At 40.0% G+C, this 471301-nt stretch overlaps 6 protein-coding genes and 1 long non-coding RNA gene across 28 annotated transcripts; 5 read left to right on the forward strand and 2 right to left on the reverse strand.

Annotated features, from left to right (window-relative positions):
- Window positions 1–341: 341 nt before the first annotated feature.
- RPS6KA3 (ribosomal protein S6 kinase A3) lies at window positions 342–74196 on the forward strand. Of its 3 annotated transcripts, none has more exons than XM_048066771.2 (22): window positions 342–656; window positions 13024–13080; window positions 36778–36894; window positions 39070–39151; window positions 41033–41113; window positions 42143–42222; window positions 44359–44465; window positions 46822–46859; window positions 47219–47361; window positions 50544–50614; window positions 54349–54437; window positions 54701–54765; window positions 54869–54971; window positions 55415–55539; window positions 57532–57654; window positions 59814–59903; window positions 64124–64282; window positions 66228–66389; window positions 66575–66651; window positions 67784–67901; window positions 68730–68870; window positions 69897–74196. In XM_048066771.2, exons 1-22 carry the CDS (start codon window positions 585–587, stop codon window positions 70017–70019), a joined length of 2223 nt encoding a protein of 740 aa, XP_047922728.1. In that variant the 5' UTR covers window positions 342–584; the 3' UTR covers window positions 70020–74196. The 3 variants fall into 3 exon arrangements, with proteins under 3 accessions (XP_047922728.1, XP_047922727.1, XP_013039386.1); XM_048066770.2 differs by having other exon boundaries at window positions 343–656; window positions 57529–57654; XM_013183932.3 differs by lacking the exons at window positions 342–656; window positions 13024–13080 and adding an exon at window positions 24234–24349 and having other exon boundaries at window positions 57529–57654.
- A 999-nt stretch (window positions 74197–75195) lies between these two features.
- Window positions 75196–80011, reverse strand: LOC136786713 (uncharacterized). 3 transcript variants are annotated; one of them, XM_066981042.1, is made up of 3 exons: window positions 79551–80011; window positions 78364–78439; window positions 75196–76203 (listed from the first exon to the last, which is right to left on the reverse strand). In XM_066981042.1, exon 3 carries the CDS (start codon window positions 76198–76200, stop codon window positions 75532–75534), a length of 669 nt encoding a protein of 222 aa, XP_066837143.1. In that variant the 5' UTR covers window positions 76201–76203; window positions 78364–78439; window positions 79551–80011; the 3' UTR covers window positions 75196–75531. The 3 variants fall into 3 exon arrangements, with proteins under 3 accessions (XP_066837143.1, XP_066837149.1, XP_066837140.1); XM_066981048.1 differs by lacking the exon at window positions 79551–80011 and adding an exon at window positions 78531–78817; XM_066981039.1 differs by lacking the exons at window positions 78364–78439; window positions 79551–80011 and adding an exon at window positions 76776–77140.
- On the forward strand, window positions 80000–90767 carry EIF1AX (eukaryotic translation initiation factor 1A X-linked). Its single transcript, XM_066981049.1, has 7 exons — window positions 80000–80150; window positions 81189–81272; window positions 83014–83117; window positions 84631–84681; window positions 85628–85709; window positions 85817–85908; window positions 88149–90767. Exons 1-7 carry the CDS (start codon window positions 80135–80137, stop codon window positions 88152–88154), a joined length of 435 nt encoding a protein of 144 aa, XP_066837150.1. The 5' UTR covers window positions 80000–80134; the 3' UTR covers window positions 88155–90767.
- A 19957-nt stretch (window positions 90768–110724) lies between these two features.
- On the forward strand, window positions 110725–188783 carry MAP7D2 (MAP7 domain containing 2). Of its 13 annotated transcripts, none has more exons than XM_066981078.1 (18): window positions 110725–110761; window positions 151862–151939; window positions 154812–154975; window positions 162736–162850; window positions 163751–163849; window positions 165584–165694; window positions 167037–167159; window positions 169904–170052; window positions 171122–171249; window positions 178933–179165; window positions 179551–179677; window positions 181380–181584; window positions 181711–181815; window positions 183078–183131; window positions 183755–183833; window positions 184552–184738; window positions 186322–186601; window positions 187178–188783. In XM_066981078.1, exons 1-17 carry the CDS (start codon window positions 110740–110742, stop codon window positions 186569–186571), a joined length of 2229 nt encoding a protein of 742 aa, XP_066837179.1. In that variant the 5' UTR covers window positions 110725–110739; the 3' UTR covers window positions 186572–186601; window positions 187178–188783. The 13 variants fall into 13 exon arrangements, with proteins under 13 accessions (XP_066837179.1, XP_066837188.1, XP_047922671.2 ...); XM_066981087.1 differs by lacking the exon at window positions 110725–110761 and adding an exon at window positions 110875–111231; XM_048066714.2 differs by lacking the exon at window positions 110725–110761 and adding an exon at window positions 143678–143801.
- Window positions 188784–196675: 7892 nt separating this feature from the next.
- On the forward strand, window positions 196676–230779 carry BCLAF3 (BCLAF1 and THRAP3 family member 3). The gene is made up of 12 exons (XM_048066731.2): window positions 196676–196837; window positions 204449–204520; window positions 206480–207058; window positions 207402–208070; window positions 210279–210457; window positions 211042–211156; window positions 211356–211419; window positions 212260–212378; window positions 214211–214325; window positions 219935–220030; window positions 224074–224229; window positions 225703–230779. Exons 2-12 carry the CDS (start codon window positions 204480–204482, stop codon window positions 225730–225732), a joined length of 2163 nt encoding a protein of 720 aa, XP_047922688.1. The 5' UTR covers window positions 196676–196837; window positions 204449–204479; the 3' UTR covers window positions 225733–230779.
- A 2814-nt stretch (window positions 230780–233593) lies between these two features.
- On the forward strand, window positions 233594–460234 carry SH3KBP1 (SH3 domain containing kinase binding protein 1). Of its 6 annotated transcripts, none has more exons than XM_066981109.1 (19): window positions 233594–234162; window positions 258916–259073; window positions 313138–313261; window positions 347300–347406; window positions 357124–357247; window positions 362607–362681; window positions 373505–373701; window positions 396857–396932; window positions 405254–405348; window positions 423851–423952; window positions 426506–426557; window positions 430352–430432; window positions 433172–433334; window positions 437923–438008; window positions 448624–448733; window positions 449792–449917; window positions 452789–453060; window positions 455597–455660; window positions 457594–460234. In XM_066981109.1, the coding sequence occupies exons 1-19, from the start codon at window positions 234159–234161 to the stop codon at window positions 457633–457635; spliced, it is 2058 nt and encodes a 685-aa protein (XP_066837210.1). In that variant the 5' UTR covers window positions 233594–234158; the 3' UTR covers window positions 457636–460234. The 6 variants fall into 6 exon arrangements, with proteins under 6 accessions (XP_066837210.1, XP_066837214.1, XP_013039313.3 ...); XM_066981113.1 differs by having other exon boundaries at window positions 233644–234162; window positions 258916–259047; XM_013183859.3 differs by lacking the exon at window positions 233594–234162 and adding an exon at window positions 234966–237352.
- Window positions 366340–375324, reverse strand: LOC136786721 (uncharacterized). Its single transcript, XR_010826149.1, has 3 exons — window positions 375204–375324; window positions 368618–368696; window positions 366340–367505 (listed from the first exon to the last, which is right to left on the reverse strand). It is a non-coding gene; the product is annotated as an uncharacterized lncRNA (long non-coding RNA).
- Window positions 460235–471301: the final 11067 nt, after the last annotated feature.

The raw sequence follows: 471301 nt of genomic DNA on the forward strand, positions 1-471301 counted from the left end.
CGCCAGCCCTCGGCTGGGCTTTCTGACCGCCCTGGAAGTTACGGCTCGGCTTTAACCGCACTTAGCGGCGGGGAGGGCACAACCCTACGGGGCTGCTGCCTACAGAGGCAGGGCACAACCGAGCAGCGAGGCACGGACCTCGGGGAGCCGCAGCCCGGGTGCCTAACGGGTGGGGGACCGGCGGGGACCCCGGGACCGACCCGGGCCTCCTGCAGGGCCCGGCAGCGCCCCGCCGCCGCCTTTCCCCCGGCACCTGAGGGCCGGCGGGTGCCGCCCCGCGGCGGGGCGCGCAGGCGCCGCTGGGCGGGCAGGTAGGGGCCGGGCGCCATGTTGTGAGCGGAAGCCGTGCCCGAGCGGCTGGGCCGGGGGGAGGGCGGAAGCGCGGCCCCGCCTGGCGGCGGGGAGGGACGGAGGGACAGCGGCTGCGGGCACCGCTCGCCGCCGGAGCCGCCGCCGCCGCCGCTACCGAGCCGCCGCCGACGGAGCGAGAGCCGGCCGGGGCGTCCCGCGCCCTGCCGTAGGGCTCGCCGCCCCCGGCCCGGGAGGAAGCGGAGCGCGGAGGCTGCGGGAGCGGCGCGGGGAAGATGCCCCTGGCTCAGCTGGCGGACCCCTGGCAGAAGATGGCTGTGGACAGCGCGGCCGAGAGCGGCGCGGAGGTACGGGGCGGGGGAAGGGGGGGCTGCGAGGGGGTCGAGGCGGGGGGGAAGTTGCGGGAGGGGCCGGGAGCCGGCCCGCGCTGCCCCCCTCCGGGGCTCGGGGCGCGCTCGGCGGCACCGGGCTGCTCCCGGCCCGCGCCCTCCCCTTCCGCCCCCTGCCCCGGCGGGGAGCGACCTGCGGCCGGCCCCGGCCCTTTTGTTCCACCGCAGGGGCTGGGAACGGCCCTAGGGGGTCGAGGGGGGCCGGGGTCTGCCCTCCCCCGGGGCCGGGGTGGTCGCCGCGGTTTGGCGAGCGAGCGGGATCCGTGCGCTCGGCGGCGGGTGCGGGGAGCGTCCCCGGCAGGCAGCGCCGTGCGGTTTCCTGCCGCTGCCCTGCCTCGCCGTGCGCTCCTGCCCTTGTTAGGCAGTGTGTGCTCGCCTCCTGCCCCGGGATCATGTGAGCCTGGAGACGGGATGCGCTCCGTCCGGGGCCGGGGGTGCCCGCGGTTCGTTTCGCTTCTTTGTGCGGTCTATGACCGTATCGGTCTGGAGCCGCGATAGCTGTGCTTGCTCTGCGATCCCCCGGTAGTCCGCGGTGCGTGTGTGCCGGTTGACCAGGCTCCCACCTGAAAGGAAATAGCCTCCTCTGACAGTGCAGCTTCCACCTGAATCTGCTCCAGCTGACACGCAGCCAGTCCGCTTCAAATGATGCCGAGCGTGAGCCCTATGGACTCAGGCCAGCCCAGAGCAGTTAGTCGCAAGGTTAGGACTTATTCCTTAGGTGAGCGGGGTAAAGAGGGAGGCCGATGTAAAGTTTCCACGGTATCGGAGGCATTTGTCCTTTTGGTGTTTGTCTTCCTTCTGCTCCAAGTGACTGCATCTCTGGGAGTCGAAAGAATCTGCAGTTCTCATCTGACAGCCCGAGCCGTCCTTTAAGTTGTTGCCAGTTGCTGTAGCTGCCCTCACGGAGTTCTGAAGCGGTTAGGTGATTGCTCCTTTTTAAGGGAGAGCAGCTACAGCAGTAGCATGGTGCTCGGGGGGAAGGTGGTAGGAGAGGTGAAAAGGAGAAAGCTTGCTTAGGTGAAGGGTTTGGAGGAAAGATCTTTGCTGTTACTTCAGACATCCATACTTACTACCTGTGTTTGATGTAATTAATAATGGTAGACTATATATGCCAGAAAGACAGCAAAATACATTGCTCTGTTTGAAATGTATGTACACGCATGATCAATTACACTTATTTGATATACTTCAGACATGATTTGTTCTTAAACTGCTGCCATGAACTTCTTGAGAAAAGTGTATTACCTCTTCCTAAATACATAAACACTTAAAAAAAATATCGACACGTGTCTACAGTAGTTTATAAGACACCTAAAAATTCTTCAGGACCGCTAACAAAACGTGGGACAGCAACTGAACTGACAGGTTTGCACCATAATGTGTTAGTCTAGAATAAATGCTTAGCTCTTGAAAAGACCAGGCTGTACCTATAAAACTGTTTCAAACAAAAGCAAAGCCTTCCCTCAAAGGGAAGAGTTAGGCTTAGAAAGGTCGCTTACTTGAAACTGTTTTTTTAAGAGGAGATGTTCCAGTAAAAATAGATGTCTGTCAAATACATAAACAAATGACCTAAATACATAACTTAGAATTTCAATTTACATGTGCTGTGTTTATCCATAGCGTAGCAGTCTCATAATTACAGACCCTGTCCTGCAAGAGTGTCCTTGGGCAAAAATATTTTGTACATCCTCCTGGAACCTCATTGTGATTTTAGTCATAGTTTGATAGTAGTAATGCCTTTAGCTGTAATACCAAGGTAAAGAGTCTCCGCTAACATTTCAGATGTGCTGACACAGCTCTTGTAACACTGTGTTATCCACGTGGAATTATGAATTATTGAGCTTTAAAACTCAGCTCGGACACTTCCTTTGTCTTAACAACTCTCTGGAGTTTTATATTGGATTTTTTTTTTAAATTTGTTTCCCAGTGAAGCCCCGTATTCAGTTGTATGCTGCTACCACTGAGGGGGTGATTTGCTGTGATATGTGGGCAAATTCAGTAGGAGGAATACAGTACCTTTAACTAGCATTAATTTTTCAGACAGCATAGTTAACCATCAACAGCTGTTGCAACTTAGGTGTACAGGACAGCAGATCTGTAAAACGTGGTCCTTCTGAAGATATAATGCAAACAGTTCTTTAGATAAGATACGGATTTTGAGTTTTCAGAGCTCAGTTGCAGGATTTCTGTTTCAACAGTTACAAATAGTTTGGTGATTTACATTGTATCTCTGACAGCATTTTCAATGTGTAAACTTGTTGAACAATGTATTTTAAAGCTAGTATATTAAGTACTGTGGGATTTTTTTTTAATGTTTCTTGTTTTAAATCACAACACCTTGAAAGCCCATAGAATTATACTATCTTTTATTGACTCAGGGCTGACTCAAGATCTATAACAAGGACAGGTTTGTTTTTCATGGTGAAAATGTGCCTGTTTTTTCAAGCCATTTTTCAAGCCATCTGCTTTCAAGCAAATTAAGTATTGATGATTTGAATTTGTATTTGGATGTCTGAATAACTAGCCTGAACCTCTGATCTGTACTCCCAGCTATGCATATTAATGTCAACTGGAGGAGAATGAATATAGTTACAGCAGCCAAGTTTTGGACACCAGTATGTTGAAAGAGTTGGCCATGATAAGGAGATATCGTTTGCTAGGCATCCAGGGAAGCATTTGTGCCATCTATCTTTAGGAGTTTTAATTTAGGTGCTCTAAATTGGCTGTGGAGAAAGTTCAGTTTTTTCCGCTGCCCTCTATAGAGGATTTATTATCACCTATTTAGGTACCTAAATAGAAGGTGTGAATTCTCTTTCTCAGAAATCCTTGTTTTATCCTCTGTATCCAGAATTTTATGAACCTTACACAAGACAATAGGTGCGAGCATTTAGGGGTCACGTTGCTGCTTAGAAGAATCCAGCACGATATAATTTTGGCTTTGTAATTCAGTTCTGATGTCAGTGTGACATTCTTGAAGTCGATGTATAGCTCTGGCGTGGAATCTGAAGTTCATCATGTTTCTTGCCACGGAAGCCAGGCGATCTGCTGGTTGCGATCCCCTCTGCACACCCTGTGCTGGTGTGTGTAATCAGTGCTCGACTTGTGTTCCACCACAGCGAGGGCTGGATTTACAGTAACTTTTTGTGCAGTCCGAGCAGACAAACAGCTGGAATGCTGAAGCAGGATCACCCAAAGGGGCTGGTCTGTGTGCATTTTGGAGGCCGTCTGTCATCTCTCCCTTACAGTGACAATTCTCAGCAGTGTCCTCACAGCGCTCTGCTATCGCTTCTGATACAGGGCTGTTGTCTGTACAGTGGATTCTGAGGTGTGGTGGTATTTTTTCAGATCTGTCAAGAGAAATTTTCTTACCGTGTGTCAGAAGTGGCAATTGGCAATATAATTCTCATCTAAATAAGTAGTATACCCAGTATTCAGCAAACTACTCTGATAGAGACACAGATAAGTTGTTACATATATGTAAATACTGATTTGAAAAACATACTATCTGCATGAAAGATATTTAGGTGGTTCTTCAGCCCTTCAGATCCTTAATGGCACGATTTTTACCCGTAGCATTTTTCAGTTTAGCAAATTACTGCTAAATGTGGCATGGTAGAGATTTCTTGCCGTTGGTTGGGTGGGACAGGAGGGGGCAGCTGCTTTGCTCAGCTTGGCTCAGCACCTTCACGCGGTGCTGCACGTTGGTTTCCTCGTGGAAGCTTTGATTTCTCAAATTTTTCTCTAAGTTTTCCTAGGACGTTGGCAGTTCTTAGCTTGTAATTGTTTTTTCCATTGTAGTACGTAGTATTTCTTGCCAGAGTTGGGCATTTAACACGCAGTAGATGGAAGCCGGCTGACGTGCTTGAAGGGTCATACTAATTGTAGTCCTTTTCCATTCAAAGTGCTTGACTTAGATTTACAATGATACACAGACTAAGGTGGGCATTTCATTACCTCTGCATATCAAAAAATATTAGCTTTATGAGTTGATTGATCCCGGGAACTGGCCAAGTTATCAACTTTAAGAACTCATGCAATATACTGGTTTTGTTATTAAGATATAATTCATTGCAGTATTTCAATAGTAAAACACTTAAGCAGTTCTTCAGGCAACAGCAAAACCTTGTGGCTGTTTGTTTCAATTGTAGTGACTTCTCGTGGGGAAATAATTTAACCAGTAAAACTGGAGAAGTTTCTCTTCAGGGAATTCTTATGTTTAGGCCAACTAAAGTGGTTAATTATTGCAAGTATTGTGCTAGATATTTGCATGCACGATGCCATGATGCTTATTCTCCCCTTACACTCGGAAATAAAACAAAATGCCTCATCCATTGGAAGCGGGGGGTGGGGGGGAAGAGTCCTGTTTAACAGATGGGAAAATGAGATTCAACATCTTAGTGACTCCGTCTAGCGTAATTCCTGGGGTCTGTTCTAGGTCTAGGAGATGAGCACTGGTTTCCAGGGACCCACTCCAGCGGCTCAACCACAAAGTTACTGCTAGCTGTTCTTATCAGTAACAGTTACCATATGCTGCCTTTGATGCAAGGAACCCCCTGTGGTATGCTTAATGCTCCACTTAACTCTTTTTGGAGGAAATGTTCTCTTTTTTTTTTTTTTGAATTTGAGTGACACAATTGGATTGTGTAAGAAGTAGCATGTGTCTCCTAAATGACATTATTATCATCTAAGACTGTTTTCTGACATAACTTTGAAAGCTCCAGGTCTTTTATTAACATTTAATTTCAAGCATTAACTCACTGGAACAGTTTGTGTTTACTATATGCAGAAGATGTGAGGCAATGGTATTTTGTCATGCTTTTAAGAGTCCAGCAAATCATAGCTTTGAAAAACGCTTTCTCTTCTTCTTGAAGCCAAACTTGTTTGTCCTGAAGGCTCAAAAGTTAGTGGTTTCTTGATGTAATTAGATCACGATTAATATTATTTATGTTATTTCTTATGACTTGGTTGCCAAATTAGTTACTGTTAGAACTCAGACTCACACATTATTTTTTTCACTCACTGAGGAGTCTTCCTTCTCCTGTCTTCCAGCAGTCACCACATGCTCCACAGGCACCTTGGAAATCCATGATTTTAGGAAGTAGCGAAGTTGTTCCACATCTTAGTCTGTCTTTCTACTAGAGCCTATTAAAACGGCTAAGTGACAAAATGAGCAGAAATGGGTAATGCTTTCCCTGACATCAACTAAATTTCAACCTCTGTCATTAATCGTAAGAGATTGTAAGAAGCCCACTGCTCCCCTTGGGAAGGAGCCAGGCCCGGCTCTGCAGCAGGCCGTGATGCGAAGCGTTTCTGCGTCCTGGTGTGGCCACAGACTGCAGTGGGACCATGTGCTGGAGGAGCTCGGGGCACTGGTAGCGCAACGTCTGCAGCAGGGAAGGGGTTCATGCTGTTTTCCTGTGTGGCAGTGGTCTGAATATATTGACGTCAGTGATTTCTGCCTGCTTATCTCTTCCTTTTTGAAGCAGATAAACAGATAATAGGCGGTGTGTATTTTACTAAGGCTGCTGAACCTCTGCATTAAGGGTAATAATTTGTCTTCCATGTAGGTAGGGAACTAAATGAAAATCACTCATCACTCTTCTCTTTCCTCTCCTGAGTAATCAAACATACATATTGTGGAGCTTCTTTTAGCTATAAAAAGCAGTTGGCCTGGACAAAGGTTTTATGATACTTGTATGTTTGGCATCTTGGATAATGCCATGCAACTCTCCTGGCTTGAAGTTGAGTTAATTCAGGGAATTAAAGTCACTGAAAGCTGCAAACTCTTTTTTAGTTCTCTTTTCTGACCTGGCTTGGCACAGGGCTGGCCAAATGCCAAGGGCAGCGTAGTAGGAAAGGGACTGCATTTCTGTGGCAGCTAGGCCACAGTCATACTCAAGTCATATTTGTACTCTGTACTTCTGAGTCATGAGATAAGTGGCACCGTAAAGTAGATAAAGTTCAGGTTAAAGTTGTCTGAGTATCATAACTTTAGGAAGTTGTTATTGGGCTCCGTACCCAAATAATGTGTGTTAATGGCTTGTATCTGAGCTTGCTTGCCTATAGAAAGGCAAGTGTTGGAAGTCCTGCCGCTGCTCCTAACGCTCAGCAAAAAATAAGTCAACTCAGTCAATAAAGTTTATAGGGAATTATGTGGAATTAATGGCAGATGAAGTAGCAGAGTTTTAGGTAAAGAAGTACTAGCAGTATTTTTTTCATAAAAATAAGCACTTCCACCTTTTGTTTTTGTTTGATTTTTTTTCTGGAAATTACAGGAGTTTTTTCAACTCCTTTGTGCTATTTTTAACAGTATATGCAAAATACGTTGAATATATGCTATGAGACAACAGCTAAAGAAAATCCGAGATGATAGCTCACTGCTACTCACATAATTAGCCTTATTCAGGTTAGGATTAAGGTAAGTGCTTTGGATGTGTGTGGTTCCCTAGCAGAGGAGTTAGGGCATGAGTCAATTCAGGTTCTATTAAGGCTCTAGATTTTAGTTAAGAACTAAAATTAATCTTCAGTAAGGAAGTTTTTACAATCTAAGGAGGAGTTACACATAAACATCTTGAGTGACATTTTAGGAATAGCTGATCACGCCTTGGTGCGCTGAGATAGGTTGGATGACCTCTCAAGGTCCCCTCAGTCTATTTTCAACTATTTTTCTGTGGACCTAAGAATTTTTTCTCAGAGTTTCTAAGCATTGCTGCTTAGAATAGCAAGTTTAAGCATGTGCAGCTTGAAAGGCTTTTACTGAATATAGTTGCACACAGTGCCTTCTTTTACCAGCAGCAAATTTGTTCTGAACGTTTCAGAGGGAATACAGCATTTTGTGCTGCTTTGAAACAAGCCAGAAGCATTGTTACAGCTTTACTCAGGTCAGGGATTGCAGGGTTCTTGAACTGTATTTGTTAGTTGAGTCCCTTGAAAACACCAGAGAGCAAAATGTGTCAGATCTGCGTATGATCAATGTTTTATTGGATAAATAATACAGAAAATATATTTAGAAATATTTATTTTTGGTATCTTAAACTTGATTTTCAGAAGATTTAAAGGAAACGAAAAGTTTTCATTAAATTCTGTAACTGGTGAAAAATTGTTGGGTACGTTTGAAAGTTTTGGTAGGTGAAAACTAGGAATTACCTGGGAGAATCTTCAGACATTCAGGTAACTTATCTAAATTCTCCTTCCAAAGCATAACTAAGTTATCACCTACGTCACATACTAGCCTTTTATAGTTTCTAACTACTGATTTTTACATGGTGTGATTCAGACCTCTTATCTTGTCTGCTTATTTACGCACTTGAAATGTCATCCTGCATTGATTTACAGTTCGTAATTCTTTATTTGTCCACTTGTAAACTCTAAGACTATAGCACTTTCGTTTTACAATATCTTAATTAGCGTGCATAGTTCTGCTAAAAGGCACCAATTACATGGAATATTCAGTAGTCATATAATATACCGAAGTCCACTAGTAGACGACTGGTTACTGACTTATATGCTCAAGCCCAATATTAATCATTAGGGAATACTAAGATTAATGGAAGAAAAATTATACCAAAAGCAATAATTACTGTTATTTTCATAAGAGTATTTAAAACAACTGACAAATGTAGTTGGGTGGAAAAAGTTAAAATGTTTGGCAGAGAGGCTACTTAAGCATCCTAAAATAATCTAGCAATAGTCTAAACACAGAACAGAGATGTTCTGGGGGAGGAAGAGTGTGGTGTCTAATATTCAACAAGCTTTGTGGTCAAACACACATTCTTCAGGAAAAAAGAAATCTATTAAAACTGTGTGAAAAAACATCCAGATCAGCGAAATCCATAATAACAGAACTTTGATTTGCAAGGGCAATGTAAGAATGGAGGTACCAAACTAAATCTATAAACTTTAAGTGTATACTATCTATAACAATACTGATGAAAGTAATGGGAAAATAGGAGAAGTCAGCACTACAGGACACACAAATGTTTTGTCTACTTACTATTTCAACTAATGATTTAGATACTTGTAAAGAACTGTGTAGTGGGAATGGTGGGTACCTAACATTATTATTAAATAAGGTATTCTGCACTAAATTGCAAATGCCAAATTGCAGTTCGAGATGCTCTTTCAGGTATTTTACGTACAAGATTACACACATGGATCCAGTGCCAATCAGTTACATGTGCTGGTTTTATTGTGCAGATGCCCAAGTTTGTACTATTGCAAACTTGATTATAAATAAAAGAAAAATTACAAGTGACATTAGGGCTGTTGATCAATATATAGTTGTAGTGTGGAGTACGGGCTATCCCATGCTTCACAAAAGTGTTTGATTGATTGTGAGCTAGGTGTGGACTGCATTTCTGGATGTACTCACTTATTACAAACGGTTTAGTATGGTTATATCTTCTCAATATCAGTCCCCAAACCTATGCCACCACTTGTTGCCACTACATCTCTTCCAGCCTTCCAGTGCAGTTATTTATGGGCATGTGTTACAGGTCAAGAGTAAAATGGTCTGAATTTAACAAAACAAAAACAGCAACAGCAAAGGCCATTAAACTGCTTACTTGCCCTGCAAAGTCAGGTGTAAGAATTTCAGTTTCAAACCTGTAGCCTTTGATTGTTAGAAATATTGAAGGTTGATTGACTGTTGTGTCAGGGGTTCTGCAAGCTCATGTGGTTGACGTTCATACGCCAGCTGGCTGATGCAGGTTCTCTAGGATTGTCTGCTTTATGCCTGGTCAGGGAACCTGCAGGATCTCCTTTGTGTTCCTGTCCGTGTGCCTTCAGGAAAATTGCTGGAACCTAACTGTGTTTAAGTATTCAGTTCTACCAACTTAATGAAATGTGGCAACAGGTTTAAAAGCTTTGGGGAATGAAATTTACCTCCAACAACATGGCTGTTTCCACTGGAAGTTAGAGTAGGAAATTGCACTTTAGTGGACTGGGTAGCATTTTGTAGATTACCTTTATTAAGGGGTGTGTGCCCTCATTTCAGTGGTGTAATTTGATTGCTGACATGTTTAGGGGATAAGTAGAAGCTTTTTGTAGACCTTTTATATTGTTTTTATTATAGTTCTCTTATGCTGTCATCTGAAATACCTGGTACTCACTGCTTTTGGAGTTAGGGTACTGGAAATAACCAGATATTTGGTCTATTCTGCTTGTTTGGCATCCCTGCTACAGCAACGGTGCAGCTGAAGAATAATCCATGTCTAGAGTCATTTGAAATAAATCCATCTGTGCATGCAAAAGATGCATTCAGCCTTCTCTTATTCTATATTCTTCAGACTATTATATCTAGTCCCAGTCTGTTACCTCATTGAGACGTGTCCTTGGCTCTAATTAAATACTAGAGCAAGTTTAGCCTAGCAAGAGGGAACTTATTTCATTCACTCACCTCTTAAGCATGCTGCTGATTTCATTCCTCACAGTGGTTTAAATATTGTCGCTTCCAATGTGAACTTCTTGGCTTTACATCTTAACTCTTAAGAAATACAGTACAGTTTGTGGACCTTCTGAATACACAGCTGCTTTCTATTTAGTAGTATCTCAACTAACAACAACAAACCATAAATCACACATACATATTCTTCTTTACCTTACGTGGCTCAGGCTGTTCCAGGCAAAACTGGTTCTACCATCCAGTGATTCCTTAGCATAATCATTGTTTGGGGAGACTTATTTAAAAAGATCTTGCTAATCTGGTGATCTGGCTCAGACACGGCTGCATGGCATACATGCTGACTTCTTGAGTTTGTTTGTACTGCCAGCAAGTGTGTTTGGAATCCATTTATTGAATTCATGTGAAAAGTAACTGAAAGCAATGCAGGATTAGACAGGAAAACCAGATTGTAAAACCCAGTTCATTTGTGATGCAAAAACTTTCTGCTTTTTGTTTCTTGTGGTAGACTGATGTTGAAGTCAATGGGGTTAAAGACTAGAGCTGTCTCAAAAAGCAGTTGATCTCAATTTTTTTTGTCTTTAAAGAGAGGTTTGTCTCAAGTTTCTGATGGTGTTCCACTTTCAACTATTTTATAGTTGCCTTAAAATAGTAAAAGTGAAATCTTAAGGCTTACAGTTTAGTGAAGTCTTACTTAACCTGCAGTTAATGTACATTATTTTTCAGTGGAGGGATTGTTGTAGCAGAAGTCACTATTTCTGCATGTGGAGTCAGTTTAGAGCAGATGGCTTTGATACACAAGTTGCCCTAGTTTAGGCCCCCGAGTTTAGCCATCATTAGTTGTCAGGACATTATAAACTCCTCCTTTCAGGCTGAAGTCAATTGTCTTGTTCTGCTGTTTTTCTGCTCATTTTTTCCTATTGACAAGATCCTCTGGAAGCTATCTTGTGGCATGAATAGAGTATGGAGATACATAGCTAAAATGCAAATGCTAATTTAACTTTAATGTATGCTATAGATTTGAGAAAAGGGAAAGTCTGTGACTTGATAGAAATGGCATATGTATAAACAATTATGCTTCCTTGTAAACAAGCTTTATTGAAAACACTCGTTCCTGTAACTTAGATAAGCTGGTATTTTTATGGTCTTCTGTTCGATAATTTCAAATTTTTGTGTGTCTTAAGGAAGAATAATACGATCTCTGCAATCTATACTCTAAGCAGGAGATATTACAGAGGGGGAAGCTTAGGCTTTTTGGAACATTGTCTTAGCAAATAACCCCTAACTGTACAATTTGAAGGTATAATGCTGACTGCTCTTAACTGAGAATTTAATAAAAATTGTATTTTCCTCTGTAGTAACCTGTGAAAGTAACCAGTAACCTCTGTAGTAACATGTGAAGCCGTTTCTTACTACTCCTTCCTTCATGGAAACATGGTGTCTAACCAGAAGTCTCTAATATCTTCCTGAAGTCAGTTCAGGTGAGAAAATGACAGTGTTATCACGTGAGCTCTGCACTGGAGACAGAATCAGCTGGGCCCTCTTCTTTCCTCCCATTAAAAGAAAAAAAAAAAAAGCCTGTGTTATATTTGGGCAATCCATAACTCTCATAATCTAGCTTTATCCAGTTGTATCTTTTAGCAAAAAATGCACAGGGAAGAACTTGGTAGGAAGCTGGTAATCATCTGAGGTGGAACATTTGGTATATGTGGCATATCTGGAAACTACAGTTCGTAAGTTGCTGAGGTTTAATCTGTCTTTTCATAGAAAATATTCTCCTCCAGCCACTTGCAAGCCAGAAGACTCTGTTGATCAGAAGTTGTTACAGAAGAACACAAGGAAGGTTCCACCCAAGAAATCTGTTGAAAAACGGAACTGTGGGAAGGAACTTGCAGGACGAAACTCAAATCTCTGAACCCTGCTTAGCAGCTTTTCTTAGCTTTCTGGCATCTAGAAAATATGTATCCGTGTAACTTTATTTTCAGTAGATAAAGTTCTGTGAAAATAGATTAATTAGGCCTTGTGTTCTCTGGGAAAACAATGCAAAAATGGAAAAAACTTTGCTTCCGCCGGTACTGGAGGACACAGCTATTTGGAGTATTTTTTTTTTCATTTTTTTCAAAAAGCACGTTAAATTTTGTAAAACATTAGAGCAAGCAAAGAGTTAAAGCCCCAGGTGATATCCTTTACCACACCTTAGGAAACATATTTTTCCTTACAGCTTGCTAATATACATATCACTCTAAGTCTTTCTGGGAAAAAATGCCACTTAGAGATTCCCCAAGTTATAGTAACCACTGTCAAGGAAAAGAAAGCATTTGTTAACCAAGAAGGCATTTAGGCTTTTTTTTTTTTTAATCTGTATGACTAAATTTCACATTTGAAAGCTTTTTAGAATGGTCTTTAGGAATGTACTAAAAGTAGTATGTGGACCATTTTGTTAGCCAGCAACTGTAAGCATTTGTATTTTTTTATAAGTATATAGTGTAGTTACAAATGTAGTACTCATGGCAGAGTAAGGACTGACTGTTGCCACACAAGATACTGGTCTAAAAAAGAACCTGTTTATCTGTTCTTTGATGTGGCTTTTTGCTGCTCAGTCTCTATTGGATTTTTTTTTTGAAGAGGTTGTAGTAATAGAAAATAATCTCTAGCTTTGTAGTAGTAAGACTTAAAATGCCAAGCTTTTTTACATGTTTCTTACTGTGACTTCATCCAATTTGATCATACATGAGGATCAGAGTGCCATGGCACCATGTGCCAGCCATAGGCAGCCTTTTGTGCCCACTTCCAATGATTTTTTTTTGTTTTGTTTGACAATATGCTCTTGATCCTATAGAGTATGCCACATAAGCCCATCAACAATGTGTATTTCTGTAGCTGGATTCAGCATCTCTAGTAACTTGCTGTGTCTGTTTTTTACAGAATGGACAGCAAATTGTGGATGAACCTATGGGAGAAGATGATATCAACCCACAAACTGTGAGTAAAAGATGGTTGTAATAAAGATAGTAATGTATTATGGCACACTGGTATCACAGTTTGCAGGCAGGTTGCCAATAAAGCTGTGTTGTTTAGGCTTACTTGCCACGAAGCTTACTTAAGCCAGTTTAGGATCCTGATACTTTTCAGAGTTCTTTCTCACTGGCTCTTGTCTGATGTGGTATCCTACTGTTTGTTCTGATGAACTTTCCTGCTTTCCATACTATTTTTAGTATGAGGTAGGCTTTCCTGTGGAAAGCACAAAGCTGAATATGGTAGAAATTATAATTGGATTGGGGAGTGAGAAGTCTTGATAGTAAAATGTGGCTACGTAGAGCATTCCTGAACAAGGAGGAAGGTTGATCTCCTCTGTTCTTATCCTTGCAAACCTTAAAACTGGTAGTTCGTTTTTTTTATTGTTCGCTTTTTCCTAGTGCCAGTGAGCAAAGCACTTCCATTGCCTTCTGTTAGTCTCATCAGTGCATAGGTGAAAATATTTTACATCTGTGAGTTCCAGAGTGTGCTTTATTAATAGTTAAGATTTCAGCTGTGGTCATGTCACAACAAATGATTCTCTCATAGTTAAATTCCACACAGATTCCGTTGAAGATGCATGTGTGCTTACTGTATGAAATCTGATTCTTTCAGAGTGACAGCCTATACCATAGCTTTTCCCCTTCTAGTTTGGTATGTAAGGTGTACAGCAGCTCTTGCCTTTGTTTCTTCTGTACTGTTGGGAGATTTTTTGGCAGTGTTTGTCTATGTTGTTTCATTGTTAGTGTTGGTCATTTCTTATTTTCTTTCTTGACCTGTGTGAAACTAGAATATTTGCTTAATCTGTAAGATTTTCTATGTCCTTTCTACATAGATTATTAGGATTATACTAAACCAAGACATTAAATTTTAGGTCTTCTTCCTGTGTTTCCAGCTGAAAAGTTTAGATATGTCTCTCTGGAGTGTATTCAAGAATAGCAAAGCTAGTCAATTGAGGCACAGTGGTTTCTTAATTCTTTTCTTTGTGGGTTCCAGTTTTGCTCTTTTGATGCTATTTTGGCTAGTTGATGTAGAAAAGAACTTCTGTTTATTGGTTCAGAGCTAACAAATCTAGAGGGATCCAGAAAAGTTTGTATGGAGATACTTGAAGATGAAAGCTGTAGGTGTCAGTTTAGCTGGTGACTTAAGACCATTCTCTCTCAGATGAGTTGCTCAATTCTGAAACACGCTTAGTAGAAACTTTCATAGTGGAAGAATAGCCAAAGGCTAAGGCTGAACTATTAATACAGATCTCACGTGTTTGCCGTAAATCAATCTGAAGAGTAAACAGAGTGCTTTGAACTAATACGTTGTGAAGTACGTACAGGAACAAAGTGGTTCTTCTGAGTTTGAACTGGCAGGTGAACACAAAAAGAAGTATCTATCCTTTTTCTTTCTTCCCTGTAACTTTTTTTTTTTAATTTTAGTTATCCATAAATTATAAAAGCCTGTACCTCAGTCCTCCTTGCTTTCCGGTTTCAGTAGTCTTTCAAGGGAAGACCCAGGGTGAGGAAGGACCGTGAAGCTGCAGTTTCTTTTGCTCTTGTTATTGAGAGGCATTAATCAGGTATTCTTAACCCAGGTCTCTTGAACATAGGGCTGGCTGCTAAAGATCACAGTCCAGAAGGTTCATACATAATCTGCAGAAGGTCCTTATCTTCATATCAAACTTGCAGTTTACAAAATCTTGTGATGTGGAGATATGACTGACTTCAAGTTTCTTCATGCAATCCCTGTGACTTTCTCAGGTATGAAGGCAACTTTAGTATTTATCTGGAGTTTTGTGTCAGACAGCACTAGCTGACTGTTACCCTTGGTGATAAAAGGGCCTTACTGATAAAACACAATTTTTGGAACTCCAGGTATGGTTGAAGTATCATAGAATCACAGAAAGGTCTGGGTTGGAAGGGACCTTAAAGATAACCCAGTTCCAACCCCCCTGCCATGGGCAGGGACACCTCCCACCAGACCAGGTTGCCCAAAGCCCCATCCAGCCTGGCCTTGAACACCTCCAGGGATGGGGCATCCACAGCTTCTCTGGGAAACCTGTGCCAGGGCCTTACCACCCTCACAGTGAAGAATTTCTTCCTTATATCCAATATAAATCCATCCACTTTCAGTTTAAAGTCGTTACCCCTTGTCCTACCCCTACACCCCCCCAAAAAAGAGTCCCTCCCAACTTCCCTGTACAGGCCCCCTTTAGGCGCTGGAAGGCCTCTATAAGGTCCCAGTGGAGCCTTCACTTCTCCAGGCTGAACAACCCTAACTTCCGCAGCCTGTCTTCATAGGAGAGGAAGTAAAATATATTGGAGTTCATATGCTGATACCGTACATTGTGCAGACTTCAGCTTGTGATAGATGGTCAAAGCTCTTTCCATCTATGCAAATGGATATAATTACTTACAGCTTACGTTTCTGCTGATGTTGTGGGTGGAGCCATTTTAGATAATCAGTGAGTTGTCTTTTCTCTTCCATGCTTGTCTTTAAACGTAGCAGTAGTAGACGTAGCTCTAAAGCTGATGTGAAAAGTCAGACATTGAAAGTCTGTGCTACGTAACCACTTCTGATTCCTCCTCATAGCATGCAGGGCTCCTATGTCTTTAACACAGTGTGAAGAAACAAAGGATGTGCTTACGGGTGACTCGGAAGTAGTGCAGTGTTAGAGTTGAAGGAATATAATACAATATAATAAGGCAACAGCAAAAGGGGGTCATTTGTTCTACGTATTCTGCATAACATAGGCTATAATGCTTACTTGAATTCTTTTTTGATCTAGAACATTTCTTTTGGCGAAAGTGTTCAGTTTTAGTTGAAATCTTAGTAACAGTGATTAATGAGCTCAAATACTCATTGATATATTCTGACTATTGCCATTGCTTGATAACATTTTATTTATTTATTTTTGTTAACTTCACCTTTTACCTATGAGCTTTTTGACACGTTTATCTGCTAAAATGATATTTTCTGTAGTATTATATTGGGTTTACATAACAAGGTTTTAGTAGTGGAGGGGGTGGCCTCTCTTGAGAAGAGTCTGGGGGTTATCCCCATGCTAGATAGCTGGTTCCAAAACACAACCACTGCTGGTTACTGCTGGGCCCATCGGTGATTCTCATGGTGCCTCTGTGATGACATATTTATGGAAGGGTTAAAAAATTGTTAAGCAGCAGTTGTGAGAGAGGAGTGAGGAAAAATGTGAGAAACAACCCTTGCAGACACAAAGGTCAGTGAAGAAGGAAGGGGAAGAGGCGCTCGAGGTGTCAGAGCAGAGATCCCCTAGCAGTCCATGGAGAAGACTGTGATAAAGCCCATGGTGAAGCTGCCCATGGAGGACCATGTTGGAGCAGGTAACACACCGCAGGCTGTGGAGGACCCTGCACCGAAGCAGGTAGATACGACCTGGAGGAAGCTGCAGTCATGCAGAAACAGGCTCCTGGCAAGAGTTGCAGCCCATGGAGAGGAGCCTATGGCTGTAGTAGGAGGTCTGGTAGGAGCTGTGGCCTGTGGGATGCCCATGCTGGAGCAGTCTGTTCCTGAAGGTCTGCATGCCCTAGAAAAGACCCATGCTTGGGGCAGTCAGTATTTCATGGTAGGGATCCCACAGTGGAGCAGGAGAGAAGTGTGAGGAAGGAGCAGCAAAGACAAAGTGTTGGGAACTGACCCCAACCCCCATTCCCAACCCCTTGTGCCGTTCAGGGGTCACAGGGAAGAAGGATGTGGAAGAGTAAGGAATAAAGGAGTGAAGTTAAGCCTGGAAGGAAGGTGTTTTTAGTTTTGTCTTTTTCTTGTTATCCTACTCTATTTTTAATTGGCAATAAATCGATCTTCCCCCAGCAGTCTGTTTTGCCCATGACAGTGAATGGTAGGCGATCTCCCTGCCTTTATCTCAACCCACAAGATTTTGTACATCTTATCTTCTTCCTCTGTCCCATTGATAAGGGGGAGCAAGAGCATGACTTGGTGGGCATCTGGCAGCCAGTCAAGGTTAGCCCACCACAATTATCAGATTTCTCTTTCAAGATTTAATAACTGTGGGATTACTTACAGGTGATTTCCTGTACTTTCTTCAGACATTTCCAAACCCTTACTTTTGAGGGGGGGAGCAACCTATTTAACCATGATTGCAGCCATTAAAAAAAAAAAAATCTCTAATATTCTTTCTATGATGCTTGAGCTGTTTGATTGTTTTAGCATTTTAATCCTTCAGACTAGTATTTTAGTTTGTTTGTTTGTTTGTTTCATTTATTGCTAGGTTGTGGTGAATAAAGCCAAATTGTTTTAAATCACTGCTGACAATTTTTTTTGGGGGGGGGGGGGGGGGGGGGGGGGAGTAGGCTTTTGACTCCCTAAAAAAAATACTACAGCTGCTCAGTTATAGCTGGAAGCTAGTCTTTGACTGTCGGCTATTAAAATACTGTCGGCTATTAGGCTATTAAAATACTACCTCAGCTGAGATGCAGTAGATTTCTTTGTGGTTCATGTCTGTTTCGGTATAAGATAAAGACTAATTTTAAATTGCCATTGAAACTCATTTAAATTCTTCTGTTTAACCTTGTGTTGAAAAGGGCTTCTTTGTTCACTGACAATCCATGAAATTTCTCTGCTGTAACCTGAGGACAGTAGCATGAACGGGCCTAGCATGTGTAGACTCTTGTACGTCAGGTCAGAAGACAATATTCTCACAGTTGTGTAATGTATGCAAGTTCAGGATAGAGAGTTGCCACAGCTCTGTGTAGAGAGAAGAGGGTGAAAGCTTGAAATAATGCATCCTTGTGCAGTGTTAATGTTTGGATAATATGCTGATAATGCAAATTGGATAAGAAGTTTAAAACAAATGTAAAAGCCTAATGCAATTTAGTCTGCATAGGAAGTCCCCCTAGTATTGTGCATATCAAAAGATAAGTTTCACATTGTTAGATCCCTGTTCTTTCGCCCAGAAGTGAAGTTAATGGACAGGAGAGTCTGAGTTGCACAGATTTGTTTCAAACTCAGTGGTTTGTTGTAAGAAAAGCAGGAGATTTAAGGGTACATACCTGTTTCTGAGGAGTCCAAGGTGCTGTATAGTTCAGTGTTGTTCCCCTTAAAAGAGGAATCGTTCAATATTCTAGTTTTATTACAATTAATATGCTGGTTATATCTAGCTTCATAACTTAAGTCAACATTTAGTATCTGATGAATGTCATAAATAACCTGGGTCCGGCAGGAAATAAATGTAAGAACAAATACACTGGCTGAAGTTTGACCTGATGTGAAAGCTTAAGTGAAGATTACTGAAAAAGGGAAGCAATTTAAAGCCTTTTATTTGCTACCTTTCTCACTCTTGTGCTATCTACTGTTGTTTTCTTTACTGCTGTGTCCACAGAGATCGAGTTAATTAACTGAGCACATGAAATGTTTTGAGTTCTCAAAATCACGATGCACACTTTGCTACTCTTTTTAATCTAGGTTCAATTTGGTTGTTAAAGCAGCAGTAGAACTGGTGGGTTATCATAGCACTCTGCTAGCTTAAGCATAATATTAAAAATACAAAAATACTAGGTTCCAAGAATTTGTGAAAGGTGGTTTTTAATAATGCTTTGTAAGCTGCAGGAAAAGCTGACATAAGTTTCTGTTCGGCAGCCTACAGGGACTGAAGGTTACTGTTTGTTTGTTTTTTAGTACAGGCCAGAGTGGAAATAATTCAGGCACAAGCAACTGGGATGAAAAAGTAAATGCTGTCTCCAGTGGGGGTGGTTGAGCAGTATTGTTACACTTTTTGTATGTTTTGGTATAACTTTAAACAAAACCCTACTTTTAAATAAGTAGAATGTAAACATGTAGAATTAAATAGAAGTGAAACATGAAACAGTATATTAAAACATGCTGATCTGGATGATGGAAAACTAAATCTTGCTGGCTTTCATCCACTCTCTAAAAACATGTAACTAAAATAACTAGGACTAGTCAACAGGTAACGTAAGCTAGACTTGTAAAGAAAAGTCAGTGGTTAATGTCTGTTTTTCTCAATAGAATTGAAAACTGTTTGCAGTCAGGAGGTATGAAAGTGGTGAGCTTTGTCTTGCCTATCAGTGTTTTATTAGAAGAGGTTATGAGGAAAACATGATCTTAGAAAAAAGATTTAAAATGCATTAGAAAAATAATTTGAAGCATATGGGCGAAATAGTTTTTGTCCAATTACTGGCCTTGAACAGTCAACTTTATGTAGTAATGTTGACATTCTACATTATGCATACGTAGGTGTTTGATACACTGTATATAGTATATGTAAAATACTAGTCAAACTTTAAATATATATATATATGTATACAGACACACACATACTTGGGAGAATTTTGAAAATAAATGTGTAGTATTTGAAACATCTTAGACCTTTAGAAAGGCTTGAGACTGTAATCAGAGAAGTCTTACAGAAGATAACTGAAATCTAGTGAACAAAGATAAATCTACATAGAAAATTCCCATGTGAATATGTAATCCTCCTATGCCCGCCATTATTCAGGCAGTACCACTAAACCACAGTAATCTGGTGTAATCTCGTTTGTTGTCACCAGCAATGAAAAAGATAAAACATTGAAATGAAGTAATTCAGCAAAAAAGTGTGTGTGTTAACGTGAAAGTGAACGTATTGCCGATGCTAATTTTGATACACTTGTTTTACTTTTGCTGGCATAACATTCATATTTCAATTTTCTGTGTGTGGTTTTGTCAACGTTTTGATGTACATTCCGAAGTCTGCGGTAGGGGTTTTAAGACCTAGCTAGAGTTTCTTAGATATTACGGAAATGATTGAGCTCACAAGTGTTCACAGAGCACTGTGGTTAGGATTTGTCTGTTTCTACAGAACTCTCTAATATTAGCTGAAACAGCTACTCGACTATGTTATCAGTAGTAAAACAGTGGCATTTTAATATTTTTGTATTTTCCTGAGAGATGAGGTATACAGTCAAGTTATTCTTCCACATTGCTTACACTTTATTTAGTGTGTGGTTATTGCCTGTTTATGTGGAAATCAAACTGAGGAAGCTTTGCAGCCATAGCAATGCAATTCTTTGAAACTATATATTACATAATTCAGTATAACACCATGTTCCTTGTTGTGAAGTAAGTCATAGTTTCTGTTAATGCCAGCAGATAATCTGACCATTTAATGAAACAGTGCCCGGTGTGTAATGAAGGAAGCAGTCTGGGTAACAAATACTAAACTAAGGCTTTGTTTAAGGAGGTTCATAATGCTTACATTCCTTCTGCTAAATAATATACATATACAAATATATTTTACTAAATATATTTGTATTTATTCACATGTACGTATGTATATTTAATTCTATTTTACAATAAAGTAATTTGATTCTTGAACAAGTAAGTTTTCCAAGGAAAAAAAACATTTATGTCTGTAAAAAATCAAATCCAGTTAATGCCTTCTCTATGCTCAAATTTTCCTTTGTAAAAGGCAGAATAAATTCTGTTTTTTTTCTCTAGACTTACACTGAAGTACATACATCTTATCTATGTAAGAATGAACTCAGTGGTCCTTACGTAAGGAGTTACAGCGTCCTTGTAAAATGTTGCAAAGCTCTTGATCTGAAAGGTTAATTTATACATCAAACCCATACAGAGAAGACAAGGCTTAAGATATTCTTTTCCCCCAAGATGTCTTCAGGTGTTGAGGGAAGGTTACAGCAAAACTCTTTCAGAAATCCATTAGAAGACATCAATGAGTGCTTGGTGTCTTAGGTGCAGCATGCTTTCTGGATCTTGATCAGAAAATTGAATAATTTGAGCATGTAAGCAACATTAAAAGTCAATCTGCTTACTTGTTACATGAAGAGAAAACAGATGGTAGCCCTGAAAAGCCTGTAAAATAGCAGATGGAAACTGCCACACCCTCTGATTAATATAATATTGCTGCCTTGGCTATACAAACATGTTTGTTATGAAGATAAGTATATTATTCAGCTTCTGGAAACTCCAAAAAGTAGCTTTCTGTACCTGATCTATTAACCTTCATCAAATGAGGATTTTTCAGTCCTTGTGTACTTTGTTTTGGGATTTTTATTTTTTTTTTTCAGATAATTGAAGGCAGTCTGTACTACAGAGCCTTCCTTGTCTGGCAACAGTAAGACTTCATATGCATTATTATGCTTCTCGGGCTGAGGGTATGGGAAAACGTCCGGTTCACCTAGTGGACTCCACATAGAGGAAATGCCTCAGGTTTTTCTGGTAATGTGTAAAAGCGGGTGTCTAGCTGTAGTGTGTACCACTTTATTCAGTAAAACGTAGGGATTCCCACGTTCTGTACTGCGTGGGGAGTTCCTCCAGCATCTTTCAGTTCTCCTGCTCTCTGTGGAAGCCGTGAGCTCCATACCTTTGACTGTCTGGATAGCAAGTTTGATGGCGTTTTCCCTTCATTTTTCTAAGTTCAGAGCATCCAAGTTAAAAGTGCAGAAGGGGAGGATGGGAGACAAGCTCACTTTATATTTTCCTCCTGGAGGAGGAAATGCATTGTGAATTGTGTGCTTTTTTTTTTATCCAACCTGCAATTGACTCAGCCGTCGCTGACAGGCATAGCAAATTCCTTTTGTTTTGGGGACACTTGTGTTTCTTGATAAGCATGTATAATATAAAAGCTTATCAGACTTCAAGGTTAGGGGAGTAATTTGCTGGAGCAATTTGTCCTTGTTATCACAGGCTTCCCTGTTGGGGAACCGCTGCCCTCTAACCTGTCTCCTTCTCATATGAAGGAATATTTAAAAGGACAAGCTCTCTTCTCAGAGATTCTCTAAATGAATTATGTAGCATATATCTTAATGTTTCTGGTTGGCTAGTAGTGCTCTTTGGGAACCATGCCGGCTTTATTCTCCCAGAACACAAGAAATTTCTTCCACCTGCTGCAGACCCATGCCAGTTATAGGAGAACTATTGTTGGGAAGTAACCCCATTGACCCCTGAGCACTGTGCTTTGTACTTCTCCGGGAGGTCAAATAAAAGGTTTGGGGAGCAGTAGTCAGTAATTGTACGAATGTAGCGGTTGAAATGCCTTATTCGTGTCGCCTTTAGCAGACAGAGCTAGCTCGCTAGTGCAATACACTCGCACCCTTACTAGAAAAAGAGAAGAAAATGGTTATTTACCCACGGTATGTTCCCAGCTTGAAAGAACATTATAGTTAACATAGGTCTCACTTGCTCTCCATTTCTGCTTTTAGCAATTCATCCCACCATAGACTTAAATTTAGTGATTTGAAGGAGACTCGTGATGATTCTGCTTTTAGTGCATTCACACATATGCTTGACAGGGCACGGCAGAGAAAGCTTGAATAATCCCCCCTGACCCTCCCACCCCCCTTTTTTCCTTCCAAGTGTACACTTTTGTATCGCTATTAAACTGCAATTCTTGAGATACTACAGTTTTGAGGGGGAAGTCGCAGGGGATTTAAAGCAACTGAAGAGAGTAATTTCAAGTAATTTTTGTACCATTTAGGAAATACTTGAAATCCTTGTGTAACCTCCTAGTGTTCAAGAAGCCTTGTTTATCCCAAAGCAAAGATTGAATCATTTTTCATGCTGTGTTACTGCTGTTGTAGTAGAGGCTGTGTATTCCAAACAGGCTGTAATACCCTGGAGTATAAAAAGGACATTGTAATTGAGAAGTTGAGGTGCAGTAGTGGTTACTGAATGTCTGTGTAATTTATAATAGCAATTGTTTTAAATTTTATGTACCAGATATAAAGACCCATGCTTGCGGATGTGGAGCAAATGAACACCCAGAGAAGTACAAGAGAACATAAAGGCACATTTTTGCTTGTGGACCATGAATGAGGAGTCATTATTTTGGCTCCTCATTTGGGCAAGAGGGTCTCTTGTGCTGGAGAGGTGTATAACGCGGGTTTTAAAGGCAAAGTTAAAAACTGATACTGTAGAAAGCCAGGACGTGATTTACAGAGGGAAGCAACATGTTCTTTCACTTAAATAAATCACCGTCTTTCTCTTCTGAAGAGCAATTAAAAGCTAAAGAAAAAATTGCAGTAATCCAGGTACTTGTTAGATCCCAATCAAGAAAGGTAGTTTGGAGGGTTTGTTTGTTTTAATGTCTTGTGCAGGAAGTGTACAGTATTTTGCCTTGTTTCCTTTGGTACAGATTTGCTAAATGGAATCACCTGGCTCTATTTATGGTTGAGCATGTGTATATGCTGTTACCTAAATGTCGTTACTTGCATTTATTTATTCATTGCTTGAATAAAAGCAGTCTTGCTACGTATTATAATGGAGTGTGGACTGCAGAATCCAGTGTTTTTTAATAAATACTAAAGCTAGAGATCCTTATGTTGTCAATACACGTAACAGTGACTTAGGTACTAAACACAGAGAGATCAAACTGAAAACGTGCTCTCTAGCTGTTTGGAAGTAATTGATTCTAATTCTAAGAAACATTTTGAAAGTTATTTTGCAAACACTAAAAGAAAGATTAGGTATTTATATTAATTTAAGAAGGTATTCACTTTGTACAGAGCATTTGTAATATTTGTGCTTAAGTCAGACACTTGAGCTGGGTGATCCAATTCAAATAATTCCTGTAGTCTGTCTTGGCCTAACCTCTATAACATCTGTGTAGCATTTTCAGTGTGCGGGGTTTCAAAGGCCCGTGTGCAAGGTCAGTTCTGTCCTCGAACAGCCCTAGTAAATAAAAGTAGTCACTAAACATAAGCAAACCACATTGTCTGCACTGAAGTCTAAAAAGTAGTGATTTTTGTGCAACTGAGCACAAAAAATACAAATATCATAAGCAGCACTTAAAATAGTTGCTATTCTCAATATGTTGCTTAGGAGCTTGATTTCTGAAATAGATGTTGATCTTTTTTGTTCTTTTTTCTGGGAAGGAGAAATAAATAACATCTGCAACAGCACGTTGCTATCAGGCAATCTGCTTAAGTTTCCTGTGCTGATCTCTACAGCATCAGCAACATGAGTACCAGTGCTGCCCAGTTTTTCTTGACCACAGGGGGAAAAAATCGATTTCTTTTTTTTTCTGACCTTTTTTTCCCCCCTTCTCTCTCCCCACCCCCAACTGTGTCTGACTTGCCTGACAGGAAATTTTCTAATTGCCGGAACAGCTGGTCGCAGCAAAAACGCTAGGGTTGGTCTTCCCTGCTAGACTTATGATCGCTCAGTCAGAAAATCTAAACATCATGGTTTCTTAGTCATGTTTAAGTTTCTGGCTCTCCGTGCTCGTTCTATTCGGGTGAGTTTAGTTTCTTATTTTAAAAAAGCTAAGGGAGAGATTTATTAGAGCATCAGTAGGGTTTAAGCTTCTACTTTCAAAGCACTTTTAGTATTTCACAGCTTTGTGATCAGTGCTGCTTGTATACAAAGGCTTCTGTATATTCTTTTCCATAAAAAAAAAAAAAAAAAAGGATGTGGGAGGGAGTTTGTGTTCCTATAATATTCTGTAGAAATTTCGGTACCTGCTGACAGCCTGATTGGGAAGTTTTTACCTCTGAAAATGCTGTAATACTTACTATTTTCTCCAAAAAAGTATGAGTATAGCTGTATGTTAAGCTTTCTCACTCGTAGTCTTATTTTATTAAAAATGTTTCTATTTTTAAAATTAAAACTTATTTTAATAGTTAAATTTTATGTAGTCCTTTTAACTATAAGGTATAATTATTTGTGGCGTGACAGTTAAAATGACATGGGCTCGTTAGTATTTACTTCTGAAAATGGTACTAGGAATAGTGACGCTTGTGTTGTAGTTAGTGTTATGGTTATTTCATCTTTAGGTGATAATTTACATTAATAACTTACATAGAATAATTTACACTGAATTTGTATAATTTGTTGAACCTATGCATTTAAGGATAAAAGTTGTTTTCAGTTAAGAAAATCTCTAGTGACGAGCTATATTATCCTGTGCACTGTTTCTTAACGATTTAACAATACATGTAATTTTGCAATGTATTTAAGAATTTTCACCGAAACCTAGATCAACTTTCATGTTTCTGCTCCTGTAAGTCTACAAATACTTCTCAGTGTAAAACTTTCTTGTATACTGTTGTAACATCCTAAGCAATGTATGCCTACTAGTTTGTAAATAAAAGGGATAGTAATTTGACGTCTACTGGCCTACGTACTGGTTTGAACTTTGCAGTAAGTGTTAGAAACTGAAGTCTAATTTGCTTGCTGTAACTGAAACAGGACGTGAATGTAAAACAATAGAACATAGGATACGGTATACACAGCTTTTTTAGAAGTGACCCTATAAAATAAACATTTTTCTACTTAGCAATGAACTGTAGTTCTTTACCACAAGCAAGGTGAAAGATATTTCTTAGTCTCTGATCAAAATTGACACTATTTTATCTGCCTATAGCAATTTGGCTATATTGTCTCTAAAATTCTATTGATTTTTAAAATGCTAGACAGTACACCCTGAGCGAAGGGTTTTCAGACCATGTAAATTTTAGAATATATTATTGAATAAAAGCAAGATTCATAGTTTTCGTAGATTAGTACTAAATACATTTGTGGATCTTTCAGAGTAGTTCATTTAATACAAAAAAAAAAACTTAAATTGCAGTGCTCTTAAATGCCAGTGCTTACAGAGGAACAAAGCTTGTATCAAAGTTAGTGGGAAATGAAAGTTCCACCCAGTGAGTATGTTTTTCCAATGCTGACGTGCACAATCTGGTTCATGAGATAATTTTGTGATGTTTGATCAAAAGAGAATGACATTACAAAACTGTTTTTGGTGACCAGCATCAGGCTTTTAAAATTGTTATGTGTATTCCTCATCTTTACCTGCTGAACAGCCTCACAGTTCTTTCGGGTCGGAAGGAGTGTGGTCCTTTCTTCTGCCCCGGCCTTTGTGTTTTCAATCTGAGGAGGAAAAGTATCTTCAAAATCACTCCCCTATCCTTGGCCAGTCACGTTTATCCAAAGAGCCTCCTCATCTATCCATTGATGCAGTGCTCTGAGACAGGACTTGTTCTTCAAACTCCTGTCTTGCTTCATCTGAAACACCAAAAGAATGGGAGGAATTCAATCTCAGCAACCAGGTCTGTGGTTTCCATTATATGAATGAGTTGACTACCTGGAACAAATGTGGATATAGACATGTTCTGGGACCTTAAAACTGTTGTAGTACGCTAGAAAACCATGAATGGAAAAGAGCAGAAGGTGCAGAGAGTAAAGAAGAGGCGCCTAAATACAGTGACTTCTGTTTATAATGTCTGTACATTTATAATCTTGGAGACTTCATGTTTCTGTTTTTTTTTAGTTGTTAAATTAAGCACTTGCTAATCAAATTTGCTTTTAGGAAATTGTATTGTTTCTGCCAGCTAAAAATAATAGATACCATATGCACAAGTAACATGATGTCAATGGAATTGAGAATTTTTCTAATATTTTTAAAGTATTTTTCCATCCTAAAAAGAAGCAAAGTTTATAAATTGTGGAAAAACTTTTTCTGACTTCAAATGTCCCTGTTAGTTACAACTTCTCTGATCTTGCTTTGCTAAAGTACTAGTGTAAAAGAGAATGTACACAGAATATCCCTAAATCAGCTTAATTTTAAGTATGGCAATGCTTTGTCTTTCGTTGTATTAGAATAGTTACTACTTCAGTAGTAGCTGTTTTAACCAGCTTTTTAAAGCAATTGTACACTTACAAGAATTTAAATACATGCTAGGTCTGTTAAGTGACTTGAATTTTGAATATTAGTCACAAATATAAGAATTGGTTTTATGCCGTGGTTTACGTCAGTGACGTTGCTCACTGAAGTGATGGGAAGTTATGAAATAATTGTTGGACATAGATTTTTTTTTTCAAGGGTAGTTTTGAATTTAGAGGTAGGACTATAATGAGTATAGAATATGTGAATGTATATAGAACGTCTGAATTTTTTTAAAATAGCTAACATAGTGCATTCCTCACACTTTTAACTCCCATTTTTAACTTAAAGATTTCCATTAGCTCTAATACAAGTGGTAAAAATACTGGTTTTCAGTTTGCTGGCTCTTCTTCAAAATGCGTAGTTCGTATGGATTTTATTTCTTCAGGTAACACTGAAAATTCATTCTACGTTCAAAACAAGTTAGGAAAGTAAGTGCATCTAGGAGACTTCCTGACTCAAGGGAGGGGAGGAAAAGGAAATTATGTATATGAGCTGCGGAGCTGTGCCAGCATTGAGTCATCCTTTTGAAATCACTTGATATCCAATAAGCTTACTGTCCTTACTGCTTCATGTAACTTTAGAAATGAGGTTTAATATCATAGAAACCTTTTCTGAGATACTGAGTATTTGATTACAGGAATCAACGATATTTTGCCCGTGATGGTCAGAAAAATGAACTCTGAGTACAATGAAGGTTAACAGAGTAGTAAAAGGAGACTTTCAACAGCAGTCGTTGTAGTAGCGTTAAGTAACTTGGTGGGGAATCCGTTTTTGGGTGTTCGTCCTTACCTTCACTTGTACTGAGCATATGCATGCCTTGAAAACAGTTATCTCTTTCGGGGAAGCAAAACTTTCCTGAAAAAGACTGAGGGAGTGAAAACAAAGCTGCTGCTTCCTTAGAGAAGATGGAAAATATCTATGTAGCTTACGTAGCTAAGACTTACAAGTGAAAGCTGAGAAAAGCAGTATTTTTGCTGCTGCTCAACTTTGAAGTGGAAGATGAAAACTACAATGAGCTCTTTATTCATTGGATTTGCTTTTTGAAAGTTGTATGGTCAGTAGTGTAAACTGATAGAGCAGTGAGTTTGTTAGTTAAGTTAAAATTCATTGAGGGCAATTGAATAAATACATTCATTGAACGGTCGCTATAAACTGCCCTTTGCACTTTTAGAAATGACTATTTCCTGTTTTATAGGAAAAAGATGGCACCCTAACACTATTGAAATATTTGTATCTTTATTTCAGTAACTTATTTTTAAAATGTATTATGGGGCTGTCTTATCTGGAAATATGGCTGATCTTTGAGGGAATATTCACCAATGCTGGTCTGACATAGTTGTGAATGAAGGTAGCAGAAAGGTTTTCCTCTCCTGCAGAATCTGGGCTGTACTGACATTGTGATTCCAGAAGCATGAGCTTCCCTAATGGTGATTCTGGCTCTTTCTCATCCATAAATTATCTCTATTACAAAATAAGCATATTATATGAAATTAATTTTAATTTCAAAATGTTATTTTAAATGGGAAATATTAATAAAGTGGTTCCCGAAAAGCGTTTCATGGAATCCCACCAGCATTTCTTAGTGCATTAACAGTGTCCTTTTAGTAGGAGATTTCTATTTTAAGAATACCTAGACTGACACAGTTAAGTGCTAAATTTTGTATTAGGAACAAAGAATTTTGCATGAGCTGGGGTGCTGGACATGGTGATGGTGTTTACCATTGGGAAGTGGTGACTGGGAGAGGATGAGCAGTGTCACTTGCCACTCATCTGAGTGCAGCCTCGGGATCAGTGCCTTGGTAAGCGCAGTTCTCGTGGGTCTGAGCAGGAAGATATGGACTTGGAGTAGTAGGGGTCTATGTCCATTGTGAGCCCAGCAGTGATGCGAGGGCTTCCAAATTAACATTAAAAATGAAGTTTATCAAAACCAAAAAGTGATTCGGGAAGACCCTTTCAAGACCAGGGGCTGGGAGGTTGCTTTACAGTGGGAAAAAAACACTGAGCTAACCTTCACTTACCTGAAGGGGGAAATTAAGGCATAGCTAAGTCTGCAAGTACCTATACATAGAAGATGCTCCTTATTGCGCCTTCTTAACTCGATTAAAAGAGCAGGACAGAATTAACAGGTGAAGGTGAAACCTGGAAATGCTGAAATCGGGAATGTCAGTATTGAAGTTAATTTCTCCGGTGTTACTTAACCTGGTTTAGATATTCTGGATTCTCTTTAGATTAAAATCTTTGATATAAAGAACCAATGTATTTCTGATGAACACCTGTATTTTTAGATGAAAGTTCTCTTAGGGTTGTTGGAGATACTGTGTGAAAATAGGGGTATTCTGCAGAATTACAGATACACTGAGAACAGAATTTTAATCATTCCTTGAGATTAAAATTTGTTAATCTGTTTATCTAATGCCAAAGTCTTAACGCCACTTTTACCGTTTTTGGTCAGCATGTCAACAATATTTGCTGTCCAGGAAGACGTTTTTTGTATACAGGACCTATCTAAGGATTTTTTTTTTTTTGCCTATGACTGATTTCTCACCCACTGGGTTTTGATGAACTCAAGTATGTGTAAGCCATGTCTGTCCTAGTCATCTGAGCCTCATTACATATTAGAAAAATGTGGCTTATTTGAAAGCCCTACTGATAGGGAAGTTGCTTCTGAACTCCAAAAGCAAACATACCATGGTATTTTTTTGTCCAGAAATCGTTGTAACATTCAGATGTTATGTTTATTTAAAAGCATGAGGGTCAGTCTTATCCCTGTTCCTTCATGTCAGTTATGAAAGCTTCCATGTCTGTTAGACACAGGAGGGGATGTTGCCTTTTTCTTTCTCTCAACCTTGAATTTTTTATTCAGGTGTTACAGATTTGACGGTGTATTTCGTGATGTATTTCATGTAGTCAGCAAGTGTGCAGAAGGAAAATTCTTTTGGTCGGTGCTTAACTGCCTGCCAACTGAAATTCACTGCGGCTCCCAGGAGGTTCTCACCAGTGCCTAAGGAGAATTAGTTTTCTGGGAAAGCAAACAAACACGCGACCTTGTTTTGCAGTCACTGCTGCCCCTTTTCTTAACTGAATACGGATGCTGTGTGTTATCTTTCATAATTCCTTCCTGATGCAAAGGACTCAAGTTAGAATACAGTTGTTCGTCCTATTTTTTCATAATGAGAACTTGTGGGGTTTTCTAAATCCATACCTGATTTACTTTCTTAATAAGGAAAAATTTCTTGGAAATCTGTTTCTGTATTTAATAGAAGCTTTCTAGTAGGTTTTGGGTATAGTGATAATCTTTTTTTTTTTTTTTTTAGCATTTAGCTGTTCCCTTTTTTGTTTGTTATCAACTAGAACACTCATTTTATACAAGAACAGGCATCAGAGTCATTAAAATTGTAAAGCTAATTATTTTGAAACTAGTTGAACACTGTAGTGTGTTAAATATAAATGTTCTTGCAGAAAGTCTGAAAGTCTTAATCTACAGGCACTCAGCATATACTTGTCTTTGCTCGTGGTATTATAAAAATAAACTGCTTGTTATTCTGCACATAGCTGACCACAAATGCATTTAAAAAAAAAAAAAAACACGCTGTTATAATGGAATTAACACATCCACTACTCAATCTCTTTGTACATGCATATCTTTGTTAGAGATTTGATGTTTGGATATCTAGTTTTTGATCAGCTTTCTGTGTTTTATCTGCTTTCAATGTAATTTCACTGAAGTTGGTGGGAGAGAGTGCAGTGAGTCCTCCTGTTCGGGGTGGGTCTGGTTTTTTGTCACCTTCTATTTGACCTGAATGCTTAGGGTGGCTTAGGCTATAAACATTTCCTTGTATTCCTTTCTTACCTTTATGGATTGATGGCACTTCATGACTTTACACCCATTAAAAGTCACGTATGTGTGAGCAATTTAAATATACCATTTAAATATAATTTACCATTCCATTATACTGTGGCTGTAAAAGTTTACATTTCTGACGTAGCTGCTGCTTTTTCCCTTTGGTGTAGTGTATATGTCACAGTTAACTTATGCTTCCACTACAAGTGTGTACTCAGATCTTTGTCACTCATTGTGAAGCTAATGAACTAATTTGTCTCTAAACACTTAACTCTTTATGATTACATATTTAAGTTATTAAAAATATTTATACTCATATTCATACAATGTTAAGTACCCAGAAAATGAGGAATCTGTCTTCCAGGGATACCTTTCCTAAACAAACATCCTGTAAGTGAATATAACAGTGTACTCGTTGATGTTCTTTTTAAGTTAATTCATATCTAATTTTTACACAGCTTTGAAAGAAAGGTAACTTTCTTGGTACATTTCCAGTTTCTGTCCCAGTGTTTTGGAATTTGTCGTGTTTGTCGCTGTCCATGTTCACACTGTGCTTATGCATTTATTCAGGAATCTGAAACTGAGAATTTTAGGCAAGCAGGATGCCTGTGGTATTTCCACATGCTGATGCTCCGTATTCCTGATAGCTTTCCTCTCCGTCATATGAATAAGGGCATAAGTCTGTTTCTGGGCCGTCCATTCAGATGATTCAGAGTTTTCTGTGCAGATGATTTTGTCCGCATCAGAGCATACACTTAAATATTTTTTAATTTATAGTTGGTTGTTTCACTGTTCTTTCATTTTTAAAGTAAAATTTACAGACTAAGCATGTTTCTGGTTTTTAAAGTACTGTTCAAATTCTAATTGGCATTTATTATATTTTTCTAAATTTATCAGGTTTAAGTTGTCCACAAGAGCATATCACACATGGCACTCTCAACCCTTGGTTGTTTTAAGTATGTGTTTGGCAACCCTTTCTCAAAACGACTACAGACGGTTTAAGCCCAGATGCCAGAATTTGGTTTATGGACCCCCTTTTACTTGTTTCTCCTTTCACATCACTGTCACGTTATGTTCAGCTTCGTTTGTCCTCTGTGGCACCTGCAGTGAGGAACTGAAAGTAGAGATAAAAGGGCTATGTACTCTTTTTTGCTGCTATATTTATTAGAAAAGAAATACAATCTGTGAAAGCATCAGAATTACTCAGAGCAATAAGGGAAGTGGAAATTACGAACCTGTAAGTATGATAGGAATGGTATTGTGGACCAGCCCTAGACCAGCCTGATTTCTTTTCATTTTTTCTGAGGTGTATGTTTCCAGGATCAAGGTCTGCAGATAAACTGACCCACATCAAGCAAGCAGTGTGTTGTGGCATCCAGTTCTGCATGGGTTACTTCTTTAAAAACAGACCTGTTTTCAGATCTGCTGCTGAAAATTCAGAAATCCGAAGGATAAATTATGGGAGATTCCACGTATAGACAAACTCTCATTTTTCTTTTGATTCTCTGGGCTTTTTCATTACTACTGAGAAATGTTTAACTAGTAAGGCTCTTCTGTTTCTACTTCCCTTAGGGTTTGAAGTCCAGCTTCCTTTTAATATGTTATCTAGTAGTTGTTCCTGTAATAAGATCTCAGAAACAAATACAAGTGTTTTGTATTACAGCAGAGTTAATTAATCAAGGAAATTAATATAAATTAAAATACTAGAAGTAAAGTAAGCATTCAGTATTCAATAAGTACTTAAAATAAGGAATAAAATACGGAATTTTTCCAGTGATAGGCAATAAAAATAATGGCCTAATCCTAAAAATGGTTAAATAGCTTTTCACTGCTTGCTTAGAAGGTGTGTATATATTTTTTTTTTCTTACAAGCATATCTCCTATTCCAGTTTGCATCTGATTCCTAAAGAGAAAAAAAGAGTCACCCTTGTGGTTGATGAATTATAAATTTTCTTAGCTTTTCTCTTTTAGATTGATTCGTCTGTGGAATATAGTCCATTCAGCGTTCTTTTCCTGTGTTTGTATTCCTGTGTACAGACAGAAATTGTGAGGTACATTACGAAGAACTTACCTATACTGAAATACTGACCAGCACAGTTCGGAGTTGCAAATGATATCAATGCAGGAAGTTATTCTAAAATAGTGATGTTTTATATTCATACTCAAACTTGTTTTTCACTGACTTCCCGTCTGGGACAGTGTTGATTTAACACTATTATACTGTTAAGGAAATGTTAAGGAAACTCGGTGTAATGTTACCTTCTGTTTGTTTCCTTGTGCTCTATATTTAGTTTCACAATAACGGAAGCCAGTAGCAACCACTTTAAGTTGACTAACACAGCATATGTGTTTTTTTATATTAAACGTATCTTTCTATGGCAGTTTTACTTTACAGTGTGCAGAAAGCCTTAAGAGCTGTGTGGCTAGAAAAAGAAAAATTTCTTGGGATTTCTATTTAGACAATGTTGCAGTATTAGGCTTGAGAAAAGGGAACTTTCCAAGTTTATAAATAACAGAAATAAAAGATGGGCAGTAATTATAACTGGATAATAACTGCTGTAATTATAACTGGAAGGAAGGGTCTGTCTTACCGCTGTAGCAGCCGAAGCACTGATGAGTAAGTCTCTGTAGTGGTGTGAAAGCTGTCAGGGAATGGAAGAAAGGAGAGGAGGACCAGAGTCTTTCAGCACCCTATATGTCATCCTATTTAATTTGAGCCCATCACGAGTCAAATGTTTTTTTCTAAGTATCTCAGGAATGAGCAGGAATGGAGAAAATCAGCAAATTAGGGCAAATTCAGCACTAGACTGAATGGCTTCTCTTTTGGACTATACAGTAAGACAGCAGCTATCAATTACTATAATTAGTGCTGGTGGCTGAGAAATAGCCATTCCATTTCTGCAGTGTGAGAGGCTTATATTTTAATTCAGGTAGATAATGGCTACAGTGAGGGTTAATTACTTTGGCATATAATTCTCAATTCTATAAAAGGTTGAACTTTTGTATTTTTAGCTGCACTTGCAAAATACTGTTTAGGTTAAAATAACAAATGTTCAGCAATTATGTAGAAAGAAGAGGAAACTGCAAATCTGTGGGTATATATTCATCATAAATCTTGCTCCAAAGCATATGTTAAGGACAAGCTATTAAAGTAGGATATGGTCTGAGTTCCCGTTTGTTTAAAACTGAGTTATATTAGGTCTGCCTTATAAGGACTGAAAAGTATCTGAACCTTGAGAAACTGTGAAGACTGGAAGTATTCACTTAGCATCAGGAATGTGAAGTGGTGTTTTTTTAAGAGGGTGCCCAAAATAACCACTGGAAAGTCCGTTACATAATAATTGCATAGCATTTGAAAATAATTTTTGTTTGTTTATAGAAAACATGTGAATATTCTTTTCTTTCATGTCTTTGTTACCTTTTGTGATGCTTTTAAAACAACGTGCATACCGGATCAATTTGAGTCCTTGAATCTGACTAGATAACAAGAAGATTGGAATTTTTTTGTTTACTTTCCGAAGACTCCAAAGGAGTTAGTAGGTAAAACAGTTGAGCTGAAGCAGATCAAAGTGTACAAAGGAATATGTGCTTAGCAACCTGTTCTATTGTGCTAGTCCTCCCCTGGGATTCTCTAAGATTGCAGCGAGGGGTTTAAGTAGTATGTTATCCAGCTGATCGCATGTTAAGTTAAAGCATAAAAATGCTGATACCCACCAACAGTAATTACTTTCTCAAGTAGAAGGAACCAACATTTCTTTCAGGCTCTCTAAAGATTCAGGTTTGAGTCACTGATCGAAGTATTCATAACTTTCTCTTGAAAAAAGGTTTGGGATAGATTCTGACATTAGGAGCAGTACACGGCATACGTGCACGCACATGTGGAGTTTCGTCTGTCTTACAAGAGACTGGCACCTGTCTTTATTGGTGGTCTTAGTTTTTGAAAAATCTAGGTTCTTTTCATTATTTTTTTTCACTATTTCATTTCAACAGTTGCTAGTACATTCTGTGCATTCTTTAAAAGCGTACGTTGGAATTATTTTTATATATGTGAATAGATGTGCGTGCTCAGGATTTGTTGTGTGCAGTTTGTTTCCAAGTTTGGTTGCTAACCTTTTGAAAAGAGTCCTTTGAAAGAAAAACAGTGATCTAGAAGTATGTTTCAGTAGACATGTATGGGCAGTTACTGTGCATTTGTATGTGGTATTAAAATGACTGTACAAAACTATAATTTTAGCAATAATTCATGCACGTAAATTTTGCTGAATGCTTGAAAAATATATAAATGAGTCCTGCAGAAGCACAAATTTAAAATGCTACCTCTACTCCTCTGTCACTAGAATTAGTATGTATTTTGGTACATTTATATCAAGGGGAAGATCTGGAGCAAGAAAGACCTTACCCTTGGTGGAAGAGGGATGGGTTACGTAGTACTTAAAGTGGACATATGTGAAGTTCATCGGCTATGTCGGGATGCACACATGAGTGCTGAGGGGAGCTGTCTGATGTCACTGTGAGGCCACGCTTGATTATCTTCCAGTTATCATGGCAAATGGGAGAGGTGTCTGAGGACTGGAGGAGAGCTTATGCGACTCCTGTCTTCAAAAAAAGCAAGAAGGAAGACCCAGGGAACTACAGGATGGTCAGCCTCAACCCCTGAGAAAGCAAGGGAACTCCTAATCCTGGAAACTATTTGTGTGTGTGAAGGAAAAGGTGATTGGAATTAGTCAACATGGATTCACAGGGGTGAAATCATGTTTGACCAACCTGATAACCTTCCACAATGAAACGGGTAGGCAGATAGTGGATATTGTCTACTTTGACTTCAGTAAGACGGAAGACAGTCTCCCATAAGATCCTTAAATAGAAAACAATGAAGTATGGGCTCAATGAACAGACTGTGGTGTGAATAGTTCTGTACCAGGGGTAGAGTAACTCCATGCAGCAGCAGTGGGCCAACCACCAGCTGGACAGATACTTTTGCAGGGAAGGACCTGGAGATGATGGATCCAAGGTAAACGTGAGCCAGCAAAGTGTCCTTACAGCCAGCACGCTGAGGGAGGTGATCCTTCCTCTCTATTTTGCACCGAGTGCCATGTCTAGTTCTCGGCTCCCCAGTACAAGTGTTAAGAGAGCTACTGGAGAGAGTACCGCAAAGGGATACTAAGGTGTTTGAGGGACTGGAGTATCTGTCGTGAGGACAGGCTAAGAGAACTGAGATCCTCGGAGATCTTTAAAAGCCCCCTGGGCAGCCTGCTCTGGGTGTCCATGTTGAGCAGGGGGGTTGAATATGACATCCAGAGGTGCCTTCTAACCTCAACCATCCTGTGATTCTGTGAAATAAACCTGAGTTCCTCATTAAGTAAAGGGAAGGTATTCTTAGTTTTATTTTATTCACTGGAAAGAATAGGAAGGGAATGCACAAAAAGTTGAAATTGTTATTGGTGTATTTATCATAGAAGTTACTTAAGCAGCACTGGCTGTAAGTTTGGGTCATGTATAATGCCTAGATAGTTGTTTAGGTGACACTGATAAGAATGCATTTTTTCTTGCCTTTGAACAGTTGCTGATAAGTTTTGAAATTCTTTCCTTGTGTGGCAAGGAGTGTTGCTTTTCAGGGGATTTTGAAATTTTTAGTAGAAAATACAAAATTAAGTGAAGACCAGAAAATGACTAGAAGGTCCACTGCCTCATAGTCATCCTCATTCAAGCGTTAAAAATGAACACCTTCCTAAGAGATCTGGTCCGCTTATTACATGCTTTAAGAGAACTAAATTCTTAAGAAGTTTTGTTTTTCCACTTCTGGGTTGTAAATCTGGAATGGAGATAATGAACCAAACAACATGGGCTTAGGCACAAAAACTTGGGTACTGCTGACTTGTTACTATCAACTCTGTTATTGTCTGGGTTCTGGTATGTCTCTAAGGGCTTAAGCTACATGGTCACTAAATTAATACTACCTTTTGTACCAGATAAATTTTTTTTTTTTGTAAATGCCTTAATTATGGGAGTGATATTGCTGAATGTTTTATCTACTTTGGGGAGCGTATAGTTGGTTAGATTCAGTAGCACTGTTATTTTTTAATGTATTGTGAATTTATAAATGCTTCAGGAAGATGCACCACTAATGTAAATTTACTCACCTTTCTTGCTCTGTCAGGAAGAAGGAAATATCAAAGAAATTGCAATAACTCATCACGTAAAGGAAGGACACGAGAAAGCAGACCCTTCACAGTTTGAACTTCTAAAAGTGCTCGGACAAGGATCCTTTGGGAAGGTTGGTAACAGACCTCTTGTGGAGTAGTATTAGGGAATATCATATCGAAGAGTGTTGAAGAATTAAATATTTAGAACAGTCACATTGCATTAAGGCAATGTTGGTGGTCAAAACTGCTTTCTAAATTAGTGCTAATTAGTGCCACCATAATCATGGCAGGTCTTCTGAAGTGGTAAATTTATTCTAGTTTGTATGTAGACCTCCGAGATGCATGGAAAATTTGACTTGAAGTAATCAGATATTCACTGTTAAAAAGGAATGTCATTTTGCTTTAACTACTTTTCTATGTTTGAAGGGGACAAGGTTTGAGAGGTTTTTTGGTATGTAATACTAGTTGCTAACTCACAGGTTATCACCAGTACAGAAACTACAGACAATATATTTTTGTAATACATTGTAATTTTAAATAATAAATTTTAGGCAATGATGGTCATTGAAGTAACAACTATATACTGTGGCATTGTTCATGTTAGGCATTATCTGTCAGAATTTGGTTAAGACACAGTATAACTGGATACTTAATTAAAGTTCTGTTAAATACTCGTTCTCTGGCATTTTAGTGGGTATTCTCCACACCAAGATCTCAATAGGTGTATGTGGCCCATACCTTTAGTTGTCCAAATCAAACTCTAAATGAAACATTAATTTCTTGTGACAGAGAGATATTGAGAAAGAATAGAATTTACAATGAAAAGCAACAAAGCTTTTAAGTCCATTTTTAGCCTTAATTGAAGTTCTGAATGTAGTGTTAGCTCTCTAGTATGTTAAACCAATGTTAAACCAATCTTGGATATTGGGGAAAATAAGAATAGTCAGTTTGCTTCTCTTGTAGCAGAAGAAAGTTACTATTGATCATGTTATTGAAGCAGCAGTTCAAATTAAGCTTGGAAATCTGGATGTTTATAAACTACAAAGTTTTGTACTCAGTCTAATGAGAATACACTGGAGAAGCCTGATGGTCATTTGTGATGTCATTTGATTACATACAGAACGAAGATCATAGCTTTTATTTGGAAATCTTCAAATCAGGAGAAGTAAGTCATGCAGGGGCAAGGAGATGTAAGCTAATGAAGGATGATTTCAACAATTCCTTTGGTTCTGTTGATATTACTAAATTTAATGCTATAACTGCCTTTTTTCATGTTTTGAAAAAGCAAAAAAACTACCTAGCTGAGATATAATGTAAAAATGCTCATCTTGTCCTCAATTGCTTTAGCATTTAGAAAAAAAAAAAAAAAAGACGATTAGTGTTAATTCTTTTCTAAAAAGTTTAGAAGATATTGCAACTACTCCTTCAGTTTAAAAGTCTAATCTATATGTTTTTCAAGCGTTGTTAATATGAGGGATTACAAAAACAGATAAAACTAGTCTCATACAGCACATTTAATATTCTCATTTACCACAACATATCTCTGTGCTTTTTCATAAATTACTAGAAAACCTGTGGCAAGTGTATATTTCGCATTTCAAAATCAGGAATATATCTGCATCTTAGGGTTATTAAAAACAACTCCACTCAAGAAATCAATAAAAGAATTTATACAAAAGAAGGAAATGAAAGACACTTTAGTTGAGGCTGGTTTTACTTTACTGATACATGCAAAATTCAAACAATGCATATTAACTACGTTTTTGTGAAACAAGGTTGGTTCTCACTATTTTATATGTTGCTAAAATGAATTATTAAATATTATTTTACATAACTTTGTGGTTAGACTTCTGCACACTAATTTATTTTCATATCAGGCAACTACTTCATTAGCACTTTTGTTATACTATCTTATAAATTTTATTAAGACAGAGCTACTTAAAAGGTTAACATCAATAAGCTTATTTTTACAGAAGTATGTGATTATAAAGTTGAATTTTGTTTCAAATTTTTCATCTAAGTGAATCCAAATTCATCCTTCCCTTTACTCACTGAAATCAATGAAGTTAAACCAGAATTAATTTGGCAGATTTTGCCTTGAATGAACCTTTTAGATTATGAAATGAAGTAATAGTATGTAAAAATGCAAGGAAATTTCTATTTGTACTTTGCAGAATCTAAAGAGAACTTTCAAAGAAAGAACTAGTAGCAGAACTGGGAGGAGTAAACTCAGATTTTATACCGAAGTGTATTCATCTGAGTTACCTTTACTTTCTTTTAAGAATTCTTTTTAATTTTCCATGCAGGTATTTCTTGTCAAAAAAATCTCAGGATCAGATGCCAGGCAGCTTTATGCAATGAAGGTATTGAAAAAGGCCACCTTGAAAGGTAAGCACTGTTAGGGGCAAGAAGGTAGAGAAATCGTAGATGTTACTACCAGAAAATAATCTTTACACACGGGCTATTCTAAAGATTGTATCTTAGAACTTACTTCTATCAAACTGCTTTGTGTAGTAAACCCACAAGGATCTAGTAAACAGTACAATGTTGATATTAAAGGGGAAAGTAGGTTCCGTCCTTTGCCATGTTAAGTGTTAGGTCCCTCTCATTGGTGGTGGTTTAAAAGAGTAGTTGCATTGTATCTGCCACCTGACTTGCTACTGAGCTGTTATCTGAAACATAATATCCTTTCTTTTTTAACTTGCTGTGTGTCACAAATGAGACATTTAATACTGTTTGCTCAATTTACATTGAGGTTACAATATTTAAAAATGTATTATGCCAGTTCTTTTATTCTAAAATCTCTAAGAAGAGGAGTTAGTTTTCTGTATATCAGTACATTTTCCCAGAACTTTTGACACTTGCTCTTGGATGTAGGGTATATTTGAAGAAATATTAAGTTGTCTTAAGCTAAATGAGCAAAAATTAGTTTTAAAATGAGTCTTTAAAATATTTTGTTTCTTGAGTGGTCACAAATGGTCACAAATGGTATCAGTAACAAAATATGTTCAAACCTGCACAATCTCAAATCTGTCCTGGAGAATTCCATAAGATTTTTGTTTATAGTAGATTAAAGTGATCTCTAACTGCTTAGCCAGAGTGTGTATTTATTGTTTTATGTCATTGTTTAATACTTCAGTCTATTTGTATTGTTTTTTAAGTCACAACTGTACTAGAATTGCAATGATAATCTTGCCATTGCTCTGACAATTTGTGGAACTTCACCTGTGTTATTGATATAATACTGATTTGCAGTTTTAACATGTTTTAATCTGAAAATATTCACAGATGAGTTGTAAACAAAAACTTCATACTTGTATTGAATTGTGAACCTCTGTTAAAATGTTGAACTTCGCATTTTTCTGCCTAAGATCTAGTGCCAAATGTCTATCTCAAATCTCATTATACTTCACTTTCGTTTAAAACTATTAGGGTGTGAGTGGTTTTTGAACAGTTTCCTATATTTTGATTACTTTGTGTTGCTGCACAAGTTATTCTCATTATTTACTTCCTATTTTTCTGGAATTGATTTCCACTCATTTAAGGTCCTTTGATATCCTCAATAGCCTTTCATTTCCCAAACCTGTTAATAGCTGAGAATTGGAGTCAAAGGTCATTTAGCAGTTGCTTTTTTAAGATGTTTGAGAGTTTGTCTTCATCACATTTTAATGGTGGTTTAGCCTTATGCATAAAAAGCATGGTACAAGTTGTGGATCTAGTTCTGCCTGCACATGGGGAGACTGAATAAACATTGAAATTGGAAGTGTGACTTGCAGCTGGAGAAGGAGATGGTCTGAGGCAGTAAGCACTCAAGGATGCAAAAGGCTGGAACAGAAAACTGACACTAGCAGGAAGACATCACACTTTTCAACTCTTTATCTGAATTTTCAGTTGCTTTTGAGTGTCGTTTGGTTCCAGTTTTAGGAAGAACAAAGTTGAAAGCAAATGAAAGTTACTGTTAAAATCTTAATATGAAACTGATTGGAAATAATGCTCTTTTTCTGTAATTGCAACTTCCTTTGAGATCTAATATTGTAATTTAAAATAATACGCTGTATTGCTTGATTTGCCTAAGGTTCTTTAGTTCTTTTGAATCTGTTTCATAATACTATTTTTGTGATCTAAGTGTCTCAAATCTTCTGCATACACAACAGTGACCTGTAGGCAGTCGTTATACCACAGTATATAATGTGAAGTACATCAGGAAATGTAGGAGTGATGCTGATTCATAATGTGATTTACTTTTTTTTGATCTTGCTCATGTTGTAGTTCGAGATCGGGTTCGGACAAAAATGGAACGTGATATATTAGTAGAAGTTAACCATCCTTTTATTGTCAAGTTACATTATGGTGAGTTGGAGGGGTAAAATAAATTATATCTTAAAAATGGGAGCTTGTTGAAGTACTACCTAACAGTTACACTGTAGTTCAGAGAATCATAGAAAATTAGTGTGCTATCTAAATCCTGATTGCGCAAAGGCTTGCTGTGTAGTAATTTTCATGTAACTCTATGTACACGGTTAATTTCATACATGGTCTTAAATCTTTATGGGACTGAGAGTCTGTAGTTCTCTGCTTTATTAGAAAGGGCATTTACCTATCTGTATCTAGCCATTCTTTTCCAAAACCTCGTCTTTTATATAAGTCATTCACTTACTTTTTTTAAATTGATTTCTTACCCTTGCCATGCTCTGTAGAAAATGTACAATGGCATCACTGCTGGTTTCATTAAAATTGGTGGGAGAACTTCTTTTATTTTTATTGCATGGACAGCCATAAATGTGTATTCAAGTTGAGGGGGAGGAAATTAATACTCTTAAGACATTATGCAGAAAGTAAACAGGAAGAAAAATAGTTTAGATAAACAGAGTAGTCTTTATTGTTCAATTCACATTTTTTTCTTTTAGAGTCCATTTTTTCCTACAGTTCAAGTTTCAGATCTCTGTCACTCTTTAATGTGGCTTAAATAATGTTAGATTACACTATTTTACTTGTTACTTTTTTGCAAGATAGACTATATCTTCCTCCAAAGCTGAGTTTCCAGAAGTTTTAGAATACATACGTTAGTTACAGATTTGTCAAATCTGTACTTTCAAAATCTGGAGTGAAATGTTGACTAACCAAGGTATAGCTTAACTTTTTAGGTATTCCATTGATGACTTGTTTCACTTTCACATGGCATGAGAGTTTCTTGGTCCATTGAAGAAAAACATTTAATAATTTTAAATACATTTTTACACAAGGAAAAAGAGGAATAATTCATTTTAATAAATGAAAATGAGGGTGAAAGGTAAAATAAGGGTGAATTATTGGGTAGGTTATTCTTCTAATAATGGGTAAAATTAGATAATGTTTAATGTTTTTAAATGATCTTTTCAGCTTTTCAAACAGAAGGGAAGCTATATCTTATTTTGGATTTCCTCAGGGGAGGAGACTTGTTTACACGTTTATCCAAAGAGGTAAACTTTTTTCTTTGAAAATTGTATATTGGTAAAATTTGACTATTTTAAAATTGCCTATATTAGAAAAGTTTACTTCTTATAATTCCATTTTCATTGAATAAGATTTTGAATAGTCTTCTTTTAATGAGCTACGTTTTTGCTTCATTGCTTTTTTGCACAAAGTCTTTCCATGAGAACACTCGGTAATTTACATCTTTTCTGAAAAAGTCTTAGACAAGCAATATTTCTGCCTTGCTTTTTATACCTTGCTTAGATGTTCTTCTCTTGCTACTAAATCTAAAGATATGTCAGAACATGGATTTATATGAAGTAGTTATTCAAAAAAAATCCATGTTTTTTTTCTTGATTCCTAAGAAAGAACGTATAACACTTTCCTGGTGATGACTATTTTATCTTAAGCCACTCAAATTTTATAAGATTTAATGCAGATAAGTTCTTTATAGGTACCTGCATTTAAGCTAACGGTTGATAACTGACAGAGTGAAATGGGCATGCTGGATTTGTTTCATCCTCATATGAATTCATCTGATCTATTCAGAATCATAGAATCATTAAGGTTGGAAAAGACCTCCAAGATCATCTGGTCCAACCATCCCCCTACCACCGCTGTCACCCACTGAACCATGTACCTAAGCAGCACGTCCAACCTTTCCTTGAACAGCCCCAGGGACAGTGATGCCACCACCTCCCTGGACAACCCGTCCCAATGCCTGACTGCTCTTTCTGAGAAGAAATGTCTCCTAATTCGCAACCCAAACCTCCCCTGGCACAACTTGAGGCCATTCCCTCTAGTCCTATCACTAGTTAATTACCTGTGTGAAGAGGCTGACCGTTCTTTAGGTCAGATCTATCTGATAGATCAGATGAATTGCAGTCTAAAAGTTCCTGCTTTTTATCCATTAACTACAAAGGAGAAAGTGATTAATTCAGAGCAAGAAATCTACACTGCAGATGTTTAAGTTTAGGAGAGATTAATTTCATTCAATGTTTTCAAAGAACATAGTGTGGGTGTATTATCAGTCTCAAGGGATCTTTCGTTCTTTGAGCTTTTAAGTGTTTCTTGAAGAGATTTCCGTACTTCTTCAGTGTACCTGTACTAAATATTAGCTTTTCTGTAGAGGTAACATCAGCAAGTACTTCTTTTACAAGCTTTGGTATCGTGTCCTTTCCTTAAACTACTAAGATGAAAATGTGTTATTTCTAATTCTTGCTTAAAATAGTGGTTGTCTGTGATCCCCGTTGCTGTTTTTTTCCCCAATCCATGGGGGAAAATCATCTGAAGATGGTACTCCTAATTTTTTTAAAGCAGTTCATATTAACTGAGGTAGAATCAAGTCATGAAGGAACTTATTTTTTTTTAACTCTGAGCAGTTTAATTGCAATTTTTTTTCTCTCACTGGATCACAACAGTTGTTCATATAGTAGGAATAGCATGTTCAGAGGCCCTGAGCAACCTGATCTGTTGGGTGGCATCACTGCCTATGGCAGGGGGGTTGGAACTAGATGATCTTTGAGGTCCCTTCCAACCTGAGCCGTTCTATAATTCTATGATTTCATTGAATCAAAGCAGTGATTAGTTCCTAATAGAAAATGCAGATTGCTACTGAAGATCTTACCTGTGCTTATTCGTGCCATTTCCTTAGTTACTATCCATGTAACTCCTTTATGATGGTACTTAGAGAAATGCTCTTCAAAAATGATGCATATGCTTTTCTTCTCTCTTTGACTTTGTAGAAGAAATTCAGATGTTTGGACTTTAGCTCATTTGTTTAGAAACAACATGTTCACATCCAGTGAAGAGGTAGTCACATTCTTTAAATGCTTCCCAAAATTTTTCAGTCCTGCTGCGATATCTGTTTGTTCTCTTGGGCAAACAGAAGTAAATAACCTCAGTTTTGCAGAAAGTGTAGTACAATATTGCCTTCAGAAGTTTGTGAATACTGTGAATCAGTATTGATTATGAAATTCTAGACCTTTTCTAATGAACCAATTTCAATTTCTAGTTTTTTATAAAAATCAATATGAATATTAAGAAGAAACATTCTGTAACACCAGATTGTCTGGACCGTTTAGTTGGTGCTGATGTAAGATTTAGAGGTTTTGTATGTAAAATATTCCTTTTTTTTTTTTCAGGTGATGTTCACAGAAGATGACGTTAAATTTTACCTAGCAGAATTAGCACTTGCTTTAGACCATCTACATAGTCTTGGAATAATATACCGGGACCTAAAACCAGAAAAGTAAGAATCTGCTGCAGTAAATGCAATGTATTTATTTGATTTGTATAGCACTTCTACCAAAGCACTTCCCTTTCCAGCTGTTAAACTTTAATTTTCTATTTAAATTTGCTATATAAAGATACTATATAAACTGAACAGGGAAGGAGATGGGGGAACCCTGTAGGGTTTTTTTTAATTAAGTGTTGGATTTAATTTCCTCTCAAACAGGAGCATCTAGATTGAGTGATATGCCAAGTGCTATAATCCATGTTACTATAAGTAAAGAATATACTGAAATGTGTACCTTTCATTTTCCATGTGCTTTAGAGTGTACAATGGATAAGACATCATTTTAGCCTTCTGTTTTTGTCATTATTGTAGAATTAAACTTAATTAGACTTAAAGATAAACTTGGAATATATGCATGATACAGGGTTGCAGTTGAATGCTACATATTTGCATTCAAAAGCTTAACGATAAACATTTTTCCAAAGCTGACTTTTAAAATATACTGCAGTAAGAGCAGAATGGAGTTTAAATGTTAAATATGAAAATAATGCGTCACATGCTAATTTAACCTATTGACAATCAAGAAATTACACTGAGAACTTAAAATAAGCTTGGAGCTAAAATTCCAGTATAGGGTTGCCTCCCAATACATTAGTCATCTCTGTCTCATTCAATGACTGCATCCTGTTCTATCTTTCCTCCAGTAATTTTTTTAGTGTTAGAAGACGTAAAGAAGAAAATGTCAGCAGTGTCATCTGGAACACTTAAATGTTTCAGATAAAAATGCCAATATTTTTATGTATGCTGTAGTACTACTCTCTACCTGGAGAGGAGTCTAAGTGAAAATACAATGTGCATCTCATCTGTTGTGCTTGATGAGGTAGTTAACCTACTCTGCCTCATTGCCAGGAAATCTGTAATGAGTCTGAAGTCCTGATGTCCTTGGTGATTCCACTTCTCTGTCATGGCTATATGGAGGACCTGAAAAGTCTATGTGAGAACTGTCTTATGTAAAGTGTTGGTGGAAAAGACCGAGAATGAGTAACAAGTATTACAGAAGCCAGCTGTTAAATGGGACTTCCATTAGCGTAGCTTGTTCTTTCGTGCCTTTCCTGGAAATATGACACAAATTTTAAAATGTTTAGCCTTGTCTGACAAGAAGGGGAAAGATTCATTCTCAAATCAGAAATTTGAAGACTTTTGGGGCATGAGGTTGCACTTGAAAATGAAGAGGGAAAGGGATTATGTGTAAACTTTTAGAGCATTCTGTTAAGTAATTCCAAAGTGAGAAAAAATAGCCTCGCTAGGTGAGAAAAGATCTTTAAAAGGCAAAGTGAGAGAACCTCGGTTATGTTGCTGACATTTACTTGCAAGAAGAAGTCTTGCCAAAAGACTGAGTAGCTACTGCCTCAAATATAGCATTAAAAAGAAAAAACAAATGTCTGTACCAATCAAAGAACCTTGCTTTTAAGCCTTGGAAGTATCTGATTCAAAATCCTATCAAAGGCTGAAATTGCACATTATTGGACCATGAGATAGCAATAAGTCTCTCAGACTGTGTCTGTACTGTGAGATGATGTTTCCCACCATGGAAACTGGAAAGAGGAAAAGGGATGGGCAGGGGAAATGGACAAGCAGTGTGTGTCTGGGTCAATTCTCATCACAGGGAGGAAATGCAGCTCCCCATGGGAGAAGCAGGAGGAACTAAGTCCACAGTGTAAGTTGTGGTATAGAGTCCAGTCCTGGAATACTTTGTATGCTTTGAATCGCAATTATATTCGGTGGTTGTTATGGAGAGCTGGTATCTCGCATAGTGTGACCTTTTTGTGTCATTGAAATAGACAGAAGCATAAGGCCTACTCTTTACTCTAGAGCCAAAGGATATAGGGCCTTTGGTAGAACATAAAGATATCTATTACTTGATGTTAATTAAAGTGGTCAACATCCTTTGAAACTATAATTGCAAATTAATATATATTTTGCATACATATGTAAACATAAGTTCTTGCTTAGTTTAAGAAAAATAGAAATGTATCTTTCATTGACGCAATTGATTAAAAAAAAAAAGAAAAGATACACATGCTACAGGTCTCCAAAACTGAAGGTTCAAAATGGAAGTTACTATGTTCCATGCTGAATTAAACCAAATAGTTGAACAAAAATCTGGTATGTTGATTCTGTTTTATAACCTTTAATAATAAAGGATTGAAGGGAAAAAAAAAGTGTACTTCCAAAGTATCTCCTCCTAATGATTCATTTTCACGCACGCATACTTCTGTGTGTCTTTGTGCATACTGTTCTGTATTTTCGTAAATGTTGCCAGTACACTGTCTGAAACAATAGTTAAAAGATTTTTTTTTCTTTTTAGCATCCTGCTTGATGAAGAAGGACATATCAAATTGACAGGTGAATAAGAGGAAATTGTAATGCATGAATTTATTCTGTTCATAGTAAAACCTTTGAATTTCCCGTTTGTTTGGTAGAGCAATACAACAAAATCAGCAATTTTAATTAGTAGGTAATTTTGCTGTGAGGCGGAGCAGATAGTGTAATTAATTTGGAGTAAATGAAATATATATTGTGTTCTGAAAGTATATATTATGGACCTACAATAATTGGGAGGGGAGGAATCTGTACTCCCTATGTGTATATTTAGGTGTGTATATGTATGACTGGTAAAGGCATCACCTTTCACATTATGGTAAAGATATTTACTGTGATTGATTTTAAATAAGTGCATTTTGAACTATTGTATTTTTTTCCAGATTTTGGCTTAAGTAAGGAGTCAATTGATCATGAGAAAAAGGCCTACTCTTTCTGTGGAACAGTGGAATATATGGCACCAGAAGTCGTTAATCGACGAGGACATACACAGAGTGCAGACTGGTGGTCTTTTGGTGTTTTAATGGTAGGTTTCTGGTAAATGCAAATAATAGCAAAACTGCTTTATAAGGTTTGGTGAAACAAATATTAAACTATAGGGAGATCTTTAAATGAATTGTAACTACCAAAAATCCAAATTACATGAAATTAATAACAGTACTGCAGAGTTTGGATCAAGTATGCGAACTAGGTCTCATGTCAACACCAACAATATGCCATCCTATTGTTATTGTTGAATTGAAATACGCATATATTGTGGTTTGAATGTTACAGAGACTAATAGGAGTACTAAAATACGCAGGAAAAGTACTGTACCTTCCAAGTTGGGAAAGACATAGATCCAAATTTTAAATTTGAGTTTATTCTCAAGTGGCAAAAAAAAAAAAAGGGAATAACTTTCTGATTAGTCTCCAGTGTAACTACAACTTGTCAGAATAATGACAACGCTTGCTTGCACATACCAAAATATTGATACTGAGGTGATATGGGATATAGTAGCTCAGAAGAGTCATCTTTACAACGTTCCTGGAAGGAGCTAACTTCTGTTGAGTTGCAGGGTCAGGGGGAATAATGTGTATCAAGTATATCTTTGGAGGAAAAAGCAGATCATGTTTGGTACTTCAGGAATGCTTTAATGGCCTTTAATATTTATAACGTGTGCATTTTTCATGTGAAGATAAACTAATTGTTATTTTTTAAAGGAAATGTATGTTCCTTATTGCTTCTGTAGTACATATATAACTGTAAAAGTACAATACGTGTGCTTTTTAGTATGAGTAGGACTTTTTTGTCTGAAAATAAGTCATCATACCACCTTTTAATCATCTGGAATGCTGTTGTGATCTGAAAACTGACTATGTAAAAGTAGCATCTGATGACTAAACTCTCTCCAGACAGAAAAGCACAAACATCCTCAAAACCACTCATTTTATCAGTAAGAACACATTTTATCGTTACTGTAAGCTTTGAGCATCCAGTACGTAAATTAAAAGAGAACTGCAAACTAGTGGCAGAGTATTTGTTGTCGATAATGCAAACATAGTTAAACTTCAGCTTTACTTTATGGAGCTGAAAACCATTGTTTTGTGCTTATGAAGTGCATGTTAATATTGAAAATTGCTGAAAGATGTTAGACATGACTGGTGTAGTTTTAACAGTCTAAAGGCACTGCATTTTAAACACTTTGGCTTCTGTTTTGAATATGAAAATATGACCTTAGAAAGCACATTCTCTAAATTAGTGCATGGAATATAGTGCAATTTTCTCTAAGACATATTTTTCGTGCCTGCATCGCTAGTTCACATGCTAATTTTCATAGGCAATCTGTGTGTATCCACTCTTAAATCATTCTTAATTCAAATCTGCGTTGATTGAGAAAAATTGAAGTCATTGTGTAGTATCAGTATACAGGATCTAGATGAACAAAAGTTATAGCATAGAAATTGAGATCAGGAAGATAATAAATTGTTTGGCCTCTCTTTTGCTGTAAGTCTTTGTAAACCCATCCTTGAGCAGTAACTTTAAATTTGCCCTTTAAAACACTGAGTGCTTTCACGAGTGCCAGACATCTAAAAATATTCATTTTAAGTTTTCGGAAGCATTATGCATTTGTTGAGGTACTTACTGTCCTGCTGAAATAAGTAAACGATGGTGACTAGGGAAGGCCAATGTTGACTTAAAGTACTATAGATCTGTTGGTCTTGGACTACAATGTTGGTTTTTTTTGAGGGGGAGTGAGGGCGGGACAAAGAACACACATGCTGAGTTATTTATGCAAGTAGGTATGCTTGGGACAAATACGATCATGCTAAAGAAACTTTTTATTATTAATCTAGAACATTTCAAGAAAGCAAAACATGCAACACCACAAATCTGCTTTTAAAAAATAAAAATCTGCAAGTGTAGTTTATGAAGCAGATCAATCTAAAGTATGTACAACCAAAAAGTGAATTATTTTTGGTAGTGTTGGTTTAAGCCTTGTACCTTTTCCTGACAATTGTGGTAAGAACTGTTAAAGTAGTGCTTTTTTATGTTGGCTTTATATTAAATTTAAAATACAAAATACAAGTATATGAGTGAAAAGAATAATTGGAATACAAAGTATCTAGCAGTAGTGCAGAGTTGGCAGCCCTTTTTCTTCTGATTACTTTATAAGGTAATAAGAAATTTTAAAATGTATTTTAATAAAAAGGATTTTTAAAGAATGCTTCTATTTCAACTTCACACTCTTATTTTAGATTTATAATACTACAGTCATGTCAACCTACATTTTTGTTAAGACTGAACATTTGGATCATAACAGAAAAATAAGGAATAGAGGATACCTCCTGTTCAGGATGACTTAACCTTGCATAAGCTGTCCAGAGAATTCCTTTATAATTACTTTAATTGTGATGGCTTTAAGTATATATCATAAAATTTCATCAAACTAACTTGTTTTGCAACTCTTATACCAAAAATCAGAATTCTTGCCTCAGTGTTGGCTGCCATGACTGCTGTCAGATGGCTTTCAGTACCTCAGATTTGATATCCCTGCAGAATACTTCAGCCCAACAGAAGTTCCTTTATATTTATCTATTTTTACTCAGTCACTTTCAGAACAGATCAGTATTTTAAGTGTCTAGTGCCTTCTGCCAGGCACTGCAGAATGTGCATGCATGTACTGTGTAGCTTATGTGTTCCTTCAGACTCTTATTTCCACTGTATGCATACAGTAACCACTTTTCATCATGCATGTCTTTGTCAATCGACTAACCTTTTTCTGTTTTCCAACAAAGGCTATGTACATGCCAATTTTAAACACTCTGACCTTTTTTAATATCTCTGCATGAGGAGAAATTGTCACTAACTTTTGAAAGGGGAACCTTTTCCCCCCCCGCCCTCTTGAAAACTAAAATATAGTTGTATAGCTCAAGTCTTCTAAGAATAGACTTTTTAGGCAGAAATGATGCACAGAATATTGTAGTCTAAATTGTTCAGATGAAAGCATGTGAAGCGAGGTATTAATATAGGAAAATATTTTGCAGCGTTAAAATGGCAGAGGCTGCTCAGTGTTCATAATAATTTAAGCTGTACAATGAGAAGTTGTTTTGCACAGACTTGATTGTTAACATGCATGAATTTTGGAAGGTTAAGATGCTAAGTAGTTTTGTCAAAAATTAGATTTTGTCCAGGTAATGTAATTGATGAAAGTTTTACTCTATACAGTTTGAAATGCTCACTGGTACTCTACCTTTCCAAGGGAAAGACAGAAAAGAAACCATGACTATGATTCTCAAGTGAGTACACTCTTATTTATATATCTCATCAGGTATTCTACAGGGATGCCCTCCGGGCTGCAATATCTAATTTCTACTCTTCCCTCATTTCCAAAGGTACTGGTAAATCCTCACTCCCTATTAATTCCCTTTGCCGCCTATCTAATTTGCCTTTCTATTCCTCCCCCATACCAGGTACAAAGAATTTCATAGCAGTTCTTTAATCTGTAATAACAACTTCTCCAACCATATTATCTTTCCCATCTTATTTCCATAATATTTTAACCTTCTTATCCTTTTTGATACCCTGTACATTTTTTTCCTTGTTTTGTTTTAGTATTTTGAGAAAGTACTTTCTCTTTTAATCCCTCTTTCTTACCAGCTCCTCACCCTACTTCTTTATATTACTACTGTTGCCAACAACTTGCTTCCCTGAAACTTCCCTATTTGCTAACGTGCATCTTCCCTTACATACTTTCCTATGACTTGCCCAAGCTCCAATTTTCCCCTTGACTATTTCTAGTATAGGTTTTGCATTAACTATATTGTGGAAATTGCTTTCCTTCATGCAGTTAACGTTCTTGTTTTTGCTGATGAAGGCCTGCTTTTTTTTCTCCTTAATTAAACCTATGACATAGTAGTTCCACTTTCAATACTGTAACCTACTCTGTGCAAACAATTCTGTTTTATCGTATCATAATTTCACTTCTGTGTCCAACCATTTTTACTAATACTACTTCTTATTTTTTTCTCCTGGAAGCTCATAAGACTATCAGTTTTCTCGTTTTTTTTCCTTTTTCATTGTTTATCTGCATCCTTTGTCCACATGTCCACCTATATATTGAAGCCAGTGCTTCTTTTGCACCAACAATCTATTTTTAAAAAATAAATATGAAATTCTTTCATATTTTTTCTAAGTAATTTCGAAGTGAAAACTGCTAGAAAACAAACTCATTTCTTTTTCTTGATTTTTACATTCAAGATGCATACACATTGCTTTTCTTTGCCCTCTCTTTTCTTTCTCATCTTCCATTTGTAAATGTATTTACTCTTGCTAATTTCTACTACTGTTTCAACACCATGCCAATTCTTATCTTCATGTCATGATTATTGAATGTCTTTAACTAAAAGGTTCTATCTATTCACAGCAAGCGTAAACTAGTTCTGCCCACCTCCTGTTTACAAGAAACTAGTCTGATAGTTTTGTTCACTCACACTTGTTTAAGGAGCCATACATTTTTTTCTATCCTTGTCTCAAGTCATATCTTTCTCTTTATTGTTCATGTGACTCCACTCTGTTTCTCACTGTTGCTAGAAAAATCTTCTGTGTTCAGCTGCCATGTAGAATATCCTCCTTGCAAGTTAATTGACATTCATAATTACTTTCAGATTTCATCTGAACATGTATCTCTAATGCCTTTTCCAACTTTTTTTCTCACTTTCTGGTCTTTATAATTGTTACTTGTTTCATAGAGCTGCACAAAAAATGTGGTATGAAGAAAGAATTTTTACGTGTTTTACTGTTTCGTACAGTTCTGCTTATTACATACATACAAATCTATTTCGCTGTTGGTAACGTTAACAGCTGAAGAAAAAAAGAGTATTCTTAAAGTTTTCTGATATTTTCACATTTTTTGTCTAGCCCCATAAGAATTAGTGAATGGCAGTATGCTTTCTTTTTATTTTCCGTATATTAGTAAACATACTATATTTCTCCTAATTTTTTCTTAACTGTTGAAAATGGACAGGTGTGCATCTGAATTCATATTTTCATAGTGTATCATTTAAGATTATATTGCTTTTCTTACCTTGTGTTCCTGAAAATCCACAAAAAATGCATTCTTCTCACAACATGTTTTCCTGGGCTCTTTATTTCTCACAATGCTGCTGAGACAAGTTTTTATTTTTGTGTGTTTTTCCTAAAACTTAGAAACTCCAATTTGGTGGGGGGAAGCATAGTTGGCAGCAATAAAGTTAACTTTTTAAAGCATCTTGTCTCCTTTACTGAAGGTATGCCTTCATATAAAATTTTGTCTTAGTCTATCAGGAACATCAGAAAAAAAATGCTGTCACTCATGTAGTTTATAACCTAGGAACTCTTAGGACATGGGGACTGGTTTTTCTTTCTGCTGTGTCAAGTGGCCAGTAAAGGATTTTGTGAAAAGAGCTTCATGATGGAAAGGATGTGATAAGTCTTAGTCTCTGGTTTACATGAGGTCCTCTGACTCACTGCGCTATGGATTGGGGTACATAGCATTCATCTAGCAATTCTTTGTGTTCTACCTTTGTTTGTTGAGTTACTTCTCTGAGATTAATTGTGGTTATGTATTTTGCCAGGTTTTAGGGTTTTTTTCTAAGTACTTAACCTCCAGCGCTACTGTTGGAGCTGTTTCGGATTATAATAGCAGGGCAAAGATTTCCACCCACCCTGGCAGGATTCTGTGGTATTCACTTCTGTTCTCTGTCCTTCAGTAACATTGTTTTGCTACGAATGATAGATATCATTAAGCATCTGCAGACAATGTGTTCCTTGCTTCCTTCTTACAGTATAGCTCTCAGCTACTTTGCTGTGAGTAGGAATGACATTAAGTGTAATGAAATAAACGCATATAAAGTGCATGAATAAGAATTCCACTGCTAAAGGTGCATGGCTATCAGGGAAGTGCTGGTTGGCTTCCACCATTGTACAGGTGATCTTGATCTGCCTGTAGTGAAGAGCCCAAAAAAGGCAACATGTTTTTTTCTTCCCCAATTCTTTCATGCAGAAGGGAATGGAAAAAATAATAAATTACAGTTTTTTGAAGCAATGAATAGTGAATTGATGGCAGTAAGTATGTAGTTGCTGAAGTGACGGAGAGGTGGACTTCTACAAATAGCTGGAATGCAAGGCAAAGAATGTTGTCTGCTTGAAATGCAGAGAAAGCTTTTGTTGTGGATTGTTACAAGTACAAGCTAAAGGTTGAACAAGAGATGGAAAGGAGGGAATTATATCCATCCTAACCATTAGAAAGTGGTTATAAGAAAAAAAAAAATGAAACCTAGTAGCAGTGAAATTACTGTGGAGGCTACTAAATGAGGAGGGGGGAAAAAAAGGGGTGAGGACTTCAAAATGAAGTGGCGACTACAAAATCTAAAATCTGAAATTCAAGCCTGGCAAGCTGCAAAGTAGTATTTGAAATTAAATGGAGAGTGAGGGGGGTAAAAAGAAGTGATCTTTCTCTTTTTACCTGCTCATCTTGCAAGATCTGTCCTACCTTTATTCAATTTGTATCTTCTCGTTTTCCATTGTTTTGCCCAGGTGTTCTTGGTATATGTCATACATGGTGCTTTTCTTACACCTTCTAAGATGTATTTTATCAAACCATCAAATGGATCTGCTTGCTTGATGTCACTTGTTTAAAACTGCAATCAAAATGGATTACAAAAAATACAAGTTTTTAAACTGTTATCCTGTAACTATTCTTTTCTACCACTTTTTTTACCTCTTTTTTAACATTTTACATCCTCTGCTTAAGTTCCCGAGTCATTACTGAAAATATTACACTACACAAAATGGAAAAAAAAAAAAAAAAAGAAAAATTACAGGTTTACATGACTGACAGCACTTTTACTCTGTTTCTGATGTCTGAAGGCAATTTCTCAGTGATGCTATTTTTTTCTGATACGGATTTGTTGAACGACAAAGGGCAGGAGAAGTGCAAAGTTAATTCTTACCTTAATATGTTTGTATGCTATTAATTATTTTTGTTTTATAGGGCGAAACTTGGAATGCCCCAGTTTTTGAGTCCTGAAGCACAGAGTCTTCTGCGAATGCTCTTCAAAAGAAACCCAGCAAACAGATTAGGTAAAGTTTTTAATAAAACGTTTTAAATTGGATCGTAATTCTGATAACATGAATGATCATTAGATTGACTAAATAAGTTTGCAATTTCATGTCTAAAACAGGCTTTGAAGCAAGAACATAGTTTGCCTGTTTGCTCTTCTAATGATCACAGAATATTACTGGTTTTGCTATTCACGTTTCTAAAATTAATGGAGTAGTAATAAGAAATATAATTTTGCTAGTAATTCTTTTTGACTAAGAAAATAACTTCTTCCCTATAAAAGGAGCAGGTCCAGATGGAGTTGAAGAAATTAAGAGACATCCATTTTTTTCCAAAATAGATTGGAATGTGAGTATCTAATTCAAAATAAAATTAATAAGGTTCTTAGTTAAAAAGTATTTGGTGGTGTCATACAACTTTTTAATCCATTCTGGGCTATCTTTCTCTGTAGAAACTGTATAGGAGAGAAATTCATCCTCCTTTTAAACCTGCAACTGGCAGACCGGAAGATACATTTTATTTTGATCCTGAGTTTACAGCAAAAACTCCAAAAGGTAAAAAGAGAAGAACCAATCTATGTGTTCAAAAATTAGAAACATTGTTCGTCTTCAACTTATGTAAAGCATCTTGTTCTTGTAGGTGTTGATGGGGAGTTACCAAATTTGAGTACTACTATTTGAGTCCTCCATAAATATAACAACAATATGCTCATCCATACGCTAGTATATGTAAACACTTTCTGCAGATTTTCTGCAGTTTTTTACTTACAAAATATTCTGACAGTAATATGATCTTTGTAGTAGCTGATTATCAATGGTGTTTATGCATGGTATATGCAAAACAATTTGGTACATACTTGTATTTTGATCCTGAGAAAAACTTTCAACAAATTCTAGTTTGTGTACTTTATAGAATAAGGCTGCATTTTGCTCTTCAGAATAGACATAATCTCTTCATTTTAAAAACTGTGCTTGTAAGTAGATGACATGTTTTTCAGATTCGCCTGGTATTCCACCTAGTGCTAATGCACATCAACTTTTTCGTGGATTTAGTTTTGTAGCTATTGCATCAGATGATGAAAGCCAATCAATGCAGACAGTTGGAGTGCATTCAATTGTCCAGGTGAGTACATCAAATTTAACAATAAAATAAAACCAAAACATTTTAAAAAGTTAATAAAGCGGTGTTACTGTCTGTCGGTGGAGGGGGTGATACCTTCATCATAAAATGTCATGACAAAGTCATTATCAGCTTTATTCAGTAAAAGTAAGGATTGGATTATTTTTCTGAACAAGATTCCTAAAGGTGCAGGACCTGTTTCATTACTCAGCAGCTGTGAGTGTGAATAGTCTTCAACCCTTTAAATGAAAACATTCTGTCATCTGAATTGTAATTGCTCTTTAATATCTAGCCATAATTATAAGCCAAAGGGGAATACAGACATCTTGATCATTTTCCCCTACGCCCCACAATATTGGTTCCTGCAGTGCAGGTAGGAAGCACTGGAACACAACTGTAAAGTCTCTCTGGATGTTATAGACTGCTGAGTATTTGAGAACTATGGTTATATTCAGTCTGTCCCAAGGTACTTTTTAACTTAAAGTGCTAATCTGTGACATTTGGTGGCTATTTTTGTATCGTGTAAGTCAGTGTTAAAGTACACACAAGCTTTGGCTTCCTACTGGTATAGAATGATTCCTATATGGTCTCCCATATTAATTATTGTGAGGTTGATAATTTTAATAGCCTGAAGTGGTCACTATTTTTATATATTCTATTACTTCTGATGCTGCTTATTTTTAGATAACAAAGCATTGGTTAGGTGCAATCCTATGTAAGACAAGAAAGGGTGACTTCATGCTAGAATAGGGGAGAGGTGTGCCTTGACTCCTTATAAGACTGAGGTCATTTTAAAAGCGTGTTTCAGCAGTGGAGAGTTTGCAGTAAGCAGAACAAAAGCAGATGCACGTAAAGGGAAAAAAAAAATGAAAGACCTCTGTAAAAATTCTATTTCCACCTCCTTTTTCTGCTTTTAATAACTGACTACTGAGGAAGACTAAGTCATGAAAACCAACTGGTGGTCTAAATTGTGGTGAAAACTTCTTACTGGTGTATAGGTAGGAATATAATTGTATACTGAATGATTAGATTTCCTTGTATTTTCACTGTAAGGATGTTTTGTAAGTGTATAAGAAGTTTTTGTTGTTTTTTTTTAAACAGTCTATTCAAAACCAAAATAGTATTTATTTCTTTAGTCCTCCTACAGTGTCTCAAATAGTTGTAATATTCTTGCTTGTGCTCATTACCTGTTTCATTTGTGATAAACTGTTACATTTCAAGAGTTCTTAGATCCTCTTCTATTCTAAAGAAGTTGTTTGATTTAGTATACACATCAGAATAACTTCTGGTCCAGAAGTTGTGGTCTTGCTAACAGTTTCTGCAAGCTTCATTGTACTCCTTCTTTCCCACATAGTTTTGTGGATCAAAATCTTTCTCTTTGTATATGGTTTCCTTCTCTTGTAAAAGTCTTTCTCTGTTGCTTTTCCTTTGTGCCCCTCAACCACTTCCTCACTCTTATTTCCTCTTTTCTCTGCTGCAGGATACCCAGATGGTTTCCTGCAAATGCTTTGCATCCTTTGCACAAACTCCTTATACCAGATCACCATTTCCTTCCGAGAGTGAAACACTTCTCCTTTATGCTCTTTGTTTCTGTGAAACAATTTTTCACTGTTCCATGCAAATTCCAGTTAATCTGATCATATTGAATATAGTCTGAAATTTCTAGCTGGCATTTTGCATATAAAGAAAACTAACATTCATCTACTTAGATGATAGAAACTATTTTTTATTACTAGCTGTAGTCCTCAGATCTTTTGTCCACAAGTTTCTATTTTTAAAGTAATAAATCAGTAACCAGAAACGCTATGTTGTCAATTTGGAAAACAGTGTGCATTATTTACAGTGTATCTAATATATAATTTATCACATTGACCTAGTACAGCCATCAGTTTAAAATTTAATGCAAATCAGTAGGAATTCAAAAACTTGTAACTGATATTTATATTGATATATATTTAGAATATTCATCAATTGATAATGTTATTTTGGTAGCAGTTGCACAGGAACAGCATTCAGTTTACCGATGGGTATGAAGTAAAAGAAGATATTGGTGTCGGGTCTTACTCTATCTGCAAAAGATGTATTCATAAAGCCTCAAACATGGAATATGCTGTAAAGGTAACTACTTTGTTATAAAACACACCGACTATTCTCAGGATTTAGAGTCATAGACATAGTTATTGTAGATATACTTGCCATAAAGAACACAGAAAATTAAAATAATTTTCTTAATATCTAGAGATTTTAGATGCAAATGTGAATTGTACTTATCAAGCAAATAGAATAATTACTGGCAGATTTTTGTATGGAATTGCTATGGTTTTGTTATCTGTGTTGATTTGGGTGATGAAAAGCAATCTTCAGTCTTTGAAACACCTGTGTGTAATTACAATAAAACTGATGGGAATTGAATGACTACTTCTAGTAGAAAATGTACATTGAAAAAGCTTACATTTTGTTCCATCACTTAAAAAGATATAATAGATTGCTTTTATTTAAACGTAATTTTATATGTTGTTTTGCTTCCAAAGTAGATTAATAAATTATCAGATAGATATGAGTTCACGACATTGAATATGATAATATATAATAGTGGTATACTTTCCAGAATAAACTTCAACTCTTTGTCTTTGCTTGCTAGTTTTTAACAAGGATTCTAATGTTATTTCAATGTTATTCTATCAGGCTTTATAACACTTCTTTAAAGGCATTAAATTCTTAATTGCTGAAATCCGTGGAATTCACAGAAGTGCAATAAGAAGTCTGTTTTTGTTGTCTTTCAACATAACACTGTGGAGCTGGATAGTTAACATGCAGAAGTATAGGTTAGCAGACTTTAAAAATGGAGGGGAAAAAATATTTAAATCATAGACTCATAGAATGGTTTGGGTTGGAAGGGACATTAAAGACCACAAAATTCCAACCCCCCTGCTGTGGGCAGGGACACCTCCCACTGGACCAGACTGCTCAAAGCCCCATCCAGCCTGGCCTTGAACACCTGCAGGGATGGAGCATCCACAGCTTCTCTGGGCAACCTGTTCCAGTGCCTCACCACCCTCACAGTAAAGAAATTCTTCCTTATATTTAATCCAAATCTACCTTCTTAATTTAATACTATAACTCCTTGTCCTACCATTACAATCGCTGGCAAAGAGTCCCTTCCCCAGCTTTCCTGCAGGCCCCCTTTAGGTGCTGGAAGGCTGCTATAAGGTCTCCCCAGAGCCTTCTACTCTTGTACTATGAAGCAATTCTTTACTTGAATTGTTGAAGAATTCACTACTCACATATGTAAAATGCAAAGATAAATTTAGCATTTTTTTTGCTGTATCCTTGTACACAGTTTTTCTACTGGAAAGGCTCCAAATTCAATTTGGTAGTCACATACTTGTCGTCATCCTGGTTCTAGCCGGGAACAGATATGACTTCTGTGCTTGCGATTTAGAGTAAGTTCTTGAAACTGGAAGAAAATTACTGACATAAATTCTCTAAGCTGTAACATTTATTATTTTATCTGTTGCCTCTGTGGCTTTTTTCCCCTCAACGAATCATGAAAAAAAGAATTAAGCTATCAGTGTCCAGTATGTTAGTATGACGCTGCTAGCAGAAGGGCTGTAGGATGTCAGGAGGAAGAAGGCGTGACATATTAGAGTAAATTCTACAGTTCAGAAGGAGAAAAAAGAAGCACTTTTTATAAGTATATGAATAAGAATACTTTGTAAATAGGGCCAAATAATGTTTTGTTTTTTTTGCACGCAGTACTTCTGAGCCTGATAGCAAGCATCCAGAGATTCAAACGAAATTTCATGATAGAATGTTTGTCTGAATTAACTAGGCTTTCTTTCCTTCTTCCTATTTTTGATTCCCTTACTCTCTTTCTTTGTCTTTTGCTGCACTAAATAATTGTTTGAGGTTAGCTTTGGGAAAATGAGTTCATTAGCATTGTCAAACCAGTATCTCAGGTCAGGAAGTTTCCTATTTTATTAAATGGTGGGTGACTGAAGTCTCATCCACTAAGCAGCCTTGCATAATTTATCACAGCCTGAGGAATCAGATCACTTATCCACCAAAATTGTATTCAGCTGAGAGATCTTTGCACCTTTTTCCAACTTTCTTTACCATGCCTTGCTATTCTAATTTAACTTGGTTTTGGTTATGTTCCATACCCTTTACCAATGATAAATTTTGCTGATGTGTTTCTGCTAATGAGCACACCAAAGTGTTGCACTATATAACATTCACAAAAAGAGTCATGTCTGCATGTCTATTTGCTCTTACAGATCATTGACAAGAGTAAAAGAGATCCAACAGAGGAGATTGAAATCCTGCTGCGCTATGGACAGCATCCAAATATTATTACTCTAAAAGATGTAAGTGACGTGTTAAAGACATCCCTTAGTACATTACAATTGCATATTACTTTTTAATTTGAGAAATGAAAAACTACATGCTTTAGATTTGTTATTGATTTTCAGTAATTAATAATAAAATAATGTTGTAATACCATTTTTCAACAGTATCCAATTTTTCTTCACTGAGTTGGCTCATTGTCATCTTTTAAAGATGCTCATATTTTTGTACAATGTAGTCTTAAGCAGCCAAATAATTCATCATTTAAAAAAAACTAGCACACAGATAATTCATTTTAACATTGGTTGTACTTTTAAAGACACAAGCAAGGTTTTTGGTTGCTTATTTAACTTTGAACCTACCTTTGTTTACCTTAGCCAAAAGCAATTTTTTTTTATTTTTACATAATAGTGGACTCAGTGTTTGAGGTTAGCATAATACCCGAAGCAGTTTTCATGGACAGTAATGAGTACTATTTAGTAGTGGACAAAACCTCTTCATATCGCTTTTCTTTACACAGTATCTTTATCCAGTCTTTGTATGGAAGTTTGCACCTGGTTATTTTTTCCTATGTTGTATTTCTGACCATGGAAACACTTCAGCCACAAAACACAAAGAATAACAGGAGTTGGGCGGTAGAGGTTTTTCAGAATGAGCGCTGGATTCTGATTATCTAACAGAAAGAGAACTGGATTTCTTTGATTAAAGCATATGCATAATTAACTTTTTAGTCTGCAAGACGGTATTCTGGTCCCCAGAAAAACAAACATCAATCAAAACAGAGCTAGCCATTTCCAGGAAGCTGAGCCAAAGGCAGATTCTCGGATATTTTTAAAACAGTAGCTTGTAAATATTGTGGAAATAAGTACTGGAGAATGCCCCCTAAAGTTCATCTACAATAATTTCTCTGGTTTATTGTTATGTATTTTGGCCCTTTCTTGGGACAACAAAATAAGTCACGTACGCAAAGTACCCAACCATGAAGCTTACCTCATTGCATGTTGGGTATCACAAGTCAGGTATTCTATGATCGCAATTACAGCCACACTTTGTTCTGCTTCATGTGGTTGGATAGTTACACAATCTGAGAGCAACCACGTTCGTACATACTGCATCACCATTCAGCTTGCTTTTAGTGCTGCGTGGTAGGTTTATGTATTAATTAAATTCATAAGAAAGGTGGTTATTCAGGCAGGAAGAGAAACACAGGGAATTACAAGTACTTATCTGATGAATACGTTTCACTGAGAGCAGAGAATCCCAGGCAGCCTTGACTAGTTGCCTCTTATGCCAGATCATTCTCCTTTGTGATTAATTCTTCGTAATTCTCAGTTATCTTCCAGTAGGAGACATCTTTAATTCAACCCATTCAACCAACAGTAATATACTAAGAGCAGAGGGTTACTATAAAAAAAAAAAAAAAACTCAAGTCCACAAAGGAAGACAGAATTGGCTGTAATTCTCACTTATTTTTACTTCAGAGCAATTCCACAGGCAAGGTTGGTGGAAGTATGTCCAGTGTAAGGAAAGAGACATAGGAATCATATGTGTTATGAATTTGTATAATGTCCACTACTGTAAGAATTTAACATTATTTTAATTATTTTGTTGTCCTAGTATAGATGCATGGGGCAGATTGCTTGCATGTCCCATAATAATGTTTTCAGAGGAAAGAATAAGGAGGGGTAGGCTATTGGACCTCAAACTCGTTGAGAACACCACATATTATGTAAATAAAATTTAATGTTGATTTAACTAAATTTTTCAGTGAGTTCCACACCAAAGTTTAAATGCTTCTATTCTGAAATTCTAAAACAAAATTTCTGGCATTTAAGGGCAAGTCTTGGAAATGACTATTTTGCGAGAAATAATATTTTCTTCTTGTCTTCCAAAAAAAAACCAGTCAGTAATATTTGAATTTAACTTAAGATGGAAATTCTCATTTTTCTCTGACCTTTTTTTATGGAATTTAATTGTGAAGGTGTTTGGATTAAAACAATGGATATTCAGAACAGTGAATTCTTTCTGCAGTGCAGGATCCTCTAGGGTTTTTCCTTCCTATTGTTATCAGTGGGCTTTTTCAGTTACACAGCACATAAACAAAAGGAGTTATGCTGTGCTAAATCAAATGTTCTTATCCAATATCCTGCCTCCAATGGTGGTTAGTAGTAGATGCCTAGGAAACGGTGTAAGAACTGAGGAAGCACAGAGCTTCCAACAGTCCATTGCCTAGGAACTTCCTGTGCCAGACCATTATATGTATTTTCTCTCTTTTGCCTAATACTGTTCTGTAACAGAACTTTTGGCCCATTTTTATTTAAAACATTGGCTGAAGAATCTATTCAGAAGCTTTTTGGAAACCTGAATACAGTATATCTAGTCTTCCTATTTAAGTGCTTATTTGTGACTACAAAAAAAACTCCAAATATTGTATGTGAAACTTTTATTTCACTTTATGAATACAGTGTTCTCTCTCCATTGTATTGTTTTATTCAGGTGCCTACATCTTCTTGTTTTCACTCTAGTTTCTTACAGACTGATCTTTGGGGTGTCCCTGGAGTTCATTCTAAAAACTGACATCGCATTTATGATCTCAGCATAATGCAGTGCACCTGATTGTGAAGGAAACTTCGAGAGTATTTATTCAGTACAAACAGCTTCCTGGAATTAAGTTGATTAGAGAGATCAGGGCAAGGAGAAAGATTGAGGGCTGATTTTTGGTGGTGTGTTTTTGTTTTGTTTTCCTCCAAGCAAAGCAGGGCGAGTAAGGGTTAGCAAATGTTGGAGCCAAATGCAGATTTGCTCAAATGTTCCCCTGCAGTAGTGAGATGTGCGTGCTTCACAGCGTCAAATGAAATAACTTGTTTCCTCATGCCATACTGGGATTAGAGGCAGCACGCATATTTAAAAAAAAAAAAAAATGCAAGCTAAAACACCATTTTAGTGTTTAGAATTATATAATCCCGCTTTTTAAACCTGTGTAATATTTCAAATCTTAACACAAACACATACAGATGATTAGTCATTTATATGTAATGGGGGGAAAATTGCTGTTAAACGAGAACTTGAAAACCTGTCATGTTGTTGTCATCTTAAGATCATAAGCTTGTGAAAGCCTGCAGACTTATCTAATTCTCTTCCTCTTTTTAGTTGGTGAGAAAGTAATCCTTTTAGTAAAGAGAACAAAAACTTATAAGCTTAGAAAATTTGAATTTTCAAACTGAAACCAAACTGTAGTTATTAGAAGTGCTTAGTAGCATGTATTTGCCAGATAATTTGACAGAGGAATTGGAATGAAAGCTTTCTTAATTTAGCTGTTATCTATTCCTAAATCTATTTTGCTACAACTTGAATAATTGTTTTTACTTAAACACAAGCTAGTGTTTATTTCTCACGCATTACAGAAGAGAACAATTCCAACATCACCATGAAAAATAGGTTGAAATAATGACAAGGAACAGAGTGTGAAAGGTTTCATTACAGTAAAAACCAACTTCTGAGTTAAGTCAAAACTCCAAGAAAGTGAAATTAAATGTTTAAAATGTGTTTTGCTATAGTTTAGTCTGTAGTGCCCTCTGGTGGTACTGTAAATAACCTCTCAACTATTGTTACCCACGAAGATGAAAGCTATGTAAAAATATTTTACATAACTAAAAGCACGTGCTTATTCATTTTAGACCTTGGTACAGGCTTTACGTGAATGACTATGTATAAATTTTGTTTTTAAATAATAGTTTTGTATGCATTGACTTCTTTGTACACAGATTACTTGAGGTCAGTGTTTTTCTGACTGGTTGGTTGGAATGGTCTCTGTTCATATTTGCAATTTAGTGCAATAATTGCTTCTAGAATTGGCTCTAGTTTTGCTTAATTAGATTAATTTCCATTTATTTTTCTGATTTTTCCCATGTCTGGTTTAATGTTTCAGTTATTTAATATGTATGCAGTTATTTGAGGACAACTACATGTTATTCATCCTTTTTTTTTGTCTTAAAACTTTTACATGCCAATATTTTTGAGTTATTTCATTAATGTAGCACCTTTCTGTAGATTGTTTTGTGTTTACTTCTGAAGATGAACAATGTGTGAATAGTGCGTGGGGTAAGAAATATGAGAAAAGTAATTGAAGTGGCTTATCTAATGAAAAAGTTTGTGGACATTCCTGCGCTATCTCTGTGCATTTCACAGAAAGAGGAGCCGTGTTTTTGAAGTTTACATCTTTATGTACTTTTTTTTGCAGGTGTATGATGATGGAAAATATGTGTATGTAGTAACAGAACTTATGAAAGGAGGAGAACTGCTGGATAAAATTCTTAGGCAAAAATTTTTCTCGGAACGAGAAGCTAGTGCTGTTCTGTTCACAATAACAAAAACAGTTGAATACCTCCATGCACAAGGGGTAAGTTTTCACCTCGGCGAAAAAGCTTAAAGATGCAAATATTCTTCTCTTTCAGAAATAGAAACCCAAATCGTTATATGTTTTTCTTCACAGTAATTAAGTAATTTCTGGTAAATTATTACATTTCAACAAAAAATCTTACTACAATTATAACATTCATCATTGATTGTGTATATGTCCAGGTAGCAGTGATGGCACAACGGTTTCTCTTGTCCTTCATACAGTCTGTGAGCAGTTCTGTGGAATACGCAGATAATGATTAATAGGATATGAGAGGAAGTAAGCCAAGAAGTGATGCTGTTGCTTAGTGATGGGATCTAGCGTAGTCCCAACCTCATGCTGTGATAGACTCTGAACATCTATTATTTTCCACCTGTTACTCTTGAAATTTCTTCCCCTTCTTGCTTCTGAAGTTTGACTTGTAATTCCTGCGCCATAGCATCAGGAAGTTATAGTAAACTGGTAAGAAAAAGAAAATTAATGCTTTAAGATATTAATCTGGAGACAGAGGAAGTAGTTCAGAGAGAGAAGGCAAGTGTGGTAATTGCATGGCAAGAATGACAAGCTGTGTTGCATTTTTAAGTAAGCGAGAAAAGTGGGACAGAGAAAAGGCAGAAAGCAAGGGTTCAAGGAAAAAGACAAGTTGATAACACCTAATTTAATTATTATCCAAGAAAAGAAGCTTCAGAATGGGTAGTACTCACTTTATTTGAAGAAACACAGGATACTTCAGCACACTTTTCTGTGAGCTCTTATTTCAGAAAACCTATGATCAAAATTATCTGGTGTATCTTATTGTGTGATTCATCACTTCATTCAAGCACTTGCTTGTGAGTAGTTTTTTGATCCTGTGTGTGCTAAGAATCTTTAGTCAGCAGCATCTGAGACATGAATAAACCTTAACTTCTGTACAGAAACAAATAATAGAATAGTGTCAAACATAACTTGATTCCTTTTGACCACATGGCCACAAAAGCCCAGTGTCTTCATGTTAAATAGGGGGTTGGGAGTGTTTTTTTGATTTATGTTTAATATTGGTATTTGTAAATATTGGCATTTTAACTTTCATTGTACTACATACTCTTTGGACCTTATGGACATTCAAATCCATTATACTGTCTAGAGCCATATATACTCTTTTCTGTACAGAGAGCAATGCATCTTGAGACTTTTAAGATAATTTGTCTTGTGCAGAAAATAGGTGTAACAGGTCATCTGATTTCAAAGATTGTCCTTACACTTTACAGGTTTTATTAAGGAGTATTGCAACATAGCTTCAGAGAAGATCAGATTCTGCCATAACTTTGGCAGCTTTTGTAGTTTTTTTTATCAAGTGTTTTACATCTCAAATGTATGCAGAACAACCATTGGGGAACCACTATAGGCTTTTATGAAATGTTAGTCCATTTGAAAATTATATCTTTATTATTTGACAGAGCTGTATTAAAAATTCTCCTTAATGTTTGGCTATAAATGTTTGCACTGAGATTAATTTAGTTTATCAGAATTGAATACAGAGAGTTATTCCAACAATAACTGGTGTGTGGTTATTTGACACGGGCTCAGCAGCAGCTAAGGACATCCACGATTTCAAAAGATACTGATAGCCGGAGGTTCTGATCTAAAGAGTCTTGTAGGTATATATGTTAAAATGGAAATACATGCATTTGCCCCTTAGAACAAAACATCTTGAACTGTCTGCAAAAATATATTTGTGTCTGTTTGTGGTTTTGCTGGGGTTTGTTGGTGGTGGGGTGGAGTTTCCAAGATAGAATCGCACTACTCTGGATACCACTGAGTGTCAGAATGCTACATTGATGTTAGAAGCTAGAAATCTGACAGTGATTACTGATGAGATTGAAATTAAATAGCAGAATAGATGATTACAATAGAAACTGCTTTCCTGTCTTAAGCTTATTGTATTTTGTGGTTTGTTTTTTTCCAGGTTGTTCATAGAGACCTGAAACCTAGCAATATTCTTTATGTTGATGAATCTGGTAATCCAGAATCAATTCGAATTTGTGATTTTGGCTTTGCAAAACAACTACGAGCAGAAAATGGTCTTCTCATGACTCCATGTTATACAGCAAATTTCGTTGCACCAGAGGTAAATACTAGGATAACTAATGCCTTGATTTCTTTGATGGGATTTTTTTTTGCTAGTTAGGTGTTTGTTTCATTCTTGTATAACAAGTGAAATCACTTCAAGAACATTAAAAATCTAAGAGCTTAATGTTGTTATAGCATAATCCAAGCATTTTTTTTGCAGAAAAAAATATTTGTCTTCCTCAGGTTTTAAAGAGGCAAGGTTATGATGCTGCATGTGACATATGGAGCCTTGGTGTTCTGCTTTATACTATGCTTACTGGGTAAGTGGTTGTGTTTTCTTGTTTGTTGGCTTGCTTTGCTTTAGAACAGCAAACAAAAAGAATGTAAGCATATAAACAAAAAGAAATATAAGAAATATATATAAGCCCACTCTTGAAGATGTTTCTGTCAGGACAGTAGGATACTGATGACAATAGGACACTGATTATTCTCAGCTTCAACCCTAGTGAAAGTTAAATATGCTTTGCCTTTAACAGAATCCAAATTTGCAGGAAGTGATGTGAAAAATTCTCAGTTCCTCATGTCTCATCTATTTCAGGTGTTTAATTTCTGCTTTATTGTGATTTAGCAGTAAGAGTTGGTTGTTTAAGTGAAAATTAGCTGAATAAGCAGCATATATTTTGAAGGAAATATGTTGCAAATATAATTGCAGTGCTTTGAAGCATGATTGTGGGTGAAATTCAGCTGTTGAATAGTTTGAAGTGATGCAATTAGGATACAATAAATGCTATAGAAATATGTTTGTATGCAACAGACATGATGTGTATAAAAGATGATAAATAACTAATTCAACAAGTTCAAAACTAGTTCCACAAGTTCAAAAGATAGCTGCTGTTGCACCTGCTAAATAAATTCTTTTTATGCTGGATTGCTTTGTTCTTTTTTTAGTGGCATTGCAGTATTTTCAAATAATGATAATGTTATTAACTCTTAAAGAAAGTGTTGAATATATTTGTTTTTAAATATACATATAATTCTTTTTTGTTTTGGATGCTCTGATAGCAGCATGAACGCTTATAGCGAAACAAGTAAAATTGCTAAACCTTATAGTATCAAAACAGTATTCTTTTTCAGATACACGATGAAGTCTTCACATTTCATTGCATAATAGCTTTATTACTTCACTAAGATATGAAGGTTTAAGGACTACTTTATGTAATTCAGAAACCACCAATAGTTAGGTTTCTTAGAACCAGTAAAGCAAGAATACATATGGTAAGAACAGTCAGTGTCATGCATTTTCATGCCTGTTAAGAATAAATCTTCTTTCAGCTATTTAGCTATCTGTTGCCTATAATTATGTTGAACTTGTTGAATATTGTAATCATTTATAATAACAGTTGAGGTCCAGATTATGGAAGTAATTAACATTGACATTGTTTGTTTAAATAGCTACACTCCTTTTGCAAATGGTCCTGATGATACCCCAGAGGAGATTTTGGCCCGAATAGGTAGTGGGAAGTTCTCTCTCAGCGGTGGTTATTGGAATACTGTATCAGATACAGCAAAGGCAAGTATATTTGCTTAGTTCTTTGGGGGATGAGAAATAGATTTCAATATAACGTGTTGCTAATAATGTATATGTCATATCATATATACATGATTTGATAAATTTCATCCATTATTATTATTACTTCAAAATACTGATCTGATCCCTTATATATTAACAAGTTTTTATGTTTATGATCCTTTTGTGTTTCAACAGTCACTTGCAAGTAGGAAGAAAATTAGGGCTGCTTTATACTATAGTTGTTAACAATTGTCCTTAGAAATAGAGCACGTTTTATCAGTGTTCGCATAGGTGTGTAATCATCTGTGTCACGCTGTAATAAAACTTAATGTGGAAGAATGACATTCAAAAAAATCATTCAGAAAATCTAAATCAGGAGACTGAAAATATTAGAAGTTACCATGTGCCCTACTGATTCAGGCTAGAAACGTATTTCACATTTTTCTGTTTGGGTGAGTTCTTCAAAGTTACGCAAGACAGTTCATCTCATACTCTTTCATTAGGATTTGAGTAGTTTATTTGTCGAAGTACTAGAATTCAACCTTCAACGTGCAGAGTTGTTGAAAGATTGTTAGACACTGGGAAGTTAAGCAAGGGGAAGGATCTATTTTCTCAGTAGTTTCTTTCTAAGTTGTGTTGCCTAACGTCCATTAAGTTGCATAACTAAAAGACGTAGTGTTAGGTATTGCTCAGCAGCTTTTTAGCTGCTTCAAATGGATGTTATGAACCTATGTTTATACTACTAAAATTTTCAATTTTGAACTGTAGTAAGTTTTAAAGCTGAAGTTTTACTGTTACTTGAATTGATTCCTTGTATATTATTGACAGGATCTTGTTTCAAAAATGCTTCATGTTGACCCACATCAAAGACTGACTGCAGCCCAAGTTCTTAGCCATCCCTGGATAGTTCACTGTGACCAGTTGCCTCAATACCAGCTGAACAGGCAGGATGCTCCACATTTAGTGAAGGCAAGTAGATATTTGTTCATTTTTTCTGTTTAGCCATAATAACTGTAAAGAAAAGAGTTAAAAATTTAAAGATATACATATAAAGTTACTGTAGATTGTGTTTTTTCTAAATACTGTTTAATAGTTACATCTGTTGATTTAAGTTGCTTTAAGCAATAAAGTGATCTTGTTATATATAAAATAGGATTTCATAAGAGCCCATTTGCTGTGAATAAATATAATATGTTTGAAAAAGACTTTTCATTTTCTGAGGTTTGAAAGTTATTTGACTTTTAAGGAAGTTAAACTTACCAGTATGAAAATGAAGTAAAAAAAAAATCAATTTTCTAAGTGGAAATGTCAGGTGACTATAGGGGAGGTGAAAAATAGTTGAGCTAATTTTAAAGGGTTTTTTTTTTTGTTTTTTTTTTTTAAACAAGTCAAATTCTTCAAAATTCTACTCCTGTGTATTCCACACTACCATCAGTTTTGCATGGAAAGAAAAACTGTCATGCAACTTTAAAGGGATCTGAAAAATATAATTAACATTCCCTTTGAGTCAGTTACTAGAAATTTCTAGCATCCAAAAACAAGTAGAAAGAGGGGCAAGTTTTGATCCCATGGCTTACAATGTTGTGTTTTTAAAAGTATAAGAAATCTTATGTGCTGAATAACGTTGGTGATTGTTAAATACTTTGTTGAAAATGGAAGAGGTTATGGAAGTTATAAGCAGGGATGGCCCACCAAGTATTTCACAGAGCATGGAGAGAGAACTTGATTTTGCAGTACTTCTTATACCTTCTGGTTTTTTTTTTTCCTTAATCAGGATAAAAATCACTTTAGATTTATTTGTTATATGCGAGTTTTGTAGCGTAACACTGCTGTTATCTGAGTAACGCAGTGGTGTGTTTCTGTTTCGTAGGTGAAAATAGACTGGAAGTTAAAACTTGTTCAGAATGTCTAACACTTAATGTTGTGTGATCTATAATAAGTGCATCACTCACGATGTAATCTTCTCATTTTTCCCCTCTGGCATTCTCACAACAGGGTGCAATGGCAGCAACTTATTCTGCTTTGAATCGTAATCAGTCACCAGTTTTGGAGCCAGTTGGCCGTTCTACTCTTGCTCAGAGGAGAGGTATAAAAAAAATTACCTCAACAGCCCTGTGAAGTGACCTCACCCAGATATTTGGTACCATGGTATAAGATGATAGCACAAATCATGGCGACAGGTAGCACATATCTGACAGATACCTGCAAGCACACTCTGTCCCAGCTGGTACCTATAATGCTGCTGCTCCTGCTGCTGTTACTGCTTTCATCTATTCTCGCTTTAAACTGTTGATGGCAAGTTACTGATCTTACTGGAGCTTCAAATGGAGTGACAAGTGGAAACACGATGAAAATGATCATGTTCACAATTGAATAAACCAGAAGAATTACAAATGCCACCTCTGTCAGAAATACACTGAATAAAGCACTCTGCACCACATAGCATTATTTTTTATAAGGAATATTTTTTGTCCCCTAACATATTCTTTGTTACAGGTAGAGATGGACAGTTTATGTTAAGCACTTAGCTTAAATGATCTGTTTATATTAGCACTATATACTTTGTGCCATCCAACATTTTGTATGTTTTTGTAAACAGTTCATGAGCAGCACATTTCTGTGCTGTTTTCTTTAATGTATACATGCCTTGTTTTACTTAGATATTATTAACCATTTTGACAACTAAGTCTGATTAAACAGTTCACCTGGATTAATCAGTATTGTTGGACAGCTCTAAAAGAAGCCTGACTGTTAAACAGCTATTGAATGTAATACTATGAATACGTATTTCTCCTTGCCTATGTTTTTTCTACATTTCCATGTTTTTGACGCTGCATGTCATGTTATAAAAATCAGGATGCTGTTTATAGTATTCAAAGTTTAAACAGTGGATCTCTCGCCATACTATATATACAATAGATAATATAACCCAGAGAAAAGATAACTTGCTCCATATCTCTCTATGTGTTCTGTTCCTCCTCTCCTCCCTTTCATTTTGCCCCATTTAATCTCTGGACTCAGGAATCATTGCTAAATACTTTCTGATAGAGGACATTTCTATATTGTTTATTCTTATAATCCCTTGTTACTATTTTATCTCTGTTCTGTGACTTTTTTGTTCAAGCTGCAGAGGATTTGTTCAATGAATGTTGGTATTATAGAAGAAAGGCAGCACTGAAGATAAAGCAAAACGTAATGTCCGCTAATAAGCCCGGAAAAAGCAGGCGTAAACTGCATTCACTGTAGTTGCAAAACTGATGGATCCAATGTTCTGCCAGTTATTTTCTCATAATTTTAAGTGAGAGCCTAAACAAAATGCAGAGAATCATCCTGATCTGTCTGGGATTGGAAAGGGTCGTTGTAATTTACCAGGAAAAATAGTATTGTCCCAGGTCAGGTAAAGCAAAACTGTTGAGAAATGAATGTTCTCGCTTTTCCTCATCTGAAAGCAAATTTGTAATAAGGGTGGAAGACTCATTTTTAAATACTAATGCTAACTTTTAATGCTCTGTTCTCCTGGTATCTTCAGTAGTTAAAGACAAGTCTTGGTGGCTGGTCTTGAAAGCTCGATTGCCCAAATGGGAAGGCACGCTGGAATGTGTCTGAATTGGGGTGAGTAACCAGCTCCACCAAAGTACTGTGCTACGGTCAGCTCGATCCAGATATGAAAATGGTTGTTAGGACCTCCAGCTTTAATAAATGTAGATCCAGGTGAACACCTCTGTGTGAACCAATACAGTTGAAAAAGTAAAAGCTGCAATTTTGCATGAGAAGGTGTTTTCTTGATTAGTAGTATTAAGTTTTCTTTGTAGTGATTAATTTGCTGCTTTCCTTGAAATCATCAGAGGTTTGTTGGAAGGGGGCGTCATCTTTACAACACCACAGATTTGCTTTATGTGAATGTGAGAATGTTCCTTTTGACACAAGTTTTCCTGAGTTCTTTGGGGAAACTCCCTTTGTTAAGCTTGCAATGAATCCCATTTCATTTCCCTTCTCAAAAATCTGTTAAATATTTAATCACTGACGATAATTTGCCCCAGTGCTGCTCTCATTTATTTGGCAAAGCTGCTAGAAAATCAGACTCCCTAAATCCAGGTCTAGTACTTCATCAATACTCCAAAGATGTATTTTTTATTTATATTGTTTGCTTTTACATGCGTAATGTTCTTCATATATTACCTTTAATGGCTAAGGAATCGGTTTAGGAGCAAAGATACTTAAATGACCGTCAGTCTCAGAAACTTAAACACGCAGTTCTCCGGGGCAATTAGCATTTTTCCCTTACTTGGTGCTCTAGCGTTGAAGTTTACTTCAGCTGTACAGGTGCATCTACCCTTTGTTCAAGAAACATCTTCAGCTAGTAGCAGAAAAAGGCCATCTTGACTTTTTGTTGTTGTTTGACAGTGTCTGCACTTCCAGACACATTTAAAAAAAAAAAAAACCTTCTTGCTTTTCAGAAAATGTATTTTCAGCTCTATAAGTGATTCTAAGTCAGGCTTATCAAATCCTAGAGATCATGCCTTCTGGAATTGTTTTTTAAAAGTGTTAATCTGAATATTGTCATATCTAGTCAATAAACAAGATTTAAAACTGATACTGTTGAAGTAAAGGAATGGCAGCACTTGCTAACGTGTTGGTAATAGTATTCCAGTTCAGGAAGGAATTTCTCCCATGTTCCCAATGTGCACAGATAGCTGGCACAGAACAGATTGAAAGGAGGTCTTAAGATGCTTCCCTATTGGCAATTGTCCATGTTAAAATAATCTAAAAAATCTCAGTAGTTCAGCCGTTTTTTGTAGCTCTCAGGCTCACTGGTCATGAGTCAAATAGCCGAGCAATGTCAACTCCTGCATTTTAGGTTATCTACATTCTCAAGTAAGCTGATAATTTAGTCTAGACTTGACAGATGTCGCTACTGTTTTGTATGTAGTGACACAGGATGAACATTTAGATGCCAGTAAAACGGGACAGTTTAGTGTACGATCACTTGAATGTGTTAAAGTCTAGATCCACTATTTTTTTCAAAGTTGCTTTCTAAACAAAGTAAGACGTGGCCCATCTATGCAGGTAGTACGTTTTACAGGCTAGACGTGCTTATATACCTTACCTGCATTTTTGGATCCACGTTCACAGCTTTCCCATTACTTTTGGTTTTGTAGTTGCAGTTTTTAAAAGCTGTAAAGAAATCCACATAATGCTTCTTTGAGTCCTAGCACCTTTCTGTTAGAATGTATGGGTGAGACACTGTTAGATTCTCTGCTGGACTGCTGCTTGGTGCAAAGCATAGCAGGGGACTCTAGGATACCAAGTTGTGGAGGATTTAAAAAAAAAAAAAAAGGCAAAAGAAAAAAATAGAAATGCAGGTGAATTTCCTATATGTAGGCCATCATTTATTTTTAGTGTGAAATTACTGTACTTGAGAGCATGAGAGAACGGAGGGGGAGAGAGTAGTTGCAATACTCATTTAGTGCCATCTGTATCTAGTAGGGGCAAAGTTCTTCACTCAATGTTGCAGTGATTATGAATAAAACTTATAAGGAATTTTTCAAGAGAATATTTAAAACTTTTTTCTAAAGAGTTAAGGGCGTAAGAAAATAGATTTGCGCGTCCGGGATTTTTTTGTTTTGTTTTGCTTTTGTAAATGTGGTGTACCAACTAAAGCTGTGCTTTTCTATTACTGGAAGGAAAGGATTCAAGGTGTGCTGGTCCTCACTAAGCAGCAGTGGTTAATGGATGAATTTTCACTTATGAAAATGATGTAAATTAGCTTTATCTTGATACTCTTGACCTAATCAAAGGGAAGGTGTACTTACGAGGGATGTAATTATTTTGCAACCTAGTTGGGGGGGAGTCTACGTAAAAACATTTTTAAAAAATGACAAAATCACAGATAAAATATTTTTCTACAATTCTATACAATCATACTTTATACTGGTTTTCTCAGCATGGCACGTGAGTGAGTCTAAGGTACTATTCCAGGAAGTCAGTGGTATCGTACCTTATTCTAGACCATTACAATAGCATCTGATAGATGCTTGGCACTGCTGTCATAGAATTGAAATGCTAGTTTAAACAAAAAAAATGTACTGAATACTTTAAATGATTGTTTTATTCAGAGTTTGGTCTAGGAAATGTTCCAATCATGCTATTACTGTGTAATCAGAACTGTTCCAGGTGTAACTATGAACAGTTCTGGAGAGATAACATTGCTTGTACTCCTGTCTAATGGCAGGTTTTGTAGTCTTCAAAAGAAATTGAAATTTCTACTATGAATAAACTTTCAAACATACTCCAAGTTCTTTCTTGGATAGTCATTTGTTCTGCCCAGTTATAAATCCGTCGTGCGTGCCCATCGCTAACACTGGACTGCATTTGCAGCGTACTGGGGTGGTTTTACTCGGGTGGGCAGCTAAGCTTCACACAGCCACTCTCTCACTCCCCCTTCTCAAAGGGGAAGGGGGAGAAAATACGACACAAAGGGCTCAAGGTTTGAGATAAGGATGATTTAATTAAAGGGAAAGGGAAGAGGAAAAACAAACAAACAAAGCAAAGGCCCCACGGAAGCACAGAGAGAGAAAAGCAGTTACCCTCTACTTCCCACCAACCAGTGATGCTTGACCACGTCCTTGAAGCAGGGTCTCAACGCACATAGCCGTTGTTCGGGAGGACAGGCGTTTTCACAGTGAGAGCCCACCCCTCCCCTCTTCTTCCTTTTCCCACCTTTTATTGCTGAGTGTGACACCACATGGCACGGAATACCCCCTTGGTTGGGTTAGGTCAGCTGCCCTGGTGATGTTCCTTCCTCACTTTTTGCCCACCCCCAGCCTGCTGGCCCTGGGGGGGTTGGAGGGAGTCCTGATGCGGTGCCAGCACTGCTCAGCAGCAGGCACAGCACCGCTGTGATACCGGCGCTGTTCTAGCTCCAGGTGCAGAGCACAGCGCTGTGTGGGCTGCTGCAGGGACAGCTAACACCCCAGCCAGAGCCAGCACACCCAGCCTGGGCAGAGACCCCGGATCCCCAGGCACTGCGCTGAGCCCCTGCAGCTGGGCAGCAGCACTCCTGAGCAGCAGCGGCTGCAAGAGGCAGCGGTGCGCTTTGCACTTACCTCACCTAACAGCAGGCTGCAGAAATCCTGCTGTTGTCAAATGACTACTCAGAAATGTAACCACTGCTAACATACACCCAAGCCCAAAGATCATCTCTCTATTACAGGGAAGAGAGGGAGCCAAAGGCTAGCGTCCCCCAACGAAGTTCCTCCTAGACAATCAGGAGAAGACACTCAGGGACAGTTCAAACAGTTCAAACAATATAATTTATTAGCTTTTTACTTAAACTAAGGGTTCTAGAGGGGATCCGCTCCCCTAGCAACGTGGGCAGCTGCTGTCCGGGTGGTAATGGGAGGCTCTGCTGCAGGACTCCTGGGAACAGCATCTTCAGCTGGATCAGGTGAGACGCTTCAATTCACAGGTTTGCTGGAGTCCCGAAACCCAGCTGCAGGATTGTCCTTATGAACTACAAATCTATTTCTATTCAGGTGACTAATCGATATGGCAAACATCTCCTAACAAACAATCTTAACTATTTTGACTATTCTTATACATCTATGTATCTAATTTTTGAAGGTATTCCTCATTGGAAGCTTAAAGGAGAGCCATTGAGTTGGTCCTTGGAGCAAATGAGGGATGAAATAGCTAGGTTGTTCTCATCGACATTTGCAAACAACCCCATCTCTGCCTGCAGCTCGAAAATGAAAGGGGATCTCTGGAGGGAGCTTGCTGATGCAGAATGTGTCCCTGCCATCTCTTCCATTATGTTCTCCATCTCAAGAAGCTTTGGCAGCAAGGACTCCCTGAGCAGACCCACAAGCAGATGTTGGTGGTGGAAGTGCACTTCCCACTCCTCCCGTTCCTCCATCAACTCATCCTCAACTTTTTCATCCTCTTCCCCTCCTACATCCCCATCCACACTGGTTGAGCTCCGTGGGTCAGAATCACCATTGGTGTCAGCTTGTCTCTGCCTGGGCAGCCAGTACATCCCAAACAGGATGAGAAGGATTTCGGCAAGTGCCCAGAACTGCCAGTGGTGGCACGCAGCAAGGAACATAAACAGTGTGCTCTTCCCACTCTCCAGCTTGCTTCGTTCTTCAACCTCCAGCAGCAGCCACGACATCTCCTCCCTCAGCATCTTCTCTCGCTCTTGAAGGAGGTCTTGGGTGACCTTGTCGGGCTGGTCCCCAACCTTGAGAGTGAGCTGAAGGAGGCCCAGCACCGACAGGAGGTGAATAACACCGATAGCCATGGTCTGGAGGAGATGGGAGAGAAGGGGGCTCAGCAGGGCTGGGTGCGAGGGAGCTGGTGGCAGGGGGAGAAGGGACAGGAGCCAGAGAGACGCGAGGGTAGGTAGGAGAGGGGGCAATGGAGCTTGGAGGCAGCAAGGGCAGGGTTTGTGAGCGCTGCACGTACAGGGCCGCAGGCCACCCCAGGCAAGTGTCTGTGCGCAGCTGTCAGGTGTGCAACAGGGCCGCGAGCCCTGGCCAGAGGTGGCGTGGGGACCATCCTGCAAAGCTCTCCCCGTGAGCAGCCCTGGGCTGGGCTTTGCCCCGGGCAGGGGTGCTGAGAAGGCAGGTGGCACCACAGTGCGCTCTCCCAGGCCCCATCCCCTGTGGGGCAGCAGCGTCTCCTGGGGCCACAGGTGCCTGCCACATCCCCGAAGCCTCTGGGCACTTGCCCTCGCCGGGGCACCTCTGTGCCCAGCCCAAGGCCCTCCCCAGAGTGGCTGCACCCTCATCCCAGCCTTAGAAACCACCCTGGGGGCTGGCGTTTGTGCCCCTGACCCTGCCCTCGGCCAGCCTTCCCCCCGCCTGCCGCACTCACCGGTGGCCTGAAGCGCACTGTACACAGAGCCCCGGTGACAGTCCCCATGCCGACTCATCCCAGTTCTGTTGTGGGCACCAGAGCACCATGGTGACCACCGCAGCCCTGGGAGGCCCCAGTCCATGTCCCCAGTCTCGGCTCAGCATCACACAGCTGCCCCGCGCACCCCAAACCCCAGCCCTGGCCACCGCAACGTGCAAAGCACAAACCCAACAAGCCGGTCATCTTAGGGTCCTGTCTCTGCCTCTGTGTGTCTTGTGCACCCCGGAGATACTTGCTTAGCTTTGCTACTGCTTGAACCTGCAAGGGGAAAGCTGCAGCCCCATTCCCCAGCGTGGTTGTTTTACCTAGGTAGGCAGCTGAACTCCACCACAGGCACTCTCTCACTCCCCCTCCTCAGAAGACAAGGGGAAGGGAAGAAGAAAAGGAAAGAAACAACTCACGGGTTGAGATAAGGATAATTTAATTAAGGGAAAAATTAATCATTAAGGGAAAATATTATTAATTAAAAAATTTAACTAAAGGGAAAAAAGGGAAAGGGAAAAAAAAAAAAAAAAGCAAAGGCTGTGTGGAAGTGCAGAGGAAAGAAATTACTCCCTACTTCCCACCAACGAGTGATGCTTGACCACATCCTTGAAGCAGGGCCCCAATGCACATAGCCGTTGTTCGGGAGGACAGGCGTTTCCACAGTGAGAGCCCACCCCTCCCCTCTTCTTCCTTTTTCCACCTTTTATTGCTGAGTGACACCACATGGCATGGAATAGCCCTTTGGTTGGGTTAGGTCAGCTGCCCTGGTGACGTTCCTTGCTCTCTTTTTGCCCAAAGGGCAAATAGGGGGTTACAAACACTGTCTTGGGCCTGGAAAGGCAAGTGCTGGGACGTCATGGTACACCAGACAGAATTGAGTCTGACAATGGGAGTCATTTCCGAAACAATCTTGTCACCTCCTGGGCCAAGAGGCATGGCATTGAGTGGGTATATCACATCCCTTATCACCCACAAGCCTCTGGGAAGGCTGAGAGATACACTGGACTGTTAAAGACCATGTTATGAGCACGGGGTGCTGGGAGATGGAAACAGTGGGGTGCTGGGAGATGGAAACAACGGGACATAAATCTACCAGAAGCCACTTGGCTAGCTAGCAGCAGAGGGTCCGACAACCATCGTGGTCCTGCTGAAACAAAAACCCTACACACGGTGAGAGGAGCTAAAGCCTCCACAGTGCATGTAGGGAAGTGGATAGGGAAGGCAGTGTGGGTTGCTCCTGCCTCGGTAAAATGCAAACCCACTCATGGGATTGTCTTCGCCCAAGGACTGGGCAGGGACAGTTAACGTCCCAGCCAGAGCCAGTACAACCTCCACCCCTTATTCCGTAACATTCGTGTCACTCTCAGGGCCCCCACACTTTAGCATATAACTATTCTCATCACTATTGTTCCTTGTCCCTTAAGAGACTGATAGGTAGGTACATCTTTTCATTCTATAGGTCTTTCTCAAAAAATGTTCAAAGGAACTGGTGATGATTTGGTCTTCATCTGCCAAAGCGGTCACTCAGGACCAGCAGTGTTGGATTTCTGGTTGCCAGTACCTGCTTAGCTCGAGTCGTTACTGCACTTGCCCGGTTCCTTGCGAGGTGGACCTATCGTTGATCCTGCAGTGTCTTCCTACAACATAAAACTTACAGATTAGTTTTCTCCCCAGCTTAAATCTCCTTGAGGCATGCACCCGATATCCCCATTCTTTTGCATGACCCACCAGGTATACCCCAGTCCTTGGGCGAAGACAATCCCATGAGCGGGTTTGCATTTTACCGAGGCAGGAGCAACCCACACTGCCTTCCCCATCCGCTTCCCTACATGCACTGTGGAGGCTTTAGCTCCTCTCACCGTGTGTAGGGTTTTTGTTTCAGCAGGACCGCGAGGGTTGTCGGACCCTCTGCTGCTAGCTAGCCAAGTGGCTTCTGGTAGATTTATGTCCCGTTGTTTCCATCTCCCAGCACCCCACTGTTTCCATCTCCCAGCACTATGTTACAGCAGTAACATAGTCTTTAACAGCCCATTGTATCCCTCAGCCTTCCCAGAGGCTTGTGGGTGATAAGGGTGTGATATACCCACTCAATGCCATGCCTCTTGGCCCAGGAGGTGACAAGATTGTTTCGGAAATGACTCCCATTGTCAGACTCAATTCTGTCTGGTGTACCATGACGTCCCAGCACTTGCCTTTCCAGGCCCAAGACAGTGTTTCAGGCCGTGGCGTGGTTTACGGGGTACGTTTCCAGCCACCCAGTAGTTGCTTCTACCATGGTGAGTATGTACCGTTTGCCTTGGAGGGTATGTGGGAGTGGCCTGCTATAGTCAATTTGCCAGGCCTCACCATATTGAAACCCTAGCCACCTCCCCCTGTTCCAGGGAGATTTTACCCTCACGGCTCTCTTGATCGCAGCACAGGTCTCACACTCGTGGGTAACCTGTGTGATGGCCTCAATGGTCAGGTCCCTGTCTCGATCACGAGCCCATCTGTATGTGGCATCCCTCCCCGGATGTCCTGATGTTTCATGGGCCCATCGAGCTACAAACTGCTCACCCTGACGTGGCCAGGCCAGGTCCGCCTGAGACACTTCAATTTTTGAAGTTCGATCCACTTCTTTGTTGTTCTGATGTTCTTCGGTAGCGTGACTCTTGGGCATGCGGGCATCTACCTGACTTCCCTTCACACCCAGGTTTTCTGCCCGGGCAGCAATACCTTGCCACAGGGTAGCAGCCCAGGTAGGCTTACCTCTGCTCTGCCAGTTGCTCTGTTTCCATTGCTGCAACCGCCCCCACCGGGCATTTGCCACCATTCAGGAATCAGCGTAGAGGTGCAGTGCTGGCTGTTTTTCTGTTTTGGCAATCTCTAGGGCCAGTTGTATGGCTTTCCCTTCTGCATGCTGACTCGACTCACATTCCCCTTCTATGGCCTCCTTAACTCGTTGTGTGGGACTCCACATGTTAGTGTTGGGGAGAATCGAATGGATGTTTTATTAATGTCTCTTATTCCTAAGAGACATTTACACAGCGCTGTGTGGGCTGCTGCAGGGACAGCTAACACACACACAGACACACACACACACAGACACACACACACACACAGATACACACAGATACACACACTCACACACCCCCACCCAGAGCACGCCCAGCACCGGCAGCACCTGCCCAGCACCGCGGCTCCGGCTCCTCCGTGCCGCCAGGGGGCGCGTTGGGGCCGGGCCGCAGCAGCCCCGCGCCTTCCGTCCCCGCCGCCCACCCCGCGCGCAGCCGCCGCTCGCGGAGCCGCCCGCAGGCCCAGCCGCCGCCCTCCGCCGCCCCGCGCCCGGCGCCATGCCCAAGAACAAAGGTGAGGCCCCCCCCGGCCCCGCCGCCCCCTCCCCTCCCCTCCCTCCCCGCCGCCCCGCGGCCCGGCCGGCCGCCTTCCCCCGGCCTCGGGGCCCAGCCGCGGCCTCCCCCCCGGGGCCGGCCCCGCCGGCGCGGGAGGGAGGAGGGGAGAGGGGAGAGGGGGGGGCCCCGCGGCCCGCCCGGGGCTGCCCTGCCCCGAGCCGAGCCCCTCCGCCGCCTCCCGGGGGGAGCGGGGCCGCCCGGCCGCTGCCACGTGTGGGCCTGCTGCACCGCGCCCGGCCGCGGCCCGCCGGGTGGGGGCGGAGCGGGGTTGGAGGGCGGCCGCGGTGGGGTCGGGAGGGTCTGGGGGTGGGGGTGCTAAAAAGCCCCGTGAAGGCGGCGGGCGGCCCCGGGCGGCGCGGGGGGGTTGAAGGCGTGGGGCTGTGCGCTGCTGGGAGCGTGTCGCTGCTCGGGTAAAGGTGGGAGGTGGAAACGGGGAAACGAGCACAACAGCCGGATCTGGACGGGGCAGTCAGACGTGTCGTGTGGAAAACAGGCACAAAAATCCCCAGAAGTCCGATTACTTCGCTTATTGTTTTCACAGAATCATTAGGGTTGCAAAACTCATCCAAAATCACCTGCTCCAACCATCCCCCTACCACCCCTGTTGTCCACTGAACTACGTCCCTAAGCACCACGTCCAACCTCTCCTTGAACACCCCCAGGGACGGTGACTCCACCACCTCCCTGGGCAACCCGTCCCAACACCTGACCGCGCTTTCTGAGAAGAAATGTCTCCTCATTTCCAACCTGAACCTCCCCTGGTGCAACTTGAGGCCGTTCCCTCTAGTCCTGTCACTAGTTACCTGTGAGGAGAGGCCGACCCCCAGCTCCCCACACCTTCCTTTCAGGTAGCTGTAGATAGCAATAAGGTCTCCCCTGAGCCTCCTCTTCTTCAGACTAAACAACCCCAGTTCCCTCAGCCGCTCCCCATAGGACTTGTGTTCCAGGCCCTTTACAGGTAATAACACATACTCTTTTCTCCACTTTTAAAATGTAGGTAAAGGAGGTAAAAATAGACGACGAGGTAAGAATGAGAACGAATCAGAAAAAAGAGAACTGGTGTTCAAGGAAGACGGGCAAGGTGAGTTCTCAACTACAGTTTGCCGGTGCCATTGTTTTCAGTCAGATATATAAGTGACATACACAAAACTTCTGGATGTCTGAGAAATACAAAGTTATTCTGGAAGAGAAAGAGGGATTCTTACTGGGGTTGTATTTGAATTCTAAATTACAGATTGAGGGTAGAAGGGTGACATTAGGAAAAGGGAAATGTTAAATAGCTTCACCACTTAAGAATGAAGCTTGCCCCTCCCTGACGTTATTTGATGTGCAATACTGTATGTATGTAAGCGTTCTCTGGGGATCCCTTGAGTTGTTCTCTGTGAGGGGCTGTAAGCAGCTAGCTTAGCTGCTCTTTCCAGCATTTGCTGGTTGTCTTTCGGATGCGTGGTCCTGCTCCCTGTTTTATACCAACTGTAGCGTTTCCTGAGTCCTTCTCTGAGATCTCTGAAGTCACTGGCTGAAAAGTAACCTCAGCGTTCTTCCACTGTCCCCGCTTGGCTTAGATGAATTGCCTGCCAGGTTGGGGGTGGGATGCCCAACAGGTATTAAAATGGGAACTATCAGAAGGTCCTGACTTGGACGTGTTCAGGCAAAGCAAGCAACAGGAGTATTTGGCTGGAGGGTGATGGCTGGGATTCCCCTGTCCTCTGCCTTCTGGTGACAGTGATCTCACCTGCCTTTTGGCTTACCCTGTCCTGTGTGTTACACTCCTGTAGTGGCTTGCATATACGTGGGTGCTTCCCTGGTGACCAGCTGAGCACTAAGAGCAAATAAACTAAGGCTTGTGAGAAATACTGGCAGAGTGCTGACCTTAAATGGCTGTAAAGACGGCACCATCTTAATGCATTTTTTTAATCTTTTGCTGAAATTCTGGGAAAGTTGTAAGTAAAACAAGTTGATTTTGATGCGCCTATAAAACTCAAAGTCCTTTTCAACTTCCAAGCAAAATCTGTTTAATGAAATCCACTCCGTTTTTAATATTATGATGTGGTTTGTTGCACTGTCTAGCTTGTGGTATGGAAAGGTTGAAGAATATTGAAATACAGCTCGGGCTAATTGAGAAAGTTCCTTTTCCTGGCAAGTGTGGGTGGTCAGATAATGTTATCATTCTCACAAGCTATATTCCTTTCAGTTAAGTGGTGATATGTTATGTTGCAAACTTTAATACTGTGAGTAAAGTACTTCAGTAGTGATTTCTGCATCTGAATGAGGGAAGCAGATTAAAAATAACGTGAGAGATGGCAAGGATGGGAGGGATGCTGGAGAGAAGCTTCCACAGCTGAAGCCTGGTAAGCACAGGGGTGCCTTTCAGACAGTTCCTGACATCATCAGAAATTGTCCTTGCAAGCAGAACACTTTTTTTCTGTAGAAGGGATTCAGAGTGTTGGTGGGGTACACAGAAGGTGCCACTTCTTCCTCTTCCCTTGGTAGTGACACATGATTTTGCCAGGACAAGAGTTGTGTTGCTGTAATTAACTTAAACTCTGAGCATGACTTGGTAGCAGTAAGAATCATCTTCAGTAAGCATGTAACGGAAACAAAAGTGTGGATACAACCAAGAAGGACCAGTGTTTGCAAACATTAACGTCAACAACGATATGGAAATTCCATCAGCCCGTGTGGCTGAATAATCGTCCTCTCAGGAGTTTGTGTTTGCTAAAATGTTACAGCAGATTTTGGTTACAAGGACAAAAGATACCACTTGTTTTATGAAGCTGTTCTTGTATTGTAGCTTTGCTCAAACTTCCTGTCTCTTTCAGAATATGCCCAGGTGATCAAGATGTTAGGCAATGGAAGACTGGAGGCATTGTGTTTCGATGGTGTGAAGAGGTTATGTCATATCAGAGGGAAACTAAGAAAAAAGGTAATTTGGAAACACTGCAATAGAAAAACAGTGGCATTATGCATGATAAGCAATTGTAAAAAATTCTGTGTATAGCTCTTTACAAAAGACAGTATTTCTAACTGGGAGAGGGGTTGCCCAGAGAGGCTGTGGATGCCCCATCCCTGGAAGTGTTCAAGGCCAGGCTGGGTGGGGCTTTGGGCAACCTGGTCTGGTGGGAGGTGTGTAGCTGGGGATGGGGTTGTGGGAGCACGATGATCATTTCAAAAATCAGCATGCGGTATCTGAGACTAGATCAGTTCTTAGCTTAGCAGGAGAACTTCTGTTTATATGAGTGACATCCAGCAGAGGAAAATGGAGGTGTAAAAGGGTTGTCTAAAGCCATTTTTTTTGTATGCTATTTCCTAAAACCATTAAGAATCATGTTTTGATATCCTTCTTAGTTTATTGTTTGAACTTGGGAGGAACTATTTATTGTCATCTTCTCACTGGTGACTTACCTGGGAATAGTTCTGGTAGGGGGATTGAGGAAAAATGTACAGCTTCCTGCAGGCACCCCAAATGCCATCAGTTCATTTTCCTCTTCATCAGTTCCTAGAAAGATGAAACGCAGAGCTGATCTGCAAAACTTTGTACCTTCAGGGAAGTTACATTTGCTGTCATAACTCTGCCATCTTTGGATGGTGTCGTCTCTTACACTTTTCAGATGTTACAACTTTCTGTCCTTTGTGGTGCATGGTACTGAAGGGTCTCAATAAAAATAGCTGGTCACTGTGCTCATTGTGGATTTCCTACCTGTTAGTTTTTGGAGACCAGTGAACGCATGTGTCTTGGTGTCAGCGTGAGCCCTGCTAGCTGCCAGCAATACATTTGTTACTTGAACTGTTGAAAGTAACGAAGAACACTGACAGATAAAAGCTAGGCACTGCAGAATTAATTTCTCACAACGGAAAGCATCACTTCACTATTCCTCGTGTCAAAAGGAAGTCTTAGCTGAAATAGGCTCCTTCTACAAAAACCAAGCTAGCGTGGGTTAGAACTGTCTTGTGCATTTATATCCGCGTGTCCTCTTCTGCAGGTTTCTGGCTTCGGTTTGACTGGTGAGCGTAGTCAGTTAGGAGAAGCAGCTCCATTCATTTCCTTGGGTTCATCACTGTGCTCGTCCATCACCCCCTTCGCCAGCTCTTTCTTTCTTTCTTTTTTTTGCTGTTGTGGAGCTCAGTTCAGAGGGGTGGCTTGGTGCAGTATTTCTGTTGTTCTCCCAAAAGTTATGACCTAATAACCACCGTGCTGGCTAGAAGCCCTTCAAGGAAGTTTGATTTACCTTATTTAGCATATTATGGAGCTATTACTAATAAATCTACAGATATTAATAAGCTTGATTTTGCTGTTAAAATATGACATTGGGTATTTCCAGTTAATTGGTTAGAAGGTGGAAACGGTAACTGTAGTGTAATTTTAATGTCTTTCAGTATATATATATGTGTGTGTGTGTGTATATATAAATAAATACAACATGTGCTTACTCTTTCAGGTTTGGATTAATACGTCAGATATTATACTGGTTGGCTTACGAGACTACCAGGTAAAAATTCTGTGTAATTAGCTACTGAAAAATAACTTATAAGCCGCTTTATTTAATGTTAAGTTGCAGCAGGCATCCCGAGTAAAGTGCCGTCTAATTTTTTTTGAATTTGTGTGTAGTTATTCTAAATCATGATTTTTATTTTCCTTGTATTACAGAAGGATTGTCATGACTAGATGACAAATACCTGGTACAACTTGTTCTTCCAAATTTAATTGCACCCTGAGACTTTGTTGGCATCTCACTGGCCTTAATGACATCACACCTGAACTTTTATTTTTTTCCAGGTGTAGCTGTTTGATGCTTGGGTCTTGTGATATAAGGAAGATGGAGCCAAGCACCAAACTCTTTATTGTGGTAATCAGAATTTTGGATCCTTGGTGTTTAGGCTTTTTACCTTGAAAGACCAATTAATTGCTGATTAGTTTCTACTTCATCTTCCAGAAACAGAGTAATATAACTTTAGCTAGTGTAAAGGTTAATGGAAAACAGTTGTCAAACTTTCATTAGGTAGATGTTTTTTCATGAATTCTAGTATTGTGTCGTCAGTTAGTCAAAGATAGATTCTGCTTCTGAAACGTACATTATAAAATTGTAAAGTATTTAAGGTGTTGTCATTTACTGCATATATTGAATTGCTTAAAACTTTCGCAGTGACCACCAAACACCTCACTATGCGTATTTTCTGAAGAAAGATTAATTTTAAAGGCATGGAACTGAACTTCTCAAGTGACTTAGAATAGGACAAACTTAAATACCACCCAGCAGAGATGAAGATATTCTACAAATGAGCTTTTTTTTTTTAAGCTCAGAATTAAAGAAAATAGAGGAACAAGATATTGCTATTCCATAAACAATATAGGTGTTACTAGTTAACTGTAGTTAGTAGGGAGGTTTTTTTTTTTCTTCATAGATGACTAATAAAGTCTAATAAATCTTTATTTAGGATAACAAGGCTGATGTTATTCTAAAGTACAATGCAGATGAAGCCAGAAGTCTGAAAGCATATGGGGAGCTTCCAGAACATGGTAAGAATCTTCTTAGTTTAAATTCAAAGTTCATATTGGACAAGAATATGCAGTGTGTCTTGACTTGGTATAATTTCATTCTTTAACTTCTTTAAATGCTTTTTTAGCTAAAATCAATGAAACAGACACATTTGGTCCTGGAGATGATGATGAAATCCAGTTCGATGATATTGGAGATGATGATGAAGATATTGATGATGTAAGTAGTAGACATGTATTTTGTATCACATTTGTCATCTTTGGCAATAAGCTGTTTTTCAGTGTTTTTTAGAACAAGTAAAACAATACATTAATGTTCAGAATAGCTTATCTTGTCAAGGATTTTATTCTTAAAATAATTTTATGATAGCGTATTCACATTCTCAGTTTGCACTGCTTCGAGGACCTGTTCTTTCACTTCATCAGCTCCTGGAATTCTTTTCAGAATAAAGCTTCTCCTCAGACCATCCTCGCAGTTGTTTGAGGTTACTGCTTCAGAAAAGGGTTCCGTTCTCTTTTCTGTCCTACAGTCCTCTTCTAGTTCACCTCTGTGCAAAGCATGTATGCTTAGTGTCATACTATTAAAACTTAAATGAAGAGTAGTCTTCTCATTACCTTTAAGATGCTCAAAATCAAAGTAAATTGACCCCACTGACTCAGATTTATGTTGCAGTGCCTATCTGAGTGATCGTGTGTGTGTGTGTGTACGCATGGGGGAGGAATTGCAGTTACAAAATTCACCAGCTAGATACTTGGATGTAGCTGCATACTGAAGGAGTGGAACATCTCCCTAAGTACTGCTCTCTGAACTGTAAGCTCCTTACAAGGGGCTCATGTTGGAAAGCAAAGTAGATGATACAGGAAGGTTTAGCAGGACTAGTAGGATTTCCTGGCATCTCCTGCAAAGTAGTCTGGAAAGACCACTCAGGGAGCCTGCACAAAGACCTGTGGGTCAGTTCCCATGCCATGTGGGGCAGATTTGGCCAGTTCATTTGAACCAAGATGAGCCATAGACAATGTTGACCCAAATTATGTTGGACACCAATTGCTGGAATAGGTCACAGGTTACATAGATGATTTGAGGACTTGCATAACCATGTAGGTTTCAACTTCCTAGTTTCTCTGTAGCTTTAAAAATCTCACCATCTAATAGTAAGTAAAGAAACAGTTGAAGGATTTGTTTTGTTTCTTAAAAAAAAAAGACCTTAAATCTCTTGCGTGCTGTGAATTCCATAAAATCATAAAAAGTTTCACCTTAGTCGAACTAAAGTTAATCATAATCGTGAATTTGCGGATTGTCACATTCAGCTGTGTTACTGCTTATCACTAACCCGTAGTAACTGACTGTGCACATTCTTACGGTAGTAAAATTTATTATAATTGAAATTAGAATCTGCGGTGAAATCTTTTCTATGATGATTTACTTTATTTTGCAGTAGAGAGATGAATGTATACACAGTCAGCAGGCTCAGAGGATAAGTAGTAACTTATAGAGCCAGTGAGTTAACTTAATTGGATAGACTGTTGTAATTATCTCCTGATGCTTTAACTCTTCATCTTTTTAGTCGTTTCTCTGAGTTGGTGATATGGCTAATTCTCTTTAAATGCTTGTATTATTTTGACCTCATTGAGGCTCTCAATTTCGATCACGTATTTTCAAAGTATCAAAATCTTGATAAATTTTCTTCAGACTTCAAAAATTGCCCTTTAGATCTGTCAGTGGTTGAGCTTACTGAAGGTTTAGCTAGAAATGCTTTCTAGTACTGCGTGTTTTTAATAACGAAGCTACTTAAAGTGCTAAATTGCTGTATGAATATTGCAAGAGTAAAATTTCCAAACAGATGGATCTTTGTGTGGGATAATATATTAATGTGAGCAGCTAGCATTGTTTTTAACTTTATTCAGCTATGCAATATTACAATATTCTTTAAGAAAGGAGCTATGAAATATTACATATCCTTTAAGAAAAGAGCAAGTGTAAGTAACAAAATATGAATAATCTCTGAGGATCGTTGCAGTCCACTTAGAATGAATTGTGGCTTTGAAAGTCAGAATTAATGTGAAAGACTTGGTGGAGCCTTTCCTGGGCTGCTCACGTCATAAGGATGGTTAGAAAACTGTTCGTTTTGCCACTAAACTTGTGTGGATAGTCAGTACTTAGGGACCTTACCCTTAAACTCAGTTTTGGCTTTTGTTCTTGAGAATTGTGAGCTTTTTTTACATCTGTACTGTTTATATGTGAGCATGTTGGCATAATTGCTCCCTTATATAACTGTAGTATCAAAACATTGGTGGAAAGTGGATGTTTGCTTATTGAGAAAATGGGATACAAGCTGAGGTAAAAACATTATTGTAGTGAGTTCAGGAAGTTTCCTGTTTTGACTATAAAAATAGCTTAAAGACAGAATTGATTGATTAAAAATCATGTGAAGAAAATTATTTTTTTAATTTATTTTTCAGATCTAATTTGGAACAGAGGTTTACATTCCAACTTTCTTCCTCCAAGGATTGTTCTACATTGATATTTTGATTATTTTTTGGGTGAAGTCCCTTTCTTTTAAGAAGACTGAAAATTCTCGGTAAAGAGTGTAGTTTGTTACATCAAAAGGATTTATTTTCAATGTTTGTTTTAAAGTATTTATATTTCTTTAGAGATGGATAATGCTGGATTATCACAAAGGCTAAATGAATTGCCACAAATATTTTGTCTCTTCACCAATTAGAGCTTTTACCTCTGGATGTAAGTGAGATACAGTGACATGGGCTGTAAAAGACTGCATTTTTCCCTCTTCTGCTTTCATCACTACAATGCAGTTAATCTTGTATTTTGAAATAAAAGTTGTTTACCCTGTAATTATCATGGATTTTGATTAAATGCCCAGTTCAGATTAGTATCAAAACATACTATGCAGTGTCTGCCCTTATACCCCTTGCCTTGATGTTAACTTTGAAAAGATTTTGATAATGTAAAAGGAAGGCAGAAAACTGCATTTAAATTCATAATGCGTGAATCTGCTTTTCATGTCTACTAGCATGCTGCTATTTTTATACTGATTTTGATAATTAAAAACACTCATTATTTCGAAGATGTAAATTTGCCACAGTGGAGAGGTAGAAAGAAGAAACAATGAAAAGTAAGCAGCATCTCAAATTTGCAGTTGTTAAAAAACTGTCTTGTATGCATAGCTCTTCTGTATTTTCAGTACAGTAGTTAAGCTGTAGTTGCAGAAGATGAACACTGGGTGGCACCCAACTTAACAGGGATACCTTAATACAAAACATCAGCAGTTGGGTTTGTACTGAAAAATACGTAAAACAGTTTTTCCCCCAAAGTGAATGCTTAACATTCTTGATATGTTAAACATGTAGAATATTTTTACATTATAGAAAAGGTTATGTTAAAGAGTAGAGTTTTATTTTAATCTTAAACTCCATGCAGTGTAAGGTACAACATTAAAGTTTATGTGAACTTTGAATAACGATATAAATGAGAAATTACACTTGTGTCAAACGTAGGAAAAGAATCTTTTCATCCAGGATGAATCACTGAAATAAATTAATGGAAAGATTCTTCTCCACCTTTGGACTGGAGGAGTCAGTCAAAAAGCTGAATAAAGACTAACATCATCATGCAAATATTATTTTGTGGTAGCCTTAGTTTGTCTTCAATTATGTATTTAACAACTCTGAAAGCAGGTTAATGCAAAACTTCCTTTTGTGCCATAAAAATCTGATTCTTGTATTCGTTATACAGTCCTTTTGGTATGATGTAAAGTGACTACCCCAATAGATAAAAACAAAATGGCTTTAAATATTGAGTGGCCTCATTGCTTTACATGATTTTTGAGGAGAAGTTCTGTGCTAGATTTGAACTTCCAGAGCTTTTAAGATAATGTCCTCTCTCTTACATTTTTCCCTCTTCATAGTATCTCTATCCTTTACTGGATCTGATCTTATTCTAGGGATGACTGTTTCTTAGTATTGAGTAGTTTTGCCAAATGTTTCATGGGTTTTAAATGCTCATTGTAAAAATTTGCTAAATATTGGGAAAAGATGCTATTGACACAGCATTCTTACTTCCTTGATGTTAAAGTATATAAGGTTACTGTCTGTCTATAGAGTTCAATTGTGAATCAACATAAAAATTGTGAAGTTTCAGGATAAGGTTTATAAACCATTCCCTAGCTTACTGGTGTCCTCAGCCTATTTTACAGACTATTGAGCAGCTCTGAAAATGGTTAAAAGCTTTCAAAACTGGGCTTGAGGTCCAAGTGCAGATTTCTGTTCAGTTGTGCTAGCAGAAAGGTTAATGATTAAAATACAGTGAATGTTACTGAAGATAAAAAATACTATGGAATTTATCTTGCCAAGAACAGTATTGTACATAGGGGAAAAATGTAAAGTGCATGGTCACTGCTAAGCAGAAATACAGATGAGTACACTGCTGTTGCAAGGAACTTCTTTCTATGTACCAGAGTTCTCTGGTATAATAGATACTTCAGCTCTGGAGCAAAGATGAAATTCTGTTCCTGGCAGAACTGGTTCCAGTCTTTGTCGGTAACAGGCTTGTGTCTGGTTCACCCAAAACTCTTCAGAGCTTTTAAGGAAATTTCCCATTTATTAGTGCTCTGACTCAATGCCACCTCATTGACGTTTTCATGCTAGGCTGCATTGTCTTTGTTGAATACATTCCCTCATTCTCAGCTAGAGCTTCTTTCACAGAGCAATCTGGGCAGCTTTATATTGTCTCTTTTTTTGGGGGGGGGGGAACAGCTTGCACAAGTAGCTCCCTTTTCGGCGTCTCCATGCGAAGAAGGAGGTAAAACAGTAGCTGCCAGGTGGGGGATTACAAGATTACTGACTAAAACCACGAAAGGTGCTCCATCTGTAACAGTATTTTCAAAGTAATTTTTTAATAAGACTTTCAATGTTGGGAACTGATGCTGGCTTTTCACCTGTAGTGTAAAATTGAAAGTAGAGATTCAAAGATGAATTTTCTGCTACTGAAGTGTAAACCTTGTGTTCTCCAGGATGTTTCACACTTTGAGATCATTTTGTGATTAAAACTTTGAAACACGATTTTTGTTCGTTGTTCCAGATTTTATCTTTTTTGTCTCTATGCCTCATAAAGGTGGCAGCTGCATGCTGCTTTGGACAGCCCTAATGCTTTTCCACCCTAATTCTTTGCAGGTATAGTCCAGACACACACATTTTAAAAACATATGGTTTAAAAAAAAAAAATCTTTCCTCAAAAGGAGGAGGAGGAACTGGTAACCCATGATTGCTTGGCTGTGTGCCATTTACTTGTTACTACTGATAGGTTATATATAACATATGACTGTGCGCTGTATGTGCTACTGTGCCTATATGTGGTACTGCATACTATGGCCATGAATGAAAACGTGCTGATGACTAAGGGTGACAGCTTGCTCAGTGCGGTACCTGGCAGTGTTCCTAACCAGGTTCTTCGTGACAAACTGATTGGACTTGTGGGGTATGTAAGTTGTGAACCACTGCTTCTCCCTGTGGCCGTGAGGTAAGTCTTGTTTTCAGGTGAGATGGGTTGTTGAAGCTTGCTCAATAACAGGAGCAGTCAGCCTAAACCATAATCATTTGCTATTACTAAACATGAATGTCATGGGACCTGAGTCTCTTACTGGTTCAGTAGCTCGAGCCTAGTTTTTTGACTGTGAACACCATGAGTGAATGTTAGAAATTAGGACTTGAAAATTAAAATAAGCACGGCCTTTTGGAAGATCTGTGGGAAGAGGAAAGCATTGTCTGAAATAATGGAGTCGTCTGAGTGCAGTTTCGTTTGTACCTTTAAACTTGATGCCTCTTGCTTTTGTGAAGGTCATTGTTGGCAATGCTTTCTCATTCTGACACAAAGCAAAATGAATCTTTATTTCTCTAGATGCTCATGCCCTTTGGGAAAGGTGGGAGAAGGGAGGGAGGGAAGGGAGGATGCCAGGGAGGATACACGCACGCTCGTCACACCAAGCATGAGTTAGCATTCCTATTGACTAATTCAGGTTGCTTGAATCTTGCAATTCAAATTCAGTGTGGAAGATCAACTTTTTATTTTATAATCAGTCTCAACCAAATAGAGAGACTAGCTGAAAATAGTGAGTACCTTCATGTAACTCCATCTAGGAAGTTGGTATTAACAGCAGGGTACCACTAGAAGCGTCTAAAAATTTGTTCCTCCTTTCAAGTGTTTATTTGTTCCTGGGCTGCATTTGGGATCCAGATGTTTTAATTAACACCAGTTGTATTTTTTTGGACTTTATTTTCAATGCTTATTGTGACAAAAATATACAACATTTACAGATAAGATAGAGACAAGTTGAGTGACCAGGTTTTTTTCTTTTCAATCACATATATAATGTGTAGGCTGTCAGCACAGACAATGTTTCTACTAGTAGTTTGCACACTTTCTTCAATTTATTGACTGCTGTGGTAGGCCTTGCCTCTAGCACTTTGTATTTGCTGTCCCATGAATTAGATTTTCTTCGTTTTATTAAATGTGTAGACAGAAAGGACAGTTGCAGAGCAATTTTATTTGTATTCAGGCTGTCAGCTCAAGAAAGGAAAGTTTAATCAGAAGCTGAAAGAGACTCGGTGACAGTTAAGGGGGCTGTTACTGCATCACTTGCCTAACAGCAAATGCTTTTTTTGAAATACTTTTACTGGATATTCTTACACATTCACTCCTCCTGGTTGTAGAAGTGGGTAGCTCAAGTCCAGTGCCTAATAATTGTGTGTCTAGGCTGTTAGGCTGCTAGGAGTCTTTTCTGTGGTCATTAGCATCTATACTACTTTATCAGCCATACTCTTCTTTATAGTTGTTTAATTAATTTTATTCCCACTTGAAGATGATCATTGGCAAAATACCCTTACATGTTCGGCCTCTGGAGGGAGGAGATGAGCTACCCAAAAACCATCAACAACAATAACAACAAAAATTTGGCATATTGCAGTGACCATATTGCTTCAACTTCTTAGGATTTTCTGTCACAGGGTTTGGGGACTCTGAGTTGCCTAGGGTGTGCAATAATTATTGCCAGGAATGGAAACACTCGAGATATTTTTCTTCCAGTCCCTTGAAGTAGTTCACCTTCTTCCTAAAGAACAAGCTGATTGAAGCACATAGGCATGGGCTAAGGATGCAAACCTGTCACTGGCAGCAACGCTTGATGGATGCTGCTGTCCCCATTTGTAGTAGGTGCAGTGAGGATCAGCAGAGACAAGAGGATTGCCCTGCGGCGCCCGGGCCTGCCTGGGTTGTACGTTGTTCCTCCAGAGGGTTCAATTTTGTGACAACCCTTGAGCTAGTGACAGGAGTCTTTACAGTTGCTGTATGAAGTCTGCAAAGAAGGGAAGTGTGGTGCCTGCAGAGTGCTAGGCCAAGGGAAGCCAGCTGATGTAATCTTTTTGGATTTCAGCAAAGCTTTTGATGCTTTTTCTCACGGTATCCTTCTGGACAAGATGCCCAGCATACAACTAGACAAATACATAACGTGATGAGTGAACAACTGGCTGATGGGTCTGGCTCACAGGGTTATAGTAAATGGGGTTACATCAGACTGGCGGCCAGTCACTAATGGGGTTCCCCAGGGCTCCATTTTAGGGGCAGTCAAAGCATCAATGCTTTTATAAATAGAAAAATAAATATAAAAGCATCAATGCTTTTATAAATGATCTGGATGCAGGACTTCATACTAAGTAAGTTTGTGGATGACACTAAATTAGGAGGAGCTGTGACTCCCTTGAAGGTAGAGAAGCCATGCAGAAAGATCTTGACAAATTGGAGGGCTGAGCAATCACCAACTATGTGAGATTTGACAAGCAAATTCTGCACCTGGGATGGGGCAACCCTGGATATGTGAACAGGTTAGGGTGCCATGACCGCTTCCCTGGGGAACCTGTGCCAGTGCTTGACCACCCTCTCAGCAAAGAACCTTTTCCTATTACCCAACACTCACTAAAAATGTTAGTATGCCACCTGTAAGTGGAATAAATGCTGGTACAGGTGTATTGGTATACAACTATCAACTAATGAGAGAACTGTTGAAAAGTAGAGAGGGGGGGTAACAGGAACAGCCTCAGTATTGAAGCTCTAAACCTCAACAGACTGCTTCCTTCTCTTTCTATCCGCTCCCCAATTTGAACTGATGCCATCATCTTGCTAGGCATGCTTTCTGTCTGCAAAGGTAGGAAGAGTGATCTCATGCTTCATAAAATGTTGCTTTAGGTTTTAATTTAATCTTGTGCTTTACTGATATGTCGGCTTGATTTGTGAGAGGAAAAACAGTATTTTGACTGAAACTGTTGTAAACTTGTGAAAGTCAAGATTAACTGTAGTATTTAGCATATGATAATACAGGAAATAATATGCAATTATGAAAGAGAAGAATATTGCCAGTAACAGAATATATAGGTGTTATAGGCAGTTTTACCTATGTAATGTTAGAGAATCGAGGGGAAAAGAAACACTGAAAATGTGAGTCTGGTTTAGGGCATGGCGAAACATTTAGAAGAAACAGCTTGATTGCCAAGTATCCAACATCTTGATTTAGATTGAGAAGAAAGCATGACTATTTATAATCATTTTCTATAGATTGACGTCTTCTGACTTAATCTTTAATTTTTCAGCCTTCAAACTGATCTGTACTCTTATTTCAAGAGGATTTTCATTCTCTTTTTTTCTGAACTTGTATAATCAGTTACACACATTGTAACATATAAATGTTATTTTACAGTCTTATATTCTTCATTTTGCACAATAAGGTTAAGTAAATCTGTTTTCATCTTCCTGTGAAAACCTGCTTCTTCTGGCTCGAAGTTCTTGAACTTGTAATTTTTCCCACGTAATGTCTGGTGGTCTAGTTAAGTGTCATAGCAAAATCTTCCTACAGGGACAGCTGTGCTGGTAATGAAAGTTGACGATACCACGCTTCCATTTGATATGGTCCTGGGTCAGCAGCAGCAGCAGCCTTCTGTCCCTGTATGCCACATCCCCACTAGGAGGCTCTGCCAACATTCCCTCAGTGCTACCACTAACCCAGCTGGGACTACTGTGTTCTTCAAAAGGTGTCCTGTTGTGGCTTTCTCTAGGTCTAAATATGCTAAAACAGGGAAAAAATCTTCACCCGGGCCTTATTTCTGCCCAGCTCTTGTGAGGGAAACGGACAGACTTGAAAAAGCCATGTTCTCCTGATATACAAATGTTTATTCAGATCAGAAGACTTATAAGACTCTTTATATCCCCGTTTTGTGCATGCATTTCTTTTGGTTCATATATTTTTGCTATCCACAATTTACAGACCGGTTGTCTCATACTGTTCATCGTTGAGATTTCATGTTGGACTTTTCCAGGTATCTTTATCATGAGAAGTATTGTCATCATGGGAACACAGCATTGTTCCTAATAGCTTAATATGCCTTAATAATTAACCTTCCTGTGTCCTCCCTTTAAAAATATTCTTTTGATTTTTACCTCAACACACCATGGGTGAACTTGGTAGGAACTCAGTTATCAGTTTTCCTAATGACATGGTTACAGTGGATGACACTTAATGGTCGTTCCAATATCTATCTAAGCAAGTTTTATTTTTTCTCTCTCCCAAAACTATACTTTCCTCAACTGGAGTGCATTCATGTGTAACTTTATCTTAGGCATACAAAGTAAAGGTGTTTAGCTGATCTGTTTTATTCCAGAAATTTCAAAAGATCAGGGACTGTTTGTTAACTGTAAGCTGTAGCTAATTGTCTGTTTCAAAATAACTTGGTGTGCGTACTGTAGCTAAATGTTTTGTCAAGCCACAGGCAATTTAATATTATTCAGAAATATTTTCAGAACTGATTTGTATGGCAACTACATCAAAGTGTACATAACTCACTAACCATAATTCGGTTAGAGGTATCTTATCTTGACACAATTTGCTGAAGTCTACAGTTACTGTTCTGTTAGACTAAAACCTTTCTTCTAGCAGCAGTCCGTTGCTTATATGCGATAAGAGATGGAGTGCCCAAGGGAAATTACCAGCACAGTAAGTAGATTTGGAATGTACTGAGCATGGATTTTCCACCCACACCACTACATAGCTGTTTCCATTAAAGTCCAACCTCTGCATTCAGAAATCCAGAGGTGGCAGACAGAGTAATGTTCTGTTTCTTGTTCCACCTCCCATCTCCACCACATTTTATTGCACTTCCCCATTAGTCCTATTTGAATCTGAAGTAACAGGGCTACAAGTAAAACGCGTTGCATCTCTTGCAGTATCTTGGAATGTTTCAGCTTTGGAACATCAACGAAGCACTTCATAAACATGGAAAATTAGCCAATCTGTGTCAGATTGAAAGGGTAGTCTGGACCCTGTCATCCTGTGTTTGTGATTACCAAAAGCAGGTAGAGAAGAATGCAGGAAACAGGTGGTATGCAATAAAGTCTGTCTTATTCTGTAGCTTCCCACTGCCAACACTTAGCAGTTTGGGGATTCCCCAGCTGGAGCTCACTTTGTCATGATACATCCTTCCCTTCTCAATTAGAAAAATGGGGAGTGAGGAAGGGAGTTGTTCAGAAAAAGAGAAGAGATTTTTGATTCTACAAGTAATCAGGTTGCATGTGTGCTCTGGGGCTGTATCAGGAACCTGGGCTGGGCATTCCACTTGAACCTCAGGTCATAAGCTTCAAGTACTCAAAAATACATGTTTCAGTGGCATCGCTTCAGGACAGCAGTTCAAGATTCGTTCTTTTTGGTCAAAATGCGATTTTCCCTTGGAATCTGTTCTACTGCTTACAAACAGCTGTAAATCACTGAGAACACTGTATGTACTAGCAGAATATTTAAAGAGTAGGTTACAAAGGGAAAAATAGATTCCTCTTTCAGGACTGAGAAAAACTTTGGGTCAGTTATTTTCATTGCCTACTAGGAAAGTGCTAGACTTTCAGATCTAAATCCAGTCTCTCTCCAGGCCCTTGATGGGCACTCCCCGCCCCATCTGAAAAGACTTCACATCTTTGTTCTCTGCATAAAGGTACAGTGGTGTCTGCCTCACTTGCTAGCAGCCTGCTGCCGTGGAGCAGACTCGCTTCCTGCGGTGGTGGTGGAGCTGCACGGGGATTCTCTGAACCTCTTGGTTTTTATTATTATATTTTTATTATTACTTTCCACAGTAATAATAATGCATGTAGTTTACTTAACTGAAGTATTATATCCACGCAATTTCTTCAGACAATATTATTAAATTATACAATAAGAAGTCAGAAGCTACAGAAACCTTGTTCTTTCTTGAGCTGAGCTGAATTAGTGTTGGCACAGGAGTCTTTTCAACTAAAGTTCCCCCACTGTAGTTCTACTGTGAAACTACTCCCTTAATGGTGCTGAAGGCCACTTTTCCATTGATTAGTATAGAGTTGAATATTGGGCACTTTATGAAGCTGGTGTTTGTGTTCCCAAAAACAGACATGGTGTTTTAGATGCAGTTTCAGCGTAACAGCGTTCTTTACTGCAGTCTGAAACAAGCATATGGTGTATGATTTTAAAGCGTGCTGGTAATTATTCTCCCTTTAATTGTAATATCATACTGTATGGTACTTTCTTTTCTTGTCTTGCTTCAGAAGACCTGTGGCTCTCACAAAACCAGAAGTACTGGCAGGACTCATCAGTCTCACGTTCAGATGCACTGAACTCTACCTTCATTTCCATCTACCTGCTGATCTAGTAGGCAGCTAGCTTTCTGCTGTGCTCCCTGCAGCATTGCTCCATATTTACTCTGGCTAACAATAACATCATTTGAAAATGAATATGTTTCTTTGAAGCTTATTATCAATCTAATACTTTGTTTTACCAAAGGGAGTATAACTTTAGTCAGCGGCATTTGTATTGGCTAAGCATTACTGGTGCCTGAAGTTTCTAAAGCATTCACTGTTCTCTAGCTTGCTCATTCTCCTGTACAGATTGCCTTTATGTTCAGGGGTCGAGTCTCAAGTTACCCTGGAAGGCTTGTCCACTGTTGAGCCCTTGGAGTGCTCGCTGGCTCTGAAACATGGGACATGAACTTGACTCCGAGAATCAGAGAACTCCTTGACTGACTTCTCTGTTAGAGAAGGTAACTGAGGGACTCTGTCTCAGTGGAGGAGTTGTGTGAAGTGAAAAAATATGATTGGGAGATATTGCAGAATAAGTGTATAGATTCACTTTTTTTCAGGCTAGCTTTCATCTTCGGTGCAACCAGATGTGCCTCTGTCTTTGGTGAAAAGTGCACCACAGACTGCAGTATTGGTTACCGTCATATCCGTGGATATACAGACCTGAAAACCTTTGGGAAAATAAAACAATTCTCATGTTTTATGGATTACCTGTGAAATATTTTTGAAAAAGCTTTCAACTGTGTGTTCTTAAAGCTGGTTTTGTTAATAGCCATTGACTTGGGAGAATAAATGAGATTCAGACTGTCACTGTGGATTTGTGAAACAAGTCCGTGTTCCACAGTACAACAGTTCCACAAGAAGACAGTTCTTAGATGCACCCACATCTTCATCTTAGATTGGGACTTCTGTTAAATTCAAGTTATTTTGTCTTGAGGCTATTCTTCTAAGATTTTTTCAACTTTAAGTTGTCAAAGTTCAGCTCAATCTATTAAAGTATTTTGTTTGTTTGTTTGTTTTTTGTTCTGTTTTGTTTTCTTTCCGAACTACATGCTTGCCAAAAGGGATTGGCTGCATAGCATGGATGTGGAAAGGCTTTTATCTATTATTTCAGTGATTTCAGTTTGTTAACTTAGGGGTAAGATTCAGTGATCAGTTTTATATCTACTGAATCCCAGCTGAGAAAAGTAAAAGCCAGTACAGAGGGTAGGATAGAGTTCTCCTACAGGAATGGCCTTCACAGGTACGCTTACACTTGTTTGAGGTTTGTTTGGAATTAGTTTTAAGTTTGTGTTTATAGAGAGCATTGTTCTTAAGTATATAATCAGTTCAAGTGTTCATTCTGTAAGATCATGTGGTGCTTAGCTGCCTGCCAGGTCAAGCCCCAACACCTGTACTGGTGCATTGGCTTATTACTCCCCAGATGCAGCACTTGGCGTTTCCCCTTGCTGACCTTCATGAGGATTCTGTTGACCCATTTCTCCAGCTTGTCAAGGTCCCCTTTAATGGCAGCACACTCATCCAAGGTGTCAACTACTCCTCCCTGTTTTGTCATCTTGTAAACTTGCTCAGAGTACACTGTCACATCATCCAGGTCATTGGTGAAGATGTTGAGCGATACTGACTTCTGTACACCGCTAGTGACTGGCCTCCAGCTGGACCTCATGTCACTGATCACAACCCTTCGAGCCTGGCAGCTCAGTGGGTTTGCAGTCCTCACTACTGTCCATTTATCTAGTCTATATTTCATCATCTTGTCTGAGGATGTTATGAGAGACAGCGCTGAAAGTCTTGTTCAAGTCAACATAAACCACACCTACTGCTCTCCTTTCCTCCACCAAGCTGCTCATATCACCTTGTCATAGGGGAGACAGGATCTCCACTTTGTACACCAGTTCTGACTACTCCCAAACACCTTCTCATTCTTATTATGTTTGGAAATCATTTCTAGGAGGATTTGCAACATCACCTTCCCAGGGACTGAGGTGAGGCTACCTTTCCTGTAGTTTGTTGAATCTTCCTTTTTGCCTTTCTTGGCAATAGGAATGACATTTGCTTTTTCCCAGTCCTCAGGAACATGCTCTGGTCGATGTCATCCTTCAGAGATTAACGAGAGTGGCCTCACAATGGCATCAGCCAGGTGCCTCAGAACTTGGGAGTGTATAAGGTGCATCAAGTGTCTTCTGGTTCTAGTTTCTCCTAGCTCCTCTCCTAGGGACACGTTATGCCCTACCATTTCTCCATTGAAACCTAGAATACTGGATCTAAAGTCAAATCCAAAACAAAAGGAAGAATTCATATGTGCAGGATATATGGATATATATTACTGTCTCTGGAGATTTTTTTTTTTTTGGTAAGAAAAAGCCAACCACCCCACACCTCTAGTCAAGAGACTAGAAAATTACAGTGTTCTCCTGAATATGGTAAAACAAGTTCTACCTGTGGCACCTGAAAAGGTGACACATGAAAATCCTGTTGAGTGTAAATGACCTTATTGTCACTTGCCTAAGATTATAGAAATCATGTGGACTCTCATTAGCATGGCAACCTGCTTCTTGCAAGTATTAAGTCCACTTTGTGGATCTAAAGTATACAGGTCCAGCCTTCTCTTCTGCACCATCTGGCATTGCTAGAACAGAAGTCTGTGGCCACGTAGAGGGTCATAGTGGTAGGACCAGGATTCTCTCATAGGTCTAGTTGCTTCAATTTCCTCTGCTTCAGAGGATGATCTATAACTCCAGTTTGATGAGAATAGAATCATTTTTATTTTTTTTAAATATTATTTTGTTGAGATTTAAGCATCAAACGCACTGTTATGATTTCATCTGCTCCATCATGTCAAGCTGTATTGAAAAATATGGAAAAATTATATTTTGTTCAGGAGGGATTGTTGTTCCTATGCACCTCGTTCCTAAGTGATAAAGGTTATGACAGTCCATGGATTTACAGGCAAATGATAATCTTCAATAGTTCCTTACAGAGCAAGAAAATGTATTGCAATTGAGAGACTTGTTTTCTGTATTGCAGCATGGGAAATTACGGGGCTGAAATGTTATAGAATCAATATAGTTCACAGCAAAATGTGTGTATTTATACCAAAGCATTTCCCACACAGCAAAGAAGGGGGATAATGCTTTGAAAACAGAAGGCCAGACTAATTAGTAATTTAGGTTATGTTTCAGACATGGTAGAAGGAATGACTGAGTCTAGATTCACATTTTAATGAAGTATGGGACTAAGCCAGAAAGATGAAGGGGTGCCATGGCAAGGGAGTGAGGGATGTGGATTTAATGCTGTTCCTTAGCTGAAGTTTCTTACAACACTTCTACCATTTCCATAAAGTGGGTTGATGAGAGGTGTTGTCTCAGTTACATAACTCACCAAGGTGTTTCCCTTCTGTAAAATCATCTCTCTGCAAACAGGCTAGGTGACAATCTTCTACCAGCACTCATGAAACCAAACAAGTTAATAAACAGATTATTTTAATAATAGGGTTTTAATAATAAAACATTGTGAAGACCTAAGGCCTGCTGCGAGATCATAAAAATGTTGGTTGGAAGGCACCTCTGGAGGATATCTTTGATTTGGACTAGCTCAACACTAGATTATGTTCCTCATGGCTTTGTCTGAATCTTGAAAAGGCTCAGTGACAGAGGTTCCTCCACCTCTCTGTTCCAGTGCCCAGCTACTCTCATGTTGATTTTGTTTTCTGATATCCAGCCTGAACCCCCTGAGCTGTAAATTGTGGCAATTGCTTTCTTAGACTAGCTAGCTGAAAGAAGAATTTGGCTCTGTTACTTCTATAATAATCCTTCAAACAGTTTTAGACTGGTGTTATATCACTTCTTAGCTTCCCTTTTAGCAAACTAAGTCTGGATCCTTCAGCCTGTCCTCTATAGCTTTCTTACGAGTCCTCCACCGAACTCTCTCCAATTTCTCCATGTCCCTCTTGACCAGAGGTATCCAAACCTGAACACAGTATTAGTATTACAGGTGTGGCCTCACCAGTACCAAGTAGAGATTATCAGCAAAGTTCTCTGGATGTGTTGGCCACACTTCTAACGTAACCCAATATGCAGCTTCTTTTACAAGAGCATGCTGTACATTCACATTCAACCCGGGGTGCACCGTCCCCCTCAGGACCACCATAACCCAGCCAGGTACTTCCCAGCCTGTACCCATTCAAGGGTCAATCCAGCTGTCCCATGTGTGGAACTTCATAGAGATCATGAGGTCTCTGACCAATGCTTAAGTTTCTCAGGGTCCTTCTGGGTTGAACGGTCAGCCACTTCCCCGAATTTAGTGTTATCTGCAGATCTTCTGAGAATTAATTCTGTGTAGCTGCCATGTTGTTAATGAAGGCACTGAACATGGGTGCCAGTACTGACCCCAGGATGTTCTGCTGTTCACCAGCCAAATGTTGAGTTATTGACCGCTCCCCTTACAGCCTGATGGTCCGGCCAGCTTTCAGTCCCTCTAACAGTCTATGTCCAGTCCATCCTTCTTCAGTTTCCAGAGGGGAAGGCTGGAGGAGGTTGTGTCAACAGCCATACTCTAATCAAGGTATATTACACCCTCAGCTCTGCCCTTGCCCACAGAGCCAGTCATTCTATCATACCAAGCAGGTCATACATGATTTGCTGCACTGGGCTGACTATGACTGATTGTGCTCCATGACCTTTATATTGATTGAGGTGAAGTTGACTGCTGCAGAGTTCCCTGAGCCATCCTTCTGGCCTTTTTTAAAGATTGATAATGGCCTCACAGACATGCCCGCGAGACCAGGAAGACCTTCCAGTAGCTTGTGGGGGAAACCCAATGGGTCTTAATAGACTCAGTTTCTCTAATTAGCCTCTAACTTGGTCCTCCATTGCTGGTTGCCCCTTTCCCTTCCCAGCTGTGCTCATACAGGCAGTATGGGAGTAGGCTAAATAGGCAGTAGGCCTCTGAAGGCAGCAAAAAAGGCAGCAGGAAAAAACGCATGGAGTAATTCATCTTTTTCATTGTTGTCTGTTGTCACTAGGAGCCTCCACCAGTAGAGCCCTGTTTTCCTTGAACTTGCTTTTCCAACTAGCATGCCTACAGATCCTGTCTCGTCCTCATCGGTGCCCCTGGGCAGTCCCAGCTCCAGCTGGACTTTGTCCTTCCCGATTTTGACACAAAGTACCTAACGCTACTTTTATACTCCTGTTTGCTGCCGTTCTTGGTTTTGACTCTTCTCCACTCCCTCTTGTGTGCTAGTTCACCAAGAAACTCCCCTTGCAGCCATGCAGACCTTCTCCTGAAATGCCCAGGCTTCCTACATTACAAGATGGTTTGTTACCAGGCTCTCAGTAAGTCTCTCCCTAAAAACTCCCTTGGGCATCTTTCCCCTTCACAGCAGCTCCACGGGGGATCCTGCCTGGCAATGCCTGAACAAGGCCCTGTTTGCTTCTCCAAAGCCCAGGGCCCCGACTCTGCTGCTCACCTCCCACCCCTTCCTTTCAACCCCAACCTCCAGCACGTCTTCTCAGACACATCACCTTCAACTGAGAGCCTTCTCCTTTGCAGCTACAACGGGTAAGGAGCTTTTAAAGCATTAAACAGAAGTAATGCACTTTCCAGTTTTGACTGGAATTATGGATATATAGTTTCAAGTTTCACATGAGGGTGAGAAAGCTGTAAACTGCTGTGAGTTCATTATTTTTTCAGCTTCTGAAGAATACTTTTTAAATATGCCTGTAGTTGGAATTCACTGAGAGTCTTCAGAGGTAAGAAATTATGACTGTGCTGTGCAGATTCACTCCTTCTTCTGCACACATACTCCTTTATCTTTCCTCAGTGACAGTAGTTTTCAGAGAGGCTTACTACAAAGACCAGTCCCTGTAGTGTAAGAATAATTAGAAGGAATGAGATTTTTAGAGGCAAAAGCTTCTACTTCACGTAACTTCTGCTGATTAAAGAAAAATGCAAAAAACAATCCAATACCCTTTACAAATTATCAGAAATGTATATTTCAGTATGCTGTTGCCTGTATCCATTGCCTGCTCTCTCGCTACTTCTCATGAAGGGGATGCAGTTCTTGATGTAAGACACGTGCCTTTGCCAAAATTCTTCCTTGTTCTTCTATTTCTGCCTATTTAAAATGATGTCTGTCAAGTCATAGTGGTTTACTTAAGATAATGCAATAGTTTTATCTACTTTTGATAATTTAAACTGCACAGAAGATGGTCTTTCTAACTATTGCCCACTTTTATTGGGCATCTGAACAGGACTCATGAATGAACGTGGACAAATTGCTCCAATTGCAGAAACAATTGTGTGCCAGTAGGAAGACATGAAAAAGATGTCTAATCACAATGCAGTTTAGAAGTGATTAATAAAAATATCAATAAAAATGAAATGAAATTCACCTGGACTTTGACAAGTTAGAGGAAAAATGCAATTGGACAATGGAGATCCAACAGATCATCCTATGTGAAGGTCTTGGGTTGGTCTGCCATTCCTGGAAGAGGATCATACAACAAATAGTTTGAGTTCTGGACTGGGATCAAGGCTAATTTGATTAGAGCTATATTTAAAAGTAGGGAACAAAGCTGGGAAAGGCTCATTTAATGACAATACAAATTCAAGACAAAAAAAAAAAAAGAAACCACTAAATTGTCAAAGATCTACAATTCAGAAAATACACTAAGTGACTGCAAAAAAACGTTATGGATTTGGTACAGTTCTTTGCATTATTTACAGAGAATCTGTAATACCTATTTTAACTCGGTAAAAATTACCAGATCTTTTTATCTTTTGATCTCTTTTATGTTAGCTAGCGAGGTCTTAAATTGTGTTCATAAACATTTACACACTGTATTCACTATGTTTGCTTAGTTATAACTCCTATATAATTCAAAGCTAGTGCAAGCGACATGTTCCATGAATTGCTGCTTTTCAGCGAGGAAGAAAACTGATGCTTAATTGTATATGAGTGATCTTTCACCTGTGGAATTAAGTTAAGTTAATGTTTGATTAACATCTGATGTTTACTCAAATTTTGAAATGTACGACTACCTAAGTACATTTCTGTGAAGCATGTAAAATTATTTTACTTTTTCTAGAATATATATTTCAGATTTCTTTGTTGATTGTTTATACATTATAAAACAAAGTATCATATTTTTCTGTTCAGAGGTGGATTGTGTAATTTGTTGTAACTGGGCTGAAGTTAGTGGAGCTCAGCCTGAGGATCTATTTCATTCCTGATGAACAAGTTTTGTCAATAGAAACCTCCCCCTTTTGTGTTAAAATGTTCAATATAATATTTTATACCCATTGATTTGAGGCTCAGCTACCTTTTTTCAAACACTGCTTGCTTCAAAAGTACTGATCTCATTTTAATCACCAGGAGACTTTTAGACTGTATCTATAGGCATATCCTGATTTATTGTGCTTTGAAGCAACCGCAGAAGCACCGTGACCAGTGTCGTGGTCTTTATGTTTGAGTGCACCAAGTCACGTGGATGAATAAACATCCTGGTCTGTGGAAGTTAAGGAAGAATGAGAATTGATCGTGAAAGTAAATGAAATCCTCATCTTTTGCAATGTTCTTTCCCTCTCGTTCAGCAAAAGCACTCAGAATTCAAATTCTGTTTCCCTACACTGCGCATGTTTGAAGTGTATCTGCAAGTCACTGATCTTTCAATGCATCTGGCTCTGTCACAGATTCATATGGTAAAAATTCCATAGTTTTGAAAGTGTACCTAAACCATGCTGACTTCTCTCCTCTTTTTATTATATCTATATCTTATTGACAGTGCTCAGAAAGGACGAGACACTAGACTTACGTGCAGTATGCAGAGAAGTTCCCCTGGAGCCTGCAGATGGTCTCACTGTGGGTGCAAGGCAGAGCTCTCCCTGCACATGCTGTACAGCTTGTGAATTTATGTCACGGACATGCCTGGTCTATGTTTGAGAGGTTTGCATCCCCACTGTAGCCATGACTTCCTTTCAAGATGATTTACTTTCTCATAGACAGGATGCTAGTTTAATCAAAAAAGTCAAACAAAAATGAATTCTCTACTGACTACCATTCAATGCGGTATAATTATTATTCAATGATAACAAAACTTAATTAGTTTAATGCTATTTTGGGCATTCAATCAGAGCTGAAGTATCTTAGGATTTGGTATTCCATAACCTTGAGAACATATCAAACTGGAGAAGATCTGTTCCTGTCCATGCACAATCTTCCTCTAAATGAATAGATGTACAGCTGGGGACAGAGTGCTCCTGTTCCTGGCAAAGTACACTGGTTCAGTTAAACAAAAATACTACAAATAACTGCAGGCAAATATTAATCACTTCAGCAGGTGGTGAAGAGAAATGTAAAAAATAAAAAGCGTTTCTATGGCTGCAGGGCAGACATTCTTTCCTTCCTCGGCAAGGCTTATCTACTCTTGCCTCTCCCAGCAAATGCTATGACTGTGTCACATCCTGTTAAAGCGTGAAAAGCAAACAGAGCTTTTGCCTTTTCCTTGCCTAATAGTGCAGTTAATAACCTTTAGTTTAATCCCACAATCAAAAGTAATCCAAAATTCATCAAAATCTCACCTGTTCACCCCTTTTCCTCCCCCCAGTGATACCTGGCCACTAATATGCAAAACAATAAATAACAGAGCTCTTGTAATTCATGTCTCACAAGGTTTTGAATCTGGAGGAGAAGAACATGTGTTTGGTGGTAAATAAGGATGGGCTCATTTATGGGAGAACTGGAGGAATAGCATGTATCACTCTTTTAATGAAACATTGATGAAAAAAATATTCAGTTTAAATTAGGTGTGAAATAGGTTTGTGCTGCATTCCACCACTGTTTCTCCCACTGCTGAGCTCAGGAAAGCAGGGTGTGTAGGCAGTTCTGTGTTTGTACATGACTTAAAATGCCTGTGCCGTCAGTAAATAACGCAGGACAAGGTGATGAGAGAAGTTGTCTCTTTCGCTGTGCTTTCACTTATTTTTGTGAAGACAACACCAATAGTGTCAGCCTGATCCAAGTCAAATAGCTTCAGCTGAATTTCAAAAGGTACCAAAAATGTGTGAGGCCAGTGGGAACTTGCCCCTAGGATGAGGCATTCTGGGAGTATGAAGAAGAATCACATATGGCGTAGGATATTAGGGTAGAAGATCTGTGATTAGCATAACGTAGTCTTTTTCAGATATGTATTTTCATGTGGAGAAGAACTAGTATACTTTTTGCTTGCCAAATGCCAAATATAAAAGCAATCCATTATGATTCATCCTAAAAATTATTTTAACATTAGGCTGATATTATTCATTGAATGGCACTTCCTAGCTATGTAAGTATTTAAAAAGAAAGCAAGCAGATGCAGTTCAACTTTCACCAGACTGAGTTGCACTCTGGTCCTGCTCTTCAACCAAGGGAACTTAAAAGATAGTTTAATTCCTGCAGATATTCTGCCCTTGGCTTCTCAGGCAGTTGGAGACAAACATAATTAGAAGCCATTTCACCAGGGCTCATACAACAGGTTTTTTTTTGTTGTTGTTGTTGTTTTTAATATTCACAACTAAAAGATAGAAGTCCTTTAGAAATACCACTATGACTTTTGATTTCAAAACCATTTTTGAAACAGAACAATTTTCCTGTTGATATGTAGCTTCAAGACTGACACAATCAGCACATTTTATGGAAAGATTTCAAGCAACTGGGAAAAAAAATTCTCTATTATCATACTGCATCTAAGTTAATTAATCATTCAACAATCAGGGATAACTATAATTAGCTATACCTGCCACCTTTCTTCAGTTTTTGATGTAAGTGTTACAACACTCTTTTTAGCTTCCCAGTCATGTTTTGTCTCCCGGAGGACACTAACTTATCCAATGAAGAGGAGTGATTGTCTTCAAGTGAATTTATATTGTCTGCAATAACACTTTGTTGCAAGCACTCAATTTTATTCAGAAGTTATAAAGCACAAAGCATTACAAATGAGGCATTGGACTTCCAGGAGTATTAGGAAGGAAAGGATAATTCTGAAGCTAGAGCAGGCAAAAACTGCTTTGGAGAACTGGATTTTACGTGTCTGACATGCAGTGTTTGAGTGATGCTAGGCCACTTGATTCAAAACGGCAGAACAGAGCAGGAGCTCAGGAGACGCGTTGTGTAATAGATTTGGCTGTTTTGCTCAGGGCTGGTGATTCTGTGTCCCCTTAGCAGCACTCCCAGGAATAGATGGCTTTTGTTGCATAGATACAACCAGAAGATACAAAAAACAACACTGAAAAGCCAAGCCAAGCTTTTCAAAATTAGTTTATGCTTTTGACGATTTTTACTTTAATGTCTGTTAATGTGGCAAAATTAGCAGTTCTGCCAGCTTCTTCCTGCCTACATCCTGAGCAGACTTTAAGACTTTTCCATTACCTCTCTGCAGATTTACCTCTGAGATTTTCCGAGCCCTACATTGATCTATACTTATTGTAGCTCATGTATGAATATCTGGACAAACCTGTTAACAGCACCTGCTGAAAACTTGTGCTAAGAGGCAAAAATGTGTTCCACAAAAGAAACCCAACACGTTATTGATTTTAATAGAAAGAACATGACATAGCATAAAGAAAGAAAAATGTTTTAAAATACAATGATCTGGAACAAGCGTTACCAGAATTTCAGTCACGGAAAGACAAACTGGGCATCAGACTACGAAAGCAGAATACCCAAACTACCTGCAAAGAGCACCTTCCAGTCAGAGGGCCCAACATGGTGTCCCTGGGGTAGACAAAACCGCGCTAGGGACAGTTCCTGCACTGCTGGAGAGATGATGGCAAGAGGCTGGCTGCAGACTGGTACACACACAGCTCCTCTCTGTTCACCTCCCTGCCCTCACTGGCAGTGCTGTGGTCACTGAGCTTCTGGCCCTGGCGGGGAGGAGAAGCTTCCTGGTCCCGTCCCTCAGCTCTCCAAGGCTGCGGGGCTATGGGATGATGTAGTCATTCTCCTCTCAGACAGAAGCAGAGCATCGCATTGCAACTGGTGACATGCCTCCTCTAGGATGTTTTTTTTTTTTTCAGTGTGATATGAAGACAGAGTAGACCTAGGTGGGGCATGAAGAGTTTGAGAGGGACACAATGCTCTAGTGAGGTGACATTCCCAGCTCGGTGCTCGCAGGCACTGACCGTAGTCCCAGCACAGCTGGAGGAGCCAGCAGTTTAACTGCTACAGTGAACAAAACCATCTTGTTCTGTAAAGTACAGGCAAAATTTAACAGTTCATCATTTCCTTTTTAAAAGTTCAAGATCAAAAAATTCCCCAGGGTTCCTCTACCTGTCATAAAGAGGGATACACAAATACATCTGAAACCAGTTCCTGACTCTCGGGTGTAAGTACATAGCAAAGCTTTGTAGATTGTAAGCTGCCCTAGGTTTGGTACTTAAAGGTCTGTAAAGTATTCAAAGTAAAACCTGAGCAGGGATGGTTATGGTCTTGTCTTTTAGGTGCTGCTAAGTGCTCACTGTGTTAAATTCCCTGCTTTAAAATAACCTGTCAGCCTTTAGCACGTAAAGGATTTAACAAACATCTACTGGCAACCCCAGATCCATTACCTTCTCTAATTTCTTCCACATGCATAAAATATGATAATAGTACTACTTCAACTTAGAAGGATGTTATAAAGTTAAATTTATTAATGTTTGAAGGAGTTAAGATGGTACAATGAGAGTATCACAGAAAAGCCATCATGGAAATTAATTAACCTGTCTTCAAGGCAGGGTTTGAAGAATGTACGGTAAATATGACATGAAAGGTTCCACTTTACATGATGAAAATGAAGACAAACATTGAAGAACTATACATTAATTAAACACCATCCTTTGCATTGAATGAGGCAGGAGTCTTGCAGAAAAAATACTCTGTGAAAGTGATTTAAAGATGGAATCATATTACACGCTACATACAATACTAAAGGGGAGCTTTTATCTTTGGAGCTTTAGTGTTTTCAATATAGTTTCCTTAAGTTTTGTTTAAAATCTATTTTCATCGCATGACTCCCAGGCTGAATACTAGTCAGGTTGTGAGCCAGCTCTCACGGGATATTACAGTGGTAGGAGAGTAGTTATTTTTCCATGGGTTGTACTATGCTTAAGGGCTTCACAACCACCTGGAAGCCAGCACGAGCTGGCTCACGCTCCCCAGGACACATTCTCCTGTGGTCCTGTCTGTCCTTCTCCACCCAGTCCCCAGCTCCTGCCCAAATATCCCAGCAGACACCTTCTTATCCCTGTTTCCAGCTTCTGGCTACACTCTCCATCTTCTCCTGTGCCTTTGTATCCCCCTTATCCATGCCCTGTTCTCCCAGTTCCGGACCCTCTAGTTCCTTTCTCTCAAGCCCATGTAATTCATGCTGAGACCAGATGTTTCTTCCTGTGTGTTTGTCAGACACCAGTAGGGTGGAGACAAACTGAGATTACTGGAGAGTCTTCTTTCTTCTGGTGGCATTGCCAAAGAAGCCCCTGGAAAGTAGGAGGCACTACTACAATAAGACATGTAAGAAATTTGTTTTGTAACTTGAATGCAACAGTACAATGTCATCCCTAGATGGGTAGAATCACTGTAAGGGAAACCCCTGGATAAAAGTCTAGCCTGAGAAACAGCTGGTGTGAAAATGTCAATTGAAATTGTCTAAATTTGGCAGAGTTATGAACAACAAAAATAAAGTCTGAAACTGATAAGGGAACATTAGGAATAGTCGGTACTCTATGCACCAACAAAAACTAAATCTGCCTCGCTAAACATTCTATCGAGGTGTGCAAACCCAAACATGAAGACAGTATTTGAATGTACAGATGAAAGGCAAATTGTTGACCAGCAAGCCTCCCAACAGTGTAATTTGCAATTAGTAAGAAACTTCAATTTACTTGGGAGACGCAGAAGGAAAACCAAAGGAAATGGGAAGGGAAGGGAAGGGAAGGGAAGGGAAGGGAAGGGAAGGGAAGGGAAGGGAAGGGAAGGGAAGGGAAGGGAAGGGAAGGGAAGGGAAGGGAAGGGAAGGGAAGGGAAGGGAAGGGAAGGGAAGGGAAAACTCTTTCTTCTTCCACCACCTTGTATTGATTTTGGTCTGAATATTCAGCTAATGAGAGAATGTAATGGGAACGACATTGCCAGGCAAAAAGAACAGAACAGAAAGACCAGGAATGGAAATTAGGAGGATTGAATAGGTCTTAAACATCAGTTTTGGTGAACTGGGATGGAAGGTGAGGCGGTCGTTGGCTGTAGCACCAGTTCTACCGAGGCTTTGGGGTGGTGGAGTGGGAGCAAGTGGAGCTACATGCCCAAGGCCCTGCACATCGCCACATGCTGACAGGCATCCATCCCCACATCACCCAGAACCTGCCAAAACGAGATAGCTGCGCCAAAACGAGATGGTGGGACCAAAACGCATGTGTAAGCCGTGTGCTATAAGTTTGTTTTGTTTTGTGCTTTGACCATTAGCGTGTAAATACTTAAGGGAAAGCGAAGGGCGTTTCTCCCCTTCCCCTTCTCCTCCACACCCGACCCCAAACCGGCGCTCGGCAGCCCCGAACAAAGGGACGGCGGCGGCCGCCCCCCCCTCCGGGGCCGAGGACCCCCCCGTAGCCCCCCACAGCCCGGCCGCAGCCGCGGGGGCCGGGCCCGGTGCCGGCGGGGCGGGGCGGGGCGGCGGCAGCACCTGGCGGGCCGGGAGCCGAGCGGGGCAGCCGGCAGCCGCGGCCCCGCTCCTCCCCGCCCGGCGTCAGGTGCCGCGGGGCGGGCAGTGCGCCTGTGCGGCGGCGGCGGCCGCCGAGGAGCGGAGCGGGGCCGGTGGGGAACCGGCGGTGGCGAGAGCGAGAAGATGGCGGAGCCGGGGGCCGCGCGCGGCTCCCCGAGGGCGGCAGGTGGGCGCCAGCGCGGCCGGGACGGGGCGAGGCGAGGTGGGACGGGACGGGACGGGACGGGACGGGATGGCGACGCCCCAGCCTCCCCCGGCAGCCGTCCCGTCCCCGTCCCGCCTCGCCCCCGGGCGGGGGTCGCTGCCCGCCCGGCAGGTGCCTGCCGGCGCGGCGCTGAGGGGCGGCCCCGGCCGCCATCTCGGGGAGGCGAAGCCCCCGCGGCGGCGGCGGCGGCGGCGCCGGGTGCGAGAGGCGGCCGGCAGGGAGGCGTTGTGCCCGCACGGCTCGGGCTCGGGGCTGCAGCGAGTTCCCCGACCGGCGGCGGTGCCGGCAGGCAGGCAGGGAGGCAGCGCGGGTTTGCCCCGCAGTGGAGCGGGGCTGGTTGGCGAGCCTCGGTCTGCGCGGTGCCTGGGCCTGCCTGCGCGGGTTGGCCGAGCTGGGAGGGAAACTGGTTAAGCGGGTATGGAGCCCGAGCCTTCCCGGAGCCCCAGGTGAGGTGCCTCCTCACCGCTCCTCGCGCAGTTCGGGGTGAGGAGGGGGACATGGCGTGGGGCAGAGACCCCTGGCAGCAGGTGGTGGTGGTGGGGCCACCGGCCGCAGCCTTCGTGCTTCGCCTCTCCGGACGGGCTCGGTGCCACCATGGCTCGCTCTTCGCCTGACCTCTCCCCGATCCGACGCGTGAGGTGAGTGGCGATGAAGGAATTTGCTCCTCGTTGTACTTTTACCTTAATCGCCTGATACGGGGCCTTTGCTTTGTGGCGAGCAATCCGTCCGTAGCACGGGCATTAAAAGAACTAATTTCCTTTTGTCCTAGGCTACTGTAACTTCTGAAAGTAGCTTTACGGTTGCTTCGGGGGATATGCATTATTCTCCCAAACCTGGGGAGTGGGAAGGTGAATCCAAGCCTTTGGATTCACCCCGAGGTCACACCGTGTCAGCAGCCAGGGACGGAGCCAGGAGCATCTCTGTTTTTTCTGCCCCTTGCCCTCCTCCTGTGCTTGGCAGCCACAGCTCCTGCTGTAATCTGTTGCAGCTGAGTAGTTGTGCACTTGTAGATCTCGGGTCTCTGGTTCCCCATGTCTCACGTGGAAGAAAAACAACTAATGCTGAGAATTCATATTTCCGATTTCTTCCCCCGCTCTGAAACCTAAGAAAGTCTGCCCAATATTCACGTGCGCTGTTAGCGGAGTTTTTTCTCTGGTGTTTTCCTATTTCGTACCATCTAACTTCAGAGATGAATGTTGCAAAGGAGCTTCACTCATTACGGAGACCGTTTTTAACGAGACTGAGAATCGATAGAAAACGCAGCACGTGGTGTAATTAAAGATGGTATCAAATGGGGCACGTGCTGTAGGACAGGCACGGGCAGATGTCATTGTGAGTGGCCAGGTATCGGCATTTGAGCACCAGTGCCTGAGCACCGCAGTGTGGAGTGCTTTCAGCCAAATGTGTTGTTTTGTTTGAGTAAGCTGGTAGAAGATAACACACTGCTGGGAGAAGGTTGTGGATGTGTGCATGGTATGTTTTACAGACAGCAGTGTGGATGGGGTTTGCATCTGTTGCAGCAGAGAACAAGACATTTTTCTGGAACCCAATTTAACCAATTCTGTGTCAGTGGGAACAGCTACTAACACAAATCGCTGGGAGGGAGCACAGACCTCATCCTCTCTTAATTGACATGTTTGTGTGTACGTCAGCTCCTGGAGTCCTCCTCCAGTTCACAGGGACAGGGAGGGTCCTACCTCTGTATCCCGAAATAAAATGCTGCTCCCAGCGGGGTGCTGCCCTGTGACAGGTGGCGGCAGCCTGCGTCCCCCTTCCCAAACTGGGAGGTTCTCTGGCAGCATCCAAGTTTTGCTCCCTAGGGCCCTCCAGTGCTGAGGATGCTGCTGGGATGGCAGTGAAAGTGAGGCGCCAGATTTAGCCGTCCATCACTTCAGGCTCTGCCAAGATCGAGCTGAACAAACAAGCCTGCAGTACGGGAGGCTGTTTGCATCTCTTGGCTGCTAGGGAAGAGGTCTGTTCAGTGGTATATAATGCTGCAAAAAGGAGCAAAATTCTGGGGCTCAAGCAATTAATAGTAGTGGAGTTCAACTGTTTCCCTTTGCTGAAAATCTAAGCCCATGCAGCAAACAGAGATGCTGCAGCCTGAGAAGATGTTGCAGGAATCTTTTTGTAAGGGAAAGCGCTGGGTGACCAAAATGTAGGCGTTATTGCTGCTACCATCTGTAGTAACGGTAATGACTAAATAGCATTTGAAGGACAAGCTGCTCAGTATTGGATCACTCATCTTCCCTTTTGCTACCTAGTTAAATTTGCTTAATGTATGTTCTGGGAGATTGAAATACTGAACACTTTTGGATTTCAGACCAAATGTGTTCTCTTCTTATTATCGAAAAGTATTCTCTTCTTATTATTGAAAAATGTGGTCAGCTCTAAGAGGGTTTAAGAAAAAATTGCATGTTAAATCAACTTAGACTGCATATCGTAAAAAAAAACAACACACATTTTGGTGAAAGGAATACATACATGTATTTCTTTCAAAATACTGTGGTTTTTTTCCTTCTTGTTAGCAGTGCTTTTCCAACTGATTTCTCTAAGTCATTAGTATATTCTTGTTGTATTACATTGTTTTCTTTCACATGTGGATGTTTAAGGTTGTTTACCCCCAGGTTTAATTGATGTGCTGCTCTCCATGGGATTATACCATTTGCAAGTATTGATTTTAGTTCAAAGGAGTTGAATACTCTGCATGCTTTCAAGGTATTGTTTAATTTTTTAAATAGCATCTTTCCGGCTTTGCCTCTGTTCCAAAAAAAAATAAAATAAAAAGAGAGGTCAGAGCCTTTCCCAACTAAGTTTTGTTAAATTGTAAGAGAAAAACAACTTACCTTGGAATTACAAGACTGGAGAAGTAAAAGGAAGGTGTATTGATGCCTTGAAACATGCATGGTAGGAAGGTGAAACACCCAAAAATTTCAGAGTGCTTGCAAGATGCTCTTGTGTAGTGGCACATACCTCCCTGTGCTTTGGTGGCTGTCGTATCCATTGCAGTGGAAATGCATCAGGGATGCTTTTTTTGTATGAAGTAGTCATTTCTAGGTATGCTAATTGAGGGAGCGTATACATATTTCATGTAAATGAAACTATATATCTTGCGTGTTGGTATTGTATGAAGATTTATGAAGTAAAGCTTTTTTGCCTCTCATGAATAAATAAAATACAATTATAACTTTCTTAGTTATTGGTCTTCTAATATGTGTGGAGAAAAACCAGCAGGGGAAGTGCTTTTAATATCTTACTCTTATCTGTCATTCATTGCCGCATGCATTTTAAGGCTACAGAAAAGTAAGAGCAAGTCTTTTAATTCTGGATTGTTCTTATAGGGTTCAGACAATTAAAAAAAAAAGTACTGTTTGCATGGGACTTCTATAAATAAATGGATTTTACAACATGGGGAAAAGAATACAGCTGATCAGGAAACTAATGCAAATTGTGGGAGTGCGACCTGCATTGAGTAATGACCTACTCAAGTCATCTCCTCCCTGTTTACCATCTTTCTCCTTTAGTTGGTTCTCTCAGTTGTTCTCAGACTGGTAACTTCAGGTTTTGTGAGGTTTGTGCATCTTCTAGGTCTTGTGAAAGGTCCCGGTATTAAACAATTCACCTCTGTGTCCTGTGGTTCTGTGACTTGGGTCAGTAAGTCTGTTAAATACAGCTGTTTGTGTTGCACACCCAAGCTTAATTTTCCTGTGAATCTCTCGTACTGGCTGAGAGAAAAATATGAGTAGCACTTCTAAATAATGCTGTAACTAGTTACAGTTATTGCAGTCATAAAAAACAAAGTTCTTGCAGTACTGCAGCAGATTATTTTTTTTAAACCTACACAGCTGATGAGGTGTAGGTAATTTCTGAGTTATTTTGCTGTAATTGACTTGTTTGGTATTTCTGTCACAACTTGTTATATTACCCCTGTATTTCCTGTGATTGAAAGTAGTGCGTGTAAGAGTATGTTATGTGTTATTTTTCCTACAGGTGTTCAGACAGCTTAGCGGGTGACTTAGTGCTACGTAAGTCATTTAGTGGTCTGCTTACCAAATTGATGGAAAAGGTGACATGGAATCTGGACTAATCAAAGATTTATTTTACCACACAATATTACCCTGGACTGACTTTAGATAGGAGATTTACAAAGACCTTTCGCTGTGCTTTGTTTCCTTAATGATGAACAATGCTGATGTGTGGGGGTGTAAAGACGGCGGGGTAAGTGGTTTTCACACGGTGGAAATCTATCTTACCATTTAGCTGGAAAAAAAATAGAAAGAAAGGCAAGATTGCTGTTTTATTATTTAAAATACTGTAACACACCTGACAGGCTTTGTGCCTGTCATTCAAATAATACACAATTTTTGTCTTTGTGTTGTGAAACTGTCAAGATCCTAAAACCCGAGCACCCAGCGCTCTGTCTGCCAGTCGGAGGGAGTGTTGTAAGGATCCGAGCAAAGCACTTCTTGTCCCTGTTAAATGGTAATCAAAATGTTTCAGAGAGGCTTGCTTTTGAGTCGTATTTTGTGTTCTGTGCATGTATGTGCATAACGCATATACATTTCTGGCTTTCTGCAGATGTAGTGAAGTAATATATTAGAATGCCTGGTGATCACATCTTAGTTTTCCTCTCCGTTTTCTTCCTCTAACTCTTAAATGAATGATCCACTTTTCCTGAACTATGTAATATTTATCTCCTCTGTGATACGAAATCTTGTAAGTGCTTGGTTTCATTTACTGTACTGTTTGCACGTGTCACGTGTGCTTACTGAACGCCAGATCAACCTGTGCGGAAGTGTTTGGACTAAACGCTGGGACATCGGTTTCTGGTTTGCCCCCGAGCACCTGGAGGCTTCCTCGTGAGTATGTGTTGGCTCTTCCCTGCCCAACAGGACGCTGATCCGCCTTGTGGAGTTACGGTGCTGCAGTCAAACGTTGGCTTCGTGGTGATCGATAAAGCGTTTCTGTGACCTTTGTATTAGCTTCGGTTGCGCAACGGGCGGGCTCACCTTTGCGTTCTGCTGTCTCAACGAGAGCAATGTGAGCACTTCTCCATGTGCCAAAGCTTCTCCTTTCACTGCTTGAGGGTTATCTTGTTGGTATAAATAAGGGTGCTGCTGGCAAACATCTCCTACTGATGTCTTCGCTTTGGTTAAATTAATTCCTTTACAGTACGGAAAATGCAGCTTTTTGTATACCAGTGTAATGCATACGTGCTCCTATCAGTTGGCATCATTTAAAAGCTGTAGTGTTGGGCTGAATTTCTTCCAATGATTCAACAGAAGAGATTGTTTATTCTGCAGCATAGTATTTACCTCTTCTGAACTTTTTTTTTTCTATTGCAAGTGTAAATGCATGTTTGGAGCTGTCTTAGGCATTCAGATCTTTTTTTTTCAGTGTGCCGGAAACCTGTAAATGCTCTTTTCTCTGCGCATTGAGTACAGAAATAGATGAAACTGTTCAAACTTTTGAAGTCAGCCCCTTTGCTGATAATTCCATGTTTTGTAAAGTCATCTCTTGTGTTCGCATTTGCCTTCCAAGAGGCAAATACACATTAACTTGGTTTTGTATAATGGGCTTCTTAGTCCGAAGCACTTTCTGAGCTGGTCCTCCACATCAGAGCTCTCTGCACATTGCCTCCATGTGCACACCAATGCGTCTATTTGTGTGAACAGAGGAATGGATTTTATGTCCCATAACCTCAGCACCATCAAGGATCCAGTGTTCAACAACCATTTTAGAAAGAGAGAATATATGGAGCTTCATAAATCTACTTACCTTTTTTGTTGAAAGGTTTCTTTTGTAAACTCCTCTTTCCTTACATCGACCTGCATTCTAGAACCCCATTTTATTTATTAATCTTTTATACCTGAGGTCTTGATGGGACGGGATAGGAAGTGTTGAACAAAAATATATGGGAAGCATGTATCAGTTTGTGGATACCTCTGTAAAAGCACCTTAGAAATCTTCAAGAAAATGATAGTAACGTTAGTATACCTGATTGTTTTGTCTGTTGCAATGCCAGATGCTGGAGGGCATGTTGTGGTTTTGTTTCAATTAGGTAGGATCTGGAAGTATGCCTTGCTTGGTTCAATCCATACGAATTATCAAATTACTTGTCTCATGCCGAGCAGAAGCTAGCAGAGCTATTCTTTATTTCAGCAAAGCACTCATTGAAATGTTTCTAGTTTGCAATTAATTTGGGTTGTAGGCGTGGTGGAATACTGCACTTCTTAATGTGGCTTTGATCATAAAAGAGAGAGAGAGACAAATTTTGCTGGTGGCTGTGCAGCATGCCTGGGTTTGTTGGCTGCAGAAGGAGCGCCGAAGTGGTCTTCCCCTGCCCAGGCAGGGAGAGCACTGCTGCCTCGTGGCTTCAGTGGAAAACCAAGCATGCTCTAGTGTCAATACACTTGCCTCGATTATTTAATTAGAATAAACTCTCGATATTCAATTATTCTGCAAGTAAGGTAAACCTCAGATCACAGGCACTGCAGTCGTGTTTCCTTTTGTCCCAGGAAGGGAGACAAGATGATGTTGCAGCACTTATCCCCACATCATCGCTGTGATTTCTACATACTTGTAGCAAGGGCTTTTAATTTCCCTTCCTGCGGTCCCCTCCTTCTCCCTCCCTCCTGGAAACCCACATTGCTCTCGCCCTTGTTTGTGTGGAGTCTGGCATTCACCTCTGCGTGCGTGCAGGCAGAAACCTCGGGGAGAGGACTGGAAACGTGTTGTTGGGGTTCTTGAGATGTTGATAAAAAAGATAGGCCAACTACTGTTTCCAAAATAAATGGTAGATGGACCGGTTCCCCTTTAACCATCCTAAAGGGGAGTGGGAGTAGGGCCTTACTTTTATTCTTAGTTTCTTGACTTTAAGTATTGTGCTTCAGCCAGCGGGCATCTTTTCCCTTACCCTTAATGGTCTATTAATAGATGGAAGTATTTCCATTATGCTTCTTGGGTTTAGTAAGACTAAGTGCTGTGGTTACAAGTAAACAGGGCAATTTTCAGCAGTCACAGGAAGCGATGTAATGGTGCAGTGAAGTAAAGGGATGACCTTCCCTTGACTTAAGTGGCTGCGGACCTGGTTCTGAAGGAGGGCGCTGGGCTGCAGGGTCTCAGGGTTGTAGCTCTCAGAGGCCAGGTTATGGCACTGAGTGAAAATCTCTGAGTGATGCACAGGGGAGATGCTGTTTAGAGAAAGCATTTTGCAGAGAGGACAGATTTTATGACACAAGTTATAGAACTGAACGAAAGCAAAACAGAAACGCCTCATGTAATCTCTGCAGTTGTTTACAGATAACAGGAAGAGTTTGTTTTTTCATGATACCTTTTGGAATCAAAGGGCAGGTTTGCATTTCCCCTCGTGGTATGTTTTCCCTGTGTTATGATCCCCCCCTTGCCCCAAGGTACTCTCTTTTCTTACACCACAGTCACTGACTATCTCCAGGCTTCCTTTAAGTCTCATATTGCTGAAGGGTGTCTCAAAAAGAATAGGCAGCCTGTCTTTGAATCCTAATATATTTAGTCTGTGATGAAGTTGCCTAAATGATGTGCGGGCGGAGCTGAAAGTCACGTTACATGGTACAAACACATCCACTTTCAAATCCAGTTTTTGTCACGAGCGGTCCGTTGGTGATGCTGGAGACAAACCGAAGACTGTAAAGAAAGTCTTCGTGCAGCCAGCGCTCCTCGAGATGAGTGCTCCCTGAAGCGTGCTGACAGGCTTACAGGCCCTGTAGCAACTCGGAAGAGCTCTCTGTTCTTGTAAAACCCCTGCAGCATTCGAATCTTCTGCTGCCAAGTTAGGTGCTGATGCACCCATGCTATTGATAAACTGATATCCTACTGGATTAAGTCCTGAACTTCTTATAAGATGGCTCTTTTTCCTCTACTTAATGGTACTTCTTCCTTCCCCATTCTGATCCATTCACCCCTGCCTACAGGGTCGTAAGGATGCACAGGCTTAGTCAGAGCAGGTGTCTTTCTTTCCCACTGCTCTGCCTTCCCTGGTGACCAGAGGATGACACTGAGGGCAGAGGGTAAGATTGCAGCAAGCAGTGCAGTATGCTTCCTAGTGTCCCACAGACTGCAGTCCAGGAGCTGGAGATGTATCCAGAGGACTTGGATACGTTCCCACCCTCTGTCCTGCGCCTCTCTCTGGCTCCTTAGCTGTACCCAGTGCATTAATTCATTCTTGTGCTCCAGCGGAGCTGACTCCACTCCATCCAGCCTTGGGAGCAAGAAGTGTGAGGCTGAGGAGGAGGCTGAGCCCATCAGATGGCCTCTGGTGGGAACTGACCTCTCGCCAGCCCACCTGCCTTTCAGTGGTGGGAGCCCGCAGGGCTGAAGTAGCTCTTCATTTTGTCTTGTGGCAGCTGCAGGGGAGGCGAGGAGGCTAGGCAGAAAGGAAAAGAAATCGCGTTCCTTGTTGTTTAACCCCCTGCTCCAGGCATTACAGCTCAAAAATGGAGAATCACCATATCAAAGAGCTCTTTGAAAATCAAAGGTAACAAACAACATGCAGGCTGAGGAATGTTTTCCTAGTCTTCAGAGCAGCTGTCAGTTGACCAAAGTTGCAGTATGATGTGTTTCCTTAAGCTAGAGGCTGAGAGGAGTAGAGGGAGGAGTCCTCGCGATGGTATTCGAATGGCAATTTGGCACTGAAATTAATCCAGATAGCTTCTGGTGATGCACGCTTCTTGAGAAGCTCCAGTCAAAACTACTACGGGTGGCGTAGCTCTTGGAAGATGTAATTCTTAAATTTTGGCCTCCAGCCCTGCTGGCCGAGAGCTGCTGGAGCTGGTTCTAAGCAGCAGCATTTCAGGCAGATTGTACTGTGCAGTCCTTCATAAAATCAGACAACTGAAAAGGTCCCAAGAAAGAAAACCCTTAAAGGAATCAGGAAGAACTAACTGTTCAGCAGCCAAAAGCTAGCTCTACTTCCAACTAGATTTGAATGCATTCAACTCCAGTCTTTTGTTTCCAGCTAGATAATCTACTCCGTTATTTTATGCCTTGCCAGAATAAACCCAATTTATTCTTCTTCTGTGTAGGTAGAGGTCAGGGTAGAGCAGAATACGTAGGTGGATTTGAAGGACTGCCATTTAACACACACCCTGGAGTCTTTGGGAGCTGGATTTGGTGTAGCTTACAGAAGCTTGTAAAGGCTCATCATGTGAGGTTTGCAGAGCAAAAACCTTTCCTGGTGTGCGTCAGCTAACGCAGCTTAGACAGGGTGGTGCGGGACCTGGCTCCTGGTTCCAGGTTTGGCGGTGCACGTTGTGCTGAAGGAGTTTGCCCCTGAGTCTTCAAACACCTCGTTGGGTATGAGAAGCTCTTCACCTTCTGGTAGTAGTTGACTCAGATCGAGTGATTTAGTCTCTTCGTGGTCTGACTGTATATACAAAGGATCCTTCAGTTGTGGATATGCTCTCCTTTTGGTCCAGAAATGTTGAGTGCGTCAATAAAATGATACTAAGATCACAGATGAAAGTGTTTCTGTCTTACGGTTGGATAGTCCTCTTGTCTGGGGACAGAAATGATACCAAGGTGTCTGCTTGCTGGTTTGGAAGAGCTTAATTCTCAAATACCAGTTGTCACAGAATCATTTAGGTTGGAAAAGACCTCAAAGACCATCAAGTCCAGCCGTTATGTTCTTGTGTGACAAGTTTGGATGCCAAGTTCTCTGCTGATAACTCTTTTTTGGTGGCACCAACCCTAGAGAGGCAGAGGAGCTGCAAATGGTCGGCTGTGTGTTTTACCCGCCTGTGACTTCTTGTCGCCTCACCTGCTGCCCCAGACAAACCGGTCCCTCTTGCTGCTGCCAGTTTGGGCGTGCAGAAGGGGCATCCTGAACGCCTGTGTGCAGGCCTGCTCGTCCTTCTTTTGTGCTTTCCTCTTGCTGGCACAGGAGGGGATGCGGCTTTTGCTGCCGCTCTGACCCCTAGTCCCTTCCAAAATATTTGTTGGCTTCTACTGCTTAAGGCAACTCAATGCACTCACGCCCATCCCCTTTTAGCTAGCTCTGTGCAAGCAGCCTTTTCAAGCCCCAGCTCTCTTTTGGCTCCTCTCTACGTGTCAAACGTTGCTGGAAGAGCGCATGTGGGTCCCCACATGAGCTCAGTGCGTGGCGCTGCGTTGGGCAGAGCCCCATCTCGTGGGCACGATCGCACGGCAGCCTCTCCGTGTACAGGTGTGTCCTGAACTTTGGTCTGAACGTGCTCACCTGGGTCTAATCGCTCCTGGCGAGGCGCTCCGTAGGCAGCTGCCCTCTGCCAAGGGTGCTCTTTCCTCTGCTTTGTTGAGCGTACCTTTCCAGCGAGGCAAAGCTTGTGGGCAGGCGCTCACATTTTATTGCACCAATGAATTGCAGTATAAACAAGCAGCTTCCTCACCTGGAAAAGGAGCAGCTGCATCCTGGTTCGTGGCACGTGGGAGCATCCAGAGGCCAAAATCGCAGGGCAGGTGGGTGCAGGAGCCTGGAGGCTCCCCTGCCAAGGCACAGGGTGCCGTGCCCCAGGCTTTTGCACGGGGCTGTGCTGCGGCAGGGTGGCCGTGTTCAGCTCAGGGCAGGCTGCAGGTAAGAGCTAATCGAGGGGGCGGGAATTGGATTTGAGGTGTGACATTTATTTTGGAAGGCGTTCCAGATTTGCAGGACGGGTGTTGCCATTACGCTTCATGAGGTAGCAGCGAGGTGAAGCTAAGCCAAACCCCTGGGGGTGCAGAACAAAGCGTGGAATAAGCAGCTGCTGGCTGCTCTGGTATTACTCGAGATGTTTGTTGTTTTCTTGCTTTGTTTTGTTTTTCTTCTTTTGTGCTTACGCCCAAACTACTGCAGCTCTTGTTCACATTTGCCTGCTGTAGCAACCCTGATTAGTAGGTTTGTTAACTACAGTTTAATTGGTGCAATTCTAGATTAGCAAAGGAAGTAGAACTGCTGTAAACATAATTTTTTTGACATACCCTTCTTGTCCAGGACACGTTTTTGTGATTTATTTTTTTTGGTGAAGTAATGAAAATGAGAGAAGCACTGATTTGCACCATTGCTGTATGCATGTGTTTTTCAGATTCTTTTCGTAAACAATGTTGCAGCAAGCATATTTCCTCTCTTGCAGTGGCTGCTAAATATTTACCAATTTCTAAATCCACTAAGCATATTTAAGTAGGCAAGGCTCATGTTTTGTGTCCTGCAGGTAATTCAGGTTTTCACCCCTTTGCACTGTATAGAGCATGAAGAGACAAATGACACTGCTGGAGAGCTTCCATGGAAAGCATGACAGAGCCTCCACTTGCCTTGCTTTGGCAGCTCCCTTTGTCAAGGAGAAAATGTCAGGTGTGTGCTTGCTGGCAGAAGCATCATCCATAGTGCTGATTGATTTGTTTTGTTTTGTTTTGCTGTGCTGTATTTTTTGTCAGGGCTGCAGTAGGCCCCGTGCTGCAGGTATTCCCCAAGGGGCTCGGCCAGCACAGGCTTCGGATGCTCACTTTAGCAGCAAGAAGTTCGGCAGGAGCTTTTCTTGTTCTCCATAAGGCTTTTATGGAAGGGGTTGGAGTTAGGAGAGAGGAGAAGAGATCCTGCTGCCACCTACAGCATCACCAAACACCAGGCCTCTGCCTCGTGCCTGCATGCTGCCCTTCAGCGTTTCGGGGTTCAAGTTACTAAGATATTAGGGACCTGCATGGCTAGCTGAAAGGCCACCTTCTCTCTTACTTAGCTGAGCTGTGCTTCTCTTCAGGAGCCGTAAGTGGGACCCGCTGTCAAAACCTTAGGTGCCTGAGGGTGATTTTCTTTTTCCACTTCACTTGAAGGGAAGTGGATATATGAGGCTGTGTATAATTGCTTAGTTTCAGATTTAAGAGCTTTCAAAATCGCTATAAGATTATTCTTCGTTTTAGCCTTGACTTGTTCCTAGTGACAAAAAGCACAGGTGAGTGAAAATTAAAAATAAAAAATTAAGACCCTGTCATGAATGTTGTATAGAATATCCTTCAAAGCTTTTTGCCTTTGAAAATAGTGGATATTTTCGTCTCCTACACAGATTGCTTGCTAAGTCTAGAGAAGCAGCAGCTCTTTTACCACCGTGCTTGCAGCGTGAGGGCATGTGCTTGTTAAAACGTTTGGCAGAACAGCGAATCGCAACCAGGAGGAGCGAGAAGGCTTGTGTGCAGCACAGACACGTGGAGGAGGTGGGAAGTTGATCCAGGCGGACAGGGTAAGCTGCTGAGAAAGGTGGACATTTCCCTCACTGCTTTCGTGTCTTGTGTAGTTAACTGAAAGTTGGTAACAGTAGTAGAGAAATGTGTGTGGGGAGGAGAGGTCTGCAGAAGTATTTTAAACTACAACCTTGTATGTGTGCACCAAAGAGATGTATATTGACAAGGACAGTGAAAGTCTGCTTTATTTTAGAAGAGGTGGAAGTAATAGGTGTAATAGGTAGTAATAGGAAACTCCACTTTTTCTTTTCCCTTCCTCTGGAAGGATCCTAAAGCCGAAGGTAGTTGACATCTCCCTCAGAGTCCCAGTTGCTTGTGGAAGGAGATAAAATGGAGATACTTTAGCTGTAGCAAAGGCACATTTTGGGCTTGATTTCAGGGAGGTGATGAGGTGAGCTACCCGCAGTTCAGGGCTGGGATGCAGAGCATCACCCACGTGTGTCGCAGTGGGCCTGGCTTCGGGGAGGCAGCTCATGGCAGTCATGGAAAACTGGCATCTTCAAAAGCCTTCTCTGTATTTGAGCTATTTCATATTAAACGTGAGTGGTGCCGCTCCGTGTGCCAGTGTTAACGCTATTTTAACTTCATGCAAGCCACGGATGAGCCAACGTGTGTAGCACTGACAGCTTCAAGTTCAGAAGTGAGGAAGAAATCCATTTGTTCTGCTTTTTTCTGTAGGAGCTTTTAGGTTCTCCTGAAAACAAGCAAACGAAGTCTGTGCTTCAGATATGGATGGACGAGTTCTGGCAAATTGTTTAGTGATTATTTTTTTCTGTACAGCTGCACGTTCCCTGAAGAGCAGTGGCAGTGAATGAAGGCGGTAGGAAGCTCACACTGGTGGGTTTTGTGTGAAACTGCACACACTGGAACGCTTATTTGCGTTGGTATTTTCTTTTATGTACCTGATGCTACTGCGACATGGCTGTAGTCGTCTATATTACCAGTAATGAGCAATTGCATTGTTCTCCTTAGAGCTTCTGACGGTACATTGACGTTTTTTCACCCAGCTTGAGCACTGTACAGTGAAAATTCATTATTATTAGAAGTCACTGACTCATAGCATTTGTTCTGATGTTCCCTACTGGTGTTACCACTTAGGTTACTTAGTGAGGTTTGAGTTTTGCAAAGAAGATATATTTGCTAATCAGTGACCATGACTTGACTCCCGTCAAAGGACAGAAATACAAGATTTTCAAATAGCTTGAATTAAAATAAATAAATAAGCAGCGGGGGAAGGACTTTGGAGAGTAGATGGATTTATTTATTTTTAAGTTGTTGATTAAAAAGTGAGAATGAAGCTCATAATTTTCAATGTCAAAGCTCTGCAGAATTGTGGAGGAATGTATAAGCAGTGAAACTGTTAACATTTTCATAGTGCTTATCTACCATGCTTCTTGCAACAGAATTAAGAATATACATCTGCGCATATCTATCTTGTTAAGATAGTGTGATATCAGGGGTGAAACATGGCAGTATAAGCCTGAATTTCTCAAATGTTAATCTCACCTCTGTGCCATTTCTGCATCTATCCTCTCTTCTTTCCTCAACTGTTGCAAAACCAGTTTCTCAAGTTAAAATTAACAATTTTATAGTGCTTTTAAAAGACTGAGTACAATATAAACCATGTAGGTTGTTCATTTGGAGAAATTAATACAATTTCTTCCTGTCTCAGAAGTTTGCCTCTTTTGTTGTCAGAAGGATTGAATTTCTTTCAAGATTTAGCTGTAGTTGGCATGGGAAAAATCTTGAGGAAGATAACTTTGATCAATACGTTTCACTTCATTTATGTCACATGTGAGCTGAAGACCAAAGAGAAGATGGTGAGAAGGTGTTCCTGTTCCCTGTTTTTCATGTCAGTGACAAAAGATCTGCAGTGAAATCTACCCTCACAATGTTTTTTACAGGTTCTTTTGTTTTCTACAGTTTGTTCCTCCTACCATTTAGTTTATTATGAAGACAGAATGCAGCCATCCATGTAGAACAGAGAAATTCATCTTGGAAGCACTTGGGCATGAACATACTTAATTCTGATGAATAGTACAGAATGTGGGAATTCTCTTCCTCTGACAAAATTGCGCTTTTTTTCCCTCTGTTTCTGCTTTTTCTAATGCGTTTCTTAGCAGAAGATATCAACACTATCATTGCTAATGTTTTTCTTTTACAGAATTGAATATTGCATTCTAGACGCTTGGCTAAAATAGAGTAAAAACAGGCTTAAGAAAGAATGACAAGCTAATTAAAGAATAAATAGTCTCTCTATATTTTTATTCTGTGAAGAAACATCATTACATTAGAGAAGAACTCATTGATTTTCCTCATGGTCCTGTTACACATGTATTTATAAGTGTGGAAACAGGTAAGGGTTTTGCCTATTGATTTCTTTCACAAAAGAAGAGATCTGATTAAAGACTTTTTTTTTTTAAAGGAGCATCTTGCTCCTGATGGATGACCCTGGAAGGAAATCAGTGTGTGAGGCTGTGTACCGGAACATCTGCTAGATATGTTGATTTTTAAAATCTGTCGTCCTGCATATAAATAGAAAGAAAAATGCAGTTCAGTGAGGTTATTGCTTTATTCTTACTGTTTATTATTTTTCATTCTCTTATAATGGATTTAATTGTTGCAGATTTTGTGCATCAGATACATACATATTTTGTAAGTCATCTTTGGAAGCAACCTATGCTTTCCTTCAAGTTCTTTTACACCCAGTCACAGGAAGAAAAAAGCATGCCATGCATCCCTTTTGTTGTGAGTGGGATTTATTTCTGTGATGGAGAAAAAGGCTAATGGGATTAAGATTAAATAAAGGTTTTATTTTACGTTAGCATTACCGCACTGCTGTTGTTTCCCAGTGACCTTTTTCAATAATCGTTCTTGATGTGCTTTCATTAAGCTGTGAAAACTCTGAGGTCTCTTCGGGTTTATTTCTTATCTCTAAGGCTAACAGGGCGCTCGTGCTCTCTATTTCATGCTGCTCTGAGCATTCAGCTTGAGCAAGTCCTGAACCTGAAACTATATAGTGGAAGGCTGGTACTACTATTGTGCTAATTTCTTGTAAAGAGACACTTTCCTCGGAAATGATACCTTCTAATGAGCATTTACACGGGTTTGCCAGAGGAAAATGTCATTAAATGTGGACTTGTCAATATTACATCAAGAGCTAGGTTCTCTTCATCTGCTTTGGGCATTCTACTTTCTTAAATGCTTCAGTTTTGCTGAAGTTGGTTTTGAGGCTATGTTTTTATCTCTTTAAGTGTCTAATATTTTAGTTCCTTCTTAAGCTGGGACACTTTAACTGGCTTTTCTTCCATTCTTTTCAAAGCCTTGATACTGTCTTTGCCTCAAGGTCTGTTTCTCTTGCGGTGAAGAAATTCAGCCTTGGTTCAAGACTGCAAAGGCTGATGGTGTAGGATATGGTTTTATATAATGAAACTGAAAAATATGAGCTCTCGTCTAATCTCTTGGAACCCCCAATTTCAGCATGTTCTGTTAGGAGCCTCTGATCCTTAGCTGGGAAGTCACCATTAAATGCCCCTTCCTGCAAAGGGGTCTGTGTTCTGCTGTTCTCCCTTTGTCATTGATAAAATTGTAGGGTTTTGAGTCTTTCCACATGTTTGAATAAAAACTGCCTGCATTGCTGCTACATCTGCAATGTCGTTTTCCAGCTGTTGGTAAGCAGGCACGTGAAAACAGGTGGCAATTCGAAAATACCTGCGGAAAACCCTCCTGTTCCCTGTCTGTACCCAGGTGCCTTCCTGGCAGGAGAGCGCACAAATCGCATTACTGTGCACAATGGGGTGCTCTGCAGGAGACGTCTGACATCTGCCTGCATCTGCATGGAACAGGCACGTCTAAATTCCTGCCTCGGGAGGAGGTGGCTGCTCCCAAAAGCACCTTGCTCTCTCCAGAAGGTGGATAAGAGAGAAGCTAAGTGCCACTAGCCCAGAGGTAGGTGTCTAAATAGGACCACTGAAGTTTAGATGGATCTCGACCTCCCTGGCAAGTTAGAGGCACAGTAGCTGCCCTAATGAAGCCAACAAGGCTTGTCGAGCAGTGGCAGTTTGCTTTCAGCTCCCATCTTCCTCGCTGTGCTGATGGCTGTGCCATGTGGCAGGAGATGCCCTGTCTAGGCATGGGACAGCCACCCGTTGTATGGTGGGCAACAAGCACACAGCTGGCAGGCAGTTGGTTTGGCACCACTGAGTTAATTGCTGATAATGGCTTGATTTAAATCTTTTCTTGATGTAAGAAGGGCGGCAAATTTCATAGGATGCTTAATGGATCTGTTGTTGTGTCTTTTCTTTCTTTTCTTTGGGTGCAGAAAAACATCTATGCATCTAAAAATAGTTCTTTCTTTCTCCATGGACACACAAAGCATGGTTAAACAGCAGAGTAAAGGAAGGAAGATGCTGGAAATAAAAGTACGGGGGGAAAATACGTCCAAATGAGAATGTGGAAGAAAGTGTGATCTCTGGGAAGTTAAAATGATAGCATTACAAGACGGATGTTTCTGAGGAGCAAACTGATAAAGACGTAAAAAGGACTGTGAACGTAGCCCCCTCTCAGCCCCCCCAATCACACCAAGCCTGCCAGACTTTGTGGCAGGTGGCTAAATGGTGCATGTGTGAAGGGAACAGTCGAGAAACATAAGGCTGTATCATTCAAGTTTAGTTATTTGAATCAGTGTTCAGTGTGGAAGAGCTTAAGGGATGTTTCTTATCTAAGTTTTTCTTGTAATTGAATATAGTTTAATCTATTCCTGAAATTATTTTTGGTGCCAGAGGAAATTATCCTCTGTACAAAGACTTCAAAGTGATGCAGAGAACTGAAGAGTGGCAAATCTAAGTTTTCAAGCATAAAACTTAATAGACAACATATACTGGAAAAAGTCTATGGAAAAGTTATATATATTCTACCTATATATATATATATATGTATTATACTAATTGGCCTTCTCACAAGAGGTCATCAGATACGTGGAGTGAGGTGGTCCAGATGAAGAGGTATACTTGGATTTTTTAAAAGGTGGTAGTAGTATCCTTCATCAGACACTAAACATATCGAAAGCCCCGCACTGTCTGCTGAATTCATAAATGATGTGGGAAAGGTGTGAATACAGCGATGGTAGTTTATGTTGATAAGGTGCTAAGAACAGTCAGGCAGAGAGTCGTCATTTACTAAAGTTTATTAGAAAAATTATACTGAGTAATTGAGCAATAGAAAGGCAGACAGAATTACATCCTCATTAGATGCAAATGTCTGTGGGGAGTAATGTCTGCAGGAGGCAAGTGTAAGCAAGGAGGTGCTTTGGGTTTGATTTACAGCTTGACTGATGAGCAAATTTTAAAGTCAGGGGTGTATGAATGTAGGCAATGGGTTGGGGCACTGTTCTTCAGTGGATCTTACAAGACAAGAACTGGAAAGTGCCGCAGAAAGTAAAACTAGGCAGGAGGCATGATATATAAAGGGAAAAAAATGCCTTTCCAGAAGGCATTATAAAGAAAATCATAGAATTTACAGTCACACGGTCTTGTTGATGCTGAGTGTGTAAGAGTGACAGTTTGTAGAGGACGGACCAGTATGGCATGTCAAATGGGGGGGGTGGTATTTTCTTACTAGGGATGTCTGTGCAGAACATCCCTAAGCTGCTGGCTCTGGCCAGGGTGGGCTAAGCAAGCAGCCCCGTGCCTCTTGTGTCCTTCACACGGCTATGTCACTGTCTGGAGATGTGACAATCTTTTCTTCTAAGTGATTGGCATTCTTAATGCTCATTCAGAGGCTGGCTACTTGCAGTTTGTCTCTTAAATTATGTGTAGCGTGTGGAAAATAATTGTATAGTTTGTGTTAGAAGTATTAATGATAATTTCAAATATTTTAAGAAACTTCAGCTCCGTCCACAATTTGGCATAGGTGGAATGAGTTTCTGTTTCTAAATTCCATTATCAGTTATTTGCACTGTGAAGTCCCAATTCCATTTGAAACTGAACTTTCTGCAGAAAATATGCAGCAAGGAAAACTTTGTCAACTCTGTCTTCGTAAAATCTACAAGACTGCTGTGTATTTCTGTGCTTTTTTTCCTATTTGTGTTTAATCATCCAGTTTCATAAATACATAACCATAATGTAGGCTTGAGATTTTCAGTTCTCCATTAAAACCAGTAGTAATTTTGAGAAAGAATATTTAGTTGTATCAAGACTGCTCTCTTATTACTTGTTCAGTACTTTACATTTTAATCAGATAAAATGTAGTCCTCCACAGCAAAATCATTACTTACTGTTGTCTGATGTTCAAAGGAACTTCATAAGTTGTCCTTTAAAATCCTAGAGTGTTTTAATCAAGATAAGGATATGAAGTTAGGAAGTACTCGGAAGCTAGGAAACTGTTTGATTTTGAAGATGTCACTATTGTTCCTATTAATAGCCTTATCTCAAAGCACCTACGGTAATGCTGTTTCTGAAACATAACATTGTCTGATGCTCCTGAGCAGATAAGCATGACATTTGTCCCCTAGTTCACCAATGGGCCTTGTTGTGTGTTATGAACACAGCAACAGTCTGCTCCCAAAGAAAATTCAGAGTTCTTGTCTTCTGCCTTCATTTTGGAAGGCCATTTATTCTTACTATGTTGCCTTTATAAATCAAAGAAGGCAAACAGTGTTTCTGATGGGGTTCAAATATCGTGGGTTTTATTGTAAATGGTCCACTTCTTACCAAGTTCCAAGGTAAGTAGATTGAAAATTTAACACCGTCAAGTACTTTAGTTTTCCATTGCGGATCTTACCCATGTTTGCTGTAAGTAAACTCACGTGCATGTCCTAATATGATTTTTTTTTTTTATCTTTAAGATTGTAAGGTATCACCTTCAGGAATGCAATAGCAGTATTGCATTTGCTTGTTTTCCATCTTTTTCAAAAATATCCACATCTTTATCTCCTCTCTATGCTGTTGTAATATGACCCAGTTGTCCAGAACTGGTCTCTGCAAAGGAGAACAATATACACCTACAGTGTCCAGGCTTGGCTCTGTTGGTTTCAAGTTTAAACCAGGAGCACACTGTGTTGCAAATGTATTGCCCTTTTTTAAATTCTGTGTTTCACGAAGTGATTTCTTAGTGAAATCTCATGCTTACATAGGTTAGACCAAGCTCCTGTTTTTCCTTCCAATATCCCTGTGATGTACAGAAGTTACCTTCTAACAGGTCTGTCCATCGGATGGGACTGGAAAACGTAGCCTGAAGTGCTAGCGTCCCTGGTGGTGGTCCTTGCTTGGTTTGGGAATGTCTGCTCAGGCAAGATGAGGAGCAAGGGGGATCCCTTCCCTGCTTTGCCACGTCTCAGACGGCCGCCTTTCGCACTCTCCGTGTGGTGTATCCCATTTGTCTCGCTTTGCAGCCCTGAGAAAGCCGCCTGCCCAGCCCTGGTTTCCTGAGCTTGGCTATTACGCCTCTTTGGGCTGATCCTAGTCTGGAGCTGTGTGCTTTCTCCTCGGTTAAATCAGGCTTCTTTTATGGTGCTGCAGACTATTTCTTGAACTTTTTTTGTTAAAGCTGCCAAAGAATCACTGTTAACAACACATTTAAGAGTACAGCCATGTAAAAGAAGTGAAGTTTTCACCCTTAAGAAGGGTCACAGTTCTCTGAAGCCCTTTAGGGCTCTGAGATGTGCACATTAAGGGAATTTTCACTGTACTACTCTGAAAGGTTGACTTGCTTTGTAAAATATTCTGAACTAGGGCTTGAGCGATTGCAGAGAATAAAAACAAAAATTTTAAGAGCCTGTAGTTAAACCTTCATAATGCCTTAACTCAGTCTTCCCACACAGACTATTTGCGTTTGTTTTCCTTTTTAAAAGCTTTTTTTGCCTCTGGAGACTATCAAAGTGATGCTCTTTCTTCTCTAGGTTCCCTATGTCAAAATATTTAGCTTGGTCTGATTTTGTGTGTGCGGATGTCAGAGGATGCTTCTGTATGTTGTATTATCATGCTCCCCCCGTGTCCTCAAACATCGCTTGGATTATCTTTACGAAAAAGATAAGCATGTAAAATAAAGTGGATCTCAAATGAAAGCCCTTCTTCCTTGCCTTGTAGTGTCATGCAAGCCCTTGATTTTGATTTACCTAATGACCTTTGTAAGCAAGTGTATATTTAGATAGCCACAGTCAGAATACTTTGAAAGAAGCTAGTTGTCATACTCAGACATAATACTGTATTTTAGAACAAATTCAAGTGCTAGTCAAAATCCAAACTCAGACCCATCAGGTTGTGCAGCTTAAGTGTGAAATTCCCTTGTTCAGGCAGGTCAGCACCTGCCACTAGCTTTAAAGAGCTGTGCTGTCACCTCCCTCCCACCTGCCAGACATAGCTGCCTGCTCGAGCTGCGCTCTGCCAGACTCCCCACGTTTTATTCACCAGTCGTGGCGTGGGAGAGGCGATGGTGCCAAGCTGTGGTGGAGCTGGGTGTCCTGCCTTCAAAGCATTCCCCTGGTATCCCCGTTTTCCCACTACATAGAGTGGTCCCCCCACTCCCTATACCCTTGCAAGTCAGTGCATGGTCTCATGTGCTGCGTAGGTGGAAAAGGTGAGAGATGTGCTGTGCTCGTGCGCATGTTGGAATAGAAATCCCCAAATGTAATCTGCTGCCTGGAGGTTTGAGATGTTTTGGTTAGGCATCCTCTGGTGTTACTTCTAGCTATTTTGGTATAGTGAGTAGGATGAAAATTTCCTTGATAAGCCTTAAAAAGTAATTAAGAAAAAAAAAATTGTTTTCAAATACCCCACTTGAGTGCATGAGAGACTTGCTGGGTGAGTAATCTCCATCAGGTCTCTATAGAACATCCATCACCTTGGCACCAAAGCACTCAGTCATAGGTCTTTTTTGATATACGCGGACTTTGTCCTTAGAGGCTGCAATGCCTCGTTCTGTTCTTCATTTCTGTGGTGCCAGTAGTGTGTGCGCATAATACTGAAACACTAGATCAACTGGGTGAATTCATCTAACTACTTTTCACGAGGGCAATCTTAATAAGAGCATTGTTGCAGCAATGTAGAGGTATTTGTAGCCATGCTGCCTCAGAAAGCCTATCTTCTCTGAGACACAGCTGTGCTGGTGGCCACTGATGGATTTCTGCATGTGGACAGAGCCATTGGTATAAGCTATTGGTACGAGGAATGTAAGTGTATGTATCCATAGCAGGATCAAGGTATACAGCGATGCAGTATATGGATTCCTCCACTCCTAGAAGCAAATCTGATAGGGCCTGCAATGTAACTGTTAATTTACTGATTTTTAGCTATAGAAGTCTAATTGCACAGCTTTGATACTTCAGACATATGAAATCCCGTAATTATGTCTTGGTATGATAATGTCTGAATTTATTTTTAAAATAAATTGACTCCCCAGGAAAAGCTGTTATACTGAGACAGAGCTTTGTTTGCCATTTACAAATAAGGCATTCAAGCTGTTAAGGAATTTATTTATGTCAAGCTGCTTATTTCTGATGTAATGAATAATGGAAGAATTGGAGGAGATTTCATGTTTTTTGTTTGATTGTGGGTGGAAGAACAAGGCAAGCTTCTCTTGCCTAAATCAATACTCCACAGCTCATGAAATAGTAGGTGTGATCCACACGTCCATTGACTGAGGCATATGTAGAAAATTACAGAGATATTTTCCATTTGCCAAAAAAACTTTTTTTTTTCTGTATGGAAATTAGATTCTGCAGCACCAGAAGGCAGTTATCAAAAATATAATCTCGTTCAGCTGTTGTAAGCTGGCCCAGTTCATCTCCCCCTGCTTGGATTCTCAAGAAATGATCGCAATGCAAGTGCTACTCACCCAGCTATGATGCTAACTGGATATATAGCTGTGTTGATTATTAATATTTAAATGTGCTTAGCTTTAATTGGCTCATTACCATGGGAAAATAATGCCCTGAGTATTTTAGGCAGCTATTTTTATCACTGAATTCAGAGCTGTTATAGTATAGAAGGGCTAGTATCCAAGTGATCTTCTCTGCTATAATTACGTATAATAGATGAGAGCATAGTACTACTCTCTGCAAAACAGAGGTTGTGTGGAAATTGGCTACTTAGTGGTATGAAAACATTACTTAGCAAAGAGGCAATTTTCTTTTTAAAGAATTGTGTACAGACTCACCCCAAATAAGTTATATTAAGGTAATCACAGTATTCACCAAATAAAAACAGTTTATGTTTCGAGTACAGCTGCTCAGGGACATGCCTCCGTTTGTGCTGAAATGATAGCTGCGGGAAGAATGACTGTGTATAGACTCCTGTGTATTTTTTTTTCTTTGTCGGGTCTTTTTTATAAAGAGGGAGCAGATCTGCAAAGTTGATGATGTTCCTGCCTATTGCTTTCAGTGAGGTGGTGCAATAATGTACAGCTTTTAATTGGCTGGTAACGTGGTGCTCTGCTAAGTGTTCGTTAGCTTCCTTTGCTCACTGAACCAGTAACAAGCTTCCAAAATTGTTCTGCTCATTGAATTCCCACAGCTGACAAGAAAAGCCTGCAGCGCCCACAGCCTGCCCTTGAAGGCTCTGAGCCATCACCCTCACCCTTTCCTATTTATCACTTGGAAATTTTTTACATCTATACAGAGCTTTTGCACTCAGACCTTCGCCCTCAGTTTCTGAGCATCGCATTGAAGTGGCTGTGGTACCCCAAGACTTATTTTGAAAAGTGGTGTATCAAACAGAAATTGTGATTGCTTTATCTGTGTAGTGTGATGAGATGCTGTTATTTAAAATGTGGCAAGTAAGTCTTTAAAACTTTAAAGCAGAGAGATTTGTCTGAGGATTCAGAAATGGTAGCTCTATGGAAAAAAATGTTTTTGCAGACAGGTATGTGTGTGGGGGAAAATGGAAGAAATGTTCCTTACGGGGGTTCTGAGGCTGCTGGGCCAAAATTTTAGCTAAGGATGAGATTTTTCAGTGTTTTTTTTGTTACAGACTTAATGGTTTGTTCTTGCTTGACTATTTCTGAATCTGCCATAGTTAGTGTTTACACTAGGAATTTTTGTCAGTGATTTTTCTGTTACAAAAAATACACTGAATGTATCATAAAAAGATATTGGTAATGCTGATTGTATAGCTAAAAATAAGCTGAGAATCCGTCTGTCAGTGGCGGGGGCGAGCAAACTTGGGAGGATCCAACTCTAAATGATGTTACAATTCTTTTAAACCAGATCTGTCTCCGCACCTTCCCATCTCTTACAAAAAACACACCGGGAATTGAGCTTTCTGAGTATTAGCACAAGTTAAGCTAACTTTAGTCATAACAAAAGGAATGCCCCATGCCTCGTCATTGTGTATATCAGATGTATCAGTATGGACGCACTGAATCTTGCACTTGGATCCTTGAATCCTTTCAGATAAAAACCCTGCTGACGTTGTTATAGTTTGGGTCAGGTCACTTGCAAGGATATTTATATATGCCAAAAAACTATTCAGATAATTCAGAGGAAAGAAAGGGGAAAGTTGAACAATTTTTCAACTCATTGTAAGAGGAGCAGGTCACTTGAGGTTTTATATTCCATCTCTAATTAAATTTGTGCTATTACCATCATATTATTAAAGTTGTTCTGAAAGTGGTATATTGGCATCTTGATACTGATTAAGAACTAGCGCGTCATTTTTCATCAAATATTTTAGATATTTTTGGACAAAATTCCTTAAAAAATAGGAGTATACCTGTTTTGACAGTAAATTGAATACAAAGCATATTTTTTTTTGTATGAGAGCCCCTAGGTAAAGTTCTATAAAAGATGATGTCAACTTTGAAATATTTCTATTTTAGTAATCCATTTGATTTGCATTGATTCTCTTTTTTACTACTACTGGAAGTGAGAGGAACTTTAAGGTGTACTGCAGTAAGTGCTGCCTTATAACCTTGCAACTCTTCTAAATAGTTCATGAGAAGAAAAATATCAGTTAGTTATGGCAAGGAAACAAATGCTCTTCTTTACTGTGGTTTTAAGTCTGTCCTACCTTAATGATTGAAAAATTAAAATGTGAGCAGTCTGGGTTCCCTGTTAATTCACAGCCTCGCCTCAGCTAATTTGGCTCGCTGGGTTAGGCCGGGTGTTTGTGCCTGGCATGCTGCAGGCCCTGTGCCGCCATGTCGTGAGGCAGCCGAGGCTCGCCTCTCACTTGAGCTCATCCCTCCATGTTGCGGTACTGCCTATCTGTGTGTTCAGCCCAGAGAAATTTTTGGGGGTGAGACATAACGTGGTTGCATAAGTAAAACTTGCACGTGTGTCCTGCCAGAGAGCCCTGTGGCACCTCAGGAGCCTCCTCTGGCTGATCACGCTGGGGAAGTGGACACAGCAGTGGGGCGCAGGGTGTTTGCGCTGGAAGCCTTGGGGCTGTGGCAGCAAGGCACGTGGGATGTGACCAAAATGGTTTTATTTTCAGCTGTGAGGTTTTGAGGGAAGAGAAAAGAGTTCATGTGGATCGAGTCCAAGAAGTGGGAAGGCAGGTGTGGACCTGTAGGGCGGGCCAAAGAAGGGCATGCACGCCCAGGCAGGGCCCAACAGCAAGACTTCATTTTAAGTGGAAGCTGAATTATTCCAGAAAAGAAGCAGGGAAGGGAGAGATTCCTATAACCGTTTGTTCTCTTTTAAATAAAATGTGTGAGGAAAACTGCATGAGATCAGGAGAAACAGGGCCTGAGGTACTGATCCTCTCTGTAGCAGTAGTCTGCTAAGGTAGAAACAGGTAATTATCCCAATCGCACTGTCATCACGTGTCACCTTGGCAGCGTTATCTATACACCCATATTTCCCAGGTATGTATAAATACAGCTTGTTTTCTTTGGTAAATAAAATGTAAGAGTCAACATTGTGTAACATCTGTCACCAGTGAAGCATAACTTGTGTATTGTCCTTCACACCACAGAGCTGTTCACTTGGCTGTAACACAGCGCGTGCTGCCTCTGGGCAGAGATCCTGATCCTGAGGTGAAAACTGCCAGGGCACTGCTGTGTTAGGGAAACGGGTTTTGGTGTGATCATTCCTGGTCTGCCCTGCATATGGAAGCTGTAGCAGCAGTTTTCTTGCTGATCTTTGAGATAACCTTGTAAATTGGTGAGCATCATGGCTTGGGCATGGTGTTAAGGACAGAAAAGATAAATAAGCCTGCAGTACAATCTTCATTGTTTTGAAAGGTGCTACTGTTTATCACTGTGCTTGTGAAAACTGGGATACATTTTTACATCTTGTTTTCATTTCCTGTCCTCCCCCATTCTGCCATATATATTTATGACGGGGCATATATCTATTCACAGAAATATATTTTTTTCCTAAATCTTACTGCACATTTTTAATCCTGAAAATCAGTTTAACATGGTCTAAACAAAACACACATGCAAAAATGTAAGGACTAATCCAATCTTTGTTTGTTCATATAATAAACACTTCCAACTGATCTCTTTGCCAGCAAGAAATGTAATCTTGAAATAACGATGTATTCACTGTGTAAAGTGTTGTGTATTTTTGTTTAAAAAGACAGTACTAACAGAGCTCTGTGCACTGATCTTCCTGTAGAAGTTAGCTTTGCATAAACTACAGTAGTAGACCTATTAATTTTTACTATACCCTTAAAAGATGGAAAGTGCTTAGAAAAAGTCTGGATCTTCTTCCAGTGAGAGGAAGGAAACTCAGTTTCTTACGTTAGCTGGCAGATGTCTTTGTCAGAGTCATTTTGAGAGTGAAATTGAATGACCTATTTACCTATATTTTTAATATTTCTGAAGGGGGGGAGATATCTCTTCAAATAGTGTTCAATAGTTCACTTTGCTCTATTTCCAAAAAGCCCTACAGAATATTTTCTGAAAATAACTTCTGGAATTAGCTGTGGTAGTGCAGTTTAAAAGAATGATTTTACTTTCGTGCTGTTGATCGCAGCTGCACCATGCAAGATACTGTCTTCTATCTGTCTAGATATAGATAGTATTAATAATCAAAAGCTGTTGGCACAGCAGGCAAATTAGTTATTTGTTTTCATCTTGAAAACTTCCTTTTTTCAAGCTGAAATTTGAGAGTTTTCCTCCTGGGTCTACTTTTTATCAATTTCAGAACTCGTTGCAGTTGTGCTATATGTATGTATGGGTTCTTATTTATCTCCTTATTTATTTTAAATTATGTGGATCTTCTTCAAGGGGGCTTTAGTAAACTCTTCACCTTGGTCCTTTGGAGTCACAGGATTTAATATGCAAATAGCCCTGACCTTGTTGAACTTACCTATGGATTACAGGCAGTAGGAGTCTCCCCTTCAGCAAGTGTGCTTTTCAGATGCCCTTCCTTCTAAGACTTTTTTTAAGGTCTCAAAACAAAAATGCTTCCATTGCAGCACTCAAAACCTAGTGACTCTAGTTGTCACTGTAGCCATTGGTCTGAGGACAGGTTCATTAGCAGTACATCCTACAATTAGGAAGAAGAAGAAAGGTTAATACGAGGTCGGGGGAACAAACATTGCTTTGGTGTAGGTATCAACCTCCTTCTTTTCCCCGAAGCCTAATTTAACTTCTAACTAAGCCTTCTTTTAACTCCTTCTGACTTCACTCGTTGGGCAGGAGGTGACTGCTGGCTTCTCCAGGAGAGGGTTATGGACCAGAGCATCTTTTCCTCCCTCTCTCTGAGCAGCTGATGGCCCTCTGTGCAGTTAGCGCATGGGTGGTTTGGTGGCTTCTGGTTGTCTGTGCACCAGCAGTTGTTTCTGTACATTAAATGAACCATTTATTGTGAGCATCTTTTATGTATAAAGTATTTGGCCTAGCATGATCATAGGCTTGGGTAGTGAGGCATGTGTGGTTTTTTAGGACTAAAACAGAAGAGTTGCCACTGCCAGCTTTGAACACTTTATTTTTTTTTTTTTGTTGTTAAATGCACTTAACACTTTATAAGCCTCCCTGTAAATGACATGGTTACAGTGCACGAGTAGTGCTGTCCATATGCAGCTGCAGCAGCCCCTGGGCTGCAGATAACCAGCCACACAGGATTGAGCACTTTGGTGGTTCTTCCACATGAAACAAATTAGTAATGTCTTCCAGGCTGCTCAGGACAGCCAGCAGCTCTGGGTGGCTTTGCTGATGGCGAGGAATACAGGGTGAGTTGTGGAGGGTTGTTGAGCAGTTACAGCTTACATTTACTCAATATTTCAACTTAAAACGTACCAAAAACCAAATAATCAAAAACCCAAATAAACAAAAAACCTACCGGTATGGCATTAGTCCCTTCACTCTACTAGAGATGTCTTTTAAGGGGGCAGTGTCCTGTGTAAACCCTCTCAATAAACGAGTTCACTGGTGAAACAGAAGGAGCAGGTGGATACAGGGTAATTTCAGTGTTTGCCCAAAGCTTCTCATGCTGTCCAGTAGATCTTTTACTACACAGATAAGTGCTTGGACCTTGGCTGCTGTGGAGGCTACTGAGGTCATTAAATAGTGTGTTTTAGGTTTTGCCTCCTTTGGATTAGCCCTTTCTGTTGCTCTTTCTGTTGCTCTGTGTCTGTGCAGTTTGTAAACAGGGCAAATTTTTAATTAAGGGTTCCAAGTAATACATAATATTTCTAGCAATTCTTTATCGTTTGTAATTTGGTTGATATTGCATAATTCATGCAAGATTATTTCAAACAACTCTATCTCAACTCTCTCTCAAAAAACTCGCCTTCTGTTATACCTGTATATCATATGATATACCCATATGATCATATGATATAGTCACTTTGGGTTATAGAGGTAGAACATAGCATTTTTTCCCCAGCAGTAGGACATGTTTTTGTATATATGGTTGATCCTAAATAACTTTATAGCAAACCAAAAGAAAGGTGATGAAAAGACGTCCTGATTTGAATCTATGAATGTATAGAAATTGATTGCCTGCTCGAAGAAGAAAAAATCCACTGATAATTTTGTGGTATTTCTATAATTGTGTTGTGCAGTTGTGCTTGTCAGGCTGCTGGACTGACGGTTTGTGCCTGCAGTATTGCTGAGAGGATGATTTTTTTTGTGGAAACTTGTTCAATTTTGTAGGATCCTGTGTAGGAATTCTGTATCGACATAGCTGACAATGTTGGAACGGGAAAAGTTGTGCATCTGTCTCTGCTCGGTAGCTGTAATGTGACCTCTTGGTAGCCTGTGCAAGGTGGACAGTCTGGTTGTCTCAGTAGAAACCTCAGAGAGATATTAACATAGATAAGGAATGAAATGTAAATAGATATTAAGTTACAGAATGACTGGAGAGGAAGTTTTATTGGTACAAGTGTCATAATAACTGAAGGACTCCATAAAACTAGACTTTTCTGTCCTACTGGTTTGGTGGCATAAAAAGGAAAATAATCGACTAGGAAAGAAACTTAGTTTGAGACTTAGTGTTGAGATTGAGGTGGGGGAAGATGATGACACAGCAAGGTGTTTTAATCCTTAAAACAGGATTATTTTGCGATCTTCTTGGTGCAAAGTGGATTCTGAGCTTTTGACTTCAAACACCTACACTGTGGTGCCAGATAAAGCTATGTTTGTTTTATTTGCAGGGTCAGCCAGGTTGAATTTCCTGCCAAGAAATTTTTTTAGTAAAACCAAAATCGTGATGACACAGAAGAGAAGGGAGAGGGAGGAACAATGAACCAGGGAAAATTGCAAAGGAAATTTTAAATAGAAAATACCTCTTAATCCACATAGAGACTCATCATAGACTTACAGAGAAAAATCTAATAAATTGAGCTAACTAGTGTTTGTCTTCCAAAATGTACAATTACATTGTACTGTAAGTAGATCCTCTAATTGCTAACTCACCATTCAAGTTCTTCCAAAATCAATTAGAACAAAGTATCACTTGCCAAGCATACGTGACCTTTAATTTCTCCTATTCACCATGCATTTATCTTTATTGAAGAGCTTTGTTTTATTTCAAAACACATCCGTACCATGTGCTACTAGGCTAATCTGTATACAAAAAGAAAAAAAAAAAGAAATACGACTGCACGATTACCATGTATTTAGTGTGGCATCTCCCACAGGAAAAAAATGAGTGTGAATTCACCAATCACTTTTCAGTCTTAGTACATTTATGCCACTGTTTACTTGTACAAGTATATTCCTTTTAGAGCTTATTTTATTTGGCACAAAACATTTAAGCTCATCTGTTATCATCCAGTTTTTAGCAGACAGTGCTGTTTTGATCAAGTGCAAGCACTAGCAGTTTCTCATTCTGCATTTTATAAATAAGCAAAAAAATTTCCAGTGGAAGTTCTTCCATTATTGTTGGTCAGTTTATGTTGGCAATTTAATAGCTTGATACTGGATTAAACGTCTTTCAAAGTGCTCATTTCATACGTTGCCCCCTGCCTTCCTTTAAACCTGCCAGTTTCAGTGTGGCAGGCAAATAGGTAGGTGCTCTGAAAATCAGTACAGAGTAATGTCAGGCAGTTGTTTTCCTGGAATATTTAAATTGTTATATTTCACAGCTCTTTTTGGCTAATGGAAGTCCTCTCTTTTTTTTTCCCACCACCTTTATTCTATATATTACTAAGAAAATAATGTGCAGAAGAGGTACCGATATTCTTCTGAAATTTTGTTATATAACAAGAACATAAAGGTTTCTGTGTTTATTGTTTTTAGCAACTTGCATAACTTATGATAGATTTTCTTAAGTTGTCATGGGTGTTCTTTTCTTCCAAGGTTATCCTGTGTGAGTAGCTGGGACCTTGGAGGCAGAAGACCCTCAGTGGCATAGTGTCCTCGTTCGCTGAATGTGCTCTGTTTCTCAGGGCATGCAAAGGAATAAGGACTTTGATTTGGGTTTTAAGTGTCTGGCTTCAGTTTCAAGATTTCGGTTGTCACCCATCTGTCTGTCCAATCCTCTGTCCTGTCATCAGTATTCATACAGAAATAATAAAGAATGGCATTTGAATGAAATGCCAGCAATGAATTCTGGATTCAGTGTATGTGTGTTCATCTTTGCACATAATTTAATCACTTTTTGTTAAGTCACTTTCTGCAGATAGCTTTCATTCCTGTTTAATCCTTTAGTGTTTCACAGCTTTTTAAATCCTGTTGAATGTTCCAAATTCTTACCCTGAAATAAAACTTCCTCTTTTTAAGACTTGAAAACTCTGTGGAAGCACAATCCGCTCATCTCTCTTGTGTAGGAAAGTTTTGTTGTGGTAAAATATCTTACTTATTCTGCAGGTTAAGAGCTCATGTATAATGTGTCTAGTGTTCTGAATTTACGTAAACAGATAAGAAGATTTGCAGCGGAAACTCAGTGAATAATCCTCTGAGAAATAACAGATTAAAGGAAGATTTATCTTTTGGAGTGGTAACAAGGTAGTCTTAATATTTTTAACACTATTTCAAGTGCAAAAATTCCAATGAAATTAATATTTAAGAAAATAGGTTCGCGTAATTTTTTCACCTTTATTTGTGTTAGTGACTCTGTCTATGTACTGTCTCTTGTCCTTGAAAAATATTCTTCTAAATAATAATAGAATAGATCTAATGCTTTTTGGCTGTTTTTGCAAAATGGAAACATTGTCTTTCCATAAAAATGGAGCAGGATTTAGGCACCATGGGTGAGATTAAACGTCTCCTGTGGTGAAGTACATTGGCCTAATACACCTACTAGAATGCAAGAGAAAAGGGTAAAGAAAGATGTCAAATCGTATAAACTTTTCTTCCTTGTGAGTATTGGCTGTGCTTGTTCCTAGAATGCATTGTTTTGGTTGTGGTATGTCAGTGGATGCTCTTCCTTTCCCTTAAATAAATCCGTGGGAATTATTGTTAGTGTGAAGCCCAGTAAAAGCAACGCTTTAATTCCTGCTCCTAATCATAGTCAAGTCCACAGAGGATAAAGTTCACTTGATAATATCCACTGGGGATTAATCAGCTTTGCTTCTTTTTTGAAGCTTTTGCCAAATCACAGGGAAAATATATTTTCTCCGTTGGGAAACATTAGTTTCTTCTGTGCAGAATAACGTGCAGTTTCAGTGTTGCATCAGCCTGGGGCATAGGAAAGTGGAAATCATGTAGATTAGTCATTGACGGGAGCATGCCATGTTAGTAAGTCATCAGCACTTTATGTAGTTTTTTTATGGGATGATGCGTAAATGGAAAATGGCGAACAGGTTCTTCTGTGAAATGCTTCATATTCATTTTGCTCACCACAAAGAACAGAAGAGGAACACTCTGAAGTCTTCTCCAAATCTTCAGTCATCACTGACTTAATGATGAGGGACAGGGTATTATGAAAAATGAAGGTAATGTTAAAAAGTGAACTGTATTGTCTAGCAAAAAAAAAAAAAGTATCTCGGGAATGAAAGACATGCTGATAACAGCCTTTTTGTAAGTGTTGTTGGAAGTTAAATATATATTCTTGATTCTGTAAATATACTTTTTCTAAAACTCATAAAATCCCAAACCATAGTTGCAATCTCAAGAAAATTAGACTTGAAATGAAAAAATGTTAGTTAAAGGATTTTAGAGTTATCCCAATACATACGTGTGGAGTGGATTGTTTAAGGTCAGTGTTACGTTGCACAAAATACCACGTCTTACCTACTCATTCACCAAGCCTCTGTCTTCCCCTCTATCTTCCCTGGGTGACTACTGTCCTTTGTCCATAGATCAAAACATTATTTTATCATTTCATCAGTGACTATTTTTTTTTAATGATGGTTAATGAGAATACAAATATGTGTTGTCATTTTTACTCAAGGCTCCAGAAGGATGCCCTCTGGCTTGGTTGGTTTAGGAGTAAACTAGTTTTGCTGTGTCAAGCTTCTGTATGGGTACCTTGACGTAGAGGTTAATCAGGAGTTAGATTATAGGACTTCTTTTTTTTAATCCCTCTCAGCCGTCCCAGCTGCAAGCATTTGCTGTGCTGCAGAGGGCTACGGGAGTCTGTTTTGCCCCTGCAGCTTGACCCACGCTTCAGGCTGTTGCCATGGTGGGAAAATCATCTCACCTTTTCTCTTTGCTGTGAAGCAGGATGCAGTAACTTTTCCAGATGCTCGTGTGCGAAAAGCTAGCAGTTTTCTCCAAATAACCATCTTTGCAAACACTGGCTCCTGCACCCCTTGGTTTTAAATTACAGCGTTGGAAGTTGCTGTGAAGGTTTGACTAAATGTTGTCATCGTCAGCAAAGGGGGAAAAAAAAAAAAAAAAAAAAAAACAACGCACTGAACCAGCAGGGATGGAGCTCCAGCTGCAGATCAGCTCCTTGTCCACGCGGGGGCTACGCAAGACTGCGCTGGCTGGAAGGACGCCGCTAAAGCCCTTGGTATCTGGACCTAGAAGAGCAGGTCTGTGCTCTCCCTTTGCTTGTGCTGTCTTCATGCACCTTAGCTATCATTCGAGAGCACAACACAGCGATGAAAACTGTAAAACTGCTAAAGTGTGAGCTCAACGCTCAGTGCTATGCACCAGGAAAGCCAATTAACTTCAATAGGAAGTGTTTTTTAATGTGTGCTTGGGGGTTACATGCTAACTGGAGGTGGGGGAAATTAGTGCGTACCCTTTCTATCTTGTTTGCTGATGCTTAAAATATCAGCGTGTCTCGGTGCAATGCTGGTTTTCACTTGGCTCAGGTTGTCTAATGCATAATGATAAGTACATAACACCTGCAGGTGTTGATATATAAATGTGTACCACACGTCCAGAAACCAACTTTTAATGAGGAGTAGCAGTGTATTAAACTACACTGCAAATGCAAAGCTTTTGTTTCTAGTTTATTTCAGTGAGTAATAATGAATGATACCTGGCTTTAAAAAAAAAAAAAAAAAAGAAAAAAGTTTCTGGAAAGAGATTGAATTTCTTTTGTATTGATGTGCATGTTCCTTAAATGCTGCTGTTCAGGCTGAAGTCACTGAGATTGATAAACAAATGGGTATAATGCTAAAGCATTTCTCTTCGATAATTTGAGAAAATAACTATGATTCATAGGCTTACCGTCCTATGATAATGATTTTTCTTGTAAAGGTCGGGAGATGAAGTCAACTAGCCAAGTGGTATTTAGGTATTTATAGAAGCTCTTTCCAGTAACTGGATTTTTTCATCAGGTTATTAATTATGGCAGTACGTGAGTGATAGGGCCTCTTGCAGACTTGGGTGGAGTATGTGAATGCTCCCTGGGCCTGACGAGGTATTTCCACCTGTTCTAACAGAGTCGTTCTGCTGGGCTCAGTGAAACCAGTCTGTGCAAGTTAGCAAATGCAACAAGACTACTAAATATGTGCCAGCTCAATTGCTAATTCAAGAGAAATGCAGTGGAAGAAAAAAAAGCTCTCATAGAAGAGGGGGAAAATGCTACAGTTTTAATGTTTATGAATTTAGGGGCTTGGGGGTTGGTTTGTCGTTTTAGCCTATTTCCAGCGGGCACCAACAATTATTCCTTAGTGAACTCTACTATTGCTTATTTTCAAAATATTAATTGTGAATTAGAAGTAGTATTTATGTTTTTCTCCCTTTTTTATCCATTCCAGAATGCATATTTTTCTTTCCAGGACTTTTTTTTTTCATTCATCAGATGTGCTGAAAGAGTAGTGCATAACTGTGCACAGAATTTTAAGATTATTTAGTTGCTCGGGGAGCAGGTTCGGAAAGGATGGCTTCTCCTTGGACACAGTGTGTGCACGGAATGAAACTGTTATCAAGGTAGTGTCATGAATGCACAAATTCCTCTGGGATTATGGTCGTCTTCTGTTCCGCTTCTTACTCTAAACCCTATGCATAGTTAGCTCACTGAAGGGGGAAAGGGCTACATTATTATTTTTGGTTAATATTCTTGAAAACTTTAATTATGGTACCTTCTCAATCATAAGAAAACGTGACTGGATCAATTTTAAAGAGACCAATTTTCCCACATCTCAGTCAGTGCATCTTCAAATTTGATTATCTTTTACAGTGAAAATTTCTACATTTAGTAGAAGAAAAAAGAAAGATTTTTAAAAGAAAGTTCTGTTTTAAATAAACAACAAAATTACAAACTGCTTAAATTGTTTTAAGCTGTAAGTATGAAAAATCATTCACGCTTGCAGTTCTGATACTGTATAATGTCCTCTTTTTTGATAAAACAGCTCCAGAAATTGCTTAGACCTTACTGCAAATGCTTAACTAAAATCATCTGCAATTAAGTAAAAAATAATTAAACATTTTGGTAGCATTTATAAATAAATGAGAATCTTCAGGCCTCCTTTTTTTTTTTTTTGCTGCTTTCCTTCTCCGTATCTAACTTTGCAAAATTCAGAGTTTTTAGTCAACTCTCACATTTTTGTAAGAAATACCTTGATAAAAATACTGCTACTGCTGGTATTGTGCAAAAGATAAAATTCTCGGTGGGAGCAGAAGTGGAATGGGCGCATGGTCAAGCCCCCAGCTGCAGATCTGCCTTGGAGCTATCTGTAGAGCTGTGGCTGCTTTGGTCAGTGACTAGTAGAGCAATAGCTACCTCGAAGCTCGCGTTAGGGCACTTGGAGCTGTTTGCTAAGGCTCTGGACATAACGTTTAACTCTAGGGGCTCGGAAAGCTCACTTACGAATCTAGCGTATTCATGAATAAAAAGCATTTTGCTAATGTTTTGCTAATTTTATCAGTTCTCCAAGTGATCTTGAGATGCATCTGCTATGTCTGTGTGATATTGGAGCCTGCCTGGGGCCCTGTTATGGCTACGTATGGTTTATAATAAGGCATGCAGTTCCAGGGAGCTGATGAGGTGTTTGTGGGCTCATGCGGAAATGAAAAGATCTGCCTTTTCTGTTCTAGCAATTTTTTCTTTCTAGTACAGTAATTAAAATATTTTTAAGATTGAACATAATCACCAAACAACCTGAATCTACTTTAGGTATCTTTTAAAAGTTATTTGGCCAGCACCTTGGGGTAATTTTATCTTAAGTAAACATACCAGTAGGATATATCTTGCTACTGACACCTTCATGTTAATATGGTATACAGCTGGAGCTCTTGATTTACATGAGTAACTTGAACATTTAGGGTGCAGGTCAGGAGCAGAAGGCTGGCACCTCGTGACACTGTGTGTCCCAGCTGTTTAACTGGAGCTTGCAGGGAGATCCCTGGCAGGCTCTCTCTGGTATCTGCCAGGCCACGTCTTAAACAATTAGCCCAGGGTGTCTGAAATGCCCCTATGTCTGGCAGCTGAGTCTGCCCTTAATGACTTCATCTGCTTAACATCTTTATAACAACAGATACCTATCGTGGTACCTTAATTAGACATAATAGAAAGTGCCTTTTTTTTTTCCTAGTGACATTTGACATCTAGCCTGGCAAACGTAACAATAAAATTAAGTAGATGCAAGCTTTTTTTTTTTAAAGAAAACTTCTAAAAAGGCAATCACTGAAGAAGAGGCAGATTCATTGGATTTTATTGAACATATCTGCAAAGCCCTTCTGCTGTTTGCTTGTTGACTCTACCTGAAAGCCTCTCAGCAATACCCTGTAATTAAAGTTTAAGAAGAGCACTTTTTCTTTGATGTAAACAGTCGTCCAGGTCCAGTCACATGCAGTCTTAAACCATTTTTCCCTTCAGAGTGTAGTCAGTCCCTGAAAACTTAAAGAATGTAACATTTCTTCATTCAGCAGTACCCAGAGGGAAGCAGTGGCAGGTGGAAGAGTGTATTCTTTATTAGTTCAAAGAACAGCCTCAAAGGAGAGAAACCAGATTCCAGGGAGTAAAAGCTTGATTTTATAGACTGGGATTATATTATTTGAAACGAGGGAGACTGCCAGCAGAATGGTGGGTGGTAAGTGCAGTGATGTGTCTGTCTGGTCTTCTCTACAGACCTCCTTGCCACATCCCATGCAAGGCCACCTCCGTGCTGGCAAATGTCTGTTTTATGAGCGTTCATCTGTGTCGTCTCCCTGAACACCGTAAACAATATGGAAGAAAAATGCTTTCCCATTGACAGAACTGCATCAGATCCAGGAATTTCTCCAATGCAGCAACATCACTTTAGGGTATACGCACTGTGGCAAAGGTCTAAACAATGTTGAACATGGTTGTGTAGAGTGGGCAAAGGTCTAAAGGCATTGAACACGGTCGTGTAGGCTGGCCAAAGGTCTGAATGTGTTGGATGCGGTTACGTAGAGCTGGCCTTGGAGCCCCAGCTGACTCTTCTTTTCCATTGGGATGCCTGCTATCAAAGGTTTGGGTATCTGCTATATATAAACACATTGTGAAACCAAATACCATAGGATATTACAGAGCTGAGAAGAGTACATGGGTTTAAAAACAAAGTAAGAAAAAAAAATTAATGGAGGCGTTACCTGCTGGCAGTTACTCAAGTGCAAATTTCAGAAGAGGTGTCCAAGCAGCTGCTTGATCCTAACGAAGCATACTCTCAGCTTCCAGTAACCTGATTGTCCTGCTCGAGTGCTCATCTTCTCAACCAGAAGCAGGGTATGGGTTGCCCGAGACAGAGCTGGCCTTATGTCTCATCAGGACGCAGCGACTTTCCTTTCTGTCTTCAGCAGTAGCCGAGATGTTTATGCAACAGTACGTGGTGCAGAGCGTGTGCACGTGTTTTGGACCTCTTTCATCTGTTAAAGTAGATTTATGTTGTCCATCTAAAAGGGTTGAAGCAGCGATTAACGTGCCAGATTTTAGTTCCGTGTGTATTTATTTCAAAGTAACGTGGTTTTGAAGGAGTCCTTCAGCATAAGGTGATAGGTCACTACTGCAGGACCGCTGACGTTATAACTGGTTTAAGTTACGTTCTTTGGAAGTGCTTGTTGTAACCAAATCCCAGAGGAGCAGCAGGCCCTCCTCAGTCAAAAAATGAGGCATGATCTCAAGGAATTAGCCCAGCAGTCAGACTTGCTCCTTTGAGAGTGGAGACTCCTTGGAAAAGGTTTTTTGGGGGAGGGCAGGGAAATGAAGTAGTACTTGTAAGGAAATCACCCTCCTCACCCTCCCAATAAAATCTTCATTGTTGTTAATTGGGCATTTTCCTTATTCCCTAAGACAGGGAATAAAAGGTTGATAGAGGATTTTCTGCTCCTGGCTCCTTGTTTTTATTATTCTGGTTGGCAGAAGGCACAACCACTCTATGTTGATGTGCTGACTCTTAAATGTTGCGCTGACTGCGGCAAAGCTTTTTAACCTTGTGTGGTTGTAAATACAAGGAAAGCTCAGGATAAAGCTGACTGTACAAGATATTAACCTGAGGTCACTTTCCACGTCACAGTGAAAGCTGTTTTTTCGCTGTGGGGTTTTCTTCTTCATTCAAACCTTGTTCTGCCCTCTGTCGGTAGTTCGTAGTATGCGATAGAAATGATGTTATGTTACTTTAATGGTGGAGTTGTCTGTGCTGGCTTGCTGCTTGTAGTCTGCTTTATGAAACAAGAATTCGAATTTCCATCATTAATCAAATTTCTCACCACAGGTTACTGCTGCACCCATTACTTTTATAATGTATATTGCATGAAGATGTGTAGTAAATGCACTAATTTTGGCCTTAGTGCACAGAGTACAAATTATTATCCAAGGAATGGTTATTCCATCCTTCATATTTACTTTCAGAAGGCAAGCAAATTTCTGTTTTTTGGCAGGCAAGCTGATTCATGAAGTCAAGTTCTTGAGTTAAGAAATGCTGGTACTGAGGATGCCTGTGTAATTTTAATGCTACCCTTGCTGCATGCATATGCATTTATGATGTCTGTACTTAATTAGATTGCACAGTATTTTCCTCCACGTAGTTTTTTTTTTTTAATGTTGCACATTTAATGAGCAGTCATCCAATGCACTTGTTTCCCCTGTGACATAGCCACCTCTGGAGTGCTCTTCTCCAAGGCAGCCTTCAGATGATAGATCTTTCTCTTTCTAACCGCTTCCCGGTTTCAGAAGGAAATGAAGCAGGAAGCATAAATCACAATTCTTTTGCTGCGAACTTGGTTCACCTCTTGAGGAGGTTCATCCTATGCATTGCATAAGCCAAGGGACCTAAAAGGAAAAATTGTGTAATACGTGTGTGGATGGAAGAGAAACAAGGATCGCACAGACTGCTTCAATTCTGGTACATACAAATTTCTTAAGTATGTGGCATTACAATCTTTATATTCTTTTAATATTACCTGGATGGGATTAAGACACCTGAAGTCTTGAGAAAGCCAGCCTAAAACATCAGAAGTTTCATCCCATCTCATCGTACCTCAGCTTTGGAGAGCTATGGCAGCTGTGAGCAAGGCCAGAGCCTGCAGATCCACTTCGCCAGTTGCATTCATAAAGCAGTCAAGGCAGAGATAAATTCACTCTGATTTTATTGGCGATAATAGTGGGACGTATGTTTGACAGTTTCATAGATAAATGCAGGAGAGTGATGAAAGGCAGTGCAGGGTTTTGTGAACATGATCGAGGGGCTCTTACAATCCTTGAGCTTATCGCCATCCTGGTTTCCATTTCACAAGTGCCACTTCTCCATCCCGGCTAGGGTTCTTGCCTCAGAAGCCCTCGGTTTCTGCCTCAGCTTGCCTCCTTCGTTGTTTAAGTCCCTGCCTGCTCCCAAGCCCACTCTTCCTTCCTCAGGCTCTTGTTCCAGTCTTGATTTAGCTTCTGCTACCTCTAGTCTGAATCACAGAGTCCCATTGCAGGTTTCAAGCCGTTTTGACTTTCAGATCTCTGAAAAACTTTCCATTGATGGGAGCTGTAATTTAACCATGCTGACAACAGGAATTTCCTTCTTAGCTACTTACTGCAGGACCTTTCAAAGTAGTTGCACGGCACCGTCACGGCTGCTCTACCGAGCCGTTTGCTGCTCTCATTGTCTGTCAGATCTGACAATAAATGTTCACCGAGTGAACAAACAAGTGGAGTAGTCCGGGAGTAGGATGAGTCTTTGGTAATAAATAGCTGTTTATCTGACCCACAACTTTGAGGTGTAATTAACCAGCCGGCAGCTGTCATCGCAATTTTCCGGGGGCCTGGCTGCCATCGGGGAGTCGCTGTCTGCGTGTGTGTTGGCAGAGGAGGCTCAGAGATGGAGCTGGAAGGTGCTGTGTGGGGGGAAAAAAGCAAGCTGTTAATCTAATGCAGAGCAGCTGAGATCTGCATTTTCCCTGGCCACAAGAGACCACCGGGTCTGGTTTTCAGACTTGCTACAGAAGAGTGCCCGTGGCAGAAAGGTCCTTGCTATGCACCAGCTTTGCTCCCATGGACAGGACAACCTCCGAGCCTGGGAGTGTGACTTCGGGGGAAGAGAACCAGGGCTACAGTCAAAGTCACTTTTCCGTCATATTTATCTGGAAAAAAAAGAGCAACTGCAGTTCTTTGAGGAAAAGGGAAGGAGATTTCATTATAGAGTAACTCAGTAGGGAGCTCAAATAATGATTACCAAGGATGTGAAACCCCATGCCTGTTTGTGCTGCAGCCCTGCTAAGACCCCAGCAGATCCTGAAAGCAGAGAGAGAGACGAGGGCACCGGAGGCCCTGTAGGCTGTTGGACAAGGCTCCCATCCTCTAGCTGATCTCTCAAGTCACTGGCTGAAGCCCGTCCAGAAAGCAGGGGCTGCTCCGCTTGCCCGTGGTGTTTCAGCAGCACGGTGGAGGAGCCTGCACAGGTTCAGCTGTCTGCTCATCGCAGGGCACGAAGGACGGCAGGTAATTCCCAGGCACCCCGTGTGTCACGCTCCGTCTGCCTGGTTAAATCGCGCTGTTTGGTGGATCAGGCTGTACAAAGAGCTGCGGTGTCTGGATCCCGGTGCAAAACATCCTTAGGCGACCTCCTCCCAAACAGGTAACCTGCTTTTAGGTACCGGCTGCAGGAGGAAACTGTGTTTCCTACCTGGAGAAGGGGGTAGGAGGGCAGCTGCCTCCGTTGCCTCATCCAGCACTAATTACTGGTTGTTGCAGTGAGCTGGTGCTCGTGGTTTCCTGTGGGCAGGGAAGTTGTGTGCCTGTGTTAAGCCATAAATACGAAGGCTGGGACTTCCACAAAGCACTAAACTATGAGAGAGCTGTGTACTGCTTTTACTGCTTTCCTGAACCGCCGCTTTTTTTTAGCCAAAAACTTGAAAATGAGCTTATTAACAAGGTTGAATGGATACTAATTGCATCCTTATGGTGTTTCCCAACAAAGTTACAAACTTTTAAACAAGCACTAACAACATGCTTGTCCGCTCTGAGGAGAGGAGTCAGGTATTTACACGGATGAGCCCTCCTTGGACTTCGGCAGTAGGTAGGAGTCTGCTCTGGATATATCCAAGTCCCAACTTGTTGTCCCCCCCAAAGTGCAAAATCATGTTCTTTGTTTGGGTTGTTAAATGCATTAGATTTAATTTGGTGGGTTTTTTTTGAGTTCTTTTGTCTGCTTTAATTTTATTAACACTTTCATTTTTCTTCTCTTTCTGACTTCAGCCATTGATGGATTTCTAAAAACTGATGAGAGACAAAGACTCGCAAAGGAGAGAAGAGAAGAAAGAGAGAAATACCTTGGTAAGATGGCAGGAGGTGCATGTATTATTTATGGATATGTGCTGATAGGCTTAAATTAATCGTGACATTTTTTCTGTTCTGAATTCTAAACCCTGTCTATTGCTAGTCTTTATTGCTTGTATTTCTTCTTTAAAACTAGTCTATGCCTTCTTTGATTTCTATAGTTAACGTGCAAGATCCTAACTTAGGTTTCTGATTTGTAAAAGAAAAAAAAAAGAAAACTAAATAATCCTTGTGTAGTATTTATGATAATACGTATGATGATTTGCTGAAACAGCCTCAGTTTTAGTCTATTAAGTTTTAGCCATATTAAAAGATACGATGGAGCTGTTCAGTATGGCATAAAGCTGAATATTTTTCTGACAGTTTCAAAATGATTAATCTTCTTTCAAGGGAATGAAAAAATCTATCAATTCATTGTTTTTTAAAGAGTCAGTCATTTTTAATGTACTAACACCTCCAAGGGAATGTCAGGGAAATTTTGTGAGAGAGAAGAATGAACTGTTTAAACTTTTTTTAATGTGTATGTGCATATATAAAGTTTAAAAAATAATAATAATAAATAAAATAATAATAATTAAACTGATTTTCCTCAGTGCAGTAACCAGAAAGGTCAGTAGCACCGTTCCTTGAGGCTACTTGACATTACCTCTCAAAGGGAATTGCCAACATTTTGGTTCTGTAATATTTAGGTTTGCAATATATATCTCCTATAGCTATGTTCAGTCCAAACTACCTCTTCTTTCTTCTTTATTATCTCTGCTTTGCTGGCTCCTGAGTAAGCGATATGAGTAGTAGGTTGGAAAGGACTTGGATGAAAAAGCAGAAGAGAAGATGGGAGGAAAACTGAAAACTGGAGAATCTGGAAATCTGAAAACTGGAGTGGCTGGCCTAGGGGATTTGAAAGGTGTTGGTTGCGGTGCTTATAACCAGACACTGTTACATGCCTTCTGGAAAGATATATATATATTTAGAGAGAGAGAGAGACCATTTTTAGAATAAGGAACTCTGGATTTTGACCTCAGTAGCTTTTTGTCTACAGCAGGTTTATTTCAGAAGTTCAGAAAAAAAACACAGTTCCCCAGAAGGACAAGTATTTATGCAGACAGCAGGTATTTTGCAGCAATACAGAATAACCTTCTCATGAAAGCCAAAATTTATTAGGTAGTGGTGTAGTATCTCTGAATCAAGAAACAAGAATTGTATTTATGTCTGTGATGACAGAATGGTTTGCTTCTCTGTCCAGAATGTGTCCCGGGTTTCACCTACATACTCAAAAGGTAATTTTAGCACAATCTCTGGACACCTCACTCTATTTTTGGTTTTTATCAACTCCAGCATGCTGTTTTCACCTGTTCTACATAACGTAGCTAGTAGTCATCAATAATTAGTGACCGGTTACTTGTTTTCCACTGTCTCTGAGGTAACTACTTGTTGACAAATCCAAGTCTTCATTCTTAAGAGTCCAGGCTCACCTACAGCACTAACACCCCTCTCATGTTGACCTGCCCTGCAGTGGAAGAAAAATAGTGAGTTCTCACAAGACTAAAGGGGAAGACAGCCCCAACCATACTACTAACGAGAATAAGGCAGAAGGCATTCTGTAAAGCAGGTTGGACACGAGGAAGTATCTTACAGGGGTCTGGTATTCAAGAGGAAGAAATGCGTCTGCTGGGAAAGGATCTGGTGTTGGGGGACTCTGACTTGGTGACAGAGCGAGACTAGAAGGGACTGAAGGCCACAGCTGTGGTTAAAGAGCTGGGGGGCAAGGAGCTGAGGGCAAAAGGCTGATCTACGAAGAGGGAATTGAGATAGCTCAGCAAGAGCCTAGGACTGATGGGAAGAAGCTGAAAGCGAGAATGCTTGAAGGGTGATAATTTGCTGGACAGGGAAACAGTGACTGAAAAAGTTGACTGGGGCTGAACAGATGAGCAGAATGAAGGACCAGCTCTTGTATAAACCATGCTAATTCAGGATTTCCATAACTTTCAAGTTCTTAGCCTGGCAGCTGTGATGAATATTCTCTCCTTCATATTGGCTGTATGTATGTTGGTATGACATTACAGGTCTGTGTGTATGAAGGCATGCTTACTGACCTCTTTCGTGCCTTTTATGGAATGCACTTGCACGAGAACTGGGTTTTTCTTCACCGTTTGTCACATTAACTTCTGTTACTTATGCGCCCTGTGTAAACCTGAAGCAACAGTCCTGTTTGTAATGTTGCAGTCTGAGTTTCTGTAACAACAAGGTAATGTCTCAAGGGGATTATGACTCTAGTTGGAAGAAACAACTGGACAAACTCTCAATAATAAAAAAATATTTTCTTTTACTGCCTGGAGCCTATAACAGCATAGCATCAAATTATGAACAGAATGGTGTATTTTCAAAGCTCCATGGGAAGTTTAGCTTCTATTTTTATGTATTTATTTTGAAGGTAGCCCTGTAAAGAGAAACATAGTTTTAAAGAAATTCCAAGGGCTTTTGCTTCAACATAAGAAATTGATTCACTTCAGAACCTAGTGGGAACATTTGTTATGTCTGAAAAAAAAATTTGGCTTTGAGCTACAGAGGATTAGAAGGATTTATGTATATTTATGTGTATATAAAAATTGTTAAATATTATGCACACTGTCTTTACACAAGTTGGGGAACAAATTGTCACGTTATGTACGAAGGTCTTCCATAGTAATTAGTGTATCAGTTGAATTTATTAATCATTTAAGCATTTCTATGCACTGTATTTTTAATCTTAGTGCACTAAAAAAGCCTGTATACGTGTTTGTTATTTTACTCTATTGTGTCATGCTATCAAGTAATTTTAAAGTAGGAGAAAATTTGCATTAAGTGAAACACGTGTTTTTCTTTGCCTAAGCTGCTAGAGAACAGCAGATACTGGAGAAGGAGAGGAGAGCAAAACTTCAATATGAAAAGCAAGTGGAGGAACGATGGAGAAGGTTGGAGGAACAGAGGCAGAGAGAGGAGCAGAAGAGAGCAGCTGTTGAAGAAAAGCGGAGGCAAAAGCTTAAAGAGGAGGAGGTAAGGTCCACTGGGATTCATACAGCAGAGCAACTGTATCTGTTAACACTACAGATAGTGGAATATTGACGTGCACAGCAGGTTTCTCTCTTTTTTCTTTTTTTTTGTCCCAGAGACGTATGTACATTACTTTGTGAACTGCACCCATACATCACCACAGCCATAAATACTCTACTACTGCTTGTACATCGAAAACATTTTTCCAAGATTTTGTCTGTTGATTTTTGTCTGATCTTACAAAATAGTCATCTACTTACACTAATATATTTGGGATTCTGATTGTCAGATGATAAAGCAGCAACGTCTCAGAAGGTAGCTTTTAAAGATGAGTGTTTCCATAAATTGACAAGATTTTATTTACACTTTCATAAACACAATTTCAGTTGCACAGGCAGTGTAAACAAATGAGTATTTTTTTCCTTGGTAACATATAATCAGAAATTCTTAAAGTAGTGACAAATCTAGTCTGATTTAAATTTGTAGAACAGAAATAATCATACATCTCTTCTACTTTCTCCACTGAGATCATTTAAGGTTCTTTTTTTTGCTCTAGTGGGTCCAATTTCTGATGCTGATTTCTGATTGTAATGTGTGTGTGTGTGTCTCCCTTCACCACATTCTGTAGAAAACACCAGCACTGTGACTGCAACTGATAAAGAATTAATGATTTTTGGAAAAGGGGGCAGTGGTTTAGGGATTAAAAAAAAAAAAGGCTCTAGAAATCTGCCTTTATTAACCCCCCACCCACCCACACCCACACACCTTTTGATCAAATGTCTTTGCAAACGAGATAAAACATTTCCACGTGGGATCAGAATAACACAATTCTTTGTGTGTGTGTGTTTTTTTTCCTTCTGTGTTTGATTCTTAGTTTTCTTTTTCAGGTTACAGTAAATTATATCCTGCCATTCCTCTTTCAACTGTAACATACTGTTTCTGGCTTCTGCATAATAGCTGAGAATTCATTTTAAAATGTTTTGTCATGTGAATCATTTCAAATTTTGTTGCGAAGGATGACAAAAACGGAAACAAAGGCTTAGGAGGTCTATCTCCTTCCACGGTAACATCATTGACCTGATGTTCTCCTTCCCCAGTGCTTCCAGCTGTGATAACCTTTTGGAGCTAAGCAAAATCGATCTCCTTCATGGGGGACGTAGAGGAAAGTGGCAAGTACAAACACTTCCAAATCCCTGTCCTCAAAAATTGCCCTGGAGGGGGGCAGGGAAGGGGAGAGGTGTGGGCAATGTGCGCAGCTTGCCTGATTTGCCTGCCTGCATGATTTACCCACGCTGGAGAAATCAGAGTGTGGGTTGTAAGACGTGAGAGAGGCTGTGTCAGGTCAGACCCAAAGGTCTGTTCTGAGGGGAGCCACATCTCCTGTAATGGCCTCCTGCATTTGTCCAGAGGTGGGTGTAAGAAGAGGCCAAGCCTGTGGTGGTATTTTTCAGGAGTTATTCCCCCTGTATCAGCAAGTCTGTTCTCACCTAAACAGCTCCCCCACATCCAGTTCTCATACTGGGAGACTACTTTAATGACCGAAGAAAGGGTTGTTGCCTCCAAGCTTGTGATCATTGAATGAATACTAACACTCAAAAATCTGCTCATTCAGCCCATCCTTCAAGCTTAAACTGTCCAAAGCCTCACGTGGGCTGAGGAAGGGCTAATGGGGGCAGGATGACAGGAGAGGGTGCGTGCTTGTTTGGGCTTGGATTAGACCTGATGGATGGGAAGATCCAGGAGTTTCTGAAGGAGGGAAGGGTACATGGAGTAATAATCTGTAGAAAACAGGAGGATGAGGGAGGAAAGGAGTCGGGAAGGGGAGACACCACCACCTCCTAGCTTCGCTTCACAGTTACTCATCATTCTCTCATTTCTCGAACTCCACTTGAATTTTACTGAAGGATCTGCCAAATCCACCCCCCAGCTCTGATGAGCCACAGGTTTCTCCCCTCAAATCCCGTATATGCAGTAGCAGTGGAGGTCTGAGTAAGGACAGTGATGAAGTCGCAGCTCCATGGGCATTGCAAATCACTCACTGCACCTGAGTCATTCTGGACATTTGAGGTTGTCTTTACTGGAGGAGCTTTGAGCCTGTATTTCCCACACCCTGTGGGTTTGTGACCTGGCCAGTGAGCCAGCATACTACAGCCCGTGCTTGGTGTTTCTCCTTTTAAGACTGGTTTACTTGGGTGGGGATTGGAGCACTGCCCAATCCTGCCCATCAGGTGTCTGAAGTGTCAAATAGAGAGATTTTGTTCCTTGCTGTCTGCCTTATTGGTTATCCTTCATGTCCTCCTTGGGTCTTTTTTTTGCTTTTTGCTTTTTAGCACAGCAGAAGGCAGTGCATATTTGTGACAGGAACAGGTTATATAAATCTCACTCTAAAAATATTGTTGTGTCTGTAAGAGTTTGAGAAGTGAATGGCTCTGGTTCATTTTGTACATTAGAGCTTTCTATGCTCAGCTGCTTTGTATGCAAAGGACTTGTCAAAGAGGAGGTGACCAAAATTTGATTTATTTTGCCTTTTTTTCCCTCTCCACTGCCAGATAAGAGGTGGCAATTTTATAGTTTGTATTAATGGAAATGGAGGTGTTCTAGGAGTTTTTCTCCAGGGCAACTGGAGCTTCCTTGGAGTACGATGGAAGTGTTGCCAATTCCTGAGGCAGAAACTGAATAAATGTCTCTGAAAATCCTTGCTGAAAGTCCTTGCTCTATGTTGACTGCACCTTTCATATCTGGAGAGGTATTCGGTGGCAGCACCCTTCCCTCCATATTGTTTTTGAAGCTGCCTTCTCCTTAGTGTAAGCAATCCCTGAGCCATGAGGAAAGAAGCGTGGTGGTGTTCAGCTGAAGGTATTAATGAGATGCTTTAAACAGCAAGCAGCCAGTTGGAGCTGGGGCTATATAAAAGCAAAGCTGGTCCTCGTTTGGTTATTTTTTTTTTCCCTTTTCCCACCTTGAAGCTTCCATGTGCTTTGGAAGTGCACTGTAAATAAACGCCTTATTACAATACGTGGCCCATACAAGTGATGTTTGTTAAGGGTAGTAGTATGAATAGGAGCAATAGCATCCATATAGTCAAAGATTAGTTTTTAATAAAACCATCAGATACTGTTAAGAAGGGAACTGATAACATTAGTACTGATCCTACCAACATACCAATGTTTAAATGAACAGCTACTAGTAAAAAGCTAGACAGCATCAAATCCAGTCCAGCACGCCAACTTAAACAGATCAATGTTAAATGGAAAAGAACATTCTACAGCACCAGGAAGATTCTTTTTAGTTAGATGTTTTTTTTGGTGTACATCCAGTGCTTGTTACATTTGAAAAAAAAAATATTAACACTTAAACACAAGGTGGAAAAATCTTAGGATGGTATAGTGTCAGTTATTTACTTTTCTAATTATAATATATGTAGTTAATAAACACCTTTCAAACATCTTGTAGCAGCTCATATAACGAGTGGAATTCAGTTGCACAAGTAATACAGAAATTTTGCTGCAAGCTGGTTGAGATTGCTATGCAAGCAGTCTCTTGATTGCTCTGCAGTGGACATGAGAAGAGTTTAGTCCTCTGTGTAATAATGAGCATCCTCTCTGCTGCCGTGTGCTCCCTCTCTGCCATTATTGCTGCTCCAGCTCCACACGTACGTACGGTAATGCAGAGCCTTCATTTGTCCCATCTTTTTATTCTCTGATGCACACACCCTTTTTCTGTGTAAGTCTGCTCTTTATACACACCCATAATTTTAAATTGCTGGGGGTAGAAATGAGTTATATTCAGAAGGGGTAGTTAAAAAACAATTTTCTAAAATTTATTTCCTTTCTTTAAGTAGAAAACAACAGAGCTTTTTTGTTGTTACATGGAGGAGCCTCTCTAATATAAGATGAGGCCAACTGATAAGATCAGGAAACAGCTACTTACATATGGCACTGATGAATATATAAAAGAAAAGGAAGAGATTTTCCTCTCTAATCTTATGTTTGGGTCTTTCAGATGTTTTATTGCAGGTTTAAGGGAGATTGTTTTAGAATTGTTTGCACAAAATGAGTCATAATACTTGTAAAATTATTTTTTCTTTGTTTTCGCATCTGTCATGTTTTACATAAGTAAAAGGAAAGTACTTCAGTCAAATTATTTGTATTCACAGTTCAGTTTTTTTTTGTTTTGTATTTTAATTCAGGCGGTCCAAATGTTTGTTCTGTTGTTTAGTCTGAGAAAAACATGCATGAATAACTATATGGGCTTTGGAAAGCAACATGTTTGTTTAGTTACTAGCAGTAGATGGCTCTCTTTTTATGCTTTAACTCAAGTTAACCCACGTGTGAAGCTTGTACATTATATATTTTTTTTGTGGAAGTTAACTATATATCCAGTGCAGAGATTTTTCTCAATCTATAGCAATTAGAATTCCCAAACAAGGGTCAGATGGTTGGGTATGTCTTTAAGAAGGTACCGTGTCTATAACATCGCAGGGGTTTTGCACAGTGTTTGCTGATGAAGAAACGCTTTGTCTTGCTGTTTAGTTTGTGTCACAAAAAGATCATTAATGTATGAGTTGTTTATGCTATGCTTCTGTGCATCTCAGTTGTTCTCTTTGTCTTTTTGGCTTTGTTTGACTTTTTAATTTTAGCATTCAGTCTTGTGCTAACTTAATGCTTTTTAATAACAGACCTTTCTTTGTGCAAAAGGTCTTCATATTGTTCTTTATCTAAGATATATCTGCAGGGTTTCATGTGGCTTAATCATTATGTTCTGTAGCGCTTTAATGAAAGGCTCTTTGCAAATGAGAATAAATGATGGCTTCTCCACATTGTGTAATTGAAGATTTCAACCTCAGGATGTGTGTGGTTTGAGCTTTCATATATATATATGAAATGAAAAATCATTTATTTTCTTTATATTATTTCATCATACATGGTTTGATTCTTAGAACAATGCCCTCATAGTAGGTGGTGTAAGTGTATTCTGTGGTTTCCAAGCTGGAACATACTGCTGAGCTTTGCTCCGAGCAGCATTTAAAAAGGTCATAAATCACCCAGATAATTGAAGCTTGTCTGCTTTCACACTATCTTTTTTATTAATGAGTAATAATATTAATTAGATATGGAAAGAAAAAAGATTCTGTAGAGTTGTACACCTTAATAGGAAAGAAGTGGGAGGGTCATTTTACTTTGTTGCTAGGAAGGTATTTTGGGGTAAGAGCCATAGGAGAAAAACAGTAATGAAAAGAAGTGAACTGCAGAGAAGAACTGGTACTGAAATAACAGGTTTGGAAAGAGTACAGAAAAGGGACTGAAATAGAATGAAATTAATGTCGAGAGGTGTGTAGTTAAAAGTGGAAAATGTGAAGTTGAAATACTGAGTCAGCACACATTTTGAATGTGAAAATCATTTAGTAGTAAGGAAAGAAAGATTGTAGCTAGCTACAGGACAGTGACTTTGGATTCCTAAGATTGGAAGATTACTTTCTTTACACATCCAAACTATGGACAAGAAGTGATAGAGCATTCAAAGCCATACATGTTTTCTTCTTTTTTTTTTTCTATGCTATTACGGAAGGGTCTGTGCTTGAGCTTTGTGATGCTTTGTGCATGTTCTCTTAAGGGGGTTTAAAAAAAGGGGGAGGGAGGAAGGACATCATTTGCATTCCTGCCTGCCTGAACACTGATGCCACTGACTAGACAGAAGGAAAGAAAAAAATGAGGTGTAAAGGGGGAAGCAGCTGCCTTCTTTCAGCACTCTGTCTGATGTACCTGATACAGCATGAGCTACAGATACAGAAGGAAGGTAAAAGTAAAGTGAGCTCAGAACAGGGGACCAAAAGATTGTCTTCCTGGAGATGGCACCAGAAATTATAACAGCAGAGTAGGTCAACTGGCCAAAAGGTAACAGAGCTGAACTCCTGTTTTCATTCTTTGTATGGAGGAATCTGTAATGGAATTTATGGTATAAGTGATATGTTAGAAAATTAAGAGAATTTAAAGACAAAAAGGTAGTAGTTTGCTGTTGGAATCAGTGGATAGTTGATAGTGGGGTTGGTTGAGGTGGGAAATCCTGGTCAGAAATAAATTACTGGAAGTCGTGGTAGTAGAAGAGATTCCTCAAAGGCGTGTAAGAGACAAAGGAAGTTGCAGATGTCCAGAAGCTGATGGGAGTGTATCAGCTATTATTGAAAGTCAGTGACTACAGGTGGTTGCAGGAAGGTAACAGGAAGTTTATGGATGGTGTGCATAAAGTTCCCAACATGGTAGTTACTGGAGGTGCCTGGTATTCGTGTCTGGTCTGCTGAAGGCGCTCTGTTGGAGAATACAGGCTCAACATCAATGTAGAGACTGAAGGAGATGTGCTTGAACAACGACTGAGACTTTGTGATTAAACTATGGCAGGGAAGGGGTGTAGGAGACCTAGACTAAAGTCACGAGTCAGTGAGAAGAAATAATCTGGCCAAGAGATGCAGGAAAGGCTTTCAGTGTAGTTGAGCTGAGCTGTCAAAAGATACTGGAGGTGGTACAGGGGATTGGTAGAAATGGAAGGGGTTATGATGTAACCACAGAAACTATGTTTCTGGGGTGAGAAGCCTGCAAGAGAGAGCTTGAAGTAAATAAAATGGGAATTTTATACAAGATGGGAAGGATATAACAAAGGTAGTAAGTAAGCAGTAGGACCAAAACTACTAATAGCATCAAAGGGTTAACAATGATTGGGGCAGGAGCTGGAGGCAGTAAGAGTAAAGATTGTGTTGCTGAACCAGGAGAATGAAGAGGTTGCCATAAGTGAGCAAGGTGTACCAGGAGGAGGAAGGAAGGAAGGTGGTAAGTGATGGAATGGTGGGTGGGTGGGGAAGACCCAGGTTTTATCGGTTTGAAAGGAGGAAGAAGGGTGCACACATCATTGCAGCAGAAGTTGTGGGGAAACTAGTAGGGGGAGGAGGTGGTAACAAAACTGAGTGGAGGTCCGTGAGAGTTAGGACGTGGTGGAGTTGAAACAGAACCATACCTAGCTGTTAGTTAAAGGTAGAGCAGGATTTGGAGAGGGAAGGAGACTTCTTGTTCTTTCCCATCTGAAAATCCTAACTCATCAAGCCTTGGAGATGAATATGGAGGTTGATGAAAAAAGATAGAACGGGGTGGTCTGGGCGCGTACTAAAACAGTACACGGGGGAAAAAAAGGGAAAAGAAGCAGCTCTTAAATGCCTGTGGCTAGACTGTAAAGAACATAGTGGAAGAAAAGAGGGAGTGTTCCCCAAAATAAATAAATAAATTGGCCATCCTGCAAAGTAACCTACTTTGGGTTTGAAGTGATCATTTATCCGCGTGGCTAGGAGGAGCCACTGGCATTGCAGCAATTTAGCTGTACTCAGAAAGGGGATGGGAGAAATCTCGAGTTCTGCATAGACAAGAAGGAGTTAATGCTTGTCGAGCATTATTCTTATACAAATTAAGTCCAGAGCACAGCAGCAGCCTCACCAGCAGGAGCAGATGCTAGGCAGTGATGCAACCTGTGTTATTTACTTAGGCCTCTGTAGTGACCTCAGTGGCTTGCAGACAAAGGATACACATATCTGGAGGTAGGTAGCATACTGATACCTTCTTTATTCAGTCCTTTTTCTTCTATTGGAAACAAGCTCCTGGAAACATCCTCCGTCGAGCAACAGGGGAACAGCTTATTTTTAGCATGGTTTCGGAACGGGAAATAAAAAAAGCCCTGAAAGAACTGATTTCAGTTTTTCTCTGTTTTTGTACGATTATAACCAGGAACGTTTAGAAGCCATGATGCGGCGGTCCCTTGAACGGAGCCAGCAGCTGGAACAGAAGCAGAAGCGATGGTCGTGGGGAGGAGCACTGGCTGCAGGCTCAGGAGGGAGAGACGGTAAGGGAAACAGGCTGCCTGCATTGCAGATCCTGAAGTGCAAAATGCGTGAGGTGGTGGAGATAGTAAGGAGGATGCGTTTTATAGTTAATGTGGTACTGCAGGGGCTACTGCCTCGGGGCGTGAATAAATGCTTTGTAATTGCTCGCCAGGCTCCCTCTCTCTAACACTTGCTGGGGAAAAAAGGTCGCTCCTAACTTTAGGAATGCAAATCTTTTTAATAGAGTAATCAGAATCTGTTTTGAGGATGACAGATGCTAAAATCAAAATTTATGCTCTTTCTCCCTTATTCTCTTCCCCCGCATTGTCTTCCCACGCATACAGTTAGCAAATTTAATATTCACTAAAGGACTAAGTGCTGTCCAAGCCTTGCAAAAGACGATCTGGTATTGTTTGGTACTTCTAAAAACCTAACAGGAATTTCTAGATGACTATGCAGCATCTTCAGTTTAATTTTTTTTTCTCCCGCATACTTTTGCTGTCGCTCTTTTTGATTTGACTTCAGAAAAAGATACTTTTTTCATAATCAGTCATGTACTGCTTTTATATTTCAAAAATATGCATGTTTTCTGTTTTAAATCATAATTTATTTTAATTTGTCAGGTTTTAATAAATTGTAGTTATAGGGAAACGTATCCATGTTTATGTGGTAATGACCTTTTTTTAAAGCAGTGTGTAAGTATATATAACTCTAAAATGGCAAACTGTTTCATGCCTTAATTTTCATGGAATGCCATCAAAAAAGCCAGAAAATTAAATATACATGATAATACAAAAAGTCTTTCATACTCTTAAGAAACCGATTTGTCTTTGTGATGCAGTTTATGCTTAATTCCACCTCCCCCAACTTATTCAGTAATTTCTTTCACCTCTTTTTGCTCTGATTTTTCTGCTGTGTAGGTGAATCAGAAAATACCCCACCCCCTGTTCTAGGTTTAGCTGCCAACACCCTTCCTCCAGACCCTGTGACCTCTACCGCTCCTGCTGATTCCTTCAATGGTATTTCAGAGAATCACAGTACCATCGTGTCTCGTTTATAACTGTTCTAATCACCGTAATCCATCCACTGATCTTGTCCTCCCTAACCACAGTTTTCTTATTATTTCAGTCTGATAACTCTACAGCATTACCCTTAGTGATGTGGACCAAGTGTCTTTTTTAATTTCCTTTTAATTTTCTCATGTGGAGCAGTGCATGCCTCACATTCCAACACAGTAGAGGCATTTCATGATTTTCGCACTAACTGTAGACTTCTACAGCTCAGATCCTCATCTCTGTTAATTCTGTGGGTACTCTGTGTGTTTGTGTGTGTGTGTGTGTGTAAATATAAATATGCATATATTACGGTTCAAATGTACGTGTGCAGGTGCTGTTTGGAAAAAAATCAGTAGGAGAAAATGTGTTACGGAGACAGTGTTTCATCAGAACAGTCCTCTTTTCTCATCTCAAGGGCCTTTTTCTGCAATATTTTCAGAATGAGCACACTTGGCATAAACAGCTATGCTATGTTTTCAGCCTCTTGAAGTGGGTTTTGGCCATGCTGGTATTTGTAACAAACTCAGATAGTTGACTTTTTGTTTAGGCAATCGTTTTTTGTTTTCTTTTGTGTTTTCAGATTTATCTATTTTATTATTTTCAACTGTTCCCCCTAAAAGGACTGTGAAGTAGATAGCGCTCCAAGATCAAGAATGAATTGCATATAGGACTTCTAATTTTGATTTCAAATGTACGTGACATTTTGAAAATATAATGCAGCCAGTGCTTTAAGAACTAGGTTCCTTCTCGCCCCCAGGAGGAGGAGCGAGGCTTGACTATTCCTCCTGCAGAGTGCAGCCTATTGGTTGCTGGGCCCATGCTCTTGCAGAACTACTATTTTTGCGCAAACAGATTCAAATTTTTGTACTAATCGTTGCTCACGTACAAAGATTTGGATATGCAGCTCATGTGTGCTACCTGCTTTGCAAAGCATTGTCTGCTTTTCTAAAAAAAAAAACACACAGAATTGTAGTTTACTGTAGTAAGTGGAGGCAAATCTCGCAGACCCCACTGAGGGGGTTTCTATGGATGTTATAGGGAATGCAGTAATTTAGGTGCTGCAGATTGGGGCCATGTATATGTCTTTAGTTGAAAGTATTTTTGTTTTTGAAAAAAAAAATAAATTTAAAGGGCAAAGCGTCTGTACTTTGCTGTGCTTCTGAGCATCATGCAGTGATCATCATAGAGGAGTACGCTCTGGTAATAATGGTTGTCGAATAGCATTTTCCAGTCATTCTGTTGAATAAATGGCAAGGGAGGAAGTGAGATGTGCTCAAACAAGCTTTGTCAAGCAGTATGCGAGAAGAAATAACAGAAAAAAAAAAATACGCTTGGGGTAGTACCAAAAAGCTCTCCCCCCCTCTATTTAGGTAATTTTCTGCTTGTGCTCATACTGATCATCTTGTATCAGAATGGCTTCACTCATTCAGCCCTGATACACAGTTATTCGCCTGTGGGACTCTAAAACGCAGGCTGTTATGTACCTGAAATGTTAAATTCACAAGCAGAAAAGTTGCATCCCAAAGCATGTCTGAAAAGACTCTGGTCCTTTGGCAGTCGGAACAAGCATATCTCATGCCTTAGTCATCCAGCGCTGTGATCAGTGGCAAGGGCCATGAGTACAAACGCAAGGTTAATTTGGGGAGTTTATCAACACCGTGATAAGAATACAAATATCTTCAATGCGTCTCTCTGCAGCATGTGACAAACTTTCAGCTTCTACAATGAACCTGCCAAAGCAAATGGAATCGCCAATCAGTAAGCGCCTCTCCTCCTCCACAGCGGCAATAACACATTCCCCCGACAGAGGCAAGTGAAAATGCTGGTCTCCTGCCAGCATAAACTCTCCTTCTGCTTAAAAGCAATTCTTTCTGTCCATATATCTATGCAACTCTCTTATGTCTATTATTCAAAAGCCATTAAACACTTGGGGGGCTGTAAGTTAACTATTGATATGAAATACAATAAAACAGTTCAATAGCCTGTCCCAAGACTATGCTGCCTTGCTGGAGATCCTAGGCCAGGGACAAATGCTGTGGTGTTGGCTTTTTTTGGTGTTCTTTTTTTGTTTACTGATTCTTTTTCAACTTTTGATACTGTAGCAAATAAGACTGTACATGCTGTGACTGCAGCAATTTCCCATAACTCTACAGCTTGTAATCTTTTAGCCAAGTAATGAAAAACAAAGCAAAGCAAACAAGGCTGGACAATAGATACGGGACGTACAATTGGCAGAGGTACGTCTGATGAGTCACTTGGGAGACCTCAGTCGGGTGACCAGAGTTTCAGAGCTCTTTAATTTGATTTGAAGCCCTGATCCATGAGAGACTCAGCAAAAGATGATCATCTTGCAGGATTAGTGGTTGCGAAAGACTGACGAAAGGACTGAAGGATTTATCCCTCTGTGAACTGTTTGGATTTTTTCTGTTTTGTTTTGTGTGTCTCTTTTTATCTCTTCCCACCTTTCCTCTGCCTTTTTTTAACTGAGAAAAAAAATGCTGACTGAAATAAGAGACAGTAAAGGCTCATTTCTAGAATGAAAAGAGAAAAATATATTTGCTTTCATTTCTGAATTGCTTAGTGAAAACTCATCAATAGCTTTGAGATTATTGTGATATGTGGCTTTATATGTGCATGCAATAAGAACATCTATAAATATCTTTCTTATATAGTTGGTGCTTATATTTAGAGAGTAGAAGGGAATGCAGGCATATTGTATAAGTAAGATTTATATAATGCAGTGAGACTGCAAATTTTAAATGCATTCCAGTATGGTTGGCACACTAGAGTGTAGCTGCGCTGTCACACCAACTATTTCACCTTTCTACTGGGGAAGAAAGCAAATGTTTCTCATGCTGAGTCACAAAAGCCGCCATTTTGTGGAATGGGAACACTACTCTGTGTAAGAACAAAATGCAACATAGTCTTAACCTTACTATATTTATTGTACAGGCTGAAAAATAATTTAAAGTGGTGGAGGAACAAGAAATCCCTTTTCAGAGGGAATAAGAATTATCTTTAAATACTTAAAATCTCAAACGCTTCAAGACTTTCATTTCATTTAATCATTTCATTGTTTTGTTTCTGTTATTTTAACATAGTTTTGTTTTGTCGCATTTTAAATTTTAATTTATTTGCTCCCATCCTTCAGCTCACCGCATGCATCTTAGTCCAATGGAAAACTTTATTGTTTCTCGGCTGCTGACTCCCACACAGTCATCTTTAGCCAGAAGCAGAAGTACATTAGTGCTTTCTGAGCAGTACAATAATCCAGGTAAAAATGTGAATTTTTGAAACCATTAAGGTATGTTTTGGGTTGCATTTGAGTAGTTGCTTAAAGAAATTGGAATACTGTCAACCAAATGACAATTTATATGCTAGCACAAAACAGACTATTAACTAAGCTGTTCTTGATGGTATTGTTGTCGTCTTTTATATCCAAATAGTATGCAGAACAAAATTCCCAGTGTGCCATTTGAGCCTTTACTATTTTTATCAGGGTTACAGTTCTTTGCTGTTAAATCCCTTTTTGGCTTTAACTCCATGTGTATGTATGTATGTATATACATACAAATATACATACTAAATGATATTTACTTAAAGGAAAAAACATAGACACATTGATTTGGAAGGTATCAGTTGTAGAAAATATTCCTCTTTAAGAAACTTAAAATTAGGGATGATGATTACTGTTCCTATGTGTAAATGGCAGTCTTAATAAACTCCTTATTTTGCAAACGTGAAAAATTAATGTTTCTAGTCCTACTAATACTTAGGCACGGGCCTGACTTTGAGTAATTCCTAGTTAAAAAGTTATGCCTGCTGTCACAGTGTTTGCAGAAACAAGGAAAAAAGTTTAATAGCTTTTCCCACACTTTTATTCAAAAGCAGAAAAGCAACCAAAAACCAACATAAAAACAAACCAAACACCTGTCTGCCAAAGGAAACTTTTTAAGGATAAAACTGGTTAGACAGTAGATAGATTACCATCTTCATGTTCTATATTTTCATATGTTGTAATTGCAGTAGGCTCAGGTCCTACATCTGTGATTTTTAATACGAAACATTTTAAAAATTAATTACAAAGTAATTGTATTTTCCTTTGTGCATTACTTCTTGTTGTAGTGCATAAGGATGTTGGTTTTGAATGACCCTGAAATTACTTCCCTTGGTTTTAAATTAAAGGTAGCACCTGCTAGGAGCAGAAATGTTGTCATACAGTACTTTGCCCATGAGAAAATTCCCAGTTTACTTACTGTTCAGGGAGCAACTACTGTCAAGACTAAAGGGAAAAAAAAAAAAGCCTACTCAAAACTAGATCAGTATATTCTGCTGAAAATTTTGAGGTGAATTGCTTGGACCACCTACAGATGTTTTCTATGTTGTGTTTGATACTGAAGAAATCAATAGGGACTTTCTTTGTCCTTCTCCAGTCATTTTGTTTGTAAACTCTCAGCCTTATCTCCCTCCTCATCACAGAGTTTTTAAAGTAGCACGCTGGCATGTCTGACAAGGATGCAATTTGGCCTGCAGATCGCCTTTTCCCTGAGCTGAAATTAGAATGCTGATTCTGGGAACAACTCTGAACCAGAGTCCTCTTGTCATTTCTTTGCAAGGCGATCGACCTGTAGCACAGATTACAAAGAACATCGATACCCAGTGTCCATTGATGGTTTTGACTGTAGTTGTCAGCAAAAAGGTTGAAGGAGGATCTCTTATTTGAGGTGTACTTCTCTCAACAGAAGTAACTTCCTGAGCAGGGAATAGGGTCTTTATTTTTCATAGTGTATACCATGCCTCCTGAGATCATGTCTGGGCCAAAATTGCTCTGCTCCTGTATTTTCTGTAAGTTTAGAAATGAGGATCCTCACTTTTAAGACACTTTCTTTAAGGCAAAGCATTATTAATATAGCTCCAGATATTCAGGCAAACAGTTTTTATTGGAAGCTTATAATTCATTTTTGTTACGGTTGAAGTAGGAGTACCTTAAGCAGCAATCAATTTTCTGAACATTTTTATTAACATTCAATGAACTTTAGTCCAGTTGCTGGAAAGTTGGTCAAGAAAAACACAGCCCCAGTTAAACTTGAAAGCATGCAAAAAGGCATCATAAGAGATGATATAGGAATGCCCTTGATATTTTTTTTTTAAAAAGTGTTCTCCTTAAAATTTGTGTGTAATTAACATTTTTCCAAAGTCAATATCCTTCTCAATGTTGGTGAAATAAAGTAAGGCTGTGAACACTGTCACTTGGTTACAATTTGCATGTTTCGTATTAATAAAGCATATAGTCTGTTGACTGTTCTATATGTCTGTGAAAGTTTCATCTTAGAAAGCAATATGAATGAAAAAAAGATTTAAAATATCTCGTTTTTTTTAAAACCCTGTTCATATTGCAAATAAAAAAGAAATATCTAGAAAGAATTGCTTTGTAAAGTGCAATGCATGTGTCCTATTCAAACCTCATATTTGCCACTAATAACAATAACTGAAATACCTACAGCAGCATTTAGTTTAGAATTTATTTAAATAATTTAAGTATTATTCTGAAAAGCAACTGAGATGTTTAGGAGCCTTGGCCATGTTTAGGCTTTTTAAAAATATAAAAAAAAAACTTTACTCTTCTATCCCCCTTCCTGTTTTACAGTATCTGTTCAAAAGTTACCCAGCTAGAATTATTTTATTACACTTTTTATCATATTGACAGGAAGCCAGAGTTTTCAAAAGAGAAAAGAATCATAGTCACAGTCAAGTGATTCAAAAAGTATATGAGTGCTACGTTAGAGATAATTTAAAAAAAAAAAAATCTTATAGAATGTTACTTTTAGTTGAGGCATTTTTAATAAATACGGGACTATGTTGAATGTGTTACATAATGTGATATTTGTAAATGCTTTTTAAAAAACTTGAAAAACAACCTTTGAAGATTATAACATAGAAGTATGCTGTTTTCTCCTCTCCCTTGCCTCCTCTGTCTGTGCTCCCTTTTACTCTTGCTATTGTACTATAACTCTTTAGTATTCCATATCTGTCCTCGTGTAGCACCAGCTAGTCCTCTTAAATCTCCCTACAAGCCTTCCCCCACCCGAAGCACAGACAGAAAGAAGGCAACTTCACCCTCCACTTCGGATGCCATGAAAGGGGCGGCTGCAGCTGAAGCTACTCAGGTGGGTTTAGAATGTTCTTGATTTCACTTCTGGGTAAATTGATGTGGCTTCTGCTTGTTAACTTTCACTTTATATTCATAAAGATAAAGTGATACCCCTTTTGTAAGAAATAACTGTAAGAAAATAAGTCTTGCATGCATCTGTTGTTTTCACGTTCCTGCTTAGTAACATTGTAATGTTTTCCTCCTCCTGGGAGTCAATGTTAAGCAATGGTATTTGGAAATACACCTTTATTTTCAGGGGAGTGAGATTTCTGGTGCTGAAGTGCATACATCTAGAATTGCCTGTAACTTCTGGGAATGGAGATGACAAACAGGATCTCTCTGCCACATATGACTGACTATAAGTCAGTCCAGTCTTGCTGGTTAATTAGCAAGATTCACATATTTTGGTAACTTGCCAGAAGTATTGGCCATGCCTGTCTTTTATTCAAGTTGCTTGACTCTCTTGTAGATATTTTATATGCGATTTGCTTAAAAATTGCATTATTGATCCACTGTAGTTTCCAGAAAAGCAAAGGCAAATAAATCATTCACCTTCACTGAGCTTACACAACATAAGACAGGTTCTAGAAAACTTATGCTAGGGCTGTAAATTTGTGTTTTATAAGATACTGTGTCTTGGAATAGTTAAATGGTAGGGGGTTTCATGCTATCTGAATTGGGTGCAAGTGAGGGGACCGGAGCTGGGAGCTGTAGTTTTGCGTAGAGTCTGACTTAGGTGCAATTCACAGTGTTACATCCAGCACCGTTTGTGGTTGTACTACTGACCATGTCTAAGAGAACTTGCAGTCTGATTTTGATTTAGACCCTCTACCCTCAAGAACTTCTGGAGATACAGTGCTCTGATATGTTTTTTTTATATTTGCAACTTGTATACTATGTCCATGCAAGACATGATTATTTTTTATGTATATGGGGAAAAAAATTCACGTCAATTGTGAGCTGCTGTTTAAAAAACCTACCTATGTTACACAAATCTGTTTATGCCATCTTTTTACTATAACTATCAAATACATTTTTGAAATGTTGCTCATAATTATGGAAACTAAAATGAATGGTGTTTCTAGACTGAGAAAATAAAGAAAGAGAAGCGACCCACCACACCCAGTTCTTCATCTGGTATGGGATCTCCTCTGAGAAGGTCTGATTCTCCAGCTGCCATGTCCAGAAGATCTGCCTCACCTGCAACACCTAAGTATGCCTTTCTTATTAGTGGTCTCATACGTTTTGAGTTTCTTTTCACCTATGAAAAAGATGGATTGCTGAGGAACTTCCTTTGTAGTGTTGTATATAATCCAGTTAATTTTATCCATATATATTCATATATAGAGAGAAGTAGATGAGTGGATACAATATATGTAAAATCGTGTTAGTGGTCACTGGATATATTCTGCCTTTTCTCAGTCTTTTCAAATTATCCTTGTGCAATTCACGGTTCTTGTGAAATTTTATTAAACATTTGTTTTTAAGCATGCTTTTGTTTTATATGATTTTGAACAAATGCACAGAACACGATTACTAACTAGAAATTTCAACATTTAAAATGTGCATTTCCTATTGCTGGTATTACCATCTGGATCCATCAGTATACTTAACTGTGTGTCATCTAAACCATCAGTTTTAATCTTTGTTTATTTACATACCTCTTTCCCCCACCCTGCACCGTGCAGAGCTGTAGACCTATGGCATGTCTGGCCTTACTGCCAATTGAGTTGCTTTTCTTAGTGCTCTTTTGCACACTCTCAAAACTGTAGTCTGTGTGTACAGCTTACAACTCACAAGTCTTACCAAATGTCTCTTCAGCTTTCTTGAACAGGATATTAAGTCTGGCTCAAATGCAGAAATTCTCTAAGGCCTAACTGTCAGCAGTAGTTGTCTGTTTTTTTTCTTTTATAGACCTTGTTCATGGGTCCTGTGTTGGGAATGATCTCCTTTGGTCTGGTTATAAATATTTTTTTCTATCTGAACCTGGCTATGTTCTGGACCACTCTTGGTGATCTTTCTGACAAATTTCTTCTGCTTCAAGAGCTAGCTAGCATTCCTTCTCTGCTTCATTTCAGTGTGCACAGTCATTTAACGGAGGAAAGATTTTGTGTGTGCATCTGGTGTTAGACAAAATGCAGGAAATCATCAGACTACGGACATTCTTTCTGTTTCAGACATCCCCTTGCATGCAATGTGAAATTACAATTCTTGGTTCATGTTATGGGCCACAAATGCTCAAACTTTCAATATTATATCTAGAATATTATCACATTCTGAACTATATAAATTTTGTAAATAATGTAATGATATTAAATGGTAATGATGATCAGATTTTTCAGTAAAATTTTGAGCAAATCGTGCTATGGTTGGCACTCAAAAATGTACAGAGAAAAGTTCACACTAAAAATGTATATTATTCTAGAGGTTGCTGATATTTCCTCTTCAGAATGCATTTTTCAGTTTGGTTAACCAGTATAAAAGACATACCAAGAAACATGTATAGTTAAAATGATTTGCAGAAAATGGGTTGCTGAGTGTGAAGCATGTCGTGATGGGCAGACACTGAAAAGGCTCGTACAGCTTGTTCTAGAGACATGGAGAGGGGGAAGAGATTTTGTGAAACAGGTGCTTCGTTCCCCATGGAAAAAAAAATATATCCAGTCTTAATTTGCAGAACTTACTTCCATAAAAAGTTAGGCAAAAATTTAAGGTGTTTTCTTCTTTTTTTTCCTCATATATACAAATGCAAATTATAAGAACTTTTTTTATAGGAAAATGTTTTTTTTTTTTTTTTTTTGCCTATAAGGAATATAGACTCTGCTTTTTAGAGGAAGAAGCAGATGCTGTATGGAGGAATTAAGATGCCTGCTAGTGGGTTTCTCTGTTTGTAAGCCCCAGATAGTTACCCTTTTTTTTCTCTTCCTCTCTTCTTCAAGAGAATCTGATTCTGATCACTGCTACCAGTGTATTACAGAGAGTTTAATCTCAGCATGGCCCAGTTAGAACACCCTTCTTGACCTTACGAGAGATGCAGCAAATAGAATTTAAATCCATGTTTGTTACCGATTGCAGAAAGACAGTTGTGCTTCAGTGCTCTTGAAATGTCCCTTCAGAAATTAAAAAACAAAACAAAATATCCCATTCATCATATTGTACTATTATATAAAGATATGCAGTTTTTCATTCAACTCAAGTGCCAGATGATGATCTGGCTGGTCAGTGGATTTAAATGTAGGAACCTTCTTTTAGATTGTATAATCTTAGCTTTTCCTTTAAAAGTAACTGTGGAGCTTAAGAATAATTTTATTGTAATTAAGTATGTAGACAAATATTCATTATTGTTGAAAACTTTTACAAGTCTAATCTTTTTTCCATCCAGCACACCATATGGCCAAAAAATACATGTGGAAGAAACAAGAGTATGTATTCAACAGCACTAGTAGTTAGTGATCCTGTATAGCACCTTAACTTTGAAAGCTATTGAGTAAAGAAGCAAGAATGGCCAGTGATTTAGATGATTAGCTGTAGGCATTTTTCTTCTTAAAAACATGTGACTTGATGTTCCAGTTTGCTTGGTATTGTTGTAGTTGTTGGCTCTTTACAGTCATCATCTTGGTTCATGAGTGGTAGTTGCTTGCCTTCTCTTCTTGATATTTTGTTTCATTATTAATTAAAAAGCTTTTTTTGTCATGGTACAGTAACTGAAACAGGCTCAAACAAGACGGTAAAACTGTAACCTGAACAGAGAGAGTGATTGGCAGAATGGATTTGCAGTAATTGCATAAATAAAATAAAAACATTTGTGATGGTGGGGAAAAAAGATGAACTCAAAGCATAACATCCAAGAAAAATGAGTAAGCAAGTACAGACAAAAAAAGAGGAAAGAAAGAAAAAAATATATGGTGAAGAATAATTACAAGCAAGGAAGGACTTCAAAGGATGAAGAAATTTGACAAAGTAAAGATATCAAGAGGCGCCATACAAGAAGCACAAAACTATTGCTTCGAATCCAATGTACATCAGCTGACAAAGATGACAGTTAATGGATTAGAGAGCTAGGAAAATAGATAAATGATCTTTAATTTTTACAATTGCTATTGAATACCAATTGTGTAAAATGCTTATATTCTTCAGATCTATTCACAAGTTCAATAATACCAGGATTTTAGAGTGTTTTTTTCCCCCGGTTATTTCATCTTCAAAGATCTATACATTAATCAGTTTATTCTTGCAGCATCCCTCAGAGAATTGGTAAGTGTCCCATCTTATAGATTGGCAAAGCAATAATGCTTGTGTCCTTCACATGTCTTTGGGTAAATAGTCCCTTCAAAATCAATGGGACTTGACTGAATCGAGGAAGTAGGATTTAGTTTTAAGTGCCTTCAGATAAGCCATAGCAAATAAAAATGGAAAGCTCTGACAGGCCCCTACATTAGATTACTATGCCAAACCATTAACTCGTGAGGAGGAGAAAAAAGGAGAGGGGGAAGGGAAATAGGAATGCATCCCTGCTAGTCATTCTTGTTAGTTTCCAGCTCTCAGTTTGTACCACTATCCTTTGCTGAGAGTTTCACTAACTGAACCTGTAACTTGGTGGTTCTTTTGGATAAGTAGCATCCCATTGCGGCCATTGGGACATCACTGTGATTTCAGAAATACATGTGTGCTATCAAATTACAGAAAACTGATTACGTATGAATGCACAGTAGTACAAAAATGCCCAGACTTCTAAAAGTTTATAAAATGGCCCATTAGCAAGATATTTACTTTGTAGTGAACTCCTTATAGAAGTAGCTTCTATGACTCCACTAACCTACATCTAAATTTTTTATTTGATACCTACTACATTTATTTGTATCAATCTTCGGTTTGCATTGCAAAGATGAAAACAATTGTTAAAATGCTGGATTGAGATTATTCTGAGTTCTTTCAGCAGCTAGCCTAAAGGATGGGCCAACTGAAGGTTTTGAAAACTGGTAATAATGCAGCTATCAAATAAAACAACAATATTCAATAGACCTATGCTGAGTTTGTGCTCTTTTAAGGAATCTAAGAGAAATGAATCTGTCCATGGCTAGAAAAGATCAAAATTAAGAGCAAAAGGAAACTGCTCTTGCGAGAGCATTGCAAATGATAGAGCAAAAATGTCAGAACCCAGGAACAGTGTTTGATCAGAGTAATCTAAGAAGTAAAATTTGAGAACATGAAAATCCTTGGTATGGTTCCAGCAGAGCTTTTGTTGAGTTAATAGGGAGATAGGGAGGAAAAAAAAAAAGGCAGCACTGGCATTGATCTCTGCTGATCTCTGATTTAAAGTTAGCCTGCTTAACTACCATAACCAATGACCTGCCATGTACCTGGCTTTTAAAGAAAGCATGCTGTTCTTTCTCATGCCTCTTATGGACAAAATTGGTTGTGACCTCTGACTCATGTGCTACTTTGTTTTCTATGCTTAGCGAGAATAAGCTCAGAACTCCTCTGCTGAGCTTACTTGTTCATGGGACATTATTCTGCAGTATGGGCTACTACTACCTCTCTTTAACTGAAATGAGAGCCTCTGTAACTTAAGCACCAGTGGATTCTCAGACCCCGTAGAGATTCTTGCAGTGCACGTAGGGGTCATGGTGCAAATGGCTTCCCCTGTGTCAACATGGGGGCAAGAGGAGAAGGATAAGGCTTCATGGAGGCAGGAAGATGTTTCTTGTGCTTTTGCACTCACCTGTAAAATCTAGTGACTTGGATTACCCAACTTTTACACAACTGATGTGTTGTTACTTCTTGGATTTTCAGGAGTCTTTTAATTAATCAATCTCCATCAGTTATGCTTCCTGTGTTCCCACATTCTTACCAGCATGTCATTCCATTCCCTTCCTTTTCTCCCAAGGCAAAAAAATAAATAAAAAAAAATTTAAACCAGAGCAGACCCCAGTGATCCATTTGATCATTTGCCTTAACGATCCTATTTTCTGTCTTCGCAATCAGTTTGTCTCTTTCTGGTGGGGGGGGGGAAGTGGTGTCAATCTAAATACTAGTAGTAGGAAAGCTTTATACATCAACAGTTCTGCCTGTGCTTAGGAGTGTTAAAAATGCGAAGTTGACGATGTTTAAATACAAGGGGGGAAAAACAATATTTAATAATTTATTCTGGCATCAAATAAATGATCTTAAGCTTCCGGAAAAAAAAGATTTTTGTTCCTGATGGGCTTTCTCAGCTTTTCACTCCTCACAGTACACTCTTGCTGTCCTTACAGTAATCTGGCTTTCATATGCTTCTCCCTTTTAGTTGCTTTAAAACAAGTGAAACCATACATGTTCTTATGGCCAAAGAGTTATAAGGAAAAATCTTGTAGGTCTTAAAGTTCAAGATGTTTTACTTCATACATTTAGGACATGTTTCTAGTCCAACAAGTAAGTTGTACAGTCAGTTTGCGCTAATTCCTATGCAGTCCAAGATACGTAGGTCTCATGAGTAGACTCCTTCCTACCAGCCTCTTTAATTTGATTGTCACATCTTTATTAGAGAACAATTACTTATTTCTGTACTAATACTGAAAATGACTCAGTCTCAGTTATGACTGTTTTGCTTCTCCTGTCAAAACAAGTTAAATAGAAAGCCTTGCAGGAAATAGGTGGCAAAGTCAAATGTAAGACAGCAAGATGTGACTATGCTTTGAAACAGTGCAATTGGCAAGAAGCATCCTCTGTGCTCTGGGGAAACATAAAGGTTGTTTGCTTTCTACTTACACATTATATTTTTATGAAATGAAATGGTGTAATGGTGAGGCACTTCTTTGAGACTGTACAGAAGTAGGTAGGGACTCTGAAATCTCTGTCTTTAGAAGAAGGGCTTGGGAATTGCATTTGTATCCTGAAGAGAAAACTAAAGGCAATGATAAAAACAGACTAGACTCACACCAACTGATGTTAATCAGCTTTTTCCATTGCTGTTTATTGCAAGAGATGGAAACGCTGACATGCCTCTCCACATCTTCCAATGCCTGTTTCTGTCCAGGAGCAGCAGGAGTGGGCTGCACCGCACGGCAGGCGATCCAGGAGCTGTGGGTGGCAGCAGGGCAGGCAGGGACAGGGAGCTCACTCACAGGTCCCCATCCCACAGCACCCAAAAAAGGTGACCAGGGCATGTCAGGTGTTGGTGACCAGTCAGCTAAGAGTCCAGTGACAGCCAGCAAAGGCCTTAGTAATTATTCAGGTCTAAGGACAAACCAGGACATCAGGATCATCAGGGTACGAGGCTGGGTGCGGTTGTACAGCTTAGCTCATGGGAGGAGCAAGGTCAAGGAACTGAGCTTACAGGGAGTTCCTGGGCCTGAGGGCAGCGGGTACCTGAGCTGAACTTCAGATTTAGTTGGGTGCTACTGTTCCACTAGCCCAAGGGCTTTTGCAGTCTGCAATGGCTCTACATGGGAACAAGAGCATACAGGCAGTGCAGTTACTCTACAGTCTTTCCCTCATAAACTGGGCAACTTTAAGTGAGCTCCCTGTGTTCTGGTGTCTCAGCCTTTTTCAAGTGCAACATAATATGGTGGAAAAGAACCATTTCTTTTCCTGAACTCACAAATTGAGGGGGAGTTGAAAGACTTGTAATTTTTATCATCTGCTCTGTAATGCAAATCCTGTTCCGGTTGTAATTGTCTCTGGCCACGCAATACTATAGTTAAGTTTATACAAAGCTTTGCACTCTAGTCCATTAATTTTAAGACATTGCCCATGCTTTTCATGCCTGTGGTCTGCCAGAATGAGTATATAGTACAGAAAATAGGCTGTAGTATATGAAACTGTATCGTGTGCAGATTAAAAAAGTGATAAGGGATAATACACTTATATTGTAATTGTATATATCTATAAGGAAGGTTAAAACTGCTTGTGTAATGCTCACTTTAATGTAGGATTGTTTCCTGTAATGGGGCTTGCATAAATCATTTTTTAAGATTGTAATCTCTTTACTTCCATAACATAACATAAGCTTAGCCACACAGCCCAGCTTTTCTGAATGTTAGAAGTGTTTGGTGCTAGTTACTGCTGTTAGATAAATAATGAATGATTCTTGTGTGTAGTTTTGTTTCCTTGTAATTTCTTCTCTTATGTACTGAAAATGGGTGAGCATTATCAATTGTCCTTGCCCTTTCACGTTCCCAGAACTGACTTCAGGGTTATCAAGTGATCTAAGGTATGCAACTGCCAAATGAGCTATCAGCAGTACTGCTGCTGTGCCATCCTATTTCCACAAGTAGGGCCATCTAGCAGGTTACACAGGCTGGGCTTTGAGCCTTGAGTCCTGCTTTTTGGTGCTGATGAAAGCATCAGCTGAAATAGAGGAACGGGCTGTGGAATGGTTTGGTCAGTTCTGTCTCTTTTGCAGTGCCAGGCTTTACCTTGGTGTATAGTAATATTTGGTGCTATTTTAACAAATCATTTTAAAGATACTTCTTAGTGAAAGATAGTGTTTGAGAAGGCTGTATTCAGAGGAAAGCAGCACGTTGCAGCCCATCATCATTGCTGCAGACAGAAAGCAGTCATAGCTTCACGTTAAATGTTGAGGTAGGCTATTGAATACGGTAGTGTTGACAAAATGATTATGGAATTATGAAAATAATTATTTTCAGGTAGTCTGTGGTTGCTTTCCTACAACTCAGACAGTATTACTGGTCTTACTAAAGGAGTCTGTAGTCATTTGCACTTGCTTGCCAGTCCCCTGCATTTCAGGTTCTGATTGCTTGCATCCAGGTAATTTCTATGCAGCATTGTGCAAAACAGCTGATACTCCTATGTAACCAGAGCCAAGAAGAAGGAAGAATGATCTATATAAAGATGGAACTTGATTTGAAGTTGCACAATGTATGGACAGTTTTTGATTTTTGTCTTCCCTCATCAGGACAGTTGCAAAGACTTATCCTCAGTCTCCTAAAAATGCCAAACAATATCCAGCTTCTCCTGTGAAGCATCGCACCACTTCTAATCTCAACCAGGAAACTCCTAAAAAGAAAGCAGATAAAGAGAAAGAAAATGCCAGTCATCAGAAATCCCCAGGAGCACGCCCCGATGAGGCAGGCCAGGTGGCTTCCGAAAAGCACGTGCCTGCTGCAGGAAAGACTGAAAGCAGTGAAGGTGAGTTTTACTGCAAAAACACATTGCAAGGTATTGTGGGTCCACGGGGCGTTCAAACAGTGGAGAACTGTTCTTTTTGTGAAGGTACTTGGCTGTGGGTTTATGAGTAAGCGTAAAAGTACATGTTGGAAGCAGTAATGTATAGTTTTTACCAGGGTTACTAGTGTATGAAAAATGTCTGTTAACAAGAATGTGAAAACGTTGCAATACAGGGATGCCCTTACCTGTCTCATATTCTATCTGCAGAAAATGCTGATGTATGCTTTGGAAAGCAAAGGTGGCATAACAGCGTGAACCTGGCCCATTTTAGCCTCTGTGTCAGTGAGGAAGCACTGGGCACTCTCTCAGTTCCCTGTCTGACTTTCCACCCTTGGTCTTCTTCCAGGGAAGATCACAGCAGGAACAACTGATGCAGAAGAAGCTTCAAAAATTCTAGCTGAAAAAAGACGACAGGCCCGGCTGCAAAAAGAACAAGAAGAAAGGGAGAGACAGGAAAGAGAAGAACGGGAAAGGTATCACTGTTGATTTGTGAAAATTATTAGCTAATAATTTGACTTGTACCACTGAAGGTGCTTGAAACTGTGATGTTTTTAGAATCAAGGCAGAAGCTTACATTTAAGTATTAATTTCTTTAAATTTGGATCCATGATTCATTAGTGTCTTTATGCAGTCCTTATGACTGGTGAAGTTAGAAAATAGCAATTTTGCCCCTTCAAGAAGCCTGAAGAAACTCACTCATCCAAATACTTCGGGTATGTCCACACTGCAATGTGCAGTACCTTGTAAAAACATCTGAGGCAGTTTTAAATGAGCTAGTTCATGTAGAAGAAATCATCATGTGGTAACAGTTTATGCCTTAAACTGCAAGGCTTGTATTCAAAAAAATTACCTGAAGTTCATCTCCCTGCCCAGTACATAGGCACTTGACAGAATCACAGAATCGTCTAGGTTGGAAGAGACCTCCAAGATCATCTAGTCCAGCCTCTGCCCTAACACTAACAAGTCCTCCACTAAACCATATCACTAAGGGCTACATCTAAACGTCTTTTAAAGACCTCCAGGGATGGTGACTCAACCACTTCCCTGGGCAGCCCATTCCAATGCCTAACAACCCTTTCAGTAAAGAAGTTCTTCCTAATACCCAACCTAAACCTCCCCTGGCGCAACTTTAGCCCATTCCCCCTCGTCCTGTCACCAGGCACGTGGGAGAATAGACCAACCCCCACCTCTCTACAGCCTCCTTTAAGGTACCTGTAGAGAGCGATAAGGTCGCCCCTGAGCCTCCTCTTCTCAAGGCTAAACAACCCCAGCTCCCTCAGCCGCTCCTCATAAGACTTGTTCTCCAGACCCCTCAGACGGCTTTAAGAGTGTGGGCACAATGAACGTTGCCGTGTCTGAAGAGTGGATTTCTGGCTCTGTTCCTGGAGTAAGTTTTTGGGTTGTTCTCCATATTGGATGCTGGTTGCATATGTCAACTAATCACGCCTTCCTTCCCTAATATTAAATCTCTAACTCTACATGTCTAAATGCAACTGTGTCTGTTCTTATTGAGAATGTTTGGGGAAAAAAAAATCACTAGTGTCTGCCAGTTTGGCCCAACAGAAATACTTCCCAAATCCCCAGTATGCAGAGATAAGATTGTTCAGTTGTCAAAACAGCTCTTGAATGTGATGGTGAAGGAACATGCTGTCCTTGAGTGGGCCAGTGAACAGCGCAGGTGGAATATTTAGACCCACTCTTTTGAGCATATCACTGTTTTGTGGATTTTGTTTGCTGCTACTGATCCAATGTGTTTATCTTCAGCTAAAATGAAGGACAGAAATATATGCTTGTTTATAGATACCAGTGTTCTGGGAGCTAAGTGAAGTACTGGGGAAGAGGGATGTCTCTTATTTCTGAAGCTTACAGAACATTATTTCTTTATATTCCATTGGAAACTAGAATGGAAATGTGTTTTTTTCTTTAATCAAACCTGTTTTTAAAGGGAAGTATAATTTCTATGAGATATTATATTTAATATATTTATTATATTTAAGGTTGGAATAAAACTTTGATATTCTGGGCATGTGCTCAACCTCTTTCTTGCATTCTTGGTATTTTTCAAGAAAATGTCACCGATGCAGAGTCAGTTAATGCTGATTGTATGCCATACATACCACAGGATTCATGCTAAATAAGATGAAACCTTTTAAACGTACTAATGTATATTTGCAGGCTTGAAAGAGAAGAACAGAAAAGAAAGGCAGAAGAAGAAAGACTTCGTCTTGAGGAGGAGGCTCGAAAGAAAGAGGAGGAAAGACGACGTGAAGAAGAAGCAGCTAGAAAAAAGGCAGAAGAGGAAGCCAAGAGAAGAGCTGAGGAAGAACAAATGCTGAAAGAAAAGCAAGAAAAAGAGCTCCAGGCCAAAATTGAGAAACAGGTATAATCTCAAACACAGATATGTGTACATATATTTATGTATACATAGAAATAAAATATTTTATACTATCCACTAATCGTCCTGAAATAAATAGTGGACCTATCGTATTTTGCACATTTTGATTAGAGGGAAGAAGCGGAAATCAAAGCCCGTGAGGCAGCTGAACAACTTCGTCTTGAAAGGGAGCAAATCATGCAGCAAATTGAGCAAGAAAGACTGGAGCGGAAGAAGGTAGGTATTTGTGTCTCATTTAAGATGCTTATTTCAGGTCTTGTTTACATATATAACGCGAGAAGTACCCAGTAGAATCCAGAAATAACATTGGGGGCGGGTAGGGGAAGATTACAGATTAGTATTTATGCTTAATTTAGTATTTGCTTCTTACAGGTTAGGGGAATGTCTGCATCAGCGTATGTAACAAAGTGGAGTTGCCTGAGGCGAATGACTTTCTTCTAAGTAGTGAACAAACACAGAATTAGCCTCAACCCACAAAGTTAAATGCCTGAGACAAACAGGGAATGGCATGCCAAGGCAAATGTTGATTGCCACCCAACCCAGGACATCACAGGCTATTGAGGAACATGAGTGACTTTGTTTTAAAACTTACTCAACAAAAGCTCTGTGTTCTTAATTGAGAAAGTTAATGGGATAAACAGGTTTCTTCCCACCTGGCTTGTCTCTGGTTACATTGTGCAGAGGCAGCAGGGTTCTCTTCTGCAACTGTTTTTGCACAAGCAAGGCTGGATCTGCATAGCTTAGCTTTACATACAGCTCTGTGGCAAGAGAGAACAGCTGCAGAGTTGCTGAGCCTCTTTCTGGTTATAGAAGGCCTTCTTTCCATATATGTTATTCCAATATGTTATTTTTAACAGTTTACCACTGAGCTGGAGGCATGTTGCAGTTGCAGATTAGAATACCAAAGCAAAATGGCTTTACATCTGAAATAGTCTCCTTTCACAGTAGTGCAAAGAAACAGGGCTTGCTGGGAGTAGTTGTTGTGTGGGTTTTTGTTATTTTTAATGAACAGAGAAGAAAAAAGAGGTTTTAGGGTAGCTCCTTGCACATTCCTAGCAAGAGTAACTTCAGATGTTTCATTTTACTCATTCATTCCAAAAACCCTAACTATTTTTAAAGCAACTATTTGGAAATGGGAAAAGTAACTAGATTGAAGTAATAGCTGTTGTTTTAAAATAAATCTTTGTCCAAAGCTGAGCACAACTCAAAACTACAAACATCTTGTATTTAAAATGTCTGTCTGCCTATAAGTTCCATCTAGTAAGAAAGTCCTGTTTTGTGAGCTCTGGTAGGTGAAAGCCAGCTACCAGCTGTTTTCTATCTTTTATTTACTTTTCTTATTTATTCTCCCTTTTTCAGGAGAGGCAGGGATGAAGTCATGAAACGACACAACTTTTTTTTATCTTCTTTTCTTTCTTTATCTCTTGTGTTAAATATTCTGCCTGCCTTCTCATACACCATTTTATTTTGATTTCTAGAGAATAGATGAAATAATGAAGAGAACAAGGAGGAGTGAAACACCAGAAATAAAGGTATGAAACTGTTTTTTCAGGATTTGTTTTGGTTTAAACTCATGTGAAAATTAAACCCTAGCATTGTTCTATGATAGTAAGTATACTTAGGTATGCTCTACACCCAAATTTTAGTTGCATTTTAGAACTGGGAACGACTGTTACTGTTGTGCCACTGCAACAGAGAGACAGCTTTATGCAAGTGTTGTAGATGTACCTCCTTGACTGCCTAGTGAGGTGGGAAGAACTCATCCCTTGCTGGTAGTACTGAATGCTGGAGCTGTAGTGTTTGCTGATATATCTTCTGCTTTGTATCAGCCAGTGAATTAGTTATTGAGCTCTCCATGTTAAGGCTACCAGGAATGTAGTTTTTGAGAACAAGGCAGGTGTGTACAGCCAGAAAGTTATGAACAGTTAAATTTTCACTTAAAATGTAAACTTTCTACTAAGAAAACCGTTTGTTCAGTTACTTTCAGAGAATTTTTTTTTAAGCCCAATATTAAAAGAAAAAATTTCTCTAATACTGTTGATGAACTTTGACCACCCCCTGACCCTGGGGGTACTCCCACAGGTTTGGAACACAATCAGTTCCATGAAGATTACACTACTTTGTCTAATACAGTTGATTTGTTACTTGATTACAGAAGGAAGAGCCAAAACTGGAGATACCATCAACTTTGAATGTGGAAAAGCAACCAAAAGTCCTTGTTCTCAATCAGCCAGGTGAGGCTTGCCATATTTTTAGGGCCTCTTTTAATAACTATTTCTTTTCAGAGTTTTGCTCAGGCATAACACTGTGTATTACCACAGGTTCTTTGCTTTTATCTCAAAAAGAATAGCTAGGTTTATGTCAGTCACAAGCGTTACAGACTGGGGACTCACCCTTGTTTAGCCATGTAAGCAGAAGCAGAAGAAATTTCCTTCTCCATTTATTATCTGACATAGCATTTCTGTAAATGAGAAGTTCCAGTCTGCTAATTGGTTTGGCTGCTGCAACCTATGTTGGAGTTCTGTTGGTAAAAAAAAAAATTCAGTACGCACCCAAGCTTGCAAGCTTTTTATAGCATTGCTGAGAGTCTTGATGAAAATAAGATTTAATTTGACTTGGTGAAAACAACACGTATTTTTAAGAATTAATTTAAAAAAATAGCTGTGGCATTTATCTATGTTTTGTTTACTTTCCTATGTTAAGGGCTTTTAGTAAATGGTGTAAAAGATGATACATTCTCTTCATGTTTCATTAAAAGATGTAACGTAAAGCACAATTTTAGAGTGGAAAGGAGGATTGAAAGTACAGTGTGAGTCATAGATGAAACTGAATCCCTACTTCATTGGCAGTCCTCCTTCCTACTTTGTAACTTAAAAGCATTTCTGATTTTTTTTAAAAAAACTAATTTAATAAGCTATTGCTACTGTCATAATTTCTAACCTTCTTTTATAGAGATCAATGGACTGGCAACCTGCCTAAAAAATAAAAGCTTAGAAAGTGCTGCCTCTGTAGTCCCTTCCCAAGATGTAGTTGCTAATGGACTAAAGTCAGTTCCAGGACTTATTCAGCTGGAAGCTGTTGATGGGAAATCTAACAGCATGGAAGACTCAACAGATGAGGTTCAGTCTATGGACGTGAGGTACAGACCATACCTACAAATAGAAATTGTGAAATTCATATTAGACACATACATTCATTTGCTAATACTTATTCCTTTACTTCTCACCTACTCCACAATGCATCAGGATAGTGGTGTCAGCTGTGGTGTATTCCACTTCTGTCAAGGTACAAATTGGTTGTTTCAGATGAGTCTGACCCTCATCTCACTCTCACATATTTGTGGGTAGGGGAACTTCAAAACCTTTCTACCATTGTTGTATGGATTCCATACAAATTTTCCCAAACCTTTCAGATAGATCCCAGAACACCTTACTGTGAAAACAGCTACTATAGATATTATTCAGATGCCACCATTATTTTTTTATTTATATCAAGACTGTATAGCTATGATGCATAAGCTTTTCTCTGTCCATACAAACAGAATAAAGTAAGTTTATGAATTCAGAGTTTTAAGTACTGTATTGGAACAAGTCTATCAGAATGAGTAAGTAACTTCCTACGTATTAAATACTGTTGGATTTTGGTTGAAGGACTCAGGAAAGAAGGAAGTTGGTAATTTAAGGTTGTTACGAGAAAGCTAGCTCTGAATTTTAAACATGAAACTTTTATACAACATTTCATTAACCAACAAGGTAAATTAACCTCTCATACGGTTTACATGTTTCCAGTAAATCTGCATAAATACGTAAGTGCCCTACTGGGCCAGACCAAAAGTCCACCTAAGCCATTGTTCTGTCTGAGCAAGTATGAACAGGAAAATCTAGTTAGGGCGAGCACCTGAGCCTAACCACTTCCTGCAATCCAATACCACACAGAAGTGTTATATTAGGGATGCTGGAGGGTAGACGTCTGCGTAGCCATGTTTAATATCCACAGATCAGTCTGTTCCTCATGCGTTTATCTAACTCCTTTTTCAACCTGCTGATAATATTTGCTTCCATGACCTCATCTGGCAGCAAATTCTACAGCTCAGTGCCACTGAGGTAAATTATATTCTTTGATCTGTGTTAAACCCATTGAGCACCACCTGGATTTGGTCTTACTGAATCTGATGCACAAAAGTTCTGCCTTTTCTTCTCTAAACTGAAAGGTACTTGCTGTTGTAGTCTCTGTAAAGCATCAGCTGATTGCAATGCTGCTTAAATTAAATTCTGGCGTTTCTATGTCTGAACTATGTTGCAAAGTATTAAGAAATATCTTTTAAATTGTGAAGTGTGAGTGCTTTAAGTAAGTACTTGCAGGAGTAGGACAATAATTTGCGAGATGCAATTAATATTTAGGTAATGGAAGGGTGCAGGTGCTGAAATGAGCGGTCAGTAAATTCAGTTCAGTAAACTACCAGAAATGTGTTTTTTAGGAATGAATGTTCATGTCCCACAGGTACCACAAACCTTAATCTTTAAGGAATATAAATTGTGACCTTTCTTCCTGAACAGGATAATCTCTCTTTGTTTGGGTTGGGACACATTCTAGGTAAAGGTTTACTGCAGCTGGCCCTAAGATAAGTAGTAGGTTTTAGATGGTCAGAGGATTAATTTGTTGCTTAATGAAAATTTACACAGCTGCTATTCTGCATCATCTTTTCATATATCTTTTCTATAGCCCGGTTTCAAAAGAAGAACTCATCTCTATCCCTGAATATTCACCCATGAATGAACTCATGCCCGGTGTTTCTTTGGACCAAAATGGGACAAGTAATGCCAAGGCTCTTGAAGATCTCTTGGATTTCACAGGCCAAGCTACTTACTCCAAGACGTCCAGTGATACCATTAGCCTAGATGACTGTAACAAAAACTTGATTGAGGGGTTTAACAGCCCAGGACAGGAAAATACACTTAATTCCATCTGTTGACAACCTCGCTTTTCAGCAGAACAAGAAAAGGTACAGTATTGTGATAAATTGCTGTGATTACTTATGAGCTTCCCAGAAGATAGAGCAGTTGTAAACACCAGCTTTCTTCCTCTCTTCACATATGGTCTCTTAGATACTTAAATGTAGCACAATCTTTCACATTTGCAGCTCTTTTTAAATGGGCATTATATGTAAACTGCATGTATCATAGCAACTGAAAGTATCTGGTAAATTGAAACATTTCCTTTTTCCATTCAGAATGTAGTGAGAAGAGAGCTGCTCATTTTCGACATTAATAAAATACCTTTCCTGTAAGTCTTTGGAGCACATTAGCATAAAGAAAACAGTTAAGAGTGGGGCCAACCTAGAAAATAGTATCGTTGCTGCTTGCTTTTTTCTGCTGCTGTAAAGACTTGCAGCATGATGTAGAATCACTTATCCTGGAAAGCTGACAAACAATGTGGGGGAAAAAATGCTAGGCTTTAATGACAATTTCAAAGTACGTTTCCACAGCTAATTTTATTGAGTGTATTCTAAATTACAGAACTGAGGTCATGTAACTTGCATAGCTGACTTGGTTTTCTTCTCTTGTTTTTTAATTGACAGAGGTGGCGATCTGTGGAGGATATATATCCCTGTGATGCTACTGACGGTAAAATATGAGCTTGTCACTTGGAAAAGCTTCTGCAGCCCTTGAACACTGGATTTCAAATAATCGGAGCTGAATATAACTTCGTCTTCCCAGGGAATATGTTGAATAACTGTCTGCTTTTGGTGGCAAACAGCGATCTAGAACCTGGACGGTTTCAGGGAAGACTATGCATTAGAATCTGAGCTTTAGCTGCTAGTAAAGCACTTAAAATTTCCTTTAATTTAAAATCCATCTGAACACTTCACTGTGATTTTTACTTGTGCATTTTATTTTAAAATCATTCTTCCTTAATTTTATCATACATCTATTTAGAAGTCGTTTTCTTGTAAATAGTGAAGAAATTTGCCCACGGTGCATTGAAATGAAATAATATACTGTACTTTAGTTTTGTGCCTGTCTTTTTTTTTGTTTTTAATAAGGAATTATTGGCAACATATACGCGGGTGTATAATTCAAAACTATAAGTGAAAAGGCTTGAAAAATACAAAATTAATGGAATTGTAAGAGCCTTCTTACTGACTGTGGAGTGTGGAAGTTATCACGTTGCGGTTATGTTGGCAGTTTTAGTCACTAGTGGCACTTATTGGTCAATACTTATAGTCCTGGAGCGACTATCAATTATGTGTTTAAAAACATACTTGTGTAACACCTGTGAACGACGTAGGCAAAATGCCTAGTATAATCCCTTAATACATATAGTATAACTGTAGTAGATGCAAATGAGTATGTCGGGGGGCAGATAACGTGTTAACCTTTGAGGATGCGGACACTTGATAAATACCAGCAGGCTTGCTGTCATGTGGAGAAGTATTTTGTCTTCCTTAGAGGCTCAACAAAACAAGGTACAGTCAGCAGCAAAATAATATCCAAACATTGCAGCAGAAATACCAAGGCTGAGAGACACATGGTGAACACTGCTAGCCTACTTAATATCCTATAAGCATCTGTATGGAAGAATTCACATCAAGATGTATAATGTGTAGACGTTACATGCCATACAGCGTTTATTTCTCTTGGTAAACTATGATAACTTTATGCTAGACTATGTGCTGCTTTGAGGACACTTTTGTCCGGTTCCTTATATAAATAAATTATAAATACATCTCACTTTGGAAACTAACATAAAATGAAGTGAAAACTTGGGTTTTGTTTTGTTTTTTTTTATGTGCAAGGGAGTTCAAAATGTAGCTTGAGCTCAATTGTAGACCCATTCTTGCGCTCTTTAAAGCCAGCAGTGGGGATGTAACCAATGAAATTATGTGCGATGTATACAGGAAGCATACCTACAGCAATCCAGCTATTTATGTTGGTGTACTTCAGAAAAATAATTTCTTTTGACTGTGCAGTAAGCCGTAGCATGGTACTGTGTCTTCCAAATTAGTCCTACATTTATTTCTTAAACAATAAACAAACAAAACCATTTGGTTTGCTGTGATATGTTGTATTTGACAAATGTCACATGATATTTTATGGTGTCATTGTATAACCTGTAGATTTCTTTATTTGCATGACATGTATAGCATGTATAAAGGTGAAATACATTTTCCTTTACGAATTTAACTTTTGTTTCTTAGCTTTCTTTTAATCCTTGCAAAAAAAAAAAAAAGGCTAATTTAAAAATACCTACATGTTAATTTGTGCTGAGATGTTCACAGGCTTCTTCAGAAATAGTAAATGAAGGAGTTTTCAGAGCCTTAAAACATTTCACCATTGTTTCCTTTGCCATACACTAATTTGCTTTCTGAGGTCTTGCCAGTACATAGAATAAATGTAGGCCAGTGGTAGAAAAGCCATAAGGTAAGGGCTTCCAAACTATGGCACCCGAAGTGCTAGTGACGGCATACAAACCAGTGTGAGGCCTCAGCTCTCTGGGGTATTACCTGGCAAAGAAAATGAGGAAAAGAGAACTTGAGCCATGGCCAGTAGACGCTGTTCTGCTGAGTGTGTGAGATGTGTTCTGTAACGGTACCTGTAACGTAAATGCTCCACTTCTCTCCAAGCTAAATGCACGTGCTGCTACCTGGAAAGCAACTTGCTTGGAGTTGCAGTATTAATGTTCTTCGTATTCTAGTGAAATGTGGGGGAAAACCTTCTGCAAATACATTTTTAAAAATCATAACTTTGGTGAAAATTAAAAAAAATTAGAAATTTTACTTTATAATGAAGTATATTAATATTTTCCATAGTGACAGTTCATCTTGCTCTTAGTAACTCTTGAATCATTCATGTGATCTGTCCACTCAGTTGTTTACTAGGATTAAAGGACATATGGTAGGTCCGTAGTTATAAAGAAGGGCCATGTGTATTTTCTTTTATATCTGCTTTCAAATGAAACCTTAAAGAATCGTTTGAACATCTGGAGCAAGTACTGTTAGTTGAGGGGTTAAATTGCTCCCACCTTTTGCTTTAGGCGATACAAATCCTTTGTATCAATATTAATATTTGCTGCTGTAATTCACATCTGCCCAGAGAGCTTTATTTTTAATTTGTTGGTGGCCTTGGAACTGTGGTGAAAGATCACTAGTGATTCATCCACGTCCTTTGTAGAGTTTTGCTGCTGTAAAGCATTTGAGGATCAAGCTGTAAGAAGCAGCAAGAAAAGACTAGAGCAATGATCCTTAAACGGATTTTCATGAATGGATGAAAGGATTTTTCTTTCAGTATACTTTTATTAAAGTGATTTGCAAAACAGGAATGAGTGTCAGAGAACAACCGAAACAGAACTCAGACTAAAACACTAAAAGCACGTTACTAAAATGAAAAAATAAGTTGTTAACAAAGTTGGGCTGGCACGTAATATTTGCTAGTAATGCGTAGAGCTAATACAGCATGATGAAATAACGCAAATGTAGCTATCTCAGGCACCAAGAAGAATCTGACACTGCTACTGTCTTTTCCCAGATTTATTTTCAATAACTAGTATAACTATTAAAGCATAAATAAAGGTAAGGTAATTGGGCATTGCAGTAACTCCCTGATTAGGATGAGCATTTTCCTTGGTACTGCTCTGGGAAACAACACCCAAAGCTTGTCTCAGGCCTCGGCAAAGGCCTCGAGCAGCCCTCCTGGCCTCCACGTGTGTTCACTTCAAAATGAAGCAGCATCGGTGGTGGGCGGATCCGGACCCCGAGGCTGCATTTTCATCTAGCGATACTGGGCTAGGAGTGGGGGAATCATCCGCTCTCCTGTAATTGTACAGATTATAAGTCTGGAGAAAGCAACAGGAATAGCACAGACTGCTACTCCGGCTGGTGGGATGTTGGTCTTCCCTTTGCCACCTCTCAAAAAGCAACTCTTTGCTCGTTAGCTCCCAGCCTCGTTAGCTTTATGCAGCTTCTTCGGGTGGCTGGCCACTCCAGGCGCCCCTGCCGCCACCAGGCTTGTACTTCAGGCCTCAGCACTGCAGCCCTTCTGCTTCTTCACAACCCCACGTGCCCGAGGTGGCGTGGCAGCCTTTGGTCTGCCGTGGCTGGTCAGAGGGGAGCATGGGATGCCAGGGCAGCTCTGGCGCTGCGAAGCAGCCTGGAAGCCCCAGCAGATGTACTTCCACAAAGGGCTTAAGCCACAGTCCCTTCCCAAACCAAAACGTTCTCAGCCAAAGCCCTTCCAAACCCAAAACGTGAAATACATCCCTAGCAGGTACCTTCTCATTAAGCTGGCTGACATCCAGGAGGCGCTCTGTGCTCTCAGGACAGCAGGTGAGACCACTGAGCAGACGCCCCCGTGGTGAAGGGACCCTGGTCTCTTCCAGTGGTGTTTGCTGAGCAGGGTTTGCCAGTAGCACCTCTAAGGTCACTCCTGTGACTACCTGCTTGTTCCTTACCTGTAGAAAGGGTATTAAAATACAAGCGGTTTCATACTCAGGAGCTAGTGATTTACTCTGTGAGGTCTATTTCTTGTTTTCTTTAAGCCACTTCCCAAATGCTGCACTGGAAAAATGAGCAAGACTGTCATTTAAGCAGCACACAAACTAATTGGTGGGGACATGCTGCTTGACCTGCTGTAGCGATGTGTGGGACTTCGTCCTTACCTCTCCCTTCTCCGTCCCTCTGCAAGAACAATGCAGAGACTGAAAAGCTGTCTACTCCTGCTCTCGTTTGAGAGGAATGCTGCTCAAGTTGTTGGTTGCCTCCAAAACCAACGTGAAGAGTGGTTGTTGACCTCTGCTGCCTATATAAATGTCCGTTACCTGACACTTTGGGACACTGATTTGCAGCACCAATACTACGTTTTGAGTAACTGCTGGGCCACTACGCCAAAACCTGGAGAATGTGTATTGTGATTGCATTTATTTATTTTTTAATCTTAAGAAAAACAGCTTTTAGGTTCATTCACTTTCCAGAATATATACATATATATACGTACACTTAAAAATAATCTGAACCTTGAGATATTAAAATACATTTTTGTTATGCTTTTAGTGGCAGCAATATCAGTCCAGGACACTGCAAGCCACAATGTTCTTCTCTCCCCAGTTCTTTATCCCATCATTTATCTTACCGTTATTATCTCTCACAGATGAAAATTAGGTGCTGTTGTTCACTCAGTTGGCCAATTTAACTCATCTATTGTAGCAACATGTTAAGTGTAAAAGCCCTTAAAATTGCAGGCAGAAACAGTAAGAGGAAGGATGCTTAAGCTTTTAAAATAATTACCTAAAATACAAGAAAATGGTTTCTTGACCACCTGAGTAATTTTTGACTCTTGTTTTCATCTCAGTTACCTTGTTCATTCTCCAGCTTGTAGTACTAAAGTACAATAACACAGTTTATAGTATTTCTAATGATTCAAGACTGAGATAGTAATGTTTTTGAACTAGTGGGCTGCATGATTACTTGGCGCTTGCAATTCTCAGGATAAAAATAAATGCTCTGGAAACTAGTGCGTGGTGTTCACTTGGGAGCTTTACAAAAATAGAAGTGTATCCCTCCTGAAATCAAGCCTTAATGATTTCCAGAGAAGAAAACAACTATTGTTCAGGAGAGATTCAATGAATAGAAAGAAAAGGTAAGCAATGTGCTGTTCTCTATGAAGTCCTTGCTCTAAGATTTTAAAATAGTTACATAAATAACTCAAACCACAAGCTATGCATTATCACCTGCATCTTCTAGCATCACTTGAAGTCAGTGGCAATTGTAGGTGATTGACACTGTACAGGAGTGGGCCCGAGAACCTTAAATTACATAGCTGGAGAAAAAATGTAATGGGTGTGAAATATGTTTACAATCAAGGAAATTACTCTGGCATGATTTCCTCATTTTTTCTATAAATAACAGCTACACTCACCAAATTCAGTACATGAGCAGCACAGTAAGCAGTACCACGGTAATATCTATGACAACACTATATTATGCTCACTCCTCCCTTTTCAGAATAACCTCTCTTTTAATATACAGATGGCAAAATTTTCTGAAATATCATTATTAGCATGGTAAACATGCAGAGCTATGAAGGTCTAATACCAATAAGTACTGTGGAGTTACTCCTGATTTTCCTGCTGCAAGATCTCAGACAAGGAAGTTTTCACTCTCATTTTTCTTTTCCTAAACCTCTTATCAGTTCAAACAAATAAACGCTAGAGAATACAAATTCTTGTGGTCTACTGCTGGAAGCAGTTTGTTCTCCAGTTTCCTGGACAAAGACTGTCCACACCATCGCTGGCAGAGAGACAAAAGATCAGAGGTTTTTTGGAGACTGCCTATCTGCAGTAGTGCGTCTGAGATAGCAACGAGGCTCCGCTGTCACAGGCAATGAATCCACACAGGCCTGGTCGGACGTGGATAAAACCTCCCCAGCTGAAGACTGCGTCAGCATTGCTTTCCTTCCGGCAAGCAAGTTGCATTTCTAACCTAAATTTTAAAGAGGTTAGCTTATGTTTGGGGGCTGAAAGTGCCCCGTAACAAACGAAACTGTTGGTGGCTTTAGTGAGTAACTTGGTGGAAGGCGGGAGGGGGAAGAGGGATGGCTGGAGGTCCCGTCGCTGAAGAACGCCAGGATGCTGTGCGCGTGTTTACAAGTGATTATCATTAAAATTACTGAGAGAGGTGAGTATGGGTAGCGCCACAACCTCCTGTCATGCTGTACTGTTTGAAACCGCTCCCTCCTCAGACTTCCCATCCGGCCGCTTCACCAGAGGGGCTCCTCGGCCTGCCTCCTTCCTGGGCCCTGCGCCTCAGCGGCCTCCCCAGGCCCGTCGGCAGCCGACACAGGGACGCTAAGCCTAGTTCAAAGCCGCTGCGTGTAAGGTTTTGTTACCTGCACTTGTGTCACGCGTCGGTATTAATTCATGCATAGCAATTGTTTTCGCTGCTAAGTTGCAAAAATCCAGCCAGGTTTACGCAGGCCGCACGCCTTGCGGCAACGGCGCAGCTTCTGCGTGTCGTTACAGGAAAGTCGCGAGGACCTTGTAAATAAAACACGCAGGCATCCGTACGTCACGGGGCTGCAGCCTCGCTACAGGCTCTCTTTAAAGAGTAATTTGGTGATACTATCGGAGCCCAGGCGTGCAGCCAGTCAGCCTCTCGCCTTCCTTCAGGTTTTAATTAAACGATGGCTTTGCAGCTTTCCGTAAGTTTCAGAGCTAAATAATGTGGGGCTTATTTCCTCAGTTAAAGAGGGAATTGTTATCTGTTGCTCTGAGCCTCGACTGGAAAAAAATACCACTGTTCTCCAGAAAGCTGTTGAACAAAGCTCTTACAACACCACATCTGGTCTTTTACTTTATTCTGGACCAAATTCTTGTCTGGATGAGGTGTTTCAGATTTAAAGTTATTTTGACGAGTAACCTCAGGAGTTGACCTAAGCACCAGTATCTCAGTTTTTTATGAAGACAAACAGCTGACACTCCTTCGCTGGGAGCTTGGAGGTTTAGCTAATTTTATTCCACTCAATGACAGAAATCCTATTTTTTTTATTATTAGAAGAAGCGAACGTGTTGTGTGTCTGCAAAGACTTAGGCAGCTTACTCTTTTTTCTCTCTCTTTTTTTTTTTTCAAAGCAGCAGACGTGCTTTGTGGTTTGGCAAAAATATTTTGGTGTAGCTCAAAGACAAGAAGGAATGTTTGTGCTGAGGGACGGGTAGGTGAGAAATGAAAAAGAAAACACAAACATGAAACTGCTCTAAAAGTGGAGATCAAAGTTAACGAGGCCACACAAGTCTTATCAGGAGGCATAATAAAACAGTGAAGTACAAACTAAAGATTTCCCTTTAAATATTAAGAGAGGTTGGCCACTAAAACCATCATTACAGTTCCTGGTGGTGAATCTTCCCTTTGCAGATGTTTGCTGCAGCAGATCCTCTCTCACCGCTCCGATGTGCTGTTTCTCCTTCAGGTATAACCATCTGCGGGCTCTGTCTACACACACCAAAATGAACTGTGTAAGGCAACCAAACTAACCCGCTCCCTACAAAGAGCTTTGAATTTCATTTATCTAGTCCACCTTGGTGGAGGGCAGGTATGCAGAAATGGTGGCTGTGGTGGTGAGCCTGGCAGCATGGGAAAGCCCAGGCTTCTGGACCTGACCCTCCAAGGATCGAGGAAAGTTTTATTTCTGCCTTTTTTTTTTTTTTCTAAATTAGCATAGCATTCAGCAAAGTTTGGCTCCAATAGTAAAGTTTTATGTGGAAAACAAAATGCCTGCTTGTAAGAACAGATAGGTAAAGTCTATCTACTATCTCTTGACGGTTTCTGCTTTCAAATTCTAGCTTACTTCCATCCGTAATTTCCAAGTATTTAGCATGCAAACCACAGCCGTACTGTTTCCAAAGGGAATGTTTACTAAATTAAACATTAAAGGAATATGAAAGCTATTCTCTATTCTAATGATACCTAATTAGAAAAAACATGGAAATAGATTAAAATAATTAGTCTTAATAAGTAGTAATTGTCAAGCCTTGTGCAATAGAATAGCCTTCACAATTTAGGGATGGAGAATAACAATGCTGGGGAACTCCTAATAGGCACTAGTTTGAATATTAATTTAATTTGCAAAGTGTGTTTAATTTCTTATTTTCCTGGACTACATGGCCCCTACCACGGAGACCCTTGTGTATACGCCTGATGTTACCCATCAGGATAATCACAGAATGGCTTGGGTTGGAAGGGACCTTGAATATCATCTAACTCCAACCAGCGTATGATGGCTCGTGAGCATCTAAGTGGAATTCAAATCAAGAGGTTAATAACGAAGTACTGGATAGTGTATGTAATGTGTAAGTTTACCATATGCACATAGTGGTGGGTTGGCTATGCTTAAGTATCAGGGCAGTGCTCACCTCGCTACACCTAGAGAGCAGGCAAACCATAACGCCAGCCACAGCAGGGAATAAAACCAAATCGCTTTGTATTAGTTCCATTCCTTGGGCTTGGGAATGAAGCTGTGCAGTGATCACCCTGTGTGTCATGAAAGGCGTGCCAGACTCGACCTGGTGGAGCCTTGAAGGCTGTGGGAGGCCCTGGGGGCCCAGGTTTGTTTGGGAAAGTGTGGGTGCACAGCATCAACCCGGACTGGTCTCACTTTCTCAACCTGAAGATTGCTCTGCCCAGTTCTCACCCCAAGCTCTTGTTAATGAAAATACCAGCCAGGCACAGAAGAAGCAGGAGTTATTTAGTGAAAGTTGTGACTGGATTTCTGTATCATATGGTTCAGTAGATCTTCTGCAGTCACATTTAACTGTAAAGACTACTACCAAATTTAAAAATAATCATGTACTTTTATGCTTTCCACATGAAATTTTCCAAGCATTTTGCTGAAGATGCTTGAAATTATTTTGTATGAGAATTGTTAGTGATGGACTTCAGTACTAGGTTAAAGGTTGGACTAGATGATCTTAGAGGTCTTTTCCAACCTGAATGATTGTATATATATTTCTAAGATGAGGGGAAATGGCCTCAAGCTGCGCCAGGGGAGGTTTAGGTCAGGTATTAGGAGAAATTTCCTCGTGTTTGAGCTGGTTTAAAAAGGACTGAAGAACCGTAGCTACGAAGAGGGATCCCTCAGTCCTGAGTGCAGCAACTCTGCCAAGGTTAAGAAGACGGAGATCTGAAGGATCAGTCCTGTAAAAGGAGGGCAGGAAGGTGCCAGCCCAAAGTCTGAAGGACTGCCAAAGTCAGCAGCATGTGCTGGTATTGGGAACACAAGGAAACCAAGACCGCTTCTCTGAAGTAAATTTAGTCAGGAGGTTACGAGATTAAGTAACCTTTGTCCAGTGAACGTAAACAGCTCACATAACAACCACCTCACGGCCTGTGAGGCCATGGATCGAGCACAGCACTGCGTCTCCGATCAGGCTCACAAACGCCCGGGAGACACAAGGCAGGGCACTGACAGCGCCTCTCTTCCAGCCTCGAATTTATTTTGGCGGTGTGTGGCGGCGTTGGTGTGGAGGGGAGGCCCCCGTGTGCCCGCCCCAAGCCGTCCCGCCCCATCCCTCCCCTTCCGGGCCGCCCGCCCCTCCTCTCTCCCCGCCCGCCCTTTCTCTCCGCCGCCGCGCCCGTGGGGAGCAGCTGCGGCCGGCAGGGCCGCCGGGACCCGCCCCGCCTGCTCGGGGCCGGGCACCTGCTCGGGGCCCGGCGGCTCCGGGAGCGGCTCGGCTCGGCTCGGCTCTGCGGGCGGTGAGTGCCGGGGCGGCGCGGTGCTGTCAGCGGCCGGGAGGGCCCGGCCCCGGGCCCCGCGGGGCTGCGGGAGGGAGGGAGGGAGGGAGGGAGGCGCCGAGCCGAGCCGAGCCGAGCCGTGCTGAGCCGTGCTGGCTCGGTGGGACCCGTGCTCTGAGTCCCGGGGCAGCGCACGGAGGGCAGCGGGAGGCCTCCGGGGTGTCGCCGTCCCCCCCCCCCCCCCCTCCCCCTCCCCGTCGGTCTCGGCTCCGCGCACCGCCGGGGCTTTGCGGCGTTTCCGAAGCGCCCCGAGCCGCCCGTGCCCGAGTTAGCAGGGTGTAAGACAAAGGCTCCTCAAATCGCCGGGAGCCGCGGCTGCCCGCCCGGCTGCGGGCCTGCGGGAGGAGCGGGGCTCCCCTGGAAGTTTGGGTGCTGGGGAGAGGAGGAGGAGGAGGAGGGAGGAAGGAAGGCGCCGAGGCACGGCCGGGGCTCTGCGCGGCGGCTGGTCCAGGGCTGGGCACAGGCGGGCGGAGAACTGCGTGACTAAGTCTTTCCCCCGCAAGCCTTCATCTTTCCGCTCCGAAGGGCTACCGAGGAGCTATCGGGATTTTTCTGGCATTTTTTTAATATTGGTGGTGGCGATGAGGTGAGGTTAATTAACTTCCTCCGGAGGCACGCCCTGCCATCCTGATAAACAGCTGTCTCAACGGGTGTCCCTGTCCTCCTCCACACCTGCCCTTAGCGAAATAACTGGTATTTCTGCCGCCGCTTTTGTAAGAGCGGCCCAGCCGACTTTCCCTCACCGCCTGTGGTGAGGTGAGGGGAGGTGAGATGGGCCCCATCGCCGTGCCGCCCGCCTCGTGGGCGCTCACCTGTCGGCAGGGAGCGCAGCCCACGTCCCGCTCCTGCCCCGGCTGGAAGCGGCTCCGTGGGGCAGGAGGAAAAGCCCCGGGAGCCTTCCCGCAGGGTCGGGCTCCCTGCTGTGGCTGGGAGGGCTCCTCGGGCTTCCCGGCTTCCTGGTGGCGGCGTTGGTGGCTCTGAGTGTAGAGATTTCTTTTGCTTTTCTCCTTTTGTGGTTTACGATGGGAAGGCAAAGGTCTCTGTTAGGGTCTGTGCGTGTCGGATGGCATTCGTTAGGCAAGAAGTTATTACAGTTTTTCTTTCTTTTTTTTTTTTTTGCTTAAACATTAATACGATGAAGGTGGGGATTTCTAACCTGCTTCTGACATCTCTTCAGGACCTGGGAGGCAGAAATGGCTGGGGATGGTACTGTGAAATTTAAGGCTCTGTCATAGCCACGTGTTAAAGACCTATAGTTCAAGTATTTATTTCACAGAATCACAGAATCATTTGGGTTGTAAGGCACCTTAAAGCCCATCCAGTTCCAACCCCCCTGCCCTGGGCAGGGACACCTCCCACCAGAGCAGGCTGCCCAAAGCCCCATCCAGCCTGGCCTTGAACACCTCCAGGGATGGGGCATCCACAGCTTCTCTGGGCAGCCTGTGCCAGGGCCTCACCACCCTTTGAGTGAAGAACTTCCTCCTTATACCTAACCTAAATCTACCCTCTTTCAGTTTAAGACCGTTCCCCCTTGTCCTGTCCCTGACCAAGAGTTCCTCTCCAGCTTTCCTGTAGCCCCCTTTAGGCACTGGAAGGCCACTGTAAGGCCTCCTGGAGCCTTCTCTTCTTCAGGCTGAACAGCCCCAGCTCTCCCAGCCTGTCCCCATAGGAGAGGTGCTCCAGCCCTCTGATCATCCTCGTGGCCCTCCTCTGGACTTGTTCTAACACTTCCGTGTCCTCCTTGTGCTGGGGGCCCCGGAGCTGCACGCAGGGCTCCAGGTGGGGTCTCACGAGAGCAGAGCAGAGGGGGAGAATCACCTCCCTCACCCTGCTGGCCACGCTGCTCTTGATTTGAGACTGAAATCCGTAATTTATTATGTGGTATAGTCTTACCCAGCTCAGTCTTTTCAAGTTGGCATTGTAATCTGTTTTTCTACAAAGGTGAAGCATTGCCTGCTAATTAGTGTCATTAAATGGGTTAGTTTTAAATGAGAGCACAGTGAGCTTAAGTTACATGCTCAGTAGATCTGCTCAGATATTTTTATTCTTTTGTTCAAATACGCAGGGGCAGGGGAATACTTTCTCTGTATCTCAAGGAATTTCTTGCAACTCATATATTCCTTAATGAGCCTCTAAACTTCAGCTGGGATTGTACTTCCAGTAATAGGTCTTCATCCTTGTGGGTGGAAGGGAACAATATTTTGTGTGAATGTGTTTTCTTTTTATTTCTTGTTTTTCCCTATATAGCACGTAGAGGGGAGTGAGGCCTGGATGCTGCCCCTGCATGGGATTGCTTCAGCACTAGCACGAGGCCCGGCCATCTGCTAATGTAGCTCAATACCAAGGATCAACCTGTATAAAGCCTGCCTTCTCCCATATGCCTCTAAGAAGAGGGTAAAAGCTGAAAAATAGGAGAAAGAGAACACATCCTCAAAGCTGCAGAGGCTGAGCCTTTGGGAGGCTGGAGCCGTGCTCCTGCTGGCAGGGAGATGGGCAGGCAAGCTGAAGAGTTGGAGCAAGCTTTGCTGGGGCGGTGGTTTGACGGCGTGGTGTGTTTGGTGGGAGTGCTGACTTGTGCTGCTGCCTCCCGCTGCCACCGGGCGCCTTCCTCTCAATCCTTTTGCCATGGCTGCATGAGGAGATGCTACGGACCGGCCTAGGAAACTTGGTTCATGTGGCATGGTGCTACAGCGAGTCCAACATAACCCGGGAGATGTGGAAGGCTCTCTGAGAGGGACAAAAGCCCAGGGGGAGGGATTTGTATTACCAACAGAGCACTAATCAAATATGGGAGCGATGAGGAAATTGCAGATGGAAATCAGAATCTAGATCTTCTGCCTAGATCTGTTACCAGATACATTGCCTATAAAAGTAAATGCTTTAGAGATCCCTCAGCTGAGTTTCTTTTGCCTCAATCAGCACGTGTGGCTGGTCGTGGCACCAGCGTGCCCCATGTGTGCTGCTGGCAGAGCTGTCACTGGGCACATGTCTGGTGGTGGCTGGCTGGGGACCCTTTTTGCCCTGTGCATGTGGTGGATGTCCCCATGCCACTGGCTCCAAGCTAGGGGAGATCTGAGGCACAGCTCGGGACACCCTGGAGTCTGTGTGTGGGGGTACAAATCAGGGGTTGGGGGATTGGAGGTGTTCAGCAGAGAAACTGGGGGGGAAAATGGGTGTCTGTGGCCCAGCACAGCGCCTGTGGTGGCGGTGCCCGAGCCATCTGGGAAGCACGGAGCTAAAGGACGTGCGAGGTCCCGTCGCGGCTAGGAAAGCTGTTTTGCAGGGAGGTGTTTGTCTGTTCGTACGCTCTTCCCTGGGCACTTGTTGTTGGAGGCGAGGTTTATGCAGATAAGGTTCTGAGCTGGCTGTACGTACCTAGCACCTCGGCCAGGCACGTGGTGCAGCAGTGCCCGGGGGAGGAGGGCTGTGTGTCACAGCTCGGCTCCTTCCTCAGAGGCAGTGTCAAGGGAGCTTGTATGCCTGGAAGGCCAGCAGGCAGGAGGAGCACACAAGGCTGATGCCCTGCTCGGGCAGTAGCTGGGGGGTTCACGTCTGACAAGCTTTGACTCTGCTCCTGTAACTTACTAGAAAAGTTGCCAGTCCTATGCTTCTTTTTAGAGGATATGATAAATGGTTTTCTGTATTGTGCTCTTCAAACTGGATTGCAGCTGAACTTCTAATTTGATTGTATTTCTGGCAAATACTTGACTGTCTTGGTTTTGACTCTCAGGTCCTGGTTTCTCTCTTGACAGGCACCGCAGCAGTACATGCTCTGGCACGTCCCTTGTAGTTTCTGGTTGATCCCAGCCTAGAAGATAGTCAAACGAAAAGCTTGCAGGTTCCCATTTGCTTCCAGAGCAGAGAGAAAGGATAGTGAGCTGGGTAGGTTTTGCAGTGAGGGTCAGCATCTGTCTGTGACTGCTGTGTGACCCAGCTTATGAAATATTTGCTTAGCCCTTCCTCTTGTAAAAGGTTTGGGAGGCAGTTGTAGTGACAGGCAGTCCCTTACAAAGGGCCAAGAGATGATGCCTCCCTTACGCGTGGGACAATGACAATTAAAGAGCAACTTGGTGGTGGTGAGCACTACTCCAGTTAAATTGCTCTTCGCCTTTCCAGCGTGGGGTTTCTTCTGTCATCTTTATTGTGGATGATGGAAGGCACCCAGAAGTATGTGAAGCAGCCCATATATTTGCAGTCTGTTTACAGAGGAGTTAACTTGTGCTCCAGCTGTGTTCTGTCTGTAAGGTTTTAGCTGTTTGGGGCTCACTGCTGTGGGACGGTTTGCATTATCCAGGGCTCCTTTTCCCCTTCGTTCAGCTAGATGGTTGTGGTCACTCTTTTGTTTACTGCTGGAGAAAACCAAAGAGGTTGGAGATCGTTTCATTCAGAAAAGCGAGTTCTTAGAAGTTGATAACCTTTCCAAAAGAATGTGTGTTCTGGTCAATGTATCCCAAACAATATCTGGCTGTTCTCAAGTTACATTTCTCAAGATACTTCCTCTGGGTCCCTGAAACTACAAGAAAGTGTTGATTTCCAAAAGGTACAATCAAGGGGGGGCTGGCAGCAGGCTTAAGGCGGTTTCTCCTGAGAGAGAAGCTGTCAGATTTCAATTCCAAAAGTCAAGGAAAAGGTGGCGTTTCCTATTAATATTAAAACCACCTAAGCACAGTTACTGATAACTCCTTCAATGAGTCACTTATTGTCATAACGCAACAAATGTGAGGAGCACTGGGAACCTATAAGCTTACTTCCTGGTTATGAAAGCGTGCAAAACACTATTTTTTTTTTTAGTGACAGCGTCCTATAGAGAGCAATAGGAGGACCTGGTGAAATTCAGAATCCAGAGTACAGAAGGTCCTGGCATATCTGGTTCAAAATGAGCTGGCCTTTAGGAAGCATCTGGGTGGCTGATGAGGCAGCTGTAGGGCCTCCACATGGTTCAGATAATCCTGCAATAGACAGGCTTGGTGCCTGGTGCCATCCTATGGAAAGCTTTCTTTTGGCTTGGATCTGTATTGCTGATCTAGGTGAGGTGATTTAAACGTGAATTTAGCAGTGTGCTTACAAATTCTACGTAGTTTCTGGTGTTATGCTGGGAGTTTTGTTTGGGGTTGAGCGTCCGCTCCCTTCACGTGCTGCGTGTTGCACCTTTGAGTCTCCCTGTGAGAAAATCTCGTAATCCTGGGTCACTTCTTAGGAGGTGCAATAAAACAAGTGAACGCTTTCTTTCCACTAGGAAAAAGGAGTGTCTTCGTTGAAAGTTACAGTCATCTTGTTTATCCTGAGGCAAGATCTAGACGTGCTGTCATAATACTTCTCATGCTGCTAGGAAGGTTGTTTAGCTGGACTGGAAAGAATAAGAAATCTTCCGTTGTTTCCAGCTTGACTGATCTGTGGCATGGTGTCCTGGCATTATATTAGTTTCTGTGTGAAGCGTTGGGTGGGGTTTAATGGCACTGTGTGTTTTCGGTGTTTCCATGCTCCTTCTAAAATGAAGGATAAACTTCAGATCTGAAGGGAAGGTAGAAAACAAGACTTTGGCATATTAAAAGCTGTCACTTAGTTTATAAGGAAAAATGATAGTGATGGATCTTCAGAGCTTGTGGGATGTGCATCTCTGTTGTTGGGGGTGTGTTTTCATGTTTCTGACAGTTTCATGTTTCTGTTCAGTTTGACAGGGTGTGTCTGTACTGGTGAGAAATAGGAAATTATTTCAGCCACACTATTACCACTTTTGGAAAAGTGTTTAATACAAATACTGGTGTTGGAGCATCTTTTAACTTTGGCTGTACAGTCTTAGAGTAAACAAAGGGTCTAAAGTACGTTCATGCTGCGCAGTCCTCAAATACATGCCTTTAGGATCTAAGAGGTAATACTTCATATTTGAAATTTCAAGGAACCAATGTGTCGTCTTTGGGGTACTTTTGCAAGAGATAACGAAGCAAAAAAACCCTTCACGCTTACAACTTCATGCCTTGCCACAGGGAAACACTCATTGTGGAGCAAATACTCTAAGGGAACATGAGACTTCATAATAAAAAACCTAGATTTTTTTTTTCCTAGAACTGTGCTATTACTACATCTTGCAAATAATTGTCTGGTTAGATTATGCTCAGCTTATGAGTAGGAAGCGAATGTTTCCAGAATCAGCCTGAAATATGTGGGTTATGGATGGTTTGTCTAACATCCATCTGTGGTGGTAGGCATCAGAAACACGCTCTATGTTCTCTTCTAAGGTAGTGCTGTTCTAGCCATGATCTAATCAGACAAAAATAAGATAGAGCAAGGGGTAGTATTTAATTTGACCTATTAGCATGGGGTGGGAGAGAACAGGCATGCGGGCACATGTCTACTTCTCTGTGTTTCTTATGAGCCTTAAAGCTTGCTGTTTATTTCTGTCCTTTTGATTTCAGTTTTTCTGGTAAAAGATTGTTATACAAGAAATGATCTGAGTGCATGTGAGTGTCAAAAAGGCCAGGCTCGGCCAGTCTAGGGTAGTTCTCTGTCTCCGCGAGGGTCGGTGAGCAAGCTTTTAGGGCAAATACCGGAGCATGCGTGAAATGACATCGACCTGTGCATGTTTTTCCAGTTTCAAGTGGCTGGTTGTTCATTAATTTCAGAGCTGATGATGGATTTGTTTTTGCATCTATCTATTTCTGGCCTTTACAGCATCTTGTGGTAATTAGGAGTTTTAGGCTTGGGCATGTGGTCCAAATTCCAACTTTTACCTAGCTAACTGATGATAACCTCACCCCGTTTTAATCCTCCTGTTTGCTAAATAATGAATAACTGTTCCATTCTGATTCGCCAGTCACGTTTACTGGTGAGCTTGTATATCCTTTCGTTACTTGTTTTCCAAGCATCTGGTAACTTTTTGCAAAGAAGAGCAAGACAGGTAGATTGTATTGATCTATTTCTGATTCCTCTGTATCTTTTATGAGAAGGGATGCCCAAAACTACCTCCAGGATTCAAGAGCAGTGTGTCTACGTAGTGTAGTATAGCAACTGAAGCATAGAAATTAATCTTTAATACGTAGTTTTGTTAGGATGAAATGTGATGATACAAGTTACCACTTCATGGAGCAGTTAAAGCTTACAGGAGGTCTGTAATGATGTAAAAATATTGATCTATATTACAAACTTGAAGTTCAGCATATATGATAATGAAAAAAACATTTTTCTTTGTAAATTTGATTTTAAAACTGGCTGTCTCTCCACAGTCTGTCATCTATAGCATTTAGTGCCTCTAATAAATACAGCATTTTTTTTAGTTGCTGTAGCTTGTGGGATTATTCACTGCTGTTTTTAAATGTTAACAGCATTAAAGAAGGGAGAGCAATGGCCAAATATTTAAATTCTTTATAACGAAAATAAACTGCCTTCTAAGATCAGTAATTAGGATAAAAGTTACTTGCCTTAAGATGAGAGCTAGAAGTAAAAATAAAACTTGCTAAAAATATGCCACACCCCAGCCCTAAAGCATCTAATATTGTGCTGGTTAAAAACAAGTGTCCCTGTTGCAAATTGTAGTGAATTCTGTTGTCAGATTAGTGAATTGTATCATTTTTACAGCTTCAAGAAATTCATATAAACACGAGAGAAGATGACAAGGTCTAGATCAAGATCACCACGATGGAAACAAAGGTAAATATTTATCTATAACTCTGTTTGTGCTCTGAAATGTAGCCTTATATAGGGCTTTATAGTGAAGACTTAAAACTTGTGCAAAAGTGAACTGCAATCTGAACATCATATTTTACAAAATAATTGATTTCCCAAACTATTTCTGCAACTTTTTTCAAAATCATAATTTTGTTACTATTTTTCAAGCTGGAGATATTAAGGTTTTGGTCTTGTGAAGAACCTTGTTCAACTTGCATATTTTGGGACTTGGAATTGCCTGATGTACCGAACTCAAGCACCAAAATAGTTAATCTTATGTTTACTCAAATACCACCTGGTGAACTTAATGTCTGTGTCTTGCTCCTGTTCTTCCTCTTGGCCTACAGGGCGAGGGCCAGCAGATCGATTGCTAAAAATACTCCGTTCAAATACCTCAGGCTTTCTGAGCCTTTGGGGCTGATCAGTGAAATATGCCTTGCAACATAAGGCAAAATAATAACATGGGAGTTAGTGTCCTTGTTTTTCAACACTAGCATGGTAGCATGCGTCACTGACGTAAGCCACGAGAAGCACATCCAGCCAACTCCAGGCAGTTAAGTTACCTGCCTAGATTTAAGGACTTGCAATGCAAACTTGAGGCGTTAAAGCTGGAAGGCTGGAATGTGACCTGAAGTTTTCAAAACCTATTAGTATGTAGTACAAAACCTTACTTTGTTTTGCTGGTTTTGGGTTGCTTTTTTTTGAAGTAGATGTAATAATTAGGTTGGGGTGACAAAGGGAGTTTTTTGAATAACACAGAGAAATGTTTTTTAGAGAAATCCCACCTACTTGCATACTAGACTGATAATTGGCAATATGTCCTTGGAGCGAAGGACAGAGAAATGCCTGAGCTCTTGTAAAAATGCTAGCCTTAACCAGAACAACCGAAAAAAACTTGGGGTGGCAGCATGGGTGTGAGCAGTAGTTAGCTGCTATAGTTTAATGCAGATCTGTCACTCTGGCTTTGAACCTGTTTGCAGGAACAGAGGAAATAGTTACGCCAAATTGTATGTTTGCAATATGTGCTCAAAGAAAGTGACTTGAATTGTTTCAAATTCTAGTTCTCAGTCTTTTTATTCGAGAGTGTACAATGAGTAATTGAATACTCTGATCTGGTTTTGGGCTTGGATTACTTTAAGGTTCTTGCTAGTGGTTTGTGCTGCTTTTCTTTATTTAGGGAGATTTTGGCTAAAAATGCTTAAGCTGCCTTCATTTTTGTAACTGTAGGTCAAAGTTCAAAGGTGAGAAGGGTGTTATTGAGTGGATCTTTGCTATTGAAAGTTCAGCTGCTGAAGTTGCAATAACAGTGCATATGTTCATGCATATACAGGTACACATGCACACACTTTCACAAAAAGACCAAAAAAGTCTTTCTCAAACTTTGTCTCTTCTGCAGGAAAATGTCTACCTGTGTGACATCTGAAGTAGAATATTTTTATAATGTTTTCAATCAACACCTTTTTTTTTTCTTGGCATGATAAGAAAGCCTGAAAAATGTGTGTATTGGCATTTTGTTTTTTACTTTTTTGCATTTCTTCATGTGCTTTTTTCCACTCCCCTTTTTTCTCTTGGCACTGAAAAAGATAGGGAATGCTTGAGAAGTGTGAAAATGTGTAACAGTTGTTTTCAGTGTAGTGGAAACTTCATATACATGAGACTAATTTTAGTTTTAAATGAAAAAATGTCAGCAGAGGAAAATGACTGACTTACCGATATTTTGAGCGGGTATTTTTTCCTATTAACAATTTCAACAGGGTTGAAAGCAAGCTTGGTATTCCAGCTGGACAAATGACACTGAATATCTTGTCATGTTCTTAAATTTTCTTACCAGTTGATGAAAATTGTGTACTGAACTATACTTCCTTAGGGAATAGATGCTCTCATTAAGAGGTTGATTTAGTTTTATGGGACTACTCAAAGTGAATTTTATTTTTGCTTTAGGTCCTTATCTCCAGCATTTAGGAGTCCGGAGCACCATAGGCAAAGGCATGCTCATATTAATTATGACTGTGAATATAAAAGTTTTCGTAAGGACCCAAAGAAACCTATGCCTTGGAGAACAGATGATGAAAAATACGGACAAAGCAATTCTAGATTTGCACCTCATGGAAATAACCACCAGAGAATATATGAACGTAGATCACCTTCGCCAAACCTGAAGAGAATTCTCATGGAAGATGCTTATGGTCATAAACCCTACAGAACACATTCATCAGAAAGAACTGAAGGCAATAGGAGATGCCCGTTACCACCAAAATACTCGGAAATGCCGTATAAAGAGCATGATCGGCCATTTTACCACCACAGAACAGAAGATAGATACATGTTTGATCACTACAAAGTCGCTGGAAACGAAAAAGGAATGAAACCTTTTCATAGACCATTAGGGGCTCCATGTAAACTTGAAAGAAAATGGCATGAAGATGACTTGAGGCACCAGAGGTTACATGAAGAGAAGTATGTTCAGTCACCCAGAAGAGTGTCTGATGAATTTACGTCAAGGAGCTCTTTACAGAAGAGGTATAGGAATAAAATAATTAAAACCTGGGTATTGTGGTGTAAAGCCTCAAGTGAAAGTCTGTTTTCATTATAGTTGAAGATAACCACCTTGAAACACGTTTGCCACTTTGTAGTTTAATTATGGGCGACTGGTAATAGTGAAGTATTTGTCTTTTAAGTAAATCGTATTGATGGCTAGAGTATGAAAGGATATTATTTCCCTCTTAAGAGCCCCTGCACATCCGTACCTTGGCGTGAGGGATTTTGGGTTAACTTGGCACGCATTCTGCTGTCCAACATTCTTCACATATAAGTTCTCGCTTTCTTCTCTAGTGCAAGTGTAAATTGCTTTATGTCAACACAGGTATCCTGAAGATCACGATTACAGAGAATATGGGCACGCGTCTAACAGGGCTAAGGAAATGGAGAGGTATGACGGTGGAGAAGTAGCAAGAAATTCCAAGTGGAAGCAAGAACGTTCTTTTCCACCCTACCAAGAAAAGGAGGAACAAAGAAATCTGGGTGCCCAGTCTCACCGGTCGGCCGAAAGGGAGTACTCGGAGGGTTCTGTCACAAAGATAGCCTATGAATACAGTCACAAACGACGCAGGCATCCAGATGGGGAAAAGTTTTTCTCAGATGATAGAGCTCAGAAGTATGTGAAGCAGGAAGACCAGAAATACGGTTCTTCTAAGGGTGCCTGGAATAGCAAAGAGCTAGATTACTTTAGTGCTGGAAGAGCGAGACAGACTGAAGAAGGAGGGCATGTTGAAGTACCTGTTAAATATAGTTCAAAGAAGGGCTGCAATGCATGCGTTAACTCCTCCAAGATGGATGTTGATCTGAGATCCTTTAAAAACAAGCAGAAGGAAAGAGTAAGGAAAGAAGGGGAACTCAGGAGTAAAGTAGATTCCTCCAGTAGCCAGCATGATTCAAGTCATACTGTTTCAGATGTGAAAATGTCAGATGTCAACTGTAGGAGGGAGCATCTCACAATCAAAGTGGATATGAAGAAAATGGTGACCAAGTACAGGTATTTCTTTCCCCTCACCTGTTCTTCTTTCTTCCTGTATGCTTACAGTTTGTGAATATCAGAGGAAACAAGTGTTTCCTTAGGAGGTAACAAGGATGAACTCAGGTTGTACCTTTTTAATTTTACTATGTTTAAAATGTTGACTTGCTCAGACTGGAAGGTCATAGCCTGTTTCTATTTAAGAAATAAAACACTAGTTCATTTCGTGGAGATGTAGTAGCGAGTGGAAAGAACAGATATGGCCGATACAAACTGTAATTAAAGTTGCTTATTATAAGCAAATATATTATTTAAAAAAAAAACAAAACAGACATGCCCAGTCCTTTGTTCTGGAATGTGATGGCATTTTTTTTGGCTACCTGAGGAGTTCCTCATTTCTTTTGAAAACCAGGTAACCTTTAAATTGCATAAGTCTCAGTCACACATTCAGATGTTCAAGATCAAGACCAATAAAACTGTCAAAAGATTGAAGGTTTTTGGATTGTTATTATTGTAAGGAATGAAGTGGCAATCTGTTGAGGCATCAGAACCGAAAAGTAGTGGAGTATGTTTCTGTCTTGCATGTAGTGCTTGTGGTTGCCTTTAGCATTCCCGTTGTCAGCTGTATGGGGGGGGAAAAAGGGGGTAATACGAAAATCTAGGTAGTGGATACATGGTAGAGTAAGCGGCTTGGTTTGTCTAGGCATTTTCAGGATTTTCTGGTTTGTTGCCTTGCTGTTGTAGGCAAGGATGTTGTATAATGACAGTAATCCGTTTTGCAAGCTTATCAGCCTTCATTTTAAAGATACTCTGCCTCTTTTCCCAGATACAACATCTATGTAACTCTTTTCCTTTTCCAATATTTCAGAAATACCTAATGCAATTGAGAGTTATAAAGACAAGTTACTGTCTGCATGTAAGGGGCTAATATGAAAGACTGAGGGAAGGAAAGTGATTTTTGTTGAGACATGCATTTACCTTCCTAAACAATAATGTAAGGAAAACAACTTAATTCTTGCTGACTTTTGTTGCAAGCCCACAGGATGATTCCTGTATGTAGTACTCTCTTGCTGCTGGTCTTGAAAGTCATGCACAATGGACGTGGTAATTCAATGCGCATGGTTATTTTTTGCAGACTGAAGAAAGTACAGTATTGATTACAGCTTATTTTATGTGTAGAAGATTTGGTTTTGCAACTAAAATTAAAAAAAGTATAGCAAGCTAAAACACTAATTCTGCAGAAGCTGATAACTGGGAGTATCCATGCTGCGTACCTTAGGTACTTAAACACGTGACTGCAGATGACTGAGCTGATTCTTTATAAACCTTACAAGAAGGCAGATCATTCAAATCATCTGTGACAAATGCCTAAAATGAGATTGTTTGGATTCACTCTCATATGCATTCACTGGGGGGTAAATAGATGACTTCTGGGACCTGCTGTTTCTGATGCAATTTTTGCATGAAATTCTACTCCCCTACTTCTCAAATAGAGCATGGACAGGCGCATAATCACTTTGCATATAAAACTTTCAAGACAAAGACTTCACTGTCCATTCTGCAGTGTGTGAGCCCTCAACTTCTTTACAACTGACAAGCATTTTCGTTGCGAATAAAGCAGTAGAAATTTTAGTGTTTGCTTCCTTGTCAAAATAGCTCTTACGAAGCAACGCAACTATTTCAGGCATAAATATATTTAGAATTAGCAAAACCTGACCAGAAAGAAAAAATGTTAGACACATTCTTAAGTTTACACACTGCCACTGGAAACATGTTTGACTAGGCTCAGGTGATGCAGTTACCAAAGATGCTGCGGTTTTGACATCTGTGAGCTGTTCTTGAAAATAGTCTGGTAGCTCTTTGTAAACAAAGACACAGTTTGCCTCCCAGAATTACACTAAAAAGGCTAACAATCTTCATTTATCTATTTTATTTAATAATTAGATAAAGTTTAAAATTTACCAATTTTGTATTGCATACTTCACTGAAACAAGGATTCCCAAGACCGTAGTCATAGTTGGTTTTTTATTTTTATAGCTTTCCTTCCTTATGGCCCTTAGAGTTGCGATTTTGGGGTTGTTTTTAAATTAAAAGCAACAAAATGAGATTTCTGTTTCATGACACTTATTCCTAAAGCAAACTTCTTAATTTATTTTGTTCTACTTTTTTGTTTGAAGTTTTCAAATATTGAATTCTCTTCAAGTGAATATCTGCAATTTTTTATTTTAGGGCTGCTTCTAGTCATACTACAGAGAGACAGATGTCACACGATCTGGTTGCTATTGGCAGGAAAAATGAGAACTTTCACCCGGTGTTTGAGCACATGGAATCTGTAACACGCAATGTTGAAAACGACCCATCAAGAGAATTTACTCAGGAAATAATCACAATTATCCATCAAATTAAAGGTGGCTGTAATGTTGGGGGTTTATATGTATGCATTTATGTATTTATAACTACTGTATAACCTACGAACGTAGGCTGAGGATATAAAGTAGGTGGGTGGAGCATGGTGGTAAGAAGGTATCAGTCCTTAACGGAGGCCTTATTGTGGAGTGTTAAGGTAGAAGGGATTTCTTGCAAGTGCTTAAGGTTAAACTGCTTGTTTAGGAATGACGGGGTGGGGGGGAAAAGCTTATTGTAATCACAGCTTACTAGTTATGTATAGTTCCTTTAATTTTTCAGATTAGCTTTTAGACAGTTGCATCATGTTTAGCGTGGAACTCTGTTATTGAAGGATCCTAGTAGTTGCCATGAGAGAGGTGATAAATAGTCAACTTTCTTCAGTTTAATCTTACTAAATAAGGAGGTTGTCTAAGTTGGGCTGACCTAATCTCCTGCTTGAGAGTCTTAAACTGCAAGTGGAAATGGTTTCAAATTTAATCTTGGAAGTTGTTTGTATCTTTAACAGTTAATGTTTTAAAATATACAGTTTTCTGCTAAACACTTCAAATAGTACAAACAAACATTCTCGTATTTAATCTTTTCACAGCAAATTATTTCACATCTTCTGACATAACTCTGCATGAACGGTTCTCAAAAATTCAGGATAAACCACTTCCAAATACGAATGAAGCTAAAATAAGTTTGGATCCAGAGATTCACAGGTAATTGGTGTGCTTCTGCCTTAATTTATTTGCATTAAGGTGGTTAATCTTCAGGAGGCATTGCACAATATAGCCCGAGTGTTTGTTAACTGACTTTAAATTTTCCATACGTAGTCTGAAAAGAATTCTGTAGTTGGCTAACAATGATCTTGCTATTTATCCTGATGGTGCTTGTTCTTATGTAACTTTTCTGTTTCAGGAGGATTGACATGTCTCTAGCAGAACTTCAGAACAAGCGAACTGTGCCATCGGAATCTCCTCAGGTATTATTTAATTTTTTTGACAGTTAAGTGAAAATTACATAAATGTAAGTAACACTTTTTCCCCTTAAGCCACTTCTATGTTCTTTGAAGACTATCAGAAATTGAGTATTTTTAAAGAAATGCACACAAGCATATTTACGCGTACCACAAAGGTGCAAGTATGTGTTCACTGAGTAAAATGTGGATATTTTTCTAGAGTAGCTGGAGGGAGGTTATTCCTGCTCCTCAAACCCCTCTCTGATTTTAAGTAGTGTAAATACAAAATAAGTGACTGACATACGTATCCTAATTTCCATCTGAGATTGGAAAAACAGAAAAACCGTTGACGCCTCTTCTATCCAGATGTTAGACTGGCCCAACATACAGATTAGTCCTCCGAATGCTGTTTTATCCAATGTGTTTATTAAGGGACGTGGGATTTTATGTTCCCCTTTTAAGCTATATTTTCTGTGCTTTAGTTACCCATTTTTTCTATAGTGCAAGTATGTGGAAAGACAATTTAAGATCTACTATTCTTAATTAATGTTTACTGGAATTTGTGAATATTTTTTGTTGTGGTAACTCAGTAGGAACTTCTTTTGCTGAAATTCTAGTGTTCTGTTTAATATTGTTTGGAAACTTGTATCAAGGCAGATGGTGCAAGAGAGGGTAGTTGTTTGGGACAAATTATTATTACTGTTTTGGATTTGGGATCTTTGGGTTGATGTGCATCTGTCCTATGTCCAGATGGTTGTACTACATTAACAAGATTATATATGGGATGCAACCCCTGAAGGACAGAATCAAGTCAGTGTTTAGCTATTATGAGCTAACTTGGCTTCAACCCTTGCTTTTAACTAGAACATTATGAGAGTTTTAGAAGATCCAAACGATCTACGGCATGATATAGAAAGGAGAAGAAAAGAGAGATTGAAGAATGAAGATGAGAGAATGTTTCATGTAGATGGTGCGGCTCCAAGGTAATTAGCTAATAGCAATCCTATTTGCATAAGCCCATGGCTCTCTTCTGCATTAATTTTATTGACGCTTCCACAGTTGCATTCAAATTTGTTGTGATTCCTTCCCACTGAGTTTGTGAATTTGATTTGTATTGAAATTCCACCGATGTACAAAATTCCACCAATGTGTACTGCAAATGTAGTATGTAATGGCGTATTGCCTTGAAAGAAGTTAAGTTGCAGTAGGGAGGGGAAAAAAAAATGCAAGCTCAAGTTGCAGACCTGAGTAGAAAAAACAAATCTGAAGACACTTAACTATTTTTCTACTACTTTTTGTGGTATATAACAGCATTCTCTTGATATTTTGTTTTTTTCATAAAGTCATTCTAGAATGACTGCGTTGTTTTGCTGCTCTAGTTGTTTGTAATGTCGTGAAATGTGAGAAATTCTGATTCTTGGAGAATTGTATGAACTAAAATTAGATTTTTGGAATTGCTTGTTACTGCTCTGAATTCCTGCAACAGGTTTAATAAAGATGTGTGGCCCAGAGGTGTTTGCTAACCTCAGTCATCCTTTTTTGCTTTGATGTTGTGAGGTTGGCTGACTTGACTTATTAGTGTTAGTAATGTTGACTGAAGATTTGCCAGAGTGTAATGAAATGCATCTATGTTGTAGTCATGACTTGCAGATACCTCTTAATATATTGCTGTTTGTTCATTTTAAATACGGTCTGTAAATGGCAAATAGCAGCAATACATGCGTACTTAGGAAAAACTGACCTGTAAAGCTGCAGAGGAAACACTACTTGTATATTAGGCTTTTTTAAACAAAAACAAACAAAAAAAGAAAATAAAACCAAATTATTGGACAGTTGCTGATAGGCCTTTTATCAGCCTGGGGTTGTATCTTTAGTATACGTTTGGCCCAGTTGTCTGGGAAGGCTTTTTCTGCTACTTCCACAGTTGCTGTCTTCCCTACCTTTCATATACACCACTTAAAGGAGGAAGCTCACGCTTCTCTAAGAAGTGTGGCTGTCCTGGGGTGGGGGAGTGTGAAATTTATACTGTCAGCTCTAGTGAATAGTGTATTGTGAGCTGAGGGCAGTAATCGGATGAGGAGGAAAATTTTCCTGAGATCGGGATTTTTTCATAGTCCACATGTGAGATCTTGGCAATACTTAATCAGCTATTAATTTATCTTACATCCATGAAAACTGTTTCTGTATGTTTTGGGAACTATACATTTGGATTTCTGGTGATTACTTCTCATGTGTGTTTTATTTAGAGGTTTTATGCACATCTGTACTAACAAAGTACCCAGTAAAAAGTCACCATCCACCCCCCCCCCCCCTTAAAAAAAACCAACTGCTTGTTGATGATGAAATGAGCATCAGCTCACATCTAGCGATTTATCAGAGCTTCTGTCTGGTTTGAAACTTTGCAAAATTCCAAACTTTATACAAATTTAAAGATAGTACAGTACAAAACTGCTGAAATGCAAAAAGCAGGTCAACCGGCAGAGGGCAGTGACAACCAGCTGTGCAGATGTAGCTGGGTGAGCCAGGGAAACTTGATTTGATAGTGAGGCTTTCAAGAAAGCAGAATATCTCCATTAATTATCATTGCCTAAGAGAATACAGCTTACTGTGTAGTTCTGTGCAACTTGTACGCTAATGCTAAGCCCTAGTAATTTTTCAAGTGTCTTAGATCTAGATTGCTTGAAAACCATCACTTTACAACTTCTAAGTGGTACAGATGTTAGAATAAGGTCATTTAAATTACCAGGTGTTGATATATTATGGTTTGGGGTTTTAATTGTTGTCTCTCTCTCTCTCTTTCTCTTATGCACATCAGGAATCAGCAAAGCTGCAGTCTTTCAAAAATACAAAACTCTCAACTTGATGGCTTCCAAAAGCCTATGAGGTTCATTAAACCACCTTTCAGGAAATTTATTGGGAAACCTCACCTGGTAAGCCTAAATATAGAAGTAGTAGCTTCTGCATTTTTTTGATCTTTTATTCATGATTCGGTTTCTGCTGCACTGTTTAGGCTGATATGACTTTAACAGTCTGTGAACTCTTGTCTTTAAGTTCCCAGTGAGGCTTTATCTTCAGACTTGCTCAACAATAAAAACGGTCATAATTTCAGTTATAGTGCAACAGTACTTCTGTAGACATCTTTTGCAGTGCAGAATAATGCAAGTGAGCTAAAATCACTCTTATGACCAAATTCTGATTTAAAAACAAAACAAACAAACAAAAAAGTTCTTTTGCTTTAGAACACCCCTGTAGTATTCTAAAACAACTTTGCTGTTGTTTTTTTTTTTATAACCTAGCAGGGAAGTTGTCAGAAATTTGTTTCTGAAGTCTAGTTTAGATTGATGTTGGGTGTAACTATAGTAGAATTAAAATATTTTTTCAGAGTCTGGAAATAAGGTGTGCAACTCTAGAATTCTTACTGAGTAGCAGGAGCAGGTCAAACTAACTTAGAATTTATAATGTCTTACTGAAATTGATTAATCGAACTATGAAACAGTACAAGCTTCTCTTGTAAAGCTACAAACAATATAAGTTTCTGCATATTGCATTTCTCCTGCTTCATAATGTGATACTTAAACACAAATTAGAAGGCCTTGTTACTGAGCAGATAACCTGAGGTAACATGGAATAGTTTGGGAAAAACTAGTTGTCAGCAGCTGGAAGGGAAGGTCTGAATCCTTGGTTTGCGTAGGTAGCATTCACAGAGTCACAGCGTGGCTGAGGTTGGAAGGGACCTCTGGAGGTCATCTGGTCCAAACCCCTGCTCAAGCAGGTTGTCCAGGACTGTGTCCAGCATTGTTACTGAAACAGTGTTTCTCCTTGAGAGAAGTTACGGAAAGCTCTTATTCTAAAAGCAAAAATGAAGAATGTATTACAGAAATAATTAGAAATGCTGGAGATTATATTCCTAAAGATGGAATGTTATACAATGGCATAGCTTGTCTGTGTTGATATTGAGTTTATTGAAGCTAGTTTGGGCACTTATACTTTCTTAGGATCTCTTTGTAATGTACTTTAATATTGAAATGGGAAAGACAGTTATAATAAGTACGGTAGTAATGTATTTCTCCCATTTGGAAAATCCCTTCTAAACAACTACAGTCCTATTTCTGAGTGCTTGTGCTTGTTTAACTTGGGTAACTGGTAAGACTAGAAAAACTTTATTAATTTTGTATGATATTACTCTAAAACCTGTTTTATTGTGGGCGCAAAACAAGGAGACTAATAGAAATTGTCATTCTTTATACATCATAGTTAATACCCTATGGGCATGGTTCCAGAAGACCATACAACTTTCAAAGTCCACCAAAAGTAGCTTTTATTTAGTCAAAGTTGTGGTTGTCATTTGACATGTAGCTGCCTGGCAAGTGTAAGTGTCCCTCAATGCAAAACAACGCAATGCAACAATTTTAAAGAGTAAAGGGTATTAAGATTGAGATTGAAGCCCCCAAAACACATACTGATTGCTCGTTTTGTTTGCAGTGACTGTATTACTCACAGGGTGTTAGCTGTTAGTTTGAAATAAAAACTGACTTGTTAGATCTGCTGATGATTCTGAAGACTGCATTTTGGTATCTGCTAGTAAACTGCAAGCATGCAGTTCTTAGGGAGCTTATCTTCCTTAGGGGAGATGGGATAACTCCTTGGTGCAGTGTATCTTTCAGAAGAGCGTTATCTGTGAAAGCATAGGTATTAAAAATGCAAGGGATGACTCGTCATTATGTCAGCCATGCAGAAGTTTGCAGACGAAGTGGGAAGTTAAAACACTTTGGTTTGCCATTCACGTGTGCCAGTAGAAGTGAAATGAATCAATGCTTGCCACCTGGCATAGAGGGGTTACAGGCATTTGGCAAAGGTGTCCGGAGTATGCTAATTGGCACTTCCTAATTGCATCTTCTCTTCTGTTTTTGTTCATTGTTCTTGTTTTTAAATATTATTCTGCTCCTGTTGTTTTTCTTGTTTTTCTGCTACATCTAATGCTCGATATGTGAAGTAATGCAGAATGAAAGTAGTCTTTTCCCAGGCAGAGCAGATCACTAATACACTAACTCTCATATCTAAGACAATATAAACAGTTCAGCTGAACAGGCTAGCTTCAGTAGTGTGGCATTTCCTGTGGTGTGTGGACACCCTATATGAGAATGTAGGGTCCTTTCTCAAAGGAGAGGAGTTGTTCAGGACTGGGTGCCATGGGAGCAGAGCTTATCCTGGTGGGGGCACCTCCTCAAACTTGACCTTCATATATGTAAGGTGCTAGCACTGCTCTGCTATTTACTGTGTGAGTTGAGAACTGGAGCGCTTTCTAAGTGGTCAATTACAATTTCAGCCACGTGTACCTTGTGAACTGAGCAGGTTTTCTGTAGTAAATTCAGAGCTGCATGACTGTATCCGCTACTGCTTTATGCAGAAATGCAATATTAATGCAGTCGAAAGCATCCTTAAAGCAATGAATGAAGGTAAAGACCACTCATGCCTGTTCCTTACAAGAGGACAGAGGTCTGGAATTTGAGATTCAGTCTTCTAGCAGAATAGAACTGCTCAGATGTGAATGCTGCCATTTGTGTTGGGAAGTGTAAGGACCGCGACTAAAAAGTGATCTTCAGAGAAGAGTGCATTGGATTTAAGAAATGGTTTGATGCAACATCAGAATATTGATGTTGGGCCAACCATATTTATGAAATAGGAAACATCCTAAAATGGAGCATAAACTATGGGAAACAATAATGTGTGGAAATACTGAGGAAGGGATTGAAATGTAAGCAAGAGCTAAGATAATAGCTGCCAGATAGGAAAGTAACTGTGGTTTTGCTTACTCTTAGATATGTGGGTAGAAATCGTTTCAGTGAGCTCCACAATATAAGCAGAGCTCTCCAGTTTTTGTGGGAAGGCGTCTTATGTTGCAGAAGAGATGTAGTGATAGCATATTGTATCAGCAAAATTGTAAAGGTGTGGAAAACACATGCAAAAGTATGCAGTAGACATCCCTTATCACTTCTGTTTAGAAGTGTTGTACGTGTACTTTTAAAAACCCAGACCCCAGGAAATGCACAAGAACTCTAACCTTCAGCACTCCTCCCAGGCTTGGTTGCTCTTGTTTACAGATAAATATATATACAGAGAGAGGGTACATCAGAGAGCCACGCTTCAAATGACAAGCATAACAGTGCCAAGACTAAAAAAATATTTAAAAATAGTATTTGACAGGATAAAATACTTCATGTTAAGTTGTAATACAGGATTTAATTTTTTTTGTCTGAATTTACTAATAAAGACTTTCCAGTTTTGTTTGAAAAACCGCAATGAAATTTCACTATCTTGTGTAAGAAGGCATGTGTATCAGTACTGATAAGAGATGGTTGCTTAAATTCAAAGCCTGATAAACAGATAACATCAGATGATGTTAGGATGTTGCCTCATGTAAAGACAGATACCGTGTCAGTCCCGTTAAAATAGAGTAAATTATCAAAAAGTGATATTAACATCATTTTGGTTCTGTTGGTTTTTTGTTAAATGGGCAATATTAGTCATTTGGATCAAAATTGAACAGGTAAATCTCCTGTTGCCTACTTCTGGTGTCCAGTTTCCATTGGTTACCAATATTATCTTTTCAGGGCAAGGTATGAGAACCTTTAACAGCAGGCCAGCGAAGGCAATATGCTTCTCATGTTAGTATTTAAATAAGTGTTTAATAAGTGGGAGATGAGCTTAATCTTGAGAATAACTTTTGCCTCAAAGATGTAAATATCTGTCTAGCCTTGCTTGTTATTGACCGAAAGGCTAAAGAATGTGAGATCAGAACAAGCACCTACTTGTATTTCTCAATTTTTTTCTTAAAATTAAGTCTGTTTTAGGAAACTTCTGAGCAGTAGATTGCTAGAGATCTGTAGATGAAGTAGTTCTAATGGATTTTTTTATGAATGTGCTTGAATCTTGGGGTGGAGGAAAGTGTAGAGTGAGGATGTCCATATTTAGCGAAGACAGACTTTCTTTAATTCCCGAAGTTCTATTTTTAACTATAACAAGAAATGTTCTTGAATGGTTTCTCTTTTAATTTTGCTGAGTTCTCTTCTTTAAAGAAGAGTGAACTTCAGTGGGGAGCTTCCTTATTTAATTATGTAGTGTATGGAGAAATAACTTGATTTCATGGAATGTCTTCATATGCTGATAAGAGAGCTGGGAAGTTTCTAACATGCTTTTTCCTCTGGGTATTTCTTTTTTGTTTTTTTGTTTGAAAAGCCATTTTGACTATCTTGATCTCACTTCATAAACTTTCTTCCTCTTTTTTTTGTTTCCTGCTGAGCTGCTTCTCTTCAAAGTACTTTTCAAAAGCTAAATAGTTGAGTTGTAGGCAATAACGTTCTTCTAAAAAAAAAAAGCTAGTTTAAATTCCTGTTAAGAGTTTAATTGCATTACAATACTGCTCTGTTGCATTTATTATCCACCCCAAATTACAAAGTGTTAGAAAACATCCAAAAAGCTTCTGCCACTGGAAAGGTTTGATATTTTGTTAGAGTACAGAAATTCTATAAACAGCAAAGCCTGCATTTGCATTTTATTATAAAATGCTAGTTTATTTGGAAAAAAAAAATAACAGCACTGGAACACTTTTGTGATTCTTCAAGAGGACTTTTAAATGGAACAAAAAATTGAATTTGGCCAAGAGTTCATTAACAATTTAGTTCTGTCTGCATTAGAGGACATTAGTACCTGTTGGTATGTAAATGTAAACACAATTGTGTACCATGGTTGGAGAGAGTCATATCTTAGCTATATGGATCTTCTCAAGGTAGCTGTTGTGGGAAAAGTTGGAAAACGGCCAAAATACACAGGTAGAGAACAGTGGCTGGGTGGAGCGCTCTGTTTTATGCAACTGTGGCTGTTTGACTGGAGCTGTTCAGCGTGTTGACACAATTTCAGTACCCCTTGTCTGCTCCGCTTATTTTTGAAAACAGGTATGTTTCTGTGGCAGGCAAGCGTCTTCCAAAACGCTATTCTATAATGCAAAGTTAAAAGTAGGATCTTCTATGGACCGATACAATGTGGTACACATCTGTTTTCTGGTTGCTCCGGTGGTGTGTGTAGTAGTGTTGCATGTGTCTGTTGTACAACACACTAACCAACAATGACCATATGCTACCCAAGGATCTCCAGAGTACTAATCTTGTTCTTATTCCTGACTCGAGGGATGAGTGCTATTCTACTACACTTCCTGCATGCAAATTGAGGCATCTGTTCTAGGGGGACAGGGGTGCAGAGCCTTAACAGAAGAGATTTGAGCAGGTAACAACCCAAGAGGATGATATTCCAACATGATGGTTTGTATCATCTTTGGTTTCCGTGGGCTCTGCCATTGCTTCAGCCAACCTGGACTCCAGGCCATTTTCTCCTATTCTGGTGCCTTCTAACAGTGTCTTTGTGTCAAACACTGTAAGATTGAAAGGATTGCAATATGTTAGTGTAACCATGGAAACTTTTGCTTTTGACTGTTTTCCTTCATAACTTAACATTAAGCTAATAACTTTGTCTCTTTTCCCCCTAGAATTCTTATTATTCTTCAAAAACAAGTGATACTTTCCCTCATAGACGCATTAGAGGACACCTTGAAAATACAGGACCCATCAGAAGACACTTTAAGGTACAGATCAGCTTTTATCAGATGCATTTGTTAAATAAAATTGAGGTTTTGATCCTGTTGAGTTCAGTAAAGAGACAGATTTGAAAGTATTAAATGACATGGAAATAGTGGCATTGTTGCCTAATTGTTTCCATTGAACTAATTTTGGAGGTAAGAAGGTCAGCAGAGCTGAGTTGTCCAGGATTATATCCATACAGTTGAAAGAAATAAGTTAACTCCAAAGTTGAGAATGGAAAGTGCAGGAAGTGAACAATGACTAGAAAGATAATCTGTTCAAAACCAAGCTGAGCAGCTTTCTTTCCTTCTCCAAATATGTATGGGAGCCTGAACCATTTCCTGAAATTAGGATTTTCTGAAGGCAGTACAATTCATGTATTAATACTATTATTTTGATGGCTTTTTCATATAGGGATTTCTGGGGAACTAATGTTTTGTGTGAACCCTGCATATTGCTATCTATTCATTTTGGGAAAAAAAAAAAGCAAAACTTTATTTTCAGGGTCTCAAGATGATAAAGGGGTGAGCAGGTGTATTACTTCCTGTGATAATGCAGTTTCTTTCTAAAATCTTTTAATTGTAAAAAGTATCATGGGAGCAGCAAACAAACACTTTCTTCTGCTGATAGTGGCATGCTATGCATGGATTGAATTAGATGTATTTATATCAGAAAAACACAACTTATACTCACTTTCTACTTTACAAGTGCCCCTACTAATTATTTAACAGGAGTAAAATGACACACAGACTAGGTAGTGATCTTATTTTGTAGATAGGGGAATTGAAATAAGGCTTTGGGTAAGTTGAGTAGCTGGTGTTTTGGATGAAACTTTGAAGGGTGAGGAGGTTCCTCCCTCTCCCCTCCCTGAAACTAAACATAAGCAAACTGTTATGAAAATTTTTGGGGCTCTCCTGTTTAGGTATGCTTTGCCAGTCAACCTGCCAGATAGCTAAGCTAACAGTATCAAAAAGGGCTAACTCTATTCTGGTGGTGGTGGTGGGGGGGTGTGGAACTTTTCCAATCTGAAGCTAGTAAGTCTAAAATGTCAGCCTGACATCTCTATTTTAACACGTAAGGACATTGCAGTCTCTTAATTGGTATCCCCTCTGTATTGTCAGTTGGTAGGGGACAGATAGATCATTAGCACTGGCTGCTGTATCATTATATCAACTACCTACATTGGCTCATATTATAAAGAAAACAAAAAGCTGCCTTATTTTACTTCAGCCAAGAATTCTGCTGGAGATCATGCAGACAGGAAAGTGCTTGCTTAAACTGTCATTGCCTGTGTATATGAAACCTGAACATTGCTGTATCCAGTGATCTGTCCCACGGTGTTTTAAACTTATAGGGAAAACAGCATTTTCACTGGTATTGCAGTTTCCATATATGTACATTACCTTTTGTCACTGCCATGGAAACAGCATTGCTGATTTGACATTAGTTTCATCAAGTTCTCACACTGAGTTTCCTCCCTCATAACATAAAGGGTTTTTCCCTCCCATGCTGTTGCTAAAACCTGCCTAAGGAAGGCGATTTGATTCCTCTGTACTCAAGAGCCTTCCACTGATTATTAAAAACAAATAAATATGCTGCTTCTGGATACATAAAACGGAGGAGTTCTAGCTGAATAAGCAAAAACAGGGGTTTATTTAGATTATTTTTGCAAGACCATATGTTTTTCAAAAGTTTAACATAGTACCAAAAATATTTTTAGAGCAGCAGTTTCATAAAAGATCTGGAGAAATCGTATAAAAATTAAAAGGTCTTTTTTGTAGTAACACTTTGAAATGAATCACTAAGCCACATTTAAGTGGTATGTGCGTGGTTATCTTTTTGAACTAAACTCCGTTCTGTTTTACACAGTTCAGTGTATTAATGGCTGTGGAGAGAGTGAGCACATGGTACCATGTAGCTGCTTGCTCACTCTCCTCTTGCTCCCACCTCCAAAAGGACCAGGGAAAAGAATAGGGAGGGCAAAAGCAAGAAACTCATGGGATGAGATGAGGAGAGTTAAGGAAAGGAAAGAGGATGAATAAAGAAATGATGCAAAGACAGTTGCTCACCACCTCCCACAAACCGACTGCCCAGGCAGTGCCCAAGCAAGAGCTCCCTTCCCTTAGTTTTTAGCCAAAACACTGGTGTGGTGTCAGTGCTGTTGTAGTCACAAATCCAAAATACAGCACCGTGTGGACTGCTATGAAGAAAACTGACTCTATCCCAGTGGCATGTTGGTATATGTTTGCTCTTACAGAGCTTGAAGCCATCGGTTCTTAGGCACTGTGATTAGTGTTATTTGTAAAATAGTCTTAATGTAAAAGTAGATGTCACTAGCATATTTTTAGACTGTAAGTGAACTGTTTTCTCCTGTACCTTAGACTACCTCATATTCCTCTGACCTGTGTATGAGTTCAGTACCTACATACCAAATGTATGATCTGATAACTTCCTCTACAGCTGACTCTGCTGCGTTAATAATACCTCTATTTCTCTTCCTCCCTGCTTATGTAGATACTTGAGTTGAAACTTAAGTGTGTGTATAATCTCACTTTCAATTTCTTGTACATTTTCTCCCTTTCCTATTCAGTCTGCTCCTTCGCTTGTTGCTGTACAAATGCAGTGACAGACCACTAAGGCCTCCTTTCTAGCCACCTACGTCAGAGCAGAGAACCACAGCAGTTGTGGGAGAAACGAGAACTTCTAATGTTAACTGTGTTCAGTGGCTTAATTTAGCATTAAAAATGCCCTTCAGCTCTCCCTGTGGTAGGCTTATATCTACTTAAGGAATTTACTTGCACCTAATTGTGTTGTGCTGAGACTCAGATACCTCTTTTTAGTAGAGGAGTGAGTTAGCACTTAGTGGCCTTTTGCAAGTATGTCCTCTGCCCACAAGCACTCTAAGAGTAACCCTGGGGAACTGATGGGGACAGCTTCTCCGTTAGCTCCTACGTAGTAGGTGGGTGAAATGATTTTTGAAATAACAAGAACTGCGCATAAAGGAACCTCTGTTCTGTACAGTCCCTTCTTAGCTGTTCATCTTCCACACAATGGAAAACGGTGGAAAAACTGGTACCAAACTTATCACAACCTCAGAGCATATAAATTTTTTTGTTGAAGTGATCCTTACTCTGTCAAAAGGACACGGATTTCACCAGAATAATTACATCCTGCTCAAAAAGGGCTCTTTTTTTCTCTTCTATACATCAAAGCTGTTTGTAATATGTGACAAATATTTTATATTGCCAGAATGTTTCTTCTCTTCTGTATCTAAAAGACCGTTGTTTGGTTGTCTATTTTTTTGAATTTCAAGGATGAGTGTATATGGGGAAGTTTTCTGTCACTACTACATTTGAAAACTTAACTGTGTTACTGGAAAACTAAGTGAAATTATGATTAATGGGGATTTCTTGTGCTAAAGTTTTTTACAGCATGTTTTGTTGGAGGTCTGAGTGCTTAGGATAATAGAAACATTTTTATAACTTCTCCTATCAGTGTTGGTCTTGCTATATTGCTCTTTCTGTGTATGTGTAATGCCACTCACCTGTAAGCTTTGTTACTTCTGGTCTTCATTCCTGTTCCCATGCTAGCTTGATGTACAGTATTTCAGTCTGGAAGTGATAAAAGCATAGAGTAATTTATGTTCAGACCATAAGATAGCGTAGAACTGTGTGAAAAATAGTCACACTGACTTCTGTTTAGCATAACTGGTTTTGGCTCAACACCTTTGCCTGCTGCAGTCTAACATCAGTGAATTTAGTGGTAAGTGATGTTAGTAAATGTATTGTACAATATTTTAACACTTTCCATTTTTCAATGAGGAAGATGGTTTCAGATGTTTTAAACAGTAAATACAACGTGGCAGTTCTGTGATCCACATAGTAGCTAGTAATCTGAAGAACAGCAAATTGAAAATAGAGGCTCAGCACTCGCAAATGCGGATTCTTGCTCAGAACTGTAGGTTTTACCTGTGTATATAACTGTAAATATAAACTATTGAGTTTTGGTGCCCTCATCTTGTGCGTTTTTTTTCTCCCTACCCTTACAGAGCAACTTTGCAGATGGTCGTTTGCAATCCCATTATAAATCAGGCTTAGTACAGAAGGGTTTATATATTCAAGCTAAGTACCAGCGGTTACGTTCTGTTGGTGTAAGGGGATTTACCACTAATAAATTCAGAGATGGATTTTTGAGGAAAGAAAAGGTGAGTTGGCTTAATTTATTTTTCACTAAGTCCTTTTATAAAATGTGAATATTCAAATGATCTGCTCCAGTGTTTAAATCCCCATGGAATAGCTTGGAGGGGATTTCTTGGAGTGTTGGCTCTTTGCGCTTTCACAGGCAAACTTGATTCTGCACTTATTTTCTTCATGATTATGCCATAGGAACTTGCTGAAATTTGTTTTGGATAGTTGCAAATCAGAGGCAGGCTCTGAGATTCTGTAGTTACTTCTGTTCTAGTATTTTCTCCTTGATCTGTTATTGTTAAGAGAAAGCGGCCCTCTGCGTAAAAATGTTACATCCTCTCAGGCTACAGTTTTAAGTTAACTTGAAGGATATTAAGACACTTTTTGATTAACAAGAGATGAAATACAGACTTATGTTGCCTTAAGAGTTCATCATGTGCTTTGAATTACACACTTGGAGTACTGTTCTGAACAAAGCATCCTGCAGCACATGGTGTCTGTAAAATAGTTTAAGCTCAAGCTGAAGCAATTAGGCACATCTGTCCTACACCTCCTGGTTTGTGGTGTGTATGGGGCGGTGATAGTGTTGAAGCGCAGAAGAACTTTAGAACAGTATGAAATGTTACAGCTTGTGGGAGGACAAGCAGTTGATCAGTTCTAATAAAGGGTTTGTTTTAAGTATGATCAAAGTTTTATGGGGTTTCTCAGACATCAGAGAATTGGATTAGATGACCTACGCACCCCACTACCTGTTAAACAGGTTGCTTCTTGCTAAAGTATACAGGTGAATTGCTTTTAAATATGCATAGACTCCAAGAAGCTTGATCTCTGAAGGGTGAACAGAATTGGAATTAGTGGAAAATAGATGGAAAAGGTTTTTTCTAAAAATAACAAACCAGTAAAATGGGCATCAAGTGCCATAATTTAATTTTGTTGCAGTGAGCTTTTCCCCCATTAATTTCCAATGCTGTTCCTTAATTGGATATTAAGGTTCTTGTCTGGAACTTATTAAAACAATCTTAACAAAATCTGTCTCCTGGAGATTATGATTTGAATTAGAGAAGCATAATAACATCTGAATATTGATTTTTGACCAATGAAGAAATTGAGTATTGTTGAGTTGAGGTAAAATCTTGAAGAATAAGTAGGACAGCCGTTATCTTAATAACATACTGATTGCTGGTTAGGTTAACTCTTTCAAAAGCAACCATTCCTTAGATTCTAGCATTTCTCTTATTTTGTGTAGCATAATAACTACATTTGTCCTTAAGATTTGTTGAACTAGTCAGGACACCTTCATGGTTTACTTCACCATTCCGAAATAATTGTGTATGCATCCTTTGCAGTCTTTACAGTTTTATTGTTCCAACCCATAACTGAAAGAATTTGTTACATACAATAATACAGTACTTGCAGGAAGGTTGGGAGCTTGCTTTTTTTCCCTCACTGTTACTACTTGATGGTAACGATTGTTTTATTTTTCTCTGTAGGGAAATTTAAATATTGGGACAGAAACCTGAACTGAGCTCTGATCCTGAAGTTGAAACATATAACACAGCAAAGGGAACACCTGTTCATTTTTTGCAACTTTGTCAAGACCTAAAATAGGATAAAGGAACTAACCCTGTAACTTTCTTGATTAAAAATAACTTTATTTTTCAGTAGTGGAATGCTGCGGAACTTTTTTTACAGTTTTAATAATTGCTTTTAAATTACAGTATTTGAATGAAACATTGTAATATGTATCTTTAGTTCCTTTTGCATACCGGTCTCAAGTAAAGAAGTCATTGAAGGGAGTCTTTATTTATTGAATACCTTTTCTTCTAAGCATGATGTTACAGATGGAACTTGAGTTGTTATACCTGGAAGTTTATATGTTGGAAGTTTATTGCTTATGTAATAAAAGAAAAAGGAGAAAAAAAGTGCCTGAATTGTTTGGTAATAGCACATTAGCTCAGGATTTTCCAAGTAATGACCTTCTAGGTTGTGCAATAGATCTTACACCTCTGTTCAGTCATTTCTGTAAAACAGTATTTTGTATTACTTCATTTTAATTTAGTAATATTCTTGGGTTTCTGATGTCTATATACACCTGTAAATTGTTAGGATGTTGAGACAATTTTCAGTATTTGATTAAAATGAACGAACAGGCAGGTATGTAATGTACTGTAGCAGTAGCTTAGAACTGCACTGAAAGCATGCTTGGGTTTGTTAGAGGATTAGTTGGTCCGTATTCAAAGTTATTCTGTCTCATTATATTTTTCTGTGTGACATTCTTAACTAAGCCACATGTTTTCTAATCTTTTTTTGTCATAAATGATTTGGTGGTTTCCTGGATTCTGAAATTGGGGCCTGAAGTGTTTAGTTGCAAGAAGAAAAAAAAAAGGGCAAAAAATGTAAATTTTTAGAAGCATGTATTCTAACAAAGCTGTTCATAATTGAAACTGCTTTAAATGCAGATAGATAGTTTGTAACTTTTTTCAAAATCCCAGTAATTCTCTGGGTCACCGTACTTCAGAGAAGAACATTGTTACGCAGTACGCAGAACTCAAATAGCTTGACATGTTTTTATAAGCAGCTATAAACAATATTGTGCTTATTTCCTGTTTATAGCTTTTGCCTTAATATATAGTGTACAGTAGGGTTTTGTCTGTGTATTACAGATTTAAGATTTCTTATTCCAGGTAAATTAAAGATGCATAACAAGTAGTTTTCAAAGATGTTCTTATTTGTTTTAAGAAACATTTTTTTCATAATTTCTAACAGTGTTAGCCGTGGAGAATGCAGGCTAATCTGTTGTGGGTAACCGATCAGAACTCTGGTAGTACGTAGAGGTAAGTGCAGAGATAAGGAAATTTGGTTTTGGTGGAAAGTCAGGATGTGATTTTTTTTTGCATGCTTTTGTCATGTTTTTTTTCCAAAATGCCATCAGTAGAGAGACTGTCTATTGGAACTGTAAGTATGGCTCAGAACAGCTAAAATAGTGTCACTTAATCTTTGGTTCATGGGGTGTACTGCTTAGTGTTCATAAGAAATAAGTAGGCAGGAAGTGTGCCAGATTCATTGATTTTTATGGTGATTCAACAATAACACCAGATGGCTTAAGTTTCTAAAACCCAAGTTTTCAACTGAAGTAATTACTAAATGATTCAACTAGTTTTTCAGTAACTTTTTCCCATACGAACACGAGATGGGAAGCTAAAGGAAGGAGATTCCCTGGTCAAATGCAGCTAATGTTCTGCAGTTAAGAAATTATGCTGTTGGTGATGAATCTGGCAAAATTTCCCTGTGTAGATTTAGTGGGAGGTGGAAATAAAGAATTGAAACAACAGATGAGTCAACACAAAGTGAATGCGGAGTAGCCATGGTTAAGCAATCCGCTGTCAGAGGAGCATTGTGTGTGCCCCTGCAGGTTGAGGCAGGTTCTTCCTAAAGCCCACAGGCTCTATTGTATTGCTCCTGAATGTGCTAAAGCATTGTAAAACACAGGTGAAACTATACATGATATAGGACAAACTACTGATTGTCTCACTCAACAGGATATTACTGTTTCTGTAAGCTTCCTGCAGTGTTCTTATTAAAGCTTGGAAGAAAACTCACTGTTGAGGAAATGGGAAAAGATACGTGAAGAAACTTCTGACATGCCAGTTTTGCTAACGTTGCGTGGAAGTAACTGAAGTAGTCAGACTTCAGCCAATTAATGCTGCTCTTTCATTTTTATCTTTTATTGAAAAGCAGCTTTAAAAATGTGAATGGCTCCTGATTGTGTGCTTTATTTTACTTGCGCACAATTAGTTTTACTACAGTTTTATTACCTTCACAGTTTAGCTTAATTATTATTTCTGTAAATGTGAGCAATGTATTACAAACATGGTATTTTGGGCAAGTTTACTGACACCCCTCCCCTTCCCCAGCCCATCGTTGGTCCCAAGATGAATGCCGTATGATGTTACGTAGTCCCCGTTGCAGTTGCTTTAGCTCTTTTGTGAGGAGATTCCATCTGCTCCAATCACATTCTTTACCGATAACATTGCCTTACTAATTCAGGATTTTGTCATGACAAAACTTCCTATTTTACGTAAATTTCATACAGAAAATTAATTCTGTGATTGAGTTAAGCGGTAGAGGCAGCTGAACTACCTAGTCTGTCTAGTGTGTGACTTACTCTGCTTTGTATCTTCTTTAACTGCAGACTTATGTCTCTATACTCATACACAAATCAGCCCATTTATTTTTTCAGCCCAGGGAAGTTCTAAGAATATTTTAACGATATAGTGTGTTTGATTGAGAATAATATATTGAAGTTACTGATGGCTTATGAAGACTCGAGATGAGAAAACTAGTGTTAAGGAGAAGAAAGGTCAGTTTACTTGAATAACTTTGTGCCTTTCTATATTGTGACTGCATTGTATAAAATGCCCTCTGTACAAAGACTTAAGTAATATTCTAATTGTTGCGTTGTTTCTAACAGGAGCATGGACTTGAGTACAGATGTTTAATATAACTCCTTACTTTAAGTATGTGGGTAACCCTCAGCTCCAAAGGAAAACAGTGTTCCTTGCATTAGTAAAGCCTGTCACTGCATTTGCATTGGGAGGGCAAGTTAAGAATGTGATTGTCTAAGAGCTAGTTAGCTTTTCTGTTTTATACTTCTGTAAATGTGAATTGCCTTTCTGTTAATCAACTTGAAATGACTGCTAAATGCTTGTTGTTCATATGTGAACAACGCAGTTGTTCATATGTGAAACTTTTTTATTGCTATCCAAAACGCAGTCGTTTAATAGTCTTCCTTAAGTGTCTGAAGTAACAAGTTGTGATGTTAGCACTGACATTGCTGATCAGTTTAATCTCTACATTGATTAATTGATTGGGTTAGAATCCTCATCTTATGATTCTAAGCTTTTAATGTAATGATCAAGTTCACAGGGTTAACAGAATTCTGGGGCTAGTAAGAAGCAACACATTTGCAAGGTATATACAAGTCTGCCTTAACTCTAATAGTGACTTAAATGTTTCAAGTCACCTTACCTGATGAATTTAGAAGGTCTCGAGACCTCAGCATGACTATCTCCACTCAGGTAACTAATAGCAGGGGGTGGGAGTAAATCCAGCTGATAGCCAGCTGTCTGGCTGTCTGAACCTGCTGCCTTCTCTCCCACGGCCTCGGTATGAAATGCTGAATTTTCTTTATATGAACTTGCTTCAAAAAAAACAAAAGATTACACTTCTGGGCATTACAAAAGGCTGGGTTTTCAAAAGTGCTTTTTGTGCTTTAGAAAGTCATTTTTCTGTCATGTCTTAGAAATTGATAGAGTTGCTTGGAGAAGATGATTAAAGATTATAGCAAAGATTAAGCTATGGAGACTTGATTTCTCAGTAGTCACTTCAGAAGACTGTAAACAGAGGGAGATTTTCAACTTCCTTGCTCTCTGAAGAAATCTCTTCCTGTACACTGTAGAAACATGCCTCTTGCCTTTCTTTAAGCATCTGAACAGCCATCTGCAAAGTTCACTACAGGAGAGCTCTCTGAAAGAAGGACTTCAGGCTTGCATCCTAATGAATCTGCCAGAACTGGATGCTTCTGCACATATCTGGCCCTTGACAGACTTCGTTCCCCTGCAGCAGGATTTGAAGATCGGAGGCTCTCCTTACAAAGGGGAAATACAATAAAAGCCATTTCGAGATCTTTGAAAGCCTACTTGTAACACTTGGCTCCCTTGACATCAAGGACAGCAATGAACGCTTAGATGAGTTCTGTTTCTTGCTTGGTGACCATACATTTTCAGTGTTAAGGTTTGAGAAAACCGTTGTCATGACATCTGCCCCTTCTTTTTCCCCTTCCTTGCCCCAGTAGTTTTTGTTGGTGGAGGGTTTTTTGAGTAGGCATTTAGACGTGGTTTAATAGTTTTATGCTGCCTACCACTTTAACGTGGTTTTCTTCTGTTCACTGCTCTGAATTTTGTCTAAATCTCATGTCTTTTTAATATTTCATTTTCTGTAAATAATGCAGTAGATGGCTTTTATTTTGTGACTGGCTCCTCTTATGTCTTTATTGTTGAAGGAAGAGACAGGGTGGAAACGGTTGTTTTTAGTACACTCTTCATGGAATAAAAAAAGTCTCATTGTTTTGTTTTAAGAATAGCAGGACTGTTGTTTTAACAATTGAATGAGGATGTGGGCTAATGTCCATTTCTAAGAAATATATTAATATTCACCTTATTTATTCTGTAGTTTCCTCTTCCACAAGGATCCTCTTGAGTGTATGTGCACATGTATGTACATACGCATACACACAACATGATTAGAAACCTTTAATGTAATTATTTCTAAATGTGGATGAAAAGTAACATTTTAAAACTACTGAAGATGGAGTTAAATGCAAAAGCATTATAAGTCTGTAGTCTTTGGAGTCCACAATGGTGCTTTTGACAATGTTATCCCATACCTGAAAGTTTCATGTTAATAAGTATATATTAAGATGTAGGTATGTTTATATGTATGTTTAACATAGTTTCTATAAAATCAATGTAAATTTTGTTTCTACAGACAATAAATGTTGTAACAAGATTTTTACTTATAAATACATTCAATGATTTGATTCAGTAGTTTAATATTTGGCATCATTTTCAGTGTTTTACTTGATGTGTGTAGCTGTTGGAAGGTTATTTATATAACTTCCTGCTTGAGGTTGAAGCTTTGATCCACTTCCTATGTACACCTTTTTGGCTAAAAGAAGCTCCCTATTTGCAGATATAAAACATGAGTCTCCCTTTGGGACTACCACAAAAATAATTATTATTTAAGGAAGGAGGGGAAAAAAAGCTCTGAAAGCAGTTATGTCCCTCTCTTTCTCAATGGCATTCAAAACCCTTAGCATCTCTGTCAAAGTTTGATTCCTGTCCAGTAGAGGGGCAGTATGGGTGAAAGCACACACTTGCCTGGCTAACTTCACCAAATTTTGCATTTAATAAACTAGTGCACATTTTTAAAGAATTCCTGTAATACATAAATATCATTGGTACTAGGTAAGAATAACCATGTTATCTCTTAATGTTAGAATTCCCTAACAAAGATAAGCAGGAATGAGGTTTTATTAAGGAAATATTAACTCCTCCACCCCCCGTTGTTAACATAAACTTGTCATAATCCAAATAATATTAGCCTTCGCTATATGTAAGTCACTTTTTTAATAACTCCTAATCTTACTATCCTTGACAAAACAGCAAAGCAAAAATCCCAATAATGCTTGGGGGATGTAATGGTGATGCTTCTCAGCTATTAGACTCTAGTCTTCAAAAGCGCATGTGCCTGATCGTGACCTGTAAAACATGTCGGTTTAGGTAGTTATTTTAAAAGTGATATTGATGAAAATTTACAACTTCCATCTTCTCTAAGCAGCTCTGTAACCGTTCCTTTTCTAAATGTCTCTATCTCTGCAGCATATTCACTCAGCTTTCTTCTCCCACAAAGATAAGGTACCGAAATCATCTCCATAGGCTGCAATGTTACTTTGATGTCCCAACTGAGGGGTACCCATTATTGGTGCAGGCTTTGTAGGAACACAAGATCCTATAGAAATTGTCTGGCTTGGGAACAATGGGAAGTTGTCTTGAAGGTACTATGAGTTGTTTTTTTTCCCTCTGGTTTCCAGGACAGGACTTCACTGTGTTACAGATTTACTTGGTGAAAAAGCCAACAACTTCTCATATGTTGATTTTTTTTTTTTTTAGTGTTGCTTCCTCAAAGCTGAGTTGAACGTGGGAGTCTGATTGCAAAATTGGCTTTCTTCCATGCATTGTAACATGTAGTTGGAAAACTCACTACTTTGTGTTATTCCTTATCACTTCTACTACTAGCCCTAAACAGTTCTAGAAATGGAGCTACTGGGATGCACCGAGTTTCTCAGTTACAACATTTAATCCACCTTAAACTACACAGCTGGAGCCTTGGAAAGCCTAACTCCCAATAAAATTGGCATGCTAACAATAGAACTGTCTTAATTCCTCTCAAAGCTGGACGCATCGATCTGTCTTAGTTTGACATGTTACTTGGGTCTGATAGACCTGAGCCTCACATGACAAACCAGCTGAAATCACCAGGTAAAAGCTGCTGCTTTTCCTGTTGTTGGCTTTGCAGAATTAAAGCTGTAACACAAATAATTAAGTTTAAAGGCCCTTCTGCAATGAGTTGTGGATAACGGAAACCAGCGTTGTTTTATTAAAGTGTGTGGGAGAGAATGTGGGCTTTCTGGCAGTATGTGGCTGGCTAAAAGATGCTCTGTGTACGTATGGAGATAAAATATTTTTTTCTATTCCCTGCAAGTTTCTGAACTCTGCCAGGGGCTTGCAATTCAGTGTCCTAGTGTTCCTGGAACCGGTACTGAGTTGGTTTGTTTCTCACTTTTCAGTGGAACTCCGAACTGGAGGCTGTCTACACCTATGTCAGACCTGTATTCCACTGTATTCCTTTTCATAGCTGAACTTGCCTTTTTTTTTTTTTTTTTTAAGTTTTCTCTAAAGTGCATATTCTAAATTTCTCTAAATTGAGTATTCTTCGGAGAGGTTTTATGGTATAGGTTTTATAATCTCTATAGAGGTTTTATAACTAGATTTTTGTAAAGGATAAGAATTAAAGCCAAGCTGCTGGAGCATATGAATCAGTTCCGATGTCCCATCTTGCTGCAGCAGGTAAAATGGTAAGTTAAAATGAAGTTTTCCTAGCTGTGAAAAAATAAGATTTATCAATCAAGAAGAAATCTGTAAACACTTAAGGTTCTTATCAGTGAAACTCGGTTATTTTTTTCTCCCAAACAGCTCTCCATTATCATAGTTTAAAAAAACGTGCACGTCCATGCCCAAGGAGTCCCTTGCTTCTTTTCCCTTGGGACTTCCTCAGCCCCAAAAGCCTTTTCTCCCGCTGAACCCTCTTGGGTGGGGCAGGGGAAGGCGCTCGCGTTCCTGACGCTCTTCTCTCCGTACCCCGGTCACCCCCCTGAGGCCGGTACAGCTCCCTTTGCTCAGCCTTTCACTAATACCGGGAGCTGTTACCTACGCTGTGCAGCAGTTCAGCCCTTAACCTGCTCCCGCCGCCCCCCCCACGCGCCGCTGAGGGTCTGCGCTCCCCTCGTGCGGCTCCTGCAAAGCCCCGGGGCGAGCACAGCTCCGAGAAGCAGCCGCTCTTTATCTGTTTATCTCCCTCCCTCCCTTCCTTCCTTCCTTCCTTCCTCCCCAGCCCGCCGAGGGGCCCTCCACGGCTGTGAGGGGCACCTGTGGCGGCGGGGGGCTGCCCGGGGGACCCCTTCCCTTCCCTTCCCTGCCTTCCCCGCCCTGCCCTGCCCTGCCCTGCCCCGCCGGGCCCGGCCCCGCGGCCTGCCCCGTCCCTCCCTCGCTCCCTCCCGGCGGCTCTGGCGCAGTCTCGCGACACTTCCCGCAGCGCCCAGCCGAGCCGAGCCGTGCCGAGCCGAGCCGCTCCGGTAGCGGCGGCAGCGGCAGCACCGCCACAGGCGGCAGCAGCGGGCAGAGCCCCCCCGGCCAAGCCGCCCACCCCCGCGGCTCCCCGGCAGGCGCCCGGGCTCGGCCGCGCTCTGTCCCCGCCTCGCTCCGCCCGGCAGCGGGGGAACCCACCCAGGTGGCTGACGGCTGAGCCCCTTCCCTCGCCTCGTTTTATTTTTATTTATTTTTATTTTTTTATTATTATTATTATTTTTTTGCCTCCTCTCCCTCCCCGCGAACACGCATGCCGAGGGCGGCGGGACGCGGCACGCAGCCCGGCTGCGGCGGGCGCTGAGCTGCGGGAGGAGGGAGCGGCGGGCGAGCAGGGAGGGGGCCGCGCTGTCAGCAGCAGCAGCACCGCCACCGCCACCAGCACCGCCAGCAGCCGCTTCTTCCCCCTTCCGCCGCCGCCCCAAACTTTCGGCCTGCCTCCGGCGCTGCCCGGCTCCACATCAATGGGTGAGTCTGGGCCGGGGGCAGGAGCCGGCAGGGTGAGGCTGCCCCCGCCCGCCTCGTGGCTCCCAACTTCTCCCCCCCCCCCCCCCCCCCGGCTGGCCGCTCGCCTGCGGGGGAGACCCCGACCCGTGCTGGGCAGCCCCTGGGCTGGGGCCGTTGTGGGGTCGGTTGCGGGGCCGTTGGGGCCGTTGTGGGGTCGGTGGTTGGGCGGGGGGCGGTGGGTCGCGGCAGGCGCTGCCCGTGAGGTGGCTCCCGCGGGCCGCGTGAGGCGGCTCCGGCCGGGGCGGGCAGCGGCCGCTACCTGGGCGGCGAGGGAGGGAGAGGAGGCAGCGGGGGGCCGGGGGCCGAAGGGCCGCGTTGTGCCCGGCTGAGGGGCCGGGGTGAGGCGAGGTGGCGGTGCCGGGCGCGGGCTGGTACCCCCGGGCTGGTGCAGGCTGAGGGCAGCGTCGCTGAAGGGGCTGGATATAACGCGCCGTGCGGGCAGACATCTTACAGCGCGTTACCTGCTGCCACACCGGGAGGAGAGGGGGGAGATCACCCTCTCTTTGTTCCTGGGGAGCTCAGCCCGCCAGGTGCCCCCCCAGCGATGCGGAGCTGCCGCACCTGCACGCCGCAGGATGAAGCGCTGCCTCTTCGCCACGGACTTCCACCGAGCGCTCCGGTCCAGGCTGAAAGGCATCCAGGCATACGCAACTCGCTCAGCTCCATCCGTCCGAGCCGCCTCCGAGGCTGCTGACCGCAGGCCAGCACCCCCAGACTGCCACGTTTAATCGGGTGTGCGTAGAGGACTCTGTTAGGGCTGGGGTGCTTGCGAGGTAACGCTGCTCCAAGCTCTGACAGGGCTTTAGGCGCAGCGAGGTGGCTGGTTACAGCTGAGGGATGGAGCGAAATCTCTCGTCAGTATGGTGTGTCGCAGGCAATCGAGTTTTGCCATATCACTTTTGTTTTCCTGCCCTCTCAGGGCATGTTTTTTGGTTCTTAACTTTGTATTGTGACGCAAGAAGACTCTTCAGATTTCTCCTTAATCCACAGTGCAAATATTACCTTTCTTTTTTAATCTTTGTGGCACAAAAGATTAAGGAAAGTGATAAAGTAGCAGCGTAGTAGCTTGCTTTGCTAGAGCCCTTGAAAGCTTCTTGAACACTCCAACTTCGCAGCGCAGGCCAGCTTTTTTTCTTTATTCCCCTCTTCCTCTCTCCCCCACAGACAGGCCACGATCATACACATCTGGCTTCTTTAAAGCTCATTTCGATAATGACTTTCCCAACTCCCTGTAATTCAGTCAGACCTCTCTTCACAAAAAACAGAGAGGAGAGAAGGTAGGCTTGCATTGTTCATATCTGCGGAGTGTGATTCTCGTAGCTTAAAAAACGAATGGAAAAATTGCATAAGGAAGTGAAGATATGAGTAGTATGAAAGTGAAGGCTTTCTAGGAGCTACCAAATGAAAACAGAGTTTTATTAAAAACATTTTTAGCATTGTTTGCATTTTTCAAAGATATTTGGATGCAGAAAAGAATAGGTGAATTCTTTATACGTAGGACACTATTGAGATTCCTAACCTTTTATTTTTAAATTACTTGCATGCCTCACATTTAAATCATTTATATTTTCTGTATGGCCCAGCATATTGCTGTTATTCCAAGCCTGTGTATGTGTATAGATGAGTGTATTACACATGTGCATATTAAAGTTCAGTGTATGGCCCCAAGCTTTTTTGCAGCACGTACCCCAAGCCTTAGAAGAAATATAGATTTATTGATGTTTCATGAGCTCTTTAATGACATTGTAGTTGGAATATCTTGATGTAAATTAATTCCCATTTGGAATGGGCTTGTCAGAAGAGCTGAGTGAATTAATGGAGGTAGTTCCTGAAACTTAAAAGAGGGTCAAGACAAAGATGTTAAAAGTAATTGTGGATACAGTGAAGCATGCTCAGTCCCCTTCCTTAAATACCTGAGAATTGAAGAGGTGGTGTTTTGTGGGGATGCGCTTGTGGGGTTTTTGTTTGTTTATAAGAATTACATGTGGTTAGGAAACTCCTCGGTCCCATTTGCAAGAGCTTTGCATGATCGTATGTCAGACTGCCCTCCTCAAGCTGAAGATCCAGAAAACAAAGTAAGAGCAAGGTATGGTAGCTACACAGGGAAAAATAGCTTGAAATGTCCTACTTGTTAAATTTAGAAAACATAAGGGTACAATATGATCGCAGAAAGCAGTGTTCAGCTGGCGACCTCACCAAACAGCCGATGTGCAGCTCCTTGTGTCAGTCGAGACACACCTTCCAACCTCTGCAGTAAACGAAGATGCTTTTTTCTGCTACGCTGTCTTGGCTCATTTTTGAGCCAGCTTTGTGCGTTCAGTGGGCTGGGGGTCCTGTGCAATGATACAGCTGTGGGATTAAGCTGAAGCCTTCATCACAGTGCTTGTGCAAATACCAGTTTACAGATCTCTTTCATCACCAAACTTCTGAAGGATTCACATTGTAGCTTTTGTGAGTGTTTGTTTGTTTATTTGTTTTTGTTAGCATTGCTTCTTTTAATATTTTTCAAGGTATTTTTAAAGCTTTTCCACCGGCAGGGGGGAAGCGAGGACGGGTTGCTTTTGTTTATGTGAAGTCACCATGGTTAGAGGTTTAGATCCAGACAGTCTTGCGCCCTTTGAACCAGTTACGTTACTAATACTGGCAGACAACTCCTGTGTGCGTGGATTGACGTAGTGGTTGAGAAAGATGCTTTGCTGTGAAATACCACAGCTAGTCTGTACACAGCAAAGGAATGTTACACCAAGAAGCAATGTAACAGGAAAAAAATGGATCTGTTTGAGAGCCTGACTAATCTGTACTAGTCACAACACCTGTTCCAGTTGTAATCTCTTCCTAGTTCTGTTTTGCTCCTGTCCAAATTCTCCTCTGTCCCCTGCCCTCAAGTTCTGCCCTGCTTTCCTCATAACCCGCTACCATGGTATGACTTTCCCCTCTGCTTCTTTCCACATTGCAGTCAGGCCACTTCCTCTTTCTTCCTCTCTCTTATCGAAGCATCAATAGAGGGAGCACTCCGAGCACATTTCCTTTTTGGGGGGCCACGCTGACCTCCAGCAAGCAAGAGCTGCTCTTGCAATAAAACTTGTTCCCGGCCCTGTGGTGCGTCCTGGAGAAGGCTCGCTGCAAGGGAGTTTCATGGGGAGTTCAGCTGGTAAGCGCCAACAACTCCGCGGTCCTGGGTAGAACGAAGCGCTTTTGAGTCTTGAGCTTAGCAGAATTTGTGCAAGTGGCACGCAGGAGGTGGTAGGTGTGTCTGTAGTTCTCCACTGCTCCCCGGCAAGTTTTCAGCTTCCTCTTCAAGACGTTGGAGCGTTTGGAGCCTTTCAGCAAAATGGCTATGAGATGTTTCTAACTAGGAGTGGCATGTGTCATTCAGTAACGTCATCCTTGAGAACAATTGAACAATTTCAGCTGAACAAGGAAAAATCTCATGGAAGATGATTAGCATGAGTTTTTTCACTTTGAGGCTTTTATTAATGAGGTTGTAAGCAGCTCTTAAAAGGCTTTTTGTAGGAAACGCTGTATGAAAACCTTACTCAACCTGCAGAAAGTCTTTATTCTCCTCTTCATATAGGGTGTCGCTCATTTTAATTCTTCTGTTCATGGTGGTAGGTTCCTTTCTGACAGTGCTGTTGCTTTGGAGCTTCTCAAGATTGGATTTTCAGTTGTTTGACAACATTTATACAGCCTGTGAATGTCTTCGGGGTCAGAGTTCAACCGGGGTTTTCATGAACTGATAAAATATTTTTAGTAACCTGTATGAAATTTCATACAAAAATTGCTGGCATAAAGCTTTTTTTACCCTGGGAATCCAGAGACTATGGCTTTTAAGTCATAAAAGCTTATTGGGACTGCCTTCTGAATGGATCGAGATAGGGGTGTGAAATCAAGGAATGTAAAATCCATATACATGTATGTGTATGTAGAAGATTATGGAAATAATTTCTGATTTTACAGTCTTTTATGTATGCTGGTATCTCTTCTGCTTGCCCCTTTCAAGTAGTTCATCTTTCTGCAGAGTCTCCATCATAGTTATTCGTATTAAGTGTTGCTTTCAGATCAGAAAGAGCGATAAAGAAGAACATACTTAGATAATTCTGCTCTTCTGAGAAGCTGGAACTCTTCTTCCTCTTTTTGTTAACGAAAGATGCATATGTAGAGAATTATGGCAAAGCTATTAGAAAACCCATGTTTTTCTGCCCAGGTATAAGGAAATGTATGTGAAAATTAGCACAGTTTCTTGATAAGCAGACTTATTTTGATATTAATGCTGAGTGAATGCATGTTTCTGTTTAAATGGAATACAATATATACAATTTAATGTTATTCAGACTTCTTCTTTTGTAATTGCTGCTCACTGGATGTTATAGGTGTTTTTTTTGGAGTGCTGCTGGCTGGTAATCATTCTACCAGCAGCGTGTTGGAATTCATATAGCAAATCAGCACTGACCTTGCGGATAATGCGTTGACTCCTTACCCACTTGAAGGGAGGGGATGCGTGCCCTGGGAGGAGAAAGAGGAGAGACTGGGGTTGCGAAAGGAGCAGCTGAAATTCCAGGTTTGAAATGTTAGAGGTCACCCAAGCGCTGAAAGCAGGTTAGCCCTGATGGGATCAAAGGAGAGCAAACAGCCGCAGAGGTGGTGTCTGTTTTTCCTCTGACACCGCTGTTACCAAGCAAACTCTTCAGAAATTATGGTGGATTTTTGTATGGTTCTTACCTTTTTTTTTTTTTTTTTTTAAATTATTAAAATCACAGTGTACAAAATCCTGGACCAAAGAGTGGATGTTTTCCCTGGATGCAAAAGCAGGAGGTAGCTGTAGGGCATATCTACATTCTGCACGCTGAGGAATGATGAAAGAATATATTAGGGGGAGGGGAATGAGAGAGGAGGTGAGTATCAAGATTCAGTAATTCAGCTAATGTAGAAGTAATTGCTGACAGTCTGCTTCACACAGAGAGGAAACACGACAAAAGCTCCAAGTCCCCACCTGTGAGAGAATATTCAATACTGCGGTTCAGCAGCCATGGGTTGTATCAGCAAATGGAGTTGGCTTTTCCCCCTTTTTTATTACTGCGAAGTGAGAAGCATCAGTGGAAACCAAATCTGCAGAGTGCAATGGTAATGCCTACGTAAAAGCTCCACGGCAAGATGTCTGTTGCGATGTCTCAGCCGTGCTTTGTTCCTAACTTTGCCTTGGAGAAAGGAGTGTCCTGGGCGATGAGGGGTGGAGGGGGGAAAGGGTGGCTTTGTTCTCACTCTTGGAGCAGTTTGTGTTCCAGTGTGGGTGCCACTGAGAATCTGTGCTTTTGTTTTGGGATGAAGACTGGTCTAGAGTTGTGGGTCAGAAATTACGTCTGTGCTGAAACCATTCTCTCTAGCATCGAGGATAATGCAATATAGAAAGCTGAGCAGTTGTACGCGGAAAATATCCCTAGCCTCTAATTAATCTACAGTGTCAGCGTAAAGAGGTGCATTTTGAGCTCTGCCATTGAATTTCACTCAAAGTATTGAAGAGAAGGGAAAAGTTTCGGTCTGTCTTTATTTCTTCCTTGCTCTTTCATCCTCTGCAGCTTAATCGTTCCCGATGATTGAAACTGGCTCACACCAGACCCGGCGTAAGTCTGTTCATTTATAAGGAGACCAAAGGCAGCACTGGTGTGCAGCTGCCCTGGGGACCAACGCTTTTTCAAAAATGTCTGTGGAGATTGGTTGCATGTGTTACAAGTCAAGGCACAACTTGATCTGTCAATATTTAATTGGCTTTCAATGGCCACCCCACTCTTCTCTAAAAATTAAGTGGTTTGTGTCCTGCGAGAAATTTGTATTAAGTGAATTTGTGACCTGCCTTTTTAAAAACTGTCAGGAAAATAAAAATCCCTACAACACATTGTGTCCTCTTCTCGCAGTTTCCAGGAAATTGCTTCTTAATTTACAGAGCAGCATGTTGGCGCTTGGTATTGATAATGAGATCTCAAACCAAACACGTACAGAAATAATATCAGGGTGTTCTGCTGGTTTGGTTTGGTTTGGTTTTGTGGGAAGGAGGTCTTGGGGGGCAGCACAACTGCTGGTGCTATTCCGTGCTGTGTCAACGTACCAGTATCAGCCTGACTCTCTGTCTGTGTAGCTGTGCCTTTCCACATAGCTACATTTGTAAAAGCAGTAGTTAATGGGAGCAGAAGTATTAGAATATTACCGCTCGCGTACAGAACTTTGCATTTTGGAGCCAAATGTGAAACCATTCATTGAAAGCCCTCATCTCGGGCTTAAATCAAATATGTCATCTATCTGTGGTTGCTGATTCATCCTCACCGCTGGAAAGAAACATTTTTAATCCTCTGCTATCTTGGCAGGAGATTTTTTTTTTTCTGTGATAGGCTTCTGCAGCACTGAAAATTTGCTGTCCTTGTGATGGATATAAAACTGACTAGCAGTGAAACAGCTTGATTTTTCAGTGTTTTTCTCATTACTGCTGCTCTTTCTGTGAGGTCTCCCGGAGCTGCTAATGCTCATCTGTCTGCTTCCCAGTATACGAGGGCACACCAGCAATAATGAAATGCACTCAGAAAAATATGCCTTTAGTTTGGGATTTCATTATGAAAAGACATTAAAAAAAAAAAAAGCAAAACTTTCTGGTATTGTTTCCAAATGTAAGGATTACTGGCTTGTTTCAGAAGAGTGGTGATGCTGATTTATAAACAAGGATTTGAAGGTTTTATGGATGACGATTGATTACCTGGATACTTTTCTTTTTCACCAGTTATTTCTTGTGAATGTGTCCTGATGATCATCAACAGTTTTATGGAGAAATACCACATCAGGACCTTTCACTCTAGGCAGGGCCATGTTATTTTCCTACTAATCTGGATGCTCTGTTCCAGCTAGATTGCAGAACCACGGTTTGTCCAGTAGAAATGTCCAACTTCCCTGCTTAGATAGCAGATTAAAACAACAAACAACCCCCCTCCAAAACAAAACAAAAGCCCTCAGATGCTACCTACCAAAACAACAAAAAACCCAAACCCCACAAAACTGAAGAAGAACCTAGCTTTGCTCCCATCAGCTTTTAAATGACTGGGTAAAGGGAGGGGAAGGATAAACGTGTACAGAAGGTGATGCCCTCTAGTCAAAGCTAGGCTTGGGAAGCCTCACCTTGAGTGTGTGATAAAGCAGTTTGTGGCAACAGATCTCTCTGACCACCTGGGAGTGAGCACCAGTACTCCAGGCAGGAAATGGTCCTACCAACTGGTGAAAAAATCGCACCGGTTTTCTCATCTGAAGTGCAAAGGCTGCCTGCTAGCAAGAAACGTGTGCGACTTCACTGCCGGTGTAATGGTATTTTAAATTCCACTTCTAGAAGAGTACAGAAGATCACAGATTAAGTTGTCTGTACGTTTGTGAGCACTCCTGACATTAAATGTGTATATATTTTTATTTATAGGCTGGAACATGCTGTATTTTTTCCCCAAAGAAAACAAAGCTGCCAACGTTTGTTGAGAGCACCAACTTGGCAGCTTACAAACTTTGCTCCTTTATACCTGTATATTTAGATTGCTTGTGGGAAAGAAAAGGTTAATCAGTATGTAACCGTGAAATCCAGGGTTGGTTCAGGCTTCAATCAATTTAATGTCAATGTCAAAATATTTCACCAGCTCTGACTAGTAGAGTCCAATGGTTTTGATACATTTCTGTGCTTTTGTTGTGGTTTTGTTTAACGAAACAGGTAACGCGTAACTTTGATCACGTTTTAAGATCCTAAACGATTTGCTGTCCTGAGTCGATCAATGAATTAGTTTAGTCATTAATTTTAGTCTGATACTAATGTTTGATTTCGTAGCTAGTGGCTGTGGTCTTAATGTTGGTACTGTGCTCTTTGTTGCTATTTTTGTTGATAACTGTAATAACAGGTCATTCTTCAAGTGATGCAGAACTCAAACTTTCTGCGGACTTGGTTGGACATTAACTGCTTAGCTTACACGTTTTACCAGCTCCTCAGCAGCTTTCTTGTTTTTGCACCTGTCGGGGAGTCTTGCTAGTTGCACTGGGCAGTGCTTGCTGTACAGAACCGCTCCGACTTCGTAGGGGCAGCATGCATTTATAGAGGGATTTTGGGGTAAAGTTCACCCAGTTTAGTTAGCTGCTGTTTTATTGATGGGAGGTCTTAATGCAGCAGGAAAAAAGTACTTTCTGTGCCTGCTTCCATGCTTGACTTGGTGCTGCTGAAGGATTGAACTTGATCCTTGTGTGACAGAGAAAAAAAAAGAAAAAGCACTGTTGAAGAGGGGGCTAATTTGGAGGAGTAAGATCAGCTCTTCCAGCTGCAAGAAACAACCTTTGGACTAGGCAGCACTCCTGCTACTGTTGCTGTCTTCACCTGTTACATTTTTTTTTTTTTTTTTTAATATTCATCTGCCTGGACAGCAGCTGTTTGCGGCTGCTCTGGCAAATGGTCTCTTGTAAAACGGGAAATCTCAGTTTTCCTTGAAACTTTATTAACTCCCTTGTAACTGCTGATCATTTTGTTCATCAAATCTTTCTTTATCCACCTGCACTTAAAACCAGCTGAATTACTTCTGTCAGTTTTACTCTAACCGCTGGGGTCAACTCGAGCAGTCTTCCCTTTTGTCACTCTTGCAGCATTTCAGAGCTGCTTGCTTTGATTTACATTAGGCATGCTGCTTATTTAGAAGACTCCAATTTTTGTGTGTGAAGCACCTATAAATTAGCTTTTGATTAGCTGACACCTCGGTTGACTGTAGTTCACGGCAGATTAAGATAAATGGTTAACAAAGATGCCATCTAGTTCATGATGAACTACCACCTGCCAATTCAAAGCTGTCTGCACTGATTTTGGCATTGCGAGAGAGATTTTAATGCCTGTTCCTCTGCAATGTAATTGAGTTTTTTGCATAAGAAACTTCCTCCCGTGAGTTTGTCGCTCCTTCACCTCATTCTGTCAGAAAGCAGTTTCTCCTCTTCCTGTCGCTTCCAGAAGTGCATTTATGCTTCTTTGTAAATTTTTAAAATATATTTTTAATAAATCTGCCTCACTGTTCTCTACGTATTTCTCAGGAAAGATGCTCTTCATCCACTATTTTCAGGTATCTGACGCTCCCTCATCTTTTCATACACTCTTCCTTCAAATTCATCTGCTCTCTCATCTACGTTTCGAGTGCACTACTTCTCTTTTTAGGAAACTTTCCTAAATACCTGCATAATCTTAAAACTCCCCATACTAAGATGCAAAGGTTCTACAGAACTCTGATGACAATCAGTTGTGGAATGCGGGTAATTGTGGGTGTTCCTGTACTAATTTTATTTCAGAATTAGGAAGACAAGCAACCTTCAGCTGGTTTCCTGTAAATACCGTATCGGGAAGGAGAGGGACTGGCTGTGTGTTAGAGACCGTTGCTGCAGTTCGCTGAGTTTCTTCACAGTCAGAAATGGTCCCCTGGAAGGTAAACGCTGTGGTTCCTGTTGCACACTGTGTTTGTCAGCCACCTTTTTGATACTGTCTGATTCAGAGGGATTAAGGAAACTGACGAAAGAGTTTGTGGTGTGTGGAGAAGAACATGTCATAGAAATTGGCGAAGCCAAGTGCTGAAGTTCTGATGTCTGAATTTGGAGAACTTAAAAGCAGGATGTTGCTATTTTAAATAGAATTTCAGTTCCTGTGTGTTCGAGTCTGGCAGTGTCTTGCTCAAAAACCAAAAGCAAGGAGTTGATGTCAGTACAGCCTTACTGGGCAAAGAGATGTGAAATGCAAGAAGTGCCCTTTGCTGCTTTAGATCCTCTGAAGTGTAGCATTGGTTTTAGTGTCCGGTTTCCTTAGCTCCAAGAGCTTGGGTCATTGCAAACCAGGGAACGTCACGAGTGATTTTTCAAATGGGAGGAACTCAGGAACCTTTTCCATAGACGAGGGAGAAGCAGACTTTTCTGCTAGCCTTAAAAGAAGTGGTTAAGGTAGATAATACTCAGTGCCAGTGCTGTCTCTGTCTGCTCAAGTTCTCTTGGTGGTATGGCTGTAAGCTGCCTGCTGCCTCCTGGACGCTATAGAAAGGTTCGGTGCCAGCGTTCAAGGAGGTTCTGCTCGTCTTGAGTAGACCTCTTATTGTAGCTTCCTTGACAGCGTGCTTTGTTCTACTCCAGACAGAACCCGTGCTGGTAACTGGTGGCGGATGGGAGGAGGAGGTTGCCAGAAGAACAGTGAAGAACAGTTGCTTGTCGAACAATAGGTTCGTTGCCTCTGTTTATGTTTACTCCGGTTCCACAGAGCTCCGTACTGCGGCTTTCTCCGCTTTGTCCCTGCGTCCTGGACACGGCGATAGGCTCTTCTGCCTAAATGCTGGCTATTGTTTGTGCTTTCAGCCCATGCTCGGCTTCGCTGAGCATTCTTGTTCAACCAGCACACTGTGGCTTAAATTCCCTGTTGGAGCAATGCTGTCATCAGGTCACAAGCTGTTCGTGCTCGCGATGAAAGTCGATGACAAGCTTTCAGATGTACTTGTTTGGCTTGCATCAATTTTTGCTTTCAGGATTGTTTTTCTAAGGAGGAGCGCTATGTAATAATATCTGCTCTTTGGGGATTTATGCTAGTCATAAGCTTGTCCTTCTTCACAATATTTCTCAAGCTCAAGGAGATCTCAGAATTAATGGTGACTGTTTCTCCAGGTGAAGGAGACTTCTTGAGTTCTTTAACCTGCTTTTATAAGAGACCTGGGGAGCTGTCTTTTACATGAAGCATAAGATCTGCTTTCTGGAAGAATTTGCCTTGTTCAAAATTCAGAGATTTTTCTCTATGAGAAAATTAATTTTTAGTGGAAGTACTTACTCACTGAGGCACAATTGGTACATGGGATTTTGAAAAGCACCACTGAAGCAAAACAAAGGAGTAATGGCTGTGATGTGGGAACATTTTAATTCAGGAGAGAAGAAAAAATAAGTTTGTGAATTACACTTACTGTGACATTCAGCAGAAATTACCTGCAGGTACTGATTTGAGCTGAGAAAACAGAGGCATTAACGCTACCATCTAAAACTTACTTCTTTGGATTTGCATCCTGAATTCTAAAATTGAACTTTGAAAGCCCAGAGTCAACATGTATTATCTGATACGATAGTTAGGTTTATTTGCCCAAGAATCATCTGAAGCTTGTGAATCCTTATATGCAATGCATTCAGCTTCTAAAACAGCATTGCTTTTTCTCAGCACTTCTACTCTTGCTGGAGTTTGAAGGACAATAAAATAATTTGATGTAAAAAGACAAGTGGATAAGGATTACAAACAGCAGCCTTCTATTAATCAAGAGAAAATATCATACTGATGGGTGGTGAAGGTGCTGTTTTAATCAAATCATAGAATGTCTTGGGGTTGGAGGGGACCTTAAAGACCATCCAGTTCGCTCAGGACCCTGGGATGCATGGCATCGGGCCCCGTGGACTTGTACCTGTTCAGTTTCGTCAGGTGGTCTTGAACCTGCTCCTTGCTTATAGTGGGAGGGACTTTGCTGCCCCAGCCCTCACGTAGAGGTGCAGGGAAACAAGGTACATGGGCAGCCTGACTGGCAGTGAGGGCTGAGGCAAAGAAGTTGTTGAGTACCTCAGCTTTCTCCATGTCTGTTGTTATCAGTTCTTCCTTCTCGCTTTTTGAAGAGGAAACACTCTCCTTGGCCCTTCTTGTCTGGCCAATGTACCTACAGAATCCCTTCTTGTTATTTCTTGCATCCCTTGCCAAGCTCAACTCCGTTTGTGTCTTGGCTCTTCTGATTCCATCCCTGCTTGTCCAGACAGCTACGATGCCTTTCATTGTCACTCACGTAAGTGAGCAAGTTAGGTTTTTTGTTTGTTTGATTATTTTTTAACACCTTAGATTTTTTGGTGTGCTGTTTCAGTATAATATAAAGGTTAGTGGGGATGGTTTAGTACTAGCATGTAAATCTTGTATTGGACCATAGTGGGGAGATGCAAATTACCTGTGGTCTGAGCTCATGTACTCATGGCTGTGAGCCCCAGCGTACACACACATATAGCTTTTATAGCTCTTGTAATACCTGACAATCTTGTATATGGAAGGACTACAGTAAGTGTCCTTTCATTTGGCTTATAAATTATGAAACTGCCGAGGAGTTACATACGCGGCCTGACCTTTCTCTGAATGCTAAGTTCTGTAGATTGAAGTACTTGGATTTACATAAAAGAGGGTTAAAAGGAAACAAAATCTTCTGTTTATTTGTCTTCTACATCAAATCCAGGTCCTCACTGTTGTACAGTACATCTCTTTGTGACAGTTTATAATGTGTCTGTTAAAACATGTCACTGGTTTGTAATCTTAATATTTTACAGGTCTAATCACAAGAGCTGCTGCTGGGATAAATATTTTGCAACTGCTGCCTTAAAAATAGTAGAATTACATGAAACAGAGGGAGAACCACATACCTTTGAAAATATTTTGAGACAGTGTTTGTCTGCAGCTGGCATCGCATAGCAAAGGGCTGTAACACAGTCCAAGGATTTGGGTTGTATCAAACTGTTGCTGCGAGCAATCTCTTCCTGCAGAAACTTTCACCTCCAACAGCAGAAATACCACAACGGATGTATTTGTGCACCACTTTACACTCTGGTCACTTAATCTAAACCCATCTTTATCACTACTTCAGGCAAACGTGGATAAGATGCAGAGGAGTACGTCATAGCCTTCCCATCCTCCTCCTGTGCAAAAGGCTTGCTGCTGTTGGCAAAGAGGGGTAACAACAGTAACAGTTTAGGCTTCTGTAGTGAAACGCTCCAAGCTCATCTGAGATCATATTCATGGTTATACACGTGCTTGTAGTCTGGTTTTAATGAGACTGGGTGAATATTGCTGTCCTAGAAGTTCTGAAATTTTAACAATTGAAATTTATGCAGTACACAACGTGAAGACTGAACAAATTGTTGACCACAACCTCTTCTCGTGTTCCTGAGAGTTAGATGATGCCGTATCAAATGACTGAACAGGTATTTTTTCCCTGGCTTTCCAGTAAGTTTTTTTTTTTTTATTTGACCTTCCACCTCAGTGCTTATCCATCAGCATTTACACACATCCAGGCAACTACGGGCCCAGAATCACATGACAGTTACACTGGACTAGTATTTCTGAGTAATCTTAAACAGCAGTTGTTTTCATGTCATCAACTTTTCTATCCTTCTTCTGTTGGTACATTCATTCAGTAACAATTCTCATGAATTTAGCTAAATGGTAATTTTATATATAGTTCTAGCTATATTTATGTAAGTAGAGTAGTCTGTCCTCTTTTTGTTCTGAAGAAGTAAATAATGTCTTTCCTAGCTTCTCAATTATCTGAGAAATGTGATTTAGACGCCATGAGTAGCATTGCTAACAAGTTTTTATTCATTCAGTCAAATGGGACTTATTTGTCTCTGTTTGCATGGCTTAACTCACAATCCTCCTCTCGTCTCCTATTGATCCCAACAATGGGTATAAACCGTTGCAGACTTTGAGTTATTTTTATTGATATTGGAGGAGCCAGGAACTCATGTTAAGATGATGATGTTAAATATTTCTCTCTGAATCTAATCAGTATTCATTTCTTCTGGATGGCTCGTTGTATTCATTAGTATCTGAGGTGAAAAAACAAGTTAAAACAAGTGAACCGACTCTCAAGACAGCTTTACCTCTAAGAAACACCATTTACTTCTGTTATACAAACTTGATTACAATGTGAATCAAAAGCAAGCCTGCGTGTGAATGCTGTATGTATACTGGGAGCACCTGCTGCATCTGAGGAGTACTCTGGTAGACCTGGTGAGGTAAAGGTAAGGTTAACCTCTTTCAATGGCAACAGTCGGATGCTAGGAGTTTGTTGTCCAAGGCAGAAGGACCTCTTTGCTTTGTAGGACAGAATAAATTAAGTTGTGCAATATGGGTGCTTCCCAGACTGCCAGCCACATGAATGTCAGCGACGACCCGTGTAATCTATCTAAAAAGGGTTAAGGAGACTTGGCCACATTAATCTAACATGTTGGTAGATCTGCTGTGGAAGATAAGGAAGCCTTTGGAAACGCAGATGTGAGAGCTGCCGCTTAGAACAACTGCATCGATCGTTTCTTTCCTTGCTTACACCTTACTTGCTTGTAGCTCTGATGGCCAGATGTGGTTTGACATGTTGCTTGAAAAGTTTTGTTTCATAGATACGAGCGTGACAGTAATAAGTTCAGTGAGATGCAACTATTATGATAGGCCTAAATAAGAAAAGCTGAATAAATTCACAACATTTATGACCCGTCTGAAATTGTTTACCACAGAATTACGATGAGATTCATGCTTAATGTGAAAACTCCCCATGTATATAGAGAAATACCAACATACTGACTTATTGTTGTTCTGTATTTACCTAACTGTAAATGCGAGACTTTTGTGATGAATTATGGTCATACCAAATGCCTTAACACCATAATGTCAGGTATTTCCTGTCCTGCGGAGTACATTCCATTAGAATAACTTGGCGTTTGTTTTTTTGTAAAAACTGGAACCTAGCATACTGATCCCTCTTTGAAAACGGAGAGCCAGCTCTCCTCTTTTCCTGGAGGATAGCTAGGGCTGTGTGTAAGCCGGAGAGGCTTCAGCTCTGCTGCCGCCCAGAGAAGAGTCACACCAGGACACTCTGAACCACGAGTGCTCACTCTCTCCTCCAAACGAGATTTTGGCTGGGGTTTGCTTTTGCCTTACACCAGCCCTCCGTGTAAGGCGGAGGGGGGTTTCGGTGCCGTGGGGTTGCCAGCGCGTGGCTCCATGCAGCCCTCTCCCAGTGGCCTGCGTGCAGGTGGCTCTTGGGAGCATTTCTGTGTGCCCGGCCATGCGAATTGCATGGCGTGTCTTCCCTCAGACTCTTCCTTTCTGTCCTCACTGCTCCGTGGCTGGCTGTGTGACATTTGTGCTGCCAAAATGCCCGTGCAGACTGGGCGAGGGGCGCTTGTGGCCTGGAGGAGGGATGGGGCCTGGCGGTGCCGGTATTGACAGGCGGCTGAGCTGAGCACCAGCAGCGTTAGCCTGCTGCAGGGAGCAAGGATAGCTTGCTGAGGCTGCTTTCGACTGGAAGCCGGTTAATTCCTCCGTCCTGCAAGCTAGTGAAAAGTACCCCTGATGCCTGTAACGTAGAAGGATCCATGTGCAGTGTGACTGAGGTACCTCCCTTCTGTGATTGCTCTGCTCCTTCAGCTGAGTGATTCAGAGAAGATACCATTCTAGGACTATGACCTTTAGCTCCCCCCCATTGTTCTCAAAGGGTAAATATGAAAATGTAATGTAAACTGAAAGCTGTGCCTTAGCGGAGGAGTTGCTGTTTATCAAGTAACATGGTTTTAACCGCTGAAAGATTCAATAGTGCAGGTTTTCCTTCTAACCTTGTTTTTTCCTCCCCCTCAAGCTTTTTTTTCCTTCTTTTTTTCATGAAGTTGAGTCCTCACAAATGGTTTCAGCACATATTATTATTGCTGTTGCAAAAGGAAAAAAAATGGAATTTTTTAACATTTAACATTTGGAATTCATTTTTCAAGAAAATTATGGTTCTTCAATGGTTGCTTGACGTCAAGCACATACAAAATTTTTATTGTTTTCTGACATAAACGTGCTACAAAACTTAAGAGCCTAAGCTTAAGCTTTCTTAAAAATCCCAGTTGCAATCTACATTTAAACTGTGAAGTTAATGGTGTATTATTACTATTATTTAACTGTTTCTTGTGTGCATTTCAGTTTGTAAATGGGAATAGGTGTTTCCGTTCTGGTAGAGTGACGCCTCAGAGGGGCTGTTCAGTGGCTCCTTCATCCAGAATTATAGCATGCTTGAGTCTTTGCAAACTACAGATTATTTTGTTCTGCGGTAGGAAAGCCCTGTGCAAACTCTGCTTCCATCCCAGATGTTAACAAACATTTAGCAATAATCATCCTCGTCACAGAGAAGTTCGAGCGTGGTGCCTGCAGCAGCTGTGATGGTTTTGCATAGGAAGGACTTTTGGAGCCCAAGATGGGCATTCAGTGGTTATGCCAGCGCACTCCCATTTAATCAGTGCTGTGCCCCCTGTAATAAATCCTGTCAGACTTTACATAAATCTATCCTCCTCCTCCTCCCTCAGGCACATTTGTACCATAGCATCCTGCATTTGATTGTCCTGCCAACTGCTCAATGTTCCTAGAGTCCAGAAAACAACGGCTTTATAGGTCGCATTTGGTCTTCAGGCCATCTGGCTCTCCAGGCATGGGTTAGGAGAACAGCACTGTTGAGTGTAATGTACTTTTATTCTTTTTTCCCCATGTGAGTTCTAGATGTAAATTGTACTTTATCATTTGGTATAATAAAAGGTACCGACTTTTCCCCTACTAGTGGCTCCTAATGTCTTACTAAAGTTTTGTTGCAACCTGTTGTATAGCAAAAAGACTCTTTTTTTAAAAAGCCTGTAAGCACTAAAAGCATAATATTTTCACCAGCTCATACCGAGGTTTATCAAACAGAACAGCGCATTTGAAGTAAGACCTTGTCTAGCAAGTTTTGAGGCAGATGGAATCTGATGGCCAGATTGTTAATGGGTTATAAAATGTATTTATAATGAAAATGTTGATAAACTATTAAGTATTTGCTACCAAATGAATCTTTGGAACTGTTTTACAAGAGAAATGGCATATAACAGAAAGAAACCCGTTCAAACTTCTCGATTAATAGTTTTTGGTAGTTGATTAATGGTAGGTGGTAGAGAAGTTGAAGCCTTCTGTAGTCACCGAGACCTTCCTGTAGAGGCTTCTGCGTAGGGTGGCATAAGAGTGAGACTGGCGTGATGCCTGCTCCTGCTCCTGTCTTTGTTACTTCTCAGCAGTTATGTGTATGCAAAAGAGGAAAGCTCTGCTGCACTGTCTTCTGAGGAAATGGACTTTGAATGTTAATTTAAAACTTCGGTGTAGAATGCTTGAAGGTAGTTTGTCTACTTTCAGTTCTGGCTTTTTTTTGGGGTAAGCCAGTGCAACATGTGTGTTTATCATTCACTTGAAGCTGAGTGACTAACAAATGGAAAAACATTTAGAGTAGAGGAGCTCTTAACCCTTTAACTGCTGTGCCTGACTGCATGCACTAGGTTTAAGGTCGGCAACTGTGTGTGAAACCATGCTGCTGCAGAAGGTGGTGTTGCCATATGGATGCTGTTACTTGGGTGGAATAGTGCCAAAGACATTAATAACATTTCCATTGTGCCTACACACTTCAGATGTCACCAGAAGCTGATTTAATAATGTTGGTTTTGTTGCACGGTAGCAAATCTCTCTTTTCTTGATTCATTTCTTGCTTGGAAAGACACTGTACAGTAATTGAAAGTAGCATAATCTCAGACATCCCTCTCTTCAAAAGTTGGTGATATTACTTAAAAAATGCTTATTCTGACTAGGTCAATTTTGAGAGATTAGATTTTCCTTGTCATTTAAAATGTGGCAAGGAAACAAGCCAAGTAAAACCTTTGTCTTTATCAACAAAATCAACAAATCTTTTATTTTAAGCCCAAACCGCTAAGCATTAAATTAAAAACATACATACATATATATGTATATTTGTCCCTGACATTGCAGTAATGAGTTGTTCTGTGCAAGTCTCCAGCAGAGCTGGTAATAACTAGTTTTGGTTCCATTTCACGATTTTTTCTGTTCCAATCAGGATTGATGGCAATATAATGTTAGGAAATAGCTGATTGTGTAGGCATAGAGATGAACATTTATTCCCTTTTTGGATCAAAATAACTTTAATAGCTTTTGATATTAGATTTCATATTTGGATTTGGTGAATGAATCCTAAGCTGAAAAACGCCCTTTTACAGCAGAAAGGGTCCTTATAGCTGGAGTTTGCAAGTTGGGACAGGATGGACTTTCAGGCATAATGGGGCATGATATGTTCAAGAAAAATAAACCAAAAAGAGAAGCCAGATCTCTCTGCCCCATTTTTTTTTAATTCTGCTTTTGGCTTAAAAGGGATTGGGTTTTGGCTGTTAATGTAACAAGCTGTTTATCTTGGCAGAGCTGGGCCTAAGACCAGCCTTTGTTGGTTCACAAACAAAATTAGTCTGAGCTCTGTCCACAGAGTCTTTGCCTCATAAATCATCGTGCAAACCGGGACGCTTTGTTAGTACAGTTCCTGAGGAACAACCTAGCGCAGCACTTCAGGAGTGAGGTATGATGTACTTGCAGATGTGTAGCAAAACTCAGATAAAGCTTTTCTCTTAGCCTGCCTGGATCAGCATTGCCTCCAGTATCAATCCAGCTTCCACGAAGACCAAATTTCATCTCAAAAGAAACAAAAAAGATTAAATTTGAGTGGCAGAATGAATTTTTCAAAACCACAGTTTGAGAAGCTGGCATGAAGCATGCTTTAGAAAATGAGCTTGATTTAAAAACTGCAACTTTATGGCCCTATAAATTATGAAGCACTTTTAGGCTGTTATATACTCTGCAAGCTTCAGTAGTGTGATAAATGAGAACTTTGAGTAATCTGCTGAGTACCTTCCCATCAGTTTGTCACAATCTGCACATTTGTTAGGTGTGCTCTTCTTCATCTTTCCAAACCGTGCTCTTATGCTCTTGGTTTCCTTCGTAGAGTCTATAAACATCATCATTGTGTGGTCCATTTTGGTGACTCGTGTCTCTGTCAGCTTACACACACACTTATGTTATAGTAATCAAATCCTCTGAGAGGAGACAGCTTTTACAAATATTTATATATATTTCTTAAGAAGTGGAAAAACTCATAGACATATAAGAGCCTGCATAATAAAGGGTGGGGTTTTTTGTTTGTTTAATTAAACTTCCAGTAAAACAAAAGTGGCTGAACAGCTGTCTGTATATGAATTAGTTCAAGGCAGGCAAGAAGATAACTCCAGTGCTTCCAGCCTACCCAAACAGCTGTAGGGTCAAGTCAAGAGCCCTGTTCTACTTTTTGTTCTCTTTTCATATGAGAGAGAACGTAATTCGTAAGAAAATGAAACTGTCAAGAACTGCGTTAGTTTTGTGGTCTTCTCTAGGGAAAACTGCAAGGACAGCAACAGGCACAGGTACTGGAAGTCTTTTATGGCATGGGCCTTAGGGACTGGGAGAGTTGCTGGTCTTCTTTCGGTATGTCTTGTTGCAGCCCAAATGTTGAGAAGTGTTTGAAGAATCAGTGGCTGGAGCCAGGACGGTCCTTGCTCCTTTCCTGCCTGCCTGTTACAGCTCTCTTACCACCTCTTGGTTGCATAGGGAGAACTCTGAGCAAAGCAGTTTGTAACTGCATCCACAGCAAAATGAGCAGAAGATTTAAAAGCTTCTGCAGCAGGGGAGAGAAATGACTTGTCACATGCAAAAAGTAGTGTGTAAGCTGTGAGTCCTGAGAGCAAGTGCATCCTAGTGGACTTCTGAAAAGTGAAGAATACAGGGCCTTGCTTTTAAACAATCTTGTCTGGGCTCCACCAAACTGGAAATACCCTGCTAAATAGTCTGAATTTTGCCTTTTTTGAGCCTGAGTTCTGTTATGTTCTGTGGAGATATACATTTTCACTGATGAGAGACTTAAAGTATCGTGTGTACCTTGGTGATGCTGCTGCCTGAACCTAGTAGTCTGTAAAGGGCTGTTGTGTGGGCCAACAGCCAACTGAGCCAACTTTACTGAGCACTCTGGGGTAACGTCTGCATTTGTGGATAACATAGATGCTATTTTTAGAGTTTTTTTCACAGTATGTCCCCTTGGTTTTTCATGTTTTCTCTAACTGCAATGGTTGGTTCAAGTTCAACAGATTCTCTGCCTGTTGGGGTGGGGAGCAGAGACTCCCATGAAGCAAGTCTGGAAGCTGGAAGGTTGTAACTTCTTATACCAGGAAGAGGGCTACTGCTCTACCTCAAGGTTTGCAATTACAGAATAGGTTCAGTGCCCTTTCAACAGATGAAGGACTGGGTGCTCAGTCCAGTGAAGCACCTAACCCGGCTAGGCCTGAGCCGTAGGGAGAAAGCTGCAAGTGGTAACAGTAGGGAAATTCCCTGCTGTGGGGAGTGGAGGCTCCCATCTGCTGACCTGACCTGTCATCCATGGAGGCTTGCTGCTTGCCCACGGCTTGGGTCCAGAATGTTGTGGAAAAACTGCCAAGGCTTGTCTGGCCCTCAAGCTACTATGCTCTGCTGCTCTTCCACATAAACTCCAGTGATACTGCCAGTCATGATCTGGAGTGTCAGTTGTGTCTACGTTGCTCTGGCTGATGGTGAAGAGCATGGGTGCCTGGGTGGTTTTGTCCTTGATCCTGTTGGTGAGGGGGAAGGGTGTGAGGAGGAGTGGGTGGATCCTGCAGGTAACAATTGGTTGTGTAGTTGGTGTCAGCAAGAGTTTGGGTTTTATGACCATAGGACCCTCTTTGAGGATTGAGGGTAGCTTGAAAAAGATGAGATCCACCTAAGCAGGTCAAAAGCATCTTTGCTAACAGGCTAGCCAACCAGATGAGGAGAGCTTTAAAATAGCAGTGGTGTGGAAGGGACATGACAATGAACAATCTCATGAAGAAGTGAAGGGCTGGGTTGGCAAGCAAATTTGTGGAGTGATGCAAACAGTAGGGACCTTGTAACCCACAAAACAGGAGTGAAGGGGGCCCACCCCAAGCACAAAGAAGTGCCTATCAGAACTACAGGGAAAGCTCTCGTATTCTGTCTGGGAAGTCAGCATGGCTGGGTGCCTCTCTGAAATATCTGTCTCAATGCACTAATGCATCTAGCATGGGGTAAAAATAAGAGGAATTGCATGTTTACACGAAGTTACAGAGTTGTGATTTCATTAGGGTCATGGAGATATGGTGGGATAGCTCACAACCGGAGTGCTGCAATGTATGGATACAGGTTCTTTGGGAAGGGCAGGCTTGGGAGGTGGGGGAGGAGTGTTGCCCTTTGTGCAACAGAGCAGCTGAAATGCAGGGAGCTCTGCTGTGGGACAGGTGATGGACCGAGAGCTTGTTGGTTAGGGTTAGAGGGCAGACCAACGTGAGTGATGTTGTGGTGGGTGTCTCTACAGACCACCTGACCACAAAGGAGTAGTGAGTGAGACCTTCTTCAGGCAGCTGGAAGAAGCCTAATGTTAGCAGGCCCTGGCCCTCATGGGGGATTTCAACCATGCTGGTATCTATTGGAGGGACAGAGTAGTTTGCTTATACCCTGGGCATGAGCAATGCAAGTTTCTGGAGTGTGTTGATGACATCTTCTGGACAGACGTGATCAAGGAGCTGACCTGGACTTTGGCCTGTTTGGGGATCTGCTTGGAAGAACCCTATTGGAGACAGTTGTGGAGAGAAGAGGGATCCAGGAGAGCTGGTTGATTTTCATAGGTCACCTACCTTAAGCTTGTTAGTGGTCCATCCTGATGAGCAGGAAAACAAGCAAAGGTGTCAGGATGCCATAGTGCATGAACAAGTTGCTCTTGTCAAAAACGAAGCATACACAGGAAGTTTCCAAGAGATGGAAGTAAGGTGAATTGACCTGGGAGAAAGGTAGAGGTGCTAAGTGTGCAGGGATGGGGTTAGTAAAGACAAAGCTCACATGAGGTTAAATCTGGTGTGGGATGTGAAGGACAGGAAAGGCTTCTACAGGTACATAAGCAACATGAAAAAAACTAAGAAAAGTGTGGGCCTGCTGCTGAATGGGAGTGAGGGTCTTGTCACAGAGTTATGGTTTTGTCACAGAGTTACTTAGTGCCTTATTCTCTTCGATCTGTAATAGTAATACTGGCCTTCAGCAATTCCAGGCTTCCGAAACCAGTGGGAAAGTCCAGTTCTCAGTGGTGGGTGGAGAACTGGGTCGTGATTAGCAGCACAAGGTCCAGCTGAAGGTGGTGGTTATTGGTGGTAACCAGTGGTGGTTATTGGTGCCAGTACTGATCACCATCTCACGAATGGCCTAGGTGGTAGGACAGAGTGCTCTCAGCAAGTCTGCAGGTGATAGAGGCCTGGGAGGAGCATTTGATGGACAGCTGGCTGTGCTGCCTTTCAGAGAGACCTCAGCAGACTGGACAGAAGGTCTCAGAGGATCCTCCTGAGCAAAGGGCAACACTGAATCCCACACCTGAGAGAAATATCTCCATGCACCAGTATGGGCTGGGGCTGCCTGGCCAGAAGGAAGCCTTGGTGAGTAGGACTTGGTGGGCACCAAGGAGAACACATGTCAGCAACGTGTCCTTGTGGCAAAGAAGGCTGAGAGCTTCCTGAGCTGCACCAGGCGGAGCGTTGCCAGTAGGTGACCCAGCTCTAGGACTTCTTTCTGGTGAGAAAACCTGGTGTGCTATGCCTGGTTCTGGGTTCTCCCATACGATAGAGACATGGATATCCTGAAGTGAGTCCAGCTGAAGGCCGTGAGGATGAGTGGAGGACTGGAGTGTCTGGCATAGTAAAGTCTGAGGGAGGTGGGACTGTTTAGCCTGGAGAGGAGAAGGCTGAGGGAGATCTGAATGTGTCCGAATACCTGGCGTGGTGGAGTAAAGAAGAGGAGCCCAACTCCTCTTGGTGGTACATAGCGAAAGGATGAGAGACAACAGGCATAAGCTGAAATACAGCAACATCCATTTAACCATACAAAAACGTTTTTTAACTTTAAAGGTGACTGAACACTTCAATTTCCATCCTTGTAATTACTCAGAACCTGACTGCGCAAGGCCCTGAGCAATCTGCGCTCTAGTTGTCTCTGCTTTGAGTAAGGAGATGTGAGCTAGATGATCTACAGAGGTGTCTTCCAACCTCAATCTGAGTGTAAATGCGTTGTACTCTACCTGTGTTCTGGTAATAAATGGAGTAGCAGCAGGAGCTGTGCTGGGACCTGCTGTGTTTAATACCTTTATCAGTGACCAGAGAAGGCAGTACAGTGCACTCTCCACAAGACTGCAGGTGATACCAGGTTGGTCCAACAGTTGGTGCATAAAATAGTGGAGGGATCCGAGGCTTAAGAAAATGCAGTTGTATAGCCTGAAGAAGAGTTAGGAGGTCCTAATAACAACCTTTCAACGCCTACAGGGAGGTTATTAAGCAGATGGAGCCAGGACCTTCACAGCCGTGCATGGTGGGTGGGCTTGTGTCTTTGGGGCATTTTCAGGATCCATGTGGACAAAGTCCTGGTCAGTCAGGTCTGGCCTCAGAGCTAGCTCTGCTTTGAGCAAGAAGTTGAACTAGAGACCCTCAGAGGCACCTCCCAGCCTGAGTATCTTAAGTTTCAGCGGTAAATTTTTCAAGTTCTGTTTGCATGTCATCTTGTATTGTGCCACTCTTTCTCTCTTGCTTTTCATTCTGTAGTTAGCAGACCTTTTATGAACATCACAAGATGTTTGTCTGTGGTTTTGGTATGTTTCTGGGCTTCATAGAAGAAGCAATAGGTAAATATCATCAGCTGTAGCCTCGTGTCTGGGGTGTAGCAGCAAGTCAGAACACTCTTTTAGCTATGACTTGCAGGCTCTGGGGGAGGAAGGAAGATGTTCTGCATTGTCTGTGTGACATTTTGGGGGTGGAAAGGAATAACTCTGCTTTCTTGTCAGCTTAATTCAATGTAGTCCTTGGGGCTTCTGTTATTTAGGCAGAACCTTTTTACTGTCTGTGGTGTAATAGTTAGCTTTGCTTTGTGAGCTGCATTGCCTCTTTGATGGCCAGGTCTTGCCGGGTTTGCACAGCACAGTCATTCATGTAGAAAGCAGATGCACATTGCTCTCATTTTTCTGTTTCAATGGTTGGAGTGTGAAATGTTTGGTGGAACATCCTGGCACATGGTTTTCCACTGAAGAAAACAGGAGGAAGGCATTACAAATATGGCTATCCTTGACCTCGCCAGTCAGGCTCCTCCTACTAGATATTTGATGAACCACTAAATATAACCATTGCTACCGTATTTCAGTACTTCTAGATTGTTATTTTTGATTCTTCAAAGGATTTCTTATGTCTTTATGGCTTCCCTAATTTTCTACAGTGACTCTTTGGTATATAATGTGTTGTGTGTATGGTTTCAAGGCTCCTTCCAGGAAGAGACCAGGACACACCATGTAATGGTAGCAAGCTTGTAACGCACCTCGGTTTGTTAGCAGACACTCAGAGCAGGGGGAGTATTTCATCTTCACGTCTTCTGATGCATAATCACAAGTGAAAGTAAATTTTTATCCTATTGGTAAAACCCTGTGACAGCGTGTTCATGCAGCACAGCTTTTCATTTCTGTATAAATAACAGTAAAACTCAGGAAAAAAAAATCTTGATAAATGCTCTTTAGGTTAATAGCGATGTATCTAGCAAAGTAGGTGCAGTGGCTTGGAATGCTTGTGGAATCTATTCAGTAAGATAACATTTTAGAAGTCCCACCATCAAAAGCTAAAACGTTTTCCAAGAAATAAAAATAAACTTGGAAATGCTGCTAGAGCAGATACTGCTGAAGCTGCACAAATTGATTTCTTTTAAACAGTAAAGAAAAAAAGTGTGCCATTCATGTCCTTTGCTGTGATGGGCATTCCTATGCTTTCTTTTTTTTGGCCTCCTCATGTAGCAGTTATCCACAAAAATGTTAGTGTTAGGTGTTGCCTATTTAATGTGCTCTCTTGCTTAAAGTGGATGTGTTACACTGAGAATCTGTACTTGGATTTGTTTTCTTATTCCTTTCAAAGGCTTGGAAACTTAAATACACAGTCAGTAATTATGCAATATGTGTGTTTCTCTTTTAGTGGAGGCGATCGTGGAATTCGACTACAAAGCTCAACATGATGATGAGCTGACGATCACTGTAGGTGACATAATCACCAATATCAAGAAGGATGATGGAGGCTGGTGGGAAGGACAGCTCAAAGGCAGAAGAGGTTTGTTCCCTGACAACTTTGTAAGAGTGAGTACAAAGTGGAACTGTTCTCGTGTTGTGTGTATACGTTTTGTGTACTATGCTGTTCAGACTAACTACTGGACTTTATATCATAACATTTCTTAAATCCAAAACCATATTGTATTGCAATACAATGTTCCATTGAGGCTGTGTTAGAAAGAAAAGATGGATTTCTTGTAAAGACAGCATAGTATCGATATCCTGAAAATAAAAGTAGCTACCCCTGCATGTCTGCACTGTTCAGTGGTTATGTCTGGCTGTGTTGTCTGGGAGCAAAGTGATTGTTCTAGAACAACCCACATGTCAAAAGGAATAGAACAGTTAGTCTACAGTCTCTTCCATGGCATTTACAATATTTTCTCTTTGTAGCTGTTGCTGCTTCTTCTCTAGAGTGCTTTCTTAGGTTTTATAGAAGCTTTATGTGAATACTTATTCGTGGCTAAACTAGTAGGGAATAATTAAAGTGGATTTTTTTCTAAATGATTGTCTAAAAAACCTAAAAAATATATCATTACTTTGTATTTCATGTAATGTGCCAAATAACTTGCAATAATACTGATTTTAGAAAAGCCATTCAAAGTTTTAGAAAAAAATATTTTACCAGGCATCTCTGTGTGTTCGTGTATGTCTGCACATATGAGACTACCTATTAGCACATAGGAGACTAGCTGTTAGTACCTCTGGGCCTCCTTGATCTGTCATTGCAGACCTAGGCCGTTAGTTTCTGCAAACCTCTATAAACTTAGCTCTCCAGGTACGGAGCAGAGAGGAAGAACTACAGTGAACTACATAAATGGGTTTTATGTTAATCTGTTAATGTAGTTTCAGAGGATCTTTGGGCCTTTCCCCTTTCCAAGGGTATAAATATCATTTTTCTTCTTCTGTGTGAGCCTATTGTGTGTTTATACACGTACATGTAATGAAGTTACTTCATTTTTCTTCAGTAACATTCCCTACATCAAGGTACTTTGTGGAGGTGGTTTGTTGGCAAACTTGTAGACCCTGTAGCAGGGAGGCACAAGAGCCTCAGGGGTTGCAGTGGGGACAAACATACTCTCATCCTAGCCCCTGTTCTTGTCCTGCCAAGAATAAGGAATGGCTCTGTGTCTGTCAGCCAGCAATGAAAATCAGGAAGTCAGAGGCTCACTCAGATGAAAGGGAGTGGAAGGGCAAAATAGATACTCAAGTTCTTGCTAATCTCTGAAAATTCACGCTGCGGGACTCACTGTATATTGATAATATTTTTCTGCTTGAACTTTGCTAGACTGCGAAGTTCTCTGGGATAAAACCAAGTTTTCTTCTGGCTGATATTTGAAATTTGCTGCTGATCTTAGGAGGCATTGGATTTAGTGTCCTAAGTAAATGTGGCCTAAGAATTTCTGTTATGAAAATATCATACTCTGTGTATGACGGTTTGCAAGCGCTCTGCCTTAATACCTACTTTTTAAGGCCAGTTCTTTCCAAAATTACTTCAAGCTGTGGTGTCCAGACAAATGATTAAAAAATAAATTGATTTTTCTCAGTAGGAAATTTTAAAGCAACAGTAAATGTCTTGCATTCTGTGTTCACATACAATATCACTATTTGTTTTCCCGAAGTTTTTTTTTTCTTAAATTAGCATCTACGTCTCTTTTCTAAGGAACTAAAAACCACATTAAATTCTTCCTCATTCTGAGATCTTGCTTGAACGTGAAGTTAAATATATTTTTTATATTTGATCATTCCCTCTCTAAACTAGGGAACATGCAGTAGAAGATACAGACTTCCTAAAAGTGCAGTTAGTTTGTGACTAAATTGAGTGAAAAACTTAATTGTTCTTCAGTTTTTCTCATGGAAATATCTTTATTATGTGGGGAACTATATTTAACCATAACAGCGCTCCCATTAGAAAGTTTGTTGAGTGTAATCATTCCTTTCGTTAAGATTGTGAGTAATTGCAAACTTTCTCTTTTGGTTATGAACATTTTTTAACATGTGCCTGCAGAGTTGGGCTCCCCAGCAGTCAGTTCATGCCCCACTGCAGGGAACCCAGCTGTTCTGTTGGGTCAGGAGGGTGCAGAGAGGCGGACAAAAAGGGACACTACAGATGAGTGGTGGAGTTGAATGCAACTCCAAATTCCCGTTACTTATCAGAATTGGTTGCAAGAGTAGTTACTTGAGAAAGTTATTTAGAGGTAAATACCACTACGGAAATTCTTGAGGTACTTTGCATTCTTCTTTCAAGTGGAGGGAGTCATTTCTTATGTAATATAGCTTTTCCTTCCTGTGATTTGGTTTTTCTTTTAGAATAAATTCATTGTGACATTCCACAGAAACTATTGAGTTTTCAAAAACTGAATGTTTGGGCTGGATTGAAACCACTGAGTAAGATAGTCAAGAGGCCTGAATGGTCCAGGTTAGCATGTGTTCATTGATTCAAGAAGTGCAGTTTGGAAGAAAAGATGTACAAGTCAGAAATAACGTTAAAATAAATTAACGTTAACTGTTATTTAAGAAAATAAAAAACTATTTTTCAAGTGCTACACAACAAGGTGGAAAAGACTTTTGGAGCTACCTGGAGCAAAAATGGTTCTAAATTCCACAGGAAAAAATGCGAATTAGGAGACCATTGAAGAGGAGATGTCTAAAGACAGATGTGAGAAAGAGGAAAAGGGGAGGTAGCAATGATGTGTATGCAGTACATATGCAGTAATTTTTCTCAGGGGACTTTTGCTGTGAAGTTTTGTCAGAGGTGCTTCCTGTTCTTGAATCTGCAAAACAACTGCTCTGAATTTTAAATATTTTTATAGACACACACACACTCACACATCTACAGATTTATACTCTTCTTATGCTGTGCAATTCAATATGCAAGGTGTAACGGAAAAGGTATTTGGGATTTCTTTTCTCTTTCAGCTTTCTCTGCCGATTAGTCTGCAGCTATAGTCAGCTGGAAGATTTTGTGGGAGAAGTTTGTATAAATATGAGAAAATTCTTTGTCTTTGAGATTGAATTTCCCACTGTCAGCCTTTGTAGATGCCTGTTTTTGTTAGAGATGCTGATGCTGAATTTATCATAAGAAGTGTACAAAATGTGTATCTGGTCATCATCTTTTTCTGTTTTCTTTCCATTTTTGAGTAGAGAAATATAGGTATGAATGAGTGAAGAGTTCTGTACTGTTGCTGGTTACCTGCTTTACTTTTTAATTACACAGTTGAAAAAGAGGAGGAGGAAGCAGGTGTGATTGCAGAGTTTTATTTGTATGGTGTAAAGTTAGCTTTCTGTATCTTTCTAGCTTGAAAACTTCAACATGAAACGCAAAATCTATACTTCTATAACCAGAAAATTAAGTAAATATGAACGATGTTTATTAGATCTTTTTTTCTTGTATTTCTTTAAGAAATGACATTAGGAGACAGATGTGGGTCTGTTGTTGTCGTTGTTTTCCCTGGTCTTGTTTTAACAAATACCATGTGTAAGCTTGCACTGCAGTGTAAAGCTGTAAGTACAACAGCAGCTGAGACAGATTTTGCTGATAGCAGGTGAAGATGTAGAAAGCAGGAAGCTGTGGTGCAGAGCCATCCTTGCCTGTTTTAATTTACAAAGCCAATTGTGTCGGATTAGATAGTGTTACAATGGTAAACTGAACAGCTGCATACGACGACCTTTAATCTTGCCCGTACTCCGGGGGACCTGCAAATATTGCTGGCACAATTGGGGCGGCGGTGCAATGCAATTCATTTTCAAATTAGCAAGAAGTGTATTGTTTTTGAAATTGCAGTGCCTAGTCAGTGTCTTAGAATCGATGTGCTATACAGTTTGTGCAGGGGCTTTGTGCAACTCTGCGGCTGCTCCAGGTCAGAACAGCAACCTGGCTTTGTTGGTTGTACAAGCACGATATCGTTAGTGCAAATCAGCTGTAGAATGTCAGGGATGTTGTTCGTGCTGAATCATAGATACACAGTGGAGATCCTTATCTGTTGCTCGCTAGTCATTAAATTTTCTTCTCTTCATCTTTTGTTTTTAATTTTTAACCTTTACAACCAGCCAGAGGTTCCAGGGGATCATGAGTGAAGCACAGGGGGATTCCTTGCAGATACCTCCCTTTTATTTTACCTTCTCTGCCTCCACGCATCCCATTTGTGGAGAAGGTACTGCCAATCCCTGTTAGTGCTTTCCTAAAACCTTTCTAAGAGCTTCCTTAAGACTTGTCCTGTGTGCATGCAGGAGCCCTTTATGTCTGTAGTTTGTCTCTCTGGCTGTTGCTTGGTGCCCATCAGGTCAGAGAACCATCCTATTCTCATTCATTCCCTCCTGCTTGGCCACTGCACTCTCTGGTACCACTGTTCGTGCCTTTCCTCCGGGGCTTGTATGTTCTCATCATCTTCACTGCCCTCCTGAGTACTCTGAATGCTATCGATTAAGTAACATCTTGCTCAGCTTTGCCAAAGTAACCACTTCTGAAAGTTGTGGCAGCTGCTGAAGCATTGAGATTATATGCAGACCAGGGCAGACAGTATTATTTCTGTCTGTACCTGAAAAGATACTTGCTTTATGGACCAGTGAATTCCTACAGGTGGATTTTTTTTCTTTTTTTTTTCTTCTGTTTTTTTTATATACTTGGCAGAAATTGGCAATTCAGTCACTGGGGTGTGGGTTTTTTGTTTGTTTTTTTTTTTTTTTTTTTTTGAAATCTTACTAGAATGCTGTCTTTGTCCTTAGGAAACGTTTTAGATTGTGTTGTCCCAGCTGTTCTGCTCTCTTGCGAGTGAGAGCCAGGAGTCCTGGTTTCTTATTCCAAATTCTGGTTATGACCATTAAGCCACTGAGACCGTTGTTATCCTCATGGTGAAATACAGGAGAATAGAACTGGTGAAAGAAACTTTCCGATAGGCTCCATCGTGTGAAAACGTTGTACCTTTGAGCCTTTGTTTCTGTCAACAGCAATGAAGACGTCGTGGAGAGAAGCATAGCATCACAGATGCGTAATTTATTATTGCTGCGGTTACTAATTTTGCAGTGGTGAAAGCAAAACTAGTAAAACGAAATCTTTCTCCCTCTTCTAGCCTCCCCCTTGCCCCCACCCCTCGAAAGACACAGATCCACCAAGGTGGTCTTGTTCCAAGGTGAAACAGTTGAGGACTGACTTGGCAGCGCTCAGTTCTTCAAAGGGAATTCAACGGCAGCGAAAATGCCTCTGGGCCATGCTGGGTGCTGAGGGCATGATAGAAATAACGCCACACCTCAACCTGTTCGTCTGGCTTCAGAGGAGGTGGGGATGCTCCCAGTGAGGCAGCTGCCCTAGGTGCTTGGTCTGGACGTGGTGTGAGGCTCCCAGGTAGCCACAGAGGCTCCTTCCCATTCCCCCTCGCAGGGAACTGGTGCTACTCCCAGCTGGGTGGGGAGGCAGCCGTGCTAATCACAGAGCTTTTTTTTCACAGTCAGCAGCAGAATGGATCCCGTATGTTTCTCGTGGGGGCAGGTGTGGTGTTGGCTGTCCCACGGTGATCAGTTGGTTGGACGTGCTTTGATGCCAGGCTTTGAGGCGGGGAGAAATAGGAGGGGGAACGGAGAGGAAGGAAGGGTCGCTGTTTGAGGCTGTCAGCAGTTGCAGGCTTTGTGGGAGGCAGCTTGAAGATTTTATGCAAAAGGAAGAGCATGTTAAATGTGTGCAGCAGTCGTGCAGTGGACACATGGTAACGTGAAGTTTCAGTGCTAATGCTTTTACTAGCTTTTAGTGACCAGTACATTATTTTGCATTAATTATTAGCAGAAAATTGACCTTCTGAAAAGGCCGTGGCTTAATTTTATTGAATATTGAGAGGACTGGTGAAAAATTAAGAATTTGAAAACAAAATGTATTGCTTTTCATTCTTTTCAGCGACATTTCTTTAGTCTGTGTTGTAATCGCTGATGTTTTAAAAAAAATATAAAAAGAAATATCCTTATTTAAATACACGTCATACTGATTCAATGGTAGGATAATTCAGTGTAGGTAGTATAAATTGATATATTAAGCAAACTCAGTTATTCCGTGGTTTTGCTCAGGTTTGTGTTGTGTATCCTTAAGAAAACCTCAGTAGAGTATTTCTGTTTAAAATATGCTATTGCTTAAATTGTAAATTAAAAGACATAATTTCCTACTAAAAAGGAAACCAAACACTTCTTTTTTTCCCCTTGCTCCCCTTTCTGATGCTCCAAGCCATGAGCAGGAGGAGAACCTAAATCAGAGCTTGAAACAAGGACGAAAACCTGCTTTTTCATAAAGACTTACAGAATTGGCAGGATTATAGTGTTGATGGCATTTCTCCAACCTAGTCCGAAAAGGTTGGGAGGCAAAGACGAGGTGTCCTGACCTTCCACTTTCTCTTCAAGCCAGTGTTGTTTTTCTGGCAACTTCCCAAGCTCCAGGTGTTTTTATTTTCTCTGTAGCATGTTTATGTGTGGGTGGATATGTTAGTAATCTATATATTTTGGACTGATTCATTTTTACATTTGTTTTGGCAATTGTTCTTGCTGATAAAACAGGCTGTTAAAAGAAACTCTTTGTAGGTAAAACCAGTGGAGATGCCTAGCAGCATTTGCATACAAGTGTCATTAGACATCCTTCCACAGTTTTGGACTTACAGAGAGTACATCTGTCTCTCTGATTTTTCCCAACAGGACCAAAGAACTCTGTTAGAGTTCTCAGAGTTAACAGAAAACACAAGCTCCTAGAAACTGAATTGAAGTTCAGTCCCACTGCTGTTTGAAGCTAGCATGAGAATACTTGCTGATGCTTCCACATTTTCTTGCAATTCAAATACATAGAGCCCTGAGATGGATTGACTCAACTTTAGGAAACGTTATCTGATTTTGACGTTTTTAATGTTTCTTTGCATAAGAGAAACAATATTCTGGATGCCTGTGGTGTGACTACAGCATTTTGTAATCTTAATTAGGAGGAGTTGTGCATGCACTGAAGCTCACTCTGACAAATGTTCCGTTTACACCATCAGAACCATGCCAGCCTGCCTCCTGACTGCATCTACCAATTGTCTTTCACTTTGTATTACTTAAACATTAAGTAATATTCACAACACGTAAGAGTGAAGATGAGAGCAAGAGGGACATGTAGGAAAAAGAAAGTTATCTAGGATTGTAAAACTAACTGCTTTTGTAAAGGTTTGGTGATACTGTTTGCTTCTGAATGTGCCTCTTCTGATCAAGAACTGTAATTTCTGAACAGTAAGTGTGTGTGATTGGAGGGAGGGTTGTTTAGTGGTGTTAGTGGTGCTGTTTTTTAAATTATTTTAATTATATGTACAGAAGTGCTGAACCTTCCTAGCGTCTTTTGGAAGGCACCTGGGAAGCTGATGCTGGAGGCCAGGTCCTTAAAGGGTCCCCCATCTCCTGCCATCACCCAGTTATTTAATCTTTACTAAAATTTCACTGGAACTAGTGCTGAAATTATTATGCGAGAGAGTATATTAGAGCTGTTTAGGTTTATGGTCAGCAAATGCTGTTCTCTTTAGAGCTGGAAAGGGTGAGTATATGTGAGTATCTTTGTCTTCATTTTTTTTGGCTCTGTTACAGCTGTATGAAATGTATTATTGTTTTATATATAGACAGTGTAGTCATTCAGTTACCCTTGGAAAAGACAAAGGTGCAAGTAAACTACCATCATGTAACACGATGAGTTATTTTCCTTGGCTTCAGACTGCCTGTTCAGTGATGGATACTTAATGTCAGAAAGGTGGCGAGGGAAGGAAGGGAAGAACCAAGTGGAGCATACATTTTTAAACATGCATGCCTTGCACCCAGGGAGAAGGAGCAAGGCAAGGCTGCCATTTTTACAGAAGATGGTAATGATGTATGCCTTTGTTGTTTTTTGGTGGCGGTGGTGTTTGTTGTGTTGGTGGTATTTGCTTGTTTGTTTTGCCTGAGAATATTCAGAGACATAAATGCATCACAAGTCATTCAAGACTGTGCAAGTACAAGTGTATGCATGCGCTGCTTAGAAAAACTGATTTCTCTGTTGCTTTCTGCACCGGGACCCACTGCACCCTTTGAAAGATTAACTCAGTACTCCAGTCCTTCAAGACAGCTTGCATTTTCCTGTCCAGAAGCTATCGGCAATTATTATCAAAAACCCTGATTAAAAACACCCTGCCAGCAGAAAACTTCTCCAGAACAGAGACGTCTTTGATAATCATCATGATTCGTTATAGTTACAGGTTATTGCCATTATTTTGGCCAGTCCTTTTGGGACCTGTGTTCATCAGCTTTTTGGCTGATAGAAGTTTGTTGTTGTTGTTTTGGATGCTCGCCCTGGGGTTCTTTACCATGCTGGCTCCAGGACCCTGCCAGCATGCGAGCAGGCTGCCGTCTTCCCGCATGTTTCTTACATGGTCTGCATTTATATGGCCGTGGCACTTCAGAGACATGGCTCTTACAGTACCACTACCTGTTGCCAAATCACTGGCCCACTTGAGTGCCTCATATCTATGGTGAGTTAGAAGAAGATAGTATGCAACTCTTAGTCTCTTCTTTATCCCTCTTTAACGTCATGTGTCTCAATTTTATGTTATTATTGAGCATGAAGACAAAATTTAACCTATTCCTTATCTAAAAGTCCTTCTAAAAAGAGCTGAGTTATTTGCTTTACCGGGTTGCATTAAAGAAATGTAGGTGAAAAATCATTAGCACACAGAACTACCATGTTACCTATCTTGAATTAAAAATATATAAATCCAAAAACCCATCAAAAACCAAAATATACATCTCAATGAAGCTTTCAACAATTTTTTAGCGCTTCACTTTGGTTTTAGAGAGGTTTACTTCTGTAGCTGAAAACTTTCTGTACAGTTAGTTTCATGGAAAAAAGTACTGACAAGTGTAACCACCTGAAATGTACTGTTGCATGCATACAAAAGGGCATATGCTTTGTTCTCCTTTATTCCCACACCACTTCATGTTGCGACCTTCGGTTGATTCTTATTGCTCCGTGGTGCGCTTTTATATATTTGCCTTTCTTTGATTCTGTGGAACCTGCACTTTCAAATTGAAAGTGACTGAAAGTCTATGGTCGTGTTGATCAGTTCTCATGAATAGATTGTCACAAATAATGATGATAAGTCAAAAGCAAAAACTGGTTTGCTGCTGACATTTTCCAAATGTATAAAATGATTAAACTGAAGTCCTGGCAGGAGCGAAGATTTACGTTAGCCTGCTGTGAGGCATCACCTGAATTTTTCCCTGAAGAAAGACTGTGCTTGGAGACCTCCTGAACTGAATGTCTAAGGGCAGATCCTTTAAAAACTATCGTACGGAAACAACTTCCCCATACAGGTAGTTTGCTGAAGTTAATGGAATGACTAAGAGGATACAACTGCTTACATGCACTAGTTCTCGAGGGACTGAACATTGCATTTCATAGTCCTTAATCGCTCTGCTGTTGTGTGTAGAAAACCTCCCAGTTTCTGTACCATCAGGCCATAGGTTTTTGGTGGGTCACTTGAACTTCCACAGCCTTCCAAACAGTGTGAAAATTTTTAGAGAGTCTAGATGTACTGCCCAACCAGTGTCAGAGGAGAATTTTGGGTAAGGGAGGGGAATGTCTCATTAAACCATTGAACATAACCCTTCTCAAAATGTTTTCAGCAATACATGCATGTGCCTATAGTAGACATACACAGTGTATGTATGCTTGTGGTATGCAGAAATAGACACCTGATCTAAAACTAAAAAATGGAAGTTAAGGTACTTAAATGATTTTTAAACAGGGTTTTGTTTTACAAATCAGAAATAAAGAAAGGAAATATATTGTGATCTCATTCATTAATTCAACCTTTTTTTTCCTCCACTGAGCAATTGAATAATGTTGATCTTTTGCATCAGAAACAAAGTTTTTACAAGGAAGTAGATTGTATGCTGGTGGCCCACCTGAACCTTGGGGACAGTTGCAGTGACACCCTATAATATTGATCCCCATTTCTTTCTGCTGGGATTTTTATATTTTCATTGTTTCATTAGTGAGCATTCAGATGTTTATAAAAGCATAATTTTTGTTTGGTCTCTTTAAACTGAGTGTACTCTACTCCTGTTTAGTTTCTAACAGTTTGCATGTTTCCATTAGATGCTACCCTTCTCTTCCCACTCCCCCACACAGCAGCTTCTGTGTAGGTTTTATTTGCTCATGAAACTGAGCATCCAAGTTATAGGGTTGAAGAACTCTTTCAGAGCTTCCTTACTCGTGCCTGGAGTTGCTTGTAATATGTTGGTAACCTGTTTCTTCAGTTTCTGTACCACTGCTGTCAAATTGCAGCTCCATGATGCTGAGCACAGTAAGGAATTAGAGAAAATATTTATTATAGCTTCATTAGAGGGTGTTTTTTTTTTTAATTATTATTTATTTAAAGACTGGTTATCTCGGTGAAGGATTTCTTGGTCATGCCTTTGAGCTTGTCTTTACTAAAATGAGCTGCGCAGCTACCACTGAAAAATGTATGTGGAGGCACAGACGGGGAGATGGGATTTGAGTTTTAACAGCTATCACCTTCAGCTTTTACTAATGAATACTAACAAATGTATTTGTTTCCTAGTGATGTTTTCCGACATTCATAAAGTGAAAACAAGATTTTCAGGGAGAGGCTAAATTACTATCTCCTACTAGATTGTGTTGTTGGCAGAATCGACGAGGTTCTCAGGCTCCGTATCCCCTCATCAGATCTGGCAAAGCAGCAAAATTAAAGATAAATGCTGTTACAAGCGATTATTTTTAGTTAAGGCTAATTAATATTAGCTGGTTAGACTGCTTGAGAGAAGAGGGAAGTTCACATCATCGGAGCATGATACGTATTAGCAGGAGGAGATCTGAACCCGAAACAGCATTATCACTGCTGTGCTGCCATTAGACTGATAGCATCGTGTTACTGAACTTCACTTCAAAGTGGTAAGTTTTTGCATCCCTGATACTCTCTCAGGGAAATGCTTATAAATACGTCTTGTAAAAGGCGTCACAAACGATGATTTTGTGAAAATGAAGAGTGATTCATGACAAGTGCTTTTCTAGGTGTACAGAAATACACCAGCATAATAGTAATTGTCCAGTAAAGACAGGCAAACAGACTTGATTTTCGTGATGTTATCAGTGGCCGCTTACAATATTTCTTCTTCTGCGCTGCCTGTGTGTGCCTTTCATGAGAACATGAGTGGTGTAAACATCATCTGCTGCAAAAATACATGGCAGAAGAAAACACAAAAGCATTCTTTGTGAATGTTATGGATGAGGAGATGCATTTGCAATAGGTTCTTGTGTCTCATTTGCTCTGTCTATACTGTTGTTTTCTCATGGTAATAAGAGTCTTAGTAAAATGTATTGCCAGGGTGCTGCTGCTCTGAAGCAGCTTTGCCTCACTGTCATTTAGTAAAGCCACATACAGCAAGCAAACAGGCTGTACCAGTAAAAGCTCAATCAGTTAAACCAGTTCAGCTAGTTTAATTATGTCAGTGGTAGGGGCTTCTGCAGCTTCAGTTACAAACCGTGTGTGCCAGTCTCCCAGAGCCAGCTATGCTGGCGGAAGTCTGAAAGTGGGTACAGTTTTAGGAAATCCCCCGTTGTTTGTTTCTAACGTCTACGGCATGTTTTTGCAATACAGTGTCATCTTTTCTTCCTTTCTCCTTTTGAATCTTCTTTTCCTTCTCTCCAAGGGATTTACAGCCATACCTCTTAGCTAGCTGTAGGTGGGCTTGGCGATGTAGGCATTAGCCACCCGTCTCCTTACCTGATAGATTTTCTGGTCTCTTGGAAGACCGCAGAGAAGCTTAAGGTTTGAATTTTGTGAATGGGGAGAAAACAGAATAGTTTGCATCCAGATTTTATTTTCAAGTGAAAAGGCTAGAAGTACTATCACAATGGTAGGTATGTAAGATGCTAGGACAATATCTTTTAGCGTCTATTTAACATCCAGTTAACTGTTGCTTTGTTATAAAGCACTAGCATAAACTTTCCTTTTGTATTCAACTGTTCACAGATGAGACACCTGGAAAGCAGTGATTGAACATTTTTTTAAGGTTTTTAAGTGAAACAAATACCTCCTGTGTATCTGGAAAAGCTTCTTTAGAATTAACCCGTAGTAAGCTAGCTCCACAGTACAGACCATTACAGGAAATGTAGCTGGGGCACCCAACGACATTGCTTAAAATGTTAATGAAGCATTTCCGTGCACTGCAGAACTGTAGCTATGCTAGCACAAAACTGAAGTTGTGTTCAGTGGTGTGTTGCTTTGCAGCTCCGCTCTGCTGTGTGTATTGATGTGCAGAGACAAAAGCTGTGCAGCTTGTATTGCGTTAGGTTGATCTCATGCGAGATGGGAAGGATGAAGGTGTGACTAAGCAAAGTTAAGGGAGCACAGATTATATCACGAAAGTAACAGAGTAAATAGGAAAAGACGTGGTACAAACTGGGCACAGAACAGACCATGTATATTCAGGTATCTCTGGCAACAATGGGGAAAAAAACAGTGGTCCAATATTTGCTGAATAAATGGTGGATTATATTGGAGTCTTCTCCATATTGAATCCTCGGAGAATCTGGGGAACGCCAGCCTCAAGAGCGACCTCCTGGAAGCCATTTCCAAACATACAAAGAAGATGAAGGCAATTGTCATCTTGTAGTTATGAAGTGGAAATCATGTCTGATACCCTGGATACTTTCTACGCTAGGGTCACTGACTTGGTGGGCGAGGGGATAGAAGTGGGCATTATCTACGTTGGCTTTAGCAAGGCGTTTGACTGTCTCATATTGCGTTCCTTGACAAAGTGATGAAATGCAGACTAGGTAAATGGTCAGTGAGGTGGATTAAAACCTGACTCAACCCAGGGGTTCAAAGGGTTGTGGTCAGCAGCATGAGGTCCTGCTGAAGGCTGATCCCTGGCAGTGGTGGTTACTGGTGCCAGTACTGATCACCATCTCGCTAATGACCTGTGTGGTAGGACAGAGTGCTCTCAGCAAGTCTGCAGGTGATAGAGGCCTGGGAGGAGCATTTGGTGGACAGCTGGCTGTGCTGCCTTTCAGAGGGACCTCAGGAGACTGGACAGAAGGTCTGAGGATCCTCCTGAACAAAGGGTACTGTGAAGTCCCACACCTGAGAGAAATGTCCCCATGGACCAGTATGGGCTGGGGCTGCCTGGCCAGAAGGAAGCCTTGGTGAGTAGGACCCGGTGGGCACCAAGGAGAACACATGTCAGCAACGTGTCCTTGTGGCAAAGAAGGCTGAGAGCTTCCTGAGCTGCACCAGGCAGAGCGTTGCCAGCAGGGTGAGGGAGGTGACCCAGCTCTAGGACTTCTTTCTGGTGAGAAAACCCAGCATGTTGTGTCTGGGTCTGGGTTCTCTCATACAAGAGAGACGTGGACATCCTGGAGCAGAGGGCTATGAAGATGAGTGGGGGACTGGAGTGTCTGGCATAGGAGAGTCTGAGGGAGGTGGGACTGTTTAGCCTGGAGAGGAGAAGGCTGAGGAAGATCTTCTGAATGTGTCCGAATACCTGGCGTGGTGGAGTAAAGAAGAGGAGCCCAACTCCTCTTGGTGGTACATAGTGAAAAGACGAGAGGTAATGGGCGTAAATTGAAATTCAACAGCATCCATTTGAATGTTAAAAAAAATAAAAATGTTTTCACGTGAAGCTGATCAAACTCTGTAGCCGGTGGCCGGGAGACATTCAGGAGCCTCTTTCTTGGAGATGATTAAAACCCAACTGGGCAGAGCCTTGAGCATCCTGCTGTAATTGACCAAGCTCCGAATCCAGAAGGTTGGACTAGATCATCTCCAGAGGTTCCCTCCTGCCTCAACCATTCTATGAATATGCAAAAACAGTTCTATTGCAGTAGTTTGGCTCTGCAGAGATAATTTAAGTATGGAGTAGTAGACAGAGTGCTAGCTGAAGTGTGGAGGATAAGGCTCTGGGCCCACCTGGAGTCTGTATCTTGTGAACAAGGGATGCCTTTTCTGTATAATCAAGTGAAGTGCTGGTTTTAGTTTCCCCTTCTAATTATAACTACATATTTTTTTTTCTTTCAATGAGCAGCATTTTTCACACTCCAATTAAAAATATGATGCCTTTCCCACTGCTTACACACACATGCACTTATGCCAAGAATAAAGAAGGAAGGTTTAGCAACATTATGAAATTGTGATTCTAGAAGCATATGAATAGGCTGAATGGACTCCAATGCCTGTGGTTGCTTTTCTTTTATTATTATGACTTTTTCATCCTAGCTTTCTGGGGACTATGCTTTTGTGCATATACCTTGCTCTCTGTCCTTCTTTCTTCCCATATGCTGCAACCTTTGAAGTGACCTTTAACTGTGAAAAGGTGGCGTGTTAACTTACTGCAAGCCAAAAGTAACCCATTGTGAAAGCAGGCAGCTACACAGAGAGGAGTTATCTGCATTGTATGAAAGACAGCAAGATGAGTTCTTGAATACAAAGCCTGGTCTGATCTAAAAGAATCAACAGAGGAGAGTGCTTGGAAGGATCTGATGGAAAAGCTTGTATACAAGAACGTATATGTATCAGAACATAAATCAACTATGAGAGAAGTGCTATTCTAAGTAGCTTCAAATTACATGAAAAAAATGGTCTGCTAAACATGTTTCTGTGTTTGTATGTATGTGTATGTATTGAATTTCTTATCTTACTTTCTTGCTTTCTCATTCATGAGTTTGGAAAACATCTCTTTGGTCACAGTTCCATTCCTTTTAATCTTGCAGACACCATATCATAAACTTATCAAGCTTCATCTTTAAAATAGTCATTTTGCTGTTGCTGTGCCCAGCAAATGCTGCTTGAGAATTTCTTTAATCTGTTGGTTAGAAATATTCCTTTACACTTTAGCCTAAATTTATTAGTGACTGCTTATTATCTCTTGCTCTGTGCAAGTGCTCTCCTCGGAGTTAGGATGTCTTTTCTTTCTTTCTCATTGGTGTTTCATCAGTCCTGTTTGTTCTTAAACAGCCATTTAAGATACTCTTTTGCTTGAGATACTGATGTAAGGTAGGCGCTCATTCTTTTGAGAATACTGACAGCACTTCTCTGCATTTTCTTCACAACACATGTTCATGTGCTGGGCAGACGTGGCATGGTAAAGAATGATATACAATATTCCAGATTAAGTCTTGCTCTTGTATTGCATGTTGACTTTGACTCATCTGCTATCCATCTAACCATCTCCCCTTATTTTCTGCAACCTGTAATTCAGTTTGTGGTCCTGTACTTATCAAGTGGACTCAAAATTATATGAGAAGCAAAATCTGCAAGTTGTTTTGAAACACAGACAGTAATTTTTAATAGCTTTTTTTCTTAACTATTGTTAACTGATACAATGTTCTCTGAAACTTGTCCCATTATAAGATTAATTTTTAAAGCTCTGCGTTCATGATTATTTGGATTTGTCCATATCATCAAGATTGCTCTTGTCTCATTAGCTACTATATGTATATTTTGGTCTTCTCTCCAATGTTGCTTTTCACTGGCACTGTGTGCGTGTTTGTGGACCGGATCTGTTAGCCAGTGAACCATCTGCATGCTGTATGGTAAGCAGGATGCAGGCTGGAATGAGTTTTGTTGAAGGCATAGTACATGGAAGTGAGCACTAGGTGTTTCAGTTACCTGAAAGAGCCTCCATTTCATGGTTCCTGTAGAGCCATCTTTTCTGTACAAACCTCTTTCTGCTAATTATAACCTTTTCTTATGAGACCCTTCATTTCTGCAGTCAGAGAATTCCCCAACTGTAACAAGAGGAAAGAAGGATTTAATAATTTAGAGGAAAATGATTGAGTGAAAGGGGAAAGAAGAATGATTATGGAAGACGAAAATTGCAATGTCTATGGGGCTTTGTGTGCTTTTGTGGCGTGATTAGAATAATTTGGCTGCCAAATGAATCACACTCCTCTTTTTGTCATTCATAGAGAGCTCTGCTAAGATAAAAACCTCTGTATGAAGAAGATCTTTTCAGATTGGAACATTTGAGCAGCCTGTTCTGTCTTGAAGTAATGTGTATTTTCAGCAGCCATATTCTGAATATGTTTTACCATTGTGAGGGAAGCATAGAAAACAAAAAATCTTGCAGTAGAATTTTGTCCCTGAGGATGCCTGGCAGAGGCATGGCCAAAACTGACTCTGATCTAGATCACACTTGGAAATGGAATATTTGCCTCTCCAATTTGCAAACCTAGGACAAACTTGCAAGGAACTGGTATTAGACTGTTGTTAGACTTAAGTCAGGATAGAGGAATAGTGAAATAATGGCAGTGCTGTTCAGAAAAAATACTGTGATGACTACAACATGCTTGCTGTTCTGAAGAGTCAAAACTGATGACCACTGTTAAAATAGAAAGAAAGAAAAAAAAAAGAAAAGAAAGGGACAGAAAAGAACAGCATACGGTATTAAGGTTTCTGTTGAATTACTAACAAAGGCTGAATTTGAGAAGGGTGATTGAAAGAGATTGGGGAGCGAAGACGTGGATTAGGGTTAAAAGATTGGGGAAGGGCATCATAGCCCGGGATAATATGATGAAAAATGTCAGTGATGTTAAAAACAAAAATCAAACAAACACCAGACCAAATAAATGAACAAACAAACAAAAGACAAACAGCAAGATAAAAGTAGACTGGAGGAAGTGTAGAGTAATGTTCAAACCTGCTGTGCTCTCCTTTATTTTCTTTCTTTTCTGTTGTGTGTTTTTTCTTGCATCTTCTTCCTCAAATTATGACCCCTTTTTAATAAGCATGTCCTCGTGGCTTTCTCAGCAGATCATGAACATTGCCTGTAAGTGATCTGTCTCTACTCCAGCTATTTTACCAAGGGTTAGTAGGAAGGCAGAGTGGCAAGGTGAGCGAGAGTTCAGGGGGTGAAGAAGGAAGGAAGTTAAGAACCGGAGCACTGAGGTTAAGCAGAATGGCTCTGAGAGGATCCTGTGTCTGTTTGTACAGAGAATAGCAACGTTTGACACAAGCAGTGGAGAGACCTTGAATTAAAAAATTGTATTCTCTGCCAGCATCTACTGGCAAAGAAAGACAGATGTGTTTGTAAGGTTTTGTCCTGTAGCCTTTTTAAATGTGCCACGGTGGCTTGATATTGATTTCCCCTAGTTAGCCTCCTCTGAAGCTGCAGTCAACGGCCTAATCAAAATCGGTTTGTCTGACTTTGTTTCTCAGATTGGCTTTCAGGGTTTCACTTGGCAAATACTCCCAACTTCTCACAGCAGTAAATTTGTATAGCGGTGTTTTATGGAATCTTTTATTATTAGTGTTTTGTAGTATTAGCTTCATGGACTTGATCCAAAGCTCATGATGTCAATTGAATGGCTCCCTTTGGGTTGCACTGTGTATTGCCATTTATAAGATGTATTTTCTTCTGTTTTTGAAATTTTACTGTATAGGTCTGTGCATGTGTGTCTTTTATCCATCTCCAGGCCATACTCTGAATTTTCTTGAAATCTCTGAGCAGCAGCAGAGTTTGCATGCTGCAAACTGCATGGACCGACATTGTGACTTAAAATGGCATATCTATCAGGCCCGTTCATTTTCTTTATTGAAATCTCACTCTAGTGTTATTTATGTCAGCTTCCTGTAAGGATCAGAGGGGTCCTTACGGCTACAGTTTTGGACAGGCGTCTCTACAAATGGTTCCCTTGGAACCTGTTAGACACAGTTCTTGTTCAAGCTGATGAATCCCTGTACTGGAGCAACACAGCATGCCTTTGTTCCACAGGTAATTAATACATACTTTGGGCCTTAGGGCTCCAAGCTCTTCGTGCTAAGGACTGAACACCTCTGTCAATGTAACCTTTTCTTTCTCCCGAATACCTACTTAATAACTAATTAATGACTGCAGTATTTGAAATTGTTTGTGCATTTATGTAACTTTGTCTCTAAAAAGTTTACTGATACATCTAATCCTTGCTTGCAGTGGAATAAGTCTAAACATTCAAGAAGAACAATCACTCAGAGCTTTTGCTAACTGCTTAATGCCTACCGTAGTAGCTTCAGCATTTAACCAGTCTGGCATACTGTTTGGTTACACTCAGTGTAAAACATGCTAAATAAAGCTTAATGTTCTGCAGTGCAACACTACCAGTGCAGACGACAAACAGCAGCTTCATTCTTTATGAACAGCGTTTGCAAAAATTCAAGCGTGATCTAAAGCAAGGAGAAAAAACATCTATTTGTATTTTTTTTTTTTTGAGAATAGCATGCCAAAAGCAAAGCCAATTAAAGGCAATATGTTTCTGATTGGAGTTTCAGGTTTTGTTTTGTTCTGTTTTAAACTTGAAAGATTCAAATAACTTGTTCGTGTGAATATTATGTCCCTGAAATGAGCGCATAAGTGGTGTGATCAGAGGACCTACTCTATTAGCTTTATGAAGTTTGTGGGTGAGCTAGAGCTCTTTTGGTAAACGATAATTTATACTTATTGTAGAAATTAATTTATCCTTTAATGTGGAGTTGCAACAATTAGGATGGTCAGCAGCTAGGAAGAGACTGTTTTACCAAATTCTGCTGCAATTGAAAAAAAAAAAAAAAAGGTGTTGTCATCATTCTACTGTTTTCTTCATAACCTTGTAACAAGAAGAATTGAAGGAAATCTGACTGCTCTATTTTTTTTTGGAAGATGCTGACAAAAGCAACAAGGGTAAGGTAAAAGCTGCAGCATTTTATTGCAGAAGCTGTTTGTACATGAGTTTGATAGGTATTCTGCTGAATGGAAGAGCTTATTGTCACCATAGTTTACTGTCACAAATGACCTAACCCAGAGGATTTCTACAGCTCAAAGAATGCAACATAGTGCAATAAAAGCTGGTAAATCTTGAGGCGATAAAGATTCATCACATGGGTGATGATGATCATCTTGGATGAGTGTCTCATTTTCTGTAGGAAAGCTTACAAAATATCTTCTGTCAAAAGCAAAGGTGTTTTTTGGTACTCCTTCATTTCTCATAAGGAAAAAATGAGCTTCAGCCTACTCAGATGGGATGACCAGCAGAGTCACAAAGGTGTGTAATTTTAATATGTTTATTCAAATATGATAGCCTGTCATCTCAAATACATTTGCTCCACAGTGTGTTTCTACTTTAAAAGATCTTTAGTTAAGTAATCAATTTTATTTTATTTCATTTTTAATAGGAAAGAGTTCATAAAGAAAATGATCTGCTTGCTTTTTTAAAACAGAATAAAAGTGGAATAGATGAATTGACATCACCAAAGCCTAAGGCACAAATTAAATTAGTTAGCTGTAGTGAAAGCCTTGGTAGTATTATGCAGTACGTACCTCAGGGAATATTTGTCTCAGTGGATTTATAATGTTTTATGCATCATGAATTTATCTTACCAATGTTAAAGAAACGAGAGGAAGTGTTAGGGGAACTTTTTTCATTAATTCCTAAAATGATGATAAATTTTTTAAACTTGTAATTGTGGCTCATCATCTCTGCACTCTTTTCTTTTTGCACTTTTTAGAAAGGGCTTTTGAATCTTTGCAGAGACATTAGGGACTCATTACATTTGTTAAAATAGTTTTCAGATACCAGAGCAGTTGTTGGTCTTCATAGACAAGATCTGTGTACATATTAGCAGGTACATAGCATGGGTACAGAGCTTAAATCTGTTTTTTTTTTGTTTGTTACTTTTAACAATGAACCTGAGTTTTTCATTTCTGAAAAATGTTAGCTTTTATGAAATTTGTCTCCATTGCAGTGGCATCAGTTACCCTGTCATTAACTTCCACTTGCTGAGTCTGAATGTCTTTCAGTCTTCTGAGGATGACTGGGAATTTGCTCCAAAAGCAGGTGTAGTGACCTCAACCACGGTAGAGTCCTGAGCACCTGGTAGGTGCAGGCTGTACTGAGTCTGTCCAGCTGTCTGGGAACTTGCCTGAGACCTTCACAGGGCTCCTTCTTGCACAGAGTTGCAGGTCACACCTGTGTCCTAAGGAAAATAACTACAAGTTGGGTTGGTGTAAAGGATACTTCTTAATGAGGACTAGGAAGCAGAGAAGCTTGGAGAAGCCTGTGGGTCTCATTGCACTAGTTAGAAGACGTCAACCAAGTAGAGTATTCTCTCTCTTTTGATTTGGTAGAATGAGGGGAAAAAAAGGCAAATATTTAGTATGCAGTATTGTGGATATTATTTTTTCCTTGTTTTTAAACTCTTGAAAACCAGCTGTGAAGAAAAGATCTTGAAATACATAGTTTTGGAAGCCTTATGCTACTTGAGTGGTTTGCATATTTGCCCTTGACGAATAGTTTAAGAAATGGCTTGAACCCTGGAAGCCACCTGTTGCCTCTTTCTTTTTTTGAAGGAGGGTTGTCCAAAAGAAGTGGCAAATGTCTGCATGTCCTCTGCTACTCTTAAATCTACGTTTAAAAGAATGTGCCAGAGAATATGACAAAATCTAAGCATAAGGTGTGTTATTAACTACATTTACATAGATATAACTATTTCAGGATCTTGAACACCTCAAACAATTTTGTCACAATCTTTTCCCCTAGTCTGGCTGCTTTAATCTGCGATCAAGGAGCTCAAACAGTTGTTTGTTTCTCTGCCACTCTTTTTTGGACTCCTGAGTAGCAGCTGAAAAGTTGTCTGTTTCTTGTTTTTAAAATGACTGTTCTCTTGCTCATGTTCAAGCTGAAGCTGATCTTCAGAGATCTGGGAAGAGGCACAGATGAGTCATTCTTCTCCCTCTCTCTGCAGTGCTGCATAAAGTTACTTGGGGCTGATAGCTGAGCTCCTGAGACTAACAGGGAGCAATGGGAGGCAGCTGGAGAGGCTGTATTTCAGAACTGATTGGAGTACTTGTGTTTATCGTCAATAAACATGATTTAGGAAAAGTTGTATTTTTAATGCATTTGATGTTAATACCACATTTTTAGTATGCTGAGGGGCTAGGAAATAGCTGTTGGAGTCTAAGGCTCGAGGAAGATAGGATCTTTCTTTGGCCTGTGAAATCGTTAGAAAGCATATTCGACCCTGGGAAACTATTTGATAGGATGGCTGCAATCCTGATGCTTTGGATAGGAGCAAGCCTGTATTTCATCAAGCTTTGCAAATGTACATGATTACATCACTGTATGAATGGCTGATTGTTTTAAAAATAATTGTCAACAGCCTTGTGACTTCATCCTTTGGTGTGAAAGAAGCAAACATTTTTTTTGTTGTTGTTCAGCGTTTTTCTCCAAATGAAGATCAAACATCAAAAACATTTCAATTTAGAGGTGAATAAAGAGATGCTAAAGATTCAGGCAAATGAAGAACACATGGAAGATAAAAGTAGAAATAAACTTGGTCTGGCCTGTTGGGTGGCTTTGAATGCCAATTCTGTCTAATGGCTGCTGTGATGGATGCAAGGGAGAAGAGGAAGGAGAAAGGTAATCTGCAGAAGTCTCAAGAAATCCTCAAAGAATTTGATACCTATAACTATTATTTAGCCATATTTGTGACAGCTGGTCTTTGGTTACAATTTACTGTCAGAAATGCCTTTGCGTGGTTTTATTACTTCACATACTAAGAGTAAGCATAACGATTTAAGCTGTATAAGCATCTTTGTAAAATGGTCACATGGGCTATCTATGGTTGGTATGAATGACTCTGCTTGGCTAGCCTCTTATAACCCCTGTAATTTACAGCTAATGAATGCAGTTCCTGCAAGAGGAAGGCGTATTCTCCCTTGGATGCAGGGAAATAATACGCGTTTTAGATTTGTAGGATAGGGATGTCTGTTATGGGCTGATTGGAGGGTCTGAGTCTGAAGGGTTCAGCATACAGTCCAAGGTAGGCTTGTGATCAGACTTGAATAAAATTGGTGCTGTGTTCAGTGGGATAGGAAGGAGAGCATAAACCTGGATTCGTAGGTGAACCTCCAGCTACAAGTGAAGGGTTGCCTTAGGTGAACAGCCCTTATTCCTCATTTCTGTGTTTTTACTGTAGTATAGAAGCTTACATTTTCATAGCAAGCTTAGTAATAAAATGTTAAAAATAGTTTTATTTCATGACTTAAATTTTTAATGTGGTAAATTTGCTTCCTCAGGGTACTTCTTTATTGACTGAAATGTCCGCTGCTTTCTTTTACCTGTGTAAGATTTTGGCTGACTTAATAAAGAACTGGAAGTGAAGGCTAGTGAATGTCTTTGTTTATGCAAGCCTGCTTTCCATTAAGCTATGTGGTTTAACGTGTTTTGTGCATCTTCTGTAATGGTAGGCCTCAGTAAATCTGAAATTGTGTTGGGTGACCTATGATATAGACACAGTGAAAGCAGCCATACTCTGTCAAGCCTCATGTTCTGTCTCCAAGACTGGGAGCCTGTACAAAAAAAAATTAATAAGTCTTTTTGCTTTCTTTTCTTCCTAATGAACTTTTGAGGTTTTAATTCCCTCCCTCCTGGAAGGGAAACCTTCCAGGAAGCTCTGACAGCATGTCTGGGTATTGTCACAAGAAATCCAACACTAGTATTTAGATGGGCCCTGCATGCCTGGGCCCTGTCAGCCTGGCAGCAGTAGCCATGCTGCCATTGTGGTGATGGACAGACAGGAGGGGTGCCCTGGACAGACAGGAGGGGTGCCCGAATCTCCCATCCCCTGTGGCCTCGCTTGGAGCTGTAACCCAGGCCTGGGGGCTTCTGGGGCCTACTTCAGGGTGGCCGTCGTGGGGCGGTGGTGAGCAGTGACGGCTGCACTTGACCTTTCAGCGTGCTGCTTTTGGATATGTCAGTTTCTAAAGCTTCCTCCAAAAGTTTGTAGAAACTCCCTGAGAGCGTTATCACTGCACTCGCAACCCGTGAGAGTTGCTTGTCTTTGCTTCTTCCTCTTCTCACTTCCTCCTCCTCCCTTTCTGCTTTAGAGAAACCGCTCCGTTGGGCAACTGTGTGCAACCCACTCGGAGTGGTTACCTGCGGTGAGCTTGTGCTCGGTGCGGCTGCCTACCAGAGGTAAACGCCGAGCGGCTGGAAACAGACCCGTTGCGACAACACGAGAGCATGGCCCTGTATTTAGCACAGAAGAAATGGAACCTTTGAACGCTCCTTCGTCTTGTATCGAGTATCCAGGCAAAGACACAATACCTTATTTCCCATAGGAATGCTACATATATATATCTTAACAAGTAATTTACCCACTTGATACACGTTCACTTTTTTCTTAAAAAGCATTGCAGCAGTTAAGAGGGCATGGTGATGCAGACAGAGATAAATCTACAATCAGATTTGGAGCATTCAGCAGGTTGTCTTTTAAACCGAACCATGCTTTTAGAAAAGTGTGAATGCTTGTTATTTCATATTTTAACTTTATTTTTGTCACATTGTTCATTTCATTGATGTTGAGAGGTATGTCTTGCTAGTAAGGTTGAGTACAGACATTTCCTGTCATTTACCAGGGAAGGGGCCTTTTGGAATAGAAGAAGCTGTATTAAAACCTAATCAAGGATACAAAGATGCAGCTGAGAAGTGCTTATTTGTCTGGAGAAACAAACAAAAAAAAAATTTGGGGAAAAAAGCCATCAACCCAGCTGCTGAGGATGGTTTTAGTCAGCCAGTTACTTTAGTGTAGGAATGTTTTACAGCAAGTAGGGAAGGAGAGGCAGACAGTAGATGCCAAAGCACTCCTGTTGGGTTATAGGATCATGTGCTGCATTTTAAAGGGTTTTATCTCATTTAGAATGTATGGAGGGCTCAATTTACATAATCAGTTCGCTATTCTTATACATTCACATACACTGTTATTACAGAGCTCACCTGGCTTTAGTGTGCTCATGAAATAGGTGGAAGCGTCACGGTCACAGAGGATGTCTTCTGGGTGCACTTCACCTTGTGTATTCTTCTACCCTCAGCTTTTGTGGAAGTAATATATTGGAAAGGCTTCTATATCAGTGAATTTTAATATTAACCTATGACTAAGATGCTTAGGTTCAGAGTAGGCTTTGTCAGCATGTCTGTAGAGACAAAAGAACAGCAAGAAGTTCTTTACGGACAAAAGAACTGGTTAGGATGATATGTTTTCAAAATTCTCTTCGCAGGAGAAAGAAAGAAATTACCAGGTATAAACAAAAACAGATATGGGTGTGAGCAGAGCTGAAGTCCTTTGTTTCAGGGCCGTAGGGCACCTGTAAACAACCTGGCTTTAACTTCAAATATTTTTTCTTTAACATATAAATAGTAATAAAATATTCTGGATGCTAGGGAGTCAAAAATCAGGGCAAAAGGATGATAGGTATGTGGGCATGCTGGAGTCTGCTTAGGTTGGAAGATGGATTAGCTGGAGTTTTCACTCCTGTTTAAATGTTTATTAGAAGTCTTATAAAGAAGCTTTTGAAAAGAATTATGCAAACTAAAAGTATTCATTGTGATTCTACGCACAAAATGACGTATGTACTTAACAGTGGAGTGGCTTCATGCCTTTTTTCACCAGAAATGAGCCCAGTAACTACTGAATGAAATATGCAATCAACCAATTGTTTTGGGTACGTTCTCTGTTGTGGAGACCTGTGTGCCTTTTCCTCCTAGCAAACAAATGCTGAATTACTTGTGGTTAATTTCTAAATTATTTTGCATAAAAGAGAAGTCTGTTTGTTTTGGAACCACACGGGTGAAATAAAAATGAAATGTTTTCAGTTGTGGTATATTATACCAGCTTTTCTCTTGAATAGAAAAATTAACCAATTGTAAGCACTGCATTCTGTAGGTTTAAGGTAGGGCTTTTGTCTAGAGTAAAATTTTGTCTCCACTCAAAAGATCACAGTAGTTCTTACTGACTTTGGTGGAAATAAGACTTCACTCTTGAATATGAATAGATCTCTAAATGTGAGTAGGATGATGATTGAGCAGCAGTTAAAAACAGAACAGAGCTTCTTTACAGAGTAGATAATGTACATGTGTGTTACTTTTGACTTACATTAGATCCCAGAATAAACCCGGAACTCTTGTTATTTCAGTTTATAGGTCTTCCAGTAAAGTGTATTTTTGTGTTACAAGAATCATTCAGTTAATGCAGCTTTCCTTAGACTGCGGAGCTGTTGTACACAGAGCTGTCAGAAGAGCAGTATAAATGTTTCCAAGTCAGAGCACAGAGCTTAAGAAAAAGGACAAAGATCACCAAAACACTATCTTTGTGTGCATGTCTGTTAGTATACTGTAGTTTGTTGGTTCCCTGCCTTAGGTTGTAGCCATTGGATATGAAGAGGCCAAAAGCAAAGCTGATAGAGAGAAGAACCATGTGTGGCTTTTGTCTGGATCATGTTTCTGGCTCCCTATCATCCGGAGGGAGAAACGATGGCAGAGGGCCCCCAGGTTAGGGGCCTGTGGCTATTCTACACACACCTGAGAGCTCGTCTCATCGCTCAGCAAGCCCTTTAGAAGATCTGGAGGTGGTCTTTGTGTTTTTTTGTTTTGTTTTTGTTTTTAAGGGGCGTTGGCTGGTTAGTTTGGTAGGCCTTTGGATATTTTTGTGCATTCAGAAAAAAGTTCTCATTGCTTCTTTTTAGACATTTAAGATACTCCTCTCGTGATTAATAAATAAATAAATAAATAAACATCTTGCACTCCTGTTTAGCCTCAAATTACTCCTGGCAAATCTTGGCTTGTTTTGTCTCATTATTTATATTTCTGATTAAATAGCCCCTTCCTTTCCTGTTATTTTACCATTCCTTCCCCCCCGGTGTATTTATAGAGAGCAATCATATATATTTTCAACCTAGCAAACAGGCCAAGCTCTTTTCCTCTTTCAAATGTCCTCTCCTTTCGACTGATCCTCCTCCTAGTCCTTTGTTTTACCTCCAATAGTGTGATCAGTCCTTTCTTTACAGCAGAAGTGTATGCAGTACTACAGGAAAAGTCAGCTTACCCAGGACCTGGTATTTCTTTAGTCTTTAATTACATGGTAACAGTGGCCGTTTCCACAAGGTTCCTGCCTTACTCCAGGCTTTTTTTTCTTCCTTTTTTTTTTCCCTTTCTAATTCAGACTCCTTATCTTGTCTCAGTTGCTTTCCGTCCCTTCCTACTAGCTCTTTCTCCAAGTAGGCTTCAGCACATTTCTGATGTTCTCTTCCTTGCCAGGTATGACTGCCCGTTCCCCATTTCCCACTCCCATTTTGAAGGCTTCTTAAGCTCTTTGTCTTTTTCAGCCTCCTCCTCTTTCCCCCAGGCTCTCTGTTTCCTCCCGCTCTTCCCCTTCTTGCATCCCAGTCATCATCCTGAATTCGCTGCTCTTCACTCTCTGCTCTGCCCCTAGTTTCCTTCCTCAACAAGTTTGTCAAACAAATCCTTATTTCAATACATTTGCTTTTCCTCCCTCAGTATTTTTGTTTCTCCATATTTATCTGTAATGTTTTCCTCCTGCTGCAATGCTGGCACTGCAAGGATGAGACGTAGTCTTGGTGCAAGTTTCTGTGCTGGGCTTCAACCTCGCATGGTACAACAGAGAGCTGTTGTGAAAGGGAAACTCTGCCCTCATTCTTGCAGCCTTGCTCTAAGTGCACTTGAATATCCCAGTGTGTGCAACATGGTTTGCTTTAGGGCTGGTTGGAGGCTCCAACTTGCTCAACCTGTAGAAGATTTTAGAAAACCCGAAACCTGTAGAGATTTTAGCAGTTATTCCTAAATCTGCCAGTTGTGAGCATTTTTCTTTTCAAGTGATTATTTTTTTAAAACTATATTGGTCAGATTTTTAGCTCAATACCAAAAGGCATGTTCCTTGTGTAAGTATTACCTATGGTAATAGTTAAAGGCTTGTCATATTAAAACACTCCTTTAAGTGTGTGAACCTTTTCAAAGGTTCAGGATTTTAAGGTAGTTAGAACTACTTTGTCTTAAGCATGTTTTCTAGAAATAGATTCTTATTAGAAATAAGAAAAAACAATGCAAGATTTTTCTCTTTTTAAATCTCAGACATTTTGTTATGTAGAGTTTTCTAGAACTTTTTCAAGTTAATAAATAGATCAATAAGGAATTTATAATAGGAAATAATTTGCAGTATTGGAGAGTACTGCTCAGACCCTGTGCAGTTTGTACAATAAGTTACATTTTCAAAGGAGCAAAAGCAGTTCAGTTTTGTTGTTGTCTTTTGCTTAAAAACAAAGCTTTAGATAAATAAGAACCAAAGAAAATAAGTATTTGTACAAAATAGGTGTTTTCCTCTTTTTAATTCTGGCAAGCTTTAGAAAAACATGAAACGTTCACTGCTACATCAGCCAAATTACTTAGCTTTGTTTTAATTCATGATGCATAAAATGAAATACATGCCATTGGCTGCTGTGAATTAAGTAAAATTTTATTGCTGAAAAATATTATACTACTTGTCCCTGTTCTGGGTGTGTTTTTCCCCAGTTTTTACAGCATCATATGTGTGGTAAACTGGTAGTTCTTGAATACTAGCGGTCCACCTGGAAATGCAGATGATTTTAGTACTGGATTACATTTTTTTTTTTCTGGAAGGAAAAAGGATCATGAAACTGCAAAATGTATTTCCATATATGCCAAAAAAAAAAAATATCTCAAGGTAAGAAATAACATTGCAGCAGTTAAGAGGTAATGTTGATGCAGACAGGGATACAGTTAGCTGTAGTACTGACTGAAATAGCTAATATCTCCTCACTGCAAGGCTCACACAATGCTGAGCCACCCCTACAAAATGTGTACTGTGCTCCAGAGCCCACTAAATAGATTTAGAAGCACACAGCTATTATGATGGTAGCAATTGCGTTACAAAGCTCCTGCTTCAATGTACCCCTCAGTGCAAGCAGTTAAAGATATTACAAACAGCAGAAGTGGTGAAAGGTAAAACTAGGATTGTTTATGTGCTTCGGAAATTCTCTTGCCTTATGAAGCCAGACCTTTTTAATTTCATATAAGTAAATGTGTTAGTGTTAAAGGTAAGCAGGAAAAAAGAGTAAACATACTGAAGACTGAATTATTCTTTTCACTTGTGGAAGTATTGTGAAAACTTCTTTGTGTCTCATGAGCATAGGGATTCACCCACTTGTGATTTGGGCATCAGAAGGAGCGATGGAGCTATGGAAAGGGGACTTAGGGATCACTCGGTTCTTTATGAAGTGCCTTCCCCTTGGGAAAATGAAGACATTTTCAGTTCTGATTTTCTTTCCCATTCCAGCTGATGTGCTGAACAGTGTCTTCACTCAACCTGTGTTGTTACTGCTGGATCTTTCATTGGACTGAGAGCTAGCTCCCAATGTGGGAGCCTGTACAAATTTATTAGAGCAAAATGGTGCAAACTCCTGGGGGAGGGATGGGGAAGAGATGTACTGGCTTTTTGGTGGTGATAATAGGAGGCTTGTTTATCCCTTGAGATGGTGAATGGGTTTGAATCACCATAATAAAGTGCTCCAGGGTTGTTTCACAATCTGTGGTTGCTCTCTCACTGCATATGAAAATAGACATTATTGTTGTTTCCATGTGCTTACAGTTTCTCAGGAGTCTGGGACTGCATTTGTCATCTCCTGTGCTGTTTTCTTCCCATCTTTTTTTCTTCTGAAGCTTTTAAAATACCGTGAAAATGTAAGAAGAGCTAAAACAGATTACATTTCTTCAGGCCTTCTGCAGTGGCCTCTGTCAACTTATTTGCCATTTAATACATGACACAAAATCCTTCACAGGGTGCTCAAGATTTGGAATGGAGACTGTGGGTCTGGAGGAGAGAGGAGTTCTCAGAGGAGCCTGGCTGCAGAGCTGAGGGGTTATCTAATGAAATGCCTTTGTAATGAGGGAGACTGAAATCAGAAGTACTTTGAATCCATACGGAATCTTAACTTACCAGTTTAATTAGCAAGAAAACCAAGATAGCTGTGTCATCCCTTTTTGTTGTCATTGCTAAAGTAGTATAGGCTGTTGTTACCACCTAGGAGGTTAATTCTGTTACATGCTATTAGTTACAGGGACGTGTACAGTGTATTTAAAAATAAAGCCACCTATAACCTATTTAAGTTGCAAAATACTAATATAAACTGTTATGTTCCATACACGTAACCAAAAGAATTACTGTGTAGTGTGTGCCCAAAAGGCACAATTGTTTCTATGCACTCTCTAATGGCTCTGGAAGGACAGATAAGGTTGTTCTTTTCCAAATATTTTTAGATGCATGTGCCAAAGTCTAATATGAAGAAAGAAGTGACTAATATTTTAGCTACTCACACATTAGTCACTTGCCTTTGAGTTTCCTTTCCCCTCTTGCTGTAATTTGGGAAGGGGTTGGCGTATAAAAGGCAGAAGTAGTTTGGCCGGAAACCAGCGGGCTAGCAGGATCACTGGAAGGCCAGTGTCCGCGTGGAGTCGGTGTTACACAAAATGATTTCTGCCTCACACTCGCATTCCTGTTCTTGCTGCCACGGCTCGCCCAGCTCTCGACGGCGGGCCTCCAACTGCAGGAGAGGCTTTGCCAGAGACCCGGCTGTGTACATGGGCTGAGGGTGCATGCCAAAACTGCGCTGCCACTCATCTAGGCTTATGTGCTAGCCACGCCAAGGTGGCTCGGGCACACTAGCATGTGGTTTTTGTTCTGCTAACCTCTGAGCAAAGGTCCTGTTTGTGGCCGGGGTGCTGTGGGAGCTCTGACACGGCAGGATATGGAGCCGAGGATGAAGAGGTGCTATTTAAGCTGCATAATTGTTCCCTACGTTTTTGTAGACTAGCACCAGATATGCTACATTCATATCACATTTTTTTACTATTATTGAAAAGGTAGTTTGGTTGGAATTTGAAGGAAATATAACTCTATTCTTGAATAAAGAAAATGTTATAGTAATCAAATACTCATATGGATATCTTACCCAGTCTTAAGAAAACTATTTTCACAATTTTTTCAAACGCTTTATCTTTCTAAACATGTCTGTTTACTTAACTAAGATTCATTACTATGAAGAAAACTAATTTGCCTGTCTTTGAGACGATATAGAAAGAATCCATGATTCACCTACTAGGCATACCGCTGGCATTTCTGAAAATAATTTAAAAGGAGGAGGAGGCCTACCTGAACAAGCCTACCATTAGCTGCAAAGGTCTCAGAAGTGCTGTAGCTGAGGAGATGTGTCAAAGCTGTGATGAGTTAATAGTGAAGAACATCAGTACTAAAGCACATTTTCTTTTGGTTGACCTTTTAAATTAGTTGATATTTCTTTGGCTGTTATTTTTAAATGAGCCTTCCTTGAAAATATGATGCTGGTATCTTACTTCACTCTGTCTCATTCCACCTTCACCCAGACTTAGTTTTAGCTTCCCCTGCCTTTATTTTTTTCCTTTTTTTTTTTTTCTTCTTTCTTTCTTTTTTTTTTTTCCCTTCATCTGGCTAAATGCTGTCAGGATGGTGAACCAGAAGTAGTGAAATGTCTCCTGTCATGCCTCAGAGATTATTCCAAGTACAGCGATAGAGAGGGAGAAGAAACTGGATATAACGTCCTGAAATACATCTTAAGATCAGCCTTAAAAGGATACCTTGGGATAGGATAACCTTAGTCTTCCGTGCTTATATCAAAAGGCTTCTGGGAAGTCCATATAGCTGAGTTGCAGGTGATTGTGCACGTGAGGTTCCTCTTCTGCCTACGCTACAACTTCTTCCTCTCTCTGTAAATAATGAGCTGTATGGCTGGTTCTATACACCGTGCTGTTCGCAGTCTGCAGAGCTAAAACCCCGTTAGTAACCATGGCAGCTAACAATGATCCCTGGTGTCTGGCAGCCTTTCATGAATTCAGCACATTTTTTAAGCTGTGGGATCGGGTTCCTGGGTCTGTGTTAGCAGTTTGATTGTCCTCGCAGCTCCGTTCCTGGTGCAGTAGGACAGCTTAGAGCGCGTTTCCTAGAGGATTGTGGAAATTTCTTTCTGTGGGGAGTCTGAACATTCATCCCTAGTAATGAAAGATTAAAACAAAACAAAGCAACAGCAACAAAAAAAACCCACCACCTCAGGTCTGCTGAGTGGACAAGGCCTCGGCCAAAACTTGTTGCATGACTTGTGGGTTATGGATACCTTGAAGACCAGCAGAAGAGCATTTGGTACATTGCTTCCTCCATATTACTGGTGCATTGTGGAGTATCCTATTCCACAGGCATGGTTAAGTTTGAGCCTACTGGGACACACTTAACACCTCATGGAAGAGAGAAGGGCAGGGCTTTGCTTTTGACTGCTACGTGTGCGTTTGAAGTGCTTTTCCGAGATGGACTTAGAAATTACTCTGCAGCTTTTGAAAAGAAGTTTAAAAATGTATGTGCTGGTTAATGGCTTACATTTAATCTGTTGCGTTTCTTAAGCAGCTGCAGAAAGCAACAGCTATTAAAGCTAAATGCAGAATCTGTGGTTAAAAATATGTATTTTTTTTTTCTTTCTTATGCCAATCAAAAATTCTTTCTAAATTGCTTCTACATTTAATAGAAAAAATCATATCCTTTCCATGTAGCACAGAGATCTTAGTTCCAACCCAAGCCATTCTATGATTCTGAGTTTCCATTTCCAGTATCCCATTTCTAGTGCTCAACTTTAAAGGATAGTTGAGAAGAAAGGGCAGTAGACTTTTCTGGATTAACCTGCCACTGGGGTGCCTTGGACCTGGTGCTTAGGGACATGGTTTAGTGGGTGACACTGGTAGTAGGGTGATGGTTGGACCAGATGATCTTGAAGGTCCAACCCTAATGATTTTGCGATACTATCAAATTGTGTAAAATTCCCTTTAAATATTTGTTCTTGTTGTTTTATATATGACACTGTGTAACCTGCTCCTTCTAGGCTTGATGCTTCGAATACTGAAGAAATATTTTGAATATCTACTCTCAGTGCCTATCTTGCTGTTTGTTAGAAGTTATAATCATGTTGGATGAGTAGATACATGTTGTCTCTTCTATTTTTTTTGTGTGAAAATTGTGTTGTGATCTACTCCTTGCTTGATCTCTTGCATTCAAGAAAAATCTCTGAATTTTTAAGGAAATTAACTCCAAGTTCCTTTTCTTATTCAGATTACCCATTTTCTTTGTTGAATGTAATTATTAAAATTTAATTAATTAAAATAAATTAAATATCACTTGAAATTTAAATTGACTGAGAGGAGGAGGATTTGTTGACCACTGGATTGCATCTATTGTATTATCCTGAGGGAATATAGGACAGAGCAGCAAGCATTCCTATAATGTTGATACAATCCACATGGTGTAGAAGGACAGCATAGCATCACATCTACTTTTTGATTACATCGGGGGATCACTGAGTTGATGTTGTCCACAACAATGTTACGTTAGCAATGTGTGTAAAATGCCTCCATTTGGATAATGATTTGCTTTCCTGAGCTGCAAGGAAAAAGATAGATATTACAGCTTACAAGTACTATTTTACAAGTCTGTGGAGGAGAGCTACATTTCTGTTATTGAAGGAGGAAAGTGCTATAAAAAGAAACAAATTACATTAGTGATACTGTTTTGAAGGGTGAAAATATGTTACCATTAGTTTTCCTAAGGCAATTTAACTGTTCATAAATAGTTAAAGTCACTTACTTAGTCACAAATAGACTAAGTGTGCAAGGAATTATATGCCATTAAAGAAAAGTACAGATAAAAGGAAAAAAAGATTGCCTGTTGAAAACAGTTTTCAAAGAGTGAATTTACAGAGTTGGTAATACTGAGGGGATCTTTGATACTACTTGGCCACCTTAAAAGTAAATTATGCTTGCTATACTGCTTTAACTCCCTGTACCTTTGTTTTCACAGGTAATCACTTACAGAAATTACCTATACATCAGATTGGGGACAATCTTTATGTTATCCTAGGAAAGAAATGCCATGAATATGCCTTTCCTGCAGATTAAAATACTGTGCTGTAAGGAAGTTGAGTTTTCCTGTGTTTACAACTCAGACTCCTCATGTAGAAAGTTACAGAGGCTAATTACTTCTCACAATAAAATGGTGCTAATTTTGATTTGCTGCTGTCCTTAGTGAGTAGGGACTCGGTGTCTCAGCAAAGCGACTGACCAGAGGTAGAGATGGAACACTTCAAGATTTTGCCCCTAGTAAGACTTTTATCTTTTATTTATTTTATAAAAATCTGCAAATTCGCTCCCATCTCTCCCCAAGCTCATAAGTTTATCAGGCTATTGTAGGTGATACAATTAGTCTGCCTCTGCCTGCTGACTTTTGTGCTCCTGCTGTTGGAGACCCAGCACTTGGATTGTCTGACTTCTGGCAATGTTAGAACATGTTTTGTGTTCAGCGGCATGGTCTGTGGACTGACTCGATTTTCAAGGAAGAGAAGGAAGGAGCCTCCCTTTCCTCAGACAGGTCTTTGACTGGAACTGATGCTCAGCTTGCTGGATTAGTAGTCCTCTGCTCAAAGTGTCCAGTTCGCTTTTCATTATTTCTTTTCCCCGCTTTCCCTTCTCTGAGGTGTTGGCTATTACAGAAATAGTAAGTTTCAGTGACAAACTCTTCTGCTTTTTCTTCTGAAGTAGCACATATAATTAAGTGAAACTTGTTAGCAGGACCATTTTCAACACGGCTATTATTGTGAGACTTGTTTTTCTTTCCCTTTCATCAGCACAGCCTCTTATTCTTAAAATGCTTGCTTAGTGGCTGGAAAGGGGCTGTTTTAAGGGTGTTTATAGGACTCTCCAGCAATCTAAGGAAATTCCACAAGGCTGCTTTGCAGCCCGTCCCAGTCAGCAGCCTTTCTGGAAGCTTCCCTCCATAGCTACTCCAGCTGTAAGTTTACAAGATTGTTCCTCAACTCACTAGGGAAAAAAGTGAGCAGGATGCATTGGGTACAAGGTGGATACTGCCTTGTTTGATTCTTGCACTGCTGGGGGGCTTTTTCCCAGTCTGCTAGGCTTGACTCTCGGACATTTTCATTAGGTGTTGGATCTAACTCAGTATATGCATTTATTTCCTTTTATAAACAGGATTGTTGCTGATTTTTCTACCAGGTAGGCTCTATAGTTTCAAATGGTGGAAGGCAGAGGGCTATTATTGATGACAGAATACATTTATATCTAAGGGTTCTTCACCTGCACTGTACATTGCTAATTTTTTTTTCCTTTTTCTGCTTATGTATTTCCATTCCTACCCTCTGTCCCACCCCCGTTTTGAAGATTCCTCTACTTTTTTGTGTCTTAGCCAAAATCTTGCAAACTTTGGTGGCTGTCCATTTAGCTTAGGAGAGCTGATCTGACTTTTAGCACTAAAAGAAGAGTTGCTATTGAAGAGCACAACGAGCCTTTCTTCTGCCACAAAAAAAGAAAACAAACAACCAACAAACATGGGATGGATAGAAAATGAAGTTTGATTACTTACAGGCTTTGGAGCTGGATTGAATCTATCTGACCTCTTAATTTCAAGCTGTTCATAACAAAAATTCTCTTTAGAAGTGATCATCAGCTTGATGTGGATATATTGTGAATAAAATCTGTATCTTCAAAACTGCATCTCAATGTTTGAGGCTTTTTGTTGACAGCCTGTACAAAATACTATAAATAAATAAGTTTTAGTGCTTGTCTTCCTGAGATTCAACATCTCAACAGGGTATACATCCAGTGTAAAAGGTTATGAAGATAAGGACTTGATGGTCTTATGCAGATAAAGGTGACACCACTGCAACAGGCAAAATTGACATCTGGCTGTGGCCAGACAGATGTGCTCTTGTTTTTTGTTTTGTAGTCTTCTCTAACGTTTTTCTGACGTAGTGCAAGTCTGGGTTAACTTCCTTCAAATAATAATAATAATTAAAAAAACCAAAATAAAACAAAAAAACAACACAGGTCTAATGTACTCTTCTGCTGAAAGTCCTTACAAATACATGTTATTTTTTCATATTTAAAATTACAGAATGAGAATAACTGGGTAGTTTTTCTCACTACTGTTAAACCCTGCTGTACCATTGTGGCCTGCCCAGTGCATAAAAGACTTCTTGTTGTGGTTTAACCCTGGTCGGCAGCTCAGCCCCACACAGCTCACCCCCTTCAGAGGGACGGGAGAGAATCGGAAAGGTAAAAGTGCGAGAACTTATCTCGTGGGTTGAGGTAAAGATGGTTTACTAGGTGAAGAAAAAGCTGCATGTGCAAGCAAAGCAATGCAAACCGTTCATTCATTCACTGCTCCCCATCAGCAGGCCACTTCCAGGAGAGCAGGGCTCATCAAGTGTAATGGTTTCTTGGGAAGACAAACGCCTTCACTCTGAAAGCCTCCCTTTCCTCTCCTTTCCTCTCCTTTCCTCCCAATTTTTATTGCTGAGCACGGTGCCGTGTGGTATGGGATATCCCTTTGGCCAGCCTGGGCCAGCTGTCCAGGCTGTGTCCTGGCTGGAGTTCAGGTGATGCTCCTGATGTCAGTGTTGCTACTTCTTCTGGCTGTATCACACAACCGTGAAGTTGAGTTCAATGTGTTAAAACTTAAATAACCACTTCCATATTTCATAGCACTGAAACAGGATAGCTGTTTCAAGAAGAAAATCTGGGCAACTTCCATGAGTTTCCAAAGTTTCATGACTCGGCTACATGTCCCAGCTATGTCTTAAAATCCATTTGGAGAGAATTTGTACAGGTCACTCTTAGATTATGATCATTTTCAATGCATCCAGCAGACACCCATTCAGGCAGCGAATGATGAATAGGATTGAAAGAATCAAATGGTTCTTTGTTTGAAAAATTCAATTAAAGCATTTACTTAAATGGGAAACATTAGGTTTATGAAATAAGGCTTCCAAAATGAAATGGAGCGTAAATTAGTGTTAATTGACTACTGTCTTACCTTCTCAAAAAGATTTTGCATATAGTATGGCAATTTATATATTTTTGCTATCAATAATGGTTATATTTTACAACAGTTTTGTTATTCACTTATGCAAAATCATTTTCTAAGAGACTGTTCACTGTAGAACTGTTGAGTCTGGAAAATACTTTGGATCAAAACAGTCTCCTGGGCATCTTTTCTGTTGGAGATTATCTCATGTTGTTGAAACAGGGAAAGAAGTTTTTATTTTAAAATTGAAACATTTAAAAGCCTTATTATTTTATTTTAAAAGTTGAATAGTTAAAGAAACTATTTAGACGTTGAATGAGGGATAAAAGATGTTAGGAAAGATTGGATGTAGAATTTAGCTGTACTCTCCAGAGGGTACTTTAAAAATTGCTGATGTTTAGAAATATGCTGTGAAGATTGATTCTAACCAGTTAACTAGGTAACAAAGAAACCCTGTTCTCAGTTAATTCACTTAACATTAATGCTTATGAGATGTGTATATATAAAAATACATACACACACACACATATATATATATTTAAAAATGTGTGTCAGTTAAGAAGGTAAGGCAAATATAGTTATGATCATTCTTGTGATTTAATGTTATTTCCTCTCTTATTTTAAGAGTTAGATATTTTGAAGAGCCAGTGAAAGTATTTGAACAAAGATTCTTACTGAAACCAGGTTTAGCAATCTTCTCAAATAAGTATCCTAAAAACTGTAATTTGTGGCGAACTGCCACAAATTTTCAGTGAATGAAAATAAATGTCCAAAGACAAGGATAGACCTAGGATTTTGTGAAAAAGGTGTAGTATGCTTTTCTGCTTTTTCTTGTATGCTTCAAAAGCCTGGGTAAATATTTTGAGGTACCACTGATCTACCAGGAAACCTGAGTACCTATATGAAGACAGTCATATTTTCTGGCCTTAGGGACATCTTTGTATAGAAAATGACTTTTAAATTCTGAATAGGAAGAACTTCGGGGATAAACTAAGACAAATAAATAGATACATGAGAGTTTCCTGAGAGCTGCATGTGTCTATCTTGTAAATCGATTTAAATAAAAAGTGGGAGTGTGAGAGGGATATTCACATTATTGAAAACTGAACTGCTTTATTTTTCATCACTGATTGTACTGAAGACGGTGTTATGACGTACAAGAGGTCCTAGGAGAACAAAATACCACACCATATGATAGAGAAAATAGAAAAGCTGAAATACCTTTTTTGCTTGCCTGTGTCTTCACCCTTCGTTATCCAAACAGCAAATTATTGAGAGTTCCAATTAAATCGTCAATGGTGCTCATGTTAAGGTGTGCTAGGTTCTGTTTAGGGATTTGTGTAACCGTGTAAGTAAATGGAGAGGAATCAATTCCTTTCCATAGGTATGTGTATTTAATAAGTATTTAAAAATTCAGGAAACGTGGAATTTACCAGTACTTGGTCATTACAGCCCTTATTATACTCAAGCTTCTTTGCCTTTTTATGGCTTTTTCCAGTTACTACACATATACTTGAATGGGTCTGGCCACAGTGAATGCCAGAGAAAGCTTATCTAGCTGGGGAAGTGAGTACTTCATATATATATATATATATATATATAAAATTAATGATAAACATGATTTTTAAGCATTTACTATGCTCTAAAATTATAACTTTAAAAGCACACTGTAGCTGGCAGGATTGCAGGCCTTAGAAGGCCGGCTGGCACTCACCAGACATGTTTGATCCTACCCGTTACTTCCCTTTCCCCGCTATGGGTGGAGGCCCCTTCCCGCACTTCACGGAGCTCACGTGCAGGGACTCCTGTCACTGCTCACGCCCTGTGCAATACTCCGGGGAAAAAAAAAAGAATTACAGAGCGCGCAAACTCTTTCCTCATATTTTGTAATCTGTGCCAAAATCAATTTTGTGATAACGTAGGTGGTAGGTACTAAAAATCTGTGTTGAAACTGCCTGGGTCTGAAAATACTGTGAGTGTTTACCAACAAACTGAGGTGATCACTGGCTGTGCAGAACTTGTATGGCAGGGGGACAGAAGACATGAAAAGTGACCAGCAGCAAAACGTAGGATCAGCCAACTCTTTTTAAAGGAGTGAAGGCTGAAGTACTGCCGTAGCTGTGTATGAACTTCATCTCGTTAATGCCTACTGGCTACAACATGCCTAAAGTCGTTTTCATCAATAGCAGGTGTACGTACACAAGCTGCTGTCCCTAAGGATCCACTGAATACTGCCTGCCTTTCACTTCTGTGTGTTTGCCACCACTTATAGTTTACTGAATGTCACCTTTGCATCCAAGCACTCGGATGTTGTACGTACAGTGCAGACACGTCCGAAGTCTTCTGTGTAGCACCGGCTTATGATGAGCCTGTCCGTGTCCCCAGCTCTGTGTGAGGCGTCCTCTCAGCTGCGGACCCTCATATGTGTTGGCTGGTCACTGCTTGCCTGCTCTGCATTCATGCTCTCTGCTAGAATGTCCTCAACAGGGATGTTCTGGGTTTCTTCACAGTCTTATGTTGGGATTAAAAGGGATCACTTCTGCTTTCATGCTTTTCAGTATTGCGTGACGTATTCATACGTTTCATTTTCTGATCTCTGTCTCTCTGTACCACAACTCCCATCAGTTCTGAAGTGTCCATCACAGGACTTGTCCGGAGTGGTTAATGGCCTTTCTGAAGTAGTCTGTGTTAGCTGGTTTGAGATTAAAAGCACACTGCTAATAAAGCAGAGTGCACATGCTTTTTTTTTTTCTTTCTTTCTTTCATCTTTTTTTTCTTTCTTTACCTTTATCCTGTTGATGTTTTTCAGGGCCCTCTTCAACTGATGAGATACTTTTCTCTTTAGTTTCCCATATAAAAGCAATTGCAATCATACAACTCAAAGTTATGAGGGATATACTTCATATGAACTGTAATTTGAAGTGGCTATTAAAGCATGTGTATCATAAGTATTTTTCCTTCCTGCCTTAACTTTATCACCTTTGATATCCATTTTGAATTTTAGTTCTGGTCAGCTTGCTTATTTTTTTTTTCTGATTAGACAAGTTTTTAATAGACCATCAAAATTAAGTTGAGTGTGTATGTATGTCTCAAATGCTTGGATGGTCATTAAATTTTAATACAGCTTATGAAGGCTATTTATATACAAATATGTAATATGTGCCAGTTATCTCCAGATACTGCTGGCAGAGGGGGAAAGTGAGGGAGTTGGTTTCATGTGATGTAATAGCTACATCATTACGTGCCAGGGATTCTGTATTTTCATTAGTCTACTGGGTGCAGTTGGGTGATTTTTTGCTATTTCTTGTCAATAGCCAGCCACTTCTTCCTCATAAATTATTACTCAACGTGACTAGGTTCTTTCCTAGGTTGTTTCCTCACTTAAAATGCTTAAAAAATGTACTGCATTACAGGGCCTGCTGAAATCAGTAGGACTGCCTAGGCTCAATGTATACTTCTGAACTGGAGTAAACATTTAAAGATGGGCACCCAATGAAACCAAAGGAAAAAAAAAAAGGAAATTTCTGCTCTGAAATGTGAAGTTAATATTGTAAAGAAACAAAACAAACAAACAGACCGACACCTGAACTTCAAGCTGTTTGCAGTGAAGGAGTTTAAATCCAAGTACATATGGGGCATCCTTTATTTTCTAGAGGCTGTCAAAGTAGCTGGGAGATGGAGTCCCCTGTGTTTTGCCTTTCAATAAGAGATACAGTTTGGGGATAGGATTGCTAGAGAATCCTCTTGTGGATTGCCTGGAAGAAAACTGCTCAGCTTTGCCTGAAAATTCTTTGTCACGAATGGAAGGATACTCTCTTCTGCTAAATGAGATTCATTCCTATTTTTTCAAGAGATGTTTGGTTTTGTATTTGTTATTCAATATTTTTTCTGAAGGCTTAATTTTCTCTGGTTTGTGCTTTCCATACACAAACATTTGTCTTTTACAGCAGGGAACTACTTTCAACATAGGTTGCTGTAGGGGAACAAAAGCTAAGTCATGCCTCATCATTTTTCCTGTCTTGAGAATCTTACAAGTTGATATTTAGCAGAATTTCAATTCTGCATATATGTAATTGAGTACATAGCAGTTTTGTGGTTCAGGTTACCCTAAAGTCTTTACTTGAAATATAAGTGAACCCTCTCCAGTGCTCAGTGTCTTCCCTCAGCCTTACAGCACTCACAGACCAGGAGTGTGTTGTACAATGAAATCTTTTTTTCTTGATAAGTTGGTCAGCAAAAAGCACATTTAAAAATAATTGCTAATGCTTAGATGAACAGATAAGGTATTCCTTCCATATATTACTATCTCCAACTTTCTCTCCTGATCCTTTGTTTAAAAGTAAAAAAGAAAATTTATGTGTGAAGTTCATACACAAAAAAGTACTTAAAGCCAATGTCTGTATCAGATGGTGGTTGCTGAAATCTTCATGTTTCTGCTTGCTGACTTGGTCTGTGCCTTGTTCGGCTGTGCTCAGCTAGGTGAGCAGATAGAGAAGCGTCACTCCTAGTGAATCCTTATTGAAGGATTGCTATTTTGTATGGCCAAGCTGCACCATTTCTTCATCACAGAGGACTTCCATGCAGCTGCAGTCTGCTTGCTGTCTTTAACTCCCATCTTCAGGCTTTCCTTTCAGCAGAACTGGACAGTTAGTGCTTTTCTTTCAGCTGCCTTATGTGTAGAGCTAGAGTTTTAAGAGCAGTGAGCCTCATGCTGGCATCACGTCACATTGCAAAGCACCATAAAATGGCTGTTTCTGCTTGGAAGGAGACTTACCTGAACAAAGATCATACTTTCTCATGCTTCTTGTCTGTAAACAGGAATCCTGCTGAGTGTGCTAGGCAGATACACATCAGTTTTTCTCATGTGGACTTGACCATAATATGTCCTCTACTTTTCTTTTTTTAATTACAAGCCACTGAGTTTGTGTGGCTCTGGTACCCATGACAATTTGTTAAAGTTTCCTGCTGGCTGAGTAAACATAGGTTGAGAATCTGCAAAGGTAAGTTTCAGTATGGTGCCTTACTTCAAAGGTAACATTCCAATCTCGTTTGCAAACATTGAGTAATTAAGGGATTGTGTAATTTGAAGTGAGGATCATGATCACCAGGTCTTCTCCTCCCATCTGAGATTCTAGGCTGCACTTCTCCTACAAGTATTTGTGTATCAAATGGCATATCAAACTTTTTTTCCAGGCAGTTCTAGCACTGATCACACCTTTCCTAGTCTTGAGCAATACTCTTTGCTGTTCTGGATCAGTGTTGAGCATGGTTATTTCCACTGCTTGCATTCTTTTATACCTCTTTTCTCTTGCATAAGTCCAAAATGTAGAAGGTTGTTCTGCTTGAATGGATTGACCCATCCGTGTCCTTTTGCCTGCTTGTTCCTTTTTCACAGCTGCAGAAGACCACAGAACGTGCAGAGGCCCTAGAGGGTCTACCATGAATAGCTTCGTCTGGAGACCTCAAATCTATGAAGAGATAGCGGTCTGAAGTATAGAGGACTTGACAGCCACTGTATTTTTCCCCAACAGACAGGAAACTTTTGAGACCTAATGTTTAAGATTTGGGTCAGTTTTCTCAGCTCTTAGGGCTCTATGAATAGGATCGTTTACTAAATATTGAGTCTTCAGGGTTAAGTCTACTACCTCTAAAGAGAAGCATGTGACCTACTTCTCGTAGCGGGATTTCTTTGGTTCTGGGATATCTTTTAATGGAGATAATTAAAAATTTTACTCTTCTCAGTTTATTATTATTATTATTATTATGTTTTAAAAGAACAGACCTCTTCAGTCTTTGCAGTAAATTCTTGCATACCAGACATACTGGAAAGAGAAGAGCCACCGGAGGTCTGCAGCATGCTGGAACTCAGGAGGCTGTACTAGACAAAAAGGAATTCACAAGATGTATGGCCCCATTCCAAACCCGCATGAATTAACCTGTACCTGCTGTAATGTTTGCAGGAAGCAAGGCCAGATTAAAAAGGAAAATAATTAAATAACAACTTTGGCATGACAGCTACAAGGGTGGTAAGATTTGAGGAGCGTGGCTGTCAGAAGTGCTGAGGAACTGCCTCTGCCCTCAATTCCCTCTTGAAATTGTTGGTGCTTAGCACTTGGAAAAACTGGAACCATAATACATTTTCTTGTGAAGCTCTGGCAGGTGTATGCCAGCAATATTTATGAAGAGACCTCTAGCCCTAAGCTGTCAGACTGCAGAAAGAAGAGTGTTAAATTCTAATCTCTGATTTACAAGTCTGGCAGCGCCTACTACTCACATGGTATGTGATTTGAATAATGATGTGTCTACTTCTGATCTCATTAACCCTGATTTAATCCAGGATCTTATTTCATTAGTGCTTGCTAGCTTTCATACAACTGGTTACACAAACAAACAAAACCCTAAAAATCCTGTAGCACTGTAACTATCTTTTCAGCTAAATATTACTGTGAGCCCCTTGTTTTTCCCTTGAAAAAAGTTTCAGCTTGTCTGAGGAGACTTTTAAAATACTGACACATCTTCAGGAATCTAAATTTTAATTTTTTATGTAGTGGAATTATACAGTGCTTGCCCTGGCTGTGTGGGCTCAGTGGACTTCTCTGCAGAGCTGTGCACGTAACTGTGCTGTAGAGGGCTGAGGAATCGTGTTGACCAAATAGAGTAGACTGTATTTGAAGACAGGTCTGTCAAAGAACAATAGCAATCAGTGTGATCTGCCCAAACTCTGTTTTATGGCACAGTTCTTTATTCTGTAGCATAGAATTGTGAATTGTGAGACTGCTGTAGGAATTTGTGTGATTTTTCCTGGCTTGTTAGTTGGAGAGAATAATGGCTATTTGGATCATCACCAGGCTGCTTTTTCTTTTTTTTTTTTTTTTTTTTGGTATAAATGAAAAATTTGAAATTTTGTGCAGCTGTATTCTGGTTTTGTGTAGCACAATGACTCTTGTTCATTTTTTTTCCTCTGAAACATATCATTTAGAGAAGATCTTTTTATATTAAAAAAAATAATAATCTTCCACATGGTTTTAAACAGAGAATGCAAGGCACTGAATGAGTCAGTTCATCTTCTCATTAGAAAATCCTGCTGTTAAGGATCATCTGGTGTGTGATAGGGTTCTGCATAGAGGATCTGTGCTACTTTGTCTCTCCCTCTGAATCTGTCTGTGTCACAGAGATAGTTTGTCTGGTTATCACATTACACGTTACAATTCGTGATAATGTCTACTATTGTGTGTTTCTAAGCACGCATGTTGTGTCTTTTTCTGTATTGGTTTATCTACCTCAGATTGTATGGTTGTGAGAAGAGGGAGAAGGAACAGAGATACAACCCTGGAAATTCATGGATTTGAGTAGTTTCTTGTATATCTTTATCAGCTTTGCTTTACAGAGGTGGTACGCACAGGGCTTTTTATATGCTAGCAGCAGAAATATTTATATTACAAGAAATATCCATTTATTGCCCTCTACACTGTAGTCTCTTACAACAAACCTTTAGGATATGACCAGGTCTCCATGGGGGAAACTATTAATGAGCTGATTTCTAGCCTATTCCCCGCTTTGCTTGAAGAAATGAGGAACGACATTGCTCTTTCTAGCAAAGTAATAATACTTCTAATATTTGGATGACAGTGGAATCCTTGAGAGAAGAAATTTAATGCTATTGGGAAGTGAAATTACTTGAATAATTTCTGTCTGCTGGAGACGGACTGAGGGGAAACTGGCAGGGAAGCACCTCCTGTGCCTCCACGGGGCGCTCACACGTACAGCGAGCATGCGTGTGTTTCTGAGCACGTGTACGGATGTGTTTGTGTTGAGGCCACTGGGCAGCTGAAACACACGCAGAATGGGCTGTGTTGTTGCCAAACACAGCTGAAAGGCAGAAGATCCAAGCCGATGAAGGCCTGGCAGGCCTTCCACTGCCGTGAAGGTTATGGAAGCGAGAGAGGAAGAGGAGGTTGCCAGTTGGAGAGGCTGGTTGCCAAGCATCTTCCCCGTGGCACTTATTGCTGCAGCAGCGCTTTGTGCTCTGAACCCCACTGCTCTCATTGATTGCTAAATATGTAAAGGAGAACAAATTCTCTGCTCTGGATTAAAAGCTGGGGAGGAGCGTGTGCTGCAGAGTTCACTGGTAGGTGCTAGCAGACAGCTTAATGGCTGTGCAAAACAAGGAGGACGCTTCCAGTTCACCTGCAGGTTACAAAGCCTGCTACAGCCGTACAATTTCCTCTGTGTCTAGTGATTCTCTGCAAGGCTTCAGAAATGCAAAACCCGTATAAGCTCTGCAACTTGTCTACTTTAATTTTTAGAGCCTTTCGGTCACCATCTCCCCAGTGCCTCACACACGCGTGGCTGGATTCGGTGCCCCTTGTGTGGTGGCAGTTTCTGTTTTCCTCACCTCGTTAATAAATTTACAACAACCTTCTGCTTTTGTACTTCCCACCTGCCTGGGGAACCTGCACATAAAGAACCACAAACTTACTCGCTCTCTTTCAAAGTCTTTATTAAGGGTATCTTTTCGCAGTGCTTACAAAATGCTGCTAAGTGTTTATGCACCTGGCCCGTGCAGATCAGTTCTGCTTCTCTACACTTCCTGCCATCTGCTGATTCTGTTAACCAGCTGTACTTTTTCTTTCACCTGGATTGTAGCATCTCAGAGATGGGCACTGTGTTTTTTTCTGCCACCATGGTGTGGGATCCATAGGTACCATTAGAGCGTGTGATAGAGAGAGTGGTTTGGGGTGGCATCCAACACCCAGCATAGCATCCTTTTTTACTATTTACCGTTTTTTATTGTTCTAATTATCATTTTCAGCCTTGGTCTGTTAAGTGCATTAAGATGTAATGAATTGCTTGTCCTGGTGGTAGTGCAGCTAATTACTGCTGTGGCCAGGTGCTTCTACACAACGCAAACAGCAGTGAGCAGTGTGTTCTTTTTCACTCCTGACTTTCTGTGAGACAATTGGTCTTGTGTATTTGATACACATTTTTTTTTTTTAAACGTGCATTTCCACTTTATTCCTTGCTGTTTTTCATCATCTTTTTTTTTTCCCTTTTATTTATTTATTTATTTATTTTGGTAATTCCTGGAAAAAAAAAAGTATATGAGCATATGAGCTGTCTCCTTTTGAAATGAAGAGTGAAGACTGAGGCTAATAGCAGGGAACAAGGAGATTTTCTTGACGTGAGTGAACACAGGAAAAGACCTTGTGTTCATATAAAAAAAGAGCCGAAGGATTGCGTAAGGCTTAACAAGTCTGAGAGTTTTGTTTATTTTATTATAAAATAATAAAACTCAGCTTTCTAAAAGCAGAAGGCTTCCTGCATGTGTAAGAGAGCATATCCTATGCAGAAGACCTTTTGTTATCAGAAGGATATAGAGAAGATGTAAGAAAGCTGTTTCAGAAAAGGAGGAATATGGGGATTCTTTAAGAGAGGGCCTTCAGTGTGCTGCGGCGTGCTGCACTGTGCTGCGTGCTGGTGTGTAGGGGAGGAACAGAGCAGTTCGAGTGTGGCAGAGCGTGGCCGCCTGAGCCCTGAGGCACAGACGGCATCTCGAGCTGGGGATTAAACAGGGACGTTGTGTGCGGGTGTCGGTCACAGAGGGGTCCCCAGCAGTTGAAGCTGGTTGTACGGTGCCTTCTGTGGTGCAGTAGGCTTGCAGTTAGTGCAGGGTGCGCTGGGTGTAAGAGTTAAATCTTTTCTTTCATAGCAGCTGTTGTGTTGATGTTGCATAGTTGATTTGTTTGCTGGCACTTGTTTGCACTAACTCCAAATGACTAATTTTTTGTGCGGATGTCTTTGTGTAACCCAAAATATTGTCCCAAATGTTTGAGGTACTGCCTCTATATTAAGTTTATAAATAAAGTTAGTATTAAAAGTAATAATTTAATGCTGCAAAAAACAATGCACGTGACAGATGGACTGTTGAAGCCTTTGCTTATGGCTCTGTAATGAGTCACAATGAATTTATGATTACGCAGACTAGGTTTGAGAGGTGTATGATAAATAATTGAGCAGCGTAGCAATGGGAAGCTTTGCAGTGCCAACAGGGCCATCCTTCCAGCTGAGAAACCCACCCGGCACCACGGGCTGAGCAGCCCCTGAGCAGCCACACAAGCAGCTAGGTGGATTGTCTTCAGGAGTTTGCACCAGGAGAGAGCAAACTAAAAGACTGCATATTTTTCCTGTCACACAACAAGATAACAAGGAGGGTAAGGCACGTCAGGGCCTTCATCCTTCACGTGCTTCATTCTACATACCGCTGCTGCTGGAGCAGAGAGGCTGCTTGGCATGTAAAACTCAGCGAACAAATAGCACTTTTCTCTATCAAGCCTTAAATCAGATAGAAGTCATGTGAGTCTCAGAAATAGACTTGATTTTGAAGGCTAGATACAGAAACCAAAGAACTCATTGAGAGAGGCTTAGGAGGCTGTGGTTTAGAAATAACCCCAGAACTAGGCGGTACTAGCGCAAACCGGGAGGCTCAAGAACCGTAACCCTATTTTTTTCAAAGATTGTCACATGTTTCACAGGCAGCTGGGAAAGTGTTTCCTGTAAACTCAGGAAAAGCTGACAGCGAAAGAGGAGAGAGGATGTGGAATCCTGCTGTAGTGAAAAGTTGTTTATTATACAAGAGCATTGCTTTGGTCATGAGCTCAGATGATGTGTGCAATAGCAACGCCACATCTGTGCAGCTTTTAGAAGCTCGGGGCCACTGCTGAGGGAGCGTGCTCTCCAAGCTGTCCTTCCCTCTCTGCTTGCTGACATAGCTGGTGATTACCGTCTCCTATCATGACCAGCTGATGGAGGTATCCCAGGCTGGATCCGGGTGTTTCACGGTCCCACGCTCTGTCTGGATGTCCTGGAGTTGGTAATTGCCCTAGAAAGGAGAAGGAAGGACGTGTGAATCTCAAGTGATACAGAAGCCAGGAAAATTAAAGCTATATTGTCTGTGACAATAGAGAAACTGACCTTGTCATTTTGCTATGTACAGAGTTTAAGGCTAGTGCTATAAAGACATACTGGATTTTAGTGCTGCCACCATGTTTGTGATTGAAAATAATTTTCACACTGATGTTAGTTCAGTTGCTGAGAAGGTTTGTACCAGCTACACTGTTTATTTCATTGTAGAACTACTAGAGTCTTGTACAATGACGGAGTTGCATTTATATCTAGGCACATTTATAATTATTCAATACCTCTTAACTCATTTTAGTGAAAATATCAAAGGAAATGACTCAGGAGGACTGAACATTGCAACAGAATTATGTTCTGAGGTTTCAGTATAAATGGGTAATTGAATTCATATACTGTTTGAAGCTGCAGACATTGTTTGCAGGAAATCACGGTGGCAGTTGTCTCTTGAAGTGTAAAGTATGGTTTCTGAGAGAAGAGATTAAAGGAAAAGCATTCTAAAAATGTGGCACTGCACACTGTATCTCCGAGGGGTCAAAGCGCTCCTGACATTTCCATTGTCATCTTTTGATAATTTGAATGTGTTGCGTGGTTTTCCCCTGGGCTGCACATGATTCTGGGTTCTTAATCCTGCTCCCATATTTGGCTTCAAGCAATGTACAGGCTGCAAATTTTTGAATTGTGAAAGACTCATTATTTCTCAGTTTTTAACTCTTTCAGTGTGAGTGTGTTTTGTTTTCAGCAAATCTTGAGTGATTTTGATTAAACCTCTCACTTCCAGGATGCAAAAACTTTTTTTTTTTTTTTCTCCTGTGCACATGGAAGCCATAGGTAAATCACCTCGTATTCTGGTGGTGATTTTCTCATAATTTTTCATGGCTCCCAAAAGCTATGAGGAATGAATGGTTGGATGAAACATTTCATATCTGCTTCAGCACAGAACAGCATTTTTTTGCACTTGTAGTCATGGAAAGGGCTGCAGTAATTTCCTCAAATGTTTTCAGTTGAGTTTCCTGTAAAGGTCAAAAGTGTTAGAGTAAAAAAACTTGAAACTTTCATGTAGTGAAAATGGCAGAAGTACTTGGTAACAAATATTAACTGTAACTTTTGTGGCTGACCCAATTCAAGCATTTTCTATAAATTAGAGGAAACTTCTTGATAGATGAGCAGGAACTTCAACATGCAGGCACACCAATAAATTAGACTTTTTCCTTGAGAGCTAACGAATGATGAAATTCTGAAACCAAAGCTAAATCTTACAAACAAGTCTAAAAATGGCAGATGGGTCAAGGACTTTTCTCTTTGTAAACCCTTAGCCCCTCTTTTTTTTTTTTCTCTCCCCAGCTTGACGAGGCATGAAGACTGTAATGTCAGTGAATAACGGTTTTTGAAAAGACTTAGAAAAAGATGAAAGTTCTTAATGACTAGCTTTTCTAGGTTGAAATAGCCATTAAACAGAATACAGCTACATTTCAACATATTGTAATTTGCTATATGGTGGAGTTTCATCACACTATATAGTTTGTTGTTTAATAGTTAATGTTATGTAGCTCACAAGCTTACTGAGAAAAAAAAATCTTAAAGAATTTCCATGCCTTACAATGATGTGGGATAGGACTAGGGAAGATCCAACACCAGTTTGCTTAAAAAAAAAAAAAAAGTTTGCATCTTTTCGCTTTTTGGCCATTGGCATCTATGCAGTATGGTTGAAGCCTAGTTAAAATAATCATAGTAAAATAATCATGAAAATTTCTAGATATTAAAAGGGTGTACAAAGTGTGAGGACCTTCAGGGTGCTCTAGAATATGTTTATTTTCTCAGAATATCTTTGAAATTTCATCAATGAACTTTGAAAGTTCATCAAGTCAGGTTTGACGTTTATTTTTTAAGTACACAGTGGCTTTCTTTTCAGAACTTCTCAGGTCAAGGATGCCCTCTTCCCCGAAAGAACTGCTTATCATATTGGAATCATTTTGAAACCCGCATACACAGGAGGAGGAGACTGAGTTAAAGTTTGTGGCATTGGAGGATCTGGTTTAGATTTAGTGGTTGAAATGTGAGGTCACTTACTTCAGGGGTTCCCAAGGCATAGTCCCTTGAAAATGATCTGCTAATAACCTACAATTATCTTTGCACGGGCTAGGAAAAAACGTAGCATTTTGTCCTATGAAGGTTATACCAGGCACTACCCCAAAATCAAGCATAAAAAAGTACCAAAGATGAGGTTTAGAGATACTTTTGAAGCTGTTAGCCCTGTGAGAGCATACCTGCTTACCAGGCAGGCTGTGCGAGACAGCTGCTCACCTTGCAGAAACATCTCAGTAGCTGAGAAGTGGGTGAGATGTTTGCGGTGGGGTGAGGAGCACTCAGGATCCCTCTGAGTCCCCTCCTTCTGAGGCTCTGTCCTCTGTGTGGGGCTCTCCGTGGACATTTGCCTTGTGAACTTAGTTCTGGAGAGGGCTGTCTAGGTCTCCGAGTCTGGTCCGACTGGTGTCACCACAGGGATTCCTAGCGAGGGTGCTCATGCTCTGTGGCTTGGAGGAGATGCAGTGGATGTCTTGCAAGATCTGTCCGGTCTCCCTTGCCCTACTCAAGAAAAGATTGGCCCATAGCGAGTGGCGGTTGTAGCTAATCAGGGTGTGACTGTATTTGCTGTAGTCAAAACGCCACCAGAAACCAGCGCAAGAATCCCAGTCAGAACAGAATAGAACAGAGCTAGGACTAGAGCTGAGAAGAGGAGAGGAAGAGAAGAGGGAGAGAAGCTGTTTCCCAGCCGCTCAGGTCCCAGTCTGTACCTGTGAGGTACTGAGGTACACTGAAGTCCTTGTTGGGCAGACAGCTAATTCTAGGTTGATTTTTTCCAGTATGTTAGAGCAATATATAACATAGTAAAGTTTCTTTCCTGTCCTGCTTCTCTCTTTGCATACACAAGCTCCTTCTTCAAGAAACAGCAATCCCTGAACTCACAACTGGGTTATCAGTTTCTGTACATCTTGTGTTAGCATTGTAAATTTGGCTGTTCTTGAACCACCCGTGGCAGACAGGGAGGTTCCTAACTCCCACCTGTCCTAGGTGGAAGATTGGTTTCTACTTCTCCTTGCACATGGGATTTCTTCTTTAAAATAAATAATATGTGCAAACTCTAACGTGAAACCAGAATCAGAGATGTCATATATTGGGGAAAGATCCTATAAGCCACCTTTGATACATATGTTTTTGGAAGCTCATTTGTCCATGCTTTCCTTCATGGTAGGCTTCTGTTCCATGCGTTTTAATCTAGAATGAGTGGCTAATGTAAAGAGATCTCAATAATTATTACTGACGGAACATCAAACTTTTAGGGCTTCTATACTTGCATCATTTATCAAATATGCGAAGTAATCATGTTTCTTTTTGCTCCATTTGTCAAGCAGAAATACAGGTTTTGGTAACACTTTATAACATTTTAGAGTAATAACCTCATTTTTACAGCTTTTTTACAGCAAGTAAGAGTGGGGATAGGTATCAATGGCTATGATAACTCTTCTGAATGTAACAGCGCTAGGGCCTTTCTCTTTGTCCTGAGGATAAGAGGCATAGCTCAACTTGTATGGCAAAATCCTCTGTCCTGTGCTTCCCTGCAGTCTCGCCTCATGCATGGGGCTGCCTTATTTGCTTATTTGCAGCCTGTTTGCTGTCTTATTTGCTGAGCCATGCCCAGGCACTGCGTGGGAGAGGGCAGAGCGATGTGGACAAGGAGGCACACTAACAAAGAAATGCCATGGATCGTCATGGGCAGGGCCAGTGTCCTGGCTCTGTTTGGGCCATAGCTAAAAAAAAAGTCCCAAAATCCTAAGTTCTTCAAGGATGAGCAGTGTAGATGAGAAGACAGCACTGAGGCAGAAAGAACATACCAGAGATAGGGTTAAGGAGAGGATGTAATACTGGCAGTAATGTTTGCTGTGGGTTACAGCAACGAGGCTGCTTAAGGTGTGTGGGCTTTATTTGGTTTTGTTGAGTGTTTTTAGGTCTTGTGCCATAGACTAAACCCAGGAACTAAAAAAGTGGACAAGTGGCTTAAAGCTGGCATAAATTTTCTGTTGCAGCATGTGGGCTGAGCTTCTTTGATAAGGGTTTAGATAAGGGCTTCTTAGATAAAGGCTTCCCGTATTTCTAAATATGAGTATGTTTCTGGTAAGGTTTTAGCTTAGTAAAGCTTCCATGTTTTTTGCTTGATTTCTGTTTCATTATTTAGAGAATTTTCCACTTGTCCTTTAAATTCCCTCCCGGATCTGTAATTTCATGCTGCTGGGGTTGATCAGGTGTCACGTTATTGTGGGCACTAGCTATGAAAAATAAAAACCTTTCTCATGAGCACCAAAGGAAACACTGAGGAAAGCTAGCCTAAACTATTACCAGAAAGGTAGAAAAAAATGTGATCCTTAGAGGATTTGGGTGGCTGCAAGATTGCTGTATCTTCGGTATGAGTTTTGACTTAGTGTACACTCTGCATCTACATCTATCTTTTTTCCATGAATACCGGATGAGAAAGGAAGTGTAGGCCTTCCCACCCTTCAGCCAAATACCAGTGTTTGGGAGTTGTCTTGTTGTATTCCTGTTTATTGTTTTTTTTCAGGAGCAAAATATTGCTTCCTCAAAATCTGTCAGCAGCAGCGAAGGCACCGGGGTCATTCATCCGCAGATTTCAGCATGCAGCACTGCTTTCGCTTACAGCAGACAGTTTTCTCAGTCACTTTTGAAGTGGCAAATAGGATTTCCAAAATAAAAAAGATCATACTGTTGTTTCAAAATTTGTGAGTTGAGGTTTTAACATCATGCGGACAGAGAATGGAAAATATCACACTAATGACACACAGGAAGCAAATTCTGGCAACATGGGGTCTTCTGTAGGAAGTGTACTTGTGGTCCTGTTCACAGGAAAGAGTGCTCTTTGACTCTCAAATTCTATTTAAACTGTAGATTATGTTTTAATACACTGTGACTTTGTCACCTAGCTGCAAAATAGATTTAAAGCTTCAATATGACAAGATTGGGGTGGGCTTACTTATTGTATATTTTAATTTTTAAGGTTGTGGAAAAAAACTATTGGGATAATGTATGTTAGTCTAGACCACTTTTCAGAAAGTGATTTAGTTTTCTACTAAATGTATGTGCAGTTCTTAAGTTATCGTGTGGCTCACTTTTAAACAAGAACTGTGTGCGATATTTTGTCTAACAACAGCGGTATCTGTCACAGGGGTGCATTCACCTGTCACGCACACACATTCGCGTTTGTATTTCAGTTATGATAGTTGTTGTGATGAGTTGGGTTTTAGATGCTATTCTACCTGTGTGATGGCACTAGGTGAAAAATTCATTGCTACTTGGGCGGGCAGCAGTTTATAAAATTCTTGTCTCTGCTAATGGAATAGTGATACATAGTGAATGCTTTGTGCAGATACAGAAGAATGTGCTAATGTTCTGTAAATAGTAGTTCAACTTTGAATTACCAATTGTACTGTTGATTCGAAAGGCTAAAAAAAGTTATGAAATTAAGGTTTAGAAGGAACCCTATAGGTAATGACTTGGAAATTCTTGTTTTGCTTGATGCTGTTCTCAAATAACTTCAAGTAGAAATTTGCTTGATATGGTTTACAGTGCTCGTGCCTGATATGCTGGAAACCTAAATGAGATCTACAGTGTTTCCTGTGTATGCTCCAGTGCCATGTGCTGGTGGGATGGGAGAGGTTGCTATTGCTACTGCACTGTGATGTAGAAGAGGGCAGCAAATGCGTGAGAGCTGAGAGAGCTCTCGAGGTAGAAGCTTTCTTTTTTACTAGGGGAAGAGTCTTCCAAAGCCATCACCTGTCCGCAGTGCCCGCTCAGTGTAGAGGATCTCATCAGAATCGCAGGTGACACCAAGTGGGGAGGGCCCAGCTGACAGGCTCAGAGGCAGGGCTGCTGTTTAGAGGGACCCAGGCAGGAACTTTATGAAACCCAGCAAGGACAAATGCCAGTTCCTGCCCCTGGGAAAAGAGAAATCTCTGACCGAGATACAGGCTGGGGCCTGATGGGTTTGGGAGCTGCTCTGCTGAAAAGGGTCTGTGGGTGGTGGGCAGCAAGCGGACACGAGCCACTCATGTGCCCTGGCATCAAACACATTAAAAACAGTGTTGTGGGCTGTGTAACAGGCATGCAGTCTGCAGCTTGAGGGAAGTGATAATCTCCCTTTACTTGGCACTTGTTAGTCTACATCCAGAGTACAGCAGACGCTTTTGAGTCTGTCAGTACCAGAAAGGTATTGACAAACTGGAGCAAGATCTTCAGCTGTGGGAGCTGGAGAACATGGCCTGTTGAGGCCTGATGGTGAGGGAGATGGGCTTGTTCAGCCTGGAGAAGAAACGGCCTTGGGGGGACCTTCTACTACATACTGCAGGTCATCCGGGAAACAGAGCCAGGCATGTGGGGAAAGGCAGGAGAGAGCAGACAGGAACTGGACAGAAAGGTTCAGGCTGGGTATAAGGACCATTTTTTTTTCACAATCAGGGCAGTTGAGCAGTTAAACAGTTGCTCATGCGGTTGTGCAGTCTCTGTCCTTGGAGGTTTTCAAGACCCAACTGGGCAAAGCCTTGAGCAGCCTGGTCTGACCCCAGAGGAGGTCTTCCCTGCTTGGAGCATGGGCCTCCAGAGGTCCCTCCCTGCCCAGGTGGTTCAGACCTAGGGCAAAGCTTGGAGCCAAATCTTACCTTTAATTCTTGGTAGATGGTTATAGGCAAATGGCTTTGCCTCTTTAGTGCGTCAGTTCCCTGCCTGTTGGTTTACTTTCATGAAACTTCACTCCACCATATATTTTCTGTCTGCTGCCAAAGGAGGCGATCACCTTAAAAGGTATTCAGTTGCAAAATGTGTTAGTGTTAGCAACGGCTCTGACAGCAGCTCTATATGTTTCTGCCAATTATGGTAACATTTGTCATATTTTCCTATTTAATATTTTTCTTCCTGCTATGGTGGTTGTTTCTGTGAGCTTCTTGACAGAGAGGAGGCAGACTTAGTAGCAGGAAGACTGAACCAGGTGCTGCCCTGTGTGTCAAATGAACAGCTAACGGATGGATAACCTGAATTTTTTTTTTCACTAGTTAGCTTTGGTAATCTTTACCAAAGAAGTTTGCAAAGCTGCCCTACAATTTTCATGCAGAAATAAGAGATTAACACCTTTTAAAAAGAAAAAAAAATAGTATTGGTTGGAAGAGTCACTGAAAATGGCTTTCATTTTGTGGCATTTCACCTTGTATACAAGTTTGGGGTAGCATTAGAATAACCGGGGTTTATATATAGAAGTTTTAAGAAATCATGGGGGCTTGAGATTTAGAATATTCTGTAACACTTTTTTTTTTTTTTTTTTTTTACTGTTTCTTCTTTTTCTTCTCCCTCTCCACTTGCCTTTTCTTATGCAGGAAATAAAGAAGGATATGAAGAAGGAAAATATTGCCAACAAACCACCAGAGAAGCCTATAAATGAAGTTTCCAATGGAAGCCCTTTACTGTTGTCTGAGACAATTATTAGAACCAACAAAAAAGGTAAAGTATATGGAAGCTTAAATGCAGATTACATTCAGACCTTTAAAAGAACAAAGTGTAACCCTTCCTTGTTTCTAGAACTAAAGCTATAGTTTATTTAACTTTAAAGGCACGGCAAGAATATTACAAATTTCTCATTCTCCTCTTAGACTGGCATACAGATGCATATATCATGTCTGGTATTTCCACATTAATTTGCACAGACATCCCTTTCTTCTTACAGAAATCCTTCCTAGATATGTTTAATTAAGGAAAGCTGTATGAACAGATTACTAAAAGTAATGAAATGACAGCTTGCATATATGGAGCTTTTTGCACGGTGATGTCAGTCCACATTCATGTATTCACGTTGTATCTGGGATAGAGACTGGTTACTGACAGAGAAAATTTTTTTTAAAAAAAAGGTGGAAAATGTAAAGCTTAATGCATTATTTTCCTGGGAAGTGTCTATCACTGTCTTCTGTTTCAGATTGCAGTGTGTGCTCTCTATGTCTGGCTTGATTCCCAAGGTGAACCCTATGTAAGGAATCTCTCTTAGCATATGCCTATGTAAGGTTTTGAGTTGCTTAAAGGAAAGGCTCCAGATCTTCTGCCTCCTTCCCTAGCTTCCAATCCCACTCTCAGGAATGTCTGAACAAAACAAAAGGTTGGCAATAGCTGGATTTTTCTTTAGGTTATGTTTATGCTCCAGTTTGTTTGTGGGAGAAGGACTGTCTGTGTGCAGTAGATGGCCTTTATTTTTCCCAGAGAACGCACCAGACAGTTTCTTACTTGCTGTCTTATACAGAATAATCCACTGTCATTAATCATTGCTGTAATGTAATTTCCATTTCAGCGTGTCTTCTGGACTGTTAGGGCTATGCATACGGAAATTTTTCCCTACGTATTATGATTGAGTATTGTATTTGGGATGGCAGTTTGGCCTGAGGTCTTAGACCTATGGTTTGCAACTGCAATTGAGGAAGATTTAATAATTTCTGTAAAATGTATGACTTCCTTTAAAATGCGAGGGGGAGTAAACTCCACCTCTTTTGCTAGGAGTAATGTCCTCTTAAAAAATAAAATTTTTAAAAAATTGGAAATAAATCTCAGAAAGCCTTGTCTTTTGTGTTTGTAGTGTCATCCTTGAATCTGGAGACACGTCCAACATTTCTGCTTTGGGTCATAGGTTTTTCAAGCAACAGCAGAGTTAAATTACCAAGAATTATTTTTTTTTTCATGGCTGCTATACAGAACCATATGAGTAGTTGTGAAATTATCTGGGGACTAAGTCTGTTCCATATTGCTTCAGCTGCTATTTGGAGAAGGCTAATAGCTGTGGCAGATGCAGAGATTCGGTTCAGTCACAAGGGGATAACACTCCAAATACAATACGAAGAGCTGAGGCTTTCTCCTCCTCTTTCTTCCCTTTAACTCAGAAGCTGTGAAAGATTCAGAAGATAAAGAAAGTTCTCTTTTTGTCCTTGTAGCTGGAGAAGACAAACTTCATATTTATTGAAAGGAGAATCAGCAAAGACTGGTATCAAGATCTGTACCTTGAGGAAGGGGTTAGGTGTGGAAATCAGGAGATCTCATATTAGAATGTTACTGTTTTGAATTTCATTAATGGGGATTGCGCTTTTCATGGCTACCTCTACATAGTGTCAGGGTTGATAAATTTATTTTGTCTGCTTCTCCATGGCTATTTCCATTGCTGCAGAGCAAGCAGTTGCAGTATGCTATACTCTCCTCTAGCAGCACAGCTATGGATGTACAGAGCTAAGGATGCACAGAGAATAACGAGGCCAAGAGAGGTTTCCCTTAGTTTTCTGTGGTCAGTTTGAGCATGGTGCCAAAGTCTCCTTGCTCAAGTGACAACAGCTAAGCAAGTAGCTACTGTTGCATTCAATAATAAGGAGTCTTCTAAGAGCTGTGTGGCAAATAACTCCCTCCATGTAGAAGGAGTTGCAATATTTAGCTGCAGAGGGAATCTTAAATGCCACGGGGATTCTTTTCTTCAAGTGTCCTTGTGCTGCGATTTTTAAACAACCCTATCTCAATCTGTTTGCTGATCATAGAGTGTGACCTGACCTGAAAAAGAGTACTTTCTTCCTTCTTCTTGTTCGGAAGGGAAGAGGAGAGGGATGTATCTAAAGATCTGTAGCCACTGTTCGGCAGTGAAAATAGTCAATCTGATTTATTTGCTTGGGCAATGTAATTTTGCTGCTTGGAACCTCAGAGCAGGTCCAGTGATGTAGGTGTGAAGTTTTGATGTTTCTACTACCAAGTTGATGGTAAGTGCTTTTCTATGGCTGTGGTGTTACTTTGCGTAGTTTTGCTACTTAACTTGGTTGGCCTCAAATAAGTGGCAGCACTTTAGCAGGCAGTGACATTTTGAGCAGAAGAATCTTGGCCTCTTGGGCTGTTGGCTTGTAGAGAGTTTTTCCTTGAGGAATATTGACAAGTGTCCAGCAGTGGTATTCAAGGAAAATAGATGAATTATTTGTAAGAAACATCTAAGAAGGTAAGATGAAAAGAATGAATTTCTGAATAAAAAAGTTGTTATGAATCCAACTTTGTTATCTTGTTTCTTCAAGTTAATTATTTCTAAGCACTATGTTGCAATTAGGGACTCCTGTAATAAATTCAGTGAAAAATCGAAATGCTTCTTGTGAAGGCTTGTGTCATCAAACAAGTAGTGGTGATTGCTTTTGTGGGTCACAGATGTAATCTAGGGATAATTTAAAGTTGGCTTAATGCCACCAGTAGTAGCCTACCCATGTTAGTACTTCCACTACACGCTGAGGGCATCGATCGGTTGTGGTATTTTTAGTTGTAGATTACTGTCCATCAGTTACGCAGGTTTTTGTTATAAAGACCAGGAGAAGATTGACCAGGATTTGATTTTGCTTGCTTTTCACTGAGAAAAGTAAAAACAGAACATTTCTAATCCTTTAATGTTTCTTGCTGACTGCATGTACTAGTGACCTAACAGAAATATACAGTAAAAATGACTGCTGTGGTGAACAAAATTTAGGAAATGGTGCTATGCTTGGCCTTGATATATCTGTAAGAGTTAATATTTTTTAGGGATTTCATCTCTTTACAGGCTTGTAAGTATGATCTAGAAGTTAGGGCTACACCTAAGAAATAATGGTTTTATTTTCTTAGAAAAGATCTTAGATCTTAGAAAAGATCTTAGATCTTAGGCTGGACTTCAGGAAGAGGTTCTTCACCGAGAGGGTGGTCGCACACTGGAACAGGCTCCCCAGTGAAGTAGTCACTGCACCAAGCCTGTCTGAATTTAAGAAGCGATTGGGCTGTGCACTTAGTCACATGGTCTAAACTTTTGGGTAGACCTGTGCAGTGCCAGGAGTTGGACTCGATGATCCTTATGGGTCCCTTCCAACTCGGGATATTCTATGATTCTGTGATCTGCCAGAGTTCCTCTGTAACTTCCATTAAATTGTTCTGTTGGCCAAATTGCCACACATGAATTTTTCAGTTATTAATGTGTATTGATTTTTTTTTCAGATGCACAGAGTTTTTCTGATTAATTGCAGTGGCATATCAAAAATTACTCAAAACTTCCAGGTATTTCAGCTATCTCTTTCTCAGGCTACCTATTGACAAAACCTGGGTTATACCTGCCTGGGTTATGCTGAGATCTGTTGTGATCATGCGTGGGGGTGGTGATAATTAAAATCTGGAAAACAGAGCATTTTAATATAGTGTTCCAGTGTTTTCATGCTCTACTGCTGAAAGGCTCAGAAAAGAACAATTTGTTCAAGTGTAGAGATGGGGTTAGGGAAACATTAAGTCATCCTTGTGCATTCCCTGACAATTCCCAGGGCTGCACCAGCCCTAGGCAGTTTTGGTGGGTGCTTCAGGTGCTGCTCCATCAATCCCTGTCTAAGGAAAAAGGCCGAGGCACTGAATGACTTGTCTGAAATTTCATGAATGTGAGCTGTGGTTGTCTTGCTTATGCTATGCCAGAACCTGGGAGAGACCATTCTTATGCTTCTTCCTACAGTTCATATGCCAAGAAAATCCTTTCCTGGCTAGGTGTGGGTCTTTTCGTGTATCTTTTCACAACCCCAGAATTTTTGCTTGGCATATAGAACTGTTGTTCTTAATCTTCTGTAAAACTGAATTTAATATATATATATATATATATATATCCTTGGCTTTAGTTAGAATTGGCATTGTTGTACCCTGTTAATAACAGGTTAGGAAGGCCTTTTATTTTCCTTAGAGCATTTTCAGATTGGTTTAAAAAAAAAAAAAAGCAAAATTATTGCTATTGTTACTGTTACTAAATATCATAAGAAAATTAGTCAGGTCTTGGAACAGAAAAAACACTGGAAGACATCTCTTCTTTTTTTTTTTCTTTTAATGCTTTTTCCAACATGGTGGAATTCCATCTTTTCCAACTTTCAAAATCTAAAAACAGATCCAAAGTTGTGCAACTATTTCAGATCTGTATAAATTCAGTACGATCTTCAATCAGCTATAAAGGTACATCAATGAAACCTGCATGTAACGAGCTTAAGTGTTCAACGGCTATGGCTTACTTTGTGGAAGTTTTGTTCCAATTTTGGGGTATTCCTTATTCATTCACTGAATTATTTTCTATATCTGGGTATAATGTATTTGGCCTATACATAGTTCAAATTGCAATACTGGAGTTGATAGGCTGTGTTTTGCAAGTAAACTAACAACAATTGTTATACAAGTAAAAATATTTAAGGAAAAGATATTTTGCCTTGCCAGATGTATTTGTTTTATATAAACTGTAAATGCAGTCAGCACTGAGGTTATTCAAGCCAGAAAATCTGGAACAGCTCATCATGTGTTACATATTCTTAATCGGAGCCAAGCACTGAAAGCAAGGAAATGTTTTTTCTAGTTCTCTTGAGAATTATTTATGTTACCTTCCACCCTACATTTAAATAATAAAGAGAACTTCCATCCTATCCTTAAAGGGGGAATTTGGTGAAAGTATCTTTGTCAGTATAGTAGGTTTATGTTATGAATAAATAACTGCCTGTTGTATGCAAAACTGCCTTTAAGTCTGTTTTTGTAAATTTGAGAAATGGGAAAAGCATTTTACAAGAAAAATGCTTCATCATTTGGTTCAATAGGGATACAAAGGGATACTCCATTTATGAAAAAGACAAGCTGATAGAAACCCAGCATCAGTGTGTTGATTCTTGAGTTTTCTATTTTTAAAGTGATGTATGCTGTAAGCTATGAATCTGGTTACCTTTTTCAACAGAAAAGCAAACCTCAAAATTTCTTTCAGAAAATCGTTTATCACTTAACCTAGTGCAAACAACTGCCTTTTTCATGTGCCAGTCATGTGCTTGATGAAGTGTCTGACCCTTAGTATGCTCAGCTTTGGTTTTCCTTTCAAACACAGGAAGCTAGAAGGCATTAATCTGTCTTTTGGTTGGATTATCTTTCTGCTGTTTATATGTGTAGGCCTTCTTCACAGACAGGCTTTGGTGTTCCCTTGAAAACACTGCCAACTTCACAGAAATAACAAGCATGAAAAAAAAAATCCTTTTAGTTTTTAAGATCAGCTAATTGGTGTATAATCAGTGTACAGTTTACACAACTATGCACAAGAACATACTTCTCAGCCTATTAAGGTTAAAACATGCATACAACATATGACGCAAACCCAAAATGAGGCATAAAAATTAATCGTACAGGAAACTCGAATTCAGCAAAATATTTATTCTTTGCTTTTAAATACCATATCTATATATCTGTAAGTAGTCTCCCAGATAATACACGTTACCTTTAAAACTACTGCTTCTTGAAAATAAATGCTTAGATGTTCTTTAGTCTTGGGTAAGCAGCACTTCATAGAAAGGCCAGGCTTTCAGTTCAGAGAGGCAGGAAAAGACACGAGTCTGTGTTGGGATGTGGGTGGTGACCAGAAAGAGACTTTGTTCACATGTGAGGTGAGGTTTGTGTATGATCTGCAGCAGATTAATGCATTTGTTGTGGAGGTCTGTGAAAATAGCTCCATCCCATGCTGGAGGAAGAATCTTTACTTGTTCTCTTTCGACTCTCCAAAATGGAGAGCAACCTGTAGATGATGCATGGAAAAGTGATGAAGCTCTCTAGCATTTTAGTTTGATCATTCTTTTCTTCTAATCTAAATAATCCCCAATAATGAAGGTGAGGGGAATATAGCTAATTTCGGAGCTGATGAATAAGATGTATTCTGTTGAGGGTAGTTGTCTAACGTGTGAGCATCGTTCCTTGCACTATGGGGCCATGCCTTTGGATTCAATATCCTTTTATATAAATATGTTGATATAGCATGGGAAATTGTAAAACAGTGCAATTTAAAATGAGTGCATTGTCTGTCCTAAGCCGCAAAACGAGTTTAGTTCTTTTGGGATTTCTTTTGTAATTGTAACTATACTGAAAATCTGCCTAAAATAGGCTTATTCTGCAATACAGGAATAGGCGTTACCACTGTTATAAATTTGAGATTAGTCTGTTGACCGTTGACTTGGGTTTTTTGTTTGTTTGTTTTGTTTTGTTTTGTCTGGAAGAAAGATCTCAATGCTGTCTTCTTGGCAACAGTGGAACGGGTGCTTGCTTGTGCTTTTCAAGCAGATCTTGTTTCCAACTCCTATTTAAGTACTGACTTAATATATTTAAAATGTAAACTTTTTTTTTCTTTGTTATGGTCATTTGCCACCCTGGTTTCACTTAAAGTCTCATTATCTATCCAGATTTCAATCGCTTATTCCAGTGAGATCATATCCTTTCTTGTCATTTAATGTGGAGTGCCCCCCATCTTATTTTTTCCTAAGTGTTTACTCTTTCTTTTCAATTGCTCCTTCCTGGTATTCTGCACAATGCACAAGTGCTGAACCCTGACGTAGGCTCTGCAATTTTGCATAGTCGTATCCAAGCACTGGCGTGGGACCTTACTGAGTATCATGAGACTCTGTGCAGGAGTAGCCTGTGAAAGTCAGTTGTAGAAATCCCTCTTGGATTGAGTTGTAATTCCAAGATAACACTTTTTCTCTGGGCGGTTTTTCTTTGCCTAGATGGCAGTCTTCTTGTGCGTCATCTGGTTAGCTCTGGGAATCTCATTTATGGACTATGCTGTAAAAACACCAAACTAAAATACAGCCACTGTATCAAAGAGTTTACAATATATATGTGTGTGTGTATGTGTTTTATATATATATAAAACAATAAACCACACACATATATATATATGAAACAAGGTAACACATGACTAGAAAAAAGGGAAAATGCATTAATTGAGTGATTGGTGGCAGTCTAACTGTTTTTATTTGTTTGTGGTTTTTTTTTTTTTCAGATAGAGTACACTTGTTTTAATGACAGATTTAAATGTGGGTCTGTATTTGGCAATTAGGAGACTGATATGGAGAAAACCATGATGATGTTGACTTCAAAATTCAACAGGCACTGATAGGTGCTGACATCGAGCACAATGAAGAAGCAGAAGAAAACCTTTTCATAGAGAGTCTAAGAGATTTGGGGGATGGAGTCATAGGAAAGGAATCGGGGATCTGCATTCTGAGCAGCTTACGGATGACAGCTTACTGAAACAGGGAGGTGGTTATGGAGACAAATGAGGACATGAGTTAGGTTTGTTGTATTTTTGTTAAAGGTAGATCTCAGGCATATTTGTATCAGTGGGAAAACAGAGATAAGTGAATTCTTGAGGAAGGCATTGAAAGGGAACAGGTGAAGTCACCACAAGGACAGCTGAAAGAATTAAGGAGAAGAAAGCAACTACTAAAGGGTAGGGATTCCTCTGGGAAGTATATACAGGAACAACGTAGACGTCTGTCTGAGCTCCTCCCATTAGGCTCACTATGTATTGCCAACAGAGAAAAATAGGCTCTGATCTCATCCAAAATCGAGTCAAAGGAGTCATATCCTGAAAGTAATTGTCCTTTGACTATGAGGAGAACATGGTATAGCTTGCCTGTATGGAAGTGCCGTAAGCTGCATAACCCACCCTTAATTTGTGCCATTGACATGAGCTGTGAGAAGGAGCTGTGAACTACAAGCATGAGAGAAGTCTTCGAGTAGTTCTGCAGCTTTCCTCTGAAAGGGGTTGAATGGAGAGAGAAAAGTAGGGAAAGTGAACTCTGGGGAATGAGATGGGATTGCAGGAGAGAGATTCAGGTAGCTGGGGATGAAGAAATTTATTTAAAAGTGTGGTAGATCTGAAGGAGGATAATCAAGTCTGTAGCGTAGGAGTTCAGACTAATAACCGGATTTTTTCTGAGGTGTCCTTCAAAATATACATGAGTAGAAGCTGAGAAGACAGTGAGTTGGCTGAGTGGATCCTAGTACAGTAAAAACCAGACTTTTCTGTGTACATGAGCATAGTCAGGAAGACTCCATTTCAGTGTCTGTGGAAGATCGCAGGAAAAGCGATTTCTGGAGTATGGGTAAAATATGTTTTAGTATACACACTGTTATATTTGCTGTATGATACAATCTTCACCAAAATGTTAAACAATCAGCAGGGAATTACCTGTCCTGGAAAAAATGTCTCCTCTTGCATTGTCTCATGGACTTACTAGGTTTCTCTAGTTATTTATCATAATACATATAACTGAGGATCTGAATGGCCAGTCTGGAGACATTCGTTTTTCTGGGTTGATGGCAGAGGAAGTGACTTGACCATTGATTTAAGATGCTTGAAATTTAATGAGGTGAGTCTGGGACAGAGAAACTAAATGACTTCTAGAGAATTAAACCTCCTTTCAAGGTTGTTTCTATCTATACTGACTTCCTCTCAGGCTCTTTCTGTCAGATCACAGGTCCAGTGACTGTACGTTTTTAAGAAATATGAATGGCAGATATCTTTTTGGCCAGGCAAACTATGTGGGACCTTTGTCCTAAAAGGTAAGAATAAACTTCTGATTCACTGACTGAAAAACAGAGGACCTCAAAACCTTTTTGATATTCTTTTTACAAGTAGGTTATGCAAGTATCTCAGAAGTACTGCACTAGAAGGAAGACTCAACAATTCCATGCATTTGCTATTAGTTTCATCTTCTCTTTAGTAAACACGAATTTTTATTTAATCAATTAGAGATTTTTTTTTTCCTATCTAAAAGCTTTGCAGTATGTTTTACGTCTCTGAAGTATGGAAATCACATAAATTTTCTAACAGTTGTACCAGAATTTGGTAGTTCACTTTCATCGCAGAATGTGATAGTTGTCCAAAAGGTACTAGTCAAGAGCAGATGTTATCAAATTCAGGCGCAGAATGTTTTGCTGTTAGCAGTTATCACGAAATCTCCTTTAACACAAGCCAAAATCAATAAAATAGTACTAAATACCAGAGCCTTTCTTGTTACAGTAACACCAGAAGCAACAAGAAGTCTGAAGCTTCCTGTTGTCTTAAAACTAGGCTTTCCCATCACAAAAGAAGCTGTTTATTTTTTCACAAGTTTCTGGAGAGAAGTGTCTCCCTGCTGCCAGCAGTTCCCTCCATATCACTGTTGTGGGATAAGTTCCTCGGCCTAGCAGGGCCCGGCTGCCTTTGAGCTCTGTCCGTGACCTGCTGCCCCTGGACTCCAGCAGTCCGTGTCCATCTCCTTTAATCTTTCGTCTAGGTGTGGTGGGATTCGCAAGAACAGCACAGCTAACTTGATTTGGAAAAGTACAGGCTGAACTTTCTCCCCCATCTCCTTGCGTGACTTTCTGTGATTGAGAAATGGCAGCAGACAAGCAGGGTGGCTCACATGAAGCTGAGCCTTGGGGTGAGTCACTGGGGGTCACTGTACGTTCCCCAGTGACCAGCCAGGAGGATCTGCGCCTCCTGGCTGGCTGCTGTGATAGAAGAGAGTCAGACTTCCTATTCTGTGCTAGAGAAGATGAAAAAAAGGAGCAATGCAGGGATGCTGTCAAGGAATATAAAACACAACCCTATCTGGAATGACAATTTGGGGTCAAGAGACTGTACTTTTACTGTACAAGCTAATAACTTTTCCATGAGCCTTGAACTTTGCTTGGGTGCTTTAAGCTGAGTCAAGAACGCTTGTCTTTGCTGGCGTTAGTCTTGATGACTTTGTAACTGTTGAGTTAAATATGCCCACCTAAGTTTGCTCTCATGCTGACAGTCAGGTCTGTAGCTCAGTACAGTTTTACCTTTGCCTGCTTGCATCACAGCTGGGGTGGTGCTCTGTTGCTTTTATGGGGACAGAGGATGCTGTGCTGGAACCAGGGATGTGTGGCTGGTGGCATCTTCCTTCCCCCGTCTGTAGGTGCCTGTAGGTAGTGGTAAGAGCCAGTCGTGTCAAGGTAAGATGCAGCACTAACGAGCTTAACGAGGAAATGGAGGTCTCTTCATGTTTTTCACAGGAGCTAAACCTTTGAATGATTTCTGGGGTTCTAGGTGAAAGGCAGTGCCTGTCAACGGCTCCCTTGGCTCTCCTTCAAATTGTACTGCCAAGTAACTTGTAGATACAAACCGAAGACATAAAAAATTTGTATAAATGAATGGTCTGAGACCTTGTTCTTAACCCAGGAAGCATCCCGCTGTACAGATGATTTTTGGATGTATGTGAAAGCTTAATGTAAATATATTTCTTTGTACTTTTTTCTCTGACTGTATATTTTAAAAATATCTCCATACCTGTTCTCTCTGCACTGGGATAGCGTGACTTGCTTTGCTGCTGTTACATCACTTTGGTGCAGGAAACTTTTTGACTTCTGCATACTTAGACCAGAAGAAAACTACAATCATGATTCAAGAGCTTCCCCTGCAGATGGAATGACATTTATAAGCCCAAATAGGGATAAACTTTTGAAGACAATGATGAGAATGTGCCCAGCAAAAAGGCCCCATAGCTGCTGTTAGGAAGGGTTGGCACTGTCTCGATGCTTTAAATGAGCTGAACGCTGTTCTGCTTAGAATTGCTCTGTGGGACCTCTGTGAACCAACCGCGGGTCTGGGTTTTGGTTGGGAGTGTGTGTATATATCTGTGCAGGGATTTAACTCTGAATGTGTCTGGTGATTTAACAACCTATGGGCAGCTCGGCTCTACCATGCCGCTATCTCACTCCCCCTTCTCAGAAGGACAGGCGGAGAAAATACAGAAAAAACAAAAAAGGTCATGGCTTGAGAGATAGGGAGCAGTTTAAAACAAACAAAAGCAAAAACAAAGGCCACACAGTAGCAAAAGGAGAAAACAAACATTCTTTACTTCCCAACAGCAAGTGATGTTCAGCCACGTCTTGGGAAGCAGGGCCTCAGTACACATAGTGATTGCTTGGGAAGACCAATGCTTCCCTAAAGAGAGGCCCCATTCTCCTTCCCCTTCCCCAGCTTTCACTGTTGATCACCACAAGGTGTGGGATACCCCAGTGGTCAGCTGGGGCCAGCTGTACCAGCGATGTCCCCTCCCCACCTCTTGCCCACCCACAGCGTGCTGCCCTTTGGTAGGGGCCTGGAGGGGGCCTGGATGATCCTTAAGGCACATTGTTTGTGCTGATTTATGATCTGTCATAGGTTCTGTGAAACATTTTATTTCCAGGAATTGATACAGGTTTTAAAAACATCCTTCTGATAAAGTGATGTGCCTAGAATGAACTTTTCACTCCATTAATGTTAATTATTTTTCATACACAGTGTAAAGTACTTTGATTCATCTGCTTAAAAGCCCCCAAACTTAGGGAAATTTGCCTTGCTGTAACTAGATATGAAAAACAGATATCAGGCAGTGTTGATAATGCATGGCTTGGATTATTCTGAGTAGCATTATTAGCTATGTAGGCTTTCAGTTTTCAGATTCCTATATAATGTAGGTGCAGTGACTTGAGTTACAAGATACTATGCATACAGAGATATATTTCCTGTTTCTACCGGCATGATACTTCCTAAATTTTATTCATTGAAGATTTCATGAATCTTTCATCTTATTTCAGAATTTTTTCCCACTCAGTCTACTCCAGCATTATCAAGATGCTCACAGCATGGGAAGTTGTGCTGCTGTTTGTGGTGCATGGTGATGTATCCTACTGTTTACCTTATTTTTTTTTACGATTGTCTCACTCCTTTCTAATGCTATGTCGCCATTAAGATGCACCAGTCATTTGCAGTAGTTCCTATTCTATGTTTTTCTGCATTTCCTTTTCAATTGTAAGTATGTGCTTGAGCCTGTTTCTTGCGTGGTGTTAATTGCAGTATCATCCTCTTTAAAAATTCAGTGTGTATTGCTGACGATGGTTATTTTCTAAGCTCCTTGGTAGGGTGGCTGTCCTCAACGAAGGGGTGAAACGTGGAAATGTTGGCAAGTGGCTGGTTGTTGCTTCTTGGCCCTAAGCACAAGATTGCGATATGGGGGATTATTATTAGCTGTCACACAGCAAGAGCCATTATTTCCTAACTTCAGCACCTACTTTATTTAGAAACTGAAACAGAGGCTAGGCAGAGGTGTTCCTGGCAAGAAGCAGCTCCCTGCAGTACCTGCGTTAGCTTGGAACAATACTGAAGTCAGCGTCAGCGTGGTGCCATTACCGTGGTCCTCTGCGTGGGCTGTGTAGCCCAGTGAAGCACTTCATGCTTGTCGCTGTTTACTACAACATCTGCTGTGGGATGCATCTTCATACGTTTGCCACCGAGGTCCACAGGCTGTTCCAGAGAGTACGGGCACTGCAAGGCCCCAGGCCGCCCGTGGCAGCCTGGGATAAATCTGCTCTCCCCAGCAATCCTTGCCTGCTCCAGAATCTGTTTCTGACGCTCTTTTCTCTAGGGACTAGGTTTCCTCAGCTGTGCCCAGCTCCAGCGCTCAGCCTGGCACCGTATTCATTGCTTGGATGTCTCGAGCAGCGTGCCATGAGAGAAGACAAGGGTAACGCTGCGTTGGGTGATCCGTCAGGGTGCGGTAGGGTCCCAGCTGTCCAGCAGCTTGAACCTAAGCCATCATATACTTTTAAGCAGTTTTTATTTTGTCTCTGGGTCATGCATTTTCCTGTTGGCTGTCATCTTCTCTCCCCGGGGATCTTTTAGTGGTAAAATAACGAATAAAAATACCCTCAGAGAAGCTTCAGTCATTAGCACCATTTGTTTTAAATAAATTTAAATGCTGTATTTTTTTATTTCCCTGCTTCATTTAACACCACCTTGTGCAGACTTGTGATAGATTTCAGATGTCCCTGATCTGTAGGCTGGTATCTAGCTCTGGATGAGCTGTAAAATGCAGCGTCAGCCATTATTACTTCGTTTGTGCAACTACTTGATATTTTGTCAGGCCTAGGAATACTTTGCTAGACTACTGACTCAGCATAGCGTTATCCTAAATTACGTGGGTCATTGTTACTTCTGGGAATTCAGGAGAGGTCAGGAAGTGTCCAGGAAATGATTTAAATGAAAAAGCTCCAGTGACCTAAGGAAAACCAGCTTTGCTCACATGCCTGGCAGCTATAGGGGAAAACAAAAGTATTAAACATTGAAAAGTGAGCCCAAGGCTGTGCTTTCAGAACCATGTTAAGCCAGCACTGCCACCAAAAAAATAAAAAAAAGAAAAAAGAAGCCATCTTTCCTCTTATTTTATTCTTTCCATGCTCTGGTGCAGACATTTGGCTGCTGCATGATGGGCTGGATTAGGAGAATGATCGGTGTTAACATTAAACTAGAAGAAAAAGTGCAGAGGTTGTTTTTAATGGCGAGGTCAGTTCTCTGCCCAGCTCTCCGCACTGCTGCCCAAATCCTTCAGGAGGGAGAGGAGCGTTGCAGGAGCTGGAAGAAGCAGAGCGAGCAGCAGCGCTGCCTTTTCTTTGCTTGCAGCTGAAGTTGTTCTAAAAGTGCTGTGAGATGGTGATGGTCTGTCAAACTGTCTCAGACATGGTTCATGGTCCTTGGTTAAATCAGCTCCTAAAGAAAACAGATGCCGTCTTTTCAGTTTGAATGGTGTGTTGCTTTCCCCTTTGTCCTTCACTGGGGAGGTACAGGGCTTGGTCAGTGCCCCAGAAACCCAGCATCGCAGTTGTGTATAGACCCCTTCTCCCCTGCCCCTCTGCTTCTCGTGGCTGCAGAACATTTTTGGAAATGGATTTCATTACAGATGCAGCTGACATGAGACAGAGGCCTATTTATTCACAACATTTAACTTTGAGGAAGTAACTTCTAATTTGTGTAGTGAGTGTAATGGAAAAGACAAGAGGAACTTGACAGCTATTTTTAGGAAAAGATAGTGTTTATCCCAGCAAAACTAGAAAAGATGTAGAGACATTGCAGACTTTAAACCTAGACAGACTTTTTTTTCTTGGTTTTAAGGTGAAGGAGTTTCTATTCATGTGTTCCTCATTGACTGGTTCTCCAGTTACGTTTTTGTTTCTATTCAAATTGATGTTCTCGTATGCCATATTATGAAAATCCCACTAAAAAAAAATTGAAATTGGTAGTGTCAGAGAAATAGGAAAGCTAATAGAGTGCTTTCAAATGCACAACATAAACTGAATAGCAGAAAAAACAGATATTTTTTCCTCATTTCTGTAGTTTACAGTAATTACAACAAGTAGATAAACAGTCTCATTGAAAATTCTAATTATTTAAATAATTCTGTTTCCATTTATATAACGAAACTCAAACTACTGGGTCTGTTAAATCTAGAAGATATTTACGTGCATGTTAATGCATCATCCTAACAGCTGACACAAGAGTTGTCTTGGAAGACTTCGTACGACTCAGAAGGAGAAGGTGAGCAGCCACGTAGTGCCAGGTGTACAGATGCCATCAAAAGGGCTGCCAAGAAGGCAAGGTATGAAACCAACCTGTCTGCCTTGCCTGGGATCAAAAGTCTGGTCAAGCAGAGAGCTTGGAAGACATTTGTTTCTGAAACAGAAAATATTTTGTACCCGTGAAGGAAGAGTGCCAGTCAGGTGAAATTCCCTGGTGTATTCAGGTAGCTTTGTTTCAGGAGCTGATATATAACATTGCCAAGAGGAAGAAGCAGTTTAAGGAAAACAGAACACAAACAAAGAGAAGGCCAGTAGACTAAAAGAAATTGTTTGTTTCCACACGGACAGCTCCAGCATGTTGATTGACGTGACAGTGAGGAGCCTTAGGCAGTGTCCAGGTGAAAGTTTGCAGAGGTAGCCCTGTGCTGAGATGCTGGAATAGAAGTAGTTTGTGTGAATGCTGCAGTGGGGAAAAAAAAAAGGTAAGGGTTTGATGGCAGGTTCAGTAGGAAGTCTTGGATGCAGGTGCATTCTTGAATGGATTTAGGAGAGCTGTGCAACTGGATTTCAGGAATTAGTTAAATTGACAAGGAGTTTTCTCCTCACACCGATCAGAACTGACACGAAGTTGTCGCCACTCACAGCACGTTGTCAGGAGCAGAACTGGTCATGGCCCTAGAGGCAGAGCTGAAGGGTGGTAGGGTGAAGAGTCACACAACTCTTCATGGCATGCCCAGATGTATGGAGGAGGGAAATCTGTGTTAGCTACTGAATGAGGGAGACTTGCAACAAGCAAGGTGACAGGCTTTTGATGGGGAGTTCCGTGCAGAGAGCTCGCCGCAGCTGGTGGCTGTGCAGCTTAGAAGCTGGAATTTGGTATGGTGAAGTAAGACTGTGTTATTTCTGAATAAAAATGCTTCAGTGTATAATTAAAAACCCACTGAAAAAAAAAAAAGAAAATACAAGGTAAGTTAAAATCATTAGAAATATGGTTGCCAGTAGATCTCTTGAGTAAGAGACAGACTGCTTATTTTCTTAATCAGTTACTATTCTGAATTTTATATGGGAAGTTACTGTGCCACACACAGGAAATAGTTTTATGGAAATCAAAAGGCAGACATGAAATACAGCAATCACAGGTTCTTCAGTCAGCTTTTAGGAAGTTCTGTGCCATGGAACAGGGGATACAAGTGTGAACTGACCATGTCTGGAAGGAGGCAAAGTGTTTAAACAGTAGCGCTTAGGTTTGTTTGAAGTATCTGCCTTTGCTCTGTTCTGGGTGAGCCTCACCATTTGTGTTTTAAAATTCATTGCTTGATTTGCAAGAGTGGCACTGTGCTCAAGTGGTCATTTGAAGTGTGTTTGGAAAATTTACAGCATCTTTGGGACCAAAGGATATTTAATGTGGGAGTGGATGCTTTTTGTGTCCTTTGCAGTCCCCCCTGCAGAGGAGGCAGCTCATTAGTAGCTGTCTCATTATGTAACGTATTAGAGATTACATTAGATTTCCACCTAAGCTTTTCAGTTTAAGTATTGGACCCAATTTAGGGAAACTACTACTGCTCTGGAGAAATTTTTAAAATAAATTCAAGGAAAACAGGCAGTTGATTCGCACACAGTGCAGAATGTTATGAGGATTTTGTTTTCTTCAATTCTCTTCCTGCCGAGTTCTTACAGCACAAAATGTAGTGTGGTAGTTGGAACTGGTTTTGCAACAAAACTTTAGCAGTGTCTTTGGAGAGAAAAAGACATTTCTCATAAACAGATTCCTCATATATGCCAAATATCTTCATGAAAACTTAATTTTCCAGGTCCTATAGGAAACTTACCATAAAGCTGGGACTTTTCCAGAAGCCTTTGCTACTGTGAGTTTTAGTCCAATTTGCTAATGGAACAAATGTCGTTTGAAAGCATTGCCCTCCTTCCCTTGGCTGTTTGGAGCCTGCTGGAGTTTACTGGCTAGATTCGACAGAAGAGTAGAGGTCTCAAGGGCATTTTTAGCAACACCATAGTTCTTTTAAGGTGAAAGCTGAATAGAGGAGTATAACATCTAATTATCTTAACTGAGTGAAAGCCTGCATATGTAGAGGCAGCAGCCAGTGGCCAAGTGGCATGGGTGTGCTGGGCAGGCAGGCGGTAGCTGCGTAGCTCTGCAGCAGTCCCAGTGTATAGGATGTGAGTGGAAGCTGGGGCAAGGGTGGTGCTGGAGGCTGAGGTGACTATAAGACACTGGGTGCAAATCCACGGGTCTCTAAGCTTAGTTAATTCTGCTGCTTATGAAACAGCTTCTCAAGGTTTCTGGCTGCCCTGTTCCATACACTAAGCTTAAATGATTTAGTAACATGCAGATATACATAAGCATTTCACGTACTTCTACGCACATGCAGCCATTCCTCTTTGACTCATCTTATGCCAACTTTGTCAAAGTACAAAGAGGAGCAAAAATGCTGAAGTTTATCTTCTTGATTTCTCTTTGAGGTTAAGAATGTAAATAAACAGCAGCTCTGGAGGATTTGGGTATAACAATGACAAATCCATTTTCCCATGTGTTTCAGTTACCTAAACAGAAGAAGTCTTGCCAGCTAGCCAGCAAGATAGGGATGAAGAGTGCTGAAGAGGGGCTGTCTCCAGGACTGGAAATGCCAGTCCTCATAGTTGGCAGCTCTCATATTTGCTGTCTGATCCCAAGTGGCTTTTACTGCAAATAAGATCCTAAGGGAGTTCATTTCAGCCTGGTGAGCTGGAGGATGGGTTATACTAACATGAGGTTTGTAAACAAGGGAAGGCATCAAATACATGAAATCCAGTTTCTGTGGGTTTGCTGACAGCTCCCACCTAGTTGCAATAATTACTTTGCTCTCAGCATCTCCTGTCAGAGGCTGACTCACAGGAAGGAGAGTGCCTCAGAGCAGCTTGGTTGGATTTTAGGAGTCTAGCTATAGACAAGGAAGATTAATAACAGAGAAATAGTACAGAATCACGTGGGATGGGGGGATTAAAGAGTGACTTTAAAATATAGTTGTAGCATAGCTGGAGTTGGAAGGCAGCCCCAGAGATGGGGGCTACTACTTTTCTACTTTTCTAGTTTCTGGACAAATAACAACACGCTGCGCAGACAGGAACTTGTAGTTTTGAATGCTCAAGGCACAAGTTCTGAGTTATTGCAGCATTGAAGCCACACCATGCTTCAGGCTAGTTTCTTAAAATGCAGACTTACTATTCTGTATTTGCAAAGACTTTTTGGAGGGGAGCACTCTAGAAAGTGTCACCGTACATGGAAGAAAATGATAAATATGAGAAGGATGGAAAGGTATCAGGAAAGGCTGAGGGGAATGCATTGTGGATGGAGTGAGAGCACAGCTAAAAAAGTAAACATTAGTAAATGTTGGCTATAGCAGATGCTGAAAGACTGGAAAGGTGCAGGACAAAGACTTGCTGGGGTGTGCCTGTCTTTCCTACTAGTGCTGCCCTGTTAGAACAGTAACTCTAGCACAGATGGCTCAGGTAACCATCGTGTGGTCAGCGGGGCCCAGTAGTGCATCGCATTGTAAACTGTCAGCTTTAAACAGAGAAGCTTTTGGAACCTTGCCCATTTTTCTTTTAACACACATAGTTCCCACACTGGACAGCAATGGAGCAATTTCATTTTCAGTTGCCTGTCTTGACAAATCTCTTCAGAAGATCATGGCATCAGTGAGCTCTGCGTTAACACACACTGTGTTACTTCTAACTTTCCTCATACAGTAGTCTTTTAAAACGAAGGATATACTTATGTAGACCAAAACCTAAACCAATGAGAAATCTGAATATGCAGAAAGTAACTAAGAAGAGATAAATACAGTCCTGGAATTTGGGCAGGTGGTATGAGTAGAAGAAAACAATCAGTTAATACATTCAAAATTAGAAGATATTAATGGTACCTTTTATAAATAAGCTGTTCCCTTATCTTTTGAAATCAGCAGAGAAGCAGTCAGGAGGAGAGAGGGCAGATGATAAATGATTCATTTGCTTGCTTTCTTCTTGAGATTCTTTTCTTTGCCAGCATGAGATAACAGATGTCTTGGAGATTATGAATTCACGAGAAAATAAAGCAGGACAATGGATAGGCAAAGCAATATTCCAATATTCTAAATATTTTGTTTCATTTCTTCGTTTTTTATCAGTTGCTGGATCTCAAAATCTAGAAAAGCTCTTACTGTCAATGAATGACTTTGTAAGCAAACTTTGTTTGCTTGCTTTTAATAAGGAGAAGCAGTTCTTCTGTGTTTGGATTGTAATCTGCTCTTGTTCAATGGCCTTTGGCTACAGGCAGGTCAGCTGGGCATGGGGAAATGCAAAGACATTGTCTGTTGTGCTATACATCCAGTATAGTGCTTTCTCAGATCTTTTTCATCATCGGTGGGAACAAAAATTCAAAGGCCACTTTTCTTTTTTAACTATATGAATTTATTCCAAGTTATTTCAGAACAGCTGGTATCTTCAGTTTGGTGAGAGCATATTGCCCTAATATGCTCATCTCTTCAAGGATCTCTTGCTCAAACCACCCAGGTCTGTTCTGAAGGTGCCAAAGGACCCCGGAATCTGAGACTTGTTACAGTAAAACTTTGCAACCCAATCCCAACACTGCAGTATATTCTTTCTAGGTTTCTACATGCTGCATTTAAAATATTGGGAACAAAATCAGATATGAAGTAATTATTCTGACTCAGAAAGGGAGTATTTTTGAACTCCCACTTTAAGAAAAAGGCTAGATACTTTGGTGAATATTTTATCATTCATGTGGATCTCTGTGCTGAGTGAAAGCACTGAAGTGAAAAATGAAGGACTGACAGTTGTGCAGCAGCTGCCAGTACTTTGTACTGTAAAAGAAGGGACCATATTTACAAAGTCCCTCTGGATTTGTCTGGACGCAAGCATATTGCCACTGCGTGATGTGGTCTGTACTGCAAAAGGTGGTCTTCCTTTAGAGAGGTTCTTTAGTTCTGTTTTCCTGTATTTCCACATACAAATTTGACTTTGTTCACTGAGCTATATGGCGTGCAGAGGTCTTTTACATGCATACGTATCCCTTGCAAATTGTTTTGCATGACTATGCATTAGTTCCATAATGAAGGCCAAATGATCATCAGATTTGTCGTCATCCCAGCTTTGGGTTAAACTTGATCTGTTGGAGAAGGAGATGAAGTGTCTTGTGTTTGCTTCTGCCTTTTGCTACCAATTCAGCATCCCACCTAATTGCACTCTTCCCATGTATAAATACTCTCTTATTCTTTGTCTTAACAGAGTGCAGGGTTCAGCTCTCTTAGCGGGTTTTGAGGTATTGAACACCTGTGAATAGTGCAAAATAGGAACATAAAATAAATGATCTAAGAGCAGAGAAGGAGATGAATTTAATAAAAAAAAGACTGATTTAAGTCATAAGTTACTTACAAGGATACTTCTGTAAATAAATAGCATAACTTATTTGCCTCTGAAGTAATTTATCGGCTGCATACTTCAGCAGCTACCTTCAAAGGCAAAAGATAGATAATTATGCAAAGCTTTACATATATTTATATTAATCTTTCCTTGCAGGAGATAGATATGAAGTACCTATTGTGTGGTGCTTGATTTAAAATTCAGTCTGAGATATGGAGTCCTAGATTTGCCTTTTTTAAAATTATTTTTTCAGTTTAGATATTGATATTGTATGCTTAAATAAAGCTTCCTGTATTACTGAATGTTCTTAGTGTCTGGCTTTCAATAACATAAGCAGCACATGCTTTATAATACAGACAGGGCTCTTATTAGTTCCCAGGTGCTGCATTTTGTGAAGGCATTTGGACTGCTGTTACTAGGTGATTTAATATTTGCAGAGAACTGTATCAGGATATGCTGTAGCTCTGTAAGCAAACGTGCTACTGCTGTTCATAACATACAAAATAATTTGAGCCCTGAGGACAAATCCGGGCATTAGCCTGGAAGAGGAAGTTCACTGAAGCTGCAGCTGTGCTGCGGGGACAGGTGTCCGTGCGAGGCAGGACGGAGGGGCTGTGCTCAGGGGCAGCCTGCTGGGCAGGCAAGTTGTGATTCCTCAGCGCTCCACGGGCTGCTTGTGGCAGCTGCGTGTGCCTTCTGTTCCTCATCTCCAGCAGCATCAAAGAGTAACCCAAAATGGTGATTTTTATTTTTTTTAAAGAGAGATTTTAGTGGTTGTTTGTACATAAAGTAGTTAGGTTCTGCACATAATACAAGAGTGTTCAAAAATGTTGTACTTTGAGTACTGAGGGAGTTGTTAACAGCTTTCTTCCTGTGAGCATGCGTTATTTTAATTGCTGCTGTGGTCGTGTGTTTTTCTGTGACCCTTTCTACTCCACGTAAAGAAGCCCTCTTGGGTAAGACCAATTACCAAAATTATAGCTTCAGCATTTAAAGAGGTGTGTGATGGCTTTGGAGTACGTATTTCTGACTCTCTAACAAATACAAATACCATATTGACACATAGCAATGGTTCCAGTGACAGATGCAGCAATTAAAATGTTTGACTATCGCATTTTGTGTAATGCATATGAAAGTAAAGGTGAAGTCACTAATGATCAGTGGGCTGAGATGGCAGCAAGATTTTCAGCAGCTCATGTGTGGATAGAACTTAAATGAGCTGTTGGAACAAGAAGCAGTTCTGTACACGTTCTTCCAAGCTGATGGAAGAGGCATGTGGACTGATTATGCAAGCCTGTCACTGTACACAGGTAGAATATAAGGTTATAAACTGATGGCTATGTCATCCTTTTGTCTTTATCTGTATGCTGAGTAGTATTAATGAATACAGAGCAGGGAATATATTGGTGGAGAACTATTTAGTATTTGTAAATCTTGCAGGTAACGAAGTGCCAGGAATATATTATGAAAAGCTGTGTGCATTTATGTTTTCATGCTTCAGTAATGGTTGCCATTAATTATGGTGAAGAAGTTGTAGCAAAGAGTTTTATTGTATTGGCATTTTGATCAGCATGATTGGTATATTAATTAAACGGTCTCAACCCCCATCATTTTTCTGCCCTTATAAATGTAGAGGATGTCGACAGAAAACATCCAAGTGTCCTTGATTTTGTTGCTTTTTTATTTCATTCTTTTAAAGATGAAAACGCATCCCTCTGGGATTTTGCTTTTTATTGATCATGCAAGGAAGCAGAATAATGGAGGATTAGTGAGAAAAAGCTGGGGAAGTAGGGTGTTGTATAGCTGTGGGCAACGGTGTTTAGGTTTAGTGTGTAGATGCCAACTTTGTGTCACGTTGATATTGGTATCTTTTCTTGAGGTTATAAGATACTCCAAGTTTTCTGTTTCCCATTTACGCTGGAGCAGCTCCCGTTCCCTGCTCTTGTGACTGAATCTGCTTTAACTTCCAGAGTGACTTTCTCTTTTTGCATCTTAGAAGGCATCTGTTCCTTGATGTGGAGTTATTCCACTTCTTTCTGTCTTCTATTTACGCAGCTCAGGATTATAAAATATTCCCTCATGTAGTTTTTGTCTGTGCCTTGGATACTTACCGTGCAGCAACTACCAGGGCTGTGTTAAAAACTTAACTGTGGAAGAAATTTTACAAAGTGTTTGAAAGATGTAAAAGCAGGGACCTTTTAGAGTGAACTTAACCTTTTATGTACCTAAATATCTAAGTATACTTGCAGATCTCTCTTGTGTTATTAACATTTAATTATGTTGGCCATTATGGCCAAATTAGGCCTCTAGGGATAGACAAATGGGAATTTCTGTAATGGAACCAGGGGATACTCATTTCTGAGAAATGCAGCAAGGGAGATGAAGTAGTGGCTAACAAGCTGTTGGAAGATGATTGTAACTGTTACTTGAGAATACTGAATGATAGAAATGATAGAATGGTTTACGTTGGAAGGGACCTTAAAGATCACCTGGTTCCAACCCCCTTGCCATGGGCAGGGACACCTCCCACCAGACCAGGTTGCCCAAAGCCCCATCCAGCCTGGCCTTGAGCACCTCCAGGGATGGGGCATCCACAGCTTCTCTGGGCAGCCTGTGTCAGTGCCTCACCACCCTCAGAGTAAAGAATTTCTTCTGAATATCTAATGTAAATATACCCTTTTTTTAGTTTAAAACCATTATTCCTTGTCCTATCACTGCACTCCCTGACAAAGAGTCCCCTCCCCAGCTTTCCTGTAGGTTCCCTTCAGGCCCCCAGAGCTGCACACAGGGCTCCAGGTGGGGTCTCACGAGAGCAGAGCAGAGGAGGAGAGTCACCTCCCTCACCCTGCTGGCCACGCTGCTTTTGATGTGGTCCAGGGTATGGTTGGCTTTCTGGGCTGCAAGCACACATTACTGGCTCATATCAAGCTTCTCATCAACCAACACCCCCAGGTCCTTCTCCTCAGGACTGCTCTCAATCCATTCTCTGCCCAGCCTGTATCTGTGCTTGGGATTGCCTCAGCCCAGATGCAGGACCTTGCATTTGGCCATGTTGAACCTCATGAGGTTCACACAGGCCCGCCTCTCAAGCTTGTCCAGGCCCCTCTGGGTGGCATCCCTTCCCTCTAGTGTGTCAACTGCACCACCCGCCTTGGTGCCATCAGCAAACTTGCTGAGAGTGCACTTGATCCCACTGTCCATGCTACTGACAAAGATGTTTAACAGCAACGACCTCAGTACTGACCCCTGAGGACCACCACTTGTTACTGATCTCCACCTGGGCATTGAGCCGTTGACCACAACTCAATGTCCAGGAGGAGTGCTCTGGGTGTGTTGTATACAAAAAATACATTCATTTTTTGGCAACAAACCTTTTGATCATCTTAACTCTTCTCCAAACAATCCTGACAAACAAGGAAGGGAAGCAATATGCAAATGCTTGTGAAAGGTGTATGAAATAAAATGAAGGTGTAGGCATAAGGGAGAAAAATGCAGCATCAAGAACATAAGTCAGTGGACAAGGCATAATTTAAAAGTTTTCCCTGTAGTGCAGAGTGAGTCTTTTTTTTTTTTTTGTAATAAAACTCATACTTTGAAAGAAATGCAGGGCTGGCTTCTGTTTTTCTAGACTGTGTAGTGAAGTACAGATGTCTGAGATGGCCTGAGAGGTGAATGGTGCAACCAGATACACTAACAAGCAATTTTTTGAGTTTTTACATCACTTGCTTCCAGTCTTATTGGCAATATATTATTAATTCATTTTGATACCAGTCTTACCTGGAGAGCTCTACAGACTTTTGGGAATGCATTTGTGTTGGGATAAATGCTCCCGAGCAAGGCAAAACAGTGTTTAACAGATGGACAATACTTTTCAGAGATTGAGATGCAGTAGGCCTTCTCCAGTTTGCTTTTCAGATTCTCCCTGGGAGCTGCCTACAGGCCTGTGTAGGAACTTTCATCGGAGTCACCGAAAGATGGCAGATCTATGGAGGTGCGATTCAGGAGCTGGACTGTCCAGAGGAACTTCTTTGTGTATGAAGAGATGTACCAAAAATAAGCACAGAAAGCCAGGGTGGGAGAATTGAGCGTGTCTGGAAGCAAGAAAGAACTTCTTAAGGGAGTTTGACATGAAATAGCTGGGATGCAGCGTAACAACAACAATTCTTATCATTTAAATTAACTTTTGGAAGTAGTGTTACATTCTGTGTTTTCCCCAGCAAAGTGTCACGCTTCTCTTTCTCCAGCACTTGAAGGAAATGTGCCACTCACCACTGGCAATTGGATTTGTTAATACTGGTACACGTTGTTTCTTTGGCATTAATGATAGCAGGCAAGCAAATCCCTTACGCTCAGGGCTATAAAGCTCTGGATGCTTGCTCAGCAACAGATTTTGCGGTGTAAGGCCTGCTTTCTGGGAGAACTTATGGTAAAAGGCAGAAAGGAAGGAACCGAACATTGTGTACCTTTTGTCTCTTTTGATTAAACACCTTCTTGATAAATTACAGCTTTTTGAATGTGTTAGAATCTTGTTGAAAAGGTAAAAGGAAGGAGATCAAAAGAACATGGTCTGTCTGGCATTGTTTGAAAATGACACTATTGAAGAACCAAATTGCTAGCTGCCTCCTTGTCATGAACCATTGCTTGTAATAGCTCATTCGTCAGTTTAATTTGGTAAAAATGAATGCTTATCAGTACCACAGAGCTTTGTTTGAATGATGGGAGCAACCAAGAAAATACGGGAAAATGCCTGTAGCATTCAGAGTTTCTGCCCACCAAAAGCAAAAGATGCTGCAGGACTGGCTAGGTGCAGCTCTCACAGAACACTTGCCTCCCCTTCTCCAGCACTGCTGGGAGCAACTCATGCTGCCCCTGCACTGTGTACGTAGGCTGGGGACTTGCCAAAACAGACTGCCTTTTGATTCATTTCTGTTTTCACATTTCTGTTGCTCAGTTTTGGAGGATGGCGATACACGTCTGATGCGGCAGATATTTGTCCTGCGCTTGTGAAGAGAAGTATCTCGTGTGGATGCTGTAGCACTGTTCATTTTCAAGGATGTTGTGGAACAGTGAATGTTACTTTTCAATTTCATGCCTTTTGGGAAACCGACTTTCTGCTCAGCTCTCATAGGGCAGATTCTGGGCTTCAGTTGGCTAGCAACAGCAAGAGTGATTGATTTATTTCGATTTATCATATTTATTTATTGGTCTCCTGAATTTCTACTCCCGGACACCTGGGCAATCCTCAAATAGCAAAGCACAGCATAACGTGCCTTTTAAAGCAGCAGGTTATTTTGGATTGTAGCATTTTCACACTTTTAGCTGAGAAATAATAACAAATCATAACAGGAGGAGTGCAATTTAGGGCTCCTCCTGGTGTGTTCTTCTTTTAGCCAAGCTGAAGGACAGATAGTTGTATAACCTCGCCTGCTGAGCTGCTCCGTGTCCCCAGCTCAGGGAGCAGCGCTGTTCTCCTCCAGGTGTTGAGAATGTCACGGCCTAATTGCCCTGGAAGACGCACATGGGGAGTGTTTCTGCCCAAGTGAGCACTTGTCCCCATGTAAGAGTTGCAGAATCAGACCCATTTCGTTGGACCAGGCAAGTCATTTTCCCAGTTTACGAAGACATGTCCTAGTTTCACATGTAAGCTTCCTAGAATTTAAGATTTGTGTGGGCTTGCGTACCAAGGCAAATTAAATATAATTTTCTAGACTTTAGGAATATCACTGGACAGGAAGATGAGGTATCCTCTGTCTGTGGATTTATGACTTTTTTTTTAAATTTAACTTCATTGCTCTAATGGCTTCAAAACAAATACGTAAATTGTATCAATATTCTAGAGGAAAATGAGATTCTAGATTAAAAATCTGACTGATGTTCTAAGCGCCCAATATGAAAGAGATGTTTGGGTTTTGTTAAGTGGTGTTTTATTGCAGATGCTCATTTTGTAATAGCTCTCGTGAGTGCAGCAACCAGAAAATCAGTTTCTATATTTGTTGAATCTTTCCATCATTTTCAAGGCATTTGTTTAGTGTGCACTGTTACCTATTGGAGTGCACATTAAATCCTGATGACGGGTTTTTAGACCTTGATAAAAGAGGCTTACTTGAAACCAGTGTAGCAGAGGTTAGAGTAAGACTTGGTCTGTAATGTCATCACAGAAGTTGAGGACCTGTCAAAAAGCACTGATAGTCTGGTGGCTAAAAATGAATGTGCACAGTTATTGGTGTTCTTTAAGAAAAATCGACTGGATCTCAAAATGTGGATGAGGGGATAATATTGTGGGATTATCCAATTACACCATAAGATCTATGCAATGAGAATAGAAAAAGAAAATGGCTCTTATGGGCCAATTGGAAATCTTGTGGTGTTTCTCTTCTGGCATTTTAAAATGTTATTTGCCATCCATGAAAGAATATTTCAAGTTTGTGTGTCTCTTCTTGCTCTTTAGAAAAGCTAAGTTATTGATACAGGTACGTTGTCTACAGTATTTTTGAAGCTCCTCATACAGTTGTTTCATATGAAATATATGCTAGCAAGTATAACAATCTCTTTATGTAATCTATCCTTGCAAATTTTCTGAGTATGAGAAAAGAAACCAAATATAAAGACAAGTGTAAGACCTTGTGTTGGGCCTTCTCATGTCCGATAGTTACTAATTGTGTTAGAGATGACGGGGAATCCTAGTGCCATGACTGGCACCTAGTGCTTGTCGCTGTGGACGAAGTCCCAGAGAGATGGATGACTGGGGCAAGTCACCCTGTTGAAATATGCCTTGGATTGAGGACAGCAATACTTGGTGCTTCTTGGACTGCACTGCTCATGAAAGGCACTAACCGAGAGGGACTGTTGAGAATGGGCAAGAGGATAGCTTCTTCAACAAAAGGTGTTGTAAAGGCAGCACTTGCTGCTAACAGCTGTTTCTGCATCTCTTTCAGCTGTAGGAATAGTTGGTTTTGGAAGTGATGAGAAGCTGAGCGAGCTTGTCCAGTCTTTATCAGGACTGCATAACTGCTTTTAAACTGCAGTTCTAAAATCCCTTTCAAAACCCTGTCACCGACTTCCAATTTTTATCTTGTGATGGAGTGTTTCACCTGCAATGCTGATCCAAAATGGTTATTTAGAGTACGAAGCTTAAAAGATACAAGTTCTAGAACTACTAGCTTGAATGAACATGCACGTTTTCACTTCTGCATGTGGTTAAGTTAATGTGTAGTTTAATATGTATTTACACTTTCCCCCTAAAAGACAGAATATAAAAAATGCAGGCTATGTGGCAAGACCAAGTGTTGCTGTTGGAATTTGAACTTGCTTTGTTTCATTTTCTAGTAAGGATGGCATGATGGTTTGACTTCATTCTTGATATTACACTTACAGAAATTTCTATGTCTTGTGTATACATTTAGTGTGTTTCAGACTCAGAAAAAGAATTTTTGGTGGTATAAACTTTTTATGGTTAAACTGTGCAGCGGTCTTTTGAGTTTTTTTACAGTTAATTTTATAGCATTTGCTTCTGCTTCAGGTTAGACTTAAGTAATGATCTTGGCTTCGCTGATATTTCAGTTCTGTCTGTCAGACGCACAAGCCTGGCTCCTACTGTGGCATACTGAAGTGCTCCACTTCTCAGCTAATTAATGGTTTTCTCCTAACAGCATATGACCACCGGTGTTACGTTGCTGCTCTAAGTCACTTCCAGTAATTACTGCTGCTATGGGAAAGTCTCATACCTGATGTAAAACCTGAATATTCCTCCATTTTCTTAACAAAAGAATGAATTTATTAAATGATATCATGTTCACTATTCTTCTGACTGTGGATTAAAACGTAATGGCATAACAAAAATGTGTCTTCCAGGCTTTCAGGTTCCTTACAAACAACACCTGGTCATAAAATCCAAAGCAGCAATCAGATGGCTGGCACCTGAAAGTACTGCTGTGGAGTCCAGCGAGAGGAAACCTACTCCTCAACAGCAGTAGAATATTAACACACTCATAGTAACATTACTAACAGTGACGGCACATTGTGTTGTAGCTTAAATGTGTTTAAAGGAGTCCTGCAATTTCCATGATTCAGCTGCACACATCAAAGCAGGGCACTTTCCAGTTCATCTGCTTGTACAAAAACACAGCAGTTTTACATAACATGTTTGGTAGAGTACCGGGAGCATCTAAGATATTTCTTCTCCCCTCGCCCCTCCTTGCAGTTTTCTCTGGTGTAATGGTTTCACAAATTGAAACAAAACAAACAAACAAAAAATCCTTCTTAAAATATTCACGCAGCTTACTTCTGTTTTCGGCTAGACAGGGAACAGTCCTCGGTCAGAATATTTTGTCGTCCAGCCAAAAGCACTCACCCCTCTAACAGCATGTGGGTGATGAGAGAATTGGAATTGACATGTCACATCCCAGGTCAGAAAAACACTGCCAAAATCCTCCAGGAAATAATTGAAATTGGAACTTGGTAATTTTGGTAGTGCCTTTTCAAATGATTATTTAGTATTTCTGCTAGTGGGTGGGTATAAGTGAAGTCCTTGTGTTGTGGAAGATAGTGACAAAATCCACATTAGCATTGAGTGTGAGCAGGACTTTGAAGTCTCTTAACACTGTCTTCTGTACACTGTATACTTAAAAAAGATATATATATTATATACGTTTTTATACTAGCTGTTTGCTCTTAATTGTTCTTAGATGCTTCTGTTTCTCAAAAACACCTATGGAGGGTAGTTCTTTGAAGAAGAATTTTCTTGTAGCTCAGCCTGTTTCTTAACAGTTGCATTTTAATATACACAGTTCAGTGATTTTACAACAGTAGCAACAACAACAAAAAAAAAAGATCACGCAGCAACCATCTAGTCTGGCGGTCCAAAATAGCTATACCAAAACTCCATCAGTACTGTCAAAATTGGTAACATGCAGGCTAAAAGTGTATACGTCTCCTCGTAGTTGTACTATAGTAGCCTTTTGTCTTCTTGCACATTAAATTTAGAACCGGTTTCTGACTGAGTCAGATCACAGCCCAGCGTGTCTAACCAGAAGTCGCTGTGCTCTGAACCAGTTCCCCCCAGCTACAGATTTAGCTTTGAAAGCTGGAAGGGGATGGGAAGTGCAACTGATGGGCAGATTCTGCTGCATGCGGGGAAATCTGAAGGCAGGAAACTTGTCCTCCGATTTGTCATTTTCCTCACAATAGACCTGCGAGAAAGGAACTTCTTTCTCTAGCAGTTTTACAGAGTTCAGTCACTTTGCGCCTACTTTACAGGTGGCCCAGTGGATCTCAGTCTCCTTCGGTGGGTCCCCCAAGGCTGCCCAGCAAGCCCAGGGCAGAGAGGAGCGCGTTGGTCTGCAGGGGCTGTGATGTGCTCTAGCTGTGACATTTGAAACAGCTCTCTCTTTAGATGTGGGAGAAATGTCTTCAGGCTCCTCACGCTGCAACGCTTGACTCAGGCCTCTCCGTCCCCGACCTAACCCATGCAATTTCCTTAGCAACACTCCTTTAAAGTAAAAGGAAATACAGGAACAATTGGGTTGGATTGTTTGTCTGAGCCACAATGATTTCGATTTGTGTCTTTTTAAAACAGACCCAATTACCAAACTGTGTGGCCTGGCTTTGAAGACACTGCAAGCCATTTAGGTGTGTGTTTTGTCAGCAGGGAGAGGTATAGGTGTTCACTCCAGGGGTCTGTTCTGGGAAGCTTTCTGGTTGAGTATAGTTTTTTGCTTTTTTTTATAGAATAGTTGTGCTGTTACAAAACAGGTTGCTGAACTTGTTCTCTTGTGATGGAAGAAAAGGGATTTGCGCAGTTGATGGACCTTCTGTTAGTGACATTCACCACATGGTGACAGTGACACTAACAGCACCGGGTATACAGACGTTGGCGTCAGTGAACAGCAGGCTCTCTAGAAACCACTGTATGAGCTATTCACACATGCACACATGTGTAAATATGTTTCATAACAAAGGTTTTAGAATTAAAAAGGTAGTTTGGGTTTGAAATTTCCAGTTTACTTGTAAGTAGTTTGCTTCCAGTCTACCCTGCTGCTGTTGCACATGTCATCAAATCCTGCACTGTCAGTCGGTGACGATTCCTGTGTCTGATGGCAGGGTGTAAGTCCCAGTGTGACTTCTTGTGGAGCATCGGCTCAGCTTTTGGTGAGCCTTAGGCAGGTAGGTATTGAATGACAATGCTTTGTCGCTTTCTCTTTTGTCTTCATTGTTGATGCAAGGGTGTTGCTTCAGTGTCTATAAATCCTTGTCTCTTGCATTTGTACGACTGGAGGAAACCCCTTTGGATCAAGGCCTAGTCTCCTGCTATCACAGGCAACCACACCATTTCTATAATCTGATCAAACACCACTTTGAAGCAAATTAGATTTGTTCCTTCAAAGGTGCTTTTTTTTCTCCTAGTCTTTAAATGTACGTTCATTCTTTTTGACCCAGATTTAGACATTTTAAAGTTCAAGTTGAAGTCTCGTCTAGTCACAGCAATAGAAAAATGTGCCTCCAGAGAGTCATTCATCTGATGTATTTTAGTTGTCTATTTTACAATGACACCGAATACCCTCTGGAGGTATTAGGCTCTCTCTGCTCCTCAGGGATGGCCTCAGATTCAGACATCCATCTTCGGGACAGCTCTGCTGAGATGGGTTAACCTTCAAATAAAGACAAAAGGAGCTGGTTTAACTAAGTCTGTTGGTCACAGTGCTAAACTACCAAGTTTTGCTCTGTGTGAAACTCTGGGGAGCAATTACAGAAGCCCATCACTGCTCAGGGCAGGGGGAACCTCAGCCACAGGTGGGGTGAGTGGGAGCTGGCAATCGGCAGCTGCGAACAAGGCAGGCAGCCAGCATTGCTCTTGAAATGCATCATGGCATTGCACCTTTCGCAGTGCATGCAAGGTCCATCTTTGCTCCCTTGGTAGACCTGCGCATACTTTGTAAGGGTTCAGTGGCTCCGACACTGCCCTTACAAGGAGCAGGGCAAAGTCCAGCACGCTTTGCAGGAGATGCCGAGCTCTGGGTGCCATTGCTTCAGATGCAATATGCTTTGCAGTTGCTGGTACGTACACAGCAAATCCTTCTGTAGCTGCATGATTTATTTTAAGAAAAGACTGCACAAACTAGGCTTGTGAATGTTTTTCCTTCAAGGTTTATTATAACTGTGTAAACGGGAGCTGATGTTTTTCACAAGGGCGAGTGATGTTATTTCTGCATGGTTGCTTGTTCCAAATACAGTTTAGCTCGGTAAATTCCCATCCTGCAGTTCACAGGCATTTTACCTTCAAAACACTTTTGATGTTGGACCACAGCTACAGGAAATTAAAAAGTCTAGAAGTGCAACCAGCAGGAAGAGCACGGTATGGTGTTGCCTGCAGCAGGTTACTTGCAACAAATTGCTATATGTGGGCCAGTAAAAGTTCACTGCTCTTTTTTTTTCTTTTTTTTTTCTTCTTCTTTTAAGCCTTTCAAAACCTAGTGATGACTTTGCAGCACACCTTTTCTGATTTTCAAGTCCTGGGTTTATTTAACTGACTTCTCACTACTCAACAACTTTTCACTGCCAAGGAACTCAGCTTATGCTCAAGTGTGGAGAAAAATGAAAAATCTTCATCAGTTTTTCTGACTTGTAAAGTCAGAAAAAAAAATGGATAAGATTAGAGAGTATCTGCAATCTTCATTGCACAATTACTTCTCTAAATGGTTTCACATTAAATTTATGTTGATCAGTCAAATTCCTTACATTTTAAGGTCACAGTGCGTCATTTAGATCTCAGATGATCAACAGTTAGGCTTCAACTGTAATAATACTCTGCGGTAAATGGCAATATTAGCAGAAGAGAAAATACCAAAAGAAGACCAAGGCTTCATTTTTTTCTGTCTAAACTTGCTGTTAGTTGTCTCTGTTTTTTGTTGTTGTTTTGCTGTGTGATTCTTCAGCATGCTGCCTCTGGAGACTTTGTGGTAGTTAAGAAACAAAAAATATGTGATGCTGGGGTGGGAATACAGTAAACCTTAACATTCGCATTTGCAAAAAAGGAATTTTTCTTTACTAACAGTTTTGTATCTGCACTGCTTGTTCACTCTGACCTCTTTTCCTATCAGCTCTGTTTTCTTAGAAACTTATACTGCTGTATTACCCGTGTTGTTTAATATAAGAAAAAACAGATACCTCTTTGCTGGAGAGCTCCTCACCCATTTCCTGCACTGCTCAAGTGCTCCAAATGTCAGCAGGCACATGGGACCCAGCAGCATCTTCTGCCTAAACCCAAAAGGATTTGCTGCTGGGTCTCTTGTGTCTTGCATTAGACCAAAGGAACTGGTTGGTACTTAAGCCTCTTGCTACTCTCCACTTAGGTATTTTAAAGAAAGATTCAGGAAGAGAGGCTGAGAAATGAGACAACCAGGAGGCTAACAGATAAATGTCGACTTTCTTGAGATTCACTGTAGCAGTAATAAAATAAATAAATAAATAAAAATGGGATGGGAAGGTGAAGGATTTGTGCGATTCTGTTATTAACCTCCAGAACTGTGTTTATTTTTCACTCTTAGTGAACTCAAAAATATTCTCCAAGAGTCACACGGTATTGATTAGTAAATAGCGTGGCAACTGACATCTGTCACATCAGGCAACAATCCCTACTTGATGTTAGAAATCATAGTGGGAATGTTGTCTTTAGGAGAAATAGCCGCCCTCTTACTTTTGCACAATCAAAGAAGCACTCGCTATGGAAGGTATTTATTATATTTAAGTTATTTTGAATGTGGCTCTGTAAAGTTGTCAGTTTAGGACCATTTTAGTTTAGATGGTGAAGAATGATCAGTCATCTGTAGGTGGAGAAAAAAAAGCCAATTTGAGTGAGTTTGGTTACATTGCATTAAGCTATTAATTTTATCATTCAAAAAGCTGCCACTCAGGAAAAATTGCAGTGGCTGTGAAAAATACTATCATAATGCACTAGAAAGCCAAATTCAGTGGCTTCCCTTCTCCCTTCTATCTCCGGTTTTTATTAACAGACTAAAAAAAAAAAAAAAGTTCTGTAACTTGTTATTACCCATTTTCCCTGGAGTAGTATTATCAAGAAATGTTGTTCCAAGGGAAATAACAGGCTAACCATGAGATCCATTTGTAATTTAATGTCAGTCTTAAGGCCATTCTAGGACAGTGTGTGTACAATTACATTGGGGTGTATTGAGCATGTTCAACAGTTAAGAGAAGTAGCGTAAGAGAGAACATTTACTTGAGTAAAATGTGTACATATTCGTGTGTATACATGTGCATAAATCACAGAACCACTGCCAGGCTGTGAATTCAAGCCTCTCTGTAGTCATGCATCCAAAGATGCACCCTCATACCAGCTTCTCAGGGGAGCCTGGACGTCCAAGCTGGAGAGAAAGCTGGCTGATTAACAGTGTTTCCAGTGGCTGGTTGATTATCAGCATTAGCCCACCTTCACCACACTAACCCAGTCACACACCTTGCTTCTTTGGGGAAGAGGGGAGTTTGGGATGAGTTTTCCTTTTGTTTTCTTAATCTAATATTAGTGCATAAATACGCAATTTAAAAATTTAAAATTTGTATATAAATACAAATGCATACATACATATGTCTGTATAAATGTATATTAAGTTTTCACTGTTAAGTAATATCACAGATAGGAAAAAAAAATCGCCACAACTTGTTTTCACCCAGATGATGCATGATATTAAGTGCATCAGATTATAAAAATGGTTGAAAGAAATAATATAGCCAAGTAACCATTCCTCCATCCTCTTTTAATAAACTAATTCTAGGCAGACATACTAAGTATTGCAAATACTCAACTTATTTTGATAGCGCGTGAAGAATAATATTTCATCTTTAATCATTTTGCATGGCTTATATTTGGTATGGAATTTTGTTTTCATATTACAATTTCCTCGTTTCCTTCGTTTTCACCAGGAGACAGAAACAGACGAAGAAGATGTCAGGTGGCTTTCAGTTATTTGCCTCAAAATGAAGATGAACTGGAATTGAAAGTTGGTGACATCATTGAAGTTGTGGGAGAGGTAAGCAGATTTTTAATGGAATATACATGCATGCAGTTCTGGCATATCTTACGCATGCTAAGCTCTTAGATATGATGTGTTTTAAAGACACAATGTAAACCAGATGTTTTTCTTCTCTGGCACACTTACATATCTATTTTGGGTTACTGTTTGGGGGTGAGGGGATGTGGTTGTTTGCTTATGGGTTTTGTAATTTTTTTTTCTCTGTAGCAATTCTGCTTTTACTCAATCAGCTGTTGCTTGTGAGTTCAGTGCAGTGAAAATGCTCAGAGTTTGTGCTATTGAGTTTGTATCTTTAACATCAAAGATGATAGTGGAAAAAGCTCTTCTTAATTTTGGTGAGACAGCCACAGAGAAGAATTACCTTTACTGAGTTTAACGCATTTAAGAGATTTACTTGAAGTCCTCTGGAGTTCAGCCATGGCATTCACCTTTTGTCATCTTTGCCTGCAAATTTTAACAATTTCAGTTTAGTGTAATCAATTAAAAAAACAATAACAACAAAACAAATTATTTAGAGACTCAAGATGTACTTATTCTGAGTGGAAGTGGATGTGAAAAATGAGTGTACATCCCTAAGAGGGACTGGGAACAAATTATGAAAGTTCGGACAGAGATCCAGAACGATGCTTTGCATGGGCGAATCTTGTTGCAGGATCAAGGAATGTTGTTCATTCTTCATTTTTGTTCCATTAGAGATTTTAGAACTTTGTTGTTGACCTGAATAGCATGAGAACCAAAACTGGAAATGCTAACATGAAGCCTTTAAGTAGATTACATTTAAAATAATGTAGTCTTTATTTACTTAGCGTTAAAAAGATATAAGAGCTTAGTTTGCTCAAGCATCCAGTGAAACGTGTGTTTCAACTTGTACCATATATTTGTAGGATTTTTCTTCCTGTGACTCAGCAGTTGATAAGCGAATATTTGTTTGCTTGTCAAGGATATATGATTAGTTTTATTTTTCCTCCATTTGTCACTTAGGAAATAAATTCTGAAAGAATATAAGGTCTACTGCAGTCTTGATGACATACAGTATTTTATTATGAGAGACTAAGTTATCAAATCCGACTGTAAGAAGTTTATGATTGTTTTTTTTTCCCTTTAACCTAGCTACACACACCAGCTCTATACATTGTTCTCTTGGAACAAGACCTGATATGTCACTTTAATTAACCTTATTCTGTCTGTGAGGAGGATTGCAATGTAGGATCTCAAGACAGTAAGATACCTAAGAGCATATTTTGAAGACAATGTAAACACCATGTTATAATGCGCTTCTTGGCAGCACGTGAGACATTTTTGTTATGCAATTTGAAGTGTATTTGACCTCACATGGCTGCACAAGTATCTTCCGTCAGTTGCCCTACTTAAAAGACACTCTTGTGTCTTTCAAGAGTAAAGTAACGGAATAAAAACCACTTCCTCATCTCCAACCTAAGAGTTATGTCTACCTAATGAATCAAATGGTTAAATAATTTAGATGAGACACTGGATTTCTTGCATGAAATGAATCTCTTGTATTCTTTTGTATTCTTACAAATTTGGCCAGCTTAACTACAAATAATGGATTTGTTTAAATCCAAATGAAACTGAAAATGTTTGCGTCAGAACCAAAAGGTGTGGAACTATGAAAGTGAAACCTTTCCCTACTTGCATGTGTGCACTCGTAACTAAGGGCATGCTATATGAAACACATTTGGATAGCTTTTTACAGATTTGGCAGTCTTAAACTCTTAGTCCTGCCTTGAATTGCTGCTGTTGAAGAAAGCATTGACAACTTGCTGATTCTGAGGTTTCAGAAAACATATTGTCTAGGGCTGCTTCTTTGTTTGACAGTTCTACCAAATATCACACCGGAAATAATTTTGCTGTAGTGTGGAACAGGGTTTGTGGCTAGTTTGAAGTGCTGGCCATAAGTAAATTCTGAAGAATAGCTGACATAGGTGAGGCTGTGCCCACTTTGACCTTAGGAAATACCCTGCCCTGTCAGCTTCTGAAATACAATCTTTGCCTTAGGCAACATCTGCTGTGTTTGTACAATCCAGGACATTGTCTGGCTCTTTTGGGTAGAACTAGATCAGCCAGTGGAAGAGGGAAAATAAAGGAATTTGGAAAAAAAGTTCTCACCACCTGAAGAAGTATTATGTGATTTTTCCATCATGGTTGATACTTAGCAGCTGATGTTGAATGCTTTCTGTTATTCCTTCTTCTTTTGCCCTTGCCACAGTAGTGTTAATTCCTTGAGAAAGTACAGCAGAATTTTTATCTTGAAACAGGAACTGTATTTGATGTAGAAAGTGTAGATGTTGTGCTTAGGGACATGGTTTAGTGGTAGACTTGGCAGTTAATGGTTAGACTTGATGATCTTAGAGGTCTTTCCAGCCTAAATGATTCTGTGGTTCTAAGTTGCACAAACCAGTGTACTTATTTCATTGTTCAGCCTTCTGCTTTTAGATAACGCTGCATAAAAAAACATCGCGTTGAAATATGATTCAGAGTGTTTGTCACAATTCAAAGCTACTTATTTCAACTGACAAATGTACGATGTGAAGGCCTTTTTTTTAAAAAAAAAGAAGTATCTTGAGTTGTGAAAATGTGTGAAGGTGTTTTCCAAGGGCACAAATCATGCTGTGCTCTCATAAGAAAGTTGTATCAGTTGAATAAATTGCTTTTAAATTGACTTAGATTAGTCTTTTCAAATCTCTGTGGATTTCCGTTTATTTGGAAATAAATAAATCCCTGATTTGTGGCAAACAAAAACAAATATTGTTTGAATCAAAATAGTGTCTGTGTATCTTTATGCAGTCATTTAGCAAAAGATCTGTTTAAAGTGTCACTTATGGCTGACAACCCATTAGACTTTCCCTGAAAAGCTGGTTTCTGTAGTGAGTGCTGTGCTAATTTGGCTTCATCTTTAAAGAGAAGGATTGTGCTCAGACATTTGTTACAAATGGGATGAAACAAATTTTAGCAGTTAGCGTGTGCGGCTTTTGGAACTGAGATCCCTTAGCGAAGTAAGATCTTCAGACCTAGCAGTGGGAGTTTATCCCTGTTTCCCTTCTCCCCTTTTCCCCTTGAAAGTTGCTGCTTCCAGAAGAGGGTTGGTTGGCAGAAAGGAATGCAGGTCTGCTTCTCAGCTGCCTCCCTTAGTGCCAAGCGTGTTTCCCCAGACCCCCAGTGAAGACGGGTTACAGTCATACCCCATGGTGACATGCTGAGCGTGAGGATGCCTTCCTTTCTTCCAACTTCGCTTCAGGGTGCTATGGAACGCCTGAGGTGTAGGGGCATCTAAAGCTGCTGCTGGTCATTCTTCCTGGGGCCAACAGATGATAAGATACTTTTAGAAAGGGCTTACATGTCTGTGGTAGTCGTAGATACCATTGGAAATTCCTGTTGTGTTAGAAGTGGTTTGGATTTGCACGGTGGATTAGAACAACAGCAAGTGTGGTGGTGTTCTAATTTTCTAAGCGAAGAATTTAATAATTCTTGGAGAGTATTTAAATTGCTGAAAAAACAGCGTGAATTTTGCTTTCAGGGTTTATAATGTGACCAGATAGATAGATATTCTTGAAGGCTGTATGTTCACAGTTCCTTCCTATTTTCTAAATAGAAACTAATTATAATAAGATCAAATAGTCATAACAATAGATAAAAATGTTTGTTGTTAAACTAGAGGTTTTCATTAGTGCAGACTGCTACCCATGAGACATTAATTAGAGATTTAAATTAAAAATGCGTTTGAAACTAACAAGAGAAGCATTTTCATTATTGTTTATGTTCACGTTTAATGTGTGATTGATAGCTTTTTGCTTGTTATTTATTTTCCTAGTTCATTAGTTATAACTCTAATTACAGTTGTCCCAAAATACAACCAGAACTAATTGTCTTATTAAATGCAGATATCTGAATCCCAGTCATCTTTTACCCTTAGACTTCCACAGCATACCAGACAATTAACCTGTAGCATCAGAGTAAGGACATTTGGCATGTCATTTGACGGTGCTGAGCCTGCTAGCATTTGGGATTATTCTGTCATTGTACTACTATATACCTTGTGGCCTCATCCTGCCGAGAAGTGAGTTTTTTGGCAATGTGTAGTGCATGGAGTTAAACTCACAAAGAAGTCTTTGGCTGAGATGGGCTGTAATACCACTGAGCTTATTCTTTGACTTTTAATTAATAGCGCCATATATTACATGATAAAATCCTATAAAAAACTCATTTGAAATTATAAAAATGCAGACTCAACTTTTTACAAATCTAGCACTCCTTTTGGGCAAGGCTGTGGACGGGCTTTTTTTGTCAAAACGATATAAAGTAGTTCATCCCATTTCTAAGAACAAGATGAACACCGGGGATTGAGCCGGACTCTCCCTACAGTTAATGTATTTTGACAGCTGGAGAGCTGAAGGGGGAAGTTTTTTAATAGTGACAAGAGACAGTCTGCACCACAATTTCAGAACTGTATAATACTGCAAGAAAGCAGCTGGGAGTGAATGCTGGGCTTCTAAGTCTCTTGGTTACTGTTCTGTGAAATCTTGTTGTAAGGTGTTTTTCCTCAACCTCTGCCAACAGGCTGTTTGCAAGGACTTCCATGACTACTGCTTCTCTGGGCAGTTCATGTGGTAGGCAGGTCTTCTGTGGGCCTAAGAGTGCAAATACCTGTAACTCTATATTAGGGTCACTCCAATTCTGTGTGACTGCTTTCTCAGTCCCTCAGATTCTTACTTAGAAAATGATGTTAAACAAACAAACAAACAACAACAACAACAACAAAAAAACAAAACAAACAAAAAAAAAAACACACAAAGCATTTTGACATTGAAAAATATCTCAGAGGCAGAGTGGAATCCATTATACAAAGTACTTGTGTAGTTTTTAATTCTTCCAATCTGCACCAGAATTGTCAAACAGCTTCTAGCTGTGCTGTAGCAGAACCCCAGGGGCTGGTCAGCATCTCATGGCTATGACCGGTGCTGAATGCAGTCTCAGAACAAGCCATCAAGTGGCACTGTAGGCACCACGTTCAACTGAGGTCTTGTTTCCAAAGTATCTTTTCCCATTGGCTTTGAATATGATATGTTTTTTCACCTCTTGATTTTTTTTAAATTTATTTATTTTTAATTTCCTTTCAGCACACGTATGCTTGTGTCCTTCAAGCTCAAGATCTTCCCTTCAGGACTTATGAAATAACGAAGGATTTTTTCTTTGCTTTTTGTGCACTACTTTTCTCTAAGCAAAGGAAATTTTGTTGACCTTGGGCCTCTCTCCTTCCTGTTGCCTGTGTCTGGCACTGCTTTTATTCCTGGGACTGTATTTTAGTTTTAACAGTACAGAAAGACTCTGTTTGTATCCAGGGAGACTTTCTCTCCTGAAAATTTTCCTGACTCAAAGCCTCCCTCCTTTCTAGTACTAGCTGAGCCATAAGTCATCTATTAGCAGCGCTAAACCTTAATGGGCAAAGTTGAAGGTTGTAGAAAAGCTTGTGGAGCAGGCGAATAGAGAAGTTTATTGGAAACATGCTTGAAGAGCTGAACATTTTACTCATTTAACAATCTACCCTAGTAATTGTATAGCCAGGTGTAAGCAAGTAACTGTACCATTCCTAGATATGCCAGCAAGCAAATGCTGATAGTTGGCCTCAACATTTCCAGTAGGCCTCAACATTTCCAGCTCCTCTTGGTTATCCCATTGGGGACGGGTACCGAGTTCCCTGAAAGGGTGATGAAGGCTTGTAACAAAAAACCAAAACAAAACATTGCACTGCAGGTCAGGCTGATGCACTCTCTGATGTTTCTTTCTTTAAAGGGGGGTGTTCGAGATGATTGTATTGGCCATGAAGAGAAAACCTAAAGTAGTAACATTTCCTCACTTTTGGAGTAACTTAATCTTGGAGTCGTAGTGACCTACTGAAGTGCTTATGTTTTCTTTGGTTGCATTACAGTTGTAGAATAAAACTGCTTTCACAGTTTGAAATAGAACTACTATGTTTGCCTGAAGGCTTGAACTGATGTCATATTATATTCTTCTTTTGTGCTTTAAATGTGGAAATAGGCTGATTTCAAGATATTTTTGTTGATTTCTAAGAAGCTAAATGTCCTAGCATATGTGTACCCTTTGAGTACTTCTTGTTGCATGTCTGAATGTCCCACACACACAATTCTGTGTTATTTTCCTATCTGTCCACTTCCACAGTATTTCCCTCGAACATTTCATTATTTGTTCTTTATATGATTGTTATTATTTATAGGTAGCAGTAGCTGTAACACACACAATTTGATTAAACACTCATTTTCTAATAAAGTAAAATAGTTTATTTTGAATGATTTTTATGTGCATTTTTCTTTTATAGTTTCCAAAAAAAGTGCTTACATCAAACAAGGTCTGCTGAATGAGCAACTCAATTAAAAAGATAGTACAAATATTCTTTCTTCATTGAAAATGTAAAAAAGAAAATGTCCAAATGATATTGGAAGAACATTTGAGTGTTGCTTAAATATTTTGTAGGTTAAATTTTCCTTTCAGTCCCAAAGGGGAGGCTTCTTAATGGAAAGTGTTTCTCAAGAAGTGATGCACCACTCTCTGGTTGTATTGTCGTTTGTATCTCATTCAATCTTACTCGGTCATTGGATTGCCTATAGCTGTCTGCTGCTGGATCTGTCCCTGCCCCATGTTTGACACCGAGTGTGCTGCAGTCAGGTGCATGTGTTACCTCCTAAATATATGAATTGGACTAACAAAGTGTCTTCAGTCAGGTTCCTGTATGTTGTTGCTCTTCAAATGTGGTGTGACAGCCCTACTGGCAGCCTAGGGGCTTGGCAAGACAAGGACGTGCCATGCCTTCCCAAAAGACATTAAGCAGATATAACACACTGAAAACATTTCTTGAAAATACCTCTGGCTATGGCCACTTACCATGAGCATGTTGGAAAGATTGTTCTAACTTTAAAACAAAACTTCACATTCAGGCTGAGCTTATCTTGGTGCGCGTGATGTTATGAATAGCAAAACTTCTTTCAGGTTTAGGGCCACTGAGTACTGAATGAATCCTCCTGTTTAGTGTGGTTCAGTACATGAATGCTGAGCATAAATTAGGAGCTAAATGCATAAATCCTGAAAGCACTTTGTTATAATAGTATAGTAGCAAATTTTATTGAGTGCTTGTACCTCCAGATGGATTACCCCCATGAATAATGGATTTTCATTTGTAAGGTTTTATTGGCTAGGAATTATTGCAACATTTCAAACCGTATGGCAATGGATTGCCCCAATTTGGGATAACTAAATCCTGGGGGTATTTTAGTTTCTTTTTTATTACATGGATTAATCTCTAGCTGGTGTGTTTTGAGGCTGATAAAAGCATCTAGCAAGTAGCTATAGTGCTTAAAAATACTTAAGAGTTTTTGATTCTCAATAAGAGATAAGAGTTTTGATGAAAATTTAAATCTTTTGGAGGCATTGTTTGGCCTGTGATGTCTTGCTAACCTTCTGTGTTTTCTTTTGGAAAGAATCTGGTTATGGCTTCAGATTTCTCTGAATTTGTAAAATTATCAAACACAGCATGGTATTTTCACATAACTCACTCTTGTATCAGGTGGAAAACTTAGCAGCTAATGAATGCTGTGAGTATATTTGCATCCAATGTAGATATCTATAGATTTAAGTGCATGTGTATTTCTGTATGTGCACATATGGATCCCCACATAAAGAGTGCTAATGTTAACTTACAAGAAAACTGTGAAGTGTTACCCTGGAAGAAGGAAGCAGGAGAAATACTTGAGAGAGAGATGGAGCTGAGTGTGGTATAGGTCACCTTATTTCTGTTAAGTAATCACAACAGCTTGCAAAGCAGAGGTCTTGGGAACTGTGTAATTCCACTGTGCTTAATCTTCTGGTCAGTCAGCTAATGCAGTTACAGTTTAATGTTTAGCTCTAATCAATAGAGCCATCTGGGTATAGTGCATCAGAAAAATTGAAATATGTTATAGTCAAAGAGTCTTGGCCATTTCATGTATTTTCTGTATAAAGATAAATATATAGATACTTAAAGATATTATTTGTAGAGACTGCAAAGTGTTGTGGATCATACAGTTTGTTTCATTTTTCTGTGTGTTTTTTAGTTGGAGAGAACAAAAACAAACATTAGCATTCAGAGACTTTGAGACTATCATGAAAAACACTTCACTGAAGTCACTGAGTGATTCGTATGCATTGTCTTCTCTGAAGTATCAGCAAGATAATAACCATTATTGCCAAAGTTCTGCCTGACCTCACTGATATTACTGATGCATTGGGGGGGGAAGAGAGAAAATTTGTCATGGACAGATACTGAGATTAAGTGAAAATAGCTGTGGTAGCCTGAACTGCTTTCAAATTTAAACAAAAAATCAACCGAGGACGACAGGAAATGTGCTAAAAAGGATGGAGATGGAGAAAAAACACAGGAAATACTCTGGCCCTGAAGTAATAACAATTTGCTTTATAACAGAATTGTACTTGTAGCTAAAATGAAAAAAAAAAAAAGGTAACCGTTCTTCTGTAGTTTGACAAAATTTTTGCTTGTGTTTTATAAAGGTAAAAAACATCTATTTTCTAAGAACTCAACATTTTCACAGACAAATGATATGAAACCTTTTTTTTCAATATTAGTTAGCTAGTAGCATTTAAGTTAAGGGGTTGGTTTGTTTTTTGACAGTAAATGTCAAGACCCTCAACTTGTAACATAACTTCAGGTTTTCGTAACTCTTGTTTGAAGGAGGGACAGGGAAGAGGTGGGTCAAGCAGTATTGGAGGCTGATGTATCACAGACTGGTGCTGTCCTTCCCTGTCATTTTTCTGGTGAATGAACAGTGTCTGACAGACGAAAAATATTTATCTGTCAGGGGTGTGTTTAAGCTGATTCATTAGTAAGTCATTTCTTGCTGCCCCATTATAACCTAAAGGCACCTGGTTTCTAAGGGCTGTCATTTCATTGTATGCCACTGCCACTCTATCCTCAATGGGTTATACAGGAGGGAGTTAGTCATTTTTAAATGGTATTTTCTCTTGGGATTCAGCTAGGAAGTGTCTATGCTTTCTGACCATATTATCATTATTTATTTCAGTAGCTCTTTGTAACTCTTCTAGAGTCAATTATTCATCAATACTGTTTATTCTGTAGAAATACTGTAGATTTCTTACATTTACATATTAATGATGTGACAACATTCTTAATTTTTAAAATGGAGAATTTCTGGTTTTGCTGGAGAAGGCAGCAATATCCATATGATTCATATTAAGATTGAAATTGAAAGTTCTATAATGTGTAAATCATGTATATTAAGACAGTTATGAGTAGGAGTATAGTGTGCACTGAAAATTTAGTGATTGAACTGATATCCATAAAAACTGCGATGTGGAGACACCTTGCGCTCTCCAGTTGTCCTTTTATCCTTTTATTTAATGTTTGTCCATGATTCTGACTGGACCAGCACTGTTAACATTTACAGATGGGTGCATGCATCTTTTAATTTAGAAAGAAAAAAAAAAAAAAAGAGGAAAAAAGAGAGAAATGCTCCAACGTGGAGCCTCAGCCGTATGCATATACCTGAAATTAATAAAAACTGCTCAAAATCATTACTGGTGTTACTGAAAATCGTGTATATAATGTAACTCTGTAAAGTGTTGCTTATGTTAAACCCTTTTATTTATTAATTTATTTCTGTTCTGATGCAGGTAGAAGAGGGCTGGTGGGAAGGTATACTTAATGGAAAGACGGGCATGTTTCCTTCCAACTTCATAAAGGAACTGTCTGATTCTGACGACGTTGGAACAGCACAGGAAGAACAAGTAAAGCCAAGTAAGGAGAACAATTATTGTTGATGTTCTGGATGTATGTCTACGTGCTTAGCCAACACACTGAGAGGGTAGTGCATTCTTATCTCTTTCTTGGAAGTGTTTTTGAATGCCTTGTTCTTAATTTATGCTGTGAAAGGGTCAGATGATGGTGCTAAGTGAGTACTGGCAATACTAGTTGGCGATGCTACCTGAGTTAAGACTTGCCCAGCTGCAACAGACCAAGAACACAGAAGGCAATGATGATTACTGGCTTTGTATTTCCAAATGAATTAAGATTTTTTTTGTCTTTAGATGTGGAAACTGAGCAAAGTAACCAAACATTTCCGAAGTGGCTGTGCTTATTTAAATGAGGGATTAAAGTGCCATACCTTCTTTAATGACTCCAGTAGATTTAAGGATTCATAATTATTGGTGTGGGACATGCAGCACTTTTTCCCTCCAGGTGCTGAGCATGTTACTATCACCTCCGTCACCCACTGCCCCAGCAGCCAAAGGGAAAAAGGCCAGAACTGGGACATGGACTTTGTTCTCCCACTTACAGTGGGCCAGTACTGCTGCAGGTGAAAAGCATGTTTGGTAACTAAGTATGCAATAGTATAAGCATGGTAGTGGGTTATCCTATTTATAGCTTCCCTTGAAGAATAACCTGAACCAAAAGTATGCTGTTATATCAAATGGATACTTGTCGGTCTTCATGTTTTTTTCTGTTTTTCAAATAGGTATTCTTGTTACCTCCTAATTCAGTGGTCGATTTGGAATCCTCAGTGAAAAGAAAAAAAATCAATTGTATTGACATATTTTAGGATAATTCCACATTTACCTACCAAATTCTTCCTTTATAGTCTGTTTACTATCTTCAACAGTGCAGATGCTCATTGCTATATAGTATGCTTCTGAGATCTCTGCAACAAATAAAAGTGAAAGGGCTCCCAAGATCTTTGCAAGCTTATTTCAGCTTACCAAAGTTTACCAAAGGCTCTATAGCTCACTCTGCCAGTGAAAGGCAGAAAATTATGCTTCTTTCTTTTAGCTTTTTCTTTTTTTTCCTCTCATTTTTCCACTTAAGGTAACTTTATCTTTATTCCATCCCACAGAAATGAGATTCTGAGAAACCTTGCTTATGCAATGATGAAATATTTTCCTATTGCTTTTGTAATGGAGTTCTTATTCATGCGTAGTATGTGTAGTGGCACTGGAGACCTAGTCATGTGGTCAGTGCTGCTAATGGTGTTCCTTCAAACCTAAATGAAAATTTGTAAAGAAGTTAACAATTTTAGTATGATGGAAAGGGAAGAAGGGCATTAAGTGAAGTTGGGCAATTCTGTGAGACTACAAACTGCTATCTATAACTTGTGTACGTTACCATGAATTTCTTTTGTTATAAGCACAGTGAGTCTTGGAAGAACTAATTGTATAGATGTAGTTTCAGCTCTGGATTCTGTAATGCTTGGTAGTCTATAAATGAAAAAGGTAAGTGATACTGTTAGGGATGGAATGCCCCATTTCTATCCGTATGAATGAATATTTCTTCCCTGGGTAATTTGTTAACAGTTTATTTGTAATGAGCATCCTAAAAATGTCATTTAATAAAAATGTACATTGGAGAGCATAACTCTAGCCACAAATTATTAGACTGTTCCATCAACATCCCTAATGGCGTATACTCCGTTCATGCTATCAGTTTTGTGTGCTGGTTTTGACTGCCAGTGGAATCTGTCATTTGTGAGACTTGTATTGAGAAGATACCAGCAACATAGAATACTGGTTTTGTCTCTTTAACTAAATTGAAGATAGCTATAGCTGAGAGATGAGTTTTTTCTCTTTTATTTGAAAGTTAACTATTTGGTGGTGCTTTGTGGCTAGCTAATATGATGTGTTATTAGGACCTATTTTCTAAACTTATAAAACAGAATTCTGTAAGCCTCTTAAGGAAGAAAAAGAGACTCAGGGAATGCTGAAATTCTTACAGGGGCTTTCCTGCTTTTTTATCTTTATTACTTTTTTTCTGAAAGTAACACCACCAATTTCAGAACTGCATTTTCCTAGCAGAAGTATGGGAAATATGCATTGGCACAATTCTTTCTATATGCTTTATGTAATTTTTATGGGTGTTACACTCTGACACATGGTGCTTTAGGAGGCTATATTCAGGTACTCTGACTATCTGTATTTGAAAATCTCTGTAATGAGATAGCATTTTTTTCTGCAAGTTTATATAAATAACAAGGAGTGCTAATCTCATTTCAAGCATCTGTGCTTATTCTTAAAACACAGCAAAATAAAAAACAGGAAACCTCTGGACAATTTGGGCATTAGACCTACATAATGTTCTAGGTAATATCTCATAAGGGTATACATACATGCATACCTCTAGATCAGCTCCTTCCTCTGTGGATGACAAGACATGAGAGAACATCAAATCTGTAATAGCTCCTTTTTATTTCACTGGAAACATTATTTGAATATGTCTGTGTCACAGGACTTTGTAAGGCACAAATCTGGAATATGAATTCTAGATTTTTAAGTTATTTTCTGGGTGAACACTCAGATCCAAGAGCCTGTACATTGAAACAGAAACTTGGGTGGTCAATGAGGTTCTACACAGTTTCTTGAGAGTCCTAAAATGGATTGGGGTATGGCTCTGCAATCTTGAGCAGCAGCCTTAAACTCAGCAACCTAGCCTATAACATGGTTAAGGTAACACTTGGCAAGTTCACTGCAAGACTTGGAATAGTAGCATGGGATCTTTGGAGAAAGCACTATGCAAACATGAGTGTTTTATTTTATTAATACATAAAAATAATTTGTTAGTTAAACTTAATGTTTTAATTACATTTTAATGACCCTCTCCAGAGAGAACCATTTGGAAGCGCAAACATAATTTTTGTTGAGCTCAGCAGAAGCAATACAGAAAAGAGAAATAATATAGCTTGGCTTATAAGGAATAAAGATAAAGAAAACGCATATTCTTCTGTCATTCTGTTATAACCTACAGAGCCCTAATGAGGAAAAAGATGCTGTCTGTTTTTATTATTTTTAATGTGTCTATGTACATTTTACAGCAGATCAGAGTAAATGGCCAGAAGGAATTGTCTTGGTTTCTTTTCACACTCTGCCATAGAGTAACCTCAGAAATTTCTTCTGAATTAGAAGTCCCTTTTTTCCAGAAGTGGCTAAACATTTCTGAAGACAAATAACAGGACTTAACAGCCCCTTAACTGAAATGGCTGGGAACCTATGATTTCCTGTAGGTTGGTAGATGCTCAGCAGATTAAAAAGTGAGACTGTTACAAGATCAAAAGATCTATCTATCTATCTATCTATCTACACATATTTATTTTAAATATTTGTCCCAGCTGTAAGGTGATTTCCACCTTTTTTTTTTTGTCTTCAAAGACACATTTCAAAATATGAGTAGGGACAGGCTCAAGTACCCTTAGAGTGAATAACAGTTCTTTGTTCTTTAAAGCATCCTCTTAGATCAGAACATTGTTTTTCCCTGAGGGAAGGTTACACAGCAAGAAAGGGAAGTATACATTATAATTTTATCACTATATTAAATGGATACATGAATTATAAGGCTGATTATTTTTTGAGATTTCTCAGCTATCTAGTATTAATTTTAAGAATATTTTGTATACTGCATCTTGTCATTACAGTCTGTGGAGAAGCAAGAAAGCTGTCCCATAATCAAACGAATTGCATCTGAGAATCACAACTTATTATTGAGATGATTTCAAAGGCATTTTAGTATGTTCATGGCGATGTCATGGCAGCATTTAAAGGTAGCCTGTTGCATGTTTGTCTCTTCAGAAGTTGCTAGGCCTCATGTTAGGTATCTATTACTTTTAGAAACCTGTTAGTGATGGCTACTGAGGAGTCATGATTGCAGGAGCTAGGACCGGTGATAGACTCAGCAGCTGATGCTTCAGTCAGGCAACTTGGTGTATTTTGTATTCTTAAAGCTTTCTGATATTCATTCCTGTCTCACTGGTTCTCTTCACTGTCATGAAGCTTAACATGCCTTTCTCTTAGCAATTTCTTAACTGTACCTTGAATGTTTTAATGGCATTCTTTGAATGGTATCTTGTAAAAGCAGGGTGGAAAAGTAGATTTGCAGCATTTTTGCTTCCTCATTATGTAAAAATAAGACAATGAAAACCTTGTGCTGTTAATTAAACTACAGGTACAAAACAAAGAAACAGCTTTTTACAATATATAAATAGGTATAGCTTTTTGTTTTCTGAAAGTCCAACAGAATGACATGCAGGAAAAAATATAATCTACATTTTTGGTACCAGAATGGGTGGATGCTGTATTGAAACAATTCACATGTACTGGCTATTTTGCTATAAAATTTTACTGAACACGTTCATTTTTATGATGGTATACCTAGGTGATCTTGACAGCAAGCTGACATTGATATATTTTCGAGTTTGCCTGTATACCCTGGGTTAACAAAACTAAAAGTGACACCTCAAATGCTCATGCCCTTTGCCTTCACTTGAATTCCATACCATGACTGCCAGAGCATGAGTAGTCTTGCTATCAAAGAAAAAAAAAACACCAAGAAATTCATGGTTTTGATAGTGGAAATGTTATCTTAAATATCTAGGATGGGAAGTGTTTTTCTTTTTTCTAAGTTTCTTTTTTTTTTTTTTTAAGTTTCTGTGTTTTGTTTTTGTTAATGTGTGCAGAGTTAAAACACCTGATTCAGCCATTGGCTGAAAAACTGCTTTATTCAGCTTTTTTTGTATCCTATTCCTTCAGCAAAGCATTGTTTAAGACTAGGTCCCATGTCCAAAATATTTCTAATAAATCCTCTTGGAAAGATGCAGTATTTTTGATGCTCACAGGATCCTGGTATATTAAAGAAACCTGAGTGTTTCAGTGCCCTCTTTGGATGTCAGCTGTGCTTGTTCACTACATCTGCAACAGGAGTGTTGAGCCACTGTGAGTACGTCATTGCAGTACTGATTTTTTTCAGGCTTTCTGTGCGCTCCATGAGGGGGCTGAATAAGACAGACAAATCATTTAATTTGCAAGTTATGCATCTTGATGGACAACAGACAAAACCTAAGAAAAAATGCATTCTGTTGGACAGTGTAAAGAACAGGTTTAGCAAAATCATGAGATTCTCTTATCTGACATACATGCAGTAAGAATATTTTAACTTCATGTAAAATCAGATACTTTTGTTATTCTCGTTGTTTTGCTAATGAGACTTAAAAAATGTTAGTGACTGAAAATACAGATTAAAACCTCTTCCTCTCCCTTCTTTTTACCATCATTCGATCTCTTCACCCCCACCCCACCCCTTCTCTTTTTTCCCCCTCTTTCCTTCTCTTCCCTGCTGTCAGGAAAATCTGCCTTTGAAGGGACAATTCTGTACAGAGTGGCACCGGCAAAGATTGACAGCTACAGACGCTATAACAGTGAGTGTGTTTCAAAATCAACAAGCAATAGCTTCAGTCCTCAGTACTTGTTTGATTTATCTACACTTGTAAAGTGTGCCACTGCTACTCACTTACAGCTACTCTACATGCATATATATCTGTCTGTAAGCTAAAGTCGGTTTGCTGCTGATGAACTGCCTAGCCTTAATGCAATGAGAATGCACTCGGTCCTTCTGTGCATGTATATGTTATATGTCTGTATAATGTATGTGCGTAAGCCCACAATAAACTGTAAATTACATTGGATGTTTGGGTTTGCTATGGGTTGAAATGACGACCATTTAGTCCCATCAATTTTGCCACCTGAAACATGAAGGCTATTGATAATAACCGCAAATCTTTGAATTAAATTTCCATCTGCTCTAAAACTGAAGTTCCCATTATAATTGCTGAATTCATTAAGTATGCTGTGCTTTCCTTAAGAACAACGTGGCTTTTGTTTTGTTTTGTATTAATTTCACTGCATGCTCTTGTTTTGGCATTCAGTCTTTGACAGCTATTACTCACAGCATTTTGGTTGATAGGTTTTTCTGCCAAGGAAATAGGTAAAAGATATAAAGCTACTTTCATTTCATGTTCAGGTTTTTGCCTTCTGCGTTTTGGAAGCATGGAACATATGCTGCTTTTCATATGCTTTTACTACCCTGTTAATACAGAAGAAGAGAGGATAGTGGTATCAGATGCAAGACTGAGGAAGCAAGGAAGATGGAAATCTGTCCTTCCACCTGCTTCTCATCCAGAAATCTAGCAGAAAGAGATCCTACTGAGTCACATTCAGTGTGACTAAGTACAAAGCGTTCAGTCCTGTCCTCTGGTGAACAGGATGTTGTGCTAACTTTGGCATCTGATTTTATCTCAGCCAGCTTTCTCTCCAGAATACCCAAGCTGTGCTGCCCTTCCTTCTACTCTCAGGGTGGGGGCGTTTGCTTTCCTACCTCTGTGGAATTATGTCTTAGCATATTCACAGCAAAGGATGAAGCAGGAGAAGTGGTAGTCTTCTATGCTGATAACTTGCACTTGCACTTTTGTTGTTGTTGTTTGAGCAGAAATCAAAGTTTCATCTATGTGTGCAGCTCTGAGTATTTCCCCTTGGAAAATGATCTCCCTGTCTACCAGAATTCACCTCTTCTCTGAGCTCTTCTCGAGCTTCAGACCAAGCTCTTGCTTTGGCTGGAGCAGACCAACATGGCTTCACATTTTTCTACTGCATCTCACCTTAGAGCCTTCTTAACTGCCTTACTCAGAATGTGTGCTTCTTGCCGAATTCTTAGACCATCGTGTTTTCAATCACCTCTGTTTTTGATGATGCATCCACCTATCTGATGAGGCTAACACAGATTTACAGACTGACTCTCTGGTGCGTGTGACTTCAGATTTCAAAATCTAGCTTCAGATCAGATACAACATCTGCCTTTGGAGCCTTAATTTCACAGCAGTACACTTTCTGGGCAGTGTTGCCCTAATGATACCTTTCAGAGTTTTCTGGAAACTTGCTCTCCATGCCCTGCCTATTCTTTATTAACTGTCAAATGGCCTTCCCTCTTTTCTCCAGTTATATAGGCAGAGCCTAAGTAAAACCAGGAAGAATTCAATCACCTTTCCAGTTGTGCTAGAGCTCTGCATTTAGTTCTCCTTGATAACAATACTCGCCCGTGATCATGCCATGTTGCACAAAATAAATTTCAACAAACGTTTCAAAGCCCACATGGTTGGATAGGTATCTACAGGCATTCTTAATAACTGGCTGCAAGAAGACAGCCCACAGTAGATGTCTCCCATAGCCCAGGACAAACACCCCTATGAACTTTGTTTTCCAAGCTGCCCAAAGGTGTCATGTTTGATACTACCTCCCTTGGCATTTGGTTGAGACTTGCACTTGTTCTCATGCTACCGAGGTGTCTTGCTTTCCCTGTAAAGCTGCATCTAAGAAGGCCAGACGTCCAGCTACCTTTGCAGCCTGTTTGTCACTTACTGGGTTAAATCTGGGACTGAAACGGGTGGTAGACAAAATCAGATCATCTGGGAAAGTGTTAAGCAAAGTGAGAGTTGGCATCGTTACTGTCAGAGATGTTATCTCCTGACTAACATGCAGAGAGGAGGTTTCATTATTCTTCCTGTTGCATCTGTTGGCAGCTCTCTTCCTGCATACTAATTTTCTTCCACAGCAGGCCTACTGAAGGTGTGGCCAGCCTGTTCCATTTTGTACCTCATCTGTGGCCCTTATTTTTAGGCAGATACCTGTGTGCTTATGTTTCCAGTCAAAATTGTTTGGAGACATTCCACAGGATTGTTTTCATTTGGGACCGTGGGTTTCAAACAGCCCACAGCTTCTCCGATGTCAGGTTTCTGATTGCTCCATAAGCTAAGCACAAGTCAATTCATAGCTTCAGATTCCTTATGCCCAAAGGGTGCTTCGATTCGCCTGTATTGCATTGCATGAAGCGTTGCTCAACTTCTGAAGCAAGCTTCAGAAGAGAAATGCTTTTACTTTACAAACATGTGCGTAGTGCTAAAATAATTTCATTTTGAAAGCCATTTTGCAGCTGCTATGTTTAAAAGAAATTTTCTTTCTTAACCAAGGCCTGGAATAACTAAATGCTGTCAAATTAGTTTGTAGCTGCTTCTAGAGATACTTTTCCCTGAAATATGCAAGACTGTCTCCTGCATAAGCAGCCAGCATTGCCTTCACATGCTGACATGGCTTTTTCAGTCATTAGGATGCCAAACTCCACTCGGCAATAGCTCTAACTCCTTTGGTATTCTGCTCATTAACCTGCTGTCAGAAAATTTTTGCTGCTGTGTATGCTGGGTGAACACTCAACAACAACAAATTACTTACTTGTCATTTTGCTGATCACAGCCCTCTTTTCTCTCATCCTAGAACTTTCCTGCATCTTGGATTTCTAAGGTTTTTTATTTTTTATTTTATTTTTACTGGTCTAATTTCTCTTTCTTCCTTCGCTTTCTTTTCCTTTGAAAATGCTACAACCGAGGAACAGGGCAGATTCAATGCCTGACTTGACAAATACTTGCTTCTCTTTCCTTATACATGGACCCACAATGCTGTCAGTAATAGATACTAGATATAATGGAAGAAAATGAGACAGGATCGTTGAAACAGAAGTATTCGTGAGTATCCTTAATTGTGTTTTCTATTGCTCCACCACATTATTTTTTTTCCTAATCCTTGAGGAACAGTGTCTGGTCAGAGTTCAAAGAAATCAATATGGTTGACGTATTTGTGGTATTATTAACTCCTTTTGAGAATGTCTGAATGTGAGCAAAGTTAAATGAGAAACCAGAACGTGGGTTTGAACAGTTCTGAAGAGGACAGTTAAAAATTTTATTTCAGCTTCTAACTTGCTTACAAAGAATACCATATAATAAATACACAGCTGCTACAATGAAAAATAACATCTGCCAAAGAACAATGCTAAAAAATGGGCGAGAGAAAAATTTTTGATTAAGAATAAGCATCCTATTTTCTGGAGAACAAATGTACAGATGGCAAGCGATTGGGGGTGGTGAGTAGAAGAATTATGTTGCATTAAAACCTTCCAAAGATTTGGGCTCCCATCAGCAAGTGGTTTTCCATGAGTCTCACTAAAGATCGTTTTTTGGTGAGGGGCAGGGAAAGAATCCTTTTGGCTGTGGTTGCTTATCTGTTATTTCACATACAATAACATGTTCCTGTACTTGGTGAGAACACGGGTGGTGACAAAACAGTTCCAAAATGAAGAAGGCGACAGTACAGCTGTAAAACTCCTGAATCAGTGGCCGTTTCTGTTTGCTCTTACAGTACTCAGGGAAATGGCTGGGGATGAGGTGAAGCCACCGATTTCCTCATTGATGGCTCCGTGTTCATGCTGCAGAAGATGCTTGTACTGCATTGTCCATAATGCATGCTGCTATGTGGTGCAGGACACTGCTCCCCTTTTCCCTGCATGATATTTTGTGAAAGTATGAAAAACTTGGGGCTGTATGTTACATGGCAAGAAATGTGTTATGGAAGATGAACGTTGTGAAAGGAAATGACAAAATGTTTAGAATACAAGGTTACATTTCTTCAAGGAGCATAACCAAGAAGAACAAATAATGACTAATGTTGAGATAGTCTGCATCAACCATTTGTACACGTATAATCACTTGGTTAAGAAGCATAAATTTTTTTTCCAAGTGTGAATTTATTAACCTTTAATTTATGAAGGAGCAATGCAGCTTTGTTTTACAGTCATTTTAAAAATCAATCTTCCTTTTCTGTTTTTGCTTTCCTTAATTGACACTACAGAACATTGTTAAGAATGTCTTCAGCAAAAAACAGGACTTTCATAGAAAACAAGCTCAAGATAAGTACCTGATAGGCTGTATCTATGCGTTCTGCCTTTGCCTCTGTGTGAGGAAAAGGAAGAAAGACGCTTCCTGTTTCATCTACTGCAGTTGCCATCTATGGCTTCACCTTCGTTATCATTCACATCAGTCGCTCAGGAGGTCCACACCACCCTTCTCTAAATAGAAGGAAAGAACACGTTTCCCCTTGCCTTTCCTCCCTCCCATAAAAGGCAGAAATCCCAATAAGCTTCATTTACACAGTTCTTTATTCTATTAAACACAGCTGACAGCGTTTTTCTCTGGCTGCCAGACCAAATCAGGAGATTGTTTGCATTGTCTCAGGTGTGTGCCTCTGAACAGCTGACCTTTACATGGCTTAACAGAGCTAGTCTGAGAAGAGAGCTCAGAGAGCCTAAGCATCCCTGGCTCACACGTCGGCAGTGTTCTTGTCTTTTTCTCAGTGCCAGTAAAAGTCTGTAGAGAGAACAATCCAGGATAAAAATTAAATTAGTAAATAATACCTTAAAATAGAAAGCTCTGTAAGGCTTACGATGTATTGCATTTTTCCTGCCATTTTAAGCTATTTAGAAACAATTCTTTTCCTGCTTTGAATGGAGTTAATTTTATCACAGCTGTTTATTTTTATTTTAACAGCTTTAGTTTACACAGCCCTTTATCATCCTAAAAATCTTTCTGGTTTAGAATCTTGGTTTAATGCCAGCACAGCTCTGGGGATGTTGGTGAATTAAGTCTGATGTTGCGGTCTCTTCTTAATCCCAGTTTGAGCTAATCTGTTTTGGTACATTTCAGAATGTTGCTCTCAAAAGACCTGTAACTGGCACAACAGAAGTGTGGTATGTTTGAAATGTCGTGAGAAAACTAATATCTCATATATAGCCATAGAGGAAAAATATGTGTGAAGTGTGAAATTCCTCCAGACAGTGTTGTGAGAATTTAATCTTCATGAATATTAAATTATCTTGCACTTGTAAAGAGCATGAAGCAGCCGAGAATCTTAGATCTCTGGATCTTTTTAAATAACGTTATGCCAGGAGTCCCATATCTAGTTCCAGCCAAAAGCTGGGACTCCTGGGAATTTTAACTCCTTGCTGCTGATGCTGCCCTTGGTCAAGTTTTAAGAAGTTTATTATTAAAGTTCACCTAACACTCAGATTTGAACTCTGCCTTGTGGTGCTACAGATGATCTGGTGACAATAAATCAAAGCATCTTTGCTTATTGAGCCAGAAATGGGAAGTGATATCCAAAAAAGTCTTATGTCCTTCCTAAAAAGTTATAAGGGTATGATAACGTTTCATACTACTAGAACTGGTGGGACAGTAGGAATGTTAGTAAGCACTAAGTGCTGTTATGTTCTTAGCTTGTCAGTTATCTGAATGCTGACAGAGAGCTGACATTTCTAGAAAACTTGCTGTTTTAAAAAAAAAAAAATAAAAAATAGTAAGAGGCCTGAATAATGTAGCTTTTATCCTGGCCTGGATATATCTGAAGTATTGAATGACTAGACTTGAAACCAAAAAACGTGTTTAGTGTTTCTGAAGATAGTTTGATGAGCTGCTGGCCTTACCTTTGTGCTACGTTCACAACTCTGCTGCAGCTGCTCCAATGTGGCTGTACTGCTTGTCAGTGGCAGATGACTGTGCCTGCTGAGACACACTCCAGGTTTTAATGCCCATTTAGCAACGTGACCTCCCTGCTAACTGTAGCTCTTCTTGCAAAAAATTCCATATTTAAAATTCATAATCTGCCAGCCTGTGTCACTCAGGTTCCTGTGTAGTTCCCAGCCCTATCTGTGGGCTGCATTTGTCTTTCAGGGAAACTGTCTACCCAGCTCTGTTCTCCTACTAAGCATTTTTTTTTTTGCAGTAATGGTGAAAAAGGCCATGCAAAGCTGAAGGAAAAAAGGAGGGTATTTGAGTCAGTAGGAAGAGGGGCAATTTTCTGGTTTTGGGAGGAGGGACAAGCTCAGAGTCCTGGGTCCCAGATTTTTATTTTTATTTAAGAGACTGGAAGGCGTCTGCATTGTGGAATAAAATCAAATAACAGAAGGCAAGAAAGGCTCTTGGATCACTCTCTGACATCAGTTTTGCTCATCTCTCCATCTTGGACGAGGAAATTGTTAGAGGAAAATGCTTAATAAAATAGAATCACAGAGGCTTACATATCTCAAGTTGAACTTGGGATATGATTGCAAAAATAGTATTCCTTGGTTTCAGTCAAAATGTGGAATAGCACCTTAATTTAGTCTCCACCACTGCAACTTTGTAGGAGAAACTTCTTTGTCAGGAAAGGGTAGAAATTCAAACACGTGTTAAATAGATATAGACATACATTTATTTATTTCAGTAAACAACCCAATGAAAAAGTAAGTGAGAGGAGAGTATTTGTTGTGCAAGAGTGGGCAGAGTATTGCAAATTCTTGCTTGCAAGTTCTGTATGTGTACAAATCACAGATGTATATCTCAGGTACCTTGGGAAGAATTAAGATAAAGAGAAGGTCCCCTCAGCTTGTCTTTAAGAGTAAGAGCATGTTAGATTATTTTCTGCATTATTGTTTCTTAATGTTGCTGTGCATGCGTTCATTTTATCTAAGTTATTCTGAATTTCTACTGCATATAGCCTTTCTTTGCTGTCACTACTGCCTCTTTCCCACAGCCACCAAGTGATAAGAGCAAGAGCAGATACTCCTTGGAAAAGCTAGGGCTTTTATTCTCATTTATTTAAGTCCAAGGTAATCCTCAGTTTGTGTCAGTCAAAAAATAATAAATTCTGTCATTTTCCTAATTCATCAGGAAGAATTATTTTAACTTTGAAGAAGCTTTGTCAGGTTGGCCGCTGTATCTGACCATTCAAATGCAGTTTACTTTGGACAGGCATCACTTCAGTCCATTCTGTCCTCATTAAAATATATATAATATATATCTGTTATTTCCTATTTAACTTTGTCACAGTATACAGTCCTGATAATAAAAGCTCTGTGGCAGCATTGAGAATGAAATGACTCTTGGATAACATCAAGCACAGATGGGCGATGCTAGGGAAGTCTGATGTAAGCCTGAGGTGAGGCTTCTGATGTAAGGTGTGTTCTCTCATCATAGAAGAATGGTAATAGAAGATGAAGATGCCATAATGAAAAACAAGTGGTTACCCAGAAATAAAAGGCTAATTCTCTTTGAGCCCTTGAGGTTTCTGATCTCTCTTTCATGCAGGCTTCAAAGAACTGAAAGTCCATATGACACCTGTTGAGTAATTCCCTTAATTACTTCCATATTTTATTTCCATCTACTGCCCAAGGTCCAGGTCTAGGTGTATGTCCTCTTCTCCCACAATTAGTGATGTGGAAAACCTATTTTAATAATTTATTTTAAAGACATGTTTTCCATTCAGGGAGTGGCTAAGAGAGGTCATGCATCCTATCAATTAAACACAGTTAACTTGTGGAGGGAGGTCTCTGCACTGCTGCTTTTGTCTGTCACAGAGTAGTTTTAGGAGATCCTGGCAAGGATGAAAGGGGGAACTTTTGCCAGAGGCTAATTTCCCTATCCCACATTAGGAGAAGGAAGAAGATCCTTTGTTCAGCAAAGACAAAATGATCACTGTGCTTTGTACAGAATTTTGAGTTGTGAAGGTTTTACTCTCAGAAATATTATTCATTTTTTTTCTACTTCCAAGTTACAACAAGGTTTAGGAATAAGAAAAAGGCAGTGACTTTGCCATGCTGCTGATTTATACCTATCAGGCTTAATTAGTCTAGTCCTGCATCTCTGAGTGCCCCTGCGTCGTGGAATGGCTCCGCTACAGACAGGGCCTCCATCATCATCACCGCCACAGCACAGACAGAACAGGATTGCAGTGAAGGCTTGAATTCACTCGTTATTGCTTTCATGAGCCCTGGAAGAACTTCCTTAATGATGGCATGAATGCTACCGTTTAACTACTATGATAAACCAGTGAAACCAGCTTTTGAGGTGTTAACCGAGGCCTGTCATGGGAAGACGAAAAGGTCAAAGTAAAAAGATCAAGGCCCCAGCATATGTGAGAAAAGAGTCATGCTGTGATTATTATTGTTTAGAATTCTTCTTAATTCAAATCCTGGGCAATTTATGGAAGAAATAACTTGTACAGTGGTATCTAAATCATACTCTTGCAGAATCAGTGATGTTATATATATATTCGACAGGCAGATGTAGCAGCCATGCAGGAGGCTGCAGAGCCAAAGCAAGCATATTTTGCTTAGTCTTCAGCATTTTTGTTTGTTTCTGAGCAGGAGCTTTCTCTAATTCCGCACGTATACTCATTTCATTTCAGATACAGAAAATCCTAGAACAGAGCAGTATATCATAATTTTTCATCATTTGTCTCCTAAAACTATTCTCACTAAAAATCCTATCCCGATACACAATTCCTGATTTCCTCTCCTCACAGCACCCGGCTGCTAAAACCAATTTTAGCAGGTGAGCCCCTCACTTCCTTGCTCATAAATTTGTTCCTGTAGGCCTCAGGGCTTGTAGTGGTTTCTGTGTTTCATCGGAAAAGTTTAAAGTAGCTCTTGAAGAAGATCTTGTGTTTTACCAGTCTTGTTCCTTAATAGTGAATTGCCAGGAAGACGAGAAGACTCCCTGAAAGCGAGTTACTGCTCATCAGAATGACAGAAAGTTGTTGTGTGGAGACCTTAAAAAGAAACATCAAAACCAAAAACCATGCCCCAAGCCCCAGAAAATCATTGTTTTCTGCCTTTGTTCTTAATGATGGACTGAACCTGAAAGAAATTGTATGTGATTGTATGTGGAGCTATACCCTGAATTTCATCTTTCATTTTCTGCTCTCCTTAAAATTTTTCTCATTCTGTGGATTTTTGGTCTTTTAAACCTAGAGCTGTCACTTGAGTCAGGAAGGCAAAAGGAAAGGATTCAGTTGTTAATATTAACAATTTTAGTCATAAAGATTTTCCCTGACCGTCAAAATATTCTCTCTAGGTAATTGTTCTATTTGGCTTTAAAAGATTGTTCTAGATTAGTTTAGAAACAGTATTCAGATGCTTTCAGCTTAGATTGCTGTTTCATCCTATTCTTGCTACTTAAACATGTCAGAGAATTGTAGAATCTGAGGCATTATTAGGGTATTGTAAAGCTTCCCACGTGCTCCACAACTTGCAAGCCATTTATAGGAATCCAATAGACTCTGCTCTTATCTTAGTGTCATTTCTCTTCTCTTCGTGGAAATATAGATGATTTTTGGATAAGACTATGTGCTTACCTAGGGGAAGAGGGAAAGAGATCTGTATGTAATCTCTACTTGATTTGGGATGTCTAGAATTTAAGGATGATTCTTTCTTCTCTACTGGCAGCCTTACGATGAAAATCCATTGCAATCAATTTGTTGACCTTGGTATAAGAAAAAATAAGCTGAGAAGCTTATTTGATTTTTTTCTTTCTTTGACTCATGTGATCTATGTCTGTGGCACCATAAACGCTTCTAAGGGGAATATGAGAATTTGGGTTTGTTATTTCTAGGTAGAATTAGCGATGTAGTAGCTAGCATAAAGTGCTGTGTTTTTCCTGGAAACATAGTTAAGTCAATCTGCAACATAGGAAGGAAGGAAGGTGTAAATGATTCTGGGGACTGTTTCAATTGGAGGAAACTTCAGTGGGTCACTTCTGCTGCCAGTGGCTGCTTGGCTTGATTCTGCACCATCCTGTAAAGGACTGAGACGTCACCATATTGGATCTGTGGCCTCTGCTATTCAAACAGCGGAAATTTTCAGATAAGCACAGATAAATTTTCCTATTCACTGAGAGAAGTAATGCAAATCAGAGTGTCAGTTTTGATTTATTATATTCCTAGAGGATTGTGTGCATGGGTGCTTTTCTTATGAGGCTGCCTATGCTGCAGAGAGATTTAATGTTCATCAGGGAACACATTATGCAGCGTATTTGATTGCAGATTTGTTTAAACAGCTTTCAGCTTTATATTTCCCAGTTAGGTAATGTAACTTTAGATACTAATTGCATAATTGGCTTGATATGAGTCATACAGATTTAAGGTACAGTATGCCTGGTCTGACTGACTGTTAGCTTTAAGTGACTATATACAATAGCTGCCCTAGAACTGGCTTTAACTCTTTCATTTAATGAGCTTTCTGGCAAATATGTGTCTAAGAGGGATTTTTTTGGTACTCAAGGAGTCGCTGTCTTCACAAGTGAAGTTTTGATCCTGGAGCATGCATGTTTTGTGGATTGGTGTAAGCTCTAACAAGTACACCAATGCGATGAAGTGACGTGATTTTTAAAACTCTGAAATGAGCGCATGGCACAGAGGACCTCTTCTCTGCCAGTTTCTCAAGGCTTTGTTTCCTTTAGAGCTTGGTGGGAGGGATCACGTTCCGGTCACAATCTCTTTTGGAAACAGGGATCTTCACACCTAAGATTCCTTCTTTTATCCCTCCATTTCCTAGGCCTAAAAGATACTACAGGCTCTGAGAGTGATGGTGGTGACTCTTGCAGCACAAAGTCAGAAGGAGCCAATGGAGGCACGACAATCCAACCCAAAAAGGTCAAGGGTGTTGGCTTTGGAGATATCTTCAAAGACAAACCTATAAAACTACGGCCAAGGTCAATAGAAGTTGACAATGATTTTGTCTCAGTAGATAAGGTACGTATCATTTCTTAATTCTTCCTTTGTTGTTGATTTAAAGAAGTTTTCATCCTGAAGTTCTAAATTCTATCACTGACAAGAACTTAAAGTTTTGTGGTCATTATTTCCTAATCTTTCTGTGGACGACACTCTGCTTTTTTATTTTGCCACACACTGGAAAGTGAGTGCTAGCGATGTCAACTGCCTACAAGAACTGTTACTTTGCTTAAAGATTTACTCCTCTGCCAATTAATTGTCCTTTTTTTCTAAGAAAATATTAGTTTAGAGAAGAAGACTGGAGAGGCTTTTTCAGATTTGTAGTTACTGCATTATAATAAAAAATAGTTGCTGGTTCTTATATAAACTAAGAGGGAGATACAGTCATTGTGTCATCAGCTTTCCGAAAAGGAAGATTTGGAAAATAGCTAAATACCTCCACTTAGTACTGGGTTTGTTAATTTAAAAAGTGCTTTCAAAAATCTCCTTTGTTTGAATCGGCTAGTAAAAGGGAAAGCTTATTTTTTGTGGGTTTGTTCTATATGACATAAGAAAGTCCTGAGATTAACACTTGGGGAAAATTTTATCTTTCACAGATTGAAACACACCATCTTTGTAGAGAGCATTCTTTGGTCTCTGACCTCCAAAACGATCATTAAGTAAACTAGAAATGGAGACTAGAAATCAAAATGAGATGTTTCTAGTAACTGGAAATATCTTTTTTTTTTTTAACCCCTTTTTGGAGGATGTTTGTTTTCATGGCTGCCTGAAATCTTATTCATACAAGTCCCACATAAGAAAAATTCCTTTGTATATAGGATGTACCTGACAGCAGATAGACTTAAGCTTATACATGACTGTACTTAAGCATTTTTTCTGTATTCAGGACAAAAAGTTCTTTAGCATCAAGAAGTGCGTATCTTAATAATGCATATATGCATATAATAATTCTGCAATAAGTGAGTCATTATAAATCATTAATTTTCCACATGTAGGTATATAAAGGAAATATGCAGACAATTTCCTAAGATAAACACACATAGAATTTACATGCTAGTAGTATTTATAACTTCTGCGTAACAGCAACATTCACTTGTAAGATAATGTAGGCACAGACCAGAATTCAGGTGTTACACAAAATGTAGTTCTCCTGAATTGGATACAGGCAGATCAGAATTTTCAATTGATAAGGCTCCGTTAAGGCTACAGAAATGATTTCTTTTGTCTGCAGACTTACTATAATTGTAGCCATCTATAAAGTAGTCATTGTAAATGGGAACTGATTAAAATAAATTACATACTTCTTGAACTCTGGAGTCCATCGCTTTAATATGAAGTACTCACAAAGTGCTTATGAAGTAGCTTTTGTTCACAGAAGGGAAGTCTTCACTTTATAGTAATGAGAAATCATACCTTTGTTTCTCCATTACAGAGACAGATATTGGTGCAGTGTAAGTCTGTTTCTTGCCAGCCAAAAATTCAAACTAGAATCTTCAGAAATTTTATAACATTTCTCATCCTACCTGTAGACCTTCCCTCCTATGTCCTCAAATTTCTCCTAAAGTTGGTATGGCTAGTGGAAAATAATGTCTTCATCTTGGTAAGCACAGACCCTTATTTGTGCTTCAAGTGTGTAGATAAGCAAAAGCAACACTCTGCTGTCGTTGTTTTTTTTTTGCTGGGTAGGGTCAGGTTGGTTAACCTTTGAACAGTGCCATTCAGAAGCTTCAGGACTGTTGTCTTTACCTACGCATAGCACCAACACATGATTCACTGACAAAACGTCAGGTTACAACTGCAAAAGATTAACCTCCCCAAATACTTCTCTCTTGGCTGCAGGAGATTCCTTCCTTGTAATTGCAGTGTTCCTTGCCACTTAACGTTGGCTGGGAGAGGAGAATCCTGCAGTGTCTGTAGTTCCAAGAAAGGTTGTATTTGTCTCAAGAGCTCTGCATATAGGGTCAAAAGTGTTGCAATTTATGATGCAGAGCGACGAATCAATACAAGTTCTCTCAATTAATGTAGTTTTTAAAGGGATCTTTATCAGTGTATCTTGCTCATTTACAAGAAATAGCTTCAGTTTTTCAATAAATTTTTTGAAGAGGCAGAAACAATGCTATCCTCAATTTCGTCATGTTTTAAACTTATTTCTGAAGTCTGGAGACCCTCAAACTCTTTCTATTGGTTCTTCTTGATATTATTACTGATGAAACATTCTATATATGTCTGTAATGATACTCTTAACTTTCTCATTTACAACATTACCTAACAACTATTGATTTTTTTAAAGTATCAGTAAATTATTGAGAGGCTTGTATAATGTAGGATTATTTATAACAAGATAATGCCTATGGGAGATGCTGTTCCTTTTTACAGAAGAATCAACTTGGTCTCATTTTGTTGGCATTATTACTTTCTGTTCTACTGTGTTCTTCTGTGTTATGATTCATAAGTTTAAATCATATTTCACACAAAGGTGCTATGAATTATTGTTGTGTTAAGTTAGGAAAGCTTTTACACAAATATTGGCGGGAGTATGAGGGCAGAAGGGATTGCTGTCAGTGGAGCAGGAACAGATTCCATTACACCCTGCTGTAAATCACCGGTCAGGTTGCTGTGCTTCAAGTGTTTGCACAGTGCTAACAATGTAGAATATAGTGGCCCTTGTCTTTTAGGGTGATCAATAAGCTCTCAAACTAGAGGCAAAACTGAGGAGTTGCGTGAAAACCCATTGATTTTATTGGTGTGCAGAATTCATTGCTTTGCTGTTCTTTGTTCTAAAAATCACAAAAGCAGATTATCCTAGGGAAATCAATGATGCAGTTGTGATAGTTTAATACGAGCAGTGCCATCAGAGCTGTTCTTTTGTGTTTTAAAATAAAAGAATCAAATACTGTTTCTTTGTAGTTCTTTTCTTCACCTGTTTGCATTGATGAATCAACTGCTGGCCGTATTTGTTTTCTAGTCAGAATAGAATCACATTCCTGAGGTTTGGCTCTGTCAAATTCCCATTAATGATAGCTGTAAGTGAGCTAATTGGCTATGCTACATGTGACTGAAGCTGTAGCTTGCTCACATGAATTTTTAGAAGAAATGCAGTATGCGTACAGGAATGTTGTGTCTCCTTAGAAAATTTAGTGTAGCACTATTAAAGTTGTATGGTCAAACAGAAATGTCCATTTCACATTTCTTCCTTCTGCTTGTGCATTTTCAAGACATTTATACAGGCGTTTATTTTTTTCCTCCTTCATTTTGTAGGGGCTTGTCTAAAACTTGTGTTTCTAGATTGCGCTTCCTTCCAATATGATCGATATGTGCCGTGCTTCCATTGTTCCAATAAGCTATCACATTTTCCTCTCCTATATCTAAAAATAAACCTCTAAAAGTAGAAGAAAATTAATTTAACCAACATGCTCCCTAGTCTGAGTTAACTGTATCGGGTTGTTTTTATTGAGTTGTAATTTCAGCTGAAAATGCTGGAGGCCATGATAGGTGAATGCAAAATAGAAGTCCTAAAAAGTCATTTTTATTTCTCTGAAAACTGTCCTTACTTATGAAGAAACTATTGAGAATATCTTTTGCATTTTCCATGTGAGATGTGTTCATAGCTTTCTTCAGGCAAGATTTTCATAGTTAGCTAGCTCTGGTGAATTTGAACAGAGCTAGATTTCATTAGCAGCCTTTGGTGAGGTCACATTAGTGTTTGCCAGAATTTAATGGAAATTATATCCAGCCATCAAACTGGGCAATATTGCAGCCACCATAACAACTTAATATAAAGGAAAGGCTGTAATGGCTCTAGACCCAGCAACTAGTTAACTGCTGTTTAGGGATCCTTCTCACTGCAAGACGCTACATAGCGATCTTTATTTCTGCATGTATTAAGTATATTGTGGAGAGGGGAAATGGAGAAGAAATAATGAAAGTAGACAGAACAGCTAGAAGGGCTGGAAGCTGATGCCAATTATTAAATCTACCTGTCCAAAGTAGTAAGATGGGAAGTCATAAATTCAGGGTGCCTGTAAGATCTGGGTTTCTATTTTGAGGCCATGACCCAGGGATCCAGAAACTGTGATGATGAGGTTTTGTTGCCAGTCAGGTCTTTGCCACAGCTGTTACGTCAGTTCTTGCCTTGTTGCTTGCACAAATCGTTTTTCTCCTTAATTTTGAATTGTCATTTAAAAAGAAATCTTTGAGAGATGCAAGGTCTTTGGCATTTCCAAGCTGGCTTATGTTGGGTTTGAGCTCAGGTGTGCGTAGCCAGCACTCACTGTGAACACTGAATGTCCTTGGAGGTTCTTACTCCCGTAACACAAAGATGTGAGAGACAGTGGTCAAAATCCTGAGATAATTAAAAAACGGATGTGAGCAAAAATACCTGGTACTGAATACAAACACTAGTAAAAATGCCTGCTGAGACAGAGAGCATGCAGTGTGAATATCAAGTGGTTGTAGCAGTTTGCTCTTGAAAGCACAGGTTTCTGGCATTCGTTTATTCAGGAACAGCCATCAGAGATGGCAGCGGTCGTGGCAAGCAGCAGCAGCGTGTCAAACCGTATGTGGGAACGGGGGAGGCATTCAGCTGTTCAAGCAGCATTTGTGTTTCGCTTCGCAGTCGCTTTCTGTGTAGTTTGGCATCCCTGCCTCACCACTCACTTTAATGTTGACTTGTGAGTAAAGCTATAAGGGGAGAGGGTCCCTGGCCCCTCCTGAAGTTGTGCTGAGAGCAAGGCTGCCTCTGCACACAGGGTTTCTTCCTTCACCGGTGTAACCCTTCATTCTGAGAGTCTGGTGGGGAAGCAGGATTTATGTTTCTTCCATTATGCAGAAATAGCACACGTTTGCAAACAGCGACTGATGTTTGTGGAGCACTGTGGAAGTTCTAAATAATGTCTTTTGAATATTATTAGCCTTTCTGGAGTAAATAAATAAGAAGGAAAGGTAGGTGAAATTTGCCCAGCTCTTGAAATGAAAGGCAGTCAAAAAGCAGCATGCCTCTTTGAGTCAGGGGAGGCTGACTCAAAACAGGACTTGGTACCTTGGGAATAGAACAGGAAATGGAAAATTGGGTTTAAAGAGAGGAACAAATTTGATAACTCTGGCTGGCAGTGAGTCTCTACTGAGTCACTGAACTATGATACTTAAATGAATAGTGTCTCCTGACCTCCTGTATACGTTCTGCATTTCCATGCTATCCCATTAGTGAGCTTTCTTTCACGCTTTCTCACAGTGGTTTGTAAAATGTTCAGGCTGCCCAGACAGAGCTGTCCAGGTATTGGTGACATAGTTCAGATTACCATCAGTTTGCAACAGCAGTTTTTGGCAGAGGAAGTTAGCCATACAATGTTTTGTGCTGCTTGTGACTTTTTTAGGCTTTTGTTTTCAATAAAGCAGCTGTTAGACTCTAAATAAATGCAGGATAGCTGTTGCCCATGCCACAAAACCTCATTGGCCTTTATTCAGAAAAGATTTGTTCATGTGAAATAAGTACATCCAGCATATGCATGAAAACGTTTTTCAACTTATGTTCTGGACTTGAGCTCCTTGAATAGCATCTAAAAATAGAAGCAGAGTAATGTAAAAGTATTGCTAGTACTAGAAGTCACTCCTAAAAGTGATTTGGAGAATCTGGTCTGTTCTCCTGGGGGAGAGCACTGGGCTTCTGCCAAAGTGAGCTCCCTTGGAGGAGAGCAGGCAGGGAGCGCTCCTGATTTTTCAGGAGTGGTTTTGATTAGGAAGTCTTAGGATGCTGTAGTCTGAGAAACAGGATGTATAGATTTAAGCTAATGCAATTTTATTTCATAATAGGGACAGAGCAAAAGTATATATGTTCTACATTGCTGTGATACACGATGCTGTTGTGTTGTACATTGAAGACCAGTAGTTTGCTAAATCACGAGAAAACTCTCATTTTCGTTTAAGTCTGTACCATTCCCAAGACTTATACCCCACAAGCATTTAAAAAGGAGTCATTTAAAGCTGAAACAAAACAAAACAAACCCACTGTGCTTTAATAGTTCAAAATAAAGTTCATTTCCTGAGTTACAGAGATATTTGGTGGAGCCATAAACTGAATTTCAATGAATGATTGGTTTCTTGTTTCAACTTCAGTACAGAGAAAATGCTTTAGAAAGTAGCAGTACTGATGTGTAGGCTGTCTATATTTGCTGTCTGTTGGGCTTCAGGAGAACAAGTTCACAAATTAAACTGTCTAATACTAGTAGTAAAATTTACCAAAGTAAAATCTAACTGATACAAATTGATACAAAATATTTAAATTAGTGTAATCAAGGCATTAGGAATAAACACTTTTATAAACAGTGTCTTAGTGTTTCTAGGTCAAATGAGATTTTTTTTCTTGCTTCACTTGCATTTTGTCAGATAATATAACTTTGATTTTTAATTGCTATGTCTGAGTTGTTAGGCTTTTTAAACTTTGGAAAGATTATAAAAATTTAATGAGATGACATTTAATCTTGGCACGCATGAACTTTGAAAGTTAAAGAACAAATATTGTTGTGCAAAAAAAATAAAATATCTGACTTTGGAAATTACCTAAATAACTGTCATGGCTGCTGAGGTATTAAAAAGATTTATGAATGTGAGCTGGACTGTCTATAACCTGGAAATTGCCAAGAGTAAAATACATACAGTCATCTTTTGCTATCTGTTCAGCTTCATTAGCTTGTGGAATTTTTCTTAAGTGGTTTCCTTTTTAAAATTTTCCATAATCAAGGATTATTTTTAAAAAGACATACATGATTGTATTATTTATGTTTATACATATTCATAAAATGTATGTATTGTAAATGTGTTATGGATTATTCTTCTCTCTACAAATAGATAATAATTTTATGTTTTCTGGAACTGATAATGATGTGTTGTAATATAACTTTAAAATAATTTGTGATTTCTGAAAACAGAGATCTTCAGGAGGTGGGTTGGCTGGCTCAGGAGGCGTTCAGACTTCGCTCTGAGTCATTACTGAACCTGTTCCGCAGCATGGAGCTGGCACAGGGAGTGTGCTGCAAGAGAGGTTACCTTTCCTGTGACCCATCATCTTGGTCTTTTCCAATCTTTAAAATATCCTGGCATTTTTTCCAGAGATGTATGCTTGCAGTAGTAGTAGTCCTACTCAGATCATTTTAACTTCACCTTTGGTATAAGAACAAAGAGTATCTCAGATCATTTAATCCAAGTCTCTCAACCAGATTAGGACCAAATATGCATAAATAATTCCCAGGGGATGTCTCTTTTTTTTTTTTTTTCTTAAAAAGGCATCCTGTAAAGAAAACTTAGGGAGGATACACAATTTACTTCATGATAGTAACAGAAAATATATTTTAATATATTGGCTCTGCAAATTAAATTTTTTCTTGTACTTTTTATAGGAAGCAGAGTGAGCAATTTAATGGCCTCCCCTTTAAAATATGCATACTGTCCAAGTTTATCATGTCCTTCCTTATGCTGTTTCTTAAAATCAGGGAACCTTTTTGTTTGTTTCGATGTATGAGTTCAGTTTTTCTTGTCTCAGAGTTGTTTTGGCACTCCCATGAGAATATCTTTTTAGAGAATGGGTGTGTGTGTCTAGGGAATGCGTTGAGTATACGTATGTATGTACATTGTAGACGTGTTTGTGTGTGAACGTGTCAACGTTTTTCTGAGGTATTTAAGGTCAAATGGAAGTGAGAGTGTGTAGTATGTTGTGGTTTGCTTAAATATAAATATTTAATTTCTTCCAAATTATTTGAGAAGCGCGTGATGTGTTATCCTCCCCTGCCCTTTTACATTCATTTTAAATTTGAAGGTTTGTGAGGAGGAAGTATTAAGAATTTATAAGACATTCATGGAAGAGAGCATCATCTTAATGGTGTTGCTGTTTCTTGATCAACTTCCTTTAAAAGACAAAAACCTTAAACAAAAGCTTATATGACATGAAATATCGATTTCTCCCCCCACCCCAAAATAGAGAGACCAGTACATTCAGAATTTGTCAAAATCTCATTTTCCTATAGAATTGTTTGCATTACTTCTTATCTGTACAGCCTAGACAAGAAGCCTATATACATCCTCCCTTACATTACCGTTCCCAGCTCTCAGTCTCGTGAAGCCAGGAGGGCCGACTGGCTTGGGAAAGGAGAGGAAACTTCTAACTTAAGAGTGAGCAGAGGTAGGAAAAGCTCCAGATTTCCTGTGAAATAAACAAGTGGAACCTTTGTTTCCCTGGGATGGCCCGAAGTGTGAGTCAGTGCTAGGGCTGGGCTCCCACCCTTGCTGGGCTGAGCTCATGCAAGGAAGGGGCAGGACTCCAGTGCTCGTCTTGGACACTTTGAGCTGCTGAAGGGCAGCTGGGCTTCACAATGGGAGAGGAGGTATTTCTTTTACAATTAGTTGCTGTTTTTTTTTTTTTTCTGTCAATATTCAAAACTCTTTTGCAATTTATATCTTCTGCAAAGCACAGAATTCGACTGCAGGGTTCCTTGGTAGTTCTGCACAGTTTGTAGATGCTGGGTAGGTAAAAAGAAAAGAAAGAAAAAGAGCACTGGGGATCCTGAAGTCCATTTCTGCTATAGAGGAAGGTATTAAAAGAGGGGGTTACTTTTGTGTGAAAACACATTCTGTCGTGGCTCCATTTAGCTTAAGTTTTTTTCCTTTCGGACTGTTTGGCCATTAAGCTTGCACAGATGTTTTTTATTTCTATATGATTTGGTTTCAATTTTCTTACTCTAAAGAATAATGTAACTTCGTAGTTAGGCAAGAATAGTTGCACAGTCTTTAGGATGTGTTGCTCTTTCAAATGTGTGCTTATTAAACAAAAACTATCCCCCCCCCCTCCTTTTTTTTCCTTCCCAAGTGATCTAATAAAACGGCACTTCTTTTTGGCAGAAAAAAGAGGAGGAGCTTTACTAATCCCTCTTCTGTGTGAGGTGACATTTGGAGTCTCTTGTATGAATGAGGAAAACTGATACGAATGATTTGGAGAAAATTGTATTGGGATAATAAAATCTAACTGGAAATAATCCTTTCCTTCAAGGAAAACTGGAGTCAACTGATGCTTGTAAAATTTTATAGAAAGCTGAATGGAGAGGCACCAAGTAAACTGTTTAATTATTTGCAGATACTTTGGGGACTCTTAGTAGAAACGTGAAAAATTTCTTTCAACTTCTGCATTTAACAACTGAAGTCAGTAAACAGGGTGGAGGAATGAAGCTACAGGTTTCCTGAATTGTTGTTTCTCTTACAATGTGCCATGTGTCTTTCTCTTTTCTGCCTTAAAAAAAGAAAAGAGGAAGGAGGAAAAGAGGAATACAGAAGGATCCTAGAGCAGCCAGACACTGTGGGCTTAACAGTCTGAAAGCCAATTTCTAAGTTGCCTTTTAAACTTTTTTTTTTTTTTTTGCATGTGTTTCTGTAGTAAGTCAGTGACATTTGATCTTAGTAAAATAGTTCTTAAATACCATGAATATAAGCTTACATTATTAAACTGAGTTGACTAAGCGCTTCATAAAAACGTCCCAGTAAAAATCAAGGAGGGGGAGAGAGGACTCAGCTCCTGGGGAGGAAGTCCTGATGCAATAGGGCCTTGTAGCCAAGTACAGCCCGCTGCTGCCTGGGTTTTGCTGGGTGCTGGGCTATTTGCCATGCACTGGCCACCCAAATAGCAGTAGACCTCCATGTGTCCAGCTGACAGTTTCTTCTGAAGCAGTCTCTGTACCTAAAGCACTTGCTGAAAAGAAAAGCTAAACCACATGATATTAGTCATTTTTTTCATTTGTGTTTCAAGTTTCTGAGCTTCATTCAAAGGAAAATAGATGAAATTCCAGTCAGCTGAAAGAGAACTGGATGGAGATGCTCGTGCATTTTGCTTTGTCACTTGGTGCACTGTATTTTTCCCTGCAAGAATTAAATACTAATATATCCCTGTTTAGCCTTAGTATCTACTGTTGAGAAAAGAAGAAATCTAATGCCAAAATGGGAGAAATATTTGCTGTCAGCACAAAGTCTGGGACTATCTGCATGACAGTATGGGTTTAGTCTTTTTTTTTTTCTTTTTTTAATCATTGGATTTGAAAAATATAATTGAACAACTGCTTGGCAGTTTGTTGTCAGCATTGTAACTTTCACAGAAGAGCAAAGTAGTGTTGTTACTACTTTAAAAGGAAGACACTAAAGAAGAGCCATTCCCTGGCTTTTGTTTTCTTAGATTTTCTTTTGAGAGATTAAAGTAGCTGAACTGCTTTCCTTACTGCTGCAAGAGGGAGTGTAGATCTGTGTAACTGTTGTAAGGTTCATTAATTTTTGTAGAAGAGAAGGTTTCATAACAGCAGTTTCTGTACTGGATGGTACAATCTGGATCATGCTGATTATCAGTTGCAATCTAGACGGATTGTTCTCCTGGGAGAGTGGAAAGGGATTTCATTCACTATGTGCAGCCTGATTAAAGGATCCTTCCCAGAGGAGACAGAAATTAATTGTGAGTTGCAATCTGCAAATGGTAAAATTTCTGACAAGGAGTGGAGGGGACAGGATCCTTTACATTTGTGTGAACCACAGTCAGTAAAAGGGGAAAATGAAAAATAAATAAAGCACAGAAGAAGGAAGACTAATCTGCTGGAAAAAAAATAATAAAAAAAAAAACAAAACAACTTTTTTTGCAAAAGCACCTTCTACCATTGCTAGAAGAAGCTAAATGAGCCTGTTCATACTTCTCATTTCCATGTGCATGCTTTCAGTACTTTGAGATGAGGCAGTTGGGAGCATACTGTGTAGCTTTCATGCCATTTTTGCTTTTTTTTTTAATTTCATTTGCTAAAGTGTTTTTATTCCTCAGTGATTCTAATATGTCTTGCTCCATTAGTTTCAGCAGCATCTACCTAATGTAAGCTCTTGCATTCGCTTTCTCACCATTAGCCTTTTAGGAAAGCAGATTTGGAGTTCATTAACCATTTAAAACTGACAGCCTAACAGCATCAAGTGTCAGGAGTCCAAATTTCACAGAAATAGGAATCTTACAAAGTGTATGAGTTGAGATACATAGGTTTCTCTCCTGGCCAGCATGTCAAGCACATGAGGAGAAAAAAGCCTCTCCACTCCCCTTCCTGCGCATAATTTGAATTTTTAATTTGTCAAGATACCAAGTTATAGCGGCTTTGGAGTCTGAACTCATCTGCCTGTAGAACAGGTACACGGTGGAGAACGGTGATGGAAAAAGCAAAATGAGCACTGTTCTGCTCTCCAAGCTACCCAGAGTTCTAATGAAAATAACATTTCATCGTTCATATTCATTGAAGCTTTTGTTTCTACACGTTTTTCTGTCCAAAAAGTTAAAACAAAAAAATTTGCATCTCATTTTTTTACCCACTTATTTCTTTGAAAGTTACTTGAAATAGCACATATTTCTGTGGTGACTTGCGTAAAGCTAATGAAGATATTCTTCATCTGTGTTTTGTAGACTGCTGGTGGTCTGCTAAACACCTGCTAGTTTTAGTGCATGGATAGCTGGATTGGACATTTGGTGCTGGCTCAGGTCATTTCTTAATGGAGCTCAACAGCTGGAAACAAGAACTACAGTAATTTTCCATTTAAGCAGTTCTGAATTCACTGAAGAGATGTTTTGTAGTTGCAAATGGGAAGTTTGGAATCTGTGAAACAGTCTCTCTAATTAGATGTCTTTCACATTATGAAGGTTTGAGACTTTCCTTTTAATGCAGAAATATAAATTACATGAATGTAGAGGATGTAAACAGTTCCAGCTTGGCATAAACATCCGTATCATCACTGAGGGAGCAGCGTGTATTCATACAGTGAAATACTGAAATATTGTGCATCTGAAGACACCTTAAGTCTATAGCACTTTCTCAGAGAAAATCAGAGGCAGTTAAAACCTTTTCAGACTACTAGACGGAGCCTGATTTGTTCAGGAGGTAGGTAACTTGTTACGCACACTTGACTGACAGTGTTGTGGTGTACATAATTCACCTTACAGGTCACAAAAAGTTTGAGATGTCTGAAGAGGAAATACAGTTTTATATTACTGTCCTGTGGGTTTGTCTTTTTCATTACAGTAGCTGTTGCAAGTGTTTGCTTTTTATAATCTTTTAGATTTATAATAGGTTTCTGGACTGTTGGAACTACAAAAGAGGGACCGAGGAAGCAGATTTATGTATGACATAAATCACTTCATAACTCTTAAATCTCTCAATTTTTTTTTTGTAGTGGCCTACAAATGAGAGGATTTAAATTAGCCTGAAAGTGTTGTTGCTTTAAAATTTTGAATAGTTTTCTAATTATTCTCTGTATATATTTTTCTTCTCCTTATGATTTTGTTTTGTTTTTAACTGAAAAAAGTGAGTTAGTTTGATAATGTTTGGGGGTAAGAGGAGTTCGAGTAAGCCTTTGAAGTTTCTCTTATGGAATTGTGGAACCATAGAATATCCTGAGTTGGAAGGGACCCTCAAGGATCATCAAGTCCAACTCTTGTCTCTGCACAGGGCCACCCTAAAGTCAAACCCGATGTCTGAGAGCATTGTCCAAACGATTCTCAAAGTCCAGCGGGCTCAGTGCCATGACCACCCTCTGGGTGCAGATCCTTTTCCTACCACCCAGCCTGACCCTCCCCTGTCCCAGCTCTAGGCTGTTCTCTGGGGTCCTGTCGCTGTCCCCAGAGAGCAGAGCTCAGCGCCTGCCCCTCCGCTCCCCTCGTGAGGGAGCTGCAGGCCGCCATGAGGCCTCCCCTCAGCCTGCTCTGCTCTGCTCTGCTCTGGGCTGAACAAAGCAAGTGTCTCATGTGTTATCATTTTGTTTTTATGTTACCTTGCTTTATTTAGATTTACTTTCTGAAGTGTACCGCATTCAATATTCCATTTCCATACGTTCAAAGAATGAGGTTTCCAGGAAATTAGAAGATCTTGTGACATCTGTAGTTCAGATGAGAATTGTGCCTAGGCTGGTATCGTACCTTCAAACAGAGTTCAATACCAAAAAGCCTGAGGAAGTGTATGAGAACAGAGTAAACTTACAGAGAAACTCCTGTGGTGAGTGTTCACAGCCTGCAATGGTGTTTAATTTCGTTTTTAATAGCCTTAATGGATTTTTTTTTCCTCATCAGATGAAGTAGACACATACTCATCACACATAAAATTTTAGTCTCTGTAACTTCCTGTGGAAGAGTGCCAACCAGCTTGCTTACATGTTGTGGGAAGGAGTACCTCCCTTTGTTTTGAATGAGGTACCTGCTAATTTCATTTGATAATCCTTAATTTGTATTACGGGAAGAGATAATAAACGAGTCCTCCCTAACCACCTTCTCAACGCCCCTCCTGATTTTTATAGACCTCTGTTAAAGCACCTATGTTTATCCTTTTTCCTGGATGAGGGATCTGTTCCACAGGTTGGATCATTCTTGGTGGCTTTCTGTGTTTTCCAGTTCCTTTAGGGACTGAGGTGGGTTATGCCTGTGAGAGAAAGGAGATGAGAACTGCACACTATGGTGTTGGATGGATTTATACAGTGTGTTGCTAGCACTTTACAATGCAATTTTTTTCCTTTCCAAAGTATTAGCAACTATGTGTTCAAAGCCCATCATTTCTAGCTCAAGATAGCAGTTTTTCTCCAAATGTATAATTTTACTTTTGTCTGAATTGAATTTCTGTTTTTCCCCTTTTCTGGCTGATCTGTGAACATGTGGAAAACAAGGGCCTTGATCCAGATCCCTGAGGGATTTCACTGGTCTCTGGGATGAAATCCTGCCTTTTGTTTCCTGGCCTTTAATTAGTTACTTATCCAAGTTAATCCTTTAAGAAACAAAGAAAAGAAAGACAAACAGTAAACTCCTTTTAATCTGCATTAGTTTTTAGTGTGGACTTAGGTCGCAATTTCAGTCTTCTTCAGGAGGCAAAAACCTTTTAATTTGTATGTTTTAATGAAAATTGCTGTGAATTGCTCATGCAAAATAGAAAAGAGCCTGTTGGACTTGCATGAAGACAGCATTGTGTTGCTGAAACACCAGTATTTATTGATTAGATACAGAGCTGGATGCTGTCATGAAAGTTAATATGCATGGGCTACACAACTAACATATGTAAAAATAGCAACTGTTGTGGGATTCTGTTGACTGAATTTATGTGTTTGTGATGATGCTAGTACTCAAGGTTTCTTCCCAGTCTACAGTCTAACAGGCATTACTGGGACGTGACCTTTCTTGTCCCAAAGGAGAAGCCCAGATGAGTTACACCCTAAAAGTGTTGTTTACCTGCAGTGACTGGCCCATGTGTACACATCTGTTTCACAGGTGATGTTTAAGTGAAATGAACTCCATTTTGAATAATTGAGAGCTACAGCATATTGTCATTCTACATCTCAGTGACAGAACCAGATGAATACTATTGTTCTGAGAAGTATAACTAAATTGATAAAATTGCATGTAGTTCTAACAGCAGACCTGGGTTCTATATGAAACCATACATTTTGAGATTTCCAAGCTTTTGAATGGTAAGGTAAATTGTCATTACAATTATAAGTAATTTCATATAAAGTATTTAGTAGATGAAATTTAATTAAAACAAGATAAAAACAATAACAATAAATAAATTTAATTGTAGCACCTAAAAAAAAAAAAACACAAACACACACAACACCAGAAAATCTGCCAAGGAACATTTTGCCCTGATCTTTGCTTCTTTTTCTTTTAAAGGAGGTTTTCCGAATTAAAAAAAAAAAAAAAAAAAAGACAATTATTGTTAGGAAATAAAATGTGAAGAAGTAACAAACTTGGGACCTTTAGGGAATGTGAACATATATAAACTGAATCATCCTGGCTTTCCTTTCTCCCTCCCCTTCTGCTGTATATAATCCTGCACAGGGGAATGCCACAGGTAGTACAAGTTTGTCATTTTGTTTTTAGTTTGTCATGAAAATTCAGAACCACATAAATCATTTCCTGTCTGTCCCAATAGTGATTTTGTAGGCCTTCTTTGTACATAATTTCCAAATACTTTTCAACCTAATTAACTAAAGCACCAGTAAATTCTTTCAATAAATATTTTAGGAGTTACTGTTATTTTGAAAAATATAATGGTTTTTAATCAAAGTAAATGTGACTAATCCTGAAATATTTAAACATTTTCATTCTTGTTTTGTTCTTAAGCCTTGGTATAGTTTAAGTAGTTTAACTGATGAGAAGAGGCAGTTTTGCTTCTTTTTTTTTTTCTTTTTAACTATAAAAAGTATGCCAGAAGAATAGGCATCTGAGAGAGATCAGAAAACAAAGACCCAGCAAAATCATGTTTTGTTCTGAAATTTCCCTTATTTGGGGACCTGTGTGCTGTTTCAGTTGGTTTGTTTACTTTTCCGCTTGCTTGTCTGCTTGGATTCCAGTGTCATGAGCTTCAGTGCATCATGGATACAGCAATTGCAAAATTCTCTGACACTTGGTACTCTATTTCTAGGGCACCAAGTGAATCAAGTATAGTGTAATGTAATCATAGCCTGTTTAACTCTCTCTGGAAAGAGAATTATAGCATAGTAGCAGGATTTAGACTAAAATGATGTTTTTGTCCCCATTTTTGTTCTTTTGTACTCAAGAAATAGCATTTGTATTTGGGAAAAATGTATCAGTTTCTAAGTGAACACTAGAAAACATTTTTTTCTCCAGACACTTCGAGTTTTTTTGCATACGCAAACTAATTCCAAAAGCCTTTAACATTCAAGCATGGTGTAGTTGTTGACTACTTCAGTGTTGCTTTCTCTAGAACTGTGCTGCTGTAGTAGCCAGTTCCCAGAGGGGACCGACATTCATGAACAGTTAGGGGCCTCCTCCTCTTCACTGTTGATTGTTGACTTCAGACAACTTGCTTGCTTTGTCCAGACTTGTTAACTGTGGCAAGAGTCATGCTGCCAGCTGAAATGACACTGGTTTTCAAGAAGATCCAGTGGAATGAAGGCTTTGCTTTTGTTGTTTTGGTAAGACCAGACTTTTATCTGGAGGGACATCTTTTATGTAGAGGATTGCAGATTTTCTCCAGGTAGAGAAGAATTAAGGTGCCAGCAGTTCATATGCCTCTCACAGCACCTCAATACAGGGTTTTACAACCGTGCCATAGAACGGTAAAATCTTTCACACGTACAATCTCCTTAAAAAGAAAAAAAAAAAAAAGGATTCAAATCTTTACAAAGACATGCTTGAGCTGTAATTCAGGAGACATGTTCATCCAAGTCCAAAAGTGATTTAGTGTAGACATTGGTTGGAAAAAAATGCACTTATGTCTGCTGGAACATGGGCTAAATGTGAAAATCAGTTATTTTCAGATTGTCCAATAGGTGGTAATACATCTAACTATTTGCGAAGAAACTAAAGTTATAGAATCATAGAATCATTAAGGTTGGAAAAGACCTTCAAGATCATCTGGTCCAACCATCCCCCTACCACCAAGGTCACCCACTAAACCATGTCCCTAAGTGCCAGGTCCAACCTTTCCTTAAACACCCGCAGGGACGGTGACTCCACCACCTCCCTGGGCAACCCATTCAATAATGGGGCAATAATATGAAATTTAAAAATACTTTAATTGCTTTGTCATCTATGTTCTGTTTAATCTTTGTCAAACATCCTGCTGATAAACTGCTGTGGATGTATGCCACACCTGATCCTGTGGTCACGGTGCCCATTCTTGGTGGAAGTATCATCTGGTATGTAGAGCAGTGTACTTGAACATCATTCAGATTTCACCTTTTGAGTGACGTAAAAGCCAGCATTGTTGCAACACCTCCTTGGACTGTCCAAAATGTGATTCGCTGGCCCCATGGACTTACTGAAACACACTCCAGGATGCTTACCATGCCTTCCTGATGAGCTTGGGCTGGTGTAAGTGAGCTCTGCATCTGAGTTGCACCTTAGGCCTGTGACTGCAAATTTCCATGCCTCAGTTCTGTCCCAAAAGTTTGTGCAGCTGTTCAGTGAAGCAGATAATATTCAAACTCTCTTTTCTTCTTTCTTCCCCTCTGCAATACTTTTTAACACAGTTCAATCCCCTCCTCTTCCCCCTGCAGACCGGCTAGTGCCGTGGCAGCGGCAGCAGCCGAGGCATTAGTCAGCAGCCGAGGGTGGCTCCAGTGGACTTGGCCACCTTGTGTGGGTGGCCTCAGGCAGCGCCAGGGCTGTTCCCTCTCCCTTGCTCCCAGCAAGTGAGTTATGAGACGTGCTGCATCCTGCCTGTCTGCTCATACTCAGAGTAAACCTGGAGCAGGAGAATAAAAACATTTTTACTTGCCTGTGCTTGTGACAGTCTGGTCATAATTGAGGGCTTGATGAACACTAATTTCCTGATCCATTCATTCACCTAACCTAGTTTCAAGGAAATTACCCTGTGTTGTGGCTGGAATTTCCTCATAGATGATGTCAATGGACATGCGTGCAGCTTGGGCAACTGCTGCTCTCTATATTAGCTGTGCATCCATCGGGCAGACTGTACCTATCCAGCTGATACTAAAAATACTACTCATTATAGTTCAGGAGCATGTGGATGGTCTTTCTACCAAAGCGTAGGTGGGTAGAAAGTAGGTACAGAGGAAGAAACTATTTAGACAGCCGAGGCAATCAAATGAGCAGGCTGGTGCATAATCACACGTTACCTAAAGAATTTTAATTTTCTCTATAAAGGCTGCTTAAAATTCCCATTCCCCTCTCTGAAGCACTATGGGGTGACCTTTTAGGAAAACAGTTAACTCTGTCCTTTTGGGAAACCCCAGGATTGTAGCACTTGATCATACTGTCACAGAAAGTATTTCATATGAAGCTGAGTGCTGGTATCATGGGAAAAACTGAAATTCTGGACATTTCTCTTATTTTATAAGTCTCTGACAAAGTAAGGGCATTTTGACATCTGAAAGCCTCAGTACTTTTTATGTTTGGGCTCATTCAATTCTCTGAATTTCGGGTAGTCCAGGTAGGACATTGATTATGTAAATTAAACACTTGAAACACGTTAGAAATAGAATGATTTGGCTTCTCCCTCAGAACGCCAACTTTATATGTATTCAGCAGGAGGCTTGTTTATGCTTCTGCTCATCCACAGCTGGAAGAATCCAGTGACTATTTCTGCTTCTTTGCAAAAAAAGACACTTACAGACTGGAGTATCAGAAATACCCTAAAGAATAAAGCTTTTGTATTGTTACTAATAGTGGCCTTGGATTTGCACATGAACCTATATAGATATATATGTGTGTGTATATGTGTGTATATATATATATATATATATAATTCTGATGCATATAAACAACATTCAGAAATAGTAGCTGAATGTTAAAAGGAAGTATTGTGGTCAAAGAAACAAGGCACAGTTCTTCCCCTGACCTAATCACCGAGGTTTTCTGAAAGGTCTCAAGATCGGTAACTCTCTTCCTCCCATGTATAAAAGCTTCAGTGTGTTTATTTGTATTTTCCCTTTTCAAGCTGACAAATTATGTTAAGCTTAAAAACATCAGCGTTTCCAGCTCATACAGCCTTTTTTTTTTAATTTTAGTTTTTATGAATTCATTAATGTCTGATGTCGTCCTTAAGAATATCTTCATGGAGCAGTATTTTCAAATAGCAGTCCCAAAGGATGAAGACTTCAGTACACTTTCATAACAAATGACAAATCCCAGTTGAGTAAATCTTCTTATCCTCATTCCTGAGTAAATAAGCTGTTGCTCGGAGAAGCCCATATTTGTTAAGGGAGGGTGAAGATAAGTATATTCCTGCAGAATCAAGAAGTCCTGACCTAGCTGGTGCACGGGTGACAGTTCAATAAGAATTTTCAGATGAAATGTTCTGGAGACACAAGACCTGAATAACAAAGGTAAATAGACAGGTCAGTTTCCAACAACAACCGTAGAAAACCCTGGAATACATTTTTAAAATATCCTGAAGGAGGAAGCTTGAACACAGACCTACCTTTCTTCCTCTGGCCAGGGTAGAATAGTTGTAGGGAAGGGCCGTAGTGCCCTCAAGTGAGAAAAACTGACTTGCATACAGCCCATTACGTGCTCTGCTTTGCCTGTTTTGCTCCCTTCTGTCACAAGGTTTGCCAACGAGCCAAAATACATAAATGAAGGGAAATGAGACTGTTTAGATTACACTGTGACCTCATCCAAGAGACTTTGTATGCCACCTCAACCATTTCTGTAATCACTGTTAATTCAGTGTTGGAGGAAACTGCTGCGCAGTGATAGGGGTTTGCAGTGTACCGCGCTGTCCTCAAGGCCACTTCTGTTTGCAGAACCCCTGATTTAATGCTGGGCTATCCTTCCATTGGCTTCAGCAGGTTTTTGACTGGCAGGTTGCTGCTTAAATCTATCTCCTCCCTCTGAATATCTGTACACCAAATCATGGTCGTTATTCATGCTTTTATCAGCTGCTTCTGCAGCGAGAGGACACCTTGTCCCCTTTCATCTTTAGGATTCACTTTCCAGGCGATTAGAGAGATTTGTGCCTGACAGCTACACGATCTAATTACACTCGCCTTGCAGAAATAGTGGGATTAAGATTCTGTCCGTTTTGTTGATGCATTCTGGTGCGTGTTGAGAGTCAGCCTGGCCTTGGAGTCAGGCACATCTGAACTCAGTTTCCACCACGTGCTTCTTGTGTGACAGAACAGAAGAGTAATTAGTGGAGGCTGAACAAGGCTGACTGCCACCACTTAGAAAGGAGATTTATGGGAGTCAGCATACCGGAGGAAGATAGAGGGAAACTGTAACCGGAGTGTCCCTGAAGCACTAGGCTAGAGATACTACGGTAAAGAAGAATATGCTACTCTCTTTGCTGGTGCTGAAACCACTCCGAGGCCAAAAATTCAAGATACACAAGGATATGTGGAAAAAATACTGAACTTGGCTTGGTTTTGCAGCCTGGTGATTAGGACACCGATGGGAAGGGGTTGTTATGGGTGGTCTGGTTCATGCTGCTCATGACTTTTTATTGCAAACATTATTGACAAAATGATAGCTTTCAAAGGAGTTAGATAAGTGGGAAGGAAGTGTTCATGCCAGGAGATGCCAAGGGATGGTGGCAAATTTGAGGACCCTGCTGTTGGATTTTGGGTGTCTAAATTCCACAAAAGTCCTTCACCTTTTAAATCTCATTTTGTGTCTGTGGCCCAAAGGAATAAGAACTGCTTGCTTCTTGGGAGTGTTGAGATTTTATTAATGCTGGCTTTATAGTTTGAAATTCTTCCTCCACCAGCCCGATAGGTAGAGATGAATATAGGGAAAAAACTAAGTAATGTGAAAGCTTACTTTTTATATCACTATTTTGCAGCATAAATTAACGTATCTAGAAGGGCTTAGAGGACATCTTTTTCTGAAATAGAATTGACCTCCTTGTTATGGAAAGGAAGAACAGAGGAAAAGGAGGAGGAAAAATTATATTAAGAACTTCAGCTCAACTTGCTTAGCACGTTCTTTGCTTTCACATTGCCCTGCATACCTTCTTTAGAAGTGAAGGAGATTTTCATAAATTATGCTGGGTCTTCAACTGGAGAAGAGACCAAAACACTCTGTTGTGAACTAGTCCCTGAAAAGAAGTCTCTGTTGTAGAGATGTGTGTTGGTTCAGAAAGAATTTAAGTTGAGCTTGCTTGGTTCTCCTAGCCACTGGTAAATTTGGTAGATATTTGACCTGTATGGGAGTATGAGTGATGTAGAGCAATTGGACAGGCAGAAGGAAACTGTCTGGTTTGTGTGGGAGGAGATGTGTGTCTTCCATTTCCTTTTTTTTTTTCATTAGAAAAATTTGACTGTGAAAGTGGTACTTGACCTGGGACTCCCAGCACACAGATCCTTGTTGTATTTGAGCTTTTATCCTGTTGGGGCAGGAACCATCAGACTTAAAAGATCATAGAGGATTTGGTGGTTTTAGGGTGTGGAAAGTTTACATGTTTCCTAATAGACAAATGAAGACAAATGAGTAGTACTGTATTAAATTTCATGAAGATGCTTTCAGAAAATGTTAATGTTTTTTCCATGCAAATATATGGGTTAGTATAGCCCAACTGAAAATAAGAATAAAACCTTCTTTTGTACCATTTTTATGGAAGAGTAAAGCAGTAAAGTAAATGGAGGAGTCCAGTTGGTAGGTTACAGTGACCGTTCAGCACGCTCCATGTGCTCCACCAAGTTTTGTGCTGTTCTGTTCAGGCTCTTTCTGCGGGTGCAGAAGGAGTCGTGTCTTCATCTGCTTTGCTCCCCGTGCTTTTTACCTCCTCTCCTGAACATGCAATGGCTGCTTTCTGACCTGTCTACTAGCTCCAAACAAGCAGCGGCGTTGTTTGAGTGGAGTTCTCCTTTCTGTTCCCAAGGGCCAGAACCAAATGAGGTTCCCCATGCTGATGTGTCACCTGTGTGGGCACTCGTTCTGAATGAGCAGATGAATGAATGTGTTCGAGCGTTAGACTTGCATCTGCTTCTGTAAATTAAGAAGTCCCGAATCTCCTTTTACAGTGCAGCATGTAATTTCTACTGGAATACACTGGTTTCTTCCTCCTTTGTCAATGCTTCTTTTGCTGTGATTTTTAGCTGGCTACATTTTAGGTTTCATCCCAAACACATTCTGTGCTTTATCTGTGCAAATGTCTAGTTGTATCAGATTCTTCATACAACTCTTCCAGTGGAGTTTTCATTGCTTTCCAGCTAGATCTGAGAGTCAGCTCTTCATCCTCATCCTTCTTGACTTGAAGTTTCTTCAGCACATCCAGCCGATGCTCTTTTCTTGAGTTTTGTTGTCTGCTGATTTGCAGGAGTCTCTCAGCGCTGGTGGTTCTATTACCTCCCTAATGGCTGCGGCAGATAATGCTTCTCACTTGCCATTCCCACCTCAGCAAAGAAGCTGGGAGGCTCTGCAGAGTTTTGTTCTTGATCTTTTTCCTAAGATTTCCCAAACTCGGGATTTTAAGTAGGGTTACAAGCTCATCAGAAGTTCAGTTGTTTCTGCTGCCACCTGCAAGTTAAGCAGCAGCAGGACATTTACGGGTATTGCAATGTATAGTTAATTTCTTACTTGTCAACACAAATTTGATGACTCTGCCTTGTGCGCAGCTCTCAAAACTACCCCTCTTCCAGATGTGCTTCCTTTTGCCAGCCTAAAATTCCTGTGTTTGTATTTGGCGTCTTTTCGTAGATAAGTTTTGGCACTGTTAGTGTACAAAATGACTAATATGGGGCTCTTCAGAGTCTTCACGAATGTTGAAACTTTTTGGCTTCTTAAACTGCTGTACTCCCATTGCCTCTCATACCGGCCAGTGTTTTCTTTATAGTCCTCCAAGAGGTCCTAAGTGCTTTTGGGGCTAAATCTTAGCTGTCTTGCCTCTTAGCTTTTACTCAGAAGGTCACTGGAGTATGGAGCACTTCTTGTGGTGTTTATAAGTACCTTACCAGAAAAGGATGTTGAACTATCGCTCGGGCTTTTAAGTACTCTTATCTGTATAAACAAGTAATAATTTTACTCATTTTGTCAACTATATGTGGTTGGGATTTTAAAGCTAGACAGCCTTCTTGACAGGGAGAAAACCAGAGTGAGAGAGGCGATAGCATGGATATAGTTATTGGTGAAGATACATAAAGGAGAATATCAGCAATTTTATTTTGTTGTGGACAGATAATATATTTTACTATTCTTTCAGGTTAGCTGTCTGAGCTTATTGTAATACTCTGCGAAATAGTTATTTTTGTTCAAAACAAACAAAAATGGGGAACATTTAAAGAGAAGTTGTCAACTTAAAAATCACAGTCAATCTAGAATGACTGAAATGAAAACTCCTAGTATGGAAGGAAATCAAGAGTTTTTTTCCACTCTTCTTTTAGTTTTACTTGTGGCACTGAATGGCACCTTTTTGTATGTAGTTTCATCATATATTCAGTCCACCAATGAAACTGACTTTCCCTTAAAATTGTGGTAAGGTGTTAATGTTTAAAATATTAGTCAAAAAATTTTAAAGGAAAATTAATGAATCACATTATTATGAATCCTTTATCATTTAAACAAAATGATACAGACAAACCTGAGTATAGTTTAATTTGCCACTGTTTCTTTGCTGTCTTTTTCTACTTCTGTATATTGTATTTCCATTGCATTTTTTTTTGTTGTCCAACTTCAAACTGAACTTGCAAATTTTAAAGGAGAATAATAATTATTATTTTTTTTCAGAGTGTTGGAAAGAAATTACCTCCATCTACAGCAACTCAGGAGCCAGCAAAAATAGAAGTGGACAGCAGAACAAAAAGTAGGTTTCATAGCTTTTTTGTTCTTTGCACTTTATGCTATTAAGCCTCTTTGAAGAAAGCTGAGCATTTTTCTTTGGTTTTGGCTAAAAGAGTGTCCTGGTTATATGAAAAGCAAGGATGCAGATGGATATATTTAGGACAAACTTTGAGGAGGTGGTACACAGACAGAATGCTTTGTTTCACAGAATCCTCTGAATTGTTTTTGCTCTGATAATTCTACCATGAGTTTTTCTGCCACTAAAAATCAAATTAAATTACATGATCAGATTTCAACCTTGAGGGCACTTTAGGATTAATCAGAGTTGAGTAAGATCCAACTTCATCTGCTGTAACTTGTAGGTGGGTCATAGAAAAATATCTCTGGTTTTGAGTGCCCTTGCTTTCTTCCTCTTTTTTCTTTGTTTATATAGCAGAAATAATTTCTGTGGGTGGTATAGTTTGTATGGAAAAAGAACAGTGTCCAAGACCTTCAGTTTTGTTTTGGTTATTTAGACGCTTAGCAGAACAAAAATGAATAATTAAATCTTCTAGGAAGAAGTCCTAGCAACTCTCAGTGGTGTTCTAGGGAGGTGTTTGTAACTAGCTTGCCAAATCCTTTGATTTTACCTATATACATTTACAACTAAATGTTACCGATTCTGGTAGGAAGCAATAAGAAGGAAGAGAACATAGCCATGTATTACAAAATAAATTGCTTATAATATAAAGTGTGGATTTTTTAGTCCTTCTCCTTCCCCAATGTGTTTATCCTTTTAGATAGTTAACAGACAGTGTTTTGTCTCAAAGCTGAAATACCTACAGACAGAGGAAGGCAAGGATCTGGAGTAGCAGAAGAAGAGAGGCTGACAAAAGCATATGGTAAAGACCATGTTTACCACATGCTTTCAGCTCAGAGTTGCAGAGGTAGCTTAAAACAGCCCAGCGAGTTGCTATCCATTAGCTGCACCACAGAAACTGACTTGCTGTGTCCCCTTGATGTTCACTGGTGACGCAAGGCTATTTATGTGAAGCGCTGCAAGAGCTCAGTTGCCCAGAGGAAGCAAGAACTTGAAATACTGAAAATCATGCAAACTTGTACCTAGAGCAAAGCTCCAGAGTGAATATGCTTTGGAGTCATCTTTCCCAACCTGCAGCTCGAGCAGGTTAAGTTGGCCTACGTGCAGGTGCCATCAGAAGGGGTGATCCCATGGGCTTCCCACCTGCAGCACTAATGCTTGTGTGGTGAGCCAGGCTGGGGAACAGCTGCTTCTTCCCACATCAGCTCATTCTTCTGGCAGCTGAAACTGCTCACTAAGCCACATCCCAGGGTACTGGGGCTTTATACTTTTACCATGTATAAACACATGTGAAAACTCTTCTGAAGAAGGGTTGGAGAACTGTACCTTCCACCGTGACATATTTTGTCCCTCCCTCTTGGGCTTCAGCTGATTCTACTTTTGCCTGAGATGGTGGGGCTCCAGGCTTGCTTAGAACTTTTAATTGCTGTGCTAAACAGATAATGTGCTGTTTTCCAAAGGAGTGGCGTGAGATACAAGATCCACAGATTCAGCTGAGTGTGGAGAGGGGGCTCTTGGGTATGTGATTTGTATTCCCTTGGGATTCCTGCCAGGGATGTATGCTGGAAGCAAGAGAGATTGCATTTGATAGATGAGTAATGCAGTTTTTCATTTCCCACCTGTTTCTTTCCATGACTGATGCTGTTATTCCTTATTCTTTACTGGATTTAAAACAAAGCAAAACAAACAAACAAAACACATCAAAATAACAAATAAAAACAACAACAAACAAAACAACAACAACAAAAACCACGCTGTGGAATAGCTTGTGTAGCCAGGAAATGGGGAGCAGCACCACCTTCCTTCTCTGCACAGGAGGGCTTCAGCATGGAGTGATGATGGTTGCTGACTCTCCCCACGTCTCAATAGATGAGTCTGTTTTGTTTTTTTTCTGTACCTTTCTTGATATGGTGGGAGAGTGTCTGGCAGCAGGGGACTTACTGTGCATGCTGTTTGCTCCCGTGGTACATGTATCACAGTATCACAGATTTCTAGGTTGGAAGAGACCTCAAGATCATCGAGTCCAACCTTCGACCTAACACTAAGTACTCCACTAAACCATATCACTAAGGGCTACATCTAAACGTCTTTTAAAGACCTCCAGGGATGGTGACTCCACCACCTCCCTGGGCAGCCCATTCCAATGCCTAACAACCCTTTCAGTAAAGAAGTTCTTCCTAATATCCAACCTAAACCTCCCTTGGCGCAACTTTCGCCCATTCCCCCTCGTCCTGTCACCAGGCACGTGGGAGAACAGACCAACCCCCACCTCTTTACAGCCACCTTTAAGGTAACTGTAGAGAGCGATAAGGTCGCCCCTGAGCCTCCTCTTCTACAGGCTGAACAAGCCCAGCTCCCTCAGCCGCTCCTCATAAGACTTGTGAGATGGCCTAAGTTCTGCAATGGGTTGAGTTGGTCAGAGCGAAGTTGGAACAGTGTGTTCTGTAGGTACATCTCCCGACAGTATGCTGTGTACATTTCCCTAAGAAAAGGCCTCAAGATTTCAGGGAATAAAGAGATGACTCTTCAAGGCCAAAGAGAAGACAGAAGAACTTTTACTCAAAGAGAAAATACAGTGAAAGCCCAAAGGCTTAGAGCTTGAGTGGTCCCTTGGAAAACAAAAAGGGAAAGGGAATATCACTAACCTTTTAGGAATGAAAGAATGCATTTTTGAATAGAAGAGGGAATATCTGTTTGGTTTAGGCTTGTGGTTACACAGACTTCTAGGGGACTTATTCTGCTGTTGAATTTTCAAATGTCTTATGTATCTGGGATGACACAGGCATGCTTGCATGTATTTATAAGTACATATATGTATACATAAGTATAAATACAAAAATCTGTGGGGTGAGATTTTTTTTCTTTTTCCTATGAAGTAGCTTGCTTTCAGTTTAAGTGTCTTTTGGTGTAAAGGCTGTATTATACAAAATATTTATCAATTTTCATGTAGCTCTGATGGATTCTGAAATTCAGCAAAGTGAAAACATTCACGGTGATTGACAGAGCTATTGTGGATTGCTGAGGTTGCAAAAATGGAGTTTTAGTAAGCATACGGCAAAAAAAGCAAAGGCAGTAAGTCACGAAGTACAGTGACCGTGGTACTTAATTTGATTACTCATTCACTGATTATTTACAGTTCCTGTTAACCTATTACATAATAGGAATACCCAAATCCTAGCAAGCCACTAATCTTTTTTTGCATGATGGTAGGAAGAGTATAAAGAGTATCCGAATCTGGATTAATGAGGCCCTAATTAATTCTTTGCTGTTGTTGTTGTATTTTATGAGGTGGTGTTTTGATAGTTTGAGTCTGATGAAGTTCTATGAAAGTATTTTTTTGGTGCAATCCATTTCTGAGTCTTGAGGTCAATGATTAATAATAAAACCAAATTCTGCTGAGTGCATTGGTTTTTTGTTTTTGTTTTTTAACTTGGTTCTTTTTCTTTCCATCTGTTTTGTGGGTTTGGTAGCTATGTTGTAATTTTTCTCTAGACTTCGTAGGTTTTATTCAATTTCAGAAAGCTTTTTTATGAGCAGTAGTTAAAAAGAGGAAGCTTAAGCTCAAGAAGCGCTAACTTAATGCTGCTTTTTTTCTTGCAGCATTAGTGTGTGTGTCCATATTGATTGTTGTACCATTTAGACTTCAATGATTAAGCCTCAGAAATCAAGTATATGGGGTCTTTGTTTGTTTTACTAAAAAAAAAGTATCTATGAATTTCTGAAAAGTTAGACAGGTGAATCCAGAGCCCAGTAGTCGGATTATTTGAGATGGAGGAAATCTTGCCATGGGGCAGAACAGACGTTGTCTAACAAGAAGGAAGCAGCAGCAGAAGTAAGCAGAGGAACCTGTGTTATGCTAGCCCGAGAAAAGGAAATTCCAGAGTCACTGTCCCCTGTGAAATTTAAGCTTGAAGGTTTGTACATCTGCAGACTGTTGTCTTCATTGTCACAGCTTAGCCTAAGAGTCTGTCAGGAGAACAAATAGAAGGGGCATCCTTTTAAAATGAGCAGTATCTGCTGAAACAGTAAATGGAGTTGCTCAGTTCTGGTTTGGACAGTATAGTATTTAACCAGCCTCTCAAAGGAATGCATATCAAACCACGGGATTCTGTGGGTGAAATACAGTGCTTGCAACAGCCTAGGTAATGAAGCAGCTGTATTCTGTAGGAAGGCTCTCTCTTGCTGCCTTTTTCCCTCTTTGAGGCAATGGTGTTTTTTTTTTTTTTTTGTTTTTTGTTTTTTTTTGTGGGGGCTTAAGGCAGTATCAAATAGGCCACATTTTGAACACAGGACAGACTGGGACATAAGATGTTGCATGTTAACCATCCCCCTAAATCATCCATTTCTTTTTAGAGGATTGTTTGTGATAGCTTGTTTAGTGTTTGGAGGGGTCCTAAGCCTTTTCCCTCAATGAAGCATGGGCAGTGACAGGCAACTCATAGTAAGTATCTAGTTCCTTGTTGCTGTTGTCTTTTGCAGCTTCTGAGCTATGATGATGATGCTTGGAAGGGTAGTGGTGTTTCACCATGGGCCCTTAGGGGACTGTCAGAGAAGCTAGCAATGGCTTTGCTCTTCCTTCCGAAGGACAGGATTACAAGGAATGTAGGCAGAGAAAGTGCTTGCTGATGTGTCATCATTGTACCTAGCCTCGATCAAAAATCCCAGGAGGCACTCATGGATGCATATCTTCAAATGGGCTTGTACTCAGCCCAAGCCCTCTCAGTTTAGAACGTGTCAGGCCAGAAGTGAAACATCTTGCATTAGATCCAACTTGCTTGATATTTAAGACATATGGCAAGGTTCATCTGCTCACTCAGTTCCTTGGGAAATGTCCATCGTATAAGGCAGGTTGCTTTCTGTTGCCTGGGAGGAGCTGCAAGTATGCAGGGAGAGACTTTGTGGGCTGAAAGAGTAAATTGTTGTTGGATTAATAACTAGGACCGGAAAGCTCATGAATATCATCTTTTCTCCTCCCTTAGTGTTTCCAAGATGTCTGCTGCTGGGGGCTTATGGGGAGGTATATTTTAAAAACATGTTTTCAGGTCAGGGGAAAGAAAGAGAGGCTTCTGGAAGAACCATCTGTGATTTATAAACCCAGCCTTGGATGTCAAATGTAAAAATGGGATTTATCATCCACAGTTAAGGGATGCATAATACTGGCATTTTAGTCTAAACCTTTAATTTGTCTCAAGCCTATTTACCAGGCTTGTAAGAGGATCTATTATTTTGACCTTTAGGGTTTTGTTTTGTTTTTCACTAGGAAAACCCCCTAAATTCAGAAAGTTCCAGTGTGGTCTCTGCTGTGTTTGAACTTAGTATTGCCTTTTATCTTTTTTTCCTTCCTATCTAAACATAACTGCTGAAATTACGTACCTTTATATCCTCTTGCTATATTGAGCTCTGCTGAGTAAGGACAGTTTTAGTACATTATTGACATAGCCTATTAGATTTTTCTCTTCTTTTATTAATCTGATTTGAAACGTTCATATTATTATGAGTCCTGTTTGGTTTTGGTTTTACTTACTTAAATCATGTTGGCCTACCATTCCCATAAGAGAAGTCCGAAAGCTGACTTTGTCCAGTCACTTCAACTGTTTCAAATCCGTCAGTGCTCTTGAGACCTAGCTCTGTCGCAGTGTGATCCAGACGGTCCTCACTGGGCAGGGGAAAATATTGATTTAGTATATGTCAATGTGAAGCACGCTGCAGGAATCCAGCCTCCTACTGCACGTAAACCATGTTTTTTTTTTTCCATGGCTGTGCCTTCAGCCCTGCGTTCTTGTGCCAGCCTTCAGAGCACGGGGCAGCTGTGAGCATCCTCCAGCTCCCTCTCACAATAGTTGTCTCCTGGCTTTTTATGGACTGCATCAGCATTCGCCTGAGCCTAAGACCTGCTTTTTCATGAGTCATTTTTCTCTAGTTTAATTCCTTGTTTCTTTGCTATCTGGATATTAAAAAAAAAAAAAAAAAAAAAAAAAGTGAAATAAAATAAAAAGGCAAGGAAAAGGAAGAAAAAACGCAAGAGCTTGGCGTGGAGAACAGAAAGGTCATGGGAGAAATGGTCATGGTACCATTTCTTGGTACCAAAACTACAAGATAAAGATTCATAACCATTTCCTATATAGAATCATAGAATCATTAAGGTTGGAAAAGACCTCCCAAATCATCAAGTCCAACCATCCCCCTGCCATCGACCATGAGTTCTTCAGTCAGTCTTGCTGCTTTTGACAGCCACTTACTATGGGATTCACACGTGTATCTACTTTTAAAGGAAAAGTTTAAAAAAAAAAAAGAAGAAAGGGAGCAACTACTTATCTGATTATTGACTGACTTTTTCAGATGCTGAAACCACAGTCTTCTATTCACTCTGTCTGTGGATGTCTTCATCCTAGTCCAAATTTGCAGTCTTCAAATAGCAAAGAGGAGCCGAGGGAGTTTTGCCTATTGTAAGATTCAGGAGACACGGGCACACTGGACACCTGCTGTTGAAAGCATTCTTTAACTTCAGATGCGTGGGATTCATGCACACCTCGGGCGAGAGCCGCACCACAGACGTCCTTTCAGAACAGTGCAGTTACTGTCGGGTCACGGCCGCTGCTCTCTGGTGATGAGCTGTGCATGGTGCTCGGCTCCCCACTGAATGTGGAGATGGTATGGTTACGTGATGGTGTGCTTAGTCAAGAGAGGAACCATTTGCGTAGTTGAGAATGGGCGTTCAGGAGGGATACTCCTTGGGGCCAGGTGGTGGTTGCCTCCAAGAACCCAGCCTGGTTTCTGTTCTGGTCTGTATCACAAAAAAGAGATGCTAAGCCTGTACCCAGTAACCAGAGGCTTCACAAAGTGTGCAGCACTCAGCTTCTGTAGTACAGTATTATGGTCTACATCATCTTTGCACTAATTCACTGAATCCATTATTTAGCAAAGCTGTTTTTTAGGATGGGAATACTCTTCAAACAGGGGCAAAAAAGGGCAAAACAAAACACAAAGCCATGATTATTTAAGGTAGCATACTCTGTGAAGTGTAAAAATGTTCTGAATCTCACTGGTTTCTCTTACATGCTGCTCTACATCTACCTGACCTAAGTTGGTGTGCGTCAGCCTCCCTGCAGCTTGCACATAAAATGTTATTATGCTGGCCTGAAGGCAGGATAGTGAGCAGGGGAAACATCCCAACTGGGTCCGTGAAGAGTGATCCAAACCCTTCCTTCCAGACTGCAGCAAACTAGCAATTAGACATCCCTTTTACTTTCTGAAACGAGTTGTGATGTGGTGGTCAGGGGTCATCAAAACCGAGACATTTAAGTGAGGTGAAGACTTCTACAAAGTCCCATGTGCTTCTACAAAGGGTCCGGTAATTTCTGTGAGCATTTCTTTGGTCTTTTTTAACCTGCTGTCTTAGAATATCACATACCTTTTTATACATTATTTAACAGCTGGAATGCACATTCCCTTTTATCTGTAAGACACATTGACGTACTTGTCCGTTGCACAGCAACATGTTGTAACTTCTTTTCATGACAACTGCTTTTTAAGATTTCTGAGGAGTGCTGGCTGCTGTATTTTCCAGATGAAAGTTGAGATGATGCCCGTATTTATAGACAGTAAATGGAAAAGGGAAGAGGAAACTTTAGACTAATATTCAAAAATCTCGTATGCTGAGTGCACAGAAGGCTTAGTTATGAGTGCCTTTGCAGTTATCAATGTATTATTTATTATTTTGTCATCTGTGTAGATTCAGAAATGCTTGTTTTCTTGCACACCGGGGGATAGATAAGCTCTGTCAACCTACTAGCTCCTTTATACTTCCAATTTGTGTGATCTGTTTGAAGGCTATACCAGTGGAAGCATTGAAGCGAGTGTCAAACACAGGCTTACTCTAAGGAAAATGGTTTGTGGCAGGTTGTGGTCTGGAGCCATTCTGTTTGAGATAATCACAGACTCACAGCGTGGCTGAGGCTGGCAGGGCCCTCTGGGCTCACCTGCTCCAAGCCCTGCCCAAGCAGGGACACCCAGAGCAGGCTGACCAGGGCCAGGCCCAGGTGGCTTTTGGATATCTCCAGGGAGGGAGACGTTGGGAGACAATGCTTCTGGGGTTACAGAACTGACTCCGTGAGGGACATCCTTGGGAATTCTCATCAGCGTGGAGTTTTTTAAATATGAGAGCATGCAGAGACAGCTGTGGAACATTTTACAAAGATTTTCACCCTTGGATAAGCAGGTTTTATAAATTGATAATTTATCACATTAAATGTTCTTCCTTTCAGCCAAGGAGTATTGCAAAGTGATATTTCCATACGAAGCACAGAATGATGATGAACTCACAATCCGAGAAGGTGACGTCGTCACACTTATCAGTAAGGTAAAAAGAATATTTTTTTTCCTATAAGCAGGGATGCAGTTTTTAAAATTCAATTACCATAAAATTCCTATGTGTGCCTTTAACAGCATCCTTCTTAAAATAATGCTATTTTAGCAATGAAACATTAAACGGATTTCATAAAGTCCTACAGATCTCTCTTCCTCTTGTGCTTTAGAGCCTTACCTCGATAAGATTGTGTGAAGAACAGTAGACATACTCTTGAGTTTATGAATTTATACAATTAATTTTAGTTTGAATGTATTGACAGAGCAAAAATTGATTGACAGAGCTAAATTGATTCCTGTAACAAACATAAAATTCTAGAGAACATAATGGAAGATTCAAGAAAGTAGCAGTTTTGAACATCTCTGTTAGGTGTGCAAATTGTCTTTATTGTAGAAATTGCGAATTAGAACTTTTGGTTTGATGGAGATGATGTACGTAAATTAGTTGAAAGAACACCTGTTTAAAATGTTGCTGTCCTTAACGCTACCATAGAGCAGAAAATCCACACAGATTTTATACAGAAATGAAATTAAATCATTTAAGACCCCAGTGTTCTTTTCTTAAAGATTACTAGAAATTGTTCAAGATTAGAAATGGAAAACCGGTGTCAAGATTTATACTAAATCTCTAAAAACTGTGTGTGGTGTCTAGTCAAATAAATAACTTACAGCAATAAGATGTTGAGCAAACTTTTTTTTTGTTGTTTTTGGTGGAAAACTTGTACAACATTATAGTTTAGCAGAACTTGATTTCCTGCTTTTGCTTAAAGACCACCGTTTGTTTAAACACTTTTGACTTCTGGACATACAAGTATTTGGGAAAAAGGTAGAAAATGGAAGAGGTTGTGGATTTCATGTGCTTTAATGAAAGTGAAAGCACAAATTCTATAACTGACAAGTTTCATAAGAAATTGTTACTTAACTTAGTAATTAAAAATAACTGGGGGGGGGGGAAGAGGGGGAAGGGAAATGCATCTATGGCAGTGTTCATTCTGGTTTAAGCTGTTTACAAATTCAGAGTATATCTTCTTTGTCCTGAAGAATGTACATGGAAAAATAATCAGACATTGGTAGGAAAATAAATTGTGAATTTAATAAACAGTTTGTCATGTTAAATATCCTTTAATGGGTACTGAAGCCTAACAATATCAATATCAACATCTTTCTTACAAGCTTCATTGCAGTGATCTTAATTTGGATGGAAGGGATAGGCCTTCAAACTGAAAAACTCATACATGTCTACAGCATGGGTATATATGAATGTATTTCTCATCTGTTTTTTTTTTTCATGTCTCCATTTTTCCCCTCCAGTATTTATTAGAATTACAAAAACAAAACACCACAACACCACAGTTGCCAAATGAGTCCAGCCTAGCCATCCTTCTTAAATTCCACTACTCTACAAAAATTGTCTTCTTTAGTGATGCAGCTACTAGATTTGCTGTGCTCGATCTGAATCTTGCATACCAGGATTCATTCCTTGTGCGCGTTGATTTGCTATTTTTAGTTATTGAAAATGTCACTTCTTTTGTTTCATGTAAATTAAAGGTAATTAAAATGAGTTAATGCTGTCATAAAGCTGTTGTTTCTAGTGTTTAGTAAAATACTTTTAATTTTACTTTTATTTTTGTGGCTTTTACAGTCAATCTAGCGCTTGCCCCCAGTGAATTTTTGTTTAGCCTGTCTTGAAAGTTGTTTGGCTTTGCCTGATTTAAAATGTTCTCGTGTAATTATTTAACAGTGTCTCTGAGTACGGAAATGGCTTTTAAAAAGTTGTTCCCGTCCACTTCACGCTTTATTGACCACGTGGATTTAACTCCCTGAGATGGCTGGTCTCCAAGTGGGGATGTGTTCTTCACTATAGCACAGAGATAAAGAGACAGCTGCTTTGCTGAGTTTTCAAAGTGAGACTGCATTTGCTTACTTTTCTTTTCCATTCTCTTCTTACTGCTTCTGTGCCAACAATGGAAGAGTTTTGGTTTGTTGTTTTTTTTTGTCTTTTCTAGTACCTGACCTGGTGATTTGACTGAATCGATCAGTTTTCCCAAATACACAGTCAGAAGTTGGTATGTTTTTTAGTATGTCCCGTTGCCTTTCTGCTCTATACTCTGATGGTATCAAGCCACCACAGACTTTTTTTTTCTTCTTCTCCATTTTCTGTGGTGTATCACATGTCCATGAACAATTACATAAAACCATTCCTCTTGAGCAAGGTGCATCTGAGCGCAAAAAGGCTTGGCGTTTCCCTTGGATGCTTTTTTTGCTTCATCCGAACTAATCTGAGGTGCTGAGGAAGCAGTGTTTAACAAGTACTCGCTTTGCAGATCCTTTTGTGGTTTGCAGAACTCATTGCAGACAGGCTTGTGGGTATTTTTCATCTATTTTTAATACGTAGTTTAAAATACAGAATTTGGAGTCAAGGTCTTTCCCATAGAGTTCTGAAAACCATGGGGTCTCCTCTATGCTCTTACCATGGAAAAGAGCAATTTTATTTTAGTCCACGTCTTCTCAAGCAGGTGTTTTAACAAAAATGTTGTTGCTTTAGCCAGCAACAACAAAGTCAGCCTCACCCTTCTGCCCAGTAATGGCCTCTGCCAGAGAGCTGCCTCTCATCCAGAATTCACATCCCTGTGCTTGCAGCATCTTCTCCATAAACAGAGTTAGTGATCCATACTGACTAAGGGGAATTAAATGGAAATGTACTTCTGCACTTCAGCTTGAGCACTTCAGAAACTATTACCATGGTTTCGCATTGCCATCAGATGACAGAGTTTCTTTTAATCTATTTGCGAGAAAGTGATTTGCAGGGGTTGTTTTCTATGCGAGACAGCATTAGACAAAATTTATTCTTCCGAATTACCTAGATGCAAAGAGAGAAGATAGCTACTTTTAAAGAAATAGATGGGAGTAACACTTCCTAAAACCCCAGATGCATTGTCATTTTCTTGAGCTCACTAAAACCAGAACGTAGTAAGATTTCTCAGCATGAGAAGTACCTCCTGAGGTTAGTCTGTTTTCACACAGATTGATAGGAATATTGAAGACTCACAATTTTAAATTGTACTGAATTTGTATTTATTCAAAAAAGAAAACATTTGGTGAGAATGTGTGGAAGTGGCTGAAGTAATAAGAAGTGAGTCACAACAGAATGGGAGAGAAAGCTTATGGGAAGTACACAAAGTGCATTGCAAGAAACTTAAATGCAGAAAGATGAGATAGCACGCAGTATGTAGGAAGAGGAAGGTGGATGAGTTAATTGAGCTAAATCGTAAGCTATGAGGAGAGCCTGTGTGTTCATGAGCATGTGAGAATGTGTGTCTGAGGAAGCTGTTACTCTAGTGTTCATCTTAAAAAAAATAAATAAATGAATTGTAGAAAGAATTATAGAGAAGTGGTATGAGTAAACGCAAAATTCAAAACCACCATTTTAAGAGTACCTCTGCAGTTGAAAGGGATAAAATTACATCAGATTTCAGTCTTTTTTTTTTTTTATCTAAATCAGTTATAAAAGTCCCTTTTCAAGACCTCCAAGTATCCACTTAAAATAAAGAGGAAACTGTTACAGGTTTTTGGTTTGTTTGTTTGCTTGCTTGCTTGTTTTTGTCCAGGCCTTTGCAGACTCTATTTCAAGTTCTCGCTCTGTTTTGATGCATAGTTAGATACTGAATCAAAAGAAGATCAGGTCTTCCGTGCAGGCCTTTATGATAGGAGAATTTGAACATCTGAATTATTTTGTGAAGTAGCCAAAGAATGTTTTGAACAGATTTGCTGAATCACAAGTGATTTCCCTAGTCACTTGAAGAGCGTGCTGGTCGGTTTTTTTATAAACTTACGGGAGTCAGAAGAGGCTGATCATTTTCCCGGCAACAGGTTGCATATTGTGGGAGATGTAAGGACAAGAACGCCATTGTGCCTGTCCAGTAGCCAGAAACAATTGCCAATTAAACAACATATTGAGTCATTTTTGAATGAATTGAATAGGCCTAAATCACCAAAAAAATACCCGATGAGATAGAGTCAAACATATGGTAGTAACAGTTATTTCCTTATAGGTGAAAATTTATGTGGAATTAAGAAGAACAAAAGAAGAAATTAATGACTTCACATAAATGTATTCTAAAAAATTCTGGAAAGGTTTTTCTCTCTGCCTTCTCCTCAGTGAAGTAAATGCCTTTGTAGATGCATAGAAAAAGTTTTATTTATTACATACTGGTGGTGCAGGTGGGCAAATTATAGTCCTTTAATTTCTTCATGTACAATATTTAAAGATAAGAGATGAGAAAATATTGTTCAGAATTCTAGAGGAAGGTAAAAACTTCATCCTGAAGGCAAATAGAACAGCAGACTTTGGAGCTTTTCTTTACAGCTAAGGGGTCTAAGAAAAATGCACTTTTTGTAGAAAGAGCAAAAAAAAAACAAAATACAGTAATCTTACAGTTAAGGTGATTGTTGTACAATTTGTGGATACAATACATTCATAAGCTGAAAACAGGTGAATGGCAAGAGGCCATGAGATTGTTACTGTAGGTTATTCTTTATAATATCAAATATTTGTGTTCTTTAGGTAATTTTTGTAGCAGCTTCAAAATGTTCCTGACAGCATTTGGATAAATATGAGAACACAGGTAGTGACTGCACTGTGCAACCAAAAGAGAGCGGCGAACGGGTGTTTCATCGTACTCAAATATTGATTTAGGAGACTATATTTGTAATAAATGGAGTTGCTTTTAAACAACAGAAGATTCACGTGACATTTTCAACTGTCATCTTGGAAGTCTTCTGGGATTTTTCATTCCAGCAATTTTAGGCATAACTACTGTAGGCTACTTTCCAGTCTTAATAGAGACTCCTAATGTAAACACTACAGATTTCTTAGCAGCTCTAATAAATTCTGAAAAAATGTGCAAGATTTGAGTGGCATATAGAAAATGACCTATGTGAGAAATCGATAGCAATAGCTAAATAATTTCAAAGCAAATACATCAAGAGCTCACTGGCAGCTCTGCACTCATTTGAAAGCAGTTTTACTTGCAAGACTGTGAAAGATTTCATTTCACTGCATTCACTGCATCAATCTACCTGAGCTCTAGGCAGTAAAGACCGCTTTGTTCCCGGGAATGAAAATAGTCTGGATAAATAAAATAAAATACTTCAAAAATCATCGCAAGGTTGAAAGCTGACAATAATAGAAGAATATCCTCACCCGAACTCTTCCCATCGGAGTAGGAGTCGTGGAGGGCAATATCAGTGGCAGTTCAGTTAACTCTGAGTTGCCATGGTGTTGACACTGATAGGTGTCAACACATCAGCTGGATCATCAAAACCGTCTGAAGAATTGATGACGTGAAAGAGAGCAAGAGTGACTTACAGCCTCCCCAAATCTTCGTAACATTTTTCAGATAGTCCTTGGAACGTTGGGGTATTGGTATCATGACAGACACTATAGAGTAATGCCCATCATTAGTGACAGACTTACATGGCAACTTTTTCTGCTCTAGGTATTTATTGGCAATCCAATTTGTAGTGCTTAATGTTATGTTGGGGAGAAAAGAGCCATAAATCAGTTTTTGCAAAGACAGTATTTGTATGTGGTGGTGGTGGTGATCATTTGCCTTAATGTGAGATTTGCAAGTTTGGTGGTTCAAAATGCTGTACATTTAGTGAGTCAGATAAAATCAAGTGTTAAGTCAAACAAACAAGTACAGGCAAGCAGAAGGGTATAAGGAAACAATGAAATGTAATTCAGCCCTACCAGCCTCTTTCATAATGTCCTGTTTTCACTGTTAAAGTGGCTACGCTGCGTTTGTTCCTGTCAGAGCATGGAATCTATTCTTGTGCAGAGAGCCTAGCGTTTTCCAATTCTTCGTGTAGTCTTCAGGCATTTAATTTCACCGCCACTGTATTTATAGTCAGTTTCCCAAGCACGGACCTTTTGACAAAACAATTCTCCTGGTTTTGTCCCTTACAACATCTTTAAATGCTCATCCTGGTCCAGAAGGTAATTGTCCAGAGCACTTTCTTTAGCTGAGAGATTGCCAAGGATAACTTGACTGGGTAGGGCTGTGAAGGAAAACAGCTGCTCTGACGGATGCAGGAGGCTCCTAAAGGGATGAAATTAGTAAGTGCTATTTACGAGAGTCTTGCCAGTTCGTTGAGGCCATGAGCAGGGGAAGGAGCAGGAACCGGCCAGTGTGCTAGAGGAGGGTGATAGCTGATACTTAATTGAGCATTTTACTAGATTATGGTGTCTCTAGGGGGAAACCTGTCTGTTTCCTGGGTTTGTGTGTGTATTTTTTTTTTCTCGTTGCTTTTAATTGCAAACAGCACACACATATTTGACAACCCTTGGTTACAGAAATATATGTACAAATGAGAGGGTTTTTAGTTTTTCTTTCGGTATATGTAAATAAGTAGATAGCAACACTGATTTTTCCATAGTAAGATGAAATTTTCATTATCTTCTACTGGATGGGTTAAAAAAATTGATAAGATTTGAAGTAATTAAAAATAAAGCTGCGTGTCTAAGAAGACAGAAATTTTCAAAGCTGAAAACATATGGTAGCTTCAGGTTCTGTCTTTCGAAAGAGGAGAAGAAGGCAGTCCTATTTCAGGGTAGACACTTGGGTAATTTTATTTTTGCCTTGACTGACAGATGAAAATTTCTATCTCATTTTTAGAAATGAGTTTGCTAATATAGCAATACAAATAAAAAATAAAATAAAATAAATCAGGTTATGCAGGGGAAAATGCATGACCTGATTTAATAAAAGTAATAAAAATGGCTTTCTGTCAAAGCAGCACAGTGGACTTTTGTTGTCACTAAATATTTTGGTCACACAGATGCCCTCAGTTAGAGCTTTAGTACAAGATTTTTTGAGGATTTGTAACTTTTGCAACAATCCTGCATACAGAAACCGAAAGGAGTAAGGTGGATGAACATCAAATAACGTCCAGCCTTAAGAAAGCTTTTATGATCTTGTGTCTTTAAAGACTAGCATGTAAGCAATAAAGGCGCTTACTCCTTACCTTTAGAAACAGGTGTTTGCCTCAGAGAGAACAACACCTGAAGAGATCTCAGTGCATGCTCTTCCTGTTGTTCCTGAGACAACCGTGAATTATTCAACACATTTTCGGTCAGACCTAACAGCCATACCACATCTGCTTTCTGTTCCTTGCCCCTTACACTGTGCTCAGCACCAGTTTCTCCCCCAAGACATCGCTCCCCCTCAGCTGATTAAGGAATCTGCTTGTACCAAAGCTGCTGATTTCCTACAGGAAATTAATTCGCGAAGTGTGCATGGTGAGGGTGCAATCCGACATGATTAATGGTAGGCTGCTGCTGAAAGGGACGGGTCTTCTCCTTCCCTTTGCCCTTGCATCTGGCTGCCTTGGTCACTGGACACGCGGGCACAGATGAGTTGGAATGGGTCATAAGATTTGAATCTAATGGGAATAAGACGGTTGGGAACTTTTGCTGGGTTTCAGGTCATGGTGCCATGTGGGATGGTAGCTGGGCTAGGTCCTGCACAATGAGGCCCTTTTAATATGCTGCTAACATGTGTGGCAAGTGTTTGGGGTCATTGTGTGGAAGTATGAACGTGTCCTCATGTGAGTTATATAAAATTTATAGGGATGCTAATGGTTGCCGAAATAAGTTCACTATCTAAAGTGATTTGATGTACTCAGTGAGTTATAGGGAAAACAGACTGTGAGTAGTTGTTCTCTCATTTTTCTTCTTGCCTGAACCTTGTCCTTGACCAAGATTTTTAAATGCTTAAAATAAATTCTTAACACTTATTCATATCTTGCAGCCTTTCTTCGATGCTGTGTTTAAAAATGGAGCATTAAGTAAGGTCAATGTAGAGACCTTACTTAAGGGCTGACAGTATGTTTAATAAGATACCAGGTGCAGACAACAGTTCACTGGTATCTTTAGAAATATTACTGAAACACTAATTTTTGAGCTGAACACGTAAATAAACTATGAAGCTAGAGATTATTGCTGGGGAGCAACCAGCACTTAAATGTTCTTGTTAGTATATATATATTTTTTTTTCTATAAGTATACACTGACGTTCTTTCTTCCTATTCTTGTTATCACTGATTGCAGTGCTACAGCAGTGTTTTCAAAGGAAGGGCTTGTATTGTTCCTCAAAAGTACCACATTTGAATTTTGACGAATGGAAGTTCAGGCCAAGCTATGTAGGTGAAGTGACAGGATCCCCCATGCATGTAGTGCTTCGAGATTTGCATCATCTAAAGAGTTAGGTTTATTTGTTAGCATTTTTTAATACAGCCAAGCTAATCTGAAAAGGTGACATATTTTAAGATTAAAAGGGAGAGAAATTTTTTTTTCTGCCCTGTGCTTATGAAAGATATCACTGACATACCAAGGCGTCTGGAAAACTGTGATTATTGCTCACAATGCAGGCGTTAAACTCACTGCTTAGATTCATCCTTTCTTTCATCCTGTGTGTTGGGTTCACATGCTGGCTTGATGGTTTTATCTCAAGTCCAACCTTGTCAGAATAAGGAGAATCATTTAAAGAGAAAGTAAATATGCATATACAGTGCCAAGTAATTAGTGATGATAATTATGACTCTGGATCTAAGATGTCTTTGGTGTAAGTAGTAATGGCATTAAATTAATACTTCAAATGATTTGTTCAATGGTTTTCTAATCTTTCTAAATGCAAAAATATAATTATATAAATATTTTATCTTAGCTTAGAGTATCAGAGGTATGTATTTTGTCTGTTACTAGCACCACCTTTCATGTTTGTGGTAGCTAACTTAGTTTTATTTTGAGTATTGGAGGGCCAGAGTTTTATGACCTGGCTCATATTTATTTCTCCATGGTATTCTGCTGACTGAACATTGCAAGTGAAGTGAATCCCCAGAAGAGATTGTTTTGTTCAATGAGCGGTGTAATTTTTTCTGTTTGCACAAATATTTCATCAAAGCAATTCAGCTTTGTTACTGATTAAACTATTTACTCACAGAGTTTAAAGTCAAAAGGTTAGATCTAGCCTAAAATGGATTTAACAGCCAAAATATATCTGGTCTGTTGGATGCTCTGCTCTGAGGTCCTGTATATTGCAGGTCATTCTTTATTCTCAGCCAATTTCTCCTTTGCAGAGTCCAACAACTCAGGCCAATTCTTGGACAGAATATGTCTCCTAGAGAGGTATCTTCTTGTTGGGCTTTCCAGTAAAAACCACTGTCTGGAAAGACAGTGTAACCACTGCTGAAATAATGTCTAATTTTTGACAGTCTCTCCCATTTCCTTCCGTACCATGTTGACACGCTAAATTCTTAGTAGAGCCTTAGAGCTTATGGATACAAATAAATTCTCCTGTTCAAAGCTTTAAAAGATGCAACTGCCCTTACCACATGTACAGTTCCCTGCTGCTTGGGCAGGAGAGCTGGCAGGAGCTGGGAAGGATTTGGATCTTCTGGGGCGCAGGCTGAGGACCCGAGCAGAATAAATTGCTTTGGATTATGGGCCAAACAGAGTCAGACTGGGAGATTTCTTCTCGTACTTTTCTCCCAGTATTTCATAATCTGTGAGTATTTGGGAGAAAGTGCATATAAGGGGGAAATGGGTGCTCTCCAGGACTGCCTCAGAAGATTAATTTATTGCCTGTTGGACTGTCTCTCTCATCTAAATGATCTTGGGTTGGGTAGATGTTGAGCGATTCATTCTGCCATATCGCCAGATTTTAAAATAATATTTCTGTTTAGGAGTACTTAGTTACTAACCAGATGCTTTAAATCATAGCCAGGTTCAAAAATATTTAACAAACTGTTGCATGATACTGTAAGGTCTCATTCCTGGTAACAGAGTTTAGTAAATAACAAAGCTTGATCATATTCCCATACAGTCTTAAGTAGCAGCACAAGGTGGGTGTAATGTAAGACTCAGGAGAGATGCTTTCCTTCACTCACAAGTGTTTTACCAAGTTTTTTGAGAATTTATAAAGACTAAAATAAATTCTTTTCTGACTTTTCAGAATAAAAGTGGATTTTGAGAGTGGTACGCCTTCATTTCAGCATTAGAATTGTACAATAAAATGCAAGAAATTTTAAAGAACCATTCCTAAATGTTACTAAACTACTTTTTTCACTCAGTTTCAGCATGATTTTATTGTTTTCCCCTAATGAAAATTGCATTAATGAATATCTGATGCAATGTGAGGTCAGCTTTTGATTAGCTCATTTCAAAGTTACCAAAATAATGCTGATCTTTGACACTAGTTTTCAATGAAAATTTTCCATCTACTTAAATCTAGGCAGTTGTTCATTAATGGGTTAAAAATAAAAACTAGAAATTTCCCTGCACATAACTGTTTTTGCCCAGTGATGTCAGACACCAGCTTTCAAAATTACAGAGCTCTTTCTGTAGCCTTCTCCCGTGCCTGTGAGAGCTGGGACCTTTTGGTCCCCGGAGGCAGGCAGCAGCGCTGTGCCACTGCTGCTCTGCGTGGGCGCAGGGAATGGCAGCCAGCTTGGCTCTCAGATTTGGTTTGCTACGAGGCCTTTAATCCTCAAACTCAGAAGCCTTTGCACATTATCTTTATATATTTATATATATACATATTTGAGTATACAGAGTGTCTTGAAAGGTGCTATAGACACATTTGTTCACCTTAAACTAAAAGGTGTTTTGTTTTTCCTTTAAATTACGAGGTTGGCTATCAATTGTGGGAAATGCTGCTGAAAAGACACTTACAATGAGGGTGGTAATAATGTAATGTGCGGCTGCCAGCACAGCAGAGCTGACACATGAAAGCTCTCAGTACAAGCGTAAGAGATATTCATGGCTTTGTGAATAATGGGATTTTATAAGCTCAACATTCTTCTTGATGAGAACCAACTATACAAGGGCAGAAGGAAAACAGACATTTGACAAATAACAATTGCCAACTGCTGGGATTTTTTTCTTGTTTTCATGCAAGGAACTGTGTATTCTGGTGAGATTTCTGTGAAACTCTCGTATCCTACCATGAGGATTTTGCTTTTTGAAACCCTGCACTGTTGTGTTGCCTCTCACTCAATACTCTGAATAGCCTATAATTTTTAGTTTGTAATCTTAGCTTGCCAATTGTATATTTTAAGCATAGTAACATATGAATCTTAAGTTAAAAAGGTAATTCTTGTAGGCCAATTTTTTAGAAGATGTCTGTAGATGAATGTACATGCAAGTCCATCTGTTTGCTTGGGCAGAAGACTTTCTGTTTAAGCATTGCCAGAGCACCCATACCACAGTGCATGCTTTGCAGCTACCTTTTCAGAGGAACTGCTGTTCTTGTTCTTGGCACTGCTTTCTGTCCTAGCTAGAATGACGAAATCAAAGGTTTATTTATCAAAAGCTTTCAATCAGAAAAGCTGAAATATCGAGCAGTTATGGATTGATGTTTACAGGATGGCTTCATGTAGTTTTGCACTACAAAGCAGCAGCGTGTTCAGCAGGCCAGCCTGTGTAATGGTCTGCTCCCTCAGAAAAAAAGAGTCCTGTTTACAGATGAAGAGATCAGCCTTTTTCAGATTTATTTCCTTGTGGGTTTACACAGCTGCAGCTATAGGCATGCATAGGGGAGAAAATAAATACATAGATTGTTACTTTGCTTTGGGACCTTGGGGAGCAGGGAAGACCTCATTCGCTTTTACAAACAAAAGCCTTTTCCTCAGCTAGGGGCAGCCCAGAAGATAAGCTGGGGAGGGAAGAGATGAAGTCGGGGATGTGGCGCTCCCTGAAATGTTTGGTAATTCAAAGGTGGTGAGAGACGAGGGAGTTGGTGCCTCCCTGAAGACCTGCTTGCTTTGGAGGAAAAGGCAGGAAACATCTTCGCACCCTCAAATAAATTAAAAAATGTGGCTGGAGCAGCGGATGCCTGCCTGGCAGTAAAGTTGTTTCTTCATCTCCCGCAAACCTTTCGTGCTCCCCAGTGCACTGCTAAATGTGCTGGTGCTGTACTCTGTGGAGGGGCTGAATAGGTTGTGTAGGCAGCCCCTGCCAGCCTTGCTCAGGCCCTCATTTTAGTACAGCTGCAGAGGCTGTTCAGCTGTCGGTAGGCTCCCTGCTAGTATTAGGCAGCCGATGACGTTGGAAAGAGCAATCTCCAGGCATTTACAGCCAGCTTCAGCAGAGATCTAGAAGCAAGTCCGGTGGGCTTCTGCGCCCAGGCAAGAGAAAAACTATAATTACAACTGAGCACACAGCCAAGTAGCTACTGCTTTTTATTTAAGTGATTAAGAACGGTCTCGTAGCACACAGTAACTCTCCTTTAAGTGGCTATAAGTGGAGAAAAAAATAAGTAAAATAAAGCACGGTACTTGAAAGAAAAGATAGTTCCGTGTGCCTGACATTTAAAGTACAGTGCATTATTGACTCCTAGCAAAACAATTTTAAAAATCCATATTGTGAATTTATATTACAGGCGTGTTCACAAGCAGGAGCGCTGCTTTCTGTTTGCAGGGAAAGGGTTGGTTGCCCTCGTCGTCTTTTCACTGGCTGGGGCTTAGAGCACAGCACTGGGGACTGGAAACCAACCCATCTGTGGCAACTAATTTTGAGAGGGGTGGCTTTATATGAAGTGAAATAACCTTGGTATTTGGAATATCTGAATGTCCTGCCCACTCGGAGCGGTGAGAAGGGGGCCGTGAAGCTGAGAGAGACTCAGAGAGGGCGATTTCAGTCATGTCTGGGTGGCACTGCAGTCCGTCCATGTCAGGCTGGAGAGCAGGTCTGCCCGAGAGGGGCTTGTGGCCTGCTGGGTGTGAATCTCCCTCTTCCGATTTCGTAGCCTTGAACGTGGTCTCAGCTACTAAATTGAAGATCGAGCGAGCAGGGGACTGGCAGCTCTGTCTCTCCAACCCCTTCTGTCAACTCTGAACACCAAAGGGAAATGGCGAGGGTAACTGACTGAGGGAACGTTTGCATTCTTGTCCTGCGATCGCCTGTACTCTCTGATCAGGCAGACGAACAGGGCCAGCCTCTTGTCAGTCGTGTGGATCTAGATACAGCTGCATCTGTGCAACGAGTGGAGTATTCGTAAGGTTATGCAGTATTACGGAGCCTTCCGCTGTGGCTTTTCGTTCAATCTCCACCAGCTTCTGCTTTTTTACAGTTCAACTGAGACCACCAGGGGAAGAAATAGCACGGGGTTTGTTCTGGTACGATAGCAGCCGTTGTGCTGCCAAACAAACCTGTTGGTGTGGGATACACATACATACCGTATGTGTAAGAGACCAAGCAGTGTCAGGATCCATCCACACAGAAGAGGAAGAAGTGTGACTTTTTAGGTTATAGTAGCCACTATGAGAGTTGCTACAAGATTGTCACAGTTTCCTGAAGGGATACTAAGCCATGATCTTATGCTATTAACCCTACTTACATACTTCACTGTATTTCACTTATATTCACTAATAGTGTGAAAAAATTGGTACTCCAAATAGCAGACCAAAAGGTCTTTGCTTTCATATTAAAATATCTGCTCACTGCTTTGTCTGATCTCTCTAGTCATGCATCTCCTCTCTCCCATTGCACTTTTAGTCACCACAGACTTAAATTTCAGAGTGGTGCTGTGTTCTTGTCTTATTGTTGGTTTGAGGATTGTATTTTTTCTTTTCTGTTAGTTTAATATTCCCTTCTGGGAAAAATAAGAATAAAAAAAGTCCCTCTTGCAGTTTTCTTCCTAGCTTGCATGCCTCGCTTCTAATTATATGAAGACTATTTTCTTCTCTTATTCTTCATGTCAAGAAAAGGACTGGCGTTTTTTAGTTCATCTGTGTATGCCTTTAAAATTGTTGGCAACATGTTGACAAAAGCCAGTTGTATTCTGCTTTTCTGGTAGTTGCCATTTCTCCTATGTTTACCCTTTTCTCTTACATTTTTTTCTGACTTCCTTAAGAATTCCAGCGCAGTTTGATATTCTATTACCTTACATTTTGTGTAATATTTGTTTCTTATGAAGTTTAAAAATTCCTTCTCAAAAAATCCTCAACACTTCTTTTTCATGACTACATTTGTCCAATTCTTTACCCTAATATACTTATCACAAGATGAATTTTGCTAATAAATACCAAATCCAATGTATTTAATTTATTAGCACTAATTAGTGATCTAGTGGGTTTGGAATTAAAATGGATTTTGATTCTTCAGTAGAAGAGCTTTTCATCCTTTCATTTTTGCCTCCACTCTCTCCTTTTATTTCATTCTTCAAAGTCATTTGAATTAAATTTGTCAGAGACAATATTTTTGAACTAGAAATGAAGGTACAATGAAGATTTGTGTTCCAGTGAGAAAATGCTAAAATTTCCCACTAGATTTTTTGTTTTCCTTATGCCATGCATCTGCCTCAGCCTGAACAATGAAAACAGACCTGTCAGTTGTAATTGCCAGAGGATTTCTGTAAGGTATTTGATTGCACTGTCACTGCCTTGGACATGAACATAGTCTCTGACTCAAGCTTTGGTAGAAGCCAATTTTTAGTGTAGATAAATGCTGGCCTGGCTACTACCTATCTTGCATGAACTCTAGTATCTATCAGATACAATTTTATCTTTAATCTCCTTTTTTTTTTCCCTTAAACTAAAATGTATTTTTAGTAATTGGAATACATTTTTTTCCCTAGAACTTAGGGGACGTTTCAGCATCTGATTTTTATCTATCTATGCTGTTATGAGTCTGGTAGAATAACATGAAGGTAAAGGAGAGATCCACTTCGTTAATAAATTTTGGAATGTGTTACGGGGTTGTAATAGCTTGGTGGCTCTTGTGTAAAATCTAAATTTTGAGTTGACAGCCATTTTGCCAACATTAAACACATGAAGCTGTATTTAAAAAAAGACAGCATGATTAGGACTGCGTGGCTGACAGGGATCTAGAACTGGTGGAGTTGCTTTTGCTCGATGTTGACAGCCAGCCATGTGGTTCTGATCACAGTGCCTTCACTGCGCTTCAGGGCTCTGATGTCATTTGTTAGTGCATGAGGCAGCTTGTTGCAGCTCCAGCTCAGGTGTCCTCATATGGTAGGCTCTTGTGATGAGGATGTACCTGCTGTCAGCATTGTATATGGGCATCCAGAGCTTGCTTAATTAAAGAGAAACTGCCTAACGATCTACTGATGTAGGAAAATCATGTGTGGTGATTGGCTGCATTAAGCCCAAGTGACAAGATGGAGAGAAGAAAAAAGCAAACGTGCAGCTGTTCTGGATTAATGAGCATGAAACACAAGCAGTTTTTCATGAAAACAAATAAACTCTAAGAAAAGTGTGGAGTACAAAATGCGTGTGTGCTACTAAAATGAAGAAACGGGAGTAAGATTTGTGTTTCCTAAGAGGAAAAAAAATACAATCTAAAAAAAAATTACATGATGTCGTGCATTGTTTAGCCGGGGTTATTAGCTGGCCCTAAGCTATACTGTGAGTAGAAGCACAAGCTTTCATGTCCAGAAGCTTGGGTTATTATTAATATTTTAAAAATATAAACTGGGTATCGTTTTGGTGATTTCAGGATGGCATGGTAGGGTGCAGAGGGCATCACAAAACATGCCACGTTAACAGTGCAGTTGAGTGCCCTACTTGCTGGGCTGCACAAGTGGGAGAGCCAAGTGGGAGGGCTCCTGCACATCAGGAATGAGGGGTGCTGGCTGAGGTAAGGGTAAAAGCCTGCACACAGCCTGCCTGTGCCATGCATGACTGGCTGATTATCTCAGTCCTTTGCGGAGCGCTGTGTTCACTCAGTGGATATTTGAAAACATCAGCAAGTCGAGGATCAGATCACTAACAAAGGTTTGACAGTCTAACCAAACTGATAAATGTCTCCTAAATAACTGTGATGGTCTGGAAAGGGTAAGTGTCCTTGGGGAAGGCCACCCTGCTAAAGAGCAGGGAGAATGCAGGAGACAAACAGGGATTAAACACGAGACAAAAACGACCAGAAAGAGAATGAAAGTTCAGTGCCTGCATTTGTAGATCAGGAACGCATTACATCAGAGTAAAATATGGAGATATGAAGGAAAAAAAGTACATACCTTAAACAGATGTGATACAAGAAAACATGATATTTAGCTTTCTTGTTTAGTCAGCACGTATTGCCAGGTGGTGAAGCGATCTAATTAAGCTAAATAAAAAGCCTTGAAGAGAAGAAAAATTAAAAAATAAAAAACATAAAAGCTGTGCTCTTCTTTAATGCTAGTCTGTTTTCTTTCAAATATCATCAAATGTGTTATGCATTTTATGTGTGATCCTTTTGGGTCCTTTCCAGCGCTAGATATTCTGTGATTATAACTTACAGAAAAATACCAACATGCACAGTCATTGTGAGCAATATTTTAAAGAATTCTCCTGGCATTAAGTACACCTGATTAAGTTAACTTGTGTTGTTCTGATATCCCTGTAGCAGCTGAACCAAATGATACCATGGAAATATAACGATGATAAGATCATCTTGCATGCATGTATTATCATGCAATCTTTTATTGACTGTTCATATTTTGATTTCTGTAGTGGATCCTCTCCCCTATTTAAAATACTGCTTGCTTTCGCTACACACAGTATTACTGTTTCCTCTTAGCTTTTCCTTCTGTACTTCTGTAGCGTGTACAAGCTTTGTAAGTATTTTTCTTCAAACCTTTTTTAAGTTGTGAAAGAGTGCTATGATTTTTTTCCCAGGAAGATGATGAAATGAAGATCAGAGTGGCCGTTTTCTAAAGTATTTGCTCACATTGCATATTCACCTTGAAAAATAAGTTCAGATCTGTCTTTTTATGAATATTTAACGTGCAGTTACCCTTTATATATGGCTACAACAATGACTGATCTGTGCAAGTGACATTTAAACTCTAGAGTGTTCACAGGTACTGCACAACAGATACGGCTTCACAAACAAATTGTGTAGATAAAGTGTCAAGACATGACTTCACTTATGTTTCTACAGCTGTTTTCTTATACCACAAGAATGTAAATATCTGGACCCCTTGATCCAGTGCTGTTTCTGGAGGGATATTACCTCATAGCATACATGAGGCTTGTAGAATTTGGCCTATTTCTTTTGCTTCTGTCCAATTTTTCTAGCTTTGTTCTCTGTAAAAACCTGTATAATTACTTACTGCATGTTGTTGTCTCTCCCTTTTACCTAAACTACCTGCCCACTCTTGCCTCCTTTTCTTATATCTGCACCACTCTGTTTCTGCTTGCCCCTCTGTTCCAGATGCACGGCTTTTTCTTTCTTTCTCACTTTATGGAAAAGCAAGAAGGCAGTTGTCTTGTAATGAGCCAGTTTTTACACATCACCATGCTTTTTTCCACAGCCCACATAAGGTCTTTGCAGGGAAAGACCTGCTCCGTTTCTGTAGCAGGGAGTGATGGAAAATCCTCACCGCAGTGAACGTGTGGAACAGTGACCATGCCCCAAGCTAGGACTGTTAGACCTACGTCAGTACCACTGAGCATTCAGAGAACAGAGCTGCTAAATTACATCTGAGCTCTTCTAAACAGTGCTGAAACGTGATTTCTGAAAAGCAAAACCACTTTGTTAAATCTTAGAGAATTTCCATAGGGCTGGATTAGAAATGTTAGCTCTGTTGAACTCTGAGCCACTCAGTGCGGCTCTGCCTCCAGGACAGCTGGATGTACCTGGCTGGTGCATATGGTGTGGTCAGACCAGATCTGTAGCTGTGGAAGGGACTACAGCGATTGCTTAAGGCTGAGGTAGCCGGATGGTGTGGGATCCCAGCTGCAAATCCAACCCTGGTTAGTGCTGCCTGTCATAGGATGGGGCGATCCCTTCTGATTTTTTGTCATGACCAGCCCATGTACTGTCTGTGGGATTTCCCTTCCCCTCACATTTCAGATGTGTAATATTTACTGCATGGCTCTGAGCCATATGAAGATTTAGGTTCACTTTTTTCATTGCGAGTACTTAGCTGTGCATTGTTTTGCCGTGCACGCGACATTGTGTTGCTGAAAAATGCCACAGAAAAAAATGGTGCTTTGCAGTGATCAGGCGTGTAATGCCTTCTTAATTGGACAGTGATCAAATTTAATAACTTCAGGAGTAATTCTAATGTGTCAAGGTTTTCTTGAAAGTGTGGCAAATGAACGAGCTTTATTACCTCTTGGGATGTATGATGTTTAATTAAGTTATTGTCTTTCTCTGAAACGAAGTCACAGAGAAGTAGTGCCATACATGCTCAAAATGCTTACTGGTTTAACAGATCAAATGCTGAAATAGTGTTTTGCTTTAGACACAGACAAGCTCTTGAGCTCTTACAGCATGTTTATTGTTCTTCCCTAGCTGCTCCATATGATAATGTAATGCAGGGTGATTACTGAAGTTTTTATCTGGTAGATTACCCTGTTAACCTGGCACTCCAGTAAATTGTCATGTTCTAGCAAAAAGGCAGGACATTATGCAAAAGAGCACTTCAGCACACAAATCTGTTCAGCATCCAAGCACCGTGTGTTTTTCATTTTATTTTACTGTTTTGTAGGATTGCATTGATGTAGGTTGGTGGGAAGGAGAACTGAATGGCAGACGAGGAGTGTTTCCAGATAACTTTGTCAAGCTTCTTCCTTCTGATTTTGAAAAAGAGGTAAGCAATGTATTCTTTCAGTCTCACTGTAGAATGCAGAATGGAACTGGAATTGAAATTCTGTTTCAGGTATGTGATTTAGACAAGTTTTATTTGTAAGCTAATAACAAAAAAAAAAAAGAAAAAGTTAAAGGAAATGAATTCTGAGTTACTAAGCATCTGTGAAGAGCATGTACGTGATTGGCCTATCCAGTCAGCCTTCACTACGTTGTCCTGAAAGCCCTCTGTCCTGTGTCTTAAGTTTGAGAAACTGGTGATCCCAGTGTAATTTGCCAAGTCAGGTGATGCAATGATGATCAGAATTATCAACTTCTCTCCTTTGTTACTGTGGTAGAATATCCTGTTTTGCCAGCAGTCAAGCACTCTTGCAGAAATAAGAGGGTGAAACTTTAGCTGTGAGATTTGAAAGACAACAGTGAGCTTTTGGTATCTCAGAGACATGTTCCTTTACCTCTCTCAGAATTATTAAAAAGGAAGATATAAAATCTCCAGAAAAGCCTTTTCAGCCTCTGGTTATTTGAAAGAGACAGAGTTGTTATTTGCCAAGCAATATTTAGAAATCTTGCAGCTTCCTGAAGGAAAGGAGTGGATTTCTTCCCCAAAAAGTCCATTCCATTTTTAGGAACCTTTTCAGTCATCAGTGTGATATTATGAGCTTGCAATCAGGCTTTTGATGAGTATTTCACAGTGACAATGTAAGCCTTCTGTGATAAAACCAAGACTTACTGACACTCAGCTTCAATCTTTGGCAATAAAATTGGATGCCAGAGGCAAAAATTAAATAACTTGGAAAACTTAATAAAGGAACTATTAAACAACTCATAGAAGCTAACATGATAATTATTAAAAATAATGGTAGAAAAGCAGCAAAAACTGTTGGAGATTAGCATGCAATTTCATATCAGAATGTATATTCTAGCTTTAGGCCTACTAATAAAAGAAAATGATATCCGAAAGAGGCAGAAATCATGAACCTTAAGACATAGTGAGCCCTCAAATTGTAATATGGAAGACAAAAACTTCACTCTTACCCCTTTTCTTTGGTGGTGAAATTTATTCAGTCTTTCTAAACTAAAAAAAAAAAAGAAGTATGTCTTTAAGTATTTTTACTCTTTAGATTATGATGAATTTAATTTGTAGAATAAATTAAATATTCAGGCACTTAGAAATTGCAGCGAGGTTTGCTGTAAAAATTGATAATAAAATTTTATTGATTTTAGGAACGACATAGATCTGGCCATGTAAGTAAGTAACTGGTAGAACTATAGACTGTCTTTCTTTGCTTGAAACAGCACTAAAAGGGAAGGAAATGGATACTTTTTCCAGAGGTTTTGCCAGGTATTTTCTGATACGATCCAGAAACCTTGGATTCCATCCCATAGTCTGAAAGAATATGCGTTGCAGTAGTTCTGCTTGTTGAACAAAAGCTCAGGATCTTTTCCTGTCTCCTTATTCAGTCCTCAGTTTTCCCATCCTGTTTCTTTCCCACACATGGTCGACCCCAGGTCTTTTCTGTTCACTGCTTAGTCCCAGCCTCCACCAGCTGGGGGGTTGGCTCATAATGGTGGTGGATTGAAATAGTTGATGCTGAAGATGCAACACTTTTTTGGTATTTTATTCTGGACTAGTTCAAGCCCGGCCCCATTGACTGTCCAACCGTCAGCAGTTGGAATACATGAGGTGCACTCCTTCAGCGTGTCTTTTGGTCTAGCTCTCACCTGAAAGGCTTCTATTCCATGACCCCTGAGACCTGTCTGTGAGGCAAACCAAAGCACAGCAAATGTTTGAGATGGGCAAGTGATAGGATGATTCACTACAAAGCTCGCTCCTTCCTGAAAGTAAAACATTCATTCTGATACACAGCAGAGCAGAAAGGATCCTGTGGTTCGTTAGACAAAGTGACTTTAACTGGAAGCTGATGAGGAAATTGTATTGTTTTGAGAAGGCAAAAGAGAAGGAGAAGGAAAATTGGAGAAGGAAGTAGCATGAAGGAGCATTAAGCCTGCTCAGAGAAACATGGAGGAGCAAGGAGGAATTGCAAGGCTCTGCAGGTGGATAAGATAACCGAGAAGGTGATGGAGACAGTCTAGAAGTGAAGTCCACAGAAAGGAAACTGGGAATGGTTGGACAAGAAGGAAACAAAACTACAGAGCAGGGACATAGAGTGAGAGGGGAAAAAAACTAACTGGATAAAGAAATTAGATGTAGGGAGAGAGTGAATGTAGATGACAATTCAGGTAGTGAGCTCAGGAATAGGTTTCTTCCGTAAATCGAAGATCATACTTTCCTCTGATCTTCAGGCACATAAGCTGAATTCTCTTCTCCTCCAGCAGGATGTTTCAATTGCAAAAGTAGAAAGATTAATTTTTTAATGCTATATTCTCTCTTAAAATTCGTTGTATGGAGTTATTTGGGGGAACTCTGTGACAGATCTGTATTCTCAAGTCTTGTAATTCTTAATGTTAAACAGTCTGTGATTACATCCAACCTTTGTGTGAATGAGATTCACAGGCATTTTGAAGTGATCTCTTTTCTTCTGTTATTAAATTTTAGAGACCGAAGAAACCACCACCTCCATCAGCTCCTGTCATCAAACAAGGATCAGGTAAGTTACAGCCAATTCTGTACAGCACATACCAGTGAGCACATCTCAGTTCGAGCAAATGTATTCAAATTTAGATAGAATTCATGTATGTCAAAATTCATATACAGCAGGTGTATAGATAACAAGTAATAATCAGAATCAAATTGCAAAAAGATGAGGTAGCCCCAAAAGACTGTTGTGTGCTCTTTAAATGTTCTGCAGGCAACCATCTGCACATTTTAAAATAATGTATTTTATCTCTTGTTAATTGGTAGCAAGCCTGATACTTTAGTTATCAGAAATTCTTCAGTTCCATTTATTCACTGAAGTTGATGATGTGAATGTCTCTGCAGTACAGACACTAATTGCTGGAGCCTAATCGTACCTGCGGTGGGAAACCACATTCACTTTACACCTGTAGATCTGATCTATTCTCAATAGATTTTTTTCCATACCTAAGACAGTGTTAGAGAACTTGGCTGTAATTCAGTGGCTCCATCTGAGTTTCAATCTAAGTCTTGCAAACCTGCAGGAATGCTGGAGCCAGCTGCCTGTCTCCAGGTTCTATGCTATAGTTAGATTCCTGTTTTTTCAGTACTTTACAAACATAAATATAGAAGGTACTATCTTGAATCTGGTTATGTAGGTAATTGTGTTGCAGATGTATTAAGGGGCTGATTATGTTTTCCAAATGTATGAGTGTTAGTAAAGCTGTTTTTGGAGTATGTTAGACTGAGTTGTGTCTCAATATTTAGAGCTGAAACCACTTTTATTTGTAGTTTTAAAATGACCTCTCAATACAAAAATCTGCACAATTTCTTAAATTTGCATGATTTATATTTTCCATGGAACTCAGAAACAGTTGAAGTATCTACACCCTTGACAGGTCTGACCTCAGAAACCTAATTCCTATTCCGTTCGTGTAAAATCACAAGTCACGAGGCATGGGATGCACTCAAAGTTTTCACTGGTGTTGCAGTTGTAGTGGAAACATAACTATGGCTGGAATTCTTTAATCCCTTAACCCCCATTAGTTTGTTAAAATTCTGCAGCGGTGCTAGCACTTCCCCCACTGCTGGCACACGTTAGGAAAAAATAAAAATAAAAAAAACAAGCACAGCCAATCTAGTCAGATTTTTTTTTTCTGTCTACGTGGTCAGTTCCAGCTCTGACTGGCTTAAAAAGTAAATTTCCCTCTCCTACAGTCTTGACCCAGTCATTAATAGAATAAACAAGTTACACCACAGTACAATTTGCTGAGAATCAATAGGTTATAATTTAAATGATTTGATTTTGTCAAGCAGTTCTTTGACTACACAATCACGACTACAAATATTTGGTTTGCTTATTGGCACCCATGGTTTGTTCCTCTCACCGTCTTGAAACTCCAAAAGCATAGATTTGATTTCAAGACCATTGATATAACAGTGTGTCGAAAGAGAGCAGTGTAACCTTGCCATCTAGTGGTGGCTGCATATTAAAGATGTGTGAGAGAGAACTAAAGTTACTGCCTGGTGCACGTTTTGGAAAAGCTCTATAAAAAGTTATATTTCTTTCAATTCATACTCCTCTCATATTTCTCTGATTTAAAATTAGAGAATAATACTTTAAACTTGTTTTTTCCTATTTACATCCAAGGCATTAGCTGTGTCACCACAGCAGGATAATGTGCCCATTTTCAGAAGTAAAAGTGGATACAGCAGCCAAGACTACTGCTGTTCTTTGTTTTCATACTCAGTCTTTGACTAGTCCTGACAGTTTATGCACAAGTGTTTCTTCTGATATGTATTTAGAGGTGAAAATCATCCTGTGTTTATTACCATCCTGATATCCTCTGCTGTGTCAAACTGTCACTTTACCAAGGTGACACTGTACTTTACCACATCCCCATGGCAGGCTTTACTGTTGATGGTATGTAATAATTTCCAGTAAGGTTTCTGCATATTTAACTATTCATAGTATGATGAATAAAGTGTGCAGTCTAAATAATTAAATATCAATATATTCTGATGCAGAGCATAAATCATGGCAGAGAACTAGAATTGGTCTTTGTAGTGCAAGTCTCGCACTAAGGGACATGTCTAGTTTGTATTATAGTGTAGTGGAAAGTTTAGCTGTATTTCCAAATTATATACAGCAGCATAGTACACTGCCAGGGCCATCTTTGTTGGGACACTTTACAAAGCAAGGTGTGAAAGCTGGGCAACCAAAGTTAAGAGCGTGAGTTTCTTACATAGTCATGGAAAAGCAGCAGGCATTTCACTGGGTGTCTGGGGTAAGCAGCATCACTGCATCTAGACTGAAGGGTAGGAATACTCCTCTGAGTGCCTCTGGGGACTTGTGTGGAGTTTCCTTGCAGGTGACCTTCTCCAAGCAGCTAAGCCAGGTTCATGGTGCCTGCCTGGGAACTGATTAATATGGGGTCACAACCCAGGTTGGGAGCACACCTGCGCCTAGAAGCCCATAGGTGTCTGTAGGTGCATTGTTTTAGATGCGACCTGAGAATGTCCCTCTGTGTGTTAACGATGACCATTAATCTTTCTGTAATTAGGTATATAGGTTTGTGTCATTTTTTCCTTGAACCCACTAGTATGCGTAAGGTTATCAAGAAGCTGACTTGTGCTTTGCAGAACTCATCTTTAGAAAGGCTTAAATTGGTTTCTGTCAAGAGTTCCTCTCAGGTGTGAAGTCGTTTTATGGCAATTCAGTATTTTTTTTGTTTTGACATGATAGGTTGTTGTCTGTCCAACAGTGCAGTTATATAAAGAAACAATGGTCCATAATCACCACTGATGAGCAATTTGTGCTGTTGAGTACTGATTTCTAGGAACCAGCTGCAGAAGAGAGTTATGACTGCACATCCAGAAAATGTAAATGTATTTGAGAACTGCATAGCATAGACTGAGGCAGAAAATGCCTTGTGTTCCCTGCCTCCTTTGCTTTTCTTGGATGTCACCTACTGCAATTTTTATTGAAATACTAATAGTGTTACCTAAAGCGGTTTTCAACACTGCTAAGTTGAAATGGCATTAGCACCTAGTGGTTAGCCAACACGGTGAAGCCAATATCCAGTAAAGCATTTCTTATAATATGGGGAGTAGGAGATTACATCTTGTGTGTGCCAGGAAATTTTTGCAAAATCTTCCCACTAGTTCTCATACTCTTCAGAGCAACAGAAGTCAGTATGTCAGGGTCTCTAGTACAGAGGCAGAAAAAGGCAGAAGTTTATATGTCTAGGCCAAAAGCTGTCACATAAAATAGTAACAGAATACTGCTGGTACTAGTGTTCCCATCCCTCTAATGTGTGGAATTGAACAACTAGTGTTAGAGGTATAATGGAGTATTTTTTTTTTTAATTTAATGTAAAGTAAAACTTTGTATACATCTATATTAAGCATTCTCTTGGCAGAAATGCCCAATTAATTGGGTTAATCCTAATGATTTTCCTCACTGTTGAATTGCTCTTCAGTTAAGTATGTCTACAAAGCTAAAAGGCTACAAATTGTAAATATCTGTCCACATTTAAAAATCTGTAGTGATTGACTTTTTTTTCACAGAATGGTCTGAAATTTCCTACTTTGTTGATTTACAGTCTTTGGAAAGTGTGAACTTGAATGTGAAAACATTAATTGGTTTTCTGTCCTTTATGGTATAATCAAATATTTGAAATTAGATTTATGTTCAGTTTTAGCAAGAATTTTTTAAAGTAGGAGACTAAAAAAAAAGCCTAAGAGGTTGCAAAATTAAATCTTGTGTGGCCTTATATGGTAGCTTGTTGGCTTGCTCAGAATTGCAAATTCTCCGTTCTTTGACAGGTACCACAGATCGAAAGCATGAAGTCAAAAAGGTGCCTCCTGAAAGGCCAGAATGTCTTCCTAATCGAACAGAAGAAAAAGGTATGAAATTTGCTCTCTGCAGAGAGACGGGGTACATGTGACACATCCTCATAGCCTAGTCCCTCAGCAGTTAGGTTTCATTACATACATTGTTAGGTTGTTTATTTCCCACTCTAGTACCTCTCTGATTATACGCATTTTGGAAAGGATCACACTGTTGTTTCTAGGCTAATTCAGGGTATTCAGTTGTACCAATCCAGAGGTGGTAAGTGATTGCAGCCTCAACTGACGTCAAGGGGAGATATGCTCTCAGTACAAAAAATGCTTTCTAAAGCTGTGAGCTCATCAAAACCCAGGTCCTCAATCAAGCATGAGACCCCAGATTAGTGCATATTTTTTTCTTAACTTTTGTATGCCTTGGTTCTATAATCAAAAACCATCAACCCTGCTTTTCTGCATCACAGTGGGGTTTTGTGAAGATATAGTCATTAAAGCCTATGAATCACCCCATTATCATTGCCAAAAATGTCATAGGGAAGCCTGTGAAGAAATCAAATAATAATAAAAAGTCTTCAAAGCCAGGTTTGAACATTGCAAGAAGTGAGGCATAGTACCACACAGAGCAAAGCTTTATTGTTTCATTGTGCCACATCAAGCAGTGACAAGCTTTAGTTGTTTCATTGTGTTCATGGTGCATTCTGAGTAGTTTGGGGAAAATGGTTATATTGATGTCTAATTGAAGATGGTGTCAAGTTTCATACATTTAAGTGGACTATTAGATTGCACAGACAAGTTTAATTATGGGATTTCTTAACTTTGAAGTATTTGAACTTGCTGTCTTTTAAAAGGCACATGTATGCACATGACTAAATGTATAATATGCACTTATAATTTAGTGCCAGAACATTCAGACTGCACCAAGAGCTCTTTTGGATAAATATCTTAGTGATCTGACAGGTGTTTTAGCATTTCTATCTACATACCCTTACTTTTGGTAATGTGCGTTAATTCTTGTGGTTATCTATCAATAAAACCTTTGCTTTCCATTTTGGATTTACAAAGCCAACTGTAAAAATGGTGGACGTTTAAATACATCACTGTCCCCCAGTATAAATAGCTGTAATTTTTCTGAATGTTGAAAAGAGGCAATAGGAATCAAGCCTACATTTCTGAAATGCTGGGGAGTGATGGGAATTGTTCAGGGTGTTGTGGCAGTACGGTTGAGCATGGGAACTTCCTTTAAGCTGTGTGCTGGTGCACTGCCTAGCCCATCCCTAATACATAGTGTAGATTCTTAGGCACTGACGCACTATATATGCTCATAGGAATAAGTGTGTAAATATTACATAATGCATTTGTAAAGTGTTGCAGTGGACCCAATGATTGTGTGTTGGCACGTGTAAGTGTACTAAAAAAGGGTATGTGCCTGTGAGCAGCAATCACTTCCTGGACTATTCCAAATCCAATATGGATTGTGTTTCGGGCTCAACTCTGATTCTTAAATACATGCTGTAGATACCACATACTTTTACAACTTTACAAGATTACCTAGCAATTGACTTATACGTTCCTGCACTGTTATGTCACCGCATATGTGTGCATATGGTGTGTAGTGTTTGGATGATTTAAGAAGCAGAGCAATAAAGTAATCCCTGGGTGTCCGAATGCTGTTTCTTTCTTAAAGGCAGACAACAAATTGCATCATGCTACAATTTTATTTCAGTATTTCTGCTAGTATTCTCAGGAAAGACAAGTTTCTGTTGATTTAGTCCATAATCCCTTCATAAGGAAACCTAAGCCCATTAAGTAATACCCTTTTACGTTCCCAGTACCTCTCAGGTGTATACAAAGGTGTAATATTCACAACGCGTCATAGACAGTATTGTCAAGGGAAGTGGGGTGTTGACACATTAGGATACAGGGGGTGAAACTTTGGTCCCTTTGAGATTTTTGTCCTTTCCTTAAGAAGAAGCAGGTTTCCTATGGTGTGACAAATGTGTTTAGTTTCTTCTATGTTTGTTTTGTATTGCAAATTTAGAGCATATTATTCACAGTTATTAATGCATAATGTACTTGACATACAGATGTTGCACATTTGGCACTGGATCGTAATGTTGTGGCACCTAACTATGCATAATCTGTTCTGCACACGATCCAGTTTGGAATTGGGAAACTGAAAAATTCAGCACTTAAGTTTGTTTAAAAGACTAAATAAAAAGTCTGATTTTTCAGAGGGCTTTACATTCTTCCAAATATTTCTAGGTTTTAATGATTGCATTTTCATTTAACTGTAGTTCACATGAAACACACTCCCCCCCCCCCCAAAAAAAAAAATCACATTTCTCTTGGTTATTCAATAGATATTAAGAAAATCCAGCATTATTATCTTTGTTCATGACCTTTTAACTTAATATTGGTCTCATAACAGAATTTGATATAAGTTCTACTCATGGGAAATTGTTCCACATGGTATGTAATTTCTTGACATTCTTACTTTTCATATACACTCCAAAACCAGTGGGTCACTAAAATCAAAACTGCCATTCACATTCAGATACTGCACACACATTTCAGACATGAGGAATTACACGCAGAACATGCAGTCAGTGCAAACTGATTTGTGGTACGCATTTAAATAAAGAATGATTTAGAGCAGAAGAGGGAAGGAGATAAGCTTATTCTTTGTGTATGGTATATCTACAGTTGAAGAGTTCTTGTTTAATTATAGACTTCTGAGTGCAAATTAATTCCACTTAATAATGTCTGTGTTCTTTTTCTCTGGAAATAATTGATTTAAAGAAAGACCAGAGAGAGAGCAAAAACAGTTAGACTTGCAGAAGCCTTCAGTTCCTGCTATACCTCCGAAGAAACCTCGGCCACCCAAAGCAAACTCTGTGAATAGACCTGGTACCTTGCCCCCAAGACGGCCAGAAAGACCAGTTGTGCCTGTGACTCATGCAAGGTATTGTTTTTCCTCTGTCCAGTACTTTTGGGATTAATGGAAAAAACCACGTTTATAGAATTTTAATTTTGCAGTTAACGTCGCCGTTTGTTTCACAATAAACTGTGTTTAATAATAATAATTAAAAAGAAAAAAGCCTTCTAGTCATCTGGCTGCATCATAACCATCTCAAGAATTACAGTTTTAGCCTGGTCACTGCTAGTTCATTTCTACTGCTGAACACACTGTTACTGAAATGTCATAGTTTCCACTGAAGAATATGTGAGAAACATCTACCTAAGTCTGTTGTGCTGCTTTTGATTTATTTAATCTACCTAATTGTTCCTTCTTAGCCACAGCACTAAGTCAGTGCAGAAGCTTGGTTTGTACTGACGAACAGGGTTAGACAACGCACATTTCAAGCACTGTCAGCTTGGTTTCAGTCTGTTTTCCTAGATCACTGTAGATCAATTTTTAGCACAGTACCTGTCTTCATAGAATGTCCTATAAGCTGATGCTGCTGCAGGAAACTGTTATCAAGTGATTTATTTTCTAATGTTGGTTGTTACTCTGTAGTTACACAATGCTCTTAATCACAGGCGGTTGCAGCCTTTGAGAAGAGCACTGAGAAACTGGGCTTGCAAACACAGCTGTTGGATACATTTAATCTCTGCTAGAGCCTGGAAGAGCAGAGGCTGTAGAAGTTAAAAGCCTCACCTGTCATCCTAATTAAGTTTAGATGGCTACATGATGGTCATCAGCTTCTGAGCTGTGCGCTGTAGACTACCTTTATGCATAGTGGGTAGAAATGGGTAAAAGACAAAAAAAAAAAAAAATTAAAAAAGCTGTTGTGTCAAATAGGCAAGCTGCATATCTTGCAGAAATAGTACAGTGTAGACATAGAAATAGTTTTACTACTGAACTGTTAGAACAATTAGCTGCCATGGAACTAGTGGAGTTCAAATATACTGGTGGTGGATTAAGTACCAGATTGGAGTATAGGATAGAGTGGAATAAAACAGAAATCCTAGGCATCAATTCCCCTCATTCCTCTACATATGGCTCATTAAACAAATGCTCTCGGCATGAAATCTGAGACACATAAAATAAAGAACCGGTGCCTGCCTTGTGCTGCCAGTTTCATTATACTGAAGTGCTTTGGCTGTGCATCTCTGAGAGCTTACGCTTCTATCCATGTGCTACTGCCACAGCTTCTCTGGACTCCTTGGCTTTTAGCATGCTTGCCCAGATTTCCCACAACGTAGTCCACACCTGCTGATTGCCTGGGCATGCTTGAAAAAACAACTGTTTGCTCTGGCCTTTAGATTTAGCTAAGCGATGTCTTCTTGGCAGCACCAATACATATCCTAGTGTTCAGCTCACTGCCTGGGCATGTGACAGGGCAGTTACTCTTTTGCTCTACCTTTTGCCTGGAATATTTTAAACATTGTTTTACCTAGAGTTATGGGTGAGTGTTTTACTGCTCTGTTTTCTAACTCCAAATTTTATAAGTAAATAAACTATGCATTTTTTCATGCATATTTCAGTTTTCATGTTAATTAAGTGAAAAGGCAGATCTAGACAGTAACAGTTTCATTGTTATTTGTCTGAACACTGTTATGTCTAGCACAGAAAAACTACCTCATTCTTTTGACTTAGTATCATTATATTTGAAATAGTTTTACTTGTAACAGTAATTAGATTAAAACCATAGAAGACAAGGTGATTTTTAAAGTGATGATGATGCTGTGCTGATGGTCAGAGTGCTAACATTTTCACTCTGAGTTGCTATATCAGCTAATTCAAATTAACAGATTTATCTCATATAGCTGTTCTGCCTGGTAAGCTTTAACTTGCAGGAATGTCTTGTAGGAAGAGGGCAGAAAGTTCACATAATGAAATAATCCATGGAATAGACTTTGAGTTACTTGAATAATAAAGAATGTGAAGCTTCAGATGAAAGGCACTTTAATGAAGCCTTTTTTTTTTTTTTTTAATCGGTTCAGTTTAATAAGATAGCAAATATTTTTAAGACCTCCTGGTATCCATTTCCAGAAGCCGATAGACCTCAGGCAATTAGAATAAAAATAGAACCAGCAGAATTTTTGCTGACCCTAGGGGGAAAAACTGTTGTAGATTTATAAAGTGACTCCCGTGAGATTTCCATTGCTGCTGGATGGCAGAAGATTGTTTTTTTTTTTTTTTTCTGTTCTGAGTAAGTGCCTTACATCTCATGCATCTCACTGACTTTTTGTGGTAATGATTGCTTTTCCATTTAAATATAATCCTCCTTCCTTCGAGGCAGGTTAGGACTTCAAGGGCAATAGGAGAGGTGAAGAACATGTGAGACAGAGAATAGCTGTCAATTTTCTCCAAAGGCTTCACAGCTTATTTAGCTGTACACGTGATTACACAATTTATGGAGGAGTCAATTCCCTTGAGTAGACAAGCCCTTAAAGACCTACAGCAAGTGCATTTTCACCATCCGTCTAAACCAATCTGAGTCTGTCCTGCTGCTGCTGCTGCTGCTGCTGGAAGGGGCAGGTTCCCTCTCCTGGCAGCCCATCCCTGCAGCCTCCCTTATGTTAGCACCAGCATTTGTGCAGACATTCAGCCATATGGGTCAGGGAGTTACTCCAGATGGCAATTAATCACTTTGCAAGGGGCCTTCTATTTTCTTTCAGGCTGATCATCTGTGCAATCGAGCTGACAGCCTATATGCATGGGCATGAGCAGAGGGAGGGAGGTGCTGTGAGCAAGAAGGGGTGGCTCCACTCATTCCCTAGCAGGAAGAGAGTTGGTTGCCATAATGAGCCTGTTGATTCTTTTGACAATAGAGTTAGGTTTGGTTTGGTGTTTTTTTTTTTTGGTGATGTCATATATCTTGGTATCTTCTGTAGTCAAATGGTAAATATTGTGATTTTCAGTCCTAAATCACGCCATCCTAAGAATCTCCTCCAAAACAGCACTCACGGATTTGCTTAGAGCACTTCCAACTCACATGTTGCTCTCAGTTAGCTGGGAAATACATGTGTGCAAAACCGAGCAGCAGTCAGATGCTCATTGCCGTGTCAGCCAAGAAACTATGTTGTTTCTTATATATTTACAAATAAATATGCATATATATATACACATTCTATTTTAAGTGAAAGACCAAAGATAGAAAAATTAACTGATCAGGCAGATCGCTTGGAATAACCTCATGTATCATCTCAGTAATTAATCCATGGTTCCAGGAACATGTTGCTTCCACCTTCTTGGTGCTGACTGCCTGCCAAATTGATGATTGCATTGAACTAGTTTGTTTTTCAGGTCATAAACTGGCTGTCCATCTTTTTTGTTCTTAGAAGGTTTGTCACCCGACCACCGTGTTTAATTAGATTCATTTAATCTGTGACCTCCTCCAGTTTTTACATGCATTTTTGGACTCTTTACCTGTCACAGCCTTCCTGGAGTCTGAAATAGGGTTTCCAGCTACTTTGTGTTTTGCTCATGAGCTACTGTCACAAGTGGAGGCTCAGGCTGTCTGTCCTCGGATTATGGCACCAAAGCAGAGATAAATTAAAAATCAATGAGACTTGGGAGTTCACACTGTATTTTACTGTCAATGGCTAATTGCTGCTCATAGAAATGCACATCTGCCTGGGTTGTTCTGTATTTTTACCCACATTTCTGGTACCTTACATACGTTGTAATTGTTGCAGTGCTGTGCTGTGAATAGTTATTGTGGAAAAAAACTATGATATTTATTAGGTGGCCTGATAATGATGGTAAATAGAATTTATTGCATTTATTGAACTATTGTTATCATGGTAAATGTCACAGGGATTTGTCTGTGTGACCTATGCAATGCCGAGCTGCGTAGCTACTACTGTCCCATTTTTCTTAATTGTTTCAATAGTCAGGTTATTTTAGTAGACGTAAGTAGTTGTGGGATAGAAAGTTCTACGAAGAAAGAATAGTCTTGTTGCTTGTGTTTGATCTCCTGTCTGATTTTAAAATAGTTCCTCTCTCTAAAAGTATCACAGCTCTTGACACTTGCCTGTTCATTTTCAGACAGAGGGGTTGATCTTGTTTCTTTGGACCTGTGGAAACCATTCTCATAGTCTAGTCTCATAAGAAATGTGCAAAAATAAATAGAAATCTCCTTTAGGTGGAGGAGTTGCATTAGTGAGTAAGCATTAGGGACTGCTGGAACACATGACTCTCCCGTGAAGGTTCTCCCTGTCTGCAGTGCCCTCGATCACCCATCGCTGTTGTTTATGCAAGCCAAGTAATGAGAAGCAGTTACAAATCAGATCGTGAAGGCTGTCCCTTTGCCTGTAGATTTCCTTCGTACTGAGATGCTGTGAACATTTGAAGAATTATTCAGGACACTACGGTGTCTAAAATAGGCTTTTTTGACAGGTGTTAAGGAGAAATGAGATAAGGTTAATCCATACAGCATGTTTGCTTACTGGAGATTGCTCTCTGACATATTGCTACTACTTTGGTGCTACAAAGGAAGAGTATTTCCCTCTCTCAGTAGTAATTGCAGGTTAGCTATCAATTTACTGTAATCCACACACAAACTCCAATAAAATATCTCCTCTTCTTGATCCAAATGTAGGAGCGATAGTCCAAAAGTGGAATTAGTGGGCAGTACAGTATCCGGCACTCTAGAGAAAGACTCCTCTGAAAGAAGCAATGACATTGGTAAGTTACAGTGCTTTTTATAGTTTGCCTAAGAAATGTATGGTGTAAATCTCTGCTTTTTAGTGTCTTTGTTATTATCCAAAATGCAGATTGAGGATTTGGCAATGGATGTATGGATGTGAGTGAACTGATATCAATTTTTAATTGCAGAATTATAGGATCATTTGTGATGTATTAAAAAGGTTCTGTTTGTTTTTTTTTTTTTCTGTTAAAAAACAACAACACAGAAATATGAAATGGTGAGCTATTTTGGCTAGGAGTGCTTTTGTTAATTTTGTTTAAAAGCAAAACAAATGAGAAGGCCAATAATAATAAGTCATACTTGTTTAACAGATGTAATATTAGTGCTGCCATATTTTTAATGCTGCAAAAGATTGTATTTTTGATGCAGTTAGTAATCTTTGCATTTTCTAATACAAAGGAGTAGAGACAAAATTCAGGCTGATTTGAATCAATTTTACTGAAAACACTATTTAAAGAAAGTCTAAATTTCTGTTTAAAATAGTCTGTCTTCCTACACCACAAACATTTTCGTAGAGAAATCACCTGGAAAGGAGTAAAGATAGGTTATTTTTCTGTCTTCTCTCGTGCTCCTCCCTTCTCAAGTTCAGTGCAGGAGAGATGTTTGCAGGGTCGGGTGCTGCACTAAGTGGCACTCTGAAAGCAAGGTGCTCTGACTCCTGTCCTAGGGCTGGAAGCAAAGCCCCCGACAGCCATCTTCCACCTCCACTTAGAAATCCACTGGTGACAGCTGCTCCCGTCGCTCTCCGCAGTCGCAGCTGTGCAGCAACAGACCCGTTCATGTAAAAAAGGCAGAACCGGGGTACCCTGAATGCGTAAGCATTACTACCTTTCACTGGTGGCATTAAGTGCTGTTTTCATGTCGTGGTTTCTACCCAGACTGCTTTCTTAGTAAGCCATTTCTGTAAAATAGTAAGTTTTCAGCAGCCAAATCTGTCTTTTCTTCAGACTTGGAAGCAGAGCTTTAAGTTATAGATGGATTTTAATTGAAAAGTATAAATAAAATGCTAAATTAATTTAATTTCACATAGGTTAATGAGCTTTCCAGCATCCATATGCCTGCTTTTTCTTAACCTTCTGCCGTTGCTGTTTTTTGGTAGTAATGTTTTTCTGGAGAACAAAGTGATTTTTATTTGGGATAAACATGGAAAGCTAGAAGCTTGAGATAAATTGCATGAACATTTTTTGTTGTGTATATTAATATGAAGGAATTTTATGGAAGTGCAGACAAATTCTACCATTTAATGTTTATTACCCACTTTTATAAATTTGCTTCAAAGCCAGTAAGCTTCTGCATAGTAGAAAGAAAAAGTTGGCTGCAAATAGCGTATAACTGTGTGAGAGAAGTAAACTCTTAATCCTCATGCTAGTTTCTTCATAATTGCTATAAAGATAAAAGCACAGAGTGTTTTGTATTTTTTCTGGGTTTGGACAACCTATTAAAGGGTAGGTAGGAGATTTGTTTTATTATTTTTTTTGTTCATTTCCAGAACTTAGTTGTTGTTTGTTTGCCTTTTAATGAAGAACAGGAGCCAACAAGAGTCAATAAACCAAACCAACATACACAACATATTGCAAAGGGCTTAGCTGGTGACCTCCTGTTACCACTAACAAGGGAAACCTATTGAGCCCAAGGATAGAATAGTGTGAATACTTAGATAGGTATAACTTGATAGGGGTCAAACCAGAGTGGCATTTACAAGGGCAAAGCATGTCATTCTAGCCTGTTAGACAACTTGTTAAAAGAGAAGAAGAAAAAATGTGATGATTTTGGAATGAAAGTTGACCCAAAGGTCGTAACTAATATGAATTTTCAGGAGGCTTTTGATGGCTCCTGTAAAATATTGTTAAAGGAATAACCTTTTGAGAGAAGGTAGAGAAATAAATTAAAACTTCATAAGCCAAAACAATTCACAGTGGGTTCATGTCTCTTACGATGAGGAGAGGCTTGGAGTTCAGGACAGTCTATGAGACACTGTAAATGCAAAGATTTATGATAAATGTGCTAGATTTTTTATTTATTTACAAAGAAAACACTGTGTTGGTGAAATTTCTTGGCTTAATGAGTAATTCATAAAAAAGATGGGTGACTGTGTGGAGTGTCCAGTGTATTCCCAAACAGCAATGGATTGGGCAGCATGAGTCCAGGTAACACTTAACTGTGATATGCTATACTGGTGTTGCCCTGCCACCACGTACTCTGTGGGAAGGGCAGTCTTAGCTTCTCCTAGGTTCATCCTTCCAGTCAAAATGGATCTGCTTAAATCTAGTCATTTTACGTCTTTTCATTAATCCAAAATCATGTGGTTGAGTAGAGGGGACCTATGTGACAGACACGGTGGGGATTAGCCGTAGCCTTTGAAGAAAATGGAAGTTCAACATCCTTCATGGTAGCTCAGGTGTTTGCCCATTCTGGTGACGGGGTTGCTGTTTATTCCTTCATGAACCCCAGTGCAGTTTCAGGACAACTACAGCTCTCACAGAAGAACCTGGCCAAAGCAGTGCTCTGCTGCAAGTTGCCTCACCTTGTTTCATGCCTATGCTAAGTACTAAGGGTGAAGCATGGTCTGCAAATGAATACGACAGCATTCTCCTGGCTTTTGTGCCATAAGGAGGTTATCAGGGCAATGGCTGTCACTTTCTCAATGTTAACACCCTATAGCTGGTTAAAAGCCCTCCTAAAGGAGGAGGGAAGAGAATATATGGAGTCCTTCTGTATGCCATCTCCTAAAAGTCAAGCAAGTGAACAACAAAATTAGTAATTCAACCAGCAGTTGAGAAAAAATATGTAAAGGAATTGAGGAATCCAGGTGCAAAACTTGTATTCTGTCTAGGTCCCCCATTACGGATCAGTATGTTAATCACTTCTTGTTTTGGAAAAGCTATCTTTCTGTTTGTTTTCTAAGTAATATTCCATCCCAAAAAGATTTAGTGTCAGTGAACCAGTGTTGCCTAAACAGAAAACCCCATGGTTTTAAAAACTCCTTTAGAAACATTCTCACTCAGCTTGACTTCAGAAAGTTGCAATTGCTTGAGCAAGGCTGAGGTGATGTAAATACTGTGCCTAACATTCTGTCAGATGCATACACGAGAAGTGATTTTTATGTAGATGTCAGCGCATGGCTTGATTTTACTAGCATGTTATGCTGAGTTGTAATTTGACATTTAAATTTCTTGATGATAATACAGCGCTGATTACAGTTTTGCAATCTGTACTGACAAGGGCAAGTCCTGTTCAGCAACATCACTGCTGATTGTAGATGTAATGGCAGCTATTACTACTGTTTTTCATGCCTCTGCTTTTTTCCACAATCCTTACAAAAAACATTGGAAAACTAGTCCTCCGAATATTATTATTTAAGAAAAAACATTCCCCATTCCTCCTCACTTTTTCTTTTGTTTTCTTTTTCCCTGTTTTCAGTGATGCCTTTCCTTTCCTTTCCACACATATTTCATCCAGCTTTTCCTATTCACATCTCTTTGCCATGGGTAACTCTTCTTCATTTCATGAGGGTAAGGCCTTTTATTTTCCATTTCCTTTCTGTCCTGTGTTTGCTTTAGTTGACAATGTGTAACAAAATTAAATACTTCGTAGAATACCTAATGTGTACTTGGCTGTTACAGATTTTTTTAATTAAAAGTTGAAATGGAGTGTACTGTGACAGAAAATCTTGCACCATAACATTGCAATGAGAAATCATTACAGTTTCTTTCATTTTCCCATAAGAAATTTGAGTGATGTAAGTGAAGTGTAGAGTATGTGTACACTGTTTGTCAATGCTGTGGTTTCATTAATGTGTTCTTACAGACAGATTGTGTCATCACAAAGTTTAATGCATTTATTCCATTGTGATGTTATTCCATGTTACAAAACATACAAAACAAAAGCCATTTAGCAAGAAGAATTGAAAAAAAAAAAAAGGAAAAAAGGAAAAGCACCTATTGGCTTTCAGTGGCTTGCATGGTCATGTCACCCAAGACTTGCCTCCAAGTATTGCTGTGGTTAAATCACAACAGCTAGATCTGTTGTGAAGTCTCACGTACAGGCTACTGTTCAGGAATGACAGTGGCTTTTGGAGCTTAATTTAAAATTATTCCAAAGCGACATAGCCTACGCTGAAAGTAAGCCCTCTTCAACCACCACAAGAGCAGTCTAGTCCCTATGTAGAATGATACTGATTTAAACAGCTTCACTTCATGCCCTTTTGCACTACTCAAATTTTAGGTTATGTATTTCTTTTTATTTTCACAAAGAATTGTTATTTCTGAGGGCTAGTGCAGTGACAAAAGAAAAAAAAAAAGAACAAACAACTAGCTCATGTAATAATTTACTGGATCAAACACTAACGATTCCAGAAAATTACTGAATTATTCCAATTAACTGTTGGTATTGAGTTCTTTCTACATGTCAAGATTAATCCCAACGCTTTTAACTATATGCACACACACTGTGGAACGCAGCAATCCTGAAACAAGACTTGTATATCCATCTTGTATATACAAACTAGGATTGCTTTGAAATCATCTAATATTTATAATCATATGGATTTAAGCTAAGTGATTTAAAGAATAAGCCACAAATATATAAAAGTGATATATCTACAGTGGAAATGCTCAGCTCACGCATACAAGCAGCAGTTTCTGCACTTTGCAAAAAGACTGAGCTGCACAGGCGTTTCCCACACAGAGCCAAGTGGACACATCTTTCCAATATTTTTCCTGGCTCCTTACACATTTGCATAGTATTTATGAAAGCAGTTAATAATCTTCAGCAGAGCTAACAGAAGGCACATACGTATTCGTTGATTCCTGTTGAAATGTATAGTTTTGGAATGATTTTTCGAAGAGATTGCCTGAAAGCTGGTAAACACGAGCACATTTTTCAGTGTTTGCTCAGACTTTAATCTGCAGAGCATTGACGGTGGATCATGGAGCACCGGCTGAACCCATGTCATCAGCTGTGCTCTTTTTCTGTCCCTCCCCCAAGCCTGGTGCTGAGCTGGCCTGGAACGGTACTTAAAAATACCCTACTTCAAAATATCTAACAAACACCAATCCTTCAGCATATTGTGTTTCCTTGAGCTGTATTTGCAGATGCTCCGGAGTTGCTATGCTGCTCTTCTGCGCTCGAATTTATTAGGAGAGGTGATTGCTGTGCCTCTGCTGGAAGAAAGTGATTTAATAAGATTTGGCCCATACTAGGGAAAAAGGTGGAGAATCTTTCCAGTAAAATGTTGTAGAGCGGAGCATTTTTGTGTTTAAATCACAGGCCATTATACTGCAAGACATTATAATTATGTTGCCTGAAGACACAGAGTAGTAGTTGGAAGAAGGAAAATATTGCTGAATAGAAGGGTTGGAGGACAAAATGTGGCTTTTACAGTGAAGACAAAAATCTGCCTAAACCAGTTGTTTCTTCCTATGCTGCTGCTCATGTTTATTTGAATATAGCAAAGCAAAGCAAAGGAACAAAACTACACAAGTGGGTTAAGTTGTAATATTTATGTCACTGAATCCAAATTACCCACAAACATAGATGTGAATTGTAAATATTGTAATTGGGGATATGGTAACGGTCCATTAAGAAAATTAATTAGGTCTCTTGCCCCAGAGGGTGCAGAAAAAGGCAATCAAACAGAAATTTAAATCATTCTCCATGTGTGTCAAATGGAGTTGCCTGAAAACAGCATATCCATTTCTTCTAGCTCAGTTTTCTTGACCTTTCAGCTCTTTCTTGGCATCTTCTGAATTGTTAAAAATAAAATCCTTATGAGGGCACTGGCAAGTGGTTTGCTAAGCTCATTATGGCAGCTTTTACATTCTGCTATTAAACCAATAAAACTCCAGGCTGAAATGTGAAAGGCTAATTGTATACTTTAGGATGGTGGCTGCTCAGTGGCTGTCCTCGAAGCTGGGCAAGCAAAGCTGTTTCCAGCCAGAGCAAAGAGTTGTGACTGCAGGCATTCCAGGCACATCACCGTTACACTCTTAAAGTAACCCTGTGGCCAGGGAACCCTCCTGCTGACAGTAAACTACCTGAATGTTAGAAAAGAGCCTGCAGTTAACCATGGATGAGATCCTGATATCCTGGCCCTGGCTGAAAGTATAGCAGCATTCCTTGAAGGGTAAGATGCTGCATGATGCTCTTCATTCAGCACGGAGAGAAGAGCAGAATCTAGGCACTTGAAGCAGTTAAAATAATTCTGGGCTTCTGAAAATTCCCAGAAATGTTTATATTCTCTATTGAGGTGCTTTTAATTAGTGCTGTGTGTTGAATGGACAGTAATGCAGAAGATCTGACCTGCAGATCTCTGTCTCCTTTGATGAAGGGTAGCTTTCAGGATTAATGTATTTAAGGACAGCGTACCATTTCACTAGCCCATTGTCAGTCTTCTAAATGTATTGAATATGATAATGAAATGAAATCTACCTCTCTGACTTTTGTGACATTATCTTCTTCAAATGAATTGAACGCCACCTTGGCCTCATTTATTTCAGCTCTGCTGTGTTTCTCTTCTCTGAAATCTCGTCATTAGCATTCCGAATATGTTGATTCTGATACTATCCATCACTTCCCATTTCAGTTTTCTCAAGGTGAAATCTCTCTGCTAATTCCAAAAGCTTTCCATCTTCATTATGTAGAAATGACTTTGCCCAAAGACAAAAAAAAAAAAAAAAACACACAAGAACTCAAGATAAAATTGAGGCCTAGCCATATTTTCTGCTAGAATAGTAAATGCACAGGAGGAGGTAGGCGAGAAAGGAAGCATAACCATTTAATTTATTTCTGGGATTTATTTATTTTTTTTGAAAGATTGAAAGTTGTTTTCCAGGAAGGTACAAATCTATTTAGCTCAAAACTTATTCCTCAACTAATTGTTTGTTTTCTTCAATCTGGCTGTTGTTTGAAAACACCATCATCATGCTTTGAATGACCGTGTCTCCAAACAAACAAGAATGGGGTAAGATCCTATTCTTAAGTGGCATGGAAAGATACCAGGGAATGCTTCTTGCACTGCTGATATTTCTCCTATTCCTTAAATATGCTTGCTCAGTAAGCTGGGCATTTTGTTGTGTGTACTACACCAGTATGCTAGAATTACACGGATGTCTGTCTCCCCATCTCGTGAATTACTTCATGAATTACCAGCTTGATCAGCAAGGCAGTAATAAAGATGAATGCATCTATTTATTTGTAGAACAAGTGTCACCATATATATATATATATTTAATTAGAGATTCCCCCTGTTAATTGAAGGGTGTCTTATGTCTTCTGTGTGTTCAAGAGAGCCCTTTTTACTGATTATTACTAGCAGACACAGAGAAGGCTGGACCAGTGCAGAGTTCACTTCTACTAGATGCTGATGCTGCTGTACTAGTGTTCAACATGCCTGTGAATATGGTAGATGGGACTTTATTTTTAATGGCCTCCCATTTGGTTTAGCTCAGAAAGGCTTTATATTTTGCTTAGCACATATATTTAAGCTTGCAACGTCTGATGGCTCCCAAAATACACACCACAATCAAATTACTGTGTTTAATGACTTCAGTGAGTATAGTATAGTCACACCCATATGGTCTTGCTTTCCGTTAGCAAAAAAAAAAAATCAAATAACCTCTATAATTGAATTAATTACTGTATCTGCAGTATAGATTATAGTAAGGCAGAGGTCTCTTGAGTGGTCATGTTCCTGATTTTCTCCACCAGTGGATGGGAATTGCCCTGAATGGTGATGATCATGGAAGGTGGTGATAATCTTAGATGTAGAGAGGATTTGGGAGTGAGAACCACATCTAAATAAGGAGAAAAAAGGTGGGGGAAGGAGGAGATAAAGGGCATGTAGAAGTACTAGAAATGGATTTACTATTTTAGCATTGTACCAAGTGTTGTCCCTTACACTTAAATAGAGTCTCATTTATAGTATCAGCTGAATGGCTGTGATTTCTCTGTTGGCAGCAAATCTTACCTGTGGAACCTTTCCAACCTCTGCTCTGCTCTGTTCTTTTTAAAAATCCAGTGCAGGTTGAGGCTGCTTTAGTTTATTTTTCTAGCCATCAGAATTGCATCCAGAAGTGGAAGAAATGAAGGATTGTCATATTTCTTCACATTATTTCCTGATAATAGAAGCTTTGCACAGAAATGTTCGTGTTTCATAGTATTCATAAAATGCATGGAGAACGTTTCATCTGCAAGTGCTCATGGGTCTCCTGAACAAAAATTTGTATCCTCTTGTGCAGTTTATCAATACATTTTACAATTGAAACATGAATATTTCGTTGTTCAAATCAAACATAGAAGTCTAGGTAATGGTTAGCTTATGTAAGGCAAAGAAACACACTTTTATACCTTCACTGTTTTTTTCATTGACTGTTTTCCATTTTAGTGTAGATATTTATCCTATGTAAGAACAGATGAAGGTACAGTGGTGCTTACCATGGAAGTGTCAACAGAGAGAGAACTGATGCATTGGAGCATTCCCATGCTGTAAGATAACTTCAGTCACTCTATTACCCCCCAGAGCTGTAGCCTGCTCTTCTTCTCAGCTTTAACAGCTTGTATCAGTCCTCTGCTACTGATCCTTTCTTCCAAACAGGTATTTGTGTGGCTGGGCGCATGTTTTTGGAAGAAGAGCTGGACTAAAACTCGCTCAGGGAAAAAAAAAAAAAAAAAAAAAGGGTTAGATGGGGAAGAATGGCTGGGGTAAGCAGAGGTTTGCTTCAGTCACCATTTTGTATAGTTAAGCATCACATGTTTGTAGAAAAGGTGTATATTTTCGACTTAAGAAAGTAACAGTGGTGAAAACAAAGACAATGTATAAAAATACATCACTGACTTCCTGTGTGATCTAAAGCAAGTCATGTAGCTATCTCATACATCAGCTTCAAACTGGCTGTTGCTGGAAACCAGCTCCTATATTTAGGCTTTTTTTTTTTTTCTTCAGAAAATAATTCTTTTACTTGTATTTCTCCTTTCCTGTAGCCCTGAAGTTCTGTATGTCTCCAGATAGGTTTTGTGTAATCTGTTTGCGTTAACTTATTTTTACTTTAAAAGCACTGCAGCCTCACCTGATATGTAGATAAACTTTAAGCTTTGGATTGCCAAATTGCCATTGACTGACTTTGTGAGACACTTCAGGGCATGGGGTTGCAGCAGTCAATAAAAAAACAGAGAGAGAAATACCTGGTAGAGGACAGTGGGGTCACAGGCTATATATAGGAAGAGTTGCTCCAAAAATAGAATAATGTTTAAGAGGTGAATAACCTTAGACTATTTCAGGGGTATTGAAAGAAGTCTCCTTTTTTTTTTTTTTCCACCTTCTTTTTTTTAAAATCTCCTGGGAATGGAAAAATATTGCTGAGTAAAGAATGTCTGAACCTATTTGTTTCCTAGCTGCCAAGTCATGGACTTGGAATCAATGTAAGCGTCCTTCAGTGTGCTTAGTTTATTGCACAGACCCATCAATAGGTTTGTTTTTCCATCACTTAATTCTGTGCAATGATTGTAATACAGCAGCAAAGCTTGATCTTCAGAGATTCATTGTTCTGTAACAGTTCTGAAAATTAGGTGCCTGGTATATACATACCTGCTAACTTAGAAGCTGTTTTTTTCCTGCATGTGTGCAATGACAAATGGTCTCTGAATAACAAATACCATTCCAGCGTTTGATTTATGCCTGAAAGTAATTTTACTGAATTTTGATTTATTGTGTCTAGAGTATCTCCTGTATATTTTCTGAATCATTTCTGTTTAACATATGCAATAGGGCATTTTGAAATTGATGTGACTGAAACTGATATAGCCCATAAAAATAGATGAATGGTGTTAAGCCATTTGATTCAGGCATGTAATCACGAGCCACAGTACTCCTTCAGCCATCGTTCTTCCATGTAAACATGCTACCACGTGGCTGGATTCAGCGAACACTTCCCTCCTATTTCACTAGCCATACAAACAGTCAAGACTCCTGAGCTTTGTACAGCTTCGGGAATCTGTTGGAGATTTCTCTTACCATAGCCTCTGGACTGCTGAAGATATCCCCCTCATCTGCAGCTTCTGGAAACTATGCCGCCTCCAGCTGCTGGCGTTTGGGAACCTGCAGGTGCCTTCCAGCTCCAGCACTCTCCTTCTCTGATCCCCTGAGCAATTGTGTGGGATGCTGCAGGTGCAGCACAGTACAGTTCTTGAGACAACGCGTGCACTGTCCTCTGTCTCCAGTTATTCAGAGAAAAACTACTAACCCTTTTAATAGCAAGATGGAAATTTTGAAACTGTTTATTCTATCCACAGGACCCGTGTTGTCATTTAGCTTTCACTACACTGAGAGTAAACAAAACCATAGGCTCCTCTGAGCATTTCCTGTCTGCTTTATTGTGTTTGACATGCAAGGGCCATTGTGCTTGGCAAGGGCGACTGGGTTGCAGCTGCCTTTGACTTCCAGGATTTTTTTAGTGACATCATGGTGTCTAGATGTGCGCAGAATACTGTGACACAATGGGGAAAGTGAGATTTGATTTCTTTGAAATTAAAAGAAAAAAAAGTGATTCTTATAAAACAATTGCCAGAAAACCAAATCAATTCTGTTTTATTTTTAAGACTTGGAAGGTTTTGACTCTGTAGTACCAATTGCTGAGAAGCTTAATCATCCAACTACAACCAGACCAAAAGCTACTGGCAGGCGACCGCCCTCTCAGTCTCTCACATCTGTAAGTTAATTTTCCTTTTCTTTTAAGAAGATTTTTCCTGACTTTTTTCTTCCTTCTATTTCTGTTCCCTGGTGCTTTTAATACATGTACACAGCCATTCCTTCACACGTACAGTGAGGCAGAGAGATGCAGCTCAGGAAAATTTGTGTCAGAAGGCTGCCAGTGTTTTGAATGCTAATGCTTAAAACATTCCCTCCCTTGTAAGATTTGTACCCCCTTATTTGGGTGCTGCCAGATTTTCTTTGCCAACAATGGGTGAGGCCAGAAAAATCCTTCCTAAAAATCTTTGGAATAAACTAGCTTCTGCTAAGTATTGAGGATTTTATAAGCATTTCCAAAAAGAGAGCTTTTCTGGAAATCATTTCCCTTGATTTCTCTAGGCCACTTACTTACCAGATTTTGAGGACAGCAGACTGTTGTTGGCCTTCAGTAGCTCTCCTTGAGCCGTCATACATCTCCTCTCACAAGCTCATATTTGTAAATATATGGGGGACTTAAATTTCTAATAAGTATGTTGAGACACTTGTTTTCATAAACCATGCTTTGGAAACCATTGCTCTATCTTTGGGAGAAGGAACAAGGGGTGAAAAGAACCTTCCATCCCTGTTTGCACCTTTGCAAAGAGACCATGCCTGTGGCAGCCCTGCAATGCCAGCAGTGTGCACAGGCAGCAGCATGACTCCTCTGAAGAGCAGCAAAGAAAGACCTGCACTGAGCAAAGTGGTGGCAGAGCTGACACCTACCACATGGTTCTCGGTGTCCTAGCCAAATAAGATACAGCTCTGCTTGTGGACGGGAAGGTGCTTTCGTCTTATAATATAAAGCAATATGAAGATGTAAATTATTGTTGAGCCCAACTCTCTAAGTATTTCTCATTTCATCTAGCCTGGAAAACAAGGGTTAAAAAACTGGGGAGAGAGAGTACTGATTTTAAGTGTTGTTATTTTGAAAATAGTTTTAAAAATCATATACATTTTCTTCTTTTTTGTTGAGTTCTTGTACAATGAAAATATCTGCATTTTTTTCCTCTCATGGTATGTGTGTGTTTAACTACATAGTCGTCCCTTTCAAGCCCGGATTTCTTTGACTCACCAAGTCCTGAAGAAGAGAAGGAGGAACATGTTTCCGTTACACACAAAACTATTGAAGTGTCAAGGAAATCAAGAACTGTTACAATATCACAAGTAAGTTATTTGGAATGTCTCTGTTTAACCTTGTGGCATGCATTTTAATTTTTGAAAACATTATTAAATAGTTACTTTTAACATCTAATTCAACAATCACTTTGGTAACCAGTCCTTCAAAGAAGCTTAAAAATGGTAATCATTACTAAAGATTCTTCTGGGTTTGAAATGCAAGTCTAAAGTGAATTGCACAGTTAAATTGCCTCCATAACCATAGTGTGAAAAAAAATCCTTAATATATAAATATTACATTCTAATAGTATAACTAAAGTATTCGAAAGATGCAGTTGTGCACTTCTGTGATCAAGTTATGAAGATAATGTTTTGCTATATAGCTCCCTCTTCTGGGTGCACTTGGATTAATGAATACTCTTGGGCCAACATCCGTAAATGATCTGCTGGCATGACAACCATGTAGATGTTGTTCCTGTACAACACGAAGACTGCTATCAGAAAGTAGCTGCTTGAGGCTCTAATACAGATGGCCAGTTAAGCTCTGGAATAATGTGTTCAATGTGGATGACTCCAGTTGTGCCTTGCTCACTTGCTGCAGGTTTGGACTTAGCCTCTTTTCAGTCCAAAGGGAACTTGCATCTGGTCATATAAGGGTTATTATCCATGAAGGGTCGGGTTACAGGTACACACTGCTCAGACACGTACACACATACATAAAATATTAAAAGAAGCACAATACATACACAATACATGAAACGTTATTAAGGTCATGGAGTCGAGTTATTCATCTCTCTTGTGATTTATAATGTCATTTTTCTATATATAGTCACACTGTTTGTTCCACAGAACACATTTCTTTAAGCAGTGCCTGCCTGGGACAGGTTTGATACTCAGTCACACTCATGCAGTGGGGAAGACTGCTTTCTGCAGAATGTGGTGGATCCTGCTCTTCCCTCCACACCCCGTTTTCTCCTAATTCTCATCTGACTGCTAACTTTTCTCTCAGTTACTTTGTCCAGTTAATGTCCATGGCCTCAGTCCTCAGGTCTTCACTCACCGTGTATCTCCATCTGTTTCCATAATATTTTTGCTCAGTATCTTACTCTATTTGCCATTCAGTTTGAATATCTCTTTTCTAATGATAGAGTTAGATGGCTGTGGTGGTTTCACCCAGCTGGGCAGCTGAGCTCCACCACAACTGCTTTCTCACTCCCCCTCCTCAAAGAAAAAGGGGGAGAAAATGTGACAAAAAGGGCTCAAGGGTTGAGATAAGGACAGGGACATTACTCAACAATTATCATCACAGGCAAAACAGACTCAGTATAGGCAGATTAATGTAATTTATTGCCTATTTCTAGCAGGCTATAGCAATGAGAATCTGAAAGCAAACTACAGACACCTTCCCCTCCATTCATGGGGCTCTCCATGGGCCGCAGCCTCCTCCAGGCCACATCCACCTGCTCCACGTGGGCTCCTCCACGGGCTGCAGCGTGGAGATCTGCTCCATGTGGGACCCATGGGCTGCAGGGGGACAGCCTGCTCCACCAGGGGCCTCTCCCTGCACAGCCCTCAGGGGAACTGCTGCTGCCTGCCTGGAGCGCCTCCTGCCCTCCTGCTGCACTGACCTTGGGGGGCTGCAGGGCTGCTTCTCACTCCTCTCTCCCAGCTGCTTTTGCACAGCAGTTTTTCCCTTTTCTTAACTCTGCTCTCCCAGAGGCCCACCCAGCGTCGCTGCCTGGCTCGGCTCTGGCCAGCAGCAGGTCCCTTTTGGAGCCGGCTGGAGCTGGCCCTTATCTGACATGGGGCAGCTGCTGGGCTCTGCTCACAGAGGCCACCCCTGCAGCTGCCCTGGTACTAAAACCTTGCCACATATACTCAACATGGGCAGTCTTGTGTTTTTTTCTTATTCTGGGCTAAATCAGATCTTCCAATAGTTCTGGTAGGTGTTATATAAGGCACACATTAGCATTACCAAATAACAACATGATAAATAAGTGGCACTTTACTTGCCATTGTGATAACTGTACTTGTACACTGTGCTGTGTATGCAGTGAAGTAACTGGTACTATATGGTAGGTGTCTTCTATGCCTTGTCTATTGAGTAGAGCACTGTGTTGCAGTTCAAGAAATATGGGATCCTTCTGAGCTAAGACATAAATTTTCAGGATAGCTAGGGTAATGCTGCATTATTCTCTTAAGTTCCTGTAAGAATGAAGAGCCATTGGTTGTTACAAGGATTCACAGATGATTCAGGTACCAGAGGACAGTACAGTGAAGTTATACAACTATTTTATTTCATATTAATATACTATCATTGTGAAGTCATGGGATTTTGTGTTAGTTTTTATATCATTTCACCTAGCAACTTTATGGAACAGTTAGCTATTTTTCTAATACTGAGGGCAACATTTAACACAGTCTTCTAATTTTAAAACAGTATCATATATTGAAGAATCCTTCAATGGTTAGTTGAAAATCATCAGTGTAATCTACAAAAAATGCAATTTGGATTCTTGGCCACACTATTTTGTGCTCTGCAGGAGACTTCCATGGACGTAGGCATGTTCTTACAAACTGAGAGAAATTCTTACATTTCTGAGAGAAACAGTCAATATCTTCCTTGGTTCATTGCAGTGCTCAGACTGAGGTCTTGGAAATGCTTATTGCTGATCAGCTGTAGCAACTGGAAACTTCTGCTGAAACTGTCTGGAATTACAGGTCCCAGCTAAACCCCCTCTGATGTATAAGTACAAAGATAATTTGACTGGTTGTTCTGGCTGTCATATTTGAAACTTTCTATGTCTGACTATGGACTTTCAACATTACTATATAGCAGCAAAATATTTAATGTTTATTAGAGGTTTTGATTTTCATAAAGCATTCTCCAGGCATTAAATGTTGTTCTTTTTGTTACAGGTGTCTGATAATAAAACTTCCTTGCCTCCGAAACCAGGAGGTTTGGCTAGTGGCAGTAATGTACAACCATCTCTATCCCCTTCACCGTCACCTGGATTTCATTCAATTGCTATGGGAACAACAGGCCACAGGTCAAATTCCCCATCCCTGTTTGGTACTGAAGGAAAGCCAAAGACTGAACACTTGAGCCAAGGTCAGACTGCCCTGGAGGAGCTGAGAACACAAATTAAGGAGCTAAAAATCATCATTGAAACGATGAAAGACCAGCAAAAGTAAGTACTGCAAATCACAGCTGTAATTGGGATACATCCATTAAGTGTGGCATCAGTTTCTTCTGGAGTTTGTCTTCGTATACATTACTGATTGCCTTTGTGTTTGTGAGTGGTTTCTGTCTACTTTCCTGACAGAACACATTCGGAGGTGAGAAGGTCAGGAAAAAAGACTGGCACTATCTGCTTTGTGACATAAGCAGAAGTTTATGGGCTGTTGAAAAAGTTAAGCTATACAAGCTATAAGTGGTGAATAATTTTATATTGTTTAATTTGCCAATAGCTACTTGGGAACTCACCCTAATCTTAATAAGGGGGGCATTTGTTCTAGTTGTAATATGAATTCAGTAGAAGTGCCTAAAACTATTAAATTGATTTAGAATCATAGAATGTTAGAATGATTTAGGTTGGAAGGGACCTTAAAGATCACCTGGTTCCAACCCCCCTGCCATGGGCAGGGACACCTTCCACCAGACCAGGCTGCCCAAAGCCCCATCCAGCCTGGCCTTGAGCACCTCCAGGGATGGGGCATCCACAGCTTCTCCGGGCAGCCTGTTCCAGTGCCTCACCACCCTCTGAGTGAAGAATTTCTTCTGAGTATCTAATCTAAATCTACCCTTTTTAAATTTAAAACCATTATTCCTTGTCCTATCACTCCACTCCCTGACCAAGAGTCCCTCCCCAGCTTTCCTGTAGCCCCCTTTAGGTACTAGAAGGCCACTGTAAGGTCTCCCTGGAGCCTTCTCTTCTCCAGGCTGGACAGCCCCAACTCCCTCAGCCTGTCTTCACAGGAGAGGGGCTCCAGCCCTCTGATCATCTTTGTGGCCCTCCTCTGGACTCATTCTAATACATCCATGTCCTTCTTGTGCTGGGGGTCCCAGAGATGAACGCAGGGCTCCAGGTGGGGTCTCACGAGAGCAGAGCAGAGGGAGAGAATCACCTCCCTCACCCTGCTGGCCATGCTGCTTTTCATGCAGCCCAGGATATGGTTGGCTTTCTGGGCTGCAAGTGCACATTGCCGGCTCATGTCAAGCTTCTCATCAACCAACACCCCCAGGTCCTTCTCCTTAGTGCTACTCTCTGTCTTTTCTCCATCGAGCCTGTATCTGTGCTTGGAATTGCCCTGGCCCAGATGCAGGACCTTGCCCTTGGCCTTGTTGAACCTCATGAGGATTGCACAGGCCCAGCTCTCCAGCCTGTCCAGGTCCCTCTGGGTGGCATCCCTTCCCTCCAGTGTGTTGATTGCATCACCCACCTTGGTGTCATCAGCAAACTTGCTGAGGGTGCACTCGATCCCACTGTCCATGCTACTGACAAAGATGTTAAACAGTGACGGTCCCAGTACTGACCCCTGAGGACCACCACTTGTTACTGATCTCCACCTGGGCATTGAGCCGTTGACAGCAGCTCTCTCTGTGTGACCATCCACCCAATTCCCTACCCACCGAGTGGTCCATCTGTCAGTGAGACAGATGGGAGACAGCGTCAAATGCTTTGGTATTGTTTGCTGGCGTGTTGCTGCTAGCACATTTTCACAGGAAGCTTGTATTTCAGAAGAAGTAATGCATTTGTCATTAGGACATTTGAAGTTGGGTTTATGACCCTGCATCTTATTTCAGGGATGGCCATCTTTGTTTTATTTTAAGCTGCTCATCTCGTAGGGCTTTCACATAGTTTTTGTTATTCCTGAGAGTATTTGATGTTTTGGAAGCGAATCCTCCACTGTCATTGTCTGTTGCCTGTAGCCCAGTCAGGAAAAAGAAAAGGCAAAGCAGAGGGCAGAGACTGTGCCAGAACAGGGGTGTGGGGGTAGTTTGGGAGAAGACCTTGCAGGAGGGCATGGTTCAGGCTGCAAGTAGTCACTGAGCCCCACAGCTTAATCTCTTAGGCTGTCTCCTGCTCCTCTGCCCTCCCCAGCCCTTCTTGCATGGGCTGCTCCCACCTGCTGGCCTCTGTCTCAAGGTGAGGGCACTTTGGGAATGTGGGGAGGTGTCTGCTCCTGGTAGCGGTGTTTCCCTTCCCTTCCAAGAAGGGAGACAGGAAATCCATACCTGGGAGTCATTAAGGCTCATAAATGAAGCTGAAGGTTACTTTGTGTTGTCGGCACAAACGGCTTCTGACTGGCTTAAGCATACGATACGATGGGCAGAATTTGTGTTACAGCTCTTATAACCCACCAACAGCCAATCCATCTACATTCTGTGTGGAAAAAAGGCAGCTGGATTCAACGTTCATACAGCCAGCCAAGAGCAAAGCCTGTGGATGCAGCGCTGTTAGGAGGAAATGTATTGTTCGTATTAATTTGGGGCAGGGGAAGGGCAGGGTATGCCCTATTATAGATCGTCTTACTTCTCTGTAGTAAGTAGTACACAAGAATATACTTACTTTAATTAGTTATTTGAGGAAAAAAAAAAACAAACACAAAAAAACCCCCACATAATTAGTGAAATATGGAAAATATTCCTCCAAGAGGTGACCTTTTGTACTTTATTAATTTCAATATTTGCATTCTAAGTTTTTTATCGCATTCTTTTAACAGAAAAGAGATTAAGCAGTTGCTGTCTGAGTTGGATGAAGAAAAAAAGATCCGTCTACGGTTGCAGGTACTTGAATTACTTACAGTGTTACGGAAATATCAGCAGGTTTGATTTAGCCTCACGTATAGAACATAAATCTCTGGTAAGATACTTAGATACCAGTGAATCAAAAGCTATTAACATTTCTAATAGGGGGTACCTACTCCCTTCCTAATGTTACCAGTTTGTGTCATATGTATTGCAGTGCTGGATTCTTACTGAAAAGCCTGATAATTATCTAAAAATTTATCAGCACAAGTGCACAAGTACCAAATGAAAGAACGCCATATAGGATTCCAGTTCGGGTATTTCTTTAGTGTCGGTTTTAATGGTCTGATTTTGTCACAAGTGAAATTGTATGGTTTTGTTTTTGTTTTTAATGATTTGCTCTCTTCCAGAGCTTTATATTTTGTATTAGGCTGGTCTTAGTGTTGCTGTGCCTGGAATATTATTTCACACAGCAAGGTTTTTATGTCTGTTTTACAGACTGTACTCAGGTCACCCTCACTAAAGCATCCTAAACAATATAAAAGATGGTGTTAGGATTAGGAGCCAGTTACTGCTATCACAGTTTGTGCAGTACCTTAGCTCTAGAAGTTGTCATGTTGATTTAGTGTTTGCCAGGCAGCGTGCTGCCCTACCTGCGTGTGAGGAGCAGAGCTGCACCTTTGACTTTGATCATTGACTCTGCAGCCTCAGTAACTGCTTTTCTGGATTTGGGAGAGTGATGTACTTGATAACTGCTTTTGTATCGATTATGTTTTATATTTTGGTGGTATAGGTCAGCTGTACTTTCTCTCTGTACCAGGGATAGAAAATCGAACTGTAATTTCACTGGGCTGCTCCTGCTCAGTAAAGGGCTTGGGAACATGACAGCGGATGGCAGAACTGTGTAAAGGACTTTATGCATGCAGCCACATAGGCACATGGCTTCTTCTTGTAGTTTACAATTCAGCTAAAATTGGAATATATGCAGATAAAACTGATGAACATTTTAATAGCAGTCATTGATTTAGTCTAACAGGGCAAACTATTCAGAGGTCTGTATTCCACCTCCAAGGATGGCTTTAAATGTTTACACAGAGCCCTATGTTGATGGTTTTAAAAATACGATCTTACAGCTGAATGCTTTTACTCCTGCTCAGATGTTGCTTATACTGGTTCAGATGCTGGTCGAGATGGCGTAATTAGCTTTAAATGAAGATCAACAACCAGAACAACAACAAAGAAGTTCAACAAACAGAAATTGCATTAGTTGATCAGTGCTCTGACAGGCATAAAGCAGCGCAGCTCTCGGTGCATGTATTAAATAAAGAAGAATGCAGTGATGATATGGCCCAGCTGAGCACTGCGGGTGTTTGGGAATGTATCTCACATACCTGCCTGAGGGTTTGTGGAGGCTGCTGGAAGGGCTAAGTGTGCAGCTGGGGGTGTTGGTAGCTTCAGCCACCTGCTTCTGCCACACCGCCGTACATCCATCGGAGACCTTGGGGTGCCTGGGCATGGGCTTGATGGGTGTAGAGGGCCCCCATCCCCACAGCAAGAGCCATCCCTCTAGGGGAGAGAGGACAGGTTTTGCTCCTCAGCTCAGAGTGGCTCTGTTTACTTGTGCCAGGGGTAAGTGCAGCTGCTGGTGCATGGTCACAGTGCTCATTTGGCGAGTAATTCCTGGCAATGAGCTGCACAGGCTGTGAAAGTTGTAACTGAGAGCTTGAAAGGTCTTACAGCACATGCATATATATATATATACACGAATATATTCCTCTGAGGGGAGGAAGCCATCACTGGTCACCCTGTGCAACATAGAAGGTCACCTCAATTTGTGAAATCTTTGGAAATCAGAGTGGTATAAAACCTGTACTCAGTGCCTGTGGAAAAGATGGAATATGTGCTTTTCTAGCAGCATCAACTCTGTGTCTTAAAGCGTCTAATTTCATCAGAAATACTTTTTTCTTTTCAGATGGAGGTTAACGACATAAAGAAAGCTCTTCAATCAAAGTGAATACTTGATAGATGGAATGTTGCATTATTCTACATGACTGAGACTCAAATTTATGCCCCAGCCAAAATAACTTTGTGCCAAATGATTTAAGAATTGCCTCAACATCCCTTTATTGAAGGATTAGCACAACAGTTTTTGATAGCACAACAAAAATACCAACAGTGAGGAAAAAATCTCCACGCGATGTGGTGCTGTGTGGCACTAGTTGTGACTGAAATCGATCTTCTTGTGCTAAAGGCTCTCTACTTCAAGATCATAGGTGAAATGAAAACTCAGGCAGTTTAGTCCATAGTGGTACTATTTTGATGATATTTTTCCATAAATAAAGTGTATTTCAGATTATCTGTTTACAAGCTTTATGATTTTGATTTTTGGTTTTTAATTGTCTTTTGTCACAGATTTTAAAATGTTTGTACTGCATATAGCCAGGAATGAATGTTAACGTTGGGGCTGGAGGGATTATTTTTGCTTCGAGATACAACAGCCTACTTCTTGTTACGGTCTTAAGTTCTGTTAAATATGCAATTTCATGTCCCCCGACCCCCCTACAATGAACCTTACGTTGTGTACAGTAATGTATTTAGGAGAAGAACACCAACGAAACAGAAATCTGGTCTTTGCAATGATTTGTGCCTTTCTTTGCCACACTCTGACTGGAGCTGGTTGCAAGCCGGGTCTCCGTCACGTAGCTCCCCCAACTCCTGTCACCGGTGTCCGGTAGAGGTCACGCTCGTCGTGTGCAGCTGCTCCGTACGGCCAGGCTGGTGCGAGGCGGCGGGACAGAGCGGCACGGTTGAGAGCAGCTTTGTCATTATCAGCTGTGGCTTTTTAGCTTTCCCGTTTTTGATAGGCATCTCCTTCGGTTTTGAATGTTCATCTCGCTTGATTTTCCGTAGACGATTTCAGCGCCCGCCTCCGTCCCCGATTTTGCACAGAGTGAACAGAATATGCATTATTAAAGCAAAAATAAATAAAAGTAAACTATAAAACATGAATAAAAAGTTGTATTATTTACTGCACAAGGTTCTCTATTGTGTGACATTGTTTCATTTGCTATTTATGTGCTATTGTCTGCTACATTGTGTTGTATAAGCTTTCTGCCATTGAGGTATATACAGTGAGACACTTTATAGTCCTGTTTTGCAGCAGGGCTTTCTCTTCCTATTTTTATTGAACCTGGTGCTTGCTTTGTTTCTTCCAGTTTCTATTTTCATCCTTTCAGAACAACTTCTTCATTTTCCTGTTAGCGGTTTCGCGTGTTCCTTACTAGCGGCACAGTATCTCATGCCTTGTCAACAATCTCTGTTGAGTTTTTACAAAGCATTTAAATAATGGATATTTTTGCACAGCGTAGCGAGAGTGGGTGAGTGATATTGTTGATACTTCAGAGGGTCAAAAACGACAACAAAACACACAAAGGATCTGTTCGTCATCTCACCGAATACTGGAATTGGCTCCACCCAGGATATCCTGTATCACCGCTAACCATCCTGCCTGCCAGGAACTGGATGAGACGCGGCTTTCGGTTGGCCGGTCACGTTCACACATGGCCGGCAGAGTTCCCGAAACCTTCTTGACATGCACAGATGTGTACAATACACACTCCACTGTACCCAGGTCTTGCTTTGTGGATCTCAAGTGGCAATACTGAACCTCACGATTGGGATAATTTCCTCTACAATCGCATGTGGTTCTCTTGTAGCTGCGGTGTCCGAGACTGAAAGATCTGATGATGAAACTTGAGGATGTTTCCAAAAGTCCCAATACATTCCTCAGTGTTCTTAAACACTAATAAAATATTTTATCACTGAAATGCTCTTATTTAACAATCCTAAATAACTACATTAAGATATTTTTTATACAAAGAATGATAGTCCCGTCACAGCTTTCCAGCAATAAAGGTTTCTAGATTACTTCCATATCTTTTGTGAGGTTGGTGGCAGAGAGTAGAAGAGGAGGAAATAAGGATAACAAATAAGAATTCTGTTTGGGTTTGTAATGTTATATTTGCAATGTGTATCCATAAATAAATACTTCTGGCTTCCTAGCTGCATCCCTGGAAGAAAGTAAACTATTGTATCTGTGGTAAATAAAGTATTAATTCATGAGCTGTACTTCAGAAACACAAGGGACGTCTCAGAAATGCTCCATTTTTTGCAAATGAAAGTCTGAATTTGGTGTGGAGTTTCCTGATAGCAGATTACATCTTTTTTTTTTTCCCCTTCTGTTGATGATAACTTGAGATGATAACTTGTCATTTTATAAATGCAAGTTACAAGTCCAACCTATCAAGCTCTGTAAATGAAGATCAAATAAGATTTTGTGAAAATGCTTTGTTTTGAAAGTTTATTATTCTAGGAGAAGAGAGTTCATAGAAACACAAGTTTTTCTTCTTGCTGCATTTCATTATAATAATAGAAGGTATTTTACATAGCATGTGGATTTTTCCCTTTTTAAAGAGGATCGATTATGCATTGAACCTGTGGTTAAGAACTGCTGCTTTTAAAAATGTTTGGTTTTATATTTAAAGAAAAACGGAAAATGCTGGTGAGCTGCAAAGTGCTTTTGATGTGAAAATGATTAAATATTGCTGTTTGAAGAGTTGTGTAAAATGATTTTTTGTTAATAGCACACAGTGGTCTTGCAGTAGACTTCGGTTTACATGTAGAAATCCATGTAGGTATGAAACATCAGGGCCATGCATTTGCATGATAATAGTTAAATTCTTGATTTGGAAATTTGTAAGATTATTAAGAAAAGAGTTTTATGTTCTTTTTGTAATGTTATTTTTTCAACTCTAAAAGGAATCAGCATTGCTTAATGTGGGATCATAGCACTTAGTGCTTGGTTTTCCATGGGAATGTGATGGTAAACATTCAAGATGTTCCTTTTATTAATTATATTTCATCTTCTGTTTGTATTTTTCTTATTAACAGTCCATTCATAAATGAGCCAAAGGGTTAGGCGAACAGGTCAAAGGATTAAATATAATTACATGCAACGTACTCTTGGTTTTAGGCATATGACAGCCAGCTGCTCAGTACATTTCGTGAGCCTCTTTCTGTCCGGCTGCTGAGAGGAGCAGCGCAGCCTGGGACCACCAGGGCTGACATTTTCACGTGTGCCCTCACTGTCCTGTGGCGCTGGCCCAAGGCGGGTGCAGGCCCCTCTCTCCCCCTTGGCCCCAGCCCAGCCCTTGTGTGCAGCGCCCCAGGCCAGGCCTCCCTGCAGGCACAAAAACACGTTTGCCTGCTGCGGGGCTCGCGTGGTGCGAAAACGTCTCGTGTTCCTGCGAACTCCTCGGCTGTGTCGCGCTGCAGTCATCGCTGCGCTGACAGCTCTCGCCGTGTTAGCCTCGGTTAGGGGTGCAAGAGGCAGGCAGGAGGATGGTTTAAAAGTAGGAGCAAAACAATCGCTCTGCCACTTCTGGGCCATGCAGGGGTGGCTGCGGTGCTGGGCCCAGGCGGCTCTCCTTCAGCAAGCAGAGGGAGCGTCCTCCCAGCACCGGCTTCAGCTCAGAGTGGTCCTGACATGAAAAAGAGCAATTCGGGGTGGATCTGAACCCCCTATACCACACACCGGGTGGTTGTCTCCATGGTTATTAATACCCTTGAGCCAGAAATTAGATTTCGCTTGGCACCTTTGGCCTCAGCTGATTTTTGAGCTGTCCTAGGAATTAGCAGCTAATTGCATATGCCCCGGCCCATTCATCCAGCTTCCTGCAGCTGCTTCCCTCTCTCTGCCCTCCGTTTTGGAGACCAGCCAGCTTCCTTAGGTAGCGAGCCCTGACGGTACCGGGATGCCAGCGCTTCCCAGCCTGGAACAGAGCAGCTGAGGAAACAAAAGGCACTTTTCTAAATTTCCCCAGGTGCCGTGTGAGTGCGGCCGGGGGCTGAACAGGGCTTGGTGCCACCAGCTGGGTGCTGGATGAGCCCACGCGGGGCAGGCCACAGCTCCTGGCCTCCCTCCCCTCCACGGCCTGCAAGACAAAAAGTCCAACTCAGGTACTGAAGGTTATCGGGCGCACGCAACGCAGTGCTGGTTGGTTTTACCTCTCTGTGTTAAAAGGATTTCCAGCCCTGCGCAGGCACGAACTTTAGCATGTAGCTAGCATAAGCTGCTGGGAGCCGGAGGAACAGATGCTTGAGGGACTTGCTTGGTGCCATGGAAATAGCTAAACTAACAAAATGTTAGTGCTCTTGAGCACGTAAAAGAAAGCATTAGAAATTTAATCCTATTTCTAAATGTGCTATTACTGTAGGATGCAAATTTTAAGATGTAAATTCATTTGTTGAAACTGCTACCTCACAAACTGAGGTGCTATCTCAATGTATTTTAGGAAGTTAATCAACTGTAGATGTAGACAAATCCCCAGAACCAAATCCTCTACCGTGAGAATAACTGTTCTGACACATTGCAAAAACCTTGGGGGGCAGGGCTCGGCCGCTCTGTCGGCCCCTCAGATAAGGTAAGTGTGTTCAGAGCTCTCTTATCTTCCTTTATTTGTAGGAAAGCAGCTGGGGAAGGTAGCTGATAGTCACAGGAAAACATAATTGGCTTTTATCAATATGATCTTAGACATTGTAATAGGCTATTTCAGAGGAGAAAACTTGAAAATTACGGCAGCAACAAAGCAAGTAAGATAAAAACGACCGAATTTCACAACCATTTTTGAATATCAGAACATTAAAGAAGTGTCTGCTTTCAAAACTTTCTCTGGTAATGCCCTCTCTCTTCACTGCGCTCAGACCCTGCATTTCCATTTGCTGTGGGAGATCATTTTCCTCAGTACAAGCCAGTCTCTGCCTGCTTCATCCCAGAGAGGGAAAGGCGAACGTGCTCACTTGGAAGGACCCATCAGATGCTCTTCGTCTCCTCAGTTTGCAGCATGGGAACAAAGTTTGGGATTTTGGCAGAGCACTTCTTGGGCTCTTCTTAGAGGAAGTACAAATGAGGCTGGGCAGCTGTCCCTGCTGCAGGATGATCCATCGCTTGGGTTTACCCCTTCTGGGGATGCTTTTCTGTGTGAAGGGCACAACGACAGCAGCAAAGCACAGGAGATAGCACCATTCACACAGTCTCTACCATGGTCTTCCTCCCACCACAAAGCACCAAAAAGCAGAGCAACAGGTGAGAAAGGGTAAGTAGAAAAGTACGCGCACCTGCGTGGAAATTGCTGCTGCTAGATAATATGGCTACTTGGGATTGAAAGAGCCAAATTTACCAAGCCCTGCTGGAAGCGCAGATGTAGCCATTTAGCAAATAAAAGCACAAGGCACAGGAAACATGACATACATTTTGAGACCCCAGCAAAAACAGAGTTGGCTGGAGACAGCCAGTTCATTAATGGATGGCAAATCTCTCGCCGGGGCTTCAGGATGTTTGTGCTGTGATTATGCAGCCGGGCTTGGCGCGTGTCACTGAGCTCAGGGGAATGGAAAATTTCTCATGCTCTGACACGAAGCACCTGTTTACCTCAGAAACACGGCTCAGTAACCTGTGGTCGGGGAGCTCCAGCAAGAGAAGGACGTCACCCTACTGCAATGGCTAAGAGCTTTGGTATTGGACTTCAATATTAAGCTTCAATATTAATCTGGATATGTTAAAGTCAACATTGTTGACTCAGACTAAGTGCTGACCCATGGCTCCCAAACGTCACCAGTGCAGCAGGTACCCATCACCAATGCCCCAGCTGGAGCAGAGCCTCTTTCCAGCTGGGTGCAAGTCTGGGGCAAGCCCATATTCTCCCACTGACATTACCACTCTGCTCCCAGGACCCCTCACCCAGGCCCCATGCTTCCTCAGCCTATTTCCACCTAAATATAAAGGGCAGCAATCTCAGCCTGCAAACCTCCTGTTGTCTTGAATCTGATGCCTTCCTTGTTCAGAAACACACGTCCTTGCACTCCTGAGAAGCACAGGAGGGGAGCTGCCCACTGAAGGCTGTGTCCCACCACCTCAGCCCCTGTGACGGTGCTGTGCTGATGCTACAGCTCTGGTGAGATGGTTGCCTTCTGCAGGCTCTGGCTGGTGTCTCCTTGCAGGCAGGACTGGCTGTTGCTGTGCCTCTGTTAAACAGAAATCAAATGGGGTGCTCCACATGTTGTTTTCGTGCTGCAGTGGTGTGTGCATGCTGTATGGAAACCTGTGGCTGGTTGATCGTCTCATGTGGAGGGGCTAAGAAAGGGTATCTGAAGTTTGTCCTACACACATGTACATGCCAGAGAAATAACGTTATATTTTGCTTTGTTGCTGTGTGAATAACTAGGAACACTATAGAGCAATACTGAAACCATTCAGTTTTCCAACTGGACTTAAACTTTGAGAGAAAACAATGCAGACAGGCAACAAAAAATATTACCTTGTACCCCTGCTTCTGGAAATCTTACTGCTATCACAAGCTAAACGCTCATTTCTTCAAAATATCAGCCATTATTTTGCATTTCCCAAATGAGGAAAGAGGTAGATCATTCTATTACAAAAGTATTAGCAAAACATGGATCTGTCCCTGTGAAAAGGTCAGGAATGTTCTGTGCTTCTTGGGTGTCTTGAATCTGAACAGGAAGCGAGTTATTATTTAACTTGGTATTGTGACCCTTTCCACTGCAGAGCGCAGGAAGAAACTCTCTGCTACTTCGATAGAAATGTGATTCGACACGGTGATGGGCTGAAGGTCTCACTCTTACAGCATGATAAAACTTTCCTGGGATGATTCCTATCATTCTGGCAGAGAGAGGTCTGAAAAAGACGTGCATTTGAGCGACAGCGTGTCTGGCCATAAAGTTTTCAAACCGTACAAGATTGACGTGCTGCTTAGCAGTGGCTTTAATAGCCTCGAGCATGTGACACTCTTCTGGCAAAGAATAAGTGTAATGCAAGTTGACAAAACAGAGAGGACAAAGTGTTTGGCATCACAAATTGTTTTGCTCTGTAACCAGGAGCAGCTGTAGACCGGTGCCCAGTAAGTCAGATGCACATTCAGGTCTCATCATTAAAAGCACAGAGAACTGCACATAGCCAAATCCCAATACTAAAACCAGACCCAATGCTAATAAGTTCACACTTTTACCAAGCAAAGTCATCGCATAAACAGAGAAAATAGTTGCCAGAGCTTTTGAGAAAGGCTAAGGTTGCTTTCCTTCTCACTAGGTGTCTTAGCTGCGCTCCCAGCTGCTATTGCCTGCTGCTTCCAAGACTTTTCACACTGCAAGTTCACGAATATGAGTTACTTATTGACTAAAAAATACCCCATTTTAAACAATGGTAGACTTCTTCTTCATATATCATATATCATCTGATAAATGTTGCAAATATGGATGCAATTTAAAGATTCTCATTGCATTTGTACTAAATTTACTCATCCGCCTAAACGTAAGAAGTTTTCATTAGTACCTATTACAAAAATGAGTATCAACATAACAAATGATGTTTTTTTATTTGTCACTTCAAAGCAATTCTTGCCTCTTCGGGATTCCTTTACATTTCGCAGTCCCACCTGGTAATACCAGAACTATTGTGATTACGGATCTTTAAAATGTTTCAAAGAAGCATGACAGCTTTGCTTTGGCTAAGCTTGCAAGTCTTATTTGTCCTCGTGTATATGGCATCCAGAGAAATGTAAAAATAGCATTAACATGAATACAAATGAGCCACATATTCTAGATGTCTTCATCATGTGCATAAACGCATTCCCTGCCACAGTCACAATTTTGCTGGGCTTTTGTTAATTAGTAGACAGAACAGGCCTGTTTAGCTGGAATAAAAGTGAGTGCTCTGGTGAATATCTGAATATCCCTTCAGTGAGAAATAACTTGAGAGAAGCTACAAGTGAGAATCTCGTCTTAAAACTGTCCATAAGAATAACTGTGAAGAAAACACTGAGCCGTCATGATACGTGAAGAAGTCAGGAATAATTTGATCAAGCTGAAGACAGAAAAAATAATCAGACCAAATAAGAACATGTAATCGTCTGTGAGTGCAAACGTTTTAAACCAGGCCTCTTGAAGTTAGACTTCTTATTCCTTGGGGAAATGTACACTTCTCACCCCCAGGATCTGCTTGGTTGGAGAGAGACCTAACACAAGGAGCAATCTGTTAGGTCTAGGATTGCAAAAGAGAAAATATTTGTCATGTCAAAAGGCTGTATGAGTGAAGATATCTAGGGCTGACGTTGTGTTAATATTTTTTACTGGAACAGTGGACATGGGGCTGGTTTGTTTTTCTCCCATCTGAAGCACAAACAAGAAGTTACGTGAAACATGTTGAAAACTGCTGATAAGTGGTTTTCTCTCTGACTAACTGATCACAGACCGTGGTTTGGAGAAGCTCGGTTAACCTCTGGCTCTCAGCTGGCCATTTGCTCCTCGCTTTCTGAACTGACTGGGGAAGGCTGGGGACCTGGTACTTCAACCAAATCAAAGCTTTTACCAGACATTATAAGTGCCCATGTCTAGCTCTTGTGGAACTGATCTGCTCTAGCTATCTGACAGAGAGAAATAATGTAAATAATGTTAACTATCAGCCACGTAGAAAGCGTGAGCTTTCTGTTCTGATGGAGATTCAGGAAAGGCATATTTTTATTTTGTTTTGTTTTTTATCCTCATATTTACTATTGTATTTACTGGATTTTTATTTTTATTTCAAACACGCACAGTCATCTATAAGCAAAATTCTGGCTTCATGGATGCTGTTGAGAAGACCTGCACCATTTCAAAGGCGGAAAGTGTTCACTGCTAGTCTGCACTCCTTAATCGTTCAAGCTCTCGAAGCCTTGCCCTAAAACTAGTTAAGTTAGAAGTTAATCAAGTTAGTTAAGTTAAACAAGAACTTGTTATTAGAGTGCCTGATGTGCTGAAAACGATAGGAGATGAAGAATATGGAATCAAAGTGAGTTTTGAAATTGATTACATTTTGCTCTGTATTGTGTGCAGAAAACGCATGTATACATTTAATATTTTTAGGCTGGGTGGAAAGGAAAGAAGAGAAGGCCACCCTTTGGCTAACTTTGGGTTTCATACAAGATGTCACTGTCCTTTGTTTGCAAGGGGCAGTGATGAGCAGATGCTGGGTGCCCTATGCTACCCCGTGCGAAAGAGCAGATCTGAGCAGAAAGCTGCATTTCTGAACCAGCACTTGTTTTCTTTGCCCTCTTTCTCTGTCAGCAGGCCAAATGAGCACGTGCAGTCTCATGCCCTCCAGTGAAAGAAAATGAAAAGGAATCCCCGCGATCTCTGGATCTGGTTCCAACGCTGATTCAGTGGCTGTGAGGGGTTTTGACTTCATGCCACCCTTGGAAAGCAGATGTGCCTGCAAGTTGATATTTAAAGATTGTAGCATTTGTAGGCCTTTTCATTAAGTTTCCCCTCAAGGCTCATCCATGTTGTTCAGCTGTCATTGTACAGACACAGTATTTTGAATCTGACTTTTGGAACAAAACCACACTTTGCTAGACTTCTTAGAGAGAATTTGCAGCATTTTATTTAAACTCTGGCAAAGCTTCTACATAAAGACCTTAAAAAAGAAAACCCCTCTTATCTGAATCCATACTTAAAAATAAAATCTAACGTTCTTGTTCAGTAAAGACATATTGACTATTTTCCTCTTCATCCACACAAAAGCAGCATCTGTATGGTTACTTGCATACCTACTCACTGTAAATGAAAGTAAGCGGGGTGGCACGCTAGCAGCAGTAACGCCGAGAAGTTCATTAACAAGGTGTTAATGAGGGATGTGTGGTGTGGCTGAGGAGGAACCTGCATGCAGTGGTCAGTGTCAAGGGCACGTGGAGGGACTCCGGGGCACCTCCACACCCAGCGTGACTGCACCTGGACTGCTGTGCTGGTGGGCAGTCCTCAGGAAACGCTGCCAAGAAAGGGGCAGCCGGGTTTGCACATTGGAAGAACTCAGATCTGCAGAAGGTGGGTTCAAGAATGGTGTTTGTTTACTTCTTAGTTTTGCTTTGTATTGTTTTGTGTGTGTTTGCTGCCTCTGTGAACTGCAGAGAACATGTTGCTTCTGGTGGCTGAGAGATAATTTATATTCTGCACTAAGTGGGTTTGATAGATACAAAGCTCTGCTTGAGAAAATTATGGCATTGTCATTACATTACTGTATAAGAGCAGGTGTTGACTTGAGTTTGCTAGATTTTGTTAGGACAGGTTCTCTGCAAAGACAAAATGTCATGGAAAGGTGTGCAAAAGCTGAATGTTTGCATCTGGCCCTCAGCTTTGAATAGGCAATTCTGGAGGCAGGGGCTCTTTTCACAACCCCTTTGCTGGACCACATTTCCAAAAGAAGAAAAAGTGTTGCATGAATTATCCTTTTTTCCTCTAAATTTAACTTCTTAATTGCACAGAAACATTACAACTCCCCCAAAATCTGAGTCTCCCATTTGTTCTCTCTCAGATGACTTGCAAGACTTGAAAATACTGTTATTTGGTGGAAATGTCAGGCCCACCTGACACACTCAGATGCAGTATACAAAATGAATCTTCTTCCTTTAAAAATACTCCTTGCTTCTAGCTTTAAATGAACTCAACAAATGGTACCAGGTTAAAAAAATGGAGTTTCAGATTGTGGCAGCTAGTTAGGAAAAAATGCCAGAGGGATAGTGAGGATCCTATTTGGAAGAAGAGTGAATATAATCAAGAAAGGAGAAAAATACTTGTTTCAAAATCACACAAAGTATCCATGAAGAGAGGCTGTCTCTGTTCCAAGACAAAGAGACAGACCTCTCAGCAACCAATTTAAAATGGTACCAAGTGTTAAAGACTGTGAAATGAAACCCAAAGACACTTCTTACATCTACAACATACAAGGTTCTGGTAATCTCTAGAAGGCAGGAAAGGCTTATTTATTATGCCTCAGGGGCATCCCGCTAAGCAATTCCAGCCCACATATTTGTTCTAAATTAACACTTCAACAATTTTCAAGATGAGAGAAAGCACCACGCCATGCCTCCGTTATTCCGAACCCATTAAGCTGCAATTTGTTTTTGCATGTTAGCTGTTGAAAGCCTAAGAACATTCTTAAGTAAGATAAATGCTTTCCTTTGTAAATAATCCCTTAACTTTCACAATATTGCATTTTTCATTTCAGTACCGGCTCTTCAGACAGACTTTCTCATAATGCAAAAAGCACAAAGTAGGATTTGTACTGGGGAGGATCCTTTGTGAGTGTGCTCCTGCTATTTGTCAGTTGAAGGCTGCCATGTGCACATCGAGTTTCTGCTAAATGTTGATTTAGATTTTTCTCCTAATTTTTTCCTTGCTGGAACAAGGCTAATAGAATTAGAGTTGCCATATACAAAGGCTTTTTCAGGCCTAAAGAGGAAAATTGCCAGCAAACAGAGGGATCTCTAGGGGTCAAAGTATGTAATTCCCCCAAAATTTCACGTATTAGTGTTTTTGTTAAAAAACAACACAGGCACCCCCAACCTGCGGACTAAATTCAGCAGCTTACTTGTTCCAAACTCTCCAAAATCAGAAACAAGTTTGCCTCTTAAATGGTTTCTCCACATTCTCCCTAAAGCCCTTATGAGCCCCTATGTGCAGCGCTATGTTGTCCTTGTGTCGCAGAGTCTCTCAGAAGAGCTGGCCTCTGAAGCTCTTACGGTCACCAAGCTAAGGTGCCAGACACCTACAGAAGAAAATACTCTGCTGTATGTTGCTTGTATTGCATTACAGCATGTGGTAAAAATATTAACCTCAGGTAGCCGTAAGGAGCCACGCGGCAGTAGAAGGTAAAGATGCCATTCACCTGAAACCTGTTCTATACCAGTGAGTAAAAATGAGATGGAAAAGGCGTTTGAGCCAGGTTTACTACTTCCAATACAAATTCATTTGAGGCCTGAAGTTTTCCATGGTTCCTCTTCTTGCTGGTAGGCCATGATTTTGGTGTGGGTACTAGTGCCTTTTTGGCAGCTGGATACCAAGCCGAGGTGCAAGGTGATCCACGCAGAGCTTACCTTTTTTTCAGTTTCTCTTGCTGCCTAAATCAGCAACTCTCCCAGCAGCAGGGCCAGCGGCTGAGGCTGCTGCCGTTGCTTTGGCTAATAAGAAAAACATGCTAGTGAATGGGACTCTCACAAGTCATCCTGTTCTTACAAAGGAGCCAGGAGTTGCCACAGAGTTTCCAGGAGTCTGTTTTGCCAGGATGGTAGGAGGTTTTGAGGACGACGGAAAGGCATTGTCGATCAAACTTCTGACACAGTTTATCTATAGCCAACAGAGTCTTTTAAACGGTAACAGAAAGAAAAAAGAGGAGTATTGGATGATACAGCAAGCTGAGGGAAGAAAGCTCTCCACAGAGGACCTAAGACCCTTATTGCTCTCTACAACTACCTGAAAGGAGGGTGTGGGGAGCTGGGGGTCGGCCTCTTCTCGCAGGTAACTAGTGATAGGACTAGAGGGTATGGCCTCAAGTTGTGCCAGGGGAGGTTTAGGTTGGAAATGAGGAGACATTTCTTCTCAGAAAGACTAGTCAGGTATTGGGTAGGCTGCACCACAGTGTTCAATCATAAATAATGCCATAGATTTCCTATGTGAACTAAGAAGTCATTTAGTCACCCTGGGAGAATTCAGTCTAAGGCCTACCTAAAGTTAAGTCATCAGAAGTATAGCTGAATTCTAGCCAGTGATGCAGACAAACTACTTTTCAACACTACCTTAGTATGTGGGTCTCTAAAGTGAATAGATATGTTTGTCCTTGATGTGTATTTCTGCTTAGAGAGAAGGGAAGGAATTAAAGCAAGCTGATGGAATAGAGGACAGGAGAAATGAGAAAGTCTGCTCTGTGGGCTTGTGTGGCTGCATTTACATTAATGTTTCAGGTTGGATTAAGAGAAGTCTTTTAAAAAGTGATCCTCCCTGCTGTCCTCACAGACTCCGCTGTGGTTCACATCACAGAGCAGTTGCAGCTGCAGTTCACAAGCTCAGTTCCTTACAGGTGAATCTAAACTGAAAGATGTGTTTTAAGATTACATCAGTTTTTCTCCAGTTACTAGTTGGCATGGGATCTGTGGGACTCGACCTCATCTGAAGGAAAGTCCTCCAAAATGCAAGTAGTGTGAACAATGGATCATCTGCATGAACATTTTCACTCTGTAGATACATTCCTATTATGTCACAGGTATTCCGAATGTACATAGCCTGTGTGACCTTGAGTCACAAAGCTAGACCGAGCCCTATCTAGCAAGGAATTAGCTATCCTTATTACCATTTTTGGAGGCAAGAATGTTTTGTACTTCTGGAGATCAAATTCTCAAAGACTTCTTAAATTAATTCTTCAAAATAAGTCTTTAAGACTGGTGATACCTGCCTTCATGTTCATGTATTTTATAGAATAACAGTAAAACGTTAGAAGCCTATTTAAGACATCTTCCTGTACTTAAGAGAGAGCTTTAAAGCATATTAAGCAATTCATGTGTTTTGCAGTGACTCTTCAGCAATAATAAATTTTGATCATGATGGAAATTAAATAATCTCAGTATGGCAGGCTGGAGAAATGAGCTGACAGGAACATCGTGCAGTTCCACAAAAGCAAGTGCTGAGACCTGTACCTGGAGAGGAGAAATCTCGTGTACTAGTAGATGCTGGAAGCCAGATGGCTGGAAGTGATGTTTCCAGGAAAGGTACTGGGGATCATGGTACACACCGCCCCTGGGGAT

Source organism: Anser cygnoides, chromosome 1 (assembly GCF_040182565.1).
Source record: "Anser cygnoides isolate HZ-2024a breed goose chromosome 1, Taihu_goose_T2T_genome, whole genome shotgun sequence".
Lineage (NCBI taxonomy): Eukaryota > Metazoa > Chordata > Aves > Anseriformes > Anatidae > Anser > Anser cygnoides.

What these genes read in the sequence shown, in the direction of transcription:
- SH3KBP1 (XM_013183859.3), top strand. An exon ending in CAGCTACAGACGCTATAACA is followed by an intron (nt 362,682 to 373,504) that starts GTGAGTGTGTTT and finishes TCCATTTCCTAG; the next exon opens with GCCTAAAAGATACTACAGGC. An exon ending in ACGATGAAAGACCAGCAAAA is followed by an intron (nt 453,061 to 455,596) that starts GTAAGTACTGCA and finishes TTCTTTTAACAG; the next exon opens with AAAAGAGATTAAGCAGTTGC.
- EIF1AX (XM_066981049.1), top strand. An exon ending in TTGGCTTACGAGACTACCAG is followed by an intron (nt 84,682 to 85,627) that starts GTAAAAATTCTG and finishes ATCTTTATTTAG; the next exon opens with GATAACAAGGCTGATGTTAT. An exon ending in TGGGGAGCTTCCAGAACATG is followed by an intron (nt 85,710 to 85,816) that starts GTAAGAATCTTC and finishes ATGCTTTTTTAG; the next exon opens with CTAAAATCAATGAAACAGAC.
- LOC136786713 (XM_066981039.1), bottom strand. Translation starts at nt 76,823, where the DNA reads ATGGGGACTGTCACCGGGGCTCTGTGTACAGTGCGCTTCAGGCCACCG. An exon ending in CAGTGCGCTTCAGGCCACCG is followed by an intron (nt 76,204 to 76,775) that starts GTGAGTGCGGCA and finishes CATCTCCTCCAG; the next exon opens with ACCATGGCTATCGGTGTTAT.
- RPS6KA3 (XM_048066770.2), top strand. Translation starts at nt 585, where the DNA reads ATGCCCCTGGCTCAGCTGGCGGACCCCTGGCAGAAGATGGCTGTGGAC. An exon ending in TTTCCAAAATAGATTGGAAT is followed by an intron (nt 54,766 to 54,868) that starts GTGAGTATCTAA and finishes CTTTCTCTGTAG; the next exon opens with AAACTGTATAGGAGAGAAAT. An exon ending in ATGCTCCACATTTAGTGAAG is followed by an intron (nt 68,871 to 69,896) that starts GCAAGTAGATAT and finishes TTCTCACAACAG; the next exon opens with GGTGCAATGGCAGCAACTTA.
- MAP7D2 (XM_048066714.2), top strand. Translation starts at nt 143,693, where the DNA reads ATGGAGCTCCAGCTGCAGATCAGCTCCTTGTCCACGCGGGGGCTACGC. An exon ending in TGAGCAGTACAATAATCCAG is followed by an intron (nt 167,160 to 169,903) that starts GTAAAAATGTGA and finishes ATAACTCTTTAG; the next exon opens with TATTCCATATCTGTCCTCGT. An exon ending in GTGAAACACCAGAAATAAAG is followed by an intron (nt 183,132 to 183,754) that starts GTATGAAACTGT and finishes ACTTGATTACAG; the next exon opens with AAGGAAGAGCCAAAACTGGA.
- BCLAF3 (XM_048066731.2), top strand. Translation starts at nt 204,480, where the DNA reads ATGACAAGGTCTAGATCAAGATCACCACGATGGAAACAAAG. An exon ending in TGCCATCGGAATCTCCTCAG is followed by an intron (nt 211,420 to 212,259) that starts GTATTATTTAAT and finishes GCTTTTAACTAG; the next exon opens with AACATTATGAGAGTTTTAGA. An exon ending in GATTTTTGAGGAAAGAAAAG is followed by an intron (nt 224,230 to 225,702) that starts GTGAGTTGGCTT and finishes TTTTCTCTGTAG; the next exon opens with GGAAATTTAAATATTGGGAC.